Here is a 437,665-nt window from a genome sequence, read left to right as displayed (position 1 = left end):
CAAGGCAGTGAGGAAAGTGTGTTGGTTTCTTATTACATTTTCCCTGCAGCATAAATTCTGTTGATGTGCTTCCCTAATCATTCTAATTACACTGCCATATGTTGCTCTCATCTTTCTTTTTCTCTCCTAATGGGACATAGATTCTCTCTTTTGAATATGTCATTTGTTTATTACATTTATCAAGGGTTTTAACATTATATGGGACTTTTAATTGCTTTTTTAAACACTCAGCAGATTGAATATTAAAAACAGACATGAAGGTCAACTATAAATAATATTTAAATTGCTCATGACATTTTTATTCTCTAATTTACTGGAAATATCAACTCTGTAGTCATGGTCCTGTATCTACTATTTACTTGAAACCACACACATGTCCTCCAGAGATACTTTGGCTGCAGTCACAGTTCTGCCCTATCCCAGACTACCTTGTGCCTAGCAGATTAGGAGTCCTCCCCAGGTGGGAACACTAAAATAAAGATGCATCATGTATTAAAATGTTTGACCCAAATATGCTGCCATTATTTCCAGTTGTGAACTACTGCTGAACCCCAAACAATAAAGGTGAATGCTCATTTCTGACAAGAAAAATACAGTTCTCTCTCAAAGTCAAGCAGCCTCAAAGATAAGGAAGCACAATTTCACCAAAAGAATTCAAGATGACCTAAAGTTAAAAATGTGCTTTGTACAGAGACATTAGATCCTCAGAGTACCCCGCACTGCAGAAAACAAAATCTGTAAGCCAGCTGAATACAGAGAAAGCAAGAGACAACCAATTACTATCCAATTAACAAAATAATTTCTGGTATATTGACACCATCTCTCTTGGATTTCATAGAAATGCATCACAGGTGAATTTGACCCTTTGGCTCATTGAATTTTGATTGAGATAATCATATCAGGCTTTATACAAATAATTAGCCAATACTTTCATGTGATTTGATGTTTATTCATGGTATTATGATACAAGTCCCACAGTCTTTCCTGCAGGTTCAAGAGTGTTGCTTGTAGGTGAACCAGCATTAGGTCCTATGTGGTGATGAGACAGCTTTAAACCTACAGTCCAAACAAAAGTGAAGAAACTTCTATTCTGCTTAACTGTTCCATCTTAAAGCCAAGATTGCACCTACCTTTGTGATATTTTAACCCCTTATTTGGCTACAACTTTGTTACTTCTGGTTTGTAATAATGACCTATACAGGATGTTGCAAATGCAGAAAACTCAACAGCTTTAAAGTTCATATACGATGTGTAATGTAATCTCAGAATAGCTGATTTGGTTAAGATATTATCTGTCCAAGTTCAGCTAATGTAAAGTTCCCCAACAATTCTCCACTCAAAGACCACAAGCAAAGGACTGGCCTAGGCACAAATAAAGTATTTTGCAGCAAAGTTCATCCAAAAAGTTTTATAAGAGACTTTTCCCCATTTTTGATAAAAAATTTTTTCCATTTATAACTACATGGTTATGACTTTCTTCTTTGTTCCCGGGGGAAAACTGAGATATTCACAGTTTGATAAAACTTTTGAATGTTTGCCCTGGGACATAGAAAAGGAGTCTCTGGAGACCCATTAAATACTTTAATGACCAGGAAAGTAAAATTATTCCAGGGAAGTGGCCTAAATGTTTGCATAGTGTTTGACAAAGGACAATTTCTTTTACTCACAGCATTAAATTCAATTCCACTCATTTTTCCATACTGTTTTCCAAGGATGCAAATTTAAATGCATTTTAAAAAATGCTTTTAAAGGGATGTACTCCCCTTTCAGACAACCTTTTTTCTGCTAAACTACTCTACACAGTAATCTCTAATCTGCTGCTGGAGATTGTTAGTCATACTTACATTTTCCTCTTTCTCAAACAATAACTGTATAGTCTGTTCAAAACACACATTTTAGACACTTACCATTAGTGATCTTGATTTGTTAATTTGAAAGTATTTTCATCACAGTAGTGGCTTGTTTGACTTCTGGCATCTCTACAAGAAGAAGGCCCTTTGTGCATGTAGCTCAGATGGCACCTGGAAAAGAGGAACTGCAAAGAATGTGGTATAAAGCAGTTGTCTTGATTTATTTTCCTCATGTACCTAGTTAGGATTTGATACATATTTGAGCCTATGGGATTCTTTCCATTCATTTTCAGTCCAAGTAGTAAGGGGCCCTCTTTAATTCCATTTACACTGAACTTGGAGTGTAAAATTTACACCATGCCATGAAAGTATCTCTCAAAGTCAGACCCTTCCTGAAGAATTGTTGCTAACAAGTACAGTACCAGTGGCTCCTTCAATTTCAACTACAGTATGAATTTTTTTGTGTAAAAAATATTTTATTGGTTATGTTTTTCTTCGTGTGAGGGGTATTTTAGCCATAAGGGCTAAGAAGGCAAGACTCATTTAAAAAAATTGTTTTCAAATGTGCTATGAGGGTGTGAGTGAGTTTGTGTGGCAACTGGGACAGTAATGGAAAAATTGTGGTCTCCCAAATGGGTGAAAGGGTTGGAAATTACCATATATACACTCTGTCACTTCTCAAAGTCAGTCATACACAAAGGAGCAAAAATGCTCCAGGAAATCCAATTTGTAACTAACACTCAGGAGCTTCACAATCCTTGCCCTCAAATCAGGTTTATTTGGGAATATCATCATAGGAAATATGGACAAATACAGCAGAATAAAAACACACAGTTGTAGATTGCCTTCTTGAAAATTAAATAAAAAAAATACTGGCTAGATCATAACCCATAACAATATTACATAATATTTCTGTCATATATCTCAAGATAAAAGTACAAAATAAAACTCTTGAGGGCTCATTTATAGCTACAGCTCGTCAGTGTGCTCGATGCAGGGTACATGCCCAGAATGCTGTGGGAGAGATGCAGATACAAACACCATTTCTTAGGGCCCCATGCAGTGTTTTGGTAGCACAGCCTTACAGGTTTCAGAGATAAACCTACTGTTCTGGGAAAGGCTCTCTCAAGAAGCCTTTCTCCCATATGAACCCAAATTTCACCCAGCCCAAAGCCTTAACCAGCATGTGTTGGCTCTACTGGTCTTTTCCATCAAAGAAAATTTCTCCTCATCCAAACAACACACCAAACTTTGGGTCATGTCCAGGCAAAATTTTGCTAAGAATAAAGGAAGGAAGAAAGAAAGAGAATCAGCTGGCATTAACAAAAAACTAAAGACTCCTCTTGTATTTCAGTAACATCTACCACAGTGATAAAATCTGAATACAAATGAGCAAATAGGATTATTTATAGAAAAATCACTCTTCTATCCTAATGAATGAGATCTGCAGGCAATGAGCACCTCCTGGGAGACCAGGAGCTCCTTCCAGCTTCTGCAGTGGGAGATCTTGGTGCTCGCTGTGACAACAGGACACCGAGAGTCCCACAGAGTGCTTCAAGTTCTCTGCAGAACCTGTTATATTTTCTGCTTGTATTTCCAGGGGAAAAGTTTTGCAGAGTAATAAATGTCAACATGATAGAGACACAGAAAAAAACTTTAAGTTCAACTATGGTGAAAGTCTGAAAGTGGAAGTACGATACAAAGATTAAATTCTGATTGCTTCAGACTTTCAGTCTCAGTGAATCATAAATTATCATTTGAAACAGTCAGTAGCAAGTATCTAACTGGCCCAGTTTTGACATAGTAGTTGTCTTTTGTTCTTTTCAAATTTGGTGGGAACTATAGATGATATACTTATCTAAAATAAGTTTCTGACTTCTCAGATCTTAATCAAAAAGATTTTTCACTGCCACAGCATATGGCAACTTACAATTAAAAAAAGTCTGATATGACCATTAAATTTCTTCTCTTGTCATAAGGACAATAAGAAGCCGTAAGATGGTTTACATTTTATTACAAAGGAAAAAGAGAGTCCAACATTCCCAAAAAAGGATGCAAAGGTGCACAGAGCGGTCCAGGCTACTATAATTTGCTTAAACACCAGCAGAGAATATATATAAATTCTTAACTCTTAGCAAAAAATATTGATTGCGTTATAACATCTATGATACAATTTAATCTGTTAACATTTCATTCGTTAACGGCACTGTACAGAAATTTGTCCATGCTAAATACAAGCCTTGGACCAGATACACAAAACAATTTAAATGTATTTTTTACACCCTATATGCACAAACATTTCTTAAGTTAAAACTATGCATACTACTTATGCATAGCACATATATGGCTTACATATTCAACGACAGGAATTCCACCTTTTGGCATGCCCTTGTCCCAGGGCTCAGACCTTACACTGTTCCCAGCTCAGCTTTGACTGCTCTGCTGTCAGAAAAGAGACAGTCAACGGGTATGGACATGTAAGGGTCAGCAAAGGGGATTGTTTCATGATTCCTTCTTCAGCTGGACAAAGCGTGCCCTTGTTGAGGTGGAGCCTGATGCCTGCTGAGCTCTGGTTGGATCCCTGAAGCAGCAGATGAACAGCACACAGGTGTCAATCGCCCTTGGCACAGGGGAGAGTGCCACTGCCCCCACAAGTCCCCTTCAGAGCGGACCATGGCTGATTAGAAAGACTTTTTGTTCAGTGAGGTAATAACCACAGGGTCCGAAAAGGAGAAGAGGGAGCGCAGCGTCTGGAGCCACCTGAGTGCCTACAACCTGAACAGGAGCCTAGAAGTTTCCTGGCAGGTTCCAGCAGAGGGAAATGAGGTTGTCTGCAGCTCTGTAAGACACCCAGACAAATCAAGAGGGGTCATGTGCAGCTCAAGGGAAGAAGAGATGAAAATGGAGTTTCTTCACAGGCACAGTTTGGGCTGGAGGGCTCATTCTGAGGCTTCTTGCAGAGGTAACTGCCTGTGTGCTGCTGTTTTTGCTGCCCTCAAAAAGAAACAAACTCTAGCAAAGATGTTGCTGGATGCATATTGTCACCTTTGCATTTGAGATAAACCATGACATAAGGCCTCTGTGTTACCTTCCAATTCTGTCTGAGAGGCAGCACTACATTTTGCTGAAGTGAAGCAATTTTCATGCATTTCTGTTGCTGTCTCTTCCACCCTACAAAACAGTAAGTACCAGCTTCATGGTAGGACTGACACCAGTGCTGTTGTCTTTCAAAATATTACAGGATTCAGAATGTTTTAATCTTTAACACCAGATGCTATTCAATTAATTTTTAAGAGATATTTCAAATAGTTTCAAATTTGTTCAACACCAGTTCTGTCCATATGGCAGCCACTGCAGTGGGGAAGAATCTTCATTCGCGCAGGCTGGTCAGCGTAACTTTGCAACTTCCCTGTACAGTCTACAAATATTTATTTCTAGATATTTTAAGGAAGCTAACAAGTAGGACTTTTATGGTGCATGCAGCATGATTGCATGAACAAGTATCTAGAAACACATTTCATTTTGATTTTGCATTTTCATTGGACGCCAGCAGCAGTGACATGTAACAGCAATCCCAGGCAGATGACAAACATCATGTTTTCACACGTCTCATGATTAACTGGAAATGTCTGGTATCAGTGATGCAACAAAGCAAGGTCCAACTTTGGCTGAAAAGATTATTTTGGCTAGTTTAAGAAAGCAGAATAGAAGAGGAAATAGCAACACAAAAACAACTGAAATCTTGCGAATTTTTAAGTGCCTTGAGTTACCAGCTCAGGGTTTTACATTTTACATTTTTGAACATTTTGTTCAATCACTCTCCACAAAAATAGGATGATCCAAGAACAAGTTGACAGATAACAGCCTCTGAGATCATGAGGTAGGAACAGCTAGAGTTCTTTTCTCCTGCAACAGAGGTCAAATGAAAATTCATAAGCAAGATATTTCTGATACTACTACTTCCAATATTCCATACACATGAATTGAGGATGATTTATCACATGATCATTTACTCTAAGGATTCAGATTTAAAAGTACTGTTTTTCCCTTGTTAAAAATACATATACTGTATTTTTTAAAGGTGACATTGAGAGTGGGGTATTCTGTGTCCCCATTTCAACATTTTGTAATATAAGCACAACTGGGATGGAACAAAGAGGTTAAGAATAGCACTAAGCAAGCCTTTATGGTATAAAACACCCCCCATTAAAAGAAAGAAATTACCAAATTACCTGTCCTGCCTGACATGTCAGAAGCTTATAAGAAATAGCAAATCTAGTTCTGTACCAGTGTTTCTGTCTGCTCCGTGGCTTTTACGATATCTTCTGACTTCTTACAGTGTTTAGGCTCACCTGGAAGACAGACAAATGTGATTGGCAACCTGAATGAGGAAGTTAACCAGGTCAAGAGAAACTGCACTGCCACAGACAGACAGAATCTACTTCCTCAAGATATTTTAAGGATAAAATGAGGTTTCAGTCACTGCTTCCTTTAATTGCTTTCTCACCAGAATAAGCATCAGCTTGAATTAAATAATCATTATGGTTTATCCACAAGGTGAAAGATAGAATGGAAGCAACAGATCACAGCATGAAACAAAACTATGACGACTTTTACATGAGTGTGAATAAAGTGGGCTTGGTTCATTTTTTTTGTTCCAGCTTATTGAAAGTCAAAATTCACCCTCTGCAAAGCCCTGTTTAAATCCTCTTTACCACAAGCTTTCAAATCAGAGTCTAAGTTCCTCCCAGATAATGAAAGATGCCAGTGTCATGTTTTAAGAACTAAATTCAATCAGAGAGAAGAAATGACACAGAGTAACACAAGAGCTTTCGAACTAAGCGATACAACATGAACCTCAAATAGACAGTCATAGAATTAAACTGTTACTTAAACTATTCCTTCAGTTGCTTTGAATGAGTACAGCTGAGTAATTTATACACTGAGATGGTAGGCAAGGTACAATGTAGCAAACTCACAACATTATTTACTAACTACATATCGTAACTTTTTTTTATCTACTTGATAGAGAGACCCCACCAGTAAGAACACTGAATGGACAATGTCAGAAAGAAAAAACATAGAAGTCTCAAAAGTGGAAGAGATGACCTGGGAAAAGCTTACAAGTTATAAAAATAGTGAAGGGAATATTTTTTAAAGCCAGGAAACAAAGGTAGAAGTAGCTGAAAGGGAAAGCAGATGATGCATGACCTGAAAGGAAAATTGAAAAATGATGTTGAGTTGAAGAAGAGGCTGATGGTAGAGAAAAGAGAATAGGAAGAGAGGGAAGAAAACTGAAGAGAACAAGCATGAAGAAAGAAGAAAATTAACAAATCTGCCATGGCTTCACTGTAAATGAATAAGAATTGCCACTGATTTCACCTTTGTTTCACTACCTTGAATGGTGGAGAGTGTGTGCTGCCCACTCTGTAAGGCAGACACAAACAGATGGGCCATATTCCCACAAACAGCATCCTACACCACCCTTTATTTTCAATCAATTTAATGTAGGTGGAACACAGACAACCCATATTTCAAAGGTTTTTGAAGCCTCAAAATTTGAATAACATTAATTAGAACAAGAATTAGGACACGTATGTCTACAGATCTTTCAGCGTGTGGCTCTTTTTGGAGGGATTTAGCAAAACTTTATTAGCATTATTATCCATAAAAACAAACAAACAAACAAAAATAGGGAGTGGGAAGTATGAAAGCAAAAGCTATTTATCTAAACATCTTATTATTTTAAACTTGACACTTGAGTTTGTGGAAGCCTTAAAACAAAACAATTCACAAAATATGCTGGGTTGAAAAGGACCCCCAAGGATCATCGTGTCCAGCTCCTGGTCTCACTCAGCAGCATTGCCAAGAATCACACTCTGTGCCTGAAAGCCTTATCCAAATGCTTCTTGAACCCTGTCAGCCTTGGTGCTGTGACCAATGCCCTGGGGAGCCTGTTCTGGTGCCCAGCCCCCCTCTGGGTGAAGAACCTTTTTCTAGTATCCAACCTAAACCTCCCCAACATAACTTCAGGCCATTCCCTCAGGTTCTGTCACTGCCACCACAGAAGACATCAGTGCCTGCCCCTTCTCTTCCCCTCGTGAGGAAGTTGTAGCTCCAATGAGGTCTCCCTTCAGTCTCCTTCTCCAGGCTGAACAGACCAAGTAACCTCAGCTGTTCCTCATATGGCTTCTGCTCCAGACCCTTCCCACCCTGTGGCCTCCTCTGGAAGGTCCCCTAATAGCTTAATTTCTTTATTATATTGTGGTATAAATTTCAAAAAACTAAACAGTAACTTCTAAGGCCTATATAGCTTTCTGTTTGTGCATCAAGTTTTTTTACACGATAAAAAAAAATAGGTTGCTAATGGCTGTTATCTTCTAAACCCTATCTTTTTTATAAACACATTATTGGCTTTTTTAATCTAACCTTCCCTCCATCCTTATCCCATGCCTGAACACGGATGCCTTCCCTTAGTCCCAGGATCCTGGTTTGCCCCAGGAGCACTAGGGAGGCAGGCAACCCAGCCATCTGCTCCTGCTCTGCTGGGACACGGAGGGTTCCACGCTCACTCAGCTCCACGGAGCCACCACTGCACTGAGCGGTCAGCAAGCGTTGGCACAGCACAGGTGATGCCACCTGCAGCACCATGAATCAAACTGGCACGTGGTTGGTGTGGATCTGCCCACTGCTGTTTAGCCTGGCTGCCCTCCAGAGGCTCTCACTGGCTGACTGCTGGTGATGTAGGATGTGCTGCACACGTGATGGGACTGGGCACTCCTCTCCTGTCATATAGAGTGAAGCCACTGGCAATCTTTTTTATCACAGATTTATTATCTCCCTTGCATTTTGATATTAAGGATTAATGTGGCTATCATTACGAGTGAGGAGTTAAGTTTGCCAATTAGCATTTATAAATCATTGAAATGCGGAGTCGTTTAATTAAACATAAGCAGTTTTTAAAATTAATGTTCTAATTAATAAATCACTCAGGAGAAAAGGAAAATCATCACTTAAAAAAATCACCTTATAATAGTTTCATTTAATCTTGTACCATTCAATTAAATGAAAGTGAGATGATGGAAGGGAAAAAAGCTATTGTGGAGAAAAACAACATTCAGTGTCAACTGCAGTAGTTGTAACAGCGACCCTCCAGTCTTCCCTTTGCACCAACCTCGACCCAGGGCAGAATTAATCCTGTCACTAAAATGTGAAGGTCTACAAGAACTACACCTAGAATGAGATGTGACACAAAAAGCAGAAAACAACCCCTTTTAATTTTTTTTAAATGGGGAATCCCCTCACCATAGCACATCCAGACATTCGTTGACTGTTCCCAAGAATTCACACACATCATGTTCCAGTGTTCCCCAACTACTATAATTTAATCACAGAAAACAACTGGATTTTCTGCTTTTTATAAAAGACAGAACAATGACAGCTAACATATGAAACTTCAACTTGAATAACTATGCTATTTTTCTTTTTCCTTTCTATCTCAGCCTCCCAGCCCTAGCTCCTGCAGGTGCTCACTTCTCTATCCTGGGTGCCAGCAAGCACTCTGGACATCCCCTTAGCCTTCCAGCCCCCCATCCTCAGTACAGAAACAACAGAAGTAGAGAAATCTAGAAGAAACATGAAGAGTGTCCTGACAGATGAATGGGGTCTCTTAGAATACTCAAATAAGTCTAATTCGTGAAACAGGGAAAGGTCATGTGTTTGCTACCTTCTGCTTGCTTGAAGCAGCCTTCCATTGAAAATGTCTATCCTTGGTTAAAAGAGCCCTGTCTGGATCCACCTGACATCAACAGAGGTGCAAAAGCACTATTAAAAACCTGATGGCTTCTTACCTATTTCATAAATTTTGCAGTTTGAAGTTTTAAAGTACAATGCATTCTCTAATCTCATTTGTTTTCCACCTTAGAAAACAAATGAGATTAGCATTTTATAAAATAAGAAATCTCTGTTCTTATTGGAAAGCTGGAATGTAAAGATTGACATGGCAACTAACTGCATGCTGAGTTGTATCTGGTCTCTCAAACATCATTTTTGTTGGTCAGCCATCTGAAGACCCAGAAGTACAGCTACACCACAACTGCCTTCTGCCAAGTCTGAAAGATAAGACATGCACCTTTTCCTACAGCATTCCTCATCCAGGAGATGGGGGGCTTCTCTAAGGCACTCAAATTTTAAACTGACTTTTAATACAAACCTGTTGTAAAAAATACATGTCAAAAGATAAAATGTCAGTTATTAGACAACTTCAAATGCTGTGAAAGTAGTTTTAGTGTAAATATTTTGATTTAGGGCCCTAAATTAACCATCTGTTATTTCTGATAGAAAAAAACCTGTCAACAATAAAAGCATGGAGCCATGTAATGTGGAAATCTAGAGTAAGTGGGAGTTCTTCACAAAAAGGTTTTTTGAGAAATATGCCAAGTCATATACTCATGTCTAAGCTAAGCATTATAAGCACTTCAATGCTGCTGCTCAGACAATGCCATACTTCTGGCAGAATATTGCAAGGCTTACTGTCATTAAAGCATTAATGAGTTTCATATTTTAAGTAAAAGTGAGGAAAAGAAGTGTCATTATATCCTTGATTATTCTTATTACCCTAACACCTCAAAGCTTACTCTAACTATAAGCAAACTCAGAAAATAAAATGAAGATGTACAATGTCTTCCTCTTCCTTTGATAATATCTCTTCCTCATCACTTGGGCATGCTGCCCTTGATACCGTGTTGCACTCTCCAGATAGTAGACATGGTCATCTTGTGATAAAATACTTACACTCTAAAAACATATTCTGACATTTTAGCGTTTTCTGGCTGTTCCACTTGTCTAGCAGCCACAGCCAAGAGACTGATCTTCCTGATTAAGTGAATGACACAGTCCCATGACTACTACAGTTGGCAAATTCCATCTACTTAAGCTTAACTCTTAGATTCACACTGTGTTTGGTAAAAAGGATGTGGTTTACAAAATAACAATCATATTAGGTACCCAAACTAAAGGGAACAAATATTAATAATGCAATTACTTATTCAAAAAGAAAATATTGGATAGTTCTGTTCTGAAAGTTTACTTTATTCTCCAGTAACAAATGGCTATTTAATTGTAAACATATATCTTTAAATTACTCTAAAACCATTCTTTTAGCTAAAGTATATTCCCTAAAGAATTTTGTAGTAGATCCCAAATAGCTGATATCAAGAAGTTGATATTTGTTTACATGCTTCTCTTTGATGTTTTAGGATACTACCCCTTTCACACAGGCCTGAAGAAACTGTTCTATGCTGGTGGTTTGTCCAACACCTTATTTCAATATTTTACATTGCTGTGGCTGTTTGACAGGGAGATACCAGACACTGCTGCAGCTTCACCCTGGACAGCTTCATTAGACTGGCTTGTGCTGTGTGATGAAGCATTACCATTCAGTGGGTCTGTATTCTGGGTCTCTTGCTGGGCATCGCTGAGATCTTTCTGGTTCGGATCAGACTTAGTGCACTTTTCTGAGCTGGATCCATCACTCAGAGGAGTGTCCATAGAGACTACTTGTAGGACGATGGATCTGGGAGGACAGGCTGTACCATCACTCCCCTGACTACTCTCATTTTGTGTCCTTGTTGCCTCTTCCTGTAACTGTGCATCTGTGGAATTTCTGCTTTGGTCTTTTTCCTGTTCACCAACATTTTTCCCAAGTTCTTCTACAAAGAGGGAACAAAATAGGTGAATTAGATAAGATGGATATGCCACAATTCTTTGATTTCAGAGTAGTGACATATAGAGCTGCACACAGGAACACTGTGAACATCAGTTTCTGCATGAGGCCATGCCCAGCGTTTAATATGGGTCAGATTCTGCTCCTGATTGCAGGACTGCAGCTGTAGCAGTCCTCTTTCTGGTTTGATGTCGAATATGTACCTCCTTTTTGGCCATAATACAGAGCAAGGAGCATCATCAGACAACAGTAGGATGAGTAGAAGGATGAGAGCAGGAGAACCCCTTGCTGCAGGCATGTCCCTCTGCAGTGGTGTTTACTGACACAGCACTAGGAAGAGCAGAGCTCATCAGTTCTGCAAGAGAGAGAGGGCATGAAGGGGAATGCTTGCTGGGATGGGGCAGGCATCAGAGCTAAGGGGCAGCCCTGAAGGAAATTGGCCTGTCAACTTGGAAAAGTCCAAACCATCCAGGTGGGATCAAGCTGGAACAAGCTATAGGGGGTTATACATGTGCTGTCCAGTACTGCTGCCATTTTGGCTAAAGGCACGTCTAGAACAGGAAGGAACAGATATGGGGGCAACTGTGCTTCAGGGGACAGCAGCAACAGGAAAAAAATGTTTGTGGAATGATCTATTCCTCACTTTATTGCAGAGACCTGGAGAAAAGTACAAATTAAATGGCCCAGAGTAAAAGGAGAAAGAACAAAACAGCACAGAGAGGTGGCACCAGGATGATGAAACTAGATGAAAAAGAAACAGAGAATGGAAAACTTGTGATGGCAGGTGAAGAGTCCAACAAAAAATAAATGTACCATCTTCATGGAGGGCCTATTTTCTTGCTATTATAATCTGCATTTCATAAATTTTGATTTTAGAATCTGTATACTAGTATAGAAGATACCAAATACCATCAATTTAAAAAGTTAGTATTGCATTTTGAACAACATGGGCATAAAACAGCTGCATGATATTGCATAAAATTTCTAATTTGGATGTTAGAAAGTACTAAGGAAGGAAACCAAGCATTGAGATACTGATTGAGTTCAACTGGCAACTCCCAGAAACTCTGATTTTGAGTGACTAGTCCAAATCCAGGCCATAAGTGATTGCACATGACAACTGAAAGATAACCCAGACTGGGTTTTTATTGCTGTCAGCATTTGGCACCCCCTCACTTATCTAAATCCAGAGAAAAGTTCCCCCTGAAGTACAATTTGGTCTGTGAAATGGGATGGATGACAACATCTTCAAATCTGAACTGATGTACAGAAGCATGGAATGATTAATTTCCTTGTCATTTATACTTTCTACTACACTTTTTTAAAAAATCAAGAACTTTAAAATTTGAACAACTTCTACATTGTTAAACCATTTTTCCCAAAACTTTAGAGTCCTGTTTGGTCTAGATTCCAGATTTTCTGAAACTTGTACAGGTAGTTTTTTTCTACAGACTTCAATGTAGTTCTTACAAAGAAGAGGCTGGCTTAAAGCCATTGAGAAATATGTGTATGGAAGTTAATGCAAGTTATGTTCAATCTAGAGATGTTATTTAAAGCACCTGTCACTCATATAACCTACCTACATAAAGCTTTTTTCCTAAGAAAGTGATTTATGTGCCATATTCGCCTCCAAATGGCACAACTACAGCATTTTTCCTTAGCTTCATAAAAAATCCAAAGAAAATTCAAAGATAAAGTATTTCACAGGCTGTTTAGATGCATCAGTAAGTTAAAACAAGAAAAGCTGGACAATGAGCACACATAAAAGTAATATTAATGTAGCTCATGCTGGTGAGATTTTTTTAACCAAAAAGCTAGTAAGAAGAGAGTATTTTTCTCACTGAATGTTGTTTTAGGACTATTCTAGCCACAATTCAGGTGTGTCTTGGTGTAACTGGATGGCTGACCATTTTATTCTCATATAAGAAAGCTCAGAATATTCATACATGCAAACTCCACTATTATTTTTTGTCCATAAAGCTGAATATCGAAACTTAAAATTGTTCTTATTCACTCCCTACCAAACTTAAACTGGAAAATGAAGGTTTAATCATAACAACTCTGATGGTTTGTTCTTGATTTATGTCATGATGGTCTCCAATTCCTATGACTATCTTTGAGATGATCTCAGATTTGTCAGTTTAAGGATACCTAAACCAGAGCCAAACTCTAACTCGGGACTAACTGATGGATGGAGCTTTGAAATGAAGATACACTTGGTAGTATACCAGATAAAAGTTAAGCTTTTTGCCTTTAAACTGGTGTGAGACAACAGGACCACCACCAGGAGTGGCTGGTGGGAGTGACTGAGACTGAGAAGCCTCAAGTACAAAATTCTCTGTGATGATGTCACAAGTGTCATTAAGAGCCCCCTCTGTTTTCTTAGTATTAAGTCTCTCACCTGTTGGACATCTAACTCTGTGTTCTGACTTGCTTTGCTCCACTCAGCTTTAATCCACTGCTAGAAAGATGAAAAATGTTGGGTTCTTATGGCATATCAGCCACTTGTGGAATATGCTAAATGTTCTGGGAACATATAGATTTCTCCTTTCTATAACAGCTAATAATTGTACTCTATACTACATGGGACCTTTATATTGCATCTAATATTTGGAATTCTCTGTAATTTCTGCTGTCCTATATCACTCTGATGAAACAGAATTATCTAGCAGTCTAAATGAGGCTGAGACTGGGACAGTGACCAAATATCTAGAATTCAAGCAGGGCAATGCTAAATTAATCCTACTAGTGTGACAGAAATGGAGCCGGCATGATGTCTGACCCCCACTGCTGTGCAGGAAGAATTGTAATGAAGACTGCAGCAGTCTCTGCCTCCAGCCAGCCACAAAATGCCAGGACCATCTGAGGGCCAGGCTGCTGCCCCTCACCCTGCACTGGGCTTTTGGGAAGAGCAAGCTCCCCTTTCCTATGGGCACATTACCATGGCCAGCCAGACATGGAAATGGAGTATCCTAAATGAACCAGGTAACTGGTGTTTGAACATTCTTAATATTCAATACAAATAAATAGATTAACCTATCTTGGCCCTCAGAAAAAAAAAAATTGTGTGTCTGTTAGGCGCTGAAGAGCTCAGGGACTGTCATGGCCATTCAGATAAAGGCAGGCAGGAGAACATTGTGCAGTGCAGTCAGTTCAGGGTATGTGTTGTTGTTCCTGCTACTGGCTTTGCTCTCTCTGCTTTAACTTGGCAAGTGCCAGGAGCCAGGCCTATTTATGTATTTTTCAGCTGTTGGGTTTGTTTTCTTTGTAAGAATCCAACTGTTATTCAGCAAAATTTGTGTGAATTACTCTATAAAATAAATGGATTCTATTAATCCTTCTCATAAAGGACTCTGCTTTAAGGCAGGATTTCAGAAAGAGCACAGAAATGCAAAACAGTTCTTCATGAGAAGCAATAATGGCATTGGAAACAAACATGATAGAAAGGGTGTCCCTCTTCCACTGTGTTCAGGCTATTGGCAAAATAACTGTAATACAATATTTTGTTTGGAAAACTGGCAGGACTTGTAAGGCAATAGCCAAATTTCAGAATAGCCAAAAAATTCTGGTACTCAGTAATTTTGCATTTGCAGAAAATGTGATAACTATTGAAGGCAACTTCTTTCCTCTCTTCTTTTAATCAGATTATACAATTTTTCACTAAGTCACTAGGGTTTTTTGGTTTTTTTTTTTTTACTTAACAGGTGTCAGAAAATTTAATTGATTTCTTTAAGTTATTTTTTTAATTGTTGGAGTGAATGTCAGCACTGAACCCCTATCAGTCCAATGAAAGACTGCAATGCCCACGAAACACTAACACTGCCACAAGACTCAGTCTCTAGCCCCCAGCTGTAGCAGTCTGTGGTGTCCCCAAAGTACCAGAAAGGCCCTGGAGGTTCTGTACTATCAACTACAACACTGCTTTCCACCAGCCCAGTTTTTTACTGCCTATGTGTTCAGCAACATTTTCAGGACATGGTCCAAATGGTGAGAAAGCTTTGCTACATTTTGAAACTTTCTCTTCTGTGTATGTCCATCAACTTTCTTTTCTCACCTTTCTGTAGTACACAAAAGAGGATTCAACTGCTGCAGACCTGCACAGTACAGGGCTTGTAAATCACCTTCCACTTTACAACAACTGCATCACTTGATTTAACAGTAATAGAGAGGAAAAACACAAAAGCCACATGCAAGCAGGACATCTCAAACCAGCTACAGCAGTGACTGTAAACTCCAGTAAAACAAATATCTGCTCAATCACACTGCTATTTTCATTGGCTGTGTTGAAAACAAGCTACAATTCTTAACCCTTGTGGAAAGACATGATGACATGAAAGTTTTAACAATTAGGAAACTACTGAATTAGAGAGGAAAGCTATTAATCTTCACTAAGAATTAAATTTTTTGAGGACTCTGTAATGAAGAATGCTGCTGGATGTTACGGAACTTCTGCGTATACTATGACAAACTTCTATTTCAATGTTTGTCTGCCTTTTTTTACTGCAAAACCAAATTCCAGAAAGCAGTGACAAATCACCGAAACCAGGACAACATGGGAAGGAAATGTACCTTTCTAGGACACATATTCTCACATCAGCCATTTTAGAGAGAATATTAAAAGACCAGGATAGTGCATCAAAATTCTGCAGAAAAGGAGAGGACTGATCCTGGTGTCTCTGGAACCACCAAGTAAGTTTAAAGATGCGCCCAAATGTTCCCAAGCAACAATTATCCCCAACCAACCTGCCATTTTCAAACCCATGAAAATATTGCAGTAACACACAGAGTTATTTAGGTACTGATTCCTTCCACTTTCAAATCATCACACAAATGTCTTCACAGTTACAGTATATAAAACCACCACAAACCATGTAATCCAGTGGTACTTAATGCTATAGCACTATGTCATATAGAGAAATTAGCAAAGATGAAATTAGCTAACTAAATCAAAACTTTTCACTAAAGGATTTAGTTAAAAACAATTTGTGAGTTTATGGTTTCCTAGGGTTTCTACCTCTACCTTTTACTTCTCTTTTGCTGTTTAGCTGTAAGCACGGGGGCTAGAACACTGAAATTTTTGGGACAGGGAATGGAAGGGACATGCTGCTGTGAATCCTGCTAGAGGGAAAAGGTGCTTTAAGTGATGCAGACTGTCATGTGCAGAGATGGGTCAGCTCTCTGAGGTTCCATTATGAGGTCAGTTACCATTCCTTAGTCTCTGATTTACCAGGTATTGCCAATACCAAACATTTCTTCCTACTCCTAGCTCAACCCACTCCTTGCACTTACTCAGACCATGCTGAAAAATTCTTCTTTTCCCACTTAACACATTTCTGAATTAGTTCAGAAACTGCTTATGACCTAAGAATTTTAGCACTGCAATTAAAATCACTGTCACTGATACTAGATGGGACTCCTTTAGCCTCCTGAATTGATTACTTTCCAACAGAACAAAACCGTCCATTAGGGTAGATTTCATGTGCCAAACTGTCAGTCAGTTTCTGTGACTGTCACACACATCCTCCCACGGCCCGCCCTTCCTAGCGGCTGCTAAGTCCCATTAACATGCTATCAGATCATCACTCTCAGATTTTCACATTTCAGCAGCTGCTACTCTCTTCTTGTTAGTGAGTCTGCAGAGAAAATCTTTCAGACAAAATGGAATTGAGCCCTGTGGTTATTGTGACTGGAAGTATGCAGAACTGAAAGTGCCCGAGGGGAGCCTGCAGGTACCACGCACAGGTCTTTCAGAAGAGACATTTGTTATTCAAAATTGCTGCCCGTGGGGGGATAAAAAGCTAATCTCTACTCCGAATATGCTATTTTGTCACATTTTTAGCATCAAAATTAAGCAGAGACCAGTGTGAGACACTCGTTCAGCCTCATATATTTTTCATCCCACCTTGTTGAGGTCAGTCATCCCAGGCATACACTTTCAAGCCATGCAGCCCAATGCACTGCCAAAAGTGTTGAGAAAAACATTTGTCACTGATATCTTTCCATATAGATAATGCAAACTTGGGTCAGGTCCTGTAACACTGAATACTTTAGAAGAATTACATAAGCATAAGAGGAAAACAATAAGTTTGTAATACAACTGCTGTTGTATTACGCTGCAGATGGGCCCATTTTATTGGCAGCTGGACTTTTGGTGCTCTGTTCTGCATACCCTTGTGGTGTCATGAGGCCTCAGGTGAGTGTCCTGAGGTGCCTGAGCCTCTTTCTGTTCATTATAAACAGAAATTAATTATACTTTTTTATCCCTGTGACTTTATTTACAATGATAACTATTGAAGAGATCAAAGCATGTAAATCAGCAAGCATGATTAGTCCGTACACTTACATTCTGTTAAGAGTACCTGAGCTTGCCAAGCACTGACCAACTTTATTAGTAAATCTTTGGAACATTTTTATAGAACAAACTAAGTATGAATAAAGAAATAAACACTATATAAAATATTTAAAATATTAAATAATTATTTTACAATTATGTTCTAAGAAGGGCACTGTGAAGGATCTTACATGGTAGTTAAACCTTTCCCGATAAGTTTTGTACTTCTTACAGCTTTCTCAGTATGTCAACAACTTTCAGACCTTAAAATCCACTTAGACACATATTCTCTAATGAAAGAACCTCTCAGATACATCTGAGCACATTTACTGTGCATTTGCTACAATACAATAATAGCAAACAGCAGCCATCAACAAAATGTGTTGAAAAAAGCACAGGATGGAATAGTATCTTCATCACTGTGTTGAGTTGAACAGAGACAGATTATCTGGTGATAGGGGCTTGGAATATTAATTAAACATCAAGGCTTTCAAATTAGAATCCCAGATGTTTGATCATTATGGTAATTCCCTGTTAACAGCACTCCCTGAAAGGCCTGAGAAACATTCCTCTAATTCTCCAGTGGTGAAAGGTTGAAGACCCTTAGGCTATAGAGCACTGAGCTCCTCTGCATCAATTACACAAGACATGGCCTTTTTAGCAAAGTGGAGCCATCCTATTTACTGAGCCTTCTGTTAAGGAGGCTTTCAAACAGCTGCCTAGGTAGATGAAAACTTCCCTTACTAACACAGGCCTTTCCAAAAAGCACACTATTCCTTGCACAAGCTGCTAACTCTGAATCAAGCCCCAACAGCAGCTGTCTTTTCAGGCAGAGGTAGCCCCAACAACTCCCTGTCAACAACACTGCCACTGAGAATTAGTCTTTTCCTCTGGACTGCCTGGACAGGACTCAGACCATCTTCTCTGGCTCTTGCTAGGGGAGCCCTTGCTCCAGCTGAACTGCCTCCCAAACCGGTGCTACATGAGCAACCTTATCCTGAAAAGCTGGCATGAGTTCAGGTCACCCTCAGGAAATTACATGGAATGTTGCTAGTTTCCTTTCTGTACTCCTTGTGCATCTGTAGTACTACATTTTGTGGAGACAACTTCTCCTGAGCCTGTGATCTAAGCTGGGAACAATATCTGGTGTTTGCAGAGCCCATTGACAAGAATGCAGATGGTTCTTTTAACAGCACAAGCTCTGTTTGTCATAGTCAGCTCAGGAAGCGTGTTTGAAGATCTGCACTGAGCCAACCTGTTTACTACCACAACATGGTCCTCATACATGTGACCTCCTCAGTGCATTCAGCAATTTGTGACTTGTCACAAATTATTTAGCTAGGAACAATGACAGCACTACTTTCACCTGGCAGTGATTTTTCTGACACCTCTCAGTACATGCTCCTACTAACATACAGATAAAACACAACTTCATACACATGCCCAAAGCAGCCTAAAGATTTTTCATTAAGCATGGAGTCAGAGAAGGTAGCACGAGATCTAGACAAGATGAGACTAATAATCTCAAGTTCAAGGGCTCAGGTTATTAACATACAAGCTTAGTCAAATAATTTAAAGGGAAGGGGGATGTATTGCCGTATTTTTATTCTTTACTAGATGTTCATTTTGCCTGATTAAGGATTTTCAGCCTTTGCAGGATACAGCTTCAGAGCAGATATACTAGACCAGCCGAGGAGACTCCCTTTTCCATTTAGTGGCAAGGATTACGTGCTACCTCAGAAAGTTCTCTACAGAAAGCTATTGTTACTTAATAAAAAAACTCTTTTACAGCAGTCTTCAGGGCCGACATACGGACTGTGGATGCAGACATTCCCTTCCAAATGAATGGAAAAGACAATTTCCAAAAAACCTATATAATCCACCCCACAGCTGTTAATTAATAAAAACACCTTACTATCTGTTTACTAATAAAATATAAATGTGTACTCAAAAGTATTTGTATTATTCACCAGGTTTCCTCTACAGGCTAAACTGGCACCCTGAAGGTCTCTATGCCATGCTCCAGTCAACTGCAGATATTGCTGCAAGTAGCCTCTTTGTGGCAGCAGATTTCTATAAATCTTTTCCTCACAGAGTAGTTCAAAAAACAGATTCAGCCACAACCACAAAGAGACAATATTGTTCATCAGGCGCTGGCCCCAACCCCAGCTATTTTCACTTACTCATCAGCTTCCCTAATGTATGTTTTACTGCAATTCCATAGTTCTGTTCAGGAAGTACTTAGACATGCTTCATTACTCAAGTTGATGGAAGAAAAGGAGGTTAGGACAACCACAACCTCAACAAAATCCATCGAGCCTTTAACATTAACATCTCTGGTTGTCAGAGTAGGAAGCATGCCCAGAGTTTCCTGGATTTTGCTGGGTCTTACATTGATACTGACTGCAAACTTATCCAAAGTAATTTTTAAATCTGTTGCTGCAAGTAGCTTTGTGTTTTCAATGCCTGTCAGCAGTCCAGTAAAACTGGGCTAAATATATCAGTAATTTATAGAACACAACAAAGCCCTGGGAATGAAGTGGAAACAGTGCCCTTTGATAGCACTGTACCCCTCCAGAAGAGCATACCAAAAAGTTGATGCACAGAATCAAACTGGTTAGTTCTGTCTAACTGGAAATGGCAAACTTCCAGACAACAAGTTCTCCATTACACCACATTGCAGGAACTTTCCTGTCACCAGCTCAGGGCTGCTTGATTTCTGCAGGCTGTAGCTAAGTGGCCTTGAGCACTCTGATGGTCTTCTGTGACCATCTGCAAATTAGCAATTTTTCCCTTTTGAGCAGCCATTATTAGTTGGGCAACACCAAAGCAAGCATTTGATTATATAAAGCTTCTCAGGAAGAAGAGACAATATTAATGGAATCCTCTCCTCAGATGCCTCTTCCATCTCACTCTTTCAAACCTTTGTCACAAAGGATGTATGGAAGCTTACTCTTAATATCCTCCTAACGAGAATATTCATTTGCAATTTAGCACTAAATTAGATTATATCACTGTTCAGCACTCTTTTTCTGTCTTGTCTGACACCTCTTTGGGAAAAAAGACATTGATTTGGATGATGGGATGAAAAACAAAGCTGGCACTGGGTTCCAGGATATCATTCCCAGCTGTCAGTGTCGGGTCATGTACAGCAAGACCAGTCTCTGCAGTGAAATGCTATGCTAAAATATTCCAGGTACTTACTAGGAAATAACACAGACTGTGGACAAAATATTCCCAAATGTCATTCACTTAAGCAAGATTGAAGCTTGATCTTCTCAACAATTATCACTCAGGTGATTGAAAAACATTTCACTCAGGTAACTGTAATTTCAGGTAATTTTCAGGTATGGCTTATGAACTGAGATACTCTGTGCAGGTTTGGCTTTCTTAACTATCTACTGGCAAATGAAGAGTCACTTTTGGCTTGCTTGGGCCTAATGCATGCAGTGATTGCCCAAATCTTTAGATCCACTGGGTCATTTAAATAATTGCCTACAGCATAATCCCAAGAAGCCTGCAATACAGAATTTTATTCTATACAGTGGGGAACAAATAGCATTTCTAATAGCAAAGTAAAACTTTCACATTTCTGAAGAAATGTGGTAGAACACACCACTTTGAATTGTTGATTTTGGCATTTAAAGCAGATGTCAGTATCAGTTACAATTAGAAGTGCAAGAATGCACATTTCTAAACCAGACCTCTAAAGATAAGCTGCGCAGCACAGAGCCTTATTGCACAGGCTATATGATTTACTCCCATCCCCTAACCACCTACACATCATTAGACCTCCTGGGAGAGCAAAACAGGAGTATCTAAAACAAACATTAAGACATAAAATATATGAGTACAAGACAACTATGCCTTTTTACAGGTTGATAGAAATTAAAAAATGAATGTAGGTGAGTTCTTAGAGAGTAACCTATAAAAACATTCTATCTTAACATATCATACCTTCTGCTGCCAATTCTTTCCATCTTTCTTTGTTTGCTTGAATGATCTTCATCAAGTTGTCCTTGAAGGCCCTTAGGTCTACAGTTGCTAGAGAATTTTCTGTGTGAGTCCCTCCATCCCCTGTACTTTTAAACCCAGGTCGTCTCTGTGCTTCAGCGTTGCTTACTGCTCCCAAACTATTTTGGCTGGACAAGGCAAAAAACCCCAAATTATAAACACAGTCAGGCAAATTTAATAATACACAAACAGTTCATGTCAATCAAGTTGCTTAGGAACTAACTTGAAAAAATAGTTTTTACCCGAGCATGCCTAAGATGACCGTTTTCCAGGAGATCCTTGAAAAAAAATGTGACAGATGAAAATACTTTACTTGCAATTTAATTCTTAAAAGAATGTTTATGCAGCCTTTTTTGAGCAGCTTCTTAGCTGTGCTTTTGAATGGTGAATGGTACCTTTGGGTCTCACAGGGAAGACATCTGATCATTATTTTTTGACTCATTTAAAAAAAAAGGAAGACATGACCTATATGACAGGTAAGTTTTGCTTGAGCTGAAAATTCTCTTCAAGTTACAAAGCTTCAAGTGTAGTCAAAGCAAGATTTGAGTAGCTTTAACACCCACTAATTAGAGACTGCAGCTATTTTACATCTACATGTAAGCAGAAGTGAAATTATCCATATCTGTATATGGTGGTAAAAAAAAAAGAATGAATGCCCTTTTTTCATTAGAATTAAAAAAAATAAGACCTATTTCCAACCTTGTGCAGGTACTCATATCTTAATAGATTTTGTTTATTCAACTTTGCTGCATGGTTTATCTCACTGATACCAAAGACAGATGTTAATATACATACAAATGAGTTTCCATTAATCAGAAAATAATTGCAGTGAATATGCCAACAAGAACTTCACAAGAAGAGTTAACTGTAATTTCCATGTGCTCCAGAGATGTTGAATGGGAAAGAAATGGAAAGAATAGGCCACAATTCTAGTGTTTTCCAGGCAGCATCTCATGTGTGTGTGCAATTCTCTGGCTCAGACTTTTCTGTATTGTGCTACAGGCTCTCCACTCTCCTCAGAAGTGTGGCACTTGATTCTATGCAAAGAAAAATTCCATTTATCCTCCATCTCACATGAGGAATTTTTGCTCGATCATAAGACTCTTTTTCATTTGTCATTCAGTCATGAACATCAGCCAAAAATGAAGCCTGAAGCTGCTAATCATTAGCAGCTGCTAATCACTCATTTGTGAAGGAGGATGTAAACAAATTTGTTATCAGTAATACCTTATTTTAGCACTGTTCCCCAAAACACTAAGAACTCCATCATAAATATCTACTTCTAGTAAGTCCTACTTGCTTCTAGTTAGCAAAGCATAGGAAAGTGCTAGGTTCACCCTTTTGTTACTGAAATCTAACTGATGCCCAGCAAATGAAAAATTGCCTTGCAGAGTTATCATTTAGTAACCTCTGTGAAAGCTCAAATTACAGTTTTAAAATGAAATAAAAATATTATAACAGAGGCAGTATTTGTAAAGGCAGTATCTAGTTATTCAACAATGCTTTCAGCAAGAAGCCACTTAAATTACACTCAAATTACACTGTTGTAGCTACTTTGCCTTATAGGTACGGGAATTTCAATAGCCTATTGGAAATATTATGTTTAAAATTGTAGAAATAAATTTCATGGTTTTTATGTGTTTATTCTGATGATTACTGCGATTTTGCCTTTTTATATGTACAATTGTTCAGTCAATGGGGCAAAATAGCACCTTGCAAATACAACGCAGCCCCACAGGGTGGCAATGCTGCACAGCTGTTTGTTACCTCCCCAGCTTCAAATAACCGAGATCACTCTGAGAATCACATTATTATGATCACTATGTGAGCTTATGTTAGTTCAATAACAAAGCAGTGTATTCATACCTGGGGGTCCCAAATGAAGGACTTTCAGATTTTGTTGCTTCCTCTATAAGAGGCATAACAATTTTCTCCATTGAATCAGTAAGAAGAGAAAATGTTGGCTCTACTATGAAATCAATGAAACCTAAAGAAGAAAAAGAGAGAAAAATCAGGTTTTATATTTCCACAAGTCTCAAATCTAAAAATGAATACTTGCTATTGGGCTGATTTTCTAACTGCAGTCCCAATTCAATACACTAAATACCGCTAGTATAATCTTGAAGAAAAGAGCACAATTGAAACAAAAAACACCTGAAGATGTGTAGATATAAGTAGATATTAATAATTACAGCTTTTCATTCTTTTTCCTTGTAAATTTTATGTACTGCTGAAGACACCTACCATTTGAAATGAGTATTAATTATTGAATAGAAGGGAAGCTACTGTTGAGCCAGAGTGCTACAAGCCATGCTGTCTCTTTTACTATTCGGAGTTTCTTGGCAAGGAGTTAATATTTCAAATTGCTGTTTATTATTCTGTGGAGGTAAAGTGTTATTTCACAGTGTGTAGGAGGGTTCTGTCAAATCAGTGAAGAGAACAAGTAATATCCTTAGGAGACAGCATTCATCCCACAGTTCTGAGATGTCAGCTCTGAACAATGTCTTTTACATTCTAAAGTGCTCATCATGGTATGGAATGACACAGTGAGAGAATGAAGCATTATTCTCCACTGAGCACTTAACAGAAAAAAAGATATGTTAAAACATGAGCTAGCAATGGATTTCCAGATGTCTTCCTGCTCTAAGCATGCAACACAGCATGAAGATGAGCAACAGGAGTCAATCTAGAATCCAGCTTCTCTCCTCCAGTAGATAGGATGCTCAAGCATATTGGCTTCAAACTCCCAGTGAAATGGAATAAAGGATACCAAAAAGTGACTGAGCCAGGGAGGCTTGACCCTCTGTAGTTTGACCCTGAGACACTGACAGGCTTACTTGCAGTCCAGAGGGCTGATTTCTTAATTAGCTTTGAGTTGAGATGCATCTACAAACTGGTACTTTCAGATTATAATGGAGAGAGACCTGCGAGTTCCTAAGCAAGAGATAAGCAGTTTGAGGACATGATCTGCCAGACACTAAAGTGTGTACAGTAGAAGCTGGGCTCATGTCCAGTGTTTTGGTTAATCCCTCTCCTACCCCTCCCTCACATATGGTGAAATGACATCATGTTCTTTTGAGACCAGCACCATTCTGCTGCAAAAGCACAGGAGTTTGGTGAGCAGATAGGTGCAAAGAAATACCTTCCATATGATGGAATTTTGAACATTTAAAATTCAAAATGGGTAAATTAAAAATCCTTGTGAATTTACATGCTCCTACACAGACAAAAAAAAAAAAAAAGAAAAACATAGTTTTTCATTACCTATTTGAGACTGAGCTACCAAAGTGGACTTGCGGTCACAAAGTGGGGAAAATTGAAGACCTAAAGCAGCCTCCTTGTCTCCCTGTAAACAACAATGTTCAATATTATAAGCATATATTTGATGGAGGGACAGAAAGACAAAGGAATCTGAATATTCTTAGTATTTATTCAAGAACACTTCATTAATTTATATTCCTGAATAAAAACATGTCAGAGACAAATCTTTAAATTTTGATTAAGAGTCTAAATTCTGACTTGCTTTTGGCAACTTTTGTGTAAAGAAGCTTACTGCAAGTTCTCCTCAACAGAAGGCATCTGCCAATGAGATTTAAAATATATGAAGTCCTTGTATTCCCAATTTAGTTCTGCTTATCCAGATGTAATGGGACTAGAGATACTTAGACATGTTTGTAGTAGTGTGCCAAATGCTGAGTGTTTCCTTCTATTACACTGGTTCGTCCAGCATGTAAAAATCCTTCAATGGATTTACTCATGTCAAGTGTATGAACTGACTTGAACTTATTCTCACTAGCAGGCATGTCTCTCTGCTGCTGAAGTCACAAAAAATACAAATTCAGTTTCATTACAAGGATGATTTGTGCATCCTAGCTCTGAAATTTTTTCAGCACTTAGCAGATTAGAAGAGTCTTTTTTGTTGCAAAGGTTTTAACAGACAGGAGGGTGTAGCTCCATTTTCAGCATGATAGACCAACTGATTTGCAAAACCTCAAAAGAAAAGTGCAGTGACACAAAAAAAAAAAAAGGACATCCTTCAAAGGAGGTCATAATTGGTGTTGCTGGACAAATCTGGCTGCCAGAAGCACTGACATTATAGATATAGGAAAACCTAGCCTTGCAAGTCAAATGAACCTATATATTTGTCACGGAGAGTGCTGTTAGATTATAATTCAGTGCAGAGCACTGCATGAACATACATGCATGAAAACACTGCATGAACATCATTCTCCCAAGGAAAACTGGGAAAACATAAACTGATGGATGAAGGGGGCACCTTCCTTACTCTTTTTTTTCATGTGTCACTGAAGTATATTTGGGAAAGGTTTAGAACCATAAAAGCAGTAAGACCAATCCAGCCACAGAAACAGATGCAACTCACAGATTGAATTTCATGTGAAAGTGGAGAGTTTTATTACTAAGGCCATTAAATTTTATACTGAAGTGTTAATAATTTGAACTCAGAGCATGGAAGAACACATGAACACTTGCTACTAGAAGCAGTGGGAGTGGCATCTCCATGTAAATACAGGAGCCAGATTGTAATATCATATAAAGTCGGGTAGTTCTAGCTGTTCAGCCGTGGTTGAATATAGGATTTCTAAAGTAGTATTAATTTTTGTAATCTTCTCATCTAAAGGTATTAAAAAAGAGAAAATTACACACTAATAATGAATGAGTTCAATTTTTTTTCATTTTCAAGTTGCTCTTTACCCCAATTATGAATTACTTTGCAATCAACATAATATTAATTAATGCTTAAGTGTCATTTAAATCTAAGAATACTTGTAAATTGTAATAAAGGACACAGAACTGATATTTAAACCAGTCGTTAGAATTTAATGAGATCTAAAACCAAGATACAAATCAAACAGTAAAATAATTCCTTGTCCAGGCCATGGATTCACTTTAACTGTCTTTTAATGTCTCTGGATCTATTCAGACTCAGAGTAGAGTGCTATAGGCACTGTGGTATTTCTTTGAGTTACTGGAATAATGTATTTCTTTACTTTTAAGGATTTGAGATGGGTGGCTGTATTTCTATTTTAAACAAGTAACTAAGATTTTCCTTGGTATTTCAATATACTTTCTCTAGCTGTTGCTATTAAAGTGTTGTTGGGCTTTCTTTCCTGAAGTTAACACTGGCACATATTTTAAGCATTAGCTGCAGTTGACAAAGTTTTTGTCAAGGTGAATGTTCATTTTTTTGCTGGTGCTCACTACTTTGAAAGCTGCCTGTGAAAGCATTGGATTTGCATCAGCTTCTTTCAGAATCTACTGCTTTTCCCACAAAGCACAGAAATAGTTGAATCTTTAAAGAAAAGAGGAGGAATTAAGGGGTTTCATATCATTTGGACTACTTCATCTTGGCTGGCATGGATTTGGAAGTCCTGGAGATTTCTATCACACAGGCTCAGATAACAGACCAGAGGATGCCCAACAAGCCAGTGCATCCAGGAAGCAGGAGACCTACTGTGTCTGCACTGCTCAGTGCATTTATATATGTGCTGACACTTCATCAGACTTTAAAAGGGCTGGAACTGCTCCACACACATTGTCCTTAGCAGTACATGGAAAGAATTCTGTTTCTGGTACACTCCCCTGCAGCCTGGAAGACTTTGGTATTTCACACTGCTGAGTTGCATACACATATACACTTTCACTTGCTATTGTTAATTAAATGCCTTCTCAAGTTTTTGAGCAGCTTCTTTGGGATCCAGTTACTTCTTGTAATGACTGGATGAAGGAATAACTAAAACATTAGCTGGTCCTATGCATTCAGTGAGCAGTGTGGTACTGTTCACTGCTAATGCTACCTCCACTTGGCTGGACACATTGCCTCACTGTCCCAAGGGCCCTGTCTAGTCTGTCTATCTGTGTCTTAAATGTTATTACAGTTGGTGATTTTATGACCCTTTTCTTGGGCAATCTGCTCCTCCTTTTTGCTCTCAAGTTCAAAATCCTCAAAATTTCCCTTGACAGAAGCAGACACAAATTCATGACTGCTCATTATTTCCATGAAACTCAATCCATTCACTATTTATATTAAGGCACCATTTCTCCAGTCTGCCTCCCCAGTGCAAAGTCTAGAGTCAAGGATGCCCAATGCTCCCTACTGAGAATTCATGTGAAGAATCTCCAGGACCTGAGCAGGAACTTTATGTGGCAGAGGGGTCTAACAACCTCATGGTTTCACATACTTTCTCTTTTATTCTCTGGTCTCTTTTTCCAGTGTGACCCTTCTGATTTGGAAATGTCAACATATAGCAAAATTAAGACGATCAAGATGAACAAGACATAAAGTGTTCCCTGATTTAAAATCTGTGCATAACTCTAGAAATTGGCACACCTAAACTGGACTTTGATTATCAATTTTACTTCAGTAACGTTATGCTGACAATGTGCATGGTCACAAATATTGATTGCAGGTCAAGTATTTTTCCTCTAGAAAAACGGTTTTTTCTATCACCTGCTGACCTGTGAGTCAAAAAATGACAGCAGTGACACCATCTACTGGGTTTTCTCTTGGAATTCAGTACCTCACAGAAATAAAAAGGTTTTCACAATGGTGTGTCTTCATTTTTGCTTTAGGGTATACGGTCACAGCATTAACAGGATGGTATTGTCTAATCTCTGGCTTTGGATCAGGCTGTTATGAAAGCAACACCTTCAGATCTATGTGGCATATGCATGGCAAATACTAGCAAGGAAAAGAATTAGAAGGACTTTCTGAAATGTGGAACGGAGATAACTTTTTGCCTTCTCTGCTGAACATGAATTCTTCCTATTTTCTCTCATCCTACCCTTCTGGTGCTTCTTTATAATTCAAAGCATATATAAATCTCTGTCTACAGAATGAAAACAGCTTGACAAGTTATATTATAATTGAAAGGGAAAAAAACCCACTACAACACTCAGAATACTGATATCAGCTGAAATAGATAGAGAACTATAACCATTTTGTCTTATTCACACATAAAAGTTGAATCAATGTCAGTGGTATGCATGAAGAATAAAGAATATATACTACTGACTATGCCTGTCAATCACAACCAACAGCAACCTTGCTGGTAGACTTAAGAAAATATTAAATTGTGTAACCATTGATTCCTGAGCTAGATTTATGAAAGGATTTTAAAAACAGCACCTGTCGAAAAAATTCTTCCATCAGGGCCATGGTCCACCGGTAGTGCAGCTCCCAGGATTTTGCTGGATGGCTTATGTCTGCTGCATGTAGAATCAAAGACATGGCTTTGGCTTTGTCTACCCTGTCAATTCAAGGACATGCTCCAATTATCTCAAAACAAAAGCAGCTATTTAAATTCTTTTCTTGAATATGAGCTCATTGAAAGACTGCAGATAATGAAGAAAATGGAAAATCACCTACCCCTGTGCCTGCTGCAGAGTGTGTCGCATTGTTTTAATTTGTTGGAAATGACCCGACATGTCTGTAGACAAGACCATCTCAATGACCAAGCTACGCAACTCCCTAAGAATAATTAAAAGCAAAATGACTGATTAAAATTCATTTATTCTATGTATGGTACAGTTGTTTAAGCAGTATTTGTTAATTTATAACTTTCAAAACAACATCATGGGTTTTATTACATTTTAAAAAGCATTTAAATAAATTATTAACATCTTGAACATTGTATCCTAAAGGGATTCTGTGAAAGCAACATACCTCAGAAAATACCACTGTACCTCTGCAGTCATTATTTCAGAGTCACACTATTTTGTAAATCCTATTTCCAGTGCATAAACTAATATTACATGCAGTTCTCTCACCCATTATAAGTCATTCCTTATTTTTTCCAGCAGTAGAGTATTCAAAAAACAAGTTGTTCTCTGGGCTTACCACCACAAAACAGAGTACATAGGGTACATTTTTAATGCCCTCATATTAGTGAAGAGTGTGCTAAGCCTACAAAGAAGGCTGTGGAAACACTCAGAAGAGCAAGAGGTATTACATCTGAAATACTAGCAACTTTACACCAATATAAGATCATTATGACAAACTACCTTTCATTTCAAAAATATTGTAATACCTATTTAATGAATCAGAACAAGTTTGGGATTAATAATTTATCTCTGTCTTGCTATTATGATTAGAGTTGTTGCCTTGTCCAGCATTCTAGTATACGAAACTAATAAAACCTAAATCATGTAAGAAACTTTATTCTGATTGTAAATAGAAAATTTAATTAATTTTGTCAACAATGATTACTTGTCTTCTTGATGTAGAAGGATCATATATAGGTCATGTAGGACTCTAGTGGGTCTTTATTTATATGCTTTTAAATGGCCTAGGAGGACACGTGGTGCTTATATGTATATGGGGAATTTACCACATTAAACCTTTCATTATGTACCACATATCTTCATGAGCACACCCCCAATCTGAAGGACGTCCAGGTATCAAACAAAACAGAAAAATCCTACTTTAGTCGTTCTCACTGATCTTTCATATGGCATTCATACCTTTGATTTAAGTAAAGCAAAAAACAAGCAGTTTTTTTTTTCAAAGGACTATGCTTTAAAGAGGTAATTTGCAGGTCTTTTTAAGGCTCTTAGACTATTTTGTTATAAAGACTATCAAGACTTCTTTTGATCCAAATTAATTACATATTTAAGCAGATATTTGTCACTGATTTTTATGTATATATTCCTGATTTGCTTTAATGTAGCTGGATACTCAATGCTCTCACTTCTACTCAATAATATGCAGCCATAGCAACTTGTGTTTAGAAAATGCCTTACTTTATCTGACCTCATAATAAGATACTAATTATTTTGCATCCCAACTGTTCCGCCTCCACATTGCTTTGAAAGTTTACCCTTCAAAAATAGTCAAAACCATTAAAAAATAAAAGCAAAATAAAAAACCCCAAGGAAACAAAACAAAAAGCCCAGCTAACATTACAAGCGTATTGAGGGCTCTGCATTGCTAAACCCTGTTGTTTTTAAGACTGAGATAATTATCAGTTCTCCTTTGCATGGGAGATTTTCTTGGGAACATTCAATATTTGAAATTTTCAGAGTAATCAGAAATAAGTTCACCCCTACTCACAAGATACCTCACCCCTACTAGGCAAGACACACACAGAAAAGCAAAACCACAGTTTCAGTTTATTCATATTGTCATGGCAGCAGAAAAAAAACCCCTTAATTCTTACCTACAACATCTGAATAAGGATCAAACACTATAGCACTGTCCTGTCACACACTCCTGAAGATTTCAGGCCGCTAAAAATCTGCTTAACAGCCAAAGAGAGACTCCTGCAGTTGTTAACTAACTGCCTATGCCCATATCCACAACAATCAGAGGATAGAAAATTGAAACCCGATGGGGAAATGGTAGGTAAAGCTCTACTGGAGCTACAAATGCTTCACCTGCTCTCATTGCACAGAAGGTTAATCTTGGGCTGATCCCGTTACCAAATTGCTTCGCAGGTAAAAAAGACTGTCTCAATTTCCACATCATGGGAGACCTCAGCTGGTCTCATAGGTGACTCCTGGACAGAAATCTCTCCCAGCCCCCATTAGGCAGTCCCCAGCTACGAGCCTTAGGATAATGCAGGTACCTGCAACCACTCAAAAAGACGCACAGATATTGTCATACTATGAAGGGAGTGGTAACAGTATTCACGTGGCACATGGCAATCTTTCAAGCCCAGTATCAGAAGATTTGAGTTTGGGTTTGAGTCTACCATCTCCACTTAAGTAAATTGTCCTGCTCTGTGCTGGCATCCTTTCTCAACCCTTCACAGCCACAAGTCCTACAGGTAGGATGCTGTAAAAAAACATATATGTGAGACTATGTGAAAAAATTACATGAACAATGTAATAAAGAGACAAGGAGTGACACATGAATTTCTTGAAAAAGTAGTTAGCCAATAAATAGAAACTAGCTTTACCTGGATTTGTCCATGACAAAGACATTTAGTCATCTGGAAACTAATCAAAAATGGAGGAACAGACCAAGATAAGCAAAAGCAAGGTGAGAACTGAACATATAAGCCTCATCTTCAAGTTATAGGAATCCTTAGACAGAAGAATGTCAAGGGACTTTGTGAGAGAATGTTGTTAATTCTCCATTATAGATAACACATACTGTTTTATTTGTCTCTTTTTTTGGATAATCAGGCAGTGTATCACTGTATGCCTTATGACTGGGGTGGTTTGAGACATTAATACTGCCCCACCACCTACAATGGCATCACGCATGGGGTGCTGGAACACTGGGAACCTGCTAAAGCAAAGGAGAAAGGGGGACAAACAAGGATCCCTCTTTATATAAGGGCAGTAAGTGAAAGAAACAAAACTATATCAAAGACTGGAACAAATTTTCTGAGTCTAGAAAAGACTGAAAAATTGCTATGACTGTCACATGCATTATCCACAAAGGACATCATCCTCAGAATGCTGGCAGTGTTCCCCAGCTCAGACCAGAAGTCTGTTTCAAACTTAATTGAAGCTGGCAGTTTATTAGCACATTTATCTTTCTAAAGTTAACATGTAGAAGAGAAAATTGAATACTATAAAGTAATTTCAGTCATTTTACTTCATTTTGCTAGAATAATTAGCAGAACCTCAGTTTAAATAGTCAGCAGTGTTAAATTTTTGAAAAATGAAATTGCTGCAACTAAAGAAAATAGATATGACAGAAGTAAAGAAATTAATCAGTGCCAGGAAGTACATTGAAAAGTTGAACAGATTATCATTTCAATTTACTGCCAACTTGATTCAGTGCAACCTTCAAAACTGTTAGTTTAACAGCATGAATTTCAGTATAGATCCAAGAAGCTCACTCCAGTAATAATAAGAAAATTGTCTCTGTTAAGTGGCTACCAGATCCATCATTGCACCAATGAAACGACAGGGTAACAGGAATTTCTGGATATTAGAAATGAATCCCAGGAAACTGTCATTTCCATGACTGACCCTCTACATTGAAGTATCACACTGCAACAGGTTGTGCAGGTTGGCACAGACAGGCACTTTGGAATTTACTGCTTGCTTCAAAGAACAGAGTGTAATTGCTGAGCTAAGTGACAAAACATGGAACTGAATGTCCTAGTTCAGATTCTTGAGCTTATTAATCAATTCATACATTTCTTCTACATTTCACTGAATATACCAAAAAAGGTGATAAATTTTTCTTTTCTCTGGCTGCCAAAGCTCACCAGCTTCAAACTGGCTGCATATAGAAGAATCTCTGTACTCTATACAAACAAAATTTGCAAAACTAAAGATCTTCTAGGAAAACATAATCGGGTTACAGTGAGAAGAGATTGAAAAGGAATTGTAAACAGAGCCAGTGTGTGATTGTACAAGTTCCCAAAGAATGTGGTAGTTTATCACAGGTTCAAAAACCATGGAGAAATAAAATGCAACAAAATTTAGACAAAACGGTCCACAACTGAACAGGACAAAGAACTGTGGGAGAACCTGCCCAATCTATGCAGAGAAGAGTGTGCTTCAGAAATGTGAAGAGAGCTTATCATATTCCCCCCTTTCTTTAGTTTGCAGTCCAGCAGAGCAGTGTATAAGAACATCACAACCTGGAAATCACAGGTCCTGCTTTCCAGTCGCAAATATTTGGGTTTCATCCTAGCACCCTTTGCCTCATGGCATAACAGAAGGGAATGACTGGGATAAACTGTACTAGCTGGCAGCCAGATTTCTATCAGCTGGAGCCACTGTATGCTGCTGCAGGGATTCCCACACTACACTGATTTATGGTGGTCTCCAGTGATGAAGAGGACAGGACTAGGGATGAACACAAGTGTTTTCAAGCCAGCCTTGGAATGCTCCTGGATTGAAGTTCAGCTGAAGAATTTCAGCCCCTTTCTACTTGGAAGCATCTTCTGGTAGGATGAAATATTAAACAATACCACTTAAAAAAAAAATACTCAAGGCAACATGTCTGAAGATTTGAAAATAATTTTCCCTCTAAATTTATGGTTTTAAAAGAATATGAGTTTCTGATGGCTGTATACTGGCACAATAATTTTCTCCATACTCAATAGCTAGGACAAGTAAAAACAGGGTCACAGAGACCTATCAGCCCAAAAACTATCAGGCCCAAAATAGTTTCAAGATGAGCAAGGCTAGGTCTTGTTGGCATTGAAAATCTAGGTGTGTAGACAGTTATCAATGAAGTTTACAAATTACTTCTGGAGTAAATTTCTTCAGAATTAAACGTACAACACAAACCTTCTGATAACTAAATCTAAATGAGTATCCTCTGAGAAAAATTGTTTTAAGAGAACTAAAAATTGTATGCTTCCTCTCTCACTTTGTATTAAATTTAGGAATTATAGATTTTTAAAGTATTTTTTAAAATAGGTACAGAATAATAATTAATTGAAACCCAGAAGGGCCAGCAGACTCACATTCAATAAATCCTTTATTTAGGAGTTTTCTCATCATGTAAATAAGTAAAATCATGTAAATCTACCATGTAAAACAGTCCATCTGTAAATATACATCTAAACAAAATATGATCTGATATTCACATATTCCTTCATAAATGTATAATTTTGTGAAAATACAAATAAAGCAGAGTTTAGCTTTGTTATTCATGGTAGCATCATTCACAGTGAGAGACTTTCCCCTAGGAGAATATATTTCTCTGAACTTCACAGTCCACCTGTCTGCAAGGGTTTTTTTGGAGCTGCTCAATAATATCTGTGTTTACAGAAACAGAGAAGACTCATGTTTTAAATACAATATGTATCCATCAATGATATATAAAGATAACATTTCCTTTTTAATAATGGAGAACGTCTTACTCTAACAATTGAATTTTAGCCTTACAGGTCTTATTATTTGAGATATATCAATTATGATACTTATTCTTTCAGCTAATCAAATTTTCTTCAGGAATTACACTAAAATTAAGAAGAAAAAGAAAAGCGCTCTGTAGCACTTCTGGGCCTTTGTTATTTTTGGACAGTCCACACAATTCATTTTTTAATGCTTAACCAAGACGTGACTACGCTGAGATCCCAGGAGCAGCAGTGCTTAAGTTGGCAGCAGAGTGTGACTCTGCACTGTGATTTCAACCCACTGGTTATGCTGGACAAAGGCAACCCAGCTCAGGCAGCATTGTGGTTTTCCTAAAGACCTATTTCACCTGAGACTCTGTCCACGCACTCTAGAACTGTGCCTCATAAATGCACAACCTCATTTGGAAAATTATACAGAATCTCCCAAAGAGTACTGCTTAACACCACAGCATCCTTCCCTCATCCATCACTCTTTCCACTGTCAACATCCTGTAATTTGATTTCTTAAAATAGACTCCACAGGGAAGGCCTGGTGGTTATTATTTTTAAATACTGGGAATATTTTTGAATGTCACAGCAAGTCTTACCTCCAATCATCTTTGTTTAGATTAGCCAGGATGTTCATCTCTTCTTCCTGCATGAGTCTATAAGCAGCACTTACATGATGATTTTCAAGAACAGAACGATCGTTGTACAATATAGCAACATCTGACCTAGTGTGGGAAAAAAGAGGCAGATTTTGTAATAGTGTTCCAGTGATGGCAGTGGGAAAGGTGGGACTATGTGCTGTCTGTGAGAAATATTGACTATATGTACATATATAGAGATAGATATATCAAACAATGTTTATTTGCTCCTACTGCGTCAAATACTGATAAATTTTCCATCTTAAATGCATTAAAAATTATCATTATACCATTGCATACACTGTTTGTGGGAAAGTCATATTTTAAAATGTGTGATGTTTTATTGATATTATCTAACTGGCAAAAACTCGTGAGATCTTTGAGTTTCTTGACTGCAGACAGGATCACAGGGCATCAAATTTTCAAATTAGCCTACAAGAGTACACTTACATGATACAACCATTTAAAATGCAATGTGTGCACCAACAGTGGGGCTCCACACAGAGCATGGGTATTAAGAAGTTACTCCCCTGCTCTGAGAGATGTGCTTTGGCCCATGCTACTCATTATGAGAAGATGCTGTAAATAATAAGGTATTAAAAAGTTTCACCTTCATATGTTTTAAACAGCCACCATCTTTTCTAAGAAAAACAGAGAAACCTTGAGCTTCATCACAGTGGGATGGTAGAGATGCTAAGCTGCAATTTGGAAACACTCAAATGCTTCCTAATGACAGACTTGTACCATAATGTTAGCAAACTTAATAGTATCACTTCCTTCATAATCAAAGACTAATGTGCAATTCCAAAATTACACTGAGACATTCACAAATTTTGATGCAGTGTGGATTTATCACACTTAGCTTCAAACATCATTAATTCTTGGGGAATTTGTTTCCCCAAGACCTGATCTAACCTGCCAGGCAATCTCAGGAATCACCTCTCTGCTGCAATTGTGTTCTGATAAAACTATTCCTGAATATTTCAATTTGCTCCAGTGACAAGTCTGTACTAGAAGAAAGGTGCATTGATTTAGCAGTGCTGCTTACTCTGACATTAATAAGATAAATTCAACCTCTTGTTCTGTTGAGCAACAGTATATATTGTCATGTATGGAACCAAGGAACGTAAATAATTAAAATAGGATTGGAAACATTATTTAGAGGAAACAAACCATAGCCAGCCTAAATAATCAATATGTTTACATCCATAATCTAATTAAAATCATGGGAAAATCTGTGTTATGCCAATCACATATGTTTATGAAGCACATTTTGATCAACATAGCTACTTATGACTATGTTTAAGCAGTGCTAAGATTTGCTATGATTTTGGCAGCCATTCCATCAATTTTCCTCCGGCAAGAAACACTTGGAATTCTGGGATGTCACTTCAAGGCCAAGTTACACAAGGAGAGAAGAACGAGTTATATCACATAACAAATACCTGTTTTCAAGTATGCCTGAGTAAAATTCAAAGGCTATCAGCTTAATTCTTTTTCCACTCTTGCAGGACTTCATAGCAAAATATTATGGACAAAAATAGAAAATTAATATAAACTTGGAACTACAAACTGAAGTTTATTTTTAGCCAGACTACGTTGAAGGACAAAAGAATTGTGTCCTTATTTCAGCTGCAAATCTAGCATTTTTCATCATTAAAAGCCACATATTGGAGAAAAACTATGTTATAGATTTAATTTAAATGTAATCATTGGGCAATTGATCCATATAAGTGAGTGTGAGGATGTTTATGTCCAAAGTAATCATATTGCTAGCACTGAGCTGTTTTGTTAGACTATGCCGGTGCTATGGTGATTTTTTTTTTTTTAAAGAGCAGCTAAAGCAAACTCCTCAACTAAGGATACTAAACAAACCCTATGGCTTAGTGTAAGAGAAGAATAAGATGGTTTGTACTAGGTGAAGTATCAGATGTACCATTTTTCACTCAGTAATGGATTGGCAGGGATTTTTCTTTGATAAGATGGAAGTATTTTAAGGGAGAGAACTGTATGCTGTTGCACAGGAATAACAGCTAGAATGACATGCTGGACCTGCAGGAGAACACAGCTAGCCTAACTTTCACACTGGATTCCTTTCTAGATTTCTTTTTCATATCTACTGCAGTTGCTTTCAAACATGCTAGGAGATGGCTCATGGTAGGTACTTCTAAAGCTGTACTTGAAAGTTTCTCCCTCTGCACCAGGACCCTCTAAGTTTAATACAAAAAAGTGAAACAAAATGTAAGCACATTGCTGTAAGTGATGAGGCATTTTATGGGGATACAGTAGAAGAAGTTTTTGAGTCAGTAGTATCAGGATTTTAGTGAGGGGTGAGTGGGTTTCAAGTCCATGTTCTGCATGTTCTGAACCTTTTCAAACTTTCTCTTGACATAACAGCTCCAAAACGGCATTATTTCAGACATTATGGAGCTATCTTATTACTTTTCCACAGTTTTGGACCATGTGATTGATCCCAGTAACTGGACAGAAGTTGATGAAGCAATTTGTAAAACCAAGACTGATCTGGCTGCTTCCTGGCTTTATTAGAAAGAGTTATGAAACAGTTCAACAATGAGCTGAACAAACTGCAAATTCCAGATATGACTCTTAGGAGACCACATCACTTACCTTGTCTGAATATGAAAATTGTTTGTGGTCCCAGTATGTTCATAGTCATGGACGGCAGCTGCAAAGATCATTGCTAAAATTTCCAGTTCTGTGAGCCAGTGCTGGTAAATGAAAAACAAATCATAGTCACATTTTCAGTAACAGCCTGACTCAGGTTAAACCCTACAGTACTGAAAATGTTTTACCTTCAATGCATTACCTTCAACTTAAATAAACTTTTCTCTTACTCCAGATGACTATATATCCATAACACTTCAGTAGTATACAATAAAGTAAGTCCTTTTACTTATGATTTCTCTGAGACCAAGTTAACATCCCTACGGTCACTAGCAAAGTAAATATTGGCAACCAAAAATATAAGAAGTTATCAAAAGAATTACACAGTTCACTTTGTAACTCCTTTGAGTATCTACTCTGTTAGCTCACATGTGGCACTTGCCAAATTACTGTATATTAATCTAAAAAAACCTTATATGAAGTTTAGGTTATAGTTTGTCTTTTAGTAAACTATATGTACAGCTAATTATGAATTGAAGGTACAAAATTAGCATTATCTATATTTTACCAGTGTACATAGCACTAAAATTAGGCCCATGGGAGATTTTTCTGTTCTAAATTTTATCGTACTTTGTACTGATTAAAAAAAAAAAAAAAGTGCAGAAGGCTAGTATACAGTTACACAGAACAAAAGGTAATGTAGGTCATGTATACAAAATAATGCAGACCCGGGAGTTTTGAGCCCTTTTATAACTCTTGCTAAATGAGGCTGTTCTGTATTGCACAGTTTGTAAAATAACCTCTGTTATCTTATTTCAAGTTCTATTTCTTGAATGACAAAAAGTCCTTGAGGAGAATACTTACTCCATCTAAAGATGGGGGCAGAAATATCATATGATAATTAACCCCCACAGTCATAGGACTGATTAAGTCAAATGCTAGTCAAGCATTTCCACACATATTTCAGATGGTTTTGGTGTACAAGTAAGCTTCTGTACTAAAGGATCAAAGAATGATCTCAACTTCACGCACCCCAATATGCACATACGAATGTGCATGTGTGTGCATGAATGGATATGAAATGCATAAATTGCCAGATGTAATAAAAGTTGCCAATAGTAGTTCTTCTTTCAAAGAAAAAGAAAGGAAAGAGTCAAGATTCATTAGCAATGTGAGAATAATTAAATAGGTCATTCAGTGACACAACAGGGCCGCCGAGGAACAAGCACTGGCTGTTGGTGAAGCTGTATAGGTTTGGAAAGGTCACAGACAGAGGAATGAGAATGTAGTGTAAGCAGTTCTAAAAATGGAAACAATGACCTTCATCATATTGTGTGTCACAAGAAACCAGGCCATGACCAGTCCTGGCTCTCACAATGTTTTCAACATACCAAACAGAACAGAAACACAGAAAGTGTAACAAAAGCTAAACATAAATTTTTCTTTAAGATGCCTTTTCAAAGGTCAGCTTTTGTAGCAAGTAAAGTAGTTGCTAGACAATGCATTCATAAGCAGAAGAACATTCCTCACAGACAATATTTATGGTCTAGACAGAGACTTTATACAGTAAGAGAGAAGAGCAGTATTCTACACACACTAGTATAGTCAAAATTGAGATCAGTAATCAAATCAGAAACCCAGAGAACTACTTTAGCTAAAGGATTTCTAAGGAAGTAGAAAAATACTCTTACAGAGACAGTCAATAAGAGTGTTTTGAAAGGGAGAGGGAAAAACAAGTATCTGGGGGTCTGCAAGACTGAGAAGAGCTGAAACTGCTTCCCTCCTGAAAGATACTATGTCTTGTGGGTGTCATAGATAATATAAATTATGTCTTCTCTGGAAGTATTATGTATTGCTTATATGTAAATAGATACATTTCAACTCATGAGTTCTGTTTGAAACTTTTTTTTTTACAGTGATGGATCAAAAACTGAGTAAGAAATGGAGTCTCACAATGCACTTATTGGCAGTAAAGGCATTTTTTCCTTTGCTTTGAGCAATACAGGTACGTGGGAGGAGAAAAGGGATGGTGGGAAGATGATCGATGACTCAAAAGTTCTTTACAAGATGTATTCCCTGGGACTTGGATTCTTAAACCTTTATAAAGATGAAAACTTCATAAATGCAAGCTTGACTTATACATTTCAGTTGCATCATCTGGGATTTAGTCTCTTGGGAAGGTTAATAGACTGTCTGCCATCTGTGATACTTAACATTCTAACACATTGAGCTGAGGTGGCTGGGTCTTCTTTCTTTAGATAGACAGCAAATTTTGAAAAATATAATGATTATTTTATTTCTTTAACAGCAGCTCTGTATAAGTCTTATTCTTCACCAGAATCTCTCTAGGGGCTTGTGGAGAAGCATAAACTCTGATTGGCCAAATTTTTTTGGCAAATGTGGAAATACGGCCGTTTTCCAGCTTCCTATAAAAGGTACAAAACATATGACCTCAACAACAGGAATTGTGCAAAAGATTTCCTAAACTCCAGCTTTTGGAAACATTTGCTTCAGTATGTGTTTCAGAAATAAATAAGGAAGATAGCAACTCTGCAAGATTTGGAATTAGTACCAGGTCCTTAAGAGAAAATGAAAGCAGAAAAACCTCAAATTGCAAACCAATCTGGAAAAACATAAAAACACAAACAAACAAAAAACCACAGGAATTTGACCTAGAATTTTTATATCTTTTTATATTTACTCTTATCCAGGTATTAAAAATAGAGCAGAGTTTAAACAAAGGACTACAATGAACATGTCTGAAAACTGTTGGCTTGAGAAGCAAAATCCAAATTGTTATTGAGTACGGTACTGGAGGGTTAACCAAGCAACAGGAAAAAAAAAATCCAGCAAGTTAAATAGAACATTTTCATGATACTGATGCTTTCTCAAATTGCAAGTGACATTTGGGAGAGAAATACTTTGCAAGCTGCAGAATCACTAGGCCCTCTTTCAAACACTGATTTCCATAAATGTTCCTTCTGCCTGGCAAGTACATCTGTTTGAAGGCACTCTTGACTAAGTGGTGTCCTAGTTAGATTTCTTTCCAAGAACTTTCCAGTATCATAGCACCAGAGAATCATAGAATGGTTAGGGTTAGAAGGGACCTTAACGATCATCTAGTTCCAATCACCCCTGTCACAGGCAGAGAAATATCACAATTCAATATCATAATTTGGCAATTAAAATGTGAATTAAACCTGGACTAATTTTATAGAAATATTTTGTAGTGGTGTTGCAACATCAGTGAGATTTTGCAGCAGTAAAGTCTAAACTTTTTTGAAAATAGTTGTCCAAATAATGTGATTTGGACACATGATTAAGGCAGTTAGAAGGTTAAGATGCTAGTACTCATGCTGGTTATTTCTCACACTCATGTGCATGCAGTGAAACAGCAGATATTCAAATATGAAGCAGATTCCTTTGTTCAGTGTTCAGAGATACACAAAGTGTCTTTCAAAGTGGTTTAAGCAATGGCTAAACATCCCAAAATTACTAGTACAGCTCTGGAACTTTGTCCTGGCATCACAAGGAAAATCTGAATGTTGGTGTTCTTTTGAAGGGCAGAGGGGGAGATACAATGAGCCAGAGGGATGTTTAAAATCCTTTTTAAAAAAGGGATTTTCCTCCTGGTAAGTTCCTGATCCAGGTGTACACCTGCAACAAAGACATGGCTCATATCACTTAACTCTTGCAATTAATCTAATATCTTCAAGAATTTTCTTTTACTAAAATATTATTTTGATAGGTGAATATTGTATACAACAACTTTGGTTTGCACTCCTCTTGGCAAGAGCTGTCTAGCCTCTGCTTCAGTCTGATATGGAAGTCCTTTCTTAAGAAAGCTTCTCAATCTGAAAAGGAATCTTGGCTAGTGAAGACTCCAGGCTTCACTTACAAAGTAGCATTAGAGTTAAAATATAGTTTTAAACACTTACAAGAAAAATACTTCTTTCAAACAGTGGAATAAAAACATGCAATGCCTGGGGCCTTTCCTTGCCCACCCTGAAGCCAAGTGCATTTAGGGGAGAAAAGGCTTAACATAAGTGATTAACTGTCATTTATTTTGTATATATAGGAGCAAAACCACCCAGACTCAGTTCTAAATTTTTTCTTTCCAAAGTCTTCTGGAATTGCTTCACAGCTCTGCAAACAGAAATCAGACACTATTTCTTCCCAGCTGTTTCATTTGTTGCTTGTTTTTTGGTTTGCTGGGATTTTTTAAGCATCTGCATTCACAGAGAAGAAAAATTACCAAAAGCCATTGACAGCAATCTCCATTTTCTTTCAGTCAGTGTTTACTTTTGCCTAGCAAACTGATAGTGAGGAGAATTCCACTGCTGGTATTTAATTTAAGATAAGTGTTAAGAAATAAAAATGCTTGCACAGATTCATTTCAGTTCCCAAATAAATAATTTAAAATATTGTGATATTTCAAGGCAAATGCAATAGCCTGCCTACCACAGGCATATAGAGTATACAAAAGCAGTGGTAAAAAAGGTTAAAAACTGAAAGAAAAAGCAGTTTCAGAGTTTAAGGCCAGGCTGGATGGGGCCTTGAGCAGCCTGGTCTACAGGAAGATGTCCTTGCCTATGGCAGGGTGGTTGGAACTGAGTTGTCTTTAAGGTCCCTTCCAACCCAAGCCATTCCATGATGATATAATTCTAAGCCTGCACTGATTCAGTACATTTTTCAACAGCCAGGACCTGTGCAGATACTAAAGCTTCCTTGCCTGATCACACCTCCCATGCTCTGATGTGAAAGTAAAATTCTCACCTGCCCACTCCTGCAAATCTATCTCATTAAATATGATATAAAATACCTAAATCCAGGCGATGAAAAGCAAAAATTATTTAAGGATTATTTTTTTCTTCCTTTTCCCTCTGCATTGAGAGAACTTCAGCCTGGAAGAACTGTTAAAACGAAATAAAGTTCACAGCCTGAACAGCAGTTCTTGAATCTCTCTCTGCAAAATTTTCAACTGAGCTTTTTCCACTGGAAAAGAAACATGTACACATTTATTCAAAACAGCAGAGTCTGAGAAAAGAAATTGAATTTCACAATACTTCTTACCATGATGCCAGTGTGAATCATTATGTAATGCACAGTTTGAGTAACATCAGCTGCATGGATCAAATTGTGATAGGGATTTTTGTATTTGCTGTAACCAACTTCAAGAGCTTCAGCAAAAGAAATAAGATTTGGAACAGGGATCTACAGACAAGAAAACATTAAAATAATTGTTTTTCTCCTGCAACATCTGCAAAGTCAAGCATGCAATAAATGAATCACAAATAATATGCCATGGGATCTAGTGGGCAAACAATAAAAGAAAAATTTAAAATGTAAAGGTCTGATATCATACATGAGCCAGTGAGTCTCCACACAATTTCTGTAGATGTTGTATCTCTCTTCATACATAAAACACTTCAGAGCTATCAACCAAATGGTTTTCAAGGCATGTCTGCCTGCACCAGGGATGCAGAGGTTGCATGTATAACACAGGAATGGCAGATAGGAGTCTAACAATAGGATTATCTCCTTTTCTTCACTATTTTACCTTGCTTGAGACAAGGTTTGCTTTAATGTCATAATACAACTTTCCTTCCTCCAGACAATGTATGAAGTACAGGTGCTATCTGGTCCCACTTACATTTTTGTCAGGGATGGAGTTAATTTCCTTCATAGGAGCTGGTATGGGTCAATGTTTTGGATTTGTGCTGTAAACAGAGCTGATAACTCCAGGATGTTTTAGTTACTGCTGAGCAGCGACTGCACAGAGTCAAGGCCTTTTGTGCTCCCCATCCCACCCACCCCTGGGCAGCCTGGGGTGCACAGGAAGGTGGGGAGGGACACAGCTGGGACAGCTGCCCTGCTGGCCCAGGGGATGAGGCTCCGCACGGCCTCAGGGTCAGCAGCCCCGGCTGGGGGAGCCTGGCTGGGCTGTGCCGGGGACTGCCTGGGCAGCACTCAGCTGCTGCTGCTGAGCAACGCTTCCATCTGCAGCCTTTCTTCCTGGGTTGGATTTCTCTCCTAAATATTAATTTTCTATATTAATATTATCACCATCATTATTAAACTGTACATCTCTCAACCCACAAGTTTTCTCACTTTTACGCCTCCAATTCTCTTTCCCCCATCCTTCTGGGGAGAGGAGTGAGCAAGAAAGAGGCAGCGTGGTGCTTATTTGCTGCCTGGGGATAAATCACTTCACCCATTTAATGAAATTACATGTCCCTTAATAATTTTTTCTTTATTTAAAACCCCTGAAACATAAACAACGGGACTGATAATGGGCTTTAGCCCACTCCGCCAGTAGCATTGTGTACTTCATGTCTGTTTTATAATGATGGTCCTGGTGTGGTTCTGACTTCAAGAAAATAAAGCCTGTTGGGAAAAGCTGAGTTGCCAGCCTAAAATTAAAACATTCAAGAAACTTCAGAATGAGACAGCCTCTTCAAAAGAAACACAGAGTTTTTGCAGTGAAGAGATTTTGAAACTATAAGAAAACTTTCATTCGGTACTATAACAATAAATTTATAAATTTTATTCATTTTTTTATCTCAGCTTTTCCAAGATGGCTATAAGGAGTCCATATTGTATTGAAAAAACCCTACAAACACCTTGGAAAAGGAATTTTTTCTGTTTATATATCCCCCCAGGTTGTTTAAGAGAGAAAGGTTCACCTGAAACCTCTGTACAGTAGTGATCAACACAGCATGATCCAGACCACAAGAAAAGTATTTAGGACTAACTATGGTTTTCTGCCTTTTTAGTAATTTTTGATCTATAAAAATGGGACACTGGTTCAGACCTGCTAAGTAAATAGTCTGTATACATAATCTATTTATGCAACACAAATGACATGACAAGGGTCTACATAGCTTTCTATTTTTTGGGTTGCAGAAAAATTTGCATATTCTGGGTGAAGTTTCACTTTGTAGAACTATTGGCATTTCACAATATTTCATTTGCCACATTCTTTGAAATTCTACACTGCATTATACAATAAAAAACATTTCAATGCTGGTTTTCTCATATTTCAAACTTGACACATGTATTTTTGCATACATATTTTTGCATACATATAACATTTGTGGTTAGTTCCTGACCTTGAAACGGCTCAAAAGGTCATATCGGGTTAACAGCTCATACATCATAAATTTCAGGCTGTGCTCTCCACTTGCTTCGTTAAGGGCAAATACATCAAAAGACCACTTATCAACATCCTGTAGATGAGGGAAAAGGAAAACAATAAAAACCAAAAAACCATTACATTTTCATCCATTTGGCTAGTATCTAGAGGGAAGAGGGAGAGTTTGGTGGTTTTATTACCCAACTCTTTCAAATTCCTAATGTGGATAACACATTAATGGCTACTACAATATTAATGATGAAAACAATTGTGTCAGTCATTAATAAAATGCTCGCAACATGACCAAGGCCACTTTGCACGCTTCGAACCAAACTTCCAAGTTTAACTTTCTCAGTATGAATTCTCTATAAAGCCTCATGCAGCTACTCTGAATACCAGCCTTCAAATAGGCTATTATGCAATGTCATTAACACTGACGTCATTAAACATAAAGCAATTCGAGAATAATAAAATTGTTTGGCTTTCAGGGGAAAAGTGGAGGTACTTAATTCTCAAGAAATCCCAGTTTATAATTGCATTCATAGACATAGGAACAAGATCATTTGGCTCAACTAGAGTAATACTTTAAATATACAGCAAATACTGTGCTTGTTCCATAAGCTTCAGCTTCTTTTGTTAGCTCTATCCCAATACTATCTTCTTTTTCTTTCCTAAAAAGGAAACAAATGCTGCTGTCTGAGACGCTGATTACGATACCACTGGGAGCTGATAAAACTGTCTCACATTTCTATAAAAACTTCTATACAAATTTCATTCTATTAGTCTAATAGGATCTAAATGAAATCAGAATTAATAAGAATCATACGTTATTTCTGAATTCTTAACTATTAATTTCTCTGTACTTTGTGCTCAGTTCTGTAGTACTAACTATGACTAGGGTACGTTCAGTAGAAAAATATTAATTTGACCCTAAAAGTCACTAAAATACATTCAAAATCAAGTTTTTTTCAAGTGCAAATACATTCAAATTCCACAATGATTAAACTTCTTTCACCTTAAATGTGACTATCACTTCTGCTGGATAAGCCAAACCAACCATGCTTGAAGTTTTTCGGTACATCCTAAAAGAAAAAATAAAATATTAAGAAATAGCACTTCTTTAAAAACATACTGGAACAATTTATCTTTTTTTAATTTTTCTTTCAGAGTTTGTGAAGTAACATGAATCTGTTTAAGGGTCTGACCCCAAAGATTTATGTAATATTTTATGAAGTTGTGAGACAAACCCCTTTGCAAGTATATTACTCTTTAATGTTAGAACAATCTTGGGTACGATTTAGTGTAGAAGTTACAAAGTCATTGAATTCAACCCCAGAATTTTCCAGTGCCTACGTGATTCTACAGATTTAGAGGTTTCATCTGGAATTCTGTATAGAAAAATGGAGTGGCCGCAGAAATTGAAGCATTTCTGGCTCAGAGATTTCCTCTGGGTTCCTCCCACCGTTTAAAGGATGGCAGACACTGGTTAAATGCAGCGCTTGCAGTAACAAGAAAACAGTGCTCTCACCTTTCTACAAAAATCCCAGCCTGTACAGCATGCACAATGCTTCGGAATTTGGGCTTTTCCTCAGGTCTCCTCTTCACTATTCCCATTTCTCTCGTGAATGTAGAAGCTAACCAGTCCCGCACTTCCAGCGGGACCGAATCCGACTGGATGTCAGAGAGTTCATCTTCAGTGTCCAAAAGTTTCCTACAAAAAAATTAATACAAGGTAACCAACAAGACCTCAGACCTAACAAGAGGAGTACTCACAGGTGAACAGCTAAAAAACTTGATTTAAGAGGAGCTGAGGTTAACTGTAGGATCAACTCAGCAGATCACTAAATGTCTTCTCTGGCAGATGGACTGACACCAAGGGGAAGCCATGCACAGCAGATATCAACTCTTTCTCCCACTGCTCATGTTCCAGAAGGTAAAAGACAATAAAATGCAATTTATTCAACTGAAGACAAGAAAAGATTTTTCTACTAAGTTGTCAGAGCAGTGGTGGATTGAAATGTAATCATGAGCTGTAAAATCCCAAGACCTCTAAAAGAGTAACTGACAGAATTATCAGCAGGGTTGCTGCTATAAGTGAGAGCACCATTGGTATATTGATCTGTCCCCCAAAATGGTACAAGAAGTGTTTTGATACTTACATGCAAATGTAAATGATTATACATAGCAATGATGTGGTGCATGCATGTCAGTGAATACCCTGTATACATGCTCATCCTGCTATTGCAGCACAATAAAACATTAAAGTGAATGAATTTCTTTATTGAAGAGAATTAATTCCTTCTATGTAGAGATCTGTATTCCTATTGAAGGCAGGGTAACAAAGTCACAGCAGTAAAGATATTATAAAAGATTGCATTGGAAGTCAGCTTTCACAGTTGTTAGCAGTTTGAAAAGCTAGAAAAGTTTTATATACCTCTTGCAAAACAGAAGAAGTATTAAAAAAGAAACTTCACTTCAACAAAAGTGAATTAGAGGTCATCAGTTTACTTAGAAGAAACTTTTAGCTAAATACTCTCTTTAAACAGACTCAACACTTCCCTTCCACACTTCTATAAATCTTTTTCTTGCAGTTATTTGCCCTTATCACTCAGTGTTCTGGGGTTTTCAGGAAACAAATCCCTTATTTAGTCTGATATCAATTTTCCCTTCATTCAGTTATGCAAGAAACCCCAGAGTTCGGGTGACCTGAGTATATGCACAGCATATTTTCTTGCAAGTGGTACCAATTGAATTGCAGGCATTATTTGATTACATAGGTCTGTTTCTCTAGTGCTGCCTTTCTGAAACATGGATGAGTAAGGAAAGCCTGAGTGTGGTATAGTTTAAAAGAATCTCCACATAAATTTAATGCTTTCTGAGGGATTATAGTAATAGGAAGCATGTCAGAAGAATCATATAAATTATTGGTGAATAGTGAGCATAGCATATTTGTGCTCGGTTTCAGAAGCCCATCTGGTTGACAGTATATTTTGTGAGATTACTCAACTGGGCTTTAAAAAAAATATAAATGCACTCCTCATCATTCCCCAGTTTACTGAAAGAACAGTAGGAAAATTTGTGTTTTTCAGAGGCATAGAATTATCATACTAGGAAGGCTCTTTAACATGGAGCACAAGAAGAACAGAATGAACAAGGATTATGAAATTTTCTGACAGTGGGACAACAGCCAAAAATCAGAAACTTAATTTGAAAGAGCAGGACTTGTGTGGAGGAAAGGATTTGAGCAAATTATCTTGCAAAACTGAAGCAAGGCTGAGACTGGCCAAAGGTCAAAGGCTACAAATTGGCTTTATTGCCTACACTAAAACCTATGTTATAGTCCACTTAAATCCATACTAGTCTAACACTGTCATTAAATATTCCTGGAGAAATCAGTATATTTATATTTCTGAGGAATATTTGACATTTGATATGTTTTTAGTATAACAAGAAAAAAAACCTTACAATCTCTAAAACATATTTTTGTAACTATTCCAACTTTTATTCAAATGAGATGCAAATATTCCCGCAATTAGAGGACCATGGGCATCAGGCTGCCTCAGAGCTTGCAGCCAGGATAGTCCACATCACCTGTGCAGCAGGAAGCAGGGTTCTACATCACTTTGCTATGATGAGATGCAGATCTAAATTTGGGATCAAGCTCTGAGCTCTGCAGATATGACCCCCCGGAGTACAAATTAAGACTAGCAAGACACACTGCAGTCTCTCTAATCTTTTTAACCATTCATCTGTGAAGTAGGAGGACTATTCAGTCTGTAAATGACAGTGAGCAGGAGCTACTTCATGAAGATGGAACAGAGAAAGTAGTATTTGAAATAAGTGTTCATTTATCTGTAATTTTCATGAGGCCACTGCTCTCTGATGAGAGATGGCTGAACAACTTGCCAGGAAGGAGAGAGTTTCAGTGGCTCTGCTTCTAACTTAAATATCTAGAAAAGCAACTGCAACACAGAATTAATTTGCAAACACAAAACCTTACAGGTCCTTCACCACACAAGATTAATAACTTCTCAAAAAGGATTAGTTTCTTTCAGGTACCTAATTGAAACAACATTTAAGGAGAGGAAACAAAGGCTAGTCATTCATCTCACTCAAATCCATTCTAGCATTCTATGTCTTTTTAAAAAAATGAAGATCAAATAAAATCAAATGACAGGTTCAAAACAAAGACACGCATTCAAACCGCTTAACTCCCTATGAAATATTAGAGGTTTTTTGCAAGATTTTGCAACCTAACTCATAATTATAAATTGCAAAATATAATTTGTGAACCGTAATATAATTTTGTGAGATTTCAAAACATAAAAACTGCCACATAGGTTCAAAAATTTCATGGAAAAATTAATAGAAAAAGTAATAGACATGTGATCATAGCTGTCAAACACAAGATCAGAGATTGTGGGCATTTTAAAGCTAAATAGTTGTTCCACAATCAGTCTTGAGTAAAACTCTGCTGAAATAAATTTCATTGAACCAGGAGGCATGAACTCAAATATTCCAATTGAATTACATAATTATACTAATAGATGCCAAGGCACACATTTTAATTTTTCTTCCATAAAGCAAAAAACCACCATAAAATGCTAAAAAACAAAACAACAAAAAGAGCTCTACTAAAACATGCCACAGAAGATACTTTTTTTTCAACACATAATCAGAATTTCAGGGTTACATACACTTATTTTGCTCATATATCATCAGCCTGTTAAGTAGATGCAATACGAGGAAGAGATATGCGTGGGAAGGAGAGGGGGAGGCTTGGGTTATTTAATTCTATTCATTCCATGAGTAGAACTTTCATTGACAGTTGTGGGAATAAGTAAGACATGGCCCTTGGCATTTCAGCTTAGCAATCAATTAATACTGCAGTCATAGTAACTAATAACCTGATCTTCTTGTCGCAGTACTGTGTTTTTTGCCAAGAATAATTTTTCAAAATTCAAGTAGTGATAATTTCTAGCTCTCTTTTCATTTAATCAGAATTTTAAATATAGTAATGCACTAGTCAGAAGTGTATTTCTTTTCCCTTAGGAATATATCAGATGTACTATGGAGGAGAAGAAAGAAAAGAAAATGAAAAAAAATTAAAATTAGATAATGGCTATGGGGAAAAAAAATTCCATCTTTGTTGATCAGTCATACTGCCTAACAGAGGTAGTGGAAGATTTCCAGAGAAGAGCTTGAGAAGGTGGTACTAGCTCTTTGCCAATTAGTAAATTAGTCAAACCCTTAAGAGTGAACTCTAAACCTCTCCTAGGTCTAGAATCCAGAAGAGTTTACAGTATAAATAGTCACTTCACATTATTATCAATTATTTAGTTCTATTATCTCCCTATCCTCCTGAATAAACATGAATCAATATATTCAATCAATATTTCCATCCTCAAGAGTCCATTACAACTTCCCCTTACATCCACTAAAAGGTTCTCTTGACTCCAAATAAGGATAAACAAACTGCAAAAATGAACGAGGGACATTTTTAGTACATAAAGGTCTTTCCAAAGGAAATTATGATTTTATCAACATGTTGTAGTCATTAAATTAGCACATTTTTAGAAGAATTGTCCACATATGAAGAATTAGCAATTAATTAAAATAAACAGAAAATAATTTGGAATAAATGCAGGAATTACAACAGAAGAGAAGCAATGTAGGAAGGACCACTGTTACTGAAATTTTCACTTGTTGATGTGTACTGCCTATTCAGAAATGCAGAGATATTACCAAAGGCCAACAACAATCTTAAGGTTTGGCTCAGGATAACCATGATTAAAAAATACCATTTTTCAGAGTACAGATGTGAGACAGTGTCTTTTCTATTATCTTTCCTTTCCTTTCCCTTTGATATAGTATACTGGGAGTTCTATAGGGCAAGAACTAATTCAGGGCATGACTTAGAAATAAATTAACAGCAAAAAACCTTGAAACAGAAAAATTCAATAACTTTGGAAAAGGGATGCTGGCCATTTATTAAATACCCTAACTCAACTGAGAAGCTTAGTCAGAATTTAATAGATTTTCAGTGATTTTAAATGCATTTTTTATACAACTTGAATGCTCTTGTAAGCTTTCCTCTCAGGAAAAAAACCACAAAAAAAACCCTGAAAGCAAACCACGTTAGCTTAGTACAAAAGATTTCAAAGGCTTATTTTAAGCTTTTATAAGGGTGGAATGTACTGAATTAATCTCAACACAATAAGCTTTTTCTCAATAGCAGCTTTTGCAAAAGTATCAATTGTAGATTCCCTTAGTGGATAAACTGAATGATTCACTTCAAATGGTACATTTTTTTGTTCAGGCAAAGTACATTTAACCATGGGTTGGCTATGGAGGACAGCAATGCACACTCAGAAAACTTGACTGAATATTCAAGATTAAAATTTAACTTCATGCTTAAATAATTGACTCTTCAAATATCTCCCCAGCTAGGCCAACTGAGAGAGGAATCACAGACCATATTTTTCATTTGGTAAGTAATTACCAAATAGAGCAGCCCATTCCACTTGTACTATCCTTGGCATTAGGCAGATTATGTTCTTTAATATTCATAGATTTTCCCCAAAATGGTAATTTTCAGGAGAAATATGTTCTAGATCTTTCAAAATAAATTACATTATTGACTGAATGCTCTACTGTTCTGTGAATGAAACATTCACTTGCATGTATAAATGAGCAAATTAATCTTTTCAAACTGGAAGTTTGAGAATAAATGTTTTTAAAAGTTTTTAAAAATATGTACATCACTTTGATGTAAGAAAATTTAAGTTTCTCAACCTTGCACCATCAAAGACACTTTGCTGGTGTGACCATCTCTGCTGGTGTCCCTGAATAGCTATTGGTGTCTGAATTGGCACAATTCCTTCCATAACCACTTCCTTAGAGCCAGTGAAACCCTGTGACTCACAGTCAGCTCCATCTGGTGTGCTGCAGGTGAGAACAGAGTGCCAGTGGTCCTGCAATGTCACGGAACAGCTTCCTGCTGTGAGTTTCCTGCCAGCTCAGAACCTTACAATGCTGATACTAAAATACAGCTCAGGAGAATTCTATACTATAAGAAACATAAAAGGTGGGTCCTTCACTCACTTTGGCTCTCATTTAAAACAGGTAGCTCCTAAACATGTGTTGATGGCTGGAAGAGTGTGAAAGAAAGCACAGGGTTACCAAGTAAGTAGCATCCCAGTTTTTTATTTTTTGAACTATTAATTCCTAGCCAATGATACAGCAGGTGCCATGGACCTGGGTCCTGTTGCAGCACTGAAAAACTTGAAAATACCAGGAACAGCATTCTCCAGCTTGCAAACTGTGCACTGAAAGCTGCCCAAGAACAGGCTATGCTAACCATCCTTCACCTCAGAATCTCCAGGAAACAGGAGAGTTTCATTTACTTGTTGGGCTGTTGCTAAGCTCCATTCCCACTTCCACAACACACAGCTCTGGGAGCACCAGGATGCAGCCAAGCCTTTGTTCCTTTCTGCTTCCTTGGACCTCACATGGCAAAGACACACACGTGCATGTTCCTGTCACAGATATTTCTGTGGTGTGCTTGAATGGTACCACAGACTTTTGGTGAGATGAAATAACAAAGCTCTTTATCTTGCAATTTAAACTATTTCCTTTTTGCCCAGAATTTGAGGATGCATTTGTTCCTGTTTAAGTCCCAAAACCACAGAAGTATTTGGAGCATTGTTGGAGTAGTACACTGGAAATTCAGTTTGGTCCAAGATGTTTATTACAACAGCAGTCACAAAATCCAGGTTCAATTACCTCCTTTTTAGCTAACATTATACATATCACAATGTGTACTTTTTTTTTTCCTAAATAAGAACTTTTTATAAAGAACTGTGTCTGCCATTGTAGTGTCATTGAAATATTATTTCCAGAGCCCTCAGACAAATATGTATTGCTACACTGTCACCCTTAATGACATTACCTTTTTCTTCATGAACCTGTATTTGTTATTATGTCTTTTTGAATCAAAGACACTGAAAAATCCTGCCAGCTATATAATACAGAGCTACTTCATGCATTACAGAAATGCAGTCTCTTCTAAGTCAAAAGTTCTCAAGTAGTTAAAGCCTTATTAAAAGGACATTATACAGTCTGAAATAAATAAAAACCCTGTATGGAACTGCAACTACACATATAAATATCTTCCTGAAATCAAGTACATTTTCTAACATACTAAGGCATATAAAAATAAAACATAATTAGAATAAACTATTCTGATTTTATGCAGAACAGCATAAAAGTAGTCTCCACAATAAGGATTTATTATTATTCTTATTACTATTAATATTATTATTATTTAGCTTTGGAATACATTTTTTCCCTTTCATCTTGTAATTCTTACCTAGATTTTATTTGACTTATTTTCTTTTCAGTTAGCATGAATGAAGAGCTGCATTTATGAGGAACGGAACAGCTGTCATGACTGAATTATCAGGCTGTATTTATTTCCTGTTTGACTCTAAATATCCTTCTTCCATTGCCTTGAGCCAAGTGGCAGGTACTAATGGAGAAAATTCTGCAAGATTTGTCAGAATTATTTATAATCTCTATTAAGTTTGAACTTCTTCCACAGAGCAAATCTGCTGAGGGGCTGAAAGTGTGAGAGTCTCCTGGTTATTTTCAGTGCTGATGAACCTCAGCTTCAGCTACCAGAGTGTTTGATCTCTTTCAAGGAAGAATTTGGTGCAGCACTGAAAGATGCAGCAGTCAAAAAGGAGCTCGTTAAACAAACTAATTGAGTGACTTGGGGCCACAGATAATGGAGCTCATAGGAAAGCAGCACTTACTTGATACTTGATGTCTGGGCTTTCCAACTTTCCATCAGCTCAGAATCTTTTCTAGAGATATTGATAGTCACTGCCCCAAACCACATTTTCCTCATTTTGGAAGGTTATCCCTAGTGCCTATCGCTGTTTCTAAGAAGACTACTCTCAGAACCACATAAATAAAATCTGTTGTGTGGTTTCTCTGCTTTTGCCCTAACCCAATACACAGAGTTTTAGAAAGCTCAAGAATGGAAATTAGTATTGGCAAATAGTTACAAAAAATGCTCAGATAAATGGCTATAGTGTAAAGAAATACAGGAGCAGAAAAAGGGAAAGTCAGGGGACCTGAAAAAAATGTTTCATCCTCTGCTAAATGATGTGAATTCTCCAGCTATTTGAACCTGATGGTTGCACTTTAAATAAAGATTCAATATGCCATCAACATACATGTTTGAATGTTCTTTTGTGTTCACACACAAATTTATAATATGATACAGGCTTTTCAAGAAATTCAAGTGAAGTAATGGCATGTCGGGGGGAAAAATGGATATTTTCAACTGGAAGAAATTGGAACTGCTCACTGAAAAAACCCTCAAGCTTATAAAGAGAAAAGTGGTTTTGCCAGAATAATGCCAGAGATTTATTTTTTAAGTAGTGGTGGTTTCCTGGAGCTGTGGAACAGACACGGCTCTTCCTTGATCCTTGGCCACATTACTGACCAAGTGCTGTGAGATATGTCATACTTGGCTCTCTTTATTGACCTTAGTTTTGACTTTTCTTTTGCTTTATTTCTTTTCAGTGCCTGTGAAGAATTGCAGAAAGTCCTTCAGCAATAGGTGAGGGATCACTGTCAGGAGCATTTTATTATCCTGTTTCATAGAATATATATCAGAACAGAAAGATGAGTTAAGAGGACTCAAGTAACAAACTCTCTGTTTATCGCTATTCCTAATCTGCAGAGGTTGTTATTCATGTCTATAGAGATATTTAAATGACTTTTCCCTCAGCTGATATTGAGGTCTGTTGCCCAGAAAAGTGGGGAAGAAGAGAACACCACCAAGCAGGAAAATTTTAGATTGATGGTTGAAGCTGAGCTCTTCCTCTGCTTGGATACTTTAGCAATGGGTCAATAAATGCATCAGGACAAAATCCAGGGATCAATACTGAACTTAAAACAGAAACCATGAGTATTTTCACATAAATTGCTGACACTGAACAGCAATTCATATGTAAGAAACTTATTAAAGTTATTTGAACTTTGTAATGTATAAAATTGTGTGTTCAGGCTCAGCAGGAACAGGCCCTTTTGCTTATGATTTAAACTATTATTTCTAATCTCCAAATGAGTGCAATTAACTCCTGACTCCCACAGAAGTAGCTCTGTGCAAGACAAAAAACCTGTATTCTTTGGTGCGAACAAGGACAAATGCAACCACACAAGCTAACTCCATTTGACTCAGTGATACACTGCTTTGTTCCTTAAGGATTGGCTTCCCAGGAACTCAAGAGACCTTCTTTGTGTGCTTACATTTTTGAGTGACTTAGATTACAGAATAATGGCCATGCTATTTAAAACATAATTATTGTTGCAGCTTGCCATGGAAAAGAGTCTACTATGAAAGTACCAGTGGCAACTAAGATGTTTCCCAGCCTTGCAATAAATTTACTATTTATAATTGTTAGTAAATGACAAATTTTACAGATTAGCCTTTACAATTGTTTTTAATGGGGAAGTATCAAAATTTAAAATGGATCCATACATAACATTGTCCAACTAAGATGTGGAGGATCAGTCTACATTTCTAGGATAAAATTAGCATAAAGACCATCAGGTTAAAAAAACCTCATCATTCTGGTTCTGAATTTCATTGAGACTACATTAGTCCAAGGAAGAGAAATTAAAACCAAAATCAAATACTCTAAAAAAACAAAAGGAACAATATAGAGGTACAATAGTGAAGTACAAACCACTAAAATAAAAATAAAAGTAGAAAAGTAGGTTTCATTATAGTCTCACTTTTAAGTATTATTTATAGCCAAATTTGATTTATATGTCTACAAATATACTTCATAAATAAAGATATAGGTACAGAAAGATATACATAAAATGTATGCTTAATGCAAATCTATATAAGGAATGCTACTAAAATTTGGTAGGTCCACAGACTCTCAAGTTTCTTGGTGAACATAAGTATTCAATAAATAAGAGCAAAACAAGATATCTGTCTCAAGTATATCGTGACGTAGTACAGTGAAAAGTCAGAATATTCTGTAAAATACTGGATGCAATAAATAAATATGATTAAACATCATTGTGCAGTGAGCTCCAGAAAAGAAAAACTTTATTGATACACTGAAGTAGAATTTTTGACAATAGTCACCATTAGGAGGACATAGTAGTCCTAGGATTAAGAAAATGACCAGAGGACTGTAAAAATCTTGCAAAACACTATAAAATTACATAATTTTTCTTTTGGGGAGTTTAATAATCTTGCTGTCAAGTTCTGTGAGGGCAATTAGCTAATTTAAAGATTTGCTTACAGCAGAAGCAATGCACCTGCTGCTGTCAGAGCCTATGTATTTTCAGTGGTAGCTGTTTTCTTTGAGCATGACATGCCTGCTATTTGTCTTGATATTCCCTCACAGAGCCAGAAAGATTGGATTCCTCATTGTGACACTATGACTCATTTCCACAGAAGCTGCCTCAGTTTAGAAACTAAGTAAATCTCAATTTATTTTCCCTGGCACTACTGCTCAGACAGAGCTATGAATGCTATACCCTTTTAATCCCAGTGTTTGGGAGGTGTATGGAGGAATAACCAGTGGTTTGTCTCTGTAATAACCAGTGGTCAGCTATGCAGATTTGCAAGGGGAGGGACACGCACAGAGAGGGTGTTAGGTCCATGAAATAATTCTCAAATGTAGAACAGAGACATACACTGCACACTCCAGCGGTACCAAAGAAGTTTGGGCAGACATCTTTGCAAGACCATTCTGCTTAGAAAAAACTTAGAAAGGCCAGCATGCAGAAAGAAAACCAGTAAGTTATCCAGCTAATTTCCAATACAGTCCATATCTTAAAATTCTTTCAAGAAACAAAATTCTTAGAACTTCTATTTTACTTGGAATTAACCTACATGATTGCCAGTAATACTGCCAACAATAAACAGAAACTAAGCATCAAATGTTATAAAATAAGTCACAGCTTTTCATTTATTTGTGTATTTACTGACCAGCTGTTCTGACTCATTTCTGTGAGCATTTCTTTCCAGACAACAGTTACATCTGACCTTTGGAATCTTACTTGCTTTAACTTTGTCATAAAAGACCCAAAAGCTACAGATGCTTCTTCTGATGTGCACAGACCTTCAGCTCGTGTCAGTGACAATTGCATGCAAAGACCAAAGTTCTAAAATACAATTTACAACATTCTTTCATTTTGTTTTCCCCTCAGACTTACCTGGTTTCATCAATATAAACTGCCTCCAGCACGGATGCTGCATATTCAATATTCTTTTTTAAGTCCACCACATTAATGTCACCCTTCTCCAGCTGCTTTACCAAGCATCTTAATCTGTGGAAAAAAACAATTAAAAATATCAGTGTGATGATTCTATCACGTTTAGTGTCTTCATTTTCTAATTGAAACATTGGAACCAACAAAACAATGTAGAGCCAAGGACCATCACTCCATCTCTAGTCTTGGTTTAAGAAAATCTGGCTTTAGAATGCACTTAACACTGACTGGTTTTATGTTTTTATAGCTTGCTATATTCATAAGGTATACTAAAAAAATGGCTTCTATATTCCAGAAAGTCAGAGAGGTCATTTTAACCACCATCAAAGCAATTTCCTATTCATTTGTAACATTACTATTATATCTCAGTCTCTAATTTTAAAAAATAAATAAAAATTAACGTAGTGTGTTATCTTACTATACTTTTTCCATGCTTAGGTGGTTAATTATATTTTTATAACCACAGTATACTGATTTTGCTTCACTTAAATATATTTAGTTTTTGTTTAGGCCTCCAGAATGTTTTTGCTGCAGAATTTGTATTCTTATTAGTGTGAGATAATATGAACGTCTGTTGTGTCTGTGCTTATAACAATTTCATCATTATACCAGAGGAAAGGCAGTGCTCATAGCAGTAGAAAAATCCAAATATTCCCAAGTGTGCTTTAAACTTTTAGTTTTGAGGACTTTGTTTTACAGTACAAACATGGATACGCCCAAAGGGGATTTTGTAACGCATTAACTCATGTCTGCAGCAATACACTTCCACAGACACACTCCTTGAATACTAGATTTTTTCTAAACTCTGCTACTCTTCTGACACTGCTCAATTTAACCGTACAGAGTAGATAAAGCACTGGAGTGAAATGAAAACCTTATCAGTAAAAGTACAGAGGTATGACTAAATGGATGCTTAAAGTATAGGTATTTTCCTTCTTTCTGTGCTCAACCTCTGAATAGAAATAATCTATGATTTTGAATCATGTAAGATAAAGTTTTCTTTAACTAATGATATATCATAATTGTTACATAACTTCCCTTAAATAATCTTTTTTATGTGCAGGAAAAATTGTGAAATGAGCATTTAGATAAAAAGTGCAGTGAAATTGATTCAGCATTAAGACAACTAATCTTATTTATGATCATATTTATGGCATGCACCAGCATACATAAAATATGCAAATGTTTCATGAAGAGAAGACTGAGGGGACACCTCACTGCAGTTACAACTTCCTCATGAGGGAAAGAGGAGGGACAGGCACTGATCTCTTCTGTGGTGATAGGGACAGGACCCAAGGGAATGTCCTGAAGTTGTGTCAGGGGAGGTTTAGGTTGGATACCAGATAAAGATTCTTAAACCAGGGAGTGTTTGGGCACTGGAATCAGCTGCCCAGGGAAACAGTCCCAGCACCAAGCCTGGCAGAGTTCAAGTGTACAGTGATATTTGAAAAAAAATTCCTAAACTTGGAAAGTACTGTTCTATCATAAAACCATTTTCATGTTTTTCTACATATTTCTTTGGCCTAAGTACAATTATGTTCAAGTGTGTAAAAGATAATTTTAGTAAACAAGGTTTTAAGACCAGCCTTCTCAATTCTCTAAAGCCTTAATTCAATTCAAATTAGCCTAGCACATGCAACCATATTTACTTGGCATCTTACACAGTGCATTGCATATCAGTGGAATGGATAACATAGAACGCTATTTTTTTTTTTTTTTCCTCAGAGAAATGAAGTGGGCAGATTAAATACTCTGGGAGCTCATCTCCTAGACAGAAATAACCACATGCATGGGAGACATTTCCAGTACATCACTTCTTCCACCTCACAGGTACCTGAAGCTGAAGAAGGTTATTCACAGACATCTCCCAGAACAAAACACACTTATCTCCTGGGGTTTGTGCTCCTCGGTACTGCTCACAAACACACACACAGCCCCTCCTAAGCGCCAATGCCAAAATGCCCAGGTGGGTCTGGCAGCATCAGTGCCACTGCTTGCAAATAGCTGTAGGGTGTTTCTGTCACTTCCACTGCTCCCTCCATATTTGACTGAGCACATCTCCAAATCACACTTTCCAAAGTGGGAGCATAAATAAATTTGAAAACTTGTTTGAAAACTGTGCAGTGTTACAAAAATAAATTTGTAACACCGCACAGCAGGGGGCCAGGCTCTGCTAGAACCATATCAGCTTAAAACTGCTTCAAATCCTACCATTTCCAGTGGTTCCTCATTATCTGAGGCAATAGATCAGATGACAGGTATTTGGAATAATTTTTATGCTTGTAGGTGGAAATGAGCCCCTCGGGGAGCCTTTAAGCCACAATGATCTCTCTGCACAGGCGACAGTCAACAGGTGTGACTTGCCCTGTGGGTATAGTTCATGTTCCAGGAGGAATGCAGAACGCAGTAACACACCGGATGGTTTGGAAACACTTGCTCAGGCAAATTTGAAGTGATTCTGAAGATATTGCAGATTCACAGAAGGACACGCTCCTGATCTCATGCATGACTCTTTGTGAAGACGTCCTCAGGAGCCCTTAGCTGATCCAGTGCCGATCTATCATAGAATCAAGAGATAATTGGCTGGAAGGGACCTCCACCGGGTAAAAGTTCTTGCTCAAGACAGGGCTAACCTCAAAGACAGGTATAACTTCAAAGTTAGGCAATATTACTCACAGGTATTACTGCTCAAGCTTTGAATGCATGAAGATTTCAAAAACCCGTGGAAAAAACAGATTAATGGTCAATCAGCCTCATGGTGCATCATGTTTTCATAACATCTAAATGGAAAGTCCTTTGTGGCAACCTGCACGCCCAAACTTTGCTGTGCAGTTCCAAGCAAAAAACTGCCTCTGTCTATGGTACAACTTCCCACTAGGAATCTGGACACAGCAATAAAATCCTTCAATTTTGTCACTGATCAGACAATTGTCATGTGACACTAATGAAGTCTACCCCAGAAGTTAGAAAAACTGGTTTCCAACACAGCATAACTAAGTGGGATATAGCAGTATATGAATGGTCTGAACATACTCATTGTCTTCTGCATTGAAGTGAATAGCCACAGAGCTTAGGAGTTGACATTTCAGTAATGAAGCTAATAATTTAGCAAAGAATAAACATCAATTTATAAGACTAAGCAACAAGTTTTGACACACCCATAGTCCACCATTCCACAAGACAAAGAAACTTTTGAAAAGTACAAGTAAAAGCAATTTAAAAATAATTATTTCTTCAGCTGTACTGTGAGGATTTTTGTTTGTTTTCTTTTCATTGTCATAAATTGAAAATGAACATTAGAAATACTATTTGAAAACCTGAAGTGTTACTTAAAACTGGAAGCAATTGTATTCACACCCAGCCTGTGAACTGTGCTACTAAGAAATAATAGACAGCAAAGAGAAAAAACTAGAGGAGCTATTTTGTGAAAGAGAAAAAAGGACTATTTGAACAGGTTTAAGATGCAAAGGAAATTGTATGCAGAACCAGTGTGATAAAAAAACATGAAAAAATATTATGTATTTGAGGACACCTGAAAACTACATTATAAAACTAGCAGCCCCTGTTTGTAAGGGAGAAAGAGACATCTGCAATTAATAAAGGGAGTGGGTGGAGAACCAGCTTCTGTCATCTTGGGTAAACATCATTAACAGTGCTGTGCGATTAAATGCTCTTGTGGACAATCCAAATGCACTCTGCTCCCATCTCTCTTCAATAATATGATGCCACTGGGGTCCATGTGTCCCCGGTCCTCATCTCTCTGTGCAGCTGATGCCACTGTCCAGCTATGAACAAAAATCCTTGAGACCCACCCAGCAACACAGGAAAATCACAGGAAGAAAGTATTTTACTGGGAAGCATTTCTTGATTAAGAATATCAAAACCACAACTCACTTGTTTCCAGTTTCCCCACTAAAATTCTCCCAGATTTTGTTAAATCTACTGTAACTTTCTGGGGTTATACCAAATTAACTGAGGATAGCTTTTGTGATGTTATGATGTTATTTCAAAAAGATTCCTATGACATTTTCAGTTACTACAAAAAGGAAAAATAAGAAAAAATTTTTAAAGGTAAGGAATCAGTGATCAAATATGACTTTTTGCAATGTCCTCATGAGAAAGTTTTCTTTTCTATGGAACCAAGGAAAGTCCAGTGAGAGAAGTATGTTTGGAGATACTGAATAACTGTCCTGACCACAGGCTGAAGTGCTAACAAAGAAAGGTGCAAGGACGCCATTACTTAAGAAGGGATATTTTAAAGTAGATAAGCAGACAAGTTGGACAATTTCAAATTCAGATTAAACTGCAACTTTTATTTCCGAGGTAAAATAAATTACTAGTAATCACTGAGAATAAATCAGTGCTAAAGGCCAAGCTTAAGAGTCTTTAAGAACCAAAAGAGGAAAATTCAGCATGAAGTTAACTTCTGAACCTGAGAAAAAGATCCTTTGCCTGTTTTCCCTAAACTGCCTTTATTTTCCTCACCACTGAGTTTTGCAGAGAAGCAGCTTTCTAACTTACACATCTGGACTTCACTTAAAACTGTTTTGGAAACTTTGAACAACAACAAAAAAAAAAAAAAAAAGCTGGCTTTTGCCACAGATCCATTAAAGGAAAAGTGAAATAAACTGTAAAAAGTAAACTGTAAACTAACCTTGCTTCCTTCTACATTTTGAAATTAGTGAAAGTCTCTGTTGAAGAATGAACACAGGTAATTCTTTGAAAATAACAAACACATGCTATTGTCAATTAAAGAGAAATTATTATTGATATTCATATTCACAGTCCTGTAAAAACAATTATCTGTGTGGTTTAGATCAACTCCAAGTTGTAAATCATTATATTCCCATGAACTAATTAAGAAAAGCCTAGCTGTGACAACTGTGACAATGTGTGAAAAAGTCTAAGGACAGAAAAAAGATAATTTTTTCTATAAATAAGTGTTTCATGTTCTGTTTGGGCTATTTAATAGTGAACAATAAAATTAAGTGGATTATTGTCAACTTTATTATAAAAGTGATTCGACCCTCTAAATGAACATCACAAAGTAAAAATGGGCTGATATGTAATGTGAAATTAAAATTAAAGAAGAGGAGGGCAATATAGTTAGTTAAACATCACTAGCTTTTCAAAACTTTGGAGAAGGGGGATATTTTCCTCTAAAACTATCTGCAATTAAAACCACAAAACAGTTTTGCTGCCTGTAGTGATTCTCATAAGAAAATAATTTTCTTATAATTTTGAATGAATTATTTTCATTCAAATAATTTTGAATGAAATATTTCATTCAAAATAATTTGAATAATTTTCACCTGTAGAAAGCATCACTCACTCAGGGGTTCCTCAGCTTTCCAAGGCAGAAGTTACATCCTCACTCAAACATGAATGCTCTTAAAAAGGATCAATACCCAACAATTCCAAATCCCTATGTGAACTACCCAAATTCCAATTATTTTTATGTGAATGGGTATAACTGGAATTTTACCTGTTCCTATTAAGAACATGTGTATATAAAATAAATCTTTCTATAAATACAGCGTGCCATCCAACAAATTCAAATAGATGAGAGACGCTGAAGAAATATACACAATATGGCAGCAAACTTTCAGGAGTGATCCCTTTGAGTTGCCACTCCCATTTCCCTGGTCCTACCTGCAGTTACAAAGTGGCCAATTATCCCAACTTCAAGACAGCTAAGCTTTACTTCAAGATATTCTACTTTATGTCAGGGCAAAAACAAGCTGATATGGAAATATTTTGCCCAGCAAGGCAAGGCCAGCATATCAGTGGGGAGTAAGCAGCTGGCAGCTCTTGACACAGACCTTAACATGTGTTTCTCTTCCTTGAAATCATAAAAAATGCAGATCCAAATGCAGTTACCTGATATGGCTTCTGATTACAGAGGCTCACAATAAACTCTTATGTGGAGAAATGCAAGAAAGTGTTTTCAGTGCTGCAAATGTGTCTTACGAACTCGCTTCTCAGCCACTGCTGTGTCTGAGCTAATGCACAGGAAGTCTTGTGGTTGCTAAGGGTTTCATGAATCACATGTATTTCATGATTATTTTAAGCATTTAAGTGGTACACGCTGATCTGTAATTATGATTCAGTCATTAGAAAATAAATATTGATCATGCTGGTAATTCAGACAACATTTTGATATACCAAAACTTCAATCCTATATTGAAGAATTTAAATAGAAGATGTGCAGCTATATAGTAACACTGAATTTTACATTTTCTTAATGATAATACTCTGCTTTTTCAGGGTGATATAATTGCCTTGGTTGTTCAAATATTATTTTTATGCAAGATGAAATGGCTTTCCTTCAGACAGGCACTCTCTATTAGGCTTCAATACATTTTACCTTATCCTATAAATTTAACATTTACCACTCTAATAGTACATAAATATTATGCTTTGTGTCTCATTTAGCAACAGGTTAAACAAGTGTGTTTAAAAAATTTAGTCAAAATTCCTGCATATGCTTTAACACCCAGCTGAAATCACAGAACACCATGGAGTTTTACAGGTTTTCCACTTGAAGTCATAAACCAATTCAAGGTCTCATAGGCATTTTTTAACTTTTGCATAATTCTCAACAAACCTAATAAAACAAATGTCAAGTGCCTGAGAAGCCACAGTGTCTTGACCCCAGTGATACTAAGTCTGCTATTTGCAGCACTTTTCACCATCCTCCATCATCTTCTCCGGCTGCACTGGAGAGACACCCCAGAGGAGCAGGCTCATCTGGGACCCTGGGACTGCTGCTCTTCCCTGCTGTCTCTCACACCTCCCCAAGTTACCCATCCTTTCCCAAAATTTTCACCATTATATTCATTAGATGTCATGATCATGAATTCTCACTCATTTTAATTTCTCTGACCATCCTCTGTGCACACCCAAGCTTGAAGTGTCTTTCAAATTTTTCTCTCACTTCTGCTAAAGAACCATCATTCATACTGGTTTGGTTCTGCTATTCAATTCCTTTCTAGGTTGAAGCTTAATCAAAAATCTTCAAACTTCGAATTACTTAGTACATACAAATATTTGGCCATTTTCTCTCTTTTGTTAGATCCAACAAGTAATCAACTAGTCTCCTTACCCTAAACACTTTAACTCTTCTATTGTCTCAATGCCTATTTCCATTATTTGACATTCCCATTTCACAATCAATCCATGAAATCAAAGACAATCAAAATATACAGGAGTGATTTGGAAATTGCAAATTATTGTTCTAATGGCTTTTGTTGAATATTTATTTTTGTCTGAATATTGAAATTTAATCCATAAGGTTTTCTTGTATTCTCTATACATTATATAGGATCCTAGCCAAAGCTATTTCATCTTGAAGTTGCCAAATACTACAAGATGTCTCAATGTCTTCATCATGTACTTGCTGAATTCACTATCAACAAGCTGGGAAATTGAATGTAAATTCATCATCTATCAAAAATCATGCTTGAAGATGATGGCCAACCTTCGGTATGTTTAACTTGTTGGAGCTAATGTGATAAGCACACAGAAAAGGCACAAAGCCCTTATTTCCAATAATGCTTTAAAAAGCTTTTAAAAAGCTTTTTTTTTTTTTTTTATTTTTCCTGCAGACAGCAGCTTTGGGCACAGTGATCAAAGCTGCTAAAAGGCAGATTATCTCCTTCAGTCCATGGGACCAGAAAACGTGGGTTGATAAATGTTGGTACTCATCCTTTGAAAAGGGCACGCAAAGAAGTAAAAAAGTCCTTCTATAAATATTGATAACAAACTACCATATAAAAATCCAACCAAAGTTCTTTGATTCAAAACTGCATTAACCAGAACTGGTAACTTTGTACTGAAAATATTTTGTACGCTAATACTTAGAAAATATATTGCTGTTGAAAGCCTTTTTGGTGCAATTTCTGCAGCCATTAAGGAGACAAGATCGGTAAGTGTTCAGCACTAAAATAATGTCATTGCCCAATGATTAAAGAATCTTGAACTGTGACAGCACAAGTATCCTTTCCTCTACTTGATAAAATCACATATGAACAAATAATACAGGAACATCAAAATGACAGTTTGTTCTATGATTTCTATGTGCAATCAAACTACAGTAAATACTATATAATCTGTACATTATTAACATTTTCATTTTCCTGAAACAGAAGTTAGAACCAGGACAGAATATCTGTGCTGCAAATCAGAGGTCAACTTTTATAAATGTGGCTAAACCCTAACAGATAACATTTCTGGTAATTCTCAAATTTGTTGCTTAATAGTTACAGATTTTTTGAGATATCAAAAACCTGCAACTGTAGAATCTTTATCCTGGTAAGTAATTTGGAGACTCTGCACCTATTTATAAATTATTTTATATTTGTTTCTGACCTGCTGTCTTCCTTGAACAGATCAGGAGATATTTTGTTGCTCCGGTTTGTTGCTTAGTATGCAATAGAATGATCGAATCATTAAGGCTGGAAAAGATCTCCAAGATCATCAAGTCCAACCTTGTGGCCAAACACCACACTGCCAACTAAACCATAGCACTCAGTGCTTTGTCCAGTTGTTTCTTGCCAACTTCCATTTCTCTCAACACACACACAGCTGATAATATATTAAGTGAACAGAGGTTACCTAAAGGTCTCTATAAAAATGCAGTAGAGAAAAAGAGTTTTTTGAAATGGCAGTCCACCATACTTGGTCTAAGAACATGGTCAGATGTGGTGCCCCAGCTATCACTGTGTGATCCATTCCTTCTCCTTTTTCTGGGAAAAAATGCCCCATCTTCTCCCATATCTGTTAGCACAAGAATATGGGTAACAATATTTCTTCAACCAGACACTGCCAAAACAATCTAGTTTACCTTCAAGGTACTTTACATCAGTTCTACTGAAGTCTGTCCACACAATCGGATGAGAGTCCTATGCATGGACAGCTGTGCTATCAGATGAATCAGGGTAGCTGGTTCATCTGGACTAAGAGATCAACATAATCACCAAGATAATCCTACTTTGATCCAAGCTCTCACTTTTCAATGGATTTGGAAGTCCTCCTTTTCTACTTATAATTTAGCTTAAATACTTGAAGTACTAAAGTATGAAAGTTTTAATATATAATCGCACCTTCCAGATGGGATGACAGAGACAGTTTTTCTTGAATTTTATTTTTAATGTGTATCATGGGTTCTAAGGAACCAAGTACAGATCTGTATTTCTGGAATAAAATTGTAAAATGTAAAAATCCCAAATATTTGCATTATGAACTATTACAGACTATTGCATAAAATTATTTAAGAGTTAACTTAGTCTGCCTAAACTCTTGTAGAAAAAATACCACGACCTTAATTGAGATGTCTTTTCTACTGAATAATTAACAGCTTCAACAAATCTATTTTCACTAAAAGAATTTTTCATTCAAAAGACAGAGCAAGACACAAATGCTTTAGCACAACAGCTGTAGTAATTACAGTACAATTTTGCTGTAAAATCATTACCATCTCAGTGGTTCTGAAGAAAGAATAAAGTACATGTAATGTATATGGCAATGCAAAAATATGAATAGGGTTTTTATTTAAAACTGCAATACTGCAATTAAAATGTAGGGAAAAAATAGGAGATGCTAGAATTCAGCACTCTATGTCATGCGTGAAACTAACTTCTGGCATTTGGAATTGTTAAAAATAAATGTTCTGCTGAAGAATTGCCAAGTAAAGTACTTCAAAGCAGGTCTTGGTAATGAGAAGTAGAACATCAGATTAGCTTAAACACTGGAGAGCTATATAAATGCTTTAAAGAGGAAATAATCAAGCGGGTGAACCTTTTCCCTACATTCTGTAAGAATGGTCATAAATAGGATGAAATGTAACATGGTCACTCTTACTTACACATGAGACCCAGATTTAGAATTTCTACATGGGATATTAAATTTGAATTAGGGTGAGATTAGAAACTGAAATTCACTGTTCTTGAATAGCTCCATCTTTGAATACTTCAGAATTAGTTGCCTTAATCAGATAAAAGTACCTGGACCTCATCAGAAAAAAAGATTTCCAAAAAAGCAATTCCTGAACAATATCATACTAAATCCATTAGCAAGCGGAGAGTATATATGGTCTATATGGACACTGTTTGTTTTTTTCTGGACACAGCTGTGACAGGAAGTGCAGCAAACCAAATAAAATATCATTTGTAGCCAGTGCTGGTATGCAGCTGCCACTCTCCTCAGCCTGCAGAGTGCCTGGCGCTTCGCTATAAAGAGCTCAGGTTTGTAGGCCTGGAAGGCAGATTGGATTAGAGGCCATTCCTTAGTTCTTGCAGGGTTTTTTTTGCCTTAAATCACACAAAATATAAGAGTTTCTCCTACATGGCTCTAAACTAGAGGACTCCAAGAAGGGACAGGCAGCTATCCTTACCAGAACTGTCTTTGTTTTCCATACTGTGCTCAGGACTTTGATGAGACTGTGTTCATACACACCCCACAAAGCACTTTAACTCCTCTGCTTCATCAAGATGGACTAACCTCACATGCTAATCACGTTGTCTTTCCTGATATGAAGACATGCTTTTAAACCAACCTGATTATTGACCTATTGACTAAATAGGGGCCATATTTTCATAGTTTCTAATTTGTTGATGTTCCTGATTTGAAATACAGCATCCCTCAGAAGGTGGAATCCAACTCTATGAGCAGAAGTGTTATTTTTCTAGTTTTGTTTAAAATCAGAAAATCTAGCAAACATAGACAACTTAAATTTGCCTGTTTAGATACACTTTACACATATTATAAGCAGATTAAATTGAAAATTTAGAACCTAGCTCTCAAACTGATCATAGAATACTCATGAAGAAAACAACATGGACTATCTTAGTTGCTAAATGACACACTGCCCCATTACTCTCTAAATGAAGTCCTAAACTGGTCTCAAAATTAACCACAGAACTAATACATGCAGCTATGTTTAATTACTTGTGAATTGGTTGAAAATGTTCTGTTTATCAGAAAGAGCTTTCAGCAGGAAAATTACTGGGAGTCTAGCAAGACTTTGTTGATAAGAAAACTTCAAGCCGACCTTCTAATGAACCCACCTTCTGTCCTTAATGTCTGTCTCTTTTGAGGATGCAGAAATTAAAATGTGACTTTTTCAAAGTGATGACAGTACAACATCCCTAAATGTTCTTCTCTAGGGGTGTGAAATCTAACCTGAAAGGTTCAACTTGCTTACAGTCATGACTAACAACATTCCCAAATTTTGCTTCATTTTTCATAGCTCTACTGAATGAATCACTGTCCTTCAGTTTCTCTACAAAGCATTGCCATTCCATTCAAGTTAAGAGCCTGGTTATATTTTAATTTTAAAATAGAAAACTAGTCAGTTCTTGACTCAATATTATAATGTTTGTTTACACACTCACTAAGGAAGAAGTCTGTGTGTATAAAAGCAAAATAGGTGATAAAACAGTTTCTTAGAAAGTGTAACTACATACTATGATTTGCCTGTCATATTCTCAAACAATACATTGTTTCATTTTCCATTACTTTTCAGATCCTTCACTACAGCATATTTTTAATTGGAATTCTCAGTTTTGAAATCAAGTGATTCACTTCAATCTAGAATACCTTTACTCAGAGAAGTTAGCCTCCTTCAAGGAGAATAGGCCAGTTTTAATACAGCAGCAAACAGTCCAGGCATTGATCACAAGGGAGTGCTTGAAGAAAGACCATAGAGAAATAGTACAGCAAAGTCTACAGCAGCAAAATTTCCTAAAATTAATGCAAACGAGAAAGAGCCTTGTTCAGTAGTCTCCTACCAATGCATTGGTTTCACCTGCAGGATGCCATGAATATGCCATGCAAGATGTTTTTGAATGGGTGATGGAGCAAGACACCCAAGTGCAATGCTAATGAACAGCTTGGTTCTGGTCAATGTGGGCTTGCAGCTCTGCCCCAGCCAAGCACACCTCAATAGTAAGAGCTCAGGGCTAGTGAGAGTGTTTAGAGCCTCTCTGCAGTTTCACTCTGGAAAGACAATGTGAAAATGTCGATGAATCAGATGGATATCATGTTTTTGGTCACACTTTCCTAGGTCAGCAAATGGCAGTGCTTGTTTGGCTTGGACCCTGGGCAGGGCCTGGCCATCTCCTGTGCACTGGTCAGTATATTCCTTGTATTTGACTTTACCAGCAAGTGAGCCTTCTAAGCCATTTCATGTATATCTCAGCTTATTATTTCTCTAGGGTTTGACGTTTTCTTAATGGCATATTTCACAATTATTTATAATTAGGGGTTCATTTGTAAGCAACACTCATTTCTGTGGACTCTGGTTTTTAAATGGATTTAAAGATTCAAGGACATGATTCCAAAAGATGTGTGAAAGATTTCAGTGTCAACAGTAATCAGGGGTTTTCATCTTGTGCAGTGATACACACAAAGAAAGGAGAAAAAATCCAAACATCTTTGTTATCATTCAGAGGATACACCTAAAAAAAGTACAGTGATAGTAAAATACTCAAATGAAATGTAAATACATAGCTGAAAACTTTGCTCCAGCTTATTAAAAACTTTGTAGCAAAAATCTTATTGGCAGTATTTCCATATAAATATACATTACATATAAATTGAAGTAGAAAGGGTGCACTCCCCATGGGGCTGTGGGATCAAGCAATGAAGAGATCTAAATCTATCATTTTAAGATCTAAGGCAGATGCAAAATTATTAAAATATGTATTTGCATCCTTTCTAGGAGAGCTGTGTTGAAATGCCTGATTAATTAACTGAGAATAAGCAAAAACATCAGGCAAAAGACTCCCTCTAAAATAAAAAACCAGAGAACATGAAGGAAACAAGAATATGACAAAATATAGACACTGGCATTTCATACAGTAATTACACTAGCAACAATGCTGATGTATTTTTATGAAGAAATTTGCTCAAGGCCCAGAAACATTCAATTAAAGTTATATATGCAAGAACAACAGTGACAAAAAAACAGGCATAGGAGCACCCAAAGAAAAACATATGATCCATGGCATAACTGTTTGGAGATCAAAGGACTTTTAGTATTTTGTGTAATGTTTTTATTTATCTACAGTTTTCTTAATTGAAATTTGCTGCCTCACAAATGTGATCCTAACTCTGCATACGTCAGCCTATATCTTAAAATCTTGCTAATATTCTACTGTTGGATACATGTTAATGTATTTTACATGGAGAAGAAATGTAAGTAAGAAACAATGTAATAATTTTTTCTCCAGTAGATCCTAGATCAGGTGATAAGGAAAGGTATTTGTATAAGGTGAATCAGATTTAATGTGAAGTTAATCCAGGGAGTATTTAAAATATTCTTTGCCTTAAAATGCCTGTTGTCTATTCTTAAGATTTTCATTCACTATGACTATTATTTTGATGTCACATCACTGTACTTAGTTTAAATTTTAATCCAGAATAGTTAATCTCAGACTCTTTTCTGGAATACCCTTAATAAAATTCAAATTGGAACACCATTAAAAGGACACAAAACAGCACAGTAAAATATTCTTACAGTAAAAAGAAATAAACCTTATCAAAATGATCTCGGAAATTACAATAACTCTTAAAGAGGATTAATTAAAATAAAATTTAATTAATTTCTGCTCCTACTCAACCACAAGGACTCTGCTAGATTCTGATATGTTGAAAAAAGAGATCTTGGCACCTCTACCCCAAACATGCTTACAGAAATGACATTAATTAATTTCAGAGGCAGAATAGCTTGACATGCAGATAGATATTTGATTACACATGATGTTAGCCCCCAAATATGACAACATACAATTTAATCATGCAGATAATTCCTTTATGAGGTAGATTTCTGACTTTTACCCAGTAATTTATCTCCTCTGATTACAAACCAGACTGTCCTAATGTTTTAAAGCTAAAAATCCAGCCTGTGATTCTTTTTCATTAATTACATCAACCTCACAAATCTAACTGCACTGTGCACCTACAGTCCCTTTTCTTCTGAAGCCTATGAAAGTTGTTAAGAGATGGCCATTTTTTTAAACACCAATGATCATTGTTCCATTTATCCCAAGGACACTTAAATACAAGTGCAAAGATTAGAGCAACAAAACCTGTATCTTTTCATTTGCTTTGCCATTCATCTTTCCATTCCTTCCCATTTGCCTCCAGCTCTGAGCAGACATAGGCAGGTCCCTGCTCTCTCCACATGTTCCTGCCTGGACTCATGGATGCACACTCTGCATTTTCATGTTCCAGTCATGAAAACCTCCTTAACTTGTTTAGCATTCCCTTTAATCCTGGGGTCAGGCATAGGAAATACTGACTTTGCCCCTATAAACCTTCCTCACTTATGTTCCTTAACACTTTTGCTCTAAACTGAGCCTGGGCTTTTCTATTTTCATTTCTTGGTGTCTGGTTGAGGTTTTTTCCTGCCATTCAACTCCCTGCACTCACACAGTCATGCCAAAGTGGTGAACTGAAAAGTAACATCATTAAGTGGGCATTTTCATTCACCTTTCCTTTCACCTGCAAAACATCCTACACATAGCTGTATAGTTCCCACAGTGAGGAATTTTATCAATACACAGCTTCAGTTTAAGTTTATAAGTACTATTTGATCAAATTTTTCCCATTTTTATCTGCAATATGAAAGAAACACCCTTGAAAATACATAGCAGTCAAGGCACTAGGCAGGGCAGCTTGCTACAGATCAGTCTTCTGAGTCCAGCTCTAGCAATGATACAGGTTTTTCTGTTAGGGATCACAGGTCAGAATTTTAGGTGGCATGAATCTCACAGCACACAGAGGAGTTCAATTAGTTTATATGAGCACACATGCTTTCTATCACATTTTGGTATAATGGCATGAAAAAACAAAATGAGTGTTTTCTAAGTGAAGAGTACCTGCACTTTTTTAATATAAAAGTTTCATTACAAATCCATTAACAACTTCAGTTATGAAGACAGGTAAGAGTCATCAGAGAGAGAATTCATTAATACCTCATGCATATGGTAAAGATTCATGGATTAACAGCTCATGAAGGATATTTTACTGTTGTCACCAGTGACGCACAGTTCGTGCTTCAGATGCACTAAACTAATTTGCAGTGCTCTTCAGAAACATTTCAGTCCTGAAAATACCTAAAGCAGCTGAGCCAAGTGACTGGTGCAGAAAGGCAGGACTCTGGGACTTGCAAGACACAACAGCTCTCCCACACACAGAGGAGGGATTCATTATACAAGTATTTCTCAAACAACACGAGTACCAAGCTGTCTCTTACTATACCCACATCTACACATCCAGACTGCTGGAACTTGTGACTTAGCACTAAACTTCATTGGGAAGAACCTTCCCTTTCCTCTCCCAAGCCTTGTTACATACCAAGAACCAACTTGATCAGGATAGCTGGTTTCTCTTGAAATGCTGGAGAACCTCTTACAAGCTCCAAGTTCTAGATTTGGTACACACCAGAATGATTTTGAAATTACATTAAATGTCCTTAGAGGAAAACACATAACCTTTAACAAGAGAATTATTAGATTTTGTAATCTTTTAATGCATGCACCATTTAACTCCAACAGATATCTACTAGCAGAAGATTTAAAAAATATATCTTAAACTATCTGTTTTAGGTGTCTCATAAAGCAATCAAATTTTCCTTTCATGGGTGGTAGAATAAATGCTACCTTAAGCCTCACTGTGTTTTTCAGTAGAATCCCTTATAACTGCAAATTTAATGCATGTTAGGCCTAGATCTGCTTTGGAAACTATAACTACTTTATATTTGCTCCAATGTCTTCTTGTGATAAATAAGGTTGGTTTTGAGTTGCCTTTCTGAATCTTGTCAGCACTTCCCAATCCCACATTTGTACAAGTGTGGCACTTTTCCAAAACATATTGTCTCCTAAATCTTATTTAAACAGAAAAATCTTTAAACAGTATTTTGCAGACCTACATCAGGGAATGAACTTGAAATCTTTTCTTTTATAAATAGGATTATAGGAGCTCCATAAAAGTCAGTTAAGAGAATTTTCAGACCTTTCAGACATTTTGAATTTTAAAAATAAGATCAAAATATCATGATAATCCTATTCATTATGCTTAGAGATTTTCTACTTATTAGACCTGCCATTACATTTGACTAGCTGCTCATAATTATCAAAAATATAAACACTGCTGTAAGATGGATTAATGGTGTTGTGTTTTCTCTAATAATAACAAAAAGTCTCAGCAGTTACTCTACTGTTGGATTACACAATGTAATGTGATCTGTAAGAACATTTACAGCAGCCTCCTATAGAAGAACAGGACTACTTTTATTTAGCTACTGGATTTTGCTATCCTTCTAAAATTTAAAAAGAGAATGTCTAATTTTGTACTAATGTTACAGTGGTTCTCCTAAAGTTACCTGTTCCATTCCACCTTCAGATTTCACACAATTGTAGTATTTGACATTTATGTTTACAATTAAGTCTATAGGCATTCACATAACTTAATACAGAAAACAAAAGCACAAAAGCTTTGCAGACCTTTCAATATATCTCCAGAAGAAAACAAAAAAGCTGTTTCCAAATAATATAGATTTCATCAAGTAGGCTACGAGCAAGAATGTTTTTCTCAAGCAAAATTTCACTGAAAATTTTACAGTATCAGAAAAGCTTTTGGGTTTGAGTAATTGGCATTTCCTTATGAAAAGTAAGCCTGTATATTGCCAGAAAACTCTTATCAGCAGAGCACAGAAAGTAGAAGCCTTTTGCAGTCAGTTTCTTTTTTTCCTGAATGTTCAGAGTGGTACATGACAGAAGAAGCACTCTATGCCTTCAGCAGCTGATTTTCACATGCAGCATCTGATAAGGCCCATCTGATAAGGACTGCTCTGTTGCTCTACATCACTGAGTACACTAGACCTCTGCTCAGCTGACGTAATACAGATCAGCCAATTCCTGAATATCTGCTTTATCAGGAGAGCTCTCAGCAGCCCAACAGCAGCCCCCAGTCTGCTCCCAGCTCCCTGCTTTACTGCTCTGATAATCTGCCCCATGGACTCTCAGACCAGGACACCAGAATGGAATAAGAGCCAGGATGTCCAGCTATGAAAATAAGCATATTAATTCAAGATTCTGTAGTTTCTCCATGTGCATAATTAAGGCAATTGACTTCATCTTTTCAGAGAGTTACAGGTAGTAAAGCACTGACAGAGAAGGAGGAAAAGAAATCATATATGTAAAAATTCACAAGGAAAAGAAATAGACACAGAAAGTGCCCATTTATGTTCCTTTTAACAAAATTAAATTTCCTCTTACAGCTAAGAAATAAATTATTATCAATATTATTTTACACTGTAAACATGTGTTCAGCTCCAAAAAAGGATAACAAATTCCATATTTTTTAAGTTCAGACCACCTCAAAAAAGAGCTATTTGCAAAAGAATATATACACATTATAACTATAATACCTCAGCTAGTTCAATTTCTAAGAGAAAATAATAATTATCCCCTTCAAAGTTAAATCTAGTGCTGCATTTGACTCTATGGAGCCAACTATGCTGGACACAAAATTGCCATCTCAGGACAGATGTCTTGTGCTGGAGACTTTTGTCTTGTACAAAAGTACCTGATCTAAAGATCTAAACCCAACAGATTCTGATTTCTGCATTTTATACCTCTTTCAGAGAAATACAATGAATATTAATTATTATATTTAGCAATTTTTTTTATATGACCAATATGTTTAAAAGACAAATATTCTAGATGGGATTATTGGATGTGTTAAAAAAGGTGAAGGTTCTTGAGAGCTAAACCATAATGCATCTACTATGTGGAAATTGTAAAATTCCTGAATGCAGAGTGTAGATTTTTGTTCCTGCTTTGTTCAGTCATTTTTCACAGAATGACAGAAAATTTCAGTTCAGTTCTTTCTTTCCAGAGAAGCACACATCAATTGAAAATATCTATAAATATCAGAAAGAAAGAAACACTCTGTTAAACTGCTTGAAGAATCGTAACTGGCATGATGCCAAAAGGTCCCTTGAACATTAACCTGTCTATTGATACAGAGAGCTGCCATTGGCACCAGCTGCAGAACTCACAAAGATGGAAATATCTGGGACAAAACCAAAACCAAACCAAACCACCAACAAAGAATAAAATTCACTGCCACAATAAATCAATAATTTTATTTTAATGCCTTTTCTTTGAGATGTGTTTCTACATATTACTGCACAGGATGCACTTCCAAGGAATTGCCTGTAGCTGGTGTACTGGAGGAACTGGCTTCCTCCCATGACCCAACAAACAGTGCCAGAATTCACTTTGCTGCCTGTGTGCTTTCTCAGTGAGGTCAAAGGAAAGGAGCCAACCTACAGGGCAATCTAGTCTGTTTTCAGGTTTGAGGTTTGGCACACATTTCAGTTCTTGGTATTATATTAAAACAAAACCTTAAATGAGACTTGAAAAAGTATTAACAAAATAGATAATTAACTGAATTAACTGTAGATATGGGGAGGGAAAACCAGCATTTATAATAAAGCTATTAAATACCACAACTACTACAAATACTCATCTCAAGCCAGGAAATGTTTAAGGAATAACAGAAATATCCTTCTTATATTGATTTTGCTCTAAATCCTCAGCATCTAAAGCCATGCCACCAGTTCAGTCTGCAACTTTTGTATGTTCAAAAGCGATCTCAGTGGGAATGCTCTAGCCCAGTTTTCTGTCTTGTTCTCTGAACTAGAAGGAAAAGCAGTGTAGGCAAAGAACTAAGGAGAGGATTACAAACTGATTAAATGTACAGAGAATACAATAAAAGAGACAGATTTTCCATTTCCAGCAGCCAAAAAACCAAATCAACCTCTTTAAAAAGCTGGTTAGGTCATCTGAAAGGCTTTCTATATAGTAAAGAATTGAATTATGGTTTCCTGTTCCATTATTTGTTGTCTTTGGTCACCACCCAGGTGCATGGAAAAGTTTTCAAAGTAATGTTTATCCCTGAAAAAAGAAAATTCTTGAGAGCTACAAGCTGGCTAACTCCTTTAGAAGGAAGGAGAGGATTTGCTTAATGTAGTTCTGGCACACAAAACATAAATCTGGTCTCAGAAAGAGATGCTGTATAATCTAGTCTTTTGCTTCTTTCAAATTGTATGCTGCCAGAATTGACAGAAGATTTTACAATCCCTGAAGTGCAAAGCCTTCTGTGCAAAAATACACATGCTCATTTTTAGTTATCAGCTTAAAAAGTTGTGTGGCTTTGTTTCCGTAATATTGTGAACAAGACAAATTTGGAATGGTCTGTCATTTATAAAAGTTCCTGTCAAGAAGAGCAGCTGCCTACCCAGAGCACTCAGAGAGGGAGAGCTCAGTTCTGTACATTTTACCCCCAGCACTCTGCAATTACGTGTGCAAGCAGTTCCATTAGCAGCCAGAGGAAGACGACGTAATTACAGATTTGTGCAACTTGGCCTCAGAACAAAACAAAAACAAAACCAGGAGCTTAATTAGTCATTTTATATACTAATCATACAGCATGCCCAGAAACAGGAGGCTCAAATCAGTTCTCTAAGATAGGCATCTTGCTGCAGTGGAGATGCCCTGGAGTATCTCACCTGGTTGCCAGCTGCTGCTCCAGAAGAGCGCAGGTGTCCTGCTGGTCCTGGGTCATATCTGCCAGCCCTGGGTGGATGTCTCAGGCACCCCGGGTGTCTCAAATGGCACTAGAACTGTACCTGAGCCACTGATGCAAGCCTAGGCTGTCAGTTCTTTACAGGTAAGCAGACACACTCCTTCAGGCAGAAGATAGTCAGTTCAGAAATCACTGAAATCTACTTGAAGACAAGCGAGAGAAGGGTTACATTTCTTAGAGACAGAGAGTGTGTGGGATGGTGCCACTGCTGCAGTATGACATAAAAAGCCTGGTCTCGTACATGTGTCGTGAGGAGAACAGAAAAAAGAGAGAAAGCCAGAGACAGAGAAAGCACATATATACTGCAGTCTTCTGACATGTCAGGAGCACAGTTACCCCTTTTTTGTATGATTCCTCACCTTTTGTGGCTGATTATAACCTGATTTAGCAAAACCTGACTTCTCACTGCACCCAGGTTTTACCCCGCTTCTCAGTCAAGTGTGATGCCTAAGTAACATGAATAGGAAAGCAACATACATTCTTAACACCACATTCATTTTTACACCACCAGAATGGTACTAAAGGAGCAGAGATTTAGTCCATCTCCACTTCTGGGCAAATAACATACTGGACATAACATAAATGGGAACCAAACCAATGAGATAAAATCTATGGCAATGTTTTTGTTTTCTCAAATCAGCTCTATTCTCCTACCTTGGGTTCTATTTTGTAATACAGTTTATTAGTTACTAGGTCTGACTACCAGGTTACCCAGGGAACATGTGAGTGCTCCAGTGTAACAGCTCCCACCTCCTCTTTCCTGTCTCCCAGTACTAAATCTTCCCAGCTGCTTCCCTCTCCCTTCCAAACGGAGGACACACATTGTGGTTCCCTGGGGAGAGACAGCTGAGATTTTTTTTCCACACTTAGCTGTGTGAGATGGTACCTGACCCCTCCAACATAACTGACATGACTGCTTATCACAAAGGTGGAATTCAGCCTCTCACCTGTCTTTCTCTTGGTATCAGTCCATTTGACCTTAAAATCCCTCCAAATAATACCCTTCTATTTTCATGTGAGGACAGAAAAGGAACTAAAGCACATACTTGTTTGTAATCTCAAAGCAAATTTTCAGAAATTAGCTAGTAATAAAGAGCTACATAAAACGGAAGCGTCTTAAAAGGTAGTTTATCAACACACCCTCTATTGAAATAACCACCACAAAAAAGGAAAAAGGGTTTACCTTGAACAACTGCATTTTTAGGTCTATGATTGTATGTGAAGTCCAAAACATTTAATTTGCAACACAAGGATATTTTTAGAGAGTTCAAATTGTATAAGTACAATGGACACTGGATATTGAGACATATATTTTTTTGTTGTGCTAACACTTATACTTGGAGAAGAATCAGCATCTGACAAAAAAACAACTGAATGGTCATTTAAATGGCTAATTACCAAAATTCTGCCTGGACTTAATGGCACTGCATCTGAATTCCTTGTATTCTAACTAGGACCACAGGGATTTGAAAAGTCTATCTGACAGGAGGTACATGCTCAGCTTTCCTTAGCTCCAGTTCCATTTATAAAAAATTACAGACAATAATTTATGTAGGATACTTTATACCACAGGCCAATAGGAGGAACTTACTAAACCAGTCACAGAAACTTTACTAAGCTCTTTTTCTATGTAGAATTTACGGCTACCTCGACATTCTCCCTGCTCTTTGCCATGGCCATGGTACAAGTACCATTTTTCAAGGGATGATCAGTAATGCTTAAGCCTTTCCCATTTCCCAATGTTCTGAAAATCATTATGCAGGTATGAATACCATTGTGCAGGTATGAACACCATTGTGCAGGTATGAACATGCCCAGTACCATTGCATACAACTTCCTGATATATAAAGTCTTAGTATCTTATCCTTTTTCAAAGAAAACAGCATTTGTCAACACAATTCCACTTCATCCACTACAAACTAGAAAATAAATGTGTTCAGGTTGTGGAAAACATCTGTGATATCTATGCAAGTGTTTAATGTAGCAGATTTGTATGTTCACACAAAGCTGTTTTTGAGATTCTCATCCAAGAAGGTGGCAATTCTGTTCTTTTACTTCTATTCACTCAACACTGTAAAAAGTGAGATACAACCATCTGCTTAAGAGAGAATTCAGCTACTAGAAGTTATTTGACGTGGTTCTGGCCTATGGCACAACTATTGCCATATAGAAGTTTTCTCCTAAAAAGTCATCATAAAAGTAATATAAATAAACACACACTTCTATCTTTATACAATCTATTCTACTAAAATTAGACTACTTGCTTTCTTTTTCAGGAAACCATCAAAACATATAAAGAGCCTGTAAAACAGAGTAAAAACCTGGCCTGTCAATAACTGAGACATCTGTTTCAACTCTTTCAAAATCCCAATGGCTTTCTGAGATTTCTTACCTGCCTAAAGACAACAGAAGAGCCCCTGGCCCCACAGAGTGGGGCAGCTGCACAGCAGACACCTGAACACAGCTGTTGTAGCACTGAGACAAAAATGTTCAGCCCGCGCTTCTGAGAACACTTTGCTCTGGTGCAAATCTGTAATTGTAATATTTGCAGTTTTGCAAAGCAAGGAAGCCCTATTTGTTAAATGAGGAAGCTTCATTTGTGAACAATGGAAAATACTACTAAGCCTTTCAAATAATGCCGGTTATTTTGCTGTAGAATTGCACAGCACACCATATCACGTCACTGGAGCCCAAAATAAAACTTTCCCAGAAACCCAAGTGCCCTATAATACTAATTTTAACAGATTCCAAAGTTATTTCAAGCAAATGTTTTAATCTAAATTTGGCTATTAGCCCCTATAGTCAAACTGAATTTGGAAAAGGTTGTATATTTGGGATAAATATAAGAAACAACATGTAACGACATGCTTTCTCTGTGTATCACATGAGCTGTAGCTCACTGAATGACAGCTGAAAGAACATCCTCTGAACTTTTAGGTCGCCCTTTCTTCACTTGTGATTCTGCCTTGTCACCAAACTTCCAATAGCTGTAAAATCCTTCTTACCACTCAGTGACCTCTGAAAAGATTCTCCACAGCAATATATCTCCAAGTGTCTTTCTAGAGGTTAAAAAGTCATTTGCTAGTCAGATAAGACCAAAGGGCTCACCCATCACAGCATATTCATGTTATTACAGTTTTGCATATGTACCAGATACTACTGGCATTACTGAAATTTTGTCATAATAACAGGTACCAAAAAAAAGAAAGAAAATTAGAAAGAAAAAGAATAGATACATCAGCAGAGGAGCATAATAGTGGTGAAAATTCCCATTACTTTTTCTATTTTCTAAGAAAAACATGAAAAGATTAAAGTCTCATCCAGCTGTTTCCTGAGACAGGAGTAACCATCAGCACCCAATTGTTAACTGCCCTGCCACTTCTGACATACTTTCTGCTGAAAGAGGCATTTACTTATTCACTGTGACTGAGCCTGTTGGGTTGCCCAGAAAACTTCAATTCAGCTGGGACAGGGCAGCTGCAAAGGCCTTGAAGTGCTGAAGTCTCATGAGTCCTGACAGGAATTCCCTTCCAGGTCAGTGACGGTCATACCCTGCACATGCCCCAGCAAGAAGAATTTTGTAACAGGAAGGTAAAACACAAAAAAATTATGTGGAGAACAAGGAAAAAACCTAACATTTGTATTTTGTAGTTACTAAGCAAGGACATTCAGTGCAAGGGAAAATTTTATCTTTCTCATCTTGACATCTTGCAATTTTCATCAGTTTGAACAAGAAGAGGTTGTGACATTAAAACTATGAATCGGACCTGATGATTTTCAAAGAAAAAGACATAAACCTGCTTTATGCTTAATTTTAATGCAGAAAATATTTACGTTAATTTGAAAAACAGAGATAAAAATATGGTGATTTTAGGTTACTTAGCACTTTTAGAAATAGTCGATAATTTTATGGAAAATGTAAAATCTCATAGAAAATCTCATTTTTAATTTTTTCTCACATAGAAAACATATGCTAGGCAAAAGAAACCATTTTGTTGAAAACAATCATAAAAATAGAAATCTATCAAACATCAAATGGCTTGAAAGAAATACATTTAGACATAATCTGTAATTTGTCACATTTCATCATGTAGAATTACAAGTTAAAAGCTCTACAGAATCAAGCTACTTGATTTTCTTTTATAACCTACGTACTCTACCCTGTCCTCACCCTAAATATGCCACCTTGGAAAGGGTTGCTTTATTGTCAGTATAATGTGAAAAGCTGACTCCATTAATAATCTATTATAAATTTAATGGATTCCTACCAATTTCTTGTCCTTGGGTAAAGAAGGAGGTTCTGTTATCTTCCTGCAATTTCAAGCTTCTATATCTACCTTGCTTCTATACTCAGCCTTGAGCAAAAGACAGCAATGCATATAAATAAATGCAGTAATGTGGTTCTTCATATTTTATAATGAATACATGATTAAGAGTTTCTGTGATGAATAAATACAACCAGTAGGTTATCTAGGCTTTCCTCAGCTGTTTTCCTTTAATTGCTGAAAATTTAAAAATAAAAATCTATCTACTATATGTGTTTCAATCCCAAGGCATGCACTCAAAGCTAGGAGTAAACTTACATATAAAGGTCTTTGTCAGAGACATAGGAATTTCCATTATTGTGACAATTTATTATAATGTACTTAATATCTTGTGAACTAACATCTTTGTTTTTTCTAATATGTTTTATTTGCATAAAAATTAACTTGGTTAAAACGTTAAGACAAAGCAAAAGAGCCGAGTAATGTGGGGTTGTATTTAGTAGCATAGATTATATTTTCATAACACTTTCCATCCAAGGATATTGTGACATTTTATAAACAAGCTGAGACTTACACACCAAATTTTATCTCTGTTCTACAAATAGGGATACTGAGGAACATGAGAAGATAGGTACCAGGGGTCATGGGAAACAGGACACGACTCTCTTGGCTCACAGGCCTATTCCTGCCACTCCGTGCCTGGTGTTTCTCCTGTGTGCTGAAAATCCAGCAGGGATTAGTTCCATTGCCCAAAACTCCAGCCTCAAAGCACCACAGTGACTGGAAACTACCTGCCTGGCCAAACCTAACTTTTAAACCAAGGTCAAGGCTTTTCCTACAAGTTCCAGTCCTGATGTTAGCATTCATCATTCTGCTGAATTCTGTTTTATTTAACACAGTCCTAAAACTGCCTAGCTTAAAAACCTTAGATAATGGTTTCAGATGAGTTAGTTGCTCCAAATCTATGTGATGGTTAAATGGGAATAAAGAGACCACTTAAAATACCCTGAATCACTGCAAAATGCAAACAGTCCATTACTTTGGAAAGTTACACATTTTCCCTCTCCTCTTTCCTTGCTGCATAGCTCAGGTAAGTGACAAAACAAGGTCATATTGTAACTCTTACAATGCAATGGATCCATATTTGCAGGTAACTAACTGTTTTGTTGAACAAACCACAATACTAATATCAGTTATGAAAAAAAAAAAAGAAAAAAAGGTTGAAGTTTTCAGTAAGGCACTTGATTAAAGCAAGCATTTCATGTTTGCTGCTACATTCTATGGTATTGCTCAATGCAGATTTCTCCCAACTAAATCAAAGATCAATAAACAGAAAAAGTGCATCAACTTGCAAATCTTGCAGTATTTGAAACTGTTATTTTTTATTTTGACTTTCCTCTATTTTTTTTTTAAGTGCAGAAGTACTATTAGCCCAGGTAAAGCATATTTAATACTCAACATGAGGAAATTTGAAGAATAGCAAAAGTACATGGCAATAATCCCATTGGAAACTATGGTACATTTTCATTCAATATATTCATAATATTGGAGAATCTGTCATAAATCTGTGAAGTCAATCTCTCACTGTAAAGAAAAATACCTCCATTATTTTTCCATAAATCTTAAATTAAAGAAAGAAGATTCTAGAGTGCCAAAACCCATAATCAGTCAGATCAAGAAAGTATTGATTTTCAGCTGCATCATGTTCAAAATGATCATGAGGTGGTGCTTCAGATCTTGACAAATTTGTGGAACTCATGATAACTCTCCAATAAAGCAAAATTCAAATTACATTCATGAAAGCTGGGCTCATTTGGAGCCCATTTGGAAAACATCTTTGTTTCCAAGTGACCTTTAGCTGTGAAATTCAGTGCTGCTATTTATTACTAAAGTGAATATTTTTTACTTTTATATAAGCAAGAATAATGGGGTTTTCTTCATCTACAAATAATTTTATAAGTCTTATGCTCAAAAACACAATAATGCATGACATTTCATTTTGCTCAAACCACATGAGAATAATTGTGCAATGTTTCCAAAGTTCTTCCACAGGATGAGATACATACTCCAGTATCATTAAGTGACACATATCCTAATTTTGTTTCATCTTTTCTAAATTTGTCTCTGATACACAGTGATTGAATTCCCCATTGCCAGTTCTGCTTCTCAGCAAACAGCAACACTAGGGGACTATTACTGCCTATTATTTATTAAGTGCTTAAGCCAGTTTCCATATTTTGGGGTAGATGTTCAGAGACGAATCGATGCCAAGATTTCATAACATAAAAAGCAATTTTGTTATGTAGAAACAAAACTGCTTTGTAAGCCACTGGGAGAGAGAGCACATTTAATATGACAACATTTCTGAGGCAGAAAGAGCCAGTTTTACTGGGCAAACAATTCTAAAGCAAGGAATGGATGGATGGTGTTTCTCATGTGCAATATTTACAATATTTTAAATTATTTATTACTAACCCCAGGAACATTTTCAAGACATACTTTTAAAAACATTTAATTTCCTTTGAGCATTTACATACGTATGATAGGAACCCCACTGAAAGGTACTAATGAAGAAACTCAGATTATTTAGCTACATTTTTCTTTTGAAAAGACTCCACAATTTGTCTCAAATTTTGTTCCCATCTAAAAGAAACTCCTCAGAACCAAACTGAAATATATGCCTTATTTCACTATGATCTTGAAAAGTTTTGGACTCCAAAATAAGATATTTTTCAGCTAAGATCTCCTGCGATGACTGCTTGTCCAAAATCCTCATCTGCTATACAGATGGGGAAACTCCACCCACAAGCAATGGTGAAGGCATATGAAGCTGCTAGTGGAAGAAGTAGTTTCCTGAAACTATCAGAAGTATCCCACATGCCTAGGGATGTGGGCAGGCACCACAGGCAGGCACAGTACTTTCAAGCAGATGCCTCTTGCCTTCTTCTCTAATCCAGTCTGCCCAGATGCTAAACACATTTTTTCCTGCTATTTCAGAGATGCATATTCCTTGACAGAGTTCAAGTGCTTGATAACCAAATGTTCAACCTAAATTCATAGCTTTTTCTGGCGTGTATATCAGGGCAGCTATCAGCAAGCAAAAGACAGAATTAGTCCTTCCACCCACAGGCTATTTAAGCACATGTGGGGCTGTAAGGTCGTGCCCAGCCCTTTTCAGTCCACAGCCTATTTCCATGTTTAAACTTCACAGATCTGGGTGTTAGAACACATAGCTGAAGCCACCCACTCTGACAACTTGCACAAGGTTTTGCAGCTGCTCTTGCCCAAAGTTAACAGTGATCACCAACCCTTTCCAGCCTGCTTCCTCCCCCCAGCATTTTTTCCGAGCAGGGATATGCCTTGAATTTTCTTGGTGACTTTCCACAGAGCCCTGACAGGCAGAGCACAGTTGCTGACCACAGGCACACACTTACCTGGTGCCACATCAGGAGAACTTCAGAGAAAAACCTGTCTGTCTGCTTTTCATTTGCACATCAGAACTGTGCCTCAGTGTCCTCTCATCAGATCCCCACATAAAAGGACTTACAGAACCCAGTAGTGTGACTCAAGTGTCTTGATTTTGGGAATTGCCAAAAAACCCAGCAGTGATTGTTGTTTTACACCCCTTTCTGAACTTTAAATCTTTAAATATTAGAATGGATTATTCAGACTATAATAGGGGAACTATATGCAGATTGTGAAATATTTCTGGAGGATTTATTTCAAAAAACTAAAAAAAGGTTTATTTAAACTTCATTGATTTATGCTTTCTGGTGCAATAGCTTTTGTCCAATTGTGTTTTTTATTACTACACAAGAAATAGCCAAGCTTTCTCAATGCAGAGTTACATCATTCTCCATAAAGACAACCAGAGTACTTGTCCCAGAAGTTCATGGCCTAGAATTCAGTAGGCATGATGTCTTCTCTTTGATAAGCATGTTTCATGGCAACATCTCAGCTAAAGTATATGTATTAACTGTGAAATAGGTGATAAAGCCAGAGTTCTTTAGCTATTGACAGACATTTTAAAAAGAATAACCCTAGATTACATTATCTCCATCCTTGGACTCCAAGAATAGACCCAGTTCTTCCAAACTCAGCTGAACAATATCCTGCAAAAATCTAATCACAGTGAGGAGGTTCCTTCCAACCTGAATTATTCTACACTCCTATGACATAGAAAAAAACCTCCTTCTTCCTGATTATCAAATCAGTGACTAAATTTTCCTTTCTCACACTGTAAAGTTACCTTTACTGAGGAAAAATCATTACAATAAGCTACAATAACTAGAGCAAGCTTGGGATCTTGAAAAAGAAAATACGAAACAGCTATTTATGCACTTAATTCAATGAAGTTAAAGATGTGATAGCTACTCATAAGTTATTATATGGGTTAACTTTTAGTTATTAATCACAGTGGAGTTCCTTTAATCACTCTGTAGTTCTTACTGGCTTCTGCACACTTAAAAAAAAAAATGTATGAATTTTGCTCACCTGATTATGTTGCTGGGTAAATACCTTGAGTCTTTATGAGTTTTATATGTTAGACAAAACGCATTTTCCTGATTCAAGCAGTATTGGTCTTTCTTCAGCCTTTCTAATGAAATATTATTCATTTATGAACTTGGCCGCAAAAACTGATCTCATACACTTGTATTTTTGTTCCTGATAACATAAAGCACATCTACACTGGGTCACAATTAAAGTCCATCTCATTCATACACAGTTTTGAAAATGTCAAAAGCAGATGTCCAGGGAAGAGAAAAAGAGCATAAATAGTATACAATTATATTGGATACTCTGCCAGCCTCTGGCCATGTGGGAGTAAAGGACTCACTGACACAGAGATGGTTTCTATGTATCTAGAAATAAATAACTCTTCTGTGAAGTTTCTCGGTCTCTTTCTGCACTCTTGTACATCCCTGGCAACCATGATGTCCTTTGTCAACGAATCTGTCAGTATATTATGTTGCACAGAGAATCATTTATCATTTATTTATAAAATGTCACTATTATCTCTCTTTTTGTTTCTTGGTAATTTTTTTTCTTGTTCCTATTTATTCTGAACATACTTATTATTCACATTTTTAAACCCTGTTGGCACTATATGCAGCAGCAAAACACTAGTCCACTTGAACCCACAGCCACCTGTGCAAGTCACCAAAAGGTTCTGTCTACAGAATACAAAACTGTGTGCAATACATTTAAGAAGGTTGCTCTTTGGTTTAACATCTAGCTTTCAGAGTATAAAGCTGCCTGTACTATATTTTACAGTGGATTCCTATCAGAAAATTTTATGTCCCTCTCCATTATAAGAAGTTAGGAAACCCTTAAAAAACAAAGTTCTTATCTTTGTCTGTCTTGCGTGTGTCAGGAATGCCTCTTCCACAAAGATCTAGTTGCTCTTTTAAGTCTGCCTTTCATTTGACTGCTTCCTTTAGTCCCAAAATAGTTCCCTGGTACTTTCTGCAGCTGCCATCTTCTTGAGGAAACTTTTTTGTTGTTTAAGGACCCTGCTAAGGAAATCACCCCATGTCACCATTTCCACCAGGTTAGGAAACAGGAATCTGGTCAGAGGGTACTCCATCTGCATCCAAGGCAGCACTGACTGAGGAGTGGGGTAAAAGTATCTATGAACTGATCTAACACATCAGATAAAGAGTTGCATAAACCCTAAGTTCATTTGTTAAGCTCACTAGGTCCAAAAGCTATGTAGAGAACAAATCCCACAGCACAACTGCTTGAATTACTCCAGTTCTGAGATAACTTCTCCGTGTGCTCTGAAGGGAAGATTTACAAAGGGAAGATTGAAAAAGTTTTCCTAGGCATTGAGGTGGGCCAAATGTAGCTGGCAAAGGCATGGTCTTATATAACTGACTGGCATGAATCTGCCAGGATACAAACAGTTATATCCAAATATTCCTGTAAACCCACCCCTACTTTTAAACTATGCTGACAATTGAAGTCACTCTCATATAAGCACTTGCTAAAAGCAGGGTCTTGAGATTTTTCTTGTTAATCACAGTAATCATCATGAACAGGTTTACACAAGAAAGAGTTTCATACATACCAATGAGTCCTAACAAAAAAAAAAAAAAGGAAAAAAAACTAGCAACAACAACAACAAAGTGATAGCCAAAGGAAATAAACTACAACATTGGTGGCTATCAATGAGTAATTTAAATTTGCATGTCCCTAGTAATTTTGAACACAGAGTTGGAGAATAACATGCTGATTAGCTGGGGAATAATGGAATTGTGAGCAATTTAACTTTCTGGTTTTTATAAGGACTGAACCAAGTAATCTCAAGTGTCTTCTTGATGTAACAGTAAAACAAGTACATTGATTAAGTAGAGTGGAAATTATATCACCAGTTTTCCAGAAAGATTTAGGCACTTGAATACCTGGAAATGTAATTCAAATTGGCTCACAAAGGGAGGTATTTTTGAGAATTACAAATTGGCACGAAAATCATAAACACAGTAACATCAGGATGAGGTTTTGTGTCTTTGGTAATATCCAGAACTAAAACCTTTTTCTTTTACTTATTTTTCAATAATGGAAAAATATTAATGGAATTTTCAGATTTTCAAGTCAGGCGGTAACAAAGACGATTTTAAAGATATTGCAAATGCACAGAAAACAATGTTAAGAAAATAATCTCACAGCACTGGGGGCAAACAAAAAGGTGAAAGAATATATTTCAATATGCATTTCAGAGGGAGAGATGAAAATGAATATTACTGAGATAGACTTCAGGAGACCAATATTCATGCTGGCATGTAATTAAAAATAATTCTGTAATCTGGATATATTTAACTACATCTTGGAAAAGAAAGGGGGCATTATTTCTCATATTATTTTGGTATAAGAGAATAAGTGGAATTAAATTTTCCTATAACAAAGCAAATCCATGGAAAGTAGAAATTGCTCAAAGAGAGTATTAACTAGGAGCTTTAAATACTCAGTTGAGGAAAGTTTAAAATAATTAAGTATAGATTGGTTCACATTTGACTGGACTAACAGCATCTACAAATATTTTAAGATCATAACAAAAAGTAGAACAGCTATTCAGTATAAGACTTTCATATTAATAGCCTGAAATTAAACATGGAAAAATTGAGGCTGAGTATCAGGAAAGCTTCCTGGCAGTGAAACAAACTGGGCTCCCAGGGGAAACAATGGAATCCACATAGCTTTAAACTTTTAAAACTAGACTAGACAATAACAATCAGTGTAGGGGAATATTTCTGTATTGGCAAAAGATATATTAGTTGATACTGGTAGGTCATTGCCATCTCTGGTTGAAACACATAACCCCCTACCCACCCCCAGTAGATGATCACAAATCAAAAAAGAAAAAAAGACAAAAAACACCAAAACAAAACAAAAAAAACAAACCACTGTGTTTGAAAGAAAATATTTTAGTTATTAAAAAGAAATTCACAAAAATCATTCCAAAAATAAGGCAGAGCCTGAGTTCATGTTTGTTGTGCTCTACAGTTTATTCCCGTATTAAGACAGAAAGAAAAAAAAAAGAAATTATTTTAGGTGAAGTGTTAGCCTATGTTCTGCTGGTTTGATGTATGAGCTTGTAAGTAACTATGCTGCCAAGTAATTCTGCTATGTGTTTTGTGAGTTTAAGTTGTTGTCATGGTGACTACAGTTGGTCTATAGGTGTCTTTTTCTCATTTAAAATCTAAAGAGATATTTTTAATAAAGACAATGAGAAAACATTTTTAAAGTTTAATCCTATTGTTAACTATTTTCTCTTAATAATATGCAAAAACTTTTCAAACCCTTTGATACTCATTCCTTCCTGCACCCATTGTTTGCTTTTCAAACAGAACATTTTATGTTTACTGCCAATTACTGATCTTGCTTAACTTCCATATAAACCTGGCTGACATCAACATGAATGCACAGGTGAAACTTCCACAGAGCAGCAACCAGTGAGCCTCAGTGAGTTAAGAACTATGCTATGCAATAAGATGCCATTAAATTTCATGATTGTCCCAATTCAGAATGTTTTAACAAGTTGCACAGTTTATTAATATATCTTTGCAGATACTTTCCTAATTTAATTTTTTAGCCACTAAGAAAAAAGCTTACCCTTTATGCCCTAAATGAAAAAAAAAAAGCCCAGAACAAAGTTGTTCTGTCTGTTATTTATGTCACAGAGAAAGAAAAGTTAATATTCATTTACTGGCTAATCTTTGTAACATGGAAACGTTTTGCTTTCCAAAATTAGGTGGTTGATTCAGGGTGAGTTATAAAAACCTCCTGTTTGTTTGAGAAACAAATCTGAACTGGCAAAATATTTAAAGCAGTGTTCAGCAACTATCATGAAACAGAATTACAGAGAAAACAAATCACATAACAGGAAGAAATATTCCTTTTTTAAAAAAGTTATTAAATAAGAAAGAGCTTTTCATTCTGAGGACAATTAGGAGGAAGAGCTTTGCAGCAATACAGTGATTTTGTACCTTTTAAAACTGTTCAAATTAACTCTGATGTACTAAAATAGTATCACTGGTGGAAAAAGTAATAGTGAGAAAGTGCTAATAAGTCCAAAGAAAACATGATACTTATTTGTGAAGCAGAAGGTTTGATGGCTCTGTAGTTAAGGATGCCTTGTGGCTTTTAGAGCTCTGTTTATATTTCCAATACACTATGCAAACTTGCTTCAGCTAAAAAAAACATGCAGTAATGGAACCAGAGAGGAACAGGCTATACTGTGAACAATGATTCTGTGACACAGCCATTACAGGGTCGTGTCCCCAGAATGGCCAAGAGATGTGAAGTCCATTGTCCAGATTTCTTTTGCTGTACAAGAAACATGCATCTCTCTGCACAAGGCAAAATAAACTTAGCCTGTTTTTTAGGAATGAAAGTGGTATTTAAATGATAATAGGTCTACTACTGATCTTAATTTCACTGCAAATTGGAATTTCAGAATTCTCAGCATAATTAAATATACAAGGGAAGTTAAATTAGTGACACAGAAGTGATAGACTACATCTACAGGCACCTGTCCTTGAGATAATTTCCTGGCCTTGACTATTAAGAATATAGTGCATCTATGGGAATTATTGATTACAGTGATGAATCTGGTATATCAGGGCCAACTTTTGCCCAATTATTTTACGCAGAACTGCTCCCCATCCATTCAGACAGACCTAACCTCACGTTCCACCAAATGAGGGTAAAAGTCACTGACACCCAGTGCAGTGACCATAGCGTATTCTCCCATCATCCACGTGCTACTTTCAGTTTCTCCAGAAGGGACTGGGGTGGCCACAAGCTGAGTCACTTCAGCAGCCTGAAGGAAATGAAGTCACTCTTCAAAATCGGAGTAAACAAAAAACAGGGCAGGGCTCTCCCCAGCTCACCTGCCTGCACTGACTCACCTCTTGGCTGCTGCATCCTGCTGTGGCAGGGAGGAGAAGGAAACACGCAGCCAAGAGCACCTCAGTGCAGAGTAGGTGTAGTCCGAGGCTTCACTCTTAATGACACTGCAGAGTGTTATTCCAGTCTCAGTGGAACACAAAATAGGCTGTTCCTTACCAAAGCCATGCCTATAAGAGCACACAGGCTGTGCTTTTTCTGACCTTTAATTGCATCACAGATAAGAAGCTGACTTGGCATCCTTAGTGTGTGTTGTAGAATGAAGGTCCCATGGCTGTTGCAACCAGACAGCTGCTTCATTCTGAGGAATTATGTACCTTCTGAATTCATATGACAGTATAAACCAACACACTAAGAAACTGAGAGGTGTTTCTGGCTTACAGGCCACCCAGTTTGACACCTCATCACCTTCACTTTTACACATTAGAGCAACTCTCTATAAACTCTCAGAACTCTGTTTACTTCCAGCAACAGGTTCAAATTACTGTGTTTTTTTATTCAGGTGGTCTTTACAAAGGACTCAGACAAGAGACACCAGTAAGTTTAGATGTAGCCAGAAACTGTATTTTGAAAGGAAATCAACAGTTTGGAAAGGCCTTTGCACAAGGTCATACCTAATGTCAGAATGAGAAAACACTGCATTAGCCGAGTAATTTTTCTGATCCCAGTAGAGAAAAACCTTGCAGTGAATGTTTTCAGTGCTAGTCTTGAAATATTTCTTTTCTGTACCTATATTTGTAGAAAGATTGTTTAACTAAACATTAGAGCCTTGAGATGTGTTCATGTGCAGGACTGTCTCTGTGTATGCTGTAGCTTAGATTAGCTACTAAGCCAATTCTGCCTGGAAAAAAGGTAACACTGAAAAATATAAGAGATTGACAAAGTTGTGGCAAAGGAGAAACTGGTAAATAAATAAACTGTAAGGGGGAAAAACCCAATACTGACAGAATCTACATAACTTTAATTATGCAGAGCAACAAGGGCTTAAAATATGAACAGAAAGCTGATTAAAATCAATGAGATCAAAAAGACACCTTCAGCAAATTTTGTATAAATTATGTAAGAAACAGCAGAAGTAGACTGTAGCACAGATTTTTCCATTAGTCTTTTTCTGTATATGGACTCTCCAAACCAAGGGGCATGAGGTGAATGTATTCTGAAGCACTGGTAAATCTACAAGTGAATCTGCTTCTTTATCAATTTTGTACCTTTCTCCTCTATCCTGGGAAAATTTCAAAACTGCTGACAGGCCCAGCATGGAAAACCATTACTCAGTACAGTTTCCCATGTAACTGTTTTCTTACCTGTGCATGCACTAATGATCAAACACAGTTCTTGCCCACATCTCTTTGAAGAGGGTTGCATAACACTAGAGGCAACTTGGTAATATTATAGAAACTGTTTATAATCTTTCACCCTTCATGACCAAATATTAGTTTAAACATAAAAAGAAGAAAGGTAGAAGAATGAAACTCTCCAGAAAACATGAAAACTCTGCAGAAAATTCTTTTAAGTCAACGAATATCTATTTTTTGCATTGTTTATCATAATGTTGTTCATAATGTAGTGAATGACAGCCCTTATTTATTTCTAAAAGCATATCTGAAGATACGATCAACACTTGAAGACGTCAGTGTTCACTAAGCATGCCCATCCATGTTTAATGCAGAATAAGAAGCAAAGGAGAACGTTTCAGGCCTGTTTTTAGGATAATCAATCTTTAGGTTATAACCATGGCCCAGACAGGGTAACACTTAACAGTGAGCCCACACTCCAAAACAGTTCATCACTGTTTTTCAAGTCTTCCTTGAATGGGACCTGAGCAATCACCAGCTTTAAATGAAATTATAATCCTACTGAAGTGATATTTTGAACCCACAAAATGAAAGTCTTTCTCTCCTTTTACAAAATACATAAGAATCCTAAGAGGCTGTGAACACACTCAAAAATAAACACAATATAAATATGGTGAGGAATAAGCCAAGGATTCAGAAGCTTTTTGACTGCTATTTAAAATATGCAGTTTCACAGAATGGTATACATCAGTCAGTCAAAATCATTTTATAGAATCTGGTTTAAGATTCTTTTTTGGGAGGAAGTAAAATTAAATATTTTTTAATGTCAAAAATGTAGGATCATCTAAACAAACTGTAGGATGACCACCTGTTCTATGTCAGACAGAAATTAATTCTCAAATTTCAAGGCTAAAATATCTTAAGATCATATCCCTTTTCTATTAGATTAAAAAAAAAAAAATCAAGTTCCCCTTTTTCATCAAACAGAAGCCTTACTGAAGTAATTTTATGAAGAATTCTACTCTACTATCACAGCAACTGAATAAATCAGAGCTGAACTATAGTAGACACATTTTATACAGATGAGAATTGAGGACTAAGAAGAAGTCAAGAAGAATAACAGAGAAAAGGCTACAAAAGGAATTTTCCCATGAGCTTTTTGCTCTCTGCATGCTATAAACCTTCTCATCTGAGAAAACTCAGATGGTCACATCATACCAAAAATTACCAAGTGAGCTGGGGGTAGGACAGTCAGGGACTTTGCCAAGCAATGACACTGTTTATGCACTCTGGTTGCCTTGATGACAGTGCTGTGTTCTCATAGTAAAACAGATTTGAGAGATTTTCTTTGCAGTGACTATTGAGAGAGGAGAAAGAACTTAATGAACTAGCACCGGGAGAAGCATAACTAAAACAAATACTGAAAGCAGAACCAAGTATTTCTTGTGTATTTATGATTCATGTACTTCCTGAGAATGCATGATTATTTTCACTGTTTAGTAGAGGTCCATAGATAAATTTTATGTTCCTTTTTGTTCCTCTTTAGCAGCAAATTTTTAAATAACTTTTTAATCATGGCCAGAACAGATCGTGGAAATATTTAATAGCAGTGGTTTATGTTTCACTTTGTTCTATTTCTACAAAGGTTTTTGGGGGGGAGAGGGGGAGGAAAGGGGATGTTTTCTTATGCAGCAAAAGTAATTAGGTAACTACTCTTTTATGAAAGCTGTGCATGGCAGGACTTCAGTTTTAGAGTATCAACAAAGAAAAACCTGGCACGAAAAATGGGCCAGCATTTCAGCTTTCTGGTCTAACTGTATTATATTGTACATGGAGCTGTCAGGAAGAAAACAACCAGAACATATGCTGATATCGTGCTAGCATCAAAATTAAGATGTTTTCCTTTTTACCTTTTTTTTCTTATGAATGTAAATAAAACCCAGAATCTGTGAGTGCTTTTGATATGCTTTACTGAGCAGATTCTTACTCAGCTTTATAGAGCAGTTGAAGTTTTAATTATTTTGACAACCTTGGTTTTTTGCCCTGAGCTTCAGGTCTGCAGGAATCAGGAATCTCATAGCAAAATTGCTAACAAAAGCACTCTGGAGAACAATGTGACTGGCTTGGAAAGTCCCTTAGCATAGCTGCTTCGGAATTTCAAATCCAACCCAGTTGGCACAGAGGAGCTGTGAAGACAGAGTCTCTCCCTGAGTTAGACAGAATCCCCTGGGGACTGTGCTTAACAACCTTACCAAGCTAAAACATACAATTTTGTAGAAGGTTTTCACTATTAAATAGAGATAAAACTTCACGAAGACAATAAAAGATACAAAACAGATGACAAAATAACCTCTCTGTCACATTTCAAGTACCAAGAAATCTAAAAACCACTTTAAAGTAAAATCACCAGGATTTCAAAGTGGGTTAGGCAAGGTTATAAATGAAGGAAACAGGTCTTTCTAACCAAAGTGCAAAGTGTTGGGCAACTTTCACCCAACTGCATTTTGCAATTTCTATTACTTCTACTATATTTGTATCTTTATTGTCTTCATTTCCCACTTGAATTGCATTACTGTTCAGAGGTCTGTCTGCATGCAAAGTTGTTTTTCTTTCAGAAATGCTCAGTCCCCCATCTCCTGCAGCAGATGTTAACAATAGTGCAGAACTGAACACAGCACAGCCAGAGTATTTGGCTCCTATTAGGGCTGCAGATCAGGCATCATTGTGTTAGCAGATCATGACATCCCATTTGAGAAATGCTATTCAAAGGATATAAATTTGTTTCAAATTGAGAATTTTTTCTTTTCCTTTTCTTACAGGTAGTTGTCCTGTGCTATTTCAATTCATAGTCACATTAGCAATTTGTTTCTGCAAATGCTCTCCAGTTTGTTGAATTTTTGTTGTGAAATATTTTGAGTAGGAGATAGAGCATCTCATCTCTAAAGCAGAACAGAAACAGTAGACTGTATACATTCGAAATGAGACAAAGTTTTTCTGTCTACTTCAATCAGTTTATAACAGCCAGCAATCTCTGTACTGCGCATAAGGTTCCATAAATATTGGGAAAGAACCCCCAACTTCTGTATATCTATAATGTACCTAAAACTCATGGATAAAAGACTTCCCAGGAACAGAAAAACTTACAATACTTTACATATAAGAAACTATTTTTTTATATATTCACTTACCACATCAAAAGAAACCCCACTTTACTCAAGGTCAGATACTATCAAAGATTTCCATATAGTGACTCCAGCTTAATAACAGAAGTATTTTGAGATACCCTTCTCCAAAAAGGCAATAGAAAGGGGACATAATTTATTTGTGTTGAGAGGTATTCAAAAGAAAAAAAGTTCTAAGAAGATAGACTAAAGACATCCCTAACTAAGTCTGTATGTCCTCCAGAGAGAGATTACATATTTTAATTGTTACATGACACATTTTAAATTAAAATACAGTGAAAAAAAAATCTACGATTCTCAATAATACATATAGGAATAAAAATTTCAAGTTCTGAACATGCTCTAAATGTCTCTGCAGTTTCTTTGCGAGGCTATTTTACTGCTTTTATTTACCGCCAGGGACAGAAACTTTTGTAGGAGTTGCTAAGGGGCTTATTCTGGAAGGAAATGTGAAATATATTCAATAGTGAGAACATCCTCACAGAAATCACCTGTCAGCTTCCTCTGGTATTCCTAGAGTTTATGACTCCAGTATGCTCAGTAGAAACATTAGTACCAGACGTTTAAAATAAACCAAATATTCTCAAAGTAGAAAATGGGAAGAACTTCAAAAGATTAGGAAGTGCATTTTACACAAAGTGAAGCAGACATTTGTAAGCCTGATTTATCAATTCCTAATTTGACTTTCAACTTTTAGTCTTGCAAATTTATAACTTTTTTATCCTAAAAGGCAACTTTATTTTCCAACATCTATAATTTTGTTGATTTCTGCTCAAATTAAGGAACACTTTTAACTGCAAGTCTTATATATCAAAACTTCATTGGCAAATTTTAAATTACAGAAAAATGGACCACTTTTATAAGATTTCAAGGAGGCAAACATCCTTCTCCTGAAACAGCAAGTCACTAGTCATCTTTAATGACCACTTTACAGAAAAGAAAGTCTGACAAAATGTTGCCCAGCCTTAATTCACATCTTGTACATTGAACAAATGAAAAACAAATAAAGAAACAGAACCACAAATCATTCTTTCTACAATTGACAGCATGTTTATCTAGCCAGAGCTAAAAAAAAAAAAATATTTGTGAAACTGCAATGACCTGCCTCACGCTGTCAGACAGAAGTTTGGGACCAAAGACAGTTTTACTTACCATAAACCATTGTTTGCACATTTGCAAAAAAACCAAGTAAAACAAAACATGTTCCTATTTGGACCTGATACTGCACATATATGGTATTTCCTGATGCAGTTTGGATCTGTCTGATCAAATTTCAGGTTTGGTAATATGGGAGTATTATGGATTTTCATAAAGTTGGTAGTCCTTGTAGGAAGTCTTTTATTACTTTGCCAGATGTATTTTATATGGATTTGTATCAGATACAGTTAATATCTGGCAAATGACACATTGGAATAAAGAGCACAGGAATTGGTACCCACATTACTGAGCTCAGAAGGTGCTTGGTATTTCCATACCAAAGCAGAAAGACTGCTCCAGTGAAGGGCCATGAGATAATGTTCCTTAAGGAACTGTCTCAAATGCTGAAGAATGTCAGATATGTGTTGCAATGGATGTGACATTCAACTGAATCAGCACAAAGGGTCTTCAGTGATGTTCTGTTTACAAGATGAGCATTTTTATAAAGGACTTAAAACTCCCTCAGGTCCTCCTGAAATTAGTCTGTGAATTCAGTTTTGGAGTTTGTAAAACAATTACATTTGGACATTTACACATGGATGGCATTTAAACTATCTTAGTTTAGGCTTCCTGCTCATTGCTTCTTTCACCAGATACTCCAGCAGAGGACAAATATAAGAACTGCTCACATGAAGGCCCACACTAATGACAAGCTGCTCTCTTGGAGATTGCTGGGAAGGAAGCTGTTGCTTGCCAACCAAGTTTCTCCATGTTCAAGAATTGTTCAAGAATTCTTCACCAATGGGTAAAGCTATCCATCGAGGCACAGCTGTGTGCAATACATCCAGCATTGTAAGGATTTTCCTGGACAGCTTCCACGTAGATGTCAAGCAACATTTCTCATGAGATTTTGGAAGGATTTTTAATCATCTGGGATAAAAGAGTATGATTAAAGGATGGCTGGCTCAGCTGGTGCTGACAAATATACTGGCATCTGCTGTACCTCCTCCTGAAAATTCTTTTCCAAGGGAACCAGATCAGTAACAGACTGAGCAATAGGGGGAATAAATATGTCTTTCATGGTCTTTGTGGTGAAACCTTATGGAGTTTTGAGATATCCCACTTGAAGAGCTGAGGCCCAGACAGAAGGTTCCCTGTAAGCAGGAAATTAAACATGTCTGTGGCAGGAAACTTCAGAGAGACAGGATCCATGTGGTTTGAAGTGTAAAGTCTCTCTGTTGCCTTGCAAATCTGAAGAGTATTGCAATAAACCTAGTTTTTTTGGAAGGCATCAAGGTAGACACCAAGGAACTGCAGAAGGGAGTCCAATGTCACTTTGTCTTACAAATCTGTTTTGACTGTCACATAGGGTTAGAAGGCAGGATAATAAATTTAATTAACACTATTTACTGATAAGTACATATTTGCTTTTAATAAATTAATTTTAATAGCTATTTCAATTACTAAAATCTGATCAAAAATTCACATCATTAAAATGACAGGAGATTTCATAAATTACTTAGGACAATCAACCCAGTTTAAACCCCACCAAAAGTTTACAATTGTTTAAATCTTCCCTCTGTCTGATTTATGGAAGGGGTTTCTTATACATTATGGAAGTGCCTTAATTGTCATGGCATAAAATAATCCCAGTCATCTGTTGCTGACTCCTGAAAGAATCACAAAGCCAAGTTTGAAAATAGTTATTTAACCCAATGATTAAGACATCAGCATGGGAGCTGTATTATATCAGGTCAGATCATTTGAACAGAGTAATTTTGTTTAATTGAATAAATTTAATAGACCTACTTTTTTTAAGCTTTCAATTAAGCAGAGAAATATACACATGTAGTCTTCCATAAGTATCATGAGCCATGCAAAAATGAATCATCTGAATATTGTACTTAAAGGAAGAACTATTGTAGACATATAACAAGGGAACCTTAAGTAGATGTAGAAGTGATATACCTCTGCATCTGCTCCTGGGGAATCAACACTGACCACCAATATCCAACCAGCTGCTCATAATTCAGGGAAGATTTCGAAAACTGGTTACACAACTGGAGAGAAAATCCATTAATATAAGGGACTGAATGCCTTAGAGTAAAATTTCTTGAGATATAGATATCTCTATACATACATATATATGTGTATATATTCATATATAAAATAGAGAAGTCTGCAGTATCTAGGTAAGGAGCAAAAACTCAAAAGGAGATGGATTTCCATCTATCAAAGTTATAAAAGTGGATTAATCAAGCTTAAATCAGAGAAAAGAGCACTTGAGCTGTCTTGGTAACAAAAACAATTAAGCATTAAAATAATTTACAAAAAATATGGTAGAATCTCTATTGCTAATCATTTTACCTTTTTTTCCCCCCCTAGAAGATATTGTTTATCTAATAATTATTAGTGGATCTGAAATATAGATTTATTCTGAATAACTATATGTACTCTATTAAAATGAAGTCAAGACAGGTAAATAGATTTATCTCTTTTGTTTGTAAAATCTATCCATGCATAAATTAAACCAAACAAGTATTTGCTTATAAATAAATTACTATACAATCATTTAAACATTCCTAATTGTCATTTGCATGGTTTTTTTCAGTTTTAAATTTCTACATAAAAAATAATGTGAAAGAAATTATTCTCCCTCTTGGAGCAGCGAAAAATCTCCAAAGCCATTTGTAATTTTTTTAATTTCTGCACACTGTGAAATTGTAACATTCAGGTTCCTTCTGCAGTGTATCATGTGAAGTACTGCACCATGTATATGACAAAGGTAATATTAACAATAGTGCACTATTTCTCAATTGGTCTTCACACAGAGCAGCATCAGCCTCAAGAAATATGTAGCATCTGTCCCAGCAGCTGAGCTAAAGCTTCTGCAGAGCTACATGGTAGAGCTTTAAAATTAAACTATTCACCTTAAAGAAATGTTATTTTGCAAACTGATTCAACAACTGTTGCATATACCACACTTACTCAAACTTTTGATTACGTGCCCTTAAAGAGAATAATTTATGAATATGCCCAGGTTGCTAGCTAACTAACTTGCTTCAAACTTCTTTACAAATGTGACATTAATTAGTGCATTAGCTGAGAAACATCAAATTGTAGATCCAAAACCACTACACCTTTTTATATTTAAATGTAATTTGATTACCATTCCATGTACTGCAGACATCTTAATGTTTTTCTTTTTTCGTTGGTAGAAGAATCAAAGTAAAAATAACTCAGTGTTCAATCCAAATCAGTGTTGGACAAAATGTTTATTTACCTTGCATTAACTGATACTATGAAACCCTGTGTCAAGAGTTTTCAACCCTAAGAGTTGAAACAGTATTTCATACTGTTATGTTAAAATACCCTAACAGTATTTTCTTATGCACAGTTTCCTCAACTTCATTAGACTTACAATGACTCCTAATGGGCACAGTATTTGTAGAATTACATTTTTATTTAAGTAAAGAAACACCTTGATGGACAAAAATATTATTATAGAGAAATCAGACCCCTTTACCAAACCAGTTTGCAAGTTTCTATAAGAGCTTATTTGGCAATCTTTGAAGGCCACTTCACATAAAAGTTTCAGATATCTGTGCTGCAGCCTACAAAATACCAAAATACATTAATGGATCTGTTCAGGACCTACAGAACACCTTGGTATGGTGATGATAGCAAGCCAGTAAATCCAGTCACTCTATATTCTGTGAATATTCACTATACAACATAAGGAGAGTTTCATGTATGAGCATCTCCCCTCCTCTTGTTTTAAGCCAGTCTTGTAGAACAGCAGGTGTGCTTTTAAACATCTAAACATGGAGAATTTGCAATGTATGTAGTCTATGCTGGTTCTTTACTAGCTTGTATTTCATTTAATTTCATAAGACACTTCTCCAGACTGTCTTCAGCATGGTTAATTAATTTTGCTTTCACTTCTGAATTTAATCACAGCTTATTTACCAGCAGAATAGATGCAAATTTGCAATTAGTGTGTTAGCCCTCACTAAGTTTAGCTGGAGTCACATTCCATCTTTAAATGAGAGGTGGTAACTCCTGGCTTCATTGCCCATGTGAGCAGTTCTTCCAGTGCCAAGTCAAACATTAATTTCAACCTCCTTTGGCAAGTATTTAAACTAATTTATTTGACTGCAGTGTAATGGAGAACTTACTGCTGCTACTGGGTTCCCTCTGGGAGATAATTCCTAACAGCAAAGACACAGTATCCACCATATTGTCCTCCTGGTCTTTTGACTGAAGAATTGGTTCTGCCTTTTAGCTTTTGCTCAGAACTGCAGCCCTGATTTATTTTCTCCATCTGGTAGGTGAGATTTAGTACATAATGTGTGATATAAGATATGCTTAGACATTACTGTGGTCTTCAGGTCACAGTAATCTGGCATGCAGTAGGAATCTAATGAATCTGAGACAAACTGAAATGGCCTGCTGAATTCACCTATTGATAATAGTCACAGAGGCAGGTCTTTCCATTGCTATTTCAGATGCTACAGAGGAAACAAATCACAGTGGGTGCAAAGCAAAATGTTGCCAGCACCACTATCCCTTCAGTCTGCATCTGGTAAGCCTTAGCCCATAAAGCCATCTTGATGCTGTGGATATCCACTCTGATATTAACAACCATCCTCTGTGTTCCTGCCAAAGAAAGCTGGCCAGAACTGCCACTCAGTCTAGGAAATGTCTGCCAAGGAAGTCCCTCCACAGTTCAGGAGAGCAGCGGGAGGGTGCGTTTCAGTGTGACGTTTCCCGGAACAATGGACTTCATCAAGATGAATATAGAGCATGGATTGAGGAAATTAGCTAACTAGTGAAGGCTGCAGTTTTACCAGCAGCCACATAAGACTGCCTACTCATGCCAGTGTTCTGCCTTCACTGCAAGTCAGAACACCCAAATCTTCTAGTAAGAGGAGTGACTCATGCTGGTGAGAAAATTCACACCTCACTCTTCTGCTAGGAGGAGTCAGTACAAGATAGTGGTCAAAATGTTCTTCTGCCTGAGGCACGTGATCCATTCTCACTTGGTGCTGATCCCCCTTGGTGCTGTGCCCACTCCTAGTACAGCTTCTGCTCTGGACCCTTCTGCTCTGATCCCTGCTGCTGGCACTGCCAGACACAATCCTCACAGCCATGAAGCAATCAGCAGCACAGCAAGCATACTATCTCCTACTAAAGGCCCACAAGAGATAGATAAATATGCAGACAAATGGTGTCAGGCAAAGAGAATGGAAATATATAGAGCCACTACAGCAGAGACCAAATAATGAAGCAAATTTACAAAGCACTGCCAAGATGAGTAAGTAGAGAAAATGCCAAAAGTACAGAAAGATAATGAGACCACAGCTCTGAGGGTTTTTTCAATAAAATAACATAGCAGAGCACATTGTTGGAGACTAGTTGTTTCAAGAAGTAGAGATACTTACAGAGGGAGAGAAATGATGGGCCATTATTTCAGTTTTATGCACAATAATAAAAGTGTGATAGGAGAGTGCAAACAAATTCTGCGTAAAATTATGAAATCTTGGAGCCTAAAGTTATAGAAAAAGGAAGAAGAAAGCAAGGAGCAGAAGAAACAGAGAGAGAATGGGAATTAAATCAGAGAAGCTGAGGCATAAAATGAATGAAACTAACATGGACTCACATAGGCAAAGCCTGATGAAATTCCCTATGACGTAATTGAGGAATTAGCTGAATGTTGCTCTGCCATTAGAGCTTCACAAACTAATAGGGAGAGTTTTAGAGGGCTGAGGAAAGGCACATATCTTTGGGGAGGTAAAGAAGTACATGGGAAACATATCTGTCTCTTTACCTGTGATTCACTGAAAGAAAAAACCTCATAGCTAATAAATCCATATATAAGAGCATACATGTATAAACATAATAAAATACAGCCAGAATTAATTTGCCCAAAGTGAATCATGTCAAAATGCTTTTATTTTCTTATTTGCTAATCTAACTGGTCTAATGTGTAAGCAGGAAGTGTTTATGTAATATATTGATTTCAATAAAGTCTTTCCTGCTGTCCTAATGAGACACTCTCATAAAGAAAGAAAAGAAATACGACTTGATGAAATTACCTAAGATAAGGATATGTCTCTGGTTGAATAAATAATTAGCAATGGTTCAATGCCTAAGAAGAAGCTGGATATCATAAGACCCAGCTCAGATCCATTGCATATTCTCTTAAACAAAGAAATAAAGCTCAGCGGTCAGAGATTATGGAAGTTACCAGAATCTCCCAGAATGGATAAAGCTACCAGAATGGATAAAGTTGCAACTATATAGGAGGTTAGGCAAATATTTCGTCTGGTATAACACTCTTCATCACACAACAAAACATTTAATATAGACAATTAAAAAATGTTTTAGAAAGAGGATGGAGGCAATGGATGAGGCAGCAACAATGCAGAAAATAATGTGGAGAGTATATTGAGAATGATAATATGAGTAAGAATTGATGATAACACAAAAATGAAAGTCTTAGCAAGGTGATCTAAGAAAGAGCTGTGTATACAATAGCATGTACCATTTTTCCAATATGTATGCCCTAAATTATTTGTTAGCCCAACCACTCTGGGTGAAGAATCTTTTTCTAATATCCAACCTAAACCTTCTAATGTCCAATCCAACACAACTTCAGGCCATTCTCTCAGGTTCTGTCATGGTCACTACGGAGCAGAGATCAGTGTCTAGCCCCCTCTTCCCCTCACAAGGAAGTTGTGACTGCAGTGAGGTCTCCCCTCAGACTCCTCTTCTTCAAGCTGAACACACCAAGTGACCTTAATCACTCCTCATACAGCTTCTGCTCTGGACCCTTCCCCATCCTCATGGCCCTCCTTTGGACACTGTCTAACAGCTTTGTACCTATTTTATATTGTGGTGCCCAAAACTGCCCCAGCACTGGAAGTGAGGCCATCCCAGTGCAGAGCAGAGTGAGACAATCCCCTCCCTTGCCTGGCTGGAGATGCTGATGTCCCCCAGGACACATTTGTCCCTCCTGGCTGCCAGGGCACTGCTGGCTCATGCTCAGCATCGATCAGGACCCCCAGGTCCCTTTCCATGGTGCTGCTCCCCAATCTCTCACATCCCAGTGTGTCCCTCCAGCCAGGGCTGCCCTGTCCCCAGTGAAGAGTACTGAAGACTGGATTCATTTTCTCAAGCAAAGAGATGAATGAAAGCAGAGAGATACACATGGAAAAAGTTCTTATTAAGAAGTTGAGGAGAAACCACTCCTTCATACACTGAGGAAACAAACATTTCAAACTGGGCATGTTTTTCAGCCTATCTCACTGTAGTGCACAGACTGTGCAGAGAAGCTGAGTCAGGAGGTAGAAGCAGTCAGTAGCAGAAGAGAGCTCAGCCTGTGCCAAGACGTAGACTTCAGGATTCTTAAGAAAACCTTTATGTAGTCTGGTTTTACATCAGGTAATAGAATCATTAAAATTGTTTTTCACATTCCAGGAGGATGGAATGTAAAAAGGGAGACCAGGCAACACAACAGTACACTTTAATTTAGGCCCTGAAGGGACAATTATTCTGGCTAGATCAGTCATGTTGAAAACAGTTTAAAATCTCTATACATTTTTATGGGAACTTGGTAATTTATTTCTGCTGAGAACAACACCAAAATACTGTTAATTATTTGGAAACAATACCCCTATTATTGAGGTATAATATTAATTTAATTTTAATGAAGCATGTTATAGCACTGAAATCCTTTCTCCAGTGTTAAGGAAGCTATTAATTTGGTAACAACAATGTTTTAAAAATTCCTTGTAATTGTCCATTATCAATAGTAAAAGTTACTGTAATACCTTAGTTTTACACCAATGCATTGTACCTGTTTTACATAAAATAAAAGTTCCAGTCTGTGTCTGTGCAAAGGCACAAAAAACACATTTACAAATGAGATGTTAGCAGGACCTGTTCTAGTCATGAGAGGTAAATTTTCTAAAGTTAGGGGATTCATAATTTAAGAAAGAAGAATTCAGCACAAAATGTTTCTCAGTTGATGCCACCAGGAAATCAAATTACTTTTCTCAAAAAGTACAAATGTACTCAAAAGTACATAAATCCCACAACAATCACCATGACACGGCAAGAGGAATATTCTTTAAGGTCTGATTGTTTGCTGAAAGTTTTTGAGCTCCAGCAAGCAGAATGGCAGTACTCAAGAACAGAATCATAGAAAAAAATATTATTTAGGTTAGAAAAGACCTTTAAGATCATTGAGTCTAATTGTAAACACAACACTGCTAAGTCCCACTCCACCATGTCCCCAAGTGCCACAATTTCAGATTTAGGCTTAATTTCTGTGTTGGGCAATGTTTCAAACACTGGATGAAAATCTGGATGAAAGCCGTCTATCACGATTTCTGGTGAGCAGAAAATTGCTCTACCTAATTTTTGCAAACTGAAAAAACCCACAACCACACCAGAATTCACTTAGTGAGTGAATTTTTCAGACCCCTTGAAGTACCTTGAAAATCAGACATTTTTGACAACAAGAAATATTACAAAGCTCACCCATGCCAATTGAAAAATGACTCAACAACTGATCTTGTAATGCCTCGTGAATTCATCATTAACTCTAGAAAAGTTTGCTTAGGAATATTACAAAACAGCACACTAGCAGCGTCCCAAACAGACCATCAAGCCAACATTAAATATTCAATATATTTCAACAGTGTCACTCTCTGTAGTCTACCTACAGATAACATGGAGTAATTACCACAATTTATGTGATAATTATTTAGTGTATTAAGGGATGAGTAAGAATATAAAACTCAAAATGACCACATTCTCATTAATTTCTTTGTCAGCTCACCACCTGCTTTTCTTTACATTTCCGCACTACTCATTATATTCTGTTACTCATTCTCTTCTTCTTTTAATTTTCTTTTAATTTCATTTTTCCCTTTTCCTTTTTTCTCGCCTAATTTTTTTTTGGCTTCAGATTATTTCTGTAAAGTTTTTCATTATTCTCCTTTTCTCAATTCCAAAAACTCCTACCCAACTTCTCAGTGTTACTCTGCTACTAAAGCCACTGATTTTCATATGTACATATTCACCACAGTCATCATCAAGTTCAATTCTGATGCTGACATCCTATATTTAAAATTCTGACTTTCATCTGCAGGTCTGGGAGTGTCTGCAAGGTCCATCTAGAGTGAAAGGGCCAGAAAACAGCAGCTGTTAAAACAGAAGTACGAGTGTAAACAGCATGTGAGGATGGGATACACAAATCTCTGACAAAGGCGGTTTTCACAAAACTCCCTATGTTGAAGAGAAAAATAAAATGTCAGACACACATAACTAAACATTATGAATTATAAAGAGATTTCTGACTTGGAAAAAAGGTATATAGATGAAGTACAGCATCAGGAAAAGCCCTTGGAGTGGAAATAGCAACACTCCAAACCTGGTTTGACACTTGCAGAAGTTACCCTGCAGTCATCACATGCCATGCATTGGTGCAAGCTTGTGGGGCACCCCCTCAAGCTTGGGGCTCACTAGGCAGCAGTGGGCATGCCAGCACTGGCAAAACCATGTCTCATTACAAGATTTGTAGAAGTAAGGAAATGAGATTTTTCCGACTTGACTTGCTTATCCCATGCCCCATCTTCTGACCGGTCCCCTTTCCTATGTCCTTTCCCACATCATTTCCCACTTACAATCACCAGCTATTTCTTCAGCCTTTCCCAAGACTCACGTCTCTCCCACTACCAGTATGCAGTGATCATGTCCCTTTGAAGCCAGCAAGGCTTGACTGCTCTTTCATTTGCAACTGTGAAATGATCTCCACCTTCAGCACAGGCTATGTGCCACCACCTACTGCAGAAACTGATGCTTTGGGAAAGCAGAACTGGGTACTCTTACCAGGTGATTTAAACCTATGACTTTCCAGAAAAGAATAATGCAAGTGAGGAGTGAAAATAAATCTCTCCCACCAAACTGAAGGCTACAAGGTCTGTGAAACAGGAGTGGCTCCAACCTTTTGCTACAGCTCCTTTTCCTATCACCTTGAAAATACTAATCACTGCAACTCTGCAGTGGGCCAGTACTTTCCATCATATCAATTTACAGTGTATCTTCTTCACTCATGGGCCTTGTCCCAAGGAAGTGAAGAACACAGCATAACAGTTATTTTATGGCTTTAGGCCTGACTAAACATATTTCTGAGAGAAAAATACAAAAAAAGTTGCTCACCAAGGCAGAAGTGTTATTCAGCCTCAGATCTCAATAGAATTACTTTTTTACACCAACCTTTTTCTCACTGGAATTTATAAGTCAGCTGTTCTAAGGTACTGCCATCTAAAAAATATTAACCATTTAAATCAACACAATTATGTAGTATTTTGGGGCATTTACCCATCAGTTTAGCCATTAAAGCTACACAGGAAGAAATAAAAAGGAGCACATAGGCAGAAAAGACACCATCACTAGCAGGAAGGCCATGGCTGTGAACTATGTGCATGATTGCAAAGCTGCAGCAAAGTTTGTCATTAGGGCAAGGGACAATCAAGAAGCAGACTGATTTCAGGGTCTTCTTGTGGCATTGTGTTTTTATATTCCAGCCTTTCCTTAGAGCATGAAGTAAAGGACAACTGTATCTTCTCTTCCCTGCCCACCTTCCTCCTACACAACAGGAATAAACTGTCATTCATTAAACTAATATGCTACATTAATTTACAATTAAGCTATCACCAGGAATAATTATGTATAAGGCATATGCACCATAATTGCAGATCACAATTAATATAAACCCCTCTAAGTTCCCTATACATGTTTATTTCCTACACGCAGTATAAAGATAATAATCTGGAGCACTTGAAGGCTGCTAAAAATAAAGGGAGAAAATATACTTTTTTTTTAATAAACTTCTAAGTAGCTAAAGTCTACAACTTTCTATGCTGTCCACAGGTTCTTCTTTACAAAGCTGCTTCTTCATCTGTTATTCTGATTTGGTACCTTTCCACAGACACAAATTGAAAAGGTGCCAACAGCAGCTCTACCCATGCTATACACAAACATGCCTGTTCAATACATACTATATTGACACCAGAGCACAAAGAGATAAAGATAAAACTCACAAATAGGAAAAAAAATCTGTTACCACAGTATAAAGATGTATCTCCCGTACTTGGTAAAACTCCTGAATATTTCAAGCATTCAGGAGAGGAAAAGAATTTTTAAAAAGGAAAGAAGGAGAAGCCAAGTAAGGGTATTACTCTGATGGTTATTTTTTTGCTAGAAATGACATGTTAGTATATTTTTTCAAGGAGAAAAGCGTCTCTGGCAAAAACTTTAAATGTCTAGAAGTTGCAGAATATTTTATTATTATTTACTGTATTTATAATTAAAACTCAAACATTACTGATATGGATTGTTCTTACGGCATTATAAACATTTTCTAGAAATCAGGTGTCTGTAAACAATATTCTGCACTGTATATAATTACCTATATGCTCTATGGTAGAAATAGTGCTGGAACAGTTTCTGCCAATTGATTGCAGTAGACAACAGCATTTAGTATGTAAAACCAATCTTAGTGTAAAATAAAATAATGAATCAGCTACATATATATTGAGGGCCTAGGGACCAAAGGACAGGACTGGGGCATTTCTTAGTGAAGGAGAATTCAAAGTTCCAGAGAGATCTGGAACTTTGAATTAATTGCAGTTAATATAACAGTTACTTGTATTAATTAATTAGTTAATTGCAGTTAATACAGCATTTGTAAACGTAAATGAGCGAAGGTACTGGCACAGCAGCAGCAGCACGAGGAGCTCTTCTCACATGCAGACACCAGAGAGAAGGTGACACCAGAGCTCCCTGAGGAGCAGGAAAACTGATGGGTTTCACCTTATTCTCTCTCTGGCTTTCAGCACTGTCAGCCCCTATTTTCCTGTTCCTCTTGCTCAAAGGGAAAACACATGATCCAATATTGCATGAAACCACAGAAAATGTGCAGAACAAAAGAGAAAATGTGTGGAACAAAATTTTGAAGCTAACGCATTAATAGTGCTTAAACACACTACAAGCCTTAAATCAAAGACATTACACAACAAGGACAATTCTTTGTTATTATCCAGCTCTCTTTGATCTGGAAATCTCAAAGCCCATGGGTTTCTTGAACTGTTTCCAGGCTTTTGTGGACCCTACGAAAGCAAAGACACCCAAAGAACAACTTATATTGTGACACTCTGATCCTTTTGCTTCCATTTAGAGACAAGACCAGGAAGGCCAAAGTCATGCAACCCAACCCACTCCCTAAAGACTGAAACAGAGTGCAGAAGAATGTTAGCTTCAGTATAAGTTTTGATTAATGGCCATGTTCATTCATACTTTAACAGAATTCATAGAAATTTGAGCAGTAGAACACCCATTATGTCATCTAATTTATGCAGTTGATGGAGAAGAATTTATTCATAAAATATATTTCATATGGCTTTATTCAGTTAAATTTTAAATGTAGGAGCCATGAGGCTCCCATTGCTTTCTTTGAGAAAGCTGATTTGTTTACTGTTTGAATTAATTTCACCATATCCAGTCACAGCAAATATGCTCAAGATGCTGTTCTTTATAAAAACAGGGAATGTCCTCAATAATTTATGTTCGCATTAAAGTAGCCAGTGAATATCCAAGCTACAAGTTCTGTTGAAATATATCTCTGCGTGTAGCAGATTCTTCCTTTTATATTAATGAATGCAGGAATCTTTAAGTATTTGGCAATCTTTTCTGATGCAATTAAAAAATTTAATCTTAATTGATGTGCTTTAGTACTTTAGTAATCAGTTCAATGTGATTCATCAGCTTGGCTTTTTTTTTACACAGTTATATTTCTGAATTAATTTAGTTATTTCCAAGCACTGCTGGGTATCAAGTACCAAACATTACACTTGTTCCCACTATTTTTGTATTTTTATTTCTTCATGAATTCAGAACTTGCAAAAAATTTGTAAATAAGTCAGCAATATCTTCTTGTCATTGAGTTTCACATCTTGACACATAATACCCATCCCACTCTTATATAGAGTATTGGCAATATTGAAAGGATAATTTTGAATAAATATTTAATTTTTACATTACTGGAAAAACAACAAGTAAAAGTAAAGATCCACTGTAAATGCAAATTTGCTAAGTAGGAAGATACTTATAGGTACTTACTGAGTTCTAACTTAATTCCCAAGAAAGACGTATTTTTAAAGAGTAACTAAAATTAGTGTTGGCTGTCATCAAAACATTGGTAAATATAAATATATATCAAACTTAGGATTTTTTTTCTCTTCTTTTCAAGGAAAAAAATGGATAGACTACTGATTCAGTTACCTTAATGTAAGATTTGTACCCAGTAAAACCATTTTGCTTATATGGACAAAAAAATCACAGGATTCAAAGGACTGAGATTAAATCTTCACAATTCTTGCATGAGAACACTTTTTCACTAGGGAAATATTTTCCAAAGTCATAAGGAAAAAGAACATGCATTTAAAAACCAGCTCTTTAATACAGGATAGCATCTGTATTTACTGTACATGATACAATCTTTATGACATACGGAGATTGTTTTTCTGTTCGAGCCACCTAAAATATTATGCTGGTCTCGACCTTGGAAACATTTCTTAAGCATTTACTGTAGTATTACAGGGATCTTTTGCCAGAAGAGTCACTGCAGAGCCACAGACTCTTTGGGGGCTTTCCATATTAGGGGTTTTCTCACTCTGGATTAAGCATGCCAACAGTATTTAGTTGCCGTTCTGTATTTAGAACTGATTTGATGGAATGGATTTTGGTAAGAAATGTTGAAACTTCTTGTGTTTCATTGACTTAAGTTCACTCCCACAAGACAATTAGGGAAACATCCATTAAGAAAGCTGTTGCAAACTATCCAGTACTACACCAGCTAACTATCCAGTACTACACCATCTACAGCAGATTTCTATATCACATTACCAAACGTTAGGAAATATGCATTTATTCACCCACAATTCTACTGGTCCCAAAAGATTGTGAAGAATGTGCATTTTGAACTTTTTTTTTAATTACAGCTTATAGGATATTATTATCACAGATCCTTGGAAATACTTACTGATATTTAAACAATTATATTCTATTAAACTATTAACTTAAATCACTTCAGGAAAATATCAAATGTCTCTTAATTGTCAGGCAAAAGCTTTCTGTGAAAGAATTTTTTAGCTCCTCTTTACTGAAGTGCAAAATGCTTAATTTAATTTATGATATAAATTGCATAGCAGATGCACACATGAGATTCAAATTTAAGGTGTCATTTCAATTCCATAATAACATTTTAGTGTCCAGATTCTCCTTCTGCCCTGCCACTGTAGTAGTACTGAAAGATTTCTCTACACCTAAGGTTAGTAGGGCATAATCCTGACATGACTACCTGTCTGAACTTACTCCGGAGCTGCAATGCCAACTGTTACTGCACTCCCATCATATATGACATCAGTAGTAGTGATCTAATAAATAAAAATCCTGTATTTACTCTGGGACCATAGCCTTATATTTATTTGTCATATCAACACTGTGGTTCCAATATCCTACTGATGTCAACCAGTAAGAACTGGATTTTTGTTTAAGTTGTCACCAGCCATAAACAGAAGTGTGAACTATTGAAGATTTGTTTAATCTTCCAGCCTTATTCCTAGCAGTTTGAGAAATATTATTTCCCACTCAAGGTCCTGAAGCTAGGACTTGATAAAAGAAAGAAAGGAGTCCCTTCTGGTAGAAAGCACAAGTCAACCAGATCTAATCCTGATCTGTAAAGGAGCCCTACGATTTACATTAAAATAGAAAATAATCAGAAAGACATTTCAGAGATCAAATTAATATACAGAAGAGGCTTTGAAGAATCACCTCACTAAAATTCCAACTTCTTGCTCTTTATACTTGAACCATTACTATAAGAAGTGTCTTACAGATCATTTAGACTTTAAGCACTTGTCTGCACATCCCAGCAAGCAGGCTACTTTACTCTGAAAGGTGTATCATTTCAAGTATTAAAACTCTGCTTTCCAGATAAAACCAGCAAAACCAGCCAAGAACCATGTTCCACTTTTAAAGTTTTATAATTCCAGAATACACTGAGGGGCTTTGGAGCTGTAGGAAAACAGAACACACAAAAAGTTTTCAAAAGCTACTCTGCCTCTCTTTCATAATAAAGACAATCCCACACAAAACTTTAGAGAATGCAGAGGACAGAGAGGAGAAGAAAAATAACTTTTATAAAGTCTCAGTATAAGTGGAAAAAAAATTAAATTCTGAGAACCAAAATCACCTAATATGTTACTAGGCTATGCAATATTAAACCCTTTATCTTCAACAACTTTTGTGCGCTTGCATACGAACTTTAAGTTAACAAATAGGACCAGAGAGTAAAGTTCATAACACTTTCATTTCAAAGTAATAACAGCATCACTTACCTAAAGATTGGCCTTTGGAGATGCTTTTTCTTGATTGTAACACAATCATCCATTTAAAGTGGGGGAAAAGACTTCTTCCAGCAAGTAACTCCAAAAAAACCCAGGGAGTAATCGGGAAATTTGTTCTTAGCTACTGTGCTGCAGAGAGCACACAGAATGGTATTTTGGTGCTGGGGGAAGCCTCCCTCCCTCTTTCTGACAGTGGAGCAGAAAAGGGCCATAGAGGCCACATAAGCCAGGCACAGCCGTGCGCTACCAAACCGGGCAGGCTGAGCACAACTGGAGTCAAGTTGATCGAAGCGCAGAACTGCGCTGGATTCCTTTCAGCTGTGCAAGAAAAGGGGGGAGCTCTGCCAAGTGCTACCCAGGTAAAAATTTGTTAGATTACCCCAGCCATGAGAGCACTTCTTACACATACTGGTCAAAGTCTTAAATGCAGAGTCACTCTCTCTCTCTCTCTCTCTAAAACACACTGTTCCGAGGCTCAACTTTTTTTTTTTCTTCAAAATAAAAGTTGTGCAGCTGTTTCAGCATTCCCATGCGAGTACCTTCAGAAAATTTGCTCTGGTAAAAAAAAACTGTATACAAATTAATGAAGATGGATGGATCTGGTCTGTAAGGCTGGCTCTACTTCAAGAGATTGTAATTATTTTACAATCTGGCTTTTATTCACTCTGGATGATGTGTGGATATAACTATGCAAATTAAAGCGCTGCTCACAATTTTTAGCATACATAACCTAATGACCTAGAATTGGCTGAAGCAGAATATGGTGTTTGCAGCTGGTAGGACCACAACTACACGAACCAAACCAAAGCGACATCAGTGAGGAAAACAAAATGACCGAGTTCAGATAGTGTCAGTAGCAAACTGTTACTGCTTGCAAGATAAGATTTCAACATAGATCCAAACTGAAAATCTTGCTCTGACATCACGCTGACATAAATCAGGAAGAATTCAACCGCAGCGAGCGCAGGCTGTAAACAAAGCCATAAAGCAGAAGCGGCTGCCCGTGGTTCTCAGCGAACAGAAGTCATGAGGGCTTCAGGTGAGACACACTCACCTGCACACGTCAGAGGGCTCACAAGAGACCTGGGCTGGCACAGTCCTGACGGGAAACGCGGAGCCCAGCCGGAGGAGCGGCCAGGCAGCAGCACACCCTGGAACAGTGTGCCCCCTTCCTGCCAGGCAGGGGGTACTTTCCAAAATCCATTCCGTCCTGCCACGGGCTCTGCCCGCATCCCGCACGGCTCGGCTCCTGCAGAGAGCTCAGTGCGGGCCAGGAGGAGCTCCTGACACGGGGCAAGCAGGAGCAGGATGGTTGGATTCTTCTGTGACTGCAGCAGTGGTTGGGGACAGAGGAGGAGAGGGGCAGATTTACACAGTTAAGTGCATAACACTGGCAATATCAAAGTTTGAGGCAAGATAAGGAAGCAAGAAGTGTCTTAAGCTGTATATGCCTATGAAAGGTCCCATTACTTTATGCAGAAACTATTATTCAATTAACAATATTTTCATTAAATAACTCTATATAGCAGAGAGATAACACATATTCTATTAATATGTATTTTCACAAAGGAAAATCTATGAGTTAGGTGGGTTTTACTGAAAAAGTAAAGTCTCTTCCTAGAGGTAAAATATATTGCTTTTTCAACAGAGTGATGGTCAAGTTTGGTTAGCCTGAAAGGACCCAGTAAGTGATCTTCACACCATATAAAACTATTTTCTTGACACAGCCATGGAGCAACTATCTAAACAAAAAATTAGCAAACTGTCATCAACAGTTATTTTGTGCAGCTCAGTTTCACCTCCCCCACTATTTCTATTCCTCTGAGAAGCAGACATAAATACATCTTCACCAAAAAAACAGTTACCTGTGTCAGATTGCAAGATCTTGAAGGATCTGAAGATCTTTATTCAATATACAGCATTCAGTGTTGTCATATTTTTAAAGACCTTCATCTAGTCATCATCTCATTTGTTCTTGTCTGCCAAGATTTACTATTTCCTGCATAGTTTTCTTGTTCTGGGTTTCAAAATTTCAAAATAATTTGCTACTTTTTGAAGTGTGTTCACTCGCTGATAATACACAAAGCTAAATATTACAAAGAAATCTCCCTTTTCTTTCTGTTTCACATTATGTGCATATATTGCTATACTTCTGTTATTTAGAGGGATTTTCTGTAGCTCAGGATAAAAATCCAGAAAGTTATAAGAAAGAAAAAAACAATCTCTAAATTCTCAATGAAAGCTCTACCAAATATGTTTCCACTGAACTTCCAAACCTTTTATCTAGCAGTTTTATTGGTCCTGAAAGTAGCAAACATCTTAAAGTAAATTTTTCTGTGCCACCTTCTATGTACATTGTTGTTCATGGGACTTTCATTCAAGAATGGTTTGAAAAAAAAGTACTATTAATAGGAAATGCTAACATAACTTTAATGGCATTGGTTTTCATCTTCCAAAGAGCCATTTTTGACCATTTTTTTCATGCAACACAGCAACTACCCATTGACTTGTTTATAATACTCAGAAATCATTTCTACATGGTCAATAAGTATTCACACAAGCCCTTTGACAGAGGATATTTCAGAAATACGTGCTAGATTGACTGGACTCAGGCCTGAAGCCTGAGTCCCCCTGGAAAAATAACATGTCTGAATTTCACCACTCTTTGCAAATAGCAGAATTGGAGCATATGGGAGTAATGCTACTCCAATCTGTAGAATATATGTACTCCAAATTGTAGGCTATGCTGGACCTGATACACAGAATGCACTGAAGAGGTGCACTTTAATCATAGTGAGGAAGTGTAATTATAATGAGCTTTTCCTTGAAAGCATTATTCTAATTTTAAAAAGTCCTCTTTAGACAAGCTTCATCATAATTCTTACTTCAAGCTAATCTTTTTAGGATTAATTAGAATGGTAAAAATCTATTTAAATTATGCTCTAGAGATATCTTATTTAATTTCCCAACACTGGAAAACATCAAAATTAAACATCAAGTAGAAAACATCTATTTTTTCTCAATTTATTTTCCAATTATTGCCGTTATTGTTTGCCCATCACAACCAATGACCACTGCTCTACCTGATGCAAGTATTTCATGTCCCACACATATGTTAATGTGAACAAAGACTTTTTGGATCAAAACCTTGCAATACTTTACCACTCACAGAACCTGAGCTTTCCAAACTTCAATATCTATAGCAATATCTATAGCAATATTTAAGTAATTTGATATTTAATACTTTGTCTCAGGGCAAAAGACTACATATGAGTAGAGCTCAAAACATCCTATTCTGCTTGTTCTAATGCCACATATTTCTTATTGATCTGTAGCTCTTTGCCAGAAGTCTAGAAATGCAATTATTTCTCCTACATTGATTTCAAAGCTGTGGGCAATTAAGATGGTAAAATTAAGAACCAGTAATCTGTATGTGTCAGGGCACTTGATGCTTTCTACTTTCCAGCTAAAATACCTTCTGGCCATGAAGAGATGTGTAAACATTGCTGGTTGGGGTTAAGACCTCTTCTACTTCTGTAGGTGGGAGAATCAACACAAAGGGGAAACAAAGAAATTATGAAGGAGTGATCAACCACATATGTGAAAAAGAAATTACCTTTATAAAAATGCTGGAATATCAGTGAGAAAAATAACTGGCAAACTGTTCTGTAAGAGTAGTAATTCTGTCAAAGTAGAAAGATAATTTATCTAAGCAGCTTGCTGTCTCAAGGCCAGCACTATTCAATATTTCCTCAATGGTTTGGATGGAGAAAGGAGACAGTCTTATTCCAAAATGACATTAAGCCAGTAATATTTTCTGAATGTCCTTGGCAAACTGCAGAAACGTTCAGGAAAAAAAAAAAAAAAAAAACAAACATAAAAAATACCAGGCTCTACATACACATGGGAATAATCTGCAGGACAAGGGGCCATTGGCTCAGCAGCATTTCTTTGGAAAATGCATGGGAAGCAGCAGTGAATTATACTCTAAACAATCTCAGTCCTAGGCAAAAACAAGCATAATGCTGGGAGATATAAAAGGAGTATTGTCCAGAAGAGCAACCTGCCACTCTCTGTGTTCCTAAGGCTCACCTGAAGCATTGTTTCTTGCTTTGAGGCAACACAGTTCAGCAGACACATACGGGACTAAACCTTGACAAAACAGAAATTTAGAAAACATCTCACGAGTACAGACAGAAGGTCACACAACATAGCCTAAGGAAAAGGAAAAGAAAATCTAATTTAAAATATTCCAGAACATAAATATAGCTGTGTAATTTATGAAAACAGACTATTTTCCCTACTCCTGTGGTCAAGAAATAACAAAATAGCTCATGGAGTTATAAGTTGTGGTAAGAAAGATTCAGTGGTGAAAAAAGTACTTTTTAAAGGAAAGTAATAAGGACATTAATTGCTAAGGGAATCTGTTCTTGGAAACATGAGTAGCTTTCTAAGCATGGATTTTTAAAAGGCTATTAAGCATGTGTCAGAAATTACTAGCCTTGACTTGGATGAGAATATACATCAAATAATCTCTAAATACATCATCCAACCTCCTAGTTCTAAAATTCTTTGGTAACCAACTGCTATTATCAGCTTCTAACTGAGCCTGCTAATTAGTTTTGGATTTTAGTGTGCATTAAATCATTTATCAGTTAGCTGTAGCACTTGGGCTTTTCAATCATTCACCTGTTTGCCACTTAATCCAAATGTTGAAATTTGGTCCTTAATTCTGGCAACAAAGAGTGACACTTAAAGCTTTAATCCATTAAACACCGTTTCTGTTTTGCTTCCATAAGTATGGGGTCAGATATTTTCTCATATTGTTCACAAGCAACAAGAGAACAAGAGAGATAAGTTTGGTACATCCATGTTCTGCACTAATGAAGTTGTTCTACACGTTTCTCTTCTTACATGTTTGAAACATCAAAATCTAAAGCAGAACTTATGAAAAGAATGCTATCTTATTTTTCAGTACACTACCTTGCACCAGTTTACTGGCTAAGAAATTTGTAATTAAATGTAATTAAATGACCAAGTAAAGCATGAAGAGAAAATTTTTTATAGTAAAAAGGCAGCATATCTTGTTCAACCGATCCCTAACAAAATTTTTATTCAAGTATTTCTAAGCTTGTTGGAATAAATTCACTCAATAAAGGCTGTGTACAGACTAAAGATTCAAACTTGGTGCATAAGAAACCAGAGGGGATTATGTGAAATCTACCTATACCATCAGTGTCAGTTCAGCAAGGTCTTCAAAGGCTCTTTACAAGACAGAACAGCTTCCAGAACCTTCCCTTCCCTTATAATGAGAGGGATAAGCCTCTCAGCATGCCTTTTACCAGCTTCCAATCTCCATGAAGTGTCTCCAAATCTGTCTACAGCAAGCTAATGAAATTTCCAGGTGCCTGATGTCCTCAGGAACAGGTTAATTGCTAAAAGAGATGCTGGGATTGCCTGCCATGCAAAAGGTAATTTTATAACAAGCATGTCATTCTTGATAAATAATACTACCTACTAGAACGGTGTTTGTGCAATGGTTTAAGAGCTGAATTATAGTTACCCCCATTCTTCATATTCCTTGGCACAATTCATCCTGTTAAGGATCAGGCTGAGTGGTTTTTCACCCAACTGTTATACCAGGTTTGCATTAATCTTACTGCACTCTGAGCAGTGTAGGACAGTCTCAATTGGTTTCCTCACGTTGACGTCAGCAAAACCCACTCTAAAACTTCACCTAATGACTTCTCCAAGCTTGAGAAACCAGACAGAACTAAAGAGAATTGTGACTCATTCAGAATGCAGATAGAGGAGTTTGCAAATGTCACTGGATCTATTGTAGTGTGTGTGCTGAAGCTCTGTGAAAAGAGTTGTGTAGGCCTTTAAGTTCTGCTTTCCCTTTTTACCTTTCCTAAGTGAAATGAATTGTAAATGAATTCTAAAATAAAATAGCCTTATTCTCTCTTACTTTCCCTGTTTACATGCACACACAAACTGAGCAGAGACTTACGTCAATGCCATCATGCAGGAGATTAATTTCCCTGCTAAGACTTTCCTGCTCAGACTGGAGCACAGGAACTTGGCTTAAGAAGCTTCCCAGTGCTTTATTTGTGCTTTTATATTTTACTGCATCGTAAAAGTCCTAGTAAAACTAAAGCAAATAAGTAGAAAAAACAACAAGAACAAAAAAAAGGGAACATTAATTTTTCTGATTAATGAAATTTTTCTGAATAATCTGACCAGTATCACAGCTGTATTTTATTGGACTCTACCTGTTAGGACTTTCTACTCTGCATCTCCAGTTAAGGGAAAGAGGGGGATGAGAAGGAAAGCAAGGGAGGGGAAATGAGAAGAAAGAAATTCCTTTGGGATATATGATGCTAAACTAGCACAGAGATACACAAGTCAAAACATGGCATTCTTTGGTTTTGAGCCAGTGCAATATTATTATTGGCCACAGTTGATGGAATTTCAGTCCCTATCAGAAAACACTGTAATTGATGCGCCATGTATTTTCTAAATGTATACATATAGTGGCAACTATACACTGACAATTGAGCAACCACTTATTAAGCACACTATTGCTCTTTAGGGTAGAAAAGAGTAATAAAATCCTCAGAACTTAGTACAGATGGGCTGCACAAAATCAAGTAAAAAGAGAATTGCTAAACACTTAAAAGGTAATTATTAAAATATATGTCAGGATAACTGTTTGCTACAATAATTAAAGATTGAAAAAGAAAGTTTAGAAATCCAGGATTGTCCAGAAAGGAAAACATGACTAACTGTGCCATATGTTAAGCATGGCTATTGGACAATGTCAAAATCATGACCAAAAGAATTTCTGCTAAATTGAGATTCCTCATGGAAAATGTATGGGTACTTAACAGAAAGAGGCTATTCTAAAAGAAATTAGAAGACATATGATAGATTGCATCAATTTCTCTATATACAACTGTTCTCATCTGAATGTCTGGAATAAAGAGGCAAGAATCTATCATTAGCTACCTCTTCACTACACAGTTTTTTCTTTGTAAGTCACATTCAAATCTGTGTAGGTGGCAGAGTTTGAAAACCTAATTTTTCTTTTAATTTTAGGTTTTGAAAATATTTTGCTCTGTCTTTCATCATGGTCTCCAAGATTATGTACTTCAAAGTTTACTGAAACTTACTTCATTAAAATTGGTTAAAACACCCTGGTCTATGCACAGTTTTTGAGATTTTTCTGGTTTTCATCATCAGATTACTGACATCCAGTTTGACTGACACAGAAACTATCTGGAAGTATAAACCCTTGCACTTTCCTAGGGGATTAGCACTATCTGGGACTTGCTGGAGTATCTCTTCTATCAGCTAATTGTTCTTTGCTCATATTGCCATTGGGTAGGTACAAAAAAAGACAACACAGCAAAAACAGTACAGGTGATTACAAATAATCTTATAAAACTGTTTCTCTTTGCATTCAGATTGTGAAAAATTGCTTTTAAATAACAGTTTCCCCATAGATGGCTTGAAACCTGACATTCATCATTTTTAAGTCTTACAAATAGTGAGTGATAAATGAAATTCTGAGTTCAGCTCTATCCTCAGATATCTAACATGGCCATAGACAAAAAAGTCTCGTACATGTCTCAGAAATCTATTATTCTAAGACAATAACATCTTTATCGTTCTTATCTTTCTATTACAAAGATATCCACAAAATCTAATTCATGCAGCAATGATCTAAAGTTTTTTCTTCCTATCTAGATTCCATTATGGCCTTTGCAATACACAGTTCTGTCTTCCTAAGACAGAAAGATGCATAATTTTTTATTCTCCTTTTACTATATTACCTATATTATTTTCCTCCTTGTCCCAGCTCACCATCCCCCCTGCATCCCACACCCTTCTTCCCAAGTCTATTCACTGTGATGACATTCCTCCAAACATGCCAAGTGTATGTGTACTCATGAGAGAAGACTAGCAGGAAGTTTATCTTTTCTAGTAAAATTTACAGAGACTAAGAAGAAAAGTCACTCTGTTATTTGGCAACAGCATCTCCAGAGAAGAAAAGCAACAAGCAAAGGAGAAATGTAGAACTGTATAGATCAAATAGTTTTCTCTCTCCCCACCCTATAACTTTAATTCTTAGGATGACCAAATTATGTAAAACAAGGCTCTCCTGCTAATTGTAATCTAGGCATGAGAAAACTCTGAAACTATTTGAAATGAACTGGTAATTATCCTCAAGAAGGGTTCCCTAGTGTGTTCATGTTCAGGACTTCTTGGGATAAATTTTGACAGTCAGATAATCTACAGTGAATTTGTCAGTATATCACTTATTTAATCAACAAATCTTAAAAATAAAAATGGTGCTTAAAAGTAGTTCAATGCTCACACTTTTCATCAAGGGTCAAAAGTTAGTCAGAAATATAAAACAAAAAGAACCTGAGAGAATGTGAAACACACCAAACATTACAGTTTATAAACAAGAAATGACTCATGATTTCCTACTGTCTGACTAGATTTTTTTCACTTTCCCCTCTTCATGGAAATACCTCTTTTTTATTCACACATTTAAAATCTCCTTTCAGAAAAATTAATCTCAAAACTTTACTAGAGCTACGAGCTAACCAAAACTTTAATATGCATTCATTTTATAACGTACTCTGAACTCAAGGCTGAGCCAGACTAATTTTGCTACTTAAATTCCCTGAGATGTTTGAATGTGGGTACAATGTAGCTGACTTTATTGCCAATGCAATTATTTTCCATATTAATTTGGTGTACATGTAATGGGCTATGCTCCCAGCCCCAGAGAATGAGCTGTTGTGATTATCTACTAAAGAGACAAGGTACTCACCAGGGCATTGTTAAACTCCTTATGTATCATCTGTGTCTACCTAGACCAAATAATGAGTTACAATTTTCATACTAAATCTCAAAATTGAACTAAAAGCAACAAAGAACATAAATTTTAATACAATCTGTGCAATGTTGTCTTTTGTAGTACTATTAAACTTCTTGCGAGTTGCTCCTGAATGGCAAGCTAAACCACAATATTCAGTAAGAAAAAGGTTTTCCAGTGTCTAATCACATCTTGGCAACAGCTGAAAAATAAGTTTTAATAAGATGTTGATTTAAAATGACTGCTCTATAATGTTTTATGTTATCTGAAGACTGCATGTACTTTTTGTCCTTCCAAAAGGTGTCAATTTTGTAACTCTTTTTAGAATTTTATCATTCAGTTCCTCTCACTACCTAATGGAAAGATAAACTGATTTTTTCCACACTCCATCTCAGCTTTTCCTCTGAAACCTATCAAAAAACATGCTAAGTTTTGTTGTTTGTTCTGATTCTGAGCTATGTTATGTGGGTACTTTCTGACTGCAATCATATACCAGCAAGTGAGAATTTGAACTAGACCACTGAACCACAATTCAGATGAATATCATTAATGCAAAGGTGCAAGATTGTTTTGTTGTGTCCCAGGAGATTCAAGGTTCCCCCGTCAGAACACTGAAATATTGTTCACTTCCCTGACTTACTCTTTACAAATTCTCATGACAAAATAAAAAGTTGCCATTTCACTGTGTAATACAGTGGTCATTTTGACATTCATTTATTCTTTGGCAAGTACATTTCACACCAGTATTTGTTTACTTTCTTCTATCTATCACATTTTTTACCATAATAATTAACTTTTAGGAGTAGTTAATCAGCTCTCCCCGAATACTTAATATTTTCCTGTTAATATAGACTGCATATTCTCAACAGCTTTTGAATACCACTGCCATGAGCACAGTAAGTCTCCTTTGTTATGCAGATTATTGTGAAGCAGTAAAGTATAATGAGACTAATTTTAAATTAATTATATAAATCATCAAGCAGCAGATTTTTAATTATCTTGTTGCAGAATTTATAAATAAGCAGGGAAATCCATACACTGATTAAAGTTATCTGCCTCTATCCTGACAAGATGCGGTAGGATTGGAATTATTTTGTCCAGCTAACAACATCCTATCCAGTCAAACAGTGTGTAACAGATACTACCATGTGTATCACAAACTGATGTTTTCTCTGAAGCCCAGTAGGGTGTCATAGGGAATGTCAAGCATTTAGCAGCTCTGCTAATATCAGACTCTTATTTTTTCCACTGCTCTATGCTTTTGAATACTCAGAGCAGACCACTTGGTAAAAGAAGCAAACTTATGCATACAGAAAAGCAATGTAAGATGTACTGGTGATGTAAGCAGCCCCAACCAGTGGTGATGGCTGCAGCTGAGCTCACATAACACCATCAATTCATGGAATAATCATAGAACAATTTAGGTGGGAAAAGACCTTTAAGATCACTGAGTCCACCAGTAAACACTGCCAAGTCCAGCATTAAACAATGTCAATAAACACTGCATCTTCATGTGTTTTAATTACTCCAGGAATGGTGACTCCATCACTTCGCTGGGCAGCCTATTCCGAAGCTTAAAAACCCTTTCAGTGAAGAAACTTTTCCTAACATTCAATTTAAACCACCCCTGACACAATTTGAGGCCATTTCATCTCATCAAGTACTAGGCTTGTTACTTGGGGGGAGACACCAAAACCCATGTCACCACCCTACCTCCTTTCAAGCAACTGTAGGGAGTGATAATGTCTCTCCTGACCATCCTTTTCCCCCGGCTGAACAGCCCCACCTCCCTCAGCCATTATTCACCAGAAGAATTAATTTCCAGACCCTCCACCAGCTCTGTTGCCCTTCTCTGGTCTCACTCCCACACTTCAACTTCTTCCTTGTAGCAAGGAGCCCAAAAGTGAACTCAGGACTCGAGGTGAGTGCCACCCATGCTGGGTACAAGGGGACAATCACTGCCCTGGTCCTACTGGCCACAGTATTCCTGACACATGCCAGGATGGCATTGGCCTTCTCAGCCAGTGGTCACACTCATGTTCATCTGCTGTCAACCAGCATCCCCGTCCTTTTCCACTGGGCAGGTTTCCAGCCACTACTCCCAGGCTGTAGCACTGCCTGGAATTGCAATTGCAATTCCTTAAGAATTACAACAGTCAAACAAAATGTAATTACTTCAGTATTTCCCACCATGAGTTGCAGAAGTTTCATCTTGGACATTTTGAAAAACAGACCATCTTTCATTCACATTGGAGAGAAGTTGTTGTAGCATCGTTCCCACTGATGTCAGTAGCATTCACTATGGCTAACTCACTGTCAGTGTGATCCTTGTGGAGCAGATGTAGCAATATTCATTAAATTTGTTTTACATGGTCAATCATGCTCCCAACAAACAGACCTATCAAGTTATGATAGGTCTTAACTAATCAGGACAACTGCAGTAGAAAATAAATTGTGCACTTTGAGATAGACTTGGGAAGAAACTATTTCTATTTCTTTAAAGAAACGGGTTTTGGGGTGCTTGAAGTTACAGGAAAACACACTTTCCAGTGAATTTTAAGACTTTTCATGCCCAAGAGCCCTGAATTTGGGTATTACCTGTCAGATACTCTTCCAGATATATTATCGAAGCGTACTGCAATTTTCCAAGTGAGGAGTTACACCCTTTCAAGTAACAGCAATATCAGCCATGATGATGCTAAACATTGTCTCTTATATAGCCTGATGGCAGCTCTAGTGCAGCTCGGAAACACAAATGTTGGAGAGGAGCCCTGAGCTTAGCACAATATCTTGTGCAAGCCTTAGCCTGAGATAACCAGGCATGGGTCCAAGCAACCCTTTCGTGGCCAAAGCTCCCCTGCCAGCACTCTGTGCCTTACTGCAAACAGTGCAGACTGAGCTTGCACCATTTTCCCTGATACTGCTCTTCAATTTCTTGATGCTCATTGCTTCAACTTCTTGTGTTTAGTTAAGTCTTGTGTTCAGTTTGAGACAACTTCTTTTGTTCCTCAGTTTTATTTGAAGAAACCCACAATATTTGTTGCAAGACCACTATAGTACATTAAAGAATTTAAATTCAATTATATAGAATGATTCTGGTTGGTTCAGTGAGGTGATCTACCCTAAAGATACATATGAACCAGAAAGTATTTAGCAATGGTGAGCACTTAAGTAGCGTGTAAAATGAAATGAGCTTGTTCTAAATAATGACTGCATGACAGGTGCTAAAATATAATTGTCCATTTAGCAGCCTTTCTTAAAGTGTGAGGCACTTGTGAGTTTGGCTTTGATTCTATACAGCTGAGCATCTGTATGCACAGAACATTTGTCAGTAAAATTTCCATTACAACTACAATTTATTTTTTCACTTGGATTAATACAATTTAATTATCCCTTGATCCAGATTAGTTATATGAATTCTTCATGACACTGTTTAACCTTAAGGAAATTATTCTTTTAGTGTTATTATACAGGCCAGCTCATAAACCATGGTTAAGAAAAACAAATCACAAAAGCATATATACTAAGGAAAATATCATGGGCTACTTAGGTCAATTCTGCTCAGGCTGTTTGGTGTGACCATTTTTAGAAAAGAAAACAAAGGGAAGACCAAGTAACATCTCTATATAAAACCATATTGCTTTCTATTTCTGAAAATATCTGTCTTTCGTATCCCCTGTGGAAATCATTGTTTTTGTGATTTGGATTTTTCTGGTTTGGGGAACTATATCTTCAAGGAGGGATTCGTGGGATATTCAGTGACTGTGCCATGCAGAAGCTCATGTAACATAGCCTTGGAGGAATAATGATGAATTGGGCTTCCAAGTAACTTAGGGCATCAAAAGCAAGAAACATGACTGTAAGGAGGGAGTTACTGAAAACTCACAGAGACCTGTAGCTTTCTGGAAACACCAGGAATAATTGCAGATTTAAATGATGATTGGTCTCTTCCAGCAATGGCTGCCAGTCATGAGGAAATAAGACAGAAAGTAAGTTTAGTTCTTAGAATAAGTGGCTCTGATACACTTCACATCTCAGCATGCTCCTGTTAGATCAAATAATAACACTATGAAACTGGATCTGCAGATGCTGAAGAAAATTGCATTCTAAGACTGAAAATTTCAAAACTGCAAACATATATTCCTGAAAAGAATAAAAAGGGGAAGACCCAATCACTCATTAATACAAACATGCAGTCTGGTTCCCTGAAAGCAAAACAAGAAAAAAAAAACAAAACAAAAAAAAACAAAAAAAAAACCTAAATACTATGATGATCTGGGACAAATATCTCAGAATGACATAGCTGAAATACTGCATTTGCTCTTCACAAGTTTGATTTGCAAATAAAGAACACTTTGCATTTGTACTTTGCAGGTTGATATTATAAACAGTAAAAAGGGTACAAAACCTTCCTGTGATGGACATGTAGAGCTCTAAATGGGATACATAAATAGTGTTTTGCAACCAAGAGAAATAATACAAATAAGCCAAGACAACAATCAGCATTTGGAAAGAGGTGCATGAACTGCACAAGTCAGATGACTGTGTCAGTTTTCACAAGTGCTAGCAGAGATTACATCTCCCAGCATGATATTTTACTTGTTTTCATAACAGCAGGACACTTTACTATTGTTCAAGTTTGTGACTGCCTCCCAGATCCTTTTCTATGGTATTGCAGTGCAGCTGGTTTAACCCCATATATTGTACAGCTGATTAGTGCCCCATAAACATGGCAAAGGGATGACAATTTCATCACATTTCAGGATAATTTGAATTCTAATTTTTCTCTCACTGTATTTAAAAGTCTTGCTATAAGTCAATAGTATTCCAAAGAACAAAAATGCACCCATGTCAGAGGTATTCAGAGCCATGGAAACACCTTACTATTCTGACAAAAAAACCTTTGATAATTCTTTGCCAAACATACTTTACAGCCAGTGTATGATTCTTAGAAAGTTGCTCTGAGCCCTAAAACCAATTATAAGGATATGTATCTCAAAGAATCAGAGAACAAAAGAGGTGATGAAGCAAGTCACTGTATTCACTCACAGTGATCACAGCTGTGGAAAAAACTATGCCTGAAAGGCAAAGCCAGCACACAGCAAACAGATCACCCTTGTACTCCAATTTCAACCAACTAGTATCAAAATCATACCTTCACATTTGCAGGAAAATATCCTTCTATTGACAACTATTTTAAGGAATGATCCTTCCTTGGACTCTATCTAAAGTGATGTTGACAACTAAAATTTAAATATAAATTGGATATTTCCCAGCTACAAAGCCACTTTGGTAACTTACACGCATCATGAGGGGTAAGTAAATTATCCACATAATTTTTCTTACATTAATCTAAAGTTGTGATATTGAAGTGAGATCTGAATGCATATTAGGCAGCTTCAATTTTAACTTACAGAAACTGACTTGTTATTGCTAATACTACATAAAGCCTTGCACACTTATGCCATATTGATGGTGGAAGCTGATCACTTCCCAGAATGTCCTTTGTTAAGTGATGTGAGGGGCATTTAAACCTGGTTATTTTTCCTTTTTATACAAATGTAAACAGCATGGACTGACAGATAATACTCTGAGTTGGGATCTAAGAGCCCTGAGCTTTTCATGGGTCCATGGACATGATCTGGTACAGGTCACTTTTTAACTCAGACAGCCTAAGCTCAGCACTGAGAGCTGGTGAAATTTCTTCCCTTCAAAAGCTGTTTTGCTTTATGGAATAAAAGTGTTTACAAACACTAGGTATTCTTTCTACTTTTGTTTCTTTTCCTATATGAAACAAACTTTCATTTAAGTGACTCAGTAGCAACAGCTTCTAAAGCCCCTTTCCTATGCAGTCATATCTAGTAGTATCTTTTTTGGTCCCTGTTATATAGCAGGTGCCCTAGTTTCAGACAGATCTTGTTAATTTGTGGATATGTAACTCTCTATTTCTTACTAGCACTTGCCACACATTGAAGTATGTCCTTTTGTACAAGCTTTAAGGAACTGCTTTAAAGTGACAAAAAGTAAATATCTACTTGTTCTCAAGATTTCTGCCTTGTTACAAAACCATACTTACTGTTTGGAATACTGCAGTGATTTCCTGCTGATACTTTGATCCAAGAATATCATGAGCTGTGCAGGTGGTTTCTGTCACACTGTCATTCATATTTTTGACAGATTTTGAGTCTGCATAATATTCCCTGATAAACTTCTTAATGTTATCTGTGCCAAGAAAGGAAAACTTACATTCTGCCAACTTGCTGACAAACCCTATTGACAATATCAGACACTTGCTCAGTCAGTCAGGAATGCAAATAAACCTTCAAATCACAGTGAGAAATACTAAAGAACCTTGGAAAAGGCCACTATACTTGACCGGTTTGACTGACTAAACCACAGGGATACATGTAATTTGCTGCATACACATAATCTTAGTTTTAAAGAAAAAACATCTTCGGTCCAATGTGGAGTTCAGCAAACCTACTTACCCTTTCTCATTAGCACAATGCAATCTTTCAAGTTAAGCAACATTAAAATGCAAGAATGCATCTGTGAATAACTCCCCTTAAGCTGCAAACACAGAACTAAAGCAGGGTATCCTGTTTCAGCTTCTTAAAGTACTCTTCACTGGCATCTTTGACTGAGGGAAGAGTAAGGAGAAAGAGTACTGGAATTTCCCAAGTCAGCTTCATACAGGTTTCCTGAAGGAGTCAAAGACAACTAATCCAGACTCTAAAAAATATGTTAATACATAGGAGGTGTTTGGCACCCTTCCCAGCTACCTAATTACTCTAATGTAAATCTAGAAATGAAATCTGCTTCCATCTCCAGCACTTTCTGATATCACGAAATTTGAAAAGGTAAGTCCCAGATTCTAAATAGAACATCACAAAACACAAAATATCCATTTATTCTCCTGATGTAAAAGTATTGAAAAGTATATAGACTTTGACACAGTCCTCCTGGACAGACAATAAATTCAGTCATTCTAAAGCTGAAACCTACTTTGAAATTCTGTTTTGTCCCTACAAAACTAATGAACAGCTGGGCAAAGAGATGGGAGGAATTTAGTGCAAGTTGTGGCCATTCCACAGCTATCACTTCTGGAGATTTTCAGGTCTTTTCCCTCCCTTGCTACTTGCACTTAAGTAATTTCCTCCTCCCTTTCTGCTGCTCTTAATATTTCTTTTGTTACACACCATTGGATTCCTCCATTTTTAGCAGCATTTCAAGATGAGATACATTTGGGGAGGCTTTGATTCTAACATAAAACACCACAATGTCAGAGGAGAGACCCTCAGCTGGAGTTGAATGCCACAGGAGCTGGAGAATAAAGGCAGCTCTTTGCACCAATCCCCTGGGTATGAGCAGAAGTTAGGTGACATGCAAAAAGTACATGCTGAAGTACTACATAACAGCATTAATCTGTCAAGCAAAACTTTTCTCTGACACAGAAATCATTCATAACAACTTGGAAAAAATTTTCCTGTACTGTAAAACTTTCAAACAATGTATTTTAAACATTTGTTTGCTGTGATACTACCCAAATTTGCCAGTGGTAGATAAAGACCATCTGTGTAGTTGCTATACAAACAGAACAAAAAAGCTCATTGCTACCCCAAAGATCTCACAACATATGTTATGTGAGAAATGAGTACACTGATATGTTATCAAGTCTGATTTTTGTTTTAGACTTTAGGCAGTGACTGGTGAGAATGCATCCCACATCCCAATTTACTTATAGGCAGAATCAATTATGCTTTGAGTCATTTTTATGAGGTTCCAAATACAGAGAAATTACAACTCCACCTTGTCAAAATAAGATTCTTTGGTTATAGGTAATGGCCAGGGAGTGAAGGAGTGAAGCCACAAGTAATCTGCTTAAACCGTGTAAAAAAAGTACACAAGCTGAATACTTAATATAATTACTGTATCTCCAATGTCCCAGTCTAGGCAAAGAATAAACGCCTAGATAAGAGGTGGAACTGTTTCAAATTTGAGCAGCCAGCTTCCAACAATGACAAACAATAGCTAAACCAGTTGAAATACTTTCCTTTGTTTAGCTACTACTGTAAACTCACCATATTCCATCTTTACACCCATTTGAAATGTGACACATTTCTTGCAGGCCAGTCTGAAGGAAGACAGCTCTGAGAGTCCCAGAGATCAGCATCATTTCCTGTTTAAAGCACACACCTGTGATGCTCTTTTTTTTTTAAAGCTGATTCAGTTGAAACAATAACTTTTGGAACTTACAGTAACATTTAGCACATCTTTCAAGGATGCAAGCAGATAGAGATTGGTGACTGCAGTGATAATTACACTTGCCAGGAAGTGATGAATCATTTCATACACTTTTGCTGGTCTTATTTTAAAACTAAGAACTTGGCACTTTTCCTTTTTTATTTTGGCATACGCCCAAAAACCTGCAGCATTTTTTTTTCCAGACCAAGGGTTAAAACAGACACACAGGAATATGAGACTCTACTTAAACTGCCAGACTGTTAAACTTTCCACACTGGTATGGGGAGAAAACTTGAAACATAACACTAGGGGAAAACTGCTGAACAAGAACTCTGAGGAGTTTTAAGCTATGAGTTATGATGAAAGATCTGCAGAAACACAGTTACATGTAAATGGACCTAAAAAGAGGAGAATGGGTAAGAAGACAACAGCAAATTGCATTTGTTTCTTGTGACAAATGGATACTGCAGTGAAATAATTAGTGTTATGTCCATTATCCAAGCACAATCATGTAATGGTGGAATTTATTAGCATCACATATTGAGGCGAGACTATCAAAAGTCTTATTAAAAGCCTCATTAAAGTCCACCAAAAGTTCAGATCTAAGCATTTAAACATGCTAATTACTTCCTAGAAGTTCACTCTTCATTTCTCTGTTTTGTCTGAGATTTCATCAACAACCATCAGTCACTCCCAAACATAGTTTCTTATGTCCTGCACACAAATATGCTTTTCACTGAGATAGACCAAGAAAAGATTGTTTAGAAACTTTGATTTAGGACAGTTAAATGGAAGCAAAGGAGCATTTTCTATTTAACTAAATTGCATTAATAGACAAAATCAGTACCACCTTTTACAAAGGATTAAGATATAAGAAATATTTTTGTTTCCATGTTTTTTCTGAAAGCTTTTAAGCACTGAGGATCACATGGACACTGAGAGATGCCTAGGGAACATTTGGTTTAAAAATTTTCACATTCGTGTTCTGCAATTGCCGCTGAAAAGAAGCTCTCTGAAAGGCTTAAAAGTAGCAGACAGCATTGCTTGATTTTTTTCATGCACTGATCTAACAAGAAAATAGAAATTTCAAGCTCCTGACCCTGACACAGAAACCCCCACAAAATTGCAATAAAGAATTTATTTTAAAAGCGTGTCCTAGGAGTAGCAGTAAATGCTAAATAAAATGAGTACTGGCAGCCTATATATTCACATATAAATTCCTGAAACATCTTGTATTTAAGGCTCTGGGTTTGGTTTTCTTTTCTGATTATCAGTATTCTGCATTTCATCACGTATGTCAGACTTGGACTCACAGGGAAAAGCACCACTAACAGAGCAGCCTATCAGCTACACCAGCAGCCTGGAACCTAAACAGCCCAAGACAGAGCCCAAGAAACTCTAAATCTTTTTTCATGTTGTACTGTAATTAATAATAACATGTGCTTTTACAGGAGCTTACTGATCATGCTGGTTTTTTTGCTACAAAATATCTTTCTGTGCTATTCTACGTTAACAATACCTGTCCTAACTGTAGAGATTGCATCACTCTACTTTTGAAGGGCATTGTCAGTTTTTTCTAAGTATCAATTTAATGCCATAATTTCATATTATTTTCCTGTTATTTATAATCATTCCCATGCTATTTCAGTTTGTAAAACCCACAGGAAAAAAAACCCACCAAAACAAACATAAATCGTGTGTTTTAAAATTATAACAGCTTTCCAAAAGCATGGACGAATCCAGCCCCTCAGATACATTTTTGTCAGGGGCATGTAGAGATGCTACCTCTAAGGATTATTCTTGAAGATTATTTTTAAGTAAATGGAATGATTCAATTATTCTTTCTCTATGATTTCTGAGGGCAAATTGATGTTGTTGACTTGAATTGATATTGGTGTATATAACCCTTGCATACCAAAATTCTTGACAGCGTTCAAGTTTATCTAAGTAAGAATATGGGAAATAGTATCAGTCAGATTTGACAAGTATTTGGAAGGAAAAAATACCACTATCAGTAAGAGGAATTTTGACAGATCTTATATATATACACACACGTATATGTTTAACATAGATAACTATGAAAAATAAAAACTATTTATTCTACTTTATCAGCCAAAAGTATAGTTACATAAGAATCAGCAAAAAGGAGGTAATAACTTTCTGGGATCCATGAAGGCAGCATGCTTATCATGACATTTACGCCTACTCAGATGTTCATCTGGGAAAGTCATATTGACAGCTTAGTGCTTGAAGCCATCATTGTTCACAGACACATACAATTAATAGCTAGACAGTAATGAGATGGAAGTCTACGTGAGTATGCAGAGGGTGGAAGGTTTTGGTGCACCCACATATAAGCACTACAAAAACTCCCTATTGCAAAGACTGTCTCTGTTAGTAGATCAGGAAATATCAGACTAAAATACTATTTTTGTGAACCCTATAGACTTACTTTCCAAGTCTGGCCACTCTCCAGACTTTTGTTTAGAGGCTGGAGCGAAGAGGACGAGGGGATGTTCCAGAGCTTGCTCCCACTGCATATCATCATCTTTAACAAGACAGCACTTCCACACAGGCTGGACTTGGGCAGCTCCCATTGGAATAAATCACCCGAACTAATCAATAATCATTTGCCTTACTGACTTCCCAGATGAACTGATTGCATAACACATAAGTAAAAGATTAATGCACTTTCCAGCCTTGACCGTTTATAATCCAGTAAGAGGTATACAAATTTTAACATTTTTTATGGGATGGAGATTTTAGCATTTAATCAGTTCTACAGATGACTCTGGATATCAGAGACCTCAGAAGCTAGTCCATATAAATGGATTGTCATGCAGGCACATACTGGGGGAAACATGGAATAATCAAAAAACGCAGAAATGAGCATGACTAGAGATGAAGAAAATTTGTGTTTTCAAAACACATTTCCCTTTCTCCATTTTTTCTTAACTATTCCTTTGAAATACTTTTTTAATACTATCAGTCTTGCGAAGAAAGAGCTATGAGCCATCCACCCCAAAAGTGCACATTTCACAGAGCCCCATTGACATATGCTTATCTGAAATGTATGAAGTTTATCAGATTCTGGTGTTCAAGAAGCCCATCAGTGCCACAAGCCATTTATGTTACTTCAGCCTCTTTCTCTGAGATGAAGTGTTAAAAGAAACCCTTGTTAGCAAAACAAGTTGTGGTCAGTGACACGACCAAAATGGAATTAATTGAAACTAAGAACTAAGCCTTTATTCTAGGCCAGGTACTATAGTTCACCCTTCCTTTCTGAGCAATAAGCGTTCCTTAATAGTCCTCAATACATTAAAGTATTTGTGCTAGTAGAGCTCAAAAAAACTTACATGAAATGTTTGAGAAGTTGTTTGATTGCAGTACATGTAGGCAGAATAAGCAGGACTGTCAAAATCACCTGGGTCGATGAGGGGAGAGCAGTGGACATTGTCTACCTTGACTTCAGCAAGGCTGTCAGCACTGTCTCTCACCAAATCCTCACAGGCCAGCTCAGGAAGGGTGGACTGGGTGAGGGGACAGTGAAGTGTATTGAGAACTGGCTGAACAGTGGCACAGGGTCTCGTTGGATGCCTTGGTGTCCCCCAAGGTTCAATACTGGGCCCATTATTTATCAGTGACTTGATGAAGGGGCAGATGCCTCCTCAGCAGGTTCACTGGGAAGAGTGGCTGATTCCCCTGAGTTCTGTGCAGCCCTTTAGAAGGACCCTGACAGGGCAGAGAGAGGGGCAGGGAGGAGCCTTCTGGAATTCAACAAAGGTGAGTGCAGGGTCCCACATCTGGGGAAGAACACACCAGCACAGGCCTGCTGGAGCAGCTCTGTGGGAAAGGACCCAGGGGTCCTGGTGGACAATGCGCTGTTCCTGAGCCATCCGTGAGCCCCTGTGGCTGAGAAGGCCAATGGGATCCTGGGCTGCATCAGGAAGAGCATTGCCAGCAGGTTGAGGGAGGTGATCCTGCCCCGCTGCTCAGCCCTGGTGAGGCACATCTGGAGTGCTGTGCCCAGTTCTGGGCTCCTCAGCACAAGAGAGACACGGAGCTCCTGGAGCCAGTCCAGAGGATGGCAACAAAGAGGATCAAGGAACTGGAGAATCTCTATTATGAGGAAAGGTTGAGAGCTGGGCCTGTTCAGCCTCAAGAAGAGGTGACTAAAAGCAGACCTCGTCAATGTCCACCCATATCTGAAGGGAGAGTGCCAAGAGGATGGAGCCTGGCTCTTCTCAGTGGTGTTGAGCAATAGGATAAGAGGCAATGGGCAGAAACTAATGCACGGGAAGTTCCATCTGAACATGAGGAAGAATTTCTTTACTGTGTAGTTGACCAAGTACTGGAACTGAGCTTCTGCAGGTTGTGGAGTCTCTCACTGGAGATATTCAAGAATCGTCTGGATGCAATCCAATGCCATGTGCCCTGCTTGAGAGAGGTCCCTAGAGGTTGGACCAGATGTCCCAGTGTGGTCCCTTCTAATCTCACCTATTCCATGATTTTGTGATAATGAAGTTCAGCAGACAGGAAAAACGTCAGTAACAAGAATGGAGCAATGACCTGATTTTACCAAGTAGCTGCAACTTAATGTAACTTCATGAATTTGCAACCTAATCATGTGCAACAAGCAGGACAAAAAAATCCTTCTCAGAGTTTATAAGAATATTTTTAAGCTGATTTAAAAAAATAAGTGAAAAATCTAGATTTTGGGAATAGCTTGAGTGAGAAGCACCTTAACTAGCAAGATAAGCCTTCTGCACCACAATTCTTCTTAATGTTAATGAATGAATGATGAGAGAAAATTTATTGGTGTCATTTGGTCTGTTTTGCTAGAACAAACCCATTTGGTAAGGAGCTGCAAGAACTTGCATTCATGTCAGGATTTCACATTGCATTGAAGTGACTAAACACAGAATGTAGCATCAATCTTTCAGAAAAAACAGAGGGGAGTGACAACCTGCTCCATCAACACTGACATCATCTATGTTTAAGACTAATTTTTCAAACATCAATAGGAAAAGAATCGAAGTAACACATTTTAAAACAAAAACAAGTGCATAACCTTGCAGGGAAGTGAGTGGTTTCATGAAAGGAAAAAAAACCACTGTCTTTCTCTGCTGCTTTCTCTTTGTGAGTCACACTCTGGGAGTGGTACCAGAACTGCTTGTTGTCCTATTTCTATGGAAAAAATCCTTGAGCAAGTTCATTCTTGATTAAGTTAGCATGGTGCCAAGCAAATATAAAGCACTGCATCTTTGATTCTGTGTTTTCTATTGTTCCAGTTGTGCTGGGGGAGGGAAGCAATCTCATGGTTTTGTTAACAGTGCTTCAGCACTGGCTTTGCTGTGAACAGTACTGGCATAACATTTCCTTGTGTTTTTCAGCTTCACTGAAGGAAAATCTATTTGATACAATTTAGGGATTTCATTTCTCAGTACACTAGTTATGGCTGTGAATTAATATTAACACCCCAGCTCTGAGAGTTCATTCCTGTGCTATGCCATATCCATTATCCGTTTAACCGTGCCAATAAGGCAGATCCTTGAAATTACATGGATTGCTACAAACAATCTGGATTAAAGGTAACTCTTCTTTCCAAAAAAAATTGCAGAACTAAGTGAGAAGAAAATAGCTTGACTATTGTAGCAAGCACATGTCACTGAATTCAAAGCTATGAACTGAAGCTGCCACAGATGAGTAGGATAATTTCTGGTGTTAATTTTTTCCACAGTATAAATGCGACCTTTTTAAGATTACTTAATCTTTTAGGAAAGTGTTAATGTGAACAGAATAAAAGCTACCTTCCATTGAAGTACAAAGGCCTGAATAGAAGCGTTACAATTGTATAGTCACTTCACTATAATTGGAAATACATTGTTTTCCAGATAACACCTTTCTTCATTTTCAGTTTCATGATCTATGTACAAAGATAAGGCAATCTGGATAGTTGTAATTACCTATGTAGGTCTTGATGCCTTATAGACAATGAAATTTAAATTAAAAATAGGAGCCTACATTTGCTTATTAGTAGTCAACTTTTGGTAATATGATAGTTTACTGAGTAAAGCATCTCTTTTACATATGTAAACTGCTGATCTTAAATCTTCACTCATGAAGAAATGGCAGCTTCTAGCCTCACAATGTTAGGTTTCAGTGTTAATTATGAAGGGAAGAATGGGGAAACTGAAATATTTGTGATGGGAATAGACATTTTGTAACAGGATAATAATGCAAAATAAAAGTTCTTTCAATAGGGAAGGCTGTATTTAATCATGAAGTGAAGCAACAAAGGCTTTTGTGCTTCTGACATTTTCCTCTGAGACAACTCAACAAAGAAAAAACAAAACTTGTAACTTTCATTAAACACTTTTAGAGGTGATGAGTATATACTGAGAATCCTTCAGCTACCCATAAAAATGCAAGTAAAACATTTAAGACTTCATCACTTAATGTGGTAGATGCTTCTATACCAAATACTGTCCAATCTCGTGACTGTCATGAAAATTGAAAGGAATGCAATGTAATTATTTGGTTTGAGTGGGGGATGTTACTAGATAAAATTGTTCCCTTCATTTTCCACTGCTCCCATTCCCCAAATCACTACAGAAAAACTGCCACAATAAAATTGTAGATGATGCTGTGCAACTGTTTTTTTCTTTCAAGGTCTAACTCCCCTCATCTGCACTGTCAAAGCTTCACAGTTGCATTAAACATGGTGAGATCTATTTGTGATAATTGTAATACAAATTACAATCTGCTGATTTTATTGTTAAAAATAAATTTAATGACAAACTGGGATACAATTGAATGCATGTGAACTGAGGAGCCCATCCTTAATTTGTCTATCTGCAAAAAACAGCTCATTAGTGAGAGTGGCAAAAATCCAAAATCAGAGCAATAAATAGCAAATTCAGTGCAATCTGTTTCTGTGTTACTACTATAGCTGCAGCCAAGTGATAGACAAAGGGAGGTAAACAAGGGAGGTTTCTTTCCCTTGGAAGAAGGGGGAAAAAAGGGAAAAAAAAAGGTAATTCAGGGAATCCTCCTATCAGGTGATTTCTTCACTTACCAATTAAGAAAATAAGAATCATATCCAATAAGAATTAATTCTGAAAACTATAACATGCTTGACATAGCCCAGTGTTCATAAAAAGAAATTAGCATTAACCTTAGCCAAATTCCATTGCAACCATGACATACTGTGCTCTTTTGTCACAATAAAGTAAATCTGTTTTGAGGTCTCATTTATTGTGTTGTAATTCAATAGTGTCCAATTATGCTGGTTTAAGTGAGACCAGAACCAGGGTAATTTCATTTGATTATTGACTGGATTGAGAAATCACAGGCTGAAGTTCTATGGTCTACAGGCACAACCTCAACATTATTATCTTAATTCCTCAAAAACTACTACATACATTTTCTATTATTCATTCAAAAACCCCAAAGCTTTTTCATGCTGTTCATTTCAGAAAAATCTGTAGTAAAACATACATTGTACCTGAAGGAAAAATTTACTGTTGGATCTTGACATTTTCTTACATCTCTGAACTGCAGTCTTGTAAATCTAAAGGATTTTCAGACTGAACCACAAAACCCCAATACTGCCAGGAACTGGAGTGCATTTAAATATTATTAGATAATAATAGACTGAATAAAAGCAGATGACTGAGCAAATAGAGCCATAGCTGGGCCATGAAGTACTTCTTGCTGAGATTCAGAATTACATTATGCAGCAGCCCTTTTGTGAAAATCATCAACTAATTTTCAGAAGTGAAGCATCATATGTAGATTTTTGTAATCACACCCATATAGAAAGCTGGAATTTATCCCATACATGTGGTACTCTGCCAACTTCAGTAAGACATGGTTGCCAGCTAAAGACAGATTTAATATAGCTTGTACAATGCAGAAAAATTTACTTCCATGCCAGGAATATCATCATAATGAGAATCATTGTCAAATGATAAGAATGCATTTTAGTGTGAGAAATCACATCTGTTGTCATTTTACATTGCCATTATAGAGCTTCACACAGTATTTTTAAAGTCTATTTCAATTCAGTCACCATATGTAAAGCTGCAATACCATTTTTCATTACTGCGAATGAAAAGAATACAGTTAATCTCTAAGACCACTATGAATTCTTCCTTTTCCTGAGATTTTTCCCCTTCCTCTATCAAAGCTGTTGCAGAAATTGAAGCATAAAATTTCTTGCTATTCCCTTGATCATTCAACCTAAAAATGCATTTGAGATTGCATTTGATATATAAACATTTAAAAGCATTTAAAACCCAAATTCTGCTGATAACTGCTTCCCCAAATAGTAACACAGTTCAAGAATTCTGCAACTTCTGAGTCCTTCTGTCTTAAACCAAGATGATTTTAGCATTAAACTGATGAGAATATTCTGAACTTTTAAACTAAAAAGTCTTAGCTAAAACTCCTAGGAAATTATATACTTTCAGTAACTCATTCTCCACTCTACATTTTGCTTACATAAGGATCCTTTTATACTACAAACACAACATTTTGGATGCAGCTCTTTGTCTGACAGAGAAGATGAGCACAGTACTTGAAGGCTAAATATGACATCATTCTAAGACAAGGATGACTCTCTCCTGTATCCAGAATTTATCTGGTCAAAGCTGATTGTAAGTCAAGACAGAAAAATAGATGACAGAGCTGGCTCCATATGGAGCCAGAGTCCACCAGAGTCAAATATTTTTTTCAGAAATTGATATTAAAATCTTAGGGCATGTTTGCTCTTGTTAAAGCATTAAATCAAAGCAAGATTTTCTTCAAGAATTCTAGCACCATGCTTACGTTTTCTTTTTGTATCAGCAGACATATTGACCAAGTTGTATTACATCTATCACGATTTAGTCTTCTAAAAGGCTCCACATGTGTTAACGCCAACTTTGGTTTGGGCTCTCACAGTGATAGAAGCAAGTTTGGATTGAGCTATAAACTCTCACAAATCCCATAATCATTTGGGATGCTCATATCCTGTGTTTACCTTGTATCCACCTCTAGAAACAGATTTGCAGTTTTTGTATGATCAGATTCAAAATGTTTTACCCTGTTATGAAGGCAAACCGTTTTTCTTCTAGATAATGTTCACTTTCATACAGCATATGAACCACATTCATCACCTTCATCAGTGGTGAAGGAAAAGGGAAAGGTTTGGTATATTAAACTAGAATTAAGGATCATAAGGCCTAGGCCCCAAATGTTCATGAATTGTCCATTTGGCATTTTTGGAGTTAGAATTTCTCTTTCACATATTGCCAATTTTTTATTTCTTACCAAGTCTCTAGGTATGCATCAAGCTTTTTTTTTTTTTTACTATAAAGCCAGGAATACAATTACCCGTATAGGTTTATAAGTGTATGGAAACAAAATGTTTCAACATTTTCATGTCTATCTACTTCTAAACATTACAGATTTAAATGTTTCTGGAACAGTAGGGATTTTCTATCAATCAAGTGGAGAGGGAATCCTATTTTGTTGTGTAGCTCACACAAAGTAGAAAAAGGCTAACTGAACTACCCAAGAAAGTAACTTTAAAAAATAATTAAATCATTCTCTCTTGAAGGCAAATCTTTCTCACAATTATCACTACACTATGTACATGTGTATGTTATTACCATTCTTCATTTTGACATGTCTTTGACAAATATTTTTTAATATTTTAGAGAAACAAGCAGTATTAAATCAATCTGCTTAGAAAGGAACTTCAAAATCAAAAGGTCAAAATAAGCCAAATTTTCTATTTATCACATTTTAAGAACAAAATTTACACCAATCAGATGCAGTAGAAATGAACTTGTTTTGAAGATTATAAATTTTTTTCACTCCTTTTACATAGACACACACCACTCTAATACTGCCTATCATTCAATGATTGCAGTTTTCCTTCCAGAGGCAAGTGTACTATTTCACTCAATAAACCAAGATAGTTTGGCAGTTTTGAGGAGTCTTCAGGACAGAGACAAGGACTCAACACTTTCCAGCATAGTATATTAATGTGCTATGTACATAATATGCGTTAAAGGTACAAAATACATGCATTGCATTAAGAGATGGAGACAAATATCAAATACTCACAGGTAAATTAATATGAAGTCTCATCTGTGTTCTAGTTATTTAGAATGAAGACCCATAATGTCTGTTCAAGAGAGATACAATACTAAAATAGTTATTTCTTGTCAGAGAGAATATGCCAGGGAAAAGGTTATCTTTGTCTTACTGCCATTGACTGTTATGGATAAACCTGGTCTGTAAATTTTAACTGAATTATGGCTGGTGAGCATGTCTTGGCAGCTATTGAAACATAGAACCTTCTCTGATACTTCAGCACTTTTCTATGAAAGAGAAACATCCAATTTTCAATTACCTGTAAAACCCAAGGTCTTTCTAGTTACGTTGAAAATAAGTAAATCAGAGTTGGTCAGTAATTTTATAATTTAACTTCTCCAATGGAAAATTTCAGATTTCATGCATCACTTACTTTGCTTATAAAATTATATCTATCTCAGATTTCCTGACTGTAGGTAACTATTCCTCTAGATTTCTCAGAGCTCAGGTCACCTTTGCAGCACAGGGACTAGGACAAGTGGCTTTCAAGTAATCAGGTTGCTGCCACTTCAGTTTAAGGGTTTGGAAGTTGAAAAGACAGAAAGAGATACTAATTTAAAGTTTTTAAGACATTTCAGATTACTCATTCTTCTGAGCTTTTAATCTTGGTGACCTTTTCCAAAGTTTTTTATGTATTCTTCAGAGCAGGAATTCTGCATTCCAGCCCACCTTAATGGAAATTAATGCCAATGGTGTAATGCTTTTTGCAGTGCAGTTGCCTGTGCATCAGAAAATGACATACTGAAGATATACAGAGCTGTCAAAAGGGACAACAATTTGCAACTCCAGCTGAGTCTGGTATATTTGTCATTTCTGCCAAACAGGTATCTGAGCTATCTTAAGTGATTGGATTTGAGATTAGGAAATACACTGATATAAATAAAAAATCTGCAGTTTAGAAGAAAAATACTCAAACCTTCATCAAGCCTTTAGTAAAAATGTCAAAAGAAAACTACAGAATTACACTAAGAGGTGTCCAAGATATTGCAAAATAAAAGCAAAACAAAAAAATAAACTATTCAGAACACAGTAAATAAAAATACAAAGTATATAACTGCAAGTAAGCATGATATTAGGTGTTAATTCTTCAATAAATTCTGCAGAAGAAAAAAAACCAACTTATTTAATTTCAAATTTCCCAGGCAGAACAGTTCTATCTTGTAGAACAAGTGAAGAAAGAAGTAAATTCTACCCAGCAGTTTGTTCTTTACTCTCTGGCATAAATTACACTAAGAGTGAACAATTCAAATGTAGCTGCCTTCAAACACTATTTATCAGGGAAATTCACAACAATTAAATGTCTCCATAATATTTATGAAGGCTACTTGTTTTCCTGGGGCGCCAAAAGTCTGGAGAACGGTTGGGTCAAACAAACTGCAGCCAATGTCAAACAATAGATAAAGGAGCATAAGCACTTGTACAGACAAACATCTTCTTGAGGTCGCTCCTAGTTAAATAACACTGCTTCAAATAATATCTGCATTATGCTTGGAGGCTTGAACGGCTGGAATTCAACTGTCTCTTATTCTGAAAAACTTCCTAAATACATAGCAACAAAATCATGCCAAAATGCTAAATGATAACAACTACAAACATGGGATCAGTGAAGAAGACATGAAAAAGCACTTTTTTTTTAACATTGGAGCGATATTTGTAGAACTGCTAATCCTGAAACAAGCACAGCTTTAACATCCATGTTATTTTAATGTTTTCCAGCACATGATACCTCAAGGTATACTGGCTTTTCTAGAACATCTAAAATCAGATATATTTGCATAAATTGTCAAAGAGACAAGTAACTTAGGAATGCTTTTTGTCATTTCACGACAGTGACTCAGATGAGCACACGTCTCTTACTCATTCAAAATAAACCATACTAAATCTCATTACAGTCCAGCTTCGTGTACAGACCATAAGCAGCACAATTGCAGCTAATGAGTACTCATTCTCTGATCATTCACTTCAAGAATAAAAATTCTAATAAAACACTTTTCAGGTTTTTTTTCTTTTGATTTGCAGATCCATGAGATATTGCCAGCAGTGGCAAAGGGCTTTATAGCCAAGGCAAACAATAGGCTCAGAGGGGTTTAGAATACAATTCTGTAACTGCTGGTTATAGATTACCCAGCAGTATTTCACTGATTCAGCTGAGGTGCAAATAAATGATTACAATTGTCCTGAATTAGCCCAAGCACACAACACGGATGTTTATACTGGCCTTCTTTCAGGCCAGCTATTTGTAGGCTACAAAAGCACAGATGTTATCTGTGCATCATAACTCTGGAGTGATGTAGGCACTACTTGATCTTCATAAAACCTGCTAGTTCAAAGTTAGCCTTTCAAAAATACCAGAACAAAATTGAACCCTCAGAAGAAGCTCATATTGGATCAACATTTTCTGTCATGTTTTGATACAATATTAGGTACCCTAGGACAGAATTTACAATACCATAGAAGAAAGGACTGAAAACATAACAGATGTAAGATCATGACTGTTTTCTTAGAAAGCTGCTCAAGTGAGACCATCTCCTTTAACTTCAGGTAGTCCCAGCCTCAGACAAACTCTCTCAGTTGTAGGCAGGCAACTAGGTATGAAAACACAGAGGGAATCCAGCCTAGGAGCTGATAAAATTTAAGTTTATAGTAAGGGGGGGGGGGGGGGGGGGGGAACAATGCTATTGCTGTTTTTACCACAGAAGAAATCTCTGGGTGATATCAAAATCAGACACACTAGAACAGCTAAAAAAAAAAAAAAAAGAGCATGGAGTAAGCAAAGAGAGCTGGGAATCAAGAAGGTATTGTGGGAGACAACTCAACCCACGGTATTTGCAGAAAGTGGTCACCTTTTAGGGATGATATATCTGACAGACTAACTCCACTCACAGAAAACCAACCACTCTGGAAATCACATTTCTAGCATAATCCACAGCAATAAATACTATATCATGTCAACAGCATTTGACTTCACAAATGAAATTACACGTGCTGGCCAACAGTCAGAATCACACAAGCTTTTAGGAGCAAGTCACACAGTCCTTTAAAATCAGTATTCCTTGCATATATGTATTCAGGAAACGTGTGTCTATGCTGTGACCAGGTACAGCCTTTAACAGAAACTGGATCTGTAGTTCTTTCCAAGTCGAAGCAGTTTTGTAAAAGAAAAGAGAGGTCAGGGAGAAGGATGGCTTCTTCAGTCTGCAGCACTGCCTGACTAATTGCAAAGCTTTATGGACTGTGAAAACTGAGTCATTTCATTGTCAGCTGTAACTCTATAAGTGATGTACTCAATTTCTGTTTAGCTTCCCTTAACCACAGCAGAGTGCAGTTTTCTCTCCTTTTAGTCACAACTGTTCAGTTTTCCCCATTTCCCTAGTAAAATGAAAGGATTTACTTTGTATCAAGTTCTGACTACCTCTGTAGATCCTCTTTATGAAGCCTTATTTTAAAAGTTACACAAATCGCATTGGTGACATATGTAACGTAATGAAAGTATGTAATGAAATTGTATGGGATGGCAGTAAAGGAAAAAAAGAAATCCAAATACCTGCTGTTGCGTGAGAAGGTGTAAAGAACTCTGTGCAGTCTGTGGGTCAAACTTAGCCCATTTGGTCCTTAGCTGTTGGTTAGTTGGTTATTTCCCTTCCTTTTGGAAGGCTTTGAATGTCTGGAGGGGGGTTTTGACAAAAATAAGCCTTTCATGTTAGGTAGAATACAGTAGTACTGGAGGACTCGCTACCACAGTAGATCTTACACCTTTTTTGCAGTCTTATTTGTCAAATAGTCTCCAGTAAATGGCAGCAGAAATAATTGCAACTGTTTTGTTCTAGCCCTCCTCCAGAGATTATACCAGGAGTAAGCCAGATCAGAGAGAAAACACAAACAAAATGGAACAGTACTAAATGGGTTCACTCCTAAACGATTATTTTAACATCTTACAGGAAAAATTCTGTCAGGCACAATTTTGATAAACCTGAGGTTATGTTTCTTTTTCAGATGTATGAAGTGAATGTCTATTTTTATTATAGCTTCCACTGGTAACTATGTAATTTCAGTATTTAGGCATTTGCATTTTTCTAACTCTATATAATTAGCAAGACAAAAGGCCTTTTTTCTCTGATCCAGATATTTTGACTTAACTCTGCTGTGGAGGTGGAGCAGAACCTGGGAGTTACATGTGGGAGGGCCATAGGAACTCTGAGGTTTTGACCCATAGCTCTGAGAAACTGTGGCAGAATTCAGTGTGCAACAGCTAAATTAGAGAATGAAGTTTTTAAAGACATGTTTATAAAAATTGGTCAGCAATCAAGGATCCCTGCACAAGGAGTTGGCAGGAGTTCAAAATAAGAGGAAAGTCATTATTTGTGTAATCAGCTATATACAGTAAGTCTCTAAGCAGAGATCTGAATAGAACGCTTATAAGGTGAATAGCCACAGAAAGTGTTTTTTAGGAAATTTTAGAAGTCTTGGATGTAGCATAAGTAGAGTCAGATGTCTAAAACTAAAAAAAAAAATACAGAATATAGAGACCTAATTGCAGTTTAGTAGTCAATTTCACAAAATGTTATCTTTAATCTCCTTTCTTTTGTCCTTAGATATAATACTTAATTTTAATTGGACACATATGTGAGTGATGTATAAACATGTTCATTTAAAGCTGTAATGGGGAACCTCAGTATTTTATTGTATTATTCAGAGGCACCTGTAAACACACTGCTGCTGTTCTTACTGGTATCATACGCAAATCATGGTTTGTGCACCACTCCTTCCATTTGCAATCATTTCTAGTACAGCTTCCTGTAAGCACAACAATTCACCTACCCACAGTAAACTGGAAGATCAGCATTTATTCAAACCATCAACAGCACTGGTACATGCCAGGAGCTGCAGGAAAAAAATAGTATTAACCTGAAAATTAATTGTATGCCTATTATCTATATGATAATAATGGAAACACCTTTCTAATAGTAAAATAATATGACTGGATACAAAAGTTCTTTAAATTGCTAATGTTAAGTAGATAAAAATCTAGACTTATTGAAAATTTGAAATTTTTTTGCATTATGTTCAATTAGATACATATTTATAAGCTACAAAGTTATAATTATAAATTGTTTACCTGACTACTCAGGTGAAGAAACAGACTTTGCTTTCAAATGTATAAGAAGCTGTTCACAATTTATAAAGAAACTATTCTAACTGTAATTGTATCACTAATGAGATGCATATCAATCAACAGGTACATCATATACCTTCCATTTTTTGTACAGAGCATTTCTGAAATCTACTTGAATTTTATTTAGTCCCCTTAGAAATACTGTCATTTTGATTACTTTTAAGAGCTTATGACTTTATAGGAAAGTTTTCACATTACAAGAAAGTAAAAATAGGCAACATTACCAGTAAAAACTACTTGAACTATATATCCATTTGTTCCTGATGTAGTTAGTAGTAAGCGAAAATCTGTCTTGCTACTTTTTACCACAGGTATGCATCTGTAATTCTTTCTCTTCTCTCCTTTTTGTTTGTTCACTACTCACAAATTTATAAATCTTCATATCATAATATATTCTGTTTTGATAATCTCTTCAGTTAAGCTTTACTGAATTACCATAGTTGAGGCAAATAGACCATAGAAACAAGGACAATAAGCAAACATGAAACACAGTATAAAATAAAATGCAAACAAGGAACTTGGGAAAAGAAAGGCCTCTGTCATATCTGGAAACTGTTCTACTGGTGTTCCACCAATACCCATGGACCTAGTGAAGGAGTGACTGTTCTCTAAATAAAATTACACATTCTAATCTGTTTTGGACCTAACTAGGCTGCTAATCTGGATTCTATTCAGTGCCTTTAAAAGAATTCTATCTTCTGATAACTCAGCAGGTGCACAGGAAGCCATTTTTCTACTTTCTTTGACTTCAAGCCAAATTTCCCCAAGTCAGTGACTAAGACCCCTTTTTGTCTCAACAAACTGTGTATGTATGCAATTTGTCACTTCAGCATTGTAGGATCAAGAAACTGGGTGTACATGTCAGTCCCTTTTAGTACCTAAAACAGTTTAGACTCTCCTTCCTGCAGAAATCAGGATCTCTTATGTTGAATGTTGAGGAAAAGAAGGGGAATAAGGTAAGGAAAGAAGTTTATGACTGTTTTCCAAATCCCTTTTGGGTTACAAGTTAGCATAAATTAGTTTTAACCAGTGATGGTAATAACACATTCTCAGTTTAAAGCAGTAACAATTTCATAAAGTAGTCTGTACTAACCACAGGTGAATTTCAAGTCCCCAAATTCCTGGGACCTTGGACTTGAACTTTTCCCATTCAGACATCTTTCTGGCCAATTAAAGACAGTTCTAGCAAATACAAATGTTTATAAAAATCAAGTTACTTATTCACTAATGAATTCAAAGCCCAGAAAGGGAGCCCACCCCTAATACTATGTCCAGCAGCGATGAGGATAGCAGAAGCTACTTGCAAAGGTGTCTAAGATGTTTACTTGCAAAATAAAAAAAAAGATGGTGGGGGGATGTCTGGCTGTTCTGCATTGACATTGAGTGAAGTGGCAAAAAGACAAAACAGACAGCACACGATTTCACACTCTGAGGAACAATACAGAGCTAAGTCAAGGCTACGTGCAGATTAAGGAGAATACCAAACACGGCAAGGCCAGTAAGCGTAAAGACCTCTGCTTTAAACCTGGTTCTCTGCATTCCAAATCAAAATGCTTTTAAAAAGCAGCTTTTCTTTCTGAGCTCCCTAGCATGCTCTATCAGCAGCAGAAGACAAACTCTCCTAGGCAGCAAATCATCTGGATCTATTGACACCATAATACATTTAAGCTGGAGGTTTATTTACTGTCTAAAGAAAGATTCAATCCAATAGAGAATAAATGTTTGTGGTAGAAAAGGTGTAACTGGTGGCATTTAAACAGGCTGAGAAGGAGCCCCTTGGCTGGGCTGTGACAAGGTGTTTTTTGAAGTGGAAGGTATACAACATTCCCCTTCAGTCAGGCAACTGGAGTTCCTGCAGTGACTTCACCGGCTTCTGTTTTTATTCTTCTGCATAACAGAGAATTATAAAAGCCACACTATTCTATGTGAGTTATTTAGCTGTTCCTTATTATTTGTTTTTGCTTTCTCCATAAACTACAAAACATTAGAAGCATGCAGTCTGCATACTGAAAATATCTTGATTCAAAAACCAGAAGCTACAGTCAAGACAAATTTACACGACTCTTTCACACACCTTCTTTCACTGAGCTTGTGTTTTATACATTCAGGCATCAATAAAATCAGCACCAATGCTAAGGATCAAGTTATGAAATTCAAATTATTATCTTCTCTGACAGATAATGTCCTTGGTTGCAGCACTGCTGCAATCCAGTGTAAGGAAAACAGAGTAGGATTTTTAATTGCCATGTAAATTAAGAGTTTAGGAATAAAGCACCATAAACCAAATAAAAGTTAGATATAATTTTAATTTTATTCCAAACATCCCAGCCTTTATTGCACCACTTAGGTTAGCAAGATCTATGAAAGCTTATAGAACAGAAAACCTATAAAAAGCCCTTCAGTCAAGCTTCCACAGTGGACAACTTTTCTTATTGGGCATACAAATAAGGATATTCCTACATCTTTAAGTGCATTCAACTCACCTATCTTCTAGAATAGTCTGTTTCATAAAAATAAATGAAAAAAAACCAACAAGCCAACAACAAAAAAACTCCAAGACATGCAAGGTTAAATGGACTTCTGCTGCCAATTTTTTAATTAAAAGTCAATTATGAAGAAAGATGTAATACCAACAGAAAATTAAAGCTGATTTTAAGTAAGGGTCTATTGTACAGCTTTTGAACACTATTCAGATAGTTACCTAATTTAAATCCAAAGTTCTTTCAGAAATAATAACCTGCTTGCAAGAAGATAATCAGCACTCTTGACTGGTAAAATACCATAAAACTGTGTTGAAATCACATAAAAATTATGTAGGTATGTGGACTATCAGGAAGAACAGATTCAGCTTCATAATCCCAACCACGAAGTCCTGACTTCAGTGTAAATATACTGCTGCACACTACTTTGCTCAATAATTTGTCATCATATGTAGTTACATTAACAGTTCCCATCTCTAAGATGAAACAATTCTCTTGACTGTTTGTAAAAGATTTCCTCCCAAGTCAGATTATCTGGCAGTCCCTCTCCCCTACCATATACAAACATGCTTCTACTTTGTTATCTGCCCACCAACAAAATGAATCCTTTCCTTAATGACTGATGCTTATAGTATAAATTGAGCCCAGATATCTACTCCGAAAATTTTAATTATTTGAAATTTCCTCATACAGTCTTCATAATATCGACTAGTCAGTGATTCCCAATTGACTAGTGAATAATTAAAATGAAACCATTGGTAAGTCTGAAAAACAGTCAGCTGAATGCATATCTAACAATATAACCTTTTTTTTTTTTAAAATACAAGTATTTTAGCATCATCTTGTCACAACGTTCATGAGGTTGGCACCAACCTGTGAAAGGTGCGTCGTTTCCAAACAGGTAAATTCCATTTTATATTGATACACCACAAATTCCAAATATCATTTTAACTACTCCTAAAGAAGAATTAACCTTATTTCCTGGAGGTCTTGTACTGAGTGTCACCAACATTTAGTTATTTGCATTAGTTTGTTTAATGGTACCAATCCAGAGGCAGCTGAAAGGAAACATTTCAACCCAAGAGTCTAGTGGTAACAGAGAACTTACAGAAAGAAACAGCAGCTAAGACCCTACACAAATGGAAATCTGCGCAAATTGATAGAGGTCTTTGGTAGCAGAAACTCAGAGGCAAAATGTGTGACATCATTATATAATCAAAATATTTGCTCTGCTGTGTACACTTTGGAGATTTTATGGGGACGTTTTTTCCAAAGTGTCTTAAACAGAATGATGATAGGATTCAGAGCAAATATTCAAAAGCATATCACAGAGAAGTTATGATAAATCCCTGGCCACACCTGAAAAGTGACTTTACAATCAAGCAAACCAATTTCTCTTTAAAGAAAGCAGATGGTGGAAATCCCCTTCCCCACAGCCAGTTTGAGTGTCTACCCAATGCACAGGGGAAAAAGGCAGTGCCATAGCTGACACGTCTAATTCTCCACACTTAAATAACCTGTTTACCTTCAACAGCTGAGGCACTATTTAGCATCTGTGGAACACCTTTAGAAACCCAGGATTACAAATCTTCCCAACAAAAATAATAGTGTCATTTCTTTGCTTCAACAAGTGTAACATGTATTTATTTGTAACATCCTGACATCAGATTTCAGATCAAAAACCTGGCAAATACTGAAAAGGAGATGTTGACATTTCAGGGGTTTAGAATGCACTAGTTTAATAGAGTTTCTCTCTGACAGGGTGCCGATGTTTATTTACCGATCATTCGCACTGAAATGAAAATTGCATTTGAGAGCAGTGAATTAGACACAGCAGGAACACAGTGGTCCCCTCAAATACTCTTTCAAATAGTTTCTAGCATTATTGAACACCAAAATAATTGCAAAAAAACAGACATAGCAGCTTCCTTGTAGCTAAGCACCTTTTAATGCAGACTTCTTTACCTTCAGTTTTAAAGGCAAAGTATTAGTTCTTGCTATAAAATTGCAATAATATACTTACCCATACATGCTGACAATGATGAAACAGCTCCAGAAATGCTGATTCTGAAGATAACATTTATAAAATCATATCAGAGATATGGAAGTGCTAACTTGGAAGGACTTACCTGCATTTCAATTTGGATAACCACTCTCACTTATTATACATATTTTAAATGAGCCGGCTGAACCTAATAGAGAGCCTGACATTAATCTAAGTACCATTGTAAACCAGAACGATGTACTGTATTGTGGGAGCAAATACCATTCACAGCTTAAGGATAACTCTCCCGCTTGCTAATTAGACATTTTAACTAACAGAAGAAAATTATCTTTCCCAAGGAACAGAACAAAAGCCAAGGAGACAAGCTACTCACATTCCTTTGAGTCGTTGCCACATTTTCTCTGCATGTCCTCCTATTTGGTACTGTACAGAGGCGCTTTCCAGTTCCCGAGTTGTTTCTGTCGCTCGAGCCCCCATCGTTATTGTCCTACAGCGATACAGTTACAGTCAGGCTCAGCAGCAAGGAAAAGCAGTCCTTAGTCCACTACAAATTTCAGAAGATCCACGCATGTTAGACAGTAGCTGCTGTCATAGCAAAACACATCAGAATTACAACAGCTGAGGGACGATCCTGCCTGAATCGCTATTCACTTTGACAGACAAATCCACTCTTCCCCCCCAAGCACAGAGCAAGTACACACAGCTCCTCTGACCTCACAAGTCTAATCCATACGGAGAGCCAGCTACTTATACTACTGACTGCTCAAGCTCCTTTCTCATGCACTTTTTCTGCTGTAGGAATACACACAGAAGCACAAAAGAGTCCTTAAAATGGACTATAATTCATTGCCATGCAGGATAAATGTGAATGGCTTTAACAATCCAGAAGGAAAGAAAGGCTGGTTTTTGCTTTGCAGGTTGGAGAAACAGGCTGCAATAGGAAAGCAGATGGTAGATGCCAGTATCAGCCACATCACCCTACAAAAAGAGTGTATGTTCAAATGCCAGAGCTTTCCTCTCTTTAGCTGATCCTGAGTTGTTTCTTACTGAATAAATATCTACCAGCCTGTCAATAAAAATATGACTGCACAAATGCTAAGTCAGTAGCAAAGACACATCTAAATCCCTGCAGAAGAGAAATCAGCGAGCGCTACAGGTTGTTATTGAAGGAATATGCTGTAATGATGACTGTTCACCTTCTCCTAGCAACTCCACACAGTAGGTAACTGTCAATTTTACTGGTGGAAAATGCAGCAGCTGCAAGACAGCCCACTCTGTGAATCCTCTGGGACAGCAGCATGTGTGTGTCAAAATCTGATGCTGAACTCTGTGTGTCTGCCAGCAAAAAAACAATTAAGTGCACACAAACAGCAAAAGGGTTGAGGACTAATCAGTACATGAGGCATGCAGCAGATTGCCTGCTCTGCCTTCCAAGTGCAAACCTGAGAACCTATCTGTACAGCCGAAGTCAGGGCTTGGAGGGGCAAAGGAGGGGATTTCCTTGCTGCTTGCTCAGCCAGACTTGGGTTGCAGAGCACTTCTCCCCTCTGAAAACAGCACCTCTCTTGTTTGGTGAGTAAAAAAAAATCTTCATTTCTGAAGCAGCAGCCAAGTAATCAAATATACCCCCGACTTGTCTCAGTGATCATGTTTGTTTCAATCAGACTAAGAGCGGTGCAAGAAGCCAGCCAAGAGGAGGGTGCCAAGAGAGAGTAAATGTGTCAGCTTTGTCAGCTACTGGTGCCACTGCCAGTTGGGAAAAGAGCTTTGGGTCCACATTGGAAATGTACGGATGAGAGTCCTCAGATGGTGACTGGAAGGAGCCTAAGGGTGAGGGAGGAATATTTCAGTATGGTTTTAACTAAACAGCTTTATCTATGTTAAATTTTGCAACGAAGTGAAATAATGAGCATTCCTGTCTGATGCAACTGGCAGAAATGGATATTACTACTAAGTGCTCAGGTTCTTACAGGAAAATAAAAAGGGACTCACAGCTTAGAAATAATCTTAACATTTCAGAGTTTCCTAATCAATTTTGTTTCTACATGGCAACTTTTATGCACATTATAGAGATAAATTACACCTTATGAGAGTTATAAACCAGTTTGAGTTTCATCTTTTGCATGCCGATTTCAGGTGGATAATTAAACAGTACATTTCATTTGCTTCTATGGATTTAAGACGTACACAATTTTAAACTCCTATTAGATTCCAGGCTTTCACTGAATTCTTCCAGACTCAGACATTCAAGAGTCAGTCCCATAAAATTCACTAATAATTTCTGAACAACAGTCACTGGATGAGTGAAATTACTTACAATTTTCAAACATTAAGACAAAAATGAAGAAATATAAATATGTATTTTCAACACTTGCAAGGCATTTATTTGGTCAAATGCAGCAGTAGTACCTTTGAACAACTTAAAACCTTCCAAAGTTTACACTCCTGTTTTGCATGGAGTCCAAGCAAAGTTTGTAAGAAAGAGCAAAAATATCCTTCCATGGAATAATTAATAAGAACATCTCACACTAATCTGGGCTCTTCCCTGCCTTTTAACTGCCAAATATCTGAACCAAAGCAAAGAAATTAAGTATTTATAGAAACCACATCAACCTCCAGGGGCAGTGGGGAATTTTAAGGGCCTCAAAAATATTTCCTGCTCTTGTTGTCCAACTCCACAATGAAAAAAAAGTAGTGGCGTTTGCAAGCTGTTCTCTGTCCCTCAGAAGGAATTCTGTAGTTGAAGATACATTGCTCTGATTTAGTGGAGAACACCATAATGAGAAGGCAAGAACCTCCAGGAAGTAAGGTGCAAACTGCCCAAACAGTATCCCTGTAAATGTAGATACACCTGCTAACCAGAGCTCCACAAATTGTACAACCTCTGCTCCCTGAAGGACCCTGCCACTACAACAATAGAAATTCCAATAGTAGAATCTCCCAGCATAACTTAAGCAAAAGACAAACACAGCAGCCTTTGCTCCAAAGGTTTATCCTGAGAATCCATAGAGCAAACCATCAGAGAAGACACTAAAGGATGAAATTGTATCTGAAAATTAAAAACAGTGCAGGAAACAAAAGAAAAGATAGATAAGGCATTTGAAAATCAAGAAATTTGCCAGAACATGTCCTGTTTGTTTCTGTCCCTAGGGAGACAGAAACAAACCATCTAAAACAAAAGAGAAACTTTTAAGTTATCTAGAAAGCATGAGCAAAAAGCCTTCGTAGAAACACTGGGAAAGGAGAGACCTTTCCTCCCTTCAGCTTCTGTGAATAAGGCTCAGAGAATGAAGTAGCTGAGCCCACATCCCTCCTCTGGCTCAGTGCAGGGCACACGAGGCTGAGCACGACAGGGCCAAGGCAGTGGCTCCACAGCTCTTGCTGCACGAGGTGGTGCAGGGTGCTGGGGACAGGAGTGTGCACAGCACGGAGCAGCCACGCCACAGGACGTACGGAGCAACGGGGGCCAGCAGAGCAGCCACAGCCAGCCCACCTGCCCAGACCTCTGTCCCCGCAGCACAAGCAGGTCTAAAGATACAGGATACTAAACTGTGACCAGCTACTTTAGAAAGCAAGGCCAATCAAGATTAAAAATAATCCTTCACAGTATTCTTGTTTCCACTTCTTGTTCTTGAAGCAGTTTTCTGCTCTTGCCCTACCTAACTCATCATTTGTGTTACAGTCCCAGCAAGTTGTTGTTAGTCCATCTTGCGCCTAAAAAAAAAATCTTTTTTGCACTGTGTCCACATTTTTTCTGTTATATTTAGATTTCAGCTTAAAATTTCCATACTAAAAAGTCAGCACACACTTCTATTAGCCAATATGGAGATATATTAAAATGGAAATAATTAACTTCTTCACCCTTAATAATGGTGATAAGAAAACTCTCCCAGTGACACATAATCCTCAGATAAGAAGCTACACTTAATGAAAATTTACACTAAGATCTTTTTCTTTCATCTAGATGTAATTCACTTCAGTAGTAATAACAATGCAAAGAAAGAGTTTTCAAATATTTGCACCAGTAAGGAAATCAGATTGTTTTTCAATATTGACTACTAACAGACCTTTACAGTAATGCTAAAATCACACAACTGCAATGAAAATAACTTACCTTGAAACTGGGAAAACCCTGCAGCTCCACCAGTTAATTAGCTATAAGAAGAGGAAAGGGATCATGCAGGTTTTGATGAGGGGAATAAGAGCTTTATTTTAAAGACATTCTCTGCTCCTGAAGGGAAATTAAATACGCTGTTGTGTTTGAAATTAATCTTCAAAACAACTAATTCATGACACATGGAAAATAAGAAAGTATCAAGAGACCTGCAGGGTGACTTGTCAAGCTAATACCCATGCTTCCAAACGTGACAACACAAACCTCCCTGCGGTGGAACCAGAGGAGAGCCATGAACCAATTAAGAAATCTGAAAACAGAAGGGAAAAAACCAAAACAAAACAAGTCCTCAAAAAGATAAGATAGATTTATTGCACTTAGTACCAGCAGGTATTGGATTTGCATGCTGTATGTCCTGGCCCTCCTCTGCCAAGTATTAATACACATTTAATTTTAGCAGGTAAAGCATTGCATTTATTTGTTGGGTAAGCCAGGGTTCAACAGCATTGTAAATAACAGAGTTAAACCACTGAAGAACTGCCTGCCAGTGGACTCGTGCTATATGGTGCTTTGTGAACAGAACCTAAGACAGCAGAGAGATCACATCACTCAAATTCGACCCTTGCAGAAAAGGAATGGTTTGCTAGTCCGCGTTCTCCTTTTGCCCTCCCCATTGTCTATTATATTTTTATTTCTGATCTGCAATCCTCCTTCGTACAAGCACAGTTGCTTGCAATGTTCAAATATCTGAATTATTAATCAATAGAAAGCGCAGCAGAGGAAGAAATATTTGGTCTTATTAAAGTTCATGGACTTTATTTAAATACATAGGTCTCCAGCAATCTGTCAATGGAAAAATATTGATCTTGCAGTAATCTTGGACTATCAGATTCTCCACAGAATACATTAACAAAATTAGTACAGTTACATAATTGAGGAATAGCAACTCTATAAAGTTATGCATATGGTCCTACACAGTGTACTGGCATTGACTCAATTAAGTAGGCAAAAGAGGTGGGTTTGATATATTAACAGTGTTTACTTTGATGACCTATATAAGGAGACCAAACAGAGAACATTTTTCCCCTTTTTTTTCCTTTAGTATTTTTTGCTACATCTGAGTTATTGTATTTTAAGCTTGTTTATATAATTACTAAAATGTGTGTATTCCTTCAAGTACCAATTTTAAGTTTAGCAAGAAAAAATCTTTTGTTTGCTATGTGCACATCCTATCATATTGGTAATGAACATGGTGTCAGATTTTTCCAAAGCTTTTAGGCAATTAAAAATGAAAACAAATACCCATGAGGGCTTGCAAGCAAATTAGCTAAAGAGCTCAGGGCACAAATAGATATATATCTGTAAATCTACCTATGACAGATTAAGACCTTATCACATTTGATTGTTCAATACTGTCCTTTACTAGAAGCAACCAGCACCAACAGCCTGTCACAACTGTGTGTGTGTTCAAGACCAATTCTGTGCCAGGCAAAGTCAGGTTTATTAAGGGAGATGTCTGAAATCTGCAGCCATGCTGGACCTCACTGCAGTCCACAGAATTTAGATGTTCAGGCGCCCTGTTAGGCACGTCTATCTTTAAGTTTACTTTGAATATGATCTTACACTCAATTTAGAATCATTGAATCACTCAATTCAGTGAACCAAACAATCTGACAAATTCAAGAAGATGGAGAGATAGCAAAAAATGAGTAATTGCCAAGATACGTAATACATGAGAGATGTGTTATGGATAATCTGAAAAAAAAGAACTGCAGATGAAAACTTGCTACTGCACCCTAAGCAGAAAAAGCAGAATGAGATAAACAGAGTGTGTCTTGAGCAGCTGGACTGGAAAGAGTCTTTAGAACCAAAGTTTGAAAACAGACAGCAGTCAATCAAGAAAAAACCAAATGTTCAGTAGGAAGTGTATTGTATGGCAGTGAATGAAATGAAACAAAAGTGGTTCAAGGCAGGGTGATTAAACATCTTGACCTGCTTTGTAAGACAGATGCTCAGTTGGCATCTACATCTTTCTTCAGGTATGTTTAAAGTGGTCAGCAGAAATTCACAGGTAATTTGAGCTAAAAGATAACAGTGTCACACACAGGGGGAAAAACCAGATGTAGAACGAACAAAGAATGGTGGGTACAAAACAGTTTTGCGATTTTCTTCAGTCTTACTTCCCTTTGAAAGTGACTTTTTTATAACTGTTTAGTATTTAATTGCAGTACTTCAGGAAAGAAAACATTACTATAGAGAGCCATGACAATTGGACTACATTTTCTGAAAACAGCAATTGTGCAAAGCTCATACAGTGTCAGAGGGCAATCAGCACAACTGAAGAAAATAGAGATTACAGATTTTTTCACGATTAGTGACTTTTGACTTCCATATTTGAACTAATTGACTGGTATTGAAAAGCATCAACTGAAATTGAGCAGTACCATTCATGAAACAAATAGTGGCTTTTAAGAACTCCTTAGGAAACAACTTGGCTACAGAACCAATATGCTAATTTTTGCAAAGAGAGGAGACTGATCTAGAACTGCCATCAGCATTGAAATAAGAGGGACTGAAATTGTCACAATCACAAGGCTGATTATAATCATAGTAACATGAGATTGATGCCCAACAATGTCAGAAAGGCAAGACTGCCCTCATAGCGAAGAACAAACAGTTGTAGAATAAATATGGATGTTTCAGACTAGTTGGGCTCGTTTTACCAGAGCCCATTGCCTATTTCATCACAATTTGGATGTATTCAATTAATCCTCTAGGAGGTGTTATACTTTTGATAATCAGGTACAGAAGAGGTAGTGGCAAGGTAAAAAAGTCATTGGAACACAAATGTGTGGTTAACAGTGAAAAACTCTAACTGCCAAGTTATTGGTATTTGCATGTTACTAGAGAAAGAAAGAATATGGAACACCAAACAATAGGGAAATCTAGATATGACAAAGCATTTGCCAGTTTATCCCACAGAACTACACCAGCTATAAAGAAAATAACTAATCCATGCTGGAAAGACGTGTAGGTATAGAACAAGACTGAGTCATTTCAGCTAATCATTGTCTCCAAGAGGTTTTTCAAGCAATCATTTTGAGCCACTCTGCAAAGAAAACAATAAAATAATTTCCTTTTGCTAAACACTACTGACAAAAGGACCACAACAACAAGAAAATGTTTCTTGATATTTATAAAATATTATAACAGCAAATGCCAGCAGAGAAAAAAGTCTCTTCATCTCAAACTAAAGAGAAACTTGTGACTCTACCCTGACTATAGCTATTTTTATTGTGCAGAAACTTTCCATGAGTAGCTGCCCCACAGAGGTGGATTCAAATCATCCCACACAGGATTCCTTCAAAACTTTTATTGTAGATGTGAGCTTTCAGGACAGAATGGCAGAGTCTCACTGTCTTTGAGACAAAGCCACATCATAACCCCAAGTATTGCCTGTCCTTTTGGTGCAGTTCTGTACATGTTGAAACATGCACAATAAATAATACCTGATTCAGAATTAGTAAACCTCCACACTTCAGGGAATTGCTATAGAATCTGAAATCTAAGGACAGCTGAAAAGACCCTTTCTTAACGCATTCTGAATTTTAACCTTAATTTCAGCAATATATTTTCCATGTTTTGGCTTTAAACATTGAGTGGAGTATTAAACTGATGGGGAAAACTGGCAGCACAAGGTTTTGTTTTTTTTCATTTTGCATACCAAAACCCTTCCCAGTACCTAAAATACATATTACATACCTCAAATTTGGAAAATATAGTTTGGTCCCTCTGGCCTATGTTAAACTGAAATCTGCTTATTATTGCAGTATTAGAAGGTAGGTCTATTCCTAAACACTGATCAGCCATTATAGTGCTTAAAATCTGTCTGAATCATTGCTGTATTATTCATAGCATTTTAGAAATTATGTTTTCCTATAGTTATACAACAAAGTTTTCAGTGAAAGATTGCATTTCATAGAGAAAATAATTTTGCAAAAACATTAGATATATTCAAAAAGTTTGAATTGCATTCTGTGAAGACAGAAGTGTACTATGAATGTAACTGAAGCTAAACAATGCAGTTTCATGACAAAATTACTGGCATATGGGATTTTTAGGAGGAAGCCTAAACCTCTCAAATTGCAAAGTGACCCTTTTCTGTCAACAGTATGGGTATTTTAAAATTATATGGCTCAAGAGCAAGACTGTCACAGGAACAGCTGCAAGCAGTTTACAAGTCCTCATGACATTTCAAAAGGCAGGTATCTGCCATGGCTCTGTTTGGTGACACAGGACCCTGAGCAGCAGCACTTTCCAGCACCTCCCAGTTGGGTAAGTGTTATTCTCCTCCCATACAACTGGCCAGTAAAGGAGCTCTCCACAAGCCCTGCTCTCCACTCACAGAAGAGGACACATTCAGAAGTAAAAAGGTTACAGTGCCAACTCACTCACAGGGAAAGTGAGACCACTTCTGGGGTCAAAATGTAAGCTGCAGCAGAGAACAAAATAAAGCAGGGAAAGAAACAGCTCCTCTGCAGATGTCCAGTGCTAAAATCTTTCTCATGTGCTGTGCAAATGGTGTGGTCAGAGTAAAATTTCCTCACCATGAACTTTGCAGTGCTATGGCATCTTTCCAAACCAGTTAAAACTTGACCAAGTTATATGACTAATGAGTTCTGAAGAAAAAAGAGCTTTTTGGGGCTAGAGAGGCTGATTGCTTAAGAAAGTTGCTAAAATTAGCAGAGGTTTACACAATTTTTATGTACACAGGAAATTTTTTTTAATATCACTTTCCCTGTCTCTTGGAAGTCTTGATAAAGACCACCAGAGAAATTGAGCAGTAGGGGTTAACAATTTCTAAGAGCGTTTTAACATATACTCACCTTATATAAAAAAGCAGCTAGAAGTTATCTGAGAACTTTGCACTCGATGTTCTGAATTTCATAACTACCTTGTGTTGGTGTGGGAAGTTATATTAAACCATGAGGCAAACAGAAGAAAAATAGATAAACAAATAGAAATGTAGGTTATCCAAGTGCTATGATGAGTACACAAGACAAAAAATTAGCAGTGCAAGTATAAGAACACACCAAGACAAAGATTTCATCTTACACTTGTCTTCAGATGTCAGACTAACATTGTTTCTGCTTTCCTAAGAGAGTGAAACAGTATTTATGTACCAGTTCTGAGATCAAAGATTAATTACAATAGGAACCTAACAAACATATTTTCTAGCATCAGCAGCATATTTCTTGATATTTTTCACACCAGAAAGCACCCTTATGTCCAATTTTTTTACAAAATAATAGCTCAGATCACATAAAAGACCTTTTCATAATGGAAACTCTGGAGTACTTTGTACTTCCTTATTTCACTATTACACACCAGTGAATTCCCACCTGTCAATATCCCACCGAAAAAAGAGACTAAACCTACTTAGGTGCAAAGAGGGTTTCTGCAAGAATGGCAGCCTATTCCTCTTGCCTTACTGACTGGTCTCAGCCAAGAAATTTTCACAGTATTGGGATGGTTACTGGTGAAAGAAAAGTGCACACAAACATGAAGAAATTATCTGGAAAAGTGGAAAAGAAGGGATGGTAAAGATTCCCAAGTATCTTCTGTGGAAGGCATTTAAAAATAATAGAAATGAGCACTTTAATTTCCATGTAATGGCTTGTCCTGAGGATTTCTAAGCCCCTAAGCCTCCTAGCACAAACTGTGGGAGTAAAGCAGTACTTGCTGTAGAGAGATGAAGGGAAGGAATCCCTTAAGGAATTTGGACATAAGCGAATCCATGAGATTGGAGTCATCCAAAGGTGCTGAAGAAGTCAGACAAGGTCCTTGTGAGGCTGCTCTCTATCATCTATGAAATACTGAGGGAACTGGAGAGCCCATAGTAGAGGAGGCTCAGGGGAGACCTTACTGCTCCCCAGCTACAGCTACGGGCACCTACCAAAGGATAGGGATGAGATGGAGGCAGATAATCCTCAAAGGTGCACATTTATAAGAGGTAATAGGCAAGCAGAAACATGAGAAATTCCAGCATTTGGGGGAAGAATTCACCACTGGAAAATCCAATATTTTGGAAAGAATTTTCATTATGAGCAATTAAGTACTGGGGCTGTGGAATTGCCATTCCAGCAGCGTTCAAGGCTCAGCTGGACACATCCCCAAGTACCTTTATCATGTCTGACTACAAGATCTCCAGAGCATCCTTGCAGTTAAAACTGGGGCTCTTAGGTTGCTAACATACAGCAAAGTATTGCCACTGTGGAGAAAGCTTACTCCAGTAAATTAGGACTTCTCATTTCCAATTACTTGAAATTTGAACACTTCATATTGTTTCCAGCAGCAGGATATAGACAATACAATTTACCTGCAGAATTCATTGCTGCAGGATGCAATTGATTTAATTATGTTATTAAGATTTTTAGCAGATTAAGTATAAAAATAATTACAACCATTATTAATGTGACATAGGATACAAATAAAAAGGCTAGCAATTCTCAGGCTGCAGTCAGACCATAAGCATACCACCAGATAGAACAAAAGCAAAATTATCTTGTAACAATAAAATAACATAATACACAATAATATCAGAAACAGAAAATTGAATTATTTCATTATTTTCCTACAGGTTATATACTGGTTTTAATATTATAGGATTTAAAGAACTAATTTGGGTATTTGATTTTTCAGGATAAGTAACAGACAATACTGCACATCAGTAATTATTTCTCTGCCTTTTCCTTTACTCATTCCTCTATAACATAAAACAACAACTATGACAGTATGCAAAAGACTGATAAAATATTGAATATTTTACTACTTACAAATTATTGTTGAAACGTGTCTACTAAATCGATGTTTTTGTATGCAGAGGCACTGCAAAATAGATTTAAAATTTAATATTCAATAACCCAAAATATTCAGCCCAAACAAAGGCTGAAAACATTAAAAGGCAAAAGCCTGGAAGAATTATCTGCTTTGTTTTAAAAACACAATTAAAATGAAGAGACGCTAGCAAATTTAATCTGCTATAGCTGACATCATTCCTGGGCATTGATTCAAACTCCAAATTTAATTTAGATGAAGCTTTAGTAAAAGTAATGCCTTCTGCAGATTCTGACCCATCTGACTGAACTTACCTACTGACGACAATAAAAAGTAATTTAACCAAATATGGTTTCTGTAAACAGCTTTAAGGATAGACAAAATACATCTTAAATTGCCTTGAGGCAACATTCTATTGGATGTTGTGTACCATGAGCATGGTTTGTCCCCTTCCAAGTAGTATCAGCAGAGAGTTCAAAGCTCTTTGAAGGCTTTTTTTGTTTTGTGTTTTTTTAGATAGACACCTGCTTTGTACCAAAATTTGATGACTTCAGATATATTGCTGAGGTGAAAGTGTACTTACTACTGAAGGGAGATGTATGATGTGATAAGCAAGGCAGAGAAATAGAGAAAGAAAATCCAAGCTGAGGAAATTCTCTGCCAAGGCCTACTGCCATGACATTTAGCAACATTTTAAATTTGTGACAACTGTAAAAGGAAGATTCATCACTTTGATCACATCAGTATAGTAACTTTTTACCCAAAAAATCTGCCTCCAAAGTATTATTATATAAAAAGTATTCCACTACTTTTTATGATAGATATCAACATGTACTTAGCTTATCCCTGTTACTGACTTCACAAAATTGGCAGGAAATTGCATTAGTTGAAGCTTTCTTGGGTCATCTTAGGTTCCAAATTCACTCAGAAAAATTATCTGAAAGTACACTTGGCAGAGACTTCTATAATCTCACAAAAGACCACACTGGAATTTGCCGGGGATTGACACAGCTCCAATCACATATATTTGCATATGCAAAAACTATTACTTGCATGAAAAAAATTGCGTTTCTTCCTACAGACTGATATTTAGCCAAATCAATTAAATACTAACTTAGATAACAGCTCATTAATCCTCATTAGAATGCATTTGTAGAGCTCCTATGATATCTACTTGCAAGTATCTGAAAGGGTAAATACTTTTGCCTTGTAATGAAACATACACATGCTCTATTATTTTCTTTTTTTTTTTTAATCACAGCATTTAAAAACATGTCATAAAAGTGCCAAGTACATAATAAAATTCTTCTCCTTCTCCACTCCCTTCTCAGTTTCTCAACTTCTTCCTTCATAGAAATAATTGCTAAACAAATAAGTACACCCAAAATAAAACTTTAAAGATAAAATCCATTTCCAGGAACTTTTGGAAATTCTTTCCTACTCCTTAGAGACTAGAAGCTTGGAGTTCATGGAAAAAAAACCCCAAACGTTGCTAGTTCACTCAGAGCATCAGGTTCTTCAACACACCCACAGCCTTCAAGCTGATCAGTGAAAAAAGAGAGAGCTCATCAGTAAAAAACCTGCTCACATGTGTTTCCTTAGTTTTGCATCGTTAATCAATAAATACCTTCAAATCAAATTTCTGTGTGTAAGAACACCATAGCTGACTGTATAGTGCAATATGGTATTTTAGAAGGAAACATCTGAAAGATACAAAAATAGATACATCCAATCCCTTTGTGGGCTATGAAAATGCCCTGTGTTACCAAAGTCATTGAACACAGTTAAACTGAGTATGGAGAAGGCAAACACCTTTTCTTTACAGAATCAACGTCATCTCTCAACATTACACTATACAACTACTACCAGAAAAAAACAATTCTTTCCACATTACACCAAATTCCTAAATCCAGATCTTCAATCTTGATGCATTTTTGTATTCCACATTACCTTATCAAAAGCCCTAATAACACAAGTAGGGGTTTGTTTTCCTGGTTTTCTGTGGGTTTCTTGGTTGCATTTTGGTTGAGGTGCTGTCTTTGGTTGTTTGGATTTTTTTGGATAGAGGGGAGGAAGACATTTCTTAAAAGAAGGAGAATAAAAAGAAAATAAAACAGTTTTAGATTTCCTGAGGGAATTATGAAATTTAGGAAGATTATAAGAGACTGAATTTCAAAAACAAGCCTGATCTGCTTGGTCAGAACTGTTTTATAAAGCAGGCTATAGTCTTCACTGAATACAAATGAACACCAGAAAGTCATCACCCAAATTACTTTTTCAGACATCAAAGCCCAGCCACGTCAGACACGAAGCAATCCATCTCCTTTAAAAGTTGTGGATTTGGAGTTGTAAGGATTTGAGATGATGACAGGGCCCACCCTTTAAGGGTTTGCCAGGTGGGGGTTTCTGGGCAGGTGGAGGCTCGTGGAGAGCGCTGCTGACGGGAGGAGAGGCAGGGGCAGCACACAGGGGACCAGAAAGGGAGAAGTGAAGAAAGGCCATTAGGGATAACCTCAGCCTGTTTGTAATTCACTGATTTTCGTGCATCTGGTGAGACACAGATCAGAACAGAAAGTTAGCATAAGTACATCCATTTAAAACCTTTTCTAACACATTTTTGTATAACCCATTATAGGTGAAAGATTTTTATTCAGTCTGAATCTTCACAGATGTGAAATACTTGGTATCACATAGTCTATATCAGGGTGAGGAAAAAGTAATAGACTACAGCATGTGATAAAAGGGCTGTGTTTCTGGCACAAAATTATGCAGAAGAGAAGAAATGAAGACCAACTTTCACTCTATGCCCTACAAAACAATCTAGCACCAGGCCAAGGCACCAAGGGCTATACCAATGAAATCATGCTTGGTGCTGCTCTAAGTTTCAAACAAATGTGGCCTTTTATAAAAAACAAGTATTTTGTTCTGTGGAATCCACTTAGTCCAGAATTTCTGATTCTCCCTATTCTCTACATGCTTTTAATAGCAAGTATCTGGTGGATTAAACTGAATATTTTTGCTTAAAAAACGTAAAAGCATGTAGTATCTCAAGTTTCTCGTAATCTCTATGTATTTTGCAAAGCAGCTTTTTGTTTTATTTTATGTATAAGATTTCTGCCACTTGGCTGAAGATAGGAGCTTAAAAAGATCTTTTGTAATGCACTAAAACTGAAAGGGAAAAAAAACCCTGTAAGGTTTATGTTCAAAATTCTAGCTGCAAATTCATCATAAGTAAAAGTAGACATAATCCAAAAATCACTGTAAGCCAATGGCATTGCAAAGGATGCTGCAAAAAATTTACAAAGATTCTTGGAAGCTCCAATTGAAAAGAAACAAAGCAAAAATAAACTGACAATGACAAAGAAAACAAACAACAGGAGACAAAACCAAAACATTCACCACTCTGATCACACTAACACAGATATTATTTTACCCAAAAAGCTGTCTGCAAAAATGAAAAAAAAAATTTTCAAAATCCAGTAAAAACCCATGGAATTTAAGTCTAAAAAGAGCTTTCCAATGAAGAACTTGTACTCTCTAAATAATGAGTTTCAAATCAAACTGGGCATTTTCTAAAAGCAAGAACATCAAGAATAATACTGAACTTGCAAAGTGAAACCTCAAAGAAATTAGATCTTTGCATTTTATCCTCCTACTCAGTTGATTTTTGCCCTTCTTACATAAGTGCATTTAGGATTTAATTATATAAAAACCAATTATTTGGTCCCACGCCAAGAATCTGAACAAAAAGTGTAAACAGGAGAATAAATTTGAGAAAATATATTTCAGATTTTTCATCAGCTGATGAAAATATTTCATGTTGGAAACATACATGAATTACAAACTAAAGAAAACTTAGAAAAGCAAATAAAGAAAAGCACAGATGTGGTCCCAGTTCAAGGTAAGGCAGAGTGAACCTGAAGATAACTTGGGCATTTCTTCAGTTGGCATAGAACAAAAAATATTTCTTAAAAATTTTTTTTATATGGAAAATGAAGCATATACATTCTGCTTCTTAAAATTCCTATATAAAAACCAAACATTTTTTGTTAGTGTAAGTCATAGCATTCTGGCTTCTTAGAGAAACCTTTGACTGAGGGAACTGCTAACAAAATCTCACTGATTTTAGGTATCACGGAAGATGCTTTATGCTTCTAAGAGTCATTAAAATTAGGCCCTATACTTCTGCTTTTTTTGTTTTTCCGTATATAAGTAAATAGATCATCTTTTTGTCACACAGAAATTAAAAATGGGAAGGAACACAGGAGAAGAATCCTTGGAACAAAATTACAGTAAAGCATGGAATATACTCAATGTACCTTTATCCTAAAGGCAACCTTTGGGATTTGAAGCTATTAAATGAAATACATTCCAGCATAGCAATGGGGCACTGCTATTCAATTTATTTTACTCCAGAGTTGTCAGCTTTCCTCATGTGCTGCAATCTCATTTGCATGATTCACTACAGTCTCCATGTTTTCCAAATACTAATGGTGCAATACAAAAGTTCCATAAACTCAGCCTTTTCAACAGCAAATGCATCATATTCAAAATGTTCTTAGATGCAAGTTGTCCCTTATTTAGTCTTCAGTGAAGACCACAGATGGGAATAACATTTGCTCACACTTTATTGCAGAGCAGACTATTTAATAATCAACGTGTTGGCACACTGTTAATTTTGTCCTAAAATAAGTACCTTTTAAAAGAAGTAAATTCCAGTGGATAAAATTCCAAGAGGCTTCTTTTTCCTTTAAAGACAGCATGGAAGTTCAATGCATGTGCAGACCAAAATCCTAAAAGACTTTACAGTAATTCCAGTCAAGGATATAGAGGAACTCACCAGCACACTAAAGTTGTAATGTCCTTCTGACTAGTTAACACAACACTGTTCAGATTTAATGAAAGGAGACATTTAATACTCATTTGACAATTTAAAAGGGAACAAACTGATGCTAAATGATCACTCAGTGGTGATACAATTCTGTAAGAAATGACAGTCAGGGACAAAAAATCACCCATGTGCTATTTTCTTTGTACATAGTACATGGAAATGTGACTTGAACTAACACCCTGTTCCTGCCATAAAAATATAAACTGCAAAGCAAAGCTAAGATGAGCTAGTCTTCCTAACAAACCATTAGATACTTTGTTGACCAGCAAAGGTAATTTGGCAGCATTTTGATACTGTCCAAGAAAGGCAATCTGACAAAGGAAATAAAATCTAAAATCATAAACAGCTGCAGAGAGCAAAACTTGACTTAAGCAAGGTAGCACAAATAATAAAACATGTCCTATATCAAAGTCATTTGTATATTCCATATTCTCTGTCAGCCAGCTGCAGAGCACACTCAGTATTACACAAAAAAAAATAAAGCATTTAGAATGGCATGGACATAATGGGGCACTAATGTTTCAAGGTTTAATTGTGCATTGTTCTCTGCATGATCATCTGTTTAAATTGGTGCAACCTGTAGCCTTGGAATCCTATAAGTTTCTGAGCTGGAAGGGGCCCACAGGGATGACCAAGTCCAGCTCCTGACTTTTGTAAAAGCAAACCCCAAACCCCTGTTACAAATTGCTTGCACTCAATCATCCCAAAACTACTTCAAATCTGCAAAAATATATTTTTTTTGTTTTGGTTAAATTGTACACAAAGGCATGTTCTGCCCAAGTCCATTATTTTTAAGTACGTTTTTTATTGTGATGTACTGTCTACAATGAGAAAATCTATTAATTTCAGATGATTTATTCTATCACATATCCACACAAGCCACACATACTTCACTAAGAATTCACTCTGGCACACAGAAGCTGGGTGTAAGGACAACTGTGTGAATGTTAAGCCTGTGAGAAAAATTTAAAATAATCCCCATATCTACATGACAGAATGTGAAAGAGTACCCCTCTTTATTCTCAATAACTTTTTATAATACTCAAGTCAAGTGATTTTGTAAGAAAACTGATTTTGTAACCATTTGTCTCCATGGACATCAGGCATGCAAATAACACTACAAGTTTAACCATTCTTATCCTTTAACCATCCTGATATTTCAGCATCTATCTTACATTGACATAAACATGCTTTATGAAAGAATTACAGTGTTCTCCTTTCCAAACCACAAATTGGATTTATTAGCTTCCAATTAATGATATAAGCTTCCAATTAGCTTCCATTAATGATATAACATGTCACATCATATAGTTTGTTCTGAATTACATGAACATAGGAAATATACTGAAGGTTCTAATCAAGGAGAGTTTACTCATGGAGCAACACTGAGTATGAGTTAAGAAGAGCAAACTGCCTTTTTTTTTTGGTTTTTGAAAAGGTATCTTAAAGGATGGCTTTGGCAGATGAAAATTCAGTATCACATGCACTGTACATTTATAAATTATTCTAATTCAGATGCAAATTCATACACAGGAGTATTTGAAATAATTTGCTGAATAGATGCAATAGCCTAAGAATGTTTTCCAACTATTTTTTATAAAATTTCCTTTATACTCCCTGATTTAGAGACCTGAACATGGAATTGCTGTGATTCATTTTTCTGAAAGATTATATTGATATTACAATCTTATATTAGATTACACTCAGTAAATTGGTCACATCTGCTAGATTTAAAAGAAACAAGTACCATTTCATGTGCAGTTGGTTTTATTTATATGCTGAGGATGTAACTTTCCCCAGAACCTAAGTAATACTCTGATCTCTGAACACAATTTCTTACAGAAATACAATTAACTTACCATGAGTTTGGTTTTTTTTTAAGAGACTTCTGAAATACTTCATCTTTTATTTTTACATGTTACCAGTTATACCATTTTCTCAAAGAAATGTACTTAGTAATGGGGACAGTGGCATTAAGGTTTACACATTAGCAGCGATACCATTTTCTCAAATAAATGTATTTAGTAATGGGCACAGTGGAATTAGTGTCCCCCTAAGCACACCAGCCTGAGAATCTGGAGGATTTATTTTTGTCATACACTGCCTGTATGGCCTTGCCTAACTCAGTCTCCCCATGCCTGAGATTTCCCTTCAGTAAGAAAAGACGGAGCATGCATCCCATCATAGGTTTGCTGGTGTAATATTTAACATTTTTATCCCTTCCTTGGCAAGTTTCTTAAAGAGGGAGAGGAAAATCAGCATGCCAAAACAACCAGAGAAGACATTTTTGCAGCTATCTGGTATGCATAACATCTGGAGCAGATTTTGTTGCTGTTTTTCAGTTTCTTGGGTGGGGGGGGGAGTTTTTTAGGGGTCCAGAGGGGGTTGTTTGTTTCTTGGTTTTTCTGGGGTTTTTCAATCCCTAGTGCTAGAAATCTAAAGACTCTCTATGCTCAATTGTTCCAAGAGTTTCCAAGTTCCTGTCTCACTCATTGTAATTCAATCTATGTCCCTCCAAGAGAATCCCACAGCAAACCCATTTCCAGCGTTGTCTGGAACATCCAGACACATTTGCAGACATTGGACTTTCCAAGCTGCACGCACGGTATAGCTCACATGGAGGATCTGGAAACACTCCTGCAAACTCTCGTCACAGCTGGATGTGAAAGGAAACAGAACAAAACAAATCTTTCTCAAGAAAAACTGGGCTGTACCATCTGCTAAGGAGCAAAGTGCTCCTTATGGCTAGTTAAAACAGTGTAGTCCTTCACAAAGACTTTTGCAGATGATGTTCTATCACTTTATACTGCCTCTGCAATAATGTTTTCCAAACTCAGCTGCCCGTAAATTCTAAAATAAAACTTAGCTGAACAAATATTTTAATCTGTGCAAACAGTTCTTTTGACATAATTGAAAAGGTGTACATCCAGCTAGAACTATTGCAATACACTTGGATTCCTAACTAAGCTCAGCTTCTTTTCAAGTAAAAAAACATTCATAGTCCATCACTGCAATAACAGTTTTAAAATATCCAAAGTTTTATGCCTTACATGGCCCTCTAAAAATATCAAAACATTCAAAGGTTCAGACATTTATACTTTGGCAATTGGTGTTGCAATTATATTGCATTATATCTTTATATATTATGCATCTCAAATACATCTTAAGACATACATTAAATGTTTATTTTTGTATGCCTGTTTTAGTTTTCTGAGTTGCATCACATTTTCTTCCTGCTTTTCATCTACTTTTTGTTCCCCACTAACTGATCCACTGTTATTACAAGCAGGTCTAGGCCAGGTCAAAATAAGGACCACAAAACACCATGTAAACATTTGGATTCTGTTTACAAGATGGATCCAAGCAAAAGCTCCCAAGGTTGGCTCTCACAAGAGGTATTTTACTTCAAGAGGTTTCTTTTCCCCTGAAGCAGAGCAAGTAAGATTTTTAAATGAAAACCAAGTTTTTTAACTCTACAAGGGACACAGTTGCAGCAGAGCTGCTGTAGCCTCTCCTGCCATCAGCAAAGGCTGATTTCACCAGGAGCACGAGGGGTTCTGCTACTGCACTGCTCTTGCACCTCATTACAGCTTGCATCATACTCAAATGCTTTCACTGACCCCTGAAGACCTGTATTTTACTGGGGAAAAGAAACCAGCTCCAAAACCACTGCAAAACTGTTCCCTTCTGCTCTAATTACCCAGGTTTATCCACTGTGCTTTGGGCTCCCTCCCACCCCAGCCTAAATAAACCTTTCCCCCTCTTAATATTTCATGTCACCCAAGGCTGCCAGATGCAGCTGGGCCATGAAGTGCACATTCTGAAAAGCTCCTTTTGCCCTCATCCAAAACCTTTGGCAACTGTGACGGACACAGAATTTCAGATTTGCATACTGCTTAATACAGATCAAGGTAAGATAACTAGATTAGTCTTTTCTTACAATTTAAGTATTTTCTTTCATCAAACCGCCATGCAAGCCTTTTGGCCTAACTCCACATTAGAAACAGTATAGGATAAAGGACGTGAATTATAAAATGTTATACCAATATATTACTAGCAAATTTGAATATTCTGACATTTTCATAATTCACAGTAACTTGTTAAAGAATGTTCTCAATAAAACAGTGCATATCCATTTGCTGCCTCAGATCCTTCCTTTTTTTTCCACGAAAAGTGCCCTGTTCAGAGTTATTCTCCTGGGAAACATGGATTTTTACTCCAGTCAACTCCCAGCTCAGTTAATTACTCAATAGGTTGCAGTGAGTCCATAGAGCTGAGGGCAGTATGTCTCCTCTCCATGTGTGCCAGAGGGATTTACTCCAGAGGAGCACTGACCCTGTCCCTTGGATCAACCACCATTTAGTGTCTGGAAAACAGTGTGTGTTCCTGGGGCAAATCTTTTTACCTTCACCCAAATGGGATCAAGTTCATGTTCCCCAAGACGTATTTGTAATGTGAATGGAAGCCTGATAGCCAAAGAAGATTATGACTTCTGTGTCCATCTGCAGGATCAGAAGGGAGTAAACTCAGTCACCCATTCTTATTTGCCATTAAAGAGAACAGGAGTTTCCTGTGTTTGCTGTGACAAAGGCACAAGGACCTACCGATGCTTTGAGCACACCAAATAACTTCTAGGAGTCAAGAAGCTGAGAGAAAAAGACATCTTAAAGGCTAGAAATTTTAACGCCAGGAGAACTCCTAAAATTGTCATTTGTTGGCCAGCACCTTTAGCTGGAAAAATAAAATGGGAAAGAAAGAGAATGCATTCATGGTTTCTTAACTCTACAGCAAGAAGCCAGGAAAGAAGACAATTCCACACAAAAGCTCTCCAAAAAAAGGAAAAACATTGGCAAGTTTAGTGCAAATACTGTTAATTATCCTCATGTTGAAATTTTCATTTTTTGTAGAGTTAATCTAGAGGCAATCAATTAATAATTAACATTATTTAAGTCATCTCTTGGGACATCTCAATTAAGACATGGAAATTCACAAAAGCATCAAGAAAAAATAGAACCAGATGAAATTATTTGCATAAATATAATTTGCTAAAACAATATTTGATTGGAATGCAGTTAGAATCTTAGGATCCTATATGTCACACATCGCTACAGCTCTTTCTACATCAGCAATGCCCTGTGTTTTGCTCTGAAGACAGCTGCTATCATTTTTAAGGCCACATAATAATTTTCCTTGAACATTCCTCAGATGTAAAAGCTATTTTCCACACTTTGTTTCCATAGATACAGTGAATTTTTTTATTAATCAGAATGATAGCCTGCAAACTGCTAAGCAAACACATCATCAGCAAGTAGTTAACATTAGAAGCTGTGTCTGTTAAAAGGGTCCCACTCTGATCACATTTAATTTTGGACAATTAAGGCAGAGTGGAAATGGACAATGTGATATTTTCTAAATGGAGATTTTGATACTGTGGTTCAAGACAAACATGGGTCAGTTAGCACTTAATGCTAACACTTACAGAGCACACTGAGAAAAACAATCAGTTGATGCTTCAGGGAAGAAAAATCCCTGTCAGGGAGACCAAATTAAAGCATCATTTTATCCAAGTACTTGACTAAATTGCTTTTTAATCCAGGAAAGCTAAACAGATAAACCAAATACCTGAGGGGAAACAGTTCTCAATCTATGGAGTTAAACCAAACAAATCTGGAAATGTGCATCCAAAGTAAAGGCTCCAGCATCTTTTGCAGAAACAGTGATTTGGATTTTTTCTGTTTGTCTCAATAGGCCAGGGAAGCAAAACAGATGGGCTAATAATTATTGCTGGGTTAAAGTTGCTACATTAGCTTTCCTGGTCTGAAAAATCTCAGCCTTGCAACTTCAGCATGTAAAGTATGTGAAAGACTCTGAAGAAGTAAAAGACTCAAAAGTATTTAAAACTCAGAGATATCTTAAAATAAAAATATATATATAATTTTCAATTAAATCCACAAACATTCTCTTTCCTTTATCACCTCCAAATACCTGAATTGCTGAAGAGCAAGAATGAATTGATATCAAAATATTTGCAGCAAGTAGAAGAAATGAAACATAGCATGGATTTGTAACAAAAAGAGGAAAAGGAAAGGTGTTGCAGAAACACAGTATTAGAACTGATCCTCCCTGAGGAGTGCTCATGAAACAAGTACTTGATCCTCATGTTGTATCCAATACTGAAATATTCCAGCCCACCTCATGTACTTCTGTGGTTACATTTATTAAATAAAGCAGCAGAGTGCTGGACTTCCCAAAAGAGACACATACCTGGGGGATCTGAAGCACAATGAAGCTTAATTTACATTTGTGACAGAAATAATTTCCAGTTTCTTGGTGTAGCTGTGGTTAATGTATCTCTCATTATGTTAGTCTGACAGAAGTTTTTATTGCAACTTCTGAGGCAAGTCCACCGCCAGTGGGCAGATATTGCTATGGCAACTCAGCACAAGTGCAGAAACTTCAGAAGGTGTTAGGCAACACAGTGCCATCAGCTGCTGATGTTGCTCAAGTTTAGTGCAGCTCATCTTGTCCAGAATCCTCTAAACAGGTACACCAAAAATAGAGCTTTCAGCAAAGTGATGTGGAAACAAGTTGTCTGTGAGAGAAAATTAACAAATTACAACACAGAGCAGGGAAAAAAATAATGAAAGAAAAATGGGTCACTTTTCTCTTTTGCAAAATCCAATATAAAATAGTGAATTGGTTTAGTAGTTTTTTAAATGCAGGGCATGTAATTCTCACTAACACTTATATAATTAGTTGGAAAATGTAATACAGAAATTCTTTTTAATTTTGTAAAATGAAAATTTTGGGAAGTATTTTCACTTTAGAACACTCAGTTCCTACCCCTGCAATAATTTTAATTTGGCTTGCAGTGTTCCATATAAAACAAATCTTAGTAACTTTCCTGATGAAGAAAATGCTTTACATAGTTTGAGGAGGGAAAAATCATCAGAACTGCCCTTCATTTTGGCTACCACAGAAGCCAAGAAGGCTACAGAGAAGTGCTTTCTCTCCCACAGGGGATGGCTCCTGCAGAAGAGTGAAGTACCTTTCCAGAGGAATGTGGACAAGCTCATGCTGCTGATGCTGCCATGGACTTGCTAAGGGGTGGAAAAAAACCTTCAGCCTTTATTTTTGGTGCAATGGAGCAATACATTCAAACAAAACTTTTAAAGCAAGGACTAATCAGTGAACTACAAATTATTACCCAAACATTCTGTTCCAATTGTCTTCTGTATACATTGAGTATATGCTTATAGGTCTGGAAGGAGGACAGAGGCAGTGCTAATACCTTGAAGTGTTCCTCTACATCCAAAATGAAATTCTTACTAACATCCAGGTGATGCCACAAAGGTGACTGAGAAAAAGAATTAAATATGCAAGTGCAAAAGACTGAATGAGACTAAATTAAGAGAGGGGTTATGCTTACAGTTTACAGGCACACATTATTTTAGAATGTTGTAAGACATTACATAAAAGTGTCACACAGAAACTAGTTTTGACACTTCATTAAATGTGGACAGGTTTCTTTGGGCCTAATGCAGCTAAAAATACTGAGTGGTTTACACCCTGAAGGATCCCAGCACTACCCTTGCTGTAGGGGTGAGCACAGAAAAATCAAGTGAAGACAACTACAGATGCACCTACTTAACTCTTCAAGTAAAGGAAAAATAAGATCAGTAACAACAGTTTTCATAATTTTCTCCAGGAATACACAGAACTCTCACATTTTAGAGGGCTTCTGTCCCCAGCACCTTGAGGACTGTAACTCCCCAATGCTCTTAATTACTTACAGTACTCCTGCAACATTACTTGTTTTAACTTTATCCAAAATATCCATGGCAAGCTCAGATTATTCTACCTGAAGAGCTGGAGCTCTCTAACAGGAGTATCTCACCTGATAAACAGAGTGACAATTTATTGGAGGTTTTCTGTTATAAAATTTGAAACGCAGCAGCCGACACAGAAAAAGTAATCATGAATAAAATAGTGCTATCTAAGGTAAAAATTATTTTAGGTTATAGATCCTGGATAGTAGTCATCAAACTCTAGCTCAGCCTGACATTACCTCTTCATTTTACATTTGCCTATCCATTGGAGCAATATCTCCTGGGATTGAGTTCATATGGAAGGAGAACAATTTCAGCTGCCTTTCCCTTTAAGCAACACAAAACAAACCCCCACCTTTTTAAAATGGCTTTTGTGAAGTCACACTTCAACAAACCATGAGCAACCATGTGGAAATTTCCTTAATCCACCAAAAAAGCTGAGGGTCAGTATAACTGCAACATAGTTATTAAATCAATGATAAGAGAAATTTGTTTTAAAGCAAGAGAGACTACAGACTGCAGAGGTGCCCAATATGTTAATATTTCAGCAACTACTTATTTCATATTTCATTAATTATACTAGTTATGATGTGAGTCATGAATCTATGTGTTTCATTGATGACAAAATGATCAATCTGTTGAAATGCAAAAATGATGAGTTTTGGCCCCATTTTTTTATTACATCATTTATTTCAGCAAAACAAAAACCATCCACATAATAAATGTTTTCAAATGAAACCAACACTGAGTCTAAACATCTACTAATTTTGTTTAGAGTTCAGAAATGAATTCAGGAGGATCCACTGGCATAGTCTGTTGCTGGACACTCTCCAAATATTCATTTTGCATATGTATTTTTATTTGGCAGCTTGTGCTATTGAAAATATAAACTAAGAATATAGAATAATATGCAGTGTGTGCTATTGACTGTTTTCTCTCACCTTTTCTTCTCATTTAAGTAAAATCACTATAACATCGTTCAGAGATCTTTTTCTCTGATCGCTTCACAAGGGAAGTAGCTATTCTTGATCAGTTCTGCAGACCAGATTTTCCAAAAGCAAGACACCAATATGGGTATTCTTGGGTCCCTTCCCAATTCCATTGAAGTCAGTAATGAAATGCAGATCTGCTTAGTGGTAGAAAAATCAAAGTACTTATTTGAAAAACAAGTTGTAGAGAATGTTTTAGTATTCAAGCTATAAAATCTGCAATGAGGGATGCTAAAAAGCACCTGTACACTCGCTGAGTGTACAAAGATACTGAGTGACAGCCATGGAAGCCTGTAATCCATATACAAAGCTTAGCATGCAAAACTGAAAAATCACAATTTGCATACTTTTTTTTTTTCCTCTGGCAGGCAAGGCTTCAGTGTGCTGGAGATTGAAGATCAATGAGTTCCTTGTTCAACAGCACAGAACCCATTTTTGGGTCCCCACTTTTGCTGCAGTGACCTCAGCCCATATGCTGCTGGCAATACATTTCCTTTTTTCAGGATTTTACATCTTCTTGTGCCTTGTAGTCAACTAACAGTCTTGATCTTCACCACTCCCAACTGATGGGCCTCCAGTTTCAATAGAAATGCTGGCCCATAAAAGCACAACCTTACCTTTCCCAATATTAAATTTCCTATTGCCATTAGTTTCACAAGGTCATGAAATTGCTTTTATGCAATATGTTTATGACAACCCTCACTATTCTGTATCTCCTGACTTTGTAGCATGAATAAACTGAAATCAGTGCATTCCTACTTTTGTGCTATGGCTGTTAGTAAGAGCAAAGTCCAAGACCAGGCTGTAGGCTGATGTTTGGGAGTACTATCTGATAATTACTACACCCATACAGACTTTACTTTGCCTTGGCCCATTTGTGTCCCTGTTTTCCATAGCTGTTTGTCCCCAAGTGATATTGCTTAATTATTCTGACCTTCAAAAATGTGTTTAAGAGGATTTTGTGTTATTATTTTGATAACAACAGCATCTGCAGTCTGCTTGACTCCCTTCCTTCAAGTTCAGTTATATTAAACATCAACTCATCAAATTACATAAAAAAACATCCACCTTCCATGGCTATCAGGTATCTGGACAGGAAATAATTTTATTCCTTTTGGGTGATCCTATTAAAATGTTTTTAGTTTTCCTGTCAGACATAGAAATCCTCATTCATGCAGTTGTTTCTGCTAACCACCCTTTTCTGTGTACACATTCTTCCTAAAAACTGAAGCCAAGTATTCATTTCAGTATTCATTCAAGTTTGGGGGCAATGTCCGCATTATCTTTAAACTCCAATTAGAAAATATCTGCTAACACAGAATAAAGTCGAACATAAAATTGCATTTTTATGAGGTATTTAGTTTCAGATATAGATTGTGAAGCAAGTGCTTCTTTCTCATGAACCCTGAAACAATCACAGAGCCATCAGGAATAGATGCCATTGAGATGTGATTTTAGTAATTAGTGAGGACACGTAAGAAATTGCTTTAGGGACAAAAGAATGAGCTGAAGAGGAACAGCTATTTAGCTCTAATTAAATAGGAAGATAAGTAAAAAGGAGTTATAGTATGAAGATTCATTTCTAAGTGTAAAAACCTTGCTTATTAATGGAATTATTTGGAAATTTAAAATTCAAATATGGAAAACACTAGACATTTCTTTCAATTAATGATTCTCAGACTCCCTTTCCAGTGAACTGTCACATAGTACTGAAGTGTAGAACAGGGTCTCTCTTACATAAGGGGTACATCCATAGGATTGGCCATATGGTTGGAAAAACTCTAAGACATGAGTTGCTATTTGCATCTCATGGATGTAATATTTGCATTTTTCTCAAAGGGAAGTGCACATTTACTTATATTTTTAGCTGTGATTTGTCAAGGATGTGCAAATATACATAAGAAGGTAAGTCCAAGAAAAATACTCTGCCACCCCTTTAGCTTCTTCTGATCACCTATAAACATCACCAGCAACTCTTACGAGTTACTGAAGCTCTCTGCATACACGGAGATTGCTGCAGCTACGTGAGTTAGAGTAGTCATTGATAACAAGGACTCATATTCCACTTGCACTTCAAACAGGCAACAAAGATCAGCCTAGCATTAAAATGGATCTAGTACAAAGTCTGGGTCAGCGCTACTGTGCTCAAGAAAAGGAGTAACAAACCCATGACCCTGGTTTTCCCTATTGCATGTCCTCCAGCTGAAGGCAAGCCTGCACCCACACTGCTGAGGCTCTAGATCAGTCTGCTCATCCATGGGCATTGATGGGCACAGGCACCCCGAGAGCAGGTCCTGCCCCTGCATCATCCTGTCCTGCACGAGCATTGTGTGCACCACAAGCACCTGCAGGGGCTCCAGACCTGGGCTTTACCTACACCAATTCATATTATCCACCTCACTAAGTGACAGTACTACAGACAAAGCTAAAAGTCATACTTAAATCAGAAATGACTCACTAAAAGCAGCAACTGCACCAATCCCGAGTTCCAGGGGAGAGGATTTTGCTGTGGAAGTTAAACTGCAGTCCACACTACAGGAGAGATGAGAAGACAAGAGGTAAAGTGCTCTCCAACAGCAGGAGCCCCTGCAAACATTCTATGTGAGTCATTAGGAATTATTCTTAAGATGAGTGGAGAAAGTTGAGTCATAAATGACTCATCCACTTAACAGATGGGAGGCAAGCATATATGAAATTTGGGACTGCCACTTAGTGAACATCATGAGCCACAAACTCCCAGTCTGCTTCACTTCCTGCCACAAAACAGGGAGCATACAGAGTGATGGAAGCAGAAGCAATATACACACCTTCACCTTCTGCTACAGTGTATCACAAAAGAAAGCTATTTAGAATACAAATTCCATCTCCATTTAACCACCAAGCAAGCAGGAATGTTGACTGGCCTTATCCAAACAAGGCTCACATCTTAACTTTTACACGCCTTTAAGAGGTAGAGAGCAAAAAGTCAGGAAATGAAAGATTTTGTCATGTCTTCTGTGTTGCAGGTAACTCCTTAGCCATTAAATATTAATAGGTGATGCACTACCAAAACAAAAAAGCTCATTAAAGACTGGTGAGCAAAGCGACACATCTGTAACCTTACAGAAATCTGTAACTGTTCCAAAAAAACTGGAAAATCAAGGCGCAGACTAGGAAACAGCTAGTCATCTTCTCCGTTTCTTGCCAAATTTTGGGATTATGTACTTCATGTTTCAGAACTAGAAATCTCAGAGAGCAGAAATAGCAACTTGAGAATCTGGATTTACAGGGAATTTCAAAACCCTTAAGTTGACATCCTCTTCCTCCTACTGAAAGCCTCTCTGTGCTGCCTGTGTACATTCTGGAAAGTCCATAACACCCAGTCCAGTCCCTGAAGCCCTAAGCAGTTTGCTCTGACTGGAAAGCTCCTATAAATCAGCTTCAAGCTGACATCTAAAAATAAAAATCTCATAGTTGCCCATCATTTTTTCAGAGTCTGACAGTTCAAGGTTAGTGAAGGGCCCATCAGCCCTGTTTTACATAAGTAGACAAAGCTGTAAGGTTTTTGTTTTCACTCTTATGGTCCCTGAATTGCAGATTTCCACCTGAGTGACTGCAGCAGCCTCCTTGACAGAGTTATTTTGTAGCTTTAATGGAACAGTAATCACTCAACATAGCCTTGCATTGGGAGTTAAAGATGTAGCTTATTTGGCAATGAAAAGCATTTGGAAATCAGGGTTTGCTAGGTGCCACTAGACCTGAATTTAAACCTCAGCTGCAGTCACTCTATAGATGGGTATGTCCTTCCAGTCACAGTACAGACACCCTAGCATAAGCATGTTACAAATTTCCATAATTCCAGTCAAAATCCCCACATTATTACTGGTCATAGGCACAGAAAACAGTTTGACAATTATTCCAGTATGACCTAATACACAATAAATTTCACAATTTTAGCTGGAATACCATATGTCATTTCTGATAAAAGCATCAGCATAAAGAAAAATCAGCTACAGGAGGAGTTTTTACATTAACTAAAAAAAAAATGGTCCGTTTTTGCTGGTCTGTGGCACTAAATTGTATTACATATATTCTGACAAACCCAAACATTTAACTTTTTGCCTTAAAAGATTTGGGATTTCATCTGCCAGATGTGAAGAATTAAAACTATTTATTCAACTTTGGCCTCAAGCAAGAAGTTCTCCTGAATTGGGGTTTCCTTAGTAGACTACTGCTAAATTATCCAGAAGATGGTGTTTTATCAAAGCACAGTCCTGGATGTCAAAAGACCTGGAAGGTATTGCTTTTTCCCTCTCCCTCTGAGCCCTACCTTAAAATATGTTGTAATGTTTGTACTTTGGCTTTTTTATCTGTGAAAGATGGAAGTGTAAAACAATTTAAAACTGTATTCAAGAATTTCAAATCCATATGTAACTACTGCAAATGGAATATAAGAACAAATAGTTAACACTGTGTTTTGAACTGAATGCTTTAAAATATTAGAAATAAAGTTTTACAGAAACTGTCAGAAGAGCAATTTCTCCTTGACTAGTCAAAGTGTTAACCTAGTTAAAATCTTTAAAGATTCATTAAAATCCTCAGAAAAGTAACATCTCTGGCAGAACAGGGGACATCAGAAGCTCTGGAAAGAACTCAGGTCTGGCTTCCTGAGTTAGCTTCTTCCTCTCTTGTCCCAAAGACAATCCAGTAATTACTCAATTTTCCTTTAAGGTACCAGAAACTGAGAGACTCTAAAATAAACCAGAGTTTCTTCAAGCCTGGAGTACGTTTTACTAGAGAGCAGATACTACAAAAGCAGCCAGTGGGAGCCAGGTTGCCTCCTAAAGCTATCTGGAGTGAACATGTGCTGCTCAGATTAAATGCAGCCCTTGATATGGCCACAGAAGATACGTAAAGCTACCCAGGATCTAAGGTCTCCTGCTGCTGTTGATGACTCACATCCTGTATTTTTCACATAGGACTGCAAGTTCCAGCTATTTATGGAGCAGCCCATTAAAAATTTCTTTTCATGAAGAAAAAGTGCTGTCAGTCGCCATAGAGGAGTTGATGTAGGAGGCCAGCTAGCATGTTAGAGGAATTATCAGAGAAAAACACTACAATCACAAAGGGCCAAATGCTCTCTCTTGAGCCCTTTGAGATAGCAGATGCATAGTCCTAAGCAGAACCTTTTGTCTCTGAAGATTTTGTTCATACATAGATCACCAAAGAAAAAATAAGGAGGGGGAAAATATGTTATAAGCTATTACAGTTCTCTCAGTTTTGTGCTATGTATCTCATGGACACCTCCATTCTGCCCCAAAATGCAGCATGTCAGCATACTGACACCACTGTGGAACTGGATGGGGAAGGAGAGAGTGTTTATGTACCTGCTGCTGACTCACATTGTACTCAACATCTTCCAGGAAAAACAGGGAGTGAATGCTACTTAAGTACAAAGCTATAATTTACATTCATTTCATTAAAGCCTTAACTGTGTAATCAAAGAATTATTTGTCCAGTAAAAGTGAATTATCAACATTATAGTTCAAAGTTTACTGAGTCAAAACTGAGATATGCAAGCTTTCTACTACCTACCCATTTCTCTCTGATGTTATGCTCAGTTTGTCACTGACCCTTTGGGTCACTTCTGCCTACATTATAGTGAGTCCTCAGTGTCCTGAATCTTCACTAATGAGACAATGTTGATGGAGAAGAGAAAGGGGAATCCTTACTTTTCCAAAGAAGGTGATATTACATTGGTTATTTCTTCCTCCTCACCCTATGGACCACTTCAGACTGGTTTTATACATTTTGTAACATGTTTTTCATTCTTTGTTTTTTCACATGTTTCTACCTGGTAGTTATCACTTATAAATACTTTATACAGTGGGAGAAGATCTACTACAGCATTACTACACTACACAAAGTTAAAATAATACCCACAGTTATTGATAGCAAATTTCAGTTGTGAACTGACTCAACAGTTTATTACAAAAATTAAAAGATTTCTAGGTAAAATGTTGCACTCTCTCCATACAAGTGGAATAAATTTTAATAGATATCTTTTCACTTACTTTTGACTAATTCATTGTATCTAAAACACTTCATATTTCATTGTACATACAATAAGAGTTCCCTGTTGCACCATGCAATTAGTTTCAAAGTAGTCCCTGACTGCTCAGGGATGGTTTACAAAATCAAAATGGCCCTTTAAAAACGTTGCCAGATAGTACAGTGTACAAGTGCAGAGCATCAGTCATTTAGGAAATTAGGGGTTAGGAGACTTAAGTATGATATTGATTGATCTATCCAGGGCAATATTCTGCCACCATTCCCCTTGGAATTGGCATGAATTCTGAATGTTCATCAATAAAAGGATATTATGTCATTATTAAATGCCTTAAGGATGATGTATACAGTGAAAAAAACCTTGAGATTATTCATGACAGGATTATTGACAGTATAAACACAATCCAATACAGGAATTATGGTTCTCTTTTTGGAAGGAAATCTTCACAGAATGATCAAGGGTGGTTGGATGGGACTGAACAATATCATCCAGTCCAAGCAAGGTCACCTACAGCAGTTTGAGTAAGATCACGTCCAGTCAGGATTTGAATATCTGTAGGTAATATTTCTATAACATCTCTGGGTAACCTGTGCCAGTGTGTGACCACAAGCTTCCTAACAGAAGTGCTTACAAAACTGCCTACCCTTATTAAGAATTGATGCAAGTAAGATAAACTATATATGTCTGTGCTGTCCATGCAGTCTCAAAGGGGAAAATGTAAATTATTTTTCACTGTGAAGTCGTGAAGGTCAGTTATGACGGGCTGGTTTTGGAGACATAAAGGAAGCAGCTGCAATCCGTATGTACAGCCCCTGACCAAAATATTTACATCTACAAGTGATGAGGATGGGAGATGAATGAGGAGTTGTCACTATCCTATTATCTACTACTTATGAGTTGTCATTATGAGGAGCTGTCACTATCCTACTACCTACTTATGGATCCTAAGGATTACTTTATGAGCATAAAATACGTGCACTGCTTTTATCTAAAAAAGTTACACAGACTCAAACTGCAAACAGGATAGTGTAGAAAAGGCCAGCATATAACTCTGACTCTGATTCTAAACCAAGATTATTCATGTCAAAAGCCACAATGAAGGATCAAAGGAAAAGACAACTTCACTACTCAGTAAAACAAATACCTCCATTGTCAAAGACAGCAGAAATCAGTTCTCAGGCCCACTCCATGTACATGACCACTCCACTTTCTGGTATTCTGCAATATTCTTGACTGTGGAATGACACAAAAGGAAAGAAAGAATTTCCTAAACCTGAATTCCTGCAGTCCCATTCTGGGGGAAAATAGATCCAAAATAAAAGTGGGGAAGAAGAAGAGGAAAAAAAAAAAAAAAGAAAGAAAAAAAAAAGCAGGGTGGCTTCAGGAAGCCTCTAGTCCCAGTTTCTGCTCTAATCCAGGTCAGCTATGAGGTTAGGTTGTTCAGAACTTTATCCAGGTTAATTTTTTCCACATTAAATTTGTAAATTACTCCTCTGAGGTACATATATATCTGCAGAGAAACTGGCAAACTATCAGAGTATAGCTGATTTACAGTCTACAGCTGAACTGGAAAAAAAAATACATGGAAAAGGCTAGCACCAAAGTCAACAGACAACTCGGGATTCAGATACTTCTGAACTACTATGAAACTTCCTGCATCATTGGAATAGCAATAAACATGGGACAATGAATCCCAATTAATTTGTGCACAATGCTGGACTCCATGGGACATATTTGAAATACTGTGCTTTAGAGAAATTTATCCTCTGTCATACTAATAAACTTTATTGCAGCAATAAAGCAATTTATAAGGCTTAGACTTTTAGGCTCAGACTTTAGGGTTTCTAGTTCCAAACAGATATGCAGTCTGACCCACAGGGACTCTTAACCTGATGTTCTTCCACCACAATAATATTAATCAGAATAATGTCTTTAGTAAAGTCAACTCTTCTGAATCATGTGTTTGGCCAAACCCTATTCAGGGCCAGAGGAACACAAGGCAAAAAGCAAGAATGGGACAGAGATGTTCTGCCCAGGGCCAGAGTGCTTCTGGTTTTGGCCAGATTACTCTGAAGGTGTAGAACAAAATTGTTGCATAACATCTGGAAATCCTAACATATAACCATATTCTACCAGAGACTAATTACAACAGTTTCACATTTAGAAAATATTGAGTAAGCAGAAACACTAAAATGTCAAAAAGCATTTTGGGAAAAAACCTCCAGAAATTTCCAAAGCTTACATTTGCTCCAGTATGAAAAAAATTCGGGTAGCATTTGAAAGTTTGCAAAATCTCTAGGCAGGGAAAGAAAAGTTAAAACAGTTCAAACAAACAAACAAACCCACAAGCCACAACACACTGGTCATTGCCACATTTCCAGATCCTAGTTCTTGTAATTAGGTTTACCTGAAAATTTTAGTTTTAATGTTAAAAATTAGGAAATAGCAATGAGTGGATAGCTCAATTTTATTTACTTTGTTTGGTCTTCAGTACATGAACTTCATAGAAACCATTAGCAACAGCTTAGGTATTATCATGCAAAATTTCCACTGAAAAGCCTGTGCTCATGTGCTGGCAGTGAAATATGCAAATATGACTCCTGGGAGCATGCAGCTGATGGAAACAGTGCACTGTGAAAAATTGTATACATCCTACACCAAGTGCTTTTTGTTAATCCTCTGCCTATTCAATTAATTTCTCAAATATCTCAGAGTCTAATTCTATTAATAGTTCTAACATTTACTAATCATATAAATAAAGATCGAATGGCCAAAGTAGAATAATCCATTAGTGCACTTCATTTGACCTTAAATTACCATCCACCAAAAGATTCCATGTATTTAAATTTTTTAATATCATCACCCACACAGTCTCTAAAATGTAAAAGAATTAAAACTAAAATTAGAAAGAAATCACTAAATAGTTCTTCATAAATGTGTCTAAATTTATCTCTTCAAAAGGTATGAACAAGCAGGAAGGACTCATTTTTAGCAGCACTTTGAAATCCACGTGCCAAAGACTAGTTTGTGACTCTGAACGGATGCCATAAAAATGACCTTTTCTTTGATCCAATTAATTAAAATATAAAATCCCATAAACTGATTCAGCATTGGCAGTGATTGCCTCTCAAGTACCTGGACTTAATAATCAAGATCTCTCTCACATTTTCTTTTGTTGCACTCTCATTTCATTGTTTATTGTTCCTATTACAGAGATTCTGCAATTATAATGACAAAATTCAGAACTTAATCTTCTAAATGTCTGTCTTCCTTCCCCAGCTCCTTAAAAACATCCAAAGCTGATATTAATCTCAAGACTGGAAGAGTTGATGATATCTTAAGGTTGGAGAGAGTATAAAGCAAAAAAATTAGGAGAGAAGAATCCTGAGGCAAAGCATTCTAAGATTTGCTGCCAAGCATGTTCAGAATATTTACATTTCATCATGCATCTTTTCAATTTTGGTTGTGCCTAGCCCTTCATAAGTTTGAAAAATGACAATAATAGAAATATCATCTAGCAATATCTGTATTAAGAGTACAATATATTTCACACAGACCAGTGATAAATTACATACTTGGTAAAAGTGTTGTTGCATATATGGATTAAGGGTTTCTTACTTGAAAGAATTATCAAAAGTTAGAAGGAATGCTGCATTAAAAATGCTACCTGAATGCAAGCATATCTAGGCTGCTTTGTATCGCTCTTATGGTTAAATTGAGGCCCTATTATTCCACTTATCAAAACACAATCATGAGTCTTTCTCACCCTCAAAAAAAGAAAGGAATGATTTTATCCCTGGATAAGCTTATGTCATAAGAATAAATACATAAATAAAACTATTTAGAGATTCAGAAAAGATTCTGAAAGTCTTAGAGGATTTGCAAACAACAATAAATTGTTGGTTGAAATAGAGTCAGTCAAATATTTGTACCACAGAAATGTCTTGACTGAACAAAGATGGTAAATGCTTCCTTTTATGTAGAGCTTCCTTCTTTTCTACCTGCTTTTCACTTGGAATTCAGTTTTCCCTACATTTAGTCATGTACGGATAATGATTTTCATTAAACATTAACTTTTGCGCATTAAAAAAAAACCAAAAAAACCAATTTAGCTCTAAACCCCCCCCAATGTTAACTCAGAAACTTCTCATTTGGATATACACTGAGAACAGAAACAGGCATTGACTTTAATGACTAGCACAAACCTTTCAGTTTCTTTTGCTTCTCCCTGGAAATCAGCAGCAGCACAGAGTAAACAACTCCGCCTGGCACTGCACCTGCAACAGGTAAGCATTTGCAAGTGTGTACTATCACAGACCAGCAGGAGCTCTGTAACATCCCATTTCTACAAATCTGGCCACAAGTTAGTCAGACTGCACTTCTCCATAAAGAGATGTTCAGGAGGTTGGAGGGTATCAGTTTGAGTGCTGGGATTGGCTAAGAAATAAGTCTGTTTTAAAAAAACAGACAGGCTCCAGGTCTGTTGGGTCTTGCTTGGATCTGTATTTGTCACTCCTAAAAGCTACTGCTATGTCACCACAAAACTAAAATCCCACTAAGAAAATCAAAGAGTTGAGATAAACTACTTCTGAACAAAGGAGGAGCAGCAGCAGCAACAATCCTTACTGGAAGATGAACTGAGAGGCCTGACTCAAATGTGCATCTTGGGCTTTGGAAGATAATTTTTATGTCTAGAATACAGGCATTAAATTGTTTCAAGAGCTGGATACTTTTAGAACAAAAGTTTTCTGATGCTAGCAGGGAGCAATAATCAACAGGCAAGAAAAACATCTAATACAAGAAATCTGTGTATTAGCAACCAATGATTGAACTACTGAAATCAATAACAAATATTATCTCTAATACCATTAATAGCAGAGCTTATCTCTCCTGGAGGCCAACTTGCTTGCTTTTTCTCTTTAAAGCTCCTCAGCATCACTGTGAGTGGCTAAATATTGCCGCAGGAACGAGGTAAAATGCCTGTGTACACAAGAGGCTTCTTCCCCTCACACAGCAGCAACAGATCTTTACTTTCAGGAAAGGAAATTTTCAACTGCCTTGCTTCACTGTGCATCAGCCATAGGGCCCTGGTATAATGGACCTCCCGGGGAAAGCAGAGCAGTGACACTAGAAACGGTGAGAGACACTTCCAACCCACTGAAGTTTCCCAGACATAAGTGATAACAGTCACAACAAGTAACAACCACTTCAATTCTTTAATGACAGAAAACAAGGCATGTTCTTCAATGGAGCATACAGCTACCCAAAGGAGCAAGCTCCTTCCCCATCCTCTAAGCAGTGCCAGACTGTTGCTTCCCTCATCTTAGTGCCAGCATTTGTGCAGCTGCATGGTGAGTTTGTCAGGAAACTCACTTGGATGGAACTAAGAAGTAAAAAGAAAACCATAAAATCTAGTTCACTTTCAATCAGCATAGTTCCTTGCTCCAGCATATTGTGCGCTCCCTTGGCAACAGCTCCAAGGACAGGACAAAATGCATGGCAGAGGATGAAAGGGAAGGCAGCATCTCTCTTTTTAATAAAAGCCTGGCTTAAAAACACTGAATTTAGAAACATGGTCTAGGTCAAACATTCTGAAGGGAAACTGTAGCCATGGACTGCACATCTTCTATCCTCAACTAAGATGTGCTGTAAAATAGATCACAATTTTCCTAGTCATTAACATCAGAAATACTTGGTCCAGTAAAACATCTTTGATTATACAGGAGTGCTTGTGATCTTCTTTAAGCACATCAGTTTACTGAAGTGAAAAGTAACACTGTTCTTGTCTTTCTAGAGGTGAAACTTGGTATAAATGGTGCATACACTTCACAAAACAGAAAGCCTGCTCCGCAGACCAAAATAGTAGCTCTGCAGTCAGTGTTCCAAAACACGAAAGCAGTGGCTGGGTATGCTATTAAATGAATCATAGCTGGGGAGTGAATTAATCAGCGTAAAAAACCTTGATGCATAAAGTAGAGAAAGTAGCAATTCAAACTGCAGATCCTTTCATTTCATTGCCTTTTCAATGTATTTCCATGGTACAGGCACTCTTTCACATCATCTCTCTGAGGCATCATCATTGCTCAGGGTTCCTCAGGGAAACTAACCACATTTGAACCACATCAGTTCCACATCATTTGGACATATCTGCAAGCAAAGCTTTTCAATTTCATTATTGACCAAAGAGCACAATCCAATTTCTTGAATTCTATTTCTTATGTAGTCATATTTTTATCTGTATTCAAGACCAATAGGATAACTTAGCATGCAGAAGTGGTTATGCAAAACTGTCTATTTCTACCATAAGAGGGTGCGGATAAGAGAACTTGTGCTGTTCCACGAGAAACTTTAATGCAGAAAAACACAGCTTATGTTAAAATGTCATTCCTATGACATTTTTGCCTTTTTTGGAGATGTGTGGCTTGTTTAAAAGACACAAGCACTTCGGAGCCCACAGCTCCCCAAGGAAATGGAAATGTGAGTCTGATTCCTTGCAGTTGCAGAAAAACACAAAAACCTCAAACATCAAATCTTAACTTTTTGTTTGATTATTGCTGAATGACAACTTTAGGATCTTTTACTCCTTGAACAACTTCCTCTCCTAAAACATCCTATCAGCTTGGCTTCTCATGAAATAAAACTCATCTTGTTCTACTGAACTTGGAGAGCTGCAATGAAGAAGTATTCTCAAACCTTGTAGCTGATTTAGACTGCTAAAAAAATCCTTTATGAAATGTCACAAAACCTGCGATTACACCAACTCCATTTGCAGATGCTTGATTGAAACTGAAATGAAATTCAGGAGGTATTCAACTATGCATAAGGATTTAATTAAATCCTTCGAATACTTGACATTATAGATATTCATAACACTGAATTTGGATCCCAGAATTTCTTATATTCCAGCTCTCTGTGTCTTGAATGGAATTCAGTTACATATTCAGTATTAGACATGAAAGAAAGCAGGAAGAATTACTAGTATAAGTGTCTGGCTTTAGAGCAGCCTGCCTTTGAAAAGGATGCAAAAGGCATTTGCAGCCAGTACTGAGCTCTACAGCATTGACTCAAGTAGGACTGCTGTAATGCCCCTACTTGGACAATGAAAGGCAGCACCTTGAAGGAAATGCATGTGTTCGAAACTCTTGGATAGCTCTATCCCCATTTCCTCCCATTCTCTAACTGACAACGGCATTTACTTCCAACTGGAAGTTTCTCCTTTTATAAAGTGATATCTCCAACATTATAGCATCCACCTGGCATTCAGTAGGCAAAAGAATTAGCAGCTAAAGGCACTAAATCTACATATCCCTTCCAGGTTATGAAACTATTGGTATTTTGTTCTTCAGTGAAAAAATGACATGGCTTTCTGTCTTCTCCCACCAGTCTACACACAGGTTTTCTCCCCATCTTTACCCCAGTCATTCTCATTCAAGGGTTAATAATAAAAGTGGCCCTGGTTTCTTCCAGAATTTTAATCTCACCAGCCCAGTACAAAGGTGTTTTAAACTTTAGACAGTTCCCATTTAAAAGAAATGCAGGTTTCTACTAATCTTGCTATACAACACACAATATACAACATTACAGTCAGTTAACTCAGACTCCAGGGCAAAAAGGCACACCAAAAATGCTTTGTAGAACTATATATAACCTGTGTATTAATCAAAAAGGGCAAATTTTGTGGAATAGTTTCACGATACCCACTTTTTTTCTTCCAAATTACAGAACTGTACATGGTGTACAGAATTGAACTACTATAGTGGAACAGACTGATTCTATCCTATTAAGAATGAAACAGTAAATATCAATGCCCATAACTCCATGATAGAAATACAGCTGCATTTCACAGGTAATTTTTTTTTAATTCTAAAATAACAAAATAGCCTTTATCATTGCACCACTTTTTAAAAAAAGGCAAATTAAACACAGATATTGATTCCTGTAATATGTAACATCTAATGCAGCCCTCCTGTCTCCTAATTCCAGCACTCTTCTTCTGTTCCCTGCTGCACCAGTCTGTGAACATTAACTTGCCTGTGATTCCTGTATCTACAGAAACACACGCCTGTTACTGTGGTTACTCTTGTTAAACAAACCTGCACCCACCACGTCACAGCTCTGTATGGGGCGTTGCAAGGCCTATTAGCATCAAGGAAAACTTAGAAACAACTATCTATCCAAAATGACACAACAAATGGCACTAGAGTTAAAAAACAGGATCTTCTTTGGATGAAAGTATCAACAATTACACAAAAAGCAGAGGACACCAAGTATGCAGTTGTCTATCACATGTACAGTTATATATGTTTAAATATGCACATACACATAGATATGTATACATATGTATCAGTAAATATTCTACTTTTTATATCCAGTCTGATTCTCTAACGTATTATACCGATGAAAAAAAGGATAAAGATTGCTTGCATTCAGCATCTTTAATAGATTAATTCTATTTTTAGAATGGCAACACAAAGAGATTGAGTCAAGGCTAAATTATCCATAGTTTGAGGCTAAACTTACATACATCCCATTTATTTGTACTTGCTAGACAGTGCTGTAGTCTCTAAAGCAAGCACTTTCTCCATTTTTTCTTGTTCATTAATGCACTTGCAACATCATGAAAAGATCAGGCTTTATCTCTCATGATTGCTTTTTGAAAAACAGAACAATGATCTGACTAGCAATTTGCTCATGCTGCAAGTGACACAGTCTATCTGTCCTTTTTAAACAAGCACAGAACACATTTAATCAAGTAACCTTAGACCATGCTGGTAATCAGCACTGGAATATAATTCATCAGTACTCTCTACCAGTTTAATTTGCAAAAATTATTAATTATCTTATGGAATTACAATTATATGAAGGAGAAACTATGACATTATCTGACAAGAGAAATGCTAGACATAGCTCTTATTCATCTTTGGATATGCAAGATTCTGAAAGAATTTTGAAAATCAGACTTACATGTAACATTAATTGTTCACTTTAGAAAAGTTCATGTTTAAACTAGGCAAAAAGATATTTTTTTAAGGCAGTCTGCCAGTTTTTGCAGTGTTCCCTGAGTATTTATAAGAAAATAATTGACTATATAAAATACATATGGCTAACAAATATTTGGAAAAATGTATAAGCTTTGATTGCATAAGTAGCAATAGGATATTTGCTACATATGGCAGTGGGGAATTCACCTGCCAGTATTAGCACTTGGGACATAAGGTGACAACTATAAAATATAACACATTACTTAAGGTTTAAAATATATGAAAGTGTTTTGGTCAAATCCTATAAATAGCATACTTGATCTAGTAGAATCAAGATTCCACATGAAGAAATAAAAATCAACTGTCTTTTTGAGCCCATTAGTCATGCTGGTGTTGCCAGAGATTCAGAGTACTTGCTAACAACATTACCTAAGCTTACTGTTTCTGTTATGCATAGAGAGGAGCTCATGCTTACAGAATTCTGAAATTACCTTTAAAGAGCATTGACTCAAGTATTCCTCACAACTTGAGACATGAAAAGTCATTAGGACAATGAAAGCTGTTCACCATTTACCAGGAGCGGGTCTCTGTTTCCTAAAAAGGAAAGTAAATGTTTCCAATAATCAAAACAATTTCATTTTCAAAACAGTCACAGAAACTCCTAAGTTGAATAATTTAACAGGGTGGTGGAGTCACCATCCCTGGATGTGTTTTAAAAAAACTGGATGGGGCAGTCACGTTCAGTTGAGATATTAGGGCATGGCTTGGATTCAATGATCTTGAAAGTCTCTCCCAACCTAGTGATTCTGTAATATAAGGTAGAACAACAGAGAATTCAAAACATAAAACTACCAGATGACTTCTGAACTGAATAATATATCATGTCACACAAACTAGACCAAAAAAAACTTGTCAAAATGTGGTTTAGCAATCAAAGAAATTACTGTCCAGTTGCAAAATACTGCAAGTAATCCCAAGTCTGAAATAGAGGACATGTAGTATTATAGGAACAAAACAATCACTTCATATTTTCTAATTAAGTACATCATCTCTTCTTCCACACTAAACCCTCGTTGTTTCAGACAAAGGGGTCAAATACATATACTGCAGCTGGAGAAGGTAGAGAAGAGAAATCAAACTCTGGTTCATCAGCTAATATGGTGCAAACCAGCAAAAACAGCAGTGGACAAGACAAGGCTCCTGCCAGTCACCTTTACACTCCAAGTTTGTTAGAATCACAGAGGACATCCTCCAAAACTTATTCCTGTAAGTTCCCAACTTCATGTTCACCCCTTCTTTGTCATCTCTCTTCTAGAGATTCATCCCTCTGTCTTAAGGCAACTTTAGTCTTGATGATTACACTCTTTTTCATTCAGCTTAGACTATAGAATTTTGGTTTTATACAGCAGGAAATAAATTATTTTTCAGTAAAATATAACAGTCTCCAGAAAGCATCTGCCTAAAGATAATGAAGGCCACATATTGTTAAGGAATTAACAAAAAAGGAAAGTGTATAATTAATTTATAGACTTCTTAGGATGGACCAAATTTGTTAATCAGATCTAAATCACAAGTATTAGCTTCCTAATTCCTCACAAAATATGAAACAACTCTAAATGAACTGTATTTCATTGAAATTTATTTTGTTTACCTCTCAAGTATAATATTTACTTGATCACATATCTTCACAATTATACTGGCATCAGCAACTAAACAATATTGCCCCAAAATGGATAATAGAGTAGATAAATGTTTAAAATAAACATTTATTCATATTATTATTAATTTAATCTTTTATTATAGACATACAGTGAAAACATCAAGCTATATTCACACCGCCTCTGAAACGCAGTCCTGGACATTTTATTGTGGAAACATGTGTCCCCATCACTTGGATTAAACAAAATCCTTCACTAAATCTTGTCTCTAGTTTGTGAATCATCCAGAACAAGACAGAAACTGGACAAAAGCTCATCATCATCTGTTTATCCAATATCTCAGGCATTCTGGCCAGCACACTGCTCTTCTCTAAACACAGCCCGTTCTTGAGAAGTTGTGCTTACTCGTAGCAGTATTAAAAAAAAAAAAAGAAAAACAAAAAAAGAAAAAAAAATCCACACAAAATCCTTCATCAAAGTCCAGCCAAACAAACTCAAGCCCACATAAACTTTCCAATTACTACAAGGCAGTAAGGGCACAGGACATCTATTTCCATCAAATATGTTTCTGTAGTGATCCTTAAGTACAGATTTCAGTGGTGTATTATTTCTCTTTACAGATCTTCAGGTCAAGACAACTAGTTATAATAACATAAGGTTCTACCAAGAGATCTCTTATTGCTGTTGCAGCTCCACCCTTTCCCATATTTCACATAGAAAAGAGATTGCAAACAAAATATTTCTCAGAGTAATCACAAATTCAAAAGAAATTCCATAATAATGAGTTTTCTTCTTTACATTATGGACTGGAAAGTATATGGAACAAGTAGGCAAGTGTTTGGGACTTGACACACACCACCATCACCCCTTTGTGGTAAGTGGAAAAACCCTGCCATGGTTTACTTCTGCAGGTTAGCAATCATCTTTAACACAAAAATGTAAGAATTTTCTGTTTTAAGGGCACTTCAAAAAGTTTATCTTAAAATAAATTTGCATACATGGCTGGAACAGAGACTCCAATTAATTTTCAGTTATTTTCTTTCAACCTTGTTACTCATGTAAACAATTATAGAAAGCTAGAATTATTTTCTAAATGCATCACTGTGATGCAGGACTAGCATATTCTTCCTTCAGTCTAATGGAAACTTGTGAATTACTAGTGATTGAATTGTCAATCATTCAAACAAGTAAATAGCTTTGTTCCTACAAATTATGCTTTCAGAAGATTTTCACAGCTATTTAACCTCAGTGCCTCACTATTTTTGGGTTGTTAGTTCTGCCCTGTGCAGAAATCTTCATCTCCAGATACTGGGAAAATTCTGACATCCACAACTTGGTCTTTTCCCAGATTCTCAAGTTGAATTTCTGAGATCTGGCAAGTACAGCCTTTCACCAACACCTGAACACTGTTTAATACATCAATCCCAGCCAGTTCAACTGTTGTCTGAAAAACACTTAGAACATTATTTCCACAGCCAGTGTTCAGTGAGAGACTTTCCCAATTTGAGTTTGTCATGCTCCACACCCAACAAAAACGGCTACTTGAACAGGAGGTGCCTTTTAGAGCCAAACTCCCCAAGACAGTGGGTAAGTAAACACTGAGAGGGCAGGGAACTGACAAAATCCAACTGGGATTCACATGCCTTTGCAGGGCAAACACACATTATTTTGGTAATGGAAAAAAAGTAAAGATTTCCTAACATGACAATGTGTTAAGCTGCAAGTAGCCTACAAACCTGGGACTATTTTCTCTTCTTGAGGTCACTGTGTTAGCTGAAGACTTTAATGAGTCCTTCTGTCTCCAGCTGCTTATCATTGTACTTCTGAAATGGGAATTACCTCCCAAATCTGCTGCCTATTTGCCATATGTTAATGTACCCTAGCCTGTTCTAATAAGAAAGAAAAGTTGCATCAGAAGAACTACATTCCTACTGTTTAAACTAACTCAGCTTGTTTTTATTCCAATGGGTAAGAAAGTGCTGATGTCACAGACTTTCAGGAAAACAGGAGTGCTGGTAAGACAAGCACCTAGACTTCACATTCCATTTCAGAAGGCAAGGAAGTTTTTGCCTTTTCTTTTCCTAAAAGGTGTACATAAAGCTGCTTGTTACTTCAATACTGATCTGAATATCATACTTGACAGTTTCAAAATGGAAATAGAAATACCCTTTTGCTTGAGAGGTGTTGTGAAAATCAGCTGGTAGATATTTAAAACCTTTCTGTAGATCCATACTAAGAACCACAAAGACCAGTAAAATTACCAGTTCTGTAATTGTTACTGCTCTGTTCATTCTGTGCTATGGGCAGAGAGCTTTAGAAAAAGCACTGACTACTCTTCAAACCATGAAAACAATATTAACAGTAGCTTTGCACTACATGTACACAATTTTTCCATTAATATATTTTGATATATTAAAACATACACACAAACATCCATAAGAGCTCCTAATTTTAAAAAAATTGCACAAGCAACTGAGATTTATAACTATTAGGGGTAATTTTCTACTAATCTTAGCAAAGCTCTAAAAAACATTCCTTGTGATTAGAAGGACAAAACCACAGTAGCCCGGGAAAACCAGTGCAGAACAAATCACAAATGTAGTGCATAGTGACAAACAGTATCTATGCTGAGGAGACATGTTTGGGTTAGTGTTTTCTGTTAGAGGATTCTAAGAGCACACTTAACAGATGGATAGAGAGAGGGTGTCCTGATAAATTACATACATCTCTACTCTTATTTGAATTGTAAATACAATGTTGATACTACCTACCCAGTGAATAAGTTGCAGCACACACTTACATAATCATTTGCTAATGCAGTGTTGAAAAAAATGCTTGCTGTTAGAAGCATGACAAAGGGATCTGAATGGAAGTAAAAAGCAGTTAATACTGAATACTGTCTTTGTAAACAGATTTTGATGGATTTAGGTCCAACTTTTTAAAATAAAAGACTAAACAAACTGCAATCAGGATATTAAAGGTCTTCAGTATTGAATCCCTTGCGAATTGCTACATGAAATGTGGAAGTTGTCTCAGAATTAATAAAAACTGCATTTTAGTATTTTTATCAAAACAACATGTTCTCAACTATCCTTTATGTATAGAAATTTTGAAAACATTACATCTTCCAGTTCCTTGAACTGAAGTATTCAGTACAGTGAACATAAGGCTGGGCAGTTAAAATTAAAGACTGTTTTTAAATCTCATCCAGACTTGCACTCTCACTTCGAGTGTGCCCAATTGAATCCAGACTGAAACTGGGAATACTTCCCATCTTGTGGATTTGAGTGTTATTTTGACTATGTAACAGGAGGATGCTGGGTGAGCACTACCACCTGAAAGTATCACAGGCAGGAAGCACAGGCACAGGATGCACACGACATCCTGCAGCGCAGGTGCAGCCTTAAGCAAACTGTTTTGGACAAAAACCTTGCTAAATTCTAAAGCCTCTCTATTTAGTGAGGGGGAAACTGCAATCTAAAGGTTAAAGACTGCAGTTAAATAATTACTACAGCCATGACCCCTCGGCTGCTGTAACATGACCCGAGGTCCGTGGCCCAGTGGCTGGCACACGTTGCTGCTTACTGCTGCAGGAGCCATCTTTCTCATGCTCACTGACACGTGGCAGGAAGTTACATGCAACATACAGGCATTCACAAACAAAGGTAAAACCTCATCTTCTAGCAGATCTCAAAAATCTCATGTCTCCACGCAGCCTGAACAAGTAGAATGCCTCAACACACATACTCAAGCCTTCCCTCTGTGTTACTGCACTCACAGAGACTTGAGAGTCCTTTAAAAGGGAACAGCCATAAATTGTTTTCTATTACGTAAGCACCAGAACAGATTTCTCTATTGTACTCTTTCCACAGCACTCAAAAAATGCAGATAGTGGTAAGGGAGAACTGACTTTATGAATTGAAGGACTTCCAAAAATGCTTTCAACTAAGTGTGCTATAGTACTGTGATATATTTTTTTTTTTTGTGTCGCAAAGCCATAAGAAGTTTCTCTTTAAATTACTCATTAGCAGAAATAGTTTTATCTACGTAAAGCCATTTCTCTCAGTGCAGACAACTGTGATATGGGCTCCCTCTAGTGTCTTATCTCTGACACAAACTTGGAATTATAAAAGATTGCATAGGTCATTTGTATGTGCCAACGTCCTACTTAAGTCACCTTCCAAAAAAAGTTCACTGTTCGTGAAAAACGAAAATCGTATTGCCAGTTAAACAGATTTATGTATTTTCACATAACAAATTCTTAAATCAGTGTAGTAAATATTACTGTTCCATGTAAATATCATGAGATCCAAATATTATGTAATTACACATGCAACTCCACACTGAAGTGTAAAGAAAGGAAAACATTACATTAAATCCATTTTGAGATCTTTTAAAAATCCAAAACTAAGCTTAGAAGTGGATCCGCTATCTGTATATTAAAAAAATAGACTCTTTTTAACACCTAAATGAATACCTTACATATACGTAAAAATATCTCTTTCCCCATGAACACCTTAAAGTTGTTTCAGTAATTCAAGTGGAACTGACAGCAAGCTGGAGTTTGATCTTGCTTGATCCAGGTCAGTAGAGGTTTTCCCCACCGATACAAGTACAAGAACATGCAAGTAGATTATTAAATGCTCCACAGTAACTAAAACAGGGCATGAAAGTGTGTGGGTGGATGGACAACTTTTGCTATCAATTAATGAAAGTTGTATTAAAAGTCACACTAATGGAAGACACAACCTTGTCTTCCCCTCAGAAGCCCAAGCCATTTTTTTCCCCACCAAATACACCAGAGAAGCCAAGCTGAAGCAGCATGGATGGGCCAGTAGGCTGAACCAGGGAAGATTAGCATAGTTTCCCTCCCTAAGAAAAGGGAACCCATCTTGTGAACCTCAGGATACTGTCCCTGACACAATACCATGTGCAGCTCCATGTAAATGTTTAGTACCTCTTCTTCCATATAATAAAAGCAGCAGTTTTGACAAGGCATATAAGAATTTCACAATAAATTGTGTGTCCGGAGAAGGGCAATGAGGATGGTGAAAGATGCAGAGCAGAAGTCTTCTATGGAGTGACTGAGGGAATTGGAGTTGTTCAGCCTGGCAAAAGAAGGCTCGGGGATGACCTTATCACTCTCCAACTACCTGGAAAGAGGCTCTAGAGAGTAACAAATAACAAGTAACAAATGAGAGGACCAAAAGAAATAGCCCCAAGTTGTGCCATGGAAGATTTAGACTGGATAGTATGAAAAAATTGCTGTTGGACTCCACAATCTTGGATGTCTGTTCCAACCTAAACAGTTCTATGATACTAATCTATTGAGCTCCCTAGGAAATCAGCAGCCACAAGAGCCAACCCACTATCCTACCACCAACAGGGTAACTCTCCAGCTCCAAGCTCTTACTGCAGCTAGTCCAGCAGACTGTTTTGCCTGGGGCTGAGCCAAATCCAATATTCTTAAACTAAACCAAGGCGGCTCTTCTGGGAGCTTTGTTTTGTAAGGTGCATTGGAGTAAAAGCAGAGGGATCTGAGCACTAAATTTCTGCATCCTAGCTGAGATGAGTTCCATGGTTTTTTTTTCTTCATGTGGGATTATAGTGGAAAAACATCCCTTTCAACTAAGCCTGGTCCTTTCTGATCCAGTGCTCTTCATAACCCTACTGTGCTGCTGCGGTCAGTGCAATTGTGTGAGCCCAGCTCCTCTGTGCTACAGCCAGTTCAGACAAGCACCTGCACTGCCACATCCCTGACTTTACCACTGGCAGCCCCACCTGGAACACAGAAGCAAATCCAGGTGGGAGCTGAGCCTATGTGGGACCCAGATGCCACTGCAAGACCACACAAACTGGCACTGCTCTCCTCCAACCACCCCAGGATTTGCCCACATCTCAGCTCTGCCATGGTCCCAGGGCAGGACAGTGCTTCTCAAGGGCATGCCCACACCTGCCATCTCCCAGCACAGCCAGCTTAAACAACAGCACTGCTTGAATGCTGAGAGTAAAGTTGTTTACTCTAAAGAGCAGTACAAAGCTCTTAGTAAATCTGGAATTTTTGAACAAATGCCAAGCAGTTTAAAACTGCTTACATATCCACAATAAATATCAAAGACAATCAGGATTGAAGCATGTTGATTTGCAATGTATGAATGATAGTTTACACAACAAAAATGAATCATAGTAACTGGCTTCAACCATATTCTGATTCTTGCATCAAGTGAATACATTATGGCATTTCTGTAGCATTTATGACCTTGACTGCACAGACTTAAGTTCTGCCAACATTCACACACATGTTTGTATTTTGAAGTATAAGCCCTTCAGTGTAATCATGGTTTGGATTGTTTGTTTTGGTTTTTTTCAAATGCACATGAATGCAAAGTGCTCATAGAACTGAGACCATGTGTGCTGAACAGTTTCCTCTTGCTTTGAATAGTATTTCATTCATAATAGTGCTACTAATCACCTTTTAATTTGCTTATAAACATATTTTACAACAACTTTCCACATTAAACATAAATCAAGAGCAGAGTCAAAATCAAACATAAGCATTTTTTTAAAGTCAGACATCACTTAGTAAAGAAGTTGAAATAACACAAGATGTCCAGGGTTGTGAAGAGGACACTGTGATAGTTCCCAGGGAGTTAATAAAATTACACTAGTTCACACCACAAGGAAAGCAGCTTAGGATCCAGCCCAGCAACCAGACTGAGCATTTAAAACAGTGAGGTTTTGACTTTAGCACATATATTTATGGAAAATGTCTCAAGTGCTGACTAAATTGATAGATGCTTTAAAAGCTACTGTTCCTTGAAATCTTTGCTTTATTATCACTTCAGCATATAAATTATAACTATATGATGATTCAAAGCACGAATTAAGAATCTATTTATGGATCATGAATGTAACAAGAGCAGGGGGAACAATTTTAAAGGAACACAGATAAAAATAATACTATTAACATTAGTTTTAAATTAATGAAGCAAGTTTAGTTGGCAATCATTCCTCAGGCTCATTAAAGACATCTGAATGTGAATCACAAAAAAATTTAAATAATGTATTAGGTTTATCCATTGGGAGTTCAAACATTTCTTTTCATCAGAAGCAATAAATACAATGTAAATAGAGTAGCAATGCAAATAAATCAGTTTTAAATTCTCTGTACTATGTCAAAGGCTTAAACTGCAGCAGCCTGTGCAGTCAGATGTATATGCAATATATATGACATACCAGTAGAAATGAAGGCTTTTCCTCACAATGCAACCTTCAGAACCAAATTAAGCATAATACCTAATGCAAAACCCCCATTGTATGCTAAGACAGCTACAATATAGGTTGAAGAGGTCATGTTAACAGAGAACCCAAGTGTATGCAATTTGGTGTTTTATTCTAGAACACATCCACAATGAATAAACCTCTACCTGCTCACAGTGTGGAAGGAACAGCATCAGCTCCCCAGACAACAACAAACACCCGATTAATTCTTCAATAGTAAAATATTACATAAAACCAAAAGAATGACCTATGTGGGGAACAGTTGTGTTTCCAATCTGCAGACAAGCTGCCAATCTCTGTGTGTATGAGAACACACAGAGATAAATTGAGGGTGTATGGTTTCCACTACATGCTGCATGTTATGGTTCAGGTTAGAAGAAATGCCAACAGCCATGAGGAAATACTGAAGCACAAAGACAAATAGAATGCAATTCTGACAGCCTTGTACACCAACCAAGGGAGGGCACTCTGTGCAAATAACACTACACAGCTTGCTCTGAAAAGTCACCCACTTTACAAGAATAATGCCCATATTTCTGTGAATAAATGTTCATCAGTGAGACTAAAAGATCACAGCTGAAGCATTAATACAGAAAAGTACTAATCTTTAAATAACTAAACCAGTATAACCAAGCAGTCCTTTTCACTGCCTTCAACAAATGTGACTGATCTCCTAGCCTCAAAATGTTCCTCCCTCCAACCAAATTTGTCTAATCACTGACTTTTCACCTTTTTAACTTGTCTCTGCTTCCTGTGAACAGGACTTTTCCTAGTCCAAGTAGCTAGATTTGGACTAAGGGGTCTACAGGAATAACTGCACTCCTAAAAGAGCACAGCACCCAGGTATAAACTCATCAACTGGGAGCAGAAAATCTGGGTCTCAGCCTGGAGCAAGTCATCCAGCCACACAGGCACACACACCAGCAGACCAAACATTAAGGAACAAGAAAGCTTTGCAGAAGGAAGGAAGCAGGAGACAAAGACTTGTCTCCTTTTATCCTGACTCATATCATCAGCTTAAAGTCAATAATTTGACTTGCTCTTCATAGGCCATAGCTATGGTGTGCAGTTTGTGGAGATGGGAAATCTCTGTAGTGCAATAGGAATGCTTTGTTTTGTTTCCAAACAGCGCCAGACAGCTCAGAATTGCCAAAAAGGGGCCAGTGCAGCACACAAAGCAGCAGTAAGTCAGCAGAATTAGAGCAGGCTGCTAAAACTCTGAAATCCCCAAAGTGAAGTTTAAATGATAAAAGAGAAGCAGAAAGCCCATTTTGTAAAATATTGGCTAAATACTGTGAATATTAAGAACATCTTCCATTTCTTTGCCTTTTTTTTTTTACATTGACAGATGACTGCCACTCTTTCCCAATGTGACATATCTATCATCATTTTTCAAGGTTTCTGCTTTGATTTAGACTTTTTGAAGAGCTGTAATCTTGAGGTTTATTTCTGTTTTCTTTAATAAAAACTTCTTCAAGGATACTCAGATGGCTCCACCAGCTGCTACACTGCTGCAGTGTGCGTGCCCCTCTATGTGAGGTCTCACTGCAGATGTGGAGCTTTTTAAAACCCAGTCAAGTTTATGGATGCCTTGCATACAAATTAGTCACCCCATCCTTAAATTACTACTGAATTAGGAAAAACTCTTTTGCCATTACAAAGGAAGGGAAGACAGGGGTGTTGGAATCAAATCTTTCAACATTTTTACCCTTTTAGCTGACTACATTGAGGTCATCCCTAAACGTCTCTTCACCTAAGATCTCTGAAAATTCTGCAAAATATTGGATCTCACAGCATATTTGTCTTATTTTGATTTAGAAAAACACACATGTTACAGCTCTATGTTCTTATAACATTGTCTGTATATATAAAACTGTGCATCAAAAGTGTAATAAAGATTTCTGTGAAGCTATTAGGAAACAAAGTGAGATGCAAGCCCCTGCAAGGTACAAGGGAAAAAACACTTTATAACACCATAGCCAGGAATTCAAAAACCAACAACTGGCAGACCATGTCAGACAGAAAGCATATTTTTGTGTTCAAGGTCTGTAAAGAAACCCCTAGACTGTGAAGAATACGTTACAGGAAACTTCTGCCCCCACAGCTATACCTCATTTTATCTCCTCATCTTTTCAAAACTGGCACAAACCACCCTGCAAACAGCTTTCCAACTGCATCAGAGAATCTCCAAATAAACCTGGAAGTTCCAGACAAATACAGCTTTGCCTGTTCAATTCACCATGCTCCATTTACAGATTTTGAAAACCTGCTACCAAGGATAGGGAATTCCTTGTGTGCTCCTTTGAATGTTTAGGTTTTAGTTGGGATTTGGCAGGTGGCTTTCATTTGTGCAAGGATTCCCCAGGAATTTTGCCACCGGGAATGACTGAAGAGACATATCCCTTCTGCTCACACCCCTTCTCCTGCCAGGAGACACAAGTTATGTGATTCTGAGTTCAGGTTGACTCTTCAGCAGCTTGCAAGACAAGCCTGCAGCACTCTGGCCCAAAAGAGCTGTACCTCATGACACTTTCAGCTGCTGAGCATCAATGAAATAGTTTGCAGGAAAAGGCCCAGCTGATGAATGGAATAAAATAAAACTGAGTTTCTCATAAATTACCCACCATGCAATGTACAGAAAGCATCAAACTGCAGCTTTTGGTCTTTAAACCACTAGCAAGAACAAGAAACTTCACTGACAAAAATTGGTATTTTAAAATAAGGTTCAAAATGTGCTAAATGAACAGAATTTCTGTTCAAAGTCCTCTTCATTAACAGTTATTGCATATTTCACTGCAGGGAAAAAATAAGCAAGTCCTTATGAAAGCTGAATGCTAATTTTAAAGCAATCAAAAATACATAGATGTTTTAAATTAAAAGAAATGGCTTTCTAACATCTTGACTATTTCAACAGAAGCAGATGGTTTATATTGCTTTACTGCTTAATTAAACATTTTATATATTTTGTATAATGGTATTTGATGGCATCCTTTACAACTGGCCTTCTAAATTTAAATTACAAAGTAATTTTACATATGCACTATATTAATCAGATAATTAATTAAAATATTAATATCTAATACCAACTTACTGACCTGGCTTCTATCTCCTAATACATGGGAAAAATCTAGTTGCCCACTTCGTTCCTATTTCTTCTTGATGGTAATACCAACTTTTTCCATAATTCTACTGATTTCCTTTATTTTAAATAGTACTAATTTAAAAGCCAATATTTTAGAATTTTTCCTTTTCTCCCCTTTACAAAAACAGGATAAATAAGATGAAATATTTTATGAAATGAAATATTAAAACAAACACTAAACAAGATACAGGTTTGAATGCTGCTCTAAAAGCTAGACATGACTACTGAGGAGTGTGAGAGGTTTGAGATAATGAAGAAGGCTTAATAAACTCATTTAGAAAGCATTTCATAAAAGACAAAAAGGTACATTGTCCCCAGGTTCCCCAGGGGAAAATAAAATCAGGTTACACAGTTCCACAAAGACACTATCAGCCAGTTGGCAGAAAAAAGAGGGATGAAAAGAAAAAACGGAGCATAGTGAGAAAAACTCTCAAAATCCTTATTAAGTACAAATGTAATGTGTTAATTCCAGCAAAAGGAAAGGTTTCATAATTATTATGTATAGTTCCTGGCATGACTTTATAGAGCTGCTTAAAAACAAACAGTAGAAGGCAGAAATAGACAAAACAACAATACTGTCACTGAGCCAGGGTTTTTTTTTAAAGACTACAAAAGACAACCTTAGACTAGAATGAACTTCAGTCTGTTCTCTGGGTTTCTAGATCAAATAGGTGTGAAAAGGTACCAGTGTGTGCACAAAGGGCCCTGCTTAGTTACACTGAGGCAGGGTCCTTACATAAAAGCAGGTGACAAATGCCTATCACAAACTGAAAGTGAATTAAGTGACTTGTGAGTCACGTGGAGTCATTTCGGACACAGTCATTACCTCCTTCATGGAAACCAAAGGCTCGGGCACTAGGGCACGCTGCACATTCGAAGCTACAGCAGCTTTCCCTGGTTCTTCCTGTCCACTTGTTCACCACACTGAAGCTCAGAACTCCAAGTCTCTCCTGCTCCTCTTGAGCCAAGTCCACACCACTGAGCAGGAGAGAAAACCAAAACATTCATAGACATTCCTTAATCGGTGAAAGGCAGCTATGTCACAGCACAGTTCTTTATGTATGACCAGCACACTGTACAAGGAGAAGTAACCTTTCTATACACGCAGACTCGTCATTTCATAAAAATCAGAAGCTGAAAAAAAAATTTAAAAAAAAAACAAACCAAAAAAGCCTCCCAAAAAAACCCAACAGCAACACAACAAACAACGAAGCATTTTATTAAATCAGAACATCAGCTTGAAAAAAATCACAGCAATATGATAAACCTAGGATAGTTAGGTGGTAAAATTATCAGAATTGTCAGGACTATATAAAAGCATTTGCTCACCATCTCTTTTAATGCTGAAATCAGCCATTCAAAGACACTGACAAAATGAACAGCAGAGTAACTCATAAAACCCAGTACCATTAGGAATTCAAACAAGTATTTGAGTGAATAATTACAGACATACACTGCTCGCAAATATATATTAACTTATTTTAAAGGTTGTTATTATTAAATCCAGAAATGCTTATTCTTGTATTCCTCCAGCTAAACAGGAGAGCTTCTACCTATTCCACAAAATATAGTTCATTGCATGTGAGTTCTGGGACACAACTGATTTTCCTTACCTGGAAACACTTGTCAGTTACACAAAACTTACTTGAGACCGACAAATTTCATATGTTTTATGTTGATTTATATTTATATTATATACTGAAGTGTTGTAATATGTCTGATTTTACATATCATCATATGCTAAATGAGCTTTTAAAGACTGCAATACACTAACCCCACCCCATCTGAAAGACCCCAGGCCACTGAATACACACATAAAGGAACAAGCGTGGCAACAGAGTCAGTGCTTCTGCATGCAGAAGCATCTAAACTCCCAATACTGAAAATTAAAAGCAAAGGCACCACCCACTGAGCTACTTCAGCACATAACCACTGGGAAGGAAATATAAATGCTTCAGCAGATATAATTTCACCAATAGTTTGACAGATGTTGTGGTTTCTGTAATAACATGTAATGTGAACATCATAAACTAATTTTTCAGGTACACTATACTGGAGTATACATTTGTATTTGTTGATTCAATATTTTTTTCCTAAATATGTTTCACAATGGAAGTTTATTCAGATAGCTGAAACTAAGGAGCAAGGACAAAAATCATTCCCTTTCAACAATGAGCCTTAAGTACTCCTATGTTACTTTGATATTGTCAGAAGCAGAAGTAGTCAGAACTTATGATTGGTTCGATCTACATAAACAAGAGCAAGGGAGTGAACCAAGACTTTTTAACATAACTTCAAACCAAGCAAGTGCACAGAGGGGCAAACACTCAATTATAGGCATTGCAATATAAGCCCAAATAATCTTTGAAACAGAAAATACTTGCAAAGACTTCTTGCAATGTGTATGTATTTCATAACCTGCTTTTTAGGCCCTGCTCATGAAACAACGTACTTTTTTTTCCTCCACAAATGATGACATTTTTTTAGTGCTTAAGCTATTAAGTGCTTAATAGTTCTTAGCCCTATGTGAACTTCAGAAGTCCCCCAGAACACCCCTCCGCTGGCTCCAAGGCCCCAGAGGCTCTTCGGGCGGGGTCTGGGCAGGAGCCTGGGGCAAGCTCCGCTCCTCAACCCCGCCGCGGGCACCGCTCCCTCCGGACCGGCCGGGGCTCCCCGGGCCGCGCTGCCCTCAGCGGGCGGCGGCAGCCGGGGCCGGCCCGGCTGAGGAAAGGGCGGGCCGGGGGCAGGCCGGGGGCGGGCCGGCGTGCCCGGAGGGAGCGGTCGGGAGGAGCCGAGCCCCCCGCCCGAGGCGGGCGCGGCGGCCACGTCAGCCGCGGAGCCGCCCCGCCCGCCTCCGGCCCAGAGCCGGATCCCGGATCCCGCCGCCCTTCCGCCGGCGCCGGGGAAAGGCGCTGCTGTCCCAGCCTGCCCCGCGCCCGGCCCGCTCGCACCGCCGGCTCCCGCAGCCCCGAGCCCGGAGCCAGCCCCGAGCCCGGAGCCGGCCCCGCTCCGCGCCGCGGGGAGGGCAGAGCGCGGCGGCCGCCCCGCCCCGGTGCCTCCCCGGCCCTCCCGCCGCAGCCCGGCCCCGCGGGGCTCCGACCTGTGCGCTCCCGGCGAGCGGCTCCTCCGCCCGGCTTTGTCTGCGAGGGGCGTCCGCAGCCTCCCTAGCGGGCAGCCCCCGGCCCGGAGCCACCGGCCCTCTGCGCGGAATGAGCCCCGGCGCTGCCGAAGGTGAGTACGAGCCCTCCTGCACCCGCCCCTTTAATGCGGTACAGGTGTGTGGCTTTTAGTGCCATTCGGCGAAGCTGTGCTTGGTTATCCCAATTAAGGTAACAATTAAGAGATGGTCTGCCACTTGTGTGGTTTTCAGAAGGAAGATAATTAGCCGTCCAGAAAGTTCAGTGCTCACGTGCAGTCCGCACAAGCTGATGGTGTGGTGCATTACCAACCTGTGTTTATTGAAGAGGTCGTATTTAATTGTTTTTTCTTCTGTCATCTTACAGGGTGTCTCCTTAGCAAGACTCGTGACATGAAGTAGAACAGGCGTTTTGAAGAGCTCTGCCATAAATACAGCTGTATCTCTGAATGTTGGCACATTTACTGGAGACTCTTCCCAAAGTCTGTTTGAATCAGAGCCTGTGAAATTTCCAAAAGCTTCATAATGGAGCTTTTAGCATCCAAAGGAGATTATATTAGGTATTTCAAAAGGTCTTTCTTGCTAGTTTTAGTATGTATAATAGTTCTTGTGTGCACTGATCAGGACTACTATAGTTTACTTGGAGTATCCAAAGAAGCGAGTAGTAGAGAAATACGACAAGCATTCAAAAAGCTGGCATTAAAGTTGCACCCTGATAAAAATCAGGTAAGTTACCTTTTTCACAAGTCAAAGATGTTGACTTAATGGATCTCAGTGTTTAAACAAAAAGCAATTTTAATTTATCAAAAATGTGTGTCTGTTGTTGGGAAGTAATCACCTGATAATACACTTTGACTCAGATTTTCTGCAGAGAAAATTTACAAAAAGTGGTTGAGTTGTCATATGTGGTTGTGTTGAATTTGGGCTGCATTAAATTTCCATAGTAAAAAGAGTCAAGATTCTTTAATTCTCACAGTTTTGTAACTAGAGGAAAACTTCTTTGTGTACGGTATTACCTTGTTGGTAAGCTGTTGAGTTTTCCTCTTTCCATTTTGTTTTGGGGCACTTGCTGTTTCCCTGCCCGAATCAAATAAGAACAGCCTGTTCTGAGACATCAGTCTCCAAGTATTAAATAGAACAAAACAGACATCCTGGGATAAGGAATATAAACAGACATCCAAGGGATAACAATGGAGGTTACTCTGCACTACCTGGAGAGAGAAGATTGGAATGGGTCAGTCTGTGCTAGTGTATTTCTCAAATACAAAGAAATCACTTTTAAACATCATCAGTTTTTCCTTTAAACTACTTGAAATAAGCAGAAATTCACAGGAAATAAAAGGGTTTAGAACTTTTTATGTACATCTGCATGGAGTCCCAAAAGACAGCAGTATTTCATATCAGCTCAGGGCCTGCCTTCACTGACCACACTGGAGCCTCTGACAGAGCTCAGTGAGAAAGCCAAATGTCAGTAAAGTTAGGAATGCCAACTTGTAGCCATGAAATGAAAGTTTTCTCTGCTGACACTTTCAAAATAATGGCCTTTGGGGTCAGATTTTGTTGTTTCTGAACCTGCAAATACTACTAAAGATTTTTCAACAGGTCATTTTCCACCTTAGCAATGATATATAGAAGATGAGCCCATTAGACACATTCCATAATGGTAATTAATTTCCTGTGTATCTAGCGAAAACAAAAATCTTAAGAAGTGTCTTTTAAATGAAATGTGTAAGCAGAAGTTAAAAGGGCGGGACTGTGTGGCACATTTTGCACACCACTGTTACACTGCACCTGTGCAGATCCCAAACTTGGATTCAAAATATGTCTGCAGATTTTTCACCATTCTAATTCCCAAGCTACCTAGAACAAAAATGCTTTTTAAATAAAAGGAGGAGGCATCAGTCTACACTGTCAAGACCAGAAGGGATGAATCTGTCTCTAGCAGAGCTTTTGAACTGGTCAAGTAGGGATTCTAGGGGAATGGAAAAAATTATGGAGGAAATGGTATGTCTTCATTCTTGAGTATTTTTTAAAATTCCACTGAAGAGAGAGCTGAAAAAATAGGGTTCACTGGAGAGTGTTACAGCCTCCTACCAGTTCACTTTGTGTTTCAGTTGGTACTTTAGTGAGGATGGAAGAAATAAGAGGACACATCTGGCTTCAGGAAAGGAAAAGGTTACTGTAGTTTGATTTGAGATCATAGTGCAATGTTTGCTTCCGTCACAACTGACATCCTTAGCAAGCAACTAAAAATATTTCCAAAGATAATTTTCTCAGAATTATATGCACTATATGGTTAATTAATTAATTAATTACTAATTCTAATTTTCCTTCCATAGAATGATCCAAATGCACATGAAAATTTTTTGAAAATAAATAGAGCATATGAAGTACTTAAAGATGAAGATCTGCGGAAGAAGTATGATAAATACGGGGAGAAGGGTCTTGAGGATCAGCAGCAGGGAGGCCGTTACGAGAGCTGGCACTTCTATCGCTATGATTTTGGTAAGTTATGATGTGTGTTTGTGATTTGCTTAAAACAGGCACAAGGAAATGCCATATTCAGATCTATATCCGAGCTTTTTACATGTTTCTTATGTACTCTCTCCAGATTTCTGTCTGTTCTGTAGCTGTCAGTTTCTCTCTGCTGGCCCAGTATTTTATTTACCCTGTTAATGGCTACCCAAAGATGCAATCTATTTACCTAGCCTTTTGTTCCTGCTGCTTGCCATTTTATAGGTCATCTGACTTCTTGTTTATTTTTTTAAAGTGCAAAGATTTTCTTTCACTTAAATGTCAGTGTTAATATTTCATCAGGATTCTTTTTAACTTTTTAATGCAGGAAGAACTTCAGGGGGATTTTGAGAGGCAATTTTTGCACTGTCAAGCCTATTTGATATGCAGTTATACAATTAGACATCAGTAAAGAGGTAGCAGAAACTGAAAAAAAAGAACAGAATAATACCTAAAATGATCTTGACACAAGTTACTTAATGTCTGTCTCAACAAATTTTAGATAGTTGTAGGGAAAGGCTGCAATGAATGATTCTCAGAGCTGTTGCAACAGTAGTAAACTACAGCAGGGAGCTGAGGAACATAGTTGGGTTGGGATGAAAGAATCAGCTGAAAGGAGCCTCTACCTTGGCAACAATTTTTTCCTAGTGTTGTTTGATTTAATATGTCCCAATCTCTAAGAAATTAATGTCTGTGCAGATTGAAATTGAATAAACCAGTGGCACAAGTATCACAGGAAAATATGGAAATTAGCCTGAAACTTCCTCAGATTTAAATTTTATCTCCCTGAAGTTTCACTGCTTGATTGAGAAACAAAATCCTGAAATGTCCATTAATCAGTGATTTAGGGAGCATCTATTTTTATATTTTATGTGTGTGTATGTATATAAAAGTATAGCTTTATATATATTTATATGTATGGATGAGCATATATACTATATTACGTGAGATATAAATGGAAAGTAACATAAAAAGTACCTTGTCACCTGTAGATATTAATTTCTCTCATTATTTATTTGCATTTGATCCTTGTGTACTTCAGGTGAAATGGCATCTCACCGTGTTAGGTACTGTAAAAATCTGCAACCATAGTAGCATAATGTGATGCTCTTTAATAGCATTTTTGGTACTCTGCACTGCCTTTCTTGTGTAGTTGAAGTAGTGGAGTGTTTTGTAGTGATGCCCTAGGTAGGACTGGTTAGTTTTGTCTTCCTTATCTCTGTTCTACCGACTTCATTCCACTGCATTCACACACACACGTTGTTAGCAGAAAAGCCTGTGGCTGGAAACACCTTTTGGTCGAAATGTTTGGGTAGCCAGAGGCTGAGAAAGTGTGGAAGTTTCTGGACATTACATACAGCTCTCAGTGAGAGCTGAGGCTTCTTGGATTTTAATCTGACAGCTGGATAATGTTATTTCTAACATAATTTCTCTTGCCATATCAGCAGTATTTCAAATTTCTGCTGGCTTCATGGTTGGTTACTAAATTATCTAAAGAATGTTTTGATAGTGGCTGTGATAGCGTGAGAGGGACAGAGCTAGCAAGAGGTTAAACTCAGGGTCCATCGTGCTAAACAAGGGCAGCATTTTTGAAAAACCTCTTTGCCAGCTTAGTATTTCAACTTAAATCTACTGTCTTCTCTTGTGCATAAGATGATAGTTTGTTTGTTTTAAAGGTGGAAAAATAAAAGCAATTGTTGGGTTTTTTTAATAGGTATTTATGATGATGATCCTGAAATTATAACATTGGATAGAGGAGAATTTGGTAAGTTCTTTAAATAAATAGACATGACAACCCAAAGTACAATTTTTACATATTGAGCTGTGTCTTGGTAGGCTTTTCTTACCTGTCTTCACAAACGCATGTTGGAGCATCATCTTCACATGAGAAAACAAACAACAAAAGAAAAAACCTTAATGCTTCCTGTTAAATACTAGATGGAAAATCAATCAATATCAATAAACAGCTTCATTAAGTTTTAGAGCTATTTTGTGAGGTCTGTAAAAGGAAATTATTTGAATTAAAATTTTGTTACTCCTAATTTATCATCACTGTTTCTCTTGTATAAAAACACACTTGATAGAACTTTTCTAATATATTTTTTTCTGTGAAATCCAGTCAGTTGTGTGTAGTTGAAAACCAGAAGGTGATACCAGATGCTAAAAACACAGCTAGGGAGAACAAGGTGTGGAAAGATAACAGTTTCTATGTGAATATTGTCGAGGGTTTTTTTCTTTTAAAATTACAACTAAGTTGTTTGTAACTAAGAGAGGCTAGAGTAAAAATACTGGATTTTGTGTGAGTCCGGTTTCCTGTGTGCAAGATTGGACATACATGCTGAATTAGTCTTGTAAACTGTTCTAAGAGAAGACCCTCATGATGCTTTCCCTGAGACCACAGTCTTGCGTTGGTTAATCTGTTTGTAGGGCTTAATTGTCTTTTTTGTGAGGATATTTTAATACAGGCAAATGAAGGTTACAAAATCCACTACATGAAAATTGGACAGGCTAAAAGCCAAATAATTAAAGCTGATAACTGCCCTTTTTGTATATTTTGTTGCTGTTGTTTGCTTTCATAAGCAAGGTAATTTATGTTTCCATTGACTTTTCTAGTAATTATATTAACTTGGATTTTTAAATTATATTAGACATGATTTCTTCATAAAAATACTGCCAGGTGAGACTCACTAAATACCTAAAGTAATATAAAGAAATGGAAAATTCTAGTGGGTAAAAAGCTTATAGAATTTGTCTTTTGTAACTAGACTTACACTATGACACATTTCAGCTAGAATAATCTGTAGACAGTACTTTTTTTCTTAATTAATAGAACAAGTGCTGAAAGTCAGGGTGCTGATACCTTCCGAAATAGGATTTCTATGCACCTGCCTACAACAGCATGTTCATCTCAGTTACTGTTACTGTGCCTGACATTAAATACTTCATATAGCTTTTGGGGAATACAGTATAGCAAAAGTGTACATCCTGGATGTAACTACATTGCAGATGTGCATGATTTACTTACAATTTTCTTCTATCCATCTAGATGCTGCTGTTAACTCAGGAGAACTGTGGTTTGTGAATTTTTATTCTCCACGATGCTCCCACTGCCATGATTTAGCACCTACGGTACGTAAACCAAGTAAATGAACTCTGAAAAGTCATTGGTTTTATAGCATAAAACTTAATGAAGTAGATTTTTACACTGAGGCTGAAACCAAACAAAATTCAAAATGCCAGAAATAAAACATGTGCTCATTTTTCATTATATCTTTATAGGAAAATAGCCTCTTTTTTGACTTTTTTTTTTAGTGGAGGGAGTTTGCTAAGGAGCTGGATGGAGTGATACGCATTGGAGCTGTGAACTGTGGAGATAACAGAATGCTCTGTCGAATTAAAGGGATTAACAGTTACCCCAGTCTGTACATTTTCAAAACTGGAATGGTGAGTGATTAGACTTCAAGTGTTGTTAGATTGAAATCTGGAGAAGTGTTTCTTTAATACTTGTTCAGTCAGAGATATTTTTTTATAAAGATCTTCCTTTATATAATGTTACTTCCTTTAGTGATAAATGTAACTTTTTCTTTACCTTGGTCAAATTATTTTACAAAGTTAACATCAAAAAATGTATTTCTCAATATATATAATTTATATTTTATCTATTTATATTATTTGAAATAAATGCTAATATATTTCTACAATTGTTTTTCTGAATAATTTTTCTGTGCAACATATCACTTCTGATTGGGAAGCTGCTGTCAGCAGAGGTGCTGTAGCTAAGCAAAAAGTCTCCTTGAACAGTTTCTCTTATAGTGTTCTAAAGGACTTTTCAAGTACAAAGCATAGTCAGTAGTTTTGAGTCTGAAATAATATGACCATATGCCTAAAGAAACTTGGAAATTGCTTCTGCAAGATTCCCTCCATGCTACCTGCATGATGTGTGTCACTCTTTATAGCTGCTTGCTAAGTTGTGGTGCTGAGGTGGTGTACAAAGTGCACTTGAATAGATGGGTACATTTTGACAATGATACGTTTTAAGAGGTTGAATGCTAAATGGAGTGATGTAAGCAATTTTTATTTAAATAGAAATACAATCATTGGGAGTTAGTGTTTCTAAGACTAAATTATCCTCATGTTGCAGCGTTTGTAAAGAAATCGCATTATAAAATTTAATTTAAGGTTAAATTTCAAACATTCTGATGGGGAGGGATAGAACAGTTATGGTAGTAGTAGGAGTTGGTCCTGCAGTTGCTTAAGTACTCTTAGAAGAACATAGTAGGTTTTGGGATGGGGTTATTTGTCTTTTTTTTTTTCTTAATTGTATAAACTTTACTTTTTGTCTTCTATAGCAACCAGTGAAATATTATGGAGACAGGTCAAAAGAGAGCTTAAAGAACTTTGCCATGCAGTATGTTACAAGCACAGTCACTGAGTTATGGGCAGGTAATGTTCACGTGTTTGGCTTGGGGGGCTGTTGTTGAAATTGTTTTTACTTTATAAAATGGAGCAGAAACTATGCATATGACTGAATCTGTCAACTATTGCTACGTCTTCTTTTTGAGAATAAAAATAGTTCATGTAATTTGTTAATACAAATATAAAACCTTGTTTCGTGGTCATGTTTAACTAGTCGCAAACTGATGCAAATTGCTTCACTCTTAGGAAATTTTGTAAATGCTATTGAAACTTCATTTGCATCTGGTGTTGGTTGGCTGATCACCTTCTGTGCTGAACGTGGGGGTATGTACATTAAATACTTTTTAAATAATGTGACAAAAAAGGACTTCTGTTGATAGCAGTGTAATCCCTTTTGCTGCTAAAAAACATCTTAGGTCACCACAGTATTGGCCTGTGGGTCATTTAAGCTCTGTTAAAAGCAGTGTGACAAAAGGGACATTACAGAAGCACAATAACATAATATTTCCATTAATGTCGTGTAAGTCATTAAAGCAGCACTGGAGTGTAACCCATCAGGAGGGGAAGTGGCAGAAAAGGTTTCTCACTTCAGTTTCCAGCTCAGGTGACAGCCACTGCTAAGGTACGTGCCAGCTTCTCAGGATAGCTGAGTAGCAGAAAGGCTGTATCTCCCCCTTAACCACCAATATTACAATGTAGTGAGTAAGTTCCAAGTTAGGTTTGCACTCAGTAATTGGCTCTTACCACTGGTACCATCAGAGTAGTTTTTTGTAGCTGTTTGTCCCTAGTTTGTTTTTTTTTTTTTATCAGTACTGGATACAGTATATGAAAAGGTTACCTTGGTTAGCTGGCGGAGCTAAGTACATGCACTACACCTTGGACAAATAAAGACTTCTCAGCCTTATGAAGAGACCTTTGTTCTAAGAACTGAATAGCCAGAGCTTCAGTCTTGGATTTACATTTGTAAATAGCTCGATTTCAAGTTGCAGACATTTTGTTATTAATTTTTCAACTTTGTTTCAGTTAAGGAGAAGCTGATCCCTCTTATTTTTTAAAAAAAATCTGCATCCAAAGGCAACTATTCAAAGTCTGGATGGATAGTTGAAGCATATTATATATTTATAGTAGTGAATTATTATTTGTATTATAGAAAATTGATATATCTGTTGAAATATCATTCCAAGACTCTATGTAGATAGATTAATTTTTTTAAGTGATTTACAAATTTTAAAGGTCAGTCTTTACAGTAGAGAAAACAGTAAAATTGTTTAAATGAGAATTTTGTGTTGATGAAGCAAGAGAATGTTATTTGAGAGTTTTTTAACCTAGATTAGACAGTCATTAAGTGCTGATTATTAGATATGACAAGTCAGGAATACTGAATGAACAGCCAGGAAGCATGCCATTAGAAATGGTCAAGTATTTTGGGAGGAAAGGGGCAATTCTAAGCACGAGTCAATTTAGTGCATTAATAAGGTGAAGTTTTGTGTTTGTAAATAAGTAATTTTTGTTTTGCAGATTGCTTGAGTTACCAAACCCGCCTTAAGCTAGCTGGCATGTTGGTAAGCAGTGTTCCACTTTGAAAGCATTACCTGTTATATTTAAAACAAAATAACAGAAGTGAAAGCTTCAAATTGTAACTAAAACTCTCACTGAGTTTAGTAGAACCAAGATATCGCCTGTTAATTTTCAGAAGAATTCAATACTTTGCCTGAGTAGCTTTTGAAATAACAAACTTTAAGAATTTTATAAAATAAGGAGTAATATTATATAATAAATTACAGTGTTGTTTCTTTTAATTTTCTAAGTATTATAAATAATTGCCCATGTTGGTATTTTCAAAAGCATTTTTTGTACCTGAAATTTAAAAATACTTTTCTTTGGATTTGTTTTGTGTTGTTTTTTTCCTAATTACAGGAAGGTCTTGTTAATGTAGGCTGGATGGACTGTGGCACCCAGGGTGAGCTTTGTGATAATTTAGATGTCTCATCTAGTACTACTGCATACTTTCCACCTGGAGCCACCATAAATAACAAAGAGAAAGGAGGTGTTCTGGTATGACTTGCCTTTTATTATCTATTTAGATAAACAAAGTGATAACCATGCTAAAGAAATGTAAAATCTTTTCCAGACTGATGATACACAACTGAAAAGATGTTTTTTTCTCTTCTAAGCTGGTATGCTCTGCTGTGAGTTTATATCCCTGTGTGTGCTCAGGCAGTGATCCTGGAGGTGATTCCAGTTTGCTGGGAGAGTGAACAGCAGCCTGTGACTGTGCCTGGCCACTCCCCAGGAGCCTCCCTGAGCAGCTCTGGGAGTGCAGGGCTGGAAGTGCTCTGTCACTGGCCCAAAGCTGCTTCTAACACTGCTGGGCAAGCCTGGGAGTCTCTTCTCCCAAGTAAAAACTGATAGGACAAGAGGAAATGATCTCAAGCAAGGCAGGTTTAGATTGAGTATTAGCAAATCTTTCTTCAGCAGGAGGATTGTGAGGCCCAGAGGGATGTGGTTGAGTCACTATCCATGTGTAGATGTGGTTTAGAGTAGTGAACTTGGCAGCTGGTTACAGCTTGGACTCAATGATCTTAAAGGTCTTTTCCACCTAAATTATTCTGTGGTCTTTGATGTGCCCCTGATTTTTTAATTCCACAAATAATATACACCAGGTATCATAAGTTTGAGAAATGCTACCCTGACATGTGTGATAAAAGTACTCCTACAGTGTCTGTCAGTACAAATTTTACTGCTCGGTTCTGTTCTAAAATTGCAACCCACATTTGTATGGTAGTTTTAACTTCCCTAATTGATGGGAGACATTTCTGTTTGAAGCACGACTTGTTCCTTTATTGTCACTACTGTTACCTATATTTTTTAAAGGAGGAAAATAAATTGCAACCTACCTACTTTGAACCTTTTAACTTACCAACTCAGTTACTGATTCATATTACTTCCAAAATTTTACAAGTTAAGGAAACCTAAATATCTCTACAGTGCAGTTAAGGAAGGCTGTAAAACTAAATTGGAAATCCTGTAAATTTGATTGTTGGATTTGGTGTGAAATTTGAATTTCACACTCTTTGGTCTCTGTCTTGACAAAATACAATTTCTTGAGTTGAATATTGTAGGCAAGTGAGCTAAAAAGCAGTATTCTGAGAGTCATGTTTGTGAAATTACATGTATGAAAAAGAAGTTGATCAAATAAATATTATTAACTACATTCACCGTTTGATTGAAGGGAACAAATCAGAATAAATTCCCTGACACTTTGAGTACTAATCAGGTTGATGTTTGTATTTCCTTGTAATAAAGACAGGTAACTTTCTATCCTAGTTTCTTAACTCTTTGGATGCCAGAGAAATATATCAGGAAGTAATGAAGCATCTCCCAGACTTTGAAATCATCTCTGCAGCATCATTAGAGGTAATTTTTTTTTAAATATGCTAAGATTTCTTCAAATAATATATATTTATATTTTTATTATTTTCTGTGTTTGATAAATCCTGTTGACATAACAACTTAGCATTTAACTGAGTATTACTTCTTTTTTTTCTGTACCCAAAATAATTTAACACTGTTTGTCTACATTTGCTTCTGTTGTTTAGCAAAATAACAAAAATAAGGGAAGGAGATTTCATGGGAATATAGGAAATCACAGAAATTGCCATTGTAACTCACTGTGCAACTTCAGTTTTCTAGTAATTTTTTGAATCAAAGAGAATTGTAGAGAATTTTAGTTTAAGTGTGTTTCATTTGGGAATTTAGGAAAAAAAAAGAAAATACTTGTTAATCCATGATAATTTATGTATGAACTGAAATTCAGTCTTAAAAGTAGCTCATGTCTTGGAGGAAAAACAAAAGTAAACCTCTTTCCACACGTGTAGCTGCACACAGCAGCATAATTTCCAACAGGAAATCCACACAGAAACAACAACATTAGAGTGCAGCTTGCAGCCAGCTTGCTCTCAGATTTTTTCCACTTCCTTGATTATGATGCAGTAAAAGGAAGTTAGTGGAAGGACTGCATGAAAGAATTTGTTTAGTGGAGGTCTTTTGGAGATGAATAACTGGACGTTTGCCTTTATCAATCACAAAAGAATTTTACACATTGGTGTAGTTGGGATTAATTTTTTGTGGTTTTGTTGTTTTCTCCTGTGGTTTAAAGGACCGTCTGGCTCATCACCGGTGGCTGCTCTTCTTCCAGTTTGGGGAGGGGGATAAATCAAATGTGCAGGAATTTAAGAAACTGAAATTTTTACTGAAGGATGAGCATATTCAGGTAAGAGTGCTCACTCATCTAATGTTAAATGCTGTCTACATTCCAAGAACAAGTCATGGTTTTCATTGTTATTAGCTTTTACCAGCACATGCCACCTCTGGTACTGGAAGAGATATACTATCATATAGTAGATATGCAATGAAGTGTTTTATTTAAAGCAGTCACTTACATTTCCTGTACATTTTTAATAATTTAAAAGTAGAAAGAGATTATCTTTTAAATCTGCTCTGTCGTTGGAAATGTTGCTGCAGATCCCATTCAGTTAATAATTATAAATTAACATTCCAACATCAAATTTACATGTGTGGAACTATATTTTGATTATTCAGAAAACCCTGTGATCATGTTGATTATTTTCTTAATAAAAAAGAAACAGAGTTCAAACTTTGCAGTAAAGGCTGATGGATTATATTATTCCATAAAGTTTGTATTTTTTAAATTCTTGCTTTGACTAGAAGAATTTTAATGTTACATTTATTTTAGGTGTCTTCTTGCTTCCTTGCTGTTATATTTGGAGGGGGGTAAAAGAGAATTCTTTAAATTTTTATTCCCATTTTGGCCTTTAAATTAAAAATTAGCAAGCAACCTGATATAGTTATGCTAGTTTTCCTTGAACATCAATTTTTCTTAAGATCTCACTTTATAAAAAAGGCTATCAGTTTTCCATATTTTTAGCTTTGTTTTCTAACTCTTACTTCCTTTTAAAATATGTTAATTGCTATGAATTAGGCTGCTTTAATTAAAATGGCATTGTCTGTTAAATATAGGTTGGGAAGTTTGACTGTCTTTCCTCACCAACCATCTGCAACAAACTATATGTTTATCAGCCTTGTTTAGCAGTCTTCAAAGGAAAAGGAACTGGAGATTATGAAATTCATCATGGTAAGGGAAACTTTGGCAAGTTTAAATCATGACCTAATCCCTTTGAGATGACAAAATCTTTGGCAAACCACGTTTTTTTCCCAAAGAACAGTTTTGTAGCTTTAATATCTGCTATCTTTCCTCTGACCATAATGTAGCCTCACACAACCTATTTGTAATTTCCTTTGGGTTTCTTTTTTCTGTTTTTCCTGGGTAAGCAGTCATCAGATGCTGAGGGATGTAGTTTGTCTTTGCAGTCTGTTTCAACATCATTTGCATAATGACATACAAATGAAATCTCTGAAGCTGATCAGGACAGCTTTTGCTTGGGCAGGATAACCAAAGAGTGTTGTAAGGCACACCCTTCAGAGAGGCCTGACATGCTGGTTACACATGCAGCCAGTTTGACAAACTTGGATTTGGTTTCATGTACCACTGTACTAATTCCATGCTTTGTTAACTTCTGTCCAAGATATTAAGACTTTTACCACTTCCTTTCATTTCCAATATCACAGTTTCCTTTCAGGAAAGGCTGGAACTGTGTTACTATTTACTGCTGAAAGGATTCAAAAATGCTGGTTGAAGAAGAAGAGAGCCTAAAGCCAAACTGTAGCTTGCAGGAACAGGTGTAGCTTCATCCAGAATGTGGCACAAGGCAGTTATGCAAGATGAAGTTCTCATTTTTCAGCCTCTGAGGTATTAGAAACAGCCTGCTAGGATTAAGTCAGAACCTCAGTACTGTTATAAACAGAAAAAGTGAAAAGTCTTTCACTGTTTAGAAAAGATTAGGCTTATCAAGGGGGAGAGATGATCCCACACATCTAATGCTTGGTATCTAAGGAAAAGCCTTATATATTTCCTGTATATACATTGCTGCAGAGAGGGCAATGAGAGCTCACATCCATGCAACATTTTTATAATGGTGTGGATTACAGTGGAAGAGAAGTACATTGGACTTCAGTGCATTTTTTTCTGAATGATTTGGTTTACTATTTAGAAAATAGATGGCATGTAGAACATTTACCAATAGCCGTCTCACTCCAGTCTTTATGAGAAAATAATCCTCAAATAAATCAGGCTTTTTTATATGCTCTGTTGAAGGGCTCCAACAGTTTAAAATCTAAGAACAGTAATAAATCTTGGTAAGTCATTGTGCAGTGACTTCAGAATTGGTTAACCTGAAATTCTTAGACAAACTCATTTCTGCTGACAAATATACAAAGGTTATGAAGAGACTGGATCTTTGCCCAGTGGTGCTGTGTGAGCAGTAATTTCAGTTACACCTAAATAGCTGTGATTAATCAGTATAATTTATTTTTCTTGAAGTTTTTACCTTGTCAATCCCTTTGCCATGTCAAGTGAATCTAGAATTGTACTTTTTAATTCCAACACAAGTAAGATGGTAAAATGACCAATAATACTGTCACAAAAAATTTCATTGTTTTGTTTGACAAAAATGTTTTGTCTTGGATAAAGTATTTATTTGGCTAATATTGGGTAACTGTCCAGTTTAATTTTTAGCCACATATCAACTATCAACCATAGTATGTCCTGCCTGTGCAGGTTTGGACAGTTTAACATTGTCCTCCTAAGAAAAAGCAACATGATTTTATGCTAAATTTACTTAAGCAGGCTGGGTTTAAAGATGAGACAAAGGAGCTCCTATTGCTTTCAAAGAGTTTTTTAATTACACCTCTTCTGGATAAAAATTAAATTTCCTTTCTACGTTGTTTTTTGAAGGAAAGAAGATCTTATATGACATTGTTGCATTTGCCAAAGAAAGTGTGAACTCCCATGTCATCACTCTGGGACCTCAGAATTTTCCTGACAAAGAAAAGGAGCCATGGCTGGTGGATTTCTTTGCACCGGTAAATATTTGATATCTATATGTTCCTTCTTCTAAAATCTGTTCTGTAACTATGTAACAAGGTACTAAGGAGTAGCTTGAAAGTGCCCTTCAGCATCATGAGAGAGTGTTCTAATTCCTCATTCCCTGGCAGCTCTAGTTCCTAACTGGGTTTTGTTTAGTGGGCTCTGTTGTCAAAGCAGCAGATTATTAATCTTGAATATTCTCCTGAGAACTACCTGTGGGAAAAGCAATTGCACTTACTTGCATTTTGTCTTCTAGTGGTGTCCTCCTTGTCGAGCCTTGTTACCAGAGCTGAGAAAAGCATCTAAACATCTTTATGGTCAGCTTAAATTTGGAACACTAGATTGTACTGTCCATGAAGGTCTTTGCAACATGGTAAGCTGCAGGAACTAAAGATAAAGAAATACAAATATAATCCTTTCAAACACTATTATTTTCTTTGAATTGGGGGTAGGAAGATATGGGCAGACAATGTTTGTCCTTTAACATTACTTTCCTGAAGGGCAGTAAATTGAACAGGCACTTGTATCATGATTTTTTTTAAAGAAGCAAACTATATAACCACTATAGATAATGTATTAATGTGGAACACAGGTCAGATTTTATTCTAATTTCATAGTGTTACTGGAAGACTTCAGAAGTCTCAGAATTTAATAATTCTGGGGGCTGGTATTAATGTCTGAAAATGCATGGAAAATGAGCAAAAAAGGACAAACTTTTTCAAGTTTTATTTAGATGTGTTCACCCACTGAGGAATTCAAATGATGGGAACTGACTGTTTGACTGTTCAATGGTAGACAATAGTTATTCACACAGTACAAACATTCCATGTGAGGACTGGGAATAGTTTTAAAGCTAAGGCTTAGGAGGCTCATGGATTAATTCTGTATTTGTGGACCATGGCAAAAGAATTACTGGCTGGTTTTTAAATTGAGAACAGACTATACCATCTCTGAATACAACTGGCACTTTCTCTGTACTGATTTGTTATGGTGTCAGATTCTCACCTGCATGTAAGCCTGAGCACTTGTACTGTACAAACTGAACAGATGAGCAGCTTGAGCCACCAGTACCAGGGACAGCTAGAGGCAAGTCCGAGAGCCTTAATCATTCTGTGCAATTTGTTATTGTCTGTTTTATCAGCATAACATTCGAGCTTACCCAACAACCGTTGTGTTCAATCAGTCTGATGTTCATGAGTATGAGGGACATCACTCAGCTGAGCAGATCTTGGAGTTTATAGAGGTATGTAAATGATAATGTTGGTTGCAGTTGTGTTCTATGCAGTTCATACACAAATACATTCTTCAGCTGGAAGATTCTAAGATTTTTTTTTTTAATTGGAGAAGGAAAATAAAAGGCAAAAAAACTTCGGGCAAGAAAAGTGATCCAGCAGCTGTCAGTCAGAGACTTGACAACTAATGGATTCATTTCCCTACTCTGTCACATAATTTATTTGAGATCATTAGCAAATAAAGAAAGATCCCTTCCAATGTGCAAAGTAATAGTAATGATTTCTGTCTTATGGAGAGGATAAATGAATTAATATTACATCACTTCCAACTTTTGAGGTGGAAATGCTTCACATACACACCTTGATATAGGAGGGGGTTCACATTTTTGTCAGTTAGTTTGCTGCTGTCCACATTTTTCAGCTATCCTTGAACTTTCTTAACTCACAGAACTCCAAATTACTGGTATTGATCACTGTTGATGCCAGAGTTCTGGCAACCAGCTTGTCTCCAGCATTCAGGTTCACTGCTATTTCCACAGGTTGTTTTTCACTTTTGGAAAGGACATTTCTCTCCAGGTAGCTCAGAAAAAGCATCTTCAAAAACACACATGCAGAAACAGGTGCAGATTAGTCTTTCACTTGGCATTCCGAGGCCCATAGTGCACTATAGGTATTCTTCTGCATTCCAGCTTAAATAGCATGGCTGGGTTTTGTAACACCTGTTTCTGCCAGATAAGCTGCATTTCTTGGTTTTTACCTTCTTTTGTTGAGAAAAGGCAGAAAACCTCCTTTTGGAGCCTGGATATTCTTTTTTTGTAGTTTTTCTCAACAAATTAGGCATATGATTTTTGGGTTGAAAGAATGTCTTTTGGTGCTTCTGTGCCTTTCAGTGGTGTGGAGTCTTCCCTACCAGAGAAGCAGGCAAATTTCACAGAACAGCCTCGAAATTTGGCACAGTCTGTTCGTACATGCTGGCCCTACATAGGGGATGCACTGTGCAACAAAGAGTTATGTCCATGAGCTGTCTTTCTTTAGGATCTTAGGAATCCATCGGTGGTGTCCCTAACACCAGAGACATTTGCTGAATTGGTTCAGAGAAGAAAGCGAGAGGAGATCTGGATGGTGGACTTCTACGCTCCCTGGTGTGGACCTTGTCAGGCCTTAATGCCAGAATGGAAGAAAATGGCCAGGGTAAGTCATATTCAAACACTTTTCTGCTTTTGCTCCTCTTCTGGGAAATTGCTGAGATGGCACAACTGCTTTCTTAAGAGAATTGTCAGATGAGAAGATTTAGAGTCCACTGCTGCCACCAAAAAGGCAATTCCTACCTGACAGTTTTGTATTGTTTCAAATAAAAAGCTCTTATTCAACTTTTTAAAAGCTTCAGTACACTGATACTATAGTCCAGTTTTTTATGTTGGTTACAAGTGTGTAAGGTCATTACACTGTTCTCTCATTTGCAAAAGTAATATTAAGTATTACTGAAATTGTAGTAGTATTGATTAACATATTTGATGGTAGGTTTTCTTCCTTCTTTTTCAGATGTTAAATGGATTAATCAGTGTAGGCAGTGTGGATTGTCAAAAATATTATTCTTTCTGTCACCAAGAAAGTGTTCGGGGCTATCCTGAAATCAGACTCTTTCCTCAAAAATCAAACATGGCTCATCAATATTAGTAAGTACATTGCTTCAGTTTGGGAAACATTCCATGATGTGAAACAAGACAAATACACCTCTTCTGTTGTATAGAAGAGGTTTATCACAGCTATTAAAATAGGATATTACTGTACTAGATACCATTGGCTTTGTTACTTCAAACTAGTGATTTTATTTTGCCATTTCATTTCAGTAATTCGAAATGACACAGAAGTCTTAAATTTTTATTTATTCTCTTAATTGTCTTGGTCTTCTAGTCCTTAATTTTATAGGTTTTAATTCTATCTGTGACAATTTTCATTCATTCAGGTTTGAAAACAGGGTAGAAATATACCCTAAAACAGATGCATTTACATCTTTATTTGATTATCACCACTCTTCAGAGTGGGTTCTTTATAAAGTTTTTTTCCAGAATCATTCAAACTACTGTGCAACTGGCTTTTTGTTTTTTCTTTGACATTTTTACAGTAGCTACAATGGATGGCACAGAGATGCCTATTCACTCAGAGGCTGGGCATTGGGGTAAGTTACTGCACTCACCTTTGTTCACAAGCTGCTTGCTGGGAGAAATAAATATTTAAATACTATGTAAATCAAGAACTAGAAACACTTGGTTATATGTATTGCTTAATTGATGATGTTGAAGTTTCTACATCTTTTCACTTACTGCTTTTAAAATTTGGAGAAATAGCATACTCCTTGCTGTCTACCCATCCATCTCCTGCAGACCATATTATTTTGTTTACCACATTTAAGAAGTTATTATCCTATAGTACAAAGTGTGAATAGGGATTTCCAGACTACTCATGTTTTCAATTTCAGAAGCTTTTCTTAAATGCAATTTGCATATTGTTTAACATTTTGAATGTATTATAATTGTTACTCTTCCTTTACACAGATATTTACCACAGGTGTCTGTAGATCTCACCCCTCAGAGTTTTACAGAAAAAGTTCTGAATGGGAAAGATCATTGGGTCATTGATTTCTATGCTCCTTGGTGTGGACCTTGCCAAAATTTTGCTCCTGAATTTGAGATGCTTGCAAGGGTATGTTTTTAAATGTACTGGCAGTTTGTTCTAATTGTAATGGTTAAAATCTTACTCATCAGCACTTTATTTCTTAGCAGTCATCCAAAAACCACAATACTTCCATGAGCCTCCTACTCATGGGGTGATGCCTACACTTCTAGGTGCCACTAGACAGTGGGTGTTGTCTCTTCCACAGACAGACACACAGACACCCTCTTTTGAGAACAGATTTCAACTTTTGATGCAGTGGTCTTTGGAGCTGGAGTGTGCTTTTGTGCTTTGGTCTGAATTCAAGTACAAGTGCTCTCTGGATACATAGAGAGACACCTGACACAAGGCTGACAGTCTGGGAAGCAAGCAAGCAACTACTCTGCAATATTTCAAAGATTTGAGCAAGATTTTTTTATTTTTAGCTGCACTGCTGGCTTATTCCACTTACTTGTTTATACTCACCCATGGAAACTTGTAGTTTGTTTCTAATAAATATTTCTTTTCAGGCTGTTAAAGGAAAAGTAAAAGCTGGAAAAGTAGACTGTCAGGCATATGGTCAGACCTGTCAGACTGCTGATATCAGAGCCTATCCTACTGTTAAGTTTTACCCCTACCAAGGAACAAAGGTAAAGTGTAACTGGTGAGCAGATATTGTGAGTAAATGTATTTCATTTCACCTTAAAACTATAGAGAATACTTCTATAACATATTAAAGTGAATTGTTTGTATATTACTGTGTCAACAAATAATCAAAAATACTTAAAATAGTAGGACAGTGACAAATTGCAAATTGATAGAACTAAATAGAAGTCGAATTTTAAGAGTAATTAAAATGCAGGCTTAACCAGAACTAGGGTTTAATATCCAAGGTCTTGGGTGACAAAATGTTTTTCAACCTTCACCAATTCCATCACCAACTACCCAAAAGCAGACGGTCTCTCTCTAAATGAAATATGGACAACTTCATTTTGGCTAAAGAGAAATATAATTAAATGTTGTTATTACATTGAAAGACCAATTTTGACATACAGTGTATTGTAAGACAGATAATTAATGAAAAAGATATGATTGTGTTGTCTCAAAAACAAAGCTTATCAAATTATTTCAGTTATCAGTGGGACTCTCAGATCAGCATTTCCTACTAACAGAGTAATAGTATAAATTAAAAATACAAAGAGTATTCAGATAGTTATAGGGAATTGCCTTTATTCTTGTAACACTAATAAATTTCAGAAATATTATGGTGACTTTTTCACTGTATTAATGCTGAAGAGAAAGTATTCAATGGTTTATGACAGAGAATTGACTTAACTTACTTTCCTTTTTTTTAACTAACTTTTTAATGGGAAGTTCTAGAAATCTTTCATCACACAATCCCACCAAATTCCATGGGATTTTCTGTGGTGAAGGGTAAAGACTTTCTAAGTCTTCAAATAGCCACCCACAGTGACAGATTTCACAGATTAAAAAGCGGCAGACTTTGTAAGAGCTGTCTAGCTTAAACACTCACCTCAATAAATGTGAGCAAATTGTAATTATTTCAGGTTTCTTCAAGGATCAGGACAAAATTAGCTGCTAGTTTTCAGAACTCACTAAGAGTGATTCTTAGTACAATGTAAATCAGCATTGTTTAAACAGAGACAAAAATATATCCATGAACTATAAATCAAGCTACCAAGGCCATTGTATTCTGCCCTGCTTTCCTCTTGAATTTTGTCTGAAAATTGTGTAACGTATTACCCATGTTGTATTTTTATTTTCTTTTAAGAAAAGTGTTCTTGGGGAATACATAGACAGCAGAGATGCAAAAGGTATAGCTGACCTTTTGAATGAAAAATTAGAAGCAATGGAAAAGAAAGAAAAAAGAAAAAAATCTAGAAATAAGGTAAGAACACTTACTGTGGAGCCTTTGCAAGACTTGCTGTAAATAATAACTATTTAAAATTATGTTAGTATTTGTTCTCTATCAATAGTATTAAATGCAAATTACAGAGGCAAGATTGGGTAGACTTAAGAAGATATTAACACACAGCTACTTAAGAAATGTTTGTCCAGTTGAAAAATTATTGTTATTGAAAACTTTAAAATCATATGAAAAAATATTTTTGTTTGTAGTTTCGGAGAAACTCCATTGTTTATTTTCTTGTCACTAGGATGAACTCTAACTGGTACTGAAGATAGATACAATTCAAAATATTCTGAAGCTGTGAAGATAGAAGACACCACAAGGAAAATATAAGGATAGTTACATCAGTGACAGGACAAGACACATGAAAACCAGATTGAGTTCACAGTCATACACAACTCGATGAGTTCTGTTAAACTGTGGGGAGATGAAAACATTTTGGTTTTGGTGGAGGCAATGTTTCTGCATGTCCCTCTTCTGATATACCAGCTACCTTCTTCCTGGCCAAACACTGGAGTTGACCAGAAATGTGGACTCTATCACTTCTGCCTACCCATTTAGTAGTTCCTTATATTTTTTCTGTCTCTTCTCAAATGCTTTTTGAATGTGGCACTCAGCCTGTGGCTGAATATGCACTCGAAGCACTCTGCAATGCAGAACATAATGACGGATTGTCTATTTGAAAGACAAACAGTTGTACCTGATGATTATTCTGCTTTGGGGTTGCATTATTGTCTAGTCAATGGTTAAGAAATAAAATCAAGAACTGCTAGGAGGATATGTTTGTTGAATTAAATTGCTCTTGCTCTCGAGTGGATTACCCTGTTGTGGCAGTGGTGATGCTACCTGGATGAACAGAACTTTGAAGAGCTTTAGTTGCTTGGTTTGGTTTTCGGATTGTGTTTATTTTTTTTTTTTAAGTAAGAAAGAAAAAAAAAAATTCAAATGTGGTATTAACTTTCAAAGTTTAAATTATGCAATAGAAGCATCTGGTTAAGTCATTAGATCATCACTTTTATCATTGTCTTGTTAAATATGAATGTATTCTGTGGGCATATTTAACCTCTTTTGGCATTACCACTTTCCCTTTCCCTGCAGACCTATTTTTACGTGTTTTTTTTTGTTTGTTTGTTTTTATATAATCTTCAGGCAAGCAGGAGAGCAAGTGCCTTCTTTAATTTAATAATAATGAACACTGTACATTGCAATGTCTCCTCGTACTTCTTACTAGAATTCCTGCTCTAAAGAGAAATATTTTTCAGAGCTTCTCCATAGACAAGAAAAATTACAGCAGATGACAAAATGTCTGCAAACAACTGTTTCATGATTTCAATCAAATGCTCCCTAGCACTTGACAGATGGAATTCCCTCCCTGCTCTCTATGTATTTAGACCTAGCATGACTGGTCAGTGTATTATGAGTATTACAAATTTGTAAATACATTGTTATTGACAAGTAACTTATTTCATGAAGAAGGCAGCAAGAAGTGAAGACATACAAGTAACTGAGACATTCAACTGTTTTCCCCCTATTCTCAGGGTTGCCTCTATTGATTTTTCATTTTTGCAGAGACTACTGCATCTATTTTTTAATAAAGTACATCTTCCTACATCCAAATTCAACTTCAAATTCAATCACAGTTAAAAATTAAAATTTTTAAAATAACTGTTTTGGTTAGTTTTTGCATATTACTAGAACTGCAGTTCCTGCCTTCTATGCTCTTCTTGGAGAATGAGGTCTAGGAAAAGTTTTGAAACATATTTAGGCTGGGGGGAAGAGAATTTAGTTTAAATATCAATAAAGTTCATTTTGAAGATATAATTCTGTGTCAATGTATTCTCTTTGTATCCAGATTTTCAAAGTGCTTAGAGACCAAATGGATGTGTATGGGTGGGGGAAAATAATCTTCCAAATTAGATGATGGAGGTTTCTAAGATTTTCCACGTTTTCATGGATTTTTTTATAAAAATACTTTAAATGTTCTATTATTTAAAGTTTTCAACAGGAAGGCACAGGAATTTACTCCATTTACTGAAACTTGGCACCTGAAAACAGTGATGTTCCACTCCCCAATACTTTCAGCCTTGGTCTTCTCTCTCTGCTAGAATTCAATACTAATTTTATATCCCCCTATAGTTAAAGCCACCACAATTTTGATAATAAACAGCTAAAGGTAAATCATCAACATGATACTAAGTACTTACCCCTAACACTGAACAGACTCCTCCTTTTACTGCCAACTTTATAGGATCTAATAGATTTCTCTAGCTGCCAACAGATATTAATTACAGTTAGTTCAGCAAAAAAGAAGAGTGTTTCCCAAACTAATGTATATGACCACTGTGTTCTGCAGACTGTTTCTTGACTAAGACCACAAGAGCCATATTGGTTAAAATTTGGTATGTATTCTGCAGAAGCCAACACTTCCTGTAAGAAAATGACTACTTAAATGTCAGAGTTTTAAGAAAACATTCTAGAGCCGAATTAAGTAGGGGTTGGGTTGTTGTAAAAACACATCAGTTCTGGTGAATTCTTACTGTACAGCTGAGATGACTTGGAAAATATAGCCTGAGGATACTCTGCTTTTTTAGGTCTTAATAGACAAAAAGCAGAATATTGTTTTTCCATAAAGCAGTTCAAATGAACATGAAGAATATATAATTTCTACATGTTATAGGCTGCTATGGAGTCACCTGAAGTTACCTTATTCTTTTTCTACCTTAACAGACACATTAACAAAAATACACGTCAGTCAGAATTAATTACAGCTCAACTAGAAATTCATATAGCTGACCTGATTTGTTTCTAGAAAATATTCTCCCTATAATATGTATTTTAAATAATACTTACAATCCTATCAGAAAAAGAAAACATTTTCTTTCTCTTGTTATGTGCATATGCGTACATTAAGCAATCCCAGTTTTGCTGTCGTAACTCTTTCACCTGGCAGGTAGTTTATTTTAGTTATGACACAAGATCTCAGCCAGTACAGTAACAAGCCCATACCCAAGATACTTCATTTTTTCATACCCAGGGTGTTTCATGTTTGCTGAAGCTATATTAGAAAAATATCCTATGTAAGCAATGGAGTAAAGTTACTATATTCCCATACTGTCTTTTCAACTGTAATTCAATGCTCTTTTTGTGTTCACTTACTTTATTATCCTACCTTTGGTCATTGGATCATTATTTCTTGAACTAAGGCTGCATTTGTGCTTCTCAGCTTCATGCCAGAAGCTCTTTAAGTCCCACCACTCATCTCGATACCCACCAAAGGCAGCACTGCCCCTGAATTGAGTATCCCATCTTTTCCTTGCTCATACCCCCATGGGGGGACAGGTTGTGATGCAGTTTCATACTGCAGCAGATGAAAGAACTCACTCACCTGGCAAAAAATGGTGACTGCACAGAATACAGGTAAAATCCTCAAGTTTTAGATAGCGTTTTATATTCTAGGAATGAACAAGTCTCCTTCCCAGAACTGATCACAAATTATTTTAAGCCTTAGCAAGAAGGTTAATACATACCAGATTAACATGAGACAAGCAAGAGAATACATTTCTTTGCAGACCTTCTTGGATTTTTTTTTCTTTAGCTAGTCCACTTAAAAGAAGATTATGGAAATACCTGGAATGTTTTCTACACTGTGGCAGAACTGGGCAAAGGCACACCACCACCTGCTGGACAAAACGGGATCCCTGTCTCACACAGCACTGTGGTAAAAGCAGCTGCAGAGAAGACAGAACTGTGCAAAAGGTTATTTGCACATTCTACTGCCACTGCCCTGGGGAGCTGCCCAGAGGTGCTGCTGCATCAGAGGAGACAAGCTGTGAGGTACAGAGACAGGACAGGCATCTCACACTGCAACAAAGCTGGCACTCTCCAGCACAGCAGTCCCTGCACAGTGAGCAGTGGCCTTGCCTCTGATCAAGAAAATGGGGTGCAATGAGACCTAACTGCTCCACACATGGAACAGACTCAAGTACGCTTTAGTCACTTTATTTGTATCTATATACATTACATTTTGATTCTCCAAGTAGTCAAGGCAATTATTCTCAAATAGTTTAGTACATCAACTTTATAAAATACAGCTGAACCAAGTTAGAATAGAAATGCATACATTATAGTACATTAAGTGCTTTGAAGAATGACTAGTCTGGCCACCAGCTAGTGAGCAATTCATTTGGTTTTGGTCATTCTCACAGAGGAGACTCCACAGGTAACTCCCCTGAGCCCCCTAGAACTGCTCTACCAGCAAGAGTCCCTCATGTGCTTTCTGGGGACAGAATGAATCCCTGGGCATTCTGCTGTCCACATGCTGACTCAAAGTCATTGCTTCTGACTTGGACAAGATTTAGACATTTGTCTCAAGGCCTCAGATCAAAACAACAGAAGAGTCAGTGTAGCTCTGAAGAAATTCAGTCTTCATATTTGAAGCTGGGATTTACTTACACATATGCTAAACCTCTGTTAGAAAGAAAGAAAGAAAGAAAGAAGCTCTGACCAAAGGCTTCATCCTTAGTAATTCTACAGGGACACAGACTGAACACAGTAGCTCTCCAAGATTTGTTCTGCATTAAGTACTGCTCTCCTTCTGAGAAAATTAAGCTTGGTCGCAATTGAAATGTCAGGACAACTATCATATTGAAAATGGAACATTTGAGGAGACCCATTCAGCTGCTGGGATTTGGAGTAGAAATGCTTACAGCTTTGTATCACAGAATACCCAAGATGACCCAACTCCAGCTGATACTGCAGCTACTGTGATACTCGTGACCAGGAGTTTATACTCCAGTCTAATCAGAACTAGTCTATCAGCCACATCCTGGCCAAAAACTAACTGTTGATACCAGCTCAAGATCATTCCTACAAATCTCTCCAACTGCTGTAACTTCAGCCCAAGAAGTTGGGCCATGACCATTCACATGTCTCTGGCTCTGTTCACAGGCTGCAAAACAGTGGAAGATTCTCTCTCCCTTCTGCAGTGCTGAGGGCCTCGTGCTGGCACTTTCAGAGGAGTATCAGCAACTGTCAGGTGGTGAAGCTGCTCACAGCCATCTGCTCAGGACTCTGGCACACAAGCAGCACAGAGCAGCCACACATCCCAGGACAAGGATGAGGGTTACTGGTGACAGAGTGGGCTAGCACACATCAGCCTAGTGCAGGTGCCATGCCCACACTTGTGCTCCATCCACCAATCCACATACTGACAAAGGTGGAAGACAACATAATCAGCTGCTGTTGGGTCACCTTAGCTGGCAAGGACAGCCAAGTTATTGCCTGTAAACTTTAAGAAGGGAAGGAAGAGAACACATGTAAACTTCAACTGAGACTGGAACATAGGCTGCATGGCAGGTTCTTTCACACTGATGAACCAAGACAGTAGGTAGAGGCCACAGAAGTGGGAGCAGCACTGAGTTAATGGACTGGTTGACCTCATTAGACAAGGCCACACACAGCCAGGCAAACTGGGAGAACATTTCAACAAAAGAGACAAGATGCATCCCAGAGGTGATCAGCAATACCTGATGTGCTGTGTTGAACTGAAGCAAGGAGTACTGTGCCCTCTTTCCACAGCACACATCACTGCAGCCTTCAGCAGTGCATCCCCAGAAACAATTCTCACATTGCACTGAGGAAATCAGGACACTTTCTTTTCTGCTGCTTCAAGGCCAGCATCTTTGCTCATCCTCTAGTACAGTGTTGCAATAGGGTAGGGAAGGCTCCTTCCAACACAAATGACTGTTGCCTCCTGGCAGCTCAGACAAGAGCTGCACTGGTTGGTTTTGGAGCAAATAGCTCAATTCTCACTGCTGGCCTTTTCCTTTCTCAGTGCTACCTGCTGCTGGTCACTCCTCAACAGCCACCACCATCTGCTGCAGAAAAAAATACTGAACAAAATGCACATTTCAATCCATAGTTAGAGTGATGAGGGCATTATGAGGCAATGGTTAGAATGAGCAAGTGATCACTAAGAGCTATCCTCTCCCAGATTCCATGTTCATTTGATGTTCTTCCATCAGAGACTGGAAGTCAAAAGACAGTATTCTTGCCTTTCAAACTCATTAAAGCTCCTCTTATTTACTGGCCTGTTATAAAGAAACTAAAAAGTACACTCATCACCTACAAAAATGAGCAATTTTTTTAATGGAAAGAAATGCTTATTGTAATAATATAGAGACTCATAGATCTCTGCACATCTTATGCATCATACAAGATACTTGTTAGTTCAGGTTTTCCTTTTTACAGAAAACAACAACTACATTCATTTCTGTGACCAAAAAATATCATGTCATGAATGCAAGACAAACATTCTCCTGCTCCTGGCAAAATTTCACCATGAGGTAATTGCATTGCTTGAAAGTAAAGGGAAACTGAAATGAATTTGAAATTATCTGCCAGGAATGATAGTTGCATTAAGAAGAAAGTTGCAGTATGCACTTTGTCTAGCAACTTATTACCTTTACTAAGGAAAGGGTTAATCTGCTTCATAACTATAATCAATCAAGTCTTGTTAAATTAAAGTGTATGTTAGTTACCTGTTTCCAGGAATTTGAGCAACATTCAGACCAAAGTACTGTTTAGGAGTGAAGGGATATGTTTTGAGTTTTGCAGTATACTGATGACTGACAACCCATTTTTATGGGATGCAGCTAAAATGTGATTATGATAGATAAACCAGAGCTGTACTGCAGTAACATAACTTAAAAGATGGAGTCATAGGGCATTATAGATGTGGAGCTGCCTTAAAAAAATACTGTTTACAGAACCCAGTAAGAATTAAAACTATGGAGCATAAACAACACAAGTTATTAATGGATCCTATATAGTTCCATTACAGACCTCTGCAACCTCATGAATTAACTTCATTCTTCTCTCCCCCATCCACATTTTGGGGGCTTATTTCACATTTTCAGTACCAAGTATCCACTACAGAAGCATGAGCTGCTCATATTCCACACCATTTTGGCAGTGCAAGACTTCCAGAGATCATGTAGTTCTTCACGTACCATCAGGATCTGGACAGAATCTCAGTCCAATACTTAGGAGATAGCATCACCTTCCCTACTGACAGCAGGGATGTCACTTAGCAGTGCTGTTCAGTGGTACCTTACAGTTTAGATCCTTACTGAGGCAGGTTTGCTAATTATCCTCCAAGGGGGGATTAAAGTGCAAGCAGATTTCACACTCTGCAACATGATGCACATGGTCAGTGTAGACATGGAATTGCAATCCTCTTGCTGCTGGACAGACCGCTGGAAGAGAGTGGCCTGTAATGTCATCGTCCTCTTGTGCTTTCCCAATATGGGCTGTAGCTCAGCAATTCAGGCCCAGTCCTGTCCAATGGTCTGGCACCATCAGGAAATACTTGTCCATAGCTTCACAAAACCTGGTCCGGTACAGTTCTGGAGAGACCACAGTGGGCATCTTACCTAATGTGTAAGAGTCAAGAGCAGTTAGAAATGGGCTAAAGATACTGCAGTACAGACAGATGTCACATGAGATTACACCAGCAGACAGCATAAACTTGAAAGCAACAAGATAGGACCTCATAAAGTTCAACAACAAACAAGCATGAGGTTTTGCACCTGGGAAAACATGAAGCAGGAGCACAGCACAGGCTGGAATCTCCTTTTGGGAGCAGCTCTGTGAAAGGGACCTGAGGATCCTGGTGGACAAGCAGCTCAGTGGGAGTGAACAGTGCTGCTGTGGCAAAGAAAGCCACTAGGAAGGACACTGGGCTGCATCAACAAGGACATCACCAGCAGAGAGACAGAAGGACAGAAGTCCTTCATTATCCCACCAGTATCCCAGCATATCTTCCACCTGGAAGGTGCTACTTCCAGGCCATACCTGGAATACTGGTCTCAGTTTTGGTCCCTGCTATATTAAAAAAAAAAAAAGAAAGGAAAAAAAAACGTGGACAGGCTGAAGAGGGTTCAGAAAAGGATCACAGGGATGATCCAAGGACTGGGAAGCCTGCCGTATGAGAAAATGCTGAGAGAACTGGGTTTGTTCAATCTTGGAGAAAGGCTGCTTAGAGAAGACCATATCACCATGTTCCAGTATTTATAGGGTAGCTAAAAAGAAGACAGAGACTCATTTTACAAGGAGCCACATGGAAAAGATATGGGGTAATAGATATATGTTATTCCTGGACAGATTCCTCAAGAGGAACATTTTTCTCAATGAGAACAACCGGTCATTGGAATAGTCTTGCCAGTGAAAGGATGGATTCCCCAACAGAGGGGATTTAAGATTCAGCTGCACAGGGTGCTGAGCCATCTTGTCTAGACTGTGCTTTTGCCAAGAAAGGTTGGATCAGATAACCCTTGAGGTCCCTTCCAACCTGGTATTCCATTATTCCTTCCTCTGTTCTCGACAACTTAATCTTAAATTTGCATGGTGGGGAAGTTGTGACTTTCTCAGCAGTGTTATAGAAAGCTTCCATGTAACAAGGAAACATGATCAAAATCTTTGCTTTCAGTCTGGACTTACCTTGTCCTCCCAAGATGCCAGTTGACTTTACCACCATTTCAAGCTTTTTGTCCCAGGTAAAAGTACGAATATAGTCTGTTACAACAAAAAAAATCCACACACAAATACGTTTTATTTGTTTTAATCCAAGTAACACTGTTTTAAAATGTATCTGTTTCCCCCCAAAGAGGACAGGAAAGCAGCAGTGCTTTATAGTCAGAGCTTCATTGTTTTCCCTACCACTTGCCTCATTTTCTGTAGTATTGATTACGTTTGGGTAGGGTAAATACAGTCTCTCAAAAGTCCAGCAAGATTACAATGAACTCTCCCTGTGTCCACAAGAACAGGCTGCCCAAGCACATCTGTCTTTATCCATGTTAGAGTGTCAAGGGCTCATTTACAAGGGTCACTTCACTCACCCTCATCCCAGAAGCCCCACTAGAAGCAATGAGGCTTGGACAGATCTCCATTTAAACCAGTATTTGTCATCACTGCAGCCACCTGCAGGTTTGATAACAGAATGGAAGGGATTGCCACTTTATGATAGGGAGGACTGGAAACATCACCAGTGACCCTGACTGGCAGAGGGGGCAGCAAGAAGAAAACTTCTGAATTGTTTCCAAGCCCCTTCAGAGAAAGCATGCTCAGTCAATACAAGCACATGAACATTTGGGCCTGCAAAGCTGAAGCTGCAGTAAGATCAGTTTTCAGAGACCTAACTTACTTGTTTCCTGTATCACATAAGGATCTAAAATAGGTGGAGATACTGACCTCAGATTGAAACACAGTCCAAACTAAGATTTTTTCGCTCCAGTCCAACACAAATTTAGCTTGAGTACTTTATAAGTTCTCAGGGTATAATCTAAAGAACATTCTGATAGCCTGACACAGCAGACATGTTCTCTCTTCTTGATAATATTTGTGCTCACCAAGTTGCTTCAGATATTTGTGTTAAACGCTGAAGGAACTGGTAGCTTTAAATATCATATAAAATATATCAGATAAGACTTGACATAGGGCAACAAAAAGCCACACATACAGGAGAAGCACATGGTCGGTGGAGTCCCGTCCTGTTTGTTCCAATACTCAAGAGTCTATAAATCTAGAAAGTAATAACAACTTGCAACAAAGAAGAGCTTTCTTTGTAGCTGGGACTTTAATACTCAGCTAGAAATGTTATTGAAATGGCTTTTGAGCTTTATCAGAATAAGTGTAATCCAGATCTCCTGTCCTGAGATCTCATCTGGAAGCATTTCTGAGCTGGGTTTCAAGACCATTTTCCTAAGTCAATTCCACATCCTGCAAAATTGCCTCATCTCTAAGTCTTTTGTATTACAGAAGTTTGTCTGTCTAAACCATCTCTTTTTCTGTCTCTACCCTACCTTCCAGTCACCAGTCAGAAGATGCAGCAAGGTAATTACTGCATTGCCACCCACATTATCCAGGTCAGACTATATGATTATATGAGATCCCATAATGTTTAACTTCTTTCTTTCAACCATACCAATACTGTTTCTCTTTAGCGCCCCTCCACACAAGATTTAAAAGCCTATGTAAACATAATTAAACTAAAGTTTACAGATTAAACACAAAAAAGCACACAAATAAGTCAACTGGAGTCAAAGTGTAGGTTAAACTACCTTTGAGGCCTCCTGCATATACTCACAGCAATGCAAATGCTACTCTGAGCCTATGAGAGACCTGGAGAGAAGACTTACTGCCTCCACTTTGAATACCTGTAAGAGGTGAGGGTGGTATTCCACCAGGGAGAAGACAAGATTTCCTGACACACATCTCTCTGGTGGTGGCACAGTTCTAAAAGCACTATGAACATCTAAACCAGAAGGAAACCATTTCATCATCTGAGAGTAACAAAATACAACCTACCAATGATCCCAACGACCAGCTCGTTGTTGGTATCATCACGACCCACCAGCAGGGAATAGTCGATGATGAGGTGGCTGGAGAGGAACTGGGAGTCACTGTGTATGGAGGCTTTCAGCACAGCTTTGCAATGGGAACGGATGTACAAAGGATTGTCCCGAACCATCTTCAGAAGGTTTTCATCCAGCAGGACCACATCACAAGTTTCCTTGCCTGTGTCTGTCTTAACATTTCTATTCCGGAGGGAGCCCTTCAGGTCAAACACCTGCAAATGGAGAACAGCACTACTTTGTTTCATTTTTCTGGGTTAAAGACTTCAGTACCTAGCATTTGAGAAGGCAGCACAGCTGGGCAACTCTTTCCTTCTCTTTAGAAGGAAGACAATGAACAAAAAATATTTTGTAGAGAATAGCATGTAAGCCTGGGTGAAAGCTCTGCCATCTCAATTCACAAGTTTTAGGCAAGTTATTTCACTAATATTTAGTCTAAATTAAAGAGAAAAAAGGTGCCTCTACCTTTTATACTGTTTGAGTAAACTTAGTTTTCCAGCCAGTTTCTACAGAGCTAATAAACAAAGCCACTGAAGAGGGAGGTGGGTGGTACATGAAGCACCAGTTAACAGACCCATCATGAGGCTGGAAATTATCTCTTGTGTTCTCCAGTCCAAAGTCCTGCTTCAAGGACTTCTCCTGCTTCTCCTTGTTAGAGAAGGTTGTTCAAGTTCTGTCCAGTCAAGATTTCACTAACTTACGTGGAATAGAGTCCATAGTCTGTTTGGGTTTCTGTTTTGTAGTGCCTGAGCCCTCCTTATGATTTAAACAACAGACAAGCTAAAAGAAAACCCACAACATCCTTTACATCCATCTAGAATTCCCTCCATCTACTTCCTCCCACAGACATTTCCTGTTTGAGGTCAGGCACTGATAGGTCAAGTGGAAAGAACTGATACTATCAAGGTTTAGAAGTGATGTTTGTTTGAACTTGCTTTTCAGCTTCAAATCTCTATTTAAAGAGAATTTCCCCCTAGTCATTTTAAGATGTTAATTCTACTGCCTGATAAAGATTGCTTTTCCTTGACTAAGAGCAAGACTGAACTCAAAATCCTGTCCCACACCTGAAGTGGTTCCAAGAAAGAAGAGCGGGTTGAAAAAATAATTAACTCCCCCGACTACAGAGTAACTCTCTGAGTGAGGCTCTCATTCTAAACAAATTAGTCTGTAATTCCAGTCAGTTCCTCTGAAAGTTTCGTAAAATAATTTTACATTTTCATAATCAGGTTAGTAATGCTTTCTCTCAGACACCAGGAATACAGGGACAAACAAGACTTCTAAAGACAGAACCCTGCACAACAGCTATCTGAACTCCCAGTATAGGCATCAAGCTCCTGAGGGTCACATAACAAGGAAGAGGAACAAACTGTCACCTTTGAGGTCAACAGCACATGCAAAGTGCAGTCACCTAGATGGCTACAAATGACCCTGCTCTTTCTCTCAGTCAAAACTGCACTGCAAGGAACAGAACACTTTGCTCTTACCTGAGCCATTTTCCTGCCATAGAAAAGGTTTTCCATGACAAGCAGATCCAGCTTCTTTTCAGTGTTGTTTTGAGAGTTCTTGTAACCAATTCGATACACCCCAAGGATTTTAGCCAGTGCTGTGGGCTTCTAATGAAGATAAGACATGGGTTAAGATCTGTGTAGAGACAATCAGCAATCCCATTCTAGAATCACCACTTTTCTGTCTGACTGTGTATTACAGCTCAGAAGTCCAAGCATAATTTCCACTTTACATCTTAAAAACCCATTATTAATGAATGTAACTCACATCCTCCAAAATTTTCTTTTATTTAAATGAAAAAGGTTAATAGAAACTTCTACTAGTCTTCAAAATACAGAACACTGCCTAAAATAAAAGGCACTTTTTTAATACCTTCTGCTGAACTGCATTTGTGATGTACGTGAAATAGTGTGGAGCAAAGTCAAGGAATGACTGGACTTCCAGACGAGGCATTTGCTTCAAGATGAATCTATCATCTGTTTTAACATCAGACAGAGGCAACAGGGTTACATACAATAAGCGATGTATATTTGCAATTTTTTAGGACTGTCACATAGGTGTAATGGTTTAAAAAATTAAAGCACTACAATTCTCTTAAATCCTTACCCTCAGAAGCTCATTTCTAGATTCTTTTTATTTCACATACTCTGAATTTCAGCCTCCCTAGATTTCGACCTTCCAGTAAATCACGGACAAGAGACTGACTACACTAGATCTACCTCAGCTATATGGACTTCCTATATAGCAAACAGGAACAGCCTACACACCATTTTGTTCAGTACTTGTTTTACATAGATGCTTAAAAACGGCCAAAGTTCTAAAAAAATTAGGTTAACAATAGCACATGAGATTATAAGACATACTGTGTCTTCAACAACAAGTTGTCCTTGAATTATACTCAAGTTTTTGTTTTCTGAAGCCTGCCTGAGAGTACAACCCTTCTGTTCAATTGGCCTTCCTAGCTGCTACTGCTGAAAAACAGAACTATATTTTGTTTTCCTGCGCATACTAAGAGACAAATAATTTGATACTAAAGACCCGAGAACAAGCCACTTAATTTTCCCTTCTCAGTGACCACTTCACAACCAGCAACCCTCTGGACAGAGGTTATCAGGGATTAAATGACACACTAACCACCTCCATACAGAAATAAGACCCCTCATTACAAGGGGGGAAGAAGCTGCACTTACCCTCAGTCACATAGAACGCAGCTCCAGATTTGCCACCTCGTGCCTGCCAGGGCATGGAGTGAGAGAGGGATCGGATGAAATCCTCTTCACTGCTCCCCAGGATCACCTCACGCATCCTGTGAAACTCCCCAGCATAATAAATCCGGCAGTAGAATTTGGCATTCGCATCTGAGAACTCTGCAAAAAATGGTTTTCCTCAGTAACAGCATGCAACTGCAGTGACTGCCCGAGACAACACTGAGATTCTACTCATGTCTAGAGGTGTATTATTGTGCTAAACATCTCTCATGCTTACTGTAATTCAGAAGTTTCAACCAATGGGATTTAAATGGAAAATTGACAGGAAAGTCAATTCCCTCTAGATAAGCTCCTAGTATATGTCATGGGGAAGCGTTCGGACAAAAGAACAATTTAAAAAAGTCTATGGAGTAGTTTTGCCAAAGAGATTGATTGCAGTAAGTAAAAATTGCATTGCTCTTTTCTTCATTTGCTTTTCCTTCATGACACCAAGAATACCAAGAAAAAAACAAGAAAAAACAACTATTAACTTCAAGACTGCCTCTGCATGTGCACAAAGAAATGAGTTTGCCAGCTAAGACTAAGTTATTTACAACTACTCACGGAGTTCCACATGGGGATTCACCACCTGTTTCTTCTGTCCATCTCCTCCATCTCCATCATCTGAAGGCATAAAGGCATTTGGTCAGGGCTGTTCACTATTATTACCAAGAAAGCCACATTAGGTACAACTTGTAAACTCACTTTACAAGAAAAATATTTTCTTTTTTTTTTTTTTTTCAAAAATACAGAGGGAACTATACACAAGGGAATTAGAAATACAGCTATAATTGTGTAATATAATACATATGCTAGAAGGGCACTGCTGTTTATGGACACAAATCCAGCCTCTCTCGTCATTCATTTTCCATGAACTAAAACAATGAGAACTAAACTGAAAGTGAGAAAGACAGGGCTGCTTAACTAGAGTCAACTCAATCCAAAGGCATTCAAGACCAGACTACTCCACATCCCTATAGCTTGGATTTGAAAGATCCTGTTTCCCTTATCACAAAGAAAAGCAATGTGCTTAGGAAAAAACTATATTTGATGTTCAAATTATTCATTTTCAATGCATGCTGAGTAACCTTAGACTGTTGAAAAAGTACAAGCAGGAGTGCATTTGAGGCCTTGCATGGATGAATGAGGTTTGGGAGAAGTACCAACCAAAGAGAGACGATAAACTCTGCAGTCTTGTACCTTGAGCCTCTGCTCCTTGGTTTTCTGCTCCCTCTTTGCCCATCTGTCCAACCTGGTAGTAAGCACTGTCAGCACCACGTAAGGTCTCTTTCTTCTGGGAAGACAGGTCTGGGCTCTTCCCTCCCGTGCCACGGAAGAAAGACAAAACACCAGATGGTTTCTTTGCTACAGTGAAAAGGAATGGAAAAGATCGTGTTGGCATTTCCACAAGCAGTTTAATAACAGCATGACTCCTATGAACATTCCCCATTCATTCTTCTATGTGAAGCAATGATGCCATTCAACTATAACTCATTTGCTATTCTTCAGGCAACTAAGGTCCATGAGGGTGGATGATCTAGTGTTCTGAGTAGCATCCTCGAGTACAGAGACATTTGAAAACACAGACCAAGAATAAGTGTTTTTAATACAGTGAGAACTTAATGTCTCCATTTCAAGATATTTTAACTGCATCTCTTTAAAGAAAGCAATGCCAAAAGAAGGGCATCATAGCCCACTGAAGAGGCTAGATTCAAGAACAACCCTAGGTTCACTACATAATAATATTAAATCAGAGAATGACAGTTAGATCTCATAAGAATCAGAGAAAACCATAGACTTCAAAAAACAAAAAAACCCCACACATTACTGCCCCTCTCATGTGTTACATTAAGTCAACACTAGTCACAATTTGAACTCAGAATGCTGCTTTTTTTCCCCACATGAACTAGAATCCAGGTTAAATGGACTCAAGTCTGAGCTGAGATTAGCACCATGGATGATTTTGGCAAAATGGTCTTACGCTGCTCTGGCTCTGCACTGCGAAGGGGACACATGTTAGCCTCAGGCAGGCGGACGGGGCTGCTGCTCTTGGGTTTGCTGTCTGACATGCTGAAAGGAGAAAGAACAAGAAAGTGATGAACCAACAAATGCTGCCACCCAAGACACTACTGCTTTATGCCTGGACATTTATTTCTCTCCCCTTGCCTAAACATTAAAGTTAAAAAACACTATTTAAAAGTGTAACAGTGTGGGACTCTCCAAAGTTGTCCTCCTTCGTCTTCCTAAAAACTATCTCTCAGGGTCCATAGCAACAGTTCCATCCATGACCACAGCAAAGGTAAGCAGGCCCAGTATTCTTACCATGCATGCAGCCAAGAGATGGTGATGGAGCCAGCATAGTCCATAAGGTGAAATGCAAACTCACATACTGAAATATGTGCTGGTTACATGGAATGAGTCAGATTCCATGAGAAAGCAGACACCCTAACAGGGGCATATTTTGAGGGTTCTTCCCCATCCTAGTTTTGCTAATTCACTACCATCATTATGTCTTCACTCTATGTACTGTAGTTCCTGCATGTAACCTGTTTGGTTGTAGTCCTTCTTCAGAACTGCTCTTCAGAGATGCTTTGGACAACTCATCCAGGGCATTTCTGTACTCCTTGCAACTGATGGGAAAAGAAGAAAAGAAAGGGAAAGAGAAAGACCCAAAATAATTAAGTGTTCTCTTGAAAACTCTGCAATACCAACCCAAAGATTCAGTTCAGAGACAACCACAGGAAAAATCTCTGCTTTATTTTTTCTTATTATTAGAACTTTTTTCCCTAGAACAGAAGCTGCTCTAGACAATACTGCAGGAAAAATATCCTCGTCTTTTTCCCCCTCCCACAATTTAAGAATGCACTTCTTCAAAAATCTGCTGCCTTGTGACATGCAAACCCAAAGGTTTACTGAAGCAGCTGCTGAGAAGAGCTGAGCAGTAATAAGAGCTGCTACAACCAAAGGTAGGCAAGAAACAGACTGCAATATCAATACTAATAGCTGTTCCCCAACTCAGTTGCACTTCCTCCAGCTGGAGAGGCTGCACAAACCTTAGTTGCACTTCCTTCTCTAGAGATAGATATCTCATTAAAAGAAACACAATTAAGTCATTTTTGCATACTAGAGTACCACTAAAAAAGTCCAAAATCCAGTTGCACTTTTATTATCTCAGCAGTAAGAGGAGAGAATCCCATCTCTGGCAGAAACTCTAATGCGGCTTAATGCAGAAATTCTGTCATGCTTGTTCCTTATCATCAAAATTTAAGTATTCCTCAAACACAAAAGCTGCAAAAGTACTAAGTATGTCAGATGAAAAACCAAATCACACCAGTACCTGAGAGCAAAGGCTATGATGGAGCTTGGTTCTTTCTCACAGACTGCAATAGGTACACGTTCATGCTCATACATTAAGTAGTGCTTATCTGGGTCACTAAATGAAAACAACAGACTGTTAGTAGATCATAAAAATTTGTGTAAAGCAAAGAAGTTTTGGTTAAAACCCAGATCTCATCACTGCACTCCCAGGCACAAGCTGCAAGTCTTAGCATGGAACCAAAGCTCCCCAGATCAGCTTCTCCCAACAGACTCATTCATGCCTATGTGGTTAATTCTAAATGGCAGAGTGTTAGGGCAATCAGCATTTCAAACAAGCTGCTTGGATCAGAAGACCAGCTTTAGGTTAGAATAGGAGTCTATTTCTGTTTAGCAGCCACTGATTCCAACAGCACCAAAACCTGCCTGAGTTTGGTTTGACTATCCAGCAGCATAGCCTGCAGACTGAACTTAGGGAACAAACCTAGACTCTTTTCTAAACAGGCAGTTTAGCACAGAAAATTCCCCAAAGCCTCCTGGATTCTTGTATGATTTTTTTCACTGATCTCTAGGGACAGTCATTTAACTTTTACCTCATCAGCCCAAGGCCTTATGCTGGGGGTGGGATTCCCAAGTTAAACTCAGGCTGCCAAACATTAGGCTCATGTCAAACGAGAAACACTACAAAGCACGCAGACCAAGAAAGACTTTCCAGCCTGCCCATCTTCACACCAGAGGGACACTTGAGGGCACATGCAGTAGCCATTGAACCTGACCTACACCCAGACAATGCCAATTTGAGTCCAACCCTTGGAAGAGGTCTGGAAGCAAAAACAAGATGCAGGCATGTAGCTTTAGTTAAGTCTTTGCTAAGGAAGGGCATTTCCACTCCCTCCCTGCAGCAATGAAGTTAGAAGGCACCTTTCTCCTCTCTTCCCCACCCCTTCATCTCCCACAAGAGCTCTGAGGAGGCATGCCTGCTAGGACAAGAAACTAATACTGCCTTTACACAAGGGCAGATCATTCATAAGAAAGGTGGTTAACCTACAATCAACTAGAATGGACACAGAGAACTTCCTACCTTGACAAAGTTCTCTATCTTACTCAGGCAAACTCAGACTATACACTGAGCAAAGGAAGCATGCATGGCTCTGCCTGCAATCTGACAAGGTTGCTGATTTTATACATTTTATATATATTATGCAGTACTTACAAGGGAAAGGGAATGGGGTTATAGTTGTTTCCAGGCAAAAAGTTAGCCAAAATAGCTTTCATAGTAGACTTCTCCTTCACTTGGCTGTCTGTAGATCCCAGTGAGTGTCCATCAAACACATCTGGAACAGACACATGTCAGGTCTGCATCACAATATCAAAGTTTAAGCTGTAAATTCAGAAGGATTATTACAGACCACAGAGTTAGCAGTTATTTGTCATTTCCTAAAAGGATTATGTGGACTTGGCACAGAAAAGCAAGAGACAGACAACTGAACTATACCTTCTGAGCTGCTTGTTGTGTCCTGTTCAGAGAGTGTGTTGGCACCAGCCATATGCTCTGATGCAACCTCTGGAGAGGTGGGCAGTTGTAGATGGGTGGAGCCTGTGGAACTCTGACTTGACAAAGTTGTCAGGAAACGATCCTCTGAGAGTACAAGGACAGTTAAGGACAGAAGAAATAATTTTACGTGGCTATCAGAAGTGATACTATTTGCTCCCAGCCCAAGCTATAACCACTGAAAGTATAAGCACTGCTTTCAAAAAGTTTTTACTTAGAAAGCACGTAAGACCACACAGACCAAAGGACTGGGCAAGCTCATCCATGCAGCACGTAACCTCCAGAAAAAGTGCACTCTTACAACTACTACCTTCAGCTCCCACAAACTCACGGGTAAGAGATCTCAGCATCCAAAACCAGATCACAGAAGAGGCAAAAGGCATTTCCCAAATTCCATGTAATTATTCAGTTAATTAGATGTTTCTGAAAGTTTTTAAACTAAAGCTCAATGGAAAATTCTTGTGGGCCAATTTACTAATCACTAGTAATTCAGCTTCATATTAGAAGCAGATGGCCAACTTCTATCTTACAATTAGAAAAAACAAGTATGACATGATGGGGATTTGGTATTTCTCTGATTTATCAAATTTAACAAAAGCTCCCGTATTATGTCAGGAAAAGGGCTACAACATGCTTCTACTGGCATATTATGAAAAATAAGTAACAGACCTTTCTCTCCATTTTGCAGAGCTGGAGAAGCATTGCGTGGGGAAGCATCCATGCTACTGATCTAGGCAGAATAATAAAACAACAATGTTGGTGCCAAGCCCTTTACAGTTCTATTTCTTCCTATGTGGAACACTTACAAAAGCACACGTATTACAACAGAGCACTCCCACCCACTTCTCAGCCTCTGCATGTCACTGTATCTGTTACCATAAAAAAAGACAAGTCTTCAGCAACTCATGTTCACAGGATGCTTATCTGTGTATGCTTCTTTAAACACTACACTCCCTCTCCAAGAGCCTACTTCCTCCTAGATCAAGGTAAGGTTAGCTTAAGCACCTAATAAATAAGTGTTAAGTGGAAGGGGCATTTGTGCATGCAGCAGAGCAAACCCAGGGTGTCTAGGAGTTTTTAGTACACCTTGCTACTATGGAACTATTGGGAGTTAAGCTTCTCGGTGTGATGCTAAATTATATTGTACTGCCTTGCAGCCCAGACATTTCCTCAGAGCTCCAGCTCCCCAAAGGGTAGAAGTTCAGCATGGTAGCATGTGTACCTATGGACAGGGCTCCTGAAGCAGCAGTCCAAAATCCATCTCTTTGGTTAGTTCCCACAGGATACATCACAAAACATCACATTCTGAAAAGCCATTATCAGTGCCTCCTGCCTCATTTGCTCTACCTCTTGATATTATTTGTCATTTCTTTTTCACAAGGGGTGCACCTGATGGGCAACAACCTAGGGCTGAAGAAGATGGCCCAGTTCCTATCTAGGCACACACTCGACAATGACTGCAGCTCTCTGCTGGCAGTGTTCACATCAACACTACACAAACATCACAGAAAATCATCAACTCCCATTCAAGCTTACTCTTCCTCTCCACAATATGGCTCTTAGTTCACATATTTTAGGAAAAGATACATATACTAGCACACAATTTAAGTTGAAAAGTAAAAGATGCAGTAAAACTAGTTTAATAATTATTAAAGAGAACTCAAGCCAGTCTTAAGATTATTGTGCTGCCCCAGGAAAAAAATATGTTTAAGAGGTTTATAGACTGTTAGCCATACCTTGCTTTCTTCACCTTGCCTCATTCTCCCAGGGCTGGGTGGTACTGATGGTCGTTTTCTCCCTTTTTCTTGTTGGAAGAGATCCTGCAATCTTAAACAAAAAATAATAATAAAATAAACAATCAAAAACAACCCACACAAAACCACCACCACCAAAGAAAAATTAATCAAAAGGTAGGTTACTGGTGTTACCTCTGAATGACACAAGTTATGAAGTTTCTCCATAACAAATTCAGATTGCTGCTAACACTTGCCAAAGACGTATCAAATGGCCAAAGACAGCACATTTTCTTTAGCTCTGAGACTAAGTCTCTTTTTCTGAATGAAAACCCAATCCACAGGTCCCATGCTCCCCTCTTCCCATCTCTTCCACCATTACTCAAATGAAAATTTCTCCTCCAGATGTAACTTGTGCTCTACAACACAATGCTCTTATCATATGGCCTCAAATGATTTTCTGTTCCAACTGATCAGAACTGGTGTGTTCTCAACCAGCAGAACACATTCAGCACAAGCTCTATACAGTAACTGCTCTGTAGTGAAAGAAACTACAGCTGAACCTCTTCCCTACCAGAACAAACACTCCATCAGTGTTGGTCATGATTCTAGCATGTGTCTTACCTATTATTCCAGGCTTGTAGCATCTCACAAAGTCCTTGCTTTTTAGCTATCAGAGACTCAAAAACAGATTGCAGCTGTTGAGGTGTGTCCAGTGATGATGAAAGCAGCCTTGCTTGGATTTTCTCAGTCCAGTTTCGAAACTCTCCTTCTTCCATCTGCCAAAAGGAAAACTGCCAGTGTTATCTCACCAAGGCAACACAAGATCTGAGTAGCTCCTCCACACACTTAGCCTATGGATCACTGATGTAAAAATCATCTATTACCTCCTTTTGGGCAAAGAGGTCTTCCATCTTCTCTTCCCTCGTTTTGCTGAAGGTATCAGTTTTCAGAGAAGCAAGGCGATCATCCACAGCAAGATACACTTGTGACACCCTGCCAACAGTGATGCAAGGAATTAAGCTGTGACTACTTGGAGTTTCTTCAACATTCTTTAAAATAGGCTGAATGTGTTGAAGGTTAGCATTTAAGAATACAAAAGATGATATATGACAGCCTTCCTGCATAGTAAGCCATCCAACTGTATTCACAGAGAAAGTTGGGAAAACTGCATTAGCAATAGGAGGAATCTAGAAGTTACATACACTGACTCTTGTCTCCACAATTTATTGTTAGCAGTGGAAGTTGTCAGAGAGCTATACAAATGTCTCAAACACATTACTAACACAGGGGAACTATTGTGTCATCTGTGATTAGGAAGAATCTGGGTCAGCAAGCTACACATCTACCAGCACGGCTCAGAAAAAATGAGTACCTCTATTTCAGCTCTAAACAAAGCTCCACAGGTTTTGAAGTCAGATGGTCACAGAGACTTACAGCAATACAGGAATGCTGTGACCAGGCAGAACAGCAGTCTGGCTGGATTTTACACAGTTTTCATCTTGCCTGTTTTCAACTTTTTTGTTCCTACATTTAGAAAATGTCTAGTCTCATGGTTGTTCACTTTAGACAAGGTAGAGTCTGCCTGCTGTTCCCATATTCAATAGCTGACAAAGGCAAAGACTTTTATACACCAGAGTTCTATTGCCACATGACCAATAGAATGTTCAGACAAGAGATTTGAGCAAGGTTTTGTAGTTTTTTGGGGCTGAAGAATTGAAACTCAGTCAGATGTTCTATTAAGGAACATTAGGGTAAGAGTATGAAGTATAGCCTGCAGTTCCAGGTCGGTCTTCTAGGACCATCTTTTCATTTTTAGCATTAGATGAAGAATTAAAAATACTTTAACTAGGCATTTTATAAGGTAATGATAGACACCTGCTGATGGTCAACCTTTCAGTAGCTTGGCAGCATTATTCAGAAACATGCTATATGACTCAAACATCAGTGAAACATTCAGGGATAGAGATGAAAAGAATCTAAGTTTCTGCTGGCAATGTTTAGCATGACTTGCCACCAGACAAAGAGCTGAGACATTAGTACAGACAGAGCAAGCACAGGTAACAAAGATTTCAATACCACTGTCCCTTGGAAGTACATATGCATATATGTTTTAAACTATTACTTTTCTATCAAGTAATGAATATTTAGCCAAATCTCATCATACTAGAAAAATTGTTATGTGTTCTGCTAATAAAAATACAAAATACAAATAAGATTAGGAAGACATTAAAAATAAAGCTTACTTTTGTGAGAAATCCTTGAGATCCTGCAAAATAGTAACTTTTAATGGGGCCTGTCGTTTGATGTAGATCTTGGGGAGTGGGACACACACTTCCAGCAGCCGGATTGGAGAGTAGCTGAGAAGGCAGTACAACAGCTTGTAACAAGACCCACACCACACAATACCAGTTCTATACCATACTGAGGTTTGAAAAAGGGCACTGTCAATGTATCCCGGGCTTTAGTTACTTTTAGCAGAAATAACACTGTTAATTCTCGTAGGCAAGAAGTCAAAGCACAAATCATATTGCAAAACCAAAATTTTGAAAGCGTTTGGAACTGGGTAGGGAAAGGCATTTCCCTTCTGTATCATGAAGAGGAACCATCCACTCTTGGAACACTGCCCACCACAGCTAGGACAGTGATGCGACCCACAAAGCCCCTCTGCAAGCCAGTACACAATCCTGCACTGTGGTTATGGCACAGTTATGCTATCCCATGCTATACTCACAGTGAAGGACAGAACTGATGAATTCTTACTGCAGCCATATGCTTCATACAGTACCAGAGAGAAAAAGAAGTTTTTAGCAGTGGAACTCACCTGAAAGATGCCACCATCTGATTATAGGAAAAATACTGGTGATAGTCGTGGTGAATGGAATGCCCACAAGGCTCTGCATTGGCCCTTCGAGTGTACTGGTACCCATAGAACCTCAGCTCAAGGTATTTTGCAAAAGACATAGACCAAGAGTCATTGGAAAGGGGAACAACTGGTGTCACCTGAAAGATTGAAAGGCAAGTGTCTAAATTTTATCCTTCAAACAAGATTAAGGAGAGGATAATCCAGGCAGCAACCTAATATTTCTAGTACCACAAGAGACCCTGAAACATATTAAAAACAAAGGTAGCCTTTATGCATAGCTAAGGTCAACACATAGTTAAAATAAATCTGTTAAACAACTGCTAGCTGATGATGACAGGTGCTAAGCTGGGGGAGTCCCAACATAACCTTGACGGAAGCTTATTTCTGGGATGCTATTTCTCTGTATAGAGTCAATTTCCAGCAACCCAGCCAGCAGCAGTGGCCATATCATATACTTTTCCCCAGTGATTCTGGAGCTACAAATGAGCTGGTACTGCTTTGCAGAGTATTTCAACTTCAAAAGTGCTTACAAGCTTAGGCCAGACACTTTACACACACTTGACAACCACAACCACGTAAGTGTTTATATGAGCACACAAAAATAAAAGGTTACAGAGCAGCTGTATACACAGCAATACAGGGCTTGCAGTCAGCAACTGTGTCAACTTCCTTCAGGCATCTGCACATCCAACACCCATGTCCAAGGCAGCCTAAGTAGGTGACCTGAGTCATCCATATGGGTAATTCAGATGTTTTGCATTTCAGGTACTGCATGAATCTTTTTTCATTATGTTTTATACTCATCTCTTTGAAGGCTCTTCATGTTCAGCTAGACATGAGTATCTAGTTAGCAATGTTTTCTTAGTTAAATTACAGAACAAGTTCCAGATAATACACAATCTTACTATCTTGTGGGCTTTTTAAAGCAATTTAATATTTCTCTAATGAAGATGTTACTTTCTAATTATTACTAAAGGAACTCCAGACATCACATTGATGCAATGTAGGCTGTTCAGTCCACAGCAGATCAAAGAACAGCAAGTGGCTTCAGCCAATTACTATGCCAGTAGGTCTTGGTGTCTGGCTTTCCCATATGATCATAAAGATTCACTGCAAGAAAGGGACCATACTCTTCACCTTTAAGTGAGCAACTCCATTTTTTCTGCTTAGATCTATCCTCTCAGAGTCATTTTTGACACTTTTTAACAAGACTACCTCACACAAGATTTTTCACCCTCAACAGCCCCAGTGCTAAAAAAGGAATTTGTAGGTAACATGAGAACATTAGGTACCAGTAACAGGTTTTCTGCCAATTTAGCCACAGCTCTAGACATGAGCACTTCCTCAAAAATGCTGCCTTTCCATACAAAGCCAGTCACACCAAGAATACTAAATTGGCATAGCAATGATTCTGAAGTCCTTACCTGTTTGCACAGTCTGCACCAGGAGTAGGTAAGGATGGTGTGCTGGTACCCAGGGACGGGGGAGTCCAGCTCCTTTAAGACGATCTGCACACAGCCCTGCCCGTGAACAAAGCGGCGGATGTGGTGCACCATTGGTGTTTCACAGAACATGCTGGGGCATTGGTAGGAAGGCCTTACAGAGAGAAACAGAAACACCTATAAATGATCACATACCAGGCACTGCTGAAGAACTGATTCAACAGATCTAATATGCCTTTTAATATCATGTCAAAGAGTTTTCTAAGCCTGTAGTGAAGGCTGTATCGGCAGAGTAATTTAGAAGTAGCACATAGTGAAGTTTCATCGACAACAATGGCTGTATAGGTCCCAAAAGCAGTGATTGATACTGTTTGCTATCACCTTTTTACAATTAATCACTTTCTACCAATATATTCTGTATAAGCATCAAGGCACCTGTGGAAGTCCTTGGCACCAAATTAAAAGACCGCTTTGGCAATGTACCCAAGCAAATACTACCAAGGACAAAGATGTGACAAAGAGCCTGAAAATGGCAGTGTTTCAGCTCCTGAAGGAAAAGGTAAGCAACACACTGTCATAGAACATCTTTGAACAGTAAAACCCATGACCTTTCTTTGGATGTTTTTGTTGGTTTTTTTTTAAGTCACAGAAGAAAGACTAATACCAGAAAAATAAAAGCTGAATTACTGAGGTACCAAAGTCAGATCAGATATTCTCCAAAACCAGAAAGAGCTTGAAAAAGCTCAGGTTGTCCTTGTTCAAGTGAAAAAACAAAGAATTTTAATTACTGAAACTATTGAGACTGAGAAGCATCCACTTTAGCAGACAGTACCTAATGAGAAGAGAGAAGTAGGAATTTAAAAGTGGGCAGCTAAGCTCCTTCTCACTGATCACCACAAGAAGAAATATTTGTTCCTCCAGAAGGCTGAACATCAACAGCCTTCTGCTGCTGCAAGTGGCCAATGGAGAGAACAGGGTAAGCTTGTCTTTTGAGCAGGTGGCCTATCCAGCTTCCCAGCCTGCTGAGACTCTGCATGGGGTTGTGCCAGCACCAGTTATTACAGAAACATAACAACTGACACCCCTATGAGATGAAATAAATGACACAGTACTTTTCCAGGGCTCAAAGTGTTCTGGACCATTTACATTGGCCACCTTGCACATATGACAAAGCCTTACTCTGAGACACTAAATGAGTAGTGTTAGCCAACACTTGTATGAACTTTCAAAGAGGAATCTCAGAAAATTGTGACCAGAACAGTTGTTTGTCTTGAAAAACAGACAGTTGGAATACATGTTCAGACTCTTAACTTGGCCCTTAAACCCTAATTGCTACAGAAATGTGAATACATTTGTCTTCATGAACTTATAAACTTCATTTCATAATCTGTTTCACTTCCTCATGAAGGGAAGAAGGACAGGGCCAAAATAGGAAAGCAATGGATGTTATTTACTTGTAACAACTGAGCATGAGTGAATTAGAATAAATTCTCCCTTACCTGAAACAGTAGCGCTCCAGAAAAATCCCTAGAGTTAGGTCATTTTTCCCATAGAACTCCATGGTCACAATCCTAAAGCACAAAAAAAAAAAAAGCTTTAGAGACATGGATGCCATCACCATTAGCTGTGCAATGGCCTTGAGGAGCACAGATCTACACCCACTGCTGGCTTGTTTACAGCTCTCTATAACTTGAAAGATTTTTTTTTTCCACTTGACTACCCTTCCTAGATCCCTGCTGTCAGGTTTTCTAACAATGAGATCAAAGTCCTACTAGAACAACTTTCAACTTAACATTTAAAATTACAATACAATTCAACTGTACTTCTGAAGATTATTTTCAAAAATATCTAGGCACAGAAGTCTAAACAGCTTTAAGCTTCAAGCACTAATGTTTAAATAGCTACAAAAAGGGTACATCCAGAACATGAAAAAAGCCTCAAGAAATCCTTGTTCTTGTCAAATATTTAATAGCAACTTTAGTTTCCCCACAACCCGAGGTGACCAAGCCATTTAAATTGTGTATCAGTTTAAGTGTCATAATTCAGATATCCCTAACATCACTACATCCTCTCATTGTTGCTACTTAGTGAGCATATCACCATCATCTTTGGTTCCTTTCTAAGCTTTTACAGGAACTTTAGACCTTTCCCTGTAAGAGGGTCATCTCTTTATTTTCACCTAAGTTCAACTATTAAAATCACCTAGGCTAATGATTAAACACCAAGATGTGTCCTGTTTAGTAGAGATAAAAGTGTGTCATAAGTTGCACACAATTAGCAAATTACAGCCCCCTAAGCTGGAAGTAAAGCTCCTAATAGTGATGACTATAGTATGAAAAAGATAGCAATACATTCCAATGCCACTGTTGGATAATACAATCTACATGTATGCCAGGATTCTCACAAGGCTCACTTTTGGGCTTGGACATTCTCCTGTGTCCTGTGTTCATTTACACTAACTCTTCTCCACAAGAGTGCATGCAGTGCTCCCCGCACTGAACCATTACTCTGCAGTGAAACACCAACTAAAGCATTTGGTTTCAGGCTGGTCTTTCTCATTCATGCCTTGGGTATCACAGAGGTTGTGCAATACTGCTGTAGATTCACCTGACCACGCAAGACAAAGGTCTTTCGGCAGAAGTTCCTGTTACAGGATGAGCACAACCTACCAAGGAGTCCTCAAAGAAATACTGCCATGAGGCAAGCACTGACTCTGACTTGGGGAAGGAAAGAATAGCAGCTATCCAAGCTGTAGAGGAGTAGTTTTTATACCAGGGGCTAACACAGGCACTTGGAGCATTGCTGGACTGAGCAGAAGAGCTGCTGAAGAGAACACAGAGCCTCTGATGGTTTACTGGACTCAGGCAATCCACCTAGTAGAGAGAAAACAACACATTCACTGGTTACAGACAACTCAATTCACAGACAACTTCTGCTGACAAAATTCTATTCTAGTAATTTTATTCAAAGACAAATCTCTGCTTTCTCCTTTTGTACAGATGAACTTGGCATTATCTCCAGCCTCAGATAAACCTGTTCTATGTATAATTGCCAAGTGCCATTTTTAGAACAACATAACTCGTAATAAAAATCAATGAACATGCATGTGTTTCTGTGGAAATGAAGCCAAGAGAAACAAAAAACAACAAAAGCCCCATGACAAACATCCAGACATCTCTAAATTACTGTATGATGTAGGACATCTTAGATTCAAAACTCTGCCAATATATTATACTTCAGTTACTCATTCAGGCTATAGAAAGATTTCTATCTTTCTGTTCTCTGGGAAGAGATGTACCATGCTGCTCTTGGAACAGAGCTGCCCTTCCACACCCTACAAACTATGATGTTACCAAATACTTGTCTTTGATCACTGAGTAAATTTAAAACAGCATCAGCCAGTCTGATCCAAAGCAAGGCTACTCTTACAGTTTGTAAGATTATGGCCTGTGAAGCTACAGAGATCTACATTTAAGTGCCAATTAAAAAGTGACTTCTGCTCATGAGCACAAGGGCTAATTGGCTCAGGGACCAAAATGCTGACTGTTTCAACAGATCAATTCTGCTACTCTTGTTCATAGACATTTTTCCTAAACAGCTCACAATTCAAGAAAGTCCCAAGATCCTTTTCCTCAGATACAAGTTGGTTACTTTCATGGCAGTTTACCAAAACTCTAAATATTTTTATCATAAACACATACCCCCCTCCTTTGAAATTTCAAAGATTCCCTTCCCTCCATTATGTGATTCTCACTTTTCTTCAGACCACCCAAACTTTTACAATCAATCAATTACTTTAATGTAATTACAGCCTTCTGCTGTTTCCATTACATAAAGCCCTCTGACAATGAAAGTACGTTTCTACAAATAACCAAATAAACTGAGCTTTCTTGCTCCTTGTAAGAAACTTCTTAAGGTTTGCTCCCTCTTCATGGACTCATTTTCAGAAATCAGTTAGGTACAGCCCAATCAAACAGGCAAAACTGATTCTGGGCTGACTTTGTGCATTTCTCAAATTTTGCAGTCTCTTGTTCTGATTGATTGCAGAGCACTGCAATCTAAAATAGAGTTATGACCAAGTCAAAAAAACCCCAAAACTAAACCAAAAAAACCATAATCAAACAGAAAGAAACAGACAAAACCACATCCCCTCTGGTTTAATATGAGTCCCTACACCTTCTGTACACCATGAGAAACTGATGTAACTTGAATTTTGAGCAGCACAACTCAATCTTACCTTATGAGACCATGAGGATTCACTCTGAGGCAGTCCCTTCTCCTCCTCTTCAGTTCTGTTCCCAGTTTTTCCAGTAGGGACACTAGACATGTCCTTATTTTGGGCAAAAGGATCTGTGCTTTTCTGTAGTATCCTCCCTCCTCTGGCCCGATAGTCAGCCAGCATTCTGGCTAAGCTCTGGCTATCACGTAGATGTTCTGCTATTCTAGTGTTAACCAACTCATGGGAAGGTAAGATTTGGATAGCCTTGGCTTGGATACTCCCATTCCTCCCTTGCAGTCCAGAGAAATCCCGCAACAATTGCTTCTTCCTTCTGCTCTCCAACTCCTTGTACTCCTTATTGAGGAGAGGAGACCAATAAACTTGTTCGGGAAAGTATTCCCGGGCAGGGCATCTCATGCCTTTTTCAGTCAAAAGAAATGGTTCACGGAACATCAGCACTGGAGAAATGCAGAGAATGACATCTTTCAACTCCTGCTTAAATGCTGCAGAGTAAGTTTTGAGGCGATCCTCAGACGAAGTTACCTCTTCCGTGACATATAAACCAGTGTCATCCTGGAGAGGGTCTCTGAAGACTCTCATCTGACTCTTGGACTCCTGCAAATCATCTGCCTGTGGAAGAGGCTCCAGTGCCTGGTTATCCAGAGTGGCCAAGTGCTGGTCCATGCCATGGAGGGGCAGTGGGGATGTTTCAGGTATTGCATGAGGTACAGGGCTGAGCACTGCAAATGGTGACTCCGCTTTGTGGAGCTCTTGCTGCTTGGAGGACACCGTTTCCAGCTGACTGTTCTCTTGGTCACCTCTGTCAAACACCCCTCTTGGTTCAGGCACACTGACCTCATCAGAGGACACTGATTCAGAGATCACAGGCAGCTTTTCAGAGGATAATTCAATGTCTTTGACTGCTGTGCTGAAGTCCTCACCATTGAAGAGGTTCTGTTGTTCATTTTCATCTCCTGGCTCCTCAATAAGGGAGTGAAAGGAAGTGTTTTTGGTGAGAGTAGGGGGCATGGCAAACTCATCCATAAGAAATGAGATTTCCAGCTGGGAATGATAAGCCACACAGACCATGAAGATCAGGATCTCCTTCACACGAGCCAGCTCGTATTCTGCAGCACCACACAACTTGATAGTGCAACCCAGGTGCTGGGGACACCCTTCGAAGAACATCAGGGGTTTTGTCTGATCTAGAAATAAAACATGGAAGTTAGGATGAGAACTATAGTTAATCTGCTTTTAGATACCTCACACACCCAAGAGACTGTAAAGGAGACTAAGAGCAAGTAACATTGGTAGCTGCAGAAATTCATATTACTGTACTGAAATAACTTATTTTAGCAAGAAAAAAAAAAAAAAAACCAAAACCAACATTGGCTATAAATCTTCTCCTGATTTTATAAAACAAGCCATCATAAAGTGACGGCCATATGGAACATCCTGACCTAAACAGAGTATTATAAGACCACTGTAGACTCTGCATCAGTGGGCAAAAGAATCATTTCCCTTCCAGGCACATTTGCTCATCCTTACAACTCAAAAGGCTATGACACTCTGAGGGCAATTAAAGGCTGGAAGGGGCAATGAGGAAGTGCAAAGGAAATTGCTCAAGGACAGATTTGATTGTACTTGGAGCAACTTGGTCTAGGGGAAGATCTAGTTCCTGCCATGGCAGAAAAGTTAGAACTAAATGATTTTTAAGGCCCCTTCCAACCAAAACCTTTCTATGATTCTATGAAGAGATACAAAGACTGCATCTCCATGAAGATCTGCATCCACAGCATTTATGTGTGCCAGCACCACTGGTAACCTGTCAAGCAGCATTTCTTCCTTCCTTTGTAGACTCCTACTGCCTAAGGGAGTTACAGAGAAAAAGGAACCTTTCTTAAAGGTGCACAATAACTGGACATGGGGAAATGTGCACAACTGGCAACAAGGCAAATTTTGATTGGATTTGTTAAGGTAGGACCAGATAATCTTTTGAAGTCCCTTCCAACACACGCTGTTCTATGGTTCTCTTACTTCAATGCAGAAAAATTCTTTACAGTGCGGATGGCGCCTAGACAGACTACAAAATCTCTACTCTGAAATATTTTCAAGAGTTGGCTGACAAAACCCTAAGAAATCTGATGCAGCATTGAAATTATTCCTTCCTGTTCTGAACATGAAGTTGGACTAGACAAACTACAGCATGTGGGAAGAGAAAAAATAGCTTGGAAGAAAGAAATCAGTCTAATCAAAATCTATACAGTGTCTTTTCTTAATAATATCATACTTTTCTCTACAGGCAGTTCACTGTAGCTCCAAGAAGTAACAGAAATAAAATGAGTAGGATTATACATGATTACACAAGGAAGCCAACAGTTCAAATCTCTTTAAAAAGAAGCAAAGCATTCATCCTTTCACACACATAGGCTAAGGCACATCAAGTTTTACTCACCATTGGGCAACTGAAAAACTTGCATATAAAATTTATGACAGGTCCCCAGCTGTGGTTTGGTCAACAGTTGATCCATTGACATCACTAAGTCCCCCTGGGTCATTCGACTTACCCGGTCTAACACTTGCTGTAAAATTGGAAAGAACAGTAAGAATCTACAATGCAAAGAGGACACTGGCGTCCTTGTCTTGCCCTTAACAAACCAAAAAACACCAGTGCAATCTATAAAATCTCTCACTGAGATGCAAATTCTCAGTTGAACCCAGTCACACAAACCCACATCCACAATACACAAGAATCTTAGAAACAGAGCTGGATAAATAATTCTGGTGAGATTGTACCCTGCCTAGAACTTCTCACTTGACTAGATCCAGATACCTCCAGGAGGTGCAGTGCAGTCAGCATAATGCTGGCTCTGCCAGGAGCTCAGCCAGCTCCCACAGCTACTCTGTTTGGCAGTCTGTACCCTGCCTCACAGGGACAGAGGCTCTCTGGAAATAGCTGAGGACCCACACATAAGTTGCTATAAATGGATATCAAAGTCAACTAGAACTAAACCAGGGTACAAGGACCCATCAAACAAAGACACAGCACAATAGCTGTGAAGACCTAAGGAAAAAGTAACTCTCCAGATTCACCTGTCTTACCTTCTTGGAAGAGAACGTGGTTAGAGAAGAAAATAAGACAACTCTTGGCTATCTCCAGGGAGTTTGTTACAAGGAGTCATTAGAAATCTACCACGAGGCCAAGTCTAACTCTGATCAGAAATGCTCACCGGCTTGACGTTGATGACCAGAGTGATACCATGCTCTAAGAGCATGTCCTGGGCAATTCTGGACACAGTCTTCTCAACAAGGACCAAATTGGGCTGGACATCAACTATCCGCTGTACGTAGTTCTTCAAGAACTCCCTTTCCTGCAGACAGGAACAAAGTATAGCAGTTTATTTTCCATCTGGAAAATAAACCCACTTTAATGCTCAATATTCCTTTTCATTTCATTTATATACTGTCCTTTCCTATTAAACAGGGAAAAGAGCTATCCAGAAAACACCATCAGTAGTCCATTGTGAACATTTTCCTACTCCCACAGCACAACACTAGTCTATCAGTAATATTTTATAAACATTTCAGAAAGAATAGGTCTGTGTACTTCAGAGTTTTCATATTTAAGGCACATCCCTACTCAGAGGGGCAGGGCACCTGTTCCAAAGTGACATTTTCTAGTTCATCACTCCATTAGGTTGGTGGTTGTTCCATTTTTTCAAGCCTGACAAAAAATAACATGGGTGTGACCTAACCCTAACCTACATTAACTTTTCAAATATTTCTTCACACACCTAAACCTTATCTAGCTCTAATACTGTATAAGGAATGCACAGTTCAGAAGGTCTCAATAAAAACAAGTTTTCTAAAATGCTACATTGTGAGAATCAAAAGCTCACATGTTCTCAGGACATGTAACTTGAGGACAAAAACCCTCAGTGTAAGGCTACAAGTTTACACTATATTTACTGCAGCAGCTCTCGTAGCCAGCTTACTAGGAGAGGAAAGCTCTTTCTTTTCTGTGCAATCTCACTCATTCAACTTCACCTTACACACTGAAAAAATGTGCACTGGTCATGGTTTTGTTGGCATTATTTTAACCAAGAACAAAAGCATATGCTCACCTGAAGTACTATAGGCTCTATGCAGGTAAACTTTGTTTCTTCTCGATAGAGGTACTCAATTGAGCATTTTAGCAGAAGAATTCTGGGATTTTTTAAGCAAGAGTTCATCTAAAAAAGACACAAAAATAGTTACAACAAAAATACAAATACCCAGAGAGGAAGAAGTATAAAAGAAAAAGAGACAGACTTCCCATGACTGGTCCCTGCTACCCTCACCTCCCTTTAAAGTGTCCCAGCTATCCCCCACTTCAGACCCAACTACACATTCTTCCTTCTTCTGAAGTTGTTACACCCAGCTGTTAAAATTTCACAGGTACTCTCCATAAGCAAGCAATGCTAGAGAGGATTTCCAGTGCCTGCTAAGGGCCCCAAAGTCTTGATTCATGCAGCTCACTTCTATCTTGCCCTCCTTCCTTAAAGACCCATTTTACTACACTTTTGCAAGTCAGAACCACAAATGCCTTTTTCTGCCTAAAAGTTGGGATAATTATTAGATGCCTCATGCTGTGGTAGGGATGGAAAGTTTTTCTATACATGCATGAGGAGAGTTTCTCCCCCAAAATCTCTGGGCCAGAAAACAAAACAGCTTGGAAAATAAATGCTTTAAAAGCCATTCTTTTTGGGGGCTCAAAGCAGAGAAAGCTCACAAGGTGGTGAGAGAAGCTTCCTGGCACAAAAAGCAAGTCAGAGCACCCTTGTTTCCACAGCATACATTACAGTAAGATTAATCAAGCTGCATTACCTTTTTGTGTGCAACATTCTTAGTGCAAACAAATCCATTCACCACCATGGAGTCAAATTTCTTTCCACCAGGGATCTAACACAGCAAAGAATATTTTTAGAACTGTCATCCACTCCCACATCTTGTAGTGCAGTAAAGCTAATACACAGAATACCTATTGTAGGTGATGTACAAACTTCAGCTACACCCACAATTATCAGATGAAAGATCAGATACAGTCATGCTGGACACAAGTCTTTCCCTTTAAAGCCTGACAAACTTAAGACAACATGAAAACTAATACTGAGTTCTAGGATTTCTACACCCCTCCCAAGAGATGCTTATTTGTTAAATGAGTATACTTCAGCACATGACAAGGGAACCTAATTTGGATAGGCCATGAGAAGCATACAGCTTTGCACATGCCATTTCTATTAACAACAAAAAAATGTAAGCAAAGGGGGGAAAAATATAAAAGAAAGAAAGAAAAATCAAAAAACCCTCTTCCCACCAATTGAACACATTAAACAGTTGACTGGTGTGCCTGCAGTCACAGGCAATCCCAGGCATAATAAACATCATTAAGCAGGTTTCTGAATAACACGTTTCAGAGGACATTCATATTACCAGCACGTGAAAATAGCAGACAGCTATGATGAGCTTTCACCTCTGAACAACTGCTCTTTGAACTGGAGTTTCAGGAGAAGCAGGAACAAGTGCTGCCTGAAGAGACACCACAGAACTACTACCAGAATCATAAGGTTCTCCTCAAATCTCATATGGCTTTCAAACAAGAGTACTGCTGAGGTGAATTTGGCCAAAGAAAACTAAGCCCAAATCTTCAGTCCTCAGTCACACTAACTCCTTGGATGTTATTTTCACATCAGACTCTCAGAAGGAAGTTTCCACGCTCGAACTCCAGACTTACAGCTCAACAGTGTCAACACTGGGCCATCTGGCAGAACTGGATACACCATTCCATAACAATTAAGTTTTGCTCTTGAAGAAAGTCATCGTACTTGGCGTGGGAGGAGTTGAATGCTCCATAATGGATAGGTACAGGGAAACAGATTGCTGCACCATGTCCTGCAAGCTACTTATCCAGCACTTGGTATATCTCCAATTCAAGAGCAAAACAAGCAGAAACCAAAAAATGAACCAAGTAACTACAGAGGTGCTACTCTTTGCTACCTTCTGCAGCCTACAGTCTGAAAGAAGAGGTCAGCCCCAGCACATTAAAGCACTTTTCACAGCATGCCAAATTCCCTCTGTGCTACTTTTTCCAGGACCCCACCTTATCCAAAGGCCAAGTCATTCAATTACAGTACTGAATATGCTGGGGGCAGTGGAAAGGGGACTATTCTCTTCAAACAAGGTGTACTACCAACAGCTGCACCCTTTTGTTTCCCTACATCCACTGCTTGAAACTTACTTTTTTGATGTGGACAAACTGGCGGATATCCATGTCATCATCTCTCTTCTTGACATCTGGCCGTACCGTCTGAACTACCTGGCAGACCACGGGTACAATAATATCCCTCCAGGACAGTGACAGGGACTCATTGTATAGAAGCTGCTGAAGCAGTGCCATCATGTGGTTGTGATTAGCAGACCTATAAAAAAGGCAAAATAAATTTCTCATTATAAAATATAAAAATACAGTGCAGTGATTAGCTGAAGTAAATTTCTTAACATTTACAATGCAGAAGTCTTCTGAAGGAACAGCTACCAAGAATGTTCTACAGTCAGCTTTGGTCCTGTACTCTATATATAAACATCACAAGATTAAAAAAAAACCAAGCAAAATACATGTAAAAATGCTGCGTTCTTAATGCAAATTATTTCCTTGTATTGCCTACTGTAGCTCAAGCTTCACTGAAAGTTGATGGAATAGAGGGGCTTCAGAAATTGTTATTCAAGATATGCAAATTCCTTTCTCTACATGTTTCTTACAGCAGCCTTTCCATGGCTTGTTTCTCCCCATTCTCTTCTCTCAGCAGATCCAGATTGCTGTGGTGCCAGCCTAGGGGTGTGAATAAGAGCTCTTTGGACTTCTCCTCCACCCTCCTGTTGAATAACGACTCTGCAAGACACAAACAAATGTTGTAAATGTAAGGTCACAGTTGAATGCTTGTGTCTTTCTGAAAGGCTGCTTCAAAAAGGAAAGTATTTACTAGAGACGTAAGTCCTACTAAGTACTGAGTTTAAGGTAGATGTCATGGTCCTCAGTTTGAGGAGGACTGACACTTTCAATTACTATACTGTGTAGTAACTCCTTAGAACTGTTCTCTGTTTTGCAGTACCAAAATTAGAGGTTACTTCAGCACAGTCCGTGCTTTGAAAGAGTTACTAGGTAATTTCCTGCACGGTTATTATGATATTATAGAGGCAAATTATAAACTTCCACACTGACATAATGGCTGACTATATTATAAGTCATTTATACTAGTAGTGTATAAATGTTCATCAAGAAAGTATGTAAGCCTTCGGAGATGAAACTTAAAACTCCTCACTGTTAAGCAAAATCTTTAGACAATAGCAATCCAAGGAGGACTACTGAAGAAAAAGTCTCCTAAAAAACAACAATTAACTTCTTCCAGATGCTCCACGTACAAAATTAGCTGTGTAGAAGATTAATAGAAGTTACATTGATTTCCCCTTTCCTTCTGCAAAAGCTCAGTTAAAAACCAAACACCAATTTAATCCAAGATTTTATTTTGCAGGCTAGACAGACACTGGGGTTTCTCCCTTATTTCCTCCTCTTACAAGGGCACCAAAATCAATAGCATTAACTGGGAAGAAAAAAAAAGCCCACAAGTGCATCCGGCCCCCATACTGGAAAGCACGTGGGTTTACAAACTCATAAATGCATGTAATGGCCTTTCATTTCAGAAGTAGTGATGACAAGAAACCCAGAAAGATTTAAGAGAAGAAGCTTTAAGCTACTCTGTAGAAGCAGTGCAATTAATTGTGTCACATCTTCATTTGTTTGCACACAAGTTAAAAATCAGTTACATAAATTTGTTGGTGGAGAAACTGTGAACAAACTTGCCACTTACACTCATTTTTTAAAAAAAGTAAAAGTTTTACTTTAGTCTTTTTGAATGCAGGAATCTGAAAAGTAAAAGAAATTTAAGCTTGAAAGTGCATTCAAAAAAAGTCCATACAGTTTATACATCTGTTTTGCCATAAATAAGTTCAGATTTACTGTTGAGTAAATATTTTGAAAGGTTCAGTGCTCTCTTTAAGGAGTATCAAGGAATTTCCATCATTACATTAAAAAGCACACAACAGCAGCATTTGAAGTTTTTCCTTACCTTTAATAAAAGCGTCACTTATAGAGAACATCTGCTGCCCTCCGTTTTCAGGATTCAAGTACTCTGAAAGAAGAGAGAAGAGGGATATAGGTGGAGACCAAAAAAAGACAGGTTACACTGGTGTGGCCATATAATTACAATGTACACGCCCACACCAGAAGAAGCAGCATTACTCATCCAAGTGTTTAGTCACCAATTTAGCAATAGCTTGGTGAGTGGTTAAGACAAGAATATCCTCTCATTCTTGTTCTATCAAAAAAATCTACGATGACAAGAAAACAGTGCTTATTAATGTGAAGAAACAAAACAAACAAAGTGGACATGAGCCAAGACTGAACTAAGAGTGCACTTTTCCAACTGACACAGACCGCCCTTTTCTAGGCCTGAATACAAATGTGTTCAGATGTGAGCAGACACTATGGGAATGGCCTCCTCATTCAGGTCTAAAAATATAGCTTCAGAAACCATTTTGGTCACCCACTCCATTGAACCATCTCAGAGTGAGGGAGAGATCAGTCATAAGGTTTATCATATACAGTGCAAAAATAAGAAGACAGCCTCTGCCTTTCAAGAGCTGAAAGTCTGAAGTCCAGAACAGTTCAAAGTGTTTTGAGGAATCCATGCTGACAGAGATGGACTCCCAGAACCAAAGCAGAGCAAGAGACAGATCATTTTACACATTGGAAATACAGTTAGAGAGTGGTGCTAATAATGCCAAGGTTTTGGATTCAACCCCTGTATGCACCATTCACCTAAAAAGTTGGATTTGATGGGTCCCTTCCAACTCAGAATTCTGTGATATCTGTGAAATAGGATGAAGCTCCACCTGCTACTCTTATTTAGCTTGCAAGATCTTAATCTTTCATGCTGATTGGTTACAAAAGTTTGTTTTCTCCAGAAGCCATTACTTGTTGTGCCTTTAGTTGGCTCCTCACTTACACAAAAAGGGATTCTACAATGAGAAAACAAGAGCAGTAGTCCAACTGCTTATACAGCACAACTATCTGAAGCCCCAAGCCAAGCCTTTATCGTCTTTCCTGACAATGCTCCAGACCCATCACAAACAGAACATGAAGCCAGGTTGCTTTCAGACACCAACAGAAAGCAACAGAAAACTGACAGGACATAAACAATCACAAGGCTCTGAGCAGCAGCACTCAGGAGACAGTTTTCATGCCACAATTTTAAATATCTGAGTTTGTTTGCAAATAGATACTCAATAGAGGATAAGTGTACCCAAGAGAAGTTAGAAGCCTCCTTTGCAGATTCCTGGTTATTTGAGATTCCTTTCATCGCTTGCTTAGTTTAAGAGTTCAGCATTACAATAAACTACTGCTTGATAAAAGCTGGCCCACCCTCAGCATTCACTCACTCACTGACTATCTAGAGAAAGTCATGTCATGCTCTACCTACACAAGAGCATGTATACTACACCTCCATCCCTCTCCATCTTGCAACAGCCTCAGGGCATCAGCTCTTACTGTACACACACTTAAATCAGGTCTGGCACAGACCCCTGACTGGCACAGCCAAAGCACAAGTTATGCCCAGCTGAAACCTAACCTTAGTAATGCTTTGGACAAAGACACAGGTAGCACCTCCAAGTCACCTCTAGATTTTTAATGATCTAGGTTCATTCATCTAGGTCCTTTTAAGGTCCCTTACAACCCAAGTGACTCTATTATTCTTTTCAATACAACTTCAGCTCCCACAACCTCACTGCTGATTGGTTCCCAGGGCAAGTTCCTGACAAGGTAAGGTACCCTACCCCTTCTCAGCCCAGACAGATAACACACTCATAAGTGTGAGTCTGAGATGGTTTAGGGTGCCTAACACGCACATTTCTTACCTCACGTCATCCCTATATGCATCATGCTCCAGAAAATGAGGAAGGGGCATAGGAAAATGTTCCTGTAGCTTATTTTATAACCTGAAAACCCAAGCACCTTCCCAAAAGAAGAACCAAAACGGCTCCTGGCAACAGCACACTGAACCTTGGCAAGCAACACTAAAAAGGAACTGCATATGGTTACTCAAATCATCTTCTCTTTCCCCCTCCTAAACACTTTCAAGCATCAAAAATACCCAAAATATCTGGTACCATGATCAAGGATATCTGTCTGGAAAGATGTTTATAAAATAGAATTTCACGTATTGTTAACTGTAACTCTTCAAAAAGAGCAACTTAACCCCACATATAAAATTGATCATGTAATCTCTTCTCCCAGTTTAAATGCAGAAAATAATCTTACTTTGTTTCCCCTTCTGATACATACTATGTCTTTAGGCAGATGATACTATAAATGAGTCACTATACTCAGCTAACTTAGAGTCACCCGAATTTCATGGAAACACACCAGACCTTAGTCAGCCTGTAACACCACAAGTTCTGCCATTAGAGTATATACAAACCACTCTGTGCTAAATCACAGCTGGTGGATACATCACGGCCCTTGCTTCAAAGCAGCTGACCTCTGTGACTCTGGGACATTGCATATCCCTTAATCATTAGAGAAACCCATGAATTGCTTAGATCAAAGCTGACCTGAACTTCCAGCACTTGATGTTTTCTATTGTCAGTCCTCCCCACAATGCAATTACTGGGATTTACACAGTCCTAAGGAAACTAAATTACAGCTTCAAAAGGAAGGTGGGATCTTCGGTTTCACTTCATTATTTCAAAGGAAGTCAAGTCACTGTCACCCACTCTAAGGACAAGAAACAACTCCAACACAATCAAGCTAAATAAGTGGGTCCACAACAGTCATAGGGAAGTTACTGATGCTGACAGTGGCAAACACCTCATGTCACTGATTAACTATAGAACTCTGTCCTTAAAATAACCACCCATTTTACACAAACGCTTATCTATCTAGTTTTGGCTAATCACTGTGATATTCTGGCATCTTTTCTTGAATATAGCCAGGATAATCAGAAAAACAAGGTGAAAATCTTCATATTAACTTTATTATATAAAGCCTCTGACTTTAATATTTACAGGATGAAGTTTTAGTAGTCACGTATTTCACTACCCTAAGCACTGCAGCATTCACTGTAGGGTTTTGTCCCTCCTCTTTACCTACAAAGTTTCAGTCTGTCTATTGCCAAGAAGTGTTTCTTGCTATTCAAGGTATTGTCATTCATTTTAATTTGTTGCTCCATGGTTAGGTCTTTTCTCTAGAGAGTCTCATGCCAGGAATTATAAACACAAACAAAATAAAGAAGGTTCACTAACTTATCTGCATTTACAGATATAGATTTTTGATAAAGCTGCAGGATACCTATCTATCCACAGTGCACTTCCATGACAATTCCACCCTATCCACTTCTGGGCCTATTACTGGTACTATCTCCTCAAGGGAAATCCATTCTCTTGGAAGAAATTGTTGCCAGCTTTCTACTGCCAATTACACTCCTACAGAATAACCTGGTTTTGGGAACATATACCAAACACCAGCAGAGATTCACCAAAGACAGAGCGCTGCCAGCATACACAATTCAAAGGCAGAAGTCTCTCTTTTCAGTCTCCTCACCACATGCCTTTTCCACTGATCTTCTCTGAGCTCTCCACTATTAAAAACTTTCTCACAAGAGCTTTCTCACAAGAGCTCTGGCTCTGAGCAGCCTTGATTTGCTCAACAGTTTCCAAGAGTGAGAGGCCCTCTTACATTTCCCTTTCATAATGTACTGCTCCTTGTATAAAGAGATAAAGAGTGAAATATATCTGAAACCAGACAAACACCCTACAAGTCCTTTAACATTTGGCAGAGCCAAACTGACTATTGCCTGCTTTACTGTCATCACACACTGGTAAAGAAACCTGCTACAGCTGCAAATTCATTGGATACTGCAGCACACCTGGGCCTGTTTCAAGCACACTTAATCGGGCACCCTTCCTTCCTAAAAGGAATTCTTTGGTATATCTCTCTCTCCTCAGCTTTCCTTCCTGTAGATGCATTAGCTTTTCATTTGATTAGGGCATCAGCTGGAAACAAACTGAAAGGAACCAGTAATGAGCAGGTGTCAGTAGTGCTGACAACCCATTCCCAATTTTCGATCATCTGACATCAATTGAAACTTTTGAAACTGTTCTTCTTCTCTCTTTGGCAGAAAACAAGCAACTAGAATTCCTTCCTTCTAGGCATACTTTTGGCCATTAACAAAAGGTGACTACAGTACGCATCAATAAATGTCCCCTCTCATTTGTCTCATTCTGCCCGACATGTCTAGCACACTTGGGAAGTCAGCTATGATCACTTCTCCTCCCGCACTGCCTTCAGAGACCATTTCAGTTTCAGAATATGCAAGCTTAAGGCTGTGTTCCATTCTGATTCATAGCAACATGAGATCTGCTAGACTTCATTGAAGAATGAATTAATTAGGAGTGCAAATTATTTAACATTGGATCATCTTTTAAAGTCAGAAACACTGAAAGGATGGCGTGAAACAATAATTAAGAAACTACTTAGAAGCCGCCATAGAAACAAGTCTACAAAGCTGATGTAACCTTTTGTAAGGAAGCAGAGCAAAGGCACCCACTACTACCCAACATGTAAAGCAACTAAAATATAGTAGACCCAAGCCAGTGGCAAGCCCCAGTTTCAGACAGGCCTTGAATCATTTAGAGAATGCAGTTGTCAACATGCAGGCACATTATTTCTTCCATAAGGATGTTGCTTATAGAGTCTTTAAATTTAGTACTTCTTTAGAGGAAAATCCTTTCAAAAGCAGCCTTCAACACCAAGTATTTGATTTCTTCCTACTTAAGTGGATGATTCTTTCGAAGAAATGCTATGTATATGGATTAAGTTAGGCCTTCTTGTTTATCAGAAAGATTCTTCTGTAAAATGTAAACTTATTAAGGTATAATTTTAAGTCAGCACAGAACTCTTCCAAGGTAATCTTGTTCTTTTGTTCTCTGGGGTTTTATTTCTTGCTTGCTGTTTTAAGTTCCATCTCCAACTGTAGAGTCACGTATCAAACTGGTTTATGTGTGGATTATTTTTCCACCCCAGTTAGCCAGAACACATAGGTGGATCTGTCTATTATGCATGGGCAAGAGACTTTGCTTCAATGGCAAAGAGAAAGTCACAGGGGAAGTTACACACACTGCAGAGAAGGCATTTCAACAGGTCTGTTGAGCCTCCTCAGAGGTGAGCACATCAAAACTGCAAGCAAGTGCCAGTTAAATATCATATTTTCCCCTCTGTAAGACAGCCATGTAAGCAGTGTCCAAATGAGTCAGTAATATTAGGGCCAGCTCTCCATCATGTGCAACTCCAGCTGGTGACTACCTCGTACCTTTTTGGTCGGCAGGGTGAGGGGGCACATGTGGGTACTTGGAGTGCTTCTTGATATGGAAGTTCACGTTGTCCAGCTCCACGTTCAGGCTGATGGAGGCGGCCGAATCACTGTCCATTGTGGACTGGAAGCTGCTGACTGAAGTGCGCTTGCTAGGGCTGGCGGAGTCTTTTAGTGTTGGGTGAGGGGGAAGATACAGGGAGGAGAAGGGTTCACATGGGTATTATGAGGGTACCAGAGAGGAGAAAAATTTCTTTAATACATGAAGACCAGTGTGCAATAATACAGGAATACAGTATTTTCATAGCTTTAATCTTGTCTTCATGTGGGCATGCTGACATACTGGACATTCTTTAGTGTACTACTATATGGCCCAAATCAAGCAGAAGTCTGCCTGAGAAACAGAAGGCAGCAATTTACATGCTTCTCCTTCATTAGGAAGTATGAAGTTTTACCAGTTTCACTAAAATCAAAATACTGTATCCATTGTGAGAAAGTGGAAGACTAGACAGGCTGTAGCTCTCTTAGATCCTTACCGCCCCAAGCGCACACACAGAGACACACACAGATAAAGCAAGACATGGTTAAACTACTAGGTCCTGAAGGACTGCAGACAACAGGGGAGAAGGCACAGTGAGAACAAGACTCAGGTGAAACTTACTGGCTGAGTTGTCTTCCCCTTCATCAGCAATCTGCTCTGTGTCACTGTCATCAAACTTGATGTCTTTGAACCAGGATGGCTCGGAGTGGCCCTCTACAGAGTTCACAGAGTCACTGTCTGGAGATGGGGTTTCTGAGAACTCTGTGCTCTAGAAGACAAGGAAGAGAAAAAAATTATTAAAGTGAAGCTCTGCTGAAATATTAAGCAGCCTACCACAAATGCAGGTCAGGCATTTTAAAATCAGAGGATACTCTCAGTGGGCTGAGCCAAGTTAGTCATGGAGTTACCCCCTTTGGCATGAAATAGGAACTCTTTGGGACAAGAAACAAGTACTTCTTTACAATTCCCAGTCTCTGCCTACACTCTGCTTCTAAACAAATTGTGACTAAGGGGCACTAAAGGACAAGTTTATTATCCTGCACATTTTCTGTCATCATATCCAGTTAAGCAGCTTTGAAAGCTTGCTGTCTCCAGCCAAGGTGGGTGACAGCCTTATCCTTCACCCAGAAACCAACAGGCGCAGCTTTTGGTGGAGCCTAATTCTAAGTTACTGGAGAAATTCTTTAACTGACTAATGTAGCCCCATGAGTTTCAATCCAAGATGGACTCTAGCTGGGCCTACTATATCAAAGCAAACACTGGCTAGATTGCCAGAGAACCTGGAAACTACCTAAGTAATTTCCATCAGCCTTCCTCATGTCTCCAGGCACCTCTAAACAAAGTTATCATCATCAAGCATTTGGCTGCAGTGAGTGCAGCAAGCAACTGAGTCAACAACACCATTTCTCCAGACTCTTGTCCAGAAGAATTGAGATCAGACAGTGCTTCCAGCTGATGAGAACAAGAATTTACTTTAAACATGTAACATAAGCACCTTACAAATAGGGATGCATAGGGATACAAATAGGGACTTGCTAGTTAAAGGCAAGCTTTTACCAGGACACTGAGACAGCTGACTAGCTGAGATATCAGATGAGCCCCAGGGAAGTCATGTAACTGTGTCCATATGACTGAAATGCATGAGGAAGACAAATGCTATTGGCTGCAAGCTTTCTGTCTGAAGCCCATGGGACAGCTAAGGCATTCGTCATTCTAAGAAGCTGAAGAACATGAAAGGCTCTCAACTGAAACAATGTTTTCAGTAAAGAGAGCCGACAGAGCTATCTTGTTCAAGCTAAAAACCCCAATATAATCTCTTAGGCCAGTGACTGCTCTTAGCCCTCAGTAGGTTTGATTCCAGTGAAGCACAGCAGGACAGAATCTCTGGTCACTACTTCCTGCCTCCCCTCAGGTAACTAGCCCTGTTTGGGAGGCATGAAAAGACCCCATCCCAAACTTGGATCATGTGGCTAAGGTACTGAATTCCTTATTACTCCAACACTGGAGATCAGAAGAAGGATACCAATACAATATATCTAAAATATCCACTTGGAATTTTTTTTAAGGAATTTTGAAACAGAAGATCACCATTGTGTTTCCATCACCAGAAAGTGCACATAGATTCTAAATTCTGCACATGACAAAACAGCTGCCACAGGCACAGACTGTGCCACCTTGAGGCCTCTGTGGAAGATGTCCACTACGAGAGGCCTGGCTCTGAAGACCCTTTTCCTCACTATAGGCAGCACCACATGTAACATCTCATTCTCCACAGAGGACAGGCCCAAAGCTTTCTGGGCAAATGAAATATCCTCAGGCTTCAACCCACTAAGGAAAAAGGCATGGCCCCCTGCTTTCTGTGCTGGAGACCTGACATAGAAAACATACTACAGCTATTGAAAATATGATTAGAAAATATTCTAGTCAACAGCTAAATCCAAGAAGAATGGTATCTTTCAGCTTTCCTACTCCTTTTACCTGCAATGGTCTGTAGAGAGCATATTCATCTCTGAAGAGCTGATCATGATGACTGACACATTCCAGCCAACGTCCATCAACCAGTGCCTGTCCTATTGCAATGGCCTGGACCCTGGAAGTATAATAGAGATGGTTTTATAGGTTTTGCTCTGAACACCTACAGTTTATGACACAAGCACACTACAAAAGGGAAAAGTCATTTGCTATGCATTATTTGACCTGTTAGTATTCCATTCCCATTTTTACACAGACACTATTTACAACACTGTGATGAGGCAGCACAGTGTACTAATTAATGCGTGGAGATAAATAAAGAGACTGCCAGTACTCTGAACTCAGCTGAGGTGTCCAGCATATGATTAAGACATGTTTGTGCTCCTCCAGTATTGCTGAGCTATGTATACTGGTCATCTCTGAGGGAGGACTGTTGCTCTACACTTAAGAGCCATCTCAATTTTATTCCATTATCATGTAATTAAATACACAAGATTGTTTATATTCACCTACATGGTTAAGAGTCTGCCAGCTCCACTGAAAATCAAACAGCTATCAAACACTATTAGTGATCTCTGATCCCAGAGGCAGTCTTGCTCTTTGGAGTAGCAGTGAACACTTTAGGACAATTTTTGTAATGCACGCACTGTTCTCCGTGTGAGTGACACTTGTCCCACAGCTACCTCCCATACTGGTTTCCAAACCAGAGAGCCTCCTGTGCCCTGTTGTTTGGGGGCACATGGAGTCAGAATGGAACCTGTTCTGGCGTAGGCAGTAAAGGGAAGACTGGAGTTTTCTCTCTCATCTCCCTGCAAAGGGGCCTGTCTCTGCAGTCTAAGGTACCCTGCACATCAGCTCAAACTCACAACCTCCTCTCATACAGACAGAGGACACCTGTTGTCCTAGAGCATCAGGGTTACCTTGTGGTTATGTGCCCATTTCTCATGAGCCAGTTGACCAGCTCTTTTCCCACAATGCAGTTGGGATGTGTCCGCAGCCAGTAGCGATGGTCTTGAAATTCCATACCACTGTTATGATGGCAGATTTTCTTCCACAGATCTTTCAGCTGGACTGAGTCCTGAACAGGGAGATGTGCAAATTAATTACCAGTCTAATCTCAGCAATGGTTGCAAGGGCATCAACCCAGGCCTTCAGATCAGCTTCTAGATCAAAAACCCTCCATAAACAGGCACAGAATCTAAGCCATTCAGCATAACCTAGGCAAAGGTGCAAATAGAAATAGCAAATAGATAAAATCAGCTCCTTATTTCCTTCCATTCATATCCAGTTGAGAATAATAAAAAAACCAAAGTGAGAGATACAGGAGTTTTGATTAGGCAGCATTTTGTACTGCCTGCAGAATACTTATGTCCTCACTACTGCCCCCTGCACCCTACTCTTAAACTCAGGAGGGGTAAGCAAACACAGAGGACATCATCCTTGGCAACAAGGTTTTTCTATATTATCTGTGCTCAACCCAGATATTGTGAACACATTAGTCCAATATCAAAAGCAAGTACTCAACACAGCAATGTTCACTTCTAGGATACTATATCTTATTGAGGATCCAGTTTTGTATTGTCCAGCTTCTTTTATGAAGCTTTTTTAGGTACTGTTAGCTTATAAAGCTTTTTTATCCATTGTTAGCTTTGGCTACTAAGAAAAAAACGTGTATTCCTCCCAACTCAATGAACCATTTTTGAATCTGTGAATCTCTTCCCCTCACCACATGGAACACTTCAGTCTATAGCTAGAACTTATTCTGGAGGCTGCTAAACATGTGTGCCAACTCTTCTGTAGCTGTGCTCCATCCAAAATTAGCTGTCTCTCTGCACCTAGCCACTTTTGTCTTCCCATAAGTACCCTCGATTAGCACAGCACAAGCCATTATTGCAGGTGGAAACTGGGATCTGGAATTATTTTGACCAAGAAGCACACAACCCCAAGGTGCGGAGAAGAGATGCTGCAGGTCACTTTCTCAAATGCCTCATTTGTTCTATTTTTGTGTAACAGAACTTTAATTAAATTTTAACTGGTTTCAGCTCCCCAATTAACTGTCACATTATTGCATTTTCCAAAGGGTGCCCTGAGGCCCAGGAGTTATGCTCCACTTTATTGCTGGACTGGCTTTCTGCTTTCAGTTCCAGCAGTGGCTGTTCTGGGTATCCCCCTAAAACCAATGCCAGCAGCTCCCCTTCCATACCAGGTATGGAGTCAAATGGATCAGTACCAGAACATGACAGGATCACACAATTTGATGCAACTGGAGTCTCCACTGTTCAGCTGTCTTGAACTGTTGAATACAGTAAACTGAAGAAATTTGCAGAACAAAGCAAATCCTTCCAAGTCAAGGATTTTGACCTCTAGTTCACTGAAGTGTGTGCTTATCCCAGTGTACATATAACCTTCTCTACCTTTATTTCATGAACAAAGTTCATTAGTCTTCTGGATGGACTAGGTTAGGCTTTAAATTAACTCCTGACATAGGATCAACTCCACACAGTAAGGATATTAAACAGTAGGAATACATAGAAAATCTTTCATTAATTGTCTTCTGATCTTACATGAACAAAATAGTACCAGTCCTCTTCTTCCTCAAGAAAGGAAATGGACAAAAAAAAATAAAATCAAACTATGTGAAGCCAAAGAGCACTGAGAGTTGAACACCTTGTTTCAAGTTTCATCCACAGAGGTTTCAATTTCCTTTTTCCTGCATTAACATACATCTGTGAAGCAGGGTGGTATAAAGATATGCCTTGAACATGTTTCTCCCTCAGGTGTTTATCCATTTACACAGGAACTAGGAAAGGAGTTTTGCAACAGGACTTAGTGTTTCTACACCCTCAGGCACACATGAATGCATACTGCTGGCAGCAGGCAGAACCTGGTAACACAAGAATGAGCCTGATTTTAAAGTAGCAATGAGGCACAATCTCGAATCTTTCAATGTGTGAAAAACACTGCCTTCCCTTCTCTGCAACTTCTTTGCCTTATTTGTTGGAAACACTTCCCTTTCTTTCCCTCAAAGAAACAAAACAGTTTTTTACTGTTTAGAAATTTATACAGTAACTGCAACCTACAACATTGCCTCTGGGGGGAAGGAATAACAGGATTACACAGAACATGGCTGCACACAGACTTTTCTTTTAAAAATACATCATTACAACCTTCTACAAAATCTTTTACTTATTCTGCAAAAAAAGAGGGGCCAAGTTATATTTTGGCCCAGTAAGCAATAAGGGCTTTAATTTATTCATCATGGTGTAACTATTTCAAAGGAGCCATTTAAAGCTCCTGATTACGTGGCCTATGAAAGAGAAAATCTCAACTTGAAGAAACACAAAAACAGGTCACTGCATTACAGCTGCAACCACGACAGGTTTAACTCAAAAAGCCACCATACACCAACTCCACACTCAGCAAGACTAAAGTTGTAAACAATTGTATACAAAAACACCATGAAACTATGATTTATTTCAGAAAGACAGTCATGTCCAAAGCAGCCTCAATATTCTACATCTCTACTCCCCCTGGACGAGAGGTCCAGGTAAGAGTGCCTAGAGAAGAGCCTTAAAAGTCAGCAAAACACTCCTGCTGCATGACACGAGGAAGACAAACTTCACTGTCTTCCCTGAGCAAGGCAAAGAGAAGCATGAAAGGTACCAGCAGGATCTTGCGCTCATCCTCGCTGGTCTCTGCTTTCATGTGAGTGCGGGTGGCCTGGGGGCTGACCGACGTCTCGTAGGCAGGCACCATGGGTGACCCTGAGCGATCCAGAGACAGGTTAGTGATGCTGGCTGACCTGCAGGGGAACACACAACAATTCCAGTGTAAGTATTCATCATGTGGGGCTTCACCACAGCTGGCCTTCATCCTATAGCATACTAAAAACCAGCTCAAGCCTAGCACAGTTTACTCTTGTCAGTACAGACTGCTTAATGCTTCCTCCCTCGTCAAAGCAGAAGAAAGGCTCCCCAGGAAGCAAGTGTATTGCTTTGGAACTGCTAAGGTAAGTGGTAAACTTCTGTAAAGATCTAGTATGAAGCATCTGGAACTAAGTTTAGGCACATCAATTCATACATGTCTGTGTTTAACTTGACTGGGGAAGGGGTAGCATGCTGGGTAATTAGAAGCTCCAGCAGTTTGGAGAAAGACAAATGTCCTCAAGGGTGGCCAACACCCAGATCCCTGTAACAGAGCACTCAGATTTCCTCCTCCCCTTGTCCCATTTACAATTCCTTGTCCTCAGCTCTCAAACACATGGCTGAAAGCTTGCAGAGTCTGAAGCCTGAGCACTTGGTCCCCAGAGAGGCTAAACCATTTTCTGACGCTGGAGGTCACTGCAGCGGGCAATCCCCCCTGTATGGCGACACGGAGCACCCCCCTTATCTCGGCACAGCTGTTAGGAAATCTGGGCTGTGCACTCCAGCACAAACACACATTTTGCAATTATCATTGCGAAGTTAGAAATGCAAACAAGTTCCAGATACCTTCTGCTCCATTAACCCACAACTAGACCTGAGACTCTGAATAACCAGAGTGCAACTTCAACTTCTCATCATATAGCGGCAATGCAGTGTAACCTGTTAGTGCTAACAGCACTCTAAGGAGTGAGGATGGAAAACATTTCTGCATACATCAACAGGGAAACTCAAAATGCCAGTGCTGAACTGACTGAAGAGGCTTGCACCAACCTCACGAAAATATTCCTCTAGCCTTTGGAATAAAACTTTGATAACTTTGGAGAGCTTGCTAACTGGCTAACAGACATACTATAATTACCCCAAAAAATTCTCCATGGATGATGCAGCTTAGCCCAAGCATGAAAAAAGTAATGCCACCCTATTTCAGTTTTTATACTGCAGAGTTATGCACCTTAACAGAAAAGCATCCTAGTGCACAAGATGAGGCTGACATGGAAGTCCACAACTAAGCACTCCTCCCAGTTGTTTTGCAACAGCTGCCTGAACTGTGCCACATACCTGTAAGCAGCAGGGATTTCTTATTTGGGTGTAAGCAAGTTAGAACAGTGAGATTTCACATCTGTGCCTTTATCATAAACAATTATATCTGGGCCTTTATTATATATATGTATTTTAAAAACAGAGAAGGAGATTTTGCCATGGAAATGCTTATCCTTTAGAAGGACCTGCAAGGGAGCAGTTTGAACCCTGCTTGCAACATTTGACTGTTCTGCTGGGGTTTCCCCCCCTCATAAAAATGAAGACTGGGAACAAATAACACATTTCCCATCCACAGGGAAAACAAAAAGCAATATGTAGCTTCTGTTACCTGCCTCTAAAAGCACTCAACCTGCACATTTTCTGCTTCATGTCCTCTAGAAATAGGAATAGTCAAGCTTCTTACAAAGAAATGACTACAGCTGCTTTGAGAAGATCTGAAGGCTAACATCACTTAACCCAAAGCTAGCAGCTTGTCTTCCAAAGGTTCAGAATTTTTAACAGAGACATATTATACCTCAGCATTACATGAGTCCAAACAAACAAGTACTTTTGTTGACGTCATGAACAGCCAGAGCTAAAATTTAACTTGAATAAGCAATCTGGGCCTGCCAGATCAAGATTAGAACCATCCAACTACCACATGTTTGAGCAAACAGCAAAAGCCTTTTAAAATAGAGGTACATTCAAACAGGAAGAAGGAGACCATCCTCAAGGTTTCAGACATTTCTTGATGTCACAGCAGTTATTTAGCATTGGACTTTTAATTCTGGACTCCTTGCCATGTTTGCCCAATATTGATTTTTGCTGCTCGTTTATTCACCAGTATGTTACTCCCCAGGGTGAGATCTTTGGGTCTCAGATGTACAGTCAGTGTGCATCTCCTCCTAACCATTCCCATCACCCAGAAGGATAAAGGCTGCAAGCAGTCCATTCTTCAAAAGGCACACCCAGCATCCTTCCCAGCACATCCAGCATCCTTCTCAACAGAGTTCCCCTGTCTTCACTGGTCCTGCCAGATCCCTCCAAAGTGCTAAACATTGTGTATTCCTCTAACACCAATGCAAAGAAATCACTGATGTCCCAATTCCAGTTTTGAAATCTGGATTATCTTTGCTCTGTTCCTCACCTCTCTGCCTTACCTTCATTTCCTTTATTTAACCATAAGGGAAGCATGCAACCAGCACCACAGCAGAAGCACTGTGAAGTGGGAGCTGCTTTTACTTCTAATACCAGCCTATGTAGTGGGATTAAGCTGAAGTACTCACAAACTACACTAAAGCTCTCATGAACACTTTCAAGTTCATCCTAACACTCTTGCATAAAGATCTATGAAGGGACTGTAGCCTGAGGAAGCTTGGTAATTTAAACAAAATTATCCTTAATGGAAGAGCAAAGGAAGTAGATGGGGATGCATACAAACAAACAAAAACTATACCTCTGCTCCTTCTTGACCTGAGTCTTTTTGTCTCACATCACCAAGTATGTGTTACTCCTTATTCTTCAGCTTCCTCAGAACTGTACCTTTCTTAGCCACTTCCTTCCCCTCCTGTCCTCTTCACCATCACTTCTGCTTGACCAAGTCAGCAGCAAACTACAGGCCCTCAGAAGTAGTACATTTGTTAACATGAATACATACACAAATAGTTCTTCCTTACCACTCCATACGGGCAGTATGAGAGATGTCCCATTTCAGACAAGAAACAGCACTTTCAGTAAAAACAAGCCTAGAAACCCAGGCTTTACAGCAACAAGTATGCTAGGAGTGCATCTAGAACAGAAAATACTCAGCAATTATTAGTTTACCTGTTTCTAGCTGGTGACTTCCCTGCATCCTCCTGGACAGACCCAAGGCGTGCAGACAACGTGGTAGCTGAAGAGTCTGGGTGAATCAAACTGCAGGGAAAGGAGCACGACACAGATGTTTGAGATATCTGTGACATCCAGCACGTCAGAACAATTGTAATTAAAGTACAGTTAATTGTCATGTTACCTCTCACTCACACCCAAGATTGTTAAACCAACAAGGGAACAGGGAGAGCTTTCCTCATCTGCAGGCCAAAGGTATCTGCAAGACAGTGCTCCTGTCTTCTTCCAAACTTAACTCTTGAACAATACAGACTATTCCTACTTCCTGTATCATCCTGCTTTCCCACCTGCTTCCCCAATATCCCTTTCTTACACATCTTCCTTTCCTACAGGCTGCTAGTAGATGTTTTGGCACTAGATCTCTCCAGCACACCATCTTTGCAATCCAAGCAACACTATGCACAGATACTGCTAGACAGCTTTTGCCAAGACAGCCTGACAACCATCTGTAATTGTTTAACCTGATCCAAATCACCTCAGCCCTCTTTCTGTTTCCACCCCAGGAGGAAGGATAGCAAATGTTTGAGCACCATCTAAAGAAATTCCTGTTGGCAAAACTGTATCAGACATAAGCCACTACAGGCCAACTGACACAGCCACCCTGCTGTGCTCTACACAATAAATGCTCCTAGCCTGATAAATGCTCTTCATGAGAAACTGTAAGCAATGTGGCTTTGCCTGAGTAGCTGTACTTATCCAGAGTACACCACTCCTTCACTTTTAAAGGACATGGCCCTTCAAATTAGTTAAAGCAGGAACTCTGTTCCAACTGTTCAAACAGCAGAAAGGCATCTGACAAGTACATGCAGCATCAGTCTCCCTAAATGTTTCTCTCGTTGCTTTGCAGCATCTTATCTCAGATACATTATTTTGGAAAGAGAGAACTCCCAAGTTTTCTTTTGAAAAAAATTACTTCTTATGCAGAAGCCACTATTAGAACACAACTTCTGCTCCATCATGAAGCTGTGAGTTGCCAGTTCCCATTGTGACACAATTTAAATTCAGTATCTTGAGTTTAAGTATCTTAAGGTCAATCAGGAACTTACCAAACAGTATTTAGGAAAAGCACTGTAACCCACTGCAAAGTACAACAAGCACTGACGAAAATGTTAATCCTGCTAAAGCAACAATAAATCACCTAATCCCAGATCTCTCTTCCTCTCACACATAAAAGAGGTCCACATTTACTCAGTGCCTCCCAAAAAGACTGTGTTCCATTATAAAGTTATGGTTCTTTCAACAACAGGAATCATTTTGAGTTCTACAAATAAAGATATTTCTTTACATGCTCATGTCTACAGGCTGAACTGTCGCTATAAAGACACTAACAACACATCTGAAGACAAAACTAACAATATCTCAGTATTTTGTACATTTGAAGAGAAGATTCTGAGAATATCTACTTATTCTCCAGTTCAAAATTTGGTAGTATTTATCCCATGCATTGTCCCATTACCACTTTAAATGACCATAACATTAAACCAGAAGTACTTTCCTTTATTTGGGCCTAAACCTGATCATTTAAATGTTTCCAGACAGAAGCACCATATTCTGAAAAGCAACACGCAAAGCAAGAGTCAGGGCATTTTCTGAAGAGTAAATGGTTTGACAGGCTTTTTTTAATTTCATCAGAAAACTGCTATGGGGCTTATGTCACTAGCACTACCACTCAGATAGACAAAGCTACTGACTCAAGACTTCCTCAGTAGTTTCACATCTGCCTGTTCTTCTGTTTTAGGGAAATGAGCACAAATACCACACCTGATTATTTCTTCTTCCCCACAACACTAAATTAAATCAAGGTATTCCAAAAATATTTTGCATAGCACTTGAGAAGTACAGTGCTCTTTTACTCATGGTCCAAAAGTAAAGATCCCCTCATTTGAGACCAATAGGAATAAATATACTTTGAAAGGAGATTGGAGGACCTTTATAGGTCCTCTCTATTGTCCTTTCAATCCCACTTCATCTGAAACAGGTGGTTACTTCCATCACTTCTCTTTTACCTACACAGAGCGCATTTCTTATGCTCTCTTGCCCAATTTGAAACCTGACAGGTAAAGGACCAGTGTTACATTGACTTGCCTCTCAATACAGTGGTGGTTAGATGGTGCGATTTTGGTTCTGTCTTTTGAAACTCTGACTACAAAAGCCTGCTCTGTCGCTGGTACAGAATCACTGAATCAGTACATTAAAGGAAAAACTGCAAATAAATTAAAACTTCACTAGAAATGTTTCCACATTTCAACTTGAGAGAAGAATATCACAAGCAAGCACAGAATTAGATTCTTTTTACAGGAGCTGGAATGTTCAGTTTACTAGGAAACCACCAGCTTTTGTCTAGGCAGCTGTCACGCTGAGAAGAGTTGAGATTCCAGAGCTCAGCACGAAGCGTATCCTTTACCTCTGCCAGGTGAGATCCTCCTCCAGGAAGATGTTGCGGCTGGCTTTGCGGCTCCCAACCGGTGTGCGCGGCTCGCCAGGATCCAGCACGGACACAGAACACGCAGAATCCGACAGGGCATTTAAGTCTTCTCCAATGGAGTTACTGTCTGTGGAGTGTGCATAGCTTAAGGCTATTTTCCGGCAGTAAGTGCAGGCTCGGAGATCCCCTATGGAAAAGGGAACCAGAGAGGGTAAGCGAACAGGAACAAATAGTACTCTGTTCCTACAGGATCAGAGGTGTATAGTGGCGGAAACAGAAGGATTTTCTGTTTCAAAACCTCTTTGCAAGTCTAATTCTCATACCCTCTTAAAGGGCAAAACCCTGGATAATTACACACTCAGGGAATTTTTCCAAGGCAAATGATACCTAAAACAAGATCAGTGAAAGAGGAGAGACAAGAGAGACAAGGAGAGGAAGATGGAGGGAGGGAGAGAGGGAGGGAGGCAGAACACACATGCCCACTGAAATGATGGCAGAACAACAGTCAGTCAGATATGACACACCAGCTGATGTCTAGACTTTGGTAACTGGTATTTGAAAGACTTTCCCCTGACCCTTGTGGCTTATACTTTAAAACTACTGTTACTCAAAGCAGCTTTTCCTCAAGCATACTTTATTGAACTGCACACTGTTGCTCAATAGTAGCCATATATTTTGTAGTGTGGTAAAAATTAGCAGGCATGGCATAATCCACCGTCTCTTACAGAGAAACTGGTAGAATCAGGTCCTGTGATTCTTTTTTCTTGTTTTTAAGCCCACTACAGACCTGTACAGCATTTTCTAGAAGATGCCATGATCTCAGATGCAGTAACCCAAACAGAGCTGAGCACACAGAGACTGCTGTTTCCCAGTAAATAAACCCTACCTGTGTAGCCCATGAATTTTCCAGGGATTTCCTGATTGCAGCATCGACTACAAAAGATCTGCCCACAAAGTCGACAGTGGTGCCTCCTTCGGAAAGTGGTGAATTTCTCGCTACAGTCATAACATTCTTTGCACTGGCTGTCAGGCATCCAGTACTGCTTCAAGTCACTGTCCTACAAGAGAGGACAGCAGATAAAAGCTTTTTCTTTTGTAAATCAGAAAGCATGTTTAGTAGTCATGACTCTTTGTAGACTATGCTTATGGAAAAGAAAATTTCATATATTCATATATCTGTGCACATATACACACACTCTGGCATAAAAGCACACAAAGGATTTTTCATGTGGTCATGTGGTTTTACAGGGAGTCAGAAGGCTGAACTAAGAGAATAAATCCAGTAGGACTTTGCATCCTTGATCCAAGATGGAAGCAAAGCAGAGTAAAACTATCATAGGATATGGATAGAACTCAAAAATAAGCAAATACATGAAGCAGTGATTGCTCTCCCCTCTCATTTGCCTACAGCACATGAGAGGTCGTCAACTAGCACAGTTTAAAAATGAAAAGGAAAAAAATCCACCATATATCAGTTGAAGCTGTTATCTAGGAGTAAATTAAGTTATCAGAAATTATCACTGCAGGAAGATCATTTCAACACCTAATATTAGGACATGTTTTAAAAGAATTATAGACACATGTAAAAAGTCTTATTATTTGATCAAATTCTTCAACACTTCAGTAAATAGCTGTAAAAGCCCATCCCAGATTGATTTTGTTTCAAAACTCCAGGTTAACTGCTACGTGAAGAAAACTGAAATTCACATTCAGCAGATAACAACGTACATTAAATAACAGCATTGGTATAGCCACAGGAAAAACAATCTTAAAAACAGAGTTAAAACTTCCATTGGTGTTGAAGCTATAGAGCAAGACAAAACTCTCAATTGTGATTCTGAGCACACCAGCTGCAACTCCCATGGATGGAGACAACTGCTAATGGTCACATGACAGCCCTGCCTGTGCAACACTCTTTGCTAGAGTTCAATTCCGGAAAAAAGCCTTTTCAGAGGGACTGAATACTCCAGGATTTTCTTAGGAAGAGAAACTGCTGCAAGCATTATCTCAAAACAATCAGAGAAGAGAGTAATCACACAAAAGAAAGGTGATCCCTGCTCTCGTTTTCACATAATCAAAAAAAAAAAAAAAAGGATTTATTTTTGGATATTCCCAAACTAAAGTTTGACATAGCTGCTAGACCAATTTTGAGACCAAAGGAGTTATGATCAACAACACAACACTTTCATGCTGTCCTCAGCCAAGAAAACCCACACAGAAAGAGGTTGAAGACTGCTCAAGACAGTTTAGTGTTTTAGAGTCACTAGAACTTTTTAAGATAAACACTCAGCTTTAAGCAGGGAAAGTTAGAGTGAAGAGCTTTGCCAAGGAACTGCTGAAAAGCTGCAGGGGATGCCATATAACAGTTTTTGTTACAATTCTGCGCGACAAGCCAGGTCTCTGGATCTACCACATAGAGAGGGGCTGTTCCAAACACCAGTGCTGTGCCCCACTTGCATGTGACCCAGTCACTGCTGGTCACAACTCCCAACTCTCTGTCCTCCTTGCAGGCTGTTCTTGTCATGAGGGAGGGTTCAAAACAGAAGTTTGGCCTGCCTTAGTAGCAGAGGCTCATTAGAAAAGCACCTTCTAGAATCTGACACAAGCTTTCTACAAAAGTAAAGAGCTCTCCTGTAGAGACAGGCCAAGCCCACAGCAAGAACAAAGTGCTGCCTGAAGTGACTCAAGCAAAACATGACTGCAGTCAAAGGCAGTGATGCATTACCTTTTTTACAGAAGTTAGCATGCTGACAACTAACAGACTGTTTCCAGAAGACCTGGCCATCTTCATTTACTGCTGTATCCTGTCTGTTTCAGCACTCCTCCAGTAGCTTCAAATACATCCGAAAATCTCTAGGGCCTTCAGAAGTTGCCACAAACTGAAATATTAGTAAGGGGCATACTCAATGCCCTGCTCACTGCAATGAAAGGCTTCTGCTTCATTTTCAAAAATCTTGCCCTTTCTATCAAAGCAAGATTATTCTTACAAGCAGAACAGTGCTGGAAACTAAGTTTACTTAAAGTCTACCTATAAAAGCTATCAAGCCAAAAGCAGTTTCCTTCCTCTACCAGTTTTTAACTAAATGTACTTTTGCCTGTTCATATCTTGCCCACAGACACAGCTATTTATATCATCACTTATAAATAGGTGTGGATTCTTCCCTCAACTAGAGCTTCGTCTTAAAGGTATGGTCCAACTCAGCAGATGGAGATGAAATCAGCAAATCAGTAGCAACCACCAGACTCTTGTATACAACCAAAACTGATTAATGGGGCACACCTTTCAAGCAAATATTGCTGACCAATCAGTACCACAGTAAGTAGCAGATCTAAACCACTCCAAGAATTCTCATTCCTATTTGTGACAGTTAATGTGTTTCACCCGCGCTTGGTTGGCTTTCTAGGGAGAAAACTATCAGGGATTTTTTTACTAGATGGGGTAACAAATAAGTGGGAAGGAGTCTAAAAAGAGAGCATCTGGTCCAAGCACAAGAAGCTAAGTAAACACAATGATTCACTCCCCCAATACGACAGATGTTTGGCAAGTCAAAAGTCAGCACCAAATGAAATTGTTTCCCCTGCATTCACACAATGCTTTTTGAGTTTATTCACTCATCCTTCAAACATCCAGAAAAAAAATCCCCATGATGTATCTAAAAACAAAGCTCAGAAAAGTCCAGTAAAGAGTTAATTTCCTAGATGGTTTGGCCCACAAATCCTTCTAAAGAAGTACCTGGCTCTTGCCCTCCATGATTTCTTTGAGGCGTTTTAAAACAGTGCTGAGGCTCCTTAACTGAACTGCAGTTCGAGGATCATGACCTCCGAGAGGTGGTTCTACTTTCCTTCGATTGTCTGGAAGGGAAGAGACAGCAATATTCATTTCTTCTATGATACATCAACATTCACAACACAACGCCCCACTGGAGGGAAAAACATTCACGTGTATATATACATTTTACAAAGCTACAATGTGTATGGCTCCTTGCCCTTGATGCCAGATAGTTTGCTTCGACTGACATTTTAAATACCACCCTCTGTGTTTACAAGAAGCCATTTAAGTTCTCTGAGAATGAAAACATCTTTCAAACAAGTGATTTTCAACCTACTAGATGAAGCTTGTAGTAGTCTGTTACAAAGCACTGAGGCATCATTTTAAAATGCCCTCTAGGATACTAATACTTGCAAAATAATTGCTACAATATACTACTCCTAGAATGAATGTGCATAAGTCAATGCTTTGACCTGAACTTATTTATAAACTACTACAGCAAAAAATCAGGACTCCATTGTTCAGTTCCTATTAAAAACAGTAATTCAGATGTTCACATTTTTGAGCAGTTTGGGTTTTTTTTGTTTGGTTTGTTTTTTTTCTAACAAAAACAACAGGTTGTTGAGAACTTGCACAATCATTCTTGATTAACTATAGCAAAGAGACTTCCTGAATAAAAATGCAATGCAGCTAATTTATTTTACTTTGAAGAATGCTGAACAAACTACAAATAGGCTCCTTCTCTCCAGGAAGATTTCAAATCACAGCTCTCTATTTACCTAAACACTTAAACATTTTCAGAGTCTCTTTCCCAGATTAATAACTTTCTGAATAATTTAAAGTTTCTTACCAGCTTCGTTGCTCTCCATCTGACTAGTGTTTTATGTAGCTCGCCCCCAGTACAGGAAGAGCAGACATGGCTGCTGTGTTTACTGCCTGAGCTGTCCCTGATGTCAGCAGGAATGCTGACAGCTCTGCCTGCAGCCCGTTAACTGTTGCTGGGCAGTAACTGCTACACTACTGCTTCGTGTGCAGCAGACCAAAACCCTCCCTTAATGTGACTGAAACTGTGGGATTCCATGCCTCCTCTTCAGCTTCTTAGGAGGCACTTTTAGTCAGTCAGCCCACACTTTGCTGCTATGCACAAAGAATGCACAGCACTTTCCTTTTTAAGAAAATAAACCATTTCTGTAACCCACCACTTGGAATGGATTTCTTTTTAAAAATCAAACAGACTTTTGAGCAGTACAAGATTCAGTATTCTAGGGTGACTAAGGGGACCTTCGTATTTCAGGAAGACATTGATAATACCAGAGAAACCTCTGGCTCCTCCTTACTTCTATCACAAGATCTGTGCTGCGTTTACTTCCTGGTACTTCCTCTGAATTCAAGAGTACCTCCTTTCCAGGAATGTTGCTTCCAGTTCAAATAATTATCAGATCTAGTGCCTAACTACCAATAAATCTTGTCAAGCAAGTGACTTCCAAAAACAAACATACTGAGGAAATGCCACAGGTTCTGGTTAGTTAACTGCCCTTTTCTCTGTTCCATAAAACAATGTCAGAATGCTGTCACCCACGTAAGAAAAAGTATTCCATCAGCAGTAGCAGCACATGGCCAACCTGTTTATACTAGAGAAGCTGACTGATACTCAGATTAAAATTCAGCTGGTTCTTTTCCTTCTCAATAATGAGATTTCTCCCTTTCTGAGGAAAAACACTGTATAGCAAGTGTAAGTAAGAAGTGATCATTCCTGCAGTAAACACTGTTTAAAACACCATCCTTCAAAAAGAATTCCCAGGTATCAATCTTAGGTTAACTCTTACCCCTGATCCAAACTGCATTATTATAAGTTAAAAATTAACTTCTACAGCTAAAAAAAAAGAAAAAAAAAGGTAATCTATTTCAACAGTAAACATCATGTTTCCTATATGCATTTATGGTTGCTGATCCTTGGTAAAACCTGTGAAAAAACCTGAAAGTATAGAAATATGTTTTCACAGTGTTTCATGACTCTACAGTATTTTAGCATTCATTTCACAGTGAATGACAAGGCAAAAACACCACAAGAACTACTTTGTTGCAACCTATAGTTTCAGTTTGTAGAACTGACCATACACTCACACAAGAGGTAGATTCAACACAGTTTCAACAATACAAAAATACCCCTGCCACAGATACTAGTTTTGCTAGTACAAAACAACACAAATTGCCTTTTAATTACTTGTTGCCACAGCATAAAATTTCATATTCAATTTCACTACCACAGTTCAAGCATCACATCTTCCTCAAATCACTGCCATAAAAGTACTGTCATGAAAATTAGGAAAACTGCCCTTAACTTCATTTTATAGCATGCATTTTCATGTTCCAAAATCTTTTTTATTAGAAAAGATCCTGTGGTAGTACTTCAGGCTCCACAATGGTTTCCAGTAACTACCACATGCTTTCCTCAGGCCTTCTTCCCCTATATGATCATTGGCCATTCCTTTGCTTCTGCTAAACTCTTTTGCCACTCCCTATTACTGCCAGTCTGCTACAATTGTCTAGCATTAACAGCATTATCCTGCATGACAGGGGAACAAGCTAGAAGTGCTTTTACTACCCATGCTCCTTCTGCAGCAGTCAGCATTTCCAGTTCTCCTTAAACAGGATTTGCAAGCTGTGACATTATCTCAGTGACAATAGGCTCATTGTTGGACTATTTTGGTTCAATCCAGCACCTTGAAAGCCTTCATCTGACAGCAGTCCAACACAACCAGCACACGATGATGCAACAGAGTACCCAAGAGAGAGGCCACAGGAGCCACTGCAGAGCCCCAGCACTGGTTCTTCAGCCACACAACCCTCAGAGCATCTCTGACATGAGCCAGGCATCCAATAGCTCCTCCTATTTTCACAGAATCCAGTAAGGAGCTGTTATAACATTTTTGTGTCAGCAGTCCTGAAGGGAAGCACAGAACTGAAACCCTACATAACTGCTTCCAGACAGTGTCCTCCAAGAGCCACCATCCCTCCATGCTGTTCTGCACTTGCAGCTGTCAGACAGCACAGTCCCCAGGCAATGGCATGTGCCGCACAGACACTACAAGCTAAAGGACAAATGAGGGGTGAGGGTCAGCATCTTCAGGAGCAATTTCATTTTATCACTATTTAGAGGCACCAGAAGCAACCTTTTATTTATGTGTTCCTTTCAGTTTGCTTAACATGATACATTATTTAAGATCAAATAGGCGAGAGACCTTTGTGAAGTGCTTATGTATTTTCCTGCCTACACTTGCCCATGTTATTAAATATCTAAGTAATGGCAAAGCCTAGAGAGACATTTACAGGCCTGTGGATACAGGGCTACAAGAAAACTTAACTCAATTGGACACCTCTCTGTCACTGAAGTCAGTGGGTGACCCAATTTACCAATCTGGATGTTTAAGTAAATCCCATCACTTACTTTCCTGCTTTTCACCATTTAGATAGGATAATAATTTCTAAGATTATTTGTGCAGGCCAGCATCAGCTGCAATAGCAAAAATAAAATTCTCTGCTACTCCAAGAAAATCCTCAAAGACCTAATTATTCAGCACCACTTAAGGTTGAAAACAGAAAGAAAAATAATTTTCTAAAGTTTGCTTCAAAAAACCCAGTACCTGACTTTTAGAGAAGGAAAATACAAGTATTTTTCCCCCTCTTCAAATAAAGTGAGATGGCCTAAAACACTCCCCCAAACCTTCTCACTAATCCAGTACACTTTTAGATGTGTTACACAGAGCTCATGTTTGTTACAGCACCAAGGTTGTTTGAGAGAAAATACTCAACAGCAAGTCAGGCTGCTCAGCACACGGCACCACAGAAATCTCTTCCAAAAGTGAGCAGCAACTCCTGCTTGTCCTAACTTTACTTCTTTACAGGCTAATTCATTATGACATTTTTCTAAGCATACTTGCATCCAAACCCAGAGATATGAATGGAGGTCCTGAAAAAGAGCTGGAATAATACAGAAACAGTTCCTCCCACACACTTTAAACTAAATCTTATTCCCTGGCTGCCTAATCTCGGAGGAAGTCAAACAGCAAGATTACTTTTGTCTTCTGAGTATCAAACAACATACTTCACCTGAAGGCTTCTAACATCTAATCCCCAGGCAATTTCCAAGTGATTTACAAGAGGTACCAAGTAAAAGTAAATTGGCTTATCAGCCAAGAGCATGTGGCTGGTTTTGAGACATTTGAAAAAATTCTTTAAGAAAGAGATCAAGCAAAAAACCAAAAACCCCTAATTAATTAATTAATTAACCGCCTTAATTGGTGCATTGGAAGAAGTACAGCTAAAAAGATCAAATACTACCAGAGGGCAAGGAGGGAGATGATGAACATGTTTAACTAAGCACGCAAATGACTTAGGTAAAAATGCTAGCTCTCTCTACTAGACTTTTGCCTGGCTACCAAAACTACATGTCTTCCTGAAAATCCCAGACACATTAACAACATTTAGATCTGATTTGTTTGCACTAGGTACCACACTCTTCGAAATACTGCCTTGCACAAGACTGTTTCCCAGTTTAGCAGTTTCCTCAAGGCTATCATCAACAGCCAACAGTAACCAGTCAGAACTCAAGAGGGACTTCCTAGCCCTTTCATATCAAAGCCATTACACAGTTGGACCTTTGAAATTACAATCAATCCACATACCAGCTAAAAGATTCACTACAGAATCTGACAATAGTTTAGGCAGGATTGAAAAAAAAAATCTGAAGCATAACTTCCTATTCAATTCTCCTTGAAACAACTACAAGCAAAAACCTTCATTTACAACTCCCTTGAAGACCCAAACACCAAATCCATCCAGACTAAGCACTAAAGTTAGAGTTAGCATGCGTATGTTAAGAAACCGCAGTATCTCAAGACAAAGCAGAAATGCTCAGGATCAAAGTTCAGGTGACTTTAAAACACTGGATGTGTTTTGGCAGCCTCTTCTGTTTCAGACTGTTTTCAAATTAAAAGAGCAGAGCCCCAACAAGAAGTTGTCTTGCTGGAACACCAAGAAGGGTGGAGGGTTACGAGGTTAAAGTGCAACCTCACTAACAGAAGCAGTGTAGCCTGATACTAAATTCTGCTATGAATCTAGACACTCAGTGAGCCTTTGTTCACATCCTTCCACCTCACCCCGAAGCATCCTGGCTAGTGCAACATTGCCTTATAGAACAAAGAGCTGGAATTACCCAGAGTTGCAGAAGATCTTCTTTGCAGCTCACCACTCAGTTGTTTTTTGTAAGGAATCGGTGATCTCAGAGACTGAGCCCTCGTGGGATGCTGAGGACTGGACCAGCCACCACTCAGTGCTTGTGGATCACTCTGTCCTGCCTCTGCTCTCTCTGCTGGGGATGAAAGCCTGCCATCATCTAGAGTTGACAAAAAGCAAGAAACCACCTGTTCAGACATGATAAAGAAAACCAGTAGTACATGCAAAGCTAAGGTTAAAAAAACTCTCACAAATAGCTCTTTCGGATCATGATTAAAGAAAATAAATGAATTTTTAGTTTTAGAAGTACTACACACATCATAGAAACAGGATAGTAGGCTGTCTTCAAGGCTCAGGCTATTTCAGAAATTCCCCAATGTGAAAAGTGTCAAAAAAATCCCTGGTGCATTATTTGTGAATATGAATGTGAATAATTCTTGCTAAATAGAATAGCTACACTTGACTATCAGCTTCTGCCTTGAAAAGAGATTTTCAGTTATTTTACAAGCCAGTACTGAGGTTACAGTGAAGTTGCCACAGCCTTTAATTTCCATCAGCAGATCAAGTACAGACAGGTTCTCATTGATTCCAGTAAGATGCACATTTCATGTATTGTTTCAAGGTTGTTTTCCCATTCACTTAACAAAGACATTGCTGACTCCAGCTACATTTGTCAGAAGAAAAAACAAGTGAAGCCAATATTGACCACACTTTATGCTACTTTCAATAAATTAGCAATGATGGGTACTACTCTAGTATGCAAACTAATAGCAGTCATACCAAGCAATTATTTTTCATTCTGCATAAGAAGAGTCTGAACAGATCAGTTATATAAAAAGCTGTTTGGCTCTTTTCCCCCAGCTCAGACACTGCTGAAGTATGCTTAACAAAGCTGGATAATGAACAGACTAAACAAAAGCAGCTGACCAGTGTGCCATCTCCAGCAAAGGGATACACAGACTTTGCACAAAATCCAGGTGCATTCATTCACCATTCTTTGCAGGATCTTTCTTTGAAACAAAAAGGAACTCACACAGTTCTTTCAGAGTTTGCCCACTGAGAACCTATTTAATGACACATGCAGCACAAAGGCCAAAATCACGTAATACTTTTTAATATACAAAACTTTCACAACACTTCAGACTTCTTGATGGGGAACACCTAAGCCATGCAAATTAAGTGTGGACCTCCTGCTTTATTGCAGGTCAGCTGTCACCCAGCTGCAGGTACGAGATGCACAGGAAGGTGAGAGGTGGATGAAGTCTGAAGTAAGAACTTGCACTGGAAGGACAAGCACACATTTTGTTCATACAGGCTGGCAGAGGGTTACTCCTACTTTCAGCCCAAAAAAAAAAATCATACAGGCAAAGGAAATTCTGATGTCAAGCTAAGAATCTATACAATACTACCTGCTAACTGGCTTGCCCTTGACTTTCATGGGCAGCTACAGATTTCCAGCTGCAAGACACTGGCTATCTTCTCTCATAATAAAGCTCTCCTCCATCACCCAAAAGCCAGATGTGACATCCCTCACAAAAGAGCTGACATCAGCCCTTTGACATTATGCTTCTATGTTCAGAGGTGTTTTTACAAGCAGCAAACAGCACACACAAGCCATGCCCACACATCCCCCCAGCACTCACCTTTGCTGAAACGGAAGAGATTTACAAAAGAACTGTAAGCTGATTTAAAAGGAGGCTCATCCTGGTCAGGAGTCAGAGGTTTGAAGTGAGTGAGATGAGATGGACTGCTGGGAGAACGAGGTAGATCACTGGTAGAGTCCAGTGTGGGAGAGCGTTTGTCATCTGCAGCCATTTCAGGTGCCCTGGAAAGAGGTCAGCAACACACATTACACAAGGGGTGGTGAAACAGAACCTCCTCAGTCTTCTGAGCAGGAGATGTCTCATTAGATCCCAGAGAACAGACATTCACCCAGCTGACCACAGGCACCTGCTATTAGCACAGATCCAGAATGCCAGAGGAGCCCATGGCCCCTGCCCAGCCACTGACAAGAGAGCAGCACCTCTGCAGAGTGTAATTCAGAGTGCCCAGTTAAACATCCAGAGCAACAAAATAAACAACCACTACACTGATGACACACTGCAGGAGAGGTTTATGAGCACCCAAAGTTTTCAAATGGAGACTCTGCAGGCATATCAAAGAAGTTTTAATTCTGACAGCTTTTCTCCTAATGTGAGTTCTGCAGCCTTTGTAACAAAACTGAAAACAGGCATGCCTGAGCAAGCACAAGGCAGACTTGTTGTTTAGCCAGGTTACCTTCAGAATGAACTACAGAAAAAAAACGGGACTGAAGGATTAATTTTGATGGGAAGCTGTTTCCCTCCCCTCTACATTACAATGCAGGCCCTTGTGCAAGTTACCAGGGAAGCAACCCAAACTGTGATCTACTTGTCAAATCTAATACCTTCAAGCATCCTCGTCTCCTAGAGCAGCCCCAGTTAGGAAAAATAAACAAAAACCCCAAACCACTTTCTGTATTAGGAGAAGCCATACTTGTAAACCCTACTTTCTGTGTACCAAAGCTGTCATACAGCCAAGAGTCATACTTTTCCCCAACCCACACTCTTTAAGCTGATCAGACACCCAATTTCTTTCACAACACCTCACTCAGCCTGCATTTCTAGCCTGCTAGGCTAAGGTGCTTACTACTTTCATCTTTGTTTAAGACAGATTTAGTGAAACATTTGAGAGTAGGAACATAGGGAGCTGATGGAGCCTATGAGTGATAGCTGATTTTTACCTGTGCCAAGGATCAAAACCCCTTATGAACCTACCACCTGCTTAGCAGCTGATACCCACTTCTTCATGAAATAACGATTTCCAGTTCCCACAATTTCTCCCTAGAACTTACAGGCATATACTGCTGACTAGAATATATTCTTCCAAGTTCCAAGAAGCTACCCTGAAAGAAATTTGTGCAGTCCAGAGAAAATCAAGATAATCAGCAGGTGACACTGAAAGTGCTAACAAGCAGCTTGTGTGGCAAGTTTTGACTTTTCCTACAAAGGATGCCAAGAAGATGTATCTGCAAGTCATTCACATGACTTCTCAGTGGACTTCTGCTTGTTGCTCTGTACAGTAAGCACCTTCAGCTCAGAGCTTCTTTTGCTATTCACATGTCCTCAGGAAAGAAAGAAGAGAGGCATCCTTTACTGAGTTTCAAGAGAAACTTTGTTCAGATTCGTTATGTAAGGCTGAGTCTTAGCCTTCCACATCCCTCTGCACTGCAAATCAGGGTATGTTGCTTTGTTGTTCATTTCACCAGTATTATTCAAACAGGTGACTTGAATGTACTTAAACACCAGAGTTCATGGAACATTTTCCTTGAAACACACTCTTCAAGTAAATTTGGAATTGCTTATTCAATATTAAGGCAACTAATAGTTTGCTTTTTAAATGCTGAACATAAAACAAGGGTGTACCTTCACACACACCACCACATTAAAAATCGCACTATGAAGTTTTGGAGGAAGCTATGTTCCAATTTCAGCAACTGACTATAGCCTGGTAAGATAAGAGGTGAATGTGCATTAAATGTGTATATATATGTGTATAGATACATCGATAGATAGATATATGTATATATATGTGATTATAGAAAAGCTTGCACTTTAAGGGGGTAAAAACCCATAATAACTGCTTCTGTCACAGCAGTATTGGTATAATTAAAACTATTAAAAAGAATAGCATTATACCTAGACCTAGCATTAGCTCCAGAAACACCAAGATTTTCTGTGCTGTACAGCACAGTAGCTGTGGGATCCATTGGCCTTTCTATGCTTTAGCTGTCCCACTAAAGGGACTCCCCCCATGCCACCACAAGAAACCAAGAAACAGTCATTTTTTTGTATAACATGGGAAAGGGGAAAGCAAGGTGCACATATCGGTCAACAAGCAGAAAACCAGAGTGCATTCCTCGCAGGACCCACAGCCACGGGAATGTATCTAAAGCCACGGGAAGCTGCAGCTTCAGCAACCGACACAGTCCGGAGCGCGAGGGTGCGCCTCGCCCCGCACAGGCCCCGCCGTTCCGCCGGGCAGCGCGGGCACAGCGCGGCCCCGCGGCAGTGACCCAGCCGCCCAGCGCCGGGAGGCTCGGCCGCTGCTGCCCGCACCCGCCAGCGCCCCGGGCCGCGCAGCACACAGCCCGCCCGCACAGCGCCCGCCATCCACACACAGCTGCGCGGCTGACGCTTCCCTCCAGCCTCCGCGCCCGGCACACCGCCGCCTTCCCCCGCCCGGGACGGCAGACCGGGGATCACCTGCGGGCGCGGCGGGCAGCAACCCGCGGAGAGCGGCCGCCGGGCGCGGGCAGCCCGGAGCAGGCCGGCGGAGCAGGCCGGCGGCGCGGCCCTGGCGGCGCTCACCTGCTGCCCGTGCCCGTGCCGCTGCCGGTGCTGGGGCGGCGCCGCCGCCCTGCCCTCCCCGCCCGGCCCGCCAGCCCCGACCAGCCGCCCGCCGACCGCGCCGCTCCCGCCCAGGCATCGCCAATCGAAGCTCCGCGCACTCCACCCGCCGGCAGCGCCCGGCCCCGCCCCGCGGCCCTTCCCGGTGCTCCGGCCGGGCGCGGCACGCCCGGGCTGCTGCCTCGGGAGCTGCTGGCAGTGCGGCGTGTCCCGCGGGAACTGGGAGTGCACCCTATTTCATTAATATTCCTTCTCTTCTACTCCCGCCCCGACGTTCCTCCCTGGCCACTCTCCCCGCCTCGCCCCAGAGCCATAGAGGTGCCCACTGCTGCCCTCGGGGCCGTGCTGTCGACACCGCCGCCCCAGCGCCAGCGGACGAGCCCGTGCCCGCTGTGGGCGCCGTATCCCTGGGCTGGGCTGCGGCGCTCTCCCGAGCCCCAGCGGGCACTCACTGCGCGGGGCCGCCGGAGCGCGGAACGGGCCCGGCCCGGAACGGCAGCCGCGCGCTCCGAGCTGCCGCGGGCCCCTCGCACGGGGGCACCGGCGCGCGAGACCGGGGCGGCCCCGGCTGCTGGCCCCGCGCCAGCCTCGCGCCCCCTAGTGGCCTCGCGCCGCCGCCGCGGGGAGGGGCCGCGCGCGGCCGGCAGGGGGCGCCGCGGGGCGGGCGGGGCGGGGCGGGGGCGCGGCCGCATAAAGGGCCCCGCGCGCGGCCCGGCCCCGCAGCGCCCCGCACCGCGCGGAACGGCACGGATCGGATCGGATCGGATCGGATCGGATCGGATCGGATCGGATCGGATCGTACCGTACGGCACCGGGCCTGCAGGTACAGGGCACCGCCCCAGCGCGCCGCGGCTTCGGTGGCCGCACAGCGCCCTTTGGCCTTTTTCTCCCGGGGGCGGCGCCCCGCAGCGGGTCCCCCAGGGGTGGGATTGTGTTTAAGGGCTTTTTTCCCTCGGTGCGGGCGGGACCCCGCGCCCCGCCCGCTGCGACTGTCGCTGAGGCGCTGAGGGTGCTGCACCCCGGGGACAGGGCCAGGCTGTCTCCTCACGTAGTCCTTGGGCTGGGCTCGGGGGCCCTCGCCTGTCCCCTGCCGCCTGGGGAGCGGCCGCAGTCGCGGCCGTGCCGGGGTTTCAGCCTTGGCCGTGGCTGCCCTCGGCCCGGGGGAGAATCCCCAGCGTGCCGCCAGATCGCCTGGGCAGAGGCGAGCGGGGCTGAGAGAGCTCGGTGGGTGCCAGGGACCCGCTCCGTGCCCCTGCGAGCCGCCTCCGCCGGGGAGATCAGCTGTGCACCGGAGCTCCGGGCTTGCCGCAATAGTTAATGATTGCCCGCAGGCCCGAGCCCTTCCTCGGCACCGAGAGGTGTTTGGAAATAGACGGTTTCTTTAAGTTGCCTTGGCTGTGTGCCTGGGTTAAGTGTATTTAAAGAGCTGCTGCAGGGGAAAGACCTTGCTGGGTTTTGGCAGTTCAGTGTAAAATCAGAGGGGCCGAGTGGCAGAGTTGAACTCTAGGGAATGTGTGCTCTCTAGAGGAGCCTCTCGGCATGTGGGCTGTGTGCAGAGCAGGGATGCTGCTGCAGTACTGCTCCAGTTCATGGAGAAACTGGGGACACTGGTGACTGAGGGTGGGAAAAGTGCCAGTACCTGGGCTGTGGTCCCATAAACATGTTGGATGCTGTCAGAGTCGTTGAAGAAGCTGCCGTTCCCACACACCAGTGGAGGTGTGTCTCAGCTGCCTTTGTGTTCTCTGCGTGGCAGCAGCATCGAATGGTTGTGTAGCCAAACCGATTGCTATGACTGACATCCTCTGATTTGTATTAGTGCAACCAAACCACAAAACAAGCAGTGTTTTCTGGGTTTGTACCCATCTACATTTTTACTTAAATGAATCAGACTCTTTCTCAGATTGTGCCAAAACCAAAACTGAACTCTCCCACAGTAGTGATTCTGTACCTAGGCCATGGACTATGGTACAGATCTTATTATTTAGATAGTCACAATTGAAAATTGGGTTCAAAATACTTGCATAGGTAAACTGATTTCAGATAGAGTGAGGTCATGTGAAGTTCAAGTTCTCCTTGAGGGCTAGAGAGGCCCAATATAAGCCAAGGCACTGTCTGTGTTAGGGATAGAAATTCCTGAAGTAAACTGAGTCTCAGTAACACAACCTTATTTTACTTTTTCAATTTTTTTTTTAGAGTTTTGTGTTATTTTTTGGATGGGGTTTTTTAGGTTTTTTTTGTTTGGGGGTATCTTTTTTGGTGGTTATTTTGTTGTTATTATTGGGTTTTTGGTGTTTGGTTGTTGGTTTGGGTTTTTTTTTTGGTACTTTAAAAGGTTTGGATAAGCTTGATCCTGTGAACACAGCTTAGAAAGTTTATTCTCTTCCCAGACTAAAATTGTTTAATAGATTGGATTTTGGAAATGCAGCACAAGTTACTTCAATTTAAAAACAAAAAAAAAAAAAGAAAACTTTAACCCTGGGATAGTCTCTCAACATGCTTGTAATGTGAGGCCCTTGCTCTGCAAGCCTCACACCTGGGAATGACTTGGTGTAGCTGAACAGACCCCATGTACAGTAGGACCCTTCATTCTGGATCCAGCCATTGCTGGCCCCTGGTCTCTGAGGCTGCAGCCTCAGGCTCCAGGGCTCGCTATCTCACTGTAGTGTCCCAGCAGCTGCACGCAGCACAGGACTGGCTGGAGGAGGAACTTGCCAAGTCATAGCTCTTGCATAATCAGAGCTGAGACCCAAGAAACTGTGGCTGTTGGAAAGAAGGGCACTTTAGAGCAGTTCAGTGCCTTCTGAGGTTTTCTTGACAAAGAACAAAGTGCAAATAGAAGGGCAGAGTTCAAGTTCTTTTTTTTTTTTTTTTAGCCTTTGTTCGCAAATATCTTGTGTTCCCTACAGCAAACAAATCTGTCCAGTATTTATTTTATCTGTAGAAATAAAGCTTGCCACATGAAAATAACTCTTGATGTGTAGCCCTTGGATTTTTCTACCTGTTTCCTTCCTTCATGGGGGACAAAGTTAATAAAGAAGCTTACAATATATTAATCTTAGTAGTTTCAGCAGTATGAGCTGTCATGTAATCATGTCCATTAACCCCTGATTTTCAGAAAAAGATGGAAAAATAGGTAACTGGACTAGAACTCGTGAAATCTAAAAGTGCTCATCTATTTCTGTGGAATTTGGGGGAAGAATTTGGTCATATTTTTAATTTTTTTTATACAGTCATAATCTAAGTCCATGCCCTTAATTGTCATGATATTAACCTTTCTTTTTATCCTCACATAGATCTCTCTAGGAGCTGGGGCTTTAAGGAAAATACCATGTAGCATGAAATTAAGGATAAACTGAGGTTATTTTCAAGACTTTTTGGAGACATCCTGTATGCTCTGTTACTGTCTCACCTAGTTATGTTGTAAAAATGCAGGATACATGTATTGGTAGCTTTTAACTTAGGTTGGATTTTTTTTTATGCCTATGCAGTTCAAGATGTCCAAAATCCGTGGAGGCTCCGTTGTGGAGATGCAAGGAGATGAAATGACACGGGTCATCTGGGAGCTGATTAAAGAAAAGCTGATTTTTCCTTATGTAGATCTGGATTTACACAGGTAATGACTCTGTGACATTCAGCTGAATGTACTGAAGTTTGCATGTGTCAGTAGGTGTTGATGGATTTTCATCTGGCACAGGAAGCATGCCCTCCAGGGTTCCTCACAGCAGCAAGCAGTGCATGTGGAGTTGTAAGAGTTTTGCCTGTACTGTGCCTCTAAGAAAGTCTCTCAGAGACGTGGCCTGTATTTTCATCTCCTGTGTCTTGGAGAGACAGTCTGCCTGACTCCCTGCAGCCTAAACAGTGAGAAGAAATATGGGCTGTTTCAGCCACTCCTGACTTGAAGCGCAGCATCCTGCACCCCTGAGTGGGCTTATGGATTTTTGCCATGCCTGTTTGAAGATCTGCCCAGAGGACAGAAGGGTGTGTGCAGGGCAGAGACTCTCTGCCCTGATGGCTGTAAGCCTGAGCTCTGCTGTTGACAATGTGAGCTAACTGTTGCAATTACTCCCTGAAGCTAGGCTGTGCTCCTATACTCCCTTCTGGAAAAAAACAAATACTAGCAGCTGGGTACAGCAAAAGGGACATGCTATCTATAGCATCTGGCCAAACAGAACAAATAATCTCTTCCTTTTCTGGCCACTGAGCTATAATTATTAGAGAAGTATCCAGCTACATTTCTCCTAGCCATGTGGACAGAGGCCTTCAGTGGTATCTGCCATAGTTAAACCCACAAGTCTGACCTCTTCCCCTGCCACTGGAGCCATTTGTATGCCACCTACAGCAGGCTTTCTGCTTGTTGGTGTTGGGAACCAGGCAGACAGGAACCCAGCAGCATAATACATGCACGCAGTCTGGAGAACATCCCTTTTCAAAGAGGGTGGGAGGAGGGCAAGCAAACCCCTGGCTGAGGCAGCACAATGGCTAGATTCATGTACAGCTGGCTGTGCTTCAGGGCTGTCCCATGCTGGGCACCCATTGTTCTCCAAAAGCTATTAAAACAGTGAGTATGGAAATGACCTTCCTCTGATGTCTGAGAGGAATATTGGCAGTTTTGTTGCCAGAGCAGGATTGTGGGTGGATTGTCAAAGCAGTTTTTAAGTCTAGTATAGCTTCATGTGCTCAGTACATGAAGGAAGCCAGAGCCTTGAGCACAACAGGTTTGAAATAAAGGTGTATATTCATCTGGGCTGCTCCATACACCTGAAACCCTCAACTGACAGATGGCCATTGCAGGAAGCTCAAAAGGCAAGGCAGAGGAGATACTGTCCCATGCTGGCAGCAAACCTTAGCCATAAACTGAAGCTCTCCTTTCTCCCATCTCCTACCAACCTCCACTAACAGCAGAAATGTCACTGTAGGAGTCTGTTTTCTTCCAGTCCAGCAGCATTTGCACTGGAAAAGGGATAACTTCAGTTGTGCCAGAATGCTGCAACTACACTTACAAGCACATATGGGGTCTTGTTTCTTTCCTGTTGAACACAAACAAATGTCCTGGGAAGTCCTGACCATATTTGTGGGTTTGTTACAGCTATGACCTGGGCATTGAGCATCGTGATGCTACAAATGATAAAGTAACTGTGGAAGCTGCTGAAGCCATTAAGAAATACAACGTTGGCATAAAGTGTGCAACCATCACTCCTGATGAGAAGAGAGTGGAGGAGTTCAAGTTGAAGCAGATGTGGAAGTCTCCCAATGGCACAATTAGAAACATCCTAGGTGGCACTGTCTTCAGAGAGGCTATTATCTGCAAGAACATTCCCCGGCTGGTGTCCGGATGGGTGAAACCCATTGTCATCGGCCGTCACGCTTATGGGGATCAAGTGAGTCACTTCAGTGTTTACCCCTCTTCTTGTCTTAACAGGCTTATTCCTGGCTGGTACAGAGCTCCAAGGACTTAGACATCCCTGTGCTCCTGCTCTATCCCTTGCATTCCACCTGGGAGCACATATGTGCTAGCACTTCATTTGTACTGCACCTGGCAAGTGTGGGAGAGCCTGGTTCATGCCTCTCTTCCTTGAGCATTCAGAAACCTGTGCTTGGATTACACAGGCCTGTACTTAGACACTTAACTCTGCTATATTGTTGTTCTTCACCTCTCTAGAACATTCCTTCCTACATAAGAACATCTTTAGAAAATACTGTTTTACACTGCCCACCTTCTTACTTTGCAGGACTTTCTGGTGTCAAATAACCTGCTACCAGAAGGTAAAATAGTAAATTTTCTAGAGGAAAATAATTGCAGAACCCTGACACTAGAAAATAATGGGATTCAACATCCCTAAATGTTGTGAACAATTGAGAAGGTTAAAATAATAACAGGAAACAGTGGATTAAAATAGAAAGGATTGAAACCCTGCAAAAGTATGAGAGTAAAGTGAGAGCAATATAAGAACATAAAAAGGACATAGCAGTGAGAACTTCAGAACAGCTCAGGAGACAGATTCCCTTGACAGGAGGGAAACCACATGAAAAAGAATAGCAAATTTCAGGGAAATGTAACCTTAAACAGTACTGTTCAGGAAAATTGGGAAGATGAGAGAGCATTTAAATACTTCAAGTTTTTAACTTCAAAGACTCTTACTACAGGTTGGCCTTTGCAATGTCATCTTGTATGACGTATGAACCCTGTTACTTACAAGATCAGCAGCTGCAATATGAATGGCTTTCTTGAGGCAGGGAGAGGCTTTTCCATCCACTAACCACACAACAGTCTAAATACTCTGCACTTTAAAACTTCAGCACATCTGCAAAAGTAGATACTCTGCCGACTGATGGGGCCCAAGAATCTGTGAGGTTTTTCCCCTAAAGGGGAAGATGGCTTCTGAAACAGGCAGACTTTTGACTATTTAAGGATACAGTTTAGTGGTGCTCTTGGCAGTGCTGGGTTAACTGTTGGACTTGATGATCTTAAGAGTCTTTTCCAACCTAAGTGATTTCATGACTCGCATCTTTCTAATCTCTAGTAAAATAATCCAATGACGATATGGCTGAATAAAAAGTCTACTTTGTGGGGTTTTTAGTATAGCAGTTTTTCTGTAACCTGCCCTCCCAAATGAGGATTGTCTTTTATGGCTGTCTCTTCCTGATAGATAAATTATCATGGCAATTTTTTTTAACAGTACAGAGCAACCGATTTTGTGGTACCTGGGCCTGGAAAAGTAGAGATGACCTACACTCCTGCAGATGGAGGCAAGCCAGTCACATATCTGGTCCATAACTTTGAAAGTAGGTATTTTCTCTAATTAGTGATTAAAACTGATATACTGGTATTTTTTGATTTAATTCAACCTTGAACTATCAGTCAGATCTGTTTGATGGTAAAATATGACTTTGAGGTAGAATGGGGGAGAAAGTTTGGGCCTTCTTCATTTATTTGTCAAATCTTCCTGGGATCAAAGATGCACAACAAGAACACAATCATATTAGATTGGCCACCTGTCATGCTCCTTATATGATGACTCTGGTAGCAGCATATATGTTTTTCTCTCTGATCAGAGGCAAACTTGCTATGTAAACTAGGCTTGACCTAAGGGAAGATATATTTGAGAACAATCCATGTGCAATTCTTTCAGGGCTTAGTTTGTTTTGCTGATCTCTATACCTTTGCAGTTTTTGCCCTTCTTTATGAAGCAGTCTTATTATTTGCTCTATAGAAATGAGAATTAACACTTCTCTGTAAGGTGGAAAGAGGATTTCACAAGAATGTTCCTGACTGTGTAGGCTGTAACTGTTTTAATAGATGCAGTCACAAAGGTTTTAGTGTCACTCTTCTCCCTGTTGCTCTGCTGGTTGCAGACATTGCAAGGCTCAGGGAGAGTCCTGACATTGCTGGGCTTTGTTAATGGAAGCAGTTACAGACAGGTTGCCAGAACTCAGGCTGTTTTCTCTAGGGACAGGATTTAGGAAAACATCATACAAGCCATGGCTCTTATCTATCATTTATCAAAGGGTTCAGGATTTAAAGTCTTATGGTGATCTATTTAGCTACAAAAAAATGAAACCACATCATCCTTGTTTGTGTGCATTTGGCTTGGCAAACAGCTACTAAGATTGACATATGACTCTCCTTTGTAATACTTGATTTCCCTGACATGCTTGCTCATAAGAATCTACATCTCTACCATCTCTTGTTGCATAGCCTTTCATCTGGAGTTCACCTGCTTCATGGCCAGTCCCAATCTGTTTTCATTTGATGGATGACTGGTGAACCTGTGTTGGAGATATGTGGCCATCCAGCTGCCAGTCTGATTTGCTGCTCTGCATTGCATCAGCAAGCAGAAAGCAGGGAAATGCAAAGATGGCAGATTACTGCTGTTGCTCTAGGGAGCTGCCCTCCCCACAGATAACTGTTGTGCCAGCATATCTCCCAAATCATTAAGGAAAGCTTGTCTTTTAGCTGTACTGATATGTTCAGCCTTGACACTGAATCAAGCGATTTTTAGGAGGCAGTAGGATGGTATGACTGCAATAAGGATTTTCTTTTACACGTGTGAAAATAGCTGTTTGAATAACACTTAATAGCTGTCATCCAGCAATGGTGAAATTATGGTTCCAGAGGACAGTCTCTGTAGCTGATCACACCCTGAACTGTCCTTGACTCCATAGGGAAGGTACAGGGATAACATGTAACAGCAGGAAGTTGATTCTCTGCCAATATCAACTTTAAATGACATTGCTATCTTGGCAAGCACATAAACCTTCTCTGGCTTCCCCTCTTCATTCTGCATGTATGTCCATATAGTAACAACCATCTGAAGGTGGTAAGGACAAATGGATATTAGGAAAGGTATTTAAAAACTCTGGGTGTTTCTAGAACAAAGATCCCTAATACTGGTACTGTACAAAAACTAGATAGATGGTGGTAGTGAGGTACTTAAAATTAAGTATATGGTATCTACTTTTCACTAGAAACAGAGTTGTGCTCTGAAAATGACAAAGCTTTCTCATGAAGGTCTAGATCCTGTTTTCACCCACAATCATCCTCTTCTATGATCTGAGTGCTGCTTTCTTCTAGGTGAGCTGGGCTGCAAGTTCAGCACACTTCCATTTGTGCTTCTAACACATCTGCCTTACGCAATCTAAGTCATGTGAGTGTTGATAGTTCCTCAGAGCCTTCTCAGGACTTGCCTGAGCGCCCATATGACTGGCACATTCTTCCCACAACTTGCTAGAAGTGAGCCTGAGCGGGTGGATCAAAGCGGCAGGGTAGGCCACATGTGCTGAAAAAAATGCAGGAATTCATATGGAGTCTCGTTTACCTGAGCTAGGCAAAACAGTCTTTGACTTCTGGAGTTAGTTCTGAAGGTGCAAAGCTCTGACTTTGACTGAGACCTCCTGCTCCAAACTGCTGCCTGCTGCTTTGGTAGAAAAAGACTGCTACTTAAATGGCTAGTAGGAGTTCAAGTACATTCAATTCTGTCACAGTGTGCTTGAGTACTTAGGCTAGATTAGAACAAAACTTCTTAGAGGGATTAGATCACATTATTAAGGTGTACTTGTCTGTAAAACAAAACCACCTTCCTATCCATGTGTCACAGAACTGCTGGAGCTTTGAGCTGATAATGCAAAGCAAATCTTCTCCTGAAAGAACCAACCTTAAATTGAGAACTAGATTAAGACACCTGGGGAGAGCACCAGTCTGCCTGCCAGCCAGAGTATGCTATGGGAAGAATAAAATTCTTAAAACTAAATCTAGTTGCTTCCTGTCTGTTCTTCCTCCACTAACAGGCTGTGGTGGTGTAGCCATGGGAATGTACAATCTTGACCAGTCTATCAAGGATTTTGCCCACAGTTCCTTCCAGATGGCTCTGTCGAAAGGCTGGCCCCTCTACATGAGCACCAAAAACACCATTCTGAAGAGATATGATGGCCGCTTCAAAGACATCTTCCAAGACATCTATGACAGGTAATCAGTTGTGTACTCCCTACTGCAGTGCATAAGTCTGCAGCAGGAACTTCCTCTCCAGCCTTGTGAGTTGCTTTTTCAGACACTCAGCAACACTTTAAGGGCACAGGGGATGCCATCTCTGTCACTGTCTTCCTTATCCTACAAGGCACAATACTCAATGCAGAAAGCTCTGCTAAATGTGGCTGTGGTGTCCATATCTTGTAATAAAGGCACAGGTTCTCTGTGGGTGCTTCTATGACTCTGAAGCAGTCTTGCTATAGCCTAGCAAAACAGACAAGGGAAAAAAAGAGTAAAGAAAATGCAGGAGTTTTTTGGTTTTAGTCTTATCTCTATGCACCTCTCTATGTACAAACTGTGCAATTCACTGTTCGTATGACAAGGTGTTTTGGTTTTTGTTTTCTAGAGAGTACAAGTCCCAGTTTGAAGCCAAAAAGATCTGGTATGAGCACAGGCTCATTGATGACATGGTTGCTCAGGCCCTGAAATCTGAAGGAGGTTTTGTCTGGGCCTGCAAGAACTATGATGGGGATGTGCAATCTGACTCTGTTGCACAAGGTATGAGGTGTTTCCTGTGCCACAGTGAAGCAGGCTTAGTGGTAGTCTCTTGTGTCCTTCTGTCACATCTTATGGAATGGCCCAGGATGTGGTGTTGGGTCTCAAAACTTGTATTTCAAACCTGTTGCCAGTCGTGGTGGTATCAGGCTTTCAAAAAAATTCTGCTTTTGCTTTTACAAGAAAATCTATTGAATGTAGACTCTGTAGTTGTATTTATTTACAGGAGGGAAGTTTCTACCAGATGATAACTGGTAGGCTTTCTATTCTAATGGACAGTATTTAGACAGCTGGTTCTCTGTCACTGTTAACTTGAGTTAAGCTGACTGCTGCTGAGTGTGATGGCAGGTGCTCTGCAGATAATCCATAAAACTTTCAGGACCTAAAGCTACCTGTGAGGTGTAAAGAGAGATTGATATGTTTAACTTTACATAATTGCAATGCTTGATCAAAATTCTATATAACCAAGGTGCCTGGTGCCAAAACAAATATGGATGCAGAATTCCACAGGATGAGATGTGTGGCTTTATGTAATACACTCTTTCTGAAGTAATGCCACTAAACTGCCTCCCACAGAACAAGGATGTGTGTTGGACTGCTAAACAAAGCAGTTTTCAAGCACGGAGATCTCTGAAACCTACAGGGTTAGAACTGGTGTGAATGTCCAATATCAGAACTTGCTGCTTCCTCTCACAAGAGCAGATGCTCTTATTAAGAAGTTGTTTTGTTTCCTGTCACCCTGTGTGAAAGACAAGCAGTCCAGCACTTGCTGTTCTCTTACTGTACATTTTCAGTAGAAATCTGTCCAGCAAATTAGGTAAGAAAACTAATTTCCTTGAAATGGTGAAGAATGTCTGTATATCTGTATCTCATGGTTCAGCTGGAGTTATGTTCAGATGAACTGTTATTTTGATGTGTAGGGACTTGCCAGTTAATTGCAGAAGCACTACTGCAGCTCTGCTATTCAGGGATTTTTGTATCAGTGGGAAGATGTAGGGGGGGTGGATTGTAGGATGGGGGATTTGAGGGAGCTGTCCAAAGGAGACACTGAACTTTTGAAACTGTATTTTGTAGGCTATGGCTCTCTGGGGATGATGACCAGCGTGCTGATCTGTCCTGATGGCAAGACTGTTGAATCAGAAGCTGCTCACGGGACAGTCACTCGTCACTACCGCATGCACCAGAAAGGCCAAGAAACCTCCACTAACCCCATTGGTGAGCTGCTTTTCACTGCCCTTCATCATCTCGAGACATGAAAGAACAAGTTTACAGTAAGAACATCTGCACCCTTTCTGTAGACAACTGTACCACTTAGTGGTGAAACTTGCAGGTCATAATGCATTTTTCTTCCAGAGATTGTGAGGACCCTTAAGGGGAAGGAAGTACCTAAGATTCTTAAATGCTCATCATTCAAAATAAATTACAAAAGTCAGAGGGTCTGCAAACAATCAGAAAGTAGATCAGTAAATTACACACATGGCATGGAAATAGCTACTATATAAGCACACAGCAGTGGTCTTTGGATAGAGGGGCAGGGTGAAAGTGAAGAGGGGAATTAAAGAGGGAAAGATGAATTAAAGAAAGTAAGAAAGGAAAAGAGAAATAGGGGGAAAAAAAGAGGGAACTAAAGGAAGAAAAAGAAGAAAAGAGAGAAAAATAGATCACTAGTCCTGGTTACAGCATTGATCCAGCTGAGGGGATACCAATTCTGGTTTCAGTGCTGATCCAGCTGATAAGTGGCAATCCAGCTGCATTGGATAAGTGGCAGTCTGGCTGCTGAGATGGCCAGGGCCCTGGGTGCACCACCTGGGCTTGGGAGGGCTGGGGTTGCTGGGGAGAGGGGGGTACCTTTTTATGGACAGGTTTCTTGCTTTTTATGTACATTCGTCATCAAGTGCCGTCCATTCTTTCAGGCCTGTCTGGAAAGGGGTCAGAGGACTTTGGGGGTCCTTGCTCTCAATCCCACGCTATACTCCATGCCCACTTCCTGCCACTCATTCTTGTGCTTGCACTGTACTATGTTGTGGTTCTTTCTCACGGAAAAGTGCTGTCCTGTTTCCACCTGGCCCCTCTTTTCCAATCAAATTTTGTTCTTTTTTATGGCATGTCAGTACCAAAAGTCCATGGCTACAGCTGTCCAGTTATCAGTGTTTGAGACAAAATTAGCTTCTTCTCTTGAGGTGGGCTCAGTTGGTCAGAGCATGGTGCTAACAACACCAAGGGTGTGGGTTCAATCCCTGTATGGACCATTCATGTAAGAGTTGGGTTCAATGATCCTTCTGTGTCCCTTGCAACTCAGATTATTCTGTGATTCCACGTGTATCTTCTGGAAATTGTGACCTCCAAAAGATGTCACTTTGGGCTGCTGTTTAAAGGGTTGTTAGAGAGTAGGGTATAGTATGCATTAGCTCCTTATAATCGAGAGCTTGAGGGGTCTCACTTTGGGTCACTGTTTATGGGGTCACAAGAGAGTGGGCTCTAGTTAGAGTAATTTTCCACCTTGGCTGCAATTTAAGTTAGTAACTTTCTTTGAAAGTTGGGTAACAAAAATATTATTCAACTTGGGTTGTTATTTAGGCAAGAAAAATACCTTTCCAAGCTATTTATTAAAAAAAAAGGTCCTCATTAAACACCATTACTTCCTGGGTTTCCAATGAGCTTGAGAAGGGCTTAGGTGTGGTTTGCCAAGGCCTAATGAGCATTTTTCAGATCACAGTGTGGCCTGAGGGAGTCAAGGGAGTACACCCCCAAAGACTTCTTGTGACTTAAGTCAGCTTCTCTGGGTCCTACAGACACAGCTACAGCCTGAAGCAAAAAACAGACTGGAATGGAGTGAGTGCAAGCAATAAGCTAGACCTAACTTAGCCTTTATTCACTCACTCTTCAGGAAACAATTGGTTTATAGCCACAAGGCCTTAAGGTTTAGGTTGGTTGTTGTTTATTTTACGTCTTTTTCTGATGGCCCAGAAAAACCAACCATGCCCCAAGCCATGTACACACTCGAAGTGTAAGGGTACTTGGAACAGGACATGAGGGAAAGAATCCTCTAAGTTTGCATGGAGACCAGAGCATAATGTAGTGTTAGGAAAAGGACTGCACCCTTCTGTCACAATATTCTCTGTAACTACTGAGTCCTACCACCTGTCATTCTGTCTGATTTGAGCAGGAAGAAAATAAAATGGCATGCATAGAGAGATTACTGGAGGCTGTGAGTAGTTTCTGAGGTCAGCTTTGGTTTTGGTGGGGTTTTTTTTGAGTTCTGCAAAAGGCAAAGGATACCTAGATGAAGATAAGTGTTCTTTCCCATACCAGATTTTCTATCTTTTTTTTCAGTCTGCTTTCCATTTTGTTGGTATTAAAAAATCCAATTATTGTTCCACATGATGATTTAGAGCAATTTTCAGGAAGTTCTATATAGATAGAATAACCCAGTGTTCTCTCTCAGCCTCCATCTTCGCATGGACAAGAGGCCTCGCTCACAGAGCTAAGCTGGACAACAACACTAGCCTCAGGAACTTTGCAGTTGCCCTGGAAGAAGTCTGCATTGAGACCATTGAATCTGGCTTCATGACAAAGGACCTTGCTGCCTGCATCAAAGGCCTGCCTAAGTAAGTGTATGAAATAGCCTTCTCTAGGCATAGCTGGTTGTTTTACAAGGTGGCTCTGAACAGCATTGGCTGGAATGGTTTTTTTAGTATGGTAAAGAACAGGAGTGTGTCTCGCAGGACTTCTGTACCCTGTGAACGTGAGACACTCCCTGACCCAAGCAGCTTAGTCCAGATCGCTCTCTCCCTGCTATTGCACCAAATGAATGGGAGAAAAAAAAGTAAAGAAGGAACTGCAAAGATGTACATGTTTTTTTATGACAGTCTAGCTATGGTGGCCAGATCCTAACAAATGAAGACCTACATAACTTTAAAATATCACCTGGCTACCTCTTTGCAGAGCCTTATGGCAAAAAACCCAGCCTGATGAGCAGGAGAGAACTCTTTTGGTTTTAGAGGCAAAACATAGAGTTCTTTGAACAGTCATCCTCTGCTTTGATTATTTGAGAGTCTGTACAACTAATACCTGTCTTGTTTTGTTTCCCCCACTCAGTGTCACACGCTCTGATTACCTGAACACCTTTGAGTTCATGGACAAGCTTGCTGAAAACTTGAAGCGGAAGCTGGCCTCTATGCCCAAAGCTTAAGGCATGGGTTACACTCAAGCTCCCCTAACAAAGTGTCTCCCACTTACATCAGAGTGTAAGTGGCATTGTCTCATTTGTTGTGCTTCTTTTAGGCTGTTCTTCAGCTTTGGCCGTCTGGCATTATCACACTGGCAGATACTTCCTATCAGAATAATCTCTTTGCCCAATTACTAGTTTTTCTCTTGATTTTCTATCTGATCACACTTGGGTCCTCTTGCAAAGCAGAAGCACTGGAGGTCTCTTTCCCCAAGAAAAGTGAATTCTGTAGACTGGAATCACCTGAGGGAATTTCATGACTTGAGAAGGTATGAACTGAGGGTTTTAGCAAGCTCTCCATACTTTGCATCTCAAAGATAGGTCCCTTCTTAACCTGCTGCATTAAGTCAACACTATCACAACTCTGCAGTTGTGCTGGATTCACCTCATATGTACTTCAAGATCTTGGACTCCATCAGGAGAGTGGGAGTGGTGTTCCACACCAGTCTCTATTCCTTCTGTCAAAAGCCCCCTCACATGCCTGCTTGCCCCATCTCACAGACTTCAGTCTCACTAGAACATGTTACAACTTTTGGCTGAAGAAGCTTCTGTGCATTTTGAGCACACTATTGGGACTACTTGCTGCATTGTTTTTAATTGCAGTTGTTTTCTTTTTTCTTGTTCTTGCTTTCTTAGCAGTTGTTCTTTCATCAGTTTTAGTTTTTTAATAGGCTCCCTCCAGGTATATTCACTCATGATTGCTCAATCTTGCTGAATTTTTACAGTCTCACTCCCTCCAGATGTGAAACTATACTAATATGTAGATGATACTCTAATTCAAGGAGATTCCCATGAAAAGGTGGGAGAAGCAGCAGCAACAATAGGAAGCATTACATGAAGCAGAAATTGAAATTCAGCCTGAAAAATGTCAAGGACCAAGAAATAAATTTTTGGGTACTTGGTAGATGCAGCCAATGCAGTAGTTCCTCCAGACACATTAAAGGAATTAGAACAAATGCAAAGTGCCCCCATCAAAATAAAAATTACAAGAGATAATGGGAACTTTAGGATATTGGAGAAAACATGTACCTGGCTTTTCTGTTATTGCTTGCATAAGTGGGTCTGTATTGTGCTTTGTTGTGTAACATTACAAACACTAGATAAAAATCAACATAGACACTTTTTAAACTTTTAGAAAATCATGTTTTCTGAAACCTTTGAGCTGCTAGGCTAAGCCCTACTTTTGCCAAGCAGATTAATTTGATAAAAGCTTGGTATGGGTCTGGATTCCTAGTTTTGTTCACAGCAGACCTGAAGTTTTTCTCTGTGACTTTGATGTATGTTTATCTCTTCCTCTGTCTGAAGGCCAGTTTGTGTCACAGCTGTGGTCAAACCATCAGTGACCTACTGTCCAGCAGACCTCAGAAATGAATACCGTCCTCCTCTCTCGAGTACTTCCCAGTGAGTGTAAGTGAGCTCAGAGGGCAATGGCAGCTCTACCGCAGCCCTCCTGAATTTATCTTCTAGTGCCAGCCAGAGCACAGTGTCCTGATACCAAGGATTTGGTTCCATTGCTACAGTCAGGACTGTAGCATTTGAGTAGCACTTAGTAAATGCTGGAAACAAGCCTTATAGGCCAAGAGCCTACCAAAGCCATGCTGCAGTGTCTAAATGCAGGTCATGCATTTAGTTATGCTCCTTCTGACTGGATGTGAAGCATAGGAACTGTTAACCTCTTCCCTCACCCCACAATTCATAAAGGTGCAAACTTTTCTTCAATTGTCTGGGATATTACTTACCCTTGTTGTCTTATGGCAAGTCATATCATGACTGTGAAAACTTATTCCATCCATGGTTGTGTGTTGGGTTTTTTTTAAGGAATATTTTTAATTCAAACTAAAATAAAAGCCAACTAACATTCTTTGTGTCTCCTTCCTTTGTGTGATTAGCAGATATGGGGAAACTGCCTCAGCAAGACACTCCAGTAGCTTTCAGTCCAGTACAGGCTGGGACAGACTGTTGGAATGTGATATAAGCAAAAAGTATCTCCCTTCTTGGTATAGAGTTTCAATTTGTTCTAGCCTAGGCAAAGCTGTCATGTGTGGTGTCATGGTGAGCATCAGGTAGTATACAAGAATTTCAAAATACCGCTTGCCGTGAAATTTTATTTGGGGAGTAATACAAACTGATACATCATTGCTCAGCAAAACAGAAACTGTTACACATGAACAAACTCTTCCCCCCTCCAGCTGACTGCTAGAGGTGGTGATTAGGATGGAGATTACCAGTGTTGGACCAAAGGAGCTACTCTTACCCTGTGTTTGAAGCACAGCTCTGTAACTGCTAGCAGCTCTCTCCACACCTTGAATGTCAATGAATGCAATCTACTACTCTGTTATTAGCACAAGCACATCAGTGCAGCTGGAAAATGTCCCATTTCTGACCCATAGAAGCAATGGAAACAATTACTGGGAACACTTGGAGATCTAAGTTCCCGGCCTGGTTTCTGATATCAGTGGGTCAACACAGGCAAGATTCCAATACAACAGCATTTCTAGCAAGTGTTATAAGTGTTATTTACTAGCTCCTACCTGGCTTCCAGAGTTACAAAATACCAGAGAAAACTTGGTAACTTCCAGAAAACTGAAGAAATAAATAAGAGGGCATTTTTGAATCTCAGGCTTTTTGTTTCCTGGTTTTAATAACAGTACAGCTTAAATGCAAGCTATGTAGTAGCATTTACCTGACTGCCGATGACACTATTTTCCATCTAAAAATGAAATTTCCATCTTCTGGAGTCCTCTGAATACAGAGAGTACAGCAAGACCTAGCCTATCCTCATGAACTGATAGAAGGTGCTAAGGACAAGGAGTAAGTATGGTCAGAAGAAAAGAGCAGCCCTCTCCTTGTTCTATCACAAAGAGGAAACACTTTTCCTGCTTCCAAACAGGCACATTTCCTTCCCTTTTACTGCTGGTGTGATCCCTTCTTTTCCCCGCCACTCTCTCAAACATTTAGAATCAATAACCTTCAAAGTTACACCAGTAGACCCTAAAAAAAGCAAGTGTGTGAAGCCAGTGAGTGCTGCATTGGAAGACTAAAGGATTTCCTGAAACACAACTGGCCCCATCTGGAGTACTGTTGTCCAGCTCTGTGCTTCCCAGCTTAAGAGGGATATGGACCTATTGGAGCAAAGCCAGAGGGGGAACACAAAGATGATCAGAGGGCTGAAATACCTCTCCTATGAAGACAGTCTGAGAAAGTTGAGGTTGTTCAGCCTGGAAAACAGAAGGTGCTAGGGAGACCTTATCACACTATCCAGTACCTCAAGGGGCTACAAGAAGGCTGAAGTACTTTTCAACAAGGGCAAGGAGTGATAGGAAAAGGGGAGATGTTTTTAAACAGCTCTGTCCCACGGGACTTGCTCCTCTGATCACCTTTCCTGTAACAATACTCAGAATGTTTGAGACAAGACATGTTTAGATCTGGTCCTAAGCACCCTGTGTTTCAAACATTCCTTAATGTTGGTTGGTATAGAGCTCATCTGCTGCTGCAGGGAGCTTTACATGGCAGACGGGGAGAGAACAGGAAGAAAGCAGAAGATAGCTAGGAGCTAATCATACAGCACATAAGGGCCATGCCCCTCATTAAAACAGACATCCATCAATTTGTGTCAACCACTTTCCCCACCCCATAAGTCTCAAAGATTTGAAAACAGAAGAAATGCACAGCACGAGGCTCAATTTGTCAAATTGGTCCTTGGGTTGCCTTAGTTGGAAGAGTTCAGCTGCCTGGTCAGCCACCTCCATCTTTGCTTGGGCCTCTGCATTCAAAGCTCTCGCCTTGCGGCTAAACACACGAGCTAGGAGCTTGGGGGCTGCTTTCAACCACTGTTGTAATCCTTTCTGTTGTTATCAACTTGCCTGCCTTGGCACTGAGACATCCTTCAGTAAGTCATTCTTTGTTCTCTTTCATCTTCTTGGTCATTTGCCTTGGCTTTGACAGGCTTCCTTTTTTTTTGTAGGCAGAAGAGTGGAGGAACTCAGTGTCTGTAAAGGGGTCACCCTGCCTCAGTTTGCTGCAGAAACAAAAGGGTTACATTGAACCATCAAGTATTCCTTTAATTCATGTATGATTTTAAAGTTTCTAATTTTAGTGCAGTACTTGCCCATAAGATGATTAAGTGGTACAGTTTGTTTCTTGTCCATTACAGAGTACTGGTGCAATATAACCAGCTATTTACGGAAAGTTCAAACTGGGACACTTTCCAGGGAAAAACACACCCTGTAATGTTATATAACTACGAAGCCATCATTTTAGGAGTAAATGACGCTGTGCAATAGCCATTGGATGTACTGAATCTAGTTTCCTAGGAAAAAGATACAGCTATTTGTTTAGGTATATCTGCTAGTGAATATAGATACAAGATGCTCTCAGGAGAAAAGTATTACTCAGGCATCTAAAATTTTAGTTGTCACAGAATAAATGAAATCAGGGCTTTTGCTGGGCTGTCTTTATTCTGTATTTTATCCTCCTGCTACTGCCTCATTAGCACTGGAGTACCACAGATACAGTCTGCCAAGAGATGTGCTCATTTCAACAAGTAAAATAAGATCTTTGGTAGCTTGTTACCAGAAGCCTAAACATCCATTTGTACTTATGCAGAATTTTGGCATAACCACACAGTAGTAGAAGAGGAAGGTCACAGAACACAAAGGGTAAGAACTTTGAACAAAGCAACAGAGGGTCCAGCACTGGAGAGTTAGTATATGAGAGCAGAGCAGGGGTTGCAGCATGGGAACAGTCTTTGGAATGAATAGTTTAGAGCCCAACCTGTGGATTGATGGCTCTTTGTAGCAGGTTGGCTTCCGTTTCCGCCTAGATGAGCGCCCTGATGCGTCCTCCGAGCTGGAGTGAGACAGAACCCTGCCATTGTTCAAGTCCTGTAGTGGTTTGATATCTGCAAAGGGAGACGTTCGCATGGTTTGATCAAAGTGATTCTAAATCATTTCCAGATATCCTAATAACAGCTGACAAATAGAAAAAGTTGCATTACCAGGTTTCTCTGAACATGCACAATCCGGAATCTAATCATATTGCCCCTAAACTCAGGAGACCCTTTTAATCCCAAAATACCATACCTGCTCCTCAAAAGTCAGCTCATAAATCAAATTAGGTCCCTTAATGAAAAAATCACTAATACTGATAGTATCATGGGCTTTGGTGTAGTAGAAAAATTATACAGAAACTTTATTTGATAGCTGTAATGCTCAGGAGCTTACAGCCTGGAGAAGACAGCAACCTTATAGCACACAAACAACCTACCAGCAACCTACTGACTCCCAGCAAGACACAGAACCAGTGGTCACTGCACCTTTCCAAAATCAGTCAGCCAAAAGGAAGAAGACAGGAGAACAAACTTCCTCCATGTCTACAAAGTACAGCCCACTCCAGTTGTAATAGGCCTGTTTGTCAACAGCTACAGAACGAAAAACCCCACAAAACTACTTTCTTTACAGAGCACTCATTAACAGCAAACTCCCCAAAAGGATCAGCTCAACCATTGTAGTACCAGCCCAAGGATGCACCCTCCAAATCCTTTTAAACAACAAAACAAACAAACAACAAAAAACCCCAAAATAATTTAGGTTGGGTACTGGTTAATTTCCAGTGAAGATATCACCTTAGAAGCATGAAGTCTTGCAGCACTAACCATTCTGGACCAAAAGTTTTCCACCTTCTTGTTATTTTGTGCCCCAGTAATACTGACTGACTCTAATAGGCAGGGTCAGCATCAAGTTAGATTTTGAGGTGCTTGAATACTTGATTTTCTAAATAGGCATGCCCTGTAGATAACAAGAGTGGTAAAGCAAGACTCAGCACATGCTGCTAGTCTCGTCCCAATATCTACACATGGACAGGTGGACAGAAATTCTTATAGAAAAGCTGATAAACTAGAAGCAAATGCAGCCACAGAAATGACAGGCCAGCACAAGTGGAAGCATAAATGGTGTACTGGAGACTGATTTTTAACTCTGAAAAAAAGAGAGGAGAGGAAGGAAAATATAAGTACTTGCTGCATGGAGTTTTTGCCCTCATCTCCAAACACAGGTACCTTCCCCAGCTTACCACCTACCAGGTTCCTGTGAAGATGAGCTCCAAGAACTTGACTGGACTTGGTTTCTCTCCCCAGGTATTTCCTCTGCAGTCTCTTCTTTAAATATCGGGGAGTTTTTCAGCCAAACAGGGGGTTTTGCTGGCATTCTGTTGCCCTCAGTACTTAAGCTCTTGGAAGCTGGTACTTCTTTAAGTCTGGAGCTGACAGAAAAAACTGCAGAACTGCTCACACGGGAGGATTCAATACTGTGTGAAAGGTCAGCAAGTGATATCTCAGGTAGCTGCTCCTCCAGGAAATCACCTGGCTCAGACAGCAGATGGCTAATGCAGGAAAACTTCCCCATCAGGATAGTCTGCTTGGGTGCAAGTTCTGTGGAACTTCCAGTGAGAACCTTGGCACCATCACTTTTTCTGCCCAGGGAATCAGTCTCTGGAGGTCGAGAGTTGCTCCTCTTCCTCTGAGGCCTGGGTTTGCAAGAGGCTTCATTTGTCAAAGCATTCATGTTGTGGTCAACTTCACCTTGCCCTTTTTCTTGAAGGCCCCCTGTCTGTTTTTTATTGCTCTTTTGATTGCTCTTAACAGCTCTGGGGATTTTGCTCGCTTTGCTCCCAGGAACAGACCTGGGAGGTACATTTTCACCCCCTTCAGATCCTGTCTGGAAACAACCCAAGTTTCCTGCAAGATCCAAAGGATGGACAATATATGTTTCCCTGCGCTGTTTTAGAATACCTGGTAAATGCTTTGTGCTCTCATTAGCTACTCCTTGAACATCTATGCAGAGCCTACAAACATTAACTTCATTTCTCTGATCACAATTGCTATTCCTGGCAGTATTCTTCCTGCTTGTTTGGCTTCTTTTAGGCCGTTCTTCAGCTTTGGACTCTGGTATTATCACAATGTTTGGCAGATATTCCTCATCAGAATCATCTCTTTGCCAAATTATTCTAGTTTTTCTGTTGGCTTTCTGTCTGATGCTCTTTCTGCTCACACTTGAGACTTTTGTAGAATTCTGTAGACTGGAATCACCTGAGGGAATTTCATTACTTGAGAAGGTATGAACTGGGGGTTTTAGCAAGCTCTCCATACTTTGCATCTCAAAGATAGGTGCCTTCTTAACCTGCTGCATTAAGTCAACACTTTCAAGATTCTGCAGCTGTGCTGGATTCACCTCACATGTACTTCCCAAGTCTTGGACTCCATCAGGAGAGTGGGAATGGTGCTCCACACCACAATCTGTATTCCTCTTGTCAAAAGCCCCCTCACATGCCTTCTGCCCCATCTCACAGACTTCAGTCTCACTAGAACATGTTGCAGCTTTTGGCTGAAGAAGATTCTGTGCATTTTGAGCACACTCTTCACCTTGCGATCTGTCGGGACTACTTTCTGTATTGGTTTTAATTGCAGTTGTTTTCTTTTTTCCTGTTCTTGCTTTTTTAGCAGTCTTTTTCTCTCTGATTTTACTCTTATCTTTGCTTCTAACCTTTTCAGGAACAAACTCAGGGACCTGGCTAGGGTCCCTTTCAACACCACATCCCATTTCTTTTGTCTGTGGCTGCTCACAAAAGGTCTCTTTACCCACAGAGTTTCTATGAGAAACAACAGCAGCTTGAGCTGGTGAAGCCAGGGGGCTGGGAGATTGCAGCTGTTGCTGTGTGTTGTTCTTGCTGGAGCTGCTGTTGTCCTGTGCAGTACTACCCCAAGCTGCCTGAGTGGAACTGACATGTGGGAAGATATCCAGAGCAGAAGATGGAGTGCTTGTAGCAAACAGGGAGGAATGCTTTCTCCTCTGAGTAACGTGCCCTTGTGAGAGACGATCAAATAAATGTTTTGCCATCTCATCGGCCTCATATGAAAGAGTATGACTTTCCAAGGCAAGCGTTGGCAAATTGTTGAGATTTTGTTCAGTGCTGCACAAGACATCTGTTGGAAAGAGAAAATTAATGTTTAAGGCTGAGAAATGCAGCAGGCAAATACCATCTTTCTCCATACACTGCCACAAATCCAGAGCATACAAAAAGCATTATTTTGAGACAGGGACTCCCCCAACTTACTGGGTACCAGATTTGCTTAGCTGGCTTCTCTCTGAACAAAAGGGCAGCCCAAATCAAGATCCCCTAACTAGCTGTAATATTAGGAACACTTATGATCTGTATAAGAGTTATCATTTACATGGCAAATCCACAAGTAGTGCACCTAGTCAGATTCTGCACTTTCAGACATGTTAAAAAGTCTTATGTACACTCAGTGCCTATTACTCAAAAATCCTGATTTGTGACTTTGATCTACTGCAAACACACCACATATCCCTCTGAAGGACTCTGATTCTGGGATATAGATAACTCCAGCAATAACAGCCCCAGTGGAGCATGTAGTTAATACCAGTCATTAGGAGCTACTGGAGTTGTGGTTGAGAGCTAATTAGAGTTATGGCATTTATGCATTTCTGAGCACAGACACAAAGACATACCAGAAGAACAGCAAGAGATGCAAATTTACCTCCAAATATGTGAGAGTCATGAAAAGCCCCCTCTGTTGCCATTGCTTCAGTCACCTTTTTGCCATTCTCTCCCAGGTGGAACTGAGGCTCCTCATCGTGCTGTGGTGGCAAAGTATCTTTGGGGGCAACAGGCACAATTTTCAAGGTCTCATTAGAAGCAGATCTCTGAAGTTCTCCTGCATTAGAAGCAGGTCTCTGAAGTTCTCCTGAGGATGTTTGTAGTGCTGTGGAGCTGCCAGCTTGCTGCTCTGCATCATGCAGCTTGGAAATGGGCACTCTCATTGGCATCTGTGTAACCCTGGTGAGAAGGAGGAGCAGCGATGGATCATGTCTCTCATATATGACAGGCCCCAGAATCCAGCAGACTAACTACAGGCCACGTGTGGGCAGCTCCAAGGACTGCCCTGTCTTCAAAGGGGAGACTACACACAGAAGAAACAGGACTTCCTATATATTTTGAGATCATGTTCTGACCATCTTTCCAGAAAGTTTACATCATACAAGCAGGTGACTATTAAGCATTTTTATGTAACAAACATCAAAGTAGCCAGCTATGGCACTCACTTGCTCAATCTTGCTGTACTCAGCAGCTACAAAGAGAAAACTGCCTAAACGTAACAGTCTCAAAGAAAGGAGGTAAAAAGACTAGTTTTTGCACAGACTCAGCATTAGAACAAACAAGACAAGGAGTGGCAATAAAGACAGAATAAAGGAAAGCATCAAGCAGTGGTGGTTCAGGGAAGCTATCTCATATGAAACTGGCAACTAGTCACACACATAAAACACAAGAAGTTTAGAATATAGAAATTCAGGACAAGCTTGGTGGTATCGTTTTAAAGCCCACCTCAGAAGCTGACCATCTACAATATCATCAGCCCAGCTATCTTCAGTCATGATGCTCTTCTGGCCACTGGACAAGGATTCAGAATTTATATGGAACTGGAAAGAAGAGAAATAGGAGAGTGATTTAAAGTTCTTGAAATCTCTCGTGCAGCCTCCTGCACAGAAACAGCAGAAGGTCAGTTTCTTTAAAAAGTATGTAAAGCATTGCCAGCAACCCTCTCATGTTACGGAATAAATTATGGAACAAATTGCAGCAGAATCAGATTGTGTCTCCACAGCCTAAGGATGAAGTTAAACTAGTTCAGATAATGTGGGACTAGGAAGCAGAAGTATTTTCCCATCCACCCACTTTCCCACACAGGGAAAGTGTCCTATTCCCTATCCCAAGCTGCCATGGTAATACTTTAAAAAAGAAATTGAAAAGAAGCCACAGCCTGTCAGAACAGAAAAGCCTACTGCCCAATATAGCGAATAATCCAGAGGAAAACAGTTTTAAACTGTAGTGTTTCCTACACAAAGAGTTATCCTGAAAATCCTTAACACCAAGCTGGCCAGGATGTAGCCAGCACAACTCAAGCAAGCAAAGAAAAACAGATGAAGCATCCAACACTGAAGTGAGCAGGCAACACAAAGCAAAAGACAGAAAAAGACAGCCCCCTTCCCAGAGCAGTGTGGTCAGGTTTCCCATGGTTTACCTCAGACAGCTCGGCCGTCTTAACTGCAGCCATAAGATTGTCCATTTTTTTCAACATATCATTCTGTGTTGAAGTAATAAAGAGAGAGAAGCCATAAAGACATTACATCAAAACATCTATTCCAACAAGGATGCTACTAGCCAGAGGCATGTTCTGGGGAGAACACAGCTTGGAAACAAAAATAAGCAAATGAATGGGGATCTTTTCAATATGCTGAGAATCCAAACATTCAAGAGCAACAGCTCAATCCTCCCACAGTTGAGATGCTAGTGCAGCCCACCTTGCCTACCAGCCCTCCCCATGCCAGCCACACAGCGAGAGCCATACCAGGAAGGAGAGCCTGTGCCGCAGCACAGCGTTCTGGAAGTGGCACTGCTTCACCTCCTTCTGTAAGATGGTCTTCTCCTGCGTGAGCCGCTGTGCATTGGCTTTCTCTGCATTGAGGGCCAGAGCCAATGCTTTATTGTTCTGCTTTAGGGAGACTTTCATAGTGGAGGAGTTGTCTGTGAAAGACAGAGCAGTATCACATGCCATCAGCATCCAAAGTCTCACCCATACTTCTCCTGTCATCATAATTCTCTCTCTTCCTAGACCAGCCGTCCTCAGATTCCAATCTCTACAACTCAATAGCCCCCTAACAAAATTAGCAGTATCCTTCCATAATAACATGCGACACTTCAGATACCCTCTCCATCCTCAGTGGGTCACACTCAGAGAGCAAGCTACTCCTTCAATTCTTAAATGTATGATGGTGTAATTGAAATGCTGAGTTTAAAAATATATGCTCCTTGCTTTGAATAAGTCACCAACAGGTAAGTCCTCATCGCCATTCAAAAAATGGGAGAAAAAACTATTTTCCTCTATAGTTTCCCTTGAGTAAATTTGGACCCCTGTTTCCCAATTTGAAAACAAATGAAAGTAATGGAAATATCCGAGTTTTTAAAGGTAGTCCAAATTATCTCCTGTTCTATCTTTGCATTACTTTCCCCATAAAAACAAGCCAGTTGGCCTAGATTCCGCAGAGGATTGCATATACACTACAATACTTCATACACATTTGGGCACACTTGAGACTCATCTGCAGGGCACTGGATTCACCCAAAAGCCCCGGGCAGAGAAGCAGCACATGAGCTCTGGTAAGGGACTGCTGCCCACTGCTGATGCCGCGGCCCAAGGCCCAGTTGTGAGCTGACACTGCAGCCAGCATTTGTCCACACCGCAACGCAAAACACACTCACTAATGATCTTCGTTTTGATTTTCGATGCAAGCGAGGCATTCAACTTCGCAGTCCTCAAGGCACCCTTCTTCTTCTCCCGCATCCGCTCCCTCACGTCGCTCAGACTGAAGAAGGACATCTCGGCGGCCTCCCACGCTGCCATCGCTGAAGAGAGCGACACCGAGCAGGGTCGGCACCCGTATTTCCTTGCCGCAAACCCTTACCGGCCAAGGCTTGCACTTGCCACAGGAACGACGCCGCGGCGCGGCCCGGCCCGGCCCCGCGCGGACCCCCGGCGGAGGAGGACGAGGAGGATAAGGAGGAGGACGAGGGCGAAGCGGAAGCCGTGCCCGCCGAGCGACTTTCGAAAGCCGCGGCCGGCGGGCGGGCCGCCCCTCGCCCCGCCCCGCGGAGAGCGGCGCAGCCTCGGCGGCCCCGCGGGGCCGGGCCCGCTGCCCTTCCCGCTGGGAGCGGCCGGCCTTGGGGCGCTGCTGCCGCCACCGGCCCCGCGGAGCTAAACCGCTCCTGGCATGCCTCAGGAAAGGCCGAGGCTTCTTCTGAAGGACCTACGCCACCCAGAAATTAGGGTGTGTAGTTTGCAGCTATGACAAAGGCAGTTAAATGTGACCGTTGAAAGGAATTACTTTTATTCGTACGTACTTCACACTTCTGGCCAAGTTAATGCATTGTTTTCCCGACAGCCTTGAATTTGCTTTCAAGAATTTGACATTACGTGTGCTGGTGTGATGATGTTAAGTATTTTAAGGAAATGACACATACAGGGAAAACAGCCAAATATTTTGAAAATCAATTTACGTGGAGGTACCATGGGAGTAAAGCTGCTGAAAATATCTCTGTTTTCCCAAAATGGGTTCTTTTACCTGATGTGCAAGAGGCCGAGCCCCACACAGAGGTGAGGTATTTGATTTTTGTACAGTTCTGCACAAAAAAGAGTGCTAGGTGTCAAATCCGCTAAGCCAGCATGATGACTACCAAAAAACTATCGCTGTTCATACGTTTTAGTAAACAAAGACATTAATATTCATTGGCTACAAGTTACATAGTAATCTGATTAATTAGTATCCTATCTACTGTTATAGTCTATGCGCTCAGTTTCTCTTCTTTTGAGTTGGTGAATTGCGTGGTCGCAATCTCCCCTTGCCAGAACTGTCTTTTACATACTTGGGATGACTTCAGCACAGTTACTGAGTTGGTTTTGTTGGTTTCTTCTTTATCTTGGGAGTTCTGCCAAATGTCCTTGTGGCTTGTAAATTCTGCATTCTTTGTTTCCATTATCACTAGTACATCCTTCTCCCAAACTTAACGTCCCTCTGGAGCTGAGATTGTTGAAACATCTCAAAGCAAGTTTCTCTAGCAATATCTCTTTAGTCATATAATTGCTCTTTAAAAAGTAGGAGAGGTATTACAATCTTTAATTCATTACTCAAATCACAAGAAAGTATTGTCTGTGGCCCAGCTCCATAATAAAAAAGCATTTGTACTGGAATATATAGATTGTTTTTTCAGTAACATATAATTTATAGATGTTTCCTAAGCAACTATTTCAAGTAGATGTGGAATTGTAGTCAGACTATAACAGACAATTCACATATAATTCACAGTGTTTCTGGTGCACTTAATTTTTTTTTTAATCTCAGACATATTTAGCTGTAATATTAATGACAGAGTGACACCCAGTGTCCAGAAAGTGCTAGAGCTCATTCCACCTCACAGTCACATGCACCAAAATAGCCTTGGCTGTAACCTCTCTTAGTTGAATTCTTCCAGATGAAGAACTAGAAATGTCACAAGTTGTGATGTAGGGGCATTTCACAATATGTTACTTAGAAGGAGGGATCTTCCTCTCTGCTCCTGGGATAAGTGGGTGGATCAACTGTCCCTCCTTTTGCTGTGAGTGTTATACTGTATATTTTTACAGCCTTGCTTCTTATGGACAGGAACACTTTTCTTGAATGTCCAACCCAGAATATTTTTAGAAATATCTGTTTTGAGTGCTTACCATACACTGCAGAGGAGCGTTTCGAGAGTTTTCTTGAAAGGTTTCCAGCTAGCTATTCATGCTGTTTCCTGTGGTGGGGCGTTCGAGTTTGCATGTGGGTTTTTGTGGGTTTTTTTCCCTTTGGGAGGAGGAGACATGGGCCTTTTTTAGCTTTGATTTATATTCTGATGTTATGCAAGCAGAGATAAAGAAAGAACAGAAGGAGTATTTCTGCTCAGCTCGTGTTACTGTCCACTTGCTTAGATCTTGCCCCTTGTGGACTCAGAGATACTTCCTTAAAGATGACAAGGTAGCAAAGTTACAACATTTTCTGAAGATAAGCCAGTGTTATCAGGCTCTTCAGTTTCTGTTTCAGCCAATAACACTGCTTCATTTTAATAATGCACTAAAGATCATTCCCACTCTATGAGAAAGGAAAGGAAACGCTTTGATGAGCTGGGAAACTAAGGATACTTTATTTTTCAAAGTCCTAATTCATTTAAGAGGTTAAATCTAGTGTTTTAAATTAACAGTAACTCTTGGAACTCAGCTTATGCTTCATTAAGAGTCCTAGACTCAAAGAGCTGGAATCCAGCCCATCTGAAAAATTCAGTCTCTGTGGATTTTTTCCCCCACTGAAGTAAACTGTTGGAGATTTCCTGTTATCCTTCATCAGTTTTGAAGCCTTGGCTTAAATCTCCTTGAAAATCATGTGCTAGCTTTATTAAGATATATAGATACTTAAGGAGGCCAAGTCACCCTTGAGGCAGTTCAGATGGATCCTACACCTACAGCTTGCCTGTTTCTTTTCCAAGTGCAGCAAAAATGAGAGTAACTTCAGGAGCATTAAAGAATTTGAAGCCAGAACCTCTTACCTCCAGCTTTGTATTGCAAGTGGGCCCGTGCAGTAGGTCTGTAAACCAGCCTGGTGGCACTCTAAGCCCAAGATGATAGGAGGCTCTCTCTCTCCCCCAAGACATCAAGTACCAGACACCAACAACGCATCAAAAGCAAGGAGAGCTAAAAAGGAATGCAAGCAACTGGACACAATGATCAGAGGAAAACAACGGGGTGACAAAGAAGGTCTGGAGAATTCACACAAGCCAGTAAAACAGTTTTTGCAATGCAACACTTAATGCCCCAGTCTTGTCTGCCCTTCTCAGCTCTCTTTAGCATGAGATGTTTCATAATAACACTAAAGAGTGTCAATTCTAAATTGGATTGCATGACATTGGCAGGAGGTGTCACTCACGAGCTGCAAAGTCAACTCCAGTAATATAGACATGGAATTCATTCTTCTGCCTAATATCACTGAAAAAAACCCAGAACATTTACTACCATCACTTTTAAGTTAAAAGAAAAGAAAACCCATTTTAGAAGAAATTAACAAAAACCCTGACTCCATAAAGAACCTAGTAATGTCAGATTAGTCTAGCATGTTCATGAAATAGGTTCTGCCTTTCTGTTTGTCTATGATTTGCTAAAGCCTTTTGTTTACCACTGCTCCACTAAGCAACAAAGCTAAGAAAACATGCCAGCAGCAGTGCTGGATTTGCTGAACTGGAGTGAGGGGGCTCCCCCAAAGCATCACATGTCACACAGCAGGAGGGAGGCTGATCTGCCCTGCAGTCCCCATCTCCTGCTGGATTGAGCCCTGCCTGCTGTGCTTGCACTTATTAACATTTCCATCCTGCAGGGAGCTACAGAAGCAAAACAAGGAATCTCTCCAAGGAAGCCTGGAACAAACTCAAAAGTGAGGAAAGCAAATGAAGCAAAGACATAATAAAGACCTAGACTTCAGGTACTTCATTTGTTGTAGGTGAGCCAACTGATGACTTTACCTTAGCTTTGGTAATACATTTGCAACTTGTGTTTTAATTGGGGTTTTGTTTGTTTTTTAAATCTTCACAGCCATTCCTTCCTTTCCACCCTTGTATCTTGCATCTAAGAACATCCATTCCTCTTCCATTAGCCACTTCTCTCCTGCTTCCTCCTGCCAGTATGTTAGGAGCTTACATTCTCCCAGTGCATCCCTACTACTCCTCAATGCACTATGCTACTTTTACAGAGACAATGAGCGCATGCAGCACTTCAGAGGCAGAGACTACACACTCTCCCTTTTCCACAGTGCTTTGCAACTCCCGCACACGATCCAGTGCTGGGCAGGATGATGTGGCCTGTGTCTCTCGGCTCTCCCCTTTAACCATCCTACTTTCTGATTTTGGTAAAGGGCTCGGCTAAAGAAAAAGCATCTCCCTGCAGTGCCAAGTACCTTCCAATCCCCATTTTTACATCTCTAATGGTAACCTAGTATGTCCATGCTGTGCTGCCTAACAACACTCCCCATTCCCTAGATGGGCTGCCACTAATAACAGCTCAATATATTCACAAATTACAAATTAACTGGTGAGTCTCCACTGAAACAAATTCAGTAGAACCATAGGCAGCAGCCAGTGACAGGACATAAGTAAATTTCATCCCAACTCAAACAGCATCAGTCTGACCCCTTAAAAGCCAAAACAGAGAGAAATTATACTTTGAAATGAGGTCATTTCAAGAGGGGAGGAGAGGATATTGCTGCTGAGCCCATGAGAGAGCAATGGTGAGGGGGTGATTAAGATTAAACAGCTAGAGAGATTAACATCTCATGACTGTTTTTTGTTCACTGACCTGTAATAAAATAAACAGTAAGATTAACAAATAGGTGATTAGCCTTCTTATTCCAGAGCTGGTTTTGCTGTTAGACTACTGCCACAGTCTTCACTTTTCTTTGGCTAATACTTTGTGGTTTTATAGATAAAACTAGTGAAATTAAGAGGAATAAACAACAGAAATCTCATTATAATATGTTATACTTACTATATTATGACTTATTTATGCTAATAAGCACAAACCTAGTGTTTTATTTTCAGAATGCAAGTACCTGCCCTTTTGCTACTCCCTCCCCTTTTGGCTGGTTGGCATCTGATTGTCTGCACACAAAAATCAAGCCCAGCACATCATATGGTTTAGTGCTCACATGTTTAGACAGCCAGAACTAGAGAGCTGAAAGGTGCTTGTGTGTGCACCACAGGATTGGTGCATCATAGCCTTCTGCTACCTTGACAGGAAATTCCTCCTTTCCTGAGCTATATTGTCTCCAGAATGAAAAAATAAAGGTCTTTCAGTGACCAAATTAATTAGTCAGAAAAACTTCAAAGTCTTTCTTCAGCTATGCAGAAAGCAATGGACAGAGCTCAGATGCAATGCAGAGTCATGAGTTTTTTCTACAGGACCCAGGAGAGATCTCTGATCACACGTGCACCCTATGCATACATTTAGTGCCTACCATTGCACTGCAAAACTACCCATAGTGGGAAAGGTAAGAGGCCATTCTGGCTCTGTTCTTCCTAAGCACCTGAAATCATGGAAAAGGGGCAAATGGGGAATTGAACAGGGCATTATCCACTTTTCCTTGGGCTAATTTAAGAGGAAAATCTCACCCCAGAGGCTGACTCCAGCAGCAGAACTCATGGTGGCAACTTTCTGTCACAATTCATAGCCCAGTTTATGATACTGAAATCAGATGGTTTCAGCTAACATGCCTGACTGGACAACACAGCAGCTGAGGCACAAACATATTGTCTGCTGGACCAGAGATTCTAACTTAAATTGCTCCACACAAGTTTGTGAGTCAGAGTCTTTACACCACAGCCAGAGTTACTAGAGCACTGTCCATGCAAGCAAGGACAAATTTCTCCCTCATTTCTGCTATAGTAATCTTAAGACAAGTCACTACTAATTCTCTAGCTAGTCTGAAAATTCTCACTTATTATGGTGAAGAGCTTTTTCCTAGCCAAATGTTGTGTGGAAACATTTAGCATCCATCATGGAAAAGCAAAATATCTTTTCTCCCCCAGACTGGTTTATCTGTTGGACAAAAATATAACCAATCTGTTCTGAAAAGCATCAGTTTTGTCAGGTTGGAAAGTAATGTAAGTCCACAGGAATATGTATCTTCAAGAGGCAGCTGGCAGCAACAGCAATTACCAAAGCCATGAGAAAATCAGTTTTACTCCATCTCTCTAAAACACTGTTAAAGATGCTGGCTTCTCAAAGGGAGTCATGTTTGAAAGGGTGCTTAGAGGTCCTCAAAACAGAAACTAGCCCAGACAGGCTGTTATGGAGGTGATCTGCCAGGTACTTCCACACAGGTATTTCCACTGGCAGTGCTAAGCCCATCATCCATTTAAGTGAAGCAAGTGTGTGGTATGATTGCCAAAGGCATCCAGGGCTAGATTTCATGGTCTTTGTTGGGGACTGGCCAGCAGACAAGTATCAAGTCCTGAACAGCACACTTACAGTAACAGCTGCAATACAGCAAGTCAAATACAACAGGCAAGCAAACATCATGACAAGGAACTCCAACAGGATGAAGGCAGGTGGTGTGAGGTAGCACAGTGGGACAAAAGGGCTGAATAAACTAAAGAGGACAGAAGGGTATCTAACCTGTTTGGAAATGGTGAATGCACATTAGCCCCTGTCATTTAATATGGATACAGTTAAAAAAACATCAGTGAAGTGGTTTGTGATGGAAGGCTGTGAAGGTGGAGGTTTCGTATTCTCCCCATCCATTTCCCCAGAAGACACTCTTGTCCTTCTCTTTTCTTTCTTACTACAGCACTGAAAGCACTTTTCTTTGGCCTGAAACCTAAGCAAAGCTGTGCTCCACTAAGTCTCCCAAACTGTGCCCTGCCTTACAGCCACAAACGCTCCTTTGTTCCATTGGAGCTGGAGGCTATGTAGTTGAAAATAGAGCTCTTTTAAGTAAATTAGGTCTATGAAGGTGTTCATCTGTGTGCCAAGTTACTACTGGATTATGTTGACAAGGTCTTCACATGCTTGAATGAGTTCCCTCAAATACATAAGTCTAATTTTGGAGCGCAGTAGTTTGTTTCGACCTGATGCCTCATCTACTGGTGATATAAGTCACTTTTATAACCAGCTTTCCATATTCCATGAAGCAGTTTGTTTTTCAGAGTCTAAGATTTAGGTGCAAGAAAACGATAATTGGAACAGACCAAGTCAAGGTTTATTACAAACCTGCACCAAACAGGGAAGAAAACAGAGGAAAAGTTTCAAAATGGAGGAATGGAGGAATACAGTTTTCTCTAGCCTACTATCTGTACTTTACTGTTAAAGCACTCTGCTTTAGCATTGAACAACAATCCTTCTGAGTTCCAGATAGACAGCAACTGGAGTTTAATGCTGTTTTCTCAGCATTAAATTTTCTCTGAATTTTTAAAACAGATTTTCAAAGGAAAAACACTGAACCAAATGACCCAACCGATTTACAATGTTAGTTAGTAATTCAGATACACTGATAAACATCTAGTAAGAACCACTTGATTTCAATCTTTATAGTCTTCTGGGATGCTGCAATTAATCACACACCAGGAAGAGACTGAGACCTTTAATCACTACTTCCTCCTCACAAGCCTATGTTAAAATCTGTACACAATAGAAAGGATTAGTGGGCAAAGGCTAACAACACCACGTGAGATGGAGACTTTTCCTGTCTCCAGGATAAAGTGTGTGACAAAGTATTGAAATTGAAGCAAAGTTTATCTTCTGTCACAAAAGGAAAATTTGCCATGGGACAAGCTTGGGCAAGTGGCCATCAGCACAGGGTGGGGAAGGAGAGGAACAGACCTACACCAGAAGCTGCTCAGGTATGCTGAGCAGCCTGAGAGCTTTCATGCAAAAGAGGTTCTATACAGAACCATTTTTATATACTCATACACATGCTTGTACCTATCTCACATTGGGTCAGATGGACCACATGAAACAGTTAACAGCAGCTCAAAGTGTGGTCTATCCCACAGTTCCATGATAACTCAACTTGCACACAGCATCAGCAAATGCAGTGTAAAACACAGAAAAAAATAAGAGTCCCCCATGAGAAATGCAATAAACATCATATAAAAACAAATAAATATGATAAAGACAAAACATGAGAAATTCCCACAGCTTAAAATGGTCCCTTTTGTGTTACTTTTTGCAAATGGGGCATTAGGACTCTGGTATATAAAAGCAAACAAAATGTCTGCTCACAGCTCTCAACTTTCATCTCAGCAAATTTTCAGAAGTGGGAAAGAGAAGTGGAAACCTCAGTATGCCAGTGCCCTGCTCTGACACAGACACCAGGGTGAACTATGAGTCTTTGCAAATGTTTATATTGTAGATCATTTTTTTATTAAGATAAGAGCTTCTGGGCCACTGCTGTGAATGTTGCAGTGACCACCTTGACCTGCAGCCCTCTGTGAAACAAAACAATTCCTTTAAGGCAAAAAAAGTCTGCTAGAGTACTTTTGAGTGCCCAGTTGCTCAGAACACCATAACCTTTTAAAAAGGAAGAATGATCCTGACTTCCAGAAGTGGTTCTGTCTCTGCAATTCCATCAGGTCTTGCCATGCAATATTACAAGTGAGTTCTGCTTAGCAGCATATCACAGTTTAAGAAAGTGGATATAGTTTATCCCTTAAGATTATAGTTACACAGTCTCTCCAAGCAAGTTAAGAGACAGGCAAAGTTCAGTAAGGCAATGAAAAGTTTCACTAAAGATGAAGGAAATAATCTGTTTAATATCAAAGCTATTTCCAGGGCCTTTTCATAACTTGAAGATACTAAAAGAAAGTGGAGTGGCTGTTCCTAGGAGAAGAATATCTTTACATCACCTAGGGAAAGGCTGGCAGGGCCAGCTGATATAAATTTCTGCTGTGGGCTGATGTATGCAACTTGCTTATGACCGTACTGTGTTATTATACAGTGATACTTGAACACGATAAATCAGATTTGCGATGGCTACAGTTTTCCTAACATAAAAGCTGTGTTGGTTAAAGTCAGGCAAAGGATTAATACTTGCCAAGATACTTCTCTCATTATTTAGATATCCTTTCAGTACGAGCCATAGCAGCAGGAATGTCTTTTAGTAGCATAATTCTGAAAAGGCCACATTTTTCAGGCCTGGTCATGAGTAAGTGCCACACATCATCCCCAAACTGCATGAATACATTTGCCTCTATTGTCTTGATACAGAGTCCTTATAAATTGCATTTCTTCAAATCATAAAGCATCTTCCATTTACTTGTTATCACATGTGTGATCACACCCATTTGTTGGCACACCTGAACTTTTCCTTATGGGTAAGAATTAAACCTTTTCCATTTGTTTCAAAAGAGTGAATCTTTTTACAATCCCATCTCCAAAACAGAACACAATTTCTCAGAAATACACATAGAAGCTGGCAACGCTCCCTTTCCTGTATGTCTGTGTTATTTAGTAATGTCAAAATCAGTTAAACTTCTGTCTTTTTTGTATTTTGCTATTTGCCACTGCAGAGTTCTGTTTCCCACAATATTCAGCTCTATAAAAAAGAAAAGCCCCAAGGTCAAATGTAGGGTCTTACTGATATTTGTCCCAGGCTATGTCCATCTCCCAGACATCTGCTCCCTCAATGTCTGAGGTAGCTCTTGGATTTTGTATTTATTGAAACCTAGGGAAGAGAGAAGAATTCTTGACTGTGGTGCAGTAAATACCAAAAATTGTCTCTTTGCAGAGGCTGGCTGCCACACGCTTTATTTAGTATGAGAGTTACTGGTCTCATACTAAATAAACAGTGAATGCATTCCAAAATCCTGGTTCAAACAAATCTTTCTTCAGTACTGCAAACAAATTAAAGTTGTGCAGTCCAGAGGGAAATCTGATTTCTTTCACATTCAGGGAGGAGGAGGAATAGGTTTAAAATATATTCACAATCAGTCAGTGGTTCATGATAAGTTAAGGCATGATAAGTTACATAAGTGTTAAAGGTCCAACTGCACATTGCTGGTAAGTGTACACTTACCATACCCTGGTAAGTGAAGGGAAAGGTCTGATTCTTTCATCTAAGTTCTCTTTTTTCACAAGTTTTTAATCTAGGAATAGATCCCAGCTCTATACTTCTCAGGGATACTACTGTCTTTCAGCAAAGTTCTGGAGACTTTTGGAAAGAGAGCACAGGACAGAGAGCACAGAACAACTAGGACACTCTGCAACCTTATCTTAATATTATGTTAATATTAAATAATTTCATCTTGGCTTGAAATGGTAGGCTTTGATTTTGTTTTGCCTAGAAAACATTCTGATGATGGAGTCCTTGAATAAAACCAAGCAACTTTTACAGCAGTTGGGTAGACTGCTTAAAACTCACATCTCTCCTTGCTAATGTCAGAGACCTCATTTAGCCATTATTTCATACTCACATGACCCACCAGTAACAGCCTGTTAGTGATCCTCACCAGCCTTTCCCTGACAACACTGGTGAGGAAAATAGAACTATTATTTGTCCTCCTTGTCCTTTCTTTTGTACATGGGACACTACCTCTGCCCTCCTGCCTGTCCTTCACTGCATGAAGTAGGCTGTTCAGCTACTGCAAATATTTGGTGTACATAAAAACATAATGCTTCAGCCAGAGGGAAATGGAGCATGAACAACTTGTCTCTCAGGGCAGAGGTGTGAGAAAGCATGTTTCCTCTGGTTCACAAACACCCAATAATGTGCATTTATGGGAACTGCACAGTGTAAGGAATATGTGTGTTAGCATGCTTAGCTAACCCAGATTTGCAAAATAACACAGCAGTTAAGGTACAGTATCTGCTTGTCTGCTTAGAACAGGAAATCAAAATATTTCATTTGTCTTCAGCAGGAATAAAATAGAGACGAGACCAGTTCCCCAGAAAGCAGTTAGCATATGCCTACTTACTGCAACAAAGTATCTGGTCCAATTAGTGCAGTTAAGAACCTGGGCTCTGTGGCGATGTGTAGATTACATGCTGGCATTCCCCTGGCAAAAGGCAAGAATCAACATAAATAACTATTCAGAGATCAGAGTGATAGGTAGGGTGCCTGGATTCTAGATTCTGTCACAGCCTAGAGTTTAGGGGCGGCTAAACTTCTCCAAACTTTTCCATGTGAGACAGGGATGGTGGCAATTCCTACTTTTACTGACCACTTAGAGGCTGCACTTGCTTTTGTTTGCAAATGTTCAGAGAATCTCAAGGAGACAATAAGAACAAGTTTTCACTAGCAAGTCGTCTAGGCTCCTGCAGCTTGCTTTAAGGTTTGTAGCAGGCACTACAGCTGCTGGCATGCAGGCTGTATTTCTCTACAAAAACACTGCTATTTTCAGATTACTCCTATGCTCAAGTTTTCCTGAGGTGCAAAAGCAGTACATCTCCATGTAAAAGCAGCTGTCATAATAGCATACTGGCTGAGGGCACCTGCACAGATGGAAATAACCACACTCCTCAGACCACAAATAACATTTGTCTAACAAAATATTCTGGCCCCAGAGTTTAAGATCAACCCCCAGCCCTTTCTGCAGTGCTCAGTTCATCTGTGGCATAGGGTCCTAGGAACAGGATTGAAGAAGTTGGATGAGTACTTGGAAGACAAATCCACTGCGAGTTTTTAAAAAGAGAGAAGAAACCTCCTGCTCAGAAAACCTCTTGAGCTAAAAGAGCTTGAGGTTGTGGAATGTGAATGAAATGTCATATATATTTGCTTCATATCTACCCTTCCCTCAGTGCCTACTCCTGGAAGTTACTTGTTGGATGGCCCATCTAACAGCCATGATGGCTGCTCTGCATTTGTTTAATAAGGAATTTACATACACCTGGCCTACTCAAGTTCAAGGTCTCTCAAGTTCCAAACTTCATTACCAAGTCCAGTGCCCACTGTATTAATCTGTGAAGGACCAAGTGGCATCCAAAAGACAAACCTGCTCCACAAAGCAAGCATGATCACAGAACAAAACAAGTGTAACACTTCTGAGCCTGACAAAGATATTCCACAAATACAAGCACAGGCCTGCACATGGAAGTTGTTCCTGTAAGTGAATTCAATTTGCTTAGCATTCACCATGAAGAAGAAGTTATTTTGATACAAAGAATGCATACAGGTGATCAGAAACAAATGCTAGATTCAAAGCACGCTCTTCCCTCAGTCTTCTTTCAGTGTTAAAGGGTAAAACTTCCTGGCTGAGGAAGCGCCTCTGAGAGAGGCTGATAATAGTGATACCATTTACAGCAGCCATTAGAATCACAACTAGAGCTTTGTAAAAAACAGGATAGCTAAAGATTTGTCCCTGAAGTTTTGCAGTTTCATGAAATCACCATAGGAGACTCATAGTGAAACACACGTGCAAGAAAGCCCAAAACAAGTAGAATTTTGGTTGAAAAAGAAGTTAGTGAAGAAAAAGACCCAAAATACCTTCATGCAGTATGAGCAAGAAACATGAAAATGCACTGCACGTGAATAAAGCTTGTGAAGTTTAGTTCAAATGTGGGTATGGAAGGAGAGAAATGGAAGGCAAGTATGAGAGAAAATGTGTCACAGTTAGACCCTAGCAAAGTTAGCAAAGATAAGAACAGCTGAGTTAATGGAGCAAACAGTTTGGCATGGGTATAGCTTCTTGTAGGCAAGTACATTTGCAAACATCCTTAGTTGGTCTACCAACAAAAGATGCAGAGGGGAAACCTCAAGTGGTTGTTTTATTATCTATCTCTAATAGACTTACTAAAGAAAGCCTATAATGTACTTGACAGATCTCAAATACTAAAACAGTTACACATAAAATATACTTTGGTTATGTTTTCTGTCTGGCTAATTTCCCTTTTAGTTTTTCAACTTCTGAAAGAGACCTAAAGTTTATATAATCTTAGATTTTTAAGACGTCAGGAAAATATAGTTGAAATAACCTATATCAAACAAATGTAAGGAATATCACCAAACAATACCACTGAATATTTCTAGCTTGATTTTACTGCTCCTAAGATTGGCAGCCCAGGAGACCTAAAGTACTCAGTGGGCTTATTTGGGTTGGACAGAAGAGCCTTGTATCATTAAGAGATGTGAAAGCTTCAACATGATTCAGATATAGTGGAAATTATTCCTTCTTCGTCTGTCTTCCACATTACAGAATTTCTAGGAACCCAGGACTGGGAGCAGGAGATGGGCACAAAGTTGAATGAATTTGTGATAAACATAAGTCATCCACAGAGCTATCAAAGAGCAAATAGGGTTTCACTTTCTCCAAATGCTCCCAAAATCTTGTCAAAAGGCTGCTAACAGGATACTTTCAACATGAAAGAATGCTAACAGTTGCTCCCCACTTTCAGAGTCCCAAGGGGAGATCCACCATTCTCTAATACTAGAGAAAGGAAGACAGCAGTAATGAACGGCACATCCTATAGAAAATGGATATAAGGGCTTTGCTAGTCTTAGGGCTCAGTAGAATGTCCCTATGGACCCTTGTAGTCTTTGGATTGCTTTGTACAACCTAGGCAAAACCCAGTCAGCTTTCAAATACTTTGCAGTGTGATTTGCAATAGTTTTGTTTTACTGCATATGTCTTTCTTTGAGGGCTGCTCCTGTGACACCACCACAGACCCATCAGACTTGCATGCCTTCCTCAACTCCTGAAAAACTAGAAACCAGCTGCTGGGTGATCTATCAATATGCCATCTACACAAGCCATCAATACTTCCTGAAGGTGGAATCTCTCCTGACTGCCAGCACTGGGTGGGCTTCAATATAAAACACAAAAACAAACAAACAAACAAAAAAACCCAAAACAAAACCAAACCAAACCAAAACCAAACCAAAACAAAACCACCAAAACCAACAACAACAAAACCAAAAAATTTCAGACCTTAGAGAAAAAAAATCTTCATTTATGATTATGAAAATCCCAAGCTCCACCTGTAATTAAGCCCATGGGCTAACTCCATGCTTGAATTGGTTAAAGGATGTACCTTTCATCTTGAGTTGCTCCATAAAAGCAACAGCCTTCACAGAAGTATTTCTTCTGTGAGTACACTCGCAAGCTGACAGCAAACAGTGTCATCATGGAAATACTGCATTCCAAGCCTCCAGCTGTGACATGGGATGGCTTAAGACTGAGTGAAGTATTTACAGTATTTACCAAGTTTATGAATAAAAATTATTTCTAGCAATGACTATTTTAAATGCTACAGATAGCAAAATAAATTTTTCAGTTGCTTATTCACTTCATGATTAAGAAACACCCAACAAACAAACAGTCCTGGTGCCCAATAGTTCCTGCTACCATTTGGCATTAAATCCTGATTTCTGCACAGGGTTGAATTGCTCCTACTTCCAGCTCAAGGCCTACACTGTGCTCTTTTGTTCAGCCAGGACCTCACACCATTTGGAGGCATGAACTCATGTTGACCCTCCACAGCACAGAAGTAGCTGCTTTCCCCAGGGCCTGGGGTTAGAAACCAAAAGAGAAACCCGTTATATTAAAGATTCTACAACCAGTTCAGTGTGCAAGTGGGCCCCCACAAGTCTCTCACATACTCTAACAGCACAGTGTTTACACTCCACTGCAGAATCTTTAAAACTCCATTTCAAGTTTCACAACAGTAGCCATCATTCAGGTCTCTATACCCTTTCTGTGCTCAGGAGTTAGGCTAGCCAAGTCCCTGGGATATTCACAAGGGCACACCTTTGGTTTCACATCCCACTCAAAAGCAGGCAGTGTGTTTGCAGCCAACATCTAACTTTTGGGAGGCTGTGGTACTAATATTTTGCAGCCCCACCTGTAGTCAAAGTTAGAGCTTTCCTAAGCCAATTTTCCCTTAGTTACTTCCCTTCATTTGCCTTCTTCCCCAAACCAAGAGAATAAGGCTTCAAGTTGCTAGAGCAGGCATCCTTGAGATAACCTTACCCTGCTCAGCTAGGAGGAAATTAAATTCAAACAGATCAAGAGAGACTACTAACCCCTACACATCCTTCAGTCTTGGTTGCTGCTATGTTGTTTTTTTCCTGACACGTTGATTGCTTGCAGGAATCATACTGCAGATCCATACTGCTGAGCACTGCAGTACAGTGAAATAATTCATTAAATACCCTCTTAACTAAAGCAGAATGATTTGAAATGCAAGTGTGGTAACTTCACTGATCCCTGGCACTGAGACTGTACAGAAAAGGATGGCTTACTTTGAGTGAAAAGTCAGTTTGGTGAAGGAAGGAGAACAATTTTATGATGCAATCTTGTGCAGTAACAACTGGTGCCTTCAAGCATCTGCAAAAGAAAGACAGCTGTAGCACAAATCTACATGTTAGCTCTTGCACAGCTAATCTAAATGACAGCAGAGGAGAGGGGCAGTCCTAAGACTCAACACTCGTCTTGAATTTTTGCTGTTTGCTTAAGAACCTAGGCAGATCAAAGCATATAAACACTTACTATCTATTTAGTCTGAAAGGGTCTTGAAGAGGTACCCCCACAAGAACATTCCTAGCACAGCTGCAAACTTAAGGGAGCCCATTCTACAAAAAAGGAAGCAGAAGAGATCAAGTCACAGCCTGAGCCTTTGACAATGGTGGAGTCATTATACTGAAGGCCCTTGTGGAAATAAGCAGAAAGGACAGGCAAGGACAAAAATACTCTCCAGGGTCCCAGGCCACCCTGGGGTAAATTCCTTTCTGAATTTAAGTCTGGTGAATGGCTTAACCCTGCATATCTGAAAGCAGGGCAGGCAGGGGGACTTAATGCTATTAGCCAGACCATCACCTCCCAGCTTTAGCTGTGGCCAGTCTCCAACACTTTGAAAGAAAGTAACTAAAATCCCTAGATATCAGTTTATATGTCAAGGGGAACACAAATTCCTTCCCATTTTCAAATTTTACAAACAACTAACAAGCTCTGAATTACCTTCAGTACAAAGTGAATATAGTAACAGAAGGAAAATTTAACATTTGGTTTGATGACTTAACTAACAGAATAATTGCAAACTCATCTGGCAATCTTAGCCACAGAAATTCAAGTCACCCTCAGCAAAATGTCATCACAGAGACTTTGGAATCTTACAAGGACCAGCTTGCCCCTTTCCAATCACAAATTATTTTGGCTTGAATGTCCAGAAAGTAGCATCCAAAAAGTCTTATTTCTTTACAGTCAGCAAAAGGTATTTTGATAATGGAAATTTTACATGCAACCACAAGGCCATTTGTTTACTTACACTGTAAAGATTACTCCTTGCCCCTGTGCAAGAGCCTGTTTGTAAAAAAAAAAAAGGTGTAATAATTGAGAGGCAGATTCCTTGCTAAGTTAATTTCTATGTCCATTTCTGTTTCAGGTCTTTATTGTTGGTAAACAAAACGTTAGCTTTAAGACATCAAGAAAAAGCCCAGCTAAAAGCCTTGCCATACATTTATCTCAGCATGATTTCTGTTGGTCTGAGGCTTGGTTTCAGCAGAAGCCTTAGGGCCAAACAACAGGCCTGAGAATATCTAAAAGTCAAATACAGATTTTTGCATCCACAGGAAATAAGCATAATTTTGCAAAAGCAGTATTACAAGGTATATGGCTTTTCCTTCCACTTCAGAGGTTCCTGGACTCAAAGTTACAGTCCAGTGTAGTCTATTTCTTTGTTAAATCTTCCCTCAACACAAAATTAATGCCTTCTCCTTATCCACACCCTTCTTTCTTCCCATTCTGTTACCTGGACTTGCTGACAAACACATTCACTCCACAGTAAAATGACTGACTTACTAATTTACAGCTCCTGGTGAGAGACATTAAAACCCTAAGTAATAAACAAAGTATGAGAAATAACCACTGTTGTAAACTGTTACCACAAGACAGCAGCTGAGGGACAATGAAATACTAATGAACACTGCCTACCTGACAGATTAAGGCCCAGGAAACAATTGATATATAATTATGGAAGAGCAGGCAATGAAAAGTCTAACAATTAACTCACAGCTGAAGCAATCCATAAACACTCACATTTTAAAGTACCCATCCATAGCTGGCAAGGCCTCTCTTTGCACCTTCCTCCATTCTTTGATTTCCATATTGTTTGCTGAATATTCGTGTAGGTAAGTACACTGAAATATAAATTAATCTAGAATTAAATTCCACCTGCAGAGACAAACCTGTAACCCACCTTTTTCCACTGACCTCTCCCATTATGGCCCATATATTTATGTAAGGAAAAACTCAGAGCAAATACTAAATGTCTGTCTGACTAAACTTGACATACACCCAGTGATGCAGACACCCCAAAGCCACCTGAACAACCTTACAGGGAGCTACCTGGCTTAGGAAAACCCCTAGAAGGTCAGACCAGGAGACCACTCACCCTGAATGACACAGGAACAGACTGTTCTGTTGCAAATAACAAATGCTTTACTTTCCATCTAGAGCACCTATATAAGGCAAGAACTGCCTACACAAGCAGCACTGATTGCCTAGGCCCACTAAAATAACTCCATTGCTACAACTCTAGCAGAGTGGAAAATGGCTGCTTTATAGTCTGGGAGCATCCGAATTACGGGGGTGGCAGCACTTAGCCAGGGAGGAGTCTCCCATTTCTGTCAGAGGATGGCTTTTTATTGCTTCATTGAAGGCTGCTGCAGGACTGGTGTGTGTAGGAGCAGCTGCTCTTACAGGAGTCAGTAAGGCAAAAAATCAGAGCAATATCTGAAAGGAGGATTGGGATTTTTACATGGCTTTGCTAGGGCCTGACTTCTTCAAAGGGAGCAAGTTGTAAGAGAAATTTGAAATAAGCTGTTTAGTCTAGAAAAGGCTGCAAAAAACATTATAAGAGTTTGTAACTCAAAAAACCTGCTAGAAAGAGCTTCCTTTTATTGAATTACTGCAGAAGGGCCTAATAACAGTGGTTTGCATTCGCTGGAAAGGTGATGCAGGTTGGCTGTTAGGGAGGAGCTCCCAGCAGTAACTCAAGCCCTGAGGTAAACCTCTCAGGGAGGAGGCAGGCTCTCTTTTTTTCCTAGACACATTTCACCAAAGGGGGTCCAGGGTGGTTTAAGCTCAGCAGATCCTGCCCTAGGGACAGAGTTAGACTCTAAGCTCCTGTTTTTTTCTCGATGGAAAAAATTATGTTACATCCTCAAGGCAGCAGAATATTGCGGCTAGCATCAAATATCAGAGCACATGTATCACACAACTAAAAATAATTTTACAGTCTCATTTTTGTCAGTGTCCCTCCATCCGTGCTAGATACTATGTTTAGATATTGCAGTAAAAGATACTTCTACCACTCCCACAGTGGTGATCTACATGAAACAACATTGAGCACAGATTAGCTCTTGAATTTCTCCAGGGAAACTTCACTGATATTCTAAAAACAAGACAAATATGCAAAGGCCTGTTGCAGGAATGTATCTCAATCTGTCTCTGGGCTCTTGGTGATACTTATCCATCCCTAGAAAAAATTAATGTATCAGACACTACAATGATATTGCACAGTCAATTCCTTTGCAAAGGATTTCCAAACCTTGTATTAAATAATTGCAAAGGTATGAAGATCCCCTGAAAGTAATCAACTGTGTAATGAATGGCAATGCTTTATTGCATGAAGCTGCATGAACCCAACTGAGGAGACGATCCAGTGGCAGAAGGACCAGGTCTGTGGCCAAAACTTCCAGGACTGTGATTCTCCCAGCAAGCTGGAGAGATGCTCCATGTCTCCTTAAACCACCTCCTCCCTGCTTTGGAGTCTGACTCAGCATTAACTTCCAGCCTCACTTTCCAAGAGAGCGGGAGGACACAGAGGGAAGCCCATTCCCTTGGGAGTGCCCCACGAGCCATGCCAAGAAGATGCTGTTACTGAAGGAGCAGGAGGAAAGTCCTTCCCTGAGTGTGGTGCCTCAGCTGTGTCAGCACAGGCCGGTGTGCTCGGGCAGGGCCACTCGCAAGCTGAGGGATGTCTTTTTGCATTTCTCCTTTGGAAATCTAACTTGACAAAATCTAACTTTGGTTCCTTAGTCCTATGCAAGCTCTGCATACAAGGTAGGGGTCTGCCTCACAGGGGCAGCAGGTTGGATGTATGGATATATCCACACTCCACAGGCTATGCTGGTAGGCCTCTCTGGAGCATACATAAAACACACCTATGTGCTTGATAACCTTTATTACTCATGAAGCATAGCAGTGTGGAGATTTCCTGAGGTGCTCAGGATGGGGATGCTGATTCTTTACGGGCACGCTCCTGCTGCGGCCGAGGGGCGCAGGCCGGGCAGGAACCGCCGGCTCTGCGGTGAGGCGCCGCGGGCTGCGGCTCGCCTTCTCCGCCGCGCTCCGCCGCTGCCCCGGCTGCCCCGGGCGGGCACTGCCCTGCCCGCTGCCAAGATGGCGCCCGCGGCTTCCCCGCCCCTCGCGGCGGCCCGGGGCGTGTGCGGGAGCGCGGGCGGGGCGGGCGATGTGGCGAGGCTCGGCCCCTCCTGCCCGGCCGCCACTCGCCGCGGCCCGGGTAGGCTGCGGGAGAGGCCGCGGCAGCGCGGCGGGAGCTGGGGGAGGCCGGGGCGCGGTAGGTGGCGGCGCGGGGCGGCCGGTCCCGGCCGGGAGCGGGCGGCGGCGCAGAGCGGGGCTCCTCCCGCGCCCCGCGGCTCTGCCCGGCAGCCGCTGGCCTGCGGGGCCCGCCGCGGTCCGGAGCGGCCGCGGAGCCCGGGGCAGAAGGGCGGGGGCAGTGGCTGTCACTGCCGGGCCGGGAGCGGCGGGAGCCGGGGCTCCGGCGGCGCCGCTGGGCAACCCTGCGGCTTCCCCCCCTGCAAACGCGGGCAAGCGCCACGAACACCAAAACCTCTCCAGACCTCTCCGCCACCGGCAATAGTGTCAGAGAGCAAAGCGGTGCGACCTGCCGCCGCCCCAGTCCCCCGGTTATCTGTGGGCTTTAAGTGCGGATTTGTTTTCCTCCCTCCACCCAAGGCCTGAAGGGTATGTTTTCACTTTCAGAGATTAAAACCGAAGCGGCGCTGGCGAAGAACGGACATGCTTGACACTTGTCTGCAGTTGCTTGTGTTGCACCCCGTTGTTTACTCGAAAAGGAGAGACTGAGACCCTGTTAGCTGGCTTCTTCTCGGGTTATGATATAGCTAATAATAAAGTAAGACTGTGGAAAGAGCACCTGAGAACTGAGCATGGTAGGATCTTGAAGAGAAAAGTAGCTGGGATCGACGGGAAGTGGAAGGGGAGGAATGGCATCCCGAGAGAGACTGTATGAGCTTTGGATGCTTTACTGCAATAAGGTAAATATTTGTGTTTGTTTGCTTTTATCCTCTCTTGTTTGGTAGTCAGGTGTTTAAATTGTAACATCTTTCTTCTTGGAAATTGCATAGACATTGACTTCTGAAAGGATCTAATTGCACTTCTTAGACTATTTACAGCTTCATCCCGTGGTTTGCTGTTTAATTTGGTCTTTTTTATGTTTGAGATGAGAATTGCAGTTTTCGTGGGTCAGTTTAAGCAGTTATTGTAGCTATATATTTTAACTATGTGAATGCATACTTTTACATAATTCTTCATTTTGTAGCAGTTAAGCTGTACTGTATTAATTTAATTCAGTGTTGCCTGCATTTAGCTTTTTACTTACCGATTTCTGAGCAGCTTCAGTTTTATTTAAACTTTTTTAGTAAAACCCTTCCCAAAGAGCAGATATATTAAGTTGCTTCAGAGTCTGCCTTTGCTAGCTATTGCCATAATATCTCCATACTCTATTAGTAATGAATTTCCTTCACCTGGCAGAAATAATACAAAAATGCTGTCCTGCCTCCATTTGCGTTTTATAGTGTAAAGCAATTAATGTGTTTAAAGCACATGTCCTAATTGCTGCCGGGTGTGCTGAGTATGTCGAGAAATTGGATTGCAGATTATCGGAATAGGTAGCTGTAAAATAAGTAGCATACAAAAAATAGCTGTAAAGGTGGAGGAAAGGACTGATCTACTGTCATACAGGAGCTCAGTGGCGAGGGTAGCTTTTGATGGCCTTATTCTCTGGTTTTGTTTTGCGTTTTTGCAGTCTCATGCTTCGTTTGTATTTCAGTTTCTTAAAGTCTCCAATCCGGTAGGACATTAAGGGTAGAACAGTCCTTCCCTTGTTCTTCCCACCTCATTTCTAGAGAATGCCCTTCATCAAGAGCATAGAATGTGAAGTCTTAAGTACAGACCATTTAATACCAGTGCACAAAGTGCTTGTCTTAATTGTATTGTTTCCTAATTTTTGTACAGCCTTAATCCTCTACATGTTATTAAAACTAGTGCAAGCGTAGCAGCGTGGTATCAGTTCTTACTGCTCCCCGTGTGGCTGATCTCCTGGGTTGGACCTTTGCCTTTTAAACCAGTGCAGTAATGATAATGGTAGTAGGAAGTGGAGTAGCACTCCAGAAGATGGATGTTTTGCCAGTGACTTCATCGATGTGAGAGGAACAAATGCACTTGGAATACACTCAGAGAAACCAGACTTCACTCAGCTTTGGGAGACACTAAGGCCGCAGAGATGAGCCAAGTTCTGAATTTCTTTGCCTGGCTGTTCTTTGGCTCTTTCCTCCCTTGTTGTTTAAAATATTCTTTTGTCTGTCTTGGACCTACTCCCCCTTTGCTGGAACCTTTCATTCAGATTGTATGCTCTCCGTCTCCGTGTTCATAGCAGGAAGTTTGCATGAAGGAGTGCTATTTAAAATGTGTGGTTTAGATCACTTAGGGGATGTTCACTTTGTTTATGGGAATGATGTCTGCTCAGATCTCAGGTGGTCTAGGATGGTGTATTTGAAAAAAATCATGTTTTCATGTGTTCAGTCTCCTCATTAGCTATCGGTGACCTTTTTTGGCCTTTTTTTCTTTCAAACTCATATATTAAGGACATGATTAAATGAATTTGTTTGTTGATAAGGGCTTGTTCCAAAGTAACAAAACATATTATAAAAATAAAATAGAGTGTCTTCAACATATGAGGGCAATTGGAGTGATTCAAAAAAAGGGAGTCTTTACTTTTTCAAGAAGTGTTAGGCACAAAACAGTTTTTTTCCTTATCTCTCAACTGGTTCAGGTTAAAATGATATTCTGCTCGAGACAGGCATCCAGAATTAGAGTATTAAGCTTGGTGAAGTTAAGAACAGATGAAGAAGTTATGTCTCCATCTTGGGATGTAAAATGTGAGAAGCCTTAAAGTAAATTAGTTTATTCAGTCTGCTTGGAAACATCTGTATATTGTGATTTGTTCTTCTCAGAGCATCCAGCAGAATGGGAAGGTGCAGCAGTAATTACCAGTGGTAGGATATAGTGGTTTAGAGAAAAGTTGCTTATACCTGGGAGTGAAGTGTTTGTACCTGCCCAGTGAAGTGTAGTGTGTTGCACTGCAGTGACTGTCCCTGAATGACATCCTGGGAAATAAAGGTAGGCAAATTCTTCAAACTAGAAAAATGGCTGGAGAGTTAGTTGAGTAAGGAATTTATTGTTTCACAAATCCCAAATATGTGGTTTTAGCTTTTGCAGCCTTGTTAGCTACAGAAAGAGTGAAATCCAAGCTACTCCTTTGTGATGCTTCTGTTGCTAATAGTCTTGTCTTTTGATAATCGGGTCCTTCGTGATAATCTCTTAAATGCAGCACCCTATGGTAAAGCAGCAAGGCTTTTCACAGCTTTCAAGTGCTACATAATGCTGTGTTACCATCTCACCATCTATCCTGGGTCGTGACTTTTGTTCTTTGTGATCCCTTGACATCTCTGGCAGCATCAGGTGTCAGTTGCAACGCTTAGTTTTGTGCAAAGTAACATTAGGAAGGCATTTCTCCATTTTCATTGATTCTTTCAGTGCAGTTGAGGAATTGGAGCTATGGGCAAATAGCAGCACTAATCAGGGCCTTTGCAGGAGCAGTCTTTGTAAGACACCATGTATGAGATGGTTTAGTTTTTCTGGTTTTTTTGTTTTGTTTGTAGTTTTTAAAATTTTTCTAATTTTTTTTTCAAGCTAATGTTTGAGTGTCTGCAAGAGTTTGGCTGTAGTTGGTATTCAGTTGTTTTCATCTGTCAGTTTCTAATCTAAGGGTGGGATTTGGTTTTGGATTTTTTTTTCTCCTTCTGTTTCTCTGAAAGCAGTCTGCTGTTACAGATGAAAGTAGTAGCCACATTTGATTTACAGTGCTTCTGATGTTGCATGGAAGCACTTTAAAACTTCATTAGATTTAGTAAAATTTAGATTTGAGTCACTGGGGTTGTTACCACCCTGTTGTATTATTCACAGCCTAAGGCTGTTTTTGTCTTGAGTCTTTTGTTGGTTTTTTTCTTTCTTTATTTCAGTTTGTTAATGTTAAAGTTTCTGCATAGAGGGCCTTGTTAAGGATGTAAATTCCTGATGATTTTCAGTTTCAGATGGTTTTAGTGGTTGGATTCTGTTCAGTGAACTGTTAACGTACAATGCCTTTACTCAAATATTGGTATGATTGTAAACTGCTGTCTTCTCATCCAAATGTTGGAATGAGCATTTTAAGATAATTGAATTGTGTAGAACAGATAGCAAAAATTTTTCCAGTTGATTGCCGGTTAAAAGCCTTTGATAACCTACAGAGGAGCATGGAACACTCCTTATATAAGTGCATATAGAGCAGATAACTGAAAATGCTTTACTAATGTACATGTACAGCAGGAGTAGAGCTCCATGAGGTAGAAGGAAAGGACATGCTTTCTTGTGTGTCTGTGACTTCTTTGGCTTTACGTGACAGAGGTGATCTACCAGTTTTGTTTTGTAACGTTAGACTGTCATGGCTGCAATATGACTATGCTAATATTGCTATTACTATTGTAATATTGGTTGATTAACCTTTTATTAGATCATAATCATATATCAGTATAGAAAATTTGTTTCATAATCCTCTGAAGTAACTTTTGCTGCAGATTCAAATTAAAGAGATGCAACCTCTGTCCTGTCTGTTAGATTTTAAGCATATGTAGTTCATCTCCAGTTGTTCTATTAGGTATTTCAGACTCTTAGACATAAAGCATGGCAGGATTTCTTATATTTTGGATTTTATTCAGGAAGTGTTCAGATAGCCTTTTATATGGAGATTTTTTCTAATCTGTGAAAATGAGAGATCCTAGTTGCCTTCAAAAGGGATTTCAAAGGCATTAATGCAAGCACTTAACTGCCACATTCACATCAGTTTTCATGGTACTACAATGGTTCTGAGCTTTTTCTTACACTCTTGTCTGCAGTATAGCCCTGATTTCATTTAAACACCGCCTTTTCCTGTGAGATGACACCATGATTTCAAGGGAAAGCTGTGAATGTTCTTCACTCAGTTTGGAGCCTGTGCATTTTAAAGAGGGAGCGTTCAGCCTTAGTGTCATTGATACAGTCAGGACTCTGTTGGCTGGTCATAGTGATCTGGTCTTTACTAATGCAGAGAGTGAGACAGTCACATCCTTTGCTGTGTTAAGAGCAGCAGACCTGGGCATAAGCTGTTATTTCAAATGTGCTTTCTTACCTTGTGCTGCACCTCTCATTTGTTTTCACAAAATCTGATTGTATTGAGATAAATATTGTAGCTTTCTCTCTGGCACAATGAGGGATATCTATATATTATAAATATCTTCTCATTTAATATTGTAACATTGTTTCTCAAAGAAATGTGCCTTTAGCCAAATTATGCTTTGCTGTGGTGAGAAGCATGTCATTCAACAAGAATATAATAATAATCATTGACATTTACTTGTAAGCCCCATGTGAAACACTGGCCATTGCATCCCAAATGTGATCTCATCCTGGCTTGGCTTGCCCTTGTCTTCCTTCTTGTGCACTTGCTGACTTGTCAGTGATGCAGATCACATTGCTATATATCGCCTTTGTTAGGTTTGATAAAGAAGTATTCAGCTTGCAGTTAGATGAATGTCTGAGCAAACCAAATGCTCAGTAAAAGTAGTTTTTCATAATTCACTGTCATGTAAATTCATGCCTCTGCTAGAACAAGTGAAGTGCTATAAGGAATTGCTGTGTAAGATATCTTTTATGTAGGTTGTTTTAAGTAAATTTCTTCGTTCCTAGGGAGTGTAACTTGTAGAAGAACATGTCACAAGTCACTTGTGGCCATGTGGTGGCAAAAATATCTTTGTTCTGTCTGTATTCAAGAGACTGAACTAAGAATGGATAGAGATAAACAACAGTTGGTCTTCTTCTGAATTACCAGTTGGTCTAATTCTGAATTAACTGCTATTTAAAGAGATGTCTCCTAGACCAAGAACTAACATAATTCTGCTATTTACAAATATAGAACTTCTCATATGAATAGCTGACATCAGTATATGAGCCATCAGTCTCTTGAGTGGCTGTTTCCTTCCTTAATTATGGGCCAGGGTGACCTTGTGGTGGTAGTTGTTCAGAGACTGACATAGAGAATGCAGACTTCAGGTTGCAGTGAGGCAGCAGATAAATCTAAACAGGCAAAGATGTAAGAAAACCATAACATTTTACAAGTTATGAAGAAATTATTGTTGCTTATTCTGTGGCAGTACATATATGTACTGCTACTGCTGGATAAAGTCTGAGGTTTGTCCATGTTTTTGATGTATGATTCAGGGTTTTAGTTTAGAATTTCCACATGTCTATGGGTATATGGATCAGCACTTTACAGAACCTGTAAGAAACATCCAGTTCTGACCATGCCAACAAATAATAATTCAGGTCAAGCTTTTATTGATGTGAAAAGAATTGAGTATCTCTTAAATGGAATGATATACCACAAGGCTACAAACATGGGTTTCTGGTTCTATGTGTTGATGCTCTAATATAGAGTGAAGTTAACAAACCCTGGATCGTTGTGTGTGTCTGAGTTACTGCTCTTTTAACTTGGTCACCTGGGCAGATCTGGGTATGACATGTGTCCTGGTAAGAGAATATTGCCAAACCAACTCAAATACGCAGTGTGTTTGTGCTGATCACTGAAATGAGAGAAAGGCTTGCTAGCTGCCCATTGAACAGCATTGGAGCTTAAGGCCTGAATCCAAATGTTGTCAGTAGACACTGTTAAAATATTTACAGGCTTCAGAAAGGTTAAACAGCTGCTGTAGGAGAGAGAAAAGCTTCTCTAATTACTGAGCTTTTCTTGCTGAAAGAATTATGTGTGAGTATGGGCACAAACATCAAAACATGCACATTTCAACAGTACTGATAGGCACCTTTTTTCTTTAAAAAACCACCAATTTGCTCAAGTCTAACTTTTCCAATTTATTATCCTCTACTAAATGGGAGGCTGCAGTGGAGGACAATGGGAGGTATGACAGGGAGCACCAAGAAATGAAAACTGTATTTGATTATTCTCCTCATAAACCCTTCCTTAATTTTGGTATTTTGGGCTTCTCCAATTATCTGCAGATCTAAACATTAGCTGCGAGTTTTCTGTGCTGTATGATGTTTGTGAGTGTTGATGCATTCTCTGATATTTAAAGCACAATCCAATTTATGATTGAGGATTACATTTGCCTTTAGTAAGCAATGGGAATAAGTAATATTAAATAGGTAGTGAGTGGGTAAAGCTTTTGGGAGTAAAGCAGGGTATGGAAAACAGGTGTGTCATTTGCAGAAATCTGGCTCTAGTGCTGATCATTTAAAAACTGAATCAGCAGAAGTGCAGTGGATACCAAACAGCATTTGGGCAAGTAATCGATATTCTCCTATGCCATATTTTTTGAGGGTTTTTTTAGTGTGTTTGAGTGTTTTGAGGGTTTTTTTTTGGTGTGCTTTTGAAAAGTGGATTTGGGTTTTTTTAATTATACCCCTTCAGTCTATACATTAATTATACCTTCAGCTTCAATATGTTAAATAAGGCCAGGTGAGACTGAGAAGGCAAAACCAAATAGTTAAATCCATAGCTAAAGATACAGAAATTGGTTTTAGTTTTATTTGGTGTAATCACATGACACTTTGAAACAAATACAGACTTTTTTTTGCTAAGCTATGCTCCAGTTCTCAACCTTTATCTGCTGGAACACATAGTTAGACAATGTTTAGCTGTTGATATGGTGAAATAGGCTGATGTTTTACTGTTGTAGCACCATCCTGCTTCCTTTCTGTCTGTGATAAACTTGTATTGTCTCTTGCACTACATTGAAAGTTAGAAACTCAGTGGGGCAAAAGCTGACTTTGTGTGTGTTGGTGCTAAAATTCAGCCTTTTTCTCATGTAAAATAATGGCATAATATGGAGTTTATAAGCAATTAAGAGTTCAAGTCTTGTGTAAGGTATAGTTTGAATTTTCATTAAATTTAGGCTAATCTTGACACTGTAGACTTTTGACATCATGTTATTTCAGCTACCTTTGAATTATTTAGGATGCTTCTTGTTCCCCTTAAAGTACAGCTTTCAATTGGTTCACTATGCCAAATTTGATGGGAAAATTGAATACTAACAGTATGGTAAATTCCTGATAAGTGATCTGTGTGGTGGACTCCGCAAGGCTGAAGTAGGCTATACCAACTTATACATGGGGCTTGCCTAGTGGTACTCTGTCAAATGTGAAGACATTAAAATCTGAGTTCGCATTAATTAGATTCATGCCATGGATGGCATCAGCCACATGCCAGTTTCAAGCTACAAGGTTGTAATTGTATCATCATTCAAAAACAACAGCAACAATAAAAAAGGCAAGAGAAAGAAAAGTAGAGGCTTTATGTCTATTTAATAAGAAAATTCTTTCATTTTGTTTTTCCAGTTTTGTTGGAGATCTGAAGTAAAAAGGCAAATGAATAAAAGTGTTTGGATTATCTTGAAGGCAATACTAGAAGATTAAAGCTTTTTTTTTTGTTTTGAAAAGAGAAGAAAAGTATTAAATTTGACTTTAAAGTTTGTGAGCTAAATTTTATCATGATTGGCAGGTATAGGGTTATTTCGGTATAAATCCCTATACTAAAGAGAGTTTTTAACTTGTCCCAAAATAGTTGTTTCTATCATGATTCACTGCAACTTCCATTTATAAAACAAAGCATCACCACTCAATTCCTTTTTGCTTTTAATTCTGGAATGGAACAGAATGCTTGTGTGGATGTTGAAAAGTTACTTGCCAGGAGCTTTTCTTCTTTTGGATCTACTGATTCAAAAATCAGTATTTTGATTGTAGTGGAAAGTTGAGCCCAAAGGTGATTCGCCAATCAATTAGAATTGATTGATCAAATTTATCAAGGCAGTTATACCAGTTTGCAATGGTTTTTCATGAAGTTTTTTACTATTTCTAACTGTGGTGTTGCTGCTATAACACAGCTTTTCCTATTTGGTTTCAGCGTGTTCTATGAAAGGTTCACAAAAAGCACTGTGTCATATTGCGGAGTAAAGGCTGCTAGGAGTTCTCATGCTGGAAATGTAGCCTTTTATGTCTGAAAACATGAAGAGGAAAGAGCTCCCTTAACACAAATCTTCTAATTCCCAAATGAATATTTTATTTCAAACAGTGTTGAGAAATGTTCTGCAATTCTGCATTATGCAGACTACTTCAATTAATTTAAAGATGAGTAAACTCACCAGTGATCTAAAGACAATGTTTCATGTTTAGTTTCCTAATGTGATGTTTTGTAAGTATAATTCAACTTTGACACCAAAGGATTGTTCTTATTTTAAATAAAATGCTTGGGGATAGTGGATTACTTATGATAATGCCAGTGCCAGTGAGATTTTATGGTTGTGCTTCTAAGCTGAAATCCACTTTGAAGGTTGACTGAGAGCTAGCAGGAGTCAGACCCAGCTGGCTGTTTGATGGCTGCATGTTAAATTTAACAACTTCAAACAACTGCCTTGTCCAACAAGTCAGGCTTGTCTGATAGTTGGACTCTGAACTGCCCTGCAGGGAATTTTTGACTTTAGAGCATGGAATGTGACCCTGCAAAGAGCCTCGGGTGGATCCAGCTTTTGTTTTTAGCAACAAATACTTCCTGAACATATCTATAAAATCCTACTGAGCTTTGCCCTTCCAGTTCTTTGCCTGAAGCCTTAGTAGAAATGGAAGTTACTAAACTAAAATAAACCCTTTATATAAATACATAAATAGTGTTGGTGTGAAACCTTGAGTAAATGTACCTGTATTCCACAGGCACAGGGCTGAAGTCTTTCAGTTGGGATGACTTCAGTGCCAGTTTTGTGTGAAATGTTTTCATTTAACTGAGAGCTAGCTGTAAGACTAGTACTACCTGGCTTCTTAATGGATATAAAAATGTTATACTGGTTCAGACATTTCTTGTGACCTTCTTGCACAGACTGAAAAATAGGCGTGTATTAGAATATTTCTGTCATTCATTTAATCAGTTTTCATAGAGACTAGAAAAGGCTCCTGTAATTTCCAGACAATTTAGTGTATCAAAGACAAGAGCCTGTCCCAAGCTAGTGTAGATTTTGGCCGTAGTTCCTTTTCACTTCATTGCCTTGGAGAAGGTCCTGCCTGTCTGAGGGACGTCAGTGTAGATCCCCACTGGGCTGTGGGCTTTGCCTCAGCCTGGCTCAGCTCTGAAGGTGGTGAATTGGGAGCTTGTATCCCAGCTCCACCACGTGTAAGCTTATACATCCAAATTGCAAGTGGTAACACTCCATGGCAATCCTGAGAATTGCCTGGCAGAGGTTAGTCACAGTATTGCAGTGCATGCTGGGGTCCAGTACAATGGGTTTATTTAGCAAATGTTCTTTTCTTTCTAGCATTGTACTGTGTTGGAAAATAATAATTAAAAAACGCTAACCCTCCTCTGGCTGTTTCATGGGAGATGGGTTTAGTGTGTTATGGTTTGGAGTGGTTTTTGAGGTTATTTTCAGTACTTGTTAAAAACACTCCACTGCTCAGGCCTGGCAGTGTTTTTTTTTTTAAAGTGTAAGGAGCTGTAGCAAGATCCGAGAGGATCTTAGGGAAATGGAGGCCTGAAGGGTGGTGTGTCAGTGTGCTGTGTTGGGCTATTTGTTTGGTTTTTTTTAATGAAAGCCAGAGGTATTTAGGGAAGAGTAGGAAGAAGAAAGTACTTTCACTTTCAGCTGCTCTGAGCTACATTTGATTTAATAGGCACAAAGGACTTATTTTTCATTAGTGCAGGTGAGTGACTGCCATAGCACTTTCAAAGGCCTTCATTACAATGGGCTGAGCTCAGAAGCCTAAGCTTAGCCTCTGCAAACTTGTGGCTATTAACAAAAGAACTTTTATACTCCTGGGCTCTTTATTTTGTTTTTCAGTTTTTTTTCCATAGACTTTTGTTACAATGACACCTTTAAGATAGCATTGTTAAAACTCTTGTTTCCATTTATCATTATGAAAAGAAATGGCTGACTTCAGCTCTATTTTACCTTCTTGGAGTTCAAGCCATGGGGAAATTATCTTCCAGAAGTTTTAAGGCATGCAGTTTCTATATGTGAATTACTATTCAAATAAACTACATAAATTTTGCACAAAAGCTAGGCAGGTTTCAGGTAAATAAATGAAAAGGTTGGGCTTGTAACTTAGAAGGCTTTAAGGTTTCAGAAAACAACATTTTTTTTATCTTGTAGTATTTGAAAAGTTGTAACTGGTGAAAGGCATTTTATTACCTCTTGGAAGCTTCTTCCTGCCTTTACTGCTTCTGCACCAATCAAAAATGTCCTTCTTGATCTAACAGGATCAGAGTGTGTGTGGTGGGGCTGGAAAAGAACACCAATCCTCACATTGATTTATCACAGTTAAGCCTTGTGGTGTATTACCAAAGCTTTGTAAACTGTGCTCTGCAAGTGCATCTTCAGCCAGCACCACAGAAAACAGTTTAGAGCTGTTTTCTGACACACAGCCTCCACCTGTCTGCAGAATGATAACAAAAGGGTGATTTTCAAAGAGTTTTCCACAGTTTTTGCTGCTTCTGCTGGTCACAAGGCTTCTGAGTATTTATGATGCTTTATTCTGGTGTTCTACTGCTTCCTTAGGAGGACCACAAATGTAATGTAGTAGCTCACAGTTTACAGTGAATCAGGTGGAGCTGAGGTTGCAGTTCAGTGATTTGTTGCCCTCAGTAGTAGCATGGATCCCACGGGATGCTCTTTTCTGACACCTAGTAACACAGGTATTTGTCATATTGCAACACGTAGTGCCTTGGAAAGTTGATCTGGCATTGGAGAACACAAATGTATTAGTGTTAAATTAAGGTCAATTTGTCTTCTGCTGTTAATATGGTTTACCACTTCTGTTGTGGGACAGTAGAGGATTGTTGAAAAGGTGAGTTGGTGGGGGGATTTAACAGAAATACATTCTTTTTCATTTTTCATTCCACCAAATTTAAACTCCAGATTAAGTGGGAACAGCTGACCTCAAGAAAAAGTTCAGTTCAAGGTAAAGGTGCTGGGTAGGATAATTTCATTATACATAAAACCACAGTGTAAACAAAACAGCTGATAGCTGTTATTACTGCCTGGTTTTATGATGAACTTGGAATATTAAACCACTGTAAAAAGCATCTGTTTCTCCTAAGCTATGATGCCTTTGGTTTGGAGAAATGTAAAATGCATCTGACTCACATAGGCAGGTCTTCAGAAAGGTTGTATGTGTTTAGCTGTGTTTTAGACATTTATATATACTTGGCCAAGGGTAACATTTACCATGTTCAGTTTCCTTTCCTAAAACTTTTCCAGTAAAATCTAGACTTTCTTGGAGGTTTCAATAGGAAACTGGTGCCTAGGATCTGGAATGATTGCTGCTAATAAAGAGAAAAGAAAACCTGGACCAGATTTGAAGTTTGAAAGGTGTTTATAGCTTCTGTTTCTAACATTATTGACATAACTTACATTAAATATCTTAATTGTAGCCCATTTGCTGAATATTTTTTCACTTTTTCCTGGAATGAACTTCTGCTTCACAAGTCTTCATTTTTGTTTGTTTCTGGAAAGGAGGCATGCCTCTGTTAGCTGGTGTATAATGGAGATCTGTTTCTTGGTATTTCTCATGTTGCTAAGTGATCTTGTTTACTTTTTTTGCCTTCATGATTTTTTTTTTTTAAATTTGTCCAAGTGGTTTTGAGTTAGTGATGTTGCTTGGATGAAAATCTCTAGGTTTGACTCTGAGTCAACTATTGCATAAACTGTTTTCTGCTGGCACATACCAGTAGTGCTACCTGGTATTTTGATATAAAATCTGATTATTTTAATAACTTGGAATATTATGTTATTAATTGAGTGGCAGTGGACAGAAATGAAGGCAGTTGGGTTGAATTGTGTGCTGCAGGGAATAATCAAACAGGACAGCAGTTCTTGTTTTTTACCAGGAGCAGGAAGAGTTCTAGTGGCAAAGCCAATTAAGCAGTCTGTGCTCTGCAGGTAGGCAAAAACTTCTGGCTGTTTCATAACATGTGGTTTACTGTTGCCATCTGTATAAATGCTATTTCTTGTGTATTTTGTCTGCCAGTATTGTCTTATTCACAGTCTGTACTGACAGCTTTGCAAAGGAATTGGAGTTCAAAGATAAAGAAGCTTGAAACTCATTTAGGCTCTATCACTAAAAAGGAGCAAGCAGGCATTTGATATAATTTTGTCTTTTGCCCTACCCTTCCCCTTTTCTCATCCTTGACTTTTGTTAAAACAATTTTAAGTCAGATAATGTTGTTATTTGCACATCTTCTTTCATGGTAACCAAGAAAAACAGTTTTTTTACACAAGTTTGCTGTTAGCAATTGGGAATGAGCCTGAGCTGTGTCAACAAAAATTTTTAATTTAGGAGCATGAATAGAATCAATCTGGTATTACTTGTTGGATTTCAAGGAGAAGTTTCTCATGCCAGCGGACAAGTAGTTTGTTCAACAGGGAAAAAGTCTCTTATGTTCACTTTTTACACACGTACATGACCATTTTCATCAGAGACATGGACACATGGATATGGCAACATTTCTGTTCATTACTTCCCTGTTGTTGCTTTGTCCTTTGTAGCCTGAGCTCTATTGTAATTATTGAAAGGGCACCCTGGTTTCTCTTGTCTTTATGATCCTGTGAAATAGTTCGCTTGCAGCTAAAATTACTTGCTGTGAGATGCAAGAAAGTTAGAGCTTTACACTTGTGAACATTTTTGAAAAGCTGGGCTGTCTAAAGGCAGTGTCTTCTACAACTTTTAAATAATTCTTTTAGGCAAGTTTACTTCTTGTCTAACTTTTGGGTTGGTTTTCAATGTGTTTGGTGTCTGAACCTGAGAAACATGTATTTTATGCTCACTTACTTGTAATAAACCAACAAACTCCGTGGCTTAAACCAGTGGCTTGGAAACTTTGAAATTATTCTTTATCTCAGCCTCTTCCTTCATTCTGTGTTTTGCAATTCCATGTTGAGGACAATTGGTAGGTGTGTTTAAGATAAGTTAACCATTTGGTAGCTCAGTGCATATTAAACATGAACATAGTGCTGTTTTGACAAATTTTTAACATAAAAAGGAAAGGAGTGATTACTTAAATAATTGAAAAGTGAATAAAAGCAGAGATGAGGAGGGGAAAGATTATGAAGGAGGGAGAAAGATTAGGAATTAAGCAGAAGAAGGGAAATTAAGACAATTAGGAAAAGTGAATAAGAAAATGCCATAAAGTCAGTGGAAGTGAATTATCAGATAAAATATGTATCTAGCTGAGGCTGTTATTTGGCACCTGTTGTCACAGTACCTGAACACATTTTATATATAATTGTGATAGTGAAGTAAATTGTGTCTGGATGTTTGTGGCACTTCTTCCTTGAGTTGAGGGTGGTTTTTGGGGACGCAGAGAAGGGTAAAGGTCTGGAATGAGAAGGGTGTTCCCATGCTTTATAACTGCTGTATGTGCAAGGAAAGATGATCTGGGGAGAGCTTTGCATCACTTGAGGTTCTGAATTTGTGTTTATTTTATTCTGAGGTTGTTGGTTTTGCTTTGTTTGCATGGGTTTTTTTAAACATTGTTTTGTTTGATTTCTTTCCCTTGTGGAGGGCTCTTTCCTATTTTCACATTTCTATTTTGCACTGACAGGACTCTGCCAGTCTGTCTTGGTTACTCTTCCTTTTACACTGACATTGCTGCAGAAAAGTGTGTGTGTGTGTGTTAGAGATACTCACTGTTTGTTCTTCAGTCTTAACTCTACAGGGAAACATCTTATTTGGGAACATCTGTGGTAATATAAAGGCAACAAACAAAAGGGAGGAGATACAGAAGAGGGAAAAGGATAAAGAAAGATGTTTTCAACTTCTGCAAAATATTATAAATTATGGAGTGGATTCAGAAATGATTTGTAATCTCAAATACTCCAGGCAAAATTTAAAAACTGTTTTGAAAATTATTTGTGGTGTAGAATGTGGGACTATGTGCATGTGTGTTAGTGAACAAGACTGCTCAGTTCTGGCAAAGAATGTTAGCTATGGGCTGGCAACTTGGTTTTGAAAATTAAGCAGCTTGACTTCTACAGTAAGACTAGCTCAAATGCATATTTTGACAGGATTCCCCTCTGTGGTTTGCAGTGGTCTAGTATCTGTCCTAGTTCCTAGGACAGTGTTTATCCCTGAGGGACTGCTGGTCACAAACACAGTCTTTGTGCTCTACTAGGAACAACTAGGAAGCTTAAATATAATTTTCTATCTGTTAATAGGTATCTAATATATGTCATAGTTTCTACATTGTCTTTCTGAACACCATCTGTCTGTGATCTACTGTTATCTGCCATATTGACCTATGAGTGAAGCAAAAGGGAAATTATTTTGTGATTAGGATGGCTCTTAGGGTTCTTATTTAATTTTATGAGCCACAAGGAGTGTTGTGTGCTAGTATATGTGGTATCAAGACTAGAACACATTCTAGTAAGTTTGTAAAGCTGGTATGGATGACTCTGGAGAATAAGTTGAGATTGTTTATGATGGAAAAAGCTAAAATGCTTTGGTTGACACTGGTGCCAAGAAGAGGAGATGCCTAAAATAATGGCAAAAATGTCCAATCAGCACAATGTGGCTGAAAATTTTAAAGTACACAGGTGGTTGTTTTTTCTTTTGGTTCTAAAAAATTTGTATTCCCTCCTTTCTCCCAGTTGAAATGCCTTAAATAGAAACTTTTTATTTGAGGCAGTATTACAGAGTTGTTGATAGATGACCTTGAATGCAATATTGCCTAATGTTCCCTTCCTTTTTACAGAAAGATCCAGATTACCTGAAGCTCTGGTTGGATAGTTTTGTGTCTAGCTATGAACAGTTTCTGGATGTGGACTTTGAGAAGCTGCCAACGAGGTATGTAGCATTACAGACCTGTTTATCTTTCCCTGATATCTGAAACAGACCTGGCTGGGTGCCCAGTCCTGTTCAATGGCAGTGCTGCCTTTAAACTGAAGTAAGTTTTTTACTTGTCAAGTGGCACTCCCATTAATTTGAAAGTCAAGCTGGATGAAACTAGGCAAATACTGGTATTTGCATCATATTAGGAAATTGGCATGAGTACTTCTTGTTCTTGGTCGTAGAAATATAATTGTTTTTCCTTGTGTTCCTTATAATTATTTTGAATAAGTATTCATTAAATGTTGCATATGAAGTAGTGTTTACTAGCTGCATCAGCAGTGACAGAAGAGAAGCAAGATATAGGTAAAGAATTTGTAATTTTATTTCAGGGTTTGCTTTAACATTAAGGATGAATGAAATTCTCAATGAAAGATTTGGGTATTTTAGCTGAAAACATTTAAAAATTAAAATATGCACCAGTTACAGACTTGAGAGTGATTTCTTTGCATCCATGAAGACTTCAGGGTAAGAGTATTGCTGACATCCATCATGTTGCTGACCAAAAGCTTCCACTTATAATCATGAGGGTGTATTGGAGCCTAATTTCAGTTTCATATTTAGTATTTTAAATTTTTATGTTGTGTTATCATTACTGTCTTTTCATGTCTAACTTTGAAAATGAGAAGTAAAAACTTAGGCATTGGATGTTTTCTCTTTTGAGGTGCTTAGATGAACTAGGGATTTGAAGAAAAACCAAATGTTGAAGGATGCAGTCTTCATGAGAACTGATGTCAGTATATTATAGCTGATACCACCAATGCTGTTTGAAAGCACAGAATGGTGCTCCTTTCATGATGGCTGCATTCCAAGCCCTGTTGAAATCAATGGAAATTCTTTAATGGGCTTTGGATCAGATCCTGTTTGAAGTGCAAGTGATAGCCTCAACTGTTAGAAGGAAATGAAGCATGCTGCAACTGGATCTCAGCAGATAAAACATGGACTTCCCAGCTCTTTGTATTAAAATTTTCCTCATAATGGCTATATGAGTGCAAAATATATAGTGCAAGTACCAGTAAGCAAGACCTTCAAGTTAATTCTGGCTATTTCTAATAATTTATTTCTTTCTAGTGTCAAAAATGCATCTTACTGTGTTTAGTTAAGGAGAAAACCTGGGTCAAAGGACAAACTTATCTTTAACATGCTACTTAGTATTGAAACAGTGGAAGATTAAAATCAAAGTACCAAGAGATTCTTAGTTTTTTAAATGTATTTGTACTCTGAGTTTAAGTGTTTTTTAGTGTATGTGTTCATGGTTTTCGTGTTGTTTTTTTTCAGCAACATAAAGCTTAGTTATGCAGAAGAGTAGCAGCATCTTCATTGTGCTAAATGGTGACTTTAGTGAGTGTAAAAATCATGTGTGTTTTTCTGAGCTTAATGACAGGATTAGTGATTTAGTCTGGAGGAATAGAACCATGTGGATTTAGACTCATTTGTGTAACAGATGTAAAGAAAAAGCATCAAAACAACATAGGGATGAAGGCAGATCATTCCTGTGCCTTTATGTCTACAATGAGAAAACCCATGGCGATCACATACTAGAATTAACAAAGAATTGCAGTTTCTGCCCATACATGCATTTGTGATATAATCAGGCATGTGAAGAGTGGCATCTTTTTGGGCTTTGTCAATTTGTATCGCAGGCCCTTATACTGTGAAAACAGTATTACTGAAAAAGAAAAGTAGGTCAGTGTAGAACGGCCAAATGCTGATTTCCAGTGACTCCAGGGGCCACAGGACCCTGTGGACTCACTTCTTTTTTTTTTTTTTTTTGTTTAACTGTATTTCTTATTAGACAACTAATTGTGTCTGTTGGTCTTAAAAAGTGTGATGCTAACTAAAATGAGAAGCTGACTGCACCAATATTTTTTTCTTTTTTTCCTTCTATAAATCTTGGTGTGTTTTACAGCTGTATGCCTGAAAGACCTTGTGTAGTGAAGGGCTAATGCCAGGAAATAATGAGAAACTCTTTAGGGAGAAGGCTTGCACAGATTGCTGGACACAACTAACTGTTTGGAGGACAGGCATGAAATTGTGTCAATCTAAAACATATGTGGAGGTTTTTAGCATCCAATAAAATACCAGTTAAGAAATATAAAGATTCTATTACAGGTTTGGTTTTGGGTTTTTTTCCTTCCTGAAAGAAGGACCCTTAATTGGCACTGTCACTTGCTGATTTAACTCACAAGGGTTGGGTTTTTTTTTTTTTCTATAAATTGGAATATCTGATTTCCTGAAGTCTGGTTTGGAAATGTGAAAGATGCTAAGCAGTACAGAATTAGGAAACCTCTAAATATACTGTGTGAGTGTACCCACTATGATTTGACTGTATAAGTAGAGCTTATACAGTTATGCAGCTTATAGGCTTATACAGCTTCTGTTCTACGCTATCTTTGTGCCTCTACTCTTTATGAAATGGCTCATTGATGATGTGTTAATGATTTTGCTGAAAAGGTGACTATAGCTATGCTAATGGTTTGATCATTGAGCACAAAAGACCAGCACACCTGTCTTTTATTTCCCTCAAAGCATGTATCCATGTCATATGTATTTACCATGAAAAGGATAAAACCTTTACCAGCTGGTGTGAGGATTTTTTATCCTCATTGGAGAGGAATTGTCATTTGATTCAATACTTTTAAAAATAATAAAGGCCTCCGGAGTGTTCGTCTTTTTTTTTTCTGCTTTTGGTTTGCATGATCTTGAGCAAAGGAGCTTAAATGAAGCTCATGCAAAGTACCATAGAAACCATATTTTATTAACTTGCTGACTTCAAAACCACAAAAAAATGATGCAGAAGTCATGATAGGAATGCTGATTACATGGTTTGTGTGATTGCGTGGTGACTGTTGAAAAGTACAGCCTGGTTTGCTGCAGCAGTTTTTACCAGTGGTGGAGGAGAGTTCCCAGTGTGTTTGAGCAGGAGTAGGTGCCTCTGATGTGGAGGTGGTTCAGTTCCCTTCCAGACACCTGACAGACTTTGTGTGGCTGCATAACCATGTTAACATCATGAAGGAAATTATAAATAAAAGGATCACAAATGTGTCAAGTTCTTTCTCATATTTTTGAGGTAGGTTACCAGCAGTCAAGTAAAAATGTCAGATAGGGTATGTTTTTTTATATTAATTTTTTTCTTTCCTTTTGGAGTACTTACTTTAAACAATGAGTCTGGTTGGGAAAAATTGGTGCTACATGTCAACAAATTTAATTCCTTGTTTAAATCTAAGGTTTTTTGGTGGTATAGTAGTAATTTGGTCTGGGGTGAAAACAAGCTTGATTGTTTATAGAGCTTTACATTTATTTATATACTCTGTAGTGTATTAATTTTGTGTAATGCCAATTAGGATTTCTCATGCCATTCTCAGACATCTCTCCCAAATTCTCATGGGTTGTGCAATACAGGCAGCTACTGCAAAGAAAACATTCTTTGGGATGTGAGGCATGAAGGGTATGCTGTTTGCTCTTCTTGTAAAGCATTTCATGATCTTACTGAAAAAGACTTGTTGGCCATTTTAGGGAATTAACTTCTGGAGATATGATTTCAGATGTCGAAAATTACAGTTTTCCTAATACTGAGAGGAAATTATCAGAATCTGAAATACAGAATCTGAATTATTAGATTATGAGAAACTGTGCTTGTAGTTCTAGAGTGTGTGGATCTGCCAGCATCTTGAGGGGTAAGGTTGCTATCACAGAAATTAAAATTAATTTTTTAGCATTTGAGTTGGAAAAAAAGCAGTTGCTCTCAGTTTTGTGGTTATTTTGTTGCTATCAGTTTAGAGCCTCAGCTATAAAATTTGTGTTACAATGCTCTGTATCCCTTGAGATCTGAATTCCACAATCCAAAAATCAAATTGCACAACTGTGTGAAGGGGCAAGGGAATGAAGTAGATAGTTGTCTGTATAAGTGTAGGTAACATTTGTTTTCTAGGACATGGAAGCTTTCTGTCACTTACACCTGTCTAGGTGTTTTACTAAACTGGGCCTCTGATTTTCCTTCCTATAAAGGCTTCCTTTTCAACATTAGAAGCTAAACAATGGATTGTTCCCCATTTTCCTCAAATAATAGAGATCAAGTTGTATAGGGTCAGTCTCTGCATTTCTACACATCTTTGTTTTTTCTCACATAGGTGCAATGTATGCAGCAGTCATATTAGTCAGGGTTTGAGCTTGCTGAATTTTTTGTTGTAACTTTCCTCTGGCTTTGCGCGTGTTGGAGGCTTTTGTAAGCTGTAAGGGTCTTGCTTGTGTCTTCGTTTTCCTATGTAGAGTTCATAGAGGATGTGTCAGGCTAAATAGCTGCTGACGAAGGCTAACTGTTTTTAGCATGTGCAACAGTGGATAAACAGTTTTCATCCCAAAAAATATTGCAGTTCTGTAGATTTCTATACTGTTATTGAAATGGGTTTCCTTATGGTTGTTCCTGGGTCATTTTCTTATTTGGTTTTGGATCACTGGAGAAAAAAATTAAACCACAAATAAACCCATTCTTTTCTTCATGTCTTGGTTCTCGCTGGTGTGTTTCTAAAATGTTTTAGTTTGCAGAAAACAATAGGCAAAGGCTAATTTTGTGTGGCTTTTTGAAACTTATGTAAGAACGACATGAGGTTCACTGTGGATGAATACCAACTGTGCTTCAATAACTATGCAATAATTGGCATCTCATTTATTTGGATGCTTTTAATCTTCAGTAGAAAGTTGAAAATGTTCTTCCAAATATGTTTTGTTCTCATGTTTCATTCCACTGTGACTGTCTCTGGGGATTTCCTAGGCCACCTTTTTACCTGATGAAGATCATGCAATTGCTTTGTGGCAATTAAAGCAGCTCATTGCATGGAGGAGGATTTAGGATGCCACTTAATGAATTTTAACACTTTTTTTAAAATGTAGTTAATTTCTGGGGAAAAGTAAGCTTGAACTGGTGTATTGCCACCAGGCATTTCCTTGTGGCTCATTAGTTGTTTGTGATGTGTCAGTAGGGTGACCTTTCCCACAGAACTTCACTGGAACACTACAGGAGTACACAGGAATCGATTGGCAGCTTGGCATTTGTATGATTAGCAATTTTGTGTCTGGCTTGTTTCATCAGGGTGGATGACATTCCGCCAGGAATATCGCTGCTTCCCGATAACATTCTTCAGGTCCTCAGGCTCCAGTTGCTACAGTGTGTCCAGAAAATGTCAGATGGCCTGGAAGAGCAGCAGCAGACTCTGTCACTTTTACTTGTGAAATTCTTTATCATCCTTTGCAGGTATTTGTTCTAATTGGTACCTCAGCAAGGCTGTTGTTTTGTTTAAAAAATCCTGATGCAGCTTATAAATATAGATTTAATGACACATACTATGTGATTTGATACCTTCCAGTAGATACAGAGAAATAACACTTCTCACAATCTTCAAAATAAAGACAGAGGGAGTAAAAGAGAGAGAGTGGAGCAATGTAATCATTTTAGCAATAATGTTTGTAATAGAAGTAGAAGAGGTTTAAACACTCAATTCTTTGTAGCTATAGAAGATAAATCTGTGGGAATTCAAGATATGATGTACCTCGTATAAGAAATACTTTTAAAAGAAAAGGTGCACTCTAACAACTGTTAGCTATGAAATAACTTGAGAGAGTTGTACAGGAAGAACTGTTTCACATTCTTAACATACTTATAATTCCATAAACAGCTTGTGAAACTTATTACACTACTCATGCAGCTGATTTCCTTCTGAAACTTCTGCCTGATAGTGTAATTCTGTTGACACAAATGAATAAACTGTTTTTAAGGATCTGTTACTCACTGTTTCTTCAGTTTGCCGTTGCAAAACTCTGTTAGAGAGAGGAAGGGGATAAAATATAATAGAGAATCTCCTTTACTGAGGAGTATTTGAAGCAGCATTTTTGAATAATTTGTCTCACCTTACCTCTGAAACAATACGAAGAGTTGTATGGCAATGTTTAAGTACCCTGGAATATTGAATATACGCTGAGTGGATGGTGGTAATGTGTTTCTGAATTACAAACTGGTGTCACCTTTGCTTGCTGAAAAGTTCTCCTGTGTCATCACTTAGATATCTGATCTTTGTAACTTCAAAACTGAGAAATTCTTAGTTGCTGTTGCTTTATTTTCTAAAATAATTTATTAGGTGTTTGTTTTGCTCCAGAGAATTTTAAGTGAGTAAATGTTTCTAGGTTATATGTTTCCTAAAGTCTTAGAAAGTGTGTGCACTAGTAAAGTAGAAGTTATTGCCTTTGTTATCAGATGCCATTTCTGAACTTTCTATTTAGGGTGTCCTGGGAATCTGCTTAACCTCTGAAACCCCAAATTCCAGATGGAATTGGTCTGTAGCAGAGTGACTTAAGTCTTTCTTCCTGTTACATGAAAACTTGTGAGCTCTGTAATGGTGACAGAAATAAACATTTAAGTACGTGTGGTCTTTTGGAGAGTATTTTTGAAATGCTGGTATCCTTTTGAATGAATATAGAAAGAATGCTAAAACAAACATTGTTTGAGCTAGCTTCAAATGGTACACTGTGTACAATCTGTGGTTTTTGTGTTGTCTTTGCAGGAATTTGGCTAATGTGGAAGAGATTGGGATGTGTTCATACATTAACCATGTTATCACCATGACTACACTGTACATTCAACAGGTACGTGGTTAATAATTCTTGTCTGTATTTCTGTCATCTGATACCTCCTGCTCCTTTTTGTGTGATCTGAGCTCTTTCAGTAATAGTATTATGTGGGGAACAGTTTGTTCTGGGGGAGACCAAGATTAATTTTCAACTTCTGGAAATTTTCTGACCATAGCTTTCTTTTTCTCCTCAGTTAAAAAGCAAAACAAAAGAAAAGGAAGTGGAGGATCAGACCCCCATAGAAGAATTTGTGAGACATGCATTGGCTTTCTGTGAAAGCCTGTATGATCCGTATCGAAACTGGAGGCAGCGAATTGCAGGGTATGTGTGCACTAGCACAGGATTGTAACTGCTGTGGTTTATGAGAGCTTTAACCATCAATCAGTAGAATCACACCACAGAAATGTAATATGCTTTCTCAAACTGGATGTGATTTAAATAATTTTTAAAAATTATAATATTTTACTGTTTATATTAAAGTTAAAACAAAATTAAATTTGAGGATGTATCAAGAGGTGATTGCTTGTGACTGATCACCATGAAGGTGCTTACATTATGTTGTCCTTCCAAAAACTGACCATTTTTCTAAGCTAGTGGAACAAAGAAGCCAAAAGGAGTGTGATGGCCAGACCTGCTTGAATAAAGGCAAAAGAAGTTATTGAAGTTCACAGTGTAGATAACTTACATCTTTGAAAATAAGTTTGTAAGTGTAGCAGTAGAATTACATCCCTTTAATTTGACTGTGTGTTCTCACCAGCCTAATGAACTCATAATAATGTTTTCTGCCCATTTAAAATGGCTTGGTCAAGAAATTTGGTATTCCAGATGGTGGCTTAGTTGCAATAAGCATTCACTAAATAAGAGATTGCTGTTTGTTTTTTTTTTAAATTTTTTTAGCTAACCATTTTGTAAAATATTAAGTCTTTTTAAGTGCAGACTGAATGTGGGATTAGCTGTGATTCATGTCTTCAGGATGAAATACTACTTGACTATTCTTTTTCATTGTGTAGGCAAAAGATAACTCCTGATTTATGGCAGCATTCTCTACTAAGTCATAATATAAATTCACATTATAAGCAATAAATTAATACTTAAATAATAAACAAAGGTATCGTGTCTAATTTCTTTGGTGTATGTTTTTTAATGTCATTGCAGACGTTTCCTTAGCACAGTTGAAAGGAGCAGACAGAAGTATAAACCAGCTTCCCTCACTGTTGAGTTTGTCCCTTTTTTTTACCGTAAGTATTACTTAACAGCCTGTTAAAAAATAGTTTTCTGTAGAGGAATGAACTTAGTGAGCCCAAGTAACTTTCTCCTAAGCATGCCTGATAATGTCAAAGTTCTTGCTTTCTGAGACTGAATGTAGTGGCTTACTTTTTCTACTTTGCTCTGAGCATCACTATTTTGTCATTCCTGCTCATCTTTGAAAGTCTTTTTCTTTATTTCTAGACTTTATTTCAGTGCCTAATGTGGTTTAGTAGGGTTAGGTCCGTGAATTTTCTTTTTGTTGTGGTACACAGTGATTGCACATGAGATCTCTGTAGTAACTGCACTGATAACTCTCATGAAAAAATAATCTTAGGAGAATGTTCATGCACTTCCATTCTTTAATACAATTTAACAGCTAGAAAAAAAGAAACTGTGCCATTCAACTAGCAAATGCTCCTTGGTCTCAAGTTTAGGAAACAATTTTCTCTCTGGTTAAAGTCATTAAATATCACGATGGCTACTTTGGAATTCATGTGTTCTTATGATTACAGATTGTTTGTGTGGAAGAGAAGAACTTACATGTCCATATTCTGTACTTAAATCTCAAGGATGTGGGATGTCCAGGTAGTTTGCCAGTTTAGCATACCAAAGTGCTAGTGCCTACCGAATTGAAGCAGCAGGAAGAAGCTGGAGGGAAGGGCAGTGAAGGAGTGAAATTGGTCTTTTTGCAGCTATCCGTTAATTTAGTTTTAATTTAAAATTAAAAAAAGAGAGAGATTATATTTATGGAGTGGTAGCATTTATGAATTTGATTTTTCTAGGTTTGAGTCACAGCTCCTGTTTCTTGAGATTCCGTTGCTGTGTACAAAAAAATAGGATAGTTGCCAAAAAGACCAAATTGTTGCTGCCAGTAAAATGCCCTTATCTACGTTCTAGAGCCCTGGGAACACACTCTAAAGGCTGCTACTGAGGAATATCATCTGTAGGTTCTCTCCTCTCCATTCAGTGCGTTGCCCTGTGGTTCCTCCTGTCTCTTAAATACAATAATGTGACTGAGCTAAAAGTGTGCTCATTAGCCAGCAGATACTCATCTGCTTGTTGGCCAACTGGCAGAAAGGACAGAGTCAGAAATTGCTGAGCATGTGCCTTAAGCATCCTGCCAGGCCAGGACTAGTTTGAGGGGGGATGGTTTTAGTCTACCCAGCCTAATGATTTATTCACAATATGCTAGGTACTGCTCTTTTCAATTTGTCTGAAGTTCTACAAAGATCCAGAGGCTCTAAGTCAAGGAGTGGTGGTACTAGCTCACTAACAGTGTGATCATCTAAGCTCTGTTCTGTTTGGAGAACAGATTAGAAAAATAGCTCTGCAGCCTTTTAAAACAGGCTTAGACGTTCAGTATATAGTCAGAAATCTTACTTGCCAATAAGTCGCATTTCCAAAAATAATCCTTTGTAGTTTCTTGCTGCTGTTTTAGGCCTGGTCTTATTGTTGTAACAACAATATCCAGGTTATATCTATTGCTAAGAAGAGATGCTGAGGCTGTCTGGGACTAATTTCAATTAGATATGGCAACAGAAGAGGTGCTGTATAGTTGCCATTAAAGAAATTACTGCTAGAAAGGTTACAGGCCTGCACAGGATTCTCTAGCAATCTGCCTTAAAGTCATCAGGCTCAGGGACTGGTTTGTAGGGGATTTTTTGAGCTACCTGCACTGCATATGGCATCAGACTTTTCATGTCGAAATTTCTCAGAAGTTTGTTGTGCTTGATAACTGGTTGTGTGTTAGAATGTCCTCCTCTTTCTCGTTAGTGTGGACAAAATGGGCTCATTTTTACATTATGAATCAAGAGCAAAAATTGTGTGTCTGTAGTTCTGTCAGCTGGCATGGGAAGTTTATGCAAGCTGAAGGTGTGGCCCTGCGAATTCCTGATAAATGTGGTAATGTTGTGTTGCTTTGATAATGCTGGAATTGGTGTGTTTGTGTCTGAGTTATATAAAACAAGGTGGAGATGATGGAATTGAATTTTTTTAAATTTGTATGATAACAGGGAATAGAGAAGGGTTTTTTATTATTTGTTGGTGGGGGTTTTTTTTGAGAAAAATCTCCTTTTTATTAATCAGAATGCTTTCAAGAAAGTGAACATCTCAAGGAAAGCCTAAAATGTTGCCTGCTGCATCTCTTTGGAGCTATTGTGGCTGGTGGTCAGGTAAGGATACTTTGAACTTTTCAGCTGCTGAAACCTCCAAATGCTTGTTCGTTGTTTAAGAGTTTTAAATACTCCATGTAAATGAGAAGAATTTATTATCCATGATTAATTATTTTTGTCCTAGGAACTTTGGGATCATTCTGGGCAATAATACCTAAATGCTAAAAGCTGGGTCCCAATTTCAAGTAACCACAGAAGTTTGTTGTTTAGAACAACTGCATGTTCATATGAACTTACTGTAATATTTTAAAGAAAAAATGTGCATAACTAGATTAGGAATTTCCACCTGCAAAGATGGAAGTTTTGTGTTCATGTGCATGAAACTTTCCAGTGCTGAAAGTAAGCTGTTTTCAGTAAGAGGCATGGGGTATTACAGCTTGGAAGCTGTTTAAAGTCTTTGAAAGAATGTGAGGAAATGAGGGTATTCATCAGCAGCAAAGCCAATATCCACTTTCTCACCTGACTTCTGTAAAGTCCTACTTAGTCTGGTCACAAGCAGCTGCTACTTCTGATGATCTCAAAGAAAGTGTTTTTAAAGGTTGCCAAGGAGCTGCAAAGCCAGGCTCTGCTCCATCATGGAAGGCAAGTGGAGTCTGAGCAGGATATCCAGCAACAGTTTCCCTGACTGTCAGAGGGCCTGATCTCACTACACCCAGAGATGGGAGCAGCTGTGGTGGCTGCAACCAGGAGGGACCAGTCCAGCCCACTAGACAAGTCTGTAGTGATAAAGCCCAAAGTGAAGCCAGGAAGTCTGGTCAGCACATCAGAGTAAGAGTTTGCTCTGCTGGTGGTAACTAGAGTCAGTCTAGAGGCCAGTGGTTGCCAGCCCCATCCATAGGCATGAGGCAGGGCTAAGGTCAAGCTGCTGTCAAGTTTGTGGGTCAGGTTGAAGACATGACATGGCCAGGCATGGCCATGGCTGCAGTGTAGATCAAACAAGTAAAGGGTTGAGAGCCAAAACTTGAATGCAGTTCCCTACAGAGGGCAATGAATCCCTGACAGGGCTTCTCGAAGCTCGCCAGAAGCCTGGGCTCCTGTCCCTGAGCCTATGCAGTCAGCCCCCCAGGAAGAAAGGTGAGGAAAGTGCATTACTATGTTCTTACCACATGCTCTGAAGTATCATGAATTTCATAGTCTAAAATGAAAAGTCAGGTCAAGGTTTGCTTCAAATCAGCAGTTTATCAAGGCTGCCTTTATAAGAATTTTATAACACATATTTAAATTGCATTTCCTTTTCTATAGAAACATTCCCTTTGAAAAAGAGAGCCTATTTAAGTGAACAAGATGGGATGCATTTCATCTCTAGCCATCAACATAATCCAAATAGAATGTTTCTTAGTTATTTGACAACTACACGGCATTAGTAGATAGAATAATGCATATTGCATGGCTCAGATAACTCAAGTGGACACAACTGGTTTGAAGACGTTTAAATTCTTCTAAATTTATTTTTCTTAATTTTTTGCCTTAATGGGTTTCAGAGGAATGCTCTTCAAGCAGTATCTCCTGCCACCATGGAAGTCTTGATGCGCGTTTTAGCAGACTGTGACAACTGGGATGACAGAAACCCTGAGGAAGTGAGCAGGAAGGCAGAGCTGACTCTGAAGTGCCTGACAGAAGTTGTCCATATCCTCCTAACCAGCAGTTCTGACCAGCGCCAGGTCGAGACAAGTACAATACTGGAGAACTATTTCAAGTTGCTTAATTCAGACCATTCAGCCTTACCTAATCCAAGGCGATGCAGGCAGTGGGAGAGCAGATTCATAGCACTGCAGATCCAAATGCTGAGTAAGTACACAGTTCCTTTCATTATTTCTTGACAATAGCTCTGAAGCAAAAAACATTGGCTTGACTAAGCAACTGAAAACTTTCTAACATTTCTTCTTAGATATTTCTTGTTTAATCATTTACTGTTGTAGTTGAGAGGGTCACAATACAAAGCAATGCTCAATTTTCATGAGGCTTCAAACCCAGTTTGATTATAGCATGCATACTGTTTATACTTACTTATTCTTACAAAGCTTATAAATTTACACTTCACTCATTGGTCAGGAAAGACAGAGTGCTTATTGGAATAGGGAGTTGCAGGTTTCTCTTATTTGTCGTTCTTTCTTTCTTGGTTTCTGTGTCAACGACCTTGGTAGAAAATTCTTCCGGGGTAAACATGGATCCTCTTATCGAACTTCTCTCTCGCTCACAGATGTCGCTGTAAAACCTCTTCCACAATTTAGTAATAAAAATACCAGAAGAAACCATATCAGATTGCTGCCATTTAGCCAGTGTCAAGATTCATAGACTGAAAGTCTCCATTAAAAGAGAAAAACTTCGCTAGGCAAGAAGTGAAACTTATCAGAACCTTAGTAATTGCAGAATAAAACTGTTCTGTAATAAAATAGCTATGTGGTGCCGTTTTGTGATAGTTTGATTTTCAAATGGCATTGTTGTAAACATTGGCCAGAAGTAATAGTCTGAAAGAGTGGGGTATAAATTTTTGGGTTAGAATTCAGGGGTTTGAGTTTTTTCCATTTTGATGTTCAGCATGGGAAATAAAGGCATTTCTTTTCCCATACTTCCAAGAAAACCAAGGAATAGTACTGTCGCCATGGAGAATTCCAGCATAAGGCTGCTGTAGAATGCAGAGTAATTGCTTGTTGAGGAAAGAGGTGTTCATGTGCTGTCAAAAAAAAGTGATGCTGCTTATGTACTCACGATTGTCAATGACTTGAAGCAGAGCCCCAAAGCAATCAAAGATACTCATTAGGTGAAATTTCTCCATAATATTAGTCTGTGGTAGTCCTCACAGTGTCAAAATGTTTAGCCCTAGTGATTTGTTCTTAAAATGCATATCATTCTTGATCAAAAGTGCAGATAATATCATTCATATAATTTTTTCCTGATTTGTATTATGGAATGTACAGGAAAAAATGGATTTGGGATATGTTTTGTCTTTGATGCCAGTTTTATTTTAATTTTATAGATACCATCACAGCCATGTTAGACTGCACAGATAGGCCTGTTCTGCAAGCAATTTTCCTTAACAGTAACTGCTTTGAGCATCTCATTCGACTGTTGCAGAACTGCAAGGTAAGTTTTCCATCACCAACATATATTTGACAAACCCTGCCTTGTGTTATTACTAATGAAGTGGAGGTGTCTCATGTCTGTCTTGTGGTTAAAGCAATGAATACTTTGAGTCCTGAGCAAAATACACTTACAGACCCTGCTCAGTCTCTAAAATCTGTTATGATGCTGTCTTTGAATCACTGCTGGCTCTTTTCCTACCTATTAAAATCTCTCAGCTGTCAGACTTTGAGCTAAGCACAGTGATCTCTAACAGTATGTCTGATTTAAAAAATCAATCCATTTGGCTTTTTGTTGTGGGGTTTGGTTATTTTGTTTTGTTTCTCTTATATTCTATAACTGGATTATTAGGAAGTCACTTAACAACTACTGCTAGATGGAGGTCTGAATTCTAATTTCAGAGGAATGTTTTTCCATTAAAAAAATCTTTCTGGTGTCCCATTTTAAGTCTTTAAAAATATTTGAGTCCTGTGTGTGGCTGACATAAAACATGAGCTCAAGCTGTTAAAAATGTTCCTCAATTTTTCCTTTTCTACATAGGATCTAGGGTTTTCATCTGAGCTGCAAATAGTCATAATTTACGAACTTCCACTGATTGCACTGATTTTATTTTTCCCTGTGTGAAAGAACACAGATGTGATGTAACACTGCACTATTTCTTTTTGTGATATGTTATTGTGATATGTGATATGTTAGTGACATAGCTGTTTTGAGCTCTTCTGATGTTAGATAATTTAATGCTAACTACACTGTGCAATTTGTTTCTAATCCATTTAGATTTTGAATTAGAATGTATTTCAGTGCAATGATGTATTAAAAATAAATGTGTTTAGATTATATCCTGACTGTAATTATAATTAGTGGCAGAATGCCAACAGACTTGAAGTGTTTTAAATAGTCTGTAGCTTTATTGTCTCCTTCTGAAAATACATTGTTTGACCTTTCCATTCTCCTGTGTTTGGGAATCTGCCTGTTTTTGTACTAACCTTGTACTTGATAAGGAACTCCCTTTTTAGTTTCTTCTAAAATCATCAGCAGTGTGGTGTTTACCTCTTCATGGAGACTCTTAGCTGTGTTCCTGTGCTCATAAACAAGTGGTGGAATTTAAGAAAGCAGGAACAGCTGATCTATTTTTTCTTGCAGCTTGCTGTTTTTATTTTCATTCTGCCTGTCTGTATTACAAGATGTGTTCTTTTAAGGTTTTTTCCAGGGATACAGACTTACATATCACTGTGTTGTTTAGAGATCAGTGCTGCCAGTTTGGTACACAGTGTGCCTTTTTAGCCTTTCGCAGGCAAAATACCCCCACAGATGAGAAATGGGAGAGACAGGGGCAGGGCAGGTGTTGCAGTATATTTGTACTTCCAAATATACTGTGTCCCCATTCTTTTTCAAAGCCAAATACCAAACACTGAGTTAGTTTTGGAGTTAGGATTTCTCCTTATTAGCTGGGGGTGGAGATCCTAGTTCTAGATTTTATTCCTTATTTTGTGAAAATTGCTACTGGGTTCCCAAGCAAGCCATGTGTGGAAACCATGTTCTGCATCTCTGCAGAGAGCATGAGAATCCATATACATACCTGAAACTCAGGAAGCTGTTGGATCCTCTGCAAACTTGAAATGCAAGTAATTTCTATGGAAAGGAGGGGTGAAGCAAATCCATGCTACTATTTCTGCTATAGATATCCCAAGGAACTTGGGGTGTTCAAGGCTGTATTTCTACTCATACTTCCTAGTAATTTTAAATATTACAATTTTCTAAAACGTAAATCCTTTTTTTTTCATGTTTGCTGGTTTTAAGGCTCATAGGCAAACTGTCTTTCCTTAACTGTGCTTTAGGGTTAGAGATCTACACAAAAGCTTTTCAAAACTGCTTGGTTAAGTTTTGATGATCTGAATGTCACTTTTTGCCAGTGATATCCAAAAAGAGTGACTGTAATTTAGAGGTATCAGGAGGTGCTTATTCTGTACTGAGAGTCATTTAACAGTCTGGTGTGTCAGTGCTGAATCTTGTCTCATCTGTTTAACTATCTCAGAGGTCAGACTTTGAACAAAGCACAATGACCCTCTGACAGTATGTCTGATTTAAAGAAAAAAATGTGGGTTTTGAACAGCTTTTAAATGGAAAAAATAAAACCATATAGACATTGTAAAAAGAAATCTATTTTTCCTTTTCACACGTCTTATGAGAAATGAAGTAACTCATACCAAAAGCTTGGTGGACACTTTATTTTTGCATTGTCTCCATTTGCTTTTGTTTAATATTCTTATTCTTGCTAAAGTTACAGTCCTCTGAGCCATACTCTAGTTACTCTGCATTGTTAAGTGCTCTTGACTGTGATGTACCTTTCAACGTGTTTCTAACCATGTGCTTTCACACCTATGTAAGTCAAAGGAAAACGTTGAGTGTTGTCCTTTGTTTTGTGCTGATTTATGGAAATTGATTTCTCAGGTTGTTCCTCTTCAGGGAGAGTAAGCTAGCAAATTATGGAGCAAAATGGCGGGGGGTGGGTGGGTGGAGAAATGCTTAGATTTTACCCACTAAATGAAAGTGTTTATATTTTTTTAAAGGAAATTTTAAAACTTTTTGATCAGGGTTATTTTTTAATGCCTCAATAGAATTTTAAAACAAAAGGAGGTAAATTTTAGTTCTGATTACATTCCAGCTAAATTTGGCACACAAATTGCCTGCAATTGATTATGAATTTGGGTGAGTTTGAAACTGTCAAATTCAGGTACTGACTAGGAATTTAGCTGCTGAACACAGAGCAGTTCCTTGGCTGAAGATGCAGTATAGGTGTATGTTTGATTTAAAGCTATTTGCAACTTGTCTGCTTCTTTGGATGATGGCAGAGATATTTTGCCCTTCTTCCTGTCCCAAAGACATAAGTGGAAAATGATGAAACATCTGTATCCATTTCCTTGTTAATGCCCCACTCTTGTCTTTATGTCTTACAAGTAAATTTCTTAGAACTTTGTTGTGTTGCACATTGTGAATGAAATCACAGTTGCTAAGCCAGAGATGAGTACAAATTCCAGATAAATCTCTCTCTTTGTCTCAGTGATTACATATTTTCTTTTTTTTTTTTAAGTGATTACTCTTTAGCAAAAATACAATGTAATTGTCAGCATTTTTTTCCCCCTTTTTTGTTTTTGTGTGTGAAATACAAATCTAAGGCAGCCTCCACAGATTTGGCTGCAGATAACTGTTTAATGCAATTATTTCCATTATTCTTGTCTCTGTTTCTAACAGCTGTTTTTAAATGCTAACAATAAAGTGGCAGACAAGAGTGAGAAAGACCTTACCAACAAATTACTGACAGAAATGAATGAGGACCAGGTACCTACCTAAACTGTATTTTGCTTCAGTTGAAGTCAAGACACAATCACAGGAAAATTGATTCCTGTGCTTCACCTTAACCATCCTCCTTATGTCTTCTGCAGCAAGATGAACTTTTGATGCTGCACAGATCAGCATTTCCTGTCTCTGGAAAATGATTTTTCTGAATAACAGATTGAATTCAGCCTATGTTTTATTCATCTCTTTCAAACTGCAGATATTGGCTGTGGAATGAGCATCAGTTATGCTTCTTTTAAGGAAAAGGTGAAGCACATGAAGGGGATCCAAATTAATTTTCTCAACCTGGTGGTGATTCTTTCTCCCCTTCTTTTTATCTTTTTTGCTCTTTGTCTCAGCACTGTGGTGTTTTGGATTCTGGGGCCTGATTTGTGAATCTCAGTGGTTGTGTTTGGTGTCCTGATTCTTTGCTTGTCATCAAGAACAGATGTGCACAAAACAATGGACAGGCTGAATCAGGGAGGTAGGAATAGCCTGTTGCTTCACTTTTCCGAAATATTGTGGAAAGTTAAAAATGCCATTTTTTGTATAAATTTTATAGTAGAATTATTATCTGATTAAATGTAAAAAAAAAAGGCTGAAGAGAAGGGATGGTTATTTACAAATTGTGACTTATAACTAATAGCTTTTGCTTTTTTGGACACAGCACAATGCTCTAACCGCATGTAAGTGTTTCTTCACATCTAATAGTCTTCTGATTCTTGACATTTCACTTTCAAAATATGTCTGAAGTGCACATCATATTTCAGAGATGATGAAACAGTATGTTTGTTTGCACAGTGTTGCTAATTAGGTTTACAGATGGACACAAAACAGTGCTCCAACATTTTTGTTCTTAAAACCATCACAGAAATATCAATATAAACAAGAATATTAGAAAAAGCCCTCAAAAGATTACTTAAATTGCAGAGAGAGGTGTTGAATCAATGCAATGAGGCTATGGGTGAGGCAGCCATCTAACTGTGCTGGTGTGACTTATCTCCTAGATTTTGGGGGTGTGTCTGTGCTGCACTGGTTTGCAGGGCCTTGGGTGGAGAATAAGTCACTTTATATGAATTGCAGCTCCTGATTGTCCAGCAGCCACACTGCAAGAGATTTCCTAATTGTTTTCCTCCCTCCCTCTTGAGGTTGTCCATTAGACGCATGAGGAAAACTTGTTTGTCCATCAGAATACTTGAGGTGCAGTTTGTGTTGCGAATGCATCTCTCCTCTGGAAGTCTGGGGTTAGTTGGCTACTGTGATGTAACTCCTTGTAGGCTGTGGGGTTTGAAATTTTGACTGGGAGATGATGGTGGGGAGATGATTTTTGAAGCATGTTACCAAACTCTTGGTTTCCCTGGAGGCCCAGCACAGATTTTGGAGCTGAACTGTCTTTGTGTGTTTGTATATGACTTCTGTACCTGCTCCTTTCAGGTGTTTCAGGGACACCTGGACTCCTTGGCAGTGTCAACCATTCAAGCCCTCACAGCAGTAATGCACAAGTCTCCAGCTGCAAAGGTAACAGTGTCTATGCACAGGGCTGCTTCCAGCATCTTGATCTTGTTTCCAGTGGGTGTTGTTATCACAATACCTTGATGGATCTTACTAATGGAGATGAGCAGATTGTGCTCACACATTCATGCCAGATAGGAATAGCTGATGAGCATTTCTTATCCCTTTATATGTGTCTAATGGCTGAACACTAAGTCATCTTTCTACCAAAACTGGAAGTATGCTGGCAGTTGGAACCTTTGTAAAGAAAGTACATTATTACTTGTCTCATGGACCTATGGGGTAGACTTAGTGAGTATTTAGAGGAATTTTCAGGCAGCTGTTTGTGTTGTAGTTTTATATGGCTTAAAACCAAGCCAAGACAGTATTGTTGTCCAGGTGGTGGTCATGTTATTGCCCTGTGCCCTTCCTTGGTAGTTATTCTTGTGATTTGGTAAATTGATAGGTTGTGGTTAGTTTGTGATTCTGACTGGAAGCTAAGCCCATGGAAAAATAGTATATTTATTCCTGGATTGCTGAGTTAATTAAATTCAACCCAGGCTGAATGATTCCCTGGACTTGGCACAGGTAAAGGGATGTGACTGTACAGTGGAGGATAAAGGAGGAGTGGGAATCATCTATTTTTTTGCTACTTGCAGTACAGCCTAAGGGAGAGAACAGGATCTGCTATGCTCCTCCAAAGCATTACTGAAAGTGTTTATTTCTCCACTGACTCTGGAAAGCTGGAAGTGTTGTGTGTTGGAGGTGGGGCCTAGCTGGGATTCACAGAGTCAGAGTTTTCAGTTGTACTTCTACTGCAACATGTGTACTTTTTCTTTTCATGTTCACCTAAGTAATCACCTCACTTTTGCTGAAAGATTTATTCTTTTTAAAAATATAATTTCAGCATAAATATAGCCAATAGAATATCCATTCCATATGATGTGCTGGCTGTTTAATAATTGAACCATAAATGGATACTACCATTTGAACTTTGGTTGAATTTTTTGCCTTGTAAAATCAGTTAGTTTTCAGGAAAACTTCTGTGGAACACTTCTCTAATTTTTTAAATCTGGTCTAGGACAGATTAAAACCACAGACAGGTGGTTTTTAATCTGGTCTAGGAAGGTCTTTTACTGAAAGATTAATATTTGAATGCATCTGTGTTGTAGTGTAAACATTTCAAGCTATAGTTTGCACTAAAAAGATGAAAAATGAAGCTATTTATTAATTGTGATATTATTGACATTTGGATTATACCAAAGTAGTTATATTCTTTTGTAGCTAATTAATAAATACAACTTTGAACTTTTATTTATCTGTGTGCTACAGTGAAATGCTTCTCATCTGCAGCATTCTCAAGACAGTAGAATGAACACGTTATCAAAAATAGATCTCTAACCTGTAATTATTACATTCTAATTATTATTATGTGTCTAATACTGCATTCATATGTCTAAATTAAAATTAAAAGTTGCTTGTCTACCTGCTGCAGTAGCCAAGCAGTTTTTGTCTATTTTACTTGTTAATGAGCTGGGAATTTTTATCCTCAGGAGGTCTTCAAGGAGAGGATTGGGTATGCACACATATATGAGGTACTAAAATCACTGGGTCAGCCGTCACGGGAATTGCTGGAAGAACTCATGAATATGGTGAGCTGTGCTTGCTTTGAAGCAGAAATGCTTTCATCTTTCAACAGTACTTCTGGCCCCGTGTTATTGTGTTTCATGTCTGAGTTCCCTGCTGTTTTTCAGGCTGTTGAAGGTGACCACATGGCTGTTGGGATACTGGGCATTAGTAATGTGCAGCCCTTACTGCTGCTCATCCAGTGGCTTCCGGAGCTAGAATCACACGAGCTGCAGATTTTCATCTCCAACTGGTTGAGGCGGATCTGCTGTATCGACAGGCAGAGCCGTGCCACGTGTGTCAACGCAAACATGGTCATCCGTATCATCGAGACCCTCAACTCCCACTCCCTGCTCCACTGCACTTGCGCAGAGAACCTGATCGCCCTGCTGGGCTCCTTGGGGAGCCAGTCCATGGGCTCCGAGGAGCTGTTCCAGCTGGTGCGGCTGCTGCGGCCGGAGGAGCCGCGCGGCGCTCACCCCTACGTGGTGCCGGTGATGCGCGCGCTGCTGGCCATGGCGCGGAAGCAGGGCCTGGCCAGCGCCCTGCAGTACTTCAACCTGCACCACAGCATGGCCGGCATCGCCCTGCCCGCCATCCACAGGTGGCCGGGCTCCGCCTTCTCCTTCAACGCCTGGCTCTGCCTGGACCAGGACCGGGTGGATCCCGGCACGCCGGGCAAAAGCGGCAAGAGGAAGCAGCTCTACAGGTACAGTTACTGTAACTGCCGCAGCCTGTGGGTGTAGGTATCTGTGCCATGTGGTGATACCCCATGGCAAGTGGTGCTTCTGCTTATCTTTGTCAAAGGCAATGCTTAATGCTTGGTCTGGGAAAGGGAGAGCTTTCATCAGCACAGCCAAGTTCTGTTAGAGAAATTATGTGTAGATTCTCTGTTGTAATGTCTTATCATCTACAGTTTCAACATCCATAACTCCAAATTATGGTACTCCAAATTTAAGGTTCATTGTTTATACAAAACAACATAAAAAGCCCAAAACCCCATGCCTCCAAGCCCCCACCCAAAACCAGAACAGCCTTCACACAGTCTGTTGTAAAGGTAATGAGCTCTGGATTTGTATAAATGCACAAACGAGAAGGCACCTCCATGGTGCTTGAATAGTGCGTATTGACATGAATGCTTCTTGATAGAATTTAACTTTTTAGGTACTAACAGATGCAAACAAAATGTCTTTTTGGTCTTTTTTTTAATAAGAGAAGTAACAGTCCCATAGTAAATATTGCACCACCACCAAACAACTTGAGTGGATTTTCTTCTTAATGAATGTATTGTTATATAGTTGTTTTGATGAAGCAAGTCCTTGATTGTGTGTCTTTTGTAGCTTTTTTACAGGAGGTGGTATGGGGTTTGAAGCCTTTATTACGTGCTCGGGTGTATTGGTGGTTGCAGTGTGCACAAAGAGGGAATATGCAACAGTCATGCTGCCTGACCATTGCTTTTTTGACTCTCTCTGGGTAAGATTTGATACTGACAAATACTTTATTTAGAATTGTATTGTTAGCTCAGAAGTCAAAATTATGGTTGTTTGATCGTTTAACAAATAGTCTGTTTTATAATATTGCAGAAATTCATTGCATAAGAGCGTTTTAATCTCAAATAATGCAAGCAATTTTCACATAGATCAGTTGTTGATTGAGCTAACTTATGTATGTGCATTTTTGTTGATTAAGCTTGTTTATTATAGCATTAGAGGTTTTTATATTAAATTAAAACTGGCATAGATGGCTGTGGTGCTGTTTCTGCCTTACCCTTTTCTACTCCTGTACTTAAGAACTGATGTGCATCACTATGAAATAGCTGTGTCTTTTTCTTCAAAAACCTGTTTATATGTAAACATTACATTTATTACTTTAAAATAGAATCAGCAGGTGTTCTTGTTAGATTGTTGATGGTTTGGATTTATTTTCTTAAGTGCTTTCCTCACCAGCTTAATAGAGATAAAGTTAAATATTTCATACAGTAATTTCACTGCTCTTATAATAATGACTTAATTATTTTTTGTTGCTTATCCAGCACAACATAACTATTGTTCACGTGCCTGGCAAGAGGCCCTTTGGTCAGAGCCTGGTGTATATCTATGTCAATGGACAGCAGAAGGTCTCTGCCCCACTTCGATTCCCTGCTATGAATGAGGTAAGTTCCCTTCTGAGCCACAGCCTGGTAGGATGAGCTCTCATACAGCAATGAGTGTTCAGACTGTTGATAATAATGTTCAGCTGTGGATACTGTCCAGAATATCATTTTGGAGTGTAACTAACCATTAAGTAATTCTTGTTTAGTCATTTCCATTTAAAAACAAATAAAGTCTGCTATATGACAGTGATTAAATAGTGGGGTTTTCCTCAAAATAATTTCCTGAGCCGTATTGACATAATTTATGATGACATCATAATAAATGGCAGCTCTACCAGTAGGATTAATGTAACAGTCCTCAATGAAGACTATTCCCTGCTATTTTCATGTGTTTTTACTTGTGTTTTTTGATTCTTTTGTTAATATACTATTCCTTTAGTAACTGAATAAGCACTTCACATGCAGTTAATCTAACCATTAGTGTATTGCTAATGTATACACATTTAGCAATACACTAGCCATCAAAATGATTGTATATCATGCTTAATTTCCTCTGTAAGCTTTGTTCATTCCTTTTGGGAAACAAATTTATATTAAACTGGGCTATAACACCCAACATTCTTCCCTTTTTTCTAAGTTCTAATTCAGTATTTAAATATGTTGAGAAAACAGTTAAGTTGGATACTGTAATGGTAAAATCAGTATAAAACTTAAAAAATTAGAGTAGATATAGTTTTCATTATGAGATAATAGTCTGGTTTTGGCTCTTCTATAGAATAAATATTATAAATCTCAAGATAACTAGAAGTAGGGCAAGTATTTTTACCATATGAGCATCTATTTGAGTGAACTAACTGATATGAGACATGTGCAGTAGCAGATATGCTGAGCTAGTATTTTGGAATATAATCCAGAAGAGGAGTATTTACAGAGGCACTGTCCTTCTTGCTGTGCTCCTGCCAGAGGTCATGCAGCTCTTGAGGTAACCAAATTGTTCTTAGGTGGAAAAAGGGTGTTCTCTCCTACTGTGACAAGTGTATACTCTGTTTTTTGGCCTACTGTGATGGATTGCTTGTTCTTCAAGGCTTGACAGAACTTGTTGCTTGGGGTTTCATTTCTTTAGTTCAGATTTGCTAGATGCAGTCTTCAGATTTAAAGCATAGATTTACAGTATGTGTTTTGTTTTCTTTCTTTCATGTATGACTCTCCAGTCTTTTACTTCTTGCTGCATTGGTTCAGCTGGTCAAAGAACAACAACTCCTCCTCCCTCTCAGATACCAGATCCGCCTTTTTCCTCCCCAGTCATGCCCCACCGGACATCGCTTGGGGGCATTCTCGCTCCAGGAGGTTGGGGCGGGGTGCTTGGAAAACCAGAGTTCATCACCAAAATGATCTCAGCAGGGACTCAGGACAGTGAATGGGGGTGTCCAACATCGTTGGAGGGCCAACTTGGATCAGTTATTGTCTTTCATGAAGCACTGCAGCCTTCTCAGGTGAAAGCATTATATTTAGCAGGTAAGTGGTGATTGTACCGGTTTTAGCAAAGTAAAAGGAATGAGTTACAGACAAGACCCAACTAAGCTTTGCTCTACACAGACACATAATGAAGAACTTAAAAATCCAGAAGAACTGCAGAGCTGACCTAAGTGAGAGGGCTTTAAAGCAAATAAGCTTAACATTTAATAAGTGTGGTATGAAGTTTGATTTTAAAATATTATATTTGCATAAGCTCATCTCTTTATCATATGACCAGACCTGCAAAATTAAAAGGTTAGGTAATAATTTCACTTGTAAATTCTGATCTTTTGCTAGCCTTTGCCCACATGTGTTTACAGTTGAGAGTCTTTAAAAGTATTGCCCTTATTTGTTAGGCCACTTAAAAGTCATTTATGCATGAGGATTTTTCCATAAGAATCAATAATTAAGTGGTCATTTCAAAGAAAATACTCTGAAAACTGTGTTGTACTGTTCAAAGTGTGAAAGGTATTAAGTTGCATAATGACTCAAGGTTGTTACAGGTTGGCATTGAAACACTTGCATCATTTAAAGGAAATATTTTGTATTGCTAAACAAAACTGTCTTGAAGATTACTAATTTTCTGGGCATTTAGGCTTGATGACAGAGATTAGTGACAAATACGAGATAGGTGTACAGACAAACCTGAGAACTGTTTAAAGGTAAAAAAAACCACCTCTTCTTTGGGTAGTTTAGCTTTCCATGTAGAATGTGTTCCTTTTTAAGCAGACCCTCTGAAATGAAGGATTTAAGTCATAAAAACTCTGCTTCAAAGCACATCTCAGATATGGTTCAGACTGTCCTATATGTTCTTCCAACAAGTTTGGTAGTATAAAATTTGCAAAGGGCAACATTAATAACCAGTGGACTCTTAAAAATGTCATATGATTTTATATATCCTTTTTTTATAGGTCCAAACTGTTTAACTCCATGGAAGTCTCAAGAAGCTGAAGTAGCAGACCTCCCCAGTAAGGTGCTGCTTCATTATACACCAAAGGTATGAAACAGGACACAATTTCTGTTTGACTACACAGTGTGCATTGCTTTCAGTGTTTGCACTGTGGCTTTTATGGGAAGATAAGGAGCAGTGAGAGCTTTCTTAAACTGTAGTCTTGTGCAGACATAGGTGTGGCAAAAGGATGGAATTATCATGTACAATAGAGAATGTCAAATCTAAAATGGCATATGTTATATTCTAGGGTTTTCATGTTGTTTAAATACTTTAATATCAACACATTGGCACAGAATCTTGTGTTCAAGTGTCTGTAGATGCTTGGTGATATCATGGCTTTTTTATTTCTTTAACAGGCCTGCAGAAACCCAATTTGCCTTGACCTTTCTGCTAATCTTTTACATGGAAGACTAACTGGAAACAAAGTAGTGAATTGGGACATCAAGGTAAATGTGTTGTGAAGAGGCAGAACCTGATGTAAAAATGACAGTGATTGTGTATGTTCATCTTACTTTTGGAATGCTGGAAGTTACTATCATAATGCAAATTATATTTAACAGCTGTGCCATATTTTTATACTGAGAATTCATGGGCTAACACTGTAGCTGGAGTAGTATTGCATTTACTTTAATTTATTGAGAACTTATGGGGGCCACTGCTTTTACTGTCACAGTACAGGAAGATATTTTGTGGTAGCTGACAATTCTTCATAATAATGTTGAATACATGTTGTGTATCAAGAGCATTTTGTCATCTCTAGGCAATTCTCTCATGATTTTCTTGCTGTCAAAAACTTTGAGTTACATGAAGATTAGTAGGGTTTAGTTAACACTTGTGACTTGTCAGTAGAATACCACATTTTTTCATCTTGAGGAAGATGTGTGCACTATAAATATCTGCCTTTTTTCCCAAGAACTGTGAACAATTGACTGTACTGGCAAACTGATTAATAAGGAAATATTGTGGGAGCTACACTAACAAAAATACTTCAGTTTGTCCTCTTTGCCCAGTAATGGCTCCATAGTGTTTGTCTCTGGACCAAGCTGGGGAAATGAGTGGGTGTCTTTGACTAGCTTGCCAAGACCCTGATTTTGAATTGAAGTGGTTGTGAATCACTTCTAGAAATCTTGTGGTTGGAATATATGATACCTTACCACAAGAAGCATTGTTTGTATAACAGAATCCAGAATCAATTAAATTGGAAATGTCCTCTGAGGTCATCAAGTCCAACCTGTGACCAAACACCATCTTGTTAACTAGACTGTGGCACTAAGTGCCAAATCCAGTCTGTCCTTAAACACTCCAGGGACTGTCTTGTGCTATCTCCACTTGTGAGAAGGAGGGGAAAAAAGGGGACTTAGGAGATTTGAATTTTAAGGAAAGGCTTAGAAATTGATGTATGTGTAGAGTTATTAAAAAAAAAAAGGTATTATTTAATTGCCTGAAGTTGAAATGTTGCAGGAAGATGATTAAAGCAGAGATGTGTTAATCTTATAGTCTTCTCTTAATGCTTGCTTAATTCTTAGAAATCAGAGGAATGTTTTTCCTGGTTTTCAAATATGTTTAGCAGAAGATTCTTCCTAAGTTTTTGTGTCATTCAGTTTTCAGTGTTTATATGGAGGGGAGGAGGAAGGGAATGTACAAAATGTACTTTCAGAACAAGAGCTGACAGGATGGCCCATGTGTAGCCTGTGAGACATTCTGAGTACTCCTGTATGCAGAGTAAGTTTTTGCTGTAGTGGAAGGGATTTTATTTATGGTGATGTTTATCCTGCCTTTTGTCTTGATTCAGGATATGATCAACTGTATTGGTGGAATGAATGTGCTGTTTCCATTGCTGGAGCAGATCAGCTTTCTTGGTACACAGATGCCTGAGAAGTCTGAAGGAGAAACTCTGCCTCCAGAGCTTGTAACTCCTGTAGAGGGTGACTGGGTGGTGTTTTCATCCCCAAAGGCATCAGGTAGGAAAGTGAAGCTGAAGTGAACTAATTTATAAGCTTGATTTTTACAAGTCCTTTTTTGAATGAAGAAAGTCAGTTTATTATGTGCTGAATTTTCCAGAGTATCTATGTAAAGCTGAAAGGCACTTTCTGTTCCTAGATACCTGACATGGATACTGAATACCAGAAATTCAGCACTATATAAAAAATACAACATATTTCAAGTATAGATATATTTAATAGCATTATTTTTCTTTTCATGATTTACTGTTACGGGTGCCATGACATTGTTTTAATTTCTATTCTGATTGTTTTGTGAAATTATATTTGATGTAAAACTTACTAATACCAACAGGAAAAGCTTTCCTGCAGCTTGAGTGCTGGGTCACACAGCCACGTGGGAACAGCAGCATCAGAACTGCACTATTTAGCCTTTAGCCAAACTTACATTTTCTTAATAAAATACTCAGGCTCCTACCTCTTCCACACATAGTTACATTTTGGATTAAAATAAAAATAAACAGAAAGGATGCTTTAAGAGCAGATTTTTTTAAGGCTTTGCTAATATTGAGAGTTAACTTTGACTTGAAAACCACTGAGAAATCAGACCTTGCAAGGCAGAACACTACTTTTTTCCAAAGATGAAATGGTGGAGTAGAGTGGAAAAAAAATAGATCTTCTCTCTGTCTCTAATTTTTTTGCATACCATGACTAGGAAGTGTCAACTACAGAGGGAAAATAACTGCTACATGTGCAAAAGATTGTAACAAAGAAGTTTGTAAGCTACAGCCATGGATGAAGCAACTGAAGTCAGGACTGGGATCACTTTGTTCTGGAGAGGCATGGAATGGCTATGATTCTGCACAGGAAAAAAATCTAAAGACAGGCTACAGCTAAGGAACAGGAGTTGAGAAGTTCAGGAAGTAGTGAGGAATATAAACACTTGATTTTAGTTTTCCCCCTCTATTTTTATGCAGTGATCCAATGATAAACCATAAGACTTTTGCTACTGTTGTTCTGTTCTGCAGAAGCACGTCTGGAGAAGAACATAGTTGCGACTTTCATCTTGATGATAAAGCACTTTATTCAGGGACATCATGTTAATCAAGAAAACCTCATTCACTCCCATGGAGTTGCCACCCTAGGAGCCTTGTTACAGAAGGTGAGCAAACTTGAGAAACATCATTTAGTAATGAATATTGTGGATGAGGTCCTGATCATCTTGAAGAATAGCCAGAATGCCACAATCTTTAAAGGCCTCCTTAGTAAGAATTTTCTTTCTTGTGTTTCTGAAAGCAAAAAGGTGTGAGAAGTTGGTATTTATCTGCCAAGTGAAATACAGTCTTTCATTTCTTTTCATGTTGTGCTTTTTAGATACAGATATTGTGTTGTTTGTTTATTCAAATGAGACTACTTTTGTGTTTATTGTATTGCTTTAATGTAGCAGACATTGCTCCTTTTGTGGAAGATAAATGGAAGCTTAAGTTTCTTTCAAAATCAAGTTTTATTAGGACATTCAGTATTTTGAGTGCTAACACCTGTTATTATTTTGCAAGGTGCCAAGCATCTTAATGGATGTGAATGTCCTGATGGCTGTACAGTTGCTGATAGAGCAAGTCTCAGTTGAAAAGAACATGCAGCTTTTGCAACAGATGTATCACCACTTACTTTTTGACTTCAGCATCTGGAACAGTGGTGACTTTCCCTTCAGAATCGGTGAGCTCTTGGCCTCAGGCAACTGTGTGAAGACACAGGACTCTTCACATGACACAAATCTTTATCTTGGTTCTAAAAGAAACCTTTATGTTGCAGGACATATACAGTATCTCTCTACAATCATCAAGGACAGTAGAAGGCTCTTCAGAAAGAAGTATGGTGTGCAGTTTCTTCTAGACACACTCAGGATTTATTATGGGTATGAGTTTTACTAATTCTGACTCCTCGTTTATTTTGTGTGGCTCTTGGGTTTTTTTTTGCCATCATTCTAATGAGAAAATTAATATATAAAACTGCAGGTTGGATTTTAGTGGCTGATTTAGTTTACAAAATTGCATTAATTTTTTTTTCCCATTTAACTTACTACTTTGCCTTGCCTTGAATTTTCATGCTAAGATTGTGTCAAATTTGTCAGTGACATTAGGAGTGCTTGTAAAAGTAATTAAAACAAAAAAAAATTGTAGGACTGTGTTCAACAATGCAAATTAAGTTATAGATCATTACCATTAGCATTTTAAGTTCTTTTAAATGCCTGTAAAATTTGAAGCAGGACTTCTTTAGAAATTTAAAATTTTAACCTTTCAGTGCTGATGATCTATATCTGCTTATGAATATAATTGTGTTTGAGGAAGATTGGCTAGAGACTTTGCTGTTTCCTGTGGGAGGTGGGAACCTGCAATCCTGACCTATATCCAGATCTGTACAAGTCTGCGTTTCAGGCCTTTGACAGACTTGCAAAGTCTGATCTGATTATTACTGTTCAGTTGCTTGAGTTCAGTAAAAATTGAAAACTTTGCATGATGCCTGGGTAGATGAAAGATTACCAAAGTGGCACCATCAAATTGTTATACATGAGCCATGAGGAGCTCCCTTAGGTTGCCTTTCTGGTCTGTTGGCAAACAGGACTGGTTGTAAAGATGGTGATCTGGCTCCTGATGACCTGAGGACAATACGGACATCCCTGTATGGACTGATCAAATATTTCCTGAGCAAAGGTGGGACACATGAAGAGATTCAGAGCATTGTAGGATACATAGCTGCCACCAGTGATGAGGAGCAGGTATGCAACACGGCAAAAATTAATAGTTTAAACTGGACATGTTTTGGTTTTGCATCTTGGCATTTAGAAATCTTGCCTTGTGGACTTAAAAGAAGGGTGAGCAAAGAGGAAAATGACCACAAGCAAAAGTTAACTGATGTGTGCTTCTGTTCAGATGTAGGTAAGATAAGGATGAACCATTAGAAAAGTGATCTTAGTTTACAAAACAAAATGAGTTGACTTTCAACTGACCAGGAGTTGTGGTCCTGTAATTTCTATTTTGTAGCATCAGCAGCACTTGAACTTGCTTTGTGAGCCTGCTTAATGTGATAAGGTGTTTTGTAGAGTGAAAAAATGTATTAAAAGTTGTTTAAATGCAATGATACTGAGCAACAAAATGTCTATTAATCAGTAAAAGTAAAACTTAAAAATCAAGAAAATTTTCCTAAAACAAAGCATGACATCTAAATGAACTGGATATTAATTTGGTTGTCTTAATTTTGTAGCTCTGTGGAATTTTGGACATTCTCTTCAGCCTACTTCATTCCAGTCCAGCCCCAGACCAGCTTTTTTTATTGCTCTTTGAACCAGGGAATGCTGATATTCTTTATGCTCTGTTATTGCATCAAAGATACTCTGACAGGCTTAGAGAACTTGTGTTCAAGGTAATGAATTGAATGATTTGTTCCTAAATTAATCAGTTGAACATCAGTTTGTGTTTTCCATTGGTCTGGTAGAAGTGTATGTAGTTACAAAGATACTTATCATCCAAGTTTGCCTTTTTCTTTTCTCTTATGTTAGCTGATGTCATTGTCACAAAGGAATTAAGTGTTCTCTTAAAGTATTGGGATCTTTAAAAAAAACTATCCATGTTGTTTGAGTTAGTTCATCAAGTAAACTTTAAAAACTGTGGACCAGCATGTTATATCATACACAAGTTTGAGAGATACAGATGCTTTTTTTGTGCTCAATTTGCATTTGTGTGTACTTTTCCTTACAGATCTTGGAAGAAATGCTGAAATGCACCAAAGTTTATGAGCGGAGCAAGCACCGTATGAGACTCAGAGAAGTGGGATACTCCGGGCTGGGGCTGCTTCTGAATGAATCCCCAGTTACTGTTTCTCTTATTAAAAACCTCCTTAACCAAGTTCTGTATGCAGGTAATTGGCAAATGCTATAGCTGACATGAGTACACTTCTTGTGCTCAGAGGCCCACATCCCTGGTTTTTGTTGAGGAAAGCCAGAGGTGTTACTTGTAGAGCTGTACTGTTCAAAGTTCCCATTAGTCTCAGCTAACTTTTTCTTAGTTCCCTGGAGTTGGTTCCTTTTACTATTCTGGATGCAGTCATAAATTCTAAGACAATTTTTAAATATTTATCTGTTACATTTTCTTGTGTGATATTGCTTATGGTGGCTTTTTTCTTTCTTCCCTACAGATCCTGCTGTGAATTATAAAGATCTCCTAGCTGTAGTGTACCTGGCTCATAGATCAGATATAAACATGAGAGTGATTATCTGTAGAAAGGTTAGTCGTCTTCTTTAGAACTGGAATACTGTCCTTCAAGCCTATAAACTGTACAGTGTGGTAACTAAATTATTTCTTTGAAACACAGTCACAGTATTTGTTACTATTTTCTTTAGCAATGATTTATTTTAAAAATTAGACCCATCTGTCACTTACTGTTGAATTTTGTGTACTCAAGCATTTTTAAAAGCCAAATCAATAAGTGAAGCCTCTATCTTGATTCTCAAGTAGCTTGTATTTTCTACAGGTTTGAGATAGTAGGCTCCTTGAATTACTGAGTTTTTTCAAAGCTTGTATCACTGGAATTAGTACTTAATGGTAGCTGTGAGACACCCTCTAGTCTATTAAGGTTTCCCAAAACAAAGTGAAACTATAATGTATACTATCAGTAAACTATTAATACTGCAAGTTCATTAATAGTTCCTAATCAAGCATATTTTCTATTAGAGAATTTTTTTAGACTGTGGGTGAATGAATGGGATTATTTATTGAGATAACTGGCTTTTGAAGGAATTGTTGCAGAAGAGTTGCTGAAATATGGCAGCTTACCAATATGGTTTGATACCTTCTTTTCTCCCCTACTCCTGAGAATTTTTACTTTTTACTTCTTTTTTCTCAAATATATATATTTTTAATGAGGAAAAATTGGTTTGTAGCTAGTTTGCTTATTATTAGCTGATTATGGCTCTTTATATAAGGTTATAAGAAAAGTGAAGAAGTTGTAAGATTGTAAAATGTTTAATTGAATAACCAGATGGATGCAGTTCCAAGCTAAAATTAACGTGTGGATATGGGATATCTTCTGTTCTTAGATTTTGCACCTTTTGCATTCCCAATTGGATGCAGCACAACAGATTTCTCAGCAGCTGGGCTGGCAGGACACTTTGGTTAGACTATTCCTGAAAGAAAACTCAGAGGTCCGGATTGGCTTTAAGGAGAACAGGACTGATTCCTCCAGGGAAGAGGATAAAAAACCTCCTACTGAAGAGCTTCAGAAACATCAAGCTGATAAGACAGAGAGAGAGAAAACTGGCAGCTTTGCATCAGTTAATGGTCTCTTTGATCAGTGGAGTTTAGAAGACAACAAATCCCTGGACGTCCCTGCCCATTTCTCTGTTATGCCGCTGGAAGACGCATCCACGGCAGAGATGTCTTTCAGTTCGCAGGGCCGAGAAGAACTGTGGCAGAGTAATCCTTCACATTTGAGTTTGGATTTGTCCAGTGTTGACTCTTATGAACTGGCTGATGTTGGGAATCAGATGACAGACAGCCAGCCCAGCACTCCCTCACCCACAGAGAGCACAAAGCCCTTCTCTGGGCATCCTGACAAAGAGCTGGGTGTTACGAATGATGTGGGCTTTGCTGCTGAGCTTTCTCTCTTTGAAAACCAAGGAGTAAGTAATTATGTGACTGGTTTCTCTTACTGCTGGAAATTTCATTTTGTTCTTTCAATCTCCCTAATGAATGATTACTTTTATTTGTCCCTCCTATCATCCAACAGGAAAGTGAACAAAATGAAATGGCCCTTTTATAGTGAATAGGGGTACTTCCTTTTGTAATGTGTCTTTTTTTTTGATTGTCCACTTGGGGTAGCTTTGGTGTTTAAAAAAAAAAAAAAAGAACAAAAATAAGGCCAACCTCCCAACCACAAGAAACCACAAAAAAACCCCTGCAAACTCTTCTGCTTCTGTATTTAAACATCCTTTATCATCCAGAGGAGGTATGGAGCAGACTTGCTGTGAAAAAATCAAGGATGGCTAAAGGCAGCTTGTTTTACATCATACAAGCAAGCTACAGTCTCTTATATTTGTGTTTTCGTGAGCTTTTCAATTGGACTTTAAGGAGAACAGTTGAAGACTGCAGAGTTTCAAATGTTGAAACGTGAAAGCATAAGGTCTGTGATGAATAAGAAATGTTTTGACTGTTTTCTATACTAGAAGGGCTTTAATATTTCCCTTCTTTTGCAGGGGAGTGATAATGAACTCATGCAGTTACTCACAGACATCCTACTGTGTATAATGTGGAAAGGTATTGAAAAATCTGATGATGATGCTTGGATTGAGAGAGGACAGGTATTCTCTGCTCTCACCAAACTGGGGATGTCCAACGAGTTGCTGCGGCCTTCTGATGAAATAAAACTCAAGTGAGTGTACAGTTCATCCCTTTTGAGAATAAATAGAATTGTGAGACATGAGTGGAGCTGGGAAGGGATGGGTGTTTCCCCACAATATATGCTTTTCTCTGCTGTCTCTTCACATACTGTCAGAAATACATTCCTGTACCTGTTCAGGAGGTGTGTCTTGAGGCCAGAAGGTTTTAAAACTATCACTGTTTTCATATGTCTCTCAATCGCTTTTATCTCATTGGCTTATCAAGAAGATGGCAGTTATGTAACTGCAGACTAAGAGATTCAATTAAATACTTAATTGGATTTTTTAAAAGCCACTTACACTCATAACATGTATTACTTTGGGATTTTGTTTTCCACACAGCTTGCTGGAGAAGATGTTAGAATGGTCAGTCACTGATAACAGAGATTCAAAAGCTCTCCCTACACATGCTGAAAATGCCTTCAAGCTCTTGCTAATTGTACAAGGTTTCCTGCAGGCAGAAGGACTCATTAATTCAAATTTATGGACAGAAAAGGTACAGTAAGTGCATAATGGAAGTACTGGATATGGGCTGAAATGGTAACAAGAAAGTTGTTGGTTTGGACACTGTCACCCTTCTAGTCATATTAAACCACAGGTATTACAGAGTAAGGATTTATAGTGGAATGGGTTAGAGTGCCCCTTCATGAATAAAAATGTGAATATTTACCACAGGGAATATAGTAAATTTTGTAAATTAAGTAGACATGTAAATAATACTCTTTACTGAGAATCCAGGTTTCTTCGGACAGGAGAAATATTTAGAAAATGTAAAAGCTAATGAAACAGCATCAATTGTAGCCTAAGCAGATTTTGCACTGTTTATCAGCATTTATGTGACTCTCTGAGCATCCTGAATGAAAGACCAGCTGAAGCTCTGCTCTTGGTTGCAAGTTGGGAAATGTCATTTCTGGGTTTTGGCCCATATTGGAGTTTCAACAGATATAATTTATCTCAACATTTATGTGATTTCTGGCACTGGTCATGCTTCATTCACAGTCTGAGTTGTCATTGATTTTCAGTTTTTCTAAGCAAAAAAAGAGAGAGATTATATGGAAAACATAATTATTTCTCTAGAAATCCTTAAAGATATTTTGTAAGACTACTTTCTTTAAGAAAAAAGTATAATGTCAAGAGTCATTAACACAGTAATTCCTATGCTGTTCTCCAAAATGCCTGCTTATAAGTAGATAGAGCTTAAAGCTTTCAATTGCTTGTTTTAAAAAAGTTTCTTCTTGTTAAAAGCTTTGCCTTCTGTTGGGAGACCTAATTAGAAATAAGAACTTTGGAGTGATGAGAGTTGTGCTTCTTTCCAACTCTGAATTGAAAATGACAGTACTTTCGTAAATTATCTTCTGCTGTGCCCAGGGAGAATTTAAAGCACTGTAATATCCTGAATAGGATATTTCAGTCAGAGTGATTTTACATTTGAGTAATTTGTTAGAGAGTATATCAAGGTGTATTAGTTTTAAACAAACACACCTGGATAATGAAATGTGCTGTTTGCCTTGGGAATACCCACCTTTCACAAGGCTTGTGTCACTTTTGCTATCTAAATACTGACAGAAAGAAGTGCCTAGAGTGGAGCTTTTTAAGTTTTCTAAGGATATGGCATTTACTGGAGTTACTTTATAGGAAAAACAATAAGGATATATATATTCTCTCTCCCTCTACAAACACACACGCACAGAGGTATATATATGTACTTTATTTAGGGAAAATACTTGACTTAATGTACTGGGTTAGGTAGATTTTTATTGTCAGGGATTTCTTAAAATTACTGGTTTAACTGCAGTGTTCTTGGATGATTTTCTGGGATTGGTTAAGTTACAAATGTGAACACAGCCCCTTCTTTGGCTCTTTTGAAATTATTGTGTCTCCAGCTAGAGTAGTTACTGTTACTTTTATTTCAGTTTATTTTATTTATCTTAATGTTATGCTAATTTTATGTTTCTTTAATAGCTCTTGGAAGAACTAGTGACTCTCATGGATAGTCTGTCAGTCTGGTACTCTGCTGGCCTAGAAGCAATTAGGCTTTCACAGGTGCAAGTCCAGCTGCTCCTTGGATTTATTGCTCAAGACAACTTACAGGTTTGTTGCAAATTCTTGCAAGTGATACTTGAGTTTTAAGGGCACATTTGATGTAACTGTTGTGTTTTTTGGGAGAGCTGTTCATACCAGTGAGCAGACCTGTGGCAGTCCCTCATCCTTCTGTTGGGAAGATGTTGTATTGGTTCTTAGCTTTTGCAGATTTACTCTACAGTCCTGTCAGTGTGCACCTGTGGAGCACAAGACAGAGGTAGAGGACTTCTGTTTGAGGATGGGAATATGCAGGCAGGAGTGACAGGAAAAAGATGGGTGCTCAAGGAGGATCACAATCCTTTTTTGCTGTTTGTTTTTGTAGGTCTGTGCTATGGCAGCAGCCAAACTAAACACCCTCCTTCAGACCAAAGTAATTGAGAGCCAGCCCGAAGCGTGCTACCTCCTGGGGAAGTTGGAAGGCATTTTGAGTAGGTCAATTGAAGAGAAGACAGAAACTTACTCATTTTTGATTCCCCTTGTTCGGACATTGGTATCCAAGGTTTATGAACTTCTCTTTATGAACCTGCACCTTCCTTCATTGCCTCCTACCAATGGCAGCCCATCTTTCTTTGAAGACTTTCAAGAATACTGCAGATCTGATGAGTGGCAAGTTTATATTGATAAATATGTAAGTAGTAAATTATTTTTGTATCATTTACCCCCTCTTTTCAGCCATGATAGCAGAGGAACCCATTCAGAAATCATATGGTACTTCTTATTTTGTTTTGGTGAACCAGATTATTCCAAATATGAAGCAATATGAAGAGAATTCATTCAGACATGATAATGAGCAGATGGCACTTTATTGGAAAGATTGTTATGAAGCATTTATGGTGAGCATGCACAAGCGAGACCGGGAAAGAGGAGAAAGTAAACTTAAATTCCAGGTAAGGTTTTCAGTGAGTGCAAGGTTCTCTTGAAAGAACTCTCTTGAGAGTTGCCTTCTAAAAGATGGAGAAAATTAATTTCAGGATGATCCAGTTCAAGTAACTGTAAACAGGTTAATTTGATTAAGATTTTATGGGCAGTGGAACTATATGCACTTCTAGCATATTCTTTGTAATTCTGCTTTGTTAAGAGTCTTACGTGCAATCAAAGTTATTTCAGTATAGTAGACCTTCCTTTTCATCAGCAGGGTAGAAATATCCTCAGCCATAAGCTGCATCCTCTTTGATTTGTGTTTGGAATTATTAAAACCTGATTTCCATTATGAGGAAAAAACTCCCGTTTGTTTGGGGGGTTTTTTTAAACCCTATTTCAATACAATTAAAACATTTACAACAGTGAATGATTCTTACTTAATCTGTGGAAAAATTACTTCTAAACTGACCTTTCTATATAAAGTCCAGATTGAGTTTCAGCATTAGAGCTAACTGGTAATTATGGGCAATACCACTGTGAAGTTAGATGTCTCTTTGCTTTCTTAATAACAAAACTTGTAGGTCTATTTTATTCAAATAGCTAAAGAAAAAATACAATGAGAATCGCATTCAAGAATACCAGAATTTAAGAAAAATCTTACCTAATGTAGAAGGATTTCTAATACTGACTGCTTATCTGATAATGAAAAATTGCTTTAGTGTGGATTCAGCATTAATGCTTTCTTCACATCTTTAAATTAAAGTCTGGCACTATTTCTTCTAGGTCTAAGCTTTTTAAAATTTCTTTCCTATTACCTTAAAATTTCAGAATGTTTTATCATCACCCCTTTTCCATTTCTTCTTGTTTTCTGAGCATTCTTGGAAAGCTGTTTTCCAAGGTCAGAGTTAACTCAGTGCTAGATGTATTTGCAATGGTCTTTCAGGAGCACTTTGTGGAGCCGTTCAGCAGAAAGGCTCGGCAGGAAAACCTGCGGTACAACAGCATGCTCAAACAGCTGAGCAGTCAGCACACAGCCACGCTGAGGCAGTGGAGAGCAGCCCAGCTGTACTTGTTCTCTGAGCGTGGGCCTTGGGCTGAAAGGTGAGACTGGAGTTCCTAAACTGGGTGTGATTCTTAAAAGGAATTGGCTCACTGTTTCATGTGGTTAAAACCAGGTCAGATTGACTGCAATAACCATGCTTGAGATGTACAGTCTTGAGTGGCAGGACAAGAGGACATGGCCTCAAGTCATATCAGGAAATGTTCTTATTAGAAAGTAGGTTGTCAGTTGGACTTGATGATCTTGAACATCGCTTCCAACCTTGCTAATTCTGAGAAAAGAAATACTGTTTACAAAATAGTGATGATCAGAGTTGCAATGTGAAACAAAAGCAATAAACTGCATTTTAATATTTTATTTTTTATAATGTATAAGTAGATGACCAGTATTTTTCTAAATATGCACTCTTTTGTAACCAGTTCATTCCAGTAGGTCTTTATTCAGATTGCTTTTATGAATATTCTTGTTTTCCTAGGAAACAGCGTCCTGTTCACTGGAAACTTTCAAATGTGGAAAATTTTTCACGTATGAGACTAAAATTAGTGCAGAATTACAACTTCAACTCTCATCAGGATGCTAGTGACCTGAGAGATAATTTAGGTAAAGTTGTATTTGCTATCTCACTTGAGTTCTTACCAAAGAAAGATACCCACTTTCCTCTTTGTGTTTAATAAGCAGTATATGCTTATATCCTTAAATCTTGATTTTTCTTTATTTCATCTGTAGTAAAATCTATATTACGAGAGTGGTTCTTTGACCTGAAACAGCACTTTCCTACTGTGCAGAATTCATTTGGTCTGGTTCATTGAAATGTGGGGTTTTGTTGCACAATAAATAAAAGTCAGCTTCTTTAAGATAAGAAGTCCTACAGCTTTCTTGTATGAGATTATTTCTTCAAGAAAGAAGCAAAGAGATTACAGCAAGCAGTGTTTGTTCAAAGCCTTTTAGAATTTGTGGCTAAAATGTGTAGATAGGAAGTGCTTTGTTTCAGAAGTGTGCCAAACAGCTGAGTTACGGGTGTAGCTGTTAAGTTTGGTGTATTGGATATCAAGGCTCAAGCAAAAAAAACCCCACAAAACACTCCTGTAAACCCACATGACCAAAAAGCAAACACAGTGCCTTTCTATTAATCTGCATGCTTTAGCAATGTCTGGAAAAAGATTGCAAAATATTTTATTGTAAGTGTCCCCATCAGAATTCAAGTTAAATTTTTATTAGGTGTATGTGTTGTCATAATTTTCAGTGTAGCTCAAGGACTGTTTGTAATGTTCTGCTTAACCACAAAAATATATAAGAAGCCTGGTTGCTTCTTACTTGTTTAAAACCAAAATACAGCTGTAGAAGACAGGCTTAGTAGGTTAAATTTCCAAAAGTATTGTAGCAGAAAAAGTTAGGAGCTATAACTCTATTTGTGCTAGGTGTGCACCAGACACAGCCCTCTAGTGAGTCTCTGCTTCTGGAGGTGGTGAAGCAGGTGAAAGTGAGTGACTTGGAAGATGATGTTCTAGAACTACCAGAAGAAGACACAGCAGCCAGTTCCAATTTGTAAGTAGAACAGGATAAACAATTGTCATTTGTTTTTGTGTTAGGGATAAGGAGTGAGAAACAACTTTGGGAGTTGAATAGCATCTGAAGTTTCCCTCTTTCTTTGTCTGGCCTTAACAATTCAATCCAGGACAGTTTGGATCAGCAGAGTTACTGTTGGGTTTATCATTGTTACCATTGAGACAAGAAAAGCCCCAGGGAAAAGGAGGCAGAGCAGATATTTATGAGAATCCATTAGTGATTCACTGCTCACAGGCAGGCTGAAGCTACAGAATTGTTAAGGCTTTTCTACTATATTGACCATAATTCTCAGGAGGCAGTCTGCTGTGTAAGGACATGGACCAGATTGGAACTGCCTCTTGTCCATAGTTGCCATGGTCATTCACTCCACTGGCAGCTGCATAGCTTGAAAATTTACATGGTTGGCATTTAAGTGCTGGAGAGTGCCTTGTGTTTAGAAGCATTCCAGAGGGAAGGCCTGCTGTGCTTCCTTCATGTCACTTGTGTGACTACAAACAAAAAAAAGGGCAGGAGAGAGAGAGCAGGGAAAGGGGAGTTGAAGGAGGATAGCAAATGTTTTGCTTCAGTAATTGGACATTTCACGTTGAGCATGCATCTATGTTTGTGCTGTTAAGTCCAGTAGAGAGTTGACACTATGAGTGATACTGATACCTTTTGTACTTCAAAGGTTATGAAATGCTTGCTGTAGATTATAGCAAAATAACCCTGAAGATAACTTCAGTCACATGAACTGGAACTCGGCTCTGCTCTGGGCCAGAGAGCTTAAGCACCTAACAATTAAATAAGGAAGGGAAATGCAGCCTGATGATTTTGTACTTCACATGAAGTCAAGTCCACTGTGCCCGAGACCAAAATATCAAGACTGAAGAGCGATGATATGAAATTATGTTTGTGGTCTAGTCTGAAACACCCAAGCCTGCTGATGAAAGCAGCTTTATAGAATTGTTTATGCTGCAGTTTTAATGCCATTCAAATTTGATTCTTTTCTGAACTGTACTCTTACCAAGGACTTAAGCAGCAGTATAATCTATCCAACCCTGTAACACTTAATGGTGTTTTTGCAGGGATGAGAAGGATGAGGAAAGTCAGAAAGAAAAGCTAATATTGTCTGAAGACTGTGAACTCATTACAGTAATTGATGTGATACCAGGGAGGCTGGAGGTCACTACCCAGCACATCTATTTCTTTGATGGTAGCATTGAGAAAGAGGAAGGTAAGCATGATCAATATCTCTTTATTTTCAGTGCTGTTCAGCATTCTGCTTTTAGTAGGCTGAGTTTATGTTTTGAAAATGAATATCAAAGTAATTGTAAAGAGACAAGTTGTTGGTCTGTACTTAATATTGCACTTGATGATTAGTGGCTGACTGATCCTTTCAGAATCAAGCATCTGGAACTGTAGTTTCTGGGCTGGTAAATTGATTAACTATTTTTAGTATTTCTTAAACATAACTTGCAAAAAAACCTGCTGGCTAAAAAAAAGTTACTACCTCTAATTTGCTTTGTAAATAGACAACAGAGGTGCCTTCTACAACAAATAATGTTGTACTCATGCATTGATTAAAAAGTAGTAGTATGTAAGTATTAATTTAGAGAACTTTAATAGAACATACACAGCTGGCTATGAAAACAGTGAAATGAAATATTGGACAAATAATAGTAAAATTTCCTAAATTAGTATACCAAAATGTTCAGCCTTTGGGAAATCTAAACATAAAAGTTTGTTTGAGCCTGTTTAAGAAAGCAAAAGGGGTTGGTTCATACTTTTTGTCAACAGAATACATTTATAATATATCTTTAGTCAGAAAGCAAAAGCAAATTCTACATTGCATCAGGTATTTCTTGCTTCATTTCTTTCAGCACAACAATATCTGAAGTTAATATTTTCCTAGCAAAATGGTTAAGCATGTCAGCTATAAGACTTTCCTTTTCTAGGAATAACTCTGAGGTGATTTGAGCTGGTATTCCACTGTGTCTGTATGTATGAAAAGGGTTTTTTTTTCATATATATTCCAACTCAGTAAAGAGAGTGTTCCTCCTAGGGGTAGGTTTTGATTTCAAATGGCACCTTTCTCAAATTCGAGAGATCCATTTGCGTCGGTACAACCTGAGGAGGTCAGCTTTGGAGATCTTCCTTACGGACCAAACCAACTATTTCCTCAACTTCAATAAGGAGGTATGGGTTTCCTAAATGTCATGGATTTATGTAATAAGCACAAGGTTAAGTTTAAGATCAATGAGTGAATTTGAGTCTGGTGCCTTTTTTAATACCATAACACTAATAGCAAAAAGTTTGCTTTACATAGTCATCATGCAAAACTACACTGCAGTCTGGCACCTAGAAATTGGTTAATTGTGAGAAGATAGCTAAAACAAGATTCTCCTTTTTCCTTTCTCTCTCTCTGTTATACAGAATGATAATTTAACTAAAATCACATCAGTAGTAATCTAAATGCTTTGAAGCCCATCTTGTTAAAGATGTCTGTTTAATTGAACAAATTAATTACAAATCAAAGGGAACTTTCTTTTTTACAACAATATTAGAAATCGTTGATATTCGATGGTTGAGGAGTAGTGAACTTTTTCCCCTCTGGGTTATATCAGTGATCCTTTTTATGAGAGCTATGATAAATTCCAGAGCTTAGGGTGAGTTACATACTAGTAGGTCAGTTTACTAGCAGATCAGCTCTTAGAAAATGTTTTGTGGTTTGGTTTTGATGTGAAGGATGTCACATCCACCCATGTCCAAATGTTTTAAACAGCAAGAGATTGAAGTACTTGCAAGTGTAACTGTGTCCTATTTATTAAATACTTTAATTAGCAGACAAGTTGCTTAATTGTCAGCTTCAATTTCCAGAATATTGTTTTATTAGTGCTGTTTTCTAACAGGTACGAAACAAAGTGTATAGTCGGATATTGTCACTGCGTTCTCCAAACATTTCTGGGACCAGATCTCCACAGGAACTTTTCAAAGCGTCAGGTTTGATGCAGGTATGAGACCTCAGCTCAGTGGTCTAAAGAATTCCTCTGCTTTTTGAAGGACTCCCCCAGTGTTTAGATGGCAGCTGCCAATTTCTGCCCTCAGCCTGGCCCCTGAACTTTCATGTACCAATTTTTAGGATGGTTTGGTTTGTGTTTGCAGTCAGGTATATGGATATAGCCAGGCTCTGGTGGTGTGATTGACAGGCATTTTAACATGAACATAAAACGTGGCAGATTGGCTTCTGGTTTTAGTCTATGATCTTGAGTGCTGCTTTGAAACTTCTTTCACTGGATGTGCAAATAATTTTGCCTGCTATCTTTTCGTGATGGAGCTTTCAACAAAACTCACATGAAGATTAAGTGGTAATTAGTAATATCAGTAAAGAAAGAAAATGTCAATGTCCATATTACCATAAACACAGATAATTTTTTTTTATATAGTTAAATGTATTTTTATCTTCCATCTCTTTATCAAAATTGTTTTCTCAGAGGGAGGAAGCTTTAATAAGTTTAAAATATTGGAAATACTTTGATTATTCTTTGTTTTCCTAAAAATAAAAACTATTGCGTTGTATATTTACATAGAAAAAATACCATCTGTCATGACACGTGTCCATTACTCTACAGACAAATACTGAGCCCTTCTGAACACAGCTGTGTCTGCTCTTTGGTTTAGAATGTAATAATGGAGCAAACAAAGGTGTAGCAGACAATTTGGTTTAAAAATTGTTGACCTGTACTGTGAACCAATGGGAGGATAATTTATAAAAATGTCTTGATCTTAGCACTCAGATGGATTTCAAAGTTCTGTTCTCCTTTTTATCAGTGTCTGTGTACTTGCCTTCTTTCTGTTTCTCCCTATTTGTCTTTTCTTTTTTAGCAAAGTTACTAATTGTCTGCTGTTCTGTACCTGAAACAGTACTTTCACCAATCAGGAACTGATTTCAATGAAATCTAGATAGCAAAATCACTGAATCAAAGGGAAAATAAACTTCATTATGATAAATTGAATCTGGACTTGCATACAATTTTTGTGGTCTTGTGCTTTTCACTTGCCAGTGCTGTCCTCTGGCAGATAGATACTGACAAGATGGGTAATTTGCAATAATTATATCTTTGAAATAGTGGATTCCATTTTATCTTTCTTTGTCTTTCAGAAATGGGTGAATAGAGAAATATCCAACTTTGACTACCTTATTCAGCTAAACACTATGGCTGGACGAACTTACAATGACCTTGCTCAATATCCTGTGGTAATTAAATTTAATTTTTAATTTTTTGCCAAAGCTATGTGTTTCTTCTGGTTTGAAAGATGTATTTTCAATCTCTGATGTTTGACTTACTTTTTTTTTTAGTTTCCCTGGATTTTACGAGATTACACCTCAGAAGAACTGGACCTGAATAATCCTGCAGTATTTAGGGACCTGTCCAAACCTATAGGTGTGGTAAATGAGAAGAACGCGAAGACTGTGAAAGAGAAGTAAGTATTTGAACACTTGGTTATATTTTTTTGTCTTTTCTGAGCCTCCAGGCTAATAACACATTTAAAAAATAAAGTTGTGACAGTGAAATTTTTGAAGCTGGTTTTATGACATAACAGATGCACTTGCAAACAGATGCACTTGTTGGTTTGTTGTTCCTGCTGCATTCAGACTATATTATATAGCACTCAGCTATATGGCAGTGAAAGGACAAAACTTACTGTTATAAATTTTCAGTTGTTTCTCAGCTGTGGTGATGAAAAAATGAAAGATTGTAGAAACAATTTAATGGCTTGAAAAGACATAATGTGTCCGATATCTGCTTCAAGATAAGGAGTGTGAAATCATACTATTGAGTTGAGCTGCCTAAGAGGTAGCATTGATCCTAAATCTGTGCTTCCTCTTTTTTCCAAGCATAGATTATTATCTTCAAAACAAAATATGTCTCAAGTGACTTTCAGCAGGTCTTCTGTAGGTGCCAATGACAGGTACTTACACCCACACAGCAGTAGTGATTTTTCCCGTGTTTGCTAGTCTGGGGAGGGAGTGTGCTATTATACCAGACTGCAGTTAGGTGTCTTCCAAAATCTTCTGAAAACTTGGAACATGGAAAATTTCCTTTGAATGATTAGGCTCTATCCTGACTGTAATGAAGTGGGATCTGTAGAAGTATGTTTAACTAGAATTTCTCTTACCAGTCTTGTGAGGCTGAGGAGTGTATCAGCCAGATGGTGGCATGGTAGAGTGAGTTTGCCAGCAGAAAAGGAAATGGGCATGAGTGTGAAAAAGATCTCTCTTCTGCATCCTGCACAGTCAAACACATTTCCTAAATCTTGAAGGAAACCATCACAAGTGTATTCACTAGTAAATACTAATTTTAGTGGTGTAGGGTGTGTTGGTCTGTTGTATAAAGTCATCAGCCTTGTCTGCCCTTTGTCTGGTTTCTGACAGCTGATAGCAAATGCCTAGGGAAGAGTATAACAGGCATGCAAAGGCTCCATCTGGTGTACATTTTTATCTTTGAGCAGTCTTTTTCTTTGGGACTTTCTAAGTAAGATTTGGAATCTCCATGTTTGATGGAACTCAATGTATTTTTCCTCTCATAGATTGCTGTGGTCATTTCTTTTGAATCTGCTTGGAGTAAGCATAGTCCATATGTAAATCAACCATAATGCTCAGTTGTATTTATAAAGACTTCTTTTTTCAGATACGAGAATTTTGAGGATCCTCTTGGGATGATTGACAAGTTTCACTATGGGACACATTACTCAAATGCTGCTGGTGTCATGCATTACCTCATTCGGGTGGAGCCTTTCACAACACTTCACATCCAGCTTCAGAGTGGCAGGTATGCTGAGCAAATAAGCAGCCCCCTCCTGCTTCTTCCTTGTCATTTTACTGCAGGAATTGTCAAAGTCTAACCTGGGTTTTCTGATCCACAGATTTGACTGTGCTGACAGACAGTTCCACTCTATTCCTGCTACCTGGCAGGCACTCATGGACAACCCCAATGATGTCAAGGAACTTATCCCAGAGTTCTTTTACTTTCCAGAGTTCCTGGAGAATCAAAATGGTAAACTGACTACTAAGAATATTCTCACAGAAAATAGTTTGTTTTCTTCAGAAAAGAATTGTTACAGCCATTTGTGAATGCAGAGGAACACTTAGTATTTAAACTTCATGGTGTGATTGTAGACATTAATCATGATGCTGGCTTTAAACTGTTTAGTGAAGGTACCAGTTGTGTTAAGCAGCAGCCTCAACATAGTTTAAAATTCAGGCTATGGGATGGCTAAAAATAGTGTTTACCCAATGCTGTGCCAGGGATGCTCATTGGGATGTTTGAAAAAGTTAATAATAGTTAATACTGATTAAATACTTAGCAAAAGTTAAGAGATTAATTATTATAATGCTGATTGAAAAGACAGTATCCTGCATTCTGACGTGAGACTCCTAGACATTTTTTCATTTACATTTATTGTTCAGTGGTTTGATTCTCTATCTTTACACAATTTGAAAATGGATTTGTATGTTTGTGCTGCTACAATCTACTGGAGTTCTAAATTAGCTAAACTGAGAACTCCCAAGTCCCACTCTCAAGTCATTTAAGTATTTAAGAATTGTTTCAATGATAGCTGGTGAGATTTCAGACTCCTTAAAAGCCTTGATTTTGTAACCATTTAAACTTCTAAGTAACTCCCTTCTTATGAATAACCTTATTAAAGTGTTTTGGACTCTTAATCCAAGAGGAAAATTGCAATATGCAATTATATTTACAAACAAGCCAATGCAGATATGTTTACAGATGGATGTGTAAAAGACAAATACTACTTCTATGGTTGGGACTTCAGCTTCAAAATAATTTAGATGTTTTGGATAACTGTTATCCATTATCATTTAAAATTGTAAACATGCAGGACAGAACTTAGCCTTCTATGTTAGTGGTAGACTTATTAGGGATTTACATTAATAAATTTCAATATCCTTCTCTTGCTTTGAGAAAATAATGATTTTTAATCTTTACTGAGAAATCAAGGTACTTAAAATATTTTGTAGCAACTCTAAAACTTTTTTTCTGAATTATTCACCAGGTTTTAACTTAGGCCAGCTTCAAATGTCCAAAGAGGTGGTAAATGATGTTGTTCTGCCTAAGTGGGCCCATTCCCCAGAAGACTTTATTTATAAACACAGGAAGGCTCTGGTAAGATTTTGTTTCTATGTATGACATAAAGGAAGTGCACCTGCAGATTGTTACTGTGGCTTAAATATAAAACAAGTGGGATGGCATTCAAACTAGAGTTGTGGTTGCATTTGACATTACCAGTCCCATTAGAACTTCCAGTTAAAAGCTCTGTGCATGTTGATAAAATGCTGAAAAGAGCATTTAATCTCTTTGGCATTTTGGGCACTAATGATTTGGGCATTTGCTGTCCTAGGAGATCAAATGCAGAGGTAGGTGAGTAGGCTTCCTTTGCTACTTAAAGATGACTCTGTCTGGTGTTAGGAGCTGGCAGGTTACCTTCCCTTGCACAGGTGCATTTCAAAAGTGCATACCTCTTGTGTCACTGTATTGATTTTCCCTCTTACCTGGCAGTTACTGCCCATAACACACAAGATTCTTATGCTTTTGCCCTATATATTGCTAAATACCTAATTTGAGGATACTCTTAATTTAGGAATTGAATCTTTTCCACAGAGAATAGTAAAAACTTCAAGATGGGAGCAGTATTTCTCTTATTGTTACAGAGCATTTTTTTCTTTCTAGGAATCTGAGTATGTTTCTGCTCATCTTCATGAATGGATAGATTTGATTTTTGGCTACAAGCAGAGGGGACCAGCTGCAGTGGAGGCGCTTAATGTGTTCTATTATTGTACTTATGAAGGTACAAAGCAACATGTTCTCTTGTCATTGTCATCAGGCTTGTGAGTTTTCATTAGTACACAGTAGACACTTGATTTGTGAGTGTACCATTCAATAGCATATGGTAAGGCAGCAGATTTATAGATGAAATGTGGCAGCAAACCTTGTGTCATCACAAAAAAGTATAGTTTTTTTTTTTAAAGGAGGGCTGTTATAGTTTTGTGTCTTTTTTTTTTCCTAAAAGTTACTAGAATTCCTTGCCACTTATTTACTAGCTTAAAAGCGTTTGTGGGAAGGGGTTTCTTGTGGTTTACAGTTCAGGCACATTGCTTGAAAGCAGCTAATATTAGAGACAAATTTAATCTGTTATTTTCAAAGCTAACTTTTGGGTAGTTTTTGTGTGCTACTTGTTGCTTGCACTGAGGTAAATCGATTCATTTGATAAGACAAAGGCCTGCAATTCTTGCCCTGACAGATACACTTAAAATTCTGCATGCAGAATGGAGTTTTCAGATTGTGTTTTAAATGGAGGCATTGTCTGGGGCTTTTCTGGGGGTAAAGGCTCATAAGGCTGCAAGTAAATTAAGTTGACCTTGTTGGTTCTTAATAAATTGTTTGGATTGTGTTCTTTTTTTTTTCCTACTCTTCATCGTTCTGATTGTGATCCAGGGGCTGTGGATTTGGATGCTTTAACAGATGAGAAAGAAAGGAAGGCTTTAGAAGGGATGATAAACAATTTTGGGCAAACTCCCTGTCAGCTGTTAAAGGTACTGCTCTTTTGTTCCCTCTCAACCAGACCTTTATGGTTAAATACAACTGACTTACAGGGACTTCTGAAAAACAAGGGGTTTTAAGGTAATAGTTTGTAATTTTAGCAACATTAAATCTTTGCCACATTACCAAAAAATCCATTTTCGAAATAAATTAATTTACTTCAAGAAGGGATATTAGGTATTTAAGGCTGTTTTCCCATTAAGATTCTGAGTATCTCATGTACATTGAACAAATTGATAAACTAGTCTAATTTGTTACTCCTTTAAATATTGCCTCCTAGGAGCCCCATCCACAAAGGCTGTCAGCAGAAGAGGTAGTACAAAGACTAACTAAAAGTGATACCTCTACTCTGAATCTCTTCCAACACCTCACTGAGCTGAAGTCATTCTTCATAGAGGTAGATGTGTTACTTGAAATTGTTCGAAGTCTAACCTGAAATTTGATGTACTTGAACCAAAAGGTCACAACCTAGATGAAAATAAACTTGCTTCCTATTTAGAGAAAATATTTCACAATGCAATGTGTATTAAATGAGCTCTGTCTTTCTAGTTGGCTTCATAGAGGTTGATTCCCACAGTCTGCTGGCTGCTTGTGTGGGTGTTGTTTGAGTATTAAATTAGTCACCACACCAAGAAAGCTGCAAGCCTTACTGGTGGTGTGTGAGGAATCACTGAACTTGGTAGTTAATGTCCCTGATTGGGGTCAGGGTTTCATTTGCAGTGTTTGTGATGAAGCTTACCTGCACAAACTGAATGGGTGTGTGCCAATGCCTTAGGGTGCTCTACAGGTCTGACACTGATTCCAGAGGCTTTGCATCTTACTCTTTACAGGTTCTAGATTTATCCTTTAGCTTTTGGATATAATCAGATCAAACCCATGTTCTTTCTCTTAGGGAATTAGTGATGGTGTGCCCATTGTCAAAGCTGTTGTCCCCAAGAATCAGTCACGTTCCTTTATTTCTCAGGGAAGCCCAGAGATCTTGGTGAGTTGCATGTCAATACTGTTCTTAAACTGCAGATAGTCAAATGGGTGTATTTTTTGTATGCAGCTTGTAGAGAAATATTTCTTAACTGTTCCTCTTCAAATGTGTTCCTTTAACCTGTAGCAAATGTCAGTAAAGTAAAATATTTATCTTCCAAGGAGAAGCCAGGCTGATTTGCTGAATGGCATTTAAAAGCTGATGAGATATGACTGTAAATTATAGTGAGGCATATTGTAAGTTGCCACTTGATCGACTTCCCTGCAACAACCAATTTGCTAATGCTATGCAGCCCAGATTTAAAACTACAGCACTGAGTTATTAATGGTGTCATTGTTTGTCATTGCTTTCCAACCTGCATGTTAAACTATACCATATCTGGTGCATGCAGGCACTGTTCCTAAACCTAACTCTTGCACTAACACACATTTTTGTACTATGGCAGACACCAAATAATGAAAGGAGAGCAGTGGTTTGATATCTGCATCTGTGTTTATGGCCTAGATGCTGGCCTCAGTGCAGTAATACCTCTGTTTTGCCAGAAACAATATTCCAGTATTCCTATTTTGTATGTCAAAATTATTGTCTTGGCTTACTGTGGTATATTCATAGGTTATTTGAGCACATCTAAAATTCTCCTTGTGTTTTTCATAAATATGTAATCAAAGTAACCTTGAATATTTAGATTCCTTTGTTACTTCCTCAGAAATCAAACTGTAGTACGTTTGTTAAACTTCCTGTGTTAGTATGTTTACTATTAACAGTTAGTATTCAGAGAAGAGAAGAAGCAGCAGCTTAAACTAAGTGACTGATTTGTAATTAAATATTTGAGAGGGGTTGGTTGGCTGGGATTTGTAGTGTTTGTCTCCTCCCATCCTTTCTACCCCAACTTCTCCGACCTATGTAGAACATAGATTATTCTAATATGGTTCTGTGTGCCACATGTGGATTAACTCATCTGAGTGGGATTTTTTTATTGATTTGTTTGCTGAGGGAGAGGTGCATGTGCTTTTTCACTTTGTGGTAGGTTTTTAAGAAGCCTCTGCTGGACTTTATGCAAGCTCTATTAGCATCAAGGCAAGCAGAAAGTAAACCTCTGGGTTTCATCAACTTTTTCATTAAACTTTTTTAGGTAACGACAAGTCTGAACTGCGTTATTGGAACTCATGGTTGGCTGCCTTATGACAAAAATATTTCCAACTATTTTACATTCATCAAAGACACAACAGTGACAAATCCCAAGTAAGCAAATTTTGAGGAGGGGTACACATTAATGCATCTAAAATAATGAAATACAATAATTGTTGTAAATCAACAAAAATACTGTTTTCACTGTCTGAGTTTTCACCTAAGATTGCAACTTCTGGTGTTCAGTAATACTGCCTCTAATCTGTAATAGCATTCTAGTACAGTTATGTAAGTGGTATTTCAGGCTTCATTCTTAGAGCTACTTCTAACTTTTTCTAATTATCAATTTCAAAAACTCATTGTGGAATCTGAGATAGTCTTTGTACATTCTTATGCTGTAGTAATACATAGGCATATGTGGCATACTTGGCTTTTTTGTTTTCATAAAATTCCGTTTTGTCTTTAATGTTCCAATGCTTAGTAGGGACATGAGTTATCCAATTGTGTAAAAGGCTAAAAAAAAAAACTTAAGATGAAATCTTGTTTCCAGTCACTGGTGGCAGTGAGAGTTTTACCATGGGTGTAGCCTCTTCTATAGGTGGAATTCTTTACTGATGTTTGAAGACAGAGGAAGTGCAAAAAAGGTGGATGTGAACCGAGGTTACTGTTAACTGCTCATCGTTTGCCTGCAGAGCACAGCGCAGCATGAGTGGTCCTTTTGCCCCAGGGCTGGAGATCACCTCCAAGCTGTTTGCAGTGTCCCATGACGCAAAGCTGCTCTTCAGTGGCGGACACTGGGACAACAGCATCCGAGTGACATCCCTTACGAAAGGCAAACTGATGGGACAGCACATCAGGCACATGGGTCAGTCACTCTGTGTTGGGAAGTGGAAAGGGTTACGTGTGTTATTTGGTGTTCCCAGAATATAGCCATGTCCCTTGGGCACACAAGTGTAGCAGCTGTAAAGGAATGGCAGCATAAGAACAGAAGAATGCTTTAGTTGTGATTATGCATAAATACTGGAGCATGGCTTTTCTGTTATTATACTGGTGCTTTGATGTAGTTTCAAAATAAGGCTTTCCTGCTATTTTTAGGTAGCAAAGCTGAATGTGTCAAGTGGTACATTTGGCTGTATGATGATTTCATTGTTTAATAGTGTCACCAGCCCTTATCACAGTAGAGTGTTTCATGCCGACTGCAAATCAGGATACAGTGTGACAAATTGTATCCACATTGTCAGTCTGTGGGAAATTAGTCTTAATTACCCATGTGACAACTTTGTCTTCTTTTCTTTATCTAGATATTGTGACCTGCTTGGCAATAGACCACTGTGGAATTCATTTAATTTCAGGCTCCAGAGATACTACCTGTATGATATGGCAAATAGTGCAGCAGGTGGGTTATTTAGGCATACTCAGAAGCAGCTTCTGGATGTAATTTTTCACGGTTTTGTTGTTATGTTTTATTGTTTCTTTTCAGGTTTATAGGGAAGATAGTGCACTAAAATCAATTAGCTTAGTAATTTTACTCCCATTGTCTGCTCTGAAGTACTGTACATATTAGTTACTATATATCTGAAGTGCACTATTTTAGAGGCTCTCCTAAAGACTTCATAGATTATTTTCAGGGCAGGCAATAAGAATTTTACATTTCTAGGCAGTTCTTCACTCCTAGTGGTTGCATTTTAGCACTGCCTTTTCTCTGTGGTGGCTATTGATAACTACAGCAAAGACAGCACTATTACCTGTGTTTGCACTAGCATTTGAGAATTCTTTAATATTGGTCTCATGCTTTCACACAGGGAAAGTAGTTGTGTGATCCACGTGTGTACTTACGCTCAATCATGATTTCCATCATAATGCATTTAAATGCTGATTGCTGCATTTAAGATATACTCGTAGGATTAATTGCTGGGGGAAGCTGTCATGTTTCGGACAGTAGATTTCATCAAGTCACCTTGTGCTTATTGTGGAACTAGAGTCAGCACATTAAAGCAGTAGAGTGGTATAGGCATAGCTGCATGAGCTTTTGTGGAAGCTGTCTTTATGGTGGGAGTATTTATAATTCTGTAAAGAATTGCTTTGTAGTAACAGTGCATGGTCAAAAAAAGTAAGACCTCAGTGCTCATACGAGTAGCTTTTTGTCTCAAGTGGAGATAAATGTTGGAGATTTTTTGAGTTTATCTTTTCATGATGAGTTAACTCACAGTCTGAAACTGATCTTTATTTAGAAGTGCTTTTTCTTAATGTTTTTAATGTATTTTTATTAATAGAAATATAAATGCTATTTTAGGCATAGCAAATGTTTCTTGTGAGACCTTTATCTTGGTCTTTACAAAGTGGTAGCAATGGACTGCATACTGCATTTCCATTCTACTTGTCTTCTCCACAGTGACACCTTCTTTATTTTGACACTTGTTCTGTAGTCCTGCATGCTTCAGGCTTTCAGGTCCTGATTGGCAAACAAATTTTTATCACAGAAATGCAAAGAAATAGTTCTCTGTGGAACTATTTACAGTACCTTCTCTCTAAGGACAGTTCTTTCCTTAGAACTGGTGTGAGAATAAGTCTGTATATGCTGACAGTACACTCACTGGGACAAAAAGCTGTGATACCTTGCAGTTAAGAGGAGGTGTTGCTATTTAATGAGTGTTATTCCAAGATTTACTTTTGTGTATCATACTGCTGGTAGTCATTGAGAAGTACTATTTGCTTCCTTTTCCTTGGGAAATGGAAAGAATTGCTGTTATTTTAAGTAAAGTGAAAGTTAATTTCAGCTTTTTTAAGCTTGATTGTTAAGACAGTGCTTGATTCCAGGGTAAACTCTAAGAACTGGACAAGCCCAGATACACAAGTGGAGAATGAGTGTGTGAATGGGGTATGTGAACAACTCCTGTTAGGCCTGCTCACTGTTGTCCTTGCACTCCTGGACACATGCAGGGATAGGAAGCAGCCAGCTAAGTAACCTTGTCTCTCACACCCACACAGTAACTACATGTTCATTCATTTTTGTGATCAGTAAGTGAGGTGCTGACATAGAGGGTAATACTTTCATACTGGAGTGGTGAGTTATGGCTCTGGCTTTGACTTCTGTCAAATATACACCTCACACAACTGGTACTGAAGATACCAGAAGTTCATTTTTTGTTTGTCCTTCAGCTGCAAGAGAATGTGTCATTGCACTTTTTGTTACTCTCAGGGAGGAGTGCCTGTAGGCCTGGCACCTAAGCCATTACAGATCCTTTATGGGCACACTGATGAAGTTTCAAGTGTTGGCATCAGCACTGAACTGGATATGGCAGTGTCAGGATCCAGGGTAAGCACCTTCCTACTTGCCCTTTTTTTTGCCTCTTCTCAACCAAACTCAAACCACGTAAGGTGTTTGAAGTTGATTAGGAATAATGGAAAAAGAGTCTATTTCACAATCTTTTTCTTCAGCCTTGCTTATCAAGAAGATATTTGCCATCCCCTTTGCTGTCTGCTTAAATCAGACTGTCTCAAACTGCAGTGCAGAGCATAGGCCTCACCTACTATGTGGTGTTATTCTGCACAGATGAGCTTTAATATGTGTGGACTTGGAGATTTTAAGATTCTCATAGCAACAGTGTTCTGATTGTTTCTTCCTTGCTGTGTTAACCCTGAAGGTTCTGTGCCACTTGCTCATGTTGTGCCTTACTGTACTGCACAGGCAGGCTGCTGAACTCTGGCTTTGTACTCCATGTAATGCCTACTCATAAATGGGACCTGTGAAGTGGCTGATTTGCTGCCTGTCCTCCCTCTTGTCCTGCTTGCATTTGTTTTATTCATATGCCTGTAGTACATGGTCTTGAGGGGAAGGCTTCTTTGTGCAGAGTTCCTAATGCTCAGGAGTCCTTATCTCTCACTAAGGATTGAAGTGCATTCAGAGTATTCCCTGTATCCTGTGTATGTAAACTCTGAGTGTTGTGCTTACTGTCCTGCTGAATATCAACTCCCCCACCTGTGGTTGCTGCAGGATGGCACTGTCATCGTCCGCACTATTCGGAAAGGTCAGTACGTGAGGACTCTGCGGCCGCCTTGTGAGAGTTCTCTCCTGCTGACTGTTCCCAATCTGGCTGTGTCCTGGGAAGGCCATATAGTTGTCCACACCAGCGTGGAAGGAAAGACGACTCTCAAGGTACTTAAGTTTGTGGAAAACCTCAGTTTCTGTCCCTGAAGATGTTAATCATAAGTGTATATAATTTTATCTCATTTCCAATAGTAATGAGGCTTTCTGAGTGTGCAGTGTCAGTTTCCATGTTTTTTTAAATTTTGCTGGCCAATTCAAGTGAAATTTGATTAAAGGTAAGTGACAGGCATATTGTGCTCCTGAGTTTCATGAAAATCTCCAAACACTTGCAAGATGCTCAAACATACATTAATGAGTCTTCCTGAGAGAGCCACTTTGGACTGGAAAACTAAGGGAAACAAGTTCCACTGTGCACAGGAACAGAAGCTTATAAGGAGAGAAGCAAGTTCTGGGTGCAAGATGCTCAGTGTCCACAGAGTTTCTTAGTTTGGGATTGGAGATACAGCTATAAGATTGTGTCTGTTGAGCTGTGTAGTTGCTTTAATAATGGTAGAGCTGTTGTGATTTCTTTAAACATGGGAGATTTCTTGGAAAACAAATCTTTGATGTAGGTATACTAACTACATTAGGAAGATGGGGAGAGAAGAGATTCAAGGTTATGCCAGGCTGGAAGAACTTAAGATGGTTTTGTTATTTGCATCTGTAATTCAGCAAGAAGCCATTGGCTTGTCTAGAAAATGTTTCTGGATCTAGCTCTGTGGAAATATGCATTTCCTTCTGCTTTTGGATTTGGGAGGGCAAGAGAGGAAGTGGGGGGTGGTAGCAAGGCTGAAGATGAGTACAATCTTGCTTTCTTCTTTCTTAAAAAAAAGTTATTATAAAATAGGAACTTATCTATTAAATCCATGGATGTTTCCAGAAAAATTAGAATTGATTGAATGGACTACAATGTTACATCAAGAGGTAGCTTCAAAAACTTCATACAGGACCTTACCTCCACAGACACTGAGTATAGGCTCACTACTCTTGCATCGTTCAACAGGGAGACTGTTGTCAGCATTATCATCTGTGGGTTGTTGCCAGATTGCTGCCTTTTAATGAGCACAAGATACAAGTACAACACTCTTCATCCTATCAGTCCTCTGTGACACATTTATTTTTGATCTCTTCAGGATAAGAATGCATTACATCTCTATTCTGTCAATGGGAAATATCTGGGTTCTGAGACTCTGAAGGAGGAGGTGTCTGATCTCTGTGTAACTGGTGAATATATCGTCATGGGCAGCTTGCAGGGATTTCTTTCCATACGGGACCTGTACAGGTAATGTGCCACCATTTCTACTGAGATACAAATGTGGAGGCTCATAGAGAAATGGCTGTGGAATAAACTGTGCTTGGTGCTATAGGTGATAGCTGTTGCTTTTTCTGTGTTCCCCCCCAAAAAATTGTTTTGATGGAACTAAGATGTGGGGAAAAATAAAATGAGAGGTTGTAACAGATCTCTTTCTTGCCAGACACTTATCCCAGTTAAACACCTAGAACTGACAGGAGGAGCTGCAGTTTGCAGACTGCTGTGATTAGTCACAGGGAGCTCAGTAACTGCAGGATCAAGCCTCACATAGTTCTGCACTGAGTTTTAAGCTCCACTTACTGCTTAGATCTGTAGAGCTCCATTGCTCCTCAGAATGGGAGGATGTTTGTCACTTAGGCAGCTGTGGGACTAATGTCACTGTTCTTCAGTGAAAATGTCTTCGCTTACTGACTTAACCTATCCACATCTGTTCTTGTTATTGAAGCTCTATTTTGGGTTAAAAATAGATTCTTAGGATACAGTTAGATAATTTAAACTGCTAATTTTATCCTTGAGAAACTCTTTTATAGTGCATCCCATGGACAGCAATTTCACTTGCATGTGATTCTTCACAGTATGTGCAAGCAAATTCTCTCTGTGTTTTTTGTTCCTTTCAGCCTGAGTCTGAGCATCTCTCCCTTAGCCATGAGACTGCCAATCCATTGCATTTCTGTCACCAAAGAATACAGCCACATCCTTGTGGGCTTGGAGGATGGCAAGTTGATTATCGTTGGTGTTGGCAAGCCGGCAGAGGTAAAACCCACCATCAAGAACTTTTTCTACCGAACAGTGGGAAGTTCACTTATTTCTGCTTTCCAGTTGAGCAAGAGGTCTCCTCTATGGCAGGGTAAATTTAAGAGCAAGTTTCAGTTTTCAGTGGGAAACAAATAACTGTTGAGACTGCTCTACTGAAAGTTCTGATTAAGAATCAGATGTGTATAGGGATCGCAGATGGGAAGCTCAGCTGGACTAACTTCCAGACTTTATCACTCACATCTGAATAAGCAAAGTCATGATAGCTAACCTTTTCTGAATGGGATAGTGTTGTCAGCCTCTTCTTGATGAAATAATTTTCCAGAAGAAAATTGGAAATGAAAGAGAGCAAGCTACTTTATTTTTTTTTTATGGTTTCTATCAGATATCTTTTAATATGCATTGACTGACATTGGGGGAAAAGGTATTACTTCTTTCTGTTGAGTGTCTCTAATGGCAATGCACAGGGAATCACTTCTTTAGGTTCCCAGTATATTGTGCTCCATATGGTGAATAGAAAGTTGTTGGTCCTGCATATGCAATATCGATTACAGAGCATCCATCTCTCAATTAGATATGCCCAATTTTTCTTGTGCAAAACCATAATTTTTGCTTTAATTACTTCTTGTAATGACTTTCAAAGTACTTGAGTTAACTTAAAACTGCTTATTATCTTTATAACTCAATCTCTGTTGTGCTGCTATGTATTTATTTGAAAATGTGAATATCACTTTTGCATGATCTTTAGTACATGCTGGAAAAGTGTGTATTAATTCTATTTTATATTTTAAATGTGAAAACAGAGCAACTTTATTTGTCAGTATTTTTAAATTTTCTTGCTAGGCTATACATAGTTTAATATTGGAAAAATATTCACACAATGGTAGTCTGATTTTGCTTGCACTGGATGTGGAGGGGAGATTTCCACTGGCTTTCAGTTTTCTTTTGTAGAATTGAAAAAGAGCTGATTATTATGTGGTTAAACATGTGGTTGTAACAGCAGTTTTAAAGCCACTGTCATTTCTAAGCTTCCTATTCCATAGAAAAGATCTTTTGTAGGCTGAAATTTGTGTGTATCATTAGAATGGAGGCTTTTTGTTTTCTTGTTTTCATTTTCTAATCACATCTATTTTTCTAACTATGCAGAAAGTGTTGTTTCAAAGACTGGATTCCTTTTATGGTTATAGAGGCTTTCCAGTGACTTTTTTCCCAGGATTTTCTGTTTACAGTTCAGATGATATGCAAGCTTAATATCCGTGTAAATAGATTTATTTATTTTTTTTTAAACACAAACATATAAGGAACAACATTATGTCCCAGATTTTCTAGTTTTCTATAATGGCATCAATCAATATATTTGAAAAGTGTGTGTATGTGTGGCGTTCATTTGTTGAATGACTTATTTTGGAAGGAATGTGTTAATTCCTGGAACTTTATCTGTATGCAAAGACAGTGTTGTAGTTCCGGCTTTCAGTGGTGATATTGATCCTTAGGACAGAGGATTGGATCCTTAGCACAGACTTGCTTTAGTGTGCAAAAAGTGAAATGCTGCTTGCTATTAAGATTGGCCTTTAGTGTTTCTGCACTGACAGTTTCTAATAGTGGAGTATAATAAATGCTTTTGTATTTTTAACAATTACTTAGCTGTTCTGGATATTGCAGAAGTCTGGGCAATTATCACTTGTTAGTGTTAATCCTGGTCAGTGCTGTGCCTTTTCTAGAACACTGCTGCTGTGCTGATACAGCTCTGAAGCAGGTAACATTTGTGGTAGTGACTGTGAGGAACTGTTCTTAAATTTTTAAAGGCATGGATCTTATTTATTGAACTGCAAGTATTTTCAGAACCTAATCAGCTGCCAGGCTGATCACTACTGGCCAATCATCAACCTTGTGCTTAGGTAATGATGAGTTTCTTACAAATTGTTGTAGACTACCAGATGCTGGATTTAATATGGCCTCTGGTTGCTTGTTATCCATCTTATCCTATGGAATACTCACTATGAATTACTTCTGCTTTAAACATTCCTCTGAGCACTTCACCCAGGATCTTTGGAAGACTGTATAAATTTGATACCAGGAGATAACCTTTCTCTTTTTCCTTTATTCTGCTATCACTGTCCTGCATCTTGGCTATTTTTCTTTCCCACTTCTAGCAATTTCTGTTTGAAATTTCTAAAATAAAATGTCCTTTCTTCTCATTTAGTTCATTTTTGCTTGGCATTCACCTCTTCTCTTCCTATCAAAATAGCAATCTAAACACTCTTTCTAAGCTGTTTGAAGTAGGTTAAGCATATTAGTACACATTAGTGGGTAATACCCCTTTAACTGTTCAAATTCAGAGAAGACTGTGGTTGGTGTTGTGTCTTGTTTTTGTCAGTCCCAAGAATAATCCCTAAGTGTAACTTTTCGTTTATTTTCAAATAATTTTTGTTGGTATATTTTGTTTATGCAGTACATTGTAGTGTCTGCATTTCACCAGATTCAGTGTCTGAATTATTTTTTAATTTCTCCACCTTATCCCTTCCCCCTCCTTTTGTTTCTCTGAATTACTTTTAAACAGATGCGCTCAGGTCAGCTTTCCCGCAAGCTGTGGGGATCAAGCAAACGGCTCAGCCAGATTTCATCAGGAGAGACTGAATATAACACTCAAGATTCCAAGTGATTGCTGCTTCTACATTCTCTCATGGATTCCAGAAAAATGTTTAATCTTTTGGTCACTTTAGATGTATAAGTATGTAATTAGGGCTTTGATTCTGAAGCCCTTTGATTCTTGTGGATGAAGAAGCTATGGTAGAGCTATAGTAGTAAGCATATGTACTCATGCAAGTTAGCCTGCTTGCATATTTGTCCTTAACTGTGTTGACTTGTTCACAGCAAAATCCCTCTCTCAACAGCTGCTAAAACTGTGTTTTGGGAGGGCTAAAAAAACCCTGAACAGTCCCCCCACAAGTCTTCAAACCCCAGATTACTAATTGAATTTAAGATAAGTAGCATTTGATTTAAAGCTGAGTAGGGCCAGATGCTCCTTGATAACAAGATATTTGGCTTTGCTTTGACAGCACTGTTGTTTCCCAGTAAATTAAAACTCTGGTAGTTGCAATGGTTGGATTCAGAATTGAATAGATGATGGTTACAACCTTCTCAATACGTTCGTTAGCCTAATGAACTTTATTACAGTTTGTGCAAATGGCTGTTGCTCTCTGCTTTTGTGTAGTTCCAATTTTAGGCTGTTCTGCAAGGAACATCTGTGTTGCACTACTTTATCAGAAATTGTTTTAAGTACAGACATGAATAACTTCAAAGGAGTTGGAGGTGGTGAAGGAGCTGAAGGAGGTAGGAAATATCGCTGCTGAAAATTATTTATATTGTTAAGTAAACTTACGACATACACCAAGAAATCCCATTATATATTTAACATCTTGCAGAAATACCCAGGAAGACTCATTATCTATATTGGTTAAATATCAATCTGCTTCATTAGTAAGGCAACTTCTGCAAACAAAAGATAAATTTCCACTGCAGAATCATTATGCAACATTGCAGCACAATTCAATTAAAAATAGCACCTGTTTGTTTCTTGGCTTCGTGTTCACCAAACCAGTTGTTATCCATATTTTTTTCTGTAAAATAAACAGGGAAAAGAGTTGATATATCCATTTTCAAAATGCATTTAAGACCTGGTAAAAGAAAATATCAGATCATTATGTGTGATCTATCAAATTGCTTACTATGTTTTGGAGAAGCCATTACTGAGTTGTTTTTTTTTTTTTTTTTTTTTTCTTTGTTTAGCAATACATGATGATAGAAGGGTGTGCATTTTCCTATCAATCTGATATTTTTCTAATTTTTACTGATTGAAATGATAAACCCTATACTGTTAGAAAAGCTGGGTGCTGAGGGAAAAATATGAATTTCCAGATCAGTGTGCAAAGGTGTGTGTGTGTATGTGTATATATGTGTGTGTGTATATATGTATATTCATGTACGTATTAAAAGAAGAAAATCCCTTGGGGTGAGGGGAGCACAGATACAAGGCAGGTGTAAGTGATTGTTAGCTAATATGTTCCCTTTTGGGTCCCCCTTTCTTCCCTCTACCATCACTTTTCTTGTTATTTTTTATTTATTTATTTAAATTAATGTGTGTTGTATATCTCATAAATGTTATCAGATATTCCCTGTGGCTGGGGAGTTGTTGAACTACCTGAGGAACATAATGTATAATCTCATTTCATTAACTTCAAGCACAATATTTATTGACTTTATAGAAATAATAATATCTCCTTACCCTGCTAAAGGATAATCATTACAAGTTGTGTTAGTCTCATCCAAACTGATTTATCCTCCTCACTTTCTTTACTGGAAAAAAAAATCCCTCTTGATGGCTGATTGGTGTACTTTGTAAAGAAAGCTGTGTTGCATTTTCATAACTTTTGTAAATGAAATAATAAATCAGATTAGTGAACAAGTGGGTCTATGCATAGTTGCAATATTCTGCCTAATCACTGTGACAGACTGGATTGTCTGGAAAGTTAAGAGAAAATAAGAATTATTTTCTTGAGTCACTTGCCAAGAGAAGATTAAGCTTCCAAAAGTAGAGTGGTGTGGGTTTTTTCATGTATGTAAAAAAATGTAAATTAACCCACATCTCATATTTTCAAATAAGCTATAGAGAAAGGAAAAATACTATTTTCAATCAGTTACCTATCCAGTAAGAATACTAAGGATACTGTGGAAGTATTAAGTTTGTTCATGAGAATGTGAAGTATGTTTGTCCATGATGATTTCATGAAGAAGGGATTTCAGGGGAGTTCTTTTTAGAGTAGTTTAATAGTATTTCAGCTCAGAATGTGAGATCTTTCTGTCTTATGGGAGGATGAAAATACTCAGTTGGGGCATTGAATCGACGGGTTTTGTAGGTATGCATTAATGTTGTGTTGAAATGCATAGACAAGGCTAAGTGTTTATTTGGAGGGGAAGGGGGCAGGAAATCATCATGTTTTAGGCTATGAGAATGAAGTGGAAAAAGGGAGATGGTCTTAATGTAGTATTTGGTGGGAGCACAGTTTTCTTCTTGTCACTTGCACAGAGGGGTTTGTATACACATTTTAAAACACCTTATTGTGGGTTAGGTACATTTACACAAGAGCTGAATTAACATTTTTCAATATTAAAGAATAATGAATACAGTGTGTCTGTTTAAGTAAAATATAATGTTGCAATAGTTGAAATTATTTATGATTAAGACCTTTGACATTTGAACACCATAATTTCAGTGTATCACAAGCACTGGGTGATCATCACCAATACCTTGGACAGGTTTTAATGTGGACAGTTCATAGGCTCTTAAACTCAAGGCTGGTCTGTGCTCAGTACAAAGCAGCAGCAGCAGAATGAGGAGGGGGCAGGTGAGTTTTGAGCTGCTGCTTTATGCCCCAGGTAGAATGGCAACATCCATGGCCTTTGGATGTGAGATCTGGTCCTTAGGGGTGGGAGGTGCACAACATCACAGCTTGGCAGTCTTGCCAGAGGCCATCTGGGAGGACCTCCATGGCTGTGAAGGTCTGCACTTTGCCTTTGTTTAAAACCAGCTTTAAATAAAAGATGAGTCGTGTGAGCATTAGCTGGTATGTTGTTTCTTTTAGGTTTAACTTGTTTGCATAAAAAGTAGACAATAATGTTTAAAAATAGAAAATAATTCTTCTGATCAGCTGTTTAGTCAGTTGACTTGCAGCCTGTTATGCAGTGCACTGTGAATTGGTGAACTGACTTTCATAATTCTTTAATTTCCTCCAGTCAATAAAGCTTAGGATCCCATTTTGTTTTTCAGGTAGTATTGGTGAAGTAAGATTCTCCTTTGGTTTTGTTCAAAGGTTTTTTAAGTATAAAAAGTGAAGTTTTGAGATTATAGGATTCCAATGAGGAATTTAGAACAAACAGGTCTTAAGTGACATTTATTTCATAGCACTACATTTGTCAAGATCTTCTTTGTGATATCTTCATATGTTTAATTTTTGGAACAACTCTAATAATATTTATCAAAGTTTAACATATGCTTACCTTTGAAGAGGAGTAAGTTGGAGTGTAAATATATATATCTAAAAGAAACTGAAAACTGACCTAATTTTCATACCTGTATATAAATGAGATTAAGTAGTTAGCAGTATTAACTTCTTCGTAGCACAGTTTTGAACTTGTGTACCAAAGGATATTTAGAAGACGTCTCCTTTATTTCAATGAAAAGGTTTGTTAAATTTCTCTAAATCAATTTACTTATAATTATTGATAGTATTTTTAGTTGTCTTTTTAGCTATAGCGAAGAATCCCATCTAGTCTTTGCTGGGTTTGAACTGTACAAGCATACAGAAAGTGAAATGCTCTTCAAGTTAGCATCTGACTGAGGCAGATTTTTCTGTAACCAATATACTTATCCATTACTTGCTCATAGAATATCTAGAAACCACATCTTCTATCATCCATGTACCTTACCAGCACAACATAATAATCCCACTCCTAAAGCAACTGCATTAGTCCTGATGGTTAAGACACATTGTGGAAATTAGATGTTTTAGGAAAATAATTGTTTGATATTAAAAAGAGTAAAAAAAAGAAAAAACTAAACCAGCAAAACTACCCCCCACTCCCACAACTTCCCCTAAAACCAAAACCAAACTCACCCACATCCATATTACAATTGTTTTGCTAATCTGCAACATTGATATAAACAAGCTTTTTCCCCTATGGCATGTCTTAGATCATGTATATTATCCCAAAACAGGTTTATCAGTCTTCACAGGCTTTAAATGGCCAAGTCAATTGGCTGTCTTATAAGGATACCCTTGAAAGTTGTATTTCTTTTTCCTTTAAATGAGTGCAAAGAACTAAGAACTAAAGGAAAATTCTTTAAATAGTCCTGCAAGAATGATAAATTTATTTTTGTAATGTACAGATTTGGTAACTCCTGCTTTAGTCAATGGGAGCTGTATACCTCACTTCCCTAAACCATGTCTTCCTCCTCCCTGTTTCCTTTGCAAACCTTTCCCAGTCTTAATTATCAAAATCATTAGAAAAGGTAAGTAAAGGAACCAAATGCTGCACAAAGCTTTTACTGTGTATGTGTGATTAGTTGAAAATGTGTATCTATATACAGATTATAGAATGGTAGGGAGCTTTAGAGCTAGAAGGGGTGTAGAGATGTCGACCTCCTTCTGCTCCTGTATTGAGAGTCTCTGTAGACACATGCTCTGTATTGTCACCTGAAACATTCCTGTCTTCCACTGCTAAAGGCACCTTGCTGGCTATGTTAAATGCTGAGCTGAGGTGCTGTGAATATTTTTTTCCCTTTCAAAGAATTAAAAAAAAAAAAGTGCACATGAAATGCATACCCTAAAGTGAGCCTGGGGCCTGATCTAATAAATTCTGTTATGTGAAAGCACTACATAGAGTTGTATTTATTTGAATGGAAATTCAAGCATGTGCTTCAGTGCTTTCTAGGTCTTTTTATGCTTTCTGGCTTAAAAGCTGTGTTGGTTTTGGCTGCAAACATGGCACTTGTTGGTGGTGTCCTTTTGGGGAGAGCAAGTTTCCATGGTATCATATACATGTGGGTTCATTGTATGCCAATGTTAGAGTCAACTGAAGTGTTTGGAAGATGTCTTTCCTTTCATTCCAAGAAGCCAATCTTATTATTACTAAATTGCCCTTGTAAGCACATACTTTTGAAGGAAGTAAGTTTTCTAAGAAGCTACTGCATTAAAAAAAGAAAATTAAATTTGGTGAAATGCTATTGTTCCCTTCTTCAGTGTTATGGATATCAGATGCCTGAATGTAAAAACTCTTGAGTGGCACCATAGCATGCTCTGCATTTCAGTTGAGTTCATTCACCTTACTGCAGTCTTGAACACCCCATAAGTGAGGAACTGTTTGCAGTGTTTAGTCCAAGGTAGCCTTTGTTCAGTTTTAACTCACCTTTTTGCTGTGCATCTGTTGAAGAAGACTGGTGTATCTTTCTTTTAGTTGCCATTTACCTATGTGGCCCAAATAAAATAGGTGTTTCACTTATTTTCAATAGAATTCCTTCAGTGTGTGCTCTTCCTAGTTTTGTCCAGTGGACTTGAGAAATTTGGCAGGTATTTCCAGAGTTCAGGTCTATGCTTATACTCAGCACAGACATCTTCTGTCCCAGAAGCATGATTGTCAGTACAGATTATGGTTTAAAGCTGCTAAGGTGTTTTGAGATTGGAATATAAAACATCCAGCCATATATATCACAGATCTAACTGAACTTGGAGGTCACTTGTTTATTCACCTTCCTATCTAGTCAGTATTTTCCTCTCAAGGGAGCCATATTTTTTGCCTTGAAATAGCTTTAAAATAAACTTAAGTCTTGCACCTGACAGTACTGCTTTAGTCATATGCAGCAGTTAGCTGTTTCTTAAAGAAAGCCATGGGGGGAAAAAGAATTTAAGAAAAACTTGCAATACATACTCTGATTCTGCAGGAGCAACTTAGGATGAGATTAGAGAAATGGTGCATGTGAGACTTACCTCCCTTTGGTCAGTGTTTTGATGGAAGCTGTGATGCTACTCAGTTTGCCTGATGAATTTTTACTGAAGCTAATCAGGGGGTGGAAGCAAAGGCCTTACAGCAAAGTTAACCATATCTTCTGATAAATCTTACAGATTGTGCAATTATGTGATTACAAATGGATCTTTAAATGCCAAAAAATGCCTTTTCAAAGAGTTAAATGTTAGGTCTGAGAAGTGTTGGAAATAGCTACTTTCAGAAATGAGCCTTCAGGCACTGTAATGAACTTGCTGTCTGTCTTCTGTGCAATATCTTTTTCCCTCTGGGTGCTTTAAGAGTATACTGTATGTCTTACTTTGTTTTGATCAATGTGTTTTAAGAGTGTGTATATTGGCTGATGATGGATTTTTTCCTGTACAGCATGGTGGAAGATGTTTTAAAATTTTGCACTTTTCTAGGATTTGCAAGTTTGTAACCTGAAAATTTTTAACATGCACACTTTTGTACATAATTAGCATTGTATATATTTAACATGAGTCTGAAGCAAATAAAAGTAATTGAATGCATAACTTCTTGCTTTATTAATAGCACAAAAATTAAACTAAGTGTGGGAGTACACTGAATGAACAATTCTTTTATGCAGCAGGTAAAAGTAGGCAGTGGGAACAGCTGACTCAGTGTCCTGTCTTAATTGTGTTACGGCAACTTTTTTTTTTTGTGGGGAAGGCATCAAAGTGGACATGTGAATGTATAGGCCCCTTCAAGCTTTGAATAGCTATGATTATCCAAGTATTGCAATAAAAATTGTCTTTTTGCTGGGAAGGAGGTGTCTGAGACATGCATTGGGGTGAGGAAAAGAGTCCACTAATGCATATTTATCTTTATTTATAAAGCTGAAATACCCCACTCACTCTGGGACAACATGCATCTTTCCTTTTTCCTCGCTGTCTTTCCCATGTAGTAACTTTTGCTGCAGAATATGGAAGGCTATGGATTCAAGGGATTGCAGTCAGTCAGGAGGAAACTGAAATCTGTTCCAGGCTCATGTTCAGTTGGTTTCTTACCCCTGCAAACAAGAGCAACCATGCTGTGAGCTTTAACAGGAGGTGAGACTACTCTGCTTCTGTCTGTCACTAGGGAAAGATCAAGGCACCCTTATTCTGAACAAGCAGAGTTTTGACTCCATCATGTGACATGCATTTTAGAATTCTTAATAAAGTCCATGTAATTCTAGATATGGATTCCCTTGTTCTGGAGTTCAGTGCATTAAGGCAAAATTGGCATTTCCCTGGCTTTCAATAAAGGAGCTGACTATTAGGGCTCTTTCTGTGAAAGGTAACTAGAATTTGGAAACATAAGCAGCAATGGATGCAGTGCCAAAGCACGCAGTGGGTTAGTCAGAATCCTTTGGAGCATTAAACAATACTCACATTTTCCCCAAAGAGAAATGGAGCCAAGGGATTAAGTAACTTCTGATGGGGGGGGGGACAGGCAGTATGTGCCAGGAGTCTAATAGAAGCCTTTCTTCTGTCTGAAGCAGGATATCAATTCAAGTGATGCAGTTACCTCAGAAACAGACGTGCTCCTGTCACTCCTTGCAGCGTGGCTTTATCTCCTTCCACTAACAGCATCGTACCTTCCCGCAAGCCCTGGTGGAGGTGGAAACATATAAAATTATTTTCAAGCTATGTCAAAGGGTAGAATGCTTGTCACAAGCAGGCCAGTCTCAGTGGCACCGTGATTACAGACTAAACCTTCTCGCTTACCTAACAAAGAGGTAAAGACAAAAATAGGTGAGTTATCTTGTTTTAGAAGTTGATTTACTTGTTTATTTCAGTTTTCATTCTTAAAGGAGAAATCATTGAGGAGGAGAGGAAACTGTTTTTTCCCACAGTTATTCTTAGATCCAGTTTGGGTTGAGCAATAGCCAGCTGGGTTTGTTAGTGCACATATTTGATAGTACAAGATCAAACACAGGGACAGGAAACATAGAGGTTCCATTTTCCCAGACAGACATAATCAAATTATGTATACAATACTGAATGTGCAAATTCAGAAACTATTACAGAGATTAAAGTTAAGAGTCTCTGCAAAAAGATTAAGGGGGAGTTTTGTACCATCTGCATGCACAACACCCCCAACACCCAATATATGGTGGCCAGTGACTGGGAAATCAGAGCTGCCTAAAATAGTGTTGAGCAGCACTAACAGGAGTATGCATTTCATTGGCCCTAATCCATTTTCTACAATGAGCAATATCCAAGGCTCAAGCTCTTAGCAAGAATACAATTAGCATTCCAATCCATGGTTTTGTAAGGCTTGACAGGCAAGGAACCCACACTGAGAAACAGCATGAATGCATTTAAAATGTTTATCATGCTACAGCTTCCTGATGGAGAACTACTGCTCACCAGAACTGGAGGGGTGTTTGGTTCTTCATGATACTGGCGGATTCTTTCCTCTCTTGTCTCCTGCAATAATGAGCACAGATTTAGCTTCCCAGGCCATAAGGTAGGACTTGGAGCTATCCAGGCAACATGACATCAAACAATTTCATAACATTAAACAAAGCAGGCACTTCCCCTCAGGCAGAATGTGATGGCAGGATTGACTCTATTTATTGTGTTTTACTCTTCATCACTAGCAGCAATTTACTGCAGGTTGGTCAAACAGAACTCGCATAATCCCAACCCTGAAAAGCCTTAAAACTTACTTCCACTCAATTCATCCATGTTTTTTTTTTAATTAGTACTATCTCTGTGTGCAGAAATAGTACTAATACTTCCAGGAAGGTGGCAGAAACAAATGCCTGAGGTGCCACCTTTGTGAAAGAGAGTAGTGAATCATGGATTTTCAGTGATTAAGTATTTGCTTGTTTGTCTTCAAGTAGGCATTATACTGAAGAATTTCCTTCTATGAACAGCTCTGTCATGTTTCCTGAGGTTTGCTGCTGAACTGAGCAAAAGAAAAGAAATAAAAACATAGGAACACAGCAGGGACTTGGTACAGCACAGGGCTTGCAGCCTCCTCTGAGAGAAAGAAGTTATTTATAGGGAAAAGACTGCCTGCTTATCTAGTGACAAGCTGATTAAATGAATACCTACAACTTCATCTAAATTCTAGAAGCACACCCATCTCTTCACCCATCTAGAAGCATCTACCATCTCTTCATTGTTCCCTAACTCTTAATACTTTGTCTAACCATGGAATTTTGATTACAAGGAGGAAAGTACTTAGGTTGTTAAAAGATGCACTACACAGATTGTTCCCTGAGGAATTAGCTGACATGCTGTTTCAAGAAGGAGCTCCTCCCCACTATGGAAATCGGTCTTTGTGCTTGATGGCTGAAGTGTTTTTCTTTCAGCTATACTAGTGCATGTGCTTGCTCTGTACTGGACGTTACAGGCTCTGCTCACTGCAGGGACACCAGTGCCCAGGTATTTTCTTACACAACTGTTTGAATCTCAAGATCTCCCTCCCTGTTCTGATTGTTTCTTCTGACCTTTAGATATTTAAGCCTCTTAATCTATGTTTAAGTTAGGTCTTCCCAAGCAGCAGGTAAGACAGAACTTTCCAGAACCGCAGTGCTTTGCATCTTAACACTTCAGGTTTATATTTTAATTCCCTCATTCCATGCCAGATATCCAGCATTTCAACAGTATTTCAAACATTGCAGAGCTTCTGTTTGTGAAAAACACTTTGTTCACTAATACTGTTGCCAACTCCTCTTCCCAAGCAAAGTTAAGTTTTAGGAGGAAGTGAAGTGTTCCTGCCTCATTGGCATTTCCAATTTCTCTAAGGGAGCAGCTGTTTGACATTCTATGGATTTGTAAGGCCTCAAAAATGCACACTATTTTTACTCCCCCACACCCTAGTTACTGTGTTAGTTCTGGTGTGCTTTACTTACACCCATGTGAGTTGTTTTAATGTCTGGGTCCAGGTAGTGGGGGTTAATATTAAAAGGAACTAATCCTAGAGCCTGCAGGGAAGGTGGATAAACAATTGGCATGTCATTGGTGGTATTGATGCTGACAGTGGCAACGTTGGTTCCTGCGCTGGATCCCATGTAAGGAATCCCATCCTGAAAGACAAAAGCAATGATCAGTCTGCAGCACCACAACTAGGAACTTGATTTTATACCATCTTCTGTCAATCTCAGAAACCCATCAGTCACATCAGACTTAGTGCTTCCAGCTCCTCTCACTCTCCTTTACAGGTGAAAAGCAGAACAAGAATTCAGGTTCTGAGGTGGGCAGTAGCTTCTCTGTGTCAGAGAACTAACTGCTGCCTGCCTTGTACTCACAACTCTGTGACCCCCCAAGAGAGAATTTACAGGCTGTCAGTGCATATTGAACTTTGCTGTTAAGAGGAGAGACTTGCCTCTATTGCAGTTAGAGGAAATATCTGAACTGGCTTTTAACTAGCTTCTGGAGAGAGCGGGCCATTGGAAGCTCAGTGCAATGTTGTCACAGCATCAACTTACCAGAACCATGACCATTGTTTGGCTATCAGTACTGAGTACTAGGCTGTACATAGAAGAATGCCACGCAAATATGCAAGTATACAGGTAATGCTGAACAATTTGCAAAAATAGAGTGGTCTTCAGACAACTGGTGGTAATACAACCAAGTAGTTATCCAGACTTAACTGGCATTTGGATGTTTTCTGGCTTTCATTCCCACAACAGACATTGAATTTCTATATATTAAGATAAGCCTAGCTAACCTTTATTCTTGGCAGCTGGCCTTACTGTTGCTTGTATAAATCTGCATAAAGTCATTTGCAGTTCCACATTGCTAGGGAACACCTTGCTTCTCTCCTCCTCCAGAGATGGTATATCTTTGCTGAGCCTTATGAGATTCACCAGCTAGACTGGTGCTGCTCACCAGAGGGGCATTCACACCTCTCAGTTCCAAGGAGATACAAGAATTACATCATTTTCAACAACAGGATACTGTCTAAAAGACACATATGGATCTAAACTTTATCACCAGTTTATTAGCAGACAACCTGCAACGTGAACACACCTATATCAATAAGATATGAAGTGGACATCTCAAGCTGAAAAACAGGGTTTCTGAGCATAGATTAAATCCTGCACTGGTCTTTTGACTGGTATTTTGAGGGATTTACTTCTAGGGTTCTATGTAGCATTGTACATCCCAAGGTCTTGCAATCCAGCATCTAGAAAACTGCTCTAGGAAGACAGACTGCTGACCTTAAGTATTTTCAATGACTCAATAACAGCCTTATTTGGCCATGGTTTTCAGTTCACCAGGCTGTTTGAGATAGCTTGACATCTGAAGTATATTAGAGACAAAAATGCAGAATCAGCTTGGATTTGAATGAACAAAAGATCATGCATGAGATCCAGCCATTCAGACTTGGCCAGAATCTGTAGTTTTACCTCAAGAACTCTCTTCCTGATCTCATGTATCAGACTGTTGTCATAAAGAGCTTTCAGGAGACGGAACGTGTTCCCACCTCCTGCAGAAAGAAAGTTCAGCTTATTTAACATGCTTTCACCATCAGTTTTAATTGAAGCCTTTACAAACTTGGCAGGCACTATGAGTTCTATGCTCTATTCAGGGCAGTATCCTGCTTTGAGAAGCAGTAAAAGCAGAAGCTTCAGAAGAATGGTCACTGGGGAGGCCATGGGCGTGCCCTGAGTCATCCTTGTAAGGCTGCCACTGCCCAGGACCATGGTATTAGGACTGGAACTTCTTGGGCTTGCTAAAGTGATGATATAGCTGTTATGATCATGTTTTTATACTGAGGTACTGTTCAAAATAATAATTTGAAATTTACTGAAGATGAAGTTCCATTAATAAATCTACTTCCCAGCCCATCTCTAAATTTAGGGTCTTAGGGCTCCCAATTACTGTCTTCTGTAGTTTCTAATTACTAGGCCTAACTGCTTAATTGTTGGTCTTCAGTGCCACCTCTGAGCAGGACTAATCCAGTGCCCTATAAAAACCTTCACTGGGGAGTAAGAATTAAAACGTACCAATAAATATTGCTTCAGATTTCCTTACGGCTTCCACTGGATCACAAGATTCATGAATGCTGTCCAGCCCATAACCTTAAATGAAAAATATTTACCTTTGCCATGTCAGTTTGGTGGAAGAATAGGTTATGTTCAGTGCCTCCCTGCCCACCTCCTCCAACCCTGAGCCAAATGTCTCAACCAGAAAAATTTCAAAGAACTCTACAATGTAAAACAGAGTGCAGGGCTTCAGCATCCAGCTGCACAAAAGGAAATGTTCATTTTGTGGAGATATGCACTCAGAGTCTAGGAGCAGAGCATTTCACTCAGCAGATGCAGGCCGAGGCACAATACCCTGCTGAGCATTACCAGGTAGCTAGAAAATGAGGAAAAAGCTGTTAGTCCTCGGCTTGGATATGCTGAAGTCTGACAGGACGTGTTGGTTCTAGCATTGCTTGTGCAAATACCTGATCTGAGTATTGTTTCTGTTAAAATGTCTGACTTTGATAGCTTTGCCTTGCTGGGGGTCACTGAGTACAGGAAGTGTCAAGAGAGACAGAAGAACATAAGCATTTGATAGCAGCAATCTTCCTGCCAGTCAAGGAGCAAAGTGTGCTGCCCAGGCAAGTGAGTACTGATTATTACTACATGAATGAGTCCAAAGATACCCTAAACAGTGATAGATACTAGGTGGAGGTCTTGCTGTAGACTGCTCTGCAGAGATCTTTGCTCCAAGCAAAGTTCAGCTGCTCTCCATCATGGAACTATCTGGCTCCTTGATGTGCTTTAAGTAATGGTGTCCACTTAAAACCAGTGGCTTGAGCAGAGGTTTAAGATATATGGGAAGAAATATTCCCTCATGTGATTAAAAAGGATAAAAAGATGCCACTTAATAGGGATAAAATCTTCCTCCCTGGAGTGGGCAGAAGTGTGGGCAGCAGGATTTTTTTCTGGAGGCCTCTAAAACATCTCCTTCCAGGCAGAAGTCCGCAGCCGACTCCTGCTGCTCCCTGCCCTTGCTGCCGGTACCGCAGCAGCCCAGCCCAGCGCAGCCCGTGTGCCCCGCGGGCCGCTCGGTGCCCGCACCCTGCTCCCCGTGGCCGCAGCAGCCGGGCCGGCCTTACCCAGGCTTTCAAACTTCTCCCTGGCCGTGCGGGCGTAGGCGTCGCGGTCGTGCAGGGCGTAGGGGATGAACAGCACCCGCTTCACCTGCCTGGGAGAAGAGAGGGGAGAGCGGTCGGCGCGGCGGAGGCGGGGCCGGGCGCGTCCCGCAGCCCTGCACGGCGCTTACTGCCCGAGGAAGCGCTGGATGTGCTGCTGGCAGTGGCCCAGGTACCCCCCTCCGTGCAGGGTGGAGTTGGAGATCAGCAGCAGGCGCCGCGGCCCCCCCATGCCGAGCCGAGCCGAGCCGAGCCGTGCTCCCGGCCCAGCCCGGTCCGCCCCTTCCTGCCCCGCCGGCGGCCCCGGGGTGGGGCCGAGCCGCCGCCGCTCCGCCGCCCCGGCCTGGCCATGCTGGACTTCGCCATCTTCGCCGTCACTTTCCTGCTCATCCTCGTGGGCGCCGTGCTCTACCTGTACCCGGTAATGCTGCCGGCCGTGGGGCGGGGGTGCCCGGCCCGGCCCCGGCCAGGCGGGCGGAGAGCGAGCGGCCGCGGGGCCGAGGCAGCCCCGGGCCCGTCCCGCAGCCCCTGGGCTCGGGCGTGCCCCCGGCCCGTAGCCCGCGGCCGGACGGGACGTGGCGGAGGCCTGCGGGAGAAGCTGCCGGGCAGGGCGTTCCCGGGACAGCGCAGCCCCGGCACTCCTGCTTTACGTGCTCCCGGAGTGAATCCTGCTCTCCAAAGGCGCGATCTCGCGTTTTTGCAGGCCTCCAGGCAAATCAGTGTGTAATACCCTACATTGCACACTTGACCCTTTAAATCTTTACGCAGACATCTTTCATCTAATCAGATGAATAATCCTGGTTTAGCCAGTGGCACCAAGCACAGAGCTGAGGTTTATCGGCTTAGCAGGTTTAAAGCCTGCAGATGTAGCATACCCAGCTCCTGTTTCATGTCTGTAAGTAGTGTAGGAGTATTGGTGTGGAAAATTCATCTCTCCTGCTGGAAACCTGTGGGACCTGTATAAAATCTGAAGTTCATGTAGATTGATGCATTTCCTTTTACTCTAGGCATCTAGGCAAGCATCAGGTATCCCTGGGCTGGCTCCAACTGATGAAAAGTAAGTAGTTTCTGTCTCCACATTGATGAAGTTCAGCATTGGCAGAGGATGCTGTTCATGACCAGATACCCTCTGTGTTTCTCAGGGATGGCAACCTGCCAGATATCATTGTCAGCAGCAGTTTACATGAGTTTCTTGTGAACCTTCATGAGAAATATGGGCCACTGGTCTCCTTCTGGTTTGGAAGGCGTCTTGTTGTCAGCCTCGGCTCCATCGATCTCCTGAAACAACATGTGAACCCCAACCGGTTGTGTAAGTGCCTTTTATGTTGTCTGTTGAGTTCATTTGTTCTGTCCTCACTGGGCATCAAAGAAAGGGTGTCAAAGGAAGTTGGGTTTCATTCTACATTGAAAGAAAATGAGACTTTGCAGCTGACATGGTGGTTCTGGTATGACTTTGGTCCTGCTTACTGGACTTGAGTATCAGTGACTAAGTGTTACTGCTGTCCAGTGGCCATCAAGAAATCAGTATGCTTGTGTCTTTTACCATCTCTGTACAGGCCAAACGTTCAGGAAGAGCATCATGCTCATCAGTCACTTGATAAAGCAAGGTGAACATCCTGTAGCCACTTGGCATACATTTTAAAAGCAGTTTGAAATACAGTTTAGGAGGGTAAACTTTGCTATATTAAGTCTGAAAACAGCTCTTCTAGTTTGTGATAACTGCCTTGTATGGTTCAGCATGGAGGTTTTTCAAACTATTATTTGGAAAAGTTCTTTACCGAAAGAACTTTTGGTTTCTTTTGGTGTGTAGAATTTTGTAGTGAAAACCTTTAATGATCTTCCAGTCTTGGAAGTGGATGGTGGTGCTGGTAGCTGAATTGGCTGTCTTAGTCATGGGAGAGTATTTTAATTTATGGCCTAAGCCTCTTAGGTGGGCATTTTGCTTTCTAAGGTTATCACACTTGATAAGTTAACTCAGTTGGTGTTTGGGTTTAATCTCTTGCCTTCCCAGTTTTTACCTTAGGAGGTTGACTGAGGTGCTGGGTGCACACCTCTGACCTGATCCTGTAGGCTGTCTTTAGGCACAGGCAGATAGCTCAGCTCACTTTGTGCTGGGGTCGTGAGGGGTAAGCTTTATCTACAGTTGCCTGACAGAATCAAAAAAAAGAAATGGTGACAATCTGGGAAAGGAGTGGGAGTTAACAAGGATCAGCAAGACACAGTGGAAAACGATGACACTCCAGAAGGTGGAAAACCACCCTGAAAGATCTGAATGCTCTCAAGTGTGTTTGGGGGAAATTAAGCAGACAGTCACTTTCTCAAAGCTCGGAGAAGTGGTGACAGTCCCCTGTGCAGGCAAGTTCCCATAAATGTTCTGAATTTGGGAGGATGTGGGTATCAGAGAAAGAGAAATACAGTGCCTGGACTACAGTGCAGGAAATTAGGTGACCCAGGCAGCTACAGACTGGCCTAGTATCCTGCTATGCCAAGGGCTAAACATATTTTTTTAGGGATGGGGGATAAATGGGAAATGCATGTTGTACTTTGATAATTAGATTTTTTGACAAGTAAAGCGATAAAACTGTGTTTATGTCAGGTATTCAGTTCAGAATTTGATTGGATACTGATAAATACTGGACTGGTACTTAAAAGAGGGATCAAGGCTAGATTGTCTTGGAAAAGTGAAATGCAGTGTTGGGGACATTAAATACTCCATCCTACGTTAGTGTCCTACCCTGATGGCATTACTCTGGAACCCTTTTTGGCACAGGGCAGTAGAGTGAGATGGATATCCCTGAGGGCTGGCATAGCAGGAACAGGAGGAGAAAAAGTGGGCTGCATGAATTGCCTGTGGGATGACATGGCCATGGAAAAAAGGATATATTGAGTCATGGATTTTCTGTAAAAGGAGGACTTTTGCACAAAATGAGCATGAGTCAGATCTGGAGTCCTGTGTGTGGCTCTGACCTCTATACTTAGGCATGATTTTGAGTAAAGAAAGTGCAAATAAAGGCTGCCAGTGCTCTCAGAGAAGTGGGAAGTCTGTTGTGCAGGAGAAGCCAGGGAAAGTGTGTTCATCTCAGATGAAGAAAGAGCTTCTGAAGGAATCCTCATAAAGGCAACAGGCTTGAGAAGGAAGGTTCTTACAACTTCAGAGCTGGAACAGCAGCAATATTAGTTGTATCACTGCTTTTCTTTAAGCACTGATGCTTGCCAGAAGTGCTCAAATTTTATTAGGGGTGAGGAATCTTACAGGTTTTATTTCTTGACGTATTGAGGTATAAACTGAGCTGAGTAGCTGTAGCTGAGTAGCTGTAGCAAAACCCTTCCTGTACCCTTTCTTGGTGAGTGGGAACAGGGTTGGTCTCAGCCACAAACTGGCTCTGGGCAGCTTGAAGTTTTATTAGAGATGTGGTCTTGCCCATATCTCTTTTGTGCACCCAGTGCTGTGGAACTGGAGCCAGCCCACCGTGGACTGCATTATGTCCAACTCCTGATCCTTCAGCCCCACTTGAAAACCCATGCCATGTGACTCTTCCTCAGTGAGCTGGAGCGCCTGAGGCCACCAGCCATCTTCCTGGATACCTGACATTTGGTTTCCAAGGCTGAAATACAGGATTTGGCTCCAGACAAAGGTTCCTCTCATCTCATGTGTGTGTCACAGTTATGGCCAAACTTCTTGGAGAGAGGTGCAGATAATGCATTTCTCATCAAAGCCTTGAAGCTGGACTAATTGGATTCATACTTACAAGCATTTCCAATGCCAGGAGACTCTTTTTCCTTAGGCTTCAAGCAGTGTTTGAAATTGGTATGCTTTCATGGCCTCTTCAAGCTTGGTTGAGATTAATTTGCAAGGGGAATTCAAAGGAAGTAAAACTTAGTAGCTGATACTGGTGATTCCCCTGAGTGGCTCTGGGGAAGCAGTTCAGGCCTACAAACGTGGATGTGAAGAGGGTGGGCTAATTCAGGATTGCCAGGGGATTCAGATACCAGCTTGGAAAATTCTCCTGAGCTTTTTGGGTTGGGGCAGTGGACCTGCAGCACACTAAATGCTGGAGATGGAGCTATGGGTCCTGGCCTGACTGAGCAGGACTTCATTGCTGTTCTGTGAGCATTTTACTGTGCAGGTTCAGAGGTCTGTTCTATCTCTGATATTCAGTTGTGCTCGATCTCAGTTAGATCTTTATATTTACTTGCAGTGGTGTCCAGCACTCTGAGGTTTTTGGGATGGGGAGATTTCCATGTAAGTGAAAAGAACAGTTGAAATTTTGGTATGTGTCACTGGGAGGGGTGAAAATGTAACCCTGGAGATGTTTTCAAGACAAGGCTGAAGGATGAAGTCTGTGCAAGTGCTGGCAGAACAGAGCTCTCTCCAGAGGCAGTTTGTGCCTTGTGGAGTCTCTAGCCTCCCACAGCTGTGCAGAAATAGCCCTTTCCCAAAGAGCAGGAGGCAGAGCCAGCCCTCAGCAAAAGGGCAGCCTGGGCTCTGCAGCCCTGAGCGCACAACAGTGTGTATCGGCGGTGTGGGATTGCCAGTTTAGTCTAGGGAGAAAAAAACCCAGAGCCCATGGCTAATCCAGCAGTTTCCTTTCATATGCAGCAGGAGCACTTTGCAGTTTTAGCAGGAGTTGCTTCTGAGCATCCTCCAGCCTCTCTAGATGCCTCTGCTTGCTGGATTTTCTGTGTGGGCTTTGCCACCTGCCATGTGTCTTCCTGGCTGCCCAATATTGTGCCTGGCTGTGCCAGTGCCAGTCAGCAGGGATCTGTGGCATCAATAGCAGCTCCATGACAAAGTACCTTGGAGGAGGAATTGTCAGCAGCAGCTAGAGGCACATAACAGCCTGCGCCACGTGGAGAGCCGCAGGTACCATCTGCTCTGCCAAAAGACACATGCTCGTGCTCCTTGTCATTCAAAGTGGGAAAGAGGGTGAAATGCAGAGCTTAAAAACATTGGAAGGGAAAAGATGTGAGAGAAAAACATTTGGGAAAGATTACCATATTCATGCCTCTGGCCTCGTTAGCTTCTTTTATGTCTTTAGGTAGTTAGTCCTCTGCAGGTGGGAATTTTCTCTTCTTGTAAGTTTGCCTGGTAGCATAATGAGGCCCCAGTCTCTGTGGGGAATCCTAGTTACATCCACAGCTGGTAAAGTCATATGTGTCTAGCCCAGCCTTGATGTTTTCTGATGCCTCAGAGGTTTCACTCTCCATCTGGGAGAAATAACAGACTATGATAAACAGTGACAATATCCTTCATGAAAACCCTGATTGCTGCTTCCAAATAGCTTCTTAAAGACTCTGTCAGTTCCACAACACACACTAAAAGGTTTACAGAAAGGGAAAAAACATATGCCATGCTGTATTGCACAGTTTTGCATTGACACATAATCTCCTTCAGAAAATTTATTAAATAGAGATCCTTGGTGGTGAAATTCAGAGTTAAAAATCTAACTGAAATGAGTCATGGATTGGGAAGTGACGTGGTTTTGTCTAGTTTGTACACTGATGCAAGTGTCTGTGTGGAAGGATTGAAGATGGAAAGAAGGTGATTAGCAGTAGAAAGCATTCTGTAGCTTAGTGGGGTAGGGTTTTCTGTAGGAGCTTCAGAGCTTCTGTGCTGGAGGCAGCCCTGGCAGACAGGTAGGTGCTAGTTTGGGAAGAGCTCCTCGACAGGGAACTCAGTGCCCAAAAGAGAAATCATGCAGGAGCAGTAGGGTATCAAACAGACCTTGCTGGGTCTGTGACGCAAGGAAAGGAGTGCCAAGAGCAACCTGTGGTTAAGTCTGTCATGAGCTGGTATGTCCTGAATGCACAGCCACGTTCAGGGCAAGAGGGCACACCAGATGTGGAGGGGAATGTGCTGAAGAGCCTGCAGGTCAGGCTAGAGGAGAAGGGGAAAGACCATGCCACACTCACTCTTGTCACCAAGTTGATGGCACAACCAGCTGGGAACTGGCCAACAAGGAACAAGCTCTGATGGCATTTTTACTAAAGAGTTACTTTGTAGAGCCAGCAGGCAAACTCTGCATGGGGAGCTGATCACAGGATGGCAATCAGCTCCAGAAAAAAAGACTTTGTGAGGTACTAGCCCACATTGAGCAAGAGAAACTTGACACCCCAAAGAGGCTGTTGTAGGGGAAGGAGCCACACCTTGCTCACTGCCCAGAAGCAGCGATATCCAATTAAAGAGTCTGCTGTTTTAATCAGCCCGTGTAGTGTGACTTTTGAATGGTGTTTCCTCTGTTTTCTTTCAGTGGATCCCTTTGAGACAATGCTGAAATCCCTCTTGAGGTACCAGTCCAGCCTGAATGGGGATACAGGAGAGAGCCACATGAGGAGAAAACTGTATGAGAACGGTGTGACCAAGTCCTTGCAAAGTAACGTTGCTCTCATCCAGAAGGTAACTGCCTTTGTACAGCAGAGAAGTCCTGGGTGGCTCACAGTGGGAGGTTTAGTGAGAATGATCACTAGGATAAAGGACCTGCATTCAAATTAGTGCTGGAGTTAGAAGCATCTGAGATAGCAAACAGCCTCTGCCTTTCATGGTGTGAATATTGAGTTCTCTTAGCTCTGGGTTGGGGGAAAGGCTGAGCTTGCTTAGTTTTTATGCCAAGATACCAGATGCAGTTAAAGATACTGGAGCACCTGGATTCTAGATATAATTCCTTGGACAGGAGGATGGAGCAAGGAACCAGCTTTTGGGGCCACAAAGAGGTGATTTTGATTTAGTCCAGCAGCCAGAATATGATCTGTTTTCCTATTCTGGAGCATCTGTATTAAAGGGATTAAGGTTTCTTTTGTGACAGAGGGAACAAGAGAGGAGAGTATGGTTGCCTTGTTAAGGGAGAGCCTTGAAAGAAGCGGAAGATTGGAGGCTGAAATGGAAAGAAACCTGGAAAGAGTTTAACATTATTCCCTAGCCATGAAAGTGTGGTGTGCCTTAGGAAGTGGGTGGGAATCTGTCCAGGGTGTGTTTGGTAAATAGACTGCTGGTGTTACTGCTAACTAATGGTTCATTCCTTCTCAAGCTGTCAGAAGAGCTGCTGGCCAAATGGCTGTCTCTCCCCGAGGCACAACATGTGCCACTCTGCCAGCACATGCTGGGCTTTGCCATGAAGTCTGTCACGCAGACAGCTATGGGCAGCAGCTTTGAAGATGACCGGGAAGTCATCCGATTCCGCAGGCACCATGATGCAGTAAGTGTCCTGAAGAGCCAGGAAATCTATTCAGTTTTTCCAAACTGAAAACACAGAGCTTGTATCTGTGTGCAGTTTAGTACAAGCTGCTGCTGAGTCTTTAAAGTATGAGCTTGAGGGGTCTGTTTCACTTGTCCCAAGCTGAAACTGTTAGAAAGATCCTACTGCTGATCCTGCTGTCATTAGTCTGAGGTGTTTCTAAAGGATCCATGGGGATCAGGAACCCAGATTCAATGGCAGCTCGGAGGTCTTTGGTACTTAAGTCAGTTAAACTTTGTTGGGACTGCCAGTGGAATCCCTTTCAAAGATCTTCTGAAGGCTCTGTGACATTGTGGAGAAAGGAGAATCTGAGGAGATCTCACCTGTATCCACATGTGAGGATATTAAATATGCTGGTGATAGGGTAGGAAAGAAACAGTTCCATCTCCCGTTTAAGATGCCCATAGCTTTTTTCCTACAGTGGTAATTACAGTTGTTTAATTTCAGCTTAATTCCAGCTATCATAGACATAGTGTCTGAAATGGGATGTGGTGTCCTAAAGAGACCAGTTCCATATTGACAGGAAGTTCTAATTTTATTTGTTGTTTTCATTTTCCTGAATAGGAAAGAATAGAATAGTCCCAGCAGTCTCAACCTATGGTAAGTGATGGTGCTGTTCTCTCTCTCCTTCTTCCAGATCTGGTCAGAGATTGGAAAAGGTTTCTTGGATGGGTCTCTTGACAAAAACATGACTAGGAAGAAGCACTATGAAGATGGTAGGTTTCTCCCAAAATTATGGTTTTCCTCCCACTCTGATTAATACTTACAGTTAGCTAGCATGTGAAAGCACTTCATTTGCCCGGTTGTTTTGGCTTCTCTTCAGAGTTGCTCATCATGCCATAAGCTACCAGATACATTGTACTTACTCTTAGATTAGATCATTGTTTTGGAGCTGAGTGGCAAGCTGCCTTTATGTGAGAAGTTGCAGGACTAGAACTCTAGTTCCAGGGTCTGTCCAGTCTGGAGAGTGATAGAGGGGAAGAATCAGGGTGTGCTTCCTCCCTTACTGTTCTGTTCCCTAGTGTTCACTCTTACCTCTCTTGGAGGCAAGCAGCTGTGCTAGGTGGAGACAGATGGAGCCCCTGGATTTGGCCTGTCTGGGCCTTCAAATGATGCACCATCTGGGGCCTGTACTGCCAGACAGTCACTCACAGCCTGGAAGACACAAGTACTGAGGTGCTGCTTTGTTGAATGCACCATCAGATAGCCTCTGATATGCTCTTACATGATAACATGATTTTCAGGTCTGTTACTTTTGTTTCTAATATATTTTATAGTACGTTATTTTAATTTTAGGTTGTCTTATCTTTTTTGTTAATAACTAAACCATTTCAGTATTGATTGATAAGATGCTAAACTAAAGTAGATTGTATCTGGAACTAAAGTTTTGCTTATAAGTCCTCCAAACCCAGTGTTTCCTTCTTTATGCTTCTGGTTCTGTTGGTTTCAGAAGCTGAGGACAGCTTCTGCCCCATTGAAATGGGTTCCTCCCATGGTCATTCTTCCTGAGTTGTAGTAGGATGATGCATGAGGACAAAATTTTCACAAACTCCAGATAGTAAGCCTTGGTGTTTGAGCATTGCTGGCCTTCCTGTGCAGAGAGGAGGAAGGAGGGTAATTCCAAGGCAAAGGAACTGAACTGGATTGTGATAAATGGAGTTTCAGACCCAAATTCTGCTCTGTGTTTCTTGGATAGCCTTCAGTAGGTCATTTAAGCCAGACAGGCAATGGTGTCTAGGACCCTAACTCCCCCTGGTTCCCACAGCAGTCACGAGGAGTTAGGCACTCACATATCTTCAGATGTGTGGACTCTGTGCCAGAACCCTCCCACGTTTCCCCCCATTCCTCTCTCTGCACTCTTTAGCACAGAGCCATCCTTCTGCTCCCTGCCTGTGGAACCCCTGGCCAAAGGGGCTCCATCAGTCCTGGTGCTGCAGTAATTGTAACTCTGCAGATCGTGTAACCGGAGTTACTGGCTCATATGTGTTTGCATGGGGGCTGATGAAATACATTCTCTGATGGTTTGACAGCGTTACTTGTCTTCCCTTATGTGATTTCAGCTCACAGACTACACACCTTGGTTATACCTGTAAGGATAGCTTTTTATAGGCAACCTCTGGTATTTGGTTCCTGCATTTTCAGATAAATTTGGGATACCGCCTTCCAAATTGACAGTAACATGTAACAGAGGCTGCTTCTGTAAGTGAGCCCAGCAGGGACAGCTGGTCTGAAAATCTGCTTGGGAAGATGAATTTGCTTCTTTGCAGCACCAGGATGACCAGGTTTTAAAATAGACATTTCTTTTTTCTTCCAAAGCTCTGGTGGAAATGGAATCCATCTTAAGGAAGGTTACAAAGGAGCGCCGAGGCAGATCATTCAACAGGCATGTCTTTATAGACACCTTGCTGCAGGGGAGCCTGAGTGACCAGCAGGTCTGTGCAGCTGTTACCTCCTTACACAGCAATGGAGTTTTGCCAGATGGGCAATTCATTGCAGTGTAGCCTTTGATTAATACAAAGGTTTTGCATCTTAGCTTAGGTTCTTTATCAAAGCAGGGCTTCTGCTTCGTTCTTTCCACTCCTGCAATGTTTGATTGCATTAGACTTTGGTAGGTTTCCTTGCCACTGTTTCATAGCTATTTTTATAAACCAGAAGTATGTTAATATTAAGCATGTCTCGTGCAATTCAGTGGAAGTTCAACAGAGAGTTCAGTTTATGTCTTCTAGATGTATTTCCTGCTCTTTGCACTAAAGGGATTTAATGTGCTTGAGTGGAGAGTGTGGCACTTCTTTATTCTCTTTACAGTCTTATGAACTTCATTCCCTGATGTAGATTTTCTTTCCTAGATTCTGGAAGACACGATGATTTTCTCTTTGGCAGGATGTGTGATCACTGCTAACTGTAAGTACAGTAACTGTAGGTAGCCTCCCATCCTTACACTCAGCTGCCAAAAACTGTGTGTGATGACATGAGACTTACCCTAGGCTAATAAAAAACTGTATTAATCATTCTTTCTCCTGAGCTACAGACATATAGAAGAAGCTAATTTTTACATCAGAGTGTTGACACAGCCTCACAGTTAGTGAGCTGAACTTAAGCTGTTTGACAACCTTTCCAGTCTTATGGTGAACCTTAGAATTCTCCCCATTGCTTTTTGCTTGCATTCTTAACCCTAGGCAACTGATGCTAAATTTAATGAAGAAAAACAACACAATAAATTAGCTACAAAGGTCATGTTGTAAAATAGGTTCAAGCATGTAGGAAGAGTGCTAGCATCTGTCTGGATGCTTTGGATTTCTGGAGGATAGGTGTGTTCCATGTATGGAGGACTTCTGAAGAAGCTACTCTGGGATTTATGCAAAGATTTTGAAAAAAAAAAACAACTAACAAATAAAAATACAAACTGAAGCTGTGTAAAATACCTTACAATAAAGGGATGATAATCTGGCCTTGTACCTCAGCCAGTTGGGATGGAACTTCAAAGGAAACCTCCAAGATGCATCTAGGTGTTAAAGAATGGGAAGTAAATCAGACAACTATGGTAATTCTTTCTCTAGAAAATATCCTCTCCAGGTACTCCAGGAAGACTGTGATTTTAAGGGGCTTGAATCCACATGGATTTACAGAATCACAGAGTATTCTGAGTTGGAAGTATCATCATCAAGTACAAGATTCCAGATAGTTCTCATGAATAGACATTTTTAAGAGCTAGAAACATTTCCTTGTAGCTTTAGGGAAACTGCATCCTACACACTTATTTCTTATGCAAGGGTTTTTTCTCACTCTGCTATTGAAGATAATCTCAAGTACCTCAAAAAATGGATGTAGGGGGACAAGTGCTGGCTAACATCTGCAGAGAGCTCCCTTCAGGAGCCCCAGGCATTGGCTGTCTGGAGCACATGCCTGAGACATGTGCTAGGGAAGACCCCCAAATATTCTAAAGTCTTGAACAAACCAGCCTTTCATTTGCATGCTTGGTGTAATAGCTGTGATTTCCCTGGGTTTGTTGGGCTGTGTGGTCCCTTTGCCAGACTTGTGGGGCTGAGTGCTTTAGTGTCCTGCAAAGCTCCTCATAGCATCAGATTCAGAATTTTAGCTTGTTACACAGGAGTTCAGTGTCTGTTCCTACCACTGAATACAGAATCAGCACAGCCTGCTGTGAACAGAGGCCACCTTTTTTTAGGCCAAAAAGTAGTGTTGAAAATACAGGAAGTAAGAAAACTGAATGCCATTTGTAAGGGATTGGATTTTCTGGGTCCAGTCTTGTCTTGATTCCTTCCCCAGTGTGCACCTGGGCAGTCTATTTCCTGACAACCTCAGAAGATGTTCAGCAGAATCTCTACAAGGAGATGGACCGTGTTCTGGGGAAGGGACCGATTACACATGAGAAAATGGAGCAGCTCAGGTGGGTCCTGTAGAAGGAATGCAGAGGAAGGCTGTGCCATGTGGTGGGGACAGGTGTTTCCTGTGGAGTCTGATGCCTAGCCTGCACTAGGCCAGGAAAAGGCATCCAAAAGCTGCTTACTCCCTTTTTTTCTTTCTGGAAGTAATCAAGCCACAGGATGACTTGCAACACATAGAGAGTCTGCTGGCATTCCAGATACAGGGACCAAGGTGCTCGCTTTAGGGTGTCTGTAGGAAACCCTTTAGGTTCATCAGCAGAGGAAAAGCACAGAATCAGTGCCGTGGCTGCCAGGCCAAATTTTTTGCTCAATGTCTTGTTTGGTTTCTGTCCTAGTTTTCCAGAAGTAGTAGAAGTAATCAGTCATTTTCATGGTTGGTATAGAGATATTTAGAGAGAAAGCATGGACCAGTCTTCTTTTCAAAGGTCTGTAAGTAATGATGAACTGGTCAGTAGTGTGCCTTTATGTTTTCTGCATTTGTTATGTTGGTGCAACCAGGTGCATTTTGTATTTGGACTAGTGTTGTGGTTTCAGTAAGGGAATATGGAGTGTGTGGTTTTCTTGCTGCTTCTTGTATGAGTGAGAGGTACAGGAAAAGGCCTGGTGTGTTTGTGCATTTTAGCAGATTTAGTTTGGTTTAAAATCTGAAAGAAGAGAGATTGCAATAACCTTCTGTAAAAGCTGTTAATGAGATTTAATGCTTCTTTCAAAGATGTTGGGACTCCTTGCCAGAAAAAAAAAAAAGTGCCTCTAAATAAAGCAGTTGACTCTGTTCTGCTTGCTGCCACAAGGATGTGGACAAGCTCCTTTCTGAGACTTCCACTAACCAGGGGTTACTGGTTGCAGGTACTGTCGGCAGGTCCTGTGTGAGACAGTGCGGACAGCAAAGCTCACTCCCATTGCTGCCCAGCTGCAGGAGCTGGAGGGCAGAGTCGACCAACATACTCTCCCCAAAGAGGTAGGGCAGTGCTGGGAGCACTAGGCCCCTCTCCTTTCCTGTAGGGGAATTTGCTGTTTCCTCTTCTTCCAGACCAGGCGTGAGGCAGGAAGACCATTTCTTCTGATAGTGTTGAACCTGAGCAGGTGCTCTGTCCTCTGAAAGTACAGTTTAGCTCAAAGTTTGCCTGCAGTTTCTCTGTGGGAGAGGCTCTGCAAATTCATGTTCTCTTGCTGAGCAGATTTGCTTCTGCTTCTTGGATGAGTAAGCTTTTGAAGGGGCCTGTGGACTTAGTTATGCTAAAAGAACATTGTTTCAGGCTTCATCATATCACCTTCCCTTCCAGAGAGTAAAGTAGTCCACACATACATCTCAGCAAGCATAGAGAAATGGGGTCACACCTTCTGTAACCACCAACAATTGCAGCGTGATTCTTAGAAGTTAAAATCCTAACATCTGATCATGGATTGTGAAAATCTGTAGATGAATACTGCATAATTGTCTTTTTAATCCACCTAAATATGGGTAGTCTACAGAATAATCATCATCCAGCAGAGCTGTTGAGAGGTGTCTTTAATTGTGCATTTCCTTCCTCACTGATTTGTTGTAATTCTCTTTGCAGACACTTGTGCTTTATGCTCTTGGTGTGATGCTGCAGGATAGTTCATCTTGGCCATCACCATACAAGTATGTACAATCAACTGTAATTGCAACTAATTCCTTTTCTTTGTTAAATTAGATCTTGCAGCACAGCCTTTTGTGCTGCAGGGCCTGCCTTAAGCATTGTGGAGATGAAAGGGAGTCTATAAGAAAATCAGTTTATGGAGGTCTGGGTTTGTTTGTCTCCGTGGGCATAGTATGGGGCAATTAAAGTCCAGTGCTCCAATGCTCCAGTCTGTGTGTGTGCATGTATGTGTTAGGGTTTAGTGAAAATTTTTGTGCAAGTACACAGAGCTTCCCTGGCTAATGCTGGTAACTTCCGTTAAAGGTTTTCTGTGAAACAGTGACTTGAATGGCTTTGGAATCACTGCTCATCATCATGAAACAAGGATGCAAGGGAGGAAATGTCAGTCTGAAGTTGTGGGTTTTTAGGGTGAAGGGAAATGCTGCCTCAATATTTCAGTCTGTCTGTGAAAGCTGAAGTGGATCTAGGCCAGTGGAGTTTAAAGAAAAAAAATCGCTGTAGCTTCTTGTGACCTCCAGGTGGCAAATATTAACCTGTATCTGATTTACTTCACTTGAGCTGCAGAAAATGTGGGTCAGTTATTCTGGACAGAGAGAACAGACAGCTGAGATTTAGGAGAAAGAATAGAGCCTTTAGAACAGCACTTGTCCTCTCCTGCAATTACACTTTTTAGAAAGGGGTCAGGCATCGATGCACCAGTCTACAAGCCCCTTGGCAGGGATTGCCTCCCAAGGTAGGTCATAGCTGTGTGCAGGTTTGCTGAGACCCCGTGGGACCTACAATGAGGACTGCTATGAACATTGTATGTTTGTTTCAGGGAGGCTGGGGTTGAGGTTTAGCTTGAGGTAGATGAAGATTTCCATGACAGAAGTAGAAGACCATCTCTGCGTGATGCTTTCACCCACCTGCTGTACAAAAACACAGTTTGCCCTCCCTGCTTTTTTGCTAGGGAGGTGCATTTTCTCTCCTATTACAAAATCTGTAATTTTCACTTTACTTCGGGGGAAATGTAAATTTGATGCTGTATTTCCTAAGGATCAGCATGCCCTTTCACCTTGTTAGAAGGAGACCTTGGATGTTTAAGCAGGGAAGCAAAGGCTTGAAGTATTTAGCAGAAAGGTTTAAAAGAACCGTCTTTGTGCATCAAATTTTGTGTTTGGAGAGGGGTTAATACTTAAATTGAATGTTATTTTATTAGTTTCCCTTGTTTTAACTCATGCCTGCCCTGGATAATAGTTTTCTCACAGTCTCTACCATCCTAAAGCTGGAAACCACTTTTCTCACTTCAGTGAGTCACCGGCTTCCCTCCCCCAGCACATACACATACAAATATACACACCAGCTGCTTGAAGAGAACGGTGAGGGGCAAGGAGAAAAGGGAAATATTTTTGGAAGTGAAAAAGGAAGGGACTCAGAGAGGCAGAGAGAGAGGGGGGAGAGAGATAAATGAGATTGCGTGTGCCCTGGAGAGGAATAGAGGGCAGGTAACAGCATCAGCTCAGCTGTGTACTGCACATCAGTTCCAGCCCTGTTTCACACTACCTCAGTTTGTCAGCATTTTGACCAAGCTAACCAGCTGGGAACATTGATGGAATGGATGGATGCGCAATTCCCTTCATACATTTGTGTGGAATGACCCAGAGAGAACAAATCAGTGAGATTCTCTATTTCATTTCCGTTTTTTTACTTGTTTGTGTGTGTGTGTGTGTGTGCACGTTTCTGGGGAAAGGATGCTGTGCCTGCTCAGAAAACCCTGATGTGTTTCATCTTTTATAGGTTTGACCCAGACAGATTCAATGAGGAATTAGCCATGAAAAACCTCTCCTTGCTGGGTTTCTCAGGAAGCCAGGAGTGCCCAGAGTTGAGGTGAGCATAGGGAAGGAGGTCTTAGTGAGTCTCTGTAGCAGACAGGAGAGAAAGTGCTTCCAGCATCTTGGTGTTACTGTTGGGACACCCTGTCCAAGCTGTTGTCTTTGGCAAATTTACGTCATAGTGAGGTTTTCATTTTTTTCTCCTGTTTCTTCCCTCAGGTTTGCCTATATGGTGGCCACAGTTCTGCTGAGTGTCCTGGTAAGGAAACTGTATCTCCACCCAGTCAAAGGACAAGTCATGGAGGCAAAATATGAACTGGTAACCTCACCAAAGGAGGAAGCCTGGATAACGGTGTCTAAGAGAAGCTAAGAGCAAGCAAAACAAGGGGTTAAAATGCCAGCAGTGAAGCTCTGAGCAAGGGTCTTAACAAAAATCATATTGGCACCATGTTTACTCAGCCAAGGAGTTTTATATACAGAAATTTTTTTTTACCTTCCATATTCTTAACCTCATGCCTATCTTGGGTACTTTCTCTAATTCAACCAGTAGTCATATTAAAGTAGATTTAATCTATATGTCTTTTTTATATTTGCTTTTGGATCTCTGGGCAAACCTTTGCAAAGGAAGCAACAAAACCTTGCAGTGGCGTATGGATGAACTACTGGGTGTCAGCTAGTCAAAGACCAGAGCTCTGGTTAACTCAGCCTCCTTCCAATAGCAGCCAGAACTGGGTAAGAGTGCCCCTCTTATCCTGTGGAATGCTTCTTTCTGAATCCTAGCTAGATAAGACCTTGGAGACACAAGGACAAAGCCTGTCTCTATATATAGGTATTTTTATTCAAAGTGTCTTTCCCTCCCTTGAGCTATATCTGTCAGGAAGAGCAGATATATCCTGTGAGAAGTATGTGTGAGTGTGAGAAAGAGAGAAATAAACTGGGGTGGGAATAGCACCACTAGTTCTCATGCTGTGTAATCTTGCCATG

The 437,665-nt window shown here is 38.8% G+C and overlaps 8 protein-coding genes and 2 long non-coding RNA genes across 41 annotated transcripts; 5 read left to right on the top strand and 5 right to left on the bottom strand.

Annotated features, from left to right (window-relative positions):
* Window positions 1-2,607: 2,607 nt before the first annotated feature.
* PDE1A (phosphodiesterase 1A) lies at window positions 2,608-201,523 on the bottom strand. 12 transcript variants are annotated; one of them, XM_064434262.1, is made up of 17 exons: window positions 201,372-201,523; window positions 149,148-149,261; window positions 57,355-57,468; window positions 46,628-46,810; window positions 46,115-46,181; window positions 45,077-45,193; window positions 43,038-43,178; window positions 37,968-38,068; window positions 35,301-35,426; window positions 29,307-29,408; window positions 29,067-29,187; window positions 25,184-25,265; window positions 23,786-23,906; window positions 21,863-22,047; window positions 11,285-11,560; window positions 6,138-6,202; window positions 2,608-5,756 (listed from the first exon to the last, which is right to left on the bottom strand). In XM_064434262.1, the coding sequence occupies exons 2-17, from the start codon at window positions 149,249-149,251 to the stop codon at window positions 5,724-5,726; spliced, it is 1,938 nt and encodes a 645-aa protein (XP_064290332.1). In that variant the 5' UTR covers window positions 149,252-149,261; window positions 201,372-201,523; the 3' UTR covers window positions 2,608-5,723. The 12 variants fall into 12 exon arrangements, with proteins under 12 accessions (XP_064290332.1, XP_064290333.1, XP_064290331.1 ...); XM_064434263.1 differs by lacking the exon at window positions 201,372-201,523 and adding an exon at window positions 188,956-188,974; XM_064434261.1 differs by lacking the exon at window positions 201,372-201,523 and adding an exon at window positions 159,725-159,856.
* LOC135308795 (uncharacterized) lies at window positions 39,124-40,638 on the top strand. Of its 2 annotated transcripts, none has more exons than XR_010369167.1 (3): window positions 39,124-39,427; window positions 39,881-39,969; window positions 40,303-40,638. It is a non-coding gene; the product is annotated as an uncharacterized LOC135308795 (long non-coding RNA). The 2 variants fall into 2 exon arrangements; XR_010369168.1 differs by having other exon boundaries at window positions 40,273-40,638.
* Window positions 201,524-203,416: 1,893 nt separating the features above from the next.
* On the top strand, window positions 203,417-225,252 carry DNAJC10 (DnaJ heat shock protein family (Hsp40) member C10). Of its 3 annotated transcripts, none has more exons than XM_064434254.1 (23): window positions 203,417-203,776; window positions 204,049-204,407; window positions 206,021-206,186; window positions 207,910-207,960; window positions 209,242-209,324; window positions 209,508-209,639; window positions 210,545-210,638; window positions 210,858-210,935; window positions 212,130-212,173; window positions 212,529-212,666; window positions 213,939-214,028; window positions 214,771-214,884; window positions 215,652-215,766; window positions 217,486-217,613; window positions 217,874-217,990; window positions 218,759-218,860; window positions 219,885-220,040; window positions 220,392-220,525; window positions 220,975-221,028; window positions 221,405-221,552; window positions 222,032-222,151; window positions 223,294-223,410; window positions 223,679-225,252. In XM_064434254.1, the coding sequence occupies exons 2-23, from the start codon at window positions 204,207-204,209 to the stop codon at window positions 223,688-223,690; spliced, it is 2,394 nt and encodes a 797-aa protein (XP_064290324.1). In that variant the 5' UTR covers window positions 203,417-203,776; window positions 204,049-204,206; the 3' UTR covers window positions 223,691-225,252. The 3 variants fall into 3 exon arrangements, with proteins under 3 accessions (XP_064290324.1, XP_064290326.1, XP_064290325.1); XM_064434256.1 differs by lacking the exon at window positions 203,417-203,776 and adding an exon at window positions 203,874-203,941; XM_064434255.1 differs by lacking the exon at window positions 203,417-203,776 and having other exon boundaries at window positions 203,948-204,407.
* LOC135308796 (uncharacterized) lies at window positions 204,510-209,484 on the bottom strand. Of its 2 annotated transcripts, none has more exons than XR_010369170.1 (3): window positions 209,221-209,484; window positions 208,043-208,073; window positions 204,510-204,892 (listed from the first exon to the last, which is right to left on the bottom strand). It is a non-coding gene; the product is annotated as an uncharacterized LOC135308796 (long non-coding RNA). The 2 variants fall into 2 exon arrangements; XR_010369169.1 differs by lacking the exon at window positions 204,510-204,892 and adding an exon at window positions 207,111-207,275.
* Window positions 225,253-227,414: 2,162 nt separating the features above from the next.
* On the bottom strand, window positions 227,415-290,943 carry PIKFYVE (phosphoinositide kinase, FYVE-type zinc finger containing). Of its 8 annotated transcripts, none has more exons than XM_064434249.1 (42): window positions 290,837-290,943; window positions 287,601-287,782; window positions 285,938-286,117; window positions 280,687-280,805; window positions 277,840-278,011; window positions 276,933-277,140; window positions 274,466-274,555; window positions 271,362-271,500; window positions 268,619-268,776; window positions 267,705-267,816; window positions 265,848-265,995; window positions 265,187-265,354; window positions 259,886-259,948; window positions 258,522-258,651; window positions 258,001-258,181; window positions 256,590-256,664; window positions 255,848-255,955; window positions 254,954-255,094; window positions 254,179-254,305; window positions 251,742-252,928; window positions 250,277-250,377; window positions 249,004-249,075; window positions 247,487-247,658; window positions 246,021-246,199; window positions 245,443-245,556; window positions 244,084-244,192; window positions 243,821-243,975; window positions 243,200-243,290; window positions 242,133-242,193; window positions 241,407-241,550; window positions 241,125-241,245; window positions 239,934-240,029; window positions 239,143-239,226; window positions 238,578-238,666; window positions 237,797-237,961; window positions 237,161-237,220; window positions 236,540-236,716; window positions 235,722-235,825; window positions 235,328-235,456; window positions 233,797-234,058; window positions 231,931-232,005; window positions 227,415-230,864 (listed from the first exon to the last, which is right to left on the bottom strand). In XM_064434249.1, exons 2-42 carry the CDS (start codon window positions 287,770-287,772, stop codon window positions 230,749-230,751), a joined length of 6,354 nt encoding a protein of 2,117 aa, XP_064290319.1. In that variant the 5' UTR covers window positions 287,773-287,782; window positions 290,837-290,943; the 3' UTR covers window positions 227,415-230,748. The 8 variants fall into 8 exon arrangements, with proteins under 8 accessions (XP_064290319.1, XP_064290322.1, XP_064290318.1 ...); XM_064434252.1 differs by lacking the exon at window positions 290,837-290,943 and adding an exon at window positions 290,346-290,580; XM_064434248.1 differs by lacking the exon at window positions 290,837-290,943 and adding an exon at window positions 290,241-290,376.
* Window positions 290,944-291,074: 131 nt separating this feature from the next.
* IDH1 (isocitrate dehydrogenase (NADP(+)) 1) lies at window positions 291,075-306,491 on the top strand. 2 transcript variants are annotated; one of them, XM_064434243.1, is made up of 10 exons: window positions 291,075-291,153; window positions 291,189-291,207; window positions 293,873-293,997; window positions 295,471-295,762; window positions 297,062-297,167; window positions 299,670-299,847; window positions 300,254-300,405; window positions 301,477-301,617; window positions 303,848-304,010; window positions 304,501-306,491. In XM_064434243.1, the coding sequence occupies exons 3-10, from the start codon at window positions 293,879-293,881 to the stop codon at window positions 304,592-304,594; spliced, it is 1,245 nt and encodes a 414-aa protein (XP_064290313.1). In that variant the 5' UTR covers window positions 291,075-291,153; window positions 291,189-291,207; window positions 293,873-293,878; the 3' UTR covers window positions 304,595-306,491. The 2 variants fall into 2 exon arrangements, with proteins under 2 accessions (XP_064290313.1, XP_064290314.1); XM_064434244.1 differs by having other exon boundaries at window positions 291,128-291,148.
* Window positions 306,492-306,715: 224 nt separating this feature from the next.
* LOC135308789 (shugoshin 2-like) lies at window positions 306,716-316,186 on the bottom strand. Its single transcript, XM_064434242.1, has 8 exons — window positions 315,962-316,186; window positions 315,051-315,226; window positions 314,724-314,786; window positions 314,030-314,124; window positions 313,185-313,483; window positions 310,707-312,608; window positions 309,404-309,530; window positions 306,716-308,648 (listed from the first exon to the last, which is right to left on the bottom strand). Exons 1-8 carry the CDS (start codon window positions 316,101-316,103, stop codon window positions 308,525-308,527), a joined length of 2,928 nt encoding a protein of 975 aa, XP_064290312.1. The 5' UTR covers window positions 316,104-316,186; the 3' UTR covers window positions 306,716-308,524.
* An 18,951-nt stretch (window positions 316,187-335,137) lies between these two features.
* NBEAL1 (neurobeachin like 1) lies at window positions 335,138-415,036 on the top strand. Of its 7 annotated transcripts, none has more exons than XM_064434196.1 (56): window positions 335,138-335,264; window positions 335,747-336,039; window positions 350,883-350,974; window positions 356,106-356,267; window positions 357,571-357,652; window positions 357,831-357,958; window positions 358,793-358,875; window positions 360,971-361,056; window positions 362,538-362,844; window positions 364,034-364,140; window positions 367,390-367,476; window positions 368,908-368,991; window positions 370,518-370,616; window positions 370,719-371,299; window positions 371,931-372,063; window positions 372,623-372,742; window positions 373,894-374,197; window positions 375,109-375,194; window positions 375,506-375,595; window positions 376,942-377,110; window positions 378,118-378,251; window positions 378,646-378,805; window positions 378,902-379,004; window positions 379,709-379,865; window positions 380,351-380,509; window positions 380,845-381,004; window positions 381,281-381,369; window positions 382,182-382,763; window positions 383,337-383,512; window positions 383,862-384,015; window positions 385,482-385,610; window positions 385,924-386,229; window positions 386,339-386,488; window positions 387,406-387,563; window positions 387,998-388,122; window positions 388,941-389,067; window positions 390,153-390,301; window positions 391,130-391,263; window positions 391,977-392,078; window positions 393,227-393,322; window positions 393,425-393,549; window positions 394,758-394,898; window positions 394,993-395,123; window positions 396,142-396,251; window positions 396,816-396,933; window positions 397,581-397,678; window positions 397,966-398,082; window positions 398,578-398,667; window positions 399,797-399,906; window positions 400,485-400,657; window positions 401,094-401,188; window positions 402,992-403,108; window positions 403,787-403,948; window positions 405,013-405,161; window positions 405,809-406,038; window positions 408,505-415,036. In XM_064434196.1, exons 2-56 carry the CDS (start codon window positions 335,989-335,991, stop codon window positions 408,579-408,581), a joined length of 8,244 nt encoding a protein of 2,747 aa, XP_064290266.1. In that variant the 5' UTR covers window positions 335,138-335,264; window positions 335,747-335,988; the 3' UTR covers window positions 408,582-415,036. The 7 variants fall into 7 exon arrangements, with proteins under 7 accessions (XP_064290266.1, XP_064290267.1, XP_064290265.1 ...); XM_064434197.1 differs by having other exon boundaries at window positions 335,212-335,321; window positions 405,809-405,944; XM_064434195.1 differs by having other exon boundaries at window positions 335,212-335,321.
* LOC135308785 (alpha-aspartyl dipeptidase-like) lies at window positions 409,699-421,877 on the bottom strand. Of its 2 annotated transcripts, XM_064434235.1 has the most exons (8): window positions 421,745-421,877; window positions 421,578-421,666; window positions 420,475-420,549; window positions 419,875-419,954; window positions 418,375-418,548; window positions 416,879-416,938; window positions 416,034-416,116; window positions 409,699-415,533 (listed from the first exon to the last, which is right to left on the bottom strand). In XM_064434235.1, the coding sequence occupies exons 1-8, from the start codon at window positions 421,843-421,845 to the stop codon at window positions 415,455-415,457; spliced, it is 741 nt and encodes a 246-aa protein (XP_064290305.1). In that variant the 5' UTR covers window positions 421,846-421,877; the 3' UTR covers window positions 409,699-415,454. The 2 variants fall into 2 exon arrangements, with proteins under 2 accessions (XP_064290305.1, XP_064290306.1); XM_064434236.1 differs by lacking the exon at window positions 420,475-420,549.
* Window positions 421,059-437,257, top strand: LOC135308784 (cytochrome P450 20A1). 2 transcript variants are annotated; one of them, XM_064434234.1, is made up of 13 exons: window positions 421,059-421,080; window positions 422,621-422,670; window positions 422,756-422,922; window positions 427,865-428,010; window positions 428,639-428,806; window positions 429,483-429,561; window positions 431,162-431,277; window positions 431,692-431,746; window positions 433,130-433,250; window positions 434,095-434,206; window positions 434,808-434,872; window positions 436,647-436,736; window positions 436,901-437,257. In XM_064434234.1, exons 4-13 carry the CDS (start codon window positions 427,882-427,884, stop codon window positions 437,049-437,051), a joined length of 1,086 nt encoding a protein of 361 aa, XP_064290304.1. In that variant the 5' UTR covers window positions 421,059-421,080; window positions 422,621-422,670; window positions 422,756-422,922; window positions 427,865-427,881; the 3' UTR covers window positions 437,052-437,257. The 2 variants fall into 2 exon arrangements, with proteins under 2 accessions (XP_064290304.1, XP_064290303.1); XM_064434233.1 differs by lacking the exon at window positions 421,059-421,080 and adding an exon at window positions 421,803-422,034.
* The last annotated feature ends 408 nt before the right edge of the window (window positions 437,258-437,665 follow it).

The sequence above is a fragment of the Passer domesticus genome, chromosome 10 (assembly GCF_036417665.1).
Source record: "Passer domesticus isolate bPasDom1 chromosome 10, bPasDom1.hap1, whole genome shotgun sequence".
Lineage (NCBI taxonomy): Eukaryota > Metazoa > Chordata > Aves > Passeriformes > Passeridae > Passer > Passer domesticus.
This window is presented reverse-complemented; position numbering and strand designations above follow the sequence as displayed.

Excerpts from the sequence above, each read along its gene's own strand:
- PDE1A (XM_064434258.1), bottom strand. The coding sequence starts at position 150,074 with ATGCTGCTGTCCCAGAGGATTCACAGAGTGGGCTGTCTTGCAGCTGCT. Across the intron at positions 46,182-46,627 it reads GCTGGGATTTTTGTAGAAAG|GATGTACCGAAAAACTTCAA; the intron begins GTGAGAGCACTG and ends TTTTTCTTTTAG. Across the intron at positions 11,561-21,862 it reads GAAAGAATTGGCAGCAGAAG|AAGAACTTGGGAAAAATGTT; the intron begins GTATGATATGTT and ends CCCTCTTTGTAG.
- DNAJC10 (XM_064434254.1), top strand. The coding sequence starts at position 204,207 with ATGGAGCTTTTAGCATCCAAAGGAGATTATATTAGGTATTTCAAAAGG. Across the intron at positions 215,767-217,485 it reads AGATTATGAAATTCATCATG|GAAAGAAGATCTTATATGAC; the intron begins GTAAGGGAAACT and ends TGTTTTTTGAAG. Across the intron at positions 220,041-220,391 it reads AATGGAAGAAAATGGCCAGG|ATGTTAAATGGATTAATCAG; the intron begins GTAAGTCATATT and ends CTTCTTTTTCAG.
- PIKFYVE (XM_064434245.1), bottom strand. The coding sequence starts at position 289,014 with ATGACTTGCAGATACATCTTCTTGGCATCCTTTGTAGGAAAAGTCAAA. Across the intron at positions 249,076-250,276 it reads AGTGCCTGTGTTAGCCCCTG|GATTGTGACCATGGAGTTCT; the intron begins GTATAAAAACTA and ends TTTGTGCTTTAG. Across the intron at positions 244,193-245,442 it reads CTCAAGGATTTCTCACAAAA|GGTGTCACAAGTGTATCTTG; the intron begins GTAAGCTTTATT and ends CACTGTTGGCAG.
- NBEAL1 (XM_064434196.1), top strand. The coding sequence starts at position 335,989 with ATGGCATCCCGAGAGAGACTGTATGAGCTTTGGATGCTTTACTGCAAT. Across the intron at positions 358,876-360,970 it reads GTTTGTCCCTTTTTTTTACC|AATGCTTTCAAGAAAGTGAA; the intron begins GTAAGTATTACT and ends TTTATTAATCAG. Across the intron at positions 361,057-362,537 it reads CTATTGTGGCTGGTGGTCAG|AGGAATGCTCTTCAAGCAGT; the intron begins GTAAGGATACTT and ends AATGGGTTTCAG.
- LOC135308789 (XM_064434242.1), bottom strand. The coding sequence starts at position 316,103 with ATGGCAGCGTGGGAGGCCGCCGAGATGTCCTTCTTCAGTCTGAGCGAC. Across the intron at positions 314,787-315,050 it reads GGCACAGGCTCTCCTTCCTG|AATGATATGTTGAAAAAAAT; the intron begins GTATGGCTCTCG and ends ACTTCAACACAG. Across the intron at positions 313,484-314,029 it reads GTAGATGGTCAGCTTCTGAG|GGTTACACAGATGCCAATGA; the intron begins GTGGGCTTTAAA and ends CCTTCTCACCAG.
- LOC135308784 (XM_064434233.1), top strand. The coding sequence starts at position 421,963 with ATGCTGGACTTCGCCATCTTCGCCGTCACTTTCCTGCTCATCCTCGTG. Across the intron at positions 431,278-431,691 it reads GGAGCCTGAGTGACCAGCAG|ATTCTGGAAGACACGATGAT; the intron begins GTCTGTGCAGCT and ends TTTCTTTCCTAG. Across the intron at positions 436,737-436,900 it reads CAGGAGTGCCCAGAGTTGAG|GTTTGCCTATATGGTGGCCA; the intron begins GTGAGCATAGGG and ends TTCTTCCCTCAG.
- LOC135308785 (XM_064434235.1), bottom strand. The coding sequence starts at position 421,845 with ATGGGGGGGCCGCGGCGCCTGCTGCTGATCTCCAACTCCACCCTGCAC. Across the intron at positions 419,955-420,474 it reads ATCTGAAGCAATATTTATTG|GAGGTGGGAACACGTTCCGT; the intron begins GTACGTTTTAAT and ends TTCTTTCTGCAG. Across the intron at positions 415,534-416,033 it reads GGAGCACGTCTGTTTCTGAG|GGGTAAGAAACCAACTGAAC; the intron begins GTAACTGCATCA and ends TCTTGTTTGCAG.
- IDH1 (XM_064434243.1), top strand. The coding sequence starts at position 293,879 with ATGTCCAAAATCCGTGGAGGCTCCGTTGTGGAGATGCAAGGAGATGAA. Across the intron at positions 300,406-301,476 it reads ATCTGACTCTGTTGCACAAG|GCTATGGCTCTCTGGGGATG; the intron begins GTATGAGGTGTT and ends TGTATTTTGTAG. Across the intron at positions 301,618-303,847 it reads AACCTCCACTAACCCCATTG|CCTCCATCTTCGCATGGACA; the intron begins GTGAGCTGCTTT and ends GTTCTCTCTCAG.